Source organism: Hyperoodon ampullatus, assembly GCF_949752795.1.
Source record: "Hyperoodon ampullatus genome assembly, chromosome: 11".
NCBI lineage: Eukaryota > Metazoa > Chordata > Mammalia > Artiodactyla > Ziphiidae > Hyperoodon > Hyperoodon ampullatus.
Window position 1 is genome coordinate 82217877 of NC_136924.1, and position 576716 is coordinate 82794592.

The 576716-nt window shown below is 39.1% G+C and overlaps 9 protein-coding genes and 1 pseudogene across 21 annotated transcripts; 3 read left to right on the forward strand and 7 right to left on the reverse strand.

The window, feature by feature from the left end:
* Nucleotides 1-111122: 111122 nt before the first annotated feature.
* On the forward strand, nt 111123-143171 carry KRAS (KRAS proto-oncogene, GTPase; the record flags this gene model as incomplete). Its single annotated transcript, XM_079715107.1, has 4 exons — nt 111123-111233; nt 128866-129044; nt 130014-130173; nt 143000-143171. 4 exons carry the CDS (start codon nt 111123-111125, stop codon nt 143114-143116), a joined length of 567 nt encoding a protein of 188 aa, XP_079571233.1. The 3' UTR covers nt 143117-143171.
* A 5429-nt stretch (nt 143172-148600) lies between these two features.
* Nucleotides 148601-148945, reverse strand: ETFRF1 (electron transfer flavoprotein regulatory factor 1; the record flags this gene model as incomplete). The annotated part of the gene is made up of 2 exons (XM_079715116.1): nt 148601-148822; nt 148901-148945. The coding sequence occupies 2 exons, from the start codon at nt 148943-148945 to the stop codon at nt 148601-148603; spliced, it is 267 nt and encodes an 88-aa protein (XP_079571242.1).
* A 6006-nt stretch (nt 148946-154951) lies between these two features.
* Nucleotides 154952-231904, forward strand: DNAI7 (dynein axonemal intermediate chain 7; the record flags this gene model as incomplete). The annotated part of the gene is made up of 16 exons (XM_079715555.1): nt 154952-154983; nt 157918-157935; nt 171210-171294; nt 173628-173719; nt 175728-175829; nt 176901-177038; nt 182077-182223; nt 185390-185493; nt 187165-187474; nt 218373-218448; nt 221249-221409; nt 224186-224342; nt 226946-227160; nt 228574-228741; nt 230687-230800; nt 231626-231904. Exons 1-16 carry the CDS (start codon nt 154981-154983, stop codon nt 231902-231904), a joined length of 2169 nt encoding a protein of 722 aa, XP_079571681.1. The 5' UTR covers nt 154952-154980.
* On the reverse strand, nt 201532-202950 carry LOC307059961 (WASH complex subunit 5-like; the record flags this gene model as incomplete). The annotated part of the gene is made up of 1 exon (XM_079714233.1): nt 201532-202950. The coding sequence occupies one exon, from the start codon at nt 202948-202950 to the stop codon at nt 201532-201534; it is 1419 nt and encodes a 472-aa protein (XP_079570359.1).
* Nucleotides 231905-232393: 489 nt separating the features above from the next.
* IRAG2 (inositol 1,4,5-triphosphate receptor associated 2) lies at nt 232394-271687 on the reverse strand (the record flags this gene model as incomplete). Of its 2 annotated transcripts, XM_079715859.1 has the most annotated exons (17): nt 271613-271687; nt 259398-259444; nt 259229-259293; nt 258965-259072; nt 256715-256785; nt 253261-253318; nt 250855-250909; nt 250742-250769; nt 250335-250475; nt 245600-245734; nt 239444-239591; nt 238490-238533; nt 236515-236577; nt 236350-236399; nt 235952-236053; nt 233729-233836; nt 232394-232637 (listed from the first exon to the last, which is right to left on the reverse strand). In XM_079715859.1, the coding sequence occupies exons 1-17, from the start codon at nt 271634-271636 to the stop codon at nt 232394-232396; spliced, it is 1491 nt and encodes a 496-aa protein (XP_079571985.1). In that variant the 5' UTR covers nt 271637-271687. The 2 variants fall into 2 exon arrangements, with proteins under 2 accessions (XP_079571985.1, XP_079571986.1); XM_079715860.1 differs by lacking the exon at nt 271613-271687 and having other exon boundaries at nt 259247-259293; nt 259398-259438.
* A 769-nt stretch (nt 271688-272456) lies between these two features.
* Nucleotides 272457-284783, reverse strand: LOC307060468 (uncharacterized protein; the record flags this gene model as incomplete). Its single annotated transcript, XM_079714969.1, has 6 exons — nt 272457-272608; nt 275134-275230; nt 275797-275877; nt 276969-277030; nt 284266-284428; nt 284697-284783. 6 exons carry the CDS (start codon nt 284781-284783, stop codon nt 272457-272459), a joined length of 642 nt encoding a protein of 213 aa, XP_079571095.1.
* Nucleotides 284784-284785: 2 nt separating this feature from the next.
* On the reverse strand, nt 284786-319984 carry LOC307060469 (inositol 1,4,5-triphosphate receptor associated 2-like; the record flags this gene model as incomplete). Its single annotated transcript, XM_079714970.1, has 15 exons — nt 284786-284969; nt 297014-297177; nt 298221-298322; nt 299080-299214; nt 301156-301255; nt 302703-302767; nt 302872-302931; nt 304445-304501; nt 306714-306791; nt 308919-308969; nt 310968-311085; nt 314481-314639; nt 315899-315977; nt 316068-316147; nt 319977-319984. 15 exons carry the CDS (start codon nt 319982-319984, stop codon nt 284786-284788), a joined length of 1440 nt encoding a protein of 479 aa, XP_079571096.1.
* Nucleotides 319985-320157: 173 nt separating this feature from the next.
* On the reverse strand, nt 320158-328727 carry LOC307060470 (inositol 1,4,5-triphosphate receptor associated 2-like; the record flags this gene model as incomplete). The annotated part of the gene is made up of 3 exons (XM_079714971.1): nt 320158-320342; nt 327124-327237; nt 328154-328727. 3 exons carry the CDS (start codon nt 328725-328727, stop codon nt 320158-320160), a joined length of 873 nt encoding a protein of 290 aa, XP_079571097.1.
* Nucleotides 328728-403763: 75036 nt separating this feature from the next.
* On the forward strand, nt 403764-467601 carry BCAT1 (branched chain amino acid transaminase 1; the record flags this gene model as incomplete). 11 transcript variants are annotated; one of them, XM_079714622.1, is made up of 11 exons in its annotated part: nt 403764-404006; nt 405094-405165; nt 416385-416585; nt 425263-425373; nt 428305-428424; nt 435136-435299; nt 442735-442877; nt 448881-448966; nt 451848-451988; nt 455853-455927; nt 465175-465216. In XM_079714622.1, 11 exons carry the CDS (start codon nt 403764-403766, stop codon nt 465214-465216), a joined length of 1398 nt encoding a protein of 465 aa, XP_079570748.1. The 11 variants fall into 11 exon arrangements, with proteins under 11 accessions (XP_079570748.1, XP_079570751.1, XP_079570754.1 ...); XM_079714625.1 differs by lacking the exon at nt 465175-465216 and adding an exon at nt 467551-467601 and having other exon boundaries at nt 403941-404006; XM_079714628.1 differs by lacking the exon at nt 403764-404006 and adding an exon at nt 404259-404294.
* On the reverse strand, nt 460818-461409 carry LOC307059962 (MARCKS-related protein-like; annotated as a pseudogene). Its single transcript has one exon. The product of its transcript is annotated as an MARCKS-related protein-like (transcript).
* Nucleotides 467602-576716: the final 109115 nt, after the last annotated feature.

Sequence of the window (576716 nt, forward strand, 5' to 3'; positions counted from 1 at the left end):
GGATCTTGCTGTGATTTATGTCATAGAATGTTCTGCCTATGCTTTCCTCTAAGAGTTTGATAGTTTCTGGCCTTACGTTTAGGTCTTTAATCCATTTTGAGCCTATTTTTGTGTATGGTGTTAGGGAGTGATCTAATCTCATACTTTTACATGTCCCTATCCAGTTTTCCCAGCACCACTTATTGAAGAGACTGTCCTTTCTCCACTGTACATTCCTGCCTCCTTTATCAAAGATAAGGTGACCATATGTCCATGGGTTTATCTCTGGGCTTTCTATCCTGTTCCATTGATCTATCTTTCTGTTTTTGTGCCAGTACCATACTGCCTTGATTACTGTAGCTTTGTAGTATAGTCTTAAGTCAGGGAGCCTGCTTCCTCCAGCTCCATTTTTTGTTCTCAAGATTGCTTTGGCTATTCAGGGTCTTTTGTGTTTCCATACAAATTTTGAAATTTTTTGTTCTAGTTCTGTGAAAAATGCCAGTGGTAGTTTGATAGGGATTGCATTGAATCTGTAGATTGCTTTGGGTAGTAGAGTCATTTTCACAATGTTGATTCTTCCAATCCAAGAACATGGTACATCTCTCCATCTATTTGTATCATCTTTAATTTCTTTCATCAGTGTCTTATAATTTTCTGCATACAGGTCTTTTGTCTCCTTAGGTAGGTTTATTCCTAGATATTTTATTCTTTTTGTTGCAATGGTAAATGGGAGTGTTTCCTTGATTTCACTTTCAGATTTTTCATCATTAGTATATAGGAGTGCCAGAGATTTCTGTGCATTAATTTTGTATCCTGCTACTTTACCAAATTCATTGATTAGCTCTAGTAGTTTTCTGGTAGCATCTTTAGGATTCTCTATGTATAGTTTCATGTCATCTGCAAACAGTGACAGCTTTACTTCTTCTTTTCTGATTTGGATTCCCTTTATTTCCTTTTCTTCTCTGATTGCTGTGGCTAAAACTTCAAAAACTATGTTGAATAAAAGTGGTGAGAGTGGGCAACCTTGTCTTGTTCCTGATCTTAGTGGAAATGGTTTCAGTATTTCACCATTGAGGACGATGCTGGCTGTGGGTTTGTCATATATGGCCTTTATTATGTTGAGGAAAGTTCCCTCTATGCCTACTTTCTGCAGGGTTTTTATCATAAATGGGTGTTGAATTTTGTCAAAAGCTTTCTCTGCATCTATTGAGATGATCATGTGGTTTTTCTCCTTCAATTTGTTAATATGGTGTATCACGTTGATTGATTTGCGTATATTGAAGAATCCTTCCATTCCTGGAATAAACCCCACTTGATCATGGTGTATGATCCTTTTAATGTGCTGTTGGATTCTGTTTGCTAGTATTTTGTTGAGGATTTTTGCATCTATGTTCATCAGTGATATTGGCCTGTAGTTTTCTTTCTTTGTGACATCCTCGTCTGGTTTTGGTATCAAGGTGATGGTGCCCTCGTAGAATGAGTTTGGGAGTGCTCCTCCCTCTGCTATATTTTGGAAGAGTTTGAGAAGGATAGGTGTTAGCTCTTCTCTAAATGCTTGATAGAATTCGCCTGTGAAGCCATCTGGTCCTGGGCTTTTGTTTGTTGGAAGATTTTTTATCACAGTTTCAATTTCAGTGCTTGTGATTGGTCTGTTCATATGTTCTATTTCTTCCTGATTCAGTCTTGGCAGGTTGTGCATTTCTAAGAATTTGTCCATTTCTTCCAGGTTGTCCATTTTATTTGCATAGAGTTGCTTATAGTAATCTCTCATGATCTTTTGTATTTCTGCAGTGTCAGTTGTTACTTCTCCTTTTTCATTTCTAATTCTATTGATTTGAGTCTTCTCCCTTTTTTTCTTGATGAGTCTGGCTAATGGTTTATCAATTTTGTTTATCTTCTCAAAGAACCAGCTTTTAGTTTTATTGATCTTTGCTATCGTTTCCTTCATTTCTTTTTCATGTATTTCTGATCTGATTTTTATGATTTCTTTCCTTCTGCTTACTTTGCGATGTTTTTGTTCTTCTTTCTCTAATTGCTTTAGGTGCAAGGTTAGGTTGTTTATTCGAGATGTTTCCTGTTTCTTAAGGTGGGATTGTATTGCTATAAACTTCCCTCTTAGAACTGCTTTTGTTGCATCCCATAGGTTTTGGGTCGTCGTGTCTCCATTGTCATTTGTTTCTAGGTATTTCTTAATTTCCTCTTTGATTTCTTCAGTGATCACTTCGTTACTAAGTAGTGTATTGTTTAGCCTCCATGTGTTTGTATTTTTTACAGATCTTTTCCTGTAATTGATATCTAGTCTCATAGCATTGTGGTCAGAAAAGATACTTGATACAATTTCAATTTTCTTAAATTTACCAAGGCTTGATTTGTGACCCAAGATATGATCTATCCCGGAGAATGTTCCATGAGCACTTGAGAAAAATGTGTATTCTGTTGTTTTTGGATGGAATGTCCTATAAATATCAATTAAGTCCATCTTGTTTAATGTATCATTTAAAGCTTGTGTTTCCTTATTTATTTTCATTTTGGATGATCTGTCCATTGGTGAAAGTGGGGTGTTAAAGTCCCCTACTATGATTGTGTTACTGTCGATGTCCCCTTTTATGGCTGTTAGTATTTCCCTTATGTATTGAGGTGCTCCTATGTTTGGTGCATAAATATTTACAATTGTTATATCTTCTTATTGGATCGATCCCTTGATCATTATGTAGTGTCCTTCTTTGTCTCTTCTAGTAGTCTTTATTTTAAAGTCTATTTTGTCTGATATGAGAATTGCTACTCCAGCTTTCTTTTGGTTTCCATTTGCATGGAATATCTTTTTCCATCCCCTTACTTTCAGTCTGTATGTGTCTCTAGGTCTGAAGTGGGTCTCTTGTAGAAAGCATATACATGGGTCTTGTTTTTGTATCCATTCAGCCAATCTGTGTCTTTTGGTGGGAGCATTTAGTCCATTTACATTTAAGGTAATTATCGATATGTATGTTCCTATTCCCATTTTCTTAATTGTTTTGGGTTCGTTATTGTAGGTCTTTTCCTTCTGTTGTGTTTCTTGCCTAGAGAAGTTCCTTTAGCATTTGTTGTAAAGCTGGTTTGGTGGTGCTGAACTCTCTCAGCTTTTGCTTCTCTGTAAACGTTTTAATTTCTCCATCAAATCTGAATGAGATCCTTGCTGGGTAGAGTAATCTTGGTTGCAGGTTTCTCTCCTTCATCACTTTAATTATGTCCTGTCACTCCCTTCTGGCTTGTAGAGTTTCTGCTGAGAGATCAGCTGTTAACCTGATGGGGATTCCCTTGTGTGTTATTTGTTGTTTTTCCCTTGATGCTTTTAATATGATTTCTTTGTGTTTAATTTTTGACAGTTTGATTAATATGTGTCTTGGCGTATTTCTCCTTGGATTTATTCTGTATGGGACTCTCTGTGCCTCCTGGACTTGATTAACTATTTCCTTTCCAACATTAGGGAAGTTTTCAACTATAATCTCTTCAAATATTTTCTCAGTCCCTCTCTTTTTCTCTTCTTCTTCTGGAACCCCTATAATTCGAATGTTGGTGTGTTTAATGTTGTCCCAGAGGTCTCTGAGACTGTCCTCTGTTCTTTTCATTCTTTTTTCTTTATTTTGCTCTGCAGCAGTTATTTCCACTATTTTATCTTCCACCTCACTTATCCGTTCTTCTGCCTCAGTTACTCTGCTATTGATCCCATCTAGAGTATTTTTCATTTCATTTATTGTGTTTTTAATCGATGCTTGATTCATCTTTAGTTCTTCTAGGTCCTTGTTAACTGTTTCTTGCATTTTGTCTATTCTATTTCCAAGATTTTGGATCTTGGAAATAGAATCTTGGATCATCTTTACCATCATTATTCTGAATTCTTTTTCAGGTAGACTGCCTATTACCTCTTCATTTGTTAGGTCTGGTGGGTTTTTATCTTGCTCCTTCTCCTGCTGTGTGTTTTTCTGTCTTCTCATTTTGCTTATGTTACTGTGTTTGGGGTCTCCTTTTTGCAGGCTGCAGGTTCGTAGTTCCCATTGTTTTTGGTGTCTGTCCCCAGTGGCTAAGGTTGGTTTAGTGGGTTGTGTAGGCTTCCTGGTGGGGGGGACTAGTGCCTGTGTTCTGGTGGATGAGGCTGGATCTTGTCTTTCTGGTGGGCAGGTCCACGTCTGGTGGTGTGTTTTGGGGTTTCTGCGGACTTTTTATGATTTTAGACCACCTGTCTGCTAATGGATGGCGTTGTGTTCCTGTCTTGGTAGTTGTTTGGCATAGGGTGTCCAGCACTGTAGCTTGCTGGTCGTTGAGTGAAGCTGGGTGCTGGTGTTGAGATGGAGATCTCTGGAAGATTTTCGCCGTTTGATATTATGTGGAGCTGGGAGGTCTCTTGTGGACCAGTGTCCTGAAGTTGGCTCTCCCACCTCAGAGGCACAGCACTGACTCCTGGCTCCTCAATTTGGGATGATTTGTTGTCTATTCATGTATTCCACAGATGCAGGGTACATCAAGTTGATTGTGGAGCTTTAATCTGCTGCTTCTGAGGCTGCTGGGAGAGGTTTCCCTTTCTCTTCTTTGTTCTCACAGCTCCCGGGTCTCAGCTTTGGATTTGGCCCCGCCTCTGCGTGTAGGTCGCCGGAGGGCGTCTGTTCTTCGCTCAGACAGGACAGGGTTAAAGGAGCAGCCTCTTCGGGGACTCTGGCTTACTCAGGCCGGGCGGGAGGGAGGGGCACGGAGTGCGGGGCGAGTCTGCAGCGGCAGAGGCCGGCGTGACGTTGCACCAGCCCGAGGCGCGCCGTGCGTTCTCCCAGGGAAGCCGCCCCTGGATCCCGGGACCCCGGCAGTGGCGGGCTGCACAGGCTCCCGGAAGGGCGGTGTGGACAGTGACCTGCGCTCGCACACAGGCTTCTTGGCGGCGGCAGCAGCAGCCCCAGCGTCCCACGCCCGTCACTGGGCTCCGCGCTTTCAGTCGCGACTCGCGCCCGTCTGTGGAGCCCCTTTAAGCAGCGCTCTTAATCCCCTCTCCTCGCGCACCAGGAAACCAAGAGGGAAGAAAAAGTCTCTTGCCTCTTAGGCAGCTCCAGAGTTTTCCCGGACTCCCTCCCGGCTAGCTGTGGCACATTAGCCCCCTTCAGGCTGAGTTCTCGCCGCCAGCCCCAGTCCTCTCCCTGCGCTCTGACCGAAGCCCGAGCCTCAGCTTCCAGCGCCGCCCGTTCCGGCGGGCGAGCAGACAAGCCTCTCGGGCTGGTGAGTGCCGCTCGGCACCGATCCTCTGCGGGAATCTCTCCGCTTTGCCCTACCCAGGTATGTGGGGAGTTTCTTGCCTTTTGGGAGGTCTGGGGTCTTCTGCTAGCGTTCAGTAGGTGTTCTGTAGGAGTTGTTCCACGTGTAGCTGTATTTCTGGTGTATCCGTGGGGAGGAAGGTGATCTCCGCGTCTTACTCTTCCGCCATCTTACCCGGAAGTCTCTCTGTAACTCTTAAATATACCTCCAAAAAGATTTTGATATAAGATTAATATTACATTAGCCTACATTAGTCTCTGTGATGACTGTTAATGGTCAGTCCTGTCCTTGTGCAACAGTATGTACACATCTGCTCTTTGCATTACGCTGAGGTAGGTATAGTAGAGATGGAAAATGAGTAAACCCACATTGCCCCTTCCTACAACTCACATTATAGTGGGAAGTAGAAATAAACATGAAAAGATAGGTTTTTCCAATTGAAAAATCTAGGTTCATCTCTCCTATTTTACTTAACAGATGTGTAACATTGCCATAGATATGTACACATACCAAGAATAATTATAATGTACGTAGTCTACTACCCCAATAAACAGTAAGAAAGTGTTTGCATCAAGGGAACTAAGTCAAGTGAACTCTTGTTAAAAATTGCCATATGTATATATATGTATACACACAGAGAGAGAGAGAGAGAGGGAGAGAATGAAAAGGAAAATAGAGAATGGCTTAGTAGGACTTCAATAAACTATAGCTATTAAGTAGTTGTAATAATAAAAGCAAAGATAAATAATAAGAGGATGCAGTAAATGATAAATATTCAAGTGAGTGATGAAGGTTAATTACCCTGTAAAACATTTGATCATCTGCATTGTAGGAGCTAATTTTAGCCTGTAGAGTTAAACCATCCAGGCTGGCGTTTTTTTGGTTTGTTTGTTTGTTTTTTTAATTTGCGGTACACGGGCCTCTCACTGTTGTGGCCTCTCCCGTTGCGGAGCACAGGCTCCGGAAGCGCAGGCTCAGCGGCCATGGCTCACGGGCCCAGCCGCTCCGCGGCATGTGGGATCTTCCCGGACCAGGGCACGAACCCGTGTCCCCTGCATCGGCAGGCAGACTCTCAACCACTGCGCCACCAGGGAAGCCCCAGCCTGGTTTTTAAAAACTTTTTCTCATCAAGTTTTCTACAATGAAGATAAAAAGTTTTTGGACATCATAAAACCTCCATTACCTGTAGACTCAATTTTTTTTCATGTCGTAATGTATTTTCAGCATCATTCAGTTAACTCTAACAGCATACTCCTTGTTCAAAATAGCTTAATATTTATAATATATTTACTTATATTAGAGTTCAAGCTATAATTTACTTACATTAAAATTTAGCTCTTTTAATGTACAGTTCCACTTTGTGAGTTTTGACAATGCACAAAGTCAAGGAATGACAACCACAATCAAGATACAGAACATTTTCTTCAGCCCAGAAGGTTCCTAATGTGCCTCTGTAGTCAGTGCCGTTCTCCCACAGCTCCTGGGAAGCACTGATCTATTTTCTGTTCCTGTACTTTTGCTTTTCCAGAACCTGATATCAATGGAATCAACAAGTAGCAGTCTTTTGTCTCTGGCTTCTTTCATTATACATATTATATTTTATTTTAAATATTATATTTTCATGATAAATTTTATATTTTTAAATGAAATATACAGTTGGGCCTTGGATATTTAAGAAGCTTTTAACTAACTTGTAAATGTATACATGGGGTTATAGTTAGGGTGCCTTTAGTTAGCTTTGGCCTTTTATTTAAGAACTAACCCTCAAAAACTTTTACATGACAGGCAATCAACAAAGTCTAATTAACAGGATTTTTTGTTGTTGCTGTTGTTCCAGAAGTAAAAAACTGAACTAAACAAAAACTGGGCTTTTGCATAGTTTGGAGCCACTGTTACATATATAAGGTAACCTACAGAAAAACAATTTCCTCATAATCCTTTGAAAGAATTGAAATGCAAAATATCTGGTACACTTTGCTGTGGTGACAGTAATGTCTACGAAAAGCATGCCTTTTTCCCTTGTAAGAGTTTCAGTTTTGCACTGTAGATTTGCCTTGATAGTAACTGCAAACAACTGTAGCTATTCTCTCTTCAGTTTTGAAGGCAAGTTCAAAGTCTGTCAGATTTATTGTCTGAGCACAGGGTGAAGCATAACTTTCAGCTTAAAAGATCTTCCTAGTTGTATTTCTTGTTAGAGAATTTCTTAAATGTACCACTGGGGCATCTTAAAATTTGATTTCAGCTTTGGTTGTGAACGTGCAACTGCTTAGAAGCAGGAGGAAAACAACATTTGAACTAGAATCATTCTTTTGGTGACTTTTTGCACGCAACTAATCCTTTAACTGAATGTTTTCAGGGTCATCCATGACAATTTTTAAAAACAGCTTCATTGAGATGTGTTTATATTTCACAAAATTCACCCATTTCTAGTATGCAATTCAATGTTTTTTAGTATATTTACATAGCTGTGCAACCATCACCATAATCTAATTTTAGCACATTTTCATCACCCCCAAATAGAAACCTTGAATCCATTAGAATTCATTCCCCATTCCTCACACCCCCAGCCCTAGGCTAATCTACTTTCTGAATAACAATGATTTTTAACATAAGACTTTTTTTTTTTTAACCCTGTAGCTAAAAAGAGGCCACATTTTAATATTTACTCATGTTAAATTCTGTAATTTTAAATATTAACTTGGCATAATTTGTTACCTTTCTTAGAATGCCTAGATCAATTTGAATTTTTCTGAAACTAGTTCTTTTTTTAAAAAAATAGATCTTTCCCTTTCTTCCTTCTTTGCAATTTTTAACGCTCTTTCTTTGAATCCTTTGGACATGTAGCTAAGGGACGGTTTGGTGCTCAGGAAAGCAAATATTAGCATGAATATTTCCAAAAACCCCTTCCTTTACCAATTAACAAGAAGTTTACATAACTAAAAATATTTCAGTAACACACATTTGCTCAACAAGTTACTTAGTGAAAGTAAACAACAAAAATTTTAAAATATATGAACAGCAGCATTTTTGTTATATGCGCTTTTAAAGGTTTATTTCTGTTTAGCGTTTAAAGGAAAACCTGTTGGGTGGGGTGGAGAGATGTTGCCTAACTGCTACTTTGTATTCTTTCACTAGTGACCTCAGCTGGCGCCTGAATTTTTACTACTGGCAAAGAAAACAGTGTTTGTAGTTCTCTCTGTAACAGAGATCTCATTGGCTGAAGACAAATGCTTAATTATTAGAAATAGCATGCCTTAGGGATATGCCTTGCTCAGAATAGTAGACTCAGCAGGAGGAAGGAATCAGAAAACATATTCCTTTTGTGGTAACGTGGTCCAATCTGACGTCTTAAAGGGGACTTCAGAGGAAAAGTGGATTTCAGAAAAAAAGGTTGCTATTAAACTTAATTGAGATACATTTGTGAAATTTATTTTGGTTAGTTTGTATATTAGTTATTATTGTTGTGTAACAAATAACCCCCCCCCCCCAATTTAGAGGCTTAAAACAACAATAAACATGCATTTTTTCTCACAGTAGCTATCCATAGACCAGGAATTAGGGAAAGGCCTCTCCTGGCAGTTCGGGCTCAGTCTTCTCAAGAGATTCTCTCAGCTGTCCCGTGAGGTTGACCTCATGTAAAGGCCTGACTGGGGCTGATGGTGACCCAGTCCCGTGGTTGTCAAGTTGGTGGCAGCCGTTGGCAGGAGACCTTAGTTTTTCCCCCACGTAGGGCTCTCTGTAGAGCTATTGAGCACCCGTGATGTGGCATCTGACTTCTCCCAGAGTGAATAATAAGAGGACAAGGCACAGCTTCAGAGTTTCCTAGTCTCAGAAACCATTACCTTTGTCTTACTTTATTGGTCACACAGAGCAGCCTTGGTTCATTGTCAGAAAAGGCTATACAGGGGCATGAACACCAAGGAGGTGAGAATCCCGGGGCCCTCTTGGAGCCTGGCTACAGAGCTTATACTATAAAGCCTTGCAGATAACTTTTGAATGTTACCAGAATGCAAAGACATTATTTTCTTTTCATATATAAAAAATATGTATTTGGGCTTCCCTGGTGGCGCAGTGGTTGAGAGTCTGCCTGCCAATGCAGGGGACACGGGTTCGTGCCCCGGTCCGGGAAGATCCCACATGCCGCGGAGCGGCTGGGCCCGTGAGCCATGGCTGCTGAGCCTACGCGTCCGGAGCCTGTGCTCCACAACAGGAGAGGCCACAACAGTGAGAGGCCCGCATACCACACACACACACACAAAAAGTATTTATATTATACATTAACTATATTTATATATTACATATTAAATATATGTAGTCATTATATATTTCATATATGTAATATAATGTGTATTATAGTACACATATGTAAAATATATATGTAATATTTTATATATATAATGTGATCTCCCCAGTGCACAACAATGGCCTGGTGAAAATACATACCTATTTTAGATTCCAAGGCAGTTATCATCTACTCATTGAAAATATGCTATTAGCCTAGAACTAGGCTAGAAACATATGTTAAGGGATGTGGCAGAAGTGACAGAATCATCTTAGAATTTTATCTGAAGGATATCTTTGTAACATCTTTTAAGAATGATGTCCTCTGCCAAAAGTTAGACAGGGAATTCAACCCCAATCCTCAGGTTTATGCCTGTAGCTCCAAATTCTTTGGGGAAAATTCTGTTTTTCTCCTGGTCCTGAAAGAAAGCAGGACCTATTAGAAACGAGGACATTTTGTCCCTACCTATTAACACCAGATATAGTATGACATGTCCCCTTTTCACAGAGAAACGTCGATTCTAGACACGCTTTGTTTTGAACATCGGGATGCATCCATCATGAGTAGATACATTGGAATTTTCCTATTTTTCTACATTTGTTCACAAGAGAAAAGGAAGGCATGCATCAAACTGCTAACAGAGGGCATGTGAACAGTAGTTATCTGCTTCCCACCTTTCTTTTCTTCTAGAAACAGCAACCCACTCTATCTAATAAACCGCGCCTCTTCTTGCTCTTGTCAGTTGTTCCAAATGGAAGCTGCCATTTTCCTCTCAATTCTGTCTCTCTGGCTGCAGGAATTGCTCAATTGTACTACCCCAGGGCCCCTGGCCACAGTGATTAGTTCAGAGATTAGACTGTGACTCAAGTCAAACTAATCAGAGTCCTTGCTGAGGATTTTTGTAACTGGCTTCTTTTAATAGGAGAAAGACCTCTTCTCTCCCCAGTCACAAAATGATTCTTGGGCTTCCAGTAGCCAGTTTCATTCCTGGTGGAAAAGAATCAGTCTGAGAGAATGGAGTTAACAAGCAGAGAAAAGTGAAGATGGCGCAGAGCTAGTCATGAGTCCTGGCTTCCAGACTCCTCAAGGCCAGCTCACACCCTTGCCCCTCCGAAAGCTTGGTTATAGGAGCAAGTAAATCTCCCTATTTGTTTAAGATGGACCAGATTGGGTTTCTGTCACTTATGTCCATAAGCCTTGACGAATACCTCTTGAGAAGGGGTTTAGGAGGATTCCATTTTCAATTTTATGTACTAATTGTACTACTCAGAATTTTTTTGGCTGTAGATGATGGAAACCCTATTTGAGCTGGCATAAACAAAGAGACAGTTTACTGGATCACGTTTCCAAATGTATCAAGGACATGGGTGAAGCAGGCCTGAGGAATATCTGGAATCAAGTATCTAATTGCCATCAAAACTCTCTGCTATTTTTCTTTCTGGATCTCAGCTGTATTCCTCCTGAACTATGGGCTTGCTTCTTTCACCCAGTGGGAACCTGGTCATTGCTGACAGATTCTAGACACACATGTTCACGGTATCAGAGAAGAAAGTTCTTCCTGTCCCATCTTAGGTCAGCAAAAATCTCAGGAAAGGATTCTGATTGGCCTGGTTTGGGTCACATGCCCATTCCTGCACCATTCCTGTGGCCAAGAATGTAGGTACTATTATTACCCAAATTGGTTCGCATGCCCTCTCCTTGAGCCTGTGGCCAGGGGTATGGGATCACTCAAGAACTTGGCAGTTACTGTTTAGAAGCAATGTCTAGGGTGAGGGAGAAGGAATTGCCTTTTAAATAGAAAGAGAAATAGGGAGAAAAACTGGCTCTGACATAGTCACTGGGGAAATCATTAAAAGTATGGCAACAGATGCCCAACTTTTGTGTTAACCACAACACTATATTGTTCATATACTTTATAACAGATAGGTAACACTTTGAAAAGACATTAATCTATATTATATGCTTGTTTGGTTTCAGTATTAAATGCTTTTCTCCTGAAGTAATATCAAATTTGTAAGAAACCTCAGAAATCATCTGGTTTGACTACTACTAATACAAAGTACTTTCTTATGTTGTCCTGGACCAGGGGCTTGAATATCTTCATATCTTCAGTGATGATGTGAAGAATGAGTGAATATACATTTCTCTGTGAAACAAAAAAATTAGGACATAAGACCTAAAGCATAAGTTGACAAAACCAGGAGCTATTAATTGACCTGAAATCTTTGTATTACCTTGGGAAAATCACAATTTATCTGACTTCCTTTTCTTATTCAAAAATGAGCATAACAATACCAATACTACTGAAGGTTTAATATACCAGTGCAGGGCGGGGAGCGAGGGCTCCAATATCAAATAAACGCAAAATACAAGGAGCAGTTTCAAGCATTTCTTTCTACTGTTATGAAAATGATATCATTCCATTTAGGTATAAAATTAGCCTGAAATGTTTAATGGTAATTTAAGTTCAATTGGTGTATTCTTTAGTATTTATTGAACACTAACTTGTTCCAGATCCCTTATAGGGTACAAAATGTAGTCTGTATTCTCCTGCACAATTCTTCAGCAAGAGTTGTGTTTGCTGTTCAGGGACACTGTCTTTTGTCAGTGAAGTGCTTTCCCATGAAGTAAACTGAAATCTTAAAGGTGTATGTGGCATTCACAATTGTGAACATTTGAAAGAATGCAGATCAACTATAGCTGTCATAAGTGTTGAGAAGAATATGTCATTAAGTATCAAAGCACTAAGAAGGTAAAAGTCAATATGAAAGTAAAAATGAAAGAGAGCAATTTTTGCAACGTTATGTTTGTCCTACTCCAGTATTCAGGCAAAATAATAATAATAATGAGAATAGTAACAACAACAAGAGTCAGTCTCTATAAGTAGGTAAGAAAAGCTGTTTCTTCCCTGAAATTCCAGAGGGACTTTTGTACACCTAAGACAAGCTTTTTAGAAAATGGCCTGGGTCCAAGGTAAGGTGGGCACTAGTTGGCTAGGGATTTGCCAAGCGTGCACTTCAAGTATGGGACAGTGGGGACAAACATGAATAAATGTTCATTTCAATCCTGGTCTACCTCCTGGCAGTGTGAATTTTGACCTATGTGACTTAACCTTCATAGACCTCAGTTCCCACATCTAAATTTAAATATACGCACACATATATATTTAGGTATATAAAAATGAATTTAAATATATATACAACAGGGCTTCCCTGGTGGCGCAGTGGTTGAGAGTCCGCCTGCCGACGCAGGGGACACGGGTTCATGCCCCGGTCCGGGAAGCTCCCACATGCCGCAGAGCGGCTGGGCCCGTGAGCCATGGCTGCTGAGCCTGCGTGTCCGGAGCCTGTGCTCCGCAATGGGAGAGGCCACAACAGTAAGAGTCCCGCGTACCACAAAAAAAAATAAGATAAAATAAAATAAATAAATAAATATATATATATATATATATATATATATATATATATATATATATATATATATAACATAGATATACATATTTTATAGCAACAACAACTAATTTGCAGACTTTTGTGGACTACATGAGATGATTATGTGAACTATGGTGCCTGGAATGTAGTAGGCATTCAATAGATATTAGCTGGATTGTATTTATATTATTCTGTCTTGAGATAGTCTCACCTGTCTGAAGGATAATATGATGAAATCAAGTTGAATTGCACAGCACTTGGATAGATTCGCCATTCAACAGCTAAATTTAGGTGGCTAGAATCATTGTTATAAGCAGATTTGCAGACAATTTTAAACATGTATCTTAATGACTTGGTACTAGATTTTTTCCCCATTTCTTACTGCGTATGGGGGAAAATTTTTACATTCTATTATCCCTAATGATTACCATCACACAAAATTAAGTGGCTGTCTCAAACTATAAGGAATCTATGTGACCTCAGGATAAAAAGGATTCCAGGGAAGCTCCTGGGTACTCTGTTTAAATTACCCCATGATTGAAATAGCTTTTTTTTTTTTTTTTTTTGCGTTACGCGGGCCTCTCACTGTTGTGGCCTCTCCCGTTGTGGAGCACAGGCTCCGGACGCGCAGGCTCAGCGGCCATGGCTCACGGGCCCAGCCGCTCCGCGGCATGTGGGATCTTCCCAGACCGGGGCATGAACCCGTGTCCCCTGCATCGGCAGGAGGACTCTCAACCACTGCGCCACCAGGGAAGCCCTGAAATAGCTATTTTTTTTTTAAAGAACTCGATCAAAATGGGGAATTTTTGAACATTAGAGTAACAAGTGAAACCGGAGCAAACTCTTGCTTCCACAAACTGTGATAAAGTTTAGGAATCAATGTGTGCCATATAGGAGTTAGCCAAAGTCTAGACATAACAGTTATTACATAACAGTGCAAAAAATACGCGTTCTACTACTTCTTGTTTATTTTTGCCCACCTCCCAAATCCACTTTTTCTTTATTTCATACTAATACATAATTCTGGCCAATTATTACATTCTTTCATCCACAGCTTGATTTGTAAATTCGAGAGCTAGTAACATCCTAGGTCTAACACGCTGTAGTTTGTTAGTCTTTTCCCCAGATCACTCAGTAACTCTCTCTACTTCATAGCAGGATACCCAGTTGTTTGAGCTGATTCTGAGCACTTTTAGTATCAGAGAATCTTTAAAGTATACAGGTATAAACATCTCACTGTATAACAAATGAGAAACAATGCTAATAACCAGTGATCACAATTAATGACAACATTGTGTTTCCTGTGACTGAATCACGATGACAATCCAACAGCTCAAACCTGTAAAGTAACTATATCTGTGCCCTAGTTTGCATAAGATATTGAACAAATCCTCTTTCTTGAAATACTGTCTGTGTAAATCAGTTACAGTATATCAAGTAATAAACTCAATGCCTCTTTGAAGCATTTTTTTCTCTTTTTCAATTTAAACTTTCAGTTGAAATAATTTCAAATTTACCAAAATGTTTCAAGAATAATACAGAGAACTTTAAAATACACTTTATACAGATTCACCAAATTTTTTAAATTTGCTACATATTTTATCACTCTATTACTTTTTGGACCATTTGAATGTAGGTGGCATACATCATGCCCCTTTATTCCTTTACACTTCAGTATGTATTTCCTAAGAACAAGGACATTCTTTGTGTTTAGAATCACAGTATAGTTATCAAATGGAGGAAATTCAGTATTGCTAGAATATTTTAATCTACAGTCGGTGTTGGAACTTTGTCAGTGTGTTTAATAATGAACCTTGTAGCATTTTCTCTCTTCAATACAGGACTCAGTGTAGGGCCATGCATTGCCTTTGATTGTTATTTCTCTTCATTCTCCTTTAACCTGAAATAGTTCCTCAGCTTTCTTTTGTCTTTCATGACGTTGACATCTTTGCTTAACGGATGTTTGTTTTATGGAATATTCCTCTACTTGGGCTTGTTTGATGTTTCCTTATGATTAGTTTCAGGTTATGCATCCTTACATAAGAGATGTTATGTTCTTCTCAAGGTATTCCATCCATGATGAACACGTGATATCCGTCTTTCTTCACTGGCAATTTAACTTTGGTAAATTAGTCAAGGTGTAGTCTTATTTCTCCCTGTGTAGTCACTGGTTTTCCCCCATGTGACTAGTACACAACCTATGGGGCCACATCTATCTTTTAGACCAGGGTTTGCACCATATGTCAGGACCATTATAGAATGTTCAAAGTTTCTTTTCTCTAAATATGTAATGATTCCTTCTATGTTTGTGTAAAAAAAGGTTAACATATCCATGTATAGCATTCATATCTAATAGAAATCCAGCAGAATATCTAATAGAACATATCCATATATAACATTCATATCTAGTAGAAATCCAGTAGAATATAGAATATAGTCCTGAGACTATAGCCTCTGGACTTGGATGGCTTGGGTTTGAATCCCTATTCCACCACTTTTCTGCTGGAAAGCTTTGGTAAGTTATCTTACCACACTGTGCTTCAATTTTATCATCTATAAAATTTAGAAGGTAAGAATAGTGCCCTACTTCATGGTGTTGTAGTGGAATTAACTGAGGTGATAACATATGCCTAGAACATAGTAAGCACACAGTAAATATTGGCCTTTATATGTAATATATATCTATATTTTACCCATAATACATATTTTAGGGTATTCTTTTAAAAAATACAAAATAGTAACTAAAAATCCAAATAATGAGGCAACATTTTTAGATGTAGCCATCATTCTTCCACTACCAGATCCAAAACAAAACTTAGCCAGGTATATGTATTTTTAAATCTCTAAAGCAAGTGTTTTGACTTGCTTATTTATTCATTTCTTGAATAAAATTTACAACAAGCTCCTACAAGGTGCCAGGCACAGATGTAGGCACCGGTATACAGTGATGAACCAGACATCTCCTGTGGAGATTATATTCTAGTAGAGAATATAGATAAAACACAGCAATGTATAAATTAAGATAATTTCAGGTAGTTCAAAGTGCTCTGAAGAAAACAAAACAGGGCAATGCAATAGAGAAAATCTGGGGTGACAATAATAGATGACTTGGTCAGGGGAAGCCTTTTTATGACCCACATTTAATGTCTTTTCACTGCTTATCTGACAAAAAATGTTATAGACTTTTGATTTGAACTGAAACAAGATCGAACAAATCTTTCCTAGTACATTAAGCTCTCTATGAATAAGATAGTATTCTTATATGGCTATATAATGGCTATATAATGTATGGCTATGTAATGTTTTTCAGTATTGAGGAACAGGTATCAGTTAAGTTGGTCTTGAATATGCTGCTCTTAATTGAAAACGTGCCCCTTTAATATCATCTCTTCTTTTTTTTTTTTTTTTTTTTTTCCGGTACGCGGGCCTCTCACTGTTGCAGCCTCTCCCGTTGCGGAGAGCAGGCTCCGGACGCGCGGGCTCAGCGGTCATGGCTCACGGGCTCAGCCGCTCCACAGCATATAGGATCTTCCCGGACCGGGGCACGAACCCGTGTCCCCTGCATTGGCAGGCGGACTCTCAACCACTGCGCCACCAGGGAAGCCCTATCATCTCTTTTTAATTAAGCTACTGATGTTGTTGATTACATAGTTCTATTTAGAAACTAGTTGCAGAAACACCTCTTCCTTCCCTCGGTCTATTTTCTGTCTTAGCTGTTATGGATGCAAGTCTTCCTTTAAAATATGCTTCATAGTGTCCAAAAGCAAACCAAAAGCTGAAACTGACCTCATAGCACACATCATCATTCCTTAATTTCTGCAGTCTCCCATTTGCCACCTCCAGTGCTACACTGGCCTTAGGCATTAGAACATCCCCAGATTATTTTTTATGCCTTTTGAGATCTTATTCAGGGTTTCTCATGGGACACTCTTGGATGTAAGGTATTCTGGGCTTGAAAGTCAGACAGACTTTCATTCGATACTGGGATTTACCACTTACCAGGTGAGTGAACTTGAGAGAATTGCTTAACCTCTCTGAGCCTTATCTACAATGTACGGTAATTGCAAGGCTTGGATGAAATTAAATGGTTCTATATATGTGAAAGCCTAATAGAGTATCTTGTCTGGAGTTCAAGGTACTCGTCAAATATGACGTCCTCTTGCTCAGCTCATACCTCTGGGAACCTGTGTAGAGCTGATGAGTCTCTCTCCAAGGAGTCCTTGAAACTGGTCCAACTCCCTTCAGGATAGACTTTCTTATCCTGGGAAGAGAGCAAATGTCTGGATGATGGGGTATTTTCCAAAACTACCTCAACAGGCTAGTCCAGGTTTTCTTAACCTGAGAAGCATAGACCCTAAAGCCCAGGAGCCCTGAAGACTGCCTGGAGAAAGCTGGGGTTTCTCCATGAAGGGAAAGCCATGAAGAGAAAGCCATGAAGAGCAAACTTTGCCCATTCTGATTGGTATATTGCTGCACGGGCTGACTTTCTAGTTCTGCTCCACAGGAGCTCTGCTCCTAGTTCTTTTTTTTTTTCCGGGTACGCAGGCCTCTCACTGCTGTGGCCTCTCCCGTTGCGGAGCACAGGCTCTGGACGCGCAGGCTCAGTGGCCATGGCTCACGGGCCCAGCCGCTCCGCGGCACGTGGGATCTTCCCGGACCGGGGCACGAACCCGTGTCCCCTGCATCGGCAGGCGGACTCTCAACCACTGCGCCACCAGGGAAGCCCTGCTCCTAGTTCTTGACAAAGTATTTATACAGCAGTGCCTTTTAAATCCTAATAAATTAGAATCTAATGGTTTCATCACAATCCCTAGTTCACAGTACCGATGCACCTACCACTTGCATATCTTTTAGTGACTAAAATTCAGTAAGAAATCATAGGATACGTTGGGAATCTTGGAAAGTATTTATGGTAGCCTAAGGCAGCAGCTGGATAATTTTCTTTTTGTTAAAACTAGATATTTGGTTCTGATTACAAAATAACACATTCTCAAAACTAGAAAAATTAGAAAGCAAGAAAAGCGATCATGTACATAGCATTCCAGAACAGTAGTCCAGAACAATATTGCTCAAAAATGTGATCTGCTTCAGAATCTCCTGTTTGCTTGTTAATGGTGCCACTTCATGGGCCCTCCAGTAGTACTAAATCAGAGGTGACATTTAATGAACTTCACATGTGACTCTTCAGGCAGACTGAAGTCCCATAACTAGGCTCTTACCAGATATTTAATATGTTTCTTGCCCTTCAACTGCTCATTTTCTTTCACACAAATATATGAAAGCAGGTAAAGATTCTGAAAACGTCTTTTGTAAAATGATTTGCAAGTTTCTGTAAAATAATATACAAGTTTCTAGTGAACTAATGCTTTACCAGATAAAGTAGGGTTTTCTACAATAAGGGTGTAAGAAAAACATTGATTGACTAGGAAATTAGGTGTCAATTTACATACATTTGCAAACAAATCCCACCCGCCACTTATATGGAGAGGCAGTGGTCTCAAAAGCCTAGAGGGGCACTCACTGAGGCTGCTTGTGTTAGCTCTTTTATTTTGGTTTTAATTCTCATATAACAGGTGTAAGGCTAATAATACACAAAACGCACTCCTTATGTGGGAAGCTGGGCCCAAGTCGGGCTCCACCCCAGCTTAAGGCATCTATATTTCACCACCCCTGTCCAGTGTTTGTTTTGAGTCCTGTGGCTTTGAAAAAGGTGTGGCAACCAGGGTGGAGATTCCACGAGTGCACAGTGGACAGGCTTATACCTGTAGGCATGGCTTTGTCTCTGTGGGTTTAGGACACCGTGTACAAGTATGATGTTTTGAGCATCAGGACTCATTGACCACAGAAATGGTTGACTAAGTCTGATTTTTTTTTTTTTTCCAAGCCAAGTTGCATAAAGGGAAAGACTTAGAAAATGGGCTGCGGAGTCAGATAGCCCTGACCTCAAATTCTGACACCGCCAGTCCAAATTATGTGACCTTAGGTCTCAGTTTTTCTCATATGCAAAACAAACACAATTCCTAGCAGGAGGGTAAGGATTAAATGTCATCATGTATATAAAGTGCAAGGCACATAGTAGTCTTGGTAAGTGGTGCTATAATTACTATCCTTTCACTTAAACTTTTTTTTTTTTTAAGATGTTGGGGGTAGGAGTTTATTAATTAATTTATTTTTGCTGTGTTGCGTCTTCGTTTCTGTGCGAGGGCTTTCTCTAGTTGTGGTAAGCAGGAGCCACTCACTCTTCATCGCGGTGCACGCGCCTCTCACTATGGTGGCTTCTCTTGTTGCGGAGCACAGGCTCCAGACGCGCAGGCTCAGTAGTTGTGGCTCACGGGCCTAGTTGCTCCGCGGCATGTGGGATCCTCCCAGACTGGGGCTCGAAGCCGTGTCCCCTACGTTAGCAGGCAGATTCTCAACCACTGCGCCCCCAGGGAAGCCCCCTTCACTTAAACTTTGAGCACCTACTCAAATACAAACCTGAGAAGGGAGGAAGATGAAATGGACCTAGCACTGACAGGTGGTTTTTCTTTTGGAGGGGGAGGGCAGCCAGTCTGAAGGTACTACTAGCCTCTTGATGAGGATTGTGTGACCATACCCAGGGCCAGGCTGTATGCCAGCTCATCAATGACTGCCCAGTACTTCCCAGATATCACAAAGGACACGTAATGGCTGCAGAGATAGAGGGAGAGGAAATCTGAGAATCTGGGCAAAGCCCTAAGCAATTGTGCCAAACAGAAAATTTTGCTTTCTACTTTACAATATATACAGGTTTATTTTTGTATAAAAATGGTGGTTTTTCTCTCCCCAAATCTTCATGGTAAATTGCTACTCTAGGGAGCTGCACTATGTTTATCCTAAAGCCTCAGATGCCCCTGGGTGAGTACATACACAGCAGTTTGAGAAGCAGCCATCTGAAATCTGAAAGAACAAGCCCACATTCCTTCTTACGGAATTTAAGTGCTATTTACTCTCCTCTTCCCAGCTTTCCCCACACACCAACTGTACCTCCACCTCCCAAATGCAGCTGAAAGGACACTCTGGATACATCTCAGGGTAACTCTTCCATTGCTCCAAGGAGAAGGACCTAGCTTTTTTCATCTTTGTGTCCTTGTAGTGGAGGGGATACTTAGTAAGCACTCAACAAATAGTTATGGACTTTTAATCAATTAATGAAAGGAAAACAACTGGCAAGGAGCTGTTTTAAAAAGACCTCTTCCTCACACCCAGGATTGTCCTCTGGGCAAAGAGGAGAGAATGAGCCCGTTTTAGAGGGAGACATTCTGAATGATGTTAGCTCATATGCATTAATGTGGAATCTGGAAACCTGTCACAAACAAAAGCCTTTGCATTCATCGTATGGCCTTATTATACTTTCTTCTCATATTATATATTTTTAGGGAAAGATAACTTTTAAGTTAAAACTTTTAAATTTTGCAGATAGATCCAGTGTTGGAAAGTGAAGCAAGAGATGAGTTGCTGAAATGGATTTATTTTTGTTTTCAGATTTTTTAGTTTGTCACAGCAGGCAAAATTCAGTCTTACAGTGATTTTTCTCAGAAGTTTTCCCCATTAAATAGATAAGTAATGATGTGAAAAAGCAGACACGCACACGCACACACACACACACACACGGACACACAGCTGTTGAGAGAGGAAAGAAGTGAAAGCATTATAAGACTCCACTTCTCTGGGAATCTTGCTATATATGGTTTTAAATAGAGAATAAGCACCGAAAATTGTTGGATGCAGCAGTTCGGTTCATTTAATTGCAGATACTAGAAATAACAACAACCAAGAAAACAACAACAACAACACAAATCTACTTTCAGATTGGTTTGCTCATAAAATACATTACTGCCCTGGAGGTCTGCATTACCTCCTACCTATAGTACTTTAGTCATCCTATATATAGTGCTGGGGCATATCAATATCTTAAAGAAATATATGACCAGAGTTATAAGTTTATTTTTAATTTTCACTTCTATTCTTACTTATCCATAGTCTAATTCTTTAGGGCCTGTTTGAGAGTCCAGTTCAAGAATTATTTATTGAGCTTCCATTATGTGCCAGGTCTGTGCATACTTAATGATTTCAGTCCCTGATCTCTAGTAAGTGACAATCTAATAGAGAGAGATGTAAATAAACACAGACAATATAGCTCATTTATTAAGTCCAGGTTTCTAAGGCCTTCACTAATTGACCTCATTAGTGTGTGCTTTATCTTTATTAACAAAATTAGAAGCATGATTAAAAATCTCAAATCCACTTCAAAATGCAAATCTATATATATACTCACTGACGTCTAGGAGGAAGCAAGAAGGATAGGAATTTGAGCGTTAGAGTAGTATTTTTCATTGGAAAATATGCAAGATAAATTATTACAGTACAAGCCTAGCTTTAAAGGAGACGTTTTTTATTTTAGGCAAATACTGTAATAATTCTTTCCCACTGAAATGGAAAGTGTACTCCTAAATTAAAAAAACAAAAAACAGGAACTAATTTAAAACCATGACTATTTTCCTCAGAATTTTGCCCCTAATTCAACCTTATTGAATTACTTAATGTTTTCAAAAGTAGGAAATGTCAGCCTTTTCAGGGATGTTTTCTGAAGTTACTTGTCAGTGAATATGCAAGGAATTTTGAATACGGTTGCTCCCCACTAAGTATGGATTATTTCTAGGTGCTTCAGAGTATTGCTGAATTTTAATTATTGCCTTTCTCTTGCCTTAGTGAGTGTCACATGGTAAACCTCCATGAGCAAAGATCACAAAGACCTCTGTGGTTGAAAATGATCAAAGAGAATTCACAAAGTCCAGAAAGAAAGGTGTGAGGCTATGAGGTGAATATTATCAGGTTCCTCATCCCAGAGAACTCAGACCTGTAAATGCTCAGTAAGTGTTGAGAGAGGCTAGCAATCTACCTTGAAATTCAGGTGAACAATAGTAACCGTGAAATGGCTTAAGAGCTTATCACACACAGGAACTATGTCCAGTTAGAGATTTTGCTTCCAGGAACCACTGAATGTAAATACTCCAGGGAGAAAATCAAAATACTTTTAAGAGATCTGATTTTCCTGGAGGAAAGTAAGGCTGGTTTTCTTTAGCCAAGACATTTATACTCTTGCACCTTTACAAAAAGATCTGCAGAAAGATTTACTCATTAAAACAGTGATTTTTAATTTACTCATTAAAAGAGTGATTCAGGCTTGACTTACAAAATGACTGTAATACCTATCCTTTTTGTTGCTGGCCAAGCTTGGGTTAGAATCAGGCATTCATATTCATACTTCTGGTTGTAAAAAGGAAAAAGGAATCTTTAAGGATACTAATGAGCTATTCCATTTCAAAGCTGTATTTGAAATTATCTTCTACTCATAGAGTTGTGACATCAGAAGCTAGGCCTCCAATAAATTAAATCTTCAATGAGTTATGGCAGATTTGGGGGAAAATCATGGTGTTCTTGTCCTCTGTAGTGCATTGAACTTATTCCTACTGTAAAATTTGCCATACTCTATTTTATTCTTCACTCTCACCATACATTAATCTTTTTCAGGATTCACTTTGCTGTACAGCAGAAACCAACACAACATTGTAAAGCAACAATACTCCAATAAAAAAAAATCTTTCCCAGGGCACAGATGGTGTTTTATTCACCAACGAATTTCCAGTGGCTAGTACACTGCCCAGTACATGTTAAATCCTTCAAATAATAGTTGTTGAAGGAACACATGGACATCCATTAATATATAATCTAATGACCACTAGGTAAGCAGTGCTATGTTACAAGTATGATGGAGCACCACATTAGGAAAGTTCTCTTTCTTCTAAAAGCCTAGATTTTTATTACCAGTCTGTAATATTAACACAAATATTATTGCTAACAGGATTGTTGACACAATTTGAGCAGTATAAAGAACTGTTTCAGTGATACAAAGCATTAAAGCATTACAATACAAAGGGAGAGAAGATTATGCATTTAATATTTTTGTACAATTCCAAGATAATCTTGGAAGTTCCTTGCACATTCTTCTTCCTTTTTTTTTTTAATAATTGCAGGTACCATTAGGCGATCTTCTGAAGCATATCTTTACACTCTGATCCAATGGATTTTTTTTAAATGTCTTCAAGGGAAAGGGGGAGGGGAATAAATTAGGAGTATGAGATTAACAGATACACACCACTATATATAAAATAGATAAACAACAAGGATTTGCCATATAGCATAGGGAACTATATTCAATGTCTTAAAATAACCTATAGTAGAAAAGAATCTGGAAAAGAATATATATATGTTTAAGAGAATCACTTTGCTGTATACCTGAAACTAACACAATATTGTAAATCAACTATAGTTTAGTTTTAAAAAACCAAAAACAAAACCCAAATGTCTTCCATACTGTATCTGGGAAAAGAAATAATAAACATTTGTGGATTTTACACTATGCCCCCAGATGCTGTACTAGATGCATTCCTTATTTTATCAAGATGATCTTGTGAAGTAGCTGTTAAATTCTTATTTCATGGTAAGGAAATTGATATCATTATTTGTAACCTTTCAAGGAATGGAAAATATCTGGACTGGAAGATGTCTAGAGCATGACTGTGCTCAGTCTTGAAATATATCAGTACTGGAAGGTGTCTGGAGCAAATGAAATGGATCAAAACACTGCTCCTCAAGGAATAACCACATGTCACAGCAGCTACTGTAATAAACTCATACAGTATTGTTGAGTGTATTCCCACAGGGTCTTTTAAATTAATTGAGATGGAACTAGGACAGTTTAAGCCTTGTGGATGAGATTGCTAGTGGAGAATAGATAAGGCCAAGCTGCCCTGTTTGGGTCACAGAGAAATGCTGGTGTATTCCCCAGGGCTCAATCCTCACAGTTCTTTATGTCTACAGATATAGATATATCTTTATATCTATAGATAGATATAGATATATGGATATAAATCCAAAATTTATAAATAATTCAGCTAAATATATATCCCAAAATTATAGCCCCAACTGGACCTCTCTTGAGTTCTAGACTCATAGGTAAAATAATTCCTTGACGTTTCCACAACATGTTGCATGTTGGGTTCTTGATATTTCCTCCTCAGATCAGCTCCTCCCACAGTCTCCTTCTCCATCAATGGCAAGTCAGCTTATAAGGTCATTCATAACTGGCACTCTGTTACGTCTCTGAACTCATCTCCTACTGCTCTCACCTTTGCTCACTCTGTTCCAGTCACATGTCCTTCCTTGCTGTTCTTTAAGCACACCTGGCTAGCTCCTGTCTCAAGACCTTTGTACTTGCTGTTCTCTTTTGGGGATACTTTTTCCCTAGGTATCCACATGGCTTTTGCTCCCTTACCACCCTCGAGTCTGTATGTGAATGTCCTCTCAATAAGACCTTCCCATTTAAAATTGAAATTAAAAAATAAAATAAAATAAAATAAAATTGAAAATTTTCCCCAACGTTACCAACACTTCCTACCCCACCTTCTTGTTTTACTTGTCTATTTTGCACTTATCACTATCTAACCTCTATAGAATAAAGGAAGCGCTTAATAATTATTTGTATACATGGAGTATTTAATCTCCCCAAGTCTGCTTTACCCACCCAGATCTAATAAAGTTCCAGAGAATTCTATTGTTAAAGTCATTGTTTTGAGTGAAATTATAAATACTCAGGAGAATCTGATTATAAAGTAAATGTGCTATTTGAGCAAAGGTAACATTAGCCAAGGGGTACCCATTAACACCTTAATAAGCACTGTTTGTCAGATGAGCAGGTTTTTGTTTTGTTTGGGTTTGTTTTTTTTTTAACATTTATTTATATGGCTGCACCGGGTCTTAGCTGCGGCATGTGGGATCTTCACTGCGGCATGCAGGATCCTTTTTTTTTTTTTTTTTTAGTTGCAGCATGTGGGCTCTTAGTTACGGCACGCGGGATCTAGTTCTCTGACCAGGGATCGAACCCCAGCCCCCTGCATTGGAGCGTGGAGTCTTAACCACTGGACCACCAGGGAGGTCCTGGGCAGGTTTTTATCTAATCAAAAACAAAGCCCTGAGGGATGAGGACAAGTTGGTTAGAGTAAGACCATGTGGTTCAGAACAGGGACTATGAACGTGAGGGTCCTGAGGAGCTAGTTTCCTGGGACCTGAATGGGAGGTGGGGAAGTAGGAAGAACTAAATGGCCGAATTTGCCCTCTAAAATTTTGCCTAGGACTTGACTATGTCCAAGGGCTACGAATCCTCCCTTCCTTCCCTTTCACCTTTACCCTGTGAGTTTTCTCAGCATCTTTTTATGGTTGTCTCTACTAATCAAGAAAGACTAGTCTCTATGTATTTTAGTTCCTTTTCCCAGCAAAAAGAAATAATACATTATTTGTATAATGCCATCTGAGATCTGAAACTTTTTTCAATGTCCACCTATAATCTTCTTGCTGTAGTTTAAGCTTATTCTTTCTTTGTACTCTCTCTAATGGAAAGAAAATATCTGTTTAACAAATAATTCATAGAATATCTCTTCCTATATCCAGAGATCCTCAAATTCTGTACTTAATAGGCCAGCTGAAGAATAAAAAATTAGCTTTATTTGCTTTAATGTGGGGCAGAGAGAGGGGAGAATTTGCTGTAGGTACTTCAACCAGTATTTATAAGCCAAATTTAGTCAACCCACTTTGTTGAGACACTTCACCTTGGTTTTCTCTAGTTTAAATATTCCAGACCTTTAAACCTTTTCCTATGGGGCCTATTTCACAACTCTTTAATTAGTTTTTTCATAAAGTCATCTCAATTCTTTCTTTTCTCCCGAATAACATGAAAACTTTTCAATCAGTAAGTTTCTTTTGAATCTCTGAATTCAAAACATGTATTTATATCCTCACTGAAGAAAATTATGTATCTTTAAATAATTTATCTTTACTTAAAACTCTATTATGCCGATGAGCTTATACGTGTATCATAGGAATAACTCAATCAGGAATAAAGAGTTTGAAACTTCAGACATAGACAACCCAGTAGTTATAAAAGGCCTAGACTTGTTCATTTGTATTAATCCTGTGTTAAAAATCACATTAAAAAAAAAAAAATCTGTGCTTCCCTGGTGGCGCAGTGGTTGAGAGTCCGCCTGCCGATGCAGGGGACACGGGTTCGTGCCCCGGTCTGGGAAGATCCCACATGCCACGGAGCGGCTGGGCCTGTGAGCCATGGCCGCTGAGCCTGCGCGTCCGGAGCCTGTGCTCCGCAACGGGAGAGGCCACAACAGTGAGAGGCCCGCGTACCGCAAAAAAAAGAAAAAAAAAAAAAAATCTTACAGGGAGGATTTTTTTGTGTAGAAAGAATTATTCAGAATTTCTAACCTAAAGTTACAAATTTCTAAACAGTAGTTTTTTAAATTAAGGTGTTAAATTCAGTTTACAAATAATATTCTAAGTTCAGTAAATATTTTCAGTCACATTTGAGGGCCATCACTTAATGTTTGATCTCACAGTTAAAGGAACTCCTTTGAACATCTTAAATTCTATTTACAAATTTAAAATATAGGGTTTTTTTTGACACTATAATTTTCTGATTTAACAAAAAAATCTTCCTAGTACCAAATAAACCATAAATAAAATAAAATAAACTTGTAAGTACAATGAACTTTAAGATCTCTTAGCTACTCTAATATGTATTATATATCACCTCAATAAGATTTCAACTCAAATCACAAGTCTAAATCCGTTGTGTATTAGGGGTTTGAAAGTGGTAACTAAAAAAACTGATCTGTTAACAAATTCCAAACATCTCAAAAATACTAAGTATACACAGATTTCCTAACACAAAATATGTTAATACCATGAAAAACTTTCTAAATCTTCTTGGAATTGAAAGATGCTTAGCCACCAAGGAAGTAATTATGTCATCCTTCACAGTTTGGATGGTTACCTCCCCATGAAATTTTTACATTGTCTTTTCAGCTTGCCAAAGCTTCATAAGGACCAGATGGTCCAGGCTGAGACAACATTGGATCCTTGTTTGTAACACTGGAGGAGCACCTGGCATACTGAGCCCTATTTATAGCATCTAACAGAGAGTTCATCGTTTAAAACAAAAGGCGGTCACTTAGCCAAAGACCTTAGATTTGAATCATTTTATCCCCTAATTTTCAAGCCATATTAGGTTTGTGACACCCACTCTTGAAACTGCTTCATTTGATTTTGTATTTCTTTGGCTTTCAAGATATGTAAAGTTCTTTTGAGTCAAATGCTTGTATTCTTTTTATATATTTTTAAAGTTTTGGAGCCACCCAACTCTTGTAGGTATTAAAATAACAATCCATTAAATTCTATCTATGTCTCATGGATTTGTCTGGTTGTTTTACCATAAGTTCTAAAATCATCAAAATGACACCTTACAAATCCCTTTCTAAAAATGTATTCCAAGGAAGTATTTATATATGTGCAAAAGAATTTAACCACAGGGATTTCATCACAGTATTATTTTTAGTAGAAAATGACCTAAATGTCAAACAAATCTTTTTTGTTATTTAAAAATCCTATAAAGGCTGGGACCAAAGTTTGTTCATTTTTTTGTCTCCCTTTTCATTTAGAATCTACCTAATGGCATTGCACATAGAAGATGTTCAATAAATGCTTGTTAACTGAATAGATAACTGAATACTCTCACAAATATTCCTCTGCAACAATTTTGACACTAGGAATATGGCTTAGGAGGACGTTATATTCCAAAACATCTCCGTGAGCCATTCTTTAAAATGAATAATATATGTTCTACGTCTCATGTCAAGTGCTATGCAAACTCACAGCTTTAATCCTCTCCTTATAATAATAGGACATGGCCCTTAGGCCCCTCTATGTAAAATTCTAGATCTGCCACTCCCTGTAAGATGAGGTTTTGAAAAAAGAAAGAGGAAAAAGAACTTCCTCTTATCACATCTGTCCTTTAATGGGAGCAGAGAAAGTGGAGAGTGTCCCCAAACCAGCTAAGAGATGCCTCTGCCTTGTTATCAATTAATCATATCAAAATGTTTCCATTTTCCAACGTTTGTTCAATAAACATAGGTTCCTTTTGTAATAAAGTAAAATAGGCTTTAAAATTATGCTTAATTCTATAATCTGCTTTCAAATTTTTTCACTGGTCGTCTAGATGCTCTTGTTTGTCAGTGGCAGGGGCTTAGACTGCAGTGTCACACCACAGGCTTTCGAGGCCGGGGCTCTACTTGGCTGAAATTCATTGTCTTTGAAAACTTCGCCTATATCATACAAGAGTGAACCTGGAAACTCAGAGAGAGAAAGGAGTCCAGAAAATATCCCAAAGCTTCAGTGACAGGCCAGTTTGGCTCCTGGGAGCTCTGCCTCCGTCCTTGAAATGGAAACGCTCACAGGTTTGCAAATTCAAGATCTTTCCCAAGCCTTTCAGTAGATAGGAATTTCTGTTTCCCAAGATGAGGCAGACAGATAACCAGATAACACTATGTGGACAATAAAAGAGATGTTATTGTCAATGTTGAATAAAGGGGTAAGATTTACTGTGAATAAACAGAAAGGTCAGCTGGCCTGAAGAGGAAGAGTGACAAGTGTGAAGGAGTCAAAGGGGTTCACCGCTGTCTGCACTGGGTGGAGTTGCTGGGAGTCCTTGCTCCTTGGCGGCCATCCTGGAAATCTTACTGGAGGAGTTGGAGTTTCAGCAGCTGCTTATCTCACAAACAGGTACCAAAGATTATCATAGAAGTCAGCACAATATCAAATTATGCATCCTTCCCCCCAGTTGTGAGATGTTGTAGTAAATGAGAAAATAGGAAATATGTTTCTGGGGTCTCAATGAGAACCTCAGGATTGGTGAATTAATAGCACCTTGGACCATGATCTTAGAATATGTCTGATGGTCTCCCCCCTACCCATCCCCATTTCAGTCCCTCTGTCTACCTACTCTACTCCCATCTCCACCCCAATAGCTCCTGATCTCCCTCCACTCTTTGACTCCCCCACCCTCTGTGCCCTTCCCCGAGTTATCCATTGGATATTTAAGAACGGAGTATAAATTCATTGTGATATGTGATATGAATATGGACATGTATGTGATGTGCAAGATCGTGGTTAAAGGCAAACACCTATGTTCTAATCCTGGCTCTGCTAGTCTCTCTGAGCCTATTTTATCACAGTTGAAATGAGGATAATCATGCACACTTCCCAACACTGTTGTCAGGATGAAATGAGATCATATCTTCGAAAGCACTAAGCCTAGTGCTCAACTTCACGTGTGATTGGATGATAAACCAGTATATTTTTCAAAACATGAAAATATGGCCAATAACAGATGAGTTTTTCCATAGTCTGATTATTTTCCTTCATTGGTTTTGCAACAGGTCTCCTGTCAGCTCTTTCTCAGTTGTGGAGAAAAGAAATTTTAGTCTTAATAACCACATCCAACTGAAACATGGTGTTAAAAACAATGTACTATACTACTGACTGTGAAAATGCAGAGATTTTGGATTTACGATCCTCCCGTTGAAACTAAGTCCCCCTAAAATGGAGTTCCCTTGCCAAGTTTATGATTAACCTCTCTATCCAAAACTTTATTCCCTTTCTTGTCATACCCCAGTTCCCCTCAAGTTTGAGGAGTATCAAAGAAAAGGGGGGATTGAAACCAAGCAGGAGCCTATGGGGCCTTCCTGAGTACAAAAGCACCTCTGGGTCTCCCGTTTCTTGTTTGCAGAAAAAGGCTTTAATTTTTTAGGCCTTCCCTGAGTCCCAAAGAGTAGACTCAAGCAGTTACTAATTAGAGAAGTGAGGGAATGCAGAAACAAAGGAAAAGCAGTCAAGCAAGATAGCTTGAACAATAGTTCAGTATTAAAACAGGGTCCTGGGCCTCCCTGGTGGCGCAGTGGTTGAGAGTCCGCCTGCCGATGCAGGGGATATGGGTTCGTGCCCCGGTCTGGGAGGATCCCATATGCCGCGGAGCGGCTGGGCCCGTGAGCCATGGCTGCTGAGCCTGCGCATCCGGAGCCTGTGCTCCGCAACGGGAGAGGCCACAACAGTGAGAGGCCCGCGTACCACAAAAAAAAAAAAAAAAAAAAAAAAAAAACAGGGTCCTACTTCCTCCCCAAGGGATGTGCATACGAATCTGATGTATATCTTTGAGTTGTTCTGCAGAAACTAAGATTCTCACCCAGGTAGAGGATGGTGACTACATGCTGACTACAAGCACATAGACCCCAGATTGGTTGGAACCAGAAGGTTAATGATTAAGATTCCAGAAACATCACCCTGTTACCTCACCACCAACCAATCTGAAGAAAGTCCATGAGCTGCAGTCCTCACCCCAAATGTTGCCTTTAAAAACCCTTCCTTGAAAGGCATCAGGAAGTTCAGGTCTTTTGAGCACAAGCTGCCCATTCTCCTTGCTTGGTGCCCTGCAAATAAATGCTGTACTTTCCTTTACCACAGCCCAGTGTCAGAAGATTGGCTTTGCTGTGCAGCAGGCAAGGGGACCCAAGTTTTGTTCAGTAACACCATGTGACTTTAGCACATAGGTCTTGAGATCAAAGAAAGGCTTCTTCCTAAAGCCAAGCTTCTTCCCTTGCCTTTTCTACTGTCCATTGCTCATGCAGCTCTTACCTTTGCAAAGATAAGGCATTTCTTGGCTGCTGTGCACTACACAAACCTTCCCTTACTGAGTACTACCCATAGTACTTGCTGTGAAACTCCAACAGAGACTTGGCCATGAAAATAATATTCATCATATAGTCCCTATGTATTGAGCATTTGTATTTGTCTAATCCTTACAACAACCCTGCAAAGTAGCTATAATTACCCCAATTTTACAAAAGAAGGCATTAAGGCTAAAAGAGATTAGGTAGCAGTGGTACAGTCTGGATTCAAAGCATGAAGCTTTCACCACACTAACCTATCTTCCAAATATGCTTATTATTTATTCATTTGTTTTTTTCAATTTGTGGGTTAATTAGTTCATTTGTCTCTCTTTCCATAAACTATTAATGACAATACTTCTGAACAATGGACTTACATTACAATGTGGTTTACTTGTATTTGTTTCATCTTCACTTCAAGTTACAGTCACCTGTTAAACAAAGCTAATGCACTCCGGTTCTTAGGTGCTGCCATTGTAGACTTTCAAGACAAAGCTAGGGATGTTAAATACTCTCTATACATACTTATTAAACTAACTAAATTAATGAAGAAAAAAGGAAGTCATAATGAGAGCCCCAAATCACTGCTATCCTTCAAAGTTTAAACCCGAGAACCTAAGTCAACAGGTATTAACATTGACTCAGAGTCTAGCTCAGTGTCACCAATTTTCCAAATGAAGGACTTGAGTTATTTGTTTTTCATGATGAGGTGAGCCAATGCAGGGCTAACTCAAATCCTTGCTTCTCAAATGTTTTTTAAAAAATAAATTTAAAGTTGATATTTAGTTATAGCCAAACACATTCAAAAGGTAGAAATGACAACCAATTTTTTTGTCACTCAATTTTTTAAAATAGCTTACCTATGTGTTACATGTTTAGACATTCAGATATTACTAATATATTCTCTTACTAAAATGCTAACTGCCAAGATTCAGCCCACAGGCATATTTTTACAGGCAAGTTAATATCCCTGAAAATTTATCGTAGAAATACACAATAACGCCTACATCCCCAGAGTCAAAATCCACAGCAGCTTCTACAGCCCTATGCGCCACAGGAGGTAGCAGTTTTTCCCAAATGAAAAGAACTCATAAAAATCTCAAAGGAAATGAAAACATCTTTTTAAAACATGAAGCATCAAACCATCCAGTCTCATAAGAAGGGAAAACACAGGCTAAAAATACATCCCGTGTTCTTTCCAACCCTGTTTATTGTATTCATAAATAAAAATGTCCTGTATATTTTATTCATGCATATACCATAAATTTTATTCATATTTATTCAATAGGAACAGGGCTAGAGGTTCCTGCCAGTACCATGGCTTTGTCACTTATAATCATGTGCTTCAGTCCCTATGGTCTTGGTTATTATCAAAGAAATCACGCCTGTGAATTACAATTGGGGCATAGAGAAATTGCATCAACAGTCAAATATCAAACATTTACTGCATGTTTACCACAGGCGAGACACTGTACTAGGCACTGTGGCCATATTCACAATGAAAGATACAATTTTTCTCTCTAAAATAAGAGTGAAACCCAGATATTATTACTAGGTGCTTAATATGGTATAAACAGATAACTGATTTCTATAAACCTTTGAAGACTGAGCCATGAAAAAAAATTTTTTAAGTCTGAGTTAAAAACAATTCATCAGTCAATATTTCAAGATGATCAGTCCTTGAAATTATGAGATTCTCTCTAGCAGTATTGATTCTAGTACCCTGTATATTGTTGTTTAGAGTGGCATTCGCCAAAATGCATTCCAGTTTGAACTGAGTGAAACAAAATTAACAAGAGTTTCTCAGAGCCTTTAACGTGGTAATGAGTTCCCCAAACATATTCAACGATAGACGTTTTGTTTTGTTTTGTTTTACAGCACACTTACTAACATCTAATGGTACCTATGTTTATGTCCATGTTTGTCTTCTCAGGAGTCTGGAAGTTCAAAGAAAATTTTTGTGTGTGTGTGCTTCTTTTTGTTACCTAAAACAATTAAAACAAGTATCTTTTGAAAAATCAGAATGACTGGGCTTCCCTGGTGGCTCAGTGGTTGGGAGTCCGCCTGCCGATGAGGGCGACGCGGGTTCGTGCCCCGGTCCAGGAGGATCCCACATGCCACAGAGTGGCTGGGCCCGTGAGCCATGGCCGCTGGGCCTGCGCGTCCGGAGCCTGTGCTCCGCAGCGGGAGAGGCCACAGCAGTGAGAGGCCCGCGTACCTCAAAAAAAAAAAAAAAAAAAAAAAAATCAGAATGACTACGTTACACCTGAGTAGCATCATATGATTTCAGTGTCCTCACTTGCATTTCTGTTTATGATGGGGTTAATAGCAAGCCAAGTAAAATCATGATATGTTGCACACGTAAAGATTTTCCAGTAGTTTGAATAGAGGAAAGTGGTAGGAAAATTGAATCATTACATTGAGCATGGTGTATAGACTTGTTGAACTCAAGAGAAACTGCTCTGGTTGATAACTTATTATCTTAGAGCAGGATTCTAGTGTATATATTGTGTCTCTGTAGGTACATTCCAACTTATGACAGTTTATTAACATTAGCATATTTAAAATTGTAAAACTTTACAAAATTGTTCTAATTATTGTATTTTGCAGGATATTATTAAAATTACTAGTAAAACAAAATAGTAGTGATAGTCAAATATCAAAAAGAAAAAATAACTGCAGTGCCAATGGCAGTGCATCAAAGGATTCATCATGTGGGAAAGCAAAGGAATCATGTAGATAGTAAAATAAAACCCACAAAATCCATCTTTCCACTATTTAATGCAAAAGTGACAATTTAGTTTCAGTAAAACAACATCAACCATTATGTTAATGTTGTGGATTTATATTGTGTTGGTTTTATTTGACTTTGATTTATAAATTTGGTTTGGTTTATTGTCATATGAGAGCCACAATAATTAGGAGTTTTACCTAGTCTTATATATATATATTTAAATCGTATTATAATAAAGATAATTTGTCAACACCTGGGGTCTTCAAGATTCTTCCTTCCTCTTTACTCAGTTTTGAAAAACAACATTGATATGGTGAAAAGAACAGTAAAATTGAAGTAAAAAAGAATCGGGTTCAAACTCAACATTTAAATCTCTCTGAGCCTCAATTTTCTCATCTGTGAAACTGGAATAATACTAAAACCGCCTCTCTCACAGAGTTATTGGTTGAAGGTACCTAGTTCAGTATGTGACACATAATAGGATTTTGATAAACAGTAGTTGATTTTTCATCAGTAACAATCTGTCAAAATTTGTCACTATACAGTTGTTTATAGTCCAAATTTGAAAATTACATTTGACACTTCAATTGGGCAGCAAAGGTAATCTATCCAATAATAAAAGAATGATTTAGTCAGAATGCACATTACAATTCTGTTTATAAAATAATAATTATATATATATATACACACCAAATATTTGGTGATATGTATATATATATTTCAAATATATATGTGGCCAAATATATACAAGTGGCTATGTATTAAAATCTATTTTTGGTGGGGCTGAAGCTTAATATCACCATTATAGAGTCACCTTCTGGGATACAAAAATAAATCTGAAGTGTTATTTCTTAAAACTTTTTATGATTATAATTTTATTATTAAAAATTAGACAAATTTTATGAGTTTGATGTTACAGTTCAGGAGCAATAATTTCTTAGCACAGTCAGCTGTTAGATTGTTCTAGAGCCTACATTTGTGTTATTGGAGAGATGCCCCCTTTCAAGCAACATCACTCACTTTTCTTGTGCAAAGCAGAAAATGTTTTTCAGTGACATTTTCTGGAAGAAAATTTGTACCTAGGATTCATGGTGTGGTTAAGTCTGAAAAATCCTTCATATTTTCATAGTTGGCAAGTTATACCAATCATTTTAGCTAGTCTTTTGCATACATTTTTTGAGTCCATGGACTCAAAACCATAAGAAAGTATCTTATAAAGCAGGGGTCCCCAACCCCTGGGCCACGGACAGCTACTGGTCCTCGGCCTGTTAGGAACCGGGCCACACAGCAGAAGGTGAGAAGCAAGTAAGAGAAGCTTCATCTGCCGCTCCCCATCACTCTCATTACCGCCTAAACCTTCCCCCCCACCCCCCACCCCACCGCCTGCCACCCACAAAACCTGCCCCTGATGCCACAAAGGTTGGGGACCACTGTTATAAAGCATTCTTACAAAGTCTATTGTTTTGAAGTTTGAGTAGTGAGTACAAGGTATCTTTTGAGTATCTCATCTTTCTCTAAGGTTATCTTCTTTCCTTCATGCATGTTATCTTCATCATGAATGTTATTGTACATACTTATAGAGCTTTTTATCCTTGCAGAATTTATATATGGTAACATTGAATTATTTTAATTCATCCTCACAAGGTACAAAGAAATCACAAATAGAGGCTTCTTTTTGAAAAAAATAGCCTAAAATGGAATTAAATACTAACAAAGACTTAAATACTATTTTAAAAGATGGTTTTTGTTTAATGTTATGAATCCCCATTCACAAAATGACTTTATTAGATTAGCATTATGGTATGATGTTAACAATATCTATCTCTCTTTTTCTGTCTTAAGTTACTACTTTTATGTGTCTGAACATTTGTTTGTAAAACATTTGTTATTTTTCCTAAAGCTATCTTGCTAATGTCTCCTTTTAAAAAGTCCACAATCCTTTATCTGGAATTTAAATATCCAAAAGCTCTGAGAAATGGAAATATTTTCATAACTCATTTGGCTGCAAAATTTGTCTGATCTGATGTGAAGCTTTGTAGAAGCATTCATACATTTTACTAGGCAGTAATGTGTTTAATTATTTTGTTTCCCAGTCCCCCATTTTTACCCTCTGGAAGAATTGTTAGATACAGTATATGTAATGTACAGTATTACCTTCCTAAAATCTGAATATTTCTGCATTCCATGAGAAATTTGGGACAAGGAATTATGGATCTATATTCATAATAACTGTCAATCTTTAAATATTTGAAGTTTCTTAACAATTAAAGGACATTTTTGGTACATAAAATTCATAAGCTTACAAACATTATTAATTATTGCAGTGTTTTATTCTCAGAAGTCAGAATGCATTTATGCTTCAGCTGACAAAATCTGAAAAACGCACACAAGTGAACTTTTACTCTAAGTACTTTCTAGAATGTTCATATTAAAAGCATTATAATATTTCTATAGATACATATATTATAAATTTCATTATAATATATTATTTCTAGACTGCTTATATTATAGATATATAATGCATAAATATTATAATCACTTATATTTGAAACTGAATATTCAGATACTAATATTAATCTGAATAACATACCTTGTTTATGTTACTGATGCCACGTTATAGAATCAGCTATTCTGACTTTCAGAAACGAAAGTTAAGTCTGAAACTGAAGCCACAGTAAATTTTGACTGAATACTGAGTTTGAAACCAGACTTCAGTGGATCCTAAATTATAAATGTTTGTGTATTTTCCAATTTTTCTCAAAGTACATTATTACATATATATCTTGAAGTAGTTTGGACCCATAAAATTTAATACAGAAAGAGCATTTGTAACACTGGTGATTACTTTTCAGAAATCAAATTATGGAGCTCTCTTCTTCAATACTTTTCTTTTATTTATTTATTTATTTATTTTTGGCTGCGTTGGGTCTTTGTGGCTGCACGTGGGCTTTCTCTAGTTGCAACAAGCGGGGACTACTCTTCATTGCGGTGCGTGGGTTTCTCATTGCGGTGGCTTATCTTGTTGCGGAGCACGGGCTCTAGGCATGCAGACTTCAGTAGTTGTGGTTCGTGGGCTCTAGAGTGCAGGCTCAGTAGTTGTGGCGCACAGGCTTAGTTGCTCCACGACATGTGGGATCTTCCTGGGCCAGGGCTCGAACCCATGTCCCCTGCATTGGCAGGTGGATTCTTAATCACTGAGCCACCAGGGAAGTCCCCTTCAGTTCTTAAGCATAAATTTACTGAAAAGCAAGATTTTTAAAAACCAAGGCAAAGAATAAGAATATGCCTGAGGGGGAAGGTGATTGTATATGTGTGGGTGGGAGTAGGGGGTCCATGGATAAGTAGCTTCCTATAGTGTAAAGACCATGGGCTTTGCATCCATACAGTCTATATTCAAAATTCACTTCCACATTTTTCTAGCTGAATGATCTTGGGGAAGTTACTTATTTTCAGACAGCTGGTGTCTTCATTTATAAAACTGAGACAATAAAAGCTACCTTTCAGGGTTGTTGATAATATTAAACAAGTTAACTTATGGAAATATGAAACATAGAGCCTATCACTTAGTAAACAGTCCATAATGCATGGGGAAATAATTTCTTAGGGGAAAACATTTTGAAGAAGCCAAACGTAAGATGTGATCCAACCTCTGCCTTTACTAAGCAAACTAAATGAATACCTGGGTGATTTTTCTGCTCTGTGTTTGTTATTGTATCCATCCACGTAGTGGGAATTTCTGGAGGCCAAAGATGTCTGAGCTCCTTAAATGAAAAGTGTTGTAACAAAGAAAAGTGATGTTCTGACCAATTCTTTCAACCACGTTGCAACTGCACCATACAGGAAGGCTTTAATTTCACCACTCCCCTCTCACGTTTTCTCCTGAGCTTTTGACTGAGACGGCTGCTGGATCCAGCTCTTGGCTGCTGGATCCAGCTCTTTTCTGTGTTCCTCGGAGAGCTGTGAGAACTGAACCAGAGCTGCCACATACGAACTCTTTCTCTACAACCGGGAAAATCCTGAGACCACTTGTTGCACCAGTCGTATTGCTAGAAAAATGAAGTGGGGAACACTTCGCAGGAGGTTGGCTGACCTACAGTTTGGGAGAACAGGAAATATTTCTATTATTGTTATCATCAACAGCCATGTTGTTACTTACACTGTGCAAAGATGTTTCTTATTGTCTTGAAATAGGGCAAATGCAGTGTGAGGAACAATCATTAAAAGTAAAAACATGCCTCTCATTTTTCTAGCATGAGGCTTTAGAAAATGTAGCTGGTCATCTAAGACAAAGTTTAGTTAAGTGGTTTAACTATCACTTTTAGGAATTCACCAAAAACTCTCTTTGGGGTTATTTCAGTATTTTTATAGCAACAGTTGCCATTATATCTTATTTTGTTTCTTTATTTACTGTTTTGCTACAATTGTATCCTCTTTTGGAATTTTCACTTTTTTCATAGAATGTTAAATACATTTCATAAGTTCCAGGAGAAAATGACAACACTTTCAAGAGCTGGAAACCTGCTATATTTCATGCATGATGCCAACAAAAACAACTAACAAGCCAATAAAGGGAAGACAAGGGAAATACAATGTCTATGATGGGACGTTCAACAAAACTATGGCAGGAGGGCTTCCCTGGTGGCGCAGTGGTTGAGAGTCCGCCTGCCGATGCCGGGGACACGGGTTCGTGCCCTGGTCCGGGAGGATGCCACATGCGGCGGAGTGGCTGGGCCCGTGAGCCATGGCCGCTGAGCCTGCGCGTGCAGAGCCTGTGCCCCACAACGGGCGAGGCCACAGCAGTGAGAAGCCCGCGTACCGCAAAAAAAAAAAAAAAAAAAAAAAAAAAAACTATGGCAGGAAATGGTGAAAGAGGAGGGCTTGGATTACTCTCTCTTCTCATGCCCTTTAGGTGCCCCTCAAGCCATTCAACTTCAGCAGATCATTATTTGCATCTACTTTTTTGAAGAAGCAGAGATCAGGTAACACGGGCTTCCTTCCCATGCTGCCTTCACCATGAATTTCTTTGGATCTCTGAAGAAAAAGGGCCTTACTTCCTGTCCAGGGAAGACTCCCCATCTACACGTGATCTCATCCTCTCCATTCTCCTCTAGAGCCTTGTTCTCCATCGGTGAAGTTCCAATCACCCTTGCTGACTTAATTCTCCTCAACCTATAAACATGTTCTATTTTCCCCACCCCGTCCTAATGTCCCATCTGCTTTTCTTCATTACCAACCCTTTGCTTGAAAATCTAGGTCTACTCCTTCCACTCTCCTAAAATGGTTCTCCCAAAGGTCCCAGTGGCTTCCAAATCCACTGGCCTTTATCTGTGTTCTTACCCTCTCTGATCTCAGCAGCATCTGACACTTGACTATCTACTTCCTGCTGAAATTCTCTTCCTTGAAGTCTTGGACTCCCCCTCTGGCCTTTGACCTCGCTATGATTCACAAACTTTTCTTTCTCTTCTACCCATTAAATGAAGTGCTACTGAGGGCCTTTCTTGACCCTCTTTTATCTTACTCTTTTTGTGCTCTCTTTTGCAGAGCTTATCTCAACTCTTTTTCCTTTTTGCAAATGATTTCTAAAGTTATGTTTCCAATCCTGACTTCTCTCGTCTTTCAACGTCTGAACTTCCAATTGCCTACCACATGCCTCCAGACTCGAAAACAATTTAAAATTTAAAATCAAAGCAAAAGGAGTCGGGGCTTCCCTGGTGGCGCAGTGGTTGAGAGTCCACCTGCCAATGCAGGGGACATGGGTTCGTGCCCCGGTCCGGGAAGATCCCACGTGCCACGGAGCGGCTAGGCCTGTGAGCCATGGCCGCTGAGCCTGCACGTCCGGAGCCTGTGCTCCGCAGTGGGAGAGGCCACAGTGGTGAGAGGCCCGCGTACCGCAAAAAAAAAAAAAAAAAAAGAGCAAAAGGAGTCATAACATCTCTGAAACGTGCTCACCTAGATTAATGCATTTCTAGCCTCCAAGAGCATTTAGGAGCACATTCAGCTACTTCCTTTCTCTTGTTTCCTCCATGAACATAGTCAGTGGGAAAAACAAAACAAAACAGACCTTGGAACCAGATTGACTCGGGTTGAATCCATCTTCTGCTGCTTTGAACTGTGACCTCAGACTAATTGCTTAATCCATATTTACCAAACCTACATGTTGCACCAGTTAAATGAGATTTTTTTTTTACAAACCGCATGGTACATGCCTGACCTATAAAAATACGCAAATAATTTTTCTTTTTTAGTTTTGCTTCCAAATATTCTTTCCTGTCTTAGCATTTTCTTTCTCGATGTCACTGACATTGTCACCACCTTAGTTTCGTGTCTCATTATCACTTGCCTAGATCAGTGCAACTTTTTGAAAAATATTTTCTTGCCTGCACAATCTCCCAGCCTCCTGTCCAGCCTCCTTACTACTACTAGGGTTCTTTCTAGAGCACTGACATAATCTTGTGATGCCACATGGCTTACAGAATAGATCACAAACTCCCCATGTTGGTATTTGAGTTACTCCAAAACCTGGTCTTTTTCAACCTTCTAACATCAATACTACATGCACAGCCCCCTGAGCCCACTGCCTTAGCCATACTGGACTCTTAATTAGACATCCTTCACTTTCCCACCTCCTTACCTTTGCTCGCTCAATGCTCTTTGTCAGCTAGGGTGTCCTAGGACCCAGTTAGGCCATAGAGCCATGAGACCTATTGTCTGCAGTTTAGTGAAGCGGTCCTGAGAGGAAACCATAGGAGGTAAACTTTATTTAACACAGATATTATGTGCCAGGAACATTTCTAAGTGCTTTGGAAATATTAACTCATTTTGTTCTTATAAGGGCCATGTGAGTTAGGTACTATTATACTCCTAATTCAAAAGATTAAGAAACCAAGGCATCAAAAAAAAAAAAAAAAAAAGGTTATGTCATGTGCCCAAGTTCATAGTGGAGAACTAATAAATAGCAGAGCCAAACTTCCAATACAGAGGGTCCAGATAGGTAAGAGTCTGTGCTCTTCACTAATCGCCATGCTGTCTCTCCTAAACGTTTGCTGGGGCAGTGCCAAGGTCAGCAATTCCAGCTAAGTTTTCCAGTCCAAGTGAAGCTATACACCAACAGGCAGGACCAAGATGGAATGCCAGACAGGTCAGGAATGAGATGCATTGATGTAGGAAGGGGTTCAAGGCTGACAACTGCAAGATGAGCAGACAGGAATGATGTTGAGCAAAGTTCAGGGGCTCATGACTGCTTTTAATTCAGTGTCCGCCATGACCTCGGTTGTGGTCAAGTGGAGATCGGTTCAGGGATCGAAAACAGGCAAGTCTATCTTGTTAACAGTCATTTATGTGTCCCTGTCCCCCATGAGAGATGAGCCTCCAGAGAGGAGGAATCATGTGTTTCCTCACCTTTGTAGCCTCCACAGTATCTGATATAGCACATTTATTTAATCAACAAATATTTATCAAGTGCCTATATGTGTTATGAACACTGTAGAGTTTAGGACCATTCCATGGTTCCTTCCCTTGGAGTTGCTTTGGTGTTTTTCTCTAATTTGATCTCTAAATTGTACAAGACATCTGATTGCTACGAGCTTTCTCCACAGTCTTAGCAGAAGCTGTACAAATCACCTCAAAACTGCAAGGTTGTCTGGAAATGAATTAGAGCTGAGACTTAAAGAAATGACTCTGGGGACTTTTAATTAGAAGTGCAAATGCATCACACAGATTCCTTGCCATTTGGCGAATCAAACCTGATCCCAATAAAATTGTTACACTTGGCTCAATTACAAGTGTTGTGCCTTATCCTTCTCTGTATTCCCCCTGGTGTCTTGCACAGATTCTAAATATAGTAGGTTTGCTATATATTCCAGTTGGTAAAAAAAATGTAAGTGAAAATTTCATACCTGAGCACTTTCTCTTTTTTTTTTTTTTTGATTTTTTTTTTTTTTTTTTTTTTTTTTTTTGCAGTATGCGGGCGTCTCACTGTTGTGGCCTCTCCCCTTGCAGACCACAGGCTCCGGACATGCAGGCTCAGCGGCCATGGCTCACGGGCCCAGCCGCTCCGCGGCATGCGGGATCTTCCCGGACCGGGGCATGAACCTGTGTCCCCTGCATCGGCAGGCGGACTCTCAACAACTACGCCACCAGGGAAGCCCTGAATTTTATTTAATTTTTTATATAGCAGGTTCTTATTAGTTACCCATTTTATACATATTAGTGTATACATGTCAATCCCGATCTCCCAATTCACCACCCCCAGCCACTTTCCCCCCTTGTGCCCATACGTTTGGAACACTTTCTCTTTTTGTCTTTGAAGTTTAAACTTGTTTTCCTCAGGGAAAGTTGGCTGTTACAACATAGAAAAGGCTGGGTTATTTGTTACAAGTCTCCAGCTCTAGAATTTAATAATGGCAGAAAAAAAGTTTGAGATTATTGCCTCCGTTTTACAAGGTTACATAAAGTAAAGTTCATTCTATTCATTATTGACCAGCAACCTAGACGCTCAATGTTTTGCTTCTACTTGGGACAAAAAAGAAGTTTTTATTGCCCTTTCCCCGAAATCATGTAATTATAGGGATTTTGAAGTTACTGGCTTCAGGCAGAACTATGTTTAAAAACCTCCCTGAGCAGCTGAGAATTGTTCCTGTTCTGAGATACCTTTAGAGCAGATTATACAACTACCACCAGTAACCTCCTGTAGTATTTAAAAGCTGGAGTCATGCTGCTAATCTAATCTTCTCTCTGACATTTCTTTCTCTTCCTCTCTTCAGTGAAGCTTGACAACCACTAGGTAAGTTTGTGTAATTACTTTAGAGTCATTTCTCTTTCTTAAGAAGAAACATGAAAAAACTTAGGAAATAGAGTTACTGAATTGTATACTCCTGCATGTGGAGTTGTCCTGGACATCAAAGATGCTTACATAGAGAAAAATTACTTGCATATACTGCATATTTGAACTTGGAGTACAAATATTTGAGGTTGAGTCCTGGTTCTAACTCTTACTAGCTATGTGGCTTTCAAGGAATATAATAATCTTTATGAGATTCAGTTTCTTTATGTGGGATCATTATATCCCACCAGAGTGATGTTTCATACACTGTGAACTATGTAAAACATGACTGTTGGTGTCCCAAGTATAAACACCCCAATCCTTTCCATTTCTACTTTAGCTTTATAGAAGAGATTATTCTTTACCTTATTTTTTTATTTTTTATTTTTTTGCGGTACGCAGGCCTCTCACTGCCGTGGCCTCTCCCATTGCGGAGCACAGGCTCCGGACGCGCAGGCTTAGCGGCCATGGCTCACGGGCCCAGCCGCTCCACGGCATGCGGGATCCTCCCAGACCGGGGCACGAACCCACGTCCCCGCATCGGCAGGCGGACTCCCAACCACTGCACCACCAGGGAAGCCCTATCTTATTTTTTAAAAAGATCTGAAACCATATTTCTTTTGGAATGGGAGCATGTCCATTTACCCGTAATCCAATATTACTCAATTATCACAGAAAAATTGGAAATTATTCTTGTGTACCTACCTTCTTCATAAGATTGTATGTTTTTCAGGGCAAGGATTCTGCCTTATTAATCTTTATAGCCACCACTGTTGACACAATGTGCAGAGTAAGTATTTAGAAAATACTTATGGGGTTCAAAAATTGCTTGACTGAATTATTTATACTACTTTAAATGTTAGCTAGTAACCTAAAGGGAGATTTGATGAACCATTAATTACTAGTAACTCCTTAACTCCTCATCTTCAAGTGTATAGAAAAATGTTTTTCTTCCTCTCCCCTCCATATACCATCATAAAGATACATAATGTTGAGTAATACAGCATATCCTAAATCACAGAAACTCTTCTTTGTCCTAAAACTGTATGTTCATCCTAAAAGAGAAAAGAAAAAATTCGTGGTTACACAGATCCGTAAGATTAATTATTAGACAAAGAAGCAAGTAAGATATTAAAAAAGAGAAATGACTGAAAGAAGGAAAAGACATTTAAATGGCAAATATTTTACCCCAGGGATCTGGCTAAAACATTTGAAAATCTTGGGGCCAATTATCTGAAGTCTGGAGACTGTTGACAGGGTAGTCACAGCTATGTGGGTGCTGGAAAAGAATATGTCTTTTCTTTATACAAGCTTCCAGAACTAGTTCTCATGAATGCCTAAAATATTTGTTTTATAAAATCGTGTCAGGAGGTTTCTCCCCCCTTCTCTTTAAGAGAAACTATTGTCCTCTTGAGCTTCTTTTCAAATACAATTTGCTTCATACTAGTGTGTGTTATTGGATATTTGTAGCAATTTCATAAATTCTTTCAAATTCTTCAGTTTAACTATGTGATTTAAACCTTTTCCATTTAAAATGCAATTTTTTACAAAAAGGGTGTACAAGAGAAATTTTATTTTATGTGTTCCTTTTGGTTGACCTTGTCAGCCAAAAAGAGCTATTTGAGTTCACCTTCCAAGGTCTGGGGGAGAGAATGCATGGAGACATTTTTTTCCTAAAGATCCTTGGGACTGAGAAGCAGCGGATTAAAGCTCCACAATCAACTTGATGTACCCTGCATCTGTGGAATACATGAATAGACAACAAATCATCCCAAATTGAGGAGCCAGGAGTCAGTACTGTGCCTCTGAGGTGGGAGAGCCAACTTCAGGACACTGGTCCACAAGAGACCTCCCAGCTCCACATAATATCAAACGGCGAAAATCTTCCAGAGATCTCCATCTCAACACCAGCACCCAGCTTCACTCAACGACCAGCAAGCTACAGTGCTGGACACCCTATGCCAAACAACTAGCAAGACAGGAACACAACGCCACCCATTAGCAGAGAGGTGGCCTAAAATCATAAAAAGTCTGCAGACACCCCAAAACACACCACCAGACGTGGACCTGCCCACCAGAAAGACAAGATCCAGCCTCATCCACCAGAACACAGGCACTAGTCCCCTCGACCAGGAAACCTACACAACCCACTAAACCAACCTTAGCCACTGGGGACAGACACCAAAAACAACAGGAACTACGAACCTGCAGCCGGCAAAAAGGAGACCCCAAACACAGTAACATAAGCAAAATGAGAAGACAGAAAAACACACAGCAGGAGAAGGAGCAAGATAAAAACCCACCAGACCTAACAAATGAAGAGGTAATAGGCAGTCTATCTGAAAAAGAATTCAGAATAATGATAGTAAAGATGATCCAAAATCTTGGAAATAGAATAGACAAAATGCAAGAAACAGTTAACAAGGACCTAGTAGAACTAAAGATGAATCAAGCATCGATTAAAAACACAATAAATGAAATGAAAAATACTCTAGATGGGATCAATAGCAGAATAACTGAGGCAGAAGAACGGATAAGTGAGGTGGAAGATAAAATAGTGGAAATAACTAATGCAGAGCAAAATAAAGAGAAAAGAATGAAAAGAACAGAGGACAATATCAGAGACCTCTGGGACAACATTAAACGCACCAACATTCGAATTATAGGGGTTCCAGAAGAAAAAGAGAAAAAGAAAGGGACTGAGAAAATATTTGAAGAGATTATAGTTGAAAACTTCCCTAATATGGGAAAGGAAATAGTTAATCAAGTCCAAGAAGCACAGAGAGTCCCATACAGAATAAATCCAAGGAGAAATACGCCAAGACACATATTAATCAAACTGTCAAAAATTAAACACAAAGAAATCATATTAAAAGCAGCAAGGCAAAAACAACAAATAACACACAAGGGAATCCCCATCAGGATAACAGCTGATCTCTCAGCAGAAACTCTACAAGCCAGAAGGGAGTGGCAGGACATAATTAAAGTGATGAAGGAGAGAAACCTGCAACCAAGATTACTCTACCCAGCAAGGATCTCATTCAGATTTGATGGAGAAATTAAAACGTTTACAGACAAGCAAAAGCTGAGAGAGTTCAGCACCACCAAACCAGCTTTACAACAAATGCTAAAGGAACTTCTCTAGGCAAGAAACACAACAGAAGGAAAAGACCTACAATAACGAACCCAAAACAATTAAGAAAATGGGAATAGGAACATACATATCGATCATTACCTTAAATGTAAATGGACTAAACGCTCCCACCAAAAGACACAGATTGGCTGAATGGATACAAAAACAAGACCCATATATATGCTGTCTACAAGAGACCCACTTCAGACCTAGAGACACATACAGACTGAAAGTAAGGGGATGGAAAAAGATATTCCATGCAAATGGAAACCAAAAGAAAGCTGGAGTAGCAATTCTCATATCAGACAAAATAGACTTTAAAATAAAGACTACTAGAAGAGACAAAGAAGGACACTACATAATGATCAAGGGATCGATCCAAGAAGAAGATATAACAATTGTAAATATTTATGCACCCAACATAGGAGCACCTCAATACATAAGGCAAACACTAACAGCCATAAAAGGAGAAATCGACAGTAACACAATCATAGTAGGGGACTTTAACACCCCACTTTCACCAATGGACAGATCATCCAAAATGAAAATAAATAAGGAAACACAAGCTTTAAATGATACATTAAACAAGATGGACTTAATTGATATTTATAGGACATTCCATCCAAAAACAACAGAATACACATTTTTCTCAAGTGCTCATGGAACATTCTCCAGGATAGATCATATCTTGGGTCACAAATCAAGCCTTGGTAAATTTAAGAAAATTGAAATTGTATCAAGTATCTTTTCCGACCACAATGCTATGAGACTAGATATCAATTACAGGAAAAGAGCTATAAAAAATACAAACACATGGAGGCTAAACAATACATTACTTAATAACGAAGTGATCACTGAAGAAATCAAAGAGGAAATAAAAAAATACCTAGAAACAAATGACAATGGAGACACGACAACCCAAAACCTATGGGATGCAGCAAAAGCAGTTCTAAGAGGGAAGTTTATAGCAATACAATCCCACCTTAAGAAACAGGAAATATCTCGACTAAACAACCTAACCTTGCACCTAAAGCAATTAGAGAAAGAAGAACAAAAACATCCCAAAGTTAGCAGAAGGAAAGAAATCATAAAAATCAGATCAGAAATAAATGAAAAAGAAATGAAGGAAACAATAGCAAAGATCAATAAAACTAAAAGCTGGTTCTTTGAGAAGATAAACAAAATTGATAAACCATTAGCCAGACTCATCAAGAAAAAAAGGGAGAAGACTCAAATCAATAGAATTAGAAATGAAAAAGGAGAAGTAACAACTGACACTGCAGAAATACAAAAGATCGTGAGAGATTACTATAAGCAACTCTATGCCAATAAAATGGACAACCTGGAAGAAATGGACAAATTCTTAGAAATGCACAACCTGCCAAGACTGAATCAGGAAGAAATAGAACATATGAACAGACCAATCACAAGCACTGAAATTGAAACTGTGATAAAAAATCTTCCAACAAACAAAAGCCCAGGACCAGATGGCTTCACAGGCGAATTCTATCAAGCATTTAGAGAAGAGCTAACGCCTATCCTTCTCAAACTCTTCCAAAATATAGCAGAGGGAGGAACACTCCCAAACTCATTCTACGAGGCCACCATCACCTTGATACCAAAACCAGACAAGGATGTCACAAAGAAAGAAAACTACAGGCCAATATCACTGATGAACATAGATGCAAAAATCCTCAACAAAATACTAGCAAACAGAATCCAACAGCACATTAAAAGGATCATACACCATGATCAAGTGGGGTTTATCCCAGGAATGCAAGGATTCTTCAATATACGCAAATCAATCAACGTGATACACCATATTAACAAATTGAAGGAGAAAAACCATATGATCATCTCAATAGATGCAGAGAAAGCTTTCGACAAAATTCAACACCCATTCATGATAAAAACCCTGCAGAAAGTAGGCATAGAGGGAACTTTCCTCAACATAATAAAGGCCATATATGACAAACCCACAGCCAGCATCGTCCTCAATGGTGAAAAACTGAAACCATTTCCACTAAGATCAGGAACAAGACAAGGTTGCCCACTCTCACCACTCTTATTCAACATAGTTTTGGAAGTTTTAGCCACAGCAATCAGAGAAGAAAAGCAAATAAAAGGAATCCAAATTGGAAAAGAAGAAGTAAAGCTGTCACTGTTTGCAGATGACATGATACTATACATAGAGAATCCTAAAGATGCTACCAGAAAACTACTAGAGCTAATCAATGAATTTGGTAAAGTTGCAGGATACAAAATTAATGCACAGAAATCTCTGGCATTCCTATATACTAATGATGAAAAATCTGAAAGTGAAATCAAGGAAACACTCCCATTTACCATTGCAACAAAAAGAATAAAATATCTAGGAATAAACCTACCTAAGGAGACAAAAGACCTGTATGCAGAAAATTATAAGACACTGATGAAAGAAATTAAAGATGATACAAATAGATGGAGAGATGTACCATGTTCTTGGATTGGAAGAATCAACATTGTGAAAATGACTCTACTACCCAAAGCAATCTACAGATTCAATGCAATCCCTATCAAAATACCACTGGCATTTTTCACAGAACTAGAACAAAAAATTTCACAATTTGTATGGAAACACAAAAGACCCCGAATAGCCAAAGCAATCTTGAGAACGAAAAATGGAGCTGGAGGAATCAGGCTCCCTGACTTCAGACTATACTACAAAGCTGCAGTAATCAAGACAGTATGGTACTGGCACAGAAACAGAAAGATAGATCAATGGAACAGGATAGAAAGCCCAGAGATAAACCCACGGACATATGGTCACCTTATCTTTGATAAAGGAGGCAGGAATGTACAGTGGAGAAAGGACAGTCTCTTCAATAAGTGGTGTTGGGAAAACTGGAGAGGGACATGTAAAAGTATGAGATTCGATCACTCCCTAACACCATACACAAAAATAAGCTCAAAATGGATTAAAGACCTAAATGTAAGGCCAGACACTATCAAACTCTTAGAGGACAACATAGGCAGAACACTCTATGACATAAATCACAGCAAGATCCTTTTTGACCCACCTCCTAGAGAAATGGAAATAAAGACAAAAATAAACACATGGGACCTAATGAAACTTCAAAGCTTTTGCACAGCAAAGGAAACCATAAACAAGACCAAAAGACAACCCTCAGAATGGGAGAAAATATTTGCAAATGAAGCAACTGACAAAGGATTAATCTCCAAAATTTATAAGCAGCTCATGCAGCTCAATAACAAAAAAACAAACAACCCAATCCAAAAATGGGCAGAAGACCTAAATAGACATTTCTCCACAGAAGATATACAGACTGCCAACAAACACATGAAAGGATGCTCAACATCTTTACTAATTAGAGAAATGCAAATCAAAACTACAATGAGATATCATCTCACACCAGTCAGAATGGCCATCATCAAAAAATCTAGAAACAATAAATGCTGGAGAGGGTGTGGAAAAAAGGGAACACTCTTGCACTGCTGGTGGGAATGTGAATTGGTACAGCCACTATGGAGAACGGTATGGAGGTTCCTTAAAAAACTACAAATAGAACTACCATATGACCCTGCAATCCCACTACTGGGCATATACCCTGAGAAAACCATAATTCAAAAAGAGACATGTACCAAAATGTTCATAGCAGCCCTATTTACAATAGCCCGGAGATGGAAACAACCTAAGTGTCCATCATCGGATGAATGGGTAAAGAAGATGTGGCACATACATACAATGGAATATTACTCAGCCATAAAAAGAAATGAAATTGAACTATTTGTAATGAGGTGGATGGACCTAGAGTCTGTCATACAGAGTGAAGTAAGTCAGAAAGAGAAAGACAAATACTGTATGCTGACACATATATATGGAATTTAAGAAAAAAAAAGGTCATGAAGAACATAGGGGTAAGACAGGAATAAAGACACAGACCTACTAGAGAATGGACTTGAGGATATGGGGAGGGGGAAGGGTAAGCTGTGACAAAGTGAAAGAGCGGCATGGACATATATACACTACCAAACGTAAGGTAGATAGCTAGTGGGAAGAAGCCGCATAGCACAGGGAGATCAGCTCGGTGCTTTGTGACCGCCTGGAGGGGTGGGATAGGGAGGGTGGGAGGGAGACGCAAAAGGGAGGGGATATGGGAACATATGTATACATATAACTGATTAAATTTGTGATAAAGCAAAAAATAAAAAAAAAAAAAAAAATAAAAAATAAAAAAAAAAAAAAAAAAAAAAAAAAAAAAAAAAAGATCCTTGGGACTGGGCATCTTACACATTTTTCCAAATGGGCCGATGGTCAAAGAACCTAGGGGGATCCCAGAACCACTAAACAGACAGAGTTTTTAGGATGGGCACAGCCTATTCACGGCAGATGGGCTACAATAAGACCATTCATACCCAAATGCAGAAATCTGTGATCAGTCAGAGACTTTCTTTTTTTTTTTTTTTTTTTTTTTTGCGGTACACGGGCTTCTCACTGTTGTGGCCTCTCCCGTTGCGGAGCACTGGCTCTGGACGCGCGGGCTCAGCGGCCATGGCTCACGGGCCCAGCCGCTCCGCAGCATGTGGGATCTTCCTGGACCGGGGCACAAACCCGCATCCCCTGCATCGGCAGGTGGACTCTCAACCACTGCGCCACCATGGAAGCCCAGTCATAGACTCTTTGCTACTCACCATGAATGTAACTTTATCATTCCTCCAGGCACCTGATAGGAAATCCTTTTACCATCCCAGGTACAGAGAATTTTCACACAGTTAAAATATGTGCTTTGAATGACAGGTATTGTGCAGAGGAATGTTACATTGTGAGGATTACTCTTCACAGCAAGGGGGACTCTGTGATTAGAACCTGTTTAAAAAAAAATTTCAGCTCCATCCTCCATCTTGGGAGATTATCTCTCTATCTATTCATATATCTACCTTTCTATCTATCTTTATTCATGGATCACTTTCTCTGGGAGAAGTCATATCATAAGCAACCCAACGGAAAGGACAATGTGGTAAGGAACTAAAGCTACTTGCCAATAGTCATCTGGATGAGCTTGAAAGCAAATCCTTTAGCCCCAGTCAAGACCTCAGAGACTGCAGCCCTGACTGTTATCTAACTGCAACCTCATACAAAACCTTGAGCCAGAACTGCCCAACTAAGTCAATCCAGATTCCTGACCCTCAGAGATAATGCTGTTTGCTGTTTTAAGCTGCTAGATTTAGGGATGAATTGTTACACAGTGATAGATTATGAAGGCACAGTGGTATGGCTCTAAGAAATCTAAGAGGGGACTTCCCTGGTGGCGCAGTGGTTAAGAATCTGCCTGCCGGGGCTTCCCTGGTGGCGCAGTGGTTGAGAGTCCGCCTGCCAATGCAGGGGACGCGGGTTCGTGCCCCGGTCTGGGAAGATCCCACATGCCGCGGAGCAGCTGGGCCCGTGAGCCATGGCCGCTGAGCCTGCGCGTCCGGAGCCTGTGCTCTGCAATGGGAGAGGCCACAACAGTGAGAGGCCTGCGTACCGCAAAAAAAAAAAAAAAAAAAAAAAAAAAAAAAAAGTAGGCTACAAACAGTACATGCAATATAATTCTAATTTTGTTTTTTAAAAGCATGTATGTTAGACACAGGGCCAAGATGGCAGAGTAGGAAGACCCTTAGCTCACCTCCTCCCATGGGCACACCAAAATTGCGACTATTTACAGAGTAACTATCCATGAAAGCAACCTGGACACTAGCAAAAAAGATCCTCTACAGCTAAAGATATAAAGAAGGAACCACAACAAGATGGGTAGAGGGGCGGAGATGCAGTGTATGTAGGACCCCTACCTCTGGGTATGCAACCCACAAATAGGAGGATAATTACAATTACAGAAGTTCTCCCCAAGAAGCATGAGGTCCTCATCGGGCTCCCCTGCCTGGGGGCACTGCTCATCGAAAAGATGAGCCCCAAGAATGTTTGGCTCTGAAGGCCAAAAGAGCTTGCTTTTGGGAGACCCACAGGGCTGTGGGAAACAGAGATTCCACTCTTAAAGGGCACACACAAAAGAGATGCTTGAAAACTCAGGGCAGAAGCAGTAATTTGAAAGGAGTCTGGGTCAAACACACTTGCTGATCTTGGAGAAACTCCTGCAGAGCCAGAATGAAATTGAAACTTACCCTGGAGACACAGACACTGGCAGCAGCCATTTTGGGGAGTACATCCCACAACAAGGACACTTGTGCTCATAAATGCCATTTGGAAATCATCCCTCTAGGTTATTAGTCCCGGGACCTGGCTTTGCCTACAACCCATCGGCACCAGTCCTGGGATGTCCCAGGCCAGGCAGCTAGCTGGAACACAGCCCAACCCACTAGCAGTCTGGCTGCCCTAGGACCCCCTGGTCCCTCAGCCAGTCCAGGACCTGGTGCCACCCACCAGGGGTGGGCACCAGCCCCAGGATCCCCTGGGCCCTAGCCCCACCCATTAACATGGTGACACCAGCTCCAGAACCTACAGGCCCTGCAGCCAAAGACCCCAGGACATGACTCCACCCACCAGCAAGCAGACACCAACATTGGGACCACTGAGGCTTTGCATCCAGCTGGGTCAGGACATGGTACACTCACCAGCAGGCCAACACAAGCTCCAGGACCACATGGGTCCTGACCCTGCCCACCTGCAGGCCAACGCCAACTGCTGAACCCTTAGGGCCCTGCAATCAGAAACACTGGGACCTGGATCTACCCATCAGTGGGCCAATACTAGCTTCAGGATCTAGCCTCACCCAGTAGTGTGTGGGCACAAGCACAGGGACACCCTGTGCCCTGACAGGCTTACACTAGCTCCAAGACACCTTGGGCACCTCAGCCAGCCTTGTCAGGATCCAGCTCTATCCACCAAGGGGCAATCACCAGTTCCAAGTCACCCCAGATCCTCTAACCAGTCATGTCAGGAACTGACCCTGCCAACCAGCAGGCAAACACCAGCCCCATGTTCTCCCTGGGTCATGGACCTGCCCATCATCAGGCTAACACTACCTCCAGGACCCCTAGTCCCATAGCCAGCTACTGTGGGATCCGACTCAGGCTACCACTAGGCTAGCACTAGCCCTGGAACCTCCTGGGACTCTGTAGCCAGTCACCTCATGCCCAGCTGTGAACCAGAACTAGAGCCAGGACTCCTCTGGCTGTGCAGCCAGCAGAGCCAGAATCTGACCCCAGCCACCAGTAGCTGGCAGCCTATGTACAAAGCAGGGCCTGGAAACCAACTACACTGGGGGTCAGCCACGGCTACCAGCACACCGACTGTAGTCAGCCCACACAGAAGGGTACCCTTAAATGATATAGTCCAAGAGTAGATTAGATAATACAGAAGAATATATCAGCAAACTAGAAGACACAGTGGTTGAAATCACTCAAGCTCACAGAAAAATAATTTTAAAAAATGGAGAGTTTGAGAGATCTCTGAGACAACATCAAATGTACTAACATTCATATTATAGGAGCCCCAGAAGGAGGAGAGAGAGAGAGAGAGAGAGAGAGAGAGAGAGAAAAGGGCAGAGGACATATTAGAAGGCATAATAGCTGAAAACTTCCTTAACCTGGGAAAGGAAACAAACATCCAGGTCTAGGAAGCACAGAGTCCCAAAAAGAAACAACTCAAAGAGGACCAGGGCAGGACACATGGTAATTAAAATGGCAAAAATTAAAGATAAACAAAGAATATTAAAAGCAGCAAGGGAAAAACAAAAAGTTACATACAAAAGAACTCTCATAAGGCTGTTAGTGGACTTTTCAGCAGAAACTTTGCAGGCCAGATGGAAGCAGATGATATATTTAAAGCAATAAAAGGGAAAAGCCTCAAATCAATAATATTCTACCTGGCAAGGCTATCATTCAGATATGATGGAGATATCAAAAATTTTACAGACAAGCAAAAGCTAAAACAGTTCAGCACCACCAAACCAGCTCTACAAGAAATATTAAAGGGACTTCTCTAAACAGAAAAGAAAAGGCCACAACTAGAAGTATGAAAGGAAGAAGCTCATTGGTAAAGTCAAATGTACAGTAATGGTCAAGTAGGAAATTTAAAAGATAAAAGAAGTAAAATCATCTATATCCACAATAAATAGTTAAGGGATACACAAAACAAAGGGGTGTAAAATATAATGTCAAAAACAGTAAAGGTGGAGAGAGGAGTGAAAATGCAGGGTTGTTAAAATGCATTTGAACTTAAGAGATTAGAAAATTAAAATATATATATTATATATGTAACTCATGGTAACCACAAAGCAAAAATTTATAATAGACACATCCAAAAAAGAGAAAGAAATCAAACATAACACTAAAGATAGACATCAAATCACAAGAGAAGAGAGTAAAAGAAGAAACAAGAAAAAGAACCACAAAAACAACCCCAAAACAATTAACAAAATAGAAACAAGTACATACTTCTCAATAATTACTTTAAATATAAATGAACTAAATTCTCCAATTGAAATATGTAAAGGGCTGAATGGATACAAAAACAGAACCCATATATATGCTACCCACAAGAAGCTCTTTTCAGATCTAAAGACATACACACACAAAGTGAGGGGATAGAAAAAGGTATTCCATGCAAATAAAACTGAAAAGAAAGCCAGGAAAGAAATACTTACATCAGACAAGATAGACTTTAAAACAAGGACTGTAAAGAGACAAAGAAGGACATTACATAATGATAAAGGGATCAACCCAAGAAGATATAACAATTGTAAATATATATGCATGCAACATAGGAGCACCTAAGTACATAAAGCAAATATTAAGAGACATAATGGAAGAAATTGACAGTTACACAATAATAGTGGGGAACTTTAACACTCCACATACATCAGTGGACAGATCATCCAGACATAAAATCAATAGGGAAACACTGGCCTTAAATGACACATAAAACCAAATGAACTTAATAGATATATAAATAATATTGCATACAAACCTGCAGAATGCACATTCTTTTCAAGTGCACATGGAGCATTCTCCAGTATAGATCACATTCTAGGCCACACACAAAAGTCCCAGTAAATTAAAGAAGATTGAAATTACATCAAGCATATTTGCAAATACAATGTTATGAGACTAGAAATCAAATACAAGAAAAAGAAACTGTAAAAACACACAGACATGGAGGCTCAGCAATATTCTACTAAACAACCAATGGGTCACTGAAGAAATCAAAGAAGAAATAAAAAAAATACCTGGAGACAAGCACATGTATTTTTTGTTTTGAAAACAAAAATGCAATGACCAAAAATCTATGGGATGCAGCAAGAGCAATTCTAAGAGGGAAGTTTATAGTGAGGCAAGCCTACCTCAGGAAACAAGTAAAGTCTCAAGTAAACAACCTAACCTTACACCTAAAGGGACTATAAGAAAGAAGACAAAACAAAACGCAAAGCTAGTAGAAGGAAAGAAATCATAAAGATCAGAGCAGAAATAAATGAAATAGAGACAAAAAAATAGAAAAGATCAATGAAACTAAGAGCAGGTTCTTTTAAAAATAGACAAAATTGTAAACCTTTAGCCAGAGTCATCAAGAAAAAAAGAGAGAAGGTCCAAATCAATAAAATTGGAAATAAAAAAAGAGAAGTTACAACCGACACTACAGAAATAACAAGGAACAGAAGAGATTACTATGAACAATTATATACCAATAAAATGGACAACTTAGAAGAAATGGAAAATTTCCTAGAAATGTATAATCTCCCAAGACTGATTCAGGAAGAAATAGAAAATATGAACAGCCCAAATACAGTAATGAATTTGAATCAGTAATTTTAAAAACCTCCCAACCAACAAAAGTCCAGGACTAGAAGTTTTCACAGGTGAATTGTACCAAACATTTAGAGAAGAGTTAACACCTATCCTTCTCAAACTATTCCAAAAAATTGCACAGGAAGGAATGCTTCCAAACTCATTCTACAAGGCCAGTAATCACTCTCGTATCAAAACTAGTAAAAGATATCACAAAAAAAGAAAATTATAGACCTTCCTCCCCACAGATACACCAGAAATACAGCTACACGTGGAACAACTCCTACAGAACACCTACTGAACTCTGGCAGAAGACCTCAGACCTCCCAAAAGGCAAGAAACTCCCCACGTACCTGGGTAGGGCAAAGCGGAGAGATTCCCGCAGAGAGGATCGGTGCCGACTGGCATTCACCAGCCCAAGAGGCTTGTCTGCTCGCCCGCCGGGGCGGGTGGCACTGGAAGCTGAGGCTCGGGCTTCGGACAGAGTGCAGGGAAAGGACTGGGGCTGGCGGTGAGAACTCAGCCTGAAGGGGGCTAATGTGCCACAGCTAGCCGGGAGGGAGTCCGGGAAAACTCTGGAGCTGCCGAAGAGGCAAGAGACTTTTTCTTCCCTCTTGGTTTCCTGGTGCACGAGGAGAGGGGATTAAGAGCGCTGCTTAAAGGAGCTCCACAGACGGGCGCGAGCCGCGGCTGAAAGCGCGGAGCCCAGAGACGGGCGTGGGATGCTGGGGCTGCTTATGTCACCGCCAAGAGGCCTGTGTGCGAGCGCAGGTCACTGTCCACGCCACCCTTCCAGGAGCCTGTGCAGCCCGTCACTGCCGGGGTCCCGGGATCTAGGGACGGCTTCCCTGGGAGAACGCACGGCGCGCCTCGGGCTGGTGCAACGTCACGCCGGCCTCTGCCGCTGCAGACTCGCCCCGCACTCCGTGTCCCTCCCTCCCCCCCGGCCTGAGTGAGTCAGAGTCCCCGAAGTGGCTGCTCCTTTAACCCTGTCCTGTCTGAGCGAAGAACAGATGCCCTCCGGCGACCTACACGCAGAGGCGGGGCCAAATCCAAAGCTGAGACCCAGGATCTGTGAGAACAAAGAAGAGAAAGGGAAATCTCTCCCAGCAGCCTCAGAAGCAGCGGATTAAAGCTCCACAATCAACTTGATGTACCCTGCATCTGTGGAATACATGAATAGACAACAAATCATCCCAAATTGAGGAGCCAGGAGTCAGTGCTGTGCCTCTGAGGTGGGAGAGCCAACTTCAGGACACTGGTCCACAAGAGACCTCCCAGCTCCACATAATATCAAACGGCGAAAATCTTCCAGAGATCTCCATCTCAACACCAGTACCCAGCTTCACTCAACGACCAGCAAGCTACAGTGTTGGACACCCTATGCCAAACAACTAGCAAGACAGGAGCACAACCCCACCCATTAGCAGAGAGGCTGCCTAAAATCATAAAAAGTCCGCAGACACCCCAAAACACACCACCAGACGTGGACCTGCCCACCAGAAAGACAAGATCCAGACTCATCCACTAGAACACAGGCACTAGTTCCCCCCACCAGGAAGCCTACACAACCCACTAAACCAACCTTAGCCACTGGGGACAGACACCAAAAACAATGGGAACTACGAACCTGCAGCCTGCAAAAAGGAGACGCCAAACACAGTAACATAAGCAAAATGAGAAGATAGAAAAACACACAGCAGGAGAAGGAGCAAGATAAAAACCCACCAGACTTAACAAATGAAGAAGTAATAGGCAGTCTACCTGAAAAAGAATTCAGAATAATGATGGTAAAGATGATCCAAGATTCTATTTCCAAGATCCAAAATCTTGGAAATAGAATAGACAAAATGCAAGAAACAGTTAACAAGGACCTAGAAGAACTAAAGATGAATCAAGCATCGATTAAAAACACAACAAATGAAATGAAAAATACTCTAGATGGGATCAATAGCAGAATAACTGAGGCGGAAGAACGGATAAGTGAGGTGGAAGATAAAATAGTGGAAATAACTGCTGCAGAGCAAAATAAAGAAAAAAGAATGAAAAGAACAGAGGACAGTCTCAGAGACCTCTGGGACAACATTAAACACACCAACATTCAAATTTTAGGGGTTCCAGAAGAAGAAGAGAAAAAGAAAGGGACTGAGAAAATATTTGAAGAGATTATAGTTGAAAACTTCCCTAATGTTGGAAAGGAAATAGTTAATCAAGTCCAGGAGGCACAGAGAGTCCCATACAGAATAAATCCAAGGAGAAATACGCCAAGACACATATTAATCAAACTGTCAAAAATTAAACACAAAGAAATCATATTAAAAGCAGCAAGGGAAAAACAAGAAATAACACACAAGGGAATCCCCATCAGGATAACAGCTGATCTCTCAGCAGAACCTCTACAAGCCAGAAGGGAGTGGCAGGACATAATTAAAGTGATGAAGGAGAAAAACCTGCAACCAAGATTACTCTACCCAGCAAGGATCTCATTCAGATTTGATGGAGAAATTAAAACATTTACAGAGAAGCAAAAGCTGAGAGAGTTCAGCACCACCAAACCAGCTTTACAACAAATGCTAAAGGAACTTCTCTAGGCAAGAAACACATCAGAAGAAAAAGACCTACAATACCGAACCCAAAACAATTAAGAAAATGGGAATAGGAACATACATATCGATAATTACCTTAAATGTAAATGGACTAAATGCTCCCACCAAAAGACACAGATTGGCTGAATGGATACAAAAACAAGACCCATATATATGCTTTCTACAAGAGACCCACTTCAGACCTAGAGACACATACAGACTGAAAGTAAGGGGATGGAAAGAGATATTCGATGCAAATGGAAACCAAAAGAAAACTGGAGTAGCAATTCTCATATCGGACAAAATAGACTTTAAAATAAAGACTACTAGAAGAGACAAAGAAGGACACTACATAATGATCAAGGGATCGATCCAAGAAGAAGATATAACAATTGTAAATATTTATGCACCCAACATAGGAGCACCTCAATACATAAGGCAAATACTAACAGCCATAAAAGGAGAAATCGACAGTAACACAATCATAGTAGGGGACTTTAACACCCCACTTTCACCAATGGACAGATCATCCAAAATGAAAATAAATAAGGAAACACAAGCTTTAAATGATACATTAAACAAGATGGACTTAATTGATATTTATAGGACATTCCATCCAAAAACAACAGAATACACATTTTTCTCAAGTGCTCATGGAACATTGTCCAGGATAGGTCATATCTTGGGTCACAAATCAAGCCTTGGTAAATTTAAGAAAATTGAAATTGTATCAAGTATCTTTTCTGACCACAATGCTATGAGACTAGATATCAATTACAGGAAAAGAGCTGTAAAAAATACAAACACATGGAGGCTAAACAATACACTACTTAATAACGAAGTGATCACTGAAGAAATCAAAAAGGAAATTAAAAAATACCTAGAAACAAATGACAATGGAGACACAACGACCCAAAACCTATGGGATGCAGCAAAAGCAGTTCTAAGAGGGAAGTTTATAACAATACAATCCTACCTTAAGAAACAGGAAACATCTCGAATAAACAACCTAACCTTGCACCTAAAGCAATTAGAGAAAGAAGAACAAAAACATCCCAAAGTTAGCAGAAGGAAAGAAATCATAAAAATCAGATCAGAAATAAATGAAAAAGAAATGAAGGAAATGATAGCAAAGATCAATGAAACTAAAAGCTGGTTCTTTGAGAAGATAAACAAAATTGATAAACCATTGGCCAGACTCATCAAGAAAAAAAGGGAGAAGACTCAAATCAATAGAATTAGAAATGAAAAAGGAGAAGTAACAACTGACACTGCAGAAATACAAAAGATCATGAGAGATTACTATAAGCAACTCTATGCCAGTAAAATGGACAACCTGGAAGAAATGGACAAATTCTTAGAAATGCACAACCTGCCAAGACTGAATCAGGAAGAAATAGAAAATATGAACAGAGCAATCACAAGCACTGAAATTGAAACTGTGATAAAAAAATCTTCCAACAAACAAAAGCCCAGGATCAGATGGCTTCACAGGCGAATTCTATCAAGCATTTAGAGAAGAGCTAACACCTATCCTTCTCAAACTCTTCCAAAATATAGCAGAGGGAGGAGCACTCCCAAACTCATTCTACGAGGCCACCATCACCTTGATACCAAAACCAGACGAGGATGTCACAAAGAAAGAAAACTACAGGCCAATATCACTGATGAACATAGATGCAAAAATCCTCAACAAAATACTAGCAAACAGAATCCAACAGCACATTAAAAGGATCATACACCATGATCAAGTGGGGTTTTTTCCCGGAATGCAAGGATTCTTCAATATATGCAAATCAATCAACGTGATACACCATATTAACAAATTGAAGGAGAAAAACCATATGATCATCTCAATAGATGCAGAGAAAGCTTTTGACAAAATTCAACACCCATTTATGATAAAAACCCTGCAGAAAGTAGGCATAGAGGGAACTTTCCTCAACATAATAAAGGCCATATATGACAAACCCACAGCCAGCATCGTCCTCAATGGTGAAAAACTGAAACCATTTCCACTAAGATCAGGAACAAGACAAGGTTGTCCACTCTCACCACTATTATTCAACATAGTTTTTGAAGTTTTAGCCACAGCAATCAGAGAAGAAAAGGAAATAAAAGGAATCCAAATCGGAAAAGAAGAAGTAAAGCTGTCACTGTTTGCAGATGACATGAAACTATACATAGAGAATCCTAAAGATGCTACCAGAAAACTACTAGAGCTAATCAATGAATTTGGTAAAGTAGCAGGATACAAAATTAATGCACAGAAATCTCTGGCATTCCTATATACTAATGATGAAAAATCTGAAAGTGAAATCAAGGAAACACTCCCATTTACCATTGCAACAAAAAGAATAAAGTATCTAGGAATAAACCTACCTAAGGAGACAAAAGACCTATATGTAGAAAATTATAAGACACTGATGAAAGATATTAAAGATGATACAAATAGATGGAGAGATATACCATGTTCTTGGATTGGAAGAATCAACATTGTGAAAATGACTCTACTACCCAAAGCAATCTACAGATTCAATGCAATCCCTTTGAAACTACCATTGGCATTTTTCAGAGATCTAGAACAAAAAATTTCACAATTTGTTTGGAAAAACAAAAGACCCCGAATAGCCAAAGCAATGTTGAGAACAAAAAACGGAGCTGGAGGAATCAGGTTCCCTCACTTCAGACTATACTACAAAGCTACAGTAATCAAGACAGTGTGGTACTGGCACAAAAACAGAAAGATAGATCAATGGAACAGGATAGAAAGCCCAGAGGTAAACCCACGGACATATGGTCACCTTATCTTTGATAAAGGAGGCAGGAATGTACAGTGGAGAAAGGACAGTCTCTTCAATAAGTGTTGTTGGGAAAACTGGACAGCTACATGTAAAAGAATGAGATTAGATCACTCCCTAACACCATACACAAAAATAAGCTCAAAATGGATTAAAGACCTAAATGTAAGGCCAGACACTATCATAGGCAGAACACTCTATGACATAAATCACAGCAAGATCCTTTTTGACCCACCTCCTAGAGAAATGGAAATAAAGACAAAAATAAACACATGGGACCTAATGAAACTTCAAAGCTTTTGCACAGCAAAGGAAACCATAAACAAGACCAAAAGACAACCCTCAGAATGGGAGAAAATATTTGCAAATGAAGCAACTGACACAGGATTAATCTCCAAAATTTATAAGCAGCTCATGCAGCTCAATAGCAAAAAAACAAACAACCCAATCCAAAAATGGGCAGAAGACTAAATAGACATTTCTCCACAGAAGATATACAGACTGCCAACAAACACATGAAAGGATGCTCAACATCTTTACTCATTAGAGAAATGCAAATCAAAACTACAATGAGATATCATCTCTCACCAGTCAGAATGGCCATCATCAAAAAATCTAGAAACAATAAATGCTGGAGAGGGTGTGGAAAAAAGGGAACACTCTTGCACTGCTGGTGGGAATGTGAATTGGTACAGCCACTATGGAGAACGGTATGGAGGTTCCTTAAAAAGCTACAAATAGGACTACCATGTGACCCAGCAATCCCACTACTGGGCATATACCCTGAGAAAACCATAATTCAAAAAGAGTCATGTACCAAAATGTTCATAGCAGCCCTATTTACAATAGCCTGGAGATGGAAACAACCTAAATGTCCATCGTCGGATGAATGGATAAAGAAGATGTGGCACATATATACAATGGAATATTACTCAGCCATGAAAAGAAATGAAATTGAGCTATTTGTAATGAGGTGGATGGACCTAGAGTCTGTCATACAGAGTGAAGTAAGTCAGAAAGAGAAAGACAAATACTGTATGCTGACACATATATATGGAATTTAAGAAAAAAAATGTCATGAAGAACATAGGGGTAAGACAGGAATAAAGACACCGACCTACTAGAGAATGGACTTGAGGATATGGGGAGGGGGAAGGGTAAGCTGTGACAAAGCGAAAGAGCGGCATGGACATATATACACTATCAAACGTAAGGTAGATAGTTAGTGGGAAGCAGCAGCATAGCACAGGGAGATCAGCTCGGTGCTTTGTGACCACCTGGAGGGGTGGGATAGGGAGGGTGGGAGGGAGACGCAAAAGGGAGGGTATATGGGAACATATGTATATGTATAACTGATTAAATTTGTTATAAAGCAGAAAAAAAAAAAAGGTGAGGTGGGGTCTTTGGGAGATGATTAGGCCATGAGGGTGGAGCCCTCAGGGATTACTGCCTTTATAAAAGCAGCCTGAAAAAGCTCCCTTTATCCCTTCTGCCATGTGAGGACATGGAGAGAAAGTGGCTATCTGGGAAGTGAGTCCTCTTTAGTTACCTCATCATGTATAAACTGGTGCTTGATCTCAGGCTCCAGAACAGTGAGAAATAAATGTTTGTTCATAAGCCGGTCAAAAAAAAAAAAAAAAAAGAAAATTGTAGGCCAATATCACTCATGAACATAGATGCAAAAATCCTCAAGAAAATATTAGCAAACTGAATTTGAGAACACATTAAAAGAATCATACACCATGATCAAGTGGGATTTATCCCATGAGTGCACGGATAGTTCAATATACACAAATCAATAAATGTGATATACCACATTAATAAATTGAAAAATAAAAATTATATGATCATCTCAATAGATGCAGAAAAAGTTTGAGAAAATTCAACTTCTTTTTATGATAAACACTCTCCACAAACTGGGTATGGAGGGAACATACCTCAACATAATAAAGGCTACATTTGATGTAGTGATGCTACACTGCTAACCTCATACTCATTGGTGAAAACCTGAGAGCATTTCCTCTAAGATCAGGAACAAGACAAGGATGCCCACTTTCATGATTAATTCAACATAGTACTCGAAGCCCTGGCCACAGCAATCAGATGAGAAAATGAAATAAAAGTAAATCAAATTGGAAAGGAAGAAGTAAAATTTTCGCTGTTTGCAGATGACACAGTAGAAAATCCTACATAGAAAAATCCTAAAGACACCACCAAAAAATTTCTAGAACTCATCAATGAATTTGCTCATAGGTAAAGTTGCAGGGTACAAAATTAATATAAAGAAATCCAGGGCCTCCCTGGTGGCGCAGTGGTTGAGAGTCCGCCTGCCGATGCAGGGGATACGGGTTCGTGCCCCGGTCTGGGAGGATCCCATATCCCGCGGAGCGGCTGGGCCCGTGAGCCATGGCTGCTGAGCCTGCGCGTCCAGAGCCTGTGCTCCGCAATGGGAGAGGCCACAACAGTGAGAGGCCCGCGTACCACAAAAAAAAAAAAAAAAAAAGAAATCCATTGTGTTTCTATACACTAAGAATGAACTATCAGAAGGAGAAATTAAGAAAAACAATCCCATTTACAATTGCATCAAAAAGAATAAAATACCCAGGAATAAATCTAACTAAGAGGTAAAAGCTATACTCTGATAAGACACTGGTAAAAGAAACTGAAGATGACACAAACAGATGGACAGATATACTGTGATCATGGATTGGAAGAATTAATACTGTTAAAATAGCTACACTAACCAAGGCAATCTACAGTTTCAATGCAATCCATATCAAAATACCAATGGCATTATTCACAGAACTAGAACAAGTAATTCTAAAATTTGTATGGAAACACAAAAGACCCTGAATAGCCAAAATAATCTTAAGAAAGAGGAACAAAATAGGAGATACCACACTCTCTGATTTCAAACTATGTTACAAAACCACAGTAATAAAAACAGTATAGTACTGGCACAAACAGACACATAGATCAATGGAACAGAATAGAGAGGCCAGAAATAAATCTACACTTTATGGGCAATTAATCCGCAACAAAAGAGACAAAAGTATACAATGCAGAAAAGACAGCCTCTTCAAGAGATGTTATTGGGCAAACTGGACAACTACATGCAAAAGAATCAAACTGGACTACTTTCTCACATAATATACAAAAATAAATTCAAAATGGATTAAGACTTAAATGTAAGACCTGAAACCATAAAACTTCTAGAAGAAAACATAGGTAGTATGTTCTTTGGCAGCAGTCTTAACAATGTTTTTTTGAATACGTCTCGTTAGGCAAGGGAAACAAAGCAAAAATGAACAAATGGGACTAGATCAAACTAAAAAGCTTTTGTACAGTGAGGACAACTATCAACAAAAAGGAAAGGCTGCCTATCAAATGAGAGAAGATATTTTCAAATGCTATATGCAACAAGGGGTTGATATCTAAAATATATAAAGAACTCAAACAACTTAATCAAAAAAAATTTTTTAATGGGTAGAGGACCTGAATAGACAGTTTTCCAAAGAAGGCATAAAGATGGCCAACAGGTACATGAAAAGATGCTCAACATCACTACTTATCAGGGAAATTCAAGTCAAAATCACAATGAGATATTACCTCATGCTTATCAGAATGGCTATTATCGAAAAGACAACAAATAACAAGTATTGGTGAGGATGTGGAGAAAAGGGAACACTGTGCACTGTTGGTGGACATGTGAATTTGTGCAAACAGTATGGAAAATAGTACGGAGATTCCTCAAAAAAATTAAGATGGAACTACCCAACAATTCCACTTCTTGGTGGAAAACAAAAACACTAATTCGAAAAGATACATGCACCCCTATGTTCATTGCAGCATTATTTACAAGAGCCAAGATATGAAAGCAACATAAGCACCCATCAATAGATAAATGCATGATGAAGATATGATATATATATATCATGAAATATTACTCAGCCATAAAAAAGAATGAAATCTTGCCATTTGCGACAATATAGATGGACCTAGAAGGTATTATGCTAAGTGAAATAAGTCAGACAGAGAAAGATAAATACTGTATGATTTCACTTATGTGTGAAATCTAAAAAACAAAACAATTGCACAAACATAACTATACAGAAACAAAGTCATAGATACAGAGAACAAATAGGTTGTTGCCAGAGGGGAAGATGGTGAAGGGAGGAGAGAAATAGGTGAGGGAAGTTAAGAGGTACAAACTTTCAGTTACAAAATACATGGGTCACAGGTATAAAATGTATAGTGTGGGAATATAGTCAATAATTATGTAATATCTTTGTATGGTAGCAGATGACAATTAAACTTATGGTGATCATTTTGAAATGTATAGAAATATTGAATCACTGTGTGTGTACCAGGAACTAACAGTGTTATAGGTCAATTATAATTCAAAAACAAACAAGTAAACAAAGTCACAGAAAAAGAGATCAAATTTGTAGCTACCAAAAGTGAGGGGTGAGGGAAGGAGGAATTAGATGAAGGCAATCAGAAGGTACCAACTTCCAATTAAGATAAATAAGTACTTGACATGTACAACATGACTAATATAATTAACACTGCTATATGTTAGGGATGTGCTAGAGTTGATTTGTAACAGTCATTTGCTCCTAGTGAGCAAGCAAGAATGCAGCTAGAGTTTTTAGAAGTTTAGGGGAAGTCGCCAAGAGTGTTTACAAGGAACTCTGGATGCTTCTCAAATCTGGTGGAATCTTTATTCAGCACAGGTGGTAGCATATGTAGCTGTACATGCCTATGGAAACTTAGTGAGGCCCATGTTCAACAGGGAACATGCTGGGTTATTGATTTATTTACATATCCTTCTCTATAACTTTCCATATCCTTTGCTATTCCAAAAAAATTTTGAGGTGATTTATTGGCTTAGTATATATACTCTACAAACTTAAATCCCCTGTTGCACTGTATTTTGCCTGGTCTTGTGTGTGCAGAACAGAAATGAGGCCAGAGGAGGTATGGGAATATTAGTCAGCTGAGGAAATACTATACAAGCATCAAAGTTGGAAATACTTACAAAATATCCTTCCACTCCTGGCTGAGGGCATAAAGGGACAAGTGGGAGCTTTATGGATTTTTATCCCTAAGTACCATCACCTGCTCCTCCATAATTGTAAAACTCTGTACTACTTCAAGCAATGAGGAAAGATTTGTGACTAAAATAAATACAAATAATTTTGCATTAAAAATTGATATTAGCATGCTGTAATGGAAATTAAGCAGAATTTGGTTTCAAAATACCTGAATTCAAGTTTGCCAAACCACCCCATATTTCTGTTGATACATCTCCATTTCTTAATCTACAAAGCTTCAAGTTTTTGGAGGTAGGGAAAGAGTTCTTATAAACAAACAAAACAAACAAAATCAATAACCATAAAGGGAAAGACTGATAAATTGGACTACATTAAAATTAAGAACTTTTTATCAGAGCACATCAAGAAGAAAGTGAAAAAACAAGCCGTAAACCAGAAAAAAACAAGCTGTAATATAAATAAATGACACAAAGAACTCATATCCAAAATACATGAACACCTACCAGTCAATAAGAAAGACACATAATCCAACAGAAAAAAATGGACAAAGGATTTCAACAGATACTTCACAAGAAAAGATATCCAAATAGCAAGAAACACATGAAAAAGTGCTCAATCCCATTGCTAGTAATCAAAAAAATGCAAATTAAAGTGAGATAGTCCTACACACCCACCAGAAAGGATAAAATTAAAGACCAGCAATCGCAATATGATAGTGAATAGCAAGAAAAACAAGAACATTTGTATGCCGTTGACAAGGGTATAAGTTGGTATAACCAAATGAAAACAATTTGGCTTTATCTAGTAAGCACATATTTTGTGACTAAACAATTTCAGTACCATGTATATTTACCCTAACTTATGCACATGTGCACTCCAGGACACATGTACAAGAAAGTTCATAAAAACATTATTTGCATTAGCTAACCTGAAAACAATCCAAATTTCCATCAACAGTAAATAGATAAATAAGTTGTGGGGTACACATTCAATGAAAATACTTCATTGCAATGAAAATGAATGAGCTACAGCTGGAAACAACATTGGTAAAACTCAAAAACATCTTGAGTGAAAGAAGCCATGCACAAATGAAAACAGAGTTTTCTTTACTGTTATTTATATGTTCTATATAAATCAAGTTAAACGAACAAACAAAAATCATAGTATTTAGGGATGCATAGATGGGTAGTAAAACTATAAAGAGAAGAAAGAAAATGATGGCCATAAAGTCAGGCCATAAGAGTGGTCACATAGGCAGTAGAGGTTAGGGTGAGAGTTGAGGAAGGCATGAGGGGATTTGGGGATCTGACAATGGTTCTTGATCTGGAGATGGTTACACACGTGATTATGTTCATTCCTTGAGCTACATGGTTTGCATGCTTTATTGTATGTGTGTCATATTTCATAATAAAGGAGTTAAATTTTATTTTAAAGGACCTAATTCTATCAGCCCTATCTATATCAAATGTCTAAGTTAAATATGAAATTAAAGGCATTTTAAAACTATAATCTACCATATATTTATACTATTGTTGTTTCTATCAATAACAATAGGCGAATACCTATAAAGAACCAAAGAGCCATTCTTAACAATGCCAGTACCAGAATAACATCTCCTCAATTGAAAAATCACATTTCTAAGGGCAGAATGGCTACCAGCTGAAAACTCTGTTAAAATAAATTCATCCTGTCTAGACCAACTCAGCATCAAAACTGAAAACAGATGATTTAGCTATTTCCTTTTCTTTTTAAGTATGACTAGTAATGCTCATTGATATGACTTTGGGGCTAAATATGTGAAAATTAAGTTAGAAAACTCAAGGTAAGACTTGAAAATCAAGGAGAAAAATTCTAATTGAAGATCTAGAAGCATAATTTAAATTATGTTTCTTCCAATATCTTGTGTATAGTTGAGGTTTATTTTAAACAATTACAATTTATTACTATTGATAACATCTATGATAAGATTAATAATAATAAATAGTGCTGAATTTCAGGGAATGGTTTATTTAATATCATTGTCTTTGTGAATTTAATGAGGATCTTTTCTTCAATTATCAGTACCCTTCCATGTCTGCAATCTGTTACCTATTATTATTAATAAATTATTAATAAATTATTACTTTCATTATACTATTCTCTTCAGTGATTTAGTGTCATCCATAAAGACAGGAGTTTTTATGGGAGAAATCATTTATATATCTCCTTGGGATTTTGTATATCTCCTAGGAATAATCCTCAACTTCCCCCTTTCTCACTCCACAAATAATCAGTCACCTAGGGTGTTAAGAATCCGCCTGCCAGTGCAGGGGACACAGGTTCGATCCCTGGTCCTGGAAGATCCCACATGCTGCTGAGCAACTAAGCCTGGCCACAACTCCTGAAGCCCACACGCCTAGAGCCTGTGCTCTGCAACAAGAGAAGCCACCGCAATGAGAAGCCCATGCACTGCAACGAAGAGTAGCCCCTGCTCACCACAAATAGAGAAAACCTGCACGCAGCAACGAAGATCCAGCGCAGCCAAAAATCAATCAATCAATCAATCAATAAATAAATAAATAATATAATATAATATAATCAGTCACCTGGTCCTCCTGATTGTCTTTTTATTTAAAACTCTGGATTCTGTATTTTCTTCCTTCTCACTGGCAATGATTTTATTTCCCTCCTAGGAGTTATTAAAAAGACATCCTAACTGGCTCTTCTGCTTTTAATCTCTCTCTCCTCTAATCCATTCTTCATGTGAAACACTTTCCAAAACAAGGTTCGATTGTGTCAGTCCCTCTCCCTGAAATCCTGATGGTTCATTTCAGCTTCTAGTTTTATCGCCTGCCGCCAATCCCTCCCTCCATGTCCCCTGGACTCCAGAGATAACTTATGCTACAATTACACTGAACCTTTGGGCATTGTCCAACCCAGCCTTCCTGTGCCTGTGTAAGCTTCCCATTTCTTTCCACTGGCACACAGTAGGCATTCAATAAATGCACATTGGCTGTAAGGCTGTTAGACCCTTAGGGAGAGGCTTCTGGCTCCCCCAGGAGTTTAATTGTTTTCTGCTTTGGGCTCCCAAAGTGACTTGGTTCCTGTCCTGATTATTGTTTTGTAAGTCTGCAGTCTTTCTTCAAGAATAGCAGCCCCATTTTATTGATCTTTGTATCTGAATAATACCTAGTACCTGAATAGTACTATATATATTTACTTATCAGTGCCCAGTAAAATGTAACTCTTCTTATTTTTCTAATTTTTATGAAAGATAAAAACAATGGTAGCAAATGAATAAGGAAACTCCTTTGAGGGACCTGGCAATGGCCACTGCTAGAGAATTGACACTTTCATTTAAGACTTTCAACTCCATGGACATTCAGTAAATGACAATTAGACATTTCCTCTGTACCAGTTACTGTGCCAGGTGCTGGGACACAATGAATCATAATCCCATTGTTATAGCTCTTTATACCTGGTGGAATAATGGACCTACCATGATTGGGTCTGAGAAAAATATTTCCTATTTGCCTTCACTCATAGGAGATGCCTGGAATATCCTATGCCAAAAGGATCGGCTTTTCTTTTTCTATCTTAGCCTTTAAAATAGTTCCTTTCATCATAAAGGCTCATACAAGCATGTCTCAGCTTCTCTGTCTCTTGACCTGGGGTTTTCAAAGTATCCCCAGAAGAATCTGATTTGGAAAAAGAATCTTCAGTTGTGATGATGTGAAATTGATCCTCAGTCACATGCTCTCCTTTCTCAGACAGCAATACTAACCACGATCCTATTAAGTGGCGCCAATTATGTTTGAGTCCATCATGTGACCATGGGGCTATCTAACCCCATTTGAATGAAATCCTTTAGATTTACAGGGCATCTAGAAAGTAAAAAATCACAGACCATCAAGTAAGCTTTACTCTTCGCAATCAGCTCTTACGGTGAACTATTCAAGACACGATACTAAGGCATTCCTTCTGTTTAAGAAAATAATTTTCTTCCCTTCTAATGTAATTGATTTCACATATTTTTTTTTTTTGCCCAAACGAAAAGACTTTAAGGAAAGGCTTTATGTTAATTATTAAACACACACATATTAAATTCTCATCTTCCAGACCAGGTTGAGAATGAAAGGCAAACATTCGGGTTAATTATCTTCCTACGTATGTCATTCATAGATGGTCAGGGTTCCAAGATTCAGTTGATAAAATCTACATAACATTATAAATACATTGATATAGTTTAGCCTAGCCTCAGGAAGAATGAGTTAATAGCTAACTTTAGATATCACCCCACATTGCCTGAAATTCTCTTCATTTTGTCACATTTCTAAACTTGAACAAATTCAAGTTTTATTTCAATTAACAAGTTCTACATTGAGAATATGGACACTTCAAGGGGCCCAGTCATTCTCAGCTTAGTACCATTCAGTATCCGATTGGTTGTCTCCTGGAAACATTCTAGTGAAAATTAGCATCAGATGGATTTTCTCCTAGAATCCAGTTGAAAATAGAGGCAGTCAGATAATGAAAGTTTTAATGAATAATGAGCTAGAAGTAGTGGCGAAGTAGAGGGAGGAACACTGTAGAGGGTAGACTGGATCGTTTCTGGTTAAGGGCTTTGTGATACCAAAGGAAAATATGAGAATATCCAGTACTCAGAGGAAAGGTTATTAGTTAGGCTACTTTTAGCAGCAAAATTGGCTTTGAATTCCAGTAGACTACAAACACAGAGTTCAGCTCTACTTCTCTGTAATCTCTTGCTTTTGCCTTTCTCGGCGTGTTGGCTTCACCTGCAGCCTAGTAAAGAAGGCTGTAACAACTCCAGATGCCAATTCCAGATACAACACAACAATATCCAAAGGAAGATGACACGGTCTCTTCCTGTGTCACTGCAGGAGGGCCAACCCTTCTCCCGAAGCCCCCAAACTTCCCCATTATGCCGTTTTGGTTGGAATTATGTCACAAATGGGTGCCTAAATCAATCTCTGGCCAGGGAAGTGAGAACGTCATGAATGCCTTAGATCAATCAGAATTTAGCCCCTGAAGCTGGAAGTAGAGCCAATATCCCTTGAAGCACCTAGCCCCATGGAGGAGGATGGATACCTAAGAAAGTGGGGGTCTGTTAGGCAGAAAAGTCAAGGAAATTGGTTATTGATTATGCAACTTGTGTCTGTTTGGTAAAGGATACACAATTCTATGAAGTGAAAGAGAGGGGAAGACACAAGAGGGAGAGGGCTCCAAATACAAAATTCATAAGCTTCAAACTTTTGCCTAGAGTTCAACTCTGGTTTTAAATTTATTTTTAATTAATATCCATTATAATTGTACACCAGTCACAGAAACACTTGTCAACAGAGATTTTCTATTTGCCAAGTACCTGTTAATAGAAACAGTCTATTAATAGAATTATTGAATATACTAACTAGGACATGATGCTTCCTTTTCCCAACCGAAGCTAGTATAAAACAACTAATTTTTGCGATAATGGTTTCACAGACAAAATACTACATGTGCCCTGTAATTTAATGAAAAGGTAACTTGATACATGCATGGGTACCTAATATTTTGTGATTTAGTGCTAAGAGGAGATTAGATGTTGTTTAATTTAATATTTAGATGCATAGTCATTAGTTGCGTTTTCTAGCATTCTGGTATCATGGCTGTTATTTATTCATTCATTTATTTATTCAAATAGTATTTATTATCTATATATTTTATACCAGGCACTAAGCAACACTCTAAGAATACAAAGTCTGGCAAAAACTGAAAGAATTCTCTTGAACAAATAGATGTTTTACATAATAGGTTTAGAAGGTGTTTTTTTTTACTTTTTATTTTATATTGGAGTATAGTTGATTAACAATGTTGTGTTAATTTCAGGTGTACAGCAAAGTGATTCAGTTATACATATATGCGTATCTATTCTTTTTCAAATTCTTTCCCCATTTATGTTGTTATATAATATTGAGCAGAGTTCCCTGTGCTATACGGTAGGTCCTTGTTGTACACACTACTATATTTAAAATGGATAACCAACAAGGATGTAGCTTTAGAAGATTTAATCTCTTGAAGGATACCCATATTTTTAAAATTATCCAAATGTAAACAGACTGCAAGAAGTAAGAAAGAAAGAAAAAAAATTTTAAATAGCCAAATTTTATTCAAAGGGAGAAATGGTCTGGTACACAAATAATGTGTTTTAAGAATTATTTTTGGGACTTTCCTGGCAGTCCAATTGTTAGGACTCGGCACTTTCACTGCTATGGTCCTGGGTTCAATCCCTGGTCGGGGAGTTAGGATTCCGAGAAACAGCCAAAAAAAAAAGTATTATTTTCTTAAAAGCTTCTTGTGGAGGTGAATTTGTATTTTGGAAGAAGCTATTGGGAAATATAAGGCTCTCAGTCCCTGTTGCCTTATCTCCATAGATGGTAAACACTTAATGTGTTCAAACTGATGATATCATTGACCATTACACCTTTGCAAATAGTTATCTCATTATCAAATGTGAATAGAATAATGAAAGGGGGAAGACTCACAGAATCTGACAAATATGTGCCTGTCCAGCTAAAGAAGCATACATTTTAAAGAATTATATTCGTGTTTCATAAAATGTAGGAATTTTGACTGTCAGCACCTTGGAGGCAGAGGCTATTTTTTATAATTACATAATTTATGCAACCCCCTAGTGTTGACTATGATATTTTATATTCAACATTTGCTTGAGTATTTTATACTGAGAAAAAGAGAATTCATTTCTCATTGTCCATTTGTAAAACTTGCTCATTTGGGGAAAAATTCAAAGTACAGTGCTAAGGGTTAGAAACACAAATACAGTTTTGAAACTACTGTCAACTGGCAATGCATTCAAACAGCAATGTCTGTTTATACACAAAAATCTCAAGTTGACTGACATTAAAGCAGGAAAAGTTATGTAAACTCACAGGGAATATAAGTGCATCCTTCATATCTAATTCAATTATATCCAATTCGACTAAATAAATACACTGCAAAATCCTAGATGAAGCTTAATGAGGGCATAACTAAAAACACTAGCAGTTAGAATACAAAGACAATTGAACAATATTGCTACACAGGATAAAATACAAACTCCTTAGCGTGGCAAGAAGGGGCATCACAATCATGATTCTGATTGCCTTTCCTGCTTCATCTTTTGCCAAACTACCCCAAGTTCCAGCCATTGAACACTATCTAGGATTCCCCACATCCTTCACATCTCCCTGCCTTTCCCCCAACATTTCATTTTTAATATCTACAAGCTTAAAATTTTAAAGAATTTTACAGTGAGCACCCATATGTTCACTACTTATATTTTGTTATTAATGTTTTATTGTACTTATCATATATCTACCCATCTCTCCATCCCTCTATCCATCAAAGTAAATTGCAGTCATCTGTAGCCTTCACCCTAAACACTTCATGCATATTCATTAACCAAAGATTATACTTGTTTATGGCCTTTTATTTTCCTGCTCAGGTAAAATTTACATGTAGTAAAATATGCAAATCATAAATGTACCATTCACTGAATTTTGACTAATGCTGTGTAATATAAATCCCTATTGAGATATAGCACTTTACAATCATTCCAGGAATTTCCTTCATGCCCAGTTGATTCCAGCCCCAGGCTTCCACTGCTCAAATTTTTTCCACCAGAAATGAGATTAGTTCTTCCTGTCAGAGAATTTCATGTAAATGGAATTATGCAGTATACCCCCTTCTCTTACCCAGCATACTGTTTTTGAGTATATCAGCAGTTCATTCCTTTTTTATTGCTGAGTAGTTTTCCTTAGTATGGGTATATCATAGTTTGATTATCCATTCTCCTGTTGCCAGACATTGGGCTGTTTCTGGTTTTGTCTCTTACAAATAAAGCTACTATGAACGTTCTCATACAAGTCTTTCTTTGAACATATGTTTCCATTTCTCTTGGATAAAAATTAGTGGAATAGCTGGGTCATAGGGTAGCTATATATTTAACTTTATAATTAATAGTCAAATATCTTTCCAAAGTAGTTGTAATAGGTTACACTTCTCTGCCAATGTATGAGAGTTCTGGCTGTTCCACACACACACCCATCAACATTTGGTACTGAGCACAGACTTTCTCTAGTTGTGGCGAGCTCTTCGCTTCTCTTTTTGGGAGCACGGGCTCTAGGTGTGGACTTCAGTAGTTGTGGCACACAGGCTTAGTTGTTCTGTAGCATGTGGGATCTTCCCGGACCAGGGATCGAACCCGTGTCCCTTGCATTGGCAGGCAGGTTCTTAACCACTGCGCCACCAGGGAAGCCTCAGATGTAAGTTTTCTAAATGTTTCTCTAGTCTGTGGCTTACCTATTTATTTCCTTAATGGTATCTTTTAATAATCAGAAGTTTTTAATTTCATGAAGTCTAGTTTATCAAATTTTTACTTGGCTATTTTTTCCATGGCTATTGTTTTCTATATTTTGTCTAAGAAACATTTGCCTATTCCCTATGTTTTTTTTTCCTTGAAAACTTTTATGGTTTTAGCTTTCATGTTTAGATCCCTAATCTAACCTGATTTATTTTTTGTATTCAGTGTGAAGTAAAGGTTGAGAGTCATTTTTTTTCCATATTGATATATAGTTATTTAAGAACCATTTGTCAAAAAAAATTTCTTTTTCCCATAGGATTGCTTTGGTATTTTGTCAAAAATCAAATGGTTAGATAAGTGTGCATTTATTTGGGAGCTCTCAATTCTGTTCTATTGATCTTTGTTGATACTTACACCAGTTACCATAATTTATTTATTATTGTAACTTTGTAGTAAGTCTTGAAATCATATAGTATAAATGTTTCAAATTTTGTTGCTGTTGTTTGTCTTGCATTCCATGTCCTTTGTGTTTCCATATAAGTTTTGGAATCAGCTTGTTGAGTTCTACAAAATATCCTTCTGGGATTATAATTTGGATGGCATTGAGCTACAGACAATTTTGGGTCTTGTCCTTTTAAATTTTTCTTTTTCTCCATGCTTTTTTATATGCTAGTCCCCCTCCCTGAAACATACTTTTTCTGTCTTCACTAAAAGGCAACTCCTATCATTTTTTAGGATTCAGTTCAAATTGCACTTCTGTTAAATCTTCCCATCCAGCCCTCTGTGCGATAGAATGAATTGCTTATTCCTTCTTTGGTGCTCCGCAACCAGTTATGCATACTTCAATATAAGTTATTATATAGTCTTAGGATTGCTTTTGGTTACCTATCTTTTTTTCCTAGCCTGAAAAGTCATGAGCAGGGACCAGTATTTTACTCAATGTTATTCCCCATCACTTCATATACTAACTGGCACATAGTAAACTATCCTTAAATTTTTATCCATTAAACTCTTTATTGTGTGTCAACTATATACCAGAGGCTACATCTTGGCTGAGGAATACAGAAAAGAAAGGTTTACACAGATAAATGAATAAAATAATTACAGATAATGTTAAATGATATAAAAACAATAAAACCAAGGGAAGGGATAGAAGGGACTGGAGAATGCGATGCAACCACTTTTCATCAGGTGGTCAGAGAAGGACTCCAAGGAAGTGATATTTGAGCTGAGAAATAATTGATAAAAATGGAACACCCATAAGAACTTCTGGGGGGAAGAGCCTTTCAGGCAAAAGGAACAGGAAATGCAAAAGTCCTGAGGTGAAATCAAGCTTAGACCAAGGAAGGGACAATTATTGGGCAATTAAGTGCGTCTAGCAGAGAAGGGTGTCTGGGAAAGCTTCACAGAGCTGAGGCTTGAGAAAATGAGTGTTACCCTGTCAGAGAAGTCACAGAGAAAATATTCTAGACAAAGGGAACTCTATAAGGCAGGGAGAAACACATAGTCAAAAGGGAGAGTTGTAGGAGATGAGGTTATAGATGTTGGCAGAAGCCAAGCGATGCAGGTCTGTGGACCTTAGGAAGGAACTTGATTTTATTCCGTTTGCAAAAGAAAGTTATTAAGGTCAGAGGTCTATAGCGCATACACTTCATGAAGACCACTGTGGGTCCTAAGTAGCAGATAGACATGGGTGGGTGATGGGAAGAGTGAAGCCCTGAGACAGCTGGGAGACTGTTGCAGGGACTGGGTGGGAGATAAGGGAGATTTGTACTGGAGTTCCTCAGTGGAATGAATGGAAAATGGTCATCTTCAGGTTATATTGGAGATGTCACAAACAGTTCTTATCTATGATTGACTATGAGACATGAGGAGGACAGGATTGCGAATGGGTGCCACTTGTTCTGGCCTGGATGTGTCATGGGCCCACTTACTGAGATGAGGAGAAGGTGCACATTTGAACAGAGAGAGTAGAAAGAGGGAGAGGCCAGGAATCAGGAGTTCCGTTGGGGAAATGGTAAGTTTGAGATGCCCATTAGATATCCAGGAAGAGATGTCGGTAAATGATTGGATGTATGAGTCTGGAATTCAGAGGAAAGGTCAGAACTGGATGTACTTGGGAGACATAAGCATATGGCAGCTATCCAAAGCCATGTGCCTGGAGGAGATCACTAGAGAGAAAAAAAAGAGGACTGAGGAACAATGGAGATTGGGAATGAGGAACTACTGTGATAGGATAAAAATCAGAAGCCTGTGATGTCAACAAAGCCCAGAGAAGTAAATGTTCTAACAATGGATATAAGTAAGAGGTCAAGTCAAATGATGGGTTGAAAGCTGGCATGTAGGAACTTTGCAAAATGAAATTATTTGGTCACCTTAGTAAAATCCATGTCAGTCAAGTGGTATTCACAAAGCCTGGTCATAGTGGATTGAAGAGTGATTTCAAGGGAAGAAAGAAGGAGACAAGTAACATGGACAACTTCAAAATTCTGTCCTGGGACTTCCCTGGTGGCGCAGTGGTTGAGAGTCCATCTGCCGATGCAGGGGACACGGGTTCGTGCTCCGGTCCGGGAAGATCCCACATGCCGCGGAGTGGCTGGGCCCGTGAGCCATGGCCACTGAGCCTGCGCATCCGGAGCCTGTGCTCCGCAACGGGAGAGGCCACAACAGTGAGAGGCCCGCGTACCGCAAAAAAAAAAGAGTATGGATTCTGCAGCCAAATAACCCAGATTTGAAGAACAGCTTCATCACATACAAATTGAGTGACCTTGGGAACATTACTTAGTTTTTCTAGGCCTCAGTTTCCTCATCTGTAGAATGGGAATAATAGAGCGAGATACACACAAACAGGTGCACATATATGTAGTGGAATCTGGATAAGCTCTGTGGATTATATCAATTTCTTGGGTTTGATAGTGTACTATATAGTTGTGTAGGATGTTAATATTGGGGGAAGCTGGGGGAAGTGTGCATGGGACTTCTCTATACATTTCTTCAAAATTTTCCATGAATTTATAATTATTTCAAAATAAAAAAAGTTAGAAACAATGTGAATAGTAATAGTACCTACTTCATGGAGTTTCATAAAGATTAAATAATTTGATGTGTATATGCAGAGTCCTTAGAATAGTGCCTGGTATATATTAAGCATTATTTAAATGTTAGCCATCGTTTAAAGGTGATTTTCATTATTTTTTCTCTGATTCATTTTTATAGCTTAACTCCCTGAGGGCAACCATATTTCTTTTATTTAATAACTCTTGAGGGAACTATGCATAATATGAATATTATATATAATATATCCATTATTTTATATTTATAATTTTGTACAGTGTTGGGCACCCAATAAACTTTCTACAAATGCTCATTTAACATTCTCCTAGTGATAACATCTTATGTAACTATGGTACATTCATCAAAACTATTAACTAAACTACAGACTTTATCTGATCTTGCCAGTTTTTTCCCACTAATGTCCTTTCCCCATTCCACCATCTAGTCCAGGATACACATGACATTTAGGTGTCATGTCTTCTTAGGCTCCTCCTATCTCAACAGTGTCCTGGTCTTTCCTCATTTTTCATGATCTTGAAAATCTTGAAGAGCTCTGGTTGGGCATTTTGTAGGTTTGCCTGACTTTTTTTCATGATTAGACTAGGACTATGGATTTGGGGAAGAATTCTACAGAGGTGAATTGTCATTGTCCTTGCATCACGACACCCATATGACTTATCACAGATGATATTAACCTTAATTTCTTTGTTAAGGTACTGTGTGCCAGGTTTCTGTGCTGGAAAGTTACTGGCTTTTTTTTTTTCCTTTCCACACTTTGAAAGCAAGTCACTATGTCCAGCCCATACCTAAGGGGCAGGGAATTAAGCTCCACCTCCTGGAGCAAGAGTGTCTAAATATATTATTTGCAATTTCTTATAAGAAAGATTTGTCCCTTATCCCCAATTTCTTTATTTATTCAATCATTTATTTAAAGCAGTGTGGACTTATGGATATTTATTTTATTTCTTGAATTATAAACCAATACTCTATTTTGTTGCTCAAATTTTCCAGCTTTGGTCCTTGGGAGTTCTTTGGGGTTAACTCCTGTGTCTTTTTGACATACTCCCATCCTTTTTGGGTTTTAACCATTCTTTGAAAGCATAATAAATGACAACGCACACAAAAGTGTGTCATGTACAATTTAAACACATTGGCATCCTCTGGAAACTTAATCTATGTTGGCAGGTACCTTTAATTATGGCATTCTCAGTACATACTTCTTGATATCACTGTTTTTGTTTGAAGTTTTGTTTTAAAAAAGTGGAGTTCCTTGAAATTTTTCACATGTTTTTCCACTATCAAAAAAGGAACTTGAAAAACAACTGATAGAACATTGAGTATTCCCTATGCTTCTCACTCTCCTGGAAATTGAGCAATCTGTTAAAAGAATGCTTTAATGATTTTGTTTTCTATTAAAAATAATAGCACAGTAAATAGATCTGCTTGGTTGAGAGATGTGACTTAAAGTAAGAAAGGACCTCATGATCTTGGTATCTTGTTGCTTTAGAAATTCTAGAATAGCACTCCTAAGTGCTCTCATAATGCCTTTCTAAATATTTATTTGAGAGGTTCTTGCAGAGGCTTTTCTGAGCCATCCGGTATTCATGAACATGAGTAAACTGGCAGTCAGGCAATTTTCTGGAGAGAAATGCAAATGCGATGAAGATCTTTGCATCATCTGCAAATTCAGAAAGAAGCCAGGAAACTGAGCTGGAAGAGGAACAAATGAGTTTATTTAGAAACCTATAGAGTTTAGTAGATTTGTAATTTTAATATACTTAAGAAAAATCTAACAGTGTAAAGTAACTACTTTGTACTAGGCATTAGAACAGACATGTTCGTCACCTTTCTTATAACTTTAGAGGTTAAATCTTTACCCGAGATCATTGTATTAGGAGTTTTGTTGCAAGTGACAGAAAACCCAAAACTGCAGTGGCAGGTATAGAAGTTTATTTCTCTCTTGTATAAAAGACCGTGAGCTGATGTGATGTTTCAAGCTATGCATGGTCTTGATCTTATGGTCCAAGATGGCTGCATATGTACTCTAAGCAAGAGGAAGGAAGAAGAGGTCAAAAAGGGCACCATGCTGCCTTTTAGGAAGATTCCCAGAAGCTTCCCTGTGACCCTTCCATTTAAACCCTGTTGGTCAGAACTTAGGCAGGTAGCCATATCTTGCTGCAAATTATGCTGGAATTGTAGATGTTCCTTTTCCAAGTGTCTCTGTACCCAGCCAAGTTTTCTCCATCTACAGAGGGGAAGACAGATATTAGGGACAACCAGAAGCCTCTGCGGTAGTCATAAGGGCACAGACGGGATTTGAACTCACATATGTCCTGCCCTCATAGTCTTTCTAACACAGCTTGGTCCATGGAGAAAAGCATAAGGAATATGTTGAATTGGCCCCATTTTTAGCATTATCAAGTTAACTGAAAAAAGGAGCACGTATGTGACAGGGGATGCCAAGAAGATGAAGAAGTGTTAAATGGGTTTTGAAGCTCCCTTTACATTGGCAAAGAGTAATCTTGGTAAGTCTTCAGGTCCTCCTGGAAAGGAAGAACAATACTTTGAGGACCACTGTCCATAATCCTGAACTAGACCTGTGCTGTCAGGTAATACAGCAGCCACCTGCGATATGGATATGTGGCTATTGAGCATCTGGTGACTGGTTCAGATTGAGATGAACCGTAAGTTTAAAACATACATTGTATTTCAGACTTAGTACCAAAAAAATGAAATGCATCACAGTAATTTTTTGTATTGATTACATGTTGAGAGTATAACATATTTTATATACTGGGTTAAATAAAATACATTGTTAAATTAATTTCACATGTTTCTTTTTACTTTTATTTTTTACATCTTTATTGGAGTATAATTGCTTTACAATGGTGTGTTATTTTCTGCTTTATAACAAAGTGAATCAACTATACATATACATATGTTTTATCTCTTCCTTCTTGCGTCTCCCTCCCTCCCACCCTCCCTATCCCACCCCTCTAGGTGGTCACAAAGCACCGATCTGATCTCCCTGTGCTATGCAGCTGCTTCCCACTAGCTATCTATTTTACGTTTGGTAGTGTATATATGTCCATGTCACTCTCTCACTTTGTCCCAGCTTACCCTTCCCCCTCCCCATATCCTCAAGTCCATTCTCTAGTAGGTCTGTGTCCTTATTCCTGTCTTACCCCTAGGTTCTTCATGACATTTTTTTTCTTAAATTCCATATATATGTGTTAGCATACAGTATTTGTCTTTTTACTGTTTTAATGTATCTACTGTATTTAAAATTACATACGGGACTCACATTTGTTGATGTTATATTTCTATTTCAGTTTGTCCTACAGCTGTCCTATCATTGAAACAGTTTTTTTAAATGCTCGTAGGATCTGTGAGAAAGTCATCTCTGAGGGTTCCGAAAGGAAGGATGTGGCAAACTGGCTCAAATAAATGACCTCAGGTTCTTTCTGGGATCTCTTGCTCAGCTTCTATGAAATATCAATGACACTGGCTGATATCCGGGTAACTTGTGTGGATTGACTCTAACACTGGGATTGAACTGAGCCTCTCCAAATGACACTTCTGAAGCATATGGCCCTTGTTATTACTAGACAGATAAGGTGATTTGTGGAGGTTACTTTTTGAAAGTACCTCTATTTTGTTTATTCACATCCACAAGGGGAAATACTTCTGGGTTCAATTCAGTAATAACAGCTGGTCAGCACAGTCTGCTTGAAGAACCTCATGATTTCTCGAAGATGACTGAAATCAAGTCCTCAAGCACATTTACAAGCTGTGTAGTAACTTAATAAGTCTTTGGCTGGCTCAGAAGTATTAAATTCATTAAAGCAATTAGGTGCTCTCTTGTCATCCTCTTATCTATCTCTAGCTTCCGGTGCCCTTTAGAGGTGGTTGATCTACACTTTCCAGCTGAAAGTTCAGTGTTCTCTACATAGAAAAAGGAAGGAGGATTTGAGGAATTCTGCATTTTTTGGTCCATTAGTATTTTATCATATATTGTCAGCAGTGAGTATATCTCTTCCTTATTCTTCTATTCTGAATATGCTTATATATATGTACATGCATTTATGTAAATATACATATACATATGTATATAAATGTAGTATCTTCTTTTTCTGAATATTACATACATGTAGGTAGACAAATAGAGAATCAATTTTTATGTCCTTAACATTTTCATCAAATTTCGTCTCATTCCAGATTTCAAATATTCTATTTGTCCATTCTACCACTGCAACTCTACATATATATATATATATATATATATATATATATATATATTTTTTTTTTTTTTTTTTTTTTTTTTTGCAGTACGCTGGCCTCTCACTGTCGTGGCCTCTCCCGTTGCGGAGCACAGGCTCCAGACACGTAGGCTCAGCGGCCATGGCTCATGGGCCCAGCTGCTCCGCGGCATGTGGGATCTTCCCGGACTGGGGCACGAACCCGTGTCCCCTGCATCGGCAGGCGGACTCTCAACCACTGCGCCACCAGGGAAGCCCTGTAACTATCTTTTATTAGCTTCACATTATTCAGCACCTGCATTGTTCATTTGAACTATTTGCAAATGACATTTATACCAAAGTAAAATAATGCACTTATAGGTTTCAAAATAAACCTTTGATAAAGGACTTAAAAGGCTTTCTTGTGTAACAAATACTGCCTTTGATGGCAAAAAATTTTTAAGTGTATTAATGATGAAAAGTGAGTGAAAGGAAATGGTGACAGTGGGGAGAGGCAGTTGTTGCCTATTCAAGGTGGATTAATTTTTTTTTTTAAACTGCAAACGTGGCTGTTTTTTAGGTAACTTAAGATATTTAATTCTTGTAGACCACTATTATTTGGTTCTTCTCTTCTTCTAGGACCAGCACCACTTATTTTGGGAAGTTTGTCTGCCTTGAACTCCAACATGGTGGTTCTGGTGGTAATGGCCGACTGTAGTACCCAAACCAATGGCCATAAAAAATGATATGATGCAAGTTGGACCAATGAGAGTTTTTCCCCCAGAATTTAGGGAAGAGAGTTGTTCTTCGCCAAAGAAAGCAAAGGAGCAGGGGTATGCCTGACCATGTGATAAGTTTGAGAGCATATCACTGACATGCAAAGAGAAACAGATTCATGGGAAAGACAGAGAGTTCTCAGGGTGTTTGTGTATCCTAGGGTTTTATTAATGTTTCAGGCACAGATACAGCTTACACTTAACGATAATTCAGTTATGTGAGCCAATAAATTTCCTTTTGCCTAAGTGAATTTGAGTTGTGCTTCTGTCACTTGAGAACAAAAAGTGTCCTGACTAATACATTATCCTTTTTGTAGTCAGCCTACAGATGGCTGCCAAAGATCCTCAACTCTGGTAGTCACACCCTTGTGTAATATCCTCATAGACTGAATAGGAATGTGATCTATAAAGTACAATAGATGTGATGGTCCATGACTCTGTAGCTAGATCATTGAAAGTATTAAGGCTTCTATCTTGGTCTCTCCCATTGATTGCAGAGAAGGGAGCCAGCTGCCATGTTGTAAGGATGCTCAACTAGTCTCAAGAAGAGACCCACATTGAGAATAAGTAAGGCCACTTGCCAGCAGCCAACACCAACTTGTTACCATGTGTGTGAGCCACTTTGGAAGCAGATCCTCTAGCCCCAGAAAAGCCTTCGGATGACTGCAACTTCATGAGACACCTGATTTAAAACCCCCTGCCAAGCCACACCCAAATCCTAAACCCATAGAAACTGTAAGAGATAATGAATGTTTACTGTTATTTTAAGTCACTGGTTTGGGGATAATTTGTTAGCCCAAACAAATGTGTCATCTATATCACAACAGATGACTCATACAACTTTGAAGGAATACTGGAAAGAAAAGTGAGAAGCTTACTACAATAATATAGTTCTTTCCCAGAGAGATGGTCAGAGACTAAGTTGGCAGCTGCTGATACCCAGTATTCCTATCCTATCTGCTTTGCACACTTAACTTGGTATACACATTAGCACCAACCCTCACAGAAACTATTATCTCAATATAGAAGAAAAATAGCAAATCAACTCATTTGAATTCCATTTCATGACAAAGAATAATCTGTTGGTTTAAATAAGATTCTATATTGACTCAAACATATTAAATCTCAGTTGCTGTTGCTCATAGAAAAATAAATATTAACTTCTTGTAGACGTTTAAACACATTTTTCCCACTGGTCAATATAATAAAGGTAAGACTTTCTGTCAGACAAATGAATAATTGAGGACTTCTCTTATTATCATCTAAGGAGGACTCTAATCACTGGATTTTCTAATTGGCTTCTCTATTAGAATATTGGATTTTAACTTGATGTATTACAGTATAATACACAAATACAACACAAAGTTTTATTTTTTCATGTGGTGTTTGTAAGCTTGTTAAATAACATTAAATATTTACTCTTGGGCTTCCCTGGTGGCGCAGTGGTTGAGAGTCTGCCTGCCGATGCAGGGGACACGGGTTCGTGCCCCGGTCTGGGAAGATCCCACATGCCGTGGAGCGGCTGGGCCCATGAGCCATGGCCACTGAGCCTACGCGTCTGGAGCCTGTGCTCCGCAACGGGAGAGACCACAACAGTGAGAGGCCCGCTTACCTAAAAAAAAAAAAAATTTACTCTTTTTCCCCCTGCTTTTATTTTCCATGTTTTCTAGTTTTGAGAATTATTACATGTGTTTTTTTTTTCATGGAATTCAGTTCAGCTTCAGCCTCAAATGATAACTCAGCAAATGGTTGTAGGTGGTTGTTCTATTGATCTTGATGTGAGGCAGAGACTTAAAAGCCAAAAGACCCATGTTTGTTTGTGGTCCCAGCATTAACTATGGTGTGACTTCACATACCTTCTCTGTACTTATTTCTCTCATTTATCAAATAAGTGCCCTGAACATGTAAAATCCTAAAATTCTATAAAATTGGGAAAGTCACTGCATATTGAATCTTTATTTATCCACCTTGTAAACTGGCACTTCAGAAAAATCATCATTTTTATGCATAAGGCAATAGATTGTAGTCACACTCGTGTTCTTGATACCTGGAACTGCATTTTGTACGATGATCTCACTGTTGGAAAGATTTTTGAAAAAGAAACATTATCAACAAGGTAAAATGAATGTTTTAAAATGTTGTTAAGAAAAAGTACCTAGAAGCCAGGAATGAGTCATAATTATAAAAATGATAATACCTTATATTTGAAAAACACTTAATATTTTCAAGAAATTATGATTTAAATGACAACTGAATTGCATATTAAATAATCTGTGTGAATAACTCAATGGGGTAATGCCCCTTCCTTATGTTCTTCCTAATTCCTTGATTGTACAATGAAAAGTTTCTGGAAGGCTGAATTTTCACAATAATTGTGTGGTTCAATATCTATTATACAATATAAACGTTTCTACAGCAAAACTGAATGTAACTCAGTTAGTCAGCATTTTATTTATGACACTCCTGAAAAATCCTTCTCTAAACCGGTAATGGAAGATTGTCATGACTAGTAGAATTATACTGTTCAGTATTTGATGTGGACAGGAACTAACATTCATTTAGTTACAATGACCCTTGTGCATTGTATGCTGTATCTTATTAGATCCACATATCAAACCTGTGAAAGAGGTACCATTCTTCCTGTTTTCAAAACGAAGAAAGAAAGGCAAAAGAAAGTAATTAATTTACGCATTTTGATATAACAAAAAAGAGGAGGAACTGGGATTTGACATACATCTCTTAGGATAGCTTTCAAACTTTGTGTTAAGCTATGGAATCTTTTCTTAAGTCAAAAGCTTCTGTGCATGTGAAAAATAGAAAACAGGTAAATTCCTGGATGCTTTGGTTGAACAGCTGGTTTTGCTGCTTTACTTCTCTTCCTGCCTTGTCCCTCCACGGCCCTGGAACATCCCCAGTTTGAAAACTACTGGGTTATGCCATTATGCCTTCTCACTCTAGTTTTTCTAAAGTCAACAATCCTCATTCAGAGTACCAAACGGTCTTCTACTAGCAAGATTATTTGACAAACCAGAGCAACACACTAATTCAAGGTAATATTTGTCAAGCTTTAGATATTATTATACAAGGTAGATATGATGATAATGATGATGATGATAGAATTTCCTCTTTATATAAATGGCATTTGTTTAGTTTCAAACTGAAATAATAACACATGTGCAGGCACCCAGCCAGTTTCACTCATCTCTCCTGAAAAGCGTCAGAGTAGCTCTGTGTGAGAGGTTCCGTATAGGCATATTAACCTTGTGTTTTTGCCATGTAACCCTGCCAATTCGACAGGGATTGACAAGGCCTGGAGTCTGGTGGCCTGTGATGAAGCCTGGCACGAGAGGCGTGCACTTTCTTCTCTCTTGCAGAGTTTGAGTATGAAACATCCAGGGAGGGTCAGCATTGGGTAAATGCAGAAGTGAGGAGAAGGATGACAGGAAACAGAAGCCATGAGTAAGCAAAACCATGAGGCAGAGAGAAAGTGAGTGGCGTGGAGTCAGTAGCAATAGTTAGAAAAATAAGCAGGTAGAGAGAAACAGACAGAGGAGCTGAGTCATGTGCGTGGCAACAAGCCAAGAGTTCCTGTGAGGTCACCAGAGGGTAGCTTATACGACTAGACCAGAGCTTTTACTCAGTTGTTGCTGAGTGGCTAGAACAAAAATCTAGTTTTCCATGAGGCTTCCATGGGACTTTTATCTATCTCTTCTACTTCCCCATATCGTATCCTTTTAAAGAAACCGATAGTAATTGAGCCAAGTGACCATTTCTCTGTTTTTGCACCCCAGAAGAATCTAATTAACACAATACTGAAAGCTTGCACAGTGCCTGGAATATAAGGGGAGCTCCATGTATCGTGGCTATTTTTTTTTTTTTCGGTACACGGGCCTCTCACTGCTGTGGCCTCTCCCGTTGCGGAGCACAGGCTCCGGACGCGCAGGCTCAGCGGCCACAGCCCACAGGCCCAGCCGCCCCACGGCATATGGGATCCTCCTGGACCGAGGCACGAACCCGTGTCCCCTGCATCGGCAGGCGGACCCCCAGCACTGCGCCACCAGGGAAGTCCAAGTGGCTATTATTATTTGCAAAGAGATTCTTCAAGCAAAAGCAAAAACTGCAGACTAATCATCAAATCTGAGTCACAGTTCGTTTGGATTTGTAGCTTGGTAGCTTTTATTTCCCCTACTCCTTTAAAGGTTTTTTTAATTCGAGGAGAGTGACTAAATTGGATAAGTTTAGGTGTGGAAATAAAACACATGTTCGAACAATTTGGGAGAGATGGATGAATCTCTTGGGATATGAGGTTTCACAAAATATTTCAAATTATTTTTCAAATATTATTGGCTTGGCAAAAACAAAATGATTCTTTAAAGGAATTTCTCTTTTTAGCATTCAAATGTCCTCAAGGGAAATGTAATGTACATATTTCTAACTCATTTTACATAACTCAGTATTGTTTAATAGGAATTGATTCATGTTTAAAAATTCAATGAGTTTTTTAACTAAGAGATGTTTCTGGACAGTTGATAGTGCCTTTTCAGAAAAGAGTTGAATTAGATGTTTTTTCAAAAGGGTCTTAGAGCTTGGCCTTCAAACCTTACCAAATATTTTTCCTTCCTTTGTATAATAGAAAAAAGTAATCTCTGAAAAATCTCCCTTCTTCCAGTTATGAACAAAAATACAGTAATTTGAATTCCCGAAAATTAATGGCAACAGGAAAGAAACCAAATATATTCTTAATCTGGGTGTTAAAAAAAAAAGGAAAGAAAGAAAAGAAAGGATAAAAGGGAAGAAGAACGGGCTTCCCTGGTGGCGCAGTGGTTGAGAGTCTGCCTGCTGATGCAGGGGACACGGGTTCGTGCCCCGGTCCGGGAAGATCCCACATGCCACGGAGTGGCTGGGCCCGTGAGCCATGGCCGCTGAGCCTGCGCGTCCGGAGCCTGTGCTCCGCAATGGGAGAGGCCACAACAGTGAGAGGCCCGCGTACCGCAAAAAAAATTAAAAAAAAAAAGGGAAGAAGAACAAAGAGAGAGAAAGAAAAAAAAAGAACTAGTGAGATGATAAAGGATTATAGGTGTGTGAACTAAATGACATGTAATCAACAATCCAAATTTCGCTGTGGAATGCATGCAGTCTCAGAACTAACTGGAGAGCTCAGCCAGTGTGAAATTATATTTTGACTCTACTCTCTTGATACCCTACTTTGCTCCCATTATAATAATCATCAAACTTTATTGAAATCCCTTCATAATGGACCATATTTCCTCTGCACTGTGAACTGTGTGAGGGTAGGGTGCATGTCTGCTTTGTTCTCCATTATCCCTAGAACCAGCATAATACCTAGCAGAGTAGGTGTTCAAATTATTTGTTCAGTAAAACCTTATAACACAGTACTGTCTAGGGGTTAAAAGCACTGGAATCAAATTCAGTGTCATTTTCCACCTCTGCAGAGTGGATAGAGCAATGGTGCCTGCCTCACTGAGTTGTAGGGAGGATTAGATGAAAAAATACACATACAGTCCTGAGCAAGGTGCTTGGCCTATTGGTAGTGTTCAAAAAAATATTCTCTGTAAAAGTAATCATTAGTATTTCCCCATAGCAATGAATCTCAGCATTTTTCTTTAATAAAAAGAAAAGACAGTTTTTACAAAGGCCAAATGAAGATAGATTTTTTTTTTTAAACACGCATTGTGATGTAGTCGTGCACATTTTATCAGCACAGCCTGAAGCATCACTGGTGATGCTCTCTTGTAAATCTCTTTTTTTTCTTCCAATTGGCTGGTTGGCCATTCTCACCATTAATGAGTCATTCAGTCTTACTCATTTCTGGATGAATTCAGTTGGCAGTGGAGCAGGCATGTCGAAAAGTATGAAGGGTTGTAACTCTAGATTCTTCCAGCCTAATAAGTATGTCAGTTGTCTAAAAGAGTGGCCATGATTTAATGGTTACATAGTCAAGAATTCCTAGAGTAAGATTTTTCTTTTTCCAACACTGGCACAACTGTGACCTTGAACAGAATGTATTCAGGTCACCCTGGAGATGTGGCCACTGCCCAAGTGTCCCTTGGACAGATGACACAGAAATTGAAAGGCCATAAATGACTTGCCTGTAAGTCCAAGAATGACATTAGCCTTTAACTGAACCCAGTCACAAGGCTGGAGGGCCATAATAAGAGCTAGAATTTATCGAACACCTACTAACTGTGAGATATTTTATAAATATTATTTCTAATTTTTACAACAACCTATGAAAACCACCCTATATTTCCCACTTTACAGATAAGGAAAACGAAACTCAAATAGACTGTCACTTGCTCAAAGGCTAATAGATTTAAAATCACTGTACTAGGCCATCTTTGCAATTTTTATATAAATCTAAAACTGTTCTGAAATATAAAGTTTATTTTTAAAATAAAATTAAAACATTTCCTTTATAAATAGAAAACCTCAGGAAAAAAAGGTGAATAAAAAAATAAGTTTCTAAAACAAAGAATCTGAAAAAAAAATCACTAGACCTGAGAATAAACCGAGATCTGTCTTGATTTCAGTGCAAAGAGCCTATGGTTTGCTGCCTTCCTAGTGCTTGCATATGGGATTTATAATAAGATGAAACCATTATGTGGGTGGGGTCTTTGTTTTGCTGCTGGGTTGTACTTTTCTTTTTTTAAATAAATTTATTTATTTATTTGTTTTTGGCTGCGTTGGGTCTTCGTTGCTGCACGGGGGCTTTCTCTAGTTGCGGCGAGCGGGGGCTACTCTTCCTTACGGTGCGTGGGCTTCTCATTGCAGTGGCTTCTCTTGTGGTAGAGCATGGGCTCTAGGCACTCAGGCTTCAGTAGTTGTGGCTTGCGGGCCCGAGAGCACAGGCTCAGTAGTTGTGGCTCACGGGCTTAGTTGCTCCGTGGGATGTGGGATCTTCTCGGACATGTGGGATCTTCTCGGACCAGGGCCTGAACCCGTGTCCCCTGCATTCTGAGGCAGATTATTAACCACTGCGCCACCAGGGAAGTCCCTGTATTCTTCTTGAGAACAGGAGTGTTGTCTGTCTTATTCGCTGTTCTATCTTTGCCTTTCAAAATAATACACATTAAATATGTATTGAATGAATACATGTCCCCTTCTCCTTGGTGGCCTGTAAGAAATGCAATGAGTAGATACCACTAATTTATCAAACTTATTGTCAGGCATTGTTTTCATTAAGGTCTTCAACTAACAAACAGTGCAGGGACTTACTGCTTTATTAAGTCCCTTAGGATGGGAGAGACTCTAAGGGGCTCTGAGGATGCACTCCCAGTCTCTCTTACACACACACACTCACATGCTTTAACATTCTCTCCATTCACTAGCCATACTGTCCAACTTGCACCACTTAAAAAATTGCTCCTTAAGTCAACAAATGCTCATTTAAAGAAAGTAATAAAGGGAAAGTCTTACTGCATAGTCAGCCTTAGGATGGGAAGAAGAACTCTATTAAAGGGCATGTGACAGCTCAAAAGAGCCTTCTGGACTCCAGGCAAGGAAAACTAAGGAGTATGATTCTAGACAGTAAGGTGAAGATTGTGTACCGTGGATGCCCTGAGACCTGGGCAACAGTAACTGAGTTCTTCACTCAGGGACTTCACAGCTAAAATGGTGGAACCCACTTCTGCCTGATGGCAAAGCCAGGCCTCGTTCTACTCCATTGTGATTGGACAGTGGCAAACTGTTAGCATGGCTCTGCTCTTAGGTTCTCCACTCTGAGAGATGGGAGTCCCGTCTGACCTGCTCAATGGAGTGCCCTGAGCAATGATACAGTGCCTGTGGATACAAATTGGCAGCTGTAATGATTGTACAGCTTTTACAAGAGTGATTCTTATTCTTGATTCCCTTTACTTCTTTATTTCTATTTTTAAAAGTTACGTATTGTTCTATTTTACAAGTAGCAAACTTATTGCTAAAATTGTTAAATAATTAAAAACTTTAAATTTCATCACCCACTATTTTTCACCGTGAATAATTTAATGGATAGCCTTCTGAACACATATGTAAATATTTATTTCTTATTACAGAAACAGGATGATACAATTTTATAATCTATTATTTTCATTTAGCAATATATTGGTAATAAATTATAATAAATATACTTCTGGGACTTCCCTGGTGGCACAGCAGTTAAGAATGTGCCTGCCAATATAGGGGCATGGGTTCAATCACTGGTTAGGGAAGATCCCACATGCCATGGAGCAACTAAGCCCCTGTGCCACAACTACTGAGCCTGTGCTCTAGAGCCCGTGAGCCACAACTACTGAGCCTGTGCACCACAACTACTGAAGCCCACATGCCCTAGAACACACGCACCACAACTGCAAAGCCCACGCTCTGCAACTACTGAAGTCTGTGCACCTAGAGCCCATGCTCCGCAACAAAGAGAAGCCACTGCAATGAGAAGCCCGCGCACCACAACAGAGTAGCCCCCGCTCGCCGCAGCTAGAGAAAGCCCGTGCACAGCAACGAAGACCCAACGCAGCCAAAAATTAAATAAACAAACAAACAAACAAATAAATAAATAAATAAATGTAGTGGTAATATGACATTCTTAAGTGACTATACTATATTCCATATTAACAATCTCTTAGTCCATTTTTTGCTACTACAACTATGCTAAATATGTATCTTATTTCTTTTCAAACATTGAACAAGTTTTTACTGAAGGCTGAGGTTAACTGGAGAGAAAAGTACTGAAGGCCTAAACCTGGATAGTAGAGTTGGTAACTCTCAGAGTCCACAGGGCCCCCCAAGGGCCTATAGGCCATCTTTAACCTTAATCATAGTCAGCTGCCCCACTGTAGTTTCCTCATCCCCATCCATCTTTTGATTTATCTTTAGAATAGGCTCTGCCCCTTATTTTTTAGGAAAGCTTCATTACCCATGGTCCATCTTCACGTCCATTCTCCCTTTACCTCCATTCCCAGCCAGAAAATGTAATCCTAGCAGGGTAAGATTCAAGAAGAAAATCTGTATCTCTTAGGGTGACCTCCCTATTTCAATCAGCTCTTTGGCTTCTGCCCAGCTCTTTAAGGCTTACGCTCTTAGGTGGTGAAAGGGAGTTTCCTGGTACCTCTCAAATTACTTTTTTATGTTTTTAGCCACTTTCATCTCTGCTCAGCCAAGATCCTGAGCCAATCTTGGACTGGCACAGGCCCTGCCACAGTGACCCTGGACCACTTCTTCCGTTCTGCAAACCCAAGTCATCTCCACAAATCTTTCTTTCTTTTCAGGTCCTACATTACCTTTGGGTGGGCCCCACAGCAAGGTATTCATGTTTTTTCTAACTTTAGAAATGCCACAGGCCATGTCTCCATTGAACACAGAGAAACAATTATTCAATTCAACACATATTTATTGAATACCAGACACTGAGCAAGACTAAGTTGGAACAGAGGCACTGAATGAAGACATTGAGGGGATAAGAGACATCAAAGCATGGAAAACACATAGGCAAGCAGGTCTGAGAAAGGCAATACAACACACCACTGAACCTCTTAAGACTCCAAGCTACACCAGGGCAGGGAGTTTTTTTGTTCTGTTTTGTTTTGTTTTTATACTGCTGTTTCTCCAGTGCCCGAAATAGTGACTGGTACATAGTAGACATTTGGTGAATATTTGTTGGATGTATGAATGAACAAGACATGACTCTTGACCTCAAGAAGCTTACATTCTAGTGAACAAGAAACAAAGACCATAGCTCCTATAGGGATGAACACAGTGGGAGCAAAGTTACCAAACCCAGTCTGGAGGTGGTTTAAGAAGGCTGGGGACTAAAGAATTTGGTCTTCCCAGTTTGCCACAGGCTGTAGTAAGGCTGGGATGGTGTGAAAACAAATATTTCTATCTCCTAGCCAAACGGTTCTGCTCAAGAGACAAAATGTGTTGAACTGAAGCAAAGTTTTTATTCTCAGTCAGTTTCCTACTAGGTGTAGCTATAACTTTAGTTTTTCTTCATGGTTGGGTATACCTTGAACATACCTATTTCCGTTTTATTGTCTATCATTAGAGTCCAAACATAAATTTCTGTAAATAATTTTAATATAAAATTAAAAAATTTTTTATCACTGCTATAAGCATTATAGTTTCTGATCAAGTATTAAAGTGAAGCAGAGAAGGAGAAGGGGAAAAATAGCAGTATAGGCCCTTAGAACAATAAAACCGGATGGGGGCAGGGGGTCCTGTGGGTTACTGAGTTACTAGGGGGCCCTAACTTCTAAAAAGTGCTCTAAATACTTAAAGGGAACTTTTCTCATCAGAGAACAAACTAGAAGTTTAAAGTAAAGCTGTCAAAGCTTTTCACCATATCATTCTACTCTAAATAAGTGAGGGAGAAAGTTGACGTTCAAGCCCAGTTGCTAGCTGTGCTTCTACTTTATTCTGTTATGAAATAATTTGTATTCTATCTTGAAAATCCCTTGGCTTAGGCCTAAAAAAGAAAAAAATATATATATTCTTTTAGGAAAGGAAATTATCTCCTAAAGGAAAGCAAATTATGCTGTTGAACAGTACCTTACGGCTCCTTGTTCCCAAGTAAACACAGAAAGGATTCTCTAGCAGGAATTTTCAACTACGAGAGTACCTCTGACTCTGAACATATTGTTAGTGCTCACAGATTCCTGCAGAAGCAATGCACAGATGGCGTATTATATTGAGATTCTTGAAGGGCACTCGGTGTGTTGATGATAGCAGTTTATGTACGTGAGTGACATAGCTTAATTTGCAAATAATAGAATGTCATTTGGGCTATTAAAGTTTTCATTATGGCAAATGCAGAGTGGTTTGTAAAGTTTTGGGTAAATATGTTTATCTCTGTTAATGGTATGGATGCTTTGCAACAAAGACTTGCCGAATGTAAATTGAGGCTGATGGTGGTCATACATTATGTATAATATTGAAGAGCTGTGCCACAAAAGCCTGCATTTCCTGGGTAACAAAACATTTAATATGGAAACTACATATATAATTTCCCAAGGCAACACAAGAGGTTAAAACTGATGGGTCATATACTGAAATAGAACTGTCTAAAGAATTCATCCTGTTCTTTTTTTTTTTCCAGTGGAAAGGCGAAATATTCATTTGTTTAATTCATTAATGCTTTAAACTAGAATTATTCTCTAAACAGGGGTGGTGCTGTTTCATAAATTCATAAAATTTTTCTTACTATGCATGTAACATTCATTCCTCTCATTCTTTCAGTTCAAGTAGCAACATTTCTAATGAAAAAATTTCCAACTAAATGTCTAACAAAATGATTTTGTGTTTCTCTTTTCACAAACTAAGTGAATCACACAGGAAGAGCAAATAAATCATTCTCTTTTGGGGTGAAAGCATTCATATTTGATAAGTGATTTGAAAGTCAAATGAGATTTTACATAAACATCTTACATTTTTTATGGACTTATTTTTATTGGTATTCTTTCTAGGAAAGATCATTACTAAAAGAAATATGCACTTAACAGAAATATGTATGACAAAGTACAGTTATAGATAATTTGTGTTAGAGAAACAAAAAAATCTTGCAAAGTGAACGTGAGACAGAACCTAGTGATAAAATTTCTAGGAGAGTAGTGTTAAAGACAAAAGAATAAAAATGTTTTGTTTTACGTGAGCATTGGACCACTACCTAGAAATACAATCCAGAAGATATAAGGAAGAAGGGAAACAACAAATTACTCAGAGAGAAAAATATATATAACAGAAAATGCACTAGTAAGTCTCTGTTTTCAGGATGTCACCTATATCTTAATGTGGTCCCTCTGGAGGGCTGCCAAACCAGAGCTGGACTAGAAATGTGGTTATGGGATCTAAACTTTGTTTCATATTCTTGCTCCACCATTGAAGTTCTTTTCTACTACATTTAAATAATCAACTGGTAATTAGTTCAGCATTTCATATGTATGTAGAGGCCCTAGGCTCTAGTGAAATCTTATAAAACTGTTTATAACATATCACAGTAGAGAAAAAAGCAAACTGACAAACAACCTGCACCTCCCCCCGCCACCTTTGGCTTTGCACCCTTCTGGCTAGAACCATATATAAAAGCAGTGAAACTCTATTTTAGTGTGACGGCTGCTGAGAACAGGGGTGATGCACAACCACCTTAGAGAATAACCAATGCCAGATTGGACTTTACAGCATTTTGTTGGGAGGTGTAGGATTTATATTCGGGGTATAATCTTGGCACATAGCAACGTATATTTATTGCGTGTCTACACTGTGCCAGGTACTAAAAGTAGTCTCTATGGAGGATGCACAAATGAATGGAACACAATTATGTCTTCAAGAGGGTTGCAATCCAACTAGGAGATATGAAACATTACAACCAGCTATAATAAAGGTATGTCTGGTGTGAAGCTTCTGTTGTCTGATATATTCATAGCCAACCTCAAAGGAAAACAGCTGAAAATTGTTATTTTAGATATACATGATGCATCCCAATGTTTTGAAGATTGGATTTGAGACCAACACCAAAATCCAGAAGCGGTCTGGGGCACAAGCTCTGCCCAAGACAGGAGTCCAAAATTGGTGAGTCCCTCACCAGCCAGCTTGATTACGTTCACCTTCCAGAAGTTAATGTGGCTGAAGTTGAAGAAGTAGAGATAAATGGTCACTGTCATTGTGACAGCAGAAAGCTAGAATAAGGAGCAAGCAATGATGTGCTACTTGAGTTTGAATGGGGACAGCTAGCTGAGCCGATCGCTAGAGCTTCTTCTGAGCCTGGAGGGTCCAGAGCATTGCTATGCCCTGGGTTCAGGCTCTCCATTGATTTGAGTGTAGAGACTGTGGTTCTTTTTCTTACTTCCCTACAGAGTTTTACAATGTATTCTTTTTCTAAAAAAAATTAATTAATTTAATTAATTTATTTATTTTTGGCTGCCTTGGGTCTTCGTTGCTGTGTGCGGGCTTTCTCTAGTTGCGGTGAGCAGGGCCTACTCTTCGTTGCAGTGCGCAGGCTTCTCATTGAAGTGGCTTCTCTTGTTGCAGAGCACGGGCTTAGTAGTTGTGGCTTGCGGGCTCAGTAATTGTGGCTCACGAGCTCTAGAATGCAGTCTCAGTAGTTGTGGCTCATGGGCTTAGTTGCTCCGCGGCTTGTGGGATCTTCCCTGACCAGGGATCGGACCCGTGTCCCCTGCATCGGCAGGCAGATTCTTAACCACTGCGCCACCAGGGAAGTCCCTCGCAATGTATTTCTACCAATTAGGGGATAACCTGGGTGTGGCTATTCCTCACACACTGAAAAGACCCTCCTAACACCACAAAAACACGGGAGGGTCAAAGGGTTACATGAAATACTTAGCAGCAGGATCATTCTTACCTTGTAGTTTGGGCACCAGCCACCTAGAAGTCCCCACAGATATCGAATAAAAGAAGTGGATACAATATAATGAGAGTTGAGAAGAGTGGAAATTACTCCTTGCTAAGAGAATCAGAGACAAGCTTTTATGGAGACAGTGTCATCTGAACAGAGCTTTGAAGTCAGAGGGTGCCTCATTGGGAATGAGGGAGGGACGGCTGCTCCAAACATATTCTCTAAAAATGGGACTTTTACATGGTTTTAAACTTATTATGTTGTCATGAAAGTTTTTAAGGGCAAGATGAAAATACATTGGAGAGGACATTAGGAAAATAGCAGTTAAAGGGTTGCACCATTTGAAGGTACAGTGGTCCCTCAGCATCTATGGGGATTGGTTCCAGGACCCCTGCAGATACCAAAATGCGAGGATGCTCAAGTCCCTTGTGTAAAAGGGCATAGGATTTGCGTATAACCTACACATATCCTCCCATATACTTTAAATCACCCCTCGATTACTTATAATACCTAATACAATGTAAATGCTGTGCAAATACTTGCTGTATATGCGGCAAATTCAAGTTTTGCTTCTGAGAACTTTCCAAAAATTTTTTCTCAGATATTTTCAATCCGAGCTTAGTTGAATCTGCAGATGCGGAACCCATGGATCTGGAGGGCCTACTTTATTCACTGCCCCATAAACCCAAGGAATAGTTCTCACACCTGGGTCTCCACTCTTCCCCCATTAGACCCGGTTTTCGCTAATGTTTGAGGATTAGAGACAATTCAGACATGAAAATAAGAATTCCAGCCAGCAGACAAATTCTTAGTGGCAGGAAAAGTAGGGAAGTAAGGAAGTTTAGCTTCTAATAAAGCACCTGAAGGAGGATAGGATACTAGTGGGAAATGAGGTTGGACAAGTAGATTCAGATTTGAACTTTATTCTGTAGGTATTTGTGCTGTAGGCAATTATGATTTCTAAACGAGGGAGGGATATCAGCATCGTGCTTCAAGTGGATTAATCTGAAAATAGCATAGGAAGTGGATTTAAAGAGGGAAAAACATCATAGTGTACGGGGGCAGGGGTGGGGCAAGTTAAGAACCCAGCACAAAAGCCCTGGTGAAAGGTAATGTGGATTATCATCAATGTAAAACTATATACTTTCCAGCGTTATTATTTACTATTTGTGTAAGTGTCTTGCATTTATAGGCATCCTCATTATTTATTTATTACAGCTCGTTATGGCAAGTCAGTACCACAGCAATACTACACATCTTTCTTTAATTTATAGAAATAAGATTGCATGCAAGATGCAAAATTCCATAACTGCTTGTTTCTTCCACAGCACATAAGGAAAAATAAAAACCACTCCACACACTGTTTACTATTTCGGGTAGAGATGTTCCTGAAACCTAACCAGTCTCAAATTCTTTTATGAAGTAATGCTTTTTTCTCAGATGCTCTGAGAATTCTTAGATTTGAAAGAAAACCAAAAGCAATCTCAACCTTTGGACGTTGAGCTTCATATGTTAATGTCTCAGTGTATAACATTACACCGTTTAGGATTTTACAGACTCACATTTCACCCTGTGAACTTACATGAATCACAGCAGCCTGCCTCTAACCATCTGAAAGCAAGCTCATGATGAATGATTTTCAAGTGTTCTATTCAAGAAATATTTGAAAAAGACGGCCCAACAGTATATTGATAATGGCATCAAAGCTTTCCTTTTCTTTCTCCTTTCTCTTTATTTTGCAGGATTTCTTCTTTTCCTTAGAAAAAGAACCAGACCGTTGATTCTCTATATTTTCTCTCTGAGACAGAAACGATTGAAGATCATCACATTCATCATATACTCCCATGGGAACTAGCTGCAACTCCTACGCAAGAAAGCATATGAGAATTCAAGTCAGCTTGAGAAGCATGTGCTAGGGATAACTCTGAACATGAATTAAATTTTTTAAAGCCAACTCAAGAATGAAATATCTTAATATTAGTTACAAATGACTTGTGATATTCTCACAACTAAATCATCTCAACACCTTGCTTAGTTGACAGCTGCAGGCCTTGATGACGCCCTCACCAGTAAGCATTACTCAGTGTGATTAAAGCACACACAAAGCATACTCCCACACCATCCGGACGTGTGCACCTTCTCAGTCTTAACTAGACATAGACTCTATATTTTTTTCATTTTTACCTCTGTTTTCTGAACTTCAATTTTTTCAAACTCTATCAACAATTACATACACTTGTATGGAATTTGCTCTTTGATTATATATATATATAAGTATATTTAATCACAACGAATTTTCACTTAGAAAATTAGATTCGTTATTAGTTCATTTTGATTTGTTTTCATGAAACTGATATCAGGCTAATAAGTATTCTAAACCATAAAGAGAAAACAAGAAATATTCAACATATGTTCAAAGGTAGAGTACCTTCTCTCATCTAAAATCATGAGGAGAATTTGCACACCACTTACAATTTTATCTATTAAAGAACTCATTTGGGTAGTCCTACCATTAACTTTTAAAAAATGATACAAGCTGTACAACATTCTGAAGCCAGGAGAAACAATTGAGTGGAGTGTCCATTAGTCCTCGTTTGTTGATGTAATAGCTTGTTTCAGGATGGTTTTCTGGAAATACATATTTATTATATTTTCGTGTATTTTTGTGGTTGGTCCCATTCTTACCATTCTGACACACGTCAAAGTTCATTTGTTTTTTTACTCAACAGATATTTTTGGAGTGTCTACTCTGTGTTCTAGCGGTGGGAATTCAACAGTGAATAGAACAGACACAAATCCTAGCTCATGTATAGCTTAGTCTCTAGTTGGGGGAAGACAGATCATGACCAAATACGTAAGTGAAACATACTGTATGACAGATGGTGATAAGTTCTATGGAGAAAAGAAATGCAAATAAAGAAAAGAGACAGTTCTGAAGTGGAAGCTGCATTTTTAAATTGGGTGGTCAGGGACCTCACTGAGAAAGTGGTATTTCAGCAAAGACCTGAAGGAAATGAGGGAGGGAATCATGGGGTGGTCTGAGGGAAGGAGCCTCCCAGGTAGCAGGAACAGCAAGTGCAAAAGCTCTGAGGTGAGCATCTGCTGATCTGTCCAGGGAAAAAGAGGAGGCCAGTGTAGCAACAAAAGAGGAGGAGGACACACCATTAGGAAGGTAAGGGGGTCTCTCATGGGTCATTTTGAGGGTTCTGCTTTTGAATGAGATGGTAAGCTATTGGAGGTGTTAAACAGAGCAGTGACAAGATTTTGTTGGGACTGACAAACATCAGTGGATGGGATACAGTAAGAGTCTGAAGTCACTTAATTGATGACTTCTAGAAGGCCAAGGTACTTTATGGAGCTGGGCTAAGATTTAGTGTCTGAGAAGTTTCATAGTTTTGGTATTTTTTCAAAAAATAAGAAAGGAAGGAAAGAAGGAAGTAAAAAAAGTCAAGTATTGTTGAGACATAGAGTAGACACTTTCATTATAACAACATTATCCATACTCCTGACAAACCTGGTAAATTAACACAACCTGGGGAACATATAGTGCATTTATAGTCACAATAAGTAGATGGTAAATTCTTTGTTTTTGTTTACAGCTTTCCTTCAAGCCAGGCCAAGCCCTGCTACCTTGTTTGGCAGTTAAACTGTCTGCCCAATGCACAAAAATTATATTTGGAAACATTTCCTTGGTGACCTGGGAAGTTCAATTAATTAATGTCTGTAAAGGGCTTCAAGATCCTCAAGAACACAAAATGGGCCTAAAAACAAGTTTTCAGTCATTGCAAGAAGTACATTATTTGAGGTCTCTGTTTTACCTTTGTATATTATCTTAGCGATAATTTCTCCCACATACCATTATCAGTAGATGCCGTCTAATATGGACTGTATTAGAGAGCCTGTTCTGAGAAGTAAAACAATAACTTTATAAAAGCTCACCATTGCATTGGTCTTTATTAAATTTGACCCTGTTTTACTAGCAAAAATGTAAGAAAGAGTTCTTTTGAACAGTAGTTCTCAAAGTGTGGCCCAGGTACCCCTGGAGGTTCCAGGACCTTTTTAGGTGTTCTGCAAGATCAAACCTATATTTGTAACAATACCTAGATGTTGTTTTCTTTTCTCACTTTCATTTCTCTTATGAGTGTATAGTGGAGTTTGCTAGATGCTACCTGTGATGTCTAAACAGAGAATGCACGAGCCGATATGAGAATCTAGCTTCTTCTGTTAAGCCAGACATTTAAGAGATTTGCAAACACATTAAAACAATGCTACTCTTTTCACTACTTTTAGAAACATAGTTATTTTCACTGGATATTTGACAAGGCAAATAATCTTCCACAGAGACTAGAAGAATTTAGCAAAAAAAAAAAAAAAAAAGTGACTTGCTTCTTTCAACTGAGGACATATGGATACTGAATTAAACACCTGGTCCCAAAGGGTTAATACCCCTAGACTCCAGAATGTTAAATTGATATGCACAAGTAAAGCTCTGTTGAATGCACATTACCACAAATGGAATACAAGAAACTTACAACTTATCTAATAATTGATTAAGGAGGAGAGACAGGAAGTAGGAAAATCAAGCTTATAATCAATAGGTCATCCAATGAGCACCTCCTTGGGGAATTGAAAGGAAGCAATCTTAAAATATACCTCTGATTTCTAATTTTCTTAAAGACAAAACAAGCATTCAATAAAGTCTTAGTGCATTAGGTAGACAGAAATAAAAGCAAGAGACTTTAACTTGCAAAGACCTCTCTTAGAGTGGATTATTCGTTCTTATAGTTTCTTTAGAGCAACTTATCAGCAAATCTTTATTAAGTGCCAACTAGGCGCTAAGCTCTCTCTGGGCGTTGAGGATTCAGTGGTCTCTGGCTCATGAAATTTATACTTCAGGGGAGGAACAGACAAGCAAACAAATGACCAAGATAATTTCAGATGTAAGTGCTAAGTAAAGGAATACAACAGGCCACTGTGCTAAAGAGGGATTAGTTGGAGGACAGACGTAAGGGAACAGGGTGGGGAGTGCTGATTTGGACCGGGGGTGGGGGAATCTCTCGCTAAAGTGGTGGTGTTAAGCTGACACCTGAAAGACAGGCCAAGGCTCTCTGGCAGGAGAAGGCAGGAGCCAGGCCCTGGGGAGGAAATGAGCTTGATACCTGTGGGGAAGGAAGAGATGGCTAGTGTAGTTGGAACCTAGTGAGGAGAAGGGTCGTGCGTGGTGTGACCCAAAATAGGTAGAAACTACCTCGTGAAACATTTGAAGGATTTTGAATTTTATTCTGAGTACAGTGAAAAATCTTTGGAGAACTTGAGCTGGTCACGTGATTCAATTTGCATTTTGAAAAGAATCAGTCTGGCTGCTCAACTATGGGACATGATTCCAGAGCAGCAAGAGTAGCAGCCAGGAGACCTGTTAGCAGATGACTTGTCCCCCTGGATGGGGGACTTGGACTACAGGGGTCGCAGTGAGGAACAGGAGAAGTGCACAGATATGGGACAGATGTGCTCTTTGTTTTAAAGAGTATATAAAACTTGTCTGGCTTGTAGGAGGAGTTTAACAAATGGTAGCTCTTATGTCACCGCCCCATTCTTTTTTTTTTTTTTTTTTTTTTTGCGGTACGCGGGCCTCTCACTGTTGTGGCCTCTCCCGTTGCGGAGCACAGGCTCCGGACGCGCAGGCTCAGCGTCCATGGCTCACGGGCCCGGCCGCTCCGCGGCATGTGGGATCTTCCCAGACCGGGGCACGAACCTGCGTCCCCTGCATCGGCAGGTGGACTCTCAACAACTGCGCCACCATGGAAGCCCCACCGCCCCATTCTTAAACACAAAGCTTGAAGAGATTCACCAATTTGTTTTAGTTCACAGGACTAGTAAATTCAGCCAGTGCCCCATTCCCACTCTCACTGGGTACTGTTATACCATCCACAAAACACTTTACCTGAGGTCTTTTTTCCTTCTAATCTTTTCTGTCTTTAGCTGCCATTGTAATCTTCCTCAAACATTGCTTTCATCATGTTTACCTTGCTGATAACAGCGTTGTATGTATTCATGTAGTTATTGAGTAATTGCAGCAAACTAGGCTTGTATGAGTGGGTGAGGTCACACACCTAAGTTATGGTTCTTGCCTCTGGGATTTAATTTTATTTATTTATTTTTTAATAGATTTTTATTGGAGTATAATTGCTTCACAATACTGTGTTAGTTTCTGTTGTACACCAAAGTGAATCAGCCATATGCATACACACGTCCCCAGCCTCTGGGATTTTAGAATTTACTTGGGGAGACGATTAACCCATATGAAATAACAGAGACAGAGAGAGAGATGAAAAAGAGATGGCATAATTAAGAAAGCTTTCAAAAAGGAGGAAGGACTTGTTCTAGATCTTGAAAGAGAGAGAATTTTAGCAAAGAGAAGGGCAAAAAGGTACCTGGTGAAAAAAAGGAGCAAAGACATAATATCCCAGCTTTGTGGCACAGAATGGAGATTTGCCTGAGAACTGGAAGGCATCTGCTTTGGGAAAAGGTGGGGGACGAAATCGCAGGACAGGATGGTGCTGGACCACGTGTGCTATATTAGGCTGGGAGCCAAAGATTTGGACTTGATGCAGTTATTAAAGAAGTATCAGCAGGATTCAGTCTTAGTGAAGGCTTAGCTGGGGCCAGTGATCATTTCCCTCTCTAATTTTCTAAGGTAATTATCAGTCTTCAGGTATTCATTAGGAACTTAGCTTGTAACTCTTTGCACTTCTAAAATATGTAATCTGTATGAGTGCAGCCTCTATGCAGTAGGTGCAGAGTAAATGTTTGGTGATGATGAAAGACATGTGTAAGGAAGATTCATTTGGCAACAGCACCTGAACTGAAAAGAAGAAAGACAGGAGGTAGGGGAGTCCTAAGGAAGCCGTTCTAGAAACACAGGTGTGAAGGAAGGAATGTAGAAGAGGCAGATATGAGAAAACACTAGGAAGTATCACTACAAGGAACTGGCATGCAGAATGGGTTAAACATTAAGTTTTCAAATCTAAATGTTCTGAAGGATCATGAGAGTGATAAGTGAGATGGAAAAAATTGAGAGAGGGAATTCATTTGGGGAATAAGATGGGGAATTTGGGTTTGGACAGGCGTTTGAGATGATGACTGGACATTCACTTAGAAATGATATGGGAAATTAACTAGAGAAGATGAAGTAACTGTGTAGAGACAAGGCTGAAGTTTTGTTATAATTTCATTCACTACAAGAAATAGAGGCCCTACTATGTGCTAGAGGATGTAGAGTTAAATGGGGCAGGGACTTTGAGAAATTAACAACCTAGTGGAGAAAACAGATATGTCAAAGAGGAACGCAAAAGTCTAATGAAATAAGTGTCCAGAGGAGACTATGTGCTGGATAAGTGAATTCAATAGCACCTCTTCAACGGTACAAATTTCCCACCTGAGAAAACTGATGGAGGGTCCATGAGAGCATCCATAGGTGGTTCCTCCTGTTTAACTTTCCCTGCTCTGTGTCCTGCTGCTTGGCCACCATTGTCTGGCTCTAGGATTGGCACCCAAACAAAGGCAATAGTCTCTAAGCAGACATAAAGAAGGCCAGCCACCAATCAGGTGGCCCCATCAGGAAAATTGTGTCCCATAAAGGCCCTCCCTATTGAATAATGAATGACATGCATTCAGATCCTCTCTCTTGGGATGTTTTAAACGCAACTCACAGGGAGTGGTCACTAGAAGCAGAGATAGCAGTAGAAGCGGAGACTGTACGAGAAAGAAGCAGGGGGGTGCTGATTCTCGGGAGAATGGCAAAATTACTAGAGTATGGGCAATGGATGCTTGTTAATGAGGGGCTGACCAAGGCACCAGAGCCTGTTGTTGGATCACAGGAACTGCAGTTGATTCCTGGAATGGATAGGAGTTCTGGCTGATGTTAGGATACGGTTTTCTAAAGTTTCCTAATTTCTTTTAAATAAACCCTCAGCATTTGCAGTGTTCTGAACATGTCCTGGCATTTTATATCTCATAAGAGCCCAATTAACACAAGGGTATTCCTGTTGTTTTGGCTTTGATTATATCACAGGGTATCCCGTGAAGAAAAGGGTAGTATGATCTTCATTAAGCAAGATCAAAAGGATGTGTGTGTGTGCATGTGCATACATGGCTGCCTTCCCAGAAGAGTATAACAGTAGAGGGTAGAAACTTCAGTTACATCTTAGAGCAAGTCTGGAAGCCCCAAGTTTGTATTTTTTGTTATTCCCTCTCTCTTTTCCCATTGTGATCACCGTGTGGGCCTGTGCACTTGTCCTTGAGGAGGGCAAAGAAAGGGAGAGCCAGAGAGGCTATTCAATGCAGCCACTGGGCTTGAGGAATAGAAATCCCCAAAGCTAGCAGAAAGTGCAGCTGCCAAGGACAGAGGAATTTGAGTAACTAGATCAAAGTTTCTCAATGTCCAGACTGCCAACCACCAGCTTAGGATCACCTGATTGGTTAAAAATGAAGATTTCCGGTTCACCTTAGACCAACTGAATGGAATATCTGGATCAGGGGCCTAGGAACTTGCATTTCTGTAAGTATGCCTGGTGATTCGTGAAGTGCTTTCCCTTGAGACCCACTGCTCTAAGCCCTGGGTCAAGGAAAGAGTGTGGGGGAGGAGGATGCTTGCTCTGAGACAGCACTCAGGACCAAATGGTGGAAAGGCTTGTCATGCATGTGTATCCATTACTGGAGGTGAGAAAAGGAAGAGAGAAAGTGTGTGAGGTGAGGCAGGGGTGTAGAGTGCACAGAACAGAGAGTGGGATACAGGTCTGTTTTGGCAGTCCTGAGCCCAGATGATAACTGAGACACGTGGATGGATTAGGTTTCTGCTAATGCCAGAATTTTCATACTCAGCATAAAAGTGCTATATAAAGCTTTTTCCTCTTCTATATTACAGTCTTTTTAAGATTTATGGAACACCAACGACAGGGAGAACATTGTATTAGCAGCAGTCAGAGAAAACAAGAGCTTATCATGTACTTGAAGTTGGACAAAATAAATCTGTGATTTACATTGAAGAGTGACTACAAAGCAACGTACAAATAAGTGCAAATTCATTCACTTAACAAAAACTGTGTCCATTATGTGCAGACTTTTCTAGACTCCCTAGGGTGTGGTTTATCAGAAAGTGACGTGGGTGAGTTTAAAGGCAGATTTTGTAAGAAGGTGAACAGAGAGATTACAGAGACTTTAAGGCGTTGTGTCTAAGGAAGGATTTAGATTTACACAGTTCCAAAGCAGGGTACGTAACTTCACTCATTCGACATTCCATACATCTACTGAGTGCCTATTGTGTTTGTAGCAGTAAGTAAAACAGACAAAAATCCCTGCCCTCATGGAGCTTATATTCTGACGGGAGAGAGACAAGAAAACAAAATATGTAAGTTATATGGTATATTAGAAGGTGATAAGTGCTCTGGAGAAAAATAAAACAGGAAGAGAGGGGGCTTCCCTGGTGGCGCAGTGGTTGGGAGTCCACCTGCCGATTTAGGGGACATGGGTTTGTGCCCCGGTCCGGAAAGATCCCACATGCCGCGGAGCGGCTGGGCCCGTGAGCCATGGCTGCTGAGCCTGCGCGTCCGGAGGCTGTGCTCTGCAACGGGAGAGGCCACAACAATGAGAGGCCCGCGTACCGCAAAAAAAAAAAAAAAAAAAAGGAAGAGAGAGAGGATTTCAGATGATCTTTTGGGAAACTCACTAGAAGAAGACATTTGAACAAAGATTTATAAGTAAGTGTCAAAGGAAGCTTTGTGGATATACAGTGTGTTCCAGATACAGAAGCAGCACGTGCAAATTCCCTGCAGAAGCCTGCCTGCATTTTCAAGGAACAGCCAGGAACCAGCATGTAACTCTGGCAGTGAGGAAGGTGGACTCTTGGGTAAGAGCTCAGAGAGGAAAGGAGGCAGGGGTGTCCAATAACTTAAGCCCACGGAGAACCTGGAGAAGATGCATGCTTTTATATTCAGCAGGATGGGAGCCCCTCTGAGTGGGAAGCAGAGAGGCGAACGCGATCTGTCATGAAGGAGACTTCCTTTCAGCTGTGTGAACTTGGGCCCCATTTCTAACCTCTCTAAATTTGTTTCCTCCTGTGTAAACTAGAGAAAAGCATCGGACTTCATGAGGTTGTTGTGATGATTAAATAAGATGCTATGTGCAAAACGTTTAGCATCTACCTGAACTAGAGCAGGTATATTCTGTTCCCTTCCCTGTTTTCCACCTCCTCTCTCTGCCTCTTCCACCTGGTACCAAGGGCCGGGAGGGGGAGGCAGGACCCAGCCTTGCAGAGTACAGCCCACATAAGGGGTAGGAAGAAAAGGGGGCAGTTGGTGTCAGGCCTAGGTTAACGGACTTACTAGTTGGTATTTAACATAACTGTGTTATCCTTCCTGTTCTATGAGGCTGAGTAGAGGCACAGAACTGCAAGGAGAGACGCAGATGGGTGGTCCTATTAGGTATAGGCGCTGGGCTGCCAGGCCTCACTCTTTAGAAGAAAACTCCCCCAAATCTTTCTAGGTAGTTTATCAACGCAGGCTCTGGGCATGCTAGCAGTTTTAATGGTTCCATTGTTTAATGTGTTAACTCCCTGAACGTTAAGTGATTAATCTGTCTTCTAATTAATGTTTGAATGATTCTCCTCAGGTCTAGACTATTAAGGGCACTTCTATTTAAAAATAGTCTGTCGCCTGCTTGTGCTGTCAGGGGCAATAGGTACATTTGAGGTCGCCGTTCTGAGTGACCCTTGATGGCTTCGAAATATCCATAAAAACAACAACGAAAAACAACAGACCCCCCTCCCCCTTAATTAGTGATGAAAGGCTTTGTCGCGTTTGTTTGGGCCTGGGGCTAGGTTCCCAGCCCCAGAGAGTGGAGAATGGTATTCACCAAGGCGTGCTCAGAAAGCCCCGGACCGGGGAACTGGCGGTCAGGTCTCTCCGTAAATCACCCAAGTCGCCTCCCACTTCGGGTGACTGCATGTTTATTTACTTGCAGTAAATGATAGTAAATGAATGTGCCCAAGTGTAGGCCGACCCCAGGGGTGGCGGGATCTTCGCAGCTCCACCGTGTGGACCCGAGAGGGGCGCGGTGGGGTGCCTGTGACGTCTCCTGGGTGCGCGGAGCGTAGCGCGCGGCGGCCCGGGTCCGAGCCTGCGACTGCGAGCTGGGGGATGCAGCTGAAAACTGGGGGCGGGTCCCGCGTGGGTCCGCCGGTGCCCCTCCCGCCCACCCGCGCGCGCCGAGGCACCGCCCAGAACCGCCCCGCCTTCGCCGGCCGCGCGCCCCCAACCCTCCACCGCCCCGGCCGCCTGCTTCCTCCGCCGGCCCGGCCCCCGCCCCTCCTCCGCCGGCCCGGTCCGCCCCCTCCACGGCCGGGCCCGGCCCCCTCCCTCTCCCCGGCAGCGCTCGCAGGCTCGCTCTTCCCTCTTCCCACACCGCCCTCAGCAGCTCCCTCCCCGCACTCTCGTCTGGAGAGGAATCGAGCGCCGAGCGCATCGATAGCACTGCCCTCTGCGGCCGCCCGGCCCCGAACTCATCGGTGCTCTCGGAGCTCGATTTCCCTAGGCGGCGGCCGCGGCAGCGGAGGCACAGCGGCGGCGGTGGCGGCGGCGGCGGCGGCGGCGGTGGCGGCGGCGGCTCGGCCAGTACTCCCGGCCCCCGCCATTTCGGACGGGGAGAGAGCGCGGCGCAGGCACTGAAGGCGGCGGCGGGGGCCAGAGGCTCGGCGGCTCCCAGGTGCGGGAGAGAGGTACGGAGCGGACCACCCCTCCTGGCCCCTACCGGGGTCCCGACCCTCCTCTCCGGCGCCGGGCGGGGCCGGCGGCGAGTGAATGAATTGGGGGTCCCCGGAGGGGCGGGGAGGGGGCGCGGGCGCGGGGCCCGGGCGGACGGACGGGGTGGGGGGGGGTCTGCCGGGGTAGACGCGGGGACGCGGCGACGCGGGGAATGAGGAATGGGCGGTGCGGGGCTGAGGAGGGTGAGGCTGGAGGCGGCCGCCGCTGGTGCTGCTTCCTGGACGGGGAACCCCTTCCTTCCTCCTCCCCGAGAGCCGCGGCTGGAGGCGGCCGGGGTGAAACTCGCGGGCCGGGCGGGCCGCCCCTCGGGGCGTTCGGGTGCGGTGGAGGTTACTCCCGCTGCGCTCCAGCCTCCCCTCCCCCTCGCCGTCCTTCCCTCTCCCTCTCTCTCCCTTCGCTCCCGCACCTCTTCCTCCCTTCCCAGCACTCGGCTGCCTCGGTTACTGCCTTCTCTGCTGCATCTCGCATCGCTAGGACGGGGGTATAAACTTCTCCCTCGAGCGCAGACTGGACGGCTTGTGGTCCCTTTTTCAGTGTGTAGGGGGATACATGAGCAAGAGGGGAGGTCGCGTTTTGGAAGCGCAGTGGAAAGTGCTTAGAGACCACTGTTTGAGGTTATTGTGTTTGGGAAAAAATGCATCTGCAGCCGAGTTCCTGACTGCTCCCCTCCCCCATGTATGGGCTGTGACATTGCTGTGGCCACAAAGGAGGAGGTGGAGGTAGAGATGGTGGTGGAAGAACAGGTGGCCAACACCCTACAACATAAAGCCTGTACTTAGTGAAAAAGAAAAAGTTAATCCCAGAAGGTCTGTTTTGCTTTGTCAAGTTAAAACACACGCAGCAAGCCCGCAGAGCAGAAGCAGGGCTTTTTCCTTGCTAGTTGAGTGTACACAGCAATAGCTAGAATTGTATTTGAAGTTTAATTTGCCTGTTGTTGTCCTTTCCACGATCTCTTCTGTATTACCCTTATGCGTACAAATTTGACCCCCATCCCAGGAGTTATTACCGTACTCCTAAACCGCTGTCACACAATTTTTTTTTTTTTAACTGACCTACCAGAGGAGTTGATTGTAGCAATCTGCCAGCCGACTGCCTGAAATACTCTTAGGCATGTGCATGCTGTAGTTGAAGTCCTCAAGTAGCCTTCTTAAATCTTGATATCCACCAAAATAAGGGGTTAAGAACAGAAAGGTATTTTCTAATTTTTTTACACAATATACATGTTCCGTTTGTAATTGAAAAAAATCATTCAAAAAGAAATCACAAAGGGAAAAAAGTCTGTTCATAATCATCTCAGAATCAACCTTATGAGTGATGTCATTCTTAGGTGACTAAGGTCCAAAATGCTGACTCGGGCGTGTAATAGACTAGAGATGACAAATATGGTTGATAACAATACTGTTTACTTTAGACTGTATCCATCCACAGGCGTTCTTGGTTTTAAGAGATAGTAGACGAAATGATAATTCATTTTGTTTTATGGCAAAGTGAAAATTCTTTTCCTGAACAGACTGTTCAGTTCTGTTCCCAGTTCCACTGCTTGCTAGCTTTTGTAGCTTTGGGTGAGGGGCTCCGTCTGGCCTATTGATCTTCTTTGGGAACCCAGTTCTCTCTAGTGGGTTTAAATATTACTTGATTTTTGAAATCCAAGTCAAAGATTTTTTTCAGAAATAACCACTGCGTAAAGAAGTAGACCAGAAGGTGTGTGTCTTTCAGAATTCACACATGTATGTACAACTAAGCCCTAATCCAGTATTTGTCCACAATCTCTCTTAGGCTAGCAGACTTATTGGTCATAAGGACCTGGACCCCTTTACACTCTTAAAAATTATTGAAGATCCCAGTTTGGAGTGTGTCAATATTTAGCACAGTAGAAATTAAAATTGAGAATTAAAAATTAATTCATTAAAAAAAGAAATAATAAGCCCATTACTTGGTAACAGAAGTAGAATTTTTAATGAAAAGTAACTTTTCCAAAACAAACACAACAATTGTGAGAAGAGTGGCATTGTTTTGCACTTTTGCAAATCTCTAATTATATGGTTTAGTAGACAGCTGGATCCTCACATCTGCTTCTGTATTCAGTCTATTATCACACATCTGGAAAATTCTACTGTACACTTGTGAGCGAATAAGAGTGGAAAGGGTAAATCACATCATAGCATTATCGTGAAACCAGTTTTTGACCTCTTGGGCCCTCTCCAAAACCCCATTAGGGTTCCTGGAACACATTTTGAGAGCTACTGTTCTAGGCTATCCAGATTTTATTGCAGGGGTGGGCTGGGCAGGGAACTAGAGGATACATTTTGGTGAGATTATCCTCACCTATCCCATTTGCGGTGGTCAATATTAGGAGTGAAAAGGGGGAGCAAACAGGATGTGATACATGTTTGTGGTGGCCCTAGACAAGGCTAGGTGGCACAGAGCAGGCCAAGGAGGAACTGTGATACAACAGTTGTCTGGCCTGTCTGCTCTCTGTGAGTAGGTTCAGGAATAGCGTGAAGAGGTGGTTAGTATGTTATCACTTGGAAAAACGTATTACTTTTTGGGGGGTAGGGTGGTGGGGTGCCTATTGGGATAATTCTTGGTCTTCGGTAAATAGGATGCTGCGTGTATATAGTGTTTATATACAGTATCTGTACATTCATTAATTCTGAGCTATTTACCCTGTAATAAATTATCGTTCATTGACTGCCATTCTTTCTGCAGTTCACTACTTATTTGTAGTAATATCATGTAGTTATTGAGGGAAAGGAGATTAAAGTAAATAAATTCATTTTCATTTCAAAAAGTTTGAAACAGCTGACTGAAAACATATTTTCTCTCTTGGCGCCGTTAACCTTACAAGTTGTCGATATTTATTGCTACTGTTGGGAGATAATGTATGAGAAGCAGACAATAAAAGTCAAGTGGATTACTGAGAAATACACCTTTTTATTTTTTTATTTTTTATTTTTTATTTTTTTTTTTTTTGTGGTACGCGGGCCTCTCACTGTTGTGGCCTCTCCCGTTGCGGAGCACAGGCTCCGGATGCACAGGCCCAGCAGCCACGGCTCACGGGCCCAGCCGCTCCGCGGCATATGGGATCCTCCCAGACCGGGGCACGAACCCGCATCCCCTGCATCGGCAGGCGGACTCTCAACCACTGCGCCACCAGGGAGGCCCCCAAAATACACCTTTTTAAAAATTCTCATTAAAAGTGTGCTTGTCTTTAAATATTATATAATTATATTTTTCTTGTGCAAAGTGCTATTTTTCAGCACTGATATAGCATTATAGATTGTGATTGATGCTCAGATCATCTGTACTGAATAGTTAGTTTAAAATTCTCGAAGTTCTCTTAGTTTTTACACCGTTATTTTCCCCAGCAGATAATGTACAGATTAAAGTGTCACCAGGTATCGTCCTTATCTGCTTTGGCATCTCAGTTTTTATTTTCCCAGTGTACTGTCCAGCTTTATTTGACGGTCCTCCCCCCACCCCCATCTGATTCTTGCTAACCGTCCAGGAGAACTACTATGATGATGCTTTTAAAAAGTTTTCTGTAGCTGTTGGCCCCAACAGAGGCACTCAGCATATCCACTGTAACTCTTAGGGGCCCGAGTCGATGAGGAATACTGTGGCGATAGCTGTCAGCAAGTTTTGTGTGGGTGTGTCCTCAGGGTATAGAGCAGTGTGCCTGACACTTGTACTGAGTGAAGTCATGGCCTGCTCCTTCGAGAGCCATTACCTGCTGCCGAAGAGCAGACGGGCTCTTGGGATAGAGCAACCTGAATCCAAGGTAAAAGAACTATGTACTCCGAATGAGTTTTTCTCAAATGCTGATGGAGGAGTTGGTCAACGAAGTACAATTCATTACAATACACATCTGTAGTCATCTGGAGTTTTGTCATTGAATTTTGTGAGGTATTTTGAAATAATGTTCCATATAAAGGTGAACTTGTGTTAAGAGGTATTGATAGAGTGTTTGGGTTATATTAACCTCACGTGTGGCACATGTTCTAATTGAGTCACATTTCCATTTTTGTCATAAGGCCTGCTGAAAATGACTGAATATAAACTTGTGGTAGTTGGAGCTGGTGGCGTAGGCAAGAGTGCCTTGACGATACAGCTAATTCAGAATCACTTTGTGGATGAATATGACCCTACGATAGAGGTAAATCTTGTTTTCATATGCATATTGATGTGTGCAGGCCCATCCTTTGGGTACAAAAAAAGGTTTCTCTCATCATTTTCTGTGACTACTCATTACAAGGTAGTTATACTGATCATACTTTTCTTAAGTTATCTAAAATGTACTAGGATTTCAAGGCATGACTCTGATGTTATAAGTAACCATAGATATGAGACCCCAGCCTGTTTTCTCTCAGGACAATAATACTAGCTGTGGCGTTCACTCTGTGTTAGTGTATGTGCATTTTGATTGGAAGTGTATTTCAGTTTTCTCACAGGGTGAAAATGTGAATTTACATCTTATCTGTAAGATGAGACATATCTAACAGTCTTTTTCTTTTTTAATGTGCCTATTAATTTTTATGGGGTTTTGGTATTTTTTTTGGTATTTTGATGTCACATATAGAGTTGATTTATACTGGTGAAGTGTATTCATTTGATGATTGAATTAAAAACACTGAATTAGTAGTATTTTCGTATTTTCTCTTCACATTGAAGTAGTGGAGAACCTACAGCTACCTGATGCATTTTAGAAAGCTCATTCTTTGCGTTTATGTATATGTATATCAGGTGATATGTAAGAATACCATCACCAATCCTTACCTTTGCTTTACAGTCCTTTTTCAATTTATTCAAGGCAATGTTAGAATTGTTTTTTTATTACAAATTGATTAATGAATAATTTTCAGACTTTTTCAGTTTCATAAAAATGTACCAAAGGAATGGCCAGCAGCAAAATGATAGACTAAAGGCCTAGCAGAGACCTTGAGAGGTCACGTAGTATGTTTCCCACTGCCTTCTGGCAGCACTATACTCAGATGATCTCAAGCAGATAAGGATTTATTTAATCCCAAAGACCTGCAAGAGGGAGTGGCACACAACTGTCCTTGTTAACTAATTTCCAGAATGTAATTATTAGCGTATTTCCTGCATAATCTGAATCTTCCTGTGAAGTTTAACATAATATCAGCTCATCTTTGAAATAGATTTATGTTATTAGATTATTTCTTAGACTTCTTTACCCCAGGGTAAGCAATCCTAATCCCTTAGCTTTTATTCTAGACCTGATACACCAGTTTTTTTAATCAGCTCTGAAAAATTTCCCATAATTTTCTCTGAGTCCCAAGCTGTAGGGTCTAGAATAGGTCAAAAATGCCCTGTTAAGATACTGTGCCGTGTAATGTCTTAAAAAAAACAACACCTTGACTGCACTTAGGTAGGTTCTGAGGGCATTGTTGGCCTTGGGAAGATGTTTATGCGGTGTAGAACTTTGAGGATTGACACGGAAATGTTCATAAGGAAATGTCAAATATTTCTGGTACTGGAGGGAAAAAAATGAAGAAATAACCCTTATTTATAAAGATCTGATTTAAACATAGAAGCAGCTTTCATTTGGCTTCCAAGTTTAATAATTTGCATTAGTAAAAGGGAAGAATCTAACTGAAGTGGACCACCTATGTAATAGTCTCTCTGTATTTCCTCTTGGCAAGTCAATTCAATGCTAATGGTTTTGTTTATTTTTTACTTTGAGGAGGATTAAATAGTTCACCTATTTCTGAAGCCAAGGTTACTCGTCATACTCCACCATTTAAATTGGAAGTAAAAGAACATTTTAACAGAATTTAAGTTAAGCATGGCAGTTTTCCTGGGATTCTGGAATATGATTTTAGCAGAAGTGCCCTCCATCTTTTCTGAAAATCTAAAGAATTCTATTACACTCTGTTTCCTATCAGAGGTCAAGAATAATGTATAAGAATGTGATTAAAAAAAAAGGTTAGGAAACCTTTTGGTCAAAATTGTTAAAGCGCAATATAAATCTTAAAGAAATAAAGCTGAAAGTCAATCCTTTATTTTGGGGGAAGGTAAAAAAAAGTTTATAAACTCAGACCCATTAACTCTGATTATGATTTCTGCCAAACCAGAAGACTTGACCCAGGGAAGCATTGATTACCTGTGAACTTTGAAACTGACATTCCGTCACTAGTGTAGCCACCTGGAAAATGGTTATCAGAGATTGTCCCTTATCTCCCAAGTTACAGTGAGTCTCTGAGGGAACTGACACATTGAATTCTTGGTGTAGTTCAACTAGAAGAAAAGCAAGAGAATTTAGTAGTTTGTTTTTATAAGTGGTTAAACAAAAATACTGACATGGCGTTTTTGTAAAAAGTTGAAGGGTAGTGGGTATCACTACTGCTGTTAAGTTTCTGGTAGGTGAACAGTGTAGGTCAGAGAAAATAAGAGAGGTCATAGACTTTGCACATTTGGAGTTCTCATCAGTTTTTCTGCATTAAACAAATGGAGAGAAGTTTAGGAAAAAATTTTAATTAACTAATACCATATTTTCTAGTGGTTTAGAATTTTCAGAGATTTATATTGGGTCGGCCAAAAAGTTCGTTCGAGTTTTTCATAAGATGTTATGGAAAAACCCGAATGAACTTTTTTGCCAATCCAAAACTATGAGCTGGGTAAGGAAGGTGGTCATTGTTTCTTTCATTTTATCAATAAAATGGTGTCTGAGAGGTTGTAACTTGCATAAGGATACTTAAGCTAGCAAGTGGTGGAATTTTAAGTTTTCTGAGACCAGGTTAAGTGGAATTTCCACTGCACCCTTGTATAGCTTTTTAAAAATGAAAAATTAGCCTTCAAGCTAAAAATATTTAGTGTTGGAGGCTGATTCAGATTATTAATATATCAAAATTTGAACTTAGCGTACTATCTAATGGCATCTTAATAGCAGAGATATGATATAGAGTTAGGTATGACACATAGATGGAGCATGTTTATATTTGCACATGATGATCACCTTTACTTCTGTTCTGAAAAGATTTTACCTTTATCTTTTATGAAGCCCACTGAAGAGCTCCAAGAGATAACGAAATACCTTGTTAGTGGTGCAGGATTATTAAAAACTCAGTCCCCAAACACAATACCAGTCTAGAAATAGTATATGTTTTTACAGTTTGGAGATCATGTTATTATAAAAACATGTTCTCTGAAATGTGTTTTCTAAGGTAAAATTTGGTGGAAGCAGAAAAATGGAAGTAGAGATCAGAACTGTCATTTGGTCATTTACCAAATATATAACAAGTATCTACTGGCTACAATATAAAAATAGACATAGAAAGAAGTATTTTTTCCCAGTCTCCAATTCATTGACATCTGTATGCTTCTGTTAATGTGACATTTCTAATTCAGTCCATTATGCCCTTCTTTGATGAGACAGTTTTCTAGTCAGTAAGAAAGAATGGAGTCATAATTGGATTGATTTGTTCCATCTTTAGTGCTCTGAGCCGTGGAGTGTTTATTCACCAAGATATATCAGTTTCTCTTTTAAAAAATTTTTCCGTGTTAATTATGGAATTGCTGATTAAGGTATTTAAATTATAGAGAGAAAATTTGTAATACTAAACCAGTATTAAAGAGTGGTGTAAGAAAAGCACTGTTTAATATTGTAAGCTGTTATTTTTCTGTTTTTTTGGTTTTGTTTTTTAACATATGTATCAGTAGTTACTAACAAGGAATAGGTGGTGACTTTGCCCCTCGGGACATTTGGCTAAATCTGGAGATGTTTTTGGCTATCACAGCTTGAGGAGGGGGCTGCTACTGGCCTCTGTAGTGGGCAGAGGCCGGGGTTCTGTTATTCCTCCTGCAGTGCACAGGAGGGCCCCCCAGCAAATAATGACGGGGTCCAGAATGTCAGCAGTGCTGAGGTTGAGACCCCAATCCTGTACGTTACATATAGCTTTAAACGTCCTGTAAATTGTGAGGCTCAAGTCCCTGAATATGGTTTATGTTAGATTTTTTTAACATAATACAGATTTAAACCTTACATTTTCTAAACTAACAATATGTTATATTAGCATACACCAGCGTTCTGTTAAAACATTCTGTTTTTAAAACAAGGTACAACACAGCAGTTTTGTAAATCCATTTCTCTTCAAGACTGTGGCCACTCTCCCCCCCGCTTTCAAGTGAGTGCCCTCTACTGGTCAACTTATTTGCTTTTATAATAAAAAATGAAATCCTAAGTTTGGATATCTTTTCTTTTTAAACTGTGGGTATAATCAATTTATAACTATATAAATTTTATTTAAAAGACTTATTTTGTATAAGTAATGTTTTAACAACCTAAAGTGTCAAAAAAAATCTGAAGTATCAGTTTTACTTTGCTAATGTTATTAAGATTACTGTGCGGACCAGTTAGGCCTAACTAATTAAATATGTGGGTGAATATTTTTGACTAAGAAAGGAAATGTGGCAGTGTAGGAGAAAATCGGGTGGTGCCCTTGTTAGCACTGCTTGAGGTCGCTTTGTCTGAGGGAATGAGAAGGGGCACTGTGGCTCTGTGAATTTCTTTTCATGCACACAGGAGGTACCTTACAGAGTTCAGAGCTTAGTGATGTGTTACATGGGGTGTGAGGAAGGGCCTATTCGAAAGTGGCAAATTGTGAAAGTTCACATTTTGTAAATTTTTATAGGACTGTAGAATAGTTGAGAACGCCTGATTTTTAGAATAAACTAACACAAAATTCAGGCACTGTATTTAGGTCAATTTAAGAATAAGTATTTACTTAATAATAACTGTTGAGCCCTGAATGTTGAAAATTATTGGACACGTTTTGTTCTAACTTGGGTTTTTATAAATACAAAGCTTTAAAAACATGCAAATGAAAGTTGGCAATGGAAATAAATGAAAGGAAAAGAAAACTTTATCCTTTATCGTTTGGCGTCTCTTAAGAGTCTGGTTTAAGCAATGCAACTAATTTCTTAATTCCATAAATGTTATTAGTGCCTACAATGTACCATGCAGCCTTCCTATGGTCTAGAGATACACTGAGGAGCAAAAGGAACCGCATCAGTGCCTTCATGGAGGTTATTAGTCTTAGATGTATTTGGAGAGCAGTGTTTCTAGACAGTGATCCTAATTATATATAACTTAATTTAGAGGCTTTATGCTTTAGGAGGGCGATAGATTTCTTATATCTCTTAATTATATTGTCTCATAGTGCCTAGGTTTATGGAACAGTTATATTATTGTGATCTTAATGTAATAAAATTAGAAATGGGTAGTAAAACCAAAATATTTGAGAGGATTAAGTAGGGCTATATTGCTTACCTTAGGTAATTTTTGAACTTTCTATTTTGAAAATTTCAAACCTATGGAAAAGTAGTGAAAAATAGTACAGTGAATACCTCTTAACCTTTAAACTAGACATAGTTACTTTATGTGTGTGTGCCTGTGTATGTACACACACATACTTGAATACATATTATTTATTTTTGCTGCACTTTTTGAGAATAAGTTGCGTATGTTAGGACACTTTACCTCTAAACACAGGGGTCTGTGAACTATGGCCTGCCTGCTGGCCAAATACAGCCTGTGTCTGTTTCTGTAAAGTTTTATTGGGGCACAGCTGTGCTTGAGTGTTTACATGTTGTCTGTGGCTGCTTTTGCACTACAGTGGCAGAGCTGAGTGGCTGCAGCAGAGACCAAGTACTGTCTGGTCCTTTACGGAACAAGTTTGCTGACCCTCTTCTAACAATAAGAATAATTCATTGTATAACTACAACGCAGTGACAAAATTTAGGAAATTCAACATTGATACAATGTTTTATCTAACGTATAGTCCATATTCAAATTTTACCAGTTCCCAGAATGTGCTCTCAGCAATTCGTTGGTTTTTTTTTTTTCCTGATCCCAGGATCAAAAATCGTGTGTCATGTCTCACAATCTAGAAGAGTTTCTCAGCTTTTCTTAGTCATTCGTGACAGTGGCACTTTTTGAAGAATTCAGGCCAGTTGTTTTGTAGAATGTCCTCTCCTTTAGTTTTGTCTCATTGTTTCCTCTTGGTCAGATTTGGATTAAACATTTTTGGTAGAAATACTGTGTAAGTGATGTTATACCCTCCTTGGTGTATTACATCAGGAGGCACAAGATGCTGGCTTGTGCCATTATTGATGATGTTATGTTAACATTGGTTATTTGGTTAAGGTCATATCTATCAGTTGTCTCTCTGTAAAGGTATCTTTAGTTCTTTTATAATTAATATGTACTCTGTGGGGAGATACTTTGAGACTATAAATATCCTGTTCTCCAACATATTTGCACCCAGTGGGATGTAGTAGCCACTGCTAATTCTAACCAGAACAAACTACCACCATAGTGACTGCAAAGTGGTAGGTAATCTAACTCTGTCATTATTTCTACATTTATTTTTTGACATCTACCATAAGTAAGGTTTCTCTCTTTTCTCTTCCCTCTCCTTATTTATTTGGTTTGTCTTATTTGTATCCGTACAGACTCATGGATTCTTTGTGTGTGTGTGTGTGTGTGTGTGTGTGTGTGTGTGTTACACGGGCCTCTCACTGTTGTGGCCTCTCCCGTTGCGGAGCACAGGCTCCGGACGTGCAGGCTCAGCGACCATGGCTCACGGGTCCAGCCGCTCCGCGGCATGTGGGATCTTCCCGGACCAGGGCACGAACCCGTGTCCCTTGCATCGGCAGGCGGACTCTCAACCACTGCGCCACCAGGGAGCCCTGGATTCTTTTTTCATTTGATGTGTTAAAGTCTATTCTTGTCATTATTGATTTTGGTGCTCATATATATTTTTGATTTGGCCAGTGGAATCCCTTTCAAGCTGGCCTCTGACACATCCCCATCAGTTTTGACACATCCCCATCAGTTTTTGAGCTCTTTCTTACTTTCTGGCACAGTGTATTCCAGGTTCCCTTTGTTCTTTCCCTGTCCCTACCCTGGATTCAGCCATTTGTCCAGAGAGCCCTAATTCCTTTTACTAGGGAATGATATTTAGAAATTAAGTCCTGGATGTTAGGTGGTGTTGCTACTGAGTGTCACTGCTTCTAGACCCTTTCAACAGACAGAGCTAAGCAGTAGATTTTATTTAAAAATCATGAGTTCATTCTTCCTCCATGTCTTCTTTCTCCCATGATGAGAACACTGGTTCTACCTTGTATAAGTTTTAAAGTTAAATATTAGACAGCTATTGAAATAAAAATGATAATGTCAGTCAGCACAGATTGAATAATTTAACATTAGGTTAGCTTTTTTATTTGTGGAATTGGGATTAAATATTTTTCTCCACTGAGAGAAAAGTAGGGATCCTTTTCATTTTCAAAGTATTCTTAAACCATTTGGGAAAAGATTGAGCTATTTGGCTACATAAAGACGAAAACACCTTTAACAAAAATCCAAGACAGATGGAAACCTGGGAAAACTACTTGCATCATCTGTCAATCAGGAAGCGCTCCTGTATTTGAATTAGAAAAAAGCAAACATCCAAATAGGAAAAAAAAGGCATATAAATAGCCAACCTATTCACACTCACACAAAAAGTGCTGTTGAAACATATTAAAAGATACTTCATTAATGTAGAAATGCAAGTTCAAACAATAAATAACATCTTTTATTTTCATGTTGGCTAAGATTAAAATGATAACAGGCCTGGAAGGTATGGAAAATGTGTACTCTTTATGCTGTAGTGAGAGTATACCTTCTTATAAACTTTCTGGAGGTCATCAGTTTGGCAGTATGTATCAAAATGGAAACTACATGTCCTTTGACCAATTGATTCCACTTACAGAAATTTATCTGAAAGATTCAGTTGGATAAGTGTTTAAGATGTATACCCAGGAGTGTTATTGCAGTGTTGTTTATAATTTTTAAAAGTGGAAATAATCTACACATCTACCAGTAGAGAATAGGTGAGGTAAGTTATGGTATCTTTGTACAAATTATATTACACAGTTTTCAAAAAGGATTAGGTAGATCTATATGTACTGACATTCAAAAACTGTCCATTACGTAAGAGAAGCTGTTATCGTAGCACTTTGTGTAGAGTATGAGTCTGTTTATTTAAAAACGATGTGAATAGGTACTAAAATATGGTAGGACATATGCCAAACTCTGTAGTGTTTTGTTTTTTTGTTTTTTTTTTGCGGTACGCGGGCCTCTCACTGCTGTGGCCTCTCCCGCTGCGGAGCACAGGCTCCGGACGCGCAGGCTCAGCGGCCATGGCTCACGGGCCCAGCCGCTCCACGGCATGTGGGACCTCCCAAACCTGGGCACGAACCCGCGTCCCCTGCATCGGCAGGCGGACTCTCAACGACTGCACCACCAGGGAAGCCCTGTAGTGTTTTTTTTTTTTTAAATGAGCATATACTGTTTGAGAGGGAAAAATAAATCCTAATTTTTGAGGGAGAGGAGTCACTAGAGTATTAGATACCATCAGATTACTTCATATTTACTTTCTTCCCCCCTTTTTAAAACCTCAACAAATTGGATAATACAGATGTATTACAAATAAAGAGGTACAGTTAAAGGAATTGGTATTAGACCAATTGAAGAACAGCTGAGAGATATAATAATTCAAAATATGAAAATTATATTGACATCTGTAATTATTAAGATTGGATCCATGATTGATCCAGCCTTACATTCTGACCTTGGCATCAAGTGATAATTTATGGGAGAATGCCACATGACTTCAACAGGTTACAGATGTAGGCTTATAATATCCTTATTTTCAAAATGTGTTATGCAAATTTTCCTTGAGTTTATTCAGATTTTATCTCTTGGACATAGTACACATTTTATTCTCTCTAGTCCTAAGCTAAGATTCAACATTCTTATAATTTCAAATGTCCATTATTTAGTAAAGAAGTCTTTGTTTTCTTTATCCTTACTTCTAATGAATGTCTTAACCAAAAATTCTGTCATGAGACAGAAGGTGTTAAGCTCTTTTAACACCCTTGCTCCCTAATCAGTACAGAAATCCTTCATACACCTCAGAGTTTTACTCTTTTTCCCTGGAGCTTGTCCAGCTCCATTATATTTATTTTGAAATACAGTGAGTGGTTTTGGAAAAAGTAGTCCAAATGTAGATGTCCAGTGATTCTTATAAGGGCAAGATACTGCTGTTGCTGTACAGTTCCTAGTAGCCAGTGGCCTGCCCCCTACCCTTTGGGCCTGTAATAGCATGTACAATGTAAAATATGAAATAATACAGTTAACTTTTTAGAGCACTTTTTCATGGTCTTTAATCCCAACCTGTATACAAAGTCCTCTGCATTATTATTTACCCACTTTTACAGCAAAAGAAACAATAGCTTAGAGTAGACTAGAGATTAAGTAGTTTGCCCATACTCACACCGCAAGTAAGTGGAGTTCTGCAGGTGACACAGATTGAAGATTCAGGAGTGTATCTTTAGCCTACACTTCGGCCCTGAGCATCAGCCCTATATATCAAAGCTGCCTACAGGTCATAGCACCAGAGCAACCCACGAACATACGGAACTCACCATGCCCCAAACTGAACTCATCTTCCCCTGTCCCCTTCCCATTATGTTCCCATCTCTAAACAATAAGCTCTGCCATTAAAAAAGAATGGAGATGTAATTCACATAACATAAAATTCATCCTCTAAAGTATAGTTAGGTGGTTTTTAGTATATTCACAAAGTTATGCAACCATCACCCCATCTAATTCTGTCACATTTTTATCACCCCATACCAATTAGCAGTCACTCCCCAATCCCTTCTCCTGCCAGCCCCTGGCAACCATTAATCTACACTTTCTGTCTCTGTGGATTTGCCTGTTCTGAATAGTTCATGTAATTGAAATCATACAATATGTGGCCTTTTGTGTCTGGCTTCTTTCATGTAGGATAATATTTTCAAGGTTCATCTATGTTGTCACATGTTTCAATACTTCATTCCTTTTTATGACTGAATAATATTCTCTTGTATGGATATTTGTTTATGTATTCATCAGTTGATGGGCTTTGGATTGTTTCCTCTTTTTGGCCATCTTGAATGATGCTGCTGTAAACATTGCTGTAAGTGATGTATGAGGGTTGTTCTGTCAATTTTACCCGTTAAGTATTTCTCAAAACTGTTTAATCTTCTCCATCTTACTGCTTTTGCTGCCTTAGTTCAGGTTCTGTCATTTCTTTTATTTATTTTATTTTTGGCTGCGTGGGATCTTCCTTGCTGCACGTGGGCTTTCTCTAGTTGCGGCGAACGGGGGCTGCTCTTCGTTGCAGTGTGCGGGCTTCTCATTGTGGTGGCTTCTCTTGTCGCGGAGCATGGGCTCTAGGTGCGCGGGCTTCAGTAGTTGTGGCTCGTGGGCTCTAGAGCGCAGGCTCAGTAGTTGTGGCGCACGGGCTCAGTGGCTCCGAGGCACGTGGGATCTTCCCGGACCAAGGCTCGAACCCATGTCCCCTGCATTGGCAGGCAGGTTCTTAACCACTGTGCCACCAGGGCCAGGTTCTGTAATTTCTTGTAAAAGTTTCCTAAACTCATCTCCCAGCCTCCAGACTGGTCTCATTTGTCATAATAATGCTAACAGTGGACATTGTTGATCTGATCCTCCCTCCTACTTAAAAATCTTTTCGTGATTTAGTATAAGATGAAGTTCAGAACTTAAGATGGCATATTAGACCCTCCATAAGCTGGCCTCTGCTTGATGGTGCAGTTTCAGTTCTACTTACCTATAATCCCTCTAAGCTAAAATTGTGTTGAACTTCTTGGTTCCATGTATTCAACATGCTGTTTCCTGGTTTTGTGCATTCTCTTTGCTCCTTCCTGCCTGGAGTGGCCCTCCTGTCTTTCTTAATTCATACAAGCAAAGTTGATGTCTTCTCCTGTTTGTCACCATTGTACTTTGTTCTCCATAAGGTGTTGCATTTATTTCATTGTGTTTAAATTACTTGTTTACATTCATATCTCTTCCACCAGACCTAGCTCTTTGAGGTTAGAAACTATAATGCCTGGCACAGTATATGACATCCAGAAGATTTTTACTAAGTGTTCCTGTGATGTAAGGGAGAATAGAGTAGGTAGGTGGGAATGAACTAACAAATAAGCCTGTGCTTATATATCCCCAATTCCTTGTTTCTTTCCTGTTATAATTCTAACATACCGGGCTATTGTACATGTTTTTAGCTGTCTTTGAGAACTAGCTGTGTACAACAACTTTTGATGGTTTATAACCAATAGTGTAACACATTATTCTGTGATAGATTCAAATAATCTTTTAGAAGAGTAACAAAATATCTGAGCATTAAGAGGGTAAAAGTAAGTTCACGTTTTTTCCTATAGGTGTTATTTAGCAGTACATGAAAAATACTTATAATAACACATTAAGAAAATCTTGGGGGCTTCCCTGGTGGTGCAGTGGTTGAAAGTCCACCTGCCGATACAGGGGACGCGGGTTCATGCCCCGGTCCGGGAGGATCCCACATGCCGCGGAGCGGCTGGGCCCATGAGCCATGGCCGCTGAGCTTGCGCGTCCCGAGCCTGTGCTCCACACCGGGAGAGGCCACAGCAGTGAGAGGCCCGCGTACCGCAAAACAAAAAACAAAAAACAAAACAAAAAAAAGAAAATCTTATAAACATTTCAAAAGTAAATCCTCAAATAATACTTCAGCTGACATTTCCAGCAGTCCTGTCCATATTTACAAGAGCATCTGATGGAATCAGCAGCATGAAGATGGAAATTAAACGGGATAAGGCTTGTAATATGCTTATCATAATATCCAACATATAAATAAGGGCTCAGTAAATGTTGGCTGTCATAATTACTATTAATAGTAATATGGTTACTTTTAGTAAAAGGTACTAATTTTTTTTTTTTTTTTTTTTTTTACTATACTATGTCTTCCCATGACAGGGTTAACTTTAACTGCCTCAGTTGGAAAACTAAATTGAATATGTTGACATATGAACATACTGAGTAACTTGGTTACTGTTAATTATAATAGAAAAATGACAAAATGATGTCCTGGTCAGTGAGTGTATCTCATTCTCAAAAGATATAGTCTTAACTTTCGAAGTCCTCCATTGGGTCTGCAGATGAGTTTCTGTACATAAAACAACACTTGAAGGCATGTTAATAAATTGGAAAACACTTTAAAAAAATTAAGCCAGTACAAAAAAGACAAAAATTCCAAATGGGCAAAGGACACAGGTAATAGGAATAAATATGAAAAAGAAAAACTATGTAACATTACAAGTCCTCAAAGAAATAGATATTAAAACAATAGGATTTTTGGTCTAACAAGCTGACAAAAATAAAAATATGAAACCTGTTGTTGAGTGAGTGGTGATGGAATGGGTACACCCTTAATGCCATATGGAAAAGTAATACCATGAGTGTCATGTGCACCCCAAACCAGGTTTTCCCTATCTTAACATTCTGCCACATTTGCTTTAGATCCTCTTTTCTTTTTCAAGATATAAAACTTAATACAGTTAAAGGCCTCCGTGTTCTCTGTAATCTTATTCTCTTCCCTCCCCAAAATGTTTAAAAACCTCTATATATTTTGTTTATATTTTGACATTAATAGTAATTAAAATTTTTAATATTATATAAAACTTGCTTGGATACATTTATTAAAATACTCTTAATGTATAATTTTAAAATTTACAGCTTCATTGTTTTAATATAATTTATAATATCTTAAACTTGTGTTTATTTTTACAGTGTCTGCATATATTTACATTGAATGGGTTTATTCATTTCTTCAACAGACAGTACTGATTACCTGCTGTGTTTAAGACTGACACTCAGGGTGCATAGTGGTGAGCAAAACAGATGTGAGCCCTACCATCAGGGAGTTTAAAGCCAAGTAGGGGGTATAGACTTGAACAATTACACATAAATACATAGTTACAAATTATAATAGGATCACCAGCTGCTATGTGGAGAATAGACTGTAGGAGTAACAACAACTGCTAGGAAGCAGTTGCAGGAGATTGCATGAGACAGTCACACTGGACTAGGGTGATGGTGGTGAGTGCTTGGATTTGGAGTATGTTTTGAAAATAGATAAACGGCATAAGATTGTGGGTATTAAGCGCCTATGTAATTTTTTTTTATGGTATGATGATTTAGGATGCCATGTTAAGTATATCTCCATTTTAGCTATCATTTTAAAAAAATAAACCATATTTTCTTAGCATCTCTTACCAGAAGTGGCATTACTGTGTCAAAGGCTATGAACATTGGTATGGCTCTTGATAAGTACTGTACTTGCTTTCCAAAAGGATTGTACCTGTTACTGTATCACCAGAAATGCTTGACTTCTATGTTTAACTTTTGCCAGCATAGTGTATTTCATTTAGAAAAGTTTTTTTTTTCTTTCTCTCTTTTTTTTATTTCCTACTACTTCAGTAAATTAAAAAAATAGTACTTTAGTTGGGAGTAAGGGGAAATCTATGGAATAACTTTCCTTCATTTAATATTTTATTATGTTGAGTTAGTTTTTAAGTGGCTTTCTTTTATCCTAGTTTCCAAAGGATGTTAGTAACCTATGTATCTGATCTAAAAGTTTATTCTGTTTGAAAGGCTGGAAATAATACTAATTAAAAATGTAAAGTCTTGATTCTTTTCTTGCTCTGTCTTTAACTAGTTTCATTGTGGAATTTATGTGGTTTTAAACTGGTTAGGCTTTGATAACCTGTACTTTATCAGTGATTTTTTTTAATATAAAAGGAATAATATGTGTTGAGAGTACTTTAGATTTGTGGTAAGGTATTTTATTAGCTTAGAGCAGGGGTTGGCAAAATGTAAAGGGTCAGTTGGGTCTTTGTCACATAATCTTTGTTGTTGTTGGTTTTTTTTTTTTTTTTTTTTAAGCCGTTTAAAAACTGTTCTTGGCTCATAGACCATACAAAAACAGGTGGGCAGGATTTGGCCTGTGGGCCACAGTTTGCTGTACCCTTATTTAGGCTCTCATGTTGGGAAAGATTCTACATTGATGCATACATTTTTTTCTACTTCCATATACTTTTTTTCTTCTGGCTAAACAAAATCTTTAGTATTTACATATCATTTTTGTTGTGCTTGCTGTCTGCTTTGTCTTAAAACCTGTCATTTCTTTTCAGATCAGATTTCGCCATTTAACACTTTTGTTCTTAAGTTTTTACCAAGTTGCACTGCCTTTTTATATAGCTCAGTGACTAATTATGCTTCTAAGGATGACTGTAGTTAAAGTTAACTTGGGGGCTTCCCTGGTTGCGCAGTGATTAAGAATCTGCCTGCCAATGTGGGGGACATGGGTTCGAGCCCTGGTCCGGGAAGATCCCACATGCCATGGAGCAACTAAGCCCGTGCACCACAACTACTGAGCCTGTGCTCTAGAGCCCGCGAGCCACAACTACTGAAGCCCGTGCTCCTAGAGCCCGTGCTCCACAACAAGAGAAGCCACCGCAATGAGAAGCGCGTGCACCTCAACGAAGAGCGGCCCCTGCTCACCGTAACTAGAGAAAGCCTGTACACAGCAACAGAGACCCAGTACAGCTAAAAATAAATAAATAAAATATGTAAATTTATTTTTTTAAAAAAGAAATGCAAATAAATAAATAAATAAATAAAATTAACTTGGGAAATACTGAATTTTTAACCTAAACCTGTTATTTGTAATCAGCAGATTCTTCCTCATTGTTTATAGGCAGGTTGTAGATTACTTTTTTTCAATAACAGAATGTGACTCAGAATTTTGCTTTCAATATCTTTGGGGTTTAGAAGGGAAAAGTTAATAGGAATGAATAGGGACTGCTTTCCCAGTTTCTCAGTCCCTTTGATGGAGTGTTCATCATGGGAATATGCTATGAAATGCATGCAGAAACTACTAATATTTCACAGTGTATACTTTTGAAACACAAAGTGTTTGAAAATTTTGTAAATGGGAGTTCACTGAGGTATACATCTTAGAGGCGATACCTGTGGGCACATGTGCGTAATCCTCCAGCCACACCTTAGGTATAGATTTGTGTGGCTCCAGAAGCTATAGTCTTTAATTTCATTGTTGATAGAAAATTTTAAAGATTAAAGAAACCATTAACCATAAGGTTAACTTCAGCTAGTACTGGTAAGTGAAGAACGCAAGGTGACAGCAGTAGGTGAGGAAAAGTCTTTCGTCTGTTTCACATGTGCTGTCGCCACACCGGGGTAATGAATGGATTGACTCCAAGAAACTGTACTTTGCTCTCAATTCCTGCTCTTTCATTCTCCAAAAACAGTGGTTTTCAGTTTATAATATACAGGAGTTCTTTCAAGGATCAATAGTTAATTAAAGGAATAGGCTAAAATAAAATGTCAACCAAATGTTCAAACCTTTAGTCAAGAGCTTCTTGTTTAGAAAATTAAATATCCATCCTTTTTTTTCTGACTGTTGAGATATTTGGTTTTTATTTTAGAAAATTTGGAAAATACAGTTTACTTTAAACGATAAGCGCGAGATCATTCTAATATGGTAATCTTTCACACTTTTTAAAATTAAAAGGCAAAGAAAGAATACATTTAAAATAATATCTATTACCACAAAAAAAGGTAAGCAAGAGATCAATTATTTCTTAGATTAATTACCTCCATCAGAGACATACCCTTTGTTAACATTTTGATGTACATACCACCACGAGTTTTTTAATATATGTACAGATACATTTATACATATGTGTAGAGATATTTTATTGGGATCATGCTACATGTGTATCTTTGTATTCTCCTTATGCTGTGAACAGTTTTCAAACACTTTACCAAAAACATGATTTTTAATGACCATTTTCTTAATGATAGATTGGTCTGCGAAGTAATTCATGAACTAAGGGTGGAACAATAAGAAACAGTGTCCTTGGGCTTTTACTTTATACCCATTATTAGCCCTGCCTCTGACTCTATGACTTCACCTTGCACCAGCCCTTTTCCTTATTTTTTGAAGCCTATTTTGGCAGGCAGTATGTGAAATCTTTTAGGCGTATTAATCAAAAGTCAGAGGAAAATCAGATTTTCATTTCAAGATTCAGTTATGTCACCTACCTTCTTTCCTTTACACCGTCTTAGAGTTGCATGGTCTCTAAGACATCCATCTCTTTCTCTCTCCTTCAACCACTCCCTCTCTTTTTTTTTTTTTTTTTTTTTTTTTTTTTTTTTTTTTTGCGGTATGTGGGCCTCTCACTGTTGTGGCCTCTCCCGTTGCGGAGCACAGGCTCCGGACATGCAGGCTCAATGGCCATGGCTCACGGGCCAAGCCGCTCCGCGGCATGTGGGATCCTCCCAGACCGGGGCACGAACCCGTGTCCCCTGCATCGGCAGGCGGACTCTCAACCACTGCGCCACCAGGGAAGCCCTACTCCCTCTCTTTTTACTAGAGGTCTCACAGAATTTGCAGACAGAACAATCATTCTCTTTAGCATTATCATAGTATCTATCTGGCTGTTAAATATTGTTCCCAGGACTGCAGAAATGGATTTAATAAGGGCATTAAAATTCTCAGTATTGACCATTCTCTTATGTATTCCTTTGACTATAAATAAAATAGATGCATGACACTTTTGTAAGTTGCTTGATTTTTCTTGCCACCTAAATCATCCAGAATAACAGTAGTTGGTAGAGCTATCCCATTTTGTAAAAATTATTTTCCTTTACAGAGAATTTGCGTCTTTTTGTTATTAATCTATGCACTTGCATTGTTGAATCTCTGTGTAATACCTTTTTTTAAAAAAAAAAAAACTTTTTTTAAACTGTGGTAAGATACACGTAAAATTTATCATTGCCTTTTTTTTTTTTTTTTTTTTTTGTGGTACGCGGGCTTCTCACTGTTGTGGCCTCTCCCATTGCGGAGCACAGGCTCCAGACGCGCAGGCTCAGCGGCCATGGCTCACGGGCCCAGCCGCTCTGCGGCATGTGGGATCTTCCCGGACCAGGGCTCGAACCCATGTCCCCTGCATTGGCAGGCGGACTCTCAACCACTGCGCCACCAGGGAAGCCCTATCATTGCCATTTTTAAGTGTACGGTTTAGTGGCATTAAGTAAGTTCACAGTATTGGACAACCATTAGCTCTATCTGTTTCCAGAACTTTTTCATCATCCCAAACTGAAACTCTGTGTCCATTAAACAACAATTCTCCAACTCCCCTCTCCTCAGCCCCAGGTAACCGCTATTTTATTTTTTGTCTCGGTGACTTTACCTATTCTAGGTATCTCAGTATAAGTGGAATCACAGAATGTTTGTCTTGCTGTGTCAGACTTATTTCACTTAGCATCATGTTTTCAGTGTCCATCCACGTTGTGGACTGTATCATAATTTCATTCCTTTTTATGGCTGAACAATATTCTACTGCGTGTGTGCGTGCTCCCCCCCCCCATTTTGTTTATCCATTCATCTGTTCAGTGAACACTTGGGTTGCTTCTACATTTTAGTTATTATACATAATGCTTCTCTGACCATCGGCATACACGTGTCTGAGCTTCTGCTCTCGGTTCCTTTGTTTCTATACCTGGAATGGAATCGCTGGATCCAGTTTCCCCTGCACCCTCACTGGCACTTGTTATTTTCCTTTGTTTAAAAAAATAGTCAACCTAATGGGTGTGAAGTGGTAGCTCATTGTGGTTTTGATTTGCAATTCCTGAATGATGTTGAGCATCTTTTCATGTGCTTATTAGCCATTTGTGTATTTTCTTTGGAGACCTGTCTATTCACGTACTTTGCCCAAATTTGAATTGGGTTGTTTTTTTGTTCTTAAGTTGTGTCTAACACCTTTTTAGAAGTAAAAGGTGCACCATAATAACCCAGACTGTGTTTCTCCCTTCTCAGGATTCCTACAGAAAACAAGTAGTAATTGATGGAGAAACCTGTCTCTTGGATATTCTCGACACAGCAGGTCAAGAGGAGTACAGTGCAATGAGGGACCAGTACATGAGGACTGGGGAGGGCTTTCTTTGTGTATTTGCCATAAATAATACTAAATCATTTGAAGATATTCACCATTATAGGTGGGTTTAAGTTGAATAAAATAAGTTGACATTGAGGAGTAATTGTATCTTCCATTTATTGAGTCTTTGCTAACTGCCATGCACAAATTTGCACAAATTAATTTAAATTTTAAAATAATTTTTGTTAGATAGGTAATATCCCTGATTTACAAGTGAAATTCTTAAGGATTAGAGCAGTTGAACAACTTGTTCCAGATCACCTAGTAGTAGTGTTAGAATTGAAAGGTAGGCCTGTTTGAGAAACAAGGCTTTAAGCTAGATCCATCATAAAAATGAAAACCATGAACAAAAATGTGAAAAGATAGTTGAGATGGCACCACTCAAATAGCCTTAAAAATCTGTATAGTGTAGAATTTCTTGGAATCAGATAAATGTTGGCCTTAGATAATTAAGGAAAAAAACACAACTCTGAAGTTATAAGATTGAAGTATTAGAGCAATACAGTTTTTAAAGAATCTCAACAAATTTGCATAAAAGCGACTACTTTTATTAAAATGTTCATATAGAAATCAGAATCTTTCCACTTGGTGCTCTCTTTTTTAAGAACGAAGGTAAAGCATTATGTTAATGTTGTAATTCATATTTTTATAAAAACATTCTATATGTGTACATTTAACAACATATATAGTATATGTTTCTAAGATTATAATTTTAAAAATTAGGCATAGCACTTTTTTGGCCTAGAATTTTCCAATATTTCTGTTTTATTGTAACCTACCTGCATATGAACCTACTAGATTGTAGTTTTACTATATTTCTAGGTATCTGATCTTTTAAGAGACATAGAAGTTCTCTGTTTAGGATAGAGAAAAATAACTAGAAGGAGGAGAAAGGAAAATTTGGTGTGATGGGAACTAGGAATTACATTAAAAGTCTTTTAACCACATTTTATGAGACAAAGTTATGAATAGTTTTTGAAAGATTTTTGTTACTAATTCCTCTGATGTAACTTTTTTTTTTCCTCCCCAGAGAACAAATAAAAAGAGTTAAAGACTCTGAAGATGTACCTATGGTTCTAGTAGGAAATAAATGTGATTTGCCTTCTAGAACAGTAGACACAAAACAGGCTCAGGACTTAGCAAGAAGTTATGGAATTCCTTTTATTGAAACATCTGCAAAGACAAGACAGGTAAGTAAATTTGTAATAAATACAAATCTGTTCTCTCAAACTATATCAAGTGATTTTAATCATTAATCACTATTTACTAATATATATTCTAATAATGTCATTTTGGGAGCAGGGGGCATGAATATTAATAAATGTACATACTGATAGCATAACTTTTATATGAGTTGATGTAATTTATCAATTTTCTTCCATTATAGTAAAATAGGAAATATAACAATATTTACTTGGTAAATGTTCTCTTAAGGATATGAGAGGGCAGCACTTCTTATTCCAGTGTCCATGGTATTATCTTTGGCTTTGGCTTTTTTCTACGTTGAACAGTTCAGCACATGTTATAGTCAGGATTCGAGAAACGTGGGAATTTTTTTTTTTACCGTTTTATTTATAAAGTCAAAGAACAGGGAAACAAATTTTGAGTTTCCTATTTTCGAAGTGCTTTTAAGAGTATTATGTCATATGTTTCTAGATTAAATTTTGTTGTATTTGAAGAATTTTACTTAGGTAGAATTTTTTTTTAAAGGATATATTTTTCAGGAAAGCTTTTATTAATGCAAGAGAATATTTAGAAAGTAAATAGAAATTCTCAGTTATTCATTTACTGTGTTCTGAGAAAGAAAGAACACCAGATTGATCCTGAATCTTGTTTCAGAAACTATCTTTATTTTAAAAGTAACTTTTTCTCTAGGTAAAATAAAATAATTGATATTATTTAGCCTTATTTGTATGAAATAAGAGTTTAACATACAGAAAAAATGAATTCCTAGAAAGGAAAATATAAGGTTATGATGGAATATTAATATGTTCCATACAAGATGAACATTTGTTTGGGGCCTTGTCTGGTTATTTGAACCTATGAGCCCAGAAAACCAATTTCATGGAATTTAACTTTATAATGCTAGAAGTTAAGAAGAGTGATGAACAACTTATTACATGGTTAAACTTATAAAAACACCTTCTAGACCTTTCACTGAATTTTGTAAAGGGGTAAAAATTTTAAAGTAAACCATCATTCAGCTAGTATATATGTCTGTTTCCCTAGTGGAAGATCATACATACCACTTTCTAGTTGTACAAATTTGGTACACAGTGAAAAAAAACAATGAATTCTGTTTTAAGTCTTCATTTTGGGATTAAAAGCTGAATTAGAATAGTTTTTGACCATAATACAGATTATCTCATTCTAAAACCTGATTTATAAGTTAGAGAAATACTTGGTGTATACATTCCTTCACTTTACTTTGGAGGAATTAAGATTTCATTCATATCATTCCCAGGTCCCAAAGACTGGGAAGAGGTTTGGGTTTTGTCTTCTTTGTGTTGGTCTTCTCTGACCGTACTCCGTGATTTCCCTTGGGAGGTACTCAGAAAACATGATTATAATATTATAACTTTTTTTCCCATTTTTGTATGAAACATTTTCAGATATAAAATTGAAGGAATTTTATTGAAAACATTTGCAAACCTACTACCTAGATTATACTATTAACAGTTTATTAACTGGTATTAGTTGTAACTTTTAAAGTATACATTTTAGACTAGTGGACACATTAGTTTACACTGTACAAAGAAAAGAAAAACTCTAAGACTTTGCCTGATGTTGTAAAGGGTTGCAAATAAAGCAGTGCTTCTCATACTTTAATATGCACAAGAATCAACTGGGCTTCTTACTCAAATCCAGATTCTAATTCTGAATTAGAATTAGGGTCTAGGTTGGAACCTGTGATTCTGCATTTTTAGGAAGCTCTCGGGTGGTGCTGACTTTGGTACATGGACCACATTTGGAGTAGAAAGGTAATAAAGGACAGTAAGAGGAAGTCTTGTTATTCCTGCAGTGTTGCCCTCCACTCTCATTTGATAAAATAATAGCTCTGTCTTCTTTCCTTGTTGTATGGTTACTATCTCAGAAGTACTGTTGATTCTTAAGTGTTTGACATTAATGCTTTAATATACCACAGCATTCATAACTAATCTAGAAAACTACCTAGTTTCCTTTTAAAATAGATTTTTAGGTTTTATACTGGTTTTGGGGGGGGCGGTTGGGGGGTTTTGGGTAGGGAAGGGGATGTAGTGTGTGTGATACCAAGTGGATTAACCTAAATTTGCTTTGTAGACATTTTTATGGATCATCCAGAAAAAATATACAGTGATACAATACAAAGGAATACTTGTACTTTATTTCTTAACCTTCTAGCACTCAGCTTTTCTTATATTTATGTCCTGTTTTATTGATATCGTTATGTAATTTATGTTGCTAAACTATAACAGATATTTAGTTTCCTAGATACTTGATTTCTCTTTATTACATGGACTTGTTGATTTGCCTTTCATCTTTCTCTGTTGAAATTAATTTGATATTTGCATGCTTTTAGAAGACTTTAAAGAATTATTCCAAGTAACTGAGAAAATGAAATATGTAAATTTTTATAAATTTTAATTTACCTCCAGTTTTTGTGAAAATTTGAAGCCCTATTTTCTGCAGAGTGTTTTGTTACTCATCTGCTATTACTTATTTATTATTTGAACAAAATGAATATGCATATCCTTGTTGTATTTTATCAGCAGCTACTCGCTTCATGCCCTAAGCTTTGGTCTTGAGCACGAACCTAAAACACAAACAACAAAAATTATTTTCAAGTTAGCAGGAACAGGACATTCATTTAGAACTTTCATAGATATAAGTCAGGGGCTGGCAAACTTTTTCTGCAAAGGGCCAGATGATAAATATTTTAGGCTTTGTGGGCCACAGGTGGTATCAGTTGCATTTTTTTTTCTTACAATCCTTTAAAAATGCAAAAATCACTCAGCTTGTGGGCAGTACAAAAATATAGGCTGTGGCTGCATTGGGTTTGTGGGTTGTAGTGTGCTGACCAAGTTGTAGTGTGCTGACCGTTGATTCTCTGGGGAACTGTATTCTTTGGCTAGACATAAGAAGTTAGGTCAGACTTTCAACTTAAATTTTACAAGCTAACATTAGGAATTTTAAAATTTATGTATTCTGTGAAAGAGAAAGAGGAGTTTTACTCTAGTCTTTTTACAGGTAAGGGTTGTAGACTATATATTTTACCAACTTAATTACTTTCTTATTTTTAAAAAGCCCATTTTATGGCTAGAATACAGTGAATTATATTTTTAACTATCATTTTAGTCCACATCTGAAAGGTCAAAGTAGTTTTTATTTTCTGCAAGTATGCTGTATGTGGTCCCTGTGTTCCTAGTGTATAAAGGCTGCTACCTAGGTCACATCTATCTGGGCAGTTAGTAATTGACATATTTTTCTGGCCTCTTTGGGCAGTGTATGGCAGTGTTTGCAAAGGCTGTTGAAACCAAAACGTTGACACCGTGGTAATCAGCTGTGTGTTTTCCAGTCTGCTAAAATCAAAAGTGGGGATCATTCAGTAAAGCAGATGACAAAAGCAGAATTCTCTGAGTATCTGCTACTCCTGATTCAGCTTTTTTGCTTTCTGGAGGTCTCAATTTGAGCATTATGTGAAAATTTGTTTTACGAACTTAAAAATGTTGAGTAATTAATTTTCCGGGTTTTGTTGTTAATTTCTAGATGCTTAAATTTAGTTGTTAGAAGACCTCCATTAAAGAAAGCTTATCATCAAATTATGTTAACAAAGCAAACCAAACAAAAAAACTTTGTGCCATATTTCTCTGTTTAATAATAGTTGGGTTTCTGTACATAAGATCAATAATTTGAACTTTGCTGTTTATGAGTTAAAACTAGACAAAACAAGTACTGAGCACCTGCTGTGCACCAGTGCATAGTATAGCCTCCCAAGTAGTAGTATTGCTGCATTTCAGTAGTTCCTGAGGTGAGCTGTTGTTTGGCAAGGTTTCTTTCCAATTCAGTGATGCAAAGTTGCTTTTTAGAATACATCTTGTTCCTCCCATTCCTCTCCCCCAAGAAGGGTTAGTATTTAATATTCTTGCATCTGCCTATAGTTAGGGTATTTGAGGTGTTATTTATTTCCTTGAAAGGGCTTTTGCACATAATAAACTATTCAACTAGAACAAGTGCTTGTTTAAAATTAACTCGCTTAGTGAAAGCATTATAGGCACCGGGATACAGAATGACGCTGTTAACAGTTCTTTCTCCTGTATTGAAGTGCTCTGTTTCCATAGTCTCACAGTACATTTTCAGATAATGGCTGAGCTCCTGATTTAAAAAAATTTACAAATGTATCTTTAAAAACTTACTTTAAATTTTACATATATAAACACATGCACTGTTGTTCTTACATGCACTCTTGTTTCAGTTGTTCTTAAAGTTTAATAAGTGACATCTGAAAATGAGTATATGTGGCAACAAGCTGTATGCCCAAGAATAAACCATTGCGTGCCAGTTAAGACCTTAGCAGCTAGCCACAATAGATATTAAACATCTGTTTCGGCTGTACTTAATCTTTTAAAATTACCTACAAATTTTGGAATATGAAGCCAGTGTTCTGTGCCAGTGGTTTAAGGTATATACAAGGATCAATAATGTTCTGTTCATGTCCGTATGACTTTAAAGCATATTATCAAGAAATAAGTAATTAAGTCTGAGAAAATATGGTAAATAACTGATTCTTTAAAATCTAATTTAAATTTCCTATTAGTAAAAATGAGAAATGAAAAAAGTCACTCTGGAATAACTGTCTTTCAGTGTTGTTAATTATCTTAGCCTCCGAGGTCCTGATACTGAATTCTTGGTGGTGGGTAGTAATCTCTTCTTTTTAATTACTGGCTTCCAATTCTCTCTCTGCATTGCTGGAAACAAAAATCATATATTCTGATATTGGTGATGGGGATGAGCACACTTAAAAAGTAGACACGTTCAAACTAATTTTAGAAATAAGTTACAATCAAAATTTGCTTCTGCTAAATTAGTAGAGGACAAACCCTGTTTCTTCCTCCATCATAGTAGATTTCAGTACTTCTACATCGACCTTATAACTTTTTTTTAAACAGGAATAAAAGTTTTTATTCTTAAAAAATATGAGCTTTACCTGGTTTGTTTTATTTATATATACATATGTTTTAAATTTCTTGCATTGATTTTCAAATTGAAAGAGAATCATTTGTGAAAATATCTGAAATGCCAGCTTATGCTTTATATTTTACATGCTTTACTAGAGTTATTTTAGTGCCTTAAATTATTTCTCTAATTTAATAATGAGAATTTCTAATCTGTAATTTTTAAGGACTTATGAGTAAAAACAAACCATCTCCTCTTAAGAATTACTGATAAATATAAAATATTAAAAATTTTATATATGGGTACAAAGTGGCTATCTCATTTAAAGTACCAACATATTTAATGATTTTTAAAAATAGTTGGAATTTTTATTTTGTAGTTGGTTTAGCTAGCTAGTTGATTAAATTGATTTCATTAAAAATATAAGATATTCAGGGCTTCCCTGGTGGTGCAGTGGTTGAGAGTCCACCTGCCGATGCAGGGGACACGGGTTCGTGCCCCGATCCAGGAAGATCCCACATGCCTCGGAGCGGCTAGGCCCGTGAGCCATGGCCGCTGAGCCTGCGCGTCCGGAGCCTGTGCTCCGCAACGGGAGAGGCCACAACAGTGAGAGGCCCGCGTACCGCAAAAACAAAACAAAACAAAAAATATATAAGATATTCAGATTTTCTTGGGCTATAATGACTTTTGTATTAGTTGAGTAGAAATACATCACAAGTTGGTATAAGTAACTTGAGATGTACATTTTAATATATAATCAACATATTATTTAAATCCCTACTGCTTAACTGAAACCTAATTTTTTATGAATTTTAAAGTTTTACTTTAAAGGTAAGTTACTAAGTTCGACTGAAGCAGTTCTTAACATATTCTTGAGATTTATAAAAATTAATATACCCTCAAGAATTGACGTGCCCTTTTTTTTTTCTTAACTATTATAAGCAGTGGATGTGTACATGCTAAAATTAAGCCTTAGCTGTTGGTTTACTTAATACTTAAATGGCTGATTCTCTGTGCCTGATTGAATTCAAAACTACGTATCATACTTTTGATACCCATTAACTTTGTAGGAACTGAGTCCATTTTGTCACATTTCGTTCGTAGAAAGACTGATGTTAACAATCTCCGAGAGTTAAAATAAGCCAATTCCCATAGTGACTAATTCATTCTTAAGATTGAAAGAACAGAATAAGCTTAAAATTAAAGGTGCGGTAAAATACACTACTAACATATTTTTTAAACACATCTTCCTTTTAGAAGAATGGAACACACATACCATATCTTTTAAGTTAATTTGTACCACATACAGATTAATGTTTATGTGATTTCTCTTTTAGATGTAAGTTCCTACTTTGATGGTTATGTTTTTCTGGACAAACTAACAGTACAGTTATCTAAACTTTTTTTGTCCTCTTGGCTACTGCCTAATTTCCTAGACTGGAAAAGACATTAAAAACTTTATTGGGGCTTCCCTGGTGGCGCAGTGGTTGAGAGTCCACCTGCCGATGCAGGGGACATGGGTTCGTGCCCCGGTCCAGGAGGATCCCACATTCCACGGAGCGGCTGGGCCCGTGGGCCGTGGCCGCTGGGCCTGCGTGTCCGGAGCTTGTGCTCCGCAACGGGAGAGGCCACAACAGTGAGAGGCCCGCATACTGCAAAAAAAAAAAAAAAAAAAACTACATTGATCTCTATATGGCCATATGATTGTGTTTGTTGTCACAGCTTTCTTACCATAGCCTTAAGCAGGAGAAGCCCCCTTTGCCCCTTTAGAGTATGTAAACTAGAGTAGAAGATATGAAGCCAGTATAGTTGGATATTGTTCTAAAAATTATTTTTAAGACGTGTAATAAGGATACAAAACGCATTGCTACTATTTTGTGTTTTTTAAACAATTAAAAATATTTTCATTTTATGGTAAACAGCCCTCATTTAGCATTTTTATTTAAATAGTATAGTTCTCCATTCACAAAAGTCCCAGTCTCAGTTCCAGTTTGGGTCCTAGAAATTGACTGGACAGTTGTAATTGAAGATAGAACCCAAGATTCCGGTCACTTGATGCAACTATATTTTGAGGTGTTTTTTGTGTGTGTTTAAACAAAGTTTAAATGTCCCTTTTGTACCATTTTTCTCCTCACTCTCCACTCAGAGCTGGGTACAGAAATCACTTGTTTTCCCTAAGTCAAAGAAATAATTTAAATCTAACTTCAGTTTAGGCTTTGGTTAATTCCATGACTAGCAAACTAAAATGACTGCATTATTAATACACAGGTATTAATAATACATGTACTTAGGTTTTTCATAATCTCTCCTAACTCCTAATTTAAATTAAAAAAAAATTCTAGTCCCATTACAAAACAAAACTGACTTCAAAGAACAAACCAGGATTTAAGCCCATATTTTAAAATTGAATCCCCCATTTTATTCAAACAATCTGATGTCTGTTTAAAAAAAAACATTCTCAAGTAAAGCTCATAATTCCAAATTTCTTGCACATGGCTGTCCCAATAAATTACTATTACCAATGAAACAGACTTTAAAGAAGTTGTGTTTTACAATGCAGAGAGTGGAGGATGCTTTTTATACATTGGTGAGAGAGATCCGACAATACAGATTGAAAAAAATCAGCAAAGAAGAAAAGACTCCTGGCTGTGTGAAAATTAAAAAATGCATTGTAATGTAATCTGGTAAGTTCAGCATATTAATTTTGGCAGAAAGCAGATGTCTTTCACAGGTAACAAAGTAGCAACCGCTTTAGAACTACCTAGGTGTGGGATTCTAATTTGAAGTATTAAAAATTAAAAAACTTGTAGTTTGTTTCCACAGTTAATACATTTATTTATTTATATTTCTCATTTTATTTTTTTAATTACATTTATTTTTCATCTAATGGGTCTTATAATTGAGATGGTTTTGATGCCTATAGACTACTCTGCATTTGTCATAGAGTCTAGAGAGAAAAAATACGAGGAACTATATAAAGGAGTAAGTCGAATGGCCCAGAAGGTGGGAAAGGGTCACTCTTACAGTGCGTGTCTTCTCTTGGACATTCCACAAGCAAATACTTGTTCTGTCTGTGCTCTCTTAACTTAGTGGCATCAACATCACTTTTTTACCCAGATGAGAAACCTAGAGTGTTGGGGTGACTCCTAAATCCCTCTTTTTCACACCCATTTGGAGGCAACCACAGATTCCTATTATGGTACATTCTAACTTTTATCACACCATTAGTTCAGGCCCCTATCATTTCTTGCTGAGACTATTGTAAACCCCTTACTAGGTTTACCTGTTGGTGCCTTCATTCACAGCGCAAAGAGAGAGAGATTTAAGAGAAATGTCATTTTCTTATCTTTAAATCTAGTTACTGACTTCCTGTTACCTACAGAATAAAATCTCAAGTTTCGTAGCATATATATGGCTCTTAACACCTTCCTTCCCCTCTAGCCTTTGGCTTTATCTCTTAAACACTCCTTGTCTGAAATTTTTTTGTCCGTATGTAAATCAACACCATGTTATTTCTTACCTTCCCTTGTGTCTTGGCTGTTGCTCTTGTTTGGAATGCCAGTGTTCTTATCCCCTAGTCTTACTAGTTAACACACTTTCATGACTGTCTCATCTCTTGTTCTCTAAGAATCTTTCTTTAAAAACCATTAGACTGGGCATAATGCACTTCTTGTGTATTCCCAGTTTACTGCTCTTAACTGTTACACACTTAACCATGTTAAATTGAAATAACCGCTTCTGTGTTTGTCCTGTATTGTGAGAATCTTAAGAGAGCCAGAATCATATATTTTTGTTTTGTTTTGTTTTGGTTTGGTTTGGTTTTTGCGGTACGCGGGCCTCTCACTGTTGTGGCCTCTCCCGTTGCGGAGCACAGGCTCCGGACGCGCAGGCCCAGTGGCCATGACCCACGGGCCCAGCTGCTCCGCGGCATGTGGAATCTTCCCGGACCGGGGCACGAACCCGTGTCCCCTGCATCAGCAGGCGGACTCTCAACCACTGTGCCACCAGGGAAGCCCCCAGAATCACATATTTTTAATCTTTGCATGTCCATGACCTAACGAGGTTCCTGGCACACAGCAGCTGCCCAGTTGGATTTACTGAGTGGAATTTCTCAGCTTCCTTTCTAAACCAACCAATATTAAATTTAGTTTTGTTTAGAAAATATTTCACTCAATAGGTGCCAGAAAGTTCATGCCAGAGCTTAAGATTTTGATGCATATTATTTGTAACATATAATGTTCTGTGAGAACATGAAATAAAATTGTAGGATATCATTTTTTGTGCTGATTAAACTAAAGGGTTGGTATTCTTTACTATATGAGTTGAAGGTATGAAATAATGTATCTCCCCAAAATATAAAATATACTTCTGAATGGTAGACTAAGTTCCAAAAGATATTATGTGGTATACTAATGAACTAAACTCAGAAGAAGAAACAAAGCAAAATTAATGATTGGCATTAATTTTTATTGAGATTTATAAACTCCTTTTTTTGTTTTGTTTTGTTTTTGCGGTACGCGGGCCTCTCACTGTTGTGGCCGCTCCCGTTGCAGAGCACAGGCTCCGGACGCGCAGGCTCAGCGGCCATGGCTCACGGGCCAGCCGCTCCGCGGCATGTGGGATCTTCCCGGACCAGGGCACGAACCCGCGTCCCCTGCATCGGCAGGCGGACTCTCAACCACTGCGCCACCAGGGAAGCCCGAGATTTATAAACTCTTAATATTTTTTGAGTATCATTGTATAAAGCAGTATTTAATTTAGAAGTTCTGATAAAACTTAACATTGCAATGCAATTTGAAAAGTAAAACTTCTAGGGCTTCCCTGGTGGCGCAGTGGTTGAGAGTGCGCCTGCCGATGCAGGGGACACGGGTTCATGCCCCGGTCCGAGAAGATCCCACATGCCGCGGAGCGGCTGGCCCGTGAGCCATGGCCGCTGAGCCTGCGCGTCCGGAGCCTGTGCTCCGCAACGGGAGAGGCCACAGCAGTGAGAGGCCCACGTACCACAAAAAAAAAAAAAAATGTAAAACTTCTAAAATAACGGTAGCCATGACCAGAGTTAAGTGATAGTTTTCTTTTCTTTTCTCCCACTGTCTTACTATCAGATGATTTTTACAGTATAATTATTTAGAATAAAATAAGTTTTATGCTTTTTTAATTTAAAACAAACGTGAAAGCATATACTTTTTAAAATTTCATATAGTGCAAACTATATTTCAGTGGCTGTGTAGTCTGAATGTGAAATTGTTGGGCATGATGAATTAAATCCTTATTTTTTCAGTGATCATGAATAGCATTTATATAAGAAAAAAGTGTACTTGGTAATATTTAAAATTTTAAATATTTTTACAAAATTAATTTGACAATGATAAATATATGTAAATTAGTTTTTCTTAGTCCTAAAATGATGGGTTTAAACAAAATAATTACTGGTACCCTATTTTGTCTTTTAAATGTGTATATAAGAATGTAAAAGGGGTATTCACTGCCGTTTTGATCAGTTTTAACATTTTACTAATCATTGAAATTATTAATAAGACTATATAGAAAGGAGAGTTCAGTGCAGTATGAACTAAAAGTATCTGTCAGAATCTCAGAAGAAGGTAATGTTATCAAATTCTGCCTTCATTGTCTCCTAGATACTTATATATTGTTTTCACCTTAGGATGTGTCTTCTCTATATCCATCTCATGGTTTTTCATTTTATCTGCTTCAGCATTTTTGTATCATTGATGCTTTTCTTCATTATAAATACAGTGGAAATGGAGTAGACTCCATAAGGATGTGTGATCAAAGGGAATTTGTAAAGGGTAGGGGAGTTGGAGTCGATCCTCCGTTAAGATTCCATCCCATTCTAAGAGTTTATGGTTAGAAATTAGGCAAGGTTGGTATTATTTATAATAATAAAAGAATTATTCTTTATTATATCATTGGAAGTTTTTTGCTCTTTATGTGTTTAGAAGGTTGGCATGAAGGCTTATATATATTAAGCCTTGATTGTATTGCTGATAAACTGTCATCACTTTTTCTCTCTCCTTTGGGTGAAACAGAAGTGTATGTTACATCAGTAATGATATCAGAAAGTGGGGAACATCAGTGAGTGCAGTTTGGGGGCTTTACTGGGGACTTTTATTCACTAGTATTCAAATCAATAATGCTGGTTTTTATCCCACTACTGTTGTTTAAATGTGGGCAAGCCTCTCATTCCCACTCTGTGTTTAATTCTTTAAAAATATTGGTAATACTTTTCTAAACTTTAGATCTGTTGTGAAAATTAGTTAAATGTAACTAGAATGAAAATGCCCGAATTAATTTAGTTATTATTTTGAAATAGTAATTGTAGAAGATCTTAGTAATACATAAAGGAGAAATCATATCGCTGTTAAATTTTCAGTTATTTTCAAGATAATATAACTTAATGAATGTGTTTATATTAATATTCAGCAGAGGTGGTTAAAATGAGTAAAACCAGTTTTCATTGTTCTTAAAGTGGCTTGATTTACACTTTATTTGTTGTGTATTTGTTCCTAAGACTCCCTCTAGTGTCTAGGTTTGAAAACATCATTAGGTTAACAGGCTTCTGTTGACAGTTACTAATCAGTTAAACAGATATTAAAATACATAGAGGATCATATTTTTTCTTTAATTCTTTATTTTGCTTTTATATTTAATTTGCTTTTTAATAGGGGTAGGACAAGAATTGACTTATGTATAGATCTTGTATAATTCAGGATTGCAGGGTTAAAATCTGTCCTGCTACCAGTTTCAAAGTGCCATTTTTCATGTTCTGTATGAATGATTAGGTTAAAAATTATTCTGACTTGAAATCACTTTAAACCATTACTGATTTGGATACCTCCTTGCTTTTGATCACAGCTAGATGTAGGCCAAAATGAACAAGTGGAAATTTCTCTGAAGATACAGAGCATTTGACTTTATATGTCAAATATTCATATGACTTTATATTAAGTATTTTGAATGCTTAATATACTAAACAGAAACTAAAAAAATAATGAATTAAAAAAAATCTCCAAATCAGCAGACTCTACCACCATTTAAATGATTTAGCTCATTTCTCCACAAATAGAAGCATTACATTTTTCAAAGTATTGTGTCTTGTGTTGTGGCCACTTTCTTTACTTGTTTTTAAATTTTTTTTTTTGGCCGCGCCGCGCGGCATGTGGGATCTTAGTTCCCCTACCAGGGATTGAACCCGCGTCCCCTGCAGTGGAAGCGCAGTCTTAACCACTGGACCGCCAGGGAAGTCCCCTGTTGTGGTCACTTTAAATTTCCTTCTCATATCATAAGTATATGAACTGAAACTAATGCCTTTAGAAAACTGAAAGTATAATCTAATACTGTATACTTCATGGTAGTTCTTTAAATCTAATGGATTTAAATAAGTATTGAACCAGAGGTGAAATGCAGTGAATATTTATGAAATTAGTATATACTTGCCTGGCTTATATCAAATATCTAGAAACTCAGGGATAATTAAGTATAAATACTTATTCACACATATACACAAATACATTTGGATTTCAGTGACCTGAGGTGTGCCAGTATGGAAAAATTAGTAGCAAATTAAGTTCTGGGGGAAAGTCATGTGTTAACTAAGCATATGTAAGATTCTGTGCCGTTGATTTTCATTGCCTTTTGTGAAAATCAATGTTCCTATAATGTTAACAAAATATCCTTGAAGACAAATCCTAAAAGTCTGATATATATTCAGTTGTCTAAAGAGAAATGTTACGTATCCTTATTCCTTCTCAATATTAATGTTACCGTCAGTAATAATATCTTTTCTGTTATCTGTATACCTCAAACCATCATATATATTCACGTTTTAATACTTATGTGTTTCAGGGTGTTGACGATGCCTTCTATACATTAGTTCGAGAAATTCGAAAACATAAAGAAAAGATGAGCAAAGAAGGTAAAAAGAAGAAAAAGAAGTCAAAGACAAAGTGTATAATTATGTAAATACAATTTGTACTTTTTTCTTAAGGCGTACTTAAGTAAAAGTGGTAATTTTTGTACATTACACTAAATTATTAGCATTTGTTTTAGCATTACCTAATTGTCTTTCTGCTCCATCCATACTGTTAGCTTTTATCTTGAATGCTTATTTTAAAATGACAGTGGAAACTTTTTTCCTCTAAGTGCCAGTATTCCCTGAGTTTTGGTTTTTGAACTAGCAATGCCTGTGAAAAAGAAACTGAACACCTGAGATTTCTGTCCTGGGGTTTTTGGTGCATGCAGTTGATTACTTCCTATTTTTCTTACCAATTGTGAACTTTAGTGTGAAACAAATTAATGAGCCTTTCAAATCATCCCTATTCTGTGTTTTATCAATCACATACATGGATTAATTACTAATTATAACTTCAGTTGAGATTTCATGATTGGTTTTACTGAAGCATTGAGGGAACACAAATTTATGAGCTTCCTGTAGATTCATCTTGTAGGTTTCATGTCCTGTAGTTTCAGTTACCCTTAATGAATGTAAAGTTACACTGTTCACAAAGGTTTTCTCCTTCTTTCCACTGCTATTTGTCAATGGTCACATTCCCCCAAATACTATATTTTTTCTATAAAAAGGGAAAAAATGGAAAAAAATACAAGGCAATGGAAAATATTAAAAGGCCATTTACTTTCCACATTAGGTGAATTCCTATAATACTCTGAATAGCTTTTCCTGTTAAGGCAAACCCAGAAGGTAATGAGGATTATAGCAACCATTTTGGGACTATATTTACATGCTACTAAATTTTTGTAATAATTGAAAAAAATTTAACATGTATTGAATATATAAAAATTCTCATAGGAATTAAATATAGTCTCCCCGTGTCAGATTGCTCTTTCTTAGCATAAATCTTTTCTTGAACTTCAGTCTTTGAAAGTAGTTTTAATTCTACTGGTAATGATGTTAAAAATTATTTGGTCCAGTTAGCTTAGTAGGTGTTACAGAGACCAAGGTGGCAAGGCCAGGCCTTGTGGGAGCTTTGAGCTTCACTGAGAGTTTCACAGTATGGACTGCATCCCTATGGTCTTCCAATGTTGTCATGCCTTGGTTGGTCAAAAATGGGGACTAGGAGAGAGTTTGGATAGCTCAGCAGGGTACATTCTCACTATGTGGTAGTCCTACTCAGGAATGTCACTTTTGTTAAAACGAAACAAAATGAGACTTAAAAAAAACATTATTTTTAAATGAGGTTTTAGGGTGGGGTGGCAAGATTTTAATTTTTTTTAAACAAAATGAAAAAGTTTCAAAATCTTGAGTATTGATTAGTTCTCTTAACACTGGCTAAAGTAACACTTTACAAGTCTGGTCCATAATTAAGAATATCTAATGCTTATAAAATAGATAAATTAATGTTAACAAAATGATTCTTTCAGTGCATTTAAAATGTTAACTTATTTTAAAATATTTGAACTGAGATGGTGTGTTGAGGTGAAAATATCACTGGAATAGGAGGAAGGTGACTTAGATTCTAGTTACGTGTCTTTCATAACTCCAATTTTAGGCAAATCACTTACTATCCATTTCTTCATGTTAAAAGAAGTCATCTCAAAGGCTGTATCTAGCATTATAACTATGTGATTTACATTCAGTTTACAGAAGGATATACCTATTTGTCAGTCTCAGCAGAGTCTGTAACTTTTTACCTGTGTTATCATCTTCAGTGCCAGTCTTAGGCAAAATTGTGCAAGAGGTGAAGTTTATTTCTGAATATCCATTCTCCGCTTTCAGGACTTCTCCCATATTAGTGTCATCTTGCCTGCCTACTCTTTTACATGCCCCATGACTTGATGTTTTTTCTTTTAATACTTCTAATTCCCCTAACCTCAAGATTTATTGCTGCTTTGGATATCTCCATGAAGGCTTCCCATCAAGTCACATCAAAATGCCCTACATCTTACTTCCTCAGGCTCAACATAATCCGACAGACGCTATAATGGGATTTGACCTAAGAGTTAATTTTCAGGTGGTGGCTGTAGCAATTTAATCTTGATCCTTTGAACCTCATCTCTTTGCTGCCTGGTCCATCAGGGACAAAGTAGGAATTTTCATACCTGCTCTGAGGAGTCAGAACCCTATCCAGTGGAATGAGAATTTAACAAAGGTAGTGCTGAAAGAATTCCTTATGTAATCTACAACGAGGACTAGCCCTGCTAATGATACATTCCACTGTTTTAAAAATGAAAATTTTGCAATGAAAGATACTTTAAAATTTATTCATAAATCTTACTCTTTAGCAGAATTCATTTATTCAACAAATATTTGAGTGCCTTCTAGATGCCAGGCACTACACAAGGCACTGGGGATATTAGAGTATCCTCAAACAAGGGACATAATCCCTGTCCTTAGGTAGTGCTTATATTCTAGAGCAGTCTATATTTTAGTGAGGCATCTGGCACATGATCCAGATATAATGCATATTGTAGTTTTGCAAAGAAGTGATTTGGTCTCTAAGCTTAGTTTCTTCCAGTTCTGAAATAATTGTTTTGCTCTGATTCCAATGTAACTGTTTAATCAAGCTACGTGTTAAAATTAAATCAGTTTAATTCATTGTTTCAAAGGAATAAAATTTGAATATTGTTTTTTATTTGGCATAATGATGTGATTCTGTTGGGACAATTATAGTACCAATTAAGTTGTATGTCAGATAATGTTAAAATCCCCTTGTGTGTAGTATGGTCTCTTTGTATAAGTAATTAAAATAGACTTTAAAAATTAAACATTGAATTCTAAAATAGTCGTTTATCTGGGTAAAAATAAACAGATGCCGGATCTAATTCACAGAAAAGGAAACTTCTATGTAAAAATCAATATGATTTCTGAGATGCTATACTAAACTACAGGTTTATGGAACATTATCTAGGTAGGGTGTTTACACTTATATAGTACCTCCTCTTGTTTCCACACACGAGAAAGAAATGGCCATACTTCAGAAATTGCAGTGTATAACTGAGGGGATTTTTAGGACTCTTGAATTTTTGATGTAGCTGGGCAATTTTTTTATGGCAGTGGTAATTATCCTTTATTATGTGAATTTTGAATGGTTTAATAAAATGTTTGTTTTTGTAGAGATTTTAAAAGGGGAGAGATAATCCTAGAAATAACAAATGTTATCTAATTATTATAGCCTTAAAGATAAAAATCCTTGTTGAAGTTGAAAAAAATTGCTAAATTACATAGTTTTAGAAATTAACATGTTTATGGAAGAATGTAGCAGAAGTATGTAATAAAATTTGAGTGAATATCTCCAATTAGGAATTCTAGGCTCTATTTTAACTGAGTCACACTGCATAGGAATTAGAACCTAACTTTTATAGGTTATCAAAATCTTAGCCACCATTGCACAATTTTGTCCTAAAATATGTAGAAACTAAACTTTGTGAGGCATGTTAAGTTGCAGTTTGCACAAGTTCATCTCATTTGTATTCGTGATTTTTTTTTCTTCTATCCATTTTTTCTAAACAATATATACACATTTAGGGTTTTTTTGTAGGCAGTAAGAACTATCTGCCATTTCCATTTGCCAAAAAGTAATAATTTCTTGATGATTATGTATTAATGATTTTTAACAACCCATTAGTTATTTTAAAGCTGAACTTATATTTAATAACTTCGGTGTTGATATTGGGTAGCATGAAATCTGCATTGAGAAATTGAACAGCATAAATTGAACAGCTGTAAATTCCTTCAGAAAATGAAATTTCTTTCTTTCTAAAGATATATTCACGTCAGTTCTTTAAAAAGAGTTGTAACTAGTAATACTTGTTTTAGTTTAATAGTTTTAAGTGCCTGTTTGGGATGATAATAGGCAATTTTTAGATGAATTTAGGAAAAACAAAGTTATTACCTACAGAAGTGTCAATTACAGACGGTCCCCTTCCCTATAGAGCTAAATGGGTTATGTAATGTTTTATCCAAAAATTTCCAATTCCACTGTCTTGTGTTTTCATGTTGAAAATACTTTTGCATTTTTCCTTTGAGTGCCAATTTCTTACTAGTACTATTTCTTAATGTAACATGTTTACCTGGAATGTATTTTAACTATTTTTGTATAGTGTAAACTGAAACATGCACATTTTGTACATTGTGCTTTTTTTTTTTTGTGGGACATATGCAGTGTGATCCAGTTGTTTTCCATCGTTTGGTTGCGCTGACCTAGGAATGTTGGTCATATCAAACATTAAATTTAAAAATGACCACTCTTTTAATTAAAATTAACTTTTAAATGTTTATAGGAGTATGTGCTGTGAAGTGATCTGAAATTTGTAATATTTTTGTCATGAACTGTACTGCTCCTAATTATTGTAATGTAATAAAAATAGTTACGGTGACTATCATAGTATGTACTCTTTTTTTTTTTAATTTTTAATTATTTAATTATTTATTTATTTTTTGGCCGTGCCGTACAGCTTGTGGATCTTAGTTCCCCAACCAGGGATCAAACCTGGGCCCACAGCAGTGAAAGTGCCAAGTCCTAACCACTGGACCGCCAGGGGATTCCCAGTAGTGTGTACTTCTTGATGGAAATTTGAAACATTAGCCCCATAATTGACATGGGGTAGTGTATAAGCCACAGACGCTATAGTATATTAGTACATCTTTTTTTGCAGCGTGTAAGTTGGATATATTCTTTACTTATGAAAGGTGCTGTGAACATTATGTAAAGGTTTAAGTGTTTACTTGAAACCACGTTAGGTTTAGGTCCTGTGCCATGTTAACTCGTTTAGAAGTGGATGCAAAACAAATCTGCCTTTATGACAAAAGAATAGAATAACATTATTTATTACTTTTTATTGAAGAAGGTAATTGATACACAACGGGTGATTTGTTTTAAGGCCCAAAGGCAGCCAGTGGCAAAAATTAATAGTGGAAATAATTAGATAGGTATATATATGTGATGCCAGTTGCTGGCAGGCTGTTTCGAGTTCAGAAGTAATCTTACTCTATACTTATTATTTCTACTAACTGCACTTAAGTCATTCTTTCTTTTGCAGTGAACCTTGACTCTGTGCTGTTAATGTACCAAATGGGGTCAAAAATAAGGAACTCCTTCAAAAGTTAAGGCCAATAAACTTGCAAGAAATTATTTTGCTTACTTAAATGTGCATTAAACGGCATTCTCTTTTCAGTAAAATGCAGAGATGGGCTAAGAATCCGCAAAAATTTATTAAAAATTAAGTACATTATATTTTCATTCAAAATTGGGTGCTCATCAATTTTTCATTGGTAGTTGGCAGCATCGTATAGTTAAATTGCTATTTTAGTATAAAAATTGAGCATAAAGGTTGCTGATAAAGCTCTCAGTTTGAACAGAAGTGGAAACCTATTTTAGTTCAGTAAGGTATTTTTAACAAAATGTATTATCTTGACATTTTAGAATTATTTTTGAAGTAGCTGGTATACATAAACAGCTGGCACTGATTTTCAAATTATAGTAATAGTGATCAGTTAGTTTTGTTGGTATCTGAGTAATAGCGTTGTTTCATAGCTCTATATTTCCTAAGGAAGTATAATGCTTCTAGTTCTTTCATTACAAATTGGCCCTGTTCAATAAGTTCTTTGATCTTCTCTGGGTCCTTCACATCTTTGTTTTTAAGGAAAACACTCTTCAGACGCCTTTTAAAATAGTCTGCTCCTTTTGGATAGTCTCGTCCAAGATACAGCAGCTTAAAAAAGAAAGATTATATATTTCTAAACAATCTATGTCATATAACATTTATAAAATTGGCAACATAATTACTTACATTTTTATAAAGATTCAGTACTTCTCCTCTTAAAGAACTGGCCATTTGCACGTATCATGGGAAGTATTCACTTTTATATTTAATGTACCTAAAGAAAAAGAAAAATTTTTACAAATAACTGCATTGTAGTCTTAAAAAAGAATCAAAGAAAAAGGATTTTACACATTGGTAAAATGGTACCCTTTTTTTTCATTCAATAAATATTTATTAAGCACTTTTATGTTCCAGGCACTGAGATGTAGCTATGAATGCATCAGGTAAGATACCTGCTCTCACAGAACTAACATCTCCAGAGGGGTATACTACAAACAATATCATGAATTGTGATAAGTTCTATGAAGGATACAGGACAACTAGAGAAAATGGATTGTCAAAGCTGGATATGTAGGTGTACCTCCTTGTATACCAGAGTGGAATGAATTAGAACTAGATTTGAATCCCAGCTGCATAGTGTACAGGTTACTTAACCTTTCTGAGCCTCAGTTTTCTTGTCAGAAGGAGAATTGCCTTTACCCTGCTTTCAAGGCAAGGCTAAAACTGGACACTGGGAAGAGGCCTGATCAAATCAAGAGTGCCCTCCTAAGAAAGGCTAAAGAGGCAAAACTGGGTGTGAGGGTCAAGCAGGTTCACAACTAACAGGAGATGGGCAGTAAGATCGGTGGTGAAGAGGCCAAGTGAACAACCCGTAAGGGGCTACACGAGGAGCCGGCGACATCCAGTGGGACAGATAAGCTTCTTTATGTGTACTTGGTTCGTGCTGCTAGGGAGAGGCAGCTCTGTAAAGGCACCACGATAGCCTCACCAGAAAATAATTCCCAATACTTGTGACGGCTGTGGTGGCTCAATCTTAAAATCCTAACGTCATAAGCGTTCAGCTCATGACAGGCCCCAAATAAATGTTAACGTCATTTAAAGCCGCCTTTAAAGTTCTGTGATGCCCATTTTCCTATTGACCTAAAAAGACTTTTATACCTTTTTATGTCCCTCATTAACGTAATTTTTATTTTGAAATAATTTCATTCCATCTTGGAGAAAAGTTGCAGCTTAGTACTACTAAGAACATTTTTTTTCCTGAACTATTTGAGAATAAGTTGCTTACCCGGTATCAAATCAGCCTGAACACTTTGCAGTGCCATCCGACAGAAACACAGTGCAGCCCACCCATGTAATTTTATGTTTTTTGGTAGCCCATATTAAAAAATAAAGCCGGTGAAATTACTCTTATATTGTTTATATCCAAAATATTATTTCAGTGTATCATGCCAGAAGCGCTTATAGGTACCAATGGCTTCGTTGCTACCATACTGGACAGCACAGCTTTAGAATGTATTTCCTACGAACAAGGATGTTTTCCTGCAGCACAATACAACCATCAGAATCAGGAAATTAACAAACACTGTTACATTACTACCATCGAATCCACAACCCCAAGTTTTGGCAGTTGTCCCAAAGATGCCCTTTATAGCAAAAGTATCCAGTCCATGATTACACACTGCATTTAATTTTCAAGTCTCTAGCCTTCTTCAATCTGAAAAAATTCCTTTGAATTTCCTTGACTTTCATGAACCTGACATTTGTGAAGAACACAGGCCATTTATTTTGTAGAAATATGTCTCATTTTGATGTTAAGTCATGGCTAGATTCAGCTTATGTAGTTTGGGCAAAAATATTAGACATGGTGCTTTGTTCATTTCACTGCGTCCTATTAGGTGGACACAATTCCCATTTGTTCCATTATGGTTGATGTTAATTTTGATCACTTGATAAAGGTGTTTGTCAGGACTCTCCTCAGTTAAGTTACTTTTTTCCCTTTGAAATTAGTATTTTGTGGGAGGTACTTTGAGACATAAGTATATGTAGTTCAGAAAAAATTTCCTCTTACAAAAACATTAAAAATAACTGTTTATTGGGAGGGGGGATAGGCTTGGGGCATACCACTCAAATCGTATACAACTGTAAATGGAGCACTATTAATAAAACAACAGAAATTGGTGCCTGGAGAGCTAATTTGGGACAGATTGCTCTCAGCATAGCTGGAGGATACCACAGAGATGTTTAAAATGCTCGAAAATAATCGTCTGTGAATGGGAGTGGGAGGCCGGAGAGCAGGAAGGTATCAAAAGAGGCAGGAGGAAATCCTTGGGGATAATGGATATGTTTGTCCTGCTTGGGGTGAGGTGTAGGCATGTGTCAAATTTATCAAATTGTATTTATGCTTAATAATTGTAGCTTAGTGGATGTCAATTATACCTTAGTAAAACTGTTTAAAAAATAGTGTAGATATATATGCTAGCAAAATGCTAAGAGTAGGGCTGGGAGATATTCAGGTACATGTGGAAGGAGAGAGTTACCTAAACCACAAGGCTGCTAATCAGTGGTCAGGATAGGTGATTCAACTGTAACCAGGTCAACAGTTGCAAAAAACAGGGTATACCTCTCTGAGGAGGGAGCCCTGGGGGTGAGCACTTTTTAAATTTTTTTACAAACATACTTGAAAGGCTCCTGCTGCCAGTACAGCAACTAAGTGAAGACCTTTTCTTGCTGAAGTTTATAAATCTGCTTCTCTGGCTCCTCTTTCTTAGGGAAAAAAAATCACATAGGAGCCAACATTATTTCCATGTTAATACTTGTATACTTCTCCTGTTTACTAATAATTTATGAGTTAGCTCACGTTACAAGCATACAATGTAGCAGAGCAGTTTTTTTCTGAGTTCATTAATATTAGCTTTCTTGTCTTCCTCCAAATTGCTATTTTTCTGCTTTTGTCTGTTATCACTTCAGAGCTTTCCTCCAGAAAAGGTAGTCCTTTTCAATCTGCTCCTACAGATGAAAGGACAAAAAAAACTTTTTAGAAGATCTGCACACATGGTTGCAGCTTAGGGACTTTGGGCTTTACTTAGGGTGATCTGAGTGGGCCCTTTATCGGGGAACCTCTGATGGTAGTATCTTAGACGGTTCTCCTCGGCTGGTTAGATTCCCCAGAGAAAAGTCTTCGAATCTTCTGAGCATTTGCTAATGTAACATTAAGAAGCAGAAGAGGAACCAGGGCCTTGCATTCAGCATTATGTATACCCAAACTCACCTCATCTGCTTCCAGTGTGGTTTTGGTGTACTTAGTATGCCTGAGGACACCCCACTCCAGAGACTAGTATTATTTTGTCCAGAAATAAACCTCCTGTCTTCTGTGGGAGTGACGGGTACAGACACTTAGGGGTGGTTTTCAAATAACTTTCACTTAATCCTCTCTGATTTACTTCATTCTTCATTTCCAATTACAGTGGCCCTGTTCCAGTGCCTTTTGAGCATTATGCAGTATAAACTGGGATTTCTAGTGTGCTAGGTCACATTCATCTGTTTTGCAGCTTCTGAAGTTTTACGGTTGTCATCTCCTCTTCTATTCTTCTTTTATTTTTAAATTGGTTTACTGAAGATTTAGTGGGTTTGGAAGGGAGTGAAATTAGATGAGTGTATTTAACCGGGAACATCAACACCGAATTTCATTTTTAAAACTTTTTTTGCTGACAGCCATTTTTCATGTGTTTTAATCTTACTGAAGAATGATGACTCTTAAGAACCTTGTGCTTTTAAAATAATTGTAAATTAAATCTACATTAGATGTAATTTAAAATTGCAAATTATAAGCTGTTTAATTCCTGGCAAAGAGCATAGCTCTATTTAATTCACAATTTGTAATTTGTAAAACTTTTTAGAAATGTGGCTTAAATCATCCTCTTTAGCTGTTGCCCTTTTTACAAATTATACATAATAAAGGATCTGCCCAGCAAAAAAGTAGCTGCTGTGACTAAGGTAAGCTTGTCCCATTCTTTGATATGTTACTTTATGAGTTAAGGAAATCTGTTTTTATTGCATGCTGACCTTCAGGCATTTCAGTTTATTTTAGCCTTTGGGAGAAACAGGTTTCCTTGGGTTCAGAATTGGTGAACAATTTAAATACAGCAGGGACCTGGAGCTGTTCCTTAACCCTGCATGAAGTCATGGAGGTTACTGTTCTTTGTAGAGAGCCAAACGAGTTAGGGACTGAGAGAAGTCCCCCATCATCCTGAGAATCTGGATGGGGATGGGCATACAATCCACACTGATGGCTCTTTCCCAATGACTTGTGGGCCAAGGAGGTAAGACATGACTAACTCCAGTTCTGGGTTAAGTGAGAACTGTCATTTAACTAGGGGTTATGGTGTCTAGAGCTGTTATTAGTCACTGTTCTCCATGAAGTTCTGACTTGACTCAAACAGATGAAGCACATTTCCCCAAAGTAGTTAAGCCTAAAAAGCTTCACACAAAAATTTATCCCAATACACTTGCAGCACCAAAGGATACATAATCCACGAGGTAGGTGGCAAGAGAGCTTGCCCCCCAAAAGCTGGTATACTGCTTGGTCTAGGCCTACCTAGAAGCCAGATTATAAAAGTGAGTTGAAAGGAGATGGCTGTGTATGTTCATACGGGGGAGGTACTACACCTGTCTGAAGGTAACAAAGAGAACAGGAAATGGGCCTTCTTACACAGCTTGTAAGAGAAGTAGTAGAGAAGAACTTAACAAGCTCACTGGTATAATCTCACAGCACAGTGGCCCCCTAGAACACAGTCCAGCCTGTTTTAACACATCCATAGCAAATCCTTCTCCCTAGGAGGGAAGCTGGTGGAATGAGAACTTGAGCAAGTCTCTCCTCTAGAAGCCCACCATTTTAAAGTTGTGATTACCATCACACCTCCTTACCCGCATCAGAGTTGACTGAGCTTTTGTATCATAAATATTAGTAGCTTGGTTGAAAAACTAAAACAAAAGCTTAGTTCCACACCACACAGCTTCAGAACTCTATATGAAGTCGACGTTAAGACTTTTTAATCTTGCTACCAGGGATGTGGAGGTGAGATGTCATAGCTATGACACAGTCTGGATTTCTGTGGGGAGAATAACACTTTAACCCACAAAGACCAGCTCAGTCAGTAATACTTATTTACTAATAATACCTTTAGTCAATGAAAGTGCAAGGGACAGCGCATTATAAAATGAGAATTCAGAGATGAGAAATGGTGGCAATAATCTAAAAGCATTTCATGTCTTGTCAGGCTAAAACAGGGTTTAGATGGAAAATCAGAGAAGTCAGACAGGCTTTGGAAGGACCTTAATTTCTCAATCTCTTAATTTCTTCTAGTTTTCCTGTTGGTCTAAATTGCCAGAGTTTCATGCGGGGAGACTGACATTCGAATGACCTTGACCCTGGGCACATAATTTAGCGAGTCTTGCTGGGTCTCAGAGACCGCCACCTGTAAGGAATACTTTACCCGGGAACTGCTTCAAATCATTTCCAGTTCTTGGTTAGACCGCCTCTAAGCAAAAACGGCATATACCTTGCGTGCCCAGGAAGTAAACAGAACCAGGTGCAGGGAGAAGAATCCGAAGGTTATTAATTTCGAAATAAACAACCCTCTGGGAGCCAATTTATTTACCTCTTTTTCTAAACTGCCAATCGAGACCCGCCCCACGCTGGTCTAAGCGGTGGCGGCCCAGGCAGCCGAGCCGGTGTCAGTCACTAGACCCAGTCGCGTAGCCGGCGGCGCCCTTCCTTCTCGAAACCGCACAGAAAGATTCATCCCAGCTACTCTAGGGAAATAGGGAGAGGGACTGTCAACGTCGGAAGACGCTTAGAAACCCTTTCCCACACCCGCTGGTCCTCGCCGAGGGCATACTTCACCGCCTCCAGACCTCAGGATTCGGAAAACAGAATAAAACCCTCGGGCCCGGCACTCACGCACTTTCCGGCACGCGGCAGCCGTAACAGCCTCCTCACGCTCCGACTCCTGCGGCAGTCGACCGAGGCGGGGCGGCGGAGGTGGGTGGGGCAACCTGTCAGGGAAGGGGGCGGGGCGCCGTCCGGAAGAACCCCAGCACGACTGCGCGGACCGAGACGCGCGGATCTCCGCTCCCGCCTTGGCGCCAGTGGGCGGGGCTTGTCGTCCTGACAACCCAGGAGCGTTTCTCCTCACAACTCGGGAGCGTTTGTCCTCACAGTCCTGAGCTCCGACTTGGCCGACTACGGAGGTAGTGTCTGCCTCAGCATGGTGAGCAGGGAAAGTGGGGGAGCCGGGTGAAGGGGCGAGCATTGATTCTCCTGCACCGTGTTAAATTATGTAACAAGAGCCTGTCATATTTTATCAGAGGGGAGCGAGTCGGTTTAGGAAAGAGCCCATACCCTTGGGGTGGGGGCGGGGGAAGGACCTTCCCCAGATCTGTGGCCTTCTGGCCAGGCTCCGGCGGACAGGTGGGAGTAATAACCAGTTTCTGCAAGCGGGGATGATCAGTGCGGTCAGATGATGTCTTAAAATCTCGACCTCTTGCTAAATTTAAATATCGGTCTCAATTTAGTAACTTCCAATAGTGATAGACATTCCCATGAAATTGCTTTTTTATTGCAGCTTGGGGGAAATGTGTTTTTTTGCCTCCTCATCAATTAATTTAAACCTTTTTCAATTTACTCTGCTTTGACAAGTTATTTTATGTGGTTTTTTGTGGAAATTTGAATTGTTTCATAATTCAGGGTATGCAACCTGCCCTGTGTTTATTAAGTATGATAAAGCTTCTTGTTGTGTTCTTCTGCACTCCTCAGCGTCATGTCTTCTCCAAGAACACAGGCCAACATGTAGCTATAAGATGTTCTCACTTCCCATTTTCTTAAACATGATTTCCATCTTCTTCTATGATTAAAACCAGAGGAAGTGGAAAATGTAATTAGTTAATTATTTAATTAGTTGATTAAGAGAAAATATGGAGCATGTTCTTTGTGCTTGGCACTAGGCTGAAGCCAAGGACACAAAGGTGAAAATTACCATCTCTCCTTGGTATGGAAGATAGACTTAGCAAATTAATTACAATACAGTTTTATAACTGTAATAATTGAAGCGACTACAATGGAGTAACGCAAAGTTGGAAATGTTGAAATTGGGGCAGGAGAGGGGACGGGAACAGGAAGGGAAGAGCAGTGCTTTTCAAGCTGTGGTTTAAAGTATGATTATGAATTTGCCAGAAGTGATGAGAAGAAATAGGGCCTGGAGAGCATTCATGTCAGGGAGAATAGAAAGTAAATGGATTTTAAGGGGACTGAAAACTGCTGATAACTTAAGGGAACAATAAGCACCTATTTATTATCTTCCAATCGGTCCATAAGTTTCTCGTTCTTAGATCCCTCTAGGAATCTTTCTCAAAATGTGGTTTCTGGAAAATTTGCCTCTAATAAACCTGGAATACCAGTTAAAATGCAAATTCCAGGAACAGACTGGACTCCAGATCTACATTATTAGTTTCCTAAGGCTGCCAAGTAACGACATACCACAAGCTAACTGGCTTAAACAATAGAGACTTACCGTTTCACAGTTCTAGAGGCTGGAAGTCCAAGTTCAAGGTGTTGTCAGGGTTATGCGCCCCCTGCAGGTGCCAGCTTCTGGTACTTCTTGGCTTGTGGCAGCATTACCTCATTCTTCACTGGCGTTCTCCCTGTGTGCGTGTCTGTGTCCAAATTTCCCCTTTTTTTTAACAAGGACGCCAGTCATGTTGGATCAGAGATCCACCCTATTCCAGTATGACCTCATCTTAATTTAACTACATCAGCTAGGACCCTCTTTCCAAATAAAGTAAAATTCAGAGATACTGGGAGATAAGACTTTAATGGATGAATTTTGAGAGGCCACAATTCAACCAATAATATGAACTGAATTACAATGGGGAGAGAGAAGTGAGTGTGTACACTTTTAGCCCAGGAATATGCATTTTAACAAGCATCCTAGGTGATTCTTATGCCCTCGTAACTTTGAGAACTTCTCTACTACATTATGCTCCTATGATTTGCAGGATGGGTGAGGATATGTACGTAAACTCAACCTGCATCACATTAAAAGCACTGGTGAGAGATGACAATTCCCCCACCTTTAAAATGTGGCTACTTGGGAACAGGGCCAATGCTGTTTACCTATTCTGCTGTATAGTAGTTATTTCAAGATGGAAGCACGTTAACTATTAATTGATAGCAAGTATGATAAAAATAAAACACATTTGTAAAAGTTATGAGAGCCAGTCTCCATTATAATTCATATCATCTCCAGCATCTCAGAGTGCTTTGTGTGTAAATCATTAATAAATACCTGCTGAACAGATTAGTGAAATATATGCACTTTTCAAGAAGATATAAGCTACTGCTTTGTGTCAGTTTTAACATTTATATTTTATACAGTGATAACCTTATGGCTTGAACCACTAACTTCTCCTGTACAAGTCGTCAAATGTGGAAAGTGTATGATCTTAAAGTCACATGGTCCCCTACAAATTCCTTACCAGAAATCTAATGAACACATGGGCCAAATCAGGAGATTACAAGTACTGTTACTAAAAACTACTTGTAAATATTGATTGAAATACTGTACTTTCCAAAATCCAAAAAAGCATAGATCTGCTTTAGGACACATTGCTGAATAGAATCATTTTGTCATAGTTTTGCCTGTTTTAAATTACTGGTTCTCTTTCTATAAAATCAGCAATCTAACTTTACAGAAAGATGGTTTCTTTATAAAATGAAATCATTCCCACACTTTCAAGCTTGACATTAGTACCAATACTAATGTCAGTGATTTCTTCTTTAGAACCCTTTAAACTAGTGCCTTCTTGACTGGCGCTGTTTCGTGATCGGGCATTTCGTTAAACATGGATCATTGATCGTCGTAAGAAAGAGTGTAAACTCTACTTACAAAAGATGCTTCAGTGGGTGAACTATCTTAGTCTTTCCTAGACTTGCTTGTAGTTTTGTCTGAATTCTTTTCTAAAAAAACTTTTTAATTTTGAGATGATTTTAGATTTCCAGAAAAGTTGCATAGAGGGTACAGAGAGTTCCCTTATACTCTTTACCCAGCTTCTCCTAATTTTAATATGCTAGGTAATCAGGATAGTTTTGTTTAAACGTCTGAATTATTTTTTAAATTTATCAATTCTTTTGTTTTTCCAACTTTTAGGGTCCCAAAGCAAAAAAGGTAGGTGGAAATTATTTCTCAAAATAGTTTTAAAGCACTGACATTGTACAAACAATTTTTAAACGTTTGCCAGTAGTTTTATTATAGTTTATAGAGTTTACTAAGCTTAGTTTTTAGACATTAATGCTATTTAAATTATGGAATAATCCCTTACAATAACAGGACGTATTTCAAATTTGACATAAAAAGATAGTTCTAATTTCACAAAGAGTTTGAAAAATACCTTTTAATTTTTACTTGTGTCTAGATTTGAGGTTTTTTTATTACTTGCGCTCTAGAAAATTTTGGATTAGGAACACTTTTCTTCATTTCAGATAAACACATAAAAATTTAGTTCTAAAACCTTCTGTGACTTAAAAGCGAACCCTAGGATAATGTCTTTAAATGGGTTTCATGGTAACACGTACTGAATTTTTCTGTGCTTTGTAAAAATTTGAGTTCATTAAGGGGTGTCTCAAATAACTTTTTCTCTCTTCTTAGTAGATTTATACCTGAAAGCAGAGATTATTATCTCTTGACTGGCAAACATAGACATAGTTCATTTGATCTAAAAGGTTTTTTTTAATCAGTTGCCAAAGTAGTTTCATGCAAAAATGTGATTTCCACCTATTCTTGAAAAATTGGAAACCTGATAACATTGGACCTACAGTCCTATACGGGAACAGTTGGCTAGACTAAGTAGCAGCTACCCCTTTGAGAAATGCATAAATTCTTCAGTTTGCTGTCGTCCAGACTATGACCAAATCCCTTACATTATTTACCTACCTGGTCCCAATAGGGATTTAGGTTTGGAATGCCAGCATTAAGGCATATCTGAAAAGTCACTACTCTGTTAATTTCCCCACCATTTTCTCTTATGGAATCAATTATACTCTCTGTGTTCTCATAGCACATGAATTTGTCCATACCTCAATTATAATGCCTATCATTTATTGTAATAATTTATCATTATGTGCTGTTCAAGGTCAAGAGCATGTCGCATTAATTTTTGTGTCCATAGCATTTAGTCTGGCACATAGTAGAAATTCAATATTTGTTGGATGAATATGTGAAACCCCATTTACCCTACCACTACTTTAAAACACTTGGGCCCTTGATTATTTAAGAAGAAATGCTTATATAAATGTGCATTCAATATTTATACGATTCAACATTTCTTCAAAAATGCTATTGAGTGCCATCTATGTTTGCTTTTCTCAGTCACTTGAACCCACTACCAACCTGATACTGTTTTAGGGACTGTGGATATAAATAACTGAACAAAATTTATGAAGGCTCTGGGCACATTCTTATGGGGGAAGTATTCTGGAGGACTACAATCATATATATGTTTGTCTACAATAGTTTATTAGTTTGTGTGGGCATTCATTTTCAGCTTTAGATTGTGAAATCTTAGGGGCATTGTTTTAAATCTGAAAACTCATTGTTCTAATGACTTTGGTACTTAACCATGGATGTATGGGTGCTAAATAAATACATTTGGATTATTTTCTTCATATTGTTGTTTCCCTTAAAGAATGGTGAGATTCATCCTGTGAAATTTGAAACCAAACATAAGGAAAAAATTACTCACTTTTTAATTATTTCCATTCTTAAAGATTATGGTTTGGGGATGAGGTGAGCCTGTAAAGGGAATTACAGTATGGTTAAAAAAGCATGGAAAGATATATTTTATTTCTGATTTCTTAAAGTTTTATTTTAAGGGAAAAAAGTAATAAACACACATATGGTACAAAATTAAAGTAGCATAAAAATGTAAAAGTTCCTCCTAGCCAAGACTAAAAGAACCACTGCAAATCTTTTCATTCATTTTCTAATCATTAAAAAGTGCGCGTGGGCTTCCCTGGTGGCGCAGTGGTTGAGAGTCCGCCTGCCGATGCAGGGGACACGGGTTCGTGCCCCGGTCCGGGAAGATCCCATATGCCACGGAGCGGCTGGGCCCGTGAGCCATGGCCGCTGAGCCTGCGCGTCCGGAGCCTGTGCTCCGCAATGGGAGAGACCACAACAGTGAGAGGCCCGCGTACCGCAAAAAAAAAAAAAAAAAAAAAAAAAAAAGTGCGCGTGCGCACACACACACACACACACACACACACGTTTTCTCCCCACATAATGGGAGCATTCTGCACCTTCTAGTTTTCACTTGATGATGATGCATTTTATTAATTCTAGTATACTCACCTTTTCACATTTTAACATGACTGAAATTGAGATATGTTTTATGGTTGATAACAACTTACAATCATTGTAGTCCTGAATTGACATCTATTTCCTCCAGAGATGTTTGCTTCTGTCGGTCACTTGGGCTTACTACCAACCTAATACTACTTTAAATTCTCTTCCTGAGAGTTTTTGGATCACACTAATAGTATGAGTCAGACTGCAAATCCACATTAACTGACTTGTGGTTTAAATTTTCAGGGATTTTTTTTTTCTTCGTTCTATTCATTTTTCAGGATTGAGCTATGCAAGTTTCCTTGTTGTATCTTTCTGTATTGTAGGTTCATTTGTGTTTACCTATTATTCAGCTATATACAGGCATTTCCTTTTACATTCACATCTTGGGCAGTTCCCTTTTTGGTATAATATCAATAATTTAAATGTGCATCTTACATCTGATGGCATCATAGATTCTATGGAGTAAATATGTCTTGGGGACCTTTTTTTGTTTCAGCACATTGAGATTATATCACTTCTTTTCACAGCTGTATCACATTTCATTGAAAGTATATCTATGATTTTTATATTGTCCCTATTTTTCACTACTACAAACAAGGTAGAAATGAAGATTCTTGTATATAAGGCCTTACAAACATATGGAAAAAGAGTTGTTTCATTGATGTGGCAGTATTCTAGACAATAAGAGTACAGCAGCAAGACAGAGTCCCTGTCCTCATGAAACTTACATTCTTTTTTTCCCAGCTTTATTAAGATATAATTGACGTATAACATTGTATTATAAGTTTCAAAGTATACAATGTGATGATTTGCCGTATGTATGTTTTATGAAATGATTACCAAAATAAGGTTGGTCACCTCACATAATTACCATTTTGTGTGTGTACCCGTGTGTGTTGAGGACATTTAAGATCAACTGTCTTAGCCACTTTCAAGTATACAATACAGTATTGTTAACTGTAGTCACCATACTGTACATTAGATCCTCAGAACTTATTTATTTTAATAACTGGAAGTTTGTACCCTTTGACCAACACCTCTCCATTTCCCCCATTCCCAGCCCCTGGCAATTACCAATTTACTCTCTGTTTCTATGAGTTTGGCTTTTTTAGACTCCACGTATAAGTGAGATCATGCAGTATTTGTCGTTCTCTGACTTATTTAACTTAGCATAATGCCCTCCAGGTTCATCTGTGTTGTTGCAAATAAGATCTTCTTCTTTTTTTGTGACTAAATAATATTCCATTATATATATACAATATAATATTTATAATATATATTATAATATATAATATTGTATAAATATGTAATATATTCAATATATAATATTATATTATAATATAATATAATATAATAATATATATTATTCCAATTTGTCCAATAATATTATATATTATATATATATCACATTTTCTTTATTCATTCTTTATTCATTCATCTGTGGATAGACACCACTTAGGTTGTTTTCATGTCTTGGCTATTGTGAATAATGTTGCAATGCACATGAGGGTGCAGATATCTCTTCAAAAGAGTGATTTCATTTCATGGAGCTTACATTCTTTCTGGGGAGGGGAGGGGAGGTGAATAAAAAATATAATTTCAGATTGTTTTGAATGTGCAGAAAACCAAGAAAGGGGTCAGTGGGAAATGTGGGGTAGGTATAATGTTATAATGGTGATTAAAGAGCTAAAGTTTGAGAAGAGACCTGGATGAAATGAGCATTCTATGCGGAAGAAAGAGTTCTTGCAAAGACCCATAGTTGGGAATGACCTTGGTGGTTAGAATAGAGTGAGCAAAGTTGAAGTGAAAGATAAAATGTGAGGTGGAGGGATGGTGAGGGTTGAGGGGTGGGCAGAAGGGTTGGGGGAGATAAGTAGGAGCCAGTTCTTAGCCAACTGGGCCCCGGTGAAACGTCTGGGTTTTATTCTGAGTGTGGGAGAGTTGTAAGCAGAGGAGTGACAGGATCTGATTTATATCTTTAAATGGTCAGTGGAGAATTCGCTGCAGGGAAGCAAGAGCAGAAGTAGGAGGACCAGTTAGGAAACTGTTGCATTAGTGTAGGTCAGAAGTCTTTACACCAAGGTGAACCTACTTCTAAAAGTAAAACATACTCTTTCCTGGAAAAAATCTACTGTCTTGAAGCCCCGCACTTTTGCTATTGCATCTTCCCCTTTTGCAAGTACGCTTCTGCTTTACAAAACAAAGGTCTATCCCTCATCCATTCTAAAGCTTACTGTACTTCATTGCCCTAGAACCTGGGCTATGAAACTAAAGGACCTTTCAAAACACTCATGTTGGCAAGGCTTTCTTTAATCAAGGCACTAATGACTTCTTGTTTTTGTCTGTCTTACAAGTAAGTGGTGAAATGTGGCATTTGAAATATTGAGATATTCTGAATGTCCTATATTTTGTAGTGTGGAGTGGTGGGACTGGTAATAATCTTTATTTAGTGACATTGCTTGTAAGATTATTGTCAAATGATGATGCAAAAAAAATGCTCTCACAGTGTAATTTATTGATAAAACATTCAGACTCCAAAAATAATAACATTAATTTTTTTAATGAAGAAAGATTAAGGGTATCAGTGAAAATGTAAATGAGCTTAATATTTTTACATAGACCTTAAAGTTGCCTTTGAAACTTCATATAATTTAAATTAGTATTATTCATTGCAAAAACTAGGAAATTGTACAAGACTATAGAAAAGGTTATAACACCTGGTACCCTGTTAAAACACCCATCGCTGCATTTACATCAGTATGTTTTCTTCAGAAACCACTGTACTTCGTAGAATGCATGAAATAGCAGAAGACATTGATTAGATTGTAGGGAAAAATGCCTTACACACTGATTAATGCATAGATGAACTTGGAATACTTTGAATTGATTTTATTTTAATAGATTGAGACTGGTGCCCAAGTACCTCCAGGCATGGAACTGTAAAGAATGGGCAAAAAGGGGGCCCTATAGCTCATATCTATACTTATATCCTATTTTAATTTAGGAATACCATATTCACAAAGAAGCTTTGGTTGCCTAAAATTTGAGTCCTGGTTTCCATGGAACATTCAGTGTTTACCCTAAAATATAAATGGTGTTAAGTTCAGGACATTAAATAATTGCATCTTTTAAAACAATGTGTGAGGAAATGGAATCAGCTTATACCTGGCTTATAATAAAAAAAGAGATAGCTTATCATGAGGATGCATATTAACACATTTATTTGTAGAGAAACATGAAGTCAAACTGTCTGTGATAGAAAGCAAGTATGATATGGCCAGTTAGTTTAACTTTGAAGGCTGGGCTTTGCTAATTAGGTAAATTGACTTTTTTTTTAATACTTCGAATGAGCAAAATCTGTAGCTTGAAAATTTTGATCAGTTTAAAATCAAAGCAAGTGGTAAAATAAAATAATTTTTTCAAAATATTATTTTGATTTTCCCATTTCTAGTAATATTGGGTTTAAGATTTTTTGGATCAAACTTTCTGCTGAAAACAATAAATAATGCTGACTAAAATATATATGTATAGATCAAAACTTCCATCTTAAAGGCACTTAACAGCTGATAAGATAGTAAGAAATTATCAGGAGAAAACCTAAATTAAGGAAGGAACCAAAGAAGTAATGGACGCACTAAAACTCTTTTTCATGAGGGCATTTGCAGTACAGGGCAAAACTTGAACTTGTGGTTTTAACAGCAATAATGGGAGCCAAAAACAGTGGAGTAATGTCTTCAATGTGCTGAGAGTAAATAACTGCCAACTTAGAATTCTGTATCAGCTCAAATAGTTTTCAAAAATAAAGGTGAAAGAAAAATATTTTCCCAGGTTAAAACTGTGTTTTTTACCTGCTGCAAAACAGATTATATGCATAAGGTATAAAACAGTAACCCAAATAATAACATGTGGGTTTAAAAAATAGATACATGACAACAACACATAATATTCATCATTTGATAAGTAGATAAACAAGATGTGGTATATCCATACAATGAAATATTTTTCAGCCATAAAATGGAAGTATTGATACATGCTATAGCATGGAAGAACCTTGAAAACATTGTTCTGAATGAATAAAGCAAATCACAAAAGATCACACATTGTATGATTCCAGTTATATGAAATGTCCAGAATAGGCAAATCTGTAGATAAAGTAGATTAGTGGTTTCACAGAGCTGGGGGGTTGTGAGGAAATGGAAGGGGGTGCTGCTAATGGGTATGGGATTTCTTTTGCGGGGTGATGGAAATGTTCTGAAATTATGGTGGTGGTTGCACAACTCTGAATACACTAAAAGCCATTGAATTCTACACTGTAAATGGGTGAACTATATGGTATGTAAGTTTTATCTCAGTAAAACTGTTTATAAAAGATATATGACAGCAATAATGTATAATTTAGGTAGGGCAAGGATTAATTGAGTTAAGATGTTCTAAAGTCCCTGTACTGTTTGGTAGTATGATAAATGTATTTATATATTAGGTATATAGGTTGACTTTCTAGGATAGCCACTAAAATGATATATATAGAGTATATAACTTCCAAACCAGTAGAGGGAAAATAGTGCACTAACAAAAAAAATAATCAATTGAAGATACTAAGAAATATGAAAAGAAGGCAAGACAAATGCAAAATCAAAAGAGAAAGATTGTCAGATTGGATAAAAAATAAAATCTAACAATAATCTTTTTACAAACACCATGTAAAGAATAAAAATACAGAAGAGTTAAAGTAAGATGATGGAAAAAGGCATGCTATGCAAATAATAGAAAGATGAAAGTTGGTATAACTATATTAATATTAGACATGGTAGACTTTAAGACAAAAAACACTTCTAGAAATAAAGAGGGTCATTTTGTAATGATAAAATTTTGATTAACCAAGAAAATATAATTTTAAATTTGTATATACCTAATTATAATGCCTTGAAATATACATTGCACAGATTCAGAGAACTGTCAGGAGAAACAGACAAGTTCACAATCATAGTGGAAGATTTCTTCTTTCAGTAACTGATAGAACAAGCATTAAAAAAAATAAAACAGTAAGGACGTAAAGATTGGAACAACATGAACAAATCATTAGATTTGTTAGAATAAGAATTAGACATATTTAGAACATTGCACTCAACAACTAGAGAATTTTAAGCATATATATATATTTTTCCAAAACTGACAATGTACTGTGACATAAAACTATTCTCAAAGTTCAAAGAATTGAAACAATTCAGAGCATGTATTATAACCTCAATGAAATTAAGCTTAAAAATCAAAGAAATAAATTATAAACAGGAAGATACAATATGCTGGGAATTTTAAAAAAATTCTCAAGTGGGTCAAGAAGTAATATAATGGAAGTAAAAGATAATTTTAACTCAGTAATAAGAAAAATACTTCAAAATTCGTGAATGTGTCTAAAGAAGTACTTAGAGGGAAATATGTAGCCCTAAATACTTTAGAAGATGAAAAATTAATGAAACTAAGCATCATTTTCAAGAAGTAAGAAAAAGAAACTCAAAGTAAGGAGGAGGAAGGAAATAATAAAGACAAATATAAAAATTAATAAAATAGAAAACATACAATAGAGAGGATTTATAACCTCATATCTTTCAAGTCTTCACTCAAATGTTACCTTCTCCATGAGGCCCACCCTAAACACTGTATTTAAAATTGTAATTCATCCCTTCCCCAATGACCCCTGCAGTCTGGAGTCCCTTTGATTTCTCCCATAGCACTTCTCATCTTCTAAAATATTTTATAAATTACTTTACAATTTTGTTTATTGTACCACAGAGATATATTGTACAGCACAGGGAATATAACCAATATTTTATAATAACTAAATGGAGTATAATCATTAAAAATTGTGAATCACTATGTTGTATACCTGAAGCTTAATACTGTAAGTCAACTAGTCCTCAATTTTAAACATTATTTTTAAATTTTTTGTTTATTGTTTTTGTCTTTCTCTTCCCATTTGAATATAAGTTCATTAAGACAAGGATTTCTGTTTACTGATATATCTCAAATACCTATCATATATTAGACTCTCAGTATTTCTTAAAATAGTTGAATGAACAAATAGGCCACAATTTATTTCTCTGAAAATACTGATAAAATTGACAATTTTCTGGTAAATTTTATCAAAAAGAAGAAATGGCATAAATAATCAATACAGGCATTCCTTATTTTATTGTGCTTTGCTTTATTGCACTTCACAGATATGGCATTGTTTACAAATTGAAGGTTTGTGTTGAGCAAGTCTATCTGTGCCATTTTTCCAACATCATTTGCTCACTTCATGTCTCTGTGTCACATTTTGGTAATTCTTGCAATATTTCAAACCCTATGACTTGCTAAAGGCTCAGATGATATTTAGCATTTTTTAGCAATAAAGTATTTTTAAATTAAGGTGTGTATATTTTTTTAGACAGTGCTATTGCACACCTAATAGACTACAGTATAGTGTAAACATAACTTTTATATGCACTGGGAAACCAAAAAATTTATGACTTGCAATATTCCACCACTTTACTGTGGTGGTCTGGAATCAAACCCACAGTATCTCCAAGGTATGCCTGTATTAGGAATGAAAAGAGAGACATGACTTTAACAATACATGACATAATTTGAACAGCTTTATATGCCAATAAATTAGAAAATTTAGATGAATTAGACAAATAGAAAAAAAAAAACCTTTCTCACACTGTTTCATGAAGAAGTAGAAAATCTCAATAGTCCTATAATCATTTAAGAAATGATAACAGTGGTTAAAATTTTTCCCAGAAAGAAAATTCTAGGTCTGTAAGTCTTTGTTAGCTAGTTCTTCATTCAAAGATAAATTATTTCACTTTTATACAAATCCTTCTAGAGCATGAAAAAAGAGGAAACATTCCTAATTAATTTTGAGTTACCTGGGTAGCCTGAGAATAGCATGAAAAAGGAAAATTGAAGCCCATTCATGAACGTAAATACAAAATGTCTAAACAAAATGTTAGCAAGCTCACTTGGAAGTATATAGAATAATAATAAATCATGACCCAATTCAGCTTATTCCAGGGAGGCAGAATTGGTTTAATGTAAGAAATTAAACAAATACAATTAGATGGAGTTAAAAATTCAGTTACTATGCCCTACCATTTAATAGCTAAAGGGCACCTCTTTAGCCTGATAGAAGTATCTATATTTTAAATAAACAAAAAACTGCCAGAGAAGGAAAATACTGAAATTAACAAATATTGACTAGGATAATGATTATGAGAGTGTAAATGGAATAATTACTTTAGAAATAATAATTACTTTAGAAAACTCAGCTTCAACAACATTGAAAATGCACATACCCACCAGTTTTACTTCTAGGTATACATTGTAGAGAAATTCTTGTATGGACACCAGGATACATACACTCAAAGGTTTATAGCAGCATTATTCATGATAGTAAACTAGAAACCATCCAATGTCAATCAGTAGAAGAATGGATAAATAAATTAATGAGTTACCATTCAGTAGTGAAAATATACAGCTACTGCTATATCCTCCCTTGGGTGAATCTTACAAACCATAATTTGTATCTAAAGAAGTAAATCACACAAAAGGACAAATATTGTATTATCCTACATATAGGAAATATCTAGAGTAGACAAACTCATAAAGACAAAAAGTAGGATGGTGATTGATAGGGGCTGGGTTGAGGGCAGAAGTGGAGTTAATGTGTAATGGATACAGAGTTTTGGTTTGGGATGATGAAAAAGTTCTGGAGATGGGTGGAGGTTATGGTTGTACAACAATGTGAATGTACTTAATGCCACTGACCTGCACACTAAGAAACGGTTAAAATGGTAAATTTTATGTTATGTATATTTTATGACAGTAAGTAAATAAGTAAATTACAATTGTATACATAAAGTATAATTGGATTTATGAAAAAATTCAAAGGTAAGAAAACTATTGTTTAGGAATATATACATATGTAATAAAACTTTAAAGAAAAACAAGAAGGACATTACAAATATCAGTGATTATCTCTAGAGGTAATTTTTTTGGTAAGTCAACATAATTTTTGGCATATGTTGTGGAAAGAATTCAAAGAACTGCACGATACAGCTGTAACAAACCTATTCCCATCGGCTTTGTAATATAAACCAAATTTCTCATTTCTTATAGCTATAAAAATTAAAATAGAATCTGTCTGAATCCTTGTTTCATTCAGCAATAGCTAACGTTTATCCTTGGATCGTGAACTGACCAGGAAAACGAAAAAACCCAACAATCTCATCAAAAGGCGCATATCTAGTAAAGTTTTACTTTTTATGTTTTAATATTTACCTATCAAAATTTGTAATATAAAATGTTGCTTTGTTCAATTGTGTACCGAAAATAATTATAAAATTAACTCAATCCAGAGCAAAATTTGTACTGCTTAGAAACTTAGAGTCAAGGAAATTAAAAATTTCATACATATTTTTATAACATAAATATGATAGGAAGATCAACAAAAATTGTTCAAGTGTATTACACTAGGATAAGATTCTGTGGGGGAAGTGGAATGGAAATATGAATTCAAAGAGAAAAGGATTAAAATTGTTATTAAAGAAAAGCTTGTTCATATTTTTTTATTTAATATTGGCCGTCAAATCACTATAGTATGTATCAATAGATCCACTGGATATATTTTAAATAGTGATGGATATATTTAAAGGAGTGATGTAGAAGTTTTCTTTTATATATGATATACTACAACATTTGAAGTTATTTAAACTTGTGGTAAAAAAGTTTTCAATGTCAACTTAAAAATGTGTGAAGGGGGTACATAGCTTTTCAAAATCCTTTTAGGGACTATACGAACAAATAATTTTTAAAGTTACTAATCAACTACATCTGAGGAGGAGAAACCAGAAAAGAAGTCTAAGAAGGAGGGAAGAAGCAAAATCAGACAGTACCAACCTGAAGGCCTAATGAAGAAAATATTTCAAGATGGAAGAAGAAGAAAATTTCGTCAAATGATGATAATAGATGAGTAAAATGAGGGCTGAAAATTGGCCATTGTCATTGGAAACATGGCCATCTTAAGGTTCCATGACAAGAGAGGTTTCAATGGAACAATAAAGATGAAAGCCTGATTAGAATGGGGCATGCAGAAAATGGGGACGTGAAAGCAGTGGGCAACTCCTTTTAGGCAGTCTAATATAAAGGGTAACAGCATTGGAGCAAAAGAGCAAGAGGGATGTGAAATCCAGGGAGGGAGAGATCTATGAATAACAAGAGGTGTTAATTACAGGACCCAAGTCTTATATAGGCAATAAGGGATAGGATCTAGTGTAAAAGTGGTGGATTCAGACTTAAATAGCAGAAGGTACATCCAGTTCATCCAGTGTAACAGGAAGGGAGACAAAGAGGTAGATTAAAAGATCTGGTGTGTAAAGGAGCTTATTCTTAAAAGTTTCTAGTGATGTAAGAGGTAAAGTCAACAGCTGAGAGTAGGAAAGAGGAGAGGATTTTGAGAGAGTGAAGAGAATGAAATAGCAATAGGAATGCTGTATGGTGCTTAGAGCCTGTTTAAAATGTGCGCTCACAAATTTGAGCTCATGTATTTTTCTCTGGCAAGGTCCAGCTGCTCCTATTGCTAGCTCAGAATAAGTGGAGAGTTGGGTTTAACTAGAACTAGGAATTTGCCAGCTGAGCATCTCAGAGGGAGAGGAAAATAGGGGAGGCAGAGATATATAAGTTAGTGATTATGTGATGAACTGTGAAATCTAACCAGGGTAAGGAAGAAGTGACAGTATGCGGGGGTTGATGAATGGTGAAAAGGTGATAGGGCTAATGGATTGGAGACTCCAATGGAGCATCCTGCAGTAGGTGAGCCAAAAAGAGCAGGTGGTCATCCAAGAGTCTGTGTATCCCTAGGATTAACCACTCAGTTGATTCCTAAATTTAGATGGTGCACTTCTCTTTCCATACCCTCCCTTAGGGAAAATGGAAGGGAGACGGTCGTCACCAAGATAGTTCTCAAATCTGTATTCTGTAGCCCTGATCTCTTTACTACATCTCAGTTCTTCAGTTTCAAAGCCTGCAAGCATTGCCTGGATGCTCCACCAGCACTTCATACTAATTAAATTTCTCTAAACAGTTTCTCTTTCAAGTTTGCATCTTCTGGACTACTATTCTTCTTTTCTGGTTCTTCTCTGACTCCTTCCTCTCCATGATTCCAGTTTTAATCATTATCAAATAAGTTAGCTTATAAAATATTTATTGGATCCATCCCCCATCTGCATTTCCACTGTCATGACTTTATTAATTATTGTTAATAGTAGCCAAAATGTATCATCTTTACAATCATTTTTTCCCCTAACACCAGGTTTGTCTTCCAGATAATAGCCACAGACCTGGAAAACTTATAGGGGGTTTCCAATTCTTTTAGCATAATGTCCAATCTCTACGGCATAGGCTCCAACCTTCTTTTCCATTCTCATGTCCATCATTACCACTTCTTGGGGTTTTCCTAGGGCCTATCCAGTGCTCTCCCAACTCAGTATCTTATGCCTGCCTTTCCCCCTTCTTGGAGTATCTTCCTCTCATATCTGAATGTTAAAATCTTTTGGGCACAAACTTAAATACTAGATACTCCATAAAAATTTTACTTGATCCCAGCTGTTGAAAACAATTTGGCCTTACTCCAGACTTGCAAAATAACTCTATATCTGTTAGTCATAAAAATATCTTTAATTTTTATAGACATGTAGCAGTGTTAAAGATATTTTTACATATGTTTTATTTTAATCCTTACAAAAATGAAATGAGGTTTTATTTAGCACCACTTTAAAGATGTGAAAACTGAAAATGAGAGAATTAAATTGTATATACTTGTCACTGTCACTCTTGCCTTTGAATAATTTGTATGTTAATTTTCCTACTTGTTTCCATACTCTGTCCTCAAGGCACTGAGTCAAGGCTTTGCACTTAATAGGCAGCCTTATTTGAATGAGTAGAAGACTGGATTCATGAAAGTAAAAGTGTTTTTCATAATTGCTAGTTGAGGGATATGTGTTTTTAAGTAATTTGAGTACATGTGAATAACCTTTTTAAAAATTGTGGCCTTTATTAAGTCTGGCAGAAAGAAAAAGAGAATCACCAAAGCCGACCGGTTGAAGCAGCTACAAGAGGAGGAGGAGAAACGACAAAAGGAGGAAGGTATAAAACACACAGTGATAACTATTGTCATATTCAGGTAATACTAACAATAGGTTTGTATTTCTGTCATCCAGTCAATACTTTTTAAAAACAGTTTTCAAAATTTTTAATTTTTTGAACTTAATCTGTTTTATAATAGCTATTTACTATTTAAAGGGTACCCAGAAATTTCTGTTAGTACACGCCAATCGTTTTCAGATATATCCTGAAGGAGAGTTGCCAGTTAAAATACAGGATGCCCAGTTAAATTTGAATTTCAGATAAACAGTGGATAATTTGGGATAATTTGCCTCATGCAGTGTTTAGGATATACTTGAACCAAAAAAGAGAGTCCATTGTTTATCTGAAATTCAGATTCATCTGCGCATCCTATATTTTTATTTGCTAAATATGGCAACCCTATCTTAATTAAATTAAGTATAAGATGTTTATACTTATTGATTAAATTAAAGGCATTGGTACTGATTGTGCAGTAAGAATTCTGAAACTCAAATTAAATATGGGGAATATACACTAGCAAGAAATACACAGAGCAGCCTAAGTTCTTATAGTTTAATAATATTTATTTGTCAAGTTTAAAGAGAACTTTCATTTGTTAAAGAATGTCAAGTAAAAATTAATGAAAATTTGGTCATTTAAAATAATAAAAAGTGACTTTAAAAATCTGAATAGTTTATAAAAATAGAACTACCATATGACCCAGCAATACCACTACTGGGCATATACCCTGAGAAAACCATAATTCAAAAAGAGTCATGTACCAAAATGTTCATTGCAGCAGTATTTACAGTAGCCAGGACATGGAAACAACCTAAGTGTTCATCGACAGATGAATGGACAAAGATGTGGCACATATATACAATGGAATATTACTCAGCCATAAAAAGAAACGAAATTGAGCTATTTGTAGTGAGGTGGATGGACCTAGAGTCTGTCATACAGAGTGAAGTAAGTCAGAAAGAGAAAAACAAATACCATATGCTAACACATATGTATGGAATCTAAAAAAAAAAAAAAAAAAAAGGTTCTGATGAACCAAGGGACAGGACAGGAATAAAGACGCAGACGTAGATAATGGACTTGAGGACACAGGGAAGGGGAAGGGGAAGCTGGGAAGAAGTGAGAGAGTAATATTGACATATATACACTACCAATGTAAAATAGATAGCTAGTGGGAAGCAGCTGCATAGCAGAGCGATCAGTTCAGTGCTTTGTCATGACCTAGAGGCGTGGGATAGGGAGGGTGGGAGGGAGACACAAGAGGGAGGGGATATGGGGATCTACATATGTATATAGCTGATTCACTTTGTTATACAGCAGAAACTAACACTGTGAAGCAATTATACTCCAATAAGGATGTTAAAAAAAAATCTGAATATTTCAGATGGTTGTAGCTTTTAGCATGAAGAACATCTGTTGATTCACATTCAGGTTTTAAATGTCTGTTCTTAGTTTCCATGTTGATTTTTTAATGTATAATAATATAAATCTTTTTTAGGTGACTCATGATAATAATACAGTATCAGAATCTACATCTTGGGGAATGTTTTATTATATTGGGTTAAACTCATATTCTTCAACATATATTTCATATTTTGTTTTTTAATAGTGAAAGCAAGGGAAGATTAAGATAGTTAATTCTGACAATGTAGATGTCACAAGATTATGGAAATCTTCTGAAGATTTTACCTCTTAACTACCCATGATAGATTTGTCATTTTTCATTGATTAAAATCATTATTGGATTGCTATAAACTTTTTGGAGAAGAGAAATATCATTGTGGGCCAGAAATTTTGAGTCACATTACTTTTTTTTTTTTTTTTTTTGCTGAGTTAGGTCTTTGTTGCTGTGCGCAGGCTTTCTCTAGTTGCAGAGAGCAGGGGCTACTCTTCGTGGCAGTGCACAGGCTTTTCATTGCAGTGGCTTCTCTTGTTGCGGAGCACAGGCTCTAGGCACACAGGCTTCAGTAGTTGTGGCACGCGGGCTCAGTAGTTGTGGCATGCAGTCTCAGTAGTTGTGCTTTGCAGGCTCTAGAGCACAGGCTCAGTAGTTGTGGCGCATGGGCTTAGTTGCTCCGGGGCATGTGGAATCTTCCTGGACCAGGGCTTGAACCTGTGTCCCCTGTATTGGCAGGTGGATTCTTAACCACTGCGCCACTAGGGAAGTCAGAGAGTCATGTTACTTTTTTGAAAGAAATCTAGCAGTTTTATTTCTACCACAGTAAAAGTTGTGACTTCTATCAAATATTCCACCATTACTACATCTTAAATATTTGAAATAATTTTAAGTGCTTAAAAACAGACTAAAAATTTCTTTTGTTGTTGTTCTTTAGAGGAAGCCCGTGTGAAATATGAAAAAGAAGAAATGGAAAGACTTGAAATACAACGAACTGAGAAAGAAAAATTGCGAAAACTTGAAGCAAAAGTAAATAAACATTAATGCTATTATTACTGAAGACAAACTATGTGGCCATCAGATCTGTTTGGCCATTTAACGTCATTCTCCCCCATAGCTACCAGTAATATTTAGGCCTATATGAACTGGTTTAATTCATTTTATCCTACCATAAAGTTATGGTAGGTAAATTATTAACCACATTTCACAGGTCAGGAAATTGGTGAATAGAGAGATTAAGCAGCTAATAAATTTCAGAGCCAGGACTTAGACAGAAGTAGTCTTGCTTCAGAGCCCATGCTTGTAACCATTAAGTTATTATTCTCAATCTGTCGTATAGATAATTAAATAGGGACCAAGCAATGTTCAAATTCTACCTCTGCTTTTAAAATTTCACTTCTCTTTTTCACCAGAATTTTTCATTATTAGATCAGTAGTTCTGTGATATTTTAACCTCAGGACAAAACCTCATTACTATTAACAAGTGAAGATCCCCAAGGAGTTTTTGTTTATGTTTATCAATATTTACTATATTAGAAATTAAAATAGAAACTTAAAAATATCTATTATATTAATAGAGATTAAACACTGTTAAACATAAACATGAATAAAAAGTAAATATATTAACATATTTCAAAAACAATTACAGTATATATATATTTATTGAAGTATAATTGACATTTAAAATTATATTGGTTTTAGGTGTACAAAATAATGATTCGATAGTTGTATATGTTGTGAAATGATCCCACAATAAGTCTAGTTAACATCCATCACCACACTTATATATATATTTTTTAAATTAGGGAAATAAGTGGCATTGTTTATATTTTTTAAATCTCTTTAATCTCTGACTTAACAGAAGACAACTGGATCTCATACCTACTTCATCATTCCATCTGTTACAATGTGTTGTTTTGACTGAAGTATGTGAAGAAAATCTGGCCTCACACAGATAGGTAGTTGCAAAAAGGAGGAATGTTTTCACAGCCTTTCAGATAATTGTGGATATTCTTCTTTGATACTATACTGAAACTAGATAGGTGGTAGCACCCTAATGTGGAATCTGAAACCAAATCAACGAACTTTACATACTCTATTATACTAAAACCTTGATCTGTTCTTACACTTTGAGTAGATCTTATATCCACGCATGATTTTGCAACATCATGCATTGATTGCTTGGAAAAAATTGGTTCACTGAATTATTTGCTTCCAAATGTTGACACATTTTTATCATTCATTATCCAAAAAAAAAAAAAAAATCACACACATTAGTATCATCTCCAGTCAAATCAGAAAAGTTTTTAAAGATTGGGAAACTGTCAGGCTCCCTAGTGGTGGATATAGGTTTTCTAAAATTCAAATTTTTATTTGAAAGCTTGAATTTTATCACTGGCAACAAATACTTTGAGTTGTTTCCTGAAAGTGACATGCTCAATTCATTCATTTTTGACCGAATGTCTGCCAGAATACCCAAATAGTTGCATAAATGTTTATTTCTGAAGATAGCATTGTCCTTTGTTATGTAGCAGAAGTGCTCTATGCATACTTACCATTTTATCACATGGAATATTAAAAAGACATATAGTTAAGGTTTGACATCTAATGAAATTAATAAATTTCACTTCTTCATCAGGTCATTCTTATGTGAAACTGACTGCTATCACCCCTCTCCCCGGAAGAATATGACCACTAGTATAGCTTATGCCTTGATTTGCGCTAAGGCGCCAGCAGTTTTACACCATCTTGCAAATGTGTACACTGCAAAAAAAGCAAATAAAGTCTTAGTATTATTATTAAAATAGATTTGACCTCACAGATCCTGAAAAAGTTTGGGGGGCCCACCAGGAGTCTGCAGATCACACTTCGCACACCACTGTTTCAGATGAAAACTTCTGGAAATATCAGTTACATTTAAACTGATTGTAGTATTCATCTTGAAATTAAATACTTGTCAAGTAAATTTTAGGTTCCACTTATGAAACACAAAGCTGAAATTAAAGAAGATATCAATGTATCTATCCCCATGAAACAGTATCTAGAAAGAAGAAATGAAGAGCTTGAAGAACTTTATTTATTGGAGGCATGTTTTCCTGAAGCAGAGAAATTGAAACGAGACAGTAGATTGCTTTCTCAGGTAAGACCGATTTTATTTATTAAGCTAATACTTTTGTACCACAAGAGGGAGTTATAATCCAATATCTGTTTAAATAACAAGAAACTTTAAATTTGTCTATAAAAAAATCTCGAATCTGACAAATCTCTCTTACATTGCTTGTAGCAAAGTTAATTCATATAGCTCTGTAGAAATCTATTTGTCAGTAATAAGATCCTTGAAATTTTTATATCCTTTTACTCTGATTTAATTTGGGGGAATCTATACTGAGGAAATTATCCTAAATTAAATTATAAAAAGTTTGAGCCTAAGGCAATCTAGTGTTGCTCAAAACAGCGTAACTTTGGAAACAATGTAGATGATTATCGGGATAAAAAGGAAAAACTGTAATAATATGGCAAAAGATTATAGTATAATTTAAAGCAAAAAAAATTGTAAGTACAATATGATTACAAATGTAGAATTTGCATAGACTACAAAATGAATGGAAGGACTAATACTAAAATGACAGTGGCGGGGGCTTCCCTGGTGGCGCAGTGGTTAAGAGTCCGCCTGCCAATGCAGGGGACACGGGTTCGTGCCCTGGTCCGGGAGGATCCCACGTGCCGCGGAGCGACTGGGCCCGTGAGCCATGGCCGCTGAGCCTGCACGTCCGGAGCCTGTGCTCCGCAATGGGAGAGGCCACAACAGTGAGAGACCCGTGTACCGCAAAGGGGAAAAAAAAAATAAAATGACAGTGGCAGTTAACAATTAGTAGTCATTTGAGAAGTAGAAATTAGCTCGAGTGTTGGCTTTTGTACATACAGGAGCTGTATGATTAGAGAGGAAAGCAAAACAAAATCAACTCATAAATACTTTTTAAAAATAAAAATATGACAATAAATAGAATTTCTATTTATTTGAAATATTGAGGCTTTTAAATTATTTTGATGAAGAGGAATTTGGTTATTTTAGAGATATCTCAAGTAACTACAGTCATAATATGTTTTTTGCCTAATATGGAAAACAAGGTTATAAGCTTCAAAAAAGAAGTAATTTAATCTTTGGTTGACTTTTCATCAGTGTGAACCTTCAAACATTTTTATTCCACAGTGGAAACACTACATTCAATGTGATGGGAGTCCTGATCCTTCAGTATCCCAAGAAATTAATACTTTTATTAGCTTGTGGAAAGAGGAAACCAATGAGACTTTTGAGGCAGTGACTGCGAAGAGTAAACTAGTGCTAAATGTAAGTATTTAAGTATTATTCTGTAATTTTAAATTATGTAAATTACAATTGTCTGATATGGACTCTAAAAATAGAAATAAAGTATTTTTCAGTTAATAACACTACTACTTCCTTGGCTGTGGAGAAACATATTTGCTCATCCTTTTGTTTTCTTTTTTATTTTTGCCACTCCTAAAAACCTTTTGCCACCTTAGGTAAGATCAGCCTAACATAAATTTGAAATAGTAAATGTATGTATATCTAATTCAAGAAAATATCAGGTTGCATCCATTTATGTAGATAACTCGAGTGCAAAAATGTATGATTTTATCCTCAGCCAGAATTGTGCACTATTCAGTGATTCACTACACGTTTTTTTTTAATGTTAACTATGAGCCAGGCACCTCTGTTAAGCACTGGAAGTATAAAGATGAATAAGAACATCCTACCTTCTGTTTCTGCAAATAGAATGGATAAGGCTAACCTGAGGAGCTACCACATTACAAATGCACTTAAAAATGCTAGGAAAAAAAATTTAACGACATTTAAATCCATTGCCTAGCTCAAAAGAAGGCAGAGGAGAATCTTGGAGGTCATAAAACAATTCAGAAAAGCGGGCAAGTCTCAAAGTCAGTGGCCTCCCAGAGAGTGTCTATTTGTTAACCCTTGGTGGCTTAGCACTGGTTTAAAGGGAAATCAGGAGGCAAAGCCTAGGGTACAAGGAAGGTAGCAAGTTGGATCAGAGATGCTTTTATGGCTGGGAACCTCAAAAAGGGAATGTGGATAAATAGGGGAAAACCTGCTTTGCAAAGGGAGATGGTAAGAGCTTGATTGGCTCACGTTTAGCTTAATGAAGGGAAAACAAAAATGTCTGTACTGAGAATTCTTAATAGTGAGTGAGTCAGGAGTTAGATTGAAGAATTTATTAGAATACAGCACAGAGAGATAAAGAGATGAAAAATACCAAAGAGTAGTTAACAGACATGTATGATGGAGCAAAAAGGACTAAATGTATATTGACAAGGAGTACCAGAAGGAGACAGAGAGACATAGAAGAACGAGGGAGAGGGTTTCCCTGGTGGCGCAGTGGTTGAGAGTCCACCTGCCAATGCAGGGGACGTGGGTTCGTACCCCGGTCCGGGAAGATCCCACATGCCGCGGAGCGGCTGGGCCTGTGAGCCGTGGCCGCTGAGCCTGCGCGTCTGGAGCCTGTGCTCCGCAACGGGAGAGGCCACAGCAGTGAGAGGCCCGCGTACTGAAAAAAAAAAAAAAAAGAATGAGCGAGAGACAATATTCAAAGAGATAGTGGCTGACGATTTTCCAGAATCCTCAGAAACCCAACAAATCCCAAGTTAGGATACAAAGAAAGGAATCCACACTTAGACACACCTACATAATATTAGAAACTAGAAGGAATTCACTCCTCTTGGTCCTTTTATCCTCTATTGCTTTTTGTTTCCATTTCTGCCATGTTGTGTTTCTTGTCACTGTGGTTTACTTCTTCTCCATGTTGCTATAAAATGGAATAACTCCAGACTGTTAAGGTCATAACATGCTCGCCTAATTTAATCTGGAAAACAAGCATATGAGATTCATTTTACATATGAAGAAACGGGTTGTGACTTGCTTACGGTCCCCTATGAGACCTTAGATGGGCATTACTCTGACTTTCCAAAGACTCCAGAGAGCCTCCCATGAAGTGTTTGGAGGCTAATGGATTCATCATACAGTATTCTTGCCATTGCATATTCCCTCTCCCAGGGAGGCTGCCATAGCGTGATGCTGGTCCAGGAATCTGCTACTCTTTGATTAGCAGGAAGGCAGCAGGAAGTAGTACTAAAGTTCACCAGTGATGAGCTGGATGTGACACCTTCCTGTTATGAATGTGGGATACAGAAGCAGAAGTAATGAATAGTAGGGAAGATGAGAAAAGGATAAGTGAAACAAAACAGGAGATAGATGAGTAGAGTAATCAATAATAATAGGAAACTAAAACAGGAAGCCACAAGACGAACAGAAATAATTGGATAGCAGTGATCGCATGGTAAACACCAAGTTCCAAATTATCAAATTTATTTATTTGACAAACTGTTATATAATATTTACTATGCCAGGCTTTCTCAGCCTGGTTCACTTTATTCATGTTGTTGCTGAATTCCCCCAATAACCCTGTGAGGTATGCACCGTTATCCCCATTTTACAAACAAAGAAGGCGAGGCACAGAGATGTTAAATAACTTGCCCCAAATCACACCACTGGTAAGAGGTGGCAAGGATGGAAGCCCAGCTTTCTGGCTTGAGCCCATACTACCCAGCTATCTCTCTTAATTTAGAAATTTTCTGTATGTTATCTATGTCACTGTTCAAAATTAAATGTTGCTATTTATTAGTTGTTCCTTGATCATGCTGTACCTTAACTTCTCCCAACACTCTAAATATCTCTCCACTTTCTTCCTGCTTGTGTGATTTCTGAGAAGTTGGATATAATTCTTAACTTTGTTCTTCTAAAGGTAAGGTGTTTTTTTCCCTTTGGCTGCTGTCAGGAGTTTTTCTTTATCTTTGATTTTCTGTATTTGGAAAATGGTATGCTTAAATAGGTTTTTTTTTTTTGGCATTTATCTTGCTTGGTGTTCTCTGAGCTTCCTGGATCTGTGGTTTGGTGTCTGACATTAGTTTGGGGGAAATTCTCAGTCATTATTATTTCAAATATTTCTTCTGTTCCTTTCTCTTTCTTTTCCTTCTGGTATTTCCATTATGTGTGTGCTTCCTTTTTTTTGTAGTTGTCCCAAGGTCCTTGGATATTCTGTTCTGTTTTTTTAAGTCCTTGTTCTCTTTGCTTTTTGGTCTTTTGAGGATTCTATTGATAAATCCTCTTGCTCAGAGATTCCTTCCTCAGTTGTGTCCAGTTAAGGAGTAAGTCTTTCAAAGGCATTCTTCATTTCTGTTGCAGTGTTTATGATCTCTAGCATTTCTTTTTGGTTCTTTCTTAGGATTTCCATCTCTCTGCTTTACATCGCCCATCTATTCTTGCGTGCTGAATACTTTATCCATTAGAGCCCTTAGCATATTAAAAACAGGTGTTTTAAATTCCTGGTTTGATCATTGTAATATCCTGACATGTCTGGTTCTGGTGTTTGCTCTGTCTCTTCAAATTGTGTTTTGTTTTTTTTTTCTTTTTTTTTCTTTTTTTGCGGTACGTGGGCCTCTCACTGTTGTGGCCTCTCCCGTTGCGGAGCACAGGCTCCGGACGTGCAGGCTCAGCGGCCATGGCTCATGGGCCCAGCCGCTCCACGGCATGTGGGATCTTCCCAGACCGGGTCACGAACCCACGTCTCCTGCATCGGCAGGCGGACTCTTAACCACTGCGCCACCAGGGAAGCCCCCAAATTGTGATTTTTACCTTTTGGTATGCCTTGTCATTTTTTTCTTGATAGCCAGACATGATGTACTGGGTGAAAAGAACTGCTGTAAATAAGCCTTTAGTAATGTGGTGGTGAGGTAGGTTGGGGGAGGGGAAGAGTTCTGTAGTCTTGTCATTAGGTCTCAGTCTTTAAGTAAGCCTATGCCTCTGGATGGTGAACTTCACAAGCGTTTTTAATTTTTCGTATCCCCTCTTAGGTGAGAGGAAATGGCTAGAGCCAGCTGGAGTTGGGTATTTCCTTTCCCCCAGGTGAGTTAGGCTCTGATAAAATTCCAGCAGGTTAGGCTCTAGTTAATTAATTTCCCCTGAGATCAAGCCTTGTTAAGAACAGGGTGCTCTGTCGTATTTCAAAATGCTTCCTTTCCCCCTCCTCCTGCCAGAAGTGGGAGGGAATTTCTTCCCCCATATTTACTGGGGGGACCTGGTTGAGCTCCTGCAGGTAAGTCTCACAGTACTATGGGCTCTCACCCTCCCATGACTTCATCCTCCGGGAGGTTTTTTTTTTTTTTAATTTATTTTTATTTTTATTTATTTTTGGCTGCGTTGGGTCTTTGTTGCTGTGCATGGGCTCTCTCTAGTTGCACTGAGCGGGGGCTACTCTTCGTTGTGGTGCGCGGGCTTCTCATTGCGGTGGCTTCTCTTGTTGCAGAGCTCTAGGCACACGGCCTTCAGCAGTTGTGGCATGCGGGCTTCAGTAGTTGTGGCACGTGGACTCAGTAGTTGTGGCGCACGGGCTTAGTTGCTCTGTGGTATGTGGGATCTTCCCGGACCAGGGCTCGAACCCGTGTCCTGTGCATTGGCAGGCGGATTCTTAACCACTGCACCACCAGTGAAGCCCCCCACCCCGGGAGTTTTTAACTCTCAGAGTTGTCCACCCTGAGTTCCCAGCAATTCATTGTTTACAGTTCGGGTTTACAGACCTGGCACTGGTTCCTGCAGTGGTTTCTGCTCCTGACACTCTGCTCTGATAAACCGACTCCCTGTACTCACCTGTAGGTCTCTCCAATCTTGGGAACAGGGATTTGCTCTGTGTCCTCCCCTCTTTTATGGATCAAAGAATAGTGGTTGGTTTTTCAGTCTGTTCAGCTTTTCACTTGTTAGGATTGAGTGGCGTCTTCCAAGCTCCTTACTGGTGGAACCAGTTTGCCTCAGTTTTCTCATCTATAATATAGGCACAATAAACAGTAATTACCTTATAGAATTATGATGAGGATGAAATGGATTAAAACATATAAAGCATTTAGAACAGTTCCTGGCAAATAGTAAGCATTCAGTAAATGTTAGTAATTCTCCTCCTCCTCCTCTTCCTCTTTCTCCTCACTCTCCTCCTCCTCATCATATTGTTATTGTTTCTATCCTTCCACAGTCTTAAGTAGTGACAAGCTGTGCCTCCTCTATCAGCTCGCTAATGACAGCTCTGTTACACATAGTATAGAATTCTTATAGTGGAGTTTTGGGAGGAAATATTTTATTTTTACAGGATCTTAAATAATAGAATAAATACAGGAAAGTATTTTTATATGTTTTACTGGTGATATGTTCCTCAATTCAAAAGTGATAAAACGTCCCCCATTTCACTTTTTCTTTGTGTGTCAGATTACTTTCATTGTAAATTTTTACTTTATATTTTTACTTATAGTTAATTGAGAAATTGAAGTTAATTTTATTGGAAACTCCATCATATGATTTGCAAGAGAAAAATATAATACAGTACCAAGAATCAATTCTAGAACTGCAAAAGCTCCTTCATCTTAAGTTTAACATAGCCACAGAAATACTTCTCAGAGTAAGTGTGATATTTTGCTTTATATGTTATTATTGACTTTTGTAAGAGTTAAGATTTTATATTGTATAATTTTTAAAGTCCAGTGTCCTTTATTTTTTTGAAGATGTAAAAGGTTATGGAAAAGTCAGTAGAACAGTTTTAGGCACATGCATTTATCCAGATTTAACAACTGTGAATATTTTATTTTTAAAGAAATGAAACACTATCAGTGTAGCTAAAGTCTAGATTTTTTTTTCTTATACTTGCTAAAGTTTACCAGGACCATTATGAAAATAAATTCACAAAACCTTGTATGTTAGCTCTACACTCTAGATAAATCAGTTGACACAAGATTACAATTACTGGTAGTCACTCTATTTTTCCCAAATAGCTTAGCACTAGTAATAATATTCAAGTAATCATAGAGCCATTGTTATACCTAAGAAAATTAATAATAATTCCATAATGTATTCCAATATCCAGTCCATATTTAAATTTTCCCTAATATTCCATGAATATCTTCTATAGCTGTTTTTGTTTTGTTTTGTTTTTTAAATCAGAAAACAATGTAAGGTCACGCCTTGCTTTTGGCTATTTTCTCTCTTGGTTTCTTTTGGTCTAGAACACAATCACCTTTATAGGCTTGGTAGAATATATTCTAATTATAAAAAGAACTGTAAAGAAGGCTTATTGTTAAGTTTATTCTTGACAGTAATAGTCATATTATAATTTTGCAGCTATTTTATCTATATTGTAAGAAAAAGCCAGTAAGGAAATGTATTATAATTATTAGTAATCAAGATTTTTATTCTAAGAGAAAAAAAGATATATAGAAGAAAAGAAGATTAGAAAAAAATACCGTAATGTTAAATTTGTAATGGAAGTATCAGTATGAAACGATTTCTTTTTATTCCATAAAAAGGAACCAGGTCTAATTGTTGTAAATGACTGATTCGAGTTTGGGGCAGGGAAAGTGAAAGATAAGGTTGTTATTGAAAGACGAGTTTGAGTTATCTTTTGCTAGAAAACAAGTAAATACTCAAAGACTAATGGAGTCGTAGCCAAAGAGACAGGACTAGCTTAAAGAAGCTCCCACTGATCAAGTTGGGGATAATTTGAATATCAGAAAGAATAATGACTATAATTGATTATAGCAGGCGTCCCCAACCCCCGGGTCGAGGACTGGTACTGGTCCGTGGCCTGTTAGGAACGGGGCCACACAGCAGGGGGTAAGTGGTGCATGAGCAAGTGAAACTTCATCTGCCGCTCCCCATTGCTTCCCATTGCTCACATTACCGCCTGAGCCATTCCCCACCACCACCCCAGTCCGTGGAGAAATCGTCTTCCATGAAACCGGTCCCTGGTGCCAACAAGGTTGGGGACCTCTGGATTATAGAACCTTGAATAAAATAAAAATTCATGAGTCTATAGTGATATTCCAAAATGGAAAGGGGAAAGTGGAGTGGCGGGTAGAGAGAACAGTTCTTTACAGAAGAATACCACCTGACGAATGTGGAAGGAATGATCAGTAAGATAATAACCATTTTTCAATCCCCAATGTAATAATTGATAAGGATCATCAATGGCTACCTCAATAAGTAGGCGAAAAGTTTAGGAACACATTATTCTCATAGTGCCAAAGTATTAGACCACAGATTACTTACTGCCTAGGATAAATGTACTTTGCAAGGGGAGATAGGGGTAGTCACCACGTTAACTAAGTGATCAAGTCCACACTGTTAAGAGTAGGACATCATATGCCTCCTGATAGTATGCAATGTGAGGAACACAACATTACCTATTGTGCCTTCTTGCCGAAAATTGTTCATCTAATCTGATTAAACCTACCTAGACCTAACTTCCGGTGTACAAAAAATAAAGGGAATAGAGGAGCAAGTTAAACCATGAGGAAACAGCTAGATAAATTCTCAATGTGGAACAGTTCTTCAAGGCAATTTTCCTGGGCACTTCAAAAAGTTAATGTCACAGAAAAAAAAAAGTGTGGGAGAACAATCATTTTTATTTCTTTTCTTTTTTCTTTTCTTTTTTTTCTTTTTTGGCCACACTGGCATAGCTTGCAGGATCTTAGTTCCCCCACCAGGGATCGAACCTGTGCCTAGTGAAATGGAAGTATAGAGTCCTAACCACTGGACCACCAGGGAATTCCCAGAACAATCACTTAAAAAAAAAAAAGTAATAAATTCAACTCCCAGTACATTTAAATTTTTACATTATAGGAACCAAATACATATTGACTTATTTAAGCCCTTTGAAAGAGCTAATATCTTAAGCAATAGGCATCAAGCTATGTAAGTCTTTATAAAAGAATTCTTAAGAACATCCTTACATTGTGCGTTTAATGTTGATTATCAAGTATTGGACTAGTAAAACACATGACTCATCTGGATATTTTGTTTTCTAAACTTGGTATGTTCAGAAATAGGCTAACTTTTGCAGTAGCATAATCTACATTTTAATAAGGTAAGGATAAAGAAGCATGTATATAGTTAAAATGAAAAGTCACAATAATGTTAAAATTGAAAAGGGTAACCTAAGAGTAATCCACAAGTGCTACCTGGGAATACAGGAGCAACTTCAATCCTTAGACACCGTAAGAGAAACTGAGTAGAAAATGGGGAGCACATTTAATTGAGTAAATATGTTTTTATTGTCTAGAGAATTTTTAAAAACAATTCTTTGTTATTTTGATTGAACCTTATTTTTACCCAAATTACTCTTTTATTTTTATTTTTTTCAAGGTTTCTTTTTAAATTATTATTTACTTTTTGGCTGCGTGGGTCTTCGTTGCTGTGCGTGGACTTTCTCTAGTTGCGGCGAGCGGGGGCTACTCTTTGTTGCAGTGTGCGGGCTTCTCATTGCGGTGGCTTCTCTTGTTGAGGAGCACCAGCTCTAGGCACATGGGCTTCAGTAGTTGTGGCTTGCGAGCTGTAGAATGCAGGCTCAGTAGTTGTGGCACACAGGCATGTGGGATCTTCCCAGAACAGGGATCGAACCCATGTCCCCTGCATTGGCAGGCAGATTCTTAGCCACTACGCCACCAGGGAAGTCCCCAAATTACTCTTTTAATATTGAAGGGAATCCAACACCTAAGTGATGAAGTAACTTATCTAAATTGCATAATTTATGAGGCCTCTAATCTTAATAATGTTTTCTTTTTCTCTTACAGCAAGCTAGTACTTTAGCAGATCTGGAGAGTGGAAACATGGAAAAAGTCATTCGAGATGAAAATGTGACTCTATATGTATGGGCAAACCTCAAGAAGAATCCAAGGTATTCCCATGGGTGATACTATAGGTCTGAAGACATTATAGTCACATGACCAGGCAGATGCCTGTTGCATTACAGCATGGCATAGTTATAAAAACCCATGTTAGAAAGTCAGCCACCTGGGGTTTGACTCAGAGACCTGCCATTTATCTTAGGCAAGTTATTTAGCCTTGTTATGCCTCAGTATATCAACAGTAAAATGATGATTATATCACTTAATAGGATTGGGCTGAGGATTAATTGTTAACACATGTAAAGGTCATACATAGCGTGGTGTCTAGCACAAATATACACTGACTAAATATCAGGGTCTTCCTCTTCTTTTCACCCACTTAACCTCCCTCCCCACCAAAAAGTAGAAGTGGTAGGTGCTTTCTACATGGCAGTCTGAAACTTTTAAAAAATTTATCTTTTGTGAAATGTTAATACTTTCAAAAAAGAATACTTTTCATATTTATTATTTTTTAGATAATTTAAGTGATGTTTCCCTGATTATTTTCAACAAAGTAATATCATTCTGAGGAATGATAGAGATAATGATAAATTCACGATCACTTTGTTGCTGCTTTATCTCAAACATTTCAAAATAATTGAGTTAGTATGGCAGCAAGTTTTAGGAAAAAATGATCTGAATAAAAGTTAGGAGGCCTAGGTTCTGGTCCCAACTCTGAAAACACTAGTCCTATGACAGTGGGAAGTATTGGACTTTATTTCTGATATTTAGTAAAAGTAAGGAACAAAGTTATTTTCCAAGTTACATTTGCTACAAAATACTCTGTGATTTAAATCGGAGTCAATATATTAATATAACCTTTTTCATTGTAAAATATGTTATATCCAGAAGGATGAAGGAAATTAATCTGTATAATTTTAAAAGAAGACCAGTAAAATGAATATCCCTGTATTAACTATCCAGGCTTAAGAAGAGAATTAGATGGTATCTTTTACTAAGATAAGGAATAGTGAAAGCAGAACAAATTTTGTTTTACTTTGATGGTGATGGTGAGAGAGCAGGGGGTGGTCAGTATGATGAGCTCAGTGTCGGACTTGTTGAGTTTGAAGTACCTATGACACATCAAAGTGCAACTGTCTGAAAGCATTGAGAGAAATCTGAGTTGGAGACATATTTTGCAGAGTCATACAGATTGATAGTTCTTAACTTTTGGGGAGTCATAGACTCTTAATGAACTTTATTACATATGCTCACACATATGTAAGGGCATTTTCAGACCTTTTAAAGTTCATTCAGGGATGCTTCTTCCCCTAGGAAACATAGAACTCATGTTAAACACTCCTGATAATATAAATAATAATTGAAGTCATAGAAATAATAATATCCAGAGACAGTATGTAGAGGGAGAAGAAAGAAGGGCTCGGGATGGAGAGTCAAGTAACATCAACGTTTAAGGGATGCTTAGGAAGGAGACCATACAAAGGAAACAGAGAAGGAGCTTCCAGAGATGGAGGAGAAGAGTATGGAGTCATGGATCCCAAGAGAGAGTTTTGAGAAGGTAACATCAGCAACTGGATCCAAATGCTGCAAAGAAAGCAAGTATGGGTCAGGACTCAAAACTGTGGCGAAATTACAGTGGAGAGAAATACTGCTTAGGTATAAGTTTACAACAGACATAGAATTTTCTAGAGCCTCATCCTTTTTTTTAAATTAATTAACAGGTACAGAAGTATCAGATTCTCTGAGACACAAATTGGATTTGAAATTCCAAGGATATTAGCAACATCTGACATTGCTCTACGACTCCTACATACTCACTATGATCATGTCACGCCATTAGGCCCTGTTCCAACAGCATCACAAGAACACACTTCCACGGTAACTTACTTTGGCAAAGACGAAGTTAAGAGTGTAGAAGCAGCAGTCAGCAAAGATCTCCAAGAAGAGTATAAAGAACAAGAAAATGAGTCTAACTCAGTTCATGAGGAAGAAACAAAAGTTGACGAACAAGGTGGTATTGAAGGACAAACGGTAGGACAATTATTTTTTTTTAAATAACAATTTAATTGCATTTTTTTTATTTTAATTTTTTTGGCTGTGCCGTGCAGCATGTGGGATCTTAGTTCCCCAACCAGAGATCGAACCTGTGCCCCCTGCAGTGGAAGAGTGGAGTCCTAACCACTGGACCACCAGGGAATTCCCTAAGACACTTTAAATGTACATTTTTTCTTCACGTAACAGGTGTTATAGATTCCATTGATACATTCTCAAGATTTTTTCCTAAACAACTAGAAACTGAAAGCTACTTTCTTGCCAATGGCTCAGTTTTCTGTGTGTGTGTGTTTTTCTTGCCTTCTATTCGTACTCACTATTCATAGTTGAGCCTGTTGCTTCCACATCCTAAAGTTGAGGACAGGAATTGCTAATTTTTATTTTAGGTTCACTCCCAAAAAGCTTTGAAGCAATTTAATTTGTGCATATTTATTATATTTCAAACTCGCTTAAGGGAACTTGTGATAAATACTTTCACAAACTTAAGGATTATCTTACATTACTCTTACTTCCTCAGCTTTTGGTTTTGTAAGAAAGAATTATATGAAGTAAAAACTGATATTTTTTAAACTGTTGTACTCTCTTAAAATTTGACATCTTTAGATATAATAATATGTTAGTTGAGCAATTTAATAATCATATCCTGTTAGTTGGTTTCTGTTCTTTTTTTCTTTCTATTTCAAGGATTTTCAAGCTACTTATTAAGGTAGAATAAATTGTCCCTTTAGAATTTAGTAATACTTTCTCAGAACTGAGCAGCTTTTTGTTTGGCCATGGACAATTTGCGTTTTAGGAAGGACCAGGTTTTCCTACAAGTACTTAAGATATGAAGTGTACTGGTTTATTGGTTTGTTTTCTTTAAACAGAGGTGAGGGTTAAGAATTAAGTTGAATACAAATTTGAAATCAGAATAAGGATTATTAGATATTCTAAGAACATATTTAATTGAAAAATTCCATTTGATTCCACCAGAATCAAAACTTATAATGATTCTACAGCAATATAAAAAATGGATAAGACATGATGATCAGTACAAAGAACAGTATTTAGAGTATGATTACAATGATGAAAAAATTAAAAAGGCATAAGGGGAGGAGAATCCAGAAACCTGTATATAGCTGATATTTCACAGAGGTGGGAAATAAGTGATTGGTTCTTCTTTAAAAATGTGTCACTTTTAAAGGAATGTTTTTTGAGCAATCTGGTAGCTTTTATAATGAAAAAGTTCATTTTCCCTCTCAGGTAGTGTGGTAACATTACTAGAGTTCAACAATATTTCCAGTTTTCTTCCCTTTCCTGGACAGGAAGGGAAGAATTACACTGCTCGCCCCCTTGAAATAGGGGTGACCATGTGACTTGCTTTAGCTAGTAAGATGTGAGTGGAAGTGACACACTGATTTCTAAGGGAGGGAAAATAAAGAATGAGTAAATGGGTGCTGGATGTTACATTATCTAAATGTGCAGTAAAAAATAAAATGAAGACCCATAAACTTACAATAAAATTTGGTAGGATTTGTGACTGAAAATTCATGAAAACAAAGAACAAATTAAAAACTATCAAAATTGTTGGATGAAAAGAGTATCTAAAATGTTTGGTCTTGATCTGATAAAAATATTGAATAACTTCTGCTCCTCAAGTTCCTTGATCATATTTTATGAAAAACCCATCAAGAGTTTACCTAAGAATTTGACATTACTAATTTAAAAGTTATGAAACAATAATTAGAAAACATATAATTTGAAATATTACTTGAATATAGATGGCTAAAGCAATTCTTCCTTATGCATGTATGTCTCAGTTAAAGCAGCCTTATGCAGTAATGACTCATTATAGTTCTGTGTATAAAACTACCAAAAACAGTTTTATATTAAATATATCATCATATGAATTCACTATAATACCAAACAGTGCAGTTATATATTTTTCTCCAGGTCCATCATCTATTAGAGTAAGAAGTCATTTCCTTTACTCTCAGCTGGTGAGCTCAAAGTTACCAAGCTAAGCTTTCCTCTGTTAAATGACCCTTTCCAACATGTTTAACTATATCTGTTTTTTTTTCTATTATTCTTTAATGTTTTATTGAACCATTTCAATTTATAATGATGACTACAGGTATACCAATGCTAATGTTGATAATGCCACAAAAGTACGTCAAGGAAAAGCATTCTACTGGATGGTAATTCATATTTTATGGAATACTGAAGCTTTTCTCAAATAAGTAGCCTAGGAAACCCAGAGTAAAGATCAGACGATTAGTAATATAGCAGAAATAGTTTTGCCCTATGAAACTTCACCACAGCCTGGGAAGCTTGACTGAGAATTGTGTGAATGGTATATGGAGGAACCTGCCTGGCAGAACTTTGTTATCAGGGGATTGAAAAAGAGAAAATTGCCTAGCAGATGAGCCTAAACTTAATTTAGTTAGCACCCCTATTTCCAGGCACCAGTCCTCTCATCACACCGAACAGGCATGTGTGTAGATGCTTATGCTTATGGATGTGTGCTCTCCCATCCTTCCAAAACCCCCACGGCATTCTGAAAAGTTAACATGAGTAATGCTGAAGTAGGGATGATTTCCACAGAAGCAGAAGAATCCCATAGTAGTGCCTAAGTGTACTGAGGCAGGTGGGAAAAGCCATCTCCTGTGCTGAAAGAGGATTGTTGGGGCAGGGGGGAGACAGTGGCAGTAAACTGCAGAGAGTGAAGAATCAATCTCCCACCTCAGAACCACTTGCCCTGCTAAGCTGGGGAGGAAAGGAAAGAGAGCTGATAGAAACAGTTGTTAGCTGGGCCTCCACTTGTCACTAATTTTGAACAGAGCACATTTGTAGAGCACATTTTGTAAATGTGAGTAGGCTTCAGGGAGCAAAAATCAGTGGAGGGACTTTCCCTGGCATCCCAGTGGTTAGGACTCTGCACTCCCACGGCAGGGGCCACGGGTTCCATCCCTGGTCAGGGAACTAAGATCCCACAAGTGGAGTGGCAAAAACCCACAAGTGGATTTATAAAGAGAGTCAGCAGTTCAAAAGAAGGGGATAAAGATAATTTGGTGTAATTTATGGGAGGAAAAAGTAAAATAAATGGGGAAAGAAGTAGGAGATCCAATATCTATGTAAAAGAAGTTCCAGAACACAAAGGAAAGGATGAGTTTAATATAATGATTGGTACTGCGACCGCTAGCTAAGCTATGAAATAAATTTCCATTCATACTTCCCTCTACAGACTAAAAAAAAGTAACAGATTTTATTTTTTGTAATATAAAAAAACTAATCAAAAACTCATAAAATAATAAAAGTATTTGAAGAGAATGTAAGGAAGTTATTTTATCATATTTACTAAGAAGTTCCTTCTTACTTATTAGTGCATCAAAACCAAAACCATACAAGAAAAGGAGGTTATGAATTCAAACATTTGTATAGCCAAATAAACCTCATTGTAAACTAACTTGAAAGACAATGGACTGGGAAAAATATTTAAACATATAAAACAAATGGTTAGTATCCTAATATAAAGAACTCATAGCTGTGGAATTGGCTCCGGGCGCAGCTGATGGGAGCCCCGTCTCCTCAGGACCTGCTGGGGCTTTGGCTTCTGGAACATGTGGGACTGAGTCCATGCTGACGGCTGGGCTTCGGGACAAGCTGGGGTCGAGTCCACACTAACAGAAGCCAGGTCTCCTCAGGACCTGCTGGGTCGTGATGCCACTGAGGGAAAAGGCCGCACCGCACAGCATGGGGGACCCTAGTTCCCTGACCAGGGATTGAACCCACATCCCCTGCAGTGGAAGCGTGAATTCTCAACCACTGGACTGCCAGGGAAGTCCCTGTCCTTTATTATAAAAAGGTTTCCCTCGAAGAGCAAGAAGAACTACAGTCCTGCAGCCTGTGGAACAAAAACCACATTCACAGAAAGACAGACAAGATGAAAAGGCAGAGGGCTATGTACCAGATGAAGGAACAAGATAAAACCCCAGATAAACAACTAAATGAAATGGAGATAAACAACCTTCCAGAAAAAGAATTCAGAATAATGATAGTGAAGATGATCCAGGACCTCGGAAAAAGCATGGAGGCAAAGATTGAGAAGATGCAAGAAATGTTTAACAAAGACCTAGAAGAATTAAAGAACAAACAAACAGATGAATAATACAATAACTGAAATGAAAACTACACTAGAAGGAATCAATAGCAGAATAACTGAGGCAGAAGAACGGATAAGTAACCTGGAAGACAGAATGGTGGAATTCACTGCTGTGGAACAGAATAAAGAAAAAAGAATGAAAAGAAATGAAGACAGCCTAAGAGACCTCTGGGACAACATTCAACGCAACAACATTCACATTATAGGGGTCACAGAAGGAGAAGAGAGAGAGAAAGGACCTGAGAAAATATTTAAAGAGATTATAGTCGAAAACTTCCCTAACACGGGAAAGGAAATAGCCACCCAAGTCCAGGAAGCGCAGAGAGTCCCATACAGGATAAACCCAAGGAGAAACACACCGAGACACATAGTAATCAAATTGGCAAAAATTAAAGACAAAGAAAAATTATTGAAAGCAGCAAGGGAAAAACGACAAATAACATACAATGCAACTCACATAAGGTTAACAGCTGATTTCTCAGCAGAGACTCTAGAAGCCAGAAGGGAGTGGCATGATATACTTAAAGTGAGGAAAGGGAAGAACTTACAACCAAGATTACTCTAGCAGGCAAGGATCTCATTCAGATTCGATGGAGAAATCAAAAGCTTTACAGACAAGTAAAAGCTAAGAGAATTCAGCACCACCAAACCAGCTCTACAACAAATGCTAAAGGAACTTCTCTAAGTGGGAAACACAAGAGAAGAAAAGGACCTACAAAAACAAACCCAAAACAATTAAGAAACTGGTCATAGGAACATACATATTGATAATTACCTTAAACGTGAACGGATTAAATGCTCCAACCAAAAGACACATGCTTGCTGAATGGATACAAAAACAAGACCCATATATATGCTGTCTACAAGAGACCCACCTCAGACCTAGGGACACATACAGACTGAAAGTGAGGGGATGGAAAAAGATATTCCATACAAATGGATATCAAAAGAAAGCTGGAGTAGCAATACTCGTATCAGACAAAATAGACTTTAAAATAAAGAGTGCTACAAGAGACAAGGAAGGACACTACATAATGATCAAGGGATCAATCCAAGAAGAAGATATAACAATTATAAGTATATATGCACCCAACATAGGAGCACCCCAATACATAAGGCAACTGCTAACAGCTATAAAAGGGGAAATCAACAGTAACACAATAATAGTGGGGGACTTTAACACCTCACTTACACCAATGGAAAGATCATCCAAAATGAAAATAAATAAGGAAACAGAGGCTTTAAACGACACAATAGACGAGATAGATTTAATTGATATTTATAGGACATTCCATCCAAAAACAGCAGATTACACTTTCTTCTCAAGTGCGCATGGAACGTTCTCCCGGATAGATCACATCTTGGGTCACAAATCAAGCCTCAGTAAATTTAAGAAAATTGAAATCATATAAGCATCTTTTCTGACCACAATGCTATGAGATTAGAAATCAATTACAGGGGGGGCTTCCCTGGTGGCGCAGTGGTTCAGAGTCCGCCTGCCGATGCAGGGGACACGGGTTCGTGCCCCGGTCCGGTAGGATCCCACATGCCGCGGAGCAGCTGGGCCCGTGAGCCATGGCCGCTGAGCCTGCGCGTCCGGAGCCTGTGCTCCACAACGGGAGAGGCCACAATGGTGAGAGGCCCGCGTACCACAAAAAAAAAAAAAAAAAAGAAATCAATTACAGGGAAAAAAACATAAAAATACAAACACATGGAGGCTAAACAATACGTTACTAAATAAGCAAGAGATCACTGAAGAAATCAAAGCGGAAATCAGGAAATACGTAGAGATCAATGACAATGAAAACACGACAATCCAAAACCTATGGGATGCAGCAAAAGCAGTTCTAAGAGGGAAGTTTATAGCTATACAAGCCTACCTCAAGAAACAAAAAAATCTCAAATAAACAATCTAACTTTACACCTAAAGGAACTAGAGAAAGAAGAACAAACAAAACCCAAAGTTAGCAGAAGGAAAGAAATCATAAAGATCAGAGCAGCAATAAATGAAATAGAAACAAAGAAAACAATAGCAAAGATCAATAAAACTAAAAGCTGGTTCTTTGAGAAGATAAACAAAATTGATAAACCATTAGCCAGACTCATAAAGAAAAAGAGAGAGAGGACTCAAATCAATAAAATTAGAAATGAAAAAGGAGAAGTTACAACAGACACCACAGAAATACAAAGCATCCTAAGACATGACTACAAGCAGCTCAATGCCAATAAAATGGACAACCTGGAAGAAACAGACAAATTCTTAGAAAGGTATAACCTTCCAAGACAGAACCAGGAAGAAATAGAAAATATGAACAGATCAATCACAAGTAATGAAATTGAAACTGTGATTAAAAATCTTCCAACAAACAAAAGTCCAGGACCAGATGGCTTCACAGGTGAATTCTATCAAACATTTAGAGAAGAGCTAACACCCATCCTTCTCAAACTCTTCCAAAAAATTGCAGAGGAAGGAACACTCCCAACTCATTCTATGAGGCCACCATCACCCTGATACCAAATCCAGACAAAGATACTACAAAAAGAGAAAATTAGAGACCAATATCACTGATGAATATAGATGCAAAAATCCTCAACAAAATACTAGCAAACAGAATCCAACAACACATTAAAAGGATCATACACCATGATCAAGTGGGATTTATCCCAGGGATGCAAGGATTCTTCAATATATGCAAATCAATCAATATGACACACCATATTAACAAATTGAAGAAGAAAAACCATATGATCATCTCAATAGATGCAGAAAAAGCTTTTGACAAAGTTCAACACCCATTTATGATGAAAACTCTCCAGAAAGTGGTCATAGAGGGAAGCTACCTCAACATAATAAAGGCCATATACGACAAACCCACAGCAAACATCATTCTCAATGGTGAAAAACTGAAAGCATTTCCTCTAAGATCAGGAACAAGACAAGGATGTCCACTCTCACCACTATTATTCAACATAGTTTTGGAAGTCCTAGCCATGACAGTCAGAGAAGAAGAAGAAGAAAGAAAAGGAATACAAATTGGAAAAGAAGAAGTAAAAGGAATACAAATTGGAAAAGAAGAAGTAAAACATGTCATCATGGCAGATGACTTGATACTATACATAGAGAATCCTAAAGATGCCACCAGAAAACTACGAGAGCTAATCAATGAATTTGGTGAATTTGCAGGATACAAAATTAATGCACAGAAATCTCTTGTATTCCTATACACTAATGATGAAAAATCTGAAAGAGAAATTAAGGAAACACTCCCATTTACCATTGCAACAAAAAGAATAAAATACCTAGGGATCAACCTACCTAGAGAGACAAAAGACCTGTATGCAGAAAACTATAAGATACTGATGAAAAAAATTAAAGATGATACCAACAGATGGAGAGATAGACCATATTCTTGGATTGGAAGAATCAATATTGTGAAAATGACTACCCACAGCAATCTACAGATTCAGTGCAATCCTTATCAAATTACCCATGGCATTTTTTACAGAACTAATACAAAAAATCTTAAAATTTGTATGGAGATACAAAAGACCCCAAATAGCCAAAGCAGTCTTGAGGGGAAAAAACGGAGCTGGAGGAATCAGGCTCCCTGACTTCAGACTATACTACAAAGCTACAGTAATCAAGACAATATGGTACTGGCACAAAAACAGAAACATAGATCAATGGAACAATATAGAAAGCCCAGAGATAAACCCACACACCTATGGTCAAGTAATCTATGACAAAGGAGGCAAGGATAGACAATGGAGAAAAGACAGTCTCTTCAATAAGTGGTGCTGGGAAAATGGGACAGCTACATGTAAAAGAATGAAATTAGAACACTCCCTAACACCATACACAAATATAAACTCAAAATGGATTTGAGACCTAAATGTAGGGCCAGACACTATTAAACTCTTAGAGGAAAACCTAGGAAGAACACTCTTTGCCATAAATCACAGCAAGATCTTTTTTGATCCACCCCTAGAGTAATGGAAATAAAACAAAACTAAACAAATGGGAGCTAATGAAACGTCAGAGCTTTTGTACAGCAAAGGAAACCATAAACAAGACAAAAAGACAACCCTCAGAATGGGAGAAAATATTTGCAAGCGAATCAACAGACAAAGGATTAATATCCAAAATATATAAACAGCTCATGCAACTCAATATTAAAAAAACAAACAACCCAATCCAAAAATGGGTAGGAGATCTAAATAGACATTTCTCCAAAGAAGACATACAGATGGCCAAGAAGCACATGAAAAGCTGCTCAACATCACTAATTATTAGAGAAATGCAAATCACAACTACAATGAGGTATCACCTCACACCAGTTAGAATGGGCATCATCAGAAAATCTACAAACAACAAATGATGGAGAGGGTGTGGAGAAAAGGGAACCCTCTTGCACTGTTGGTGGGAATATAAATTGATACAGTCACTATGGAGAACAGTATGGAGGTTCCTTAAAAAACTAAAAATAGAATTACCGTATCATCCAGCAATCCCACTACTGGGCATATACCCAGAGGACACAGTAATTCAAAAAGACACATGCACCCCAATGTTCATTGCATCACTATTTACAATAGCCAGGTCATGGAAGCAACCTAAATGCCCATCAACCGATGAATGGATAAAGAAGATGTGGTACATGTATACAATGGAATATTACTCGGCTATAAAAAGGAACGAAATTGGGTCATTTGTTGAGACATGGATGGATCTAGAGACTGTCATACAGAGTGAAGTCAGAAAGAGAAAAACAAATATTGTATATTAACACATATATGTGGAACCTAGAAAAATGGTACAGATGAACTGGTTTGCAGGGCAGAAATTGAGACACCGATGTAGAGAACAAATGTGTAGAGAAGAAATGTATGGACACCAAGGGGGAAAAGCGGGTGGGGTGTGGTGGTGGTGGTGTGATGAATTGGGCGATTGAGATTGACATGTATACACTGATGTGTATAAAATTGATGACTAATAAGAACCTGCTGTATACATAAAAAAAAGAACTCATACAAATTGGTAAGACAATTTCCTAATATAAAATTAGGCAAAGGACTTGAGTAGACAGATGAGAAGAGAAATGCAACTAGTTAATAAAAATATGAAAAAATAACCAAATAATCAAATTCGAACTGACATTATATCACTTCTTATCAGATTGAGCATGAGATGTTGCAGGCATTTTCACATACTGTTGTTAAAAAATTTGTACAATCCTAAGGGAAATTTGGCACTATGTAAATGTACCTTTTAGTGATTTTAATTTTAGTGATTTATTATTATGAAATAATAGGACAAGGAAATAAAAATGAATGCTACAATGTTCATTGAAGTTTTTTTGTATTAGCAAATATAGTCCACAGATTAATTATAAAATATTCAGTCAAGTAGTAGCCTTTCAAAATGATGATATAGACTTTATATCCTTTTTTTATTTAAAAAAACTTTTATTGAGATACACTTGACATACGGCATTATATTAGTTTCCGGTGTACAACACAATGATTTGATATTTCTATATACTGTGAAATAATCTCCATAATAAGTTGAGTTAACATTCATCATCACATATAGCTGCAATTCTTTTCTTGTGATGAGAACTTTTAAGATCTCTCTTACCAACTTTCAAATATAAAATACAGTATTATTGACTATAGTCACCATGTTGTACATTTCAACCCAAGAATTTATTTATTTATAACTGGAGGTTTGTACCTTTTGGCCACCTTCACCCATTTTGTCCACCTCCACCCCTGAGGCTGGCAACCACCAATCTGTTCTCTGTATCTGAGTTCACTTTTTTTTTTTTTAGATTCCACCTAAAAGTGAGATCATATGGTATTTGTCTTTCTCTGTCTGACATTTCACGTAGCATAATGCCCTCAGGGTCCACCATGATGTCTCAAATGGCAAGATTTCCTTATTTTATTTTATTTTATTTTTTATTATTATTATTTTTTTTGCGGTACACGGGCCTCTCACTGTTGTGGCCTATCCCGCTGCGGAGCACAGGCTCCGGACGCGCAGGCTCAGCGGCCATGGCTCACGGGCCCAGCCACTTCGCGGCATGTGGGATCTTCCCGGACCGGGGCACGAACCCGTGTCCCCTGCATCGGCAGGCAGACTCTCAACCACTGCACCACCAGGGAAGCCCCCAAGATTTCCTTATTTTTTATGGCTGAATATTATTCTATTATCTCTCTATATATCATGTTTTCTTTATCCATTCATCCATTGATGAACTCTTACATTGCTTCCATGTCTTGGCTATTGTGAATAGTGCTGCAATGAACATGGAGGTACATACATCTTTTCAAGTTAGTATTTTTGTTTCCTTCAGATAAATACCCAGAAGTGGAATTGCTGGATCATATGGTAGTTTTATTTTTAATTTTTTTGAAGAAACTCCATAATGTTTTCCATAGTGGCTGCACCATTTTACATTCCCACCAACAGTGCACAGGGATTCCCTTTTCTCCACATTCTCACCAGCACTTATTTCTTGTCTTTTTGATAATAGCTATTCTAACAGATGATATTTCATTGTGGTTTTGATTTGCATTTCCCTGATGACTAGTGATGTTGAGCACATTTTCATGTGCCTTTTGGCCATCTGTATGTCTTCTTTTGAAAAATATCTATTCATATCCTATGACCATTTTTTATTGGAATGTTGGGCGTTTTGCTTTTTGTTTGTTTGTTTGGCTGCATTGGGTCTTCATTGCTGTGCGCGGGTTTTCTCTAGTTGCAAGTGGGGGCCACTCCTCATTGTGGTGCACGGGATTCTCAGTGTGGTGGCTTCTCTTGTTGCAGAGCACAGGCTCCAGGCATACGGGCTGAGTAGTTGTGGCTTGCAGGCTTCAGAGCTCAGGCTCAGTAGTTGTGGAGCACGGGCTTATTTGCTCCATGGCATGTGGGACCCTCCCGGACCAGAGATCAAACCTGTGTCCCCTGCGTTGGCAGGCGGATTCTTAACCACTGCACCACCAGGGAAGCCCCGTTTTTGCTATTGAGTTGCATGAGTTCTTTATGCATTTTGAATATTAACTTCTTACCAGATATTTGATTTGCAAATATTTTCTCACATTTGGTAGGTTGCCTTTTCATTTTGTCAGTCGTTTCTTCTGCCGTGTAGAAGCTTTCTAGTTTGATGTTGTCCCATTTGTTTATTTTTGCTTTTGCTATATTTGCTTTTGGTATCAAATCCAAAAAATCATCACCAAGACTGACGTCAAGGATTTTACCCCACCTATGTTTTCTTTTAGGAGTTTTGTGGTTTCAGATCTATGTTCAAATGTTTAATCCATTTTGAGGTAATTTTTGTTTATAGTATAAATAGTGGTCTCTTAACCACATTCATTACACCCACCACACAACTTGCAATAGATTTGGCAATAGCAATCCCTTTATGAGCAGGAACTGTAATTATGCTTCCACCATAAAACAAAAGCATCTCTAGCCCACTTTCTACCACAAGGAACACCAATTTCTCTTATCCCTGTGCTAGTAATTATTGAAACTGTTGGCTTATTTGTCCAACCAATGGCCCTAGCTGTATGACTAATGACTAATATCACAGCTGGCCATCTATTAATTTATTTAATTGAAGGGGCAACCCTGGCCCTAATAAGCATTATCGCTACCACAGCCTTCATTACCTTTGTTATTCTCATTCTACTCACGATCCTTGAATTTGCAGCAGCCCTTATTCCAGCGTACGTATGCACCCGGCTAGTAAGCCTCTACTTACACAATGACACATAATGACCCACGAAACCCATGCATTCCATATAGTAAATCCCAGCCCCTGACCTCTTACAGGAGCCCTCTCAGCCCCTCACAGAGCATCTGGTCTAGTCATATGATTCCATTTAAACTCAACATTTTTATTATCCTTGGGCTTATTAACCAACATCCTAACAATGTATCAGTGATGACAAGACATCATCCAAAAAAGCTTCGTTACTTGTATTTATCACATTCTAACTTCCCCAACTAAACACACAGAAAAATCAAGTCCTTACAAATGTGGATTTGACACTATAGGATCAGCATGCCTACTCTTTTTCATAAAATTTTTCACAGTGTCCATTATGGTTCTCCACTTTGACCTAGAAATGACCCTTCTGCCCTTACCCTCAGCGTCCCAAACAAACAATCTAATAACAATACTCATTATAGCGCTACTCCTAATTTCACTGCTAGCAATACGTTTAGCCTACAAGCGGACTCAAAAGGGGTTAGAGGGGACCAAATATGGTAGTTTAAATTAAAGCAAATTATTTTGGCTCATTAAATTATGATTAAATTCATAATTATCAAGTTCCTTTAGTCTACGTAAATATTATTCTAGCATTTACAGTTTCCCTTAGGGAGTATTAATATACCAATTCCACTTAATATCCTCCCTACTATTTCTGGAAGGAATAATATCATTATTCATTATGGCAACCCTAATAATCCTAAACATCCATTTCCCTCTAGCTAGCATAATACCCATCATCTTACCAGTTTTCACAGCCTGCAAAGCCACACTAGGATTACCCCTGCTAGTAATAGTATCAAACAGCTATGATATTGATTATGTACAATATCTCAACCTTCTCCAGTTTTAAAAATTATTATGCCACCTATTATATTAATACCACTAAAATTATTAAAAATATATAATTTGAATTAATACCACCACTTTCAGTTTACTAGTTTTATTAGCTTATTCCTTCTTAACCAATTTAATGACAACAGCTGTAACTTTTCATTAATCTTCTCTGATTCTCTATCAGCACTTTTACTTTGACATGACTCATCACTAATACTCATAGCCAGCCAATTCCTCCTATCTAAAGAATCACTAGCTCAAATCACTGCCCCTATATATCACTATACTATTTATGCTACAGATATTCCTAATTATAACTTTCACTGCCACAGGATTGATTTGATTCTATTCTTATTCGAAAAAACACTAGTCCCAGCATTAACTACTATCTCTCACTGAGGAAACCAAACAGAACTACTCACTGCAGGAATTTACTTTTTATTTTACGCACTAGTATGATCTCTTCCACTTCTAGTTGCTGTAGTATATATCCAAAATATTATAGGTTCATTAAACTTTTTTTTTTTTTTTTACTGTATAGTTAACTTTATTGGAAACAAATTTGACAGTTAAAACAAATATTAAGCATCAAAAAAAATAGTTTAATTTGTCACCTTAAAATTCAGAATGGTCTTTCAGGGGCAATTTGAAAGGATCCTATCTATAGGACAGGATCCTTCAAAAATTTGAAGTGATACCACAATTTTCCTATAGATAAAATTTCCTAAAATAAGCAAGATTAAAATTGTTAAAGTAAAACTTGAGCTATGTTGTTTCAAAACAGTCTGCAGGTCCCCTCTTGTGCCACTAGATGGCAGATGCGTCGGTGAAGAAGAACCAAATAGGACTGAACACAAGATTCTTAGATATCATTTATGTTAGCAGTCATTAATATTCTTGGGTGAAGTATCCTTCTAAGAAGATCATGAAAGTTATGCCCCCCATCCCCACGCACATAAAATTACACACTAATGACACACCAGTTTTGCATACTATGGTGGTGGGGGGAGGATATGACTCCATAAAATACTATTGTATTTATGAACCGGAGTACAAGAACCCATGATTTAGCCCAACCTCTTACTTCAAAGATAAGAAACCTGAAGTCCAGAGAGAATATGAGATTGCCCAAGGGAGCACAAGGGTGGAGCAGCCAAAACTAAACTTCTGATCTTCATTAGCAACATCCCAGCATACAATGAGGACACGGTAATGACTTTTTACTCTGCTGGTTTCTAATAATGTGTATACTTTTCAAACACACCAATAATTCCTCTTCAGCAATTACCATTTTTCTCCACTCTGGTTAGGGGTTTCACTCCTGAAAAGACATCAGCAAGCTCCGTCATCCGCTCTGAGCCCTCCTTCTTGTAATGTTCCCATTTGGCCTGCTTTTCTGAAAGCATTTGCTTGAACATCTCTTTGAGTATAAACTCAAATTGTGCAGTATCCAACAGCAATTGAAAGAGGATCTTGGGATTGTACCTAGAGTCTGTTAGAATCTGGTCCTTGATCTGACGAAGGCGTTTGTTGTTTGGGTCACAGGCTGAGTCTGCGGTATGAAGCATCAGCCATCGAATGGTGACATTGCAGTCTCTCAGGCAGTTCAGAAGCCTCGGGATGTTATCCAGAACCAGATCCTCCCTCAAACAACCTTCTTTCAGGAACTGCTGCGCTTGTGCGTGCGCCCTTTCGCTGACAGTAGCGTATCTGCTTGCCTGCTCTCTGACGTTTGAAAGGTCCAGGGTATTGTTTAAAGCAGTTTTTGCAGCTTTGTAGGGTTCCCAAGCATCTGCTAGATTAACTGTGATCCCCATGTAAATACTAATTACCCAATTATCTGGAAAGTATTTATCCACTATCTCTCTCATTTTTGCTTGATGGGTATGAAGAATGGAAGGCTCAAAGTAGAGAATTACATACAACATGGCGGCCTGATTTGCCAGAGCTGTGCTCCGATGTTCTGGCAATGGATACGCTGAGACCTGGTTGTAAATATCATCAGATCTTAGCCGACCGATGACCATGCTGATGAAGGTCTCGTTGATAGGCACCCTCTGGAAGTAACTCTCAGGATAGTTGGGTGGTCTTTTGGCTCCTGGTTGGCTGGAATAACCTGTACTTCGAAGCAGCTTACAAATATCATCCATATTCGAATCAGCAGAAGATCGAGCAGCACTGTATCGATAGTAAGAAACGAGCATTCTCTCTCTGATTTCTCCTTCAATCTTTTGGTCGATGACCAGGAGCATAACTCCATATAAGTACAGTGCTTCACATAGAAGTTGTTTTCCATCTTCATTGAGAAGCACCGTTTCTAAGGTTTGCTGAATATAAACACCTTCATTGAGTTCATCTAGATATCTGTTTAAGTCTACAATATATTTATGCACACTTTGAAATGCTAAATAAAATCTGGTCACAATTTCTGTGTTGTTTTCCCGAAACTCTTCATCTAAATCCTGTAGCTCTGGCTTAGCTTCCAGTTTGCTTTCCCATAATTCTGGACCCTTAAAATAGCTGAAATCAAAGATGATATCTCCATATTTCTGTTGATCAGCTCGGTCTTTTAACCTGAATACAGCAGGAATAAACTCAGAGAGCCTCAGAAGTTCAGCAATGATGGCGTTGCCACAGGAAACAATTCTTAGGATTGCTTGGCCACAGAGGTTATTCTCAGCCAAAAAGTCCAACATCGTGAGGATAATCAACTACTCTGTGCCCGGCCACAGGGAAATGTGTAACTGGCTTCAGAGCTGGGGTCTGTAAATCATCAGATGAAACCAGGTCTGCAGATACACTGGCCGCTCCATTAAAGGACCTGTCACGCGGGCCGCGCCAGGGCGCAAGCGCAGGGCCGGCGGTCGCGCGCGGAGTTAGCTTTCCGGCCCCCACCCCCCCGTTTCCGCAGGGGTCCCCCTCCACCCACAGCCCTTACCCAGAGACGGCCGGACCCCGGCTTCCGCCCGGGGCTCCCTCCCATTAAACTTTTTAATAATCCAGTACTGAGCCCAAACAATATCTAACTCTTGATTCAATATTTTCATCTGATTAGCATGCATGATAGCTTTTATAGTAAAAAATGCCCCTCTACAGACTACACCTCTGACGGCCAAAGGGGCATGTAGAATTCCCACTGCCAGATCTGTAGTTCTTGCAGCTGTACTACTCAAACTTGGTGCCTGTGGTATACTACAAATCACAATAATCCTAAACCCCTTAAACTACATAGTGGATCCATCCCTTATATTATCCTTATGAGGAATAATTATAACCAGCTTAATCTGTTTGCACCAAACAGACTTAAAATCACTCATCACATACTCCTCTGTTAACCACGTGGCACTTGTCATTGTAGCTATCCTCATCCAAACACCTTGAAGTTTTGTAGAGGCTACCACCCTAATAATTGCCCATGGCCTCACACCATTTTTACTATTTTGATATTTGACATCTTTTCATGTGCTTGTGGACCATGTGTATGTCTCATCTGGAGAAGGATCTATTCAAGTCCTTTGTCCATTTAAAAAATTGACTTCTTTGTCTTTTTGTTGATGAGTTGTAAAAGTTCTTGATATATTCTGGATAACAGACTTTTACCAGATCTATTAAAATGTGCAAATATTTTCTTCCATTCTGTGGGCTGTCTTTCTTCCACTTTCTGGATAGTGTTTTTGATGCACAAAAGTTTTTAATTTTGAGGAAATCCAATTTTTTTCTTTCATTGCCTGTGCCTTGGTGTCAGATCTAAGAAACCATTGCTAAATCCAAGGTCATGAAGATTTATCCCCATGTTTTCTTCTAGAGTTTATACGGTCATTCCTCAGTATCCATGAAGGAATGGTTCCAGGACTGCCCTGTGGATACCAAAATTCACAGATGGTCAAGTCCCTTATATAAAATAGCATAATATTTGCATATATCCTACACACATATTCCCATATACTTTAAATCATCTCAAGATTACTTATAATACCTAATACAATGTAAATGTTATATAAATAGTTGTAAATATGATGTAAATGCTATGTAAATAGTTACCAGCAAGGCAAATTCAAGTTTTTCACTTTGTAACCTAGAATTATTTTTTGGATTATTTTTGATCCACAATTGATTGAATTTGTGGATGCAGAACCCACATATATGGAGGGCTGACTAAGCCTTTTGTCTATTTTGAGTTAATTTTTGTATGTGGTATGAGGTAAGAGTCCAATTTCATCCCTCTGTACATAGATAGCCAGTTGCCTAGCACCATCTGTTGACAAGATCATTCTTTCCCCAATTTAATATTTTCCGCCCTTGTCAAAAATCAATTGACTATAGATGGATGTGTTTATTTCTCAGTTTTCCATTCAATCCCACTGATCTATATGTATATCTCAATGCCAGTATCACAATGTTTTATTTACTGTTGCTGTGTATTAACATGTGAAATTGGGAAGAGTAAGCCTCCAACTTTGATTTTTGAGATTGTTTTGGCTCTTTGGGGTCCCTTGAAATTTCATATGAATGTTAGGATAAGCTTGTGTATTTCTTCCCAAAAGCCTTCAAGAATTTTCATAGGAATCACATTGAATCTGTAGATCGCATTATGTACTATTGCCATCTTAACAATATTAAGTCTTTCTATCACCATGGGATGTCTTCTCATTATTTAGGTTTTCTTCATTTCTTTCAGCTATGTTTTATGATTTTCAGTGTACAGTCTTGCACCTTGATTAAATCTATTCCTAAATATTTTATTGGTGTTGACATTATTTAAAATGTGACTGTCTTCTTAAATTCCTTTTGAGAATATTTATTGCTAGTACATACAAATAAACAGATTTTTGTGTATTGATATTTTGTCCTCTAACTTTGCTGATATTAGTTGACTAGCTCAAATGATTTTTCTGTTGATCCTTTGGAAACATATGTAAGATGCTGTCATCTGTGTCTGTGAATAGCCATGGTTTTACTTTCTCCTTTCATATGTGGATGCCTTTTATGTTTTTCCTCATTGCTCTGGGTAGAATTTCCAGTACCATATTGTAACAATGGTGAAAGCCAGCAGGGATAAACCTTTCAGTCCTCAACATTGAGCATGATACTTCCTGTGTGTTTTGTCTAATGCTTTGTATCATATCGAATGAATGTCCCTTTCCTCCTACTTTTGTGTTTATATGATGAAATTGCACTGGCATTTGTTTAAAGCTTTTTCTGCATCAAGTTACATGAACATGCAATAATTGTCATGTATTACATTACATGGTTTTAATTTAATAATCTATTACATTGCTTGGTTCAGTATATTAACAACCTGGAATTTCTGGTGTAGAGACACTTGCTTTTGGTGCATAATCTTTTCAATATGCTGTTGGTTTCATATTTCTATTATTTTGTGAAGGATTCTTACATCTATATTTAGAAGGAATGTTGATCTGTAGTTTTCTTTTTATAATGTCTTTGTATGATTTGATTAGATTGGGGTTGGTGTTAGTTGTTCAGAGCAGGGGTCCCCAACCCGCGGGCCACGGACTGCTACTGGTCTGCTGCCTGTTAGGAACTGGCTGCACAGCAAGAGGTGAGCGGCAGGTAAGCAAGCCAGGCTTCATCTGCCTCTTGCCATTGCTCCCCAGTGCTTGCATTACCGCCTGAACCATCACCCCCGCCTCCCTCCCCTTCCCATCCGTGGAAAAATTGTCTTCCACGAAACCGGTCCCTGGTGCCAGAAAGGTTGGGGACAGCTGATTTAGCGGACTAAGCCTAGGGCTGGGGCTAGTATGGGAGCTGACCTGGGGCTGGGTTAAGGTTAGAGTTTATGGTTATAGTATATGGTTTATAATTTATGGTTTATATTTTAGTTATGGTTATAGTTAATGGTTATGGTTGATGGCTTATGGATGTGGTTTCTGGTTATGTATATTGTTTCTGGTTATAAATTATGGTTTGTGGTTCTGATTTCAGTTTCTGGTTATAATTTATGGATTATGGTTCTGGTTTCAATTTCTGGTTATGGTTAGGTTTATGGTTTATGGTTATGGTTTATGACTATAGCTATATGGTTATATGATACATGATTTTATGGCTTTTTGGTTAAGTTAGGGTTTATAGTACAGGTAAGGTTACAGGTATGAACCAGGGGTTAGGTTTAGGGTTTGGGTTTGGGTGGAGGGCCTGGGTTAGGAGTTAGGGTTAAGGTTTTTCTTTGTAAATCTACCTAAAGCTTTGTCAATTTTGTTTACCTTTGCAAAAAAAAGCTCTTAGTTTTATTGATCTTTTTATTGTCTTTTTAGTCTCTATTTCATTTATTTCTGCTCTGATCTTTGTTATTTCCTTCCTTCTACTAATTTTGGGCTTCATTTGTTCTTTTTTCCAGTTTCTTGAGATGTAAAGTTAGGTAGTTTATAGATCTTTTTTGTTTCTTGATGTAGGCATTTATCGCTGTGAAATTCTGTCTTACAACCTTTTTTGCCTTATCCCATAAGTTTTGGTATATTTTATTTCCATTTTCATTTGTCTTGAGATATTTTTTTGATTTCTTCTTTGACCTATTGGTTGTCCAGTAGTATGTTGTTTAAGCCCCACATGTTTGTGAATTTTCTAGTTTTTTTTCTTGTAATTGTTTTCTAGTTTCATACCATTGTTGTCTGAAAAGATGCTTGATATGATTCTAGTTTTCTTAAATTTATTAAGATTTGTTCTGTGGCCTAACATATGATCTACCCTGGAGAATGTTCCATGTGCACTTGAGAAGGAAGGGTATTCTGTTGCTTTTGGATGAAATATTCTGTATATGTCTGTTAAGTCTATCTTGTCTAATGTGTTGTTTAAGGCCAATGTTTTCTTATTGGTTTCTGTCTGGATGATCTATCCATTGATGAAAGTAGGGTGTTAAAGTCTCCTACTATTATTGTATTGCTTTCTGTTTCTCCCTTTATGTCTGTTTGCTATATATATTAGGTGCTCCTATGTTGGGTGTGTGAATATTTACAAATGTTATATTCTTTTATTAGATTAACTCTTTTATCATTATGTAATGACCTTCTTTGTCTTTTATTACACTCTTTTTCTTAAAGTCTATTTTTGCTGATAAAAGTATAGCTGCCCCAGCTTTCTTTTGGTTTCTATTTGCATAAAATATCCCTTTTTATGCTTTCACTTTCAGTCTGTGTGTGTATTTATATTTAAAGTGAGTCTCTTACAGGCAGCACATTGCTGGGTCTTGTGTTTTTATCCATTCAGCCAGTCTATGTCTTTTGATTGGAAAATTTACCCCATGTACATTTAAGGTATTTATTGATAGGTATATACTTACTGCCATTGTGGTCATTGTTTTCTGGATGTTTTGTAATTCCTCTGTTCCTTTCTTCTTTTCTTGTTCTCTTTCTTTGTGATTTGATGATTTTCTGTACTGGTATGCTTAGATTCTTTTATCTTTGTCTTTTGTGTATTTACAATAGGTTTTTGCTTTGTGGTTACCACAAGACTTACATAAAACAACTTATATTTATAACAATCTATTTTAAATTGATAACAACTTAAGTTTGAATGTATTCTAAAGCTCTACACTTTTACCCCTCACCACATTTTATGTTTTTGATGTCATAATTTACATATTTTTATCTTGTGTTATTCTCAACAAAATATTGTAGTTATATTTATTTTTACTACTTTGTCTTTTAACATTCATACTAGCTTTATAAGTGATTAACCCACCATTTTTACAACATTATTCTGAATTATACATATATTTTTCTTTATACTTTCATATGTTTTCCTGTTACTAATTAGCACCCTTTCATTTCAGTTTAAAGAAGTCCCTTTAACATTCCTTGTAAGGCTGGTCTAGTGATGATGAACTCCTTTAGCTTTTGCTTGTCTGGAAAACTCTTTCTCTGTTCTTCAATTCTGTATGAAAACACTGACGGGTAAAGTATTCTTGCTTCGGTTTTTGTGTGTGTCTCTTTTTTTTTTTTTCTTTTAGCTCATTGAATACATTATGCCACTCCCTTCTGGCCTGCAAATTTTCTGCTGAAAAATATACTGGTAATCTTATGGGGGTTCCCTTGTATGTAACAAGTTGCTTTTCTCCTGCTGTTTTTAAGATTCTTCCTTGTCTTTAACTTTTGACACTTTAATTATAAAATGTCTTGGTGTGGGCTTCTTTGAATTTATCTTTTTTGGTACTCTCTAGGCTTCCTGGATCTGAATGTCTGTTTCCTTCCCTAGGTTGGGAAGTTTTCATCCATTATTTCTTCAAATAAGTTTTCTGCCCCCTTGTCTCTCTCATCTCCTTCTGGGACCCCCATAATGCAAATGTTGGTCTGCTTGATGTTGTTCCATAAGTCTCTTAAGCTATCTTTCATTTTTCTTTTTGTTTGGGTGAGTTCTACTGCCTTGTCTGTGAGTTCTCAGATCGTTTTTTCCAGCTTTATCTAATCTGCTATTGAATTTCTCTGTTGTACTTTTCAGTTCAGTTATTGTATTCTTTGGCTCTGTGACTTCTATTTGGTACTTTCTTATATTTTATCTTTGTTGAGATTCTCAGTATGTTCCTTTATTCTTCTCCTAGGCTCAGTTAGCATCTCTACAACCATTGTTCTGAGCTCTTTATCAGGTAAGTCACTCATCTGTTTCATTAAGGTCTTTTTCTGAGGTTTTATCTTGTTCTTTTGTTTGGAATATATTCATCTGTTTCTTCACTTTTCTTGACTCTCTGTATTGGTTAGATAAAACAGCCACCTCTCCCAGTATTGAAGGAGTAGTCTAGTGTAGGAGATGAAATATATCCTCCAACACTACCTTGGTTGTCTCTCAATTCTTTGTGATTGTCCAAGCACCTACTTTATTTTTAGTGGCTCCCAATAGTTGAGGGTGTACCAAGACCTGTCAGTGTCCCGAAAGGAAGGAGCTCAGTCAGCACCTAGGTCCAGGCTGATTGGAAGCCAGACCTTCAAGCAACAAAGTTTAAAGTATACAAGTATGCATCTTTCAGGGGAGGACTGGGAGATAGTCTTCTGGGATTTTCTGCTCCCTCTGAGCTGAGCCTTGAGGTGATAGCCAGTTAAGAACTGTTTCTTTCTTTTCTACCATCCTGTTGAACTCATGAATACAAGCTCTGCTGGCCACCAGAACCAGGCAATCAAGGGCCAGGCCCTGGGCAGCAGCCAGAAAAACCAGGGCACCAAATGTAAAAACCAGGGCACCAGACACATGTACAAGCTTCCCCTGGGAAACACTGGTGCTCAAGAGAGATAGTGCCTTCCTTCTGAGGTCTCTAGGGAGGATTACAGTGGGCCCTTAGATGTGTGTTCAGTTAGAAGCCTACTCCTCAAGCCACAGCTATGAAGATAAACTAATAAGCCTCTTTCACAGAAAGACTGAGCTCCTGGGTGTGTCGCCTCTCTGCTGTGCCCTGGGGGTGGTAGCCAGTTAAGAACTCTTTCTTCATTTGTTCCAGTCCCTGGGACCTGTAAATGTGAGCCCCACCAGCCACCAGAGACAGGTGAGCAAGAGGTGTCCGCTGGGTGATACAAGCTCCTTTTTGGGAGATCCTGGTGATCTGGATCAAAATAGAAGGAGAGCACAAAGATATGGCACCTGCTGGCCTCTTGTTTTTGAAGAGTAATTCAGTAGGCCCCCTAGCTGTGTGTTAAATAGTAGATGCCTGCCCCTCAGGCCTACGCTTTAAGATAATCAAATAAGCCTCTTTCACAGAAAGTCAGGTTGCTTTCCAGTTGGCCACCTCTGCCCTGGGCCCTGGGGCAGGTGAGTCTGCACACAGGGGCCCTTTAAAAACTGCTTCTCAGTTTGCATAGCCTTCTGGGTCTGGTGGAAGCAAGCCCTCTTGACTTTCAAAGCTAGATGTTTTGGGGGCTAGTTTCTCAGGTGCAAGTTTTAAAAGTTGAGGCCTGGTGTGCAGTTCAATCTCTTTGTTCGGGGAGAAGCTCATGTTTGTAAGTTCCCTCCTGATTGTGATTTGCTGTACAGGGGTGGGTTTATGGCGAGATTGTGTCTCAGCCTCTCCTACCTGCTTCAGTGTGGGCTTTTTCCCATTCACTCGATGTGTAGGAGTCACTCAGCTAGTTTTCGGGGTTTTTTTCAGAGAAAATTGTTCCATATGCAGCTGTAGATTTAGTGTGTTTGTGGGAGGAGGTGGCTTCGGGATACTCCTACATTGCCATCTTGGACTAGAACATGTATACTTTTATATGGAAAAATACCTAAGATGCATTTTTAAGATATTTTTTTCAAGATGCAAGACTATATTTGCAATAGGGTTCTGTTTTTATAAGGGAAAAAAATACTTATTTGTGAAATCGTAGGAAAAAATCTGGCAGCCTGCTTATCCAAACAGTGGCTATCTTGGAGTAGAGAGGAGGGAGTGTGAGAAGGATGGGATGATGATATACTATCAGTGATTTTTTATTCTCTTTACACTTCTATATTGTTTGAATTTTCAATAAATAAGTACTGAACACACATTCCTTTCCTGATTGAAAATGAAACAATATATTTCCTTTTATTTTTTCTTTTTAAAAAGGGACAATTCATGATAAGCCTTTATGACACTCCACTTGCTATTCTGTCCTTGTGAAATTCCCTTCCTCCCATCATCCTCATCCACTTTACCTAACATCTACTTGTCTTTTTAAGACTTACCTTTGTTGACAAAAATTCAATTAACAATCAAGTTAAGAAGAAAAAATAGAATTTTATTTGAGCCAAACTGAGAATTATAACCTGGGAGACAGATTCTCAGAAGGTCTGAGAACTGTTCCACTTGTTAGAAGTTGAAGGCACAGTCATATACATTTTCAAGACAAAGGATTGTACATCAAAATCACACACTGACATTTTACATAAAGTTCACCAAAGATGCATAATCCAGGTAAGCATGTACAAAGTGAGCAGTAAATCACCATGACCCCTTACAGAATTGTGAAAGAATGCTAATCTAAGAAGTTACTTTGCCGACATCAGAAAAAAGGATAAAAACATTGATCTTTGTGGCAGGCATTCCCACCTTTGAGGATGTCTGGCTAATGTATAATGCAGATGCACATTGTACATTAGGGAGGGCCCAATTCAGGCAGGGAATATGTTATGCTTACATTTTCTAGTCCTGCTTTAAAATATAAATTTTATTTTATCACTTTCAATTTTACCTCCACAAAGTTCTCCCCTTATTTTCAGACTAAATTAGATGTATCTTTACCATGCTCTTATCATTCTGTTTAATTATTAAAATTCTTAACTTAAACACTAAATTATGATCTCGAGGACGAGGATATCCTGATGGATTGAATATTTACAGTAAGCACAGGGCCTGGTACGTGATAGAGTTTCGATAAATGTTTATTGAATGAATGAAGGAATAAGCGAATGAATGGATGGTTAAGTGATTAAAAGTAGGCCCTAACTTGAGTCTGATTTGTTGTGAACAACCTGTGTAAGAACAATCACTCGTATCAAAGAATTCAACCAGTCCCCACATTAAAATTATCCTGTGTTTTTGAGACACTTAAGACTCTCAGTTACAGTTGGGTGTGCTGGGAACCATTTCTGCCACTTTAGGGAATCTATAAGCTTGTCACTAGGGATTCTTGGGACCCTCTCCTCAGCAGTTGTGACCCCTGGAGTGATCTGGCGTAGTACAGGTGATGATAGGGAGGCTTCACTTCCAACCCCACAGCGGCCTCAGGAGAAGTGTGCTTCTTGCAGTCCAGTTGGAACTCAGAATGTGAAACAATATTTATGGGCAGTGGTGAGGTTTGTATTCCTTTATAATCATGGCAATATAGAAGCTATCATAACCCTAAATGTCACTCATAACACTGTTTTCTTGGTATGGTAAAATACGGTATACATTTTTTAAACTGGCATATAAATTGATGAAATTTAACTTGTATGTGTATGTGTACATGTGTTTGTGTGAGTGTATGTAAATTAGGGACTACCTGTAGGATCAGTAGGCAAATTTACTGTGTTTTGGCTTTAGAGGAAGAGATTTCTCTATTTTTAAAACTTTTTCTTTAGGATAAGCTGCTTATTTTTATAATTTTAGGTTGGCATATTGTAATATAATATTACATTTCTTGTATCTTTTTAATAAATTTGGAGGCTGATTGCAAGGCAAATATTAGTATAATAATGCAGGAATCTATGGCCCAAAATACTTTAATTATGCTTGATATGTGATGTGATTACAAATACCAAGTATTTAGTACTTGGTTTAGTTTAAAAATTAAATCTCTTAGGTTTAGAGGATGGTCCAAATTGTCTTCCTTTTTCATGGGTCTATTAAGAATTTTGCCACTAGAGGGCTCTTAATACCATATTTTAGTTCATTTAAATGTGTAATAATAATAATATTTACAATAATGTCAGTATTGGCTAATACTGTCTTTCCAATTAATATATCTTAGAAAAATTTTTGAAAAGTCTAATTTAAGTGTAGCAAAATATGAGAAATGTTGCTTTTTAAAAATAATAATTATCTTCAGAAATAGTTTGGTGATCTAAGGGGCATGCATGATATAATGGGCCTTTGAACTTTTTAAAGTTCAAGTTAAAAATTGTTTTTTTCGGGCTTCCCTGGTGGCACAGTGGTTAAGAATCCACCTGCCAATGCAGGGCACATGGGTTCAAGGCCTGGTCCGGGAAGATTCTACATGCTGCGGAGTAACTAAGCCCGTGCGCCACAACTACTGAGCCTGCACTCTAGAGCCCATGAGCCACAACTACTGAGCCCGCATGCCTAGTGCCTGTGCTCCGCAACAAGAGAAGCCACTGCAACGAGGAGCCTGCGCACCACAAGGAAAGTAGCCCCAACTCACTGCAACTAGAGAAAGCCCCACACAGCAACACAGACCCAATGCAGCCAAAAATAAATAAACAGATACCAGATTTAACATAAATATGAGTATATATGTATTATATATTTAATATAAATATGAGTATATATAATATATAAAACATATATATGAAATATAAAATTTACTAAGTGCCTTTTATGAGGAATTTGACATGATTGTGGATAAGTGTAACAGTTACCGTACGCTCTAATATGTGCAATAAGAGATATTAGGCATGGGAGTTAAGAGATCAAAATGAATTAAAAAAAAAAAAAAAAAACCCAGAATGAACAGACCGGAGGTCTTCTCTGATGAGGTAACCTTTGAGCTAAATCTTTTGATAGGCATGGAGGAGTTTAGATGGGAAGGAAAGGAAATTGTTCTGCTCAGAGGGAAAAGTGTGGAGGCATGAAATAAATAGCCTTAGAGATTCATGGACTTCTTGGCATCATCATGGATAAATTAAAAATCTATGAGGATAACCCACGTGAAAAACCTAGCTTTAGCACTCATCAACCTTTAACTTCCTACAGACTTACTTCAGCCTGTTTCCCCTGTCATACCCTGGACCTTGTTCTTATTTCTTTACTCATTCAGCAAATATTTATTGAATGCCTACCTCTATATGCCAGGCACTATTCTGGCCCTCAGAGGGCAGTGGTAAAGGACAAATGAGATTCCTTCTCTCGCAATTTACTTGCAAGTCAGGAGAAACCAACAATAAATAAGAAAAAACTGGAAAATAGCAGATACTAATAAATGGCATGCACAGAATTAATCAGGGTGGTAACTAGATTGGGTGTTTAGGGAGGGCTTGTATGATGAGTTATTATTTAAGCTGAAACCCAAATGACCAGAAGAATCAGCTATGTAATTATTAGGGTAGAAATATTCTGATCTCAGGGTAAAATTACTGCAAAGGTCATAAGACAGAAGTGAAGACCAGGAAGAAGGCCAGTGGACTGATGTACATTGGGCAAAGAGGAGAGTGATATGTGATGATGTCAGAGAGAAAAGCAGAAGCGAGGTGAAGCAGGGCTTTGTAGGCCAGAAGAAGAAGTTAAGATTTTATTGTAAATGCAGTAGGAAGGCATTAGAGGGCTCTAAGTATGAGAATGGCATGATTTATCACCTTGAAAGGTTATTCTGGCCATTATGTAGATAAAAAATTATGAGGGGCCAGAGTAGAAGCATGGTATTGAGTTCAGTAGTACTAGAAAGGCATGAGAAGTCATGGTGGCTTGGACAAAGGTGGTAGTAAGAGACATGGAAAGCTGGATATGTTTGGGAGGTAAAATAAACAAATCCTGCTGAGTTTTGATTTGGGGAACTAAGAAGGTGGTAGCACAATTTACTGAGATGGACAGGTATGGGCTGAATTGGTTGAGAGTGACAGAAACCAGAGGATTTTGGTGGCGACATGGTAAGTTTGGAACACACAAATGGAAATGTCAAGTAGGCAAACGTGAACCTGGAGTTCTGAGGAAAGTCAGATCCAGCCACCGTGTGTGTGTAGACTGTCTTTCCAGGGCTGAGCAGCACAGTGTATGTGGCCTGAAGAGCATCACTAGCATGGATTTGGGAACCACCGGCCTATAGAAGGTATTAAAGCCACAGGAATGAATGAGACTTCGGCCCACTCAGGGTAATCATTCTTATCTTTTATACAAATGAAGCATATGATGCTGAATTTTCAAAATTCATCTTCAATTCCTTATCAAGAACCAATTCTAACACTTTATTCTGAAGCTGTAGTTAAATTATCTTTTGATGATGAAAAAATTGGATTTCAGGTCAATGAACTTCCTTTGTGTAGATATTCTCTTGACGGACAGTAAAATTCAAGACATTCTATCAAATGTGTACAGTATTCAGTACTGACATTTTGCAGATGTCCAATATCAAGATCACCTATTTCATTGATAATTATTGATATCAAGTCTCCCATGTTCTCTTCTAATATTTTCATGATTTTTGTGGCTTTTGATTGGTTTCGTTATGTTTTCACATTTAAATCTTTTATCCATCTGGAATTTATTTTAGTGTAAAATGGGGAGAATCTAAATTTATTTTATTTCAAATCTTAGCCAGCTGTCTCAAAACACTTACCATATAAACCTAGGCTTTTTCTATTGATCTGAAATGCCATATGCTAAATTCCCAAGTGGATCCTGAGATCTATTTCTGGAATTTCTAATCTGTTTCCATGATCTATTCATGACCCAGCATATGTTTTTATATCAAATTCAAATTACACATATATTAAAATAATTTCCACACTACAATAACTGCACATTAATCAAGTTACAATGAAAAATTGCTTGTGTTCTGTGAAGTTCTTCCCTGTTATAAGCCAATTCCTATACCTGTTGAACCAAGGTGTCATTGAAAAGTTATACTTTAACTACCTTCCCTGCTTCATATTCTGTCAACATTTCCAGGCAAACAGTTTTAAGGAATGTTATTTTTTAGATAGATTTATTATATAATCTATAAATTTAGTGCAATTCAAATAAAAATTTCAGTTGGTAACTGTTGAGACTTGACAAAACACTATTAAAGTTTAGCTAGAAGAAAAATAATACATGGAAAATTTTCTAAAACAATTATGATGAAAGAAGACTTTTCATTAGCAGATATAAACATGATATTAATATGAAGAAAGAAGTTTTTTTTTCAGTTTCATTGCCAACAAACACAAGGAGTTTTAGAATGTATAAAACTATGAAGGCTTATAGTATCAATAAATGTGGTTTGCAGTTTAATTATTGTGCAGGAGTATGTTCTAGCTGCAATGACAGGAAAACATTCTAGGATAGTTATTAAGAGTAAGGAACTTGCATCAGAATGTAAACTGACCCATTGCTTCCTTCCTCCAGAAGTCTAACTTCAAAAAGAGTCAATTGAACTAAAGAGTAACATAGAATTATAAAAATTATGAATTAGATAAAGGCAATGTGTTGACTTAAATACAAGATTATTCTCTTATGTGATAATACGGACACTGATAAATTCCTGTTGTTGCATACTGAAGTACTGTGGTTATTAAGGAGAACGTTCTGTTGAGAAAGTCTAAATTCTTGGACTCCCTGCAAGGTAGAAAACCAGTTTGATCTACATGCTGAAGAATTCTCAACTTTTTGAAGATGTGAATTGGAAAGGCTGACTCACTTGTTGGTTTGATATCTTTGATATTATTGTTGGAGAAAATCCTTCCTGTAAGAAAGAAATGCAACTGGCTTTTTAATGGTAGATAATATCAAAGGCTACCTAGATGTTCCATGGGCACCTCAAATCCAACATATCCACAATCAAATTCACTACTTTTTTCCCCCAAACCTATTCTTCCTTTTCTTTTCTTGGTAATTGTTACCACCATCCATCTTATTACCTAAGCCAAGCATCTGTAAATCAGTCTTTGCCTGTCCCTTGCCTTACTTCTATATCCAGTTGCCATCCAAGTTATGTTGATTTACTTCCTTATCATCTCTCACATATGCTCCTTCTAATGGTCCTGATTGCTTCTATCTTGAGTTAGGCCCTGATCCTCTTACCTTGGACTTCTTACTCGTTACAAAGCAATACATTCATCAGGTGGGCACCAGAATTCTCTTTCCAAATGCAAATTTCTTCATGTTACTTTCCTAGTAAAAATCTTTTTGGGGCTCTCTCTTACCCACAGAGGAAATTCTAGTCTTTAGAGTGGCATCCAAAGCTCTCCACAAGCTGGCCTGCCTCTCTCCAGCTTCAAATCTTTACACCCTCCTAGCCTGTCTCATTCCAACCATGCCTGACTACTCAGGGGTGCCTGTAACCCTCTGTTTTGCTTCATACCTTTCTGCCTTCACTCATACTTAAAATTCCCTCCCACCATTTTGGGGAAAACCTAATTATCTTTCAAGATTTAGTTCAAACTTTACCACCTTTGGGTAGCGTTTCCTTTTTTCACCACCCACAGACTATTTCTCCCACAGAATTAACTGTTCTTCCTTACTATTCTATTGTGGACCCCTTACTACACTACAGCACCCACAAATGGTATTATGCCTGTTTGTTTACCTGCTTTCCTAATAGACTGGCAGCTCCTTAAGTCAGGGACCTTGTCTTTTCCTTCCTTTTACTTCTAGCATCTATGGATGCCTGTACAAGTTAGGCACTCAATAAAAATTCTTTGAATGAATGAGTTAATAAGTGAGAAGTGTCAGAGGCCTGATGGAGAGAGTTGGCAGAGAATGCATAGTGTTAAAACTGGTCAAGAGGAAGATACAGGGCAATATCGTGATGAGAGTAGGGAAAAGATAATTTACTAAGGGGGACTTGGCTTTGTATGGTGGATGAGGGTGAGAGGCATGGTGGGATGAACTGGCATTAAGCTTCTGACTAGAATTCGGGTATAAGATTCTTTTATTGCTGTAGAAAAGTACAGGTGGTATTTGAGATCAAATGAAGTTTGCTGGATGTGATCCAGTTTGCAAATATTAGCACACACGTACCAAATTTTCATAATCCCGCATTTATCTAGTACTTTACAGCGTACAAAATTCTTTACTTTTATTATTTTATTTGACCCTTAGACCAGTCATCTCCCTAAGCTTCAGTTCCCTTTTCTGTAAAATGAAAATAATAGCTATCTTTTAGGATTGTTTACAAGAGGTATCATATGTCTGGCACACAGTTACATACCAAATGGGTTGTTAGATCAGGCATTTGAGGCCCATAATGGTTAAATGACTTGCTCAAGGTCACAAAGGTAAGTTAGTGGCAGATTTAAATATAAATTCCTATGTCCTCTTTTTGTAGTATTCTTTTTACTACACCAGGATGTAATGATGTCTTCTACATTACTTGGTACATAGCATCTTTAATTCCCCTCAGAGGCTTACCCAAAAGCAGGCTTTGGAATTAGTCTATCAGAGAGTTTATTGCCAAAATCAAGCAAAATCTAAAACTTGGCTAAAACCAAAATGCAAATACAAATATTTTTATAGCTTGCATTGCTTCCTAGTCTCTCTGTTTTACACTTTTCAGCAAAGGGTTTTCAGCAAAGAATCTGAGCAGGCTAGCTGCTGCCCTTGTGAGGTTCTGTGGAGATGTGCTCTCATTTAAATTAATTTTTTAAATATTGTTTTTGAATCCAGTTTTAGGCCAGAGCAAGTGTCCATCTGAGGCCCTGGAATTAAGGTAGCAGAAATCTAGTGGGAACTGGAACAGGAAGAGAGTGAATCTGGGCTGCAGCAGACACTGACAATCACACCCATCTGTCCTTGTGTTCTCTGTAGAGTTCTGTCCAGGAAGAACCTGAAGCCACAAAATATGAACTGGAAATGAAATTATTAAGTGAAACAGTTTTAGCAGGTATTCCTCTAAATTACATTTTTAGAATTTAATTTTATTGGGATTTTTCTGCTTATAAAAGAAATGCAGGGACATTGTAAAAAAAAAAAAACTCAGATGTTGCAGAAGTATAAAGGGAAAATTCTTCCTCATCTGTCTTCTGCTATAACCAATGTTAACAACTTTTCAAAATTTGTGCAATCTCTCTCTGTCTGTCTCTGTTTCTCTCTCTTTTGGTTTTAAATAAAACCATGGGATCATATCATACAGATGTTTTTGTTGAAAATTACTTTTTTTCACCTAATAATATTTGTCATTGTACATACATACATAGAACACAATATATATTCTGCTTAAATGAATAATATTCAACAAGATTCTAAGTCAGAGCACATTGGTAACCTTACTTTTTTTTTTTTTTTTTTTTTTTTGCGGTACGCGGGCCTCTCACTGTTGTGGCCTCTCCCGTTGCGGAGCACAGGCTCCGGACACGCAGACTCAGCAGCCATGGCTCATGGGCCCAGCCGCTCCGCGGCATGTGGGATCCTCCCGCACCGGGGCACGAACCCGCGTCCCCTGCATCGGCAGGCGGACTCTCAACCACTGCGCCACCAGGGAAGCCCAGTAACCTTACTTTTTAAAGTATCTGTATAATGTCATCCAATAATGGGACATTATTTAAATCCTTATTAGTAGACAATAAGATTATTTCTAATTTTTTTATTATTATAAGCAGTGTTGCACTGAACATTCTCAAGCACATGTACATGATCAGAAATTTTTCAACACTTCTGTATTCAGTCTTATCCTGGCAAATAGAAACTGGATATAGTTTTAATATGTCAAAATGATAGTGATGTCTAATTTGAAAATCTTTTAGTTTGAGATTTATATACATGTTTTCCACTAACTTTATCATTATGCTTCTTTCCCAGTAACTTCTAAGGAATATACTTTTTATATATTTCTTAGCATACTTTTTTATAACAGGCTTCTTGTCTACTTCACTTTTTCCAATACACTTTTGTGTCAGCAGTCAACTAGGTTTATATCTTTATAATTTTTCTATAATCCTTATGAGATAATTTTCCTGTTAGAAATATGATAATATATTCAATTCATGAAACTCTGTCAATAATACCAAGGTTTCTACATGGTGATCCCCAAATAATATGTATCATAAATAGTCTAAATTGGGACACAGTATTCTTTCTGACTTTCTTTTCAGGTAAATGGACTATTAATTAGATACATTTGAAAGTTACTTAAGGTATACATTTTATTGAATGTATACAAGGAAAAGAGGGCAATTGCTTAACTGGAATTTTCTCTGGATATTTCCATTTATTTTCAGTGCCTAATCTCTGTGGGTTAAATTCAGTGCCATCTCGGTGTGCTTCCTTTAATGGGAGAGGAAAATTGTAATGATAAGTAATAAGACTAGCAGTTCCTGAATTTTTACTATGGGTCTGGCACCAGTTCTAAACTCCTTTCTTGTATTAAATCACAGCTCCCCCAAATTGTAGAAGATAGATACTACTATTATATGCATTTGTTGAGGAAATGTTGTTAATTAGCATATCTTGTATAAGGTCACACAGCTAGTCAAGGGTGGAACCTGTAAGGGTCTGATTTCCTCTTTTTATCTATTACACTCTATTGAAAGAATTTTAGTGAAAGGTGGGAATGATGGTATGTGACATCAGATATCCCCTGATTGTGCACTGAGATTTATGGGATCATAGAATTTCCCTGTAAAATGTCTGAACACAAAGATTATCCAGTCCAGTTTCTTCACTTTCAAACCTCCATCCCTGTTTTTCTATAAGCTGGGCCTATTTTTGTTGAAAAAAAAAAAAATTAGCTTTCATTTCATATATGGGCCAAAAATTTTTTTTAACATTTTACTTCTTTCAGATTTTTAGCTCCATAATGTCCAATTTAAAAAAATTAATTTGTCAGTTATTAAATTTTGTGTTAAACCACATTTGATCTTTTATAATGAAGGTTAGCAGGGTATGCCACCCCAAAATCTGCCACTTTGGCATAAGAATTATTTTGAGCTGAAAACAGTTAAAAAGATGCAAGAAAAGGTCCTTACCCTCCTCCTCTTTGCCTAAAAGCAGGGCATAAACTTTCAAAAGTGTTTTTCCTCCCCTCTCTACCAGGAGGGACAAAGGTTAATTCCCAGAGACAAGTTTAGACCCCATCAGCCTGGAGAGGATGCCAGAGGAATTTACATAACAGGCTTTATCTCTGCCCTTGGAAGCCTAAAACTCCTTTCCTTTGTCCTGTTATCTCTCCACAAATTTATTATTCTTTGTAGAAGATGCTATATAAGCCAGAGTTCTAAACCACCTCTTTGAGTTACCAATTTTTCTCAGGGTATCTCCCATGTATACATGAGGTGTACATGTTAATAATTCTGTTCATTTTTCTCTTGTTAATCTGTCTTTTATTACAGGAGTCTTGGCCAAAAACTCAGAAGGGTAGTGGGAAAATTATTTTTCCTCCCATACAGAAAACCATATTTTTAAAGTTTTTATGTTAATAGTAACACTTCCTTATTGTATACAAATTCCTATAATGTTAGTATATAAAATATAAATGGGGCCCTCTCCTGCACCCTAATATTATGCATGCCTATTCCCACTTTCAAGCTTAGCTTTGTGAATAGTTTTGAATCAACCACATTTTGAAAATATTTAGCAGCTAAATAAAAACTTCATTTACCTGTATTAGAACATTTTCATTTTCCCACTAAGAAAATACAGAAATGTTATGATCTATTTAGAAACTGAACTAATCTGATGAATTTCAGCGCAGTTGTTGCTGTTAGAGAATGCCCCTGAAAAGCCGTATTTCTCTGAAGAAAATGAGGTTGATTTATGCCAATTCACAGCTCTGGGTGGAGTGCACCACTTGGATATTTTGGAGCTTCCTCCACAGTGTAAACCGAGGAAGGGCTGGATGATTGTGGAAGTAGGTTAATTCTTGAATCAAAATTTATGAATAAAATAATTTCTCATGCTTTCACTTCATCTCAAACGATCTAAACATCTAATGAATTTAACCCTATTAAGCAAGCACAAAGGAAACAATGTAATTTTAAACTGTCTTGAATGTATAAATTTGAATCAGATACTAAAGGAAAGGAATCTGAAATAATATGGATTTTAAAACTAGAATTCATACATGTTAACTTAATTGTAAACCTATAGCACTATGATTATATTGTGCCAATTTGGCCTTAATAATGACAGTCTATTTCAGAGGCTGGCAAGCTTTTTCTGTAAAGGACCAGATGGTAAATATTTTCAGCTTTGTGGGCCATACCAGCTCTGTCGCAACTCCTCAACTCTGCCACTGTAACATTAAAACAGTCATATGTAAATGAACGGGCATCGCTGTGTTCCAGTTAAACTTTATTTACAAAAACTGGTGGTGGGCTGGATCTCTCGGGGACCACAGTTAGTGGACTCTGGTCTAAATCAGTGGTTCCCAGCATGTGGTCCCTTGACAAGAAGCATCAGCATCATTTGGCATCATCTGGGAATTTGCTAGAAATGCAAATTCATGGGCCCCACCTCAGTCCTACTGAATCAAAAACTCTGGAGGTGAGACTCAGCAGTCTGTGTTTTAGCAAAACACATTCCAAACTTTGAGAACCACTGGTCTGGATCTTTGATATACAAAGTGTGGTCTATGAACCTGAAGCATCAGCATCACCTGGGAACTTGTTAGAAATGCATAATTTGGTGTTTCACCTCAGATCTACTTCATCTGCATTTTAACAGGACCCTAAGGTGATTCATATGCACATTAAAGTTTGAGAAGCACTGATCCAGGCAATGCCAATGCTGCTGATGTACAGATAGCCCACATGAGTAGTAAGGATACTGATGGTAGCAGTTGTTCATCATTTTTCAAGGAGTTTCTCACTTCTGTTTCAATAAGCAGTAACACTTGCGCTAGCATTGGCTTGGTTTAACTTTTGGTGGCCTACGTCCCAGATACACCCACTTATGTTGTCATGGCCCCTTCCTCCTTCCTTTCTTTCTCTCCTGCCCTTCTTTTCTTTCTCCCTGCTCCCTCCCGACCCCCTCCCATCCCCATCTCTCTGCTCTAACACATCATGTACATAGATTGTCAGGCACTTCTCACCCACAATCCTATCCATTAAGGATCTTCATGCATTCTTGAATTACAGAGGTATTTCTCAATTTTTATTTTTTTTCCATTATCACCCCTCTAAGAAGTCTTTGTAGACATTTTTTTCCCAACTGCCCCCCTGCCAAAATATTAATACCACAGATATACTGTGTATCTGCTTATGTGCTATATGTGTATCTGTATTTTCTACCTAAAAGAGTACAATTGTTTCATGATCCCCCTAAGCTAATTTTTACCCTCTTAGGGATGATATTGCTGTTCCTCTCCCCTTCTCCCCACAAACAAGAATGCAGTTATTAGGGTGAACGTGGGGAGATAATCTGGTCTGTAGCCACTTTGAAGAATCTACTTGAATCAACCTTCCCTACCTCAGGGATAATTGAAGGACAGGGAGGAGTCCAAGAAAGACACCCTTTGGTGGAGGTAGGCCTTCAAAACTCTTTATCCATAGGAAGGTCCTACCCTGAACTGGGAATTTCAAGGATTCATCCAAAGAGTTGTTGTTCTTGAATTTTAGCAAGATATCCTGATACCACCACTCCAGGCTCCCAGTTTGAGCCCAGAATATCCTCCTTCACACCTGTTTTTCTCTGCTGCAACAAAGAGGCCTTCCTCCTTTTTTCCAAGTCCCCTAGAAATTTTCCCCATCCAATTTTTTCCTCTATTTTGTAACTTGTTTGTTTGTTTGTTTTTGTGGTATGTGGGCCTCTCTCTGTTGTGGCCTCTCCCACTGCGGAGCACAGGCTCCGGACGCACAGGCTCAGCGGCCATGGCTCATGGGCCCAGCCGCTCTGCGGCATGTGGGATCTTCCCGGACCAGGTCACGAACCCGTGTCTGCTGCATCAGCAGGCGGACTCCCAACCACTGTGCCACCAGGGAAGCCCTATTTTGTAACATTTTTAATCTTCCCCCCTTTCCTAGATCCTTCTCTGCTAAATTCTGATAATGGACGAATCCCCTTTATCCCACAGACATCTGCCCTTGGCTTAATTTACTTTTTCCCCACCCTTCCCCCAGAGCTTTTTTGAGAAATAATTGAAATATAACATTGTGTAAGTTTAAGGTATGCAATATGATGATTTTTAATTAATTTCATTCATTTGTTTCTACACTTCTCAAAAGGTTGCTTATACTTCTTTCTGTCTTTCCACACACACCCTAACCAAGGTATTGGAACATGGGATTTGGAATCCTGTAGATCTATTTTTGACTTCTGGCACCTTCTTGAAGTCATTTTGTAATCTTTGGCACATTAATTGATTTCTGTAAGTCCCAGTTATCTTCTCTGTTAAATATATGCCTTGTAGAGTTACTTGGAGGGATAAAATGAATAGTTAAGTCCCAGCCAGCATAGAACCTGGCCCATAGGAGGGTTCTGAATTACATTCAAATGTCGTGGGTTTTTTTTTCCTCAAATCATTATCTTTAATTTTATTGTGACATTTTGTTAGTCAATCTATAGTTAAATGTGACCAAACTGCAGTGCTTATTTAAAATAACTGTATAGCTTATTCAGCAGTATTTACATCTTTAACTGTTACCAGTCAGCTTCTAACTTGGTATTATTTTGGTCATTTTTAAAAGATACTCAAAGAAGGATTACAGAAATATACATATCCTCCAGAAACTGCAGAAGACTTTGAAACAGAAAACGCTTTCCCACCCATAGAGGTCATGCTTGAAGTTCATGAGAACGTAATCTTTTTTGAGAATCCTATGGTTGCAAGGTGGGATGCTGAAGGTACAGCAATGCCTTAACCAGCTTTGATAATTATGTAATAAAAAGAGATACAATAATATAAATTCTTAAATCAAATTAGGAAATGCAGCGTGTAAACTGAGTTTCTAATCTTATGTATTTCTCTGCCAATTCTAGGGTCTTTGTTTTTTTGCTCTTGATGGAAAAGAATAGGGATTGGAGTTTTTTATAACTATTAGTTGCTGAAGTGTTTATATCTGCCATATTCTCTGAGAAATTTCTTTATGTTTATACAATTAAGTTTTTTAAAAAAAGGAAATGAACAAAAATATCAAGATAGTATAGCAAATCAAAAACAAACATATGAAAAGCCTACTCTCTCTTGAAATGGCCAAATAATTCACACTGGGGTGATTAAAATTTGATTATTTTAATGCTAATGATTTATAAGTTGCAAAGCTTATTACAGCCAGGTACTGAGGATGTGGAGTGGGCAAATGGGAAACCTGAGAAAGAGGAAAACTAGCCACTGTATGCCTGTTTATAACTTTTGACTGTTGAATCATGGGAAATTATTGCTTATTCAAAATGTTAAATAAATATCAATAAAATCAGAAGTACTAACAGAAATATGAGCTAATAATTCACCAGTCATTAACAGATACCTTATTTGGGGTTGGCTGGCTAAACTTTGAAAGGTCTCGGTCTTGTGAATTAATATATGCACATTTTGGGGCTCTTAGATGAAAGCCAAATAGCTTTGTTTTTAGTGTAGGTGAATTATTCTACATCCATCTATTTATTTGTGAAAGGGTTTACATACTAGATGATAGGTTTAGAACAGATAAGATCACTAAAGCACAGAGCTATTACTTTAGTTAATGGGAGCAGAGAATTTAGAGAATATTTTATACTTTAAACTTTTTCATGGTTGCTACAATACTCCATATTTTTGCTTGTATAGACATAGCCACAAGACATTATTTATTCTAGAAATAATTTATATATTAAAAACAGTATTTTTATCAATACATTAAACCATAAAGTATATCAAAATGAACATTAGATAATTTTTTCCTTTCATGTTGCTTTTAGAGGTTTCACTTTTCCTTTCCTTTAATGGTAATGTTCCTAAATATTTATCACATTAAAATTTATTCATACTCAATTAGTATTAGACAAGGTAAATTATCCCACATGATTCAGGGAAATACAATATGTAAAAATTGACTCTAACTACAGTAATTATACGACAATAATCTACAACTCCAGTAATTTTTAAACCATGGGGAAACATTTTTGCCAGGAAATACTAGAAAGTTGAAGAATTTATTTATAGGCAATACTTAATTTCTATGTTTACAAATTAAAATAATTTTGTTAATGTAAAAACAAAAAGAGGAATTATAAAGAACTTAGTTTTCCAATATAATTGTATTTATTATATTGAATTTAAGACTCAAAAATAGTTAGTGAAACCCTCCATGTGAGAAGAGGAGAAAGCCAAGTGGGAATGAAGAGGGTGTTCTAGAAAGATAATGATTCATTTGTTCCATAAATATGCTAATCAATAAGAAAGACAGAGATAAATGAGACATAGTTCCTTCTTCCAGGAGTTTTCAAAGTTGTAGGAGAGGCAGAGAGGGAAAAAAATCAGAAGTGCTAAGGAGCAGAACAGTGGCTGGGTCCCATCTGGAGAGTTATGGAAGGCTTCTCCTAGGGTGGAATATTGAACAGGTCCTTAAGAGACTAAGAGAACATTCACATGTAAGTCTTACGTCTTCATTCCTCTTGGGTATATCCCTAGGAGTGGAATTGCTGGGTTGAATGGTAAATTGATGCTTAACTATTTAAGAAACTTGCCAAATTGTTTTTTCAAAGAAGCTGTACCAGCAAGATATGAGGTTTCCCATTTCTCCACATCCTTGCCAACATTTGTTATTATCTGTTTTTTTGATTATAGCCACTCTGGTGCGTGTGAAATGGTAGTTTGTGGTTTTAATTTGTATTTCCCTAATGACTGGTAATGTTGAGCATCTTTTTTAATGTATTTACTATACTTTTGTGTACCTTCTTTGATGAAATGTTTATTCAAATCTTTTGCCCATTTTTAAGTTGGGTTGTGTTTTATTATTGAGTTGTAAGAGACAGAGAATACTACCTATTATATGATTGTATTTAATGAAAAGTCCAGAAAAGGCAAATCTTTAGAGACAGGAAGTATATTAATAGTTGCTTGGGGCTGGTGATGGGAATGGGAATTAACTATAAACGGACATAAGAGATCTTATTTGGAGGATAATAATGTTCTAAAACTAAATAAAACTGGATGGTGATGATGGTCGCACAGCTCGATAAATTTACTAAAAATAATCGTATACTCAAGACAGGTGAATTTTAAAGTTGTTTAAAAAGAAAGATGAAGAGAGTTTCTCTAAGAGATAAAGGAAGAGTCCTCTAGGAAGAAAGAATGGCATGTGCAGAGGCTCAGAGGTATATGATGTTGTTGCAGCTGGCTTTTTGTGGAGATTCTATTCTAAATGTGAAAAATCAATTTATACATATTGCAGTTATGGGAGTGGTTTCATTCTTATTTTTGCAGAGGAAAAAATGGAACTAATGTCACATTCTTCCTAATTATAAAGGTAAACACTGGAAAACTGATGGCATCAGCAATGTATCTTACAAATCGGAAGACAGACTTATAACATTCAGCCTGGAAACTTTTGGCCCTGTTACCTTGATTCAAGATGCTCATGTTAATATGCCATACCAGTCATGGGAGCTAAGACCACTGGATGTGAATAAAGTACTTCTGACTGTGACTACAGTATTTACTGAGATTCAAATACAAATTAAGGTAAACTGCTGTTATAGCAAGTCATGTCAAAGAGCTAAATCTCTTTGATGACTGTGTGTCAAAGCAATCAATCACTGCTGATTTACATATTGAAATGTGTCTTTTATAAATCTATTTACAGTATACCTTGAACTATAATTTCTAAATGAAATATAAATTAAATAGATAGGAAATAGCATGTAATAAGTAAAGTACAAATTTGCACCCTAAAGTTACTAGGAATAGAACAATTGGTGAAGCTATAAGCCTGGTTGCAGTATGACTTTCAGAGTTTTTGATCCACTCCAAAGAGGCTTCCTGATCTTATCACCTAGCCATTTGAAATCCCTTTTCAGTGCCTCCATTGCTCATCACTCAGAAATTACAGTCTGAAATTTAGAGACACAAAAAGTAGATTTAGTGGTTGCCTGAGGCTGAGGGTGGGAATGAGGATTAACTGTAAATGGACATAAGGGATTTTATCGGAGGGATGAAAATGCTGTAAAACTGATTTATGGTGATAGTTGCACCACTCAGTAAAGTTACCCAAAAAATCACTGGACTGTGCACTTGGGTGAATTTTATGATATGTAAGATATACCTCATGAAAGTTGTTTTAAAAAAGAGAGAGAGAAAAAAAAGAGAGATAACCTGAAATTCCTTGTGACTGTGGCAGGAAGGCTAGAATATCATCAAATTTGGCTTTTAAAGTCAGATGAGAGATGTGAACTCTGTACACCTTCAAATTGCCACTTTGCAGACATTTTTTTTATTATTAAAAAAAATTATTTATTTATTTACTGTGGCCGTGCTGGGTCTTCATTGAGGCAAACAGTCTCAGTAGTTGTGGCGCACAGGCTCTCTAGTTGCAGCACGTGGGCTCTAGAGCATGAGGGCTCAGTAGTTGCAGCATGTGGGATCTTAGTTCCCTGACCAGGGATTGAACCCGGGACCCCTGCATTGGGAGCATGAAGTCTTAACCACTGGACCACCAGGGAAGTCCCACCACTTTGCAAACTTTAAAACTGGATAATAATTTTGCATTATTATGTTAAAATTTTATTATATATGTATAAAAAATTATGATCCTTAAAAGTTGCAACATGATTGCTGTCAAATAGCTATTATATATCAATATGAACACATGCAGTATTCTTAGATCATAATTTATAAAGTAGGAGACCTGAGAGATCCTTCAGTTTAGTCCCTGGATTGCTCAGATGAGCCCAAGAAGAGTTAATAAACTGCTTAAGGTAATGTGGAGACTTTGCGGTGGAGCTTTTGGATCAGGCCTAAAACATATCTGTCCTGCATTCTTTTTAATATAGGATTTTGTTTTCATAGTGTAAAGAACCTAACAGCTGGACCTAGAATGATAATGAGGTAATAGTTTTTTAACTTGTATAAACATTTCTTTTGTCTTATTGAAACTAGGAAAACCTCTGCATGTTAGCGTCAATCAAACTAAATAACAAAAAGCATTCCTCTATTTTGGAAGAAAAGTGGATGACTCCTGTTTCTTTCATTATTGCTTTGAAAGAAGCTGGACTGAATATCTTCCCTACTGGACACTCTCACTTTTATGTTGTTATAAACTATAAGGTAAGAATGAATCTTTCCAAATTTAATGTGCTGGACATTTAGAATGTTAGCAAGTATTAAATTTTATATAAATCTTAAGGTACACCAATGGTTTTCTATATTCACTTATATAAGATTATAGTTAGGAAGGAATAAATAGCATGACCAAAAATCCAGGGTTCTCTCAAATTTAATAATCTGTTGTATGATCTTCATAATGACACATGGAGCATAACCACAGCTGGTCAGTTTAGTGCAAAGGTAGTCTGAGCAACTTCCCATTTCGTATGCTTTCTTTCTCCTTCCAGACTGGATACATGTAAGATTTCTTAAAAGAGTAAATGATGCAGCAGTTTCCCAAATATGATAAGTCAGGCAAAATTAGACATACAAGGACCACAAAACCCACTTCCTTCTATTTCTCGACAGAGCCTCCCTGTCTACGTACAGCTTCATATGACGCATAAGTTTAGTTAAATGAGATCCTTCCATGTTAAACTGCGAGCTCCTTGAGGGGGGTGGCCGTTTCTTAATCAACTTTGATTCTTCTAGTACCAAGCCTATTCCTAGAATACAGTAGATGTTTAGCAAATATTTATGATGCATGAATGAAGACAGAGTGGCTTCTAATCATGAAAGGTGTTTTGGGCAGTTCTATACTCAAGAACAAGTTTATAATATACCAGAAAATGGCAATATAGGTAGACACAACATTTGAAAATAATCCTGTCAATAAGAGTGTATACATATATGCGTAGGGAAAAAAAACCAACCTTAGTTTTAGTAACTCAAATTGCCATTTACTCTACAAATGCTGAATGTCATATACTAGTCATCTTTTCAGAATATTATACTCAAGACTTTTTTTTTTCTGAACACCTATATTCTAGACATTGTTTTAGATGCTTAGGAAACAGTGAATAAAACACAGGTCCCTGCCCTTGTGGAGCTTACATTCTAGTTGAGGGAGGCAAAAATAAACAAGAAACATAATAAACAAAATTATCTTATATGTCAAAAGGTGCTAAGTGGTATAGAAAAAGGAAAGTTACAATACCAAACAGGGTGTAGGGGGAGAGGGGTTCAATAAGGAGACAAGATTTGAGCAATGCTTCAAGGTGGGGAATTTAGCCAAGTTGATATCTCTGGAAGGATATCAGCTTCCAGGTGGAGAGAAGACCTGGGGAAAGAGCCCAGAGGGCGTGTCCTGATGTGTTTGAGGATGGGAGGAACAGCAAGGAGGCCGGGGTGCCGAGAGAGCAAAGGGAGAAGAACAGGGGATAAGGTCAGAGAGATAATGGGGTGTACAGGGGATGTCAGGCCACAGAGGCCCTTGTGGAGCATAGTTAGGACTTTGGATTCTACTCTGAAAAGGGAAGCCATTGCCCCGTTTTGAGAAAGAAGTCATGTAATCTTACATTTTATTTTATCTTTTAATATTTGAATTTTATTTTTTAATAGTTTTTTAAAAATTTTATTGGATTATAGTTGATTTACAATGTTGTGTTAATTTCTGCTCTACAGCAAAGTGAGTCAGTTATACATATATACATATATTCACTCTTTTTTAGATTCTTTTTCCATATAGGCCATAACAGAGTATTGAGTAGAGTTCCCTGTGCTGTACAGTAGGTCCTTATTAGTTATCTATTTTATATATAGTAGTATGTATATGTCAATCCCAATCTCCCAATTTATCCCTCCCCAACTTTTCCTCCCTTGTTAACCATAATTTTGTTTTCTACATCTGTGACTCTATTTCTGTTTTGTAAGTAAGTTCATTCGTACCATTTTTTTAGATTCCACTTATAAGTGATATCATATGATATTTGTCTTCTCTGTCTGATTAACTTCACCCGACTTACATTTAAATGGATCTGTGTTGAGACCAGACCAGACTGGAGGCCAAGTAGGAGGGAGACTAGAGAGGCTCTACGATCAACTCTATTTCTTTGTATATTGACAGCTTCCTTTGGTAGAAGTGAAAGCTTATCGACAAATGGCCCTGTTAAGTTCTGCTTTTGCGTTTGGTTGGAGCAAGTGGAATACAGTATGTGATTCTAAAAAAGTTGTATTTCAGGTATAGTATGCAAAAACCCCATTAAACTATTTTGTGCTCCAAAAGAAGATACTCAAAAGCTAAATGAATGTAGACCATGGCTTCTCCTTTTAAAAAGGTGAAAAAGATTAACATTCAAAATGGAGTTTTACGACTTCATTTTCTTTAATTTTTTCAAAAATATAAAACCAAACCATGTAAAGGTTTTACTTTCATTGTCCATTATGGTATCAAATGCTCTTGATTTCAGGCTTAGAGACCTTATCTCTCTTTACATCAGCTGAAGAACAAATGTCAGCCTTTCACGTGAATATATCTATGATTCACAGACTTTCTCCTCTGAGAGGGTTAGGCCTCCAGTTTAACTTTCTGGCACATTTCCTACTGCCTGATAAAGAATTTATCTTATCAAATTCTACAAGATGACTGATGAATATTTTAGCATAAATGAGCCACCATATTTATTTATCTTGTTTATTGTGTGTTTCTCCTATTACAATATAAGCTCCTTGAAGACAAGGTTTTTATTGTTGCGGTTGTTAGTTACTCATTAATACGTTTAGTTATTTTTTCTTTGTTGTTGTTTTATCCCCAGCACCTAGAACAGTACCTGACACTTGAAGCCACTCAATAAATATTTTTTAAGGAATTAATACATTTTGATAAGTTCCATAAACACCAAGATATAAACAGTTTCATGCTTTAAAAAAAATGGGACATTAAGACTGTTTCTTTTTATCTTAGCAATTCAGGGAACTCAACTGAGCCCTTCAAATAAAATACACTACTGTCAAAATACCTAATAAAAGAGGAACTATTAACATATTTTTCTTTCTTTTTCTTTAGGTGAGGGAACACCTTCCTAAAGAAGAACCCATTCAAAATCCTAATTGGACCCTTTTAATGTTTAGTGGTGATAGGGCACAAAGTCTCAAAATCAATGAATCCAGTGATGCATTCTCTGAAGCCCTTAAAGAAGAAACTGAGTTTCATTCTACTTTATATCACATGGTTAAGGATTTTGCTTCTAAAGAAGCAATGAAGAAAGTTAGGTGTTCCAACTGCCAGTTCGTTGACTCTGTATGCCACATGCTACTCTCAACTAGATTACTCAGCTATTCTTAATCCCCACTGATCAATTTTATGCAGTATGAAGAATGAAGCAACTTGGAGAAAAATCCAGTATTCCTACAGTAAAGTGTAATGAGTGAATATATGCCAAATAGGCTGTTAAAATGATCTAATCAGCATTTTATACTCAAATTTTATTTTCTAAGAATTAAGGGTTTTTTCCTTATGCATGTGACCTACTGAGACTTCCAACATTCACCGTATGAAAATTTGAATGGTTCTTTATTTCAATAAATTTTAACAAACAATAATATCTCCTCCTCAAAAAGCTCATTAAAAAATCATATAGGTGAGCTTCCTCCCCATTGTATTTTAGTTAGGAAGGTAATCACAAAAAGAGGGAATATAAAATATCTTACAGTCATTCTGAGAACCTCTGGTTCCATGCTATAATTTCCCAGCTAAAAGTTACTAATTTACAAAGTTCAGATACTGAAACTTTAAAAATCAAGATTAGCATTAGCACATTAGGATGTGCTGCACTCACACTGGCGGTGGCCCATTGTGTTGGAGTCTGGTAAATGGCCACAAGATATGTTCTAGAGACATCCAGGAGTCCCCATCCTGTGTGGGAGCAGCATCCACAGACTTCTGGAAAAATCGGCCTGTGAAGAAGCTCATCAATGCCGCAAATAGTACAACGAACGCGACAGAAAGCCAGAGTGCCTTATTGGCCTCTCTGATGGAAGTCTTGAGGTTTGTTGCCCAGGAAGCTATTGTGTTATAACTACAAGGAAAACACAAAATCAGCATGTGGTAATCACAATAATCTGTTATTAGAAACACTCCTAATCAAGTCATGCATCTGCCCTGCATAATTCCACCAACACTTCCTCATAATAAGCTACATAGTATGATCTAGCCTCTTGGCTTTGGCCACAATCTGCTCCCCACACCCCTTATAATTTTTAGAATTAAAGAAATGATGTGCTAAGGTAAGAATCTGAAAATTATGTGATTTAGGCATTATTTAACTCCTAACAAGTACATTTGAGTATTAAGTTCATTTTTTCAATCAGGTAAGGCGATTTATATTCCTGGGGTAGAAGAAATAATGTTATTCATTGGGTAGAGCAAGATATATGTACTTATAAACATGTCACTTATTTCTCACCATACCCTGGACTTTTGCTGTACTGAAATGCTAAAATTCCTTTTAGAAACACCCACCAAAAAAGCTAATTACAGCATCATATAAGTCTTTGAAAATAGTTAACTATGTGTTTTACATGTGCTAATTCATTTACTCATGACAGCAAAGCAATGACATAGGTACTATTATCATCTCTATTTTATAGATGAAGAAATCAGTGCTCAAAAATGGATGAACTTGCCTGGGTCACACACAGTCAGAGAGCTAATTCAAGCCTGGGCCATCTGGTTCCAAGGCCAAGTTCTTAACACTGTGAACTCACCTGCCTCTTGTAGTTCATAGGTTCAGGGCTAATTGTTAAACACCATATGGAGTTTGTTATTCATCTTAAATTTAACTTTTTTTTTTTTTTTGTGGTACGTGGGCCTCTCACTGTTGTGGCCTCTCCCATTGCGGAGCACAGGCTCCGGACGCGCAGGCCCAGCGGCCATGGCTCACGGGCCCAGCCGCTCCGAGGCATGTGGGATCCTCCCGGACCGGGGCATGAACCAGCGTCCCCTGCATCGGCAGGCAGACTCTCAACCACTGCACCACCAGGGAAGCCCAAATTTAACATTTTGAAAGGTGTTTTAGTAAAGTAATTTGATTAAGATTAATTCTGCTAACCCTGCCTCACCCTTCCCCATTCCACCAAAATGGTATCATTTAGCAAGTAGACAACTTACATTGAAAAGACATCCCATTTTGATGGATTATTTTTCTTTTCAGAAAGACTTAGCTTTCTTGTTCTTTCTACTGTTTCTTCTTCAGGTGGTTCTGAGTCATCTTTAGTTCTGTAAATAAATGTTTTTAAATATTAAACTATGGATAATGTGCTATTATTATTTATAAGATACTGCTACATTTTTCTGTATACTAAGGAAGCTCACAGATACTCGTTTTGCTTTAGAAAGATTTGATAAATAGCTAATTCTAAAAGTCAAATCACCAACTTTATATTTTTAACCATTTATAGGAATTTAATTTTGTGTGTGTGTGTGTGTGTGTGTGTGTGTGTTACGCGGGCCTCTCACTGTTGTGGCCTCTCCCGTTGCGGAGCACAGGCTCCGGACGCGCAGGCTCAGCAGCTATGGCTCATGGGCCCAGCCACTCTGTGGCATGTGGGATCTTCCCGGACCGGGGCACGAACCCGTGTCCCCTGCATCGGCAGGTGGACTCTCAACCACTGTGCCACCAGGGGAGCCCAGGAATTTAATTTTTTAAAGTAACTTTCTGTATTTAGAAAAATAGCAAATGTTTGTTGTAGAAAGTTGGGATGCTAGTCAAAGAACAAATAAAAAGGGGAGATTTACAAAGAACATGTGTAAGTTAGTTAATTCTCACCACTCATAATTAACCAGTGTTGTTACTGTGATTTTCCTTCTCAGCATGTGCGTGTGTGTGTGTGTGTGTGTGTGTGTATTAGTAACTACACTTTAAAAAGCAAATGTGGATGCTATATTTCTCCCTCTGTATTCTTCATTCAACGTATCATAAAATTTTTCTCATTAACAATTGATTTTACTCTTTTTTCTGTATGTTTTTTGAGCAGTGCTAAAGTGGAATAACGTCAAAGTGTCATTTCTTCTCTCTCTAAAAAATCTTAATACTTTTAAACATGTTTATGAAGATATGTTTGGTATAAAACTACCTAAAATAAACTATTAGTGGTCAGTGAGCTGGGAAGTAGCAAATGGGTTGACTGTATTTAAATAAAATCATATTATCTAAAGAGGGGTCCTTTACCTGAACAAAACTTGTTTCATTGTTCATGTTCCATGTTTCATGTTCACTGATGAGTCCCTAGTTGGATTTGAATTTTGAAATCCCAAACTTACAATCCCCTCACAATTGCCAAAGGGAATTGTGTGTCAAAGTTTTTGTTTTTGTTTTTTAGTCAAACACCTATAGGGAATGCATGTGATAGATTTTAGTTTGGTTTTTAAAGGCAACAAAGCCCAAAAGCTAGAATTCTTGTAGGATTCTCAAGGTTTCGTTTGCAAAAACTTCTCAGTAGAAATCATACCATACTGACAAAAATTTAAAAATAGATTATAATCTTTTCAAGGAAACTCTTAATTTTCTTTTAACCCAAATGAGAAAATATCCATTATGTTAACTCTAAATCTAAAAAGAGTTCAATACATGCAATTAGACTCCCAGGATTATTTAAGGAAAAAATAAAGGCTTTGAGGGTAGGAACTATGTCTTTTTCATCTTTATATCTCTTAAGCTTGAGCGTAGTGTGTCTCACATAACAGGCACGCAATGAACATGTTATAAAATCAACGTAAAATCATTTCATTAAGATCTCTACAGACGAGGAAACTGAGACCAAATAAGGTTAAGCAATTTGTCCAATGTCACCCAAGGATTTAGAGGCAGCATTTCTTCTTGTCCCTCCCTCTTGCCCTCTACCTTTCATTATAGAAGTATATTATATTTGTTTAACTTGCTAGATATAGAGATAGCAATGTAGAGTTTTATGTTTCCCCTCGTCTTCATTTACTTAAAGGGAAGACATGTATATATAATGTGCATATATTACATATTACATTATATGTTGTAAATAATTCATCTAAGTAGATGAAAATTTTATTTCTGGGGCTCTTTATTGACCTTTCCCCCTGATGACAAGAAACCTATACAGGAAAAAAATTCTCTTCACATATCTGGCAAATTCCAGGTTCTTTTCTAACTTAAGAGCTCAAACCTTGAAGTACTGAGTGCTATGAGAGTGAATGTATTAGCAAGTAACATTTATATAGTACTTTATAGTTCACAAAAGTCTTAAACAATGAAGGATCTTTTTGATGATGCAGCATTGACCTCATCTCCACAGAATAAAAGTGATCCCCACTATTTATGCCCGGCACATCAGGTTAATAAACACATCAAGCTTCACCTACTTTAGTTCACATTTTTCTTCTTCAGCATCTGCCCAGGAATAGGTGCTAATAAATCGATGTAATGAGGGACGATGTTCACTCTGCTTTGACCCCAAAATACGCCTAAATAAAGATGATTATAGCCATTTGTCAAATCAAATACTTCTGTAGCCATTACCAATTTATTTCCCACTACCTAAATCAATACAAAAATGATACATTCTTATTTTTTCCTTGGCATATTCATGTAATACTTATTTCATAAGAAATAATTTCATGAACATATGCCAATTTTTATAATTATTCTGCATATACTCCATACAAATCAAATGTTACTATATCACTTATTTCAAACATTTACTTTAGCCCAATTATAAAACAGTAAGGTTCCCAAAGAACCACCATAAAGTTACACTTACCAACTGCTTGACCTCCTACTGAATCGGTCATTATTTTCCATCCCAGCCACCTTTAAAGTTCAGATGTTAAGGAAATAATAAAATATGAATTTAGTGAAGTAAATTTATATTTCTGTCATATGAAAATAAATTTGCTTTTGACTAAACACTTAGGGATTTGCTTACCATTCCTGCATTTCCAATATTTCTGGGCAAAGAGGCAATGGTCACTCTTCGAAGAGAAGATGGCTACCCAAAGGGGGAAAATGTACACTTAGAAAATTCTCAATGTTTTATCCTTGTATGAAACACTGATGGGTATTCTTGAATGTACACATCCATGTACTTGACCACTGATGAGTTAAACAGGAGACATATTTTCAAGGATTTTGTTATGGCCAAATTGCCTTCCAGAAATATGCTGCCAATTTATATTCTACCTTCTCCAACAATGGACAATTTTTGCCAATCAAGTAAGGAATATAAAGCTTTCTGTTTAGGTTTCCAGTAACACTGAACACTGTTTTTCTATGCCAAATAACCCTGTATGTATCTGCTCTTAGAACCACCTGTTTATGATTTTTGCCTATATTAATTTTGTTAATGATATTTCTTGGCAGAATTTTTTTTTTTTTCGGTACACGGGCCTCTCACTGCTGTGGCCTCTCCTGCTGAGGAGCACAGGCTCTGGACGCGCAGGCTCAGCGGCCATGACTCACGGGCCCAGCCGCTCCGTGGCATGTGGGATCTTCCCAGACCGGGGCACAAACCCGTGTCCCCTGCATCGGCAGGTGGACTCTCAACCACTGTGCCACCAGGGAAGCCCTTGGCAGAACTTATTTATTGTTAATGTAGCCAAATCTTTTCATCTCTTCCTCTCTTTTTTTTTTTTTTAATCTTTGGCTTTGTTTTGTTTTGTTTTTGGCCACATCATGTGGCATGCAGGATCTTAGTTCTCTGACCAGGGATTGAACCCATGCCGCCTGCAATGGAAGTGTGGAATCTTAAATACTGGACTGCCAGGGAAGTCCCTCATCTCTTCCCCTCTTTGCTACCATTTCTTTTATGCTTGGAAAGGTTTTCCCCAACTCAAGAGGAGATAAATATGCACCTATTTAGGGATTTTTTTTTCATGGTTTCATTTTTTCCATTTAATACATTTAAGGATGAGTATGACATTATAATGAACGAATGTGTTTATACCTCAGCCTTGAGATTTGTAGAGGAGAATGTTATATTTTGTGGCTCTTCACATTTAAATAAGTAGAACTTCAGGAAATAAACTGAAGAAGTTTTATGTGAATTATTTTCTTAAACCACCATTCCTAATTTAATTTTATAGGTTAGTTGAACATCAAAAATATCAAATTGTGGTCCAAAAACCTGGGTTCTAATCATGATTCTATCACTACAGGGTCATAACTAATCACTTAATTTCTGTGAAAGTTAATTTCCTCATCTGTGAAAAAGATTTGGATGGAGTGATTTTAAAGTCCTTTGCTCAAAAATTCAGTGAAATCTTGATTTTCAAACTGACAAAAACTGCTGGTTGACTTTCAATATCCCGTTTTCCACTTCTACTTAGTAACAAACCCCACTAATTTTTAGTTAGGCATACAGCCTCCAGAATAAAAGCTGTTTTCATCTTATTTCCAGCAAAGAATGAAAAGGGACATGTTATCTGGGACTTCTAGGAAGTGTCTTCAGAGGTAGAGGAACACCTGTTCTCGCTTCTTCCTTTTTCTTGGAGCATGACTCAACATAATGCCCAGGACTTGGTACCCAGAAATGACAAAGCTATCTTAGACTATGAGATGGAAGCAAAGCGCTGAGGTTGATGACTCGGCAAGAGAGACGGGGACTGGGATTTTGTGAAGCTGCTCTGCCATTGTTGGACTGCTTATTCCCAACTTTGGTTTCACATGAGAGAGAAACTATCGTTATACTGGATTTCCTCTCGCTGCCAGGCAAACTTAATTGATATACAAATATTGCAAGAAGTACAAAAGTGTACATATATAAACATAAACACACATGTATATATACATAACATATATATGAATTAAAATCACTGTTGTTTTATGATTTACATTTAAAGCCATGTTGCTTCAAGTAATATTTTAAAACCATCTCAGCTATAACATTTGATAGACTTTGTTACCTTAGAGTTTAGAGAAGCTGAACGTTTTTTAATTTGGCAGTCACCTGAAAGGGAAAACACATTTGTGGATTTTTGGAATTACATGTGCAATTTAACGCAATGGTCTTAATTCTTTACAAAGAAAAGCAATGGTTAGAAAGTATTTATTTAAGACCCTAGAGACTACTGAGCAATATAAATATCTGATTATCATTTATTTGGTGATTCATAACATTAGTAATCTGAACCAATGGAATACAGTCCTCTATGTCACTGCCAATGTCCACAATGCCTGCCTAGCACAGAGGGGGCACTAAATGAATGTCTGCTGAATCAATGAGTCCAAAATTACAGATCAGAAGATCATCAAATGTTATTACTTTTCAAGAAGAGGAAACAGATCATTAAAATGAAAATTCTGCCTATAAACATTCATACTGTCTATTTAAAATAAAACTATAAGATTTATATAAGCCTTCTGTTAAGATATTCTCCATCGTCTCAGATGTCTCCCTATTTTCCAATCTATTGATCAGCTTACGCTGTCACAGTCCTTCCTTGTTCGAGGGATACAAAACCATTGTTGATAAGAGTGGTTCATTTATGCTATTGTGCCTTGCTTTATGTGTGGAGAAAGCCAATTCTAACATATCCTAAGTAAGACAACACTGGGGTCAACTCAATGAGTTGGATTAGTTATATTCTCTCATGTCATCATTTTAATGAAATCTTGGTGTCTACCATAAAATCCATCTTGTCTCCTAATTTGTTTTCTAACAGACATCTTACTCTGGGCTATATAAATAACAGGAATGAGTTATTTCTTATATTCTATATATCATATCCTTCTAATATAATCTTAACATAAGGGTCTTATACTAAAGACATTAAATAATAAGAATTAGTAAGAGAGAGAATGAAAAAGAAGAAAGTTAGAAAAACATAACTGATACAATTATCTTAAACTTTTATTACCTTCATCTTCAAGAGGGTTAAAAGTCCTTTCATTTTGCAAAAGAACCTGTTTTAGTTCTTCTAATTCAGCGTGTTCTTTGGCATACATTCTCTTCAGATTTTCTACATGCTGAATCATCACTTCGACGGCTTTACTAACCCGGCTTTCCTAGCAGGAAAAAAAAAAAAGAACAAATTTACATTGAAAACACTATTCTTGATACCCAGTTAAAAGACAGTGAATTAGACACGTGCACTTATCTTTACTCCATCCTTAAATCCTACAAAAATGACAAGGGATTTTTCTAAGGCATGAGTAGACAAGGGTAAATAGAATGGAAGAGGATATAACACATTTTTGAACACCTGCCAAGTAGAAGGATCAGTGGTAAATGACTAAGATCTGAAAAGCTGAACCCTAAAAAAATCAGTAAGAAAAGCCTAGAAGCCACCTGGGTTATACCACAGAAAGCTACAAATGCTCAGGAATTAGTGGTGCCTTTCGAATTAAGCTTGAAGATAGAACAGAAGAAATGGTTGAAAATCTGTGTAAAAAGTGATTAGATCCACAGATCCCCTCCCTTACTCAGGTCAGCTGAACCCCTCTACCACTTTGGTGAAAGACTACAAAAGCTGGCTATCTAGAGAGAGTTAACCAAAGTGTCTGTGGATTGAGCAGTAACAAATAGTTGATGGTGAGTGGATCATACAGAAAAGAATAGATTTAAGCAAAAGACTATATATATATATATATTGAATCTAGAGATATGGAGCCTTATTCTTCCAACTATCAAGCACTTGTAGCCAAGCTTATACTCTCAAGACTGGCAGTTGGAAGACTTTTCTCTGAGGAATCTAACATTGCAAGATGACAGTCTTAAAACTACCAATGTTAAAAAAAAAAAAAAAAAAAAACTACCAACGTTAAGAGAATCCCAGTGACACAACCTAGCTTGTGTGAAGCTCAGAACCAACAAGAAACTTCCCCACCCAACATATACAGAGCTCCCGGTCAGCTGTATAGTGGATCATCACTAGTCAGAGGAAAGCCTCTAGCCTGAGAAAAGAAAATCAAAACAAAAGAAAAAAACTAAAATTTCAATGAAACTATCAATATCTTCAGAAAAGTGATAATAAGTATTGTATCTATGAAATAAGAACAAGATATTAAAAAGCAACATTCTGAGAATTTTTAAAGTCTGGAAATTAAAAATATGATAAAAAATACATAACTTAAGAGAAGAGTTTCAAGATAAGGTTAAGGAAATTTCTCTGAAACTAGAGCAAAAAGACAAAAATCTAGAAAACAGACAAGAAAGGACCAGTTCAGGAGAAAGGAATTCAAGAAGTATAGAAAATGTAGAAAAATTCCATCAAATGTAGAAAAGGAAACAGTTCAAGAAAATCTCTGAACTCAAGAAATAACTTTCCAGCTTAGGACCTAAAACAGTGGTTGAAAATAAACCCATGCCAAGGAAGGACACTAGGGGTAAGAGGATATCCTAAAAGCTTCTGGAAAGTAAAAAGGAGTTATAAACAAAAGTTCAAGGGTCAGAATGGCATCAAAGTTTGATAGCAACTCCAGAAGCTAAGAAGAAGATGAAAAATTATGAAGGAAATGATTTCTAACCTAGAATCCTTCACCCAGCTACCATAAAGACATAAAGAATAAAGCCATTTTCAGTTATATAACATTTTTAAAAGTTTACCTCCCAGGCATTCTTTCCCTCAGAAAAACACATGAGATGTTCCACCAAAATAAAAAAGTAAACCAGCAAAGAAGGAGGTATGGGATTCAGGAAATGGGATTCAACTCAAGAAAGAAGTGAAAGAAATCTTTATTTAAGAATTCCTAAGACTTTTGTGCTGAGCCTGAAGAACAGTCAGTTGAGACTGACAGGTCAAAAATCTCTGGAAGCAACATCTCAATGAAGAAATTGACAGAATACCTGATGAGTTTGAATGTATTGTGAGATCTAGACTCCCTGGGAGAAGCTGAGAATAAATTAGAGATAAGTAAATAGAAAATTAAGCATAACAATCATGGCAAAGGAAAATGATTAACTCCATGAAGAACATGAACATTATGCAAAGAAGGAAAAGACATCATAACAGACTACTGTCTCTGCTATGAATAGAATTTACACGGGCATAATAATGTTTACAGATAATATAGATCTAATATTATTCATCCACTTTTTTAATTAAAAATATTTTTATTACAATTTCAACAGACACAAAAAGTAGACAATAAGCCCACACATATCTATTAACCAGTTTCAAGAACCACCAACATTTTGCTATATGAGTTTCATCTCAAGTTTTGAATGCTATTTCTTTTTAAGTACAGGTGATGGACATCATGTTGTTTTACTCATAAACATTTCAGTAACTATCTAAAAAAAAAAACAAAATAGGAGCGTATTGTCTTAAATAACCACAATGCCATGATCACGTCTAACGACATTAACAGAAACATCTTATCATCTAATCCATATTCAAATTTCCCCAATTGTCTCAAAAACATCTATTTACAGTTTTGTTCGAATTGGAACCTGACAAAATACATTCATTGTATTTTTTCTTTTTTTTATATTGATGTGTAATTCACAATATAAAATTTACTATTTTAAAGTGAACAATTCAGTGACATTAAGTACATTCACAATGTTGTGCAACCACCACTTCTATCTAGTTCCAAAACATTTTTATCACCCCAAAGTAAAACCCCATACCCACTAAGCAATTACTCCCCACTCACCCTCCCCACCAAAACCTAGCAAACACCAATCTTCTACCTTTCTCTAAAGATTTACCCATTCTAGATACTATATATAAATAGAATTATACAATATGTGACCTTTGTGTCTAGCACCTATAGTTTGCATAAATTTTTCCAGATTCATCTACATTGTAGCATGTATAAACACTTCATTCTTTTTCATGGCTAAATAATATATTAATAATACAATAATAATATTGCAATTTCCCCACACCCTTGTCAACACTAGTTATTTTCTTTCTTCCTTCTTTTCTTTTTCTATTATTATAGCTATCCTAGTGGGTGTGAAGAGGTATATCATTATGGTTTTGATTTTCATTTCCCTAATAATTAAGCATCTTTTCACGTGCTTATTGGCCATTTGTATATCTTCTTTAGGGAAATGCCTATTCAAGTCTTATTTGCATTTTTTTAATTGGGTTGTTTCTCTTTCTGTCAAGCTGCAAGCATTCTTTATATATTCTGGATACTAGACCCTTATCAGATATATGATCTTCAAATATTTTCTTCCATTCTGTAGGTTATCTTTTCACTTTCTTGATAATGTCCTTTGATACACAAAAGTTTTTAATTTTCAGGAAGTCCAATTTATCTATTCTTTTGCCATTGCTTTTGCTTTTGGTGTCATATACTCCCGCATTTAATAAAAACTTTTTGAGTACCTGCTAAGCACATTTTAGGCATTGAGGAGACAAGCAGTGAGCCATACAGACACATATTCCTGCCTTCATGGAGCTTATATTCTAGTGGGAGGAGACAGACAACAAATAAGACATCAGTAAAACATAATAGTATGCTAAAATGTGATCAGCATTATGAAAAAAGACAGGGAAAGGGAGGATGAGAAGCTCTGCGGTGGAAGGCATTGAAATTTTACAAGGGAGCTCAGGTGGTCAGCTGCGCTATTCTATGAAGGTGACATTTGGACAAGACTTGGAAAAGGTGAGGGCTAAGTCGTGTGGACACCTGGAGGAAAAATATTCTAGGCATAAGGAACAGCTTGGACTGGGGGCCTGAGTTGGCAGCATGATGAACAGAAACGAGTCCCATGTGGCTGGAGTGCAATAACCCAGGAAGACAGTCACAGAAAATAAAGTCCAAGGAGTAAGAAGGCAGGGGAATCATGTAGATCTTTCTAAGCCATCATAAGGACTTTGGCTTTTATTCTGAAAAAAATGAAGAGCCACTGGAGGGCTTTGAACCAATAAGTAACATGAAAAAAAAAAAAAACCTAACATGATCTGGCTTAAGTTTTAAAAGGATTATTCTGGCTGTTTTATTGAGAAGCAACTATGGGGGTGGGGTGGGGATTGGATTTAGATGGAGACAAGAAGACCATGTAGGAAGATATTGTAGTAATCTGGGAAAAAAATAGAATGGTGGCTTAGATTAAGGTGGTAGCTGTGGAGAGGGGAATGAGCGGTTAAATTCCAGACATGTTCTGATGGTAAAGTAAATGGGATTGTCCATAGGATTAGATGTGGAGTGTGAGAGAAACGTGTTGAGAATTACCTCCAAGGTTTTCCATCCCCAGCAACTGGAAGGACAGAGTTGTCCTTTACTGAGGTAAGGAGACTATGTGTGGAACAGTTTTTGGAGGGACTGTCAGAAGTTTATTTTGGGATGTGTTAAGCTTCAATTGTTTATCAAACTTCCAAGCTACATCAACAGTAGTAGATTCATGGCAGAGGTTTGGGATAAGTGTGTGAATTGGGGAGTCATCAGTTGACTACATGAGATAGTATGGGGATTGAGTGACGATGGAAATCAGCTGTGCATAGGTGAAGCCCTGGGGCCCATCGAGATTAAGAGGGCTGGGAGAAAGGGTGGGACCCATAAAGGAGTCTGGAAGGGATTGCCCCATGATGTAGAGAGAAGGACCAGGGGACTGTGGTACCTGGAAACCAAGTGAGGAGAGTGTTTCCAGAAAGAGGAAGAGCTCAGCCATGTTGAATGTAGCAGACAGGTTAAGGAAAATGAGTAGGTTAAGGTTGACTAGAATATGTTTCAGAGAGACTGGGAGGAGAGAAATTGGAAACAGCACAATTCTGTTCAGGAGATTTGCTAAAAATGGGAACAGAGAAACAGGGTGGTAGCCAAAGGAGAAAGAGTGAAAGATTTTTTTGTTTGTGTTTGTTTTGTGTTATTTTTCCTGTCTTAAAAACAACATATTTGTGTGTTGATGGGAATGATTCAGTAGCATGGGGAAAAACTGGAGATGGAAGAACGCAAGGGGAATTGGGGCCCAAAATTCTGAGTAATTTAGAAGGGATGAGATCTTATCAGGTGGGACGGTTAGCCATGGATAGGATGAGAGACAACTCATCTTTCGTACCAGGAAGGAAGGCAATGTCAAGGGTTTAGGTGCTTGTAGGTTCAGAGCTTTTGGCAGGTCTCTTCTGATTGCCTCAACTTTCTTACTGAGTTAAGAAGCAAAGTCATTATTTGACAGAGAGAGAGGGGAGGACATGATGGTGATTTGAGGAGAAAGTGTGAAAGACGGGAAGCCCCAAGGACCACTTGAGGTTTGTGATGAATTTCAAAAGAACTCAGTCAGCATAGAGGTGTGAGGTTTTCCAGCTATGCAGGTATAATCAGGTGGAGAAATGGATTTAAAACAAGGTTGTAGATTTTCCTGATGATTACAAGAAAACAAGAGAAGGAAAAGTGTTGAGGTTTCATGCAAGAGAGCTAATGTTGTGTTTGACCATGGAATTTAAGATTGGTTAGGAAAGAAGAGAGATCAACAATAAGGTGAAAGACAGTGAAAAGGTGTGAGGGGGAAAGATTGATAAATAAATATTCATCTTTGTTGTAGGAAACCAATAAATATCTAAAACTGAAAATAAATCACTTAGTGACAGTATAAGCATATTATTTGGAGATATGAATATTAATAAAAAACAAACCAAAAGAGTTGAAAATTGTTGCTCTGGAACATGGGAAATGGGATAAGAAGGCTTTGAGAACTACTTGACTTTTTTTAAAAAAGCTATGCACATACGTAACTTTAATAAAAATAAAACAAGGAATATTACTACCTGGCGAGGGGTTAAAAAGAAACTAGAATATTAGAAGTGTATAACAAATGTTCAGACTAAAACTATCATCACAGTGAAATGTCTCCTTCTTAGGAAAATATATTTTAACAAGTTTGTTTAGGTAGAGATTCAAAAATTTAAAGTCTCCCCAGATTTTCCCACAAAGAAAATTTTGAAAATCTACTTCTGTATGAATAAGTGTGCAAAGATGCATAAACAAGGATATTTATTGTAGCGTTGTTTAAAGCAGGAAAATATCAAGAACATTCTGAAATGATCAAATATAGTTTTTTCCTAGAAATGTAATCCACTTTTAGTAATTTCATTGTAACTGGAGAAAGGGAAACAAATTACCTGATTAATGGCTCCCAACATCTCAGCCCTACTGGCCACTCGTGCTGTGCACTGACTGAGGAATGTTATACTCTTCTCCAGCTTCTTAATGATTTCCTGGGCTTGGCTGTCATCTTCACAAAGAGGTGTTAAAGACTGCACAGAAAGTAAAGTATTAAAAAGTATCCAACCCAAGTATTCAGCAAGTGATTCTAACACTGACTATATTGTAAATGCAGATGAATCTATTATCTTTGTGGAAGGTGAAAAGCAGCAGCAAAGACCAATAATGAATGATACTGAAATATTAATACCTTTTTTGGTTATGAGGTAGACCTATGCAGGTATTCACAAAGCCTTTTATACTATTTTTGATCCCTTCCTTCTTTACTTCCCAAATTTGCTACTCCTTCATGTGTGTTTATATCTTTCTTCTACAATTAATAGGATGGGATGAATTAATTGGCAATGGTAAAGAAATTATGCCTATAAATGAATTGAATGCACTATATGAAGAGCATAGTTTGAACTTTTAAGAAAAGTAATAAAAATATACTCAAATTAGATATGACTCTGATTACTATATTTGCTCTTCCATTGATGACAAGGTGAGATTGGGCTGGTTAGGCCGTTATGCCTTCATTGCCTTATGAATATTTATCTCAAACCTGTGCCCTTGAACCAAGATGATGGCTTTCCTGATGGAAGCCCATCTGTTTCACTGGGGTGGAGAAAGAATTAAGAGAACAGCATATTTGGAAACCAACAAGCCATTGCTCATTAGCTGTGTGATCATGAGCAAACTTCTAATACTTGCCCATGTCTAAAATACCATAAATTTTGTATAGCATCAGAAAGGAAAAGTGCTGCCAATAAAACCATAAGGCATCATTGACTGTAAATTGCATCTTAATTCTACAAATGTTATAATATCAAGCTTTCTGATTTGCTTTTTTCTCATCTGTCAGATGGAGACAACTGCATCATCTTTCCAGGAATATTGTGACATGAGAGGTAATAGATACCAATTGCTTGTCACACAGTAGATGCTCAATGAATAGCAGCCACTTTTGAAACAGGCAGATATGTATGAGTTGCAACTGGAAAGTTGCTAACCAACTGGAATGACAATTGTCAGACATACAGTTTCTTACTGCAGTTTAAATAACCACCATTAGTTAGAAAGAGAAGAGCATATATTAGTTGTTAGTCAAACAGAATATGGCTTACCAAAACTTAATCATGAAGAAATAGAAAATTTGAGTAGACCAATAATTAGTAAGGAGATTGAAGCAATTATATAAAAAAAATCTCCCAAAGAGGAAAAGCCCAGTTCCAGATGGCTTCACTGGAGAATTCTATCAAACAGCTAAAGAAGAGAATACCAATCCTCCTGAAATTCTTGCAAAAAATTGAAGAGGAGGGAACACTTCCAAGTTCATTCTCTGAGGCCAGAATTACCCTGATACCAAAGCCAGACAACAACATTACAGGAAAACTACAGACCAATATCCATTATGAATAGTGATGTAAAAATCCTCAACAAAATACTAGCAAATTGAATTCAATAGCACATTAAAAGGATTATACACCATGACCAAGTGAGATTTATTCCTGGAATGCAAGGATGGTTCAACATATGAAAATCAATCAGTGCAATACATCACATTAACAGAATGAAGGATAAATATCCCATGATCATCTAAATTGATAAGAAAAGTATTTGACAAGATTCAACACCTTTCATGATAAAAATATTCAAAAAAACAGAAGTACAAGGAAACTACCTCAACATAATAAAGGCCATATATGAACACCCACAGCTAAAATCATACTCAATGGTGAAAGACTGAAAGCTTTTCCTCTAAGATCAGAAACAAGGCAAGGATGCCTACTCTCACCACTTCTGTGCAACTTAGTACTGGAAGTCCTATCCAGAGCAGTTAGGCAAGTAAAAAAATATATTCAAAAAATCCATATTGGAAAGAATGAAGTAAAATTATCTTTGTTCACAGATGACATGATCTTACATAAAGAGACCCCTAAAGATTCCACAAAAAGACTGTTAGAACTAATAAACTAATTCAGCAAAGTTGTAGGATACAAAATCAACACACAAAAATAAATTGCATTTCTATGCACTACCAATGAACCATCTAAGAAGGAAATTAAGAAAATAATTCCACTTACAATAGCATCCAAAAAAATAAAATAGTTGAGAATAAACCTAACCAAGGAGATGAAAGACTTGTACACTGAAAACTACAAAACATTGCTGAAAAAATGAAAGAAGACACAAAGGGGAAGGCATCCTGTGTTCATGGACTGGAAGATTTAATTTTGTTAAGATGTCCATACTATTCAAATCAATCTACAGATTCAATGTAATCTCTATCAAAATCCCAAAGGCACTTTTTGCAGAAATGGAATTTATGGAATCTCAAAGGACTCCGAAGAGCCAAACAATTTTGAAAAAGAAGTACAAAGCTAAAGGCATCCCATGTCTTGGCTTCAAAACACATTACAAAGATACAGTAACCAAAACAGTATGGTTCTGGCATAAAGACAGACCAGTAGAACAGAATAGCATGCCCAGAAATAAACCTATACATATATGGTCAAATGATCTTTGACAAGGGTGCCAAGACTACAAAATGGGGAAAGGATAGTCTCTTTAACAAATGATGTTGGAAATCTGCAAAAGAGTAAAGTTGGGCTCTTATTTTACACCATATACAAAAATCAACTCAAAATGGATTAAAGACCTAAATGTAGGACCTCTAGAAGAAAACATAGGGGGAAATCTTCATGACATTGTATTTGGCAATGCTTTCTTGAATATGGCACCAAAAGCATAGGTTACAAAAACAAAAATAGACAAATAGCACTACATTAAACTTACAGACTTGTGCATCAAAGGACATAATAAACAGAATGAAAAGGCAACCTATGGAATGGGAGAAAATATTTGCAAATCATATATCCTATTTTAAAATTGTCAAAGGACTTAGACATTTTCCAAAGATGATATACAAATGGCCAATAAGCATATGAAAAGATGCTCAACAATACTAATCATCAGAGAAATGCAAATCAAAACCACAGTGAGATACCACATTGCACCTATTAAATGGCTACTATCAGAAAACAGAAAATAGGGACTTCCCTGGTGGCACAGTGGTTAAGAATCCGCCTGCCAATGCAGGGGACACAGGTTCGAGCCCTGGTCCGGGAAGATCCCACATGCCGCAGAGCAACTAAGCCCGTGTGCCACAACGACTGAGCCTGTGCTCTAGAGCCCACGAGCCACAACTACTGAGCCCACATGCTGCAACTACTGAAGCCCGCGTGCCTAGAGCCCATGCTCCGCAACAAAGAAAAGCCACCACAATGAGAAGCTGGTGCACCGCAACAAAGAGTAGCCCCCGCTCACTGCAACTAGAGAAAGCCCGCACGCAGCAACGAATACCCAATGCAGCCAAAAATAAATAAATTAATTTAAAAAAAAAAGAAAACAGAAAATAACATGTTGGCCAGGATGTAGAGAAATTGGAACCTTGGTGCACTGTTAGTAGGATTGTAAAATGGTAACACCACTGTGCGAAACAATACAGTGGTTCCTCAGAAACTTAAAATAGAACTCCATATGATCTGGAAATCCAACATCTGGGCATATTTCTAAAAGAATTGAAAGCAGGGTCTTGAAGAGATATTTTTGCACACCCATGTTCATAGCAACAATGTTCAATGTACACAATAGCCAAGAGGTGGAAGTAACTCAAATGTCCATCAATAAGTGAATGGATAAACAAAATGTGGTATATACATACAATGGAATATTTCATTCAGCCTTAAAGGAAGGAAAGCCTGCCACATGCTACAACATGGATGAATTTGAAGACATTATGCTAAGTGAAATAAGCCAGTTACAAAAAGACAAATACTATATGATTCCATTTACATGAGCTATCTAAAGTAGTCAAATTCATAGAAACAGAAAGTAGAATGGTGATTACCAGGGGCTGAGAGAGGGCAAAAGGGGAATAGTTTAATGGCTATAGAGTTTCAGTAAGCAAGATGAAAAAGTTCTGAAGATCTATCTCACAACAACGTGAATATACTCAACACTACTGATGTACACTTAAAATGGTTAATATGGTAAATTTTACATTATGTGCTTTTTTAACCACAGTAAAAAACAGAATATGGTTTCTACATTTTTATTTTCTTTTTCCAAAATTAGCCCCCTTAATTTTCCAACCCATCCGTATATTTATGGTGACTTCACAAAATAGAAGAATAATAGTATTGTTACACTTCTGTGTACCTTCCAGAAGGTTTGCCCATTATCTGACAAGACTGAAATGTCACCATTCTCTTTTTTCAGTTAATTAAATGGAAATAGTCTTTTGATTCTCTTCCTTGAAGCTTAACATTGATATTATCTCCTGTTGCTCAGTTTTCTGCATAATTACTCTTCTGCCTGAAATCTATTTGAAGATACAGAGAGATGGCAGAAGATTCACATAACTACATTAAATGACATTTATTTGTTTTATTGCTTATACCCTTCTATTGGTGAACCTTTTATCTTAGCCTGATCCTGAATTCTTACCTTCTATTAATTCACATTTGAGTCAGGCTGGGCTTGGTACCTAGTGTTGGTTTTAGTCATACAAGTAAACTCTTATGTAATTTTGAAAACTGTATTAATCATACAATCGAACGTGTAGTCCCCACATGTTAGGAGTCTCACCTCTAACAGTTTTAAACAGTTAGTAATTTCTTTCTTCAAATTTTCTTCTGCCAAGTCACGGGATCTTTCTTCAAGCTTCACTCTTTTCTCCAAGGTGAACCAGTCACATTTAAATCCCAAAGATAACCTGAGAAATTCGGCCTGTTGTCAAAATAAGGTGAGGGTGAGGATGGAACATTGGATGTAGTCACATTTCCAGTTTAATACCAAATCACACTGAGGCATTTCTTTCTCCTCCCAGTGACGTAATGCTGGCACGCATAGGCTTTCCCTGCACTCTGTCATGGCCAAGCCAGACAGACACCAAACGTACGATAGCTTGTGCAAAAGCTCGCAGGGACTGCAGGCGAGTGAGTCTGAAACACGTATTTTTTTACTAAAAGGAAAAACATTTGCTTGAAACTTACCTCCACCTCCTTCTCATTAGCAGAAGTGCTGTAAGATAAGAGAAAGAACTTACTCAAACATAGTTCAACAGAAAAGCAAAACATGTGAGCATGCTATATGAGGAGGAGCTTACTTGTCACTTTGTCTAAAGTTAACTGACTTCACAGGAAGAGAGGAAACAGCAGCGCCTATTAAAAGACAATAAAAAAACGACAATAAGATAGTATTTGGTTAAACAGGCTTAACAGCTACAGGCACATTCAATCCAATGTTGTTAGGGCCTCCCTCCACTAAACAAAGGCGTTCACTGAAATATGTCTGAGAAGACTGCCAGCTAATAATGCATTTGCTTAAATATAAGATAATGTCATGCTACGCTTTGGGGATCACGATCATGTTGAAATTATTGGCTCACACTTCAGCACGTGAATAGTCTTTGAAAACCTGAACATGTCTCAGAGTCAAGGAACAGCCCAATTTGGTCTTTCTGCATTTGAATGTTTATTTGATTTGATTCCATGGTTAAATGCATAGCTTCATCTGGTACCCTGGTTTTCCTGCGGACCAAGGATTTAAAACCAGAAACTTTTTTTTTTTTTTTTTTTTGCGGTACGTGGGCCTCTCACTGTTGTGGCCTCTCCCGTTGCGGAGCACAGGCTCCAGACGCGCAGGCTCAGCGGCCATGGCTCACGGGCCCAGCCGCTCCGCGGCATGTGGGATCTTCCTGGACTGGGGCACGAACCCGCGTCCCCTGCATCGGCAGGCGGACTCTCAACCACTGCGCCACCAGAGAAGCCCAAAACCTGCAACTTTTATGAGATCTTTTATCAGGCACTTTTCTAAGTGCTTTATACATAATTTCTTCAATCCTCAACAGCCAGCCTAATCCTCAACAGCCAGCCTTCTCTGGTGGGTACCGCTCTTATCTACAGTTTATAGGCTAGGAAACTGAATCGCAGCTTACCTAGCTCACAAAGGTATTGGGGTAGTAGTAGTAGTAGTAGGAGGAGGAGTACTAGGAGTACTAGGAGTGGTAGCAATAGTATAATAATAATAATACTGCTAATAATAACAGCAACAATAAACATGATATCAATCGTTTACCACGGGTTTACTACATGCCAGTCCCAGAACAAAGCTCTTTATACATATTAATGATACTCTTCATGACTACTTCACAAAGAAGACAATAATAGTTATTAAGAGCATTAAGTATAGAGTTGAAAAGATCTGGTTTAAATCCTAGCTTTTGTGGACAAAGAATGTGGCCTGCCATTCAGTAAACAAATGATGTTGTGGTCATCAAGCCATCAGCCACCCGTAGCTATGTAGCTGCGGTGCACCCTGAGGGGATTTAAGATGGAGAAAAGCAGGATACTGTCCCTATATATCAAAGGAATGATTTCAATAAGCCCAGACTCTTGCATCTTCCCATCCATAGAAAAGGGCTAAATTCATTAACTTGAGATGTCTGGGTTTTTTTATAATTAGCAGTTATCTTTTGATGTTGGACTACCTGGTGGTTTTTTGTTTTGTTTTGTTTTGCAAAATCTCCTGTATGTCCTGTCTCTTCCCTTACCTCTTTGGAACAGTCCCTCAGAGCTATCTGAGAGGCTATATCCCAGGCTTAAGTCCTCAGTAAATCTGCGGATAAAACATAATTCTCAACTTTTAGGTTGTGCATTTTTTTTCAGTCGACACTTTGATCCTTAAAACTAAGTGACCTGGAACAAGTCACAACTTCATCAAACCATCTACAAAATAAGGATGATTTTTCTATAGTAGCTAACTTTTTTGAGAACTTTTATCGGGCACTTTTCTAAATACTTTTTACATAATTTCTTCAATCCTCACAGCCAACCTTCTGTAGTGGGTACCGTTCTTATCTACAGTTTATAGGCTAGGAAACTGAATTGCAGCTTACCTACCTCACACAGGTATTGGGAAGAAGTAAATAAAACTATGCATATAGAGAATTTAGCCTAGTACTTAGTACAGTCTATATTTCATAAAGGGTACTTTCTTTTTTTTTTTACTCATCATTTCCACTTTGCAGATGAAGAAATTAAGACTCAAGGTTAAATAGCTTGCCAAAGTCACAGCAAGTAAGAGAGTGACCGAGCATACAGTGAGTGGCTCCAAAGCCAGAACTCTATTCACTATTCCATCCTAACAGAAGGGAGATGGGGAGAGAAGCATAGCAGCACTCGTTCTTCAAATACTGGCTTATTTGCTTTTAGACGGAACAATAAAAAAAATCTCAGAGTAGAGCTTAGAATTTGCTACCAACATTGGCATGGTTCTTAGTTCACAATAGGGCACTAGTTATTACAAGACCTCTGGGCTTAACAGGCAATGCAACATAAATATGGCCTTCTGAAAACGCTACAAATTGAATCAAAATCAGTTCTATTTGGCTGATTTTATCTAGAGATGCAGAGTTGTCGATGCCATATCTTCACTCAGAAAGATTTCATCCATAAAACATACCAGCAGTGAAGAAAAGTTCACATGGGGGTTGGAAGAGAACATTCCTTACCTCCTGCCACACATTCTTTTCTGTGCTCATTTATTGTTTCTGGTTCCCCTTTGGCTTCCTAAAATCATAAAGAGATTTTATTGCTGAACACAGAGTGGAAATCATTCATAACCAATCATTTCTCGACTTCCTGTCCTCTCCTGCCTACCCTGTTCAAAAAACACTCTATAGTATGCAAAGAACTGTGCTAGGCATTCAGAAGAAAAGAGGACTGACTCCAAGGGGGTTTCTAATCTAGCCGAGGCATAAAGAACTGAAGTACATGAAAAGCTGCAATCGTGATACAAGTTACTTCAAAGCAAACTAGGATTACTTGCCAAGTAAATGAGAGATAGATAAATATGTGCTTTGCAAAAGGAAAAGAGCAACACCATGGGTTAAGAAGCATGGAAAGTCTCTGCAGACAAGGACAAGCTGGAGCTTGAGGGAGAGATAGGACTGAATGGATGAAGAGGGGGCGCGGTGATCTAGGACTATCACACGCAGCTTTCCAGATGGATCGTTGGGGAAATTATGGCAAAATAGCTGTTAAGATTGTGCTATGTTTGCCTTTTACTCTACCTGAATATATATATATATATATATATATACATATATATATATATATATACACACACACACACATACATATATATATATATATATATATATATATTTTTTTTTTTTTTTTGTGGTACGCGGGCCTCTCACTGTTGTGGCCTCTCCCATTGTGGGGCACAGGCTCCGGACGCGCAGGCTCAGTGGCCATGGCTCACGGGCCTAGCACTCCACGGCATGTGGGATCTTCCCGGACCGGGGCACAAACCCGCGTCCCCTGCATCGGCAGGTGGACTCTCAACCACTGCACCACCAGGGAAGCCTATATCTGAATATATTTTAAGGTCACTGACCAACTGTCCTACAAATGTATCCATACAGGAATCACCATAATAGGAGAGTTGCACTCTACTGCCTGGGGAAATCTAAAGGAGAAGCTATAGGTATACTATTATTATAGGATAATTATGATTCAACCTTCTCAGAAATTTTCCATAAAAAATAAGGCCAAGACAAATTTCCTTGGTAGGGCCCTTGATACCATGTCATGTAATTTTTGGACAACCGTAACAAATGAAAGAATACAGGTAAAACACTGGATCATCCTTATCAATATTTACATACTCAAGTTTTTTTAATCCCCCCTCAACCCTGTGACATCTTCCGGCTATGACATTTTCTTCCTGTCCTGCGCTTCGTGGTTACACTTCTTCTGGGAAGGGTTGTCCACAGTTGCTGTTTCTAGCTCCTCATCTCCCATTTGTGATCACTGAACTACTCTGCCCCTGCACCTAACTCTCCAAGGAAACTGCCCTCCCCAGTTATCAGTGAACTCCCTACTGCCAAATCCAATGGATAATTTTCAGCCTTTATCTTTTTTTTTTTTTTTTTTTTTTTTTGCAGTACACGGGCCTCTCACTGTTGTAGCCTCTCCCATTGCAGAGCACAGGCTCTGGACACGCAGGCTCAGCGGCCATGGCTCACGGGCCCAGCCGCTCCGCGGCATGTGGGATCTTCCCGGACTGGGGCACGAACCCGTGTCCTCTGCATAGGCAGGCAGACTCTTAACCACTGCACCACCAGGGAAGCTCCAGCCTTTATCTTATGTGACCTCACTGTAGCATCCAAATCGATCTATAATCCCCTCCTTCTTGAAGTTTTTTCATCCCTTGGTTCCCCTCTCCTGATGTCTCCCCATCACTACAAAGCTCCTTCTTGGTCTCCTCCACCACTGCCTTCTCTAATTAGGCAATGGAATCATCAAGAATCCATTACCCTCTGTGCTCTCTCTCTGCCTGCCCTCCTTCCTTGGGGAATCTCATCCACCTGCTTGGTTCTTTGCTGATAATTCACAAATATGTGTCTGCTTCTGAAAGTCCCACGGGTGAGCTTATGAATATGGGTATATAGTTATCTATAAAATCTCCTTACAGGGAATTAATGATGTCTCATATCAACCTGAAACTTGATTTATCTCAAATTAAATTAAATTTACCCCACAAATTCTTCTAACTCCCTCCTACTCTCATGTCATTCTATTCATTCTGTAGGTTAGGCCATAAACCTGGGTATTGACCTTTTCCCAGACTCCTGATTATCAGTTATCATGTACTGTGAATGCTATACCTCAAGTATCTCTCAAATTAGTCTCAGTTTTTCCATCATCACTAAATTCATACTATCTTCACTTCTTGCCTGAATTACTATTATAGCATTCTAACCAATTTTCCACCTCCGTTATTACATTTTCTAATCCATTATTTTTAAAAGTTTTTTTATTTCTTTTTTTTTTTTTTTTTTGAGATGAGCTAGGAAAGACTAGAGGACTTGAATTTTCCTCTGTCCATTTTTTATAAGGGGCAACCACTTTTGGCATGTGGGTTAGCCAACACTACACTTTATATATACTTTACACCACAAAGAATTATCCCAAATCACATATCCAATTACTCCACTCCCTTCAGACAAGAATAGTATAAAATTTTTATCTATCTTATTACCTCCAATGTATACATGCCACAACCTTCTCTTAACCTGAGTTAGTTGCATGAGTCTCTGTTTCTTGTAATCAAATAGGCCTAACTAAAAGAATGTTTATACACTGAGGGGAAAACAATAATAATACACACACAGAGACACACAGACACACACCTCCGCACATAGAATACAGAGAGGGACTGATGTATAAATAAGACCCTTGAAGGAACGTAGAATTGCCCATAGTCTGTAAGTTACCCTTCAAATAATTGTTAATTCATACCAGTGGCGATATGCCTTCCCTTTAAGGAATTTAATTCTTTTTCTATAAACATTTAAATATTCATCCTTATAATGTTTTATAGCAGTTTGCCATGTACCTGTATAACATTCGATACCACTCACTCGAATGATCACATTCTATACCTCCTCATGGAGGAGGTACCTCCTCCATGACACCTCTTCTGTCCTCTCACCCCAACCATTTCTCTTTCATATCGCTGACCAGTCTAATTACTGAGTAATTGTATGTTTCTTCCATTAATTAGAACACATCTTTAAGATAGATATCACTGTTTTGTTTAGCCTTATTTATTAATGCCTTCATTTATTTAAGAGTAGTCTACAGATGGATATTTAGCTTGTTTCCAGCAGACCTTTGATGAATAAATGAGTGAATGAATGCATGAATGAATGAAAGAAAAATCAGTGTGGAGTCAGGAGGTCCTACATGAGTCTACTGAGTGACCCTGGATGGTTTGGACTCAACTTCTTCATCTATACAATATTAGTATAACTAAATTCTATTAACCTCATAATATTTTGAAAAGATAAAATGCAATAGTGCTTTTAAGAGTACTTTGCAAACTTAAAGGGACAGTTCTAAATATCATTGTGACATATCATTACTTTTACTGTTAACATGCATATATTTCCTTACCTGATTTGACATGATTTTTTCTTCACTCACAGAGCCTTGGAGTGCAATATTTTCAGGAGCTGGACTTCCACCTATAAGAAGGAGGAAACACATCAACAGTGTTGGGGGGCAGGAGGAGCAGTAACAAGTAAAAGAGGAAGGAATGGTGAGGGTGGCAATACGGGCAGACTAGTAAGTGGCAAAGTGCTTAACATGTGAGACAAATTTTGTACTAAAAAACTTTAAATGTGTCCATTCATTCAGAATCAGGACTAGGTCAGCTAAAGTTCCCAAGGAAGCTAACCATATAAGATTTCTTAACAGAAATGAATATCTGTATAAATGGCCTTCAAGCAGTAGGGTTTTTAAAATAAAAAGCAGCTACTGCTGCTTTTTTAAATCAAACACATTACTAGTATAATTACAGAAACTGAATGAAAGAAGGATGAACAATTAGTAACTTAGTAGCTTTTTTCTTTATAGATTGACAAACAGGTTTTTAACAATTATATATGCAAGGCTGATAACAAAGTATATCCTTCCAAAACACAGTATCTTTCTAAATAAAATGTAATCAAACTAAGAAGAAAAGATGCACTTTTAATTTATGCCATTCTTTTTTGTAATTTCCCTTTGTTTATTTGTATTGTAATGTACTTGATGATGATTTTCCTCTTCACATGATCCATTGTCCTGACTTTAGTTCAGTGCAGGGACAAAGGTCAGCGGCTATAGTCAGATTTTGTTTCTTTCTTTTTAAGAAAACAGAAACAGAATAGTTAAAGGATGTATTAGATATTTTTAATTTACATGGAAATAAGAGCAAAATGGTAACCCCTTTCTTCAGGGATATAAAATTTTTTCCCTATGGAAATTTTATTTTAGTTCTTTAAAAAAAAATTAAAACAGGTAGTAGATTCATATGGCCCATAAATGAAAAAGTGTAAAATTGTTTTCCAGTGAAAGTTTTCCCTCCCATCACGCCTGCCAGAACCTACTTTACCTCCTCATAGACAATGTTACAAATTTTTGTCTAGCCTTGCAGAGGTATTTTATATATACACAAAAACTTTTTTCTATTTTTTTTCCACAAATTTTTACATGCAATACATAATGTTTTGTACTTTGGCGTCCCCTCCCCCAAAATAGTTCTTTGATATCCTTCCAAGAAAAAAGTTTCCTTATATATGTTTTACAGATGTATACTAGTACTCCATTACATGGATATGCCAAAATATGTTAATTAGTCTTCTACTGATAGTTAACTTGTTTCCAATATTTTGTTGTTACAAACAATGCTGCAGTAAATAAACTTCCATATATGTCATATAGTATGTATGTACTTAGATCTACAGGATAAAGTCCCAGAAACCAAATTGTTTTATCATGGAATATGTACATTTAAATTTTGGGTAGATATTGTCAAATTCCTCTCCATACTAATTACAGTAATTTACATTCCCTGCAGCAGTGTATGAGAATTCTTTTTCCCCCAACAACCTTACCAACAGTGTGCAATCAAATTTTTTATCTTTGTCTACATGACAGGTAAAAAATAGTATCCTGGTGCAGTTTTAATTAAAATTTTTCTTATTTGGTGTGAGGTAGAATATAAAGATATTCTTCAGTCAACTGAAGGAATGGATTCCATTTCTACAATTTTACAGTTCCTTTAACTTAGCACCTGTATCTCAAATTTAATTGTCCAATTTAAACATTAGATGAATTTTCCTTGATCGGTGTTCTTGGTTGGAATGGGAGCCTATGTTTCCCATGAGTGTCAACTGTAGTGATGTCTCACTGGGAACGGTTCAGAATAAGCACTTTATTTTCAGACTCAAATGGCAGAAAAGGATCTAACATGTTATCTAGTTAATATCTGCCTCCTGAGTGGACCATCACTAATCGATCCATCCTTTTAACCCAATAGATTCTAATTAGGATTCTGAGAATTTCCTAAGTAGGTGATTCCACATCTGCGGCACAGTTGAGACTCAGGTGTGTCCAATCAATTTTGGCCATAAGGAAATATTTAAATCCCATTAAAATATACTGTAATTTTTATTTTAAATACAGAATTGGAAAAAAGGTGGTAACATTGTCATATATGAAGGCCATGGTCACCTCCGGACTTCTTTTCTCCAGACTATGTCTTCAAAATTCTTTTATAAAATAGTATTACTGAGCCACTGAGGATAGTTACTCCACTAGCTTCCAAGTTGGCTTAGTGTTTTAGAATGGAAACTCTTCTTGAACCCTTCAACAGCTTACCTTTGATCTTCTTCACAGCAGAAGCTGACCTTTTATCCTCCTCTTTCTCACAGAGTGGTTTACAATCAATGACACCAGAAGCCATATGCAAAATTTCTGATCCAGAATCTATCAACAGGAAGAAACTAACAGCATGAATACTATGCAAAAGAATTGTTTGCTTATGTCCTTTTCATTTGCACACACCTTAGCAGGTCACAGAACATCCAAGCTTATAGTTATAATACTAACACTCTATTTTTATATCTTTTCTAATCTACTCACCACTTGAAGTTACAGTACTCTCTGTGGATGAAGTGTGTCCAGGAGATGGTAGGGTGGAATATTCCCTGTCAAAAAAGTAGAAGTATTTTACAGTGTCTGGTCCAAAGAATTCTCTTAGAAATTAACTGAATATGCATCAAAAGTCATACACAGAAACAAACAAGCAAACCTGGACTGTGGCAGGCTCTCAGAATATAAGCGTTCAACACCATTCTCCTTAAGATAAAAAAAAAGAGAGACAGAAACAAGTTTAACAATTTGACATTTTCCATTCCAGAGAAGTTGTGTTAAGCAAACATTTTCATAGAGTTTTAAATGAACCCATATTTGCTTTGCTCTTTTGGAGAGGATATGGGAATGGGATGGCACAGGGCAGACTGATATACATACTTCCTCAAAGCTGTACTTGCCAAAAAAAATCCAATTTTAAGTATACTTACAAGTCCAATATTTAAAGGAAATTTAAATTCTTGGGCAAAACAAATTCTAAACTTAAAGGGCAGATAGAGTTTATATCATTAACTTAAGTTTTCTTTAAACAGAACATTCTAGGTGGGCATAAAACATTTCTATTTATGGAAATATTACTCAACTTAAAACTTTTGGCCTGTTGATTTTAAAATGGTTCTCAATTTTCTAGCTAGACACATAATACATTTTAAAGTTAATCCAATTCTCAAAGATCTGAGGGATTCCATCTACGTCAGCACCTCTTACTTGGGGCTCAAAAAGAACTTAACAAAACTGTGGTCCCAGCCTTCCAGGGCAAGCATTTGAAAGTCTCATTTGAGCTTCTTAACCTTTATCAAGAGTTCCTAATTTGGGGGGAATTTCAGGAGATTAGGTTCACTTACTCTCTTTCAAAAAATACAGTGGGAATACAGGTTCCTCTTTAATAAAAAGTTTTTCTATTCAATAATAAGTATATTTTCATTATCATTCGGTTTATTTAGGAAAAGAAATCAAAATTTAATAAATTAAAACTGAAATCACTTCGACATATCCAAAATATGCACAGACAATGCAAAACTGAAGACATTTAAATATTCCATAATCAAACACACAGCTTCTTGTTAACTGGCACAACCAACAACAGGTTTCAATGGAGGGATGCCGTATATCATACACTGTATTTAGAATCTCTCCAAGATAATACTGACTATAGTCACAGAAAGATAAAGGTTTAGCAAGAGTTTGCTGAATGTATAGTTATCCAATACAAAAAACAATAGCTTACATCTGTTCAGCACATTAAAATTTACAAAAGCCCTTTTACATATCATCTCATTTAATTCTCCCAACAACCTTATGCAGTGGGTTTTATGAAAAAAAAAAAAGATTTACTTATTTCAGGTAAGGAAATAAAACCAATGAATAAAGTAATTTCTCAGGAGTATTCAGAATGGTGGTGTCAGCCTCTAAACAGTCTAAACAATCAGACTAAATACAGCGTCCTCTTCATTGTAAACAGAACTGTCTCTGAAATACCCTAAGGCTATTGGAGAGGCAAAGACTTCACAATGATTGTCTTAGACTGGTAGATGATTTGAATAAAAACTTTTAAAATGTTCCCCTCAAATGTTTAAAAACTCCACAAACTTGCACAGCAAGAATTTACACCTAATCCTCCTACATATAAATGTTGCACAATCTTCTCTTTTATTTCATTTTTGTCCCTGCTTTAAATGTCTTTGTGTCAGATTATATGTAACTGAAGCCTCTTGTGACATCAGTTTAATTTAAGTCAACAACTTTCATCAAAGGCCCAGTTTGTGCCAGAAACAGTGAAACGCTGTTTCTGGCACAAAGCAGAAAGGTTGGAGAGACCAAAAACACATTCCTTGTCCCAGAGGAGCTCATAGGCCAGTCAGAAAGACAAATATGTAAAACAAATACTTCATAAATTATAAGCAGCATTCCACAGAGGAAAGTAACATGCACAGAACAGAGTAGGGTAATATTTTCATTAAATTTTGAAGAGAAATTATACCTTATACTTCACAGGTAGTTAAATGATATTGGCTCTATCCTTAAGATATTTAAATAGATTGCACTAGTAATTAGTATATGCTTATTTAACTGTCTGCCAATATATATGTAAGAAATGAAGCTATAAAAATAGGAAAAAATTAAACATTCTTCAGTCTCATTAAGTATCCTCCATAAAAGTCAACAAGGATTGATTCCTTAAGAATAAAAAATTCAGGCCCCTTTAACCCTCCATAACATACAAATCAGTTATTATGTGTGGCTTGAAAAAACACTTATTACTGTGCTATAATTAATAATATATATATTATATATAATAATTATATTGCACTAACTAAAAAGTTAATTTTGTCAGAAAAATATTTCTTCTTACCAATCAGAGTCATAAATACCTGTATTTGAATTTAAGAGGTATGAAAGAGAATGCAGTTATTTTCTATTCAATTAAACTGATTTCCAGTATTAGGGGAAAGGGAACACATTATTTCTGTAAACTTTGTTTTTTAAAAAAAGTTTATTTTTTAAAGACAAAATAATAAATATAGCAAAAATACAGTTTGCTTTCATTATACTAGAAATAAATCTCATTTGCCATAATGGTCTGTGTAAAGCCCTTCTTTTGTCCTATTTTTTATATGTGAAACCTTTTGGTAAACATAAAATATTTATTGATTAAATAAGTAACAATTGTGATTTTCGAGAAATGGCATATATTTTGTAGCTGTACATTACTACATTGTTCTGTTGCAAGGATATTGGATATTATTGGATATTATTCCCAATTCATTAATCTTTATAAATCTCACTAATCAGAAAACAACATAATATACAACATATCTCAATCCTAGATTTTCATACATTTGGTCTAACATGTTTTTCCTCCTTACAAGAAGAAGCAGATAAAAGAAGGAGATTTTATTTCTTCCAAATTTAGGGTTATAGTTAATGAAAGTTGGAGATATAGCCCCTCAGGGTGTCTGTACCTGTGAAGGGGGGGTGAACAATATCTCAGCAAAAACTTTCTACAATTGTGCTCTTTTCTTCCAGTTTCAAAAGGCACCCCTATTTAAACCCACAGGAGAACCTAACACACACAACAACTGTAGGATCTGGGCAGATGATAAAAAGATAATTTACTGGATATATTTTAAAACCAAGGAAAATCAAGAAACTGACTAAAAGCAAGAAAAAGAAATTTCAGAAGAGAGACTTACCTACATGTAGAAGATTGGCTCAAGTCAATGAGTCTAACACATGCCGACAGCATAGAGCAGGAAGCATGTTCTTCCTGTTTGAGCCATTTAAACATCAACCTGCATAACATTTACATGAAAATCCGTGGTCCAGCCCATTTGCTTTTGAGAGTAAAAGTCTAACGTAGTGTGGGGTAGCTAAGGTACTCATGGAGCAAAGCGAGACATTCTCCCACAGGCTAAATCAGCAAATGCAGGATGCACACACACATATTCTCTATCTCTCCCTCTCTCTCTCTCTCTCTCTCACACACACACACACACACACACACACACAGCAGTATTATTTTAATATTTAGATAGAAAATATGAAGAACAATAAGAAATAACTTCTAAGATATTAGTAAGGGCAATTAACAGGCCTAGATAATCTCCCAGGGTTACTATTCTAGATGAAGTGCTATTTAATCCATAGATTTTTATGATCAGAAACCCTTCCACTAATAAACATTCATTTTACTGATGTAATTTTTACTTTTAGATCCATTTTAGACAATTGACGTTACTCAAATAAACTAATATGATTTTCTGAGAAAAGAAGAAAAACCGAACAAAAGGAGTCTATATAGACTTATTTTATTCTAACTTTTAAAAAAATTGCCCTTGACTTGAAGTTGGTTTCAATATTCTAAAAAGAAAAGAATGTAAAATTAAACATCAAAAGATTATAACTGTTATAAGCTAAATAAAATGAAATTCCTTCACAAGTTTTTTTTTTTTTTTTTTTGCAATTTCTAACTAAAACTGGACAGCTACATGTAAAAGTATGAGACTAGATCACTCCCTAACACCATACACAAAAATAAGCTCAAAATGGATTAAAGACCTAAATGTAAGGCCAGACACTATCAAACTCTTAGAGGAAAACATAGGCAGAACACTCTATGACATAAATCACAGCAAGATCCTTTTTGACCCACCTCCTAGAGAAATGGAAATAAAGACAAAAATAAACACATGGGACCTAATGAAACTTCAAAGCTTTTGCACAGCAAAGGAAACCATAAAGAAGACCAAAAGACAACCCTCAGAATGGGAGAAAATATTTGCAAATGAAGCAACTGACAAAGGACTAATCTCCAAAATTTATAAGCAGCTCATGCAGCTCAATAACAAAAAAACAAACAACCCAATCCAAAAATGGGCAGAAGACCTAAATAGACATTTCTCCACAGAAGATATACAGACTGCCAACAAACACATGAAAGGATGCTCAACATCTTTACTCATTAGAGAAATGCAAATCAAAACTACAATGAGATATCATCTCACACCAGTCAGAATGGCCATCATCAAAAAATCTAGAAACAATAAATGCTGGAGAGGGTGTGGAAAAAAGGGAACCCTCTTGCACTGTTGGTGGGAACGTGAATTGGTACAGCCACTATGGAGAACGGTATGGAGGTTCCTTAAAAAACTACAAATAGAACTACCATATGACCCAGCAATCCCACTACTAGGCATATACCCTGAGAAAACCATAATTCAAAAAGAGACATGTACCAAAATGTTCATAGCAGCCCTATTTACAATAGCCCAGAGATGGAAACAACCTAAGTGTCCATCATCGGATGAATGGGTAAAGAAGACGTGGCACATATATACAATGGAATATTACTCAGCCATAAAAAGAAATGAAATTGAGCTATTTGTAATGAGGTGGATGGACCTAGAGTCTGTCATACAGAGTGAAGTAAGTCAGAAAGAGAAAGACAAATACTGTATGCTGACACATATATATGGAATTTAAGAAAAAAAAATGTCATGAAGAACATAGGGGTAAGACAGAAATGAAGACACAGACCTACTTGAGAATGGACTTGAGGATATGGGGAGGGGGAAGGGTAAGCTGTGACAAAGCGAAAGAGAGGCATGGACATATATACACTACCAAACGTAAGGTAGATAGCTAGTGGGAAGCAGCCGCGTAGCACAGGGAGATCAGCTGGGTGCTTTGTGACTGCCTGGAGGGGTGGGATGGGGAGGGTGGGAGGGAGGGAGATGCATGAGGGAAGGGATGTGGGAACAGATGTATATGTATGACTGATTCACTTTGTTATAAAGCAGAAACTAATAAAAAAAAAAAAAGAAAAAAGAAAAGGACACCACACCTTCAGATCCACAGGACACACCCACCACTTTGAGGTTCATTTGTAATACAGTTATCAGCCAACTTCTCTACATGTCCCAGTTTTGCAACTGGCAATGTTATTTATTCTCCAAGTTTATTAAAGCTGCACCCACGCACAGCTTGAGAGAACAGGACAGACAATGGCCAGAAAATCTGAGATACTTTAAAACTGATTCTGTCCTTTGCCTCATAAATCACCTTTTCCTAGTGATAGCATATCTTAAGCAAAAACATGTAATGACATGAAGGAGACCTCAAAAGGATGGCAAAGCACTTAATATTTAGTGTATGTGATTTTTTTAAACAGCCAAAGAGAAAACAGAAATTCATCTTCCTATCCTCTGACCTGTATCCTCTGAGCTTCACACTGCTGATAATTCTGATTCTGGGTGATAGTTACAGTTGCTATTTTCTGAGTGTTTACTACGAACCAGGTACTTTATGTTATAAAGTGTCTTGTTGGGGTCAAATCTGAGGTTGGAGTAGGTAGAGGGGAGAATCAGTTTCATTGTCATGTAATTTTCATGAAGCTTCTTAATTCTTGGAGTGTTTGGGGACAAATACAGGTACCTAATCACAAGTCCAGTTTTGCAAAGTCCCAGAAATCCTTTGGTTGCTCTTCAGGGTGGGAGCAGTGAATAAGGAAAGAAAGATTATAAGGAGAGACAACTGAGCCCCAGAGAGAAATTGCCAAGAGTGAGGAAGAACTGAGAAAGTTGGGCCAAATGAACAGCTGGGTCTGGCTATTGAAGGGAGCAGCAATCCCTGATTCAGTGGGAGACTGTGCTACTAGCCAGCCCTGCTAGATTATCTATTTGCCTTGAAAAGTAGAGGATAATTTTAACTGCATCACAAGGAGTCCACCCAACACCACAGTAGTACCCAGCTCTGAAGGTGCTGAAAAAAGAAGTGAGAGTCATCTCCCTACCGACCAGGAAGAGGAGATCACCAAAGATCCAGACACAGCGTTCCAAGGAGGTCGACCGTGGAGCAGGCAGGGACTGTGGGCAGTGTGGACAACAACCAGAAAGGACTGCAGAGATGTGAGTGGTGAAACCAACTACCTTCTCCAACGATCTCTCAGGAGGTTAAGTGTCCTTCCCTGGGACCCACAAGTTGGTGAGATCAGAAGGACATTAGGATATACAGGTAGGCACCAGTATAGAGATTCTTGGAAATGCTGAGAAGGGACCCCATGAATCAAAAAGGCCGTCCTATTCATCAGCAAGAGGGGAAACAGAGCATTGAGATTTGTCTCTCCTCTAAATATGACCTACTTGGTTTGTTTCCATGGACTGGTTAGGCCAGAATTTAGCTGTTGCAGATATATATAGGTGTATATATATATGCATAATATATGTATATGTGTATGTGTGTATTTGAATCCTGAAAAGAACTCTGCAAAGTAATATCTCTGTTTCACAAGGAAACACACACAAACTGAAAGAGGTTAGGCCACTTGTCTGAGTTCACACAGCTAATAAGTAACAGAGTCAGCTTAAACCCACAACTGCTTAATTCCAAAACCTATGCTATGTGGCTAAAAATTCTAGGTCATTACTGGGAAATATTTCAAATAAATACAAAAGTAGACAGGATAGAATAATTACCTTTTGTGTACCCATTCTGCAGATTCAACAATTATCAACCTGTGGCCCATCTCCTTTCATTATACCGTCACCCACTAAACCTACCTTAGCATTGTTTTGAAGCATATCCTAGATACCATAGACATTTCTTTCATAAATATTTTAGTCTGAGTCTCTAAAAGATGAGGACTAGAAATAATTTATTTCCTTTTTTCCTCTTTACACTAAAATATCCCAAATAAATAGATTTCACTGGGTCAGTAAAGTAGCTCTGTTCTCCCCAGGAATGTCCCAAACTGGACCCCAAATTATTTTACTAAGACACATTCTTTTTGAGGTATTAGTCTTGCTAGAGTCCTTTGGTCACCCAAAGATCCCCTTATGAATACTGATGTTCACTCTTATCTCCTATTGTGCTTTCTGAAAAAGATGCTAGAATATAGCTTCCTCTGTGAATATGGGAGAGGAATAAAAATAAATAAATCTAAGGTTCTCAGGAACACCAGTCAGAAAGCAATAGGGCAAGACTGTCAATTCAACAAGTTCACCGGGTGCTCACTCTCAATGTTTTAAATAGACCCTGTAGGGAGTACAAAAATAAATAAGTAAATAGGCATTCAACAAATATTAATAGAGCAGCTACTGTATACCAAATCTATTCAGGTTGCTAGATGCACACCGGTTAATGGCCAAAGGCACTCTACACCAAGTTTATAATCTGATACAGGAACATGTTAAGAAAACAAAGAACTACAATGTAACCAAAATATAGACGAGAGGAGCACAGAGTTACTGGGGTCTAAAAGAAAAGAGTGAACTTATGTTTTCCTGAGTGCTACAGTTGAGAAATGAGGAAAATGAGGCCTGAATGACAAGACTTTTCCATAGTAGCAGAGAGGTCGAACCAGGGAAAACCCTCACCTCTCGACTTCTAACCCATTATGATTTCCATCTCAGGAAGGACTACAGGTGCTTGACGGTAAACATTTCTCGCTACCACAAAAGGTTTTATGGAACGCTTGGTTTTTGGCATGGGCCTTGATAGTCAAATAGAATTTGACAAGTGGAGAAGTGGAAGTGTTCTGGGCAGAGAAAACAGCATAAACAGCTTTGTGTCACATATTCCAACAATACAGACCACCTGGTTTGGCTGACATTTAGGGGCAACTATAAGGCATGGATGGGGAAAGGATGGAAAGTTAGGTTACAACCAGATTAGAGAAGAGCTTGAATACCAGGGCAAGTTGTTTGTTTTGAAGGCCCTCAAGAGTGATGAGGGCCTTAACCAAATTCCACTTAACCAAACACTTAACCAAATTCCAAGAGTTTGAAGCCAAAGAGTTAGGAAAACACAACGATTTATGGGTCACTGGGACAAACACGGATTATATGTTTTGTAATTTTAATTTCATGTTTCATCCTAATTCTTATGAATGAGAATGCATAGATAAGCATTATCAAAGGAGAGAGTTCTATTTGTTTAAGAGATGGGTGGGGGGCATGAAGGGGTAGCCAAAAAACTTTCTTAGCCAAAAAACTACTTTCAAGGTAACTAGGAGTAGTTATTATGATGGAAATGTCTAAATTCAGTGTTCTCAGAGGAGCTGTACGAAGGGATTAATCTTTGAAGCTATACAAACTTGAATTTGATCCCAGGTTTGCTACTTACTAGTTGAGTGATCCTGGTTAAGTTATTTAACCTCTCTGAACTTCAGTTGCCTCATCTGTAGAAACAGAGAATACTTAGCATCCAAAGTTGTAGAGAGAATTAATAACATGGCATGTGGAAAGGTTTTCCTACAAAGTACCTGGTACACAACTGATGTTGGTTCCTTTCCCTTTCTTGGTGAAGTCAGTACCAGATAAAAGGGAAATTACTAACAACCAAACATCCTGTAAGCTTCTAAGTTCAACTTCCTTTATTAAAACTTTACAAGAACTGCTAAGGAGTAGCAAAATTGATTCATTTCCTTTTTCTTTCCTTTTCTTAGCTATTCAATAGGATGGGGTACTAAGGAATGGGAAAATGTGAGATACATACACTTAAAAGAATAAGAACATTTGCACATGTTCTCGACACCCATGAAGAACATTTGCACAGCAAAGGAAACCATAAACAAGACCAAAAGACAACCCTCAAAATGGGAGAAAATATTTGCAAATGAAGCAACTGACAAAGGATTAATCTCCAAAATTTATAAGCAGCTCATGCAGCTCAATAACAAAAAAACAAACAACCCAATCCAAAAATGGGCAGAAGACTTAAATAGGCATTTCTCCAAAGAAGATATACAGACTGCCAACAAACACATGAAAGAATGCTCAACATCATTAATCATTAGAGAAATGCAAATCAAAACTACAATGAGATATCATCTCACACCAGTCAGAATGGCCATCATCAAGAAATCTAGAAACAATAAATGCTGGAGAGGGTGTGGAGAAAAGGGAACCCTCTTGCACTGCTGGTGGGAATGTGAATTGGTACAGCCACTATGGAGAACAGTATGGAGGTTCCTTAAAAAACTACAAATAGAACTACCATATGACCCAGCAATCCCACTACTAGGCATATACCCTGGGAAAACCATAATTCAAAAAGAGACATGTATCGGGCTTCCCTGGTGGCGCAGTGGTTGAGGGTCCGCCTGCCGATGCAGGGGACGCGGGTTCGTGCCCCGGTCTGGGAGGATCCCACATGCCGCGGAGTGGCTGGGCCTGTGGGCCATGGCCGCTGGGCCTGCGCGTCCGGAGCCTGTGCTCCGCAACGGGAGAGACCACAACAGTGAGAGGCCCGCGTATCGGAAAAAAAAAAAAAAAAAAAAAAAAAAAGAGACATGTACCAAAATGTTCATTGCAGCTCTATTCACAATAGCCCGGAGATGGAAACAACCTAAGTGTCCATCATCGGATGAATGGATAAAGAAGATGTGGCACATATATACAATGCAATATTACTCAGCCATAAAAAGAAACGAAACTGAACTATTTGTAATGAGGTGGATAGACTTAGAGTCTGTCATACAGAGTGAAGTAAGTCAGAAAGAGAAAGACAAATACCGTATGCTAACACATATATATGGAATTTAAGAAAAAAAAAATGTCATGAAGAACCTAGGGGTAAAACAGGAATAAAGACACAGACCTACTTGAGAATGGACTTGAGGATATGGGGAGGGGGAAGGGTAAGCTGTGACAAAGCGAAAGAGAGGCATGGACATATATACAGTACCAAATGTAAGGTAGATAGATAGTGCGAAGCAGCCGCATAGCACAGGGAGATCAGCTCGGTGCTTTGTGACCACCTGGAGGGGTGGGATAGGGAGGGTGGGAGGGAGAGAGACACAAGAGGGAAGGGATGTGGGAACAGATGTATATGTATGACTGATTCACTTTGTTATAAAGCAGAAACTAATAATAAAAAAAAAAGAATAAGAACAACTCATATAAATCAATTTTTTAAAGAAACTCATTTTTAAAAATGGACAAAAGATCTGGGTAGACATATCTCTAAAGATATACATATGGCCAACGAGTACGTGAAAAATGCTCAACATCATTTGTCATTAAGGAAATGCATATCAAAACCACAAGATACCACTTTACATCCACTAAGATGCCTATAATCAAAAAGATAGATAAAAAATAATAGATACATGTATATATATAACTGAATCACTTTGCTGTACACCTGAAACTAACACAACATTGCTCATCAACTATGCTCCAGTATAAAATAGAAATTAAAAAATCAAATTTAATTTAATTAAGAAAAAGATAGACAAGTGTTGACAAGGATGTAGAGAAAATGAAATCCTTATACATTACTGGTGGGAATGTAAAATGGTGTAGCTGCTTTGAAAATCTGTTTTGCAGTTCCTCAAAGTGTTAAACATAGAGTGACCATACGATGCAATAATTCTACTCCTAAATATATACCGCAAAGAACTGAAAACATATGTTTACACAAAATGTTTTACACTAATGCTCTTAGTGGCATTATTCATGGTAGCCAAAAAGTAGAAACAACCCAAGTGCTTATCTGTGGTGAATGGATAAATAAAAGGTGGTATATTCATACATTGGAATATTATCCAGTCATAAAGAGGAATGAAGCACTGATAACATGCTACAACACAGATGAACTTTGAAAACATTATATTAAGAAAAGAAGCCAGTCACAAGAGGTCCGTATTGTATTATTCCATTTATATGAGATATCCAGAATAGGCCAGTCTATAAAGGCAGAAAGCAGATTAGTGGCTGCCTAGGGTGGAGTGTGGTGGCGGATAGGGATAGACTGCTAATAGGTATGAGGTTTCTTTCTAAGGGGATCAAAATGTCCTAAAGTTGATTGTGGTGATGGCTGCACAACTCTGAATATTTTTTTAAATATTTAATTGAACAGTTTAAATTGATGAATTGTTTGGTAGGAGAATTATATCACAATAAACCTTTTTTTTAAAAAAAGAAGAGTGGGCTTCCCTGGTGGCGCAGTGGTTGAGAATCTGCCTGCTAATGCAGGGGACACGGGTTCGAGCCCTGCTCTGGGAGGATCCCACATGCCGCGGAGCATCTAGGCCCGTGAGCCACAACTACTGAGTCTGTGCATCTGGAGCCCGTGCTCCGCAACGAGAGAGGCCGCGATAGTGAGAGGCCCACGCACTGCTATGAAGAGTGGCGCCCACTTGCCACAACTAGAGAAAGCCCTTACACAGAAACGAAGACCCAACACAGCAAAAATTAATTAATTAATTAATTAATTATCTCCTACCCCTAACATCTTAAAAAAAAAAAAAAAAGGAAGAGTGATGGATTTCCAGATTCTGGAACAGAATGGTCTGCTCCATTTGACTGAGAAGATGTTCCCTCAGGCTCAGACTGCTGACCAAGGAAAGTGCTCCAGGCACATCTCCACGACCTGGGGTGTTTGCCTAAGTGCCCTCAGCTACTTAGTATTCTCTTCTTGGGTAGAGAAGTACTATTAGCACCTAACTGCAGCAATGGGTACTCCTTGGGCATTGCCCTACTTTGTACAGCAAAGTACCAGCACCTCAAAGATTATCTAGCCTTGACCTTGATTCTTAGAGAGTCAATGAGACCTGAGACTCCTGATAGCCAATAGTGAATTTAAGTCCCAAACCAGCCTGCCTTTCAAATAAAAAGTTCAGCACACTTCATCAAAATCTCCATTTTGATATCATATCCTTGAGTTTATACTATAGAAGGGGTAGAAATCCCCCCAGATGCCATCAAAGGTTGACATTTCTCATGCATCTGAATTCTGTGGTATAAGACTTGTACTTGCCATAAGAGTCTATAATACTTCAAAACAAAACAAAACAAAACAAACAAACACCATAGAAGAGGGTCAGGATACGGTAGAGCTAAAAATGAAGTTGAAATATAGTCCAATACTCACTTCCATACTTAGGTCATTATTCATCCTGATGCAACCTGAAAGATCTGTTCCTGGGTGGGGACCACCTGTAGCACCCGGACACCTAATAATAGACAGTAAAGTTCCTTAATACAGGTGGAAAAACTGCAAATTTCAGCAGATACCAATCTATCACATAGTTCCCCTTCCCTGCCCCAATTTTACCAAATTTCTAATTAAGTTCATGTCTTAACTGAGACACGATGAAAGAGAGCTCCAAGCTCCATCAGAGAGAGAGGTTATAACCACAGAGAATCTAGTCCCAAATGAAAATGAAGTATTTGCAATTCAGAGTCTTGCTTCCTGACCCTCGATACAGAAAGGAAATTTCATCGGGGTGAACAGTGCTCACAAACTCCACTGACATTTCTGAACTTTTCCTAAAGAAGAAATGTCTGTGTACTTAGAAAGGTGAGTGAGCTCAGGTGAGCTTTGGGAGAGGGTATGTGCAAGCACAGGGATAGAGTCCCAAAGACTTGTTCACCTGGAGTGTGAAGGAATAGAAAGATGATCAAAACCTAGCTGAATGAGTTAACTTAGCAGTACATAGTATATTCCTAAAAACTGGGAAACATTTTAAGTAGCCTAATTTGTCTTTTACACTTTAGAATGGACATCATGAAATTCAAAAGAGCTATAGAGAAAACTATAAAGGTATCTTTGTTTTAAAATTATCAATTTTCAGAAAGTTAGAGAAGTTACACAATAAAAATTCCACAATAAAGATGTCATGATGTCAAGATATGAAACTTTTACTGATTAAAATTTAGGCAATAGGAATAGGCCACCCACGAAAAGTAGGCCAAGTGTACTTTGCCCTTTTAACTTACTTGTGCCTTCCAGTCACATCCAAAGCACCATCCTCTACTTCTCCATATTTGGGCTTTTCACATGAAGCATGGATTCGGTTGGTTACACATGAGAAAGGTGTCAATTCTAGTCTTGGAATTGCTGTAAGACTATCCAGATACAAGGCATCTGCAGTAGAACAGAAAAGAATAAATATAGAAATTAATGGTTCAAATTATATATATATACTATTTCTTTTCCTCTTGGGAGATTAGACCACTTCTGAAAAAACAAAAGTCAGTTCAATTCAATTAACATTTTTAAAAAATTTTTATTTTATTTATTTTTTTATACAGCAGGTTCTTATTAGTCATCCATTTTATACACATTAGTGTATACATGTCAATCCCAATCGTCCAATTCATCACACCACCACCACCCCCCGCCGCTTTTCCCCCTTGCTGTCCATACGTTTGTTCTCTACATCTGTGTCTCAATTTCTGCCCTGCAAACTGGTTCATCTGTACAATTTTTCTAGGTTCCACATATACGCGTTAACATACGATATTTGTTTTTCTCTTTCTGACTTACTTCACTCTGTATGACAGTCTCTAGATCCATCCACGTCTCAACAAATGACCCAATTTCGTTCCTTTTTATGGCTGAGTAATATTCCATTGTATACATGTACCACTTCTTCTTTATCTATTCAATTAACATTTTAATATTACACCCCCCCACCCCCTAAATTTTGATGCCTAGTTATGAGGGGTAGAAATGTCATTTCTTTTTTTAAGCAGGGGGTAGGGGTGAAGGAGAGGAAAGAGAAACCCTTACCTAGTAAGCAACTAGAGGGGTCAATAACAATCTGCTGCCAGGGGACAAAATCCAGCCAGCCTCCTGTTTTTGTAAATAAAGTTTTATTGGAACACAGACACACCCATTCATTCAGTATCATCCAAGGTTGCTTGTGGGCTACAACAGCAAAGCTGAGTAGTTGCTGCAGAAACCGTACAGCCTGCAAAACCTCAAATATTTACTATCCAGCCCTTTACAGAAACAGTTTATCAACTCCTAAAGAGAAAAACAGTTCGACATTGTAATTGTAAACCACTGAAGAGTGCAGGAAATAGGGTGACAATTTTTTTTTTTTGAGGAAACTGTCTTGTTATGTTTTTCTGAGTATAGGAAGCAGCAGAATTTAATAGAAAAAACATAGGCTTTGGAATTAATCACAATTTTTAGTTCAAATCCTGACCCTGACACATACCAGGTGTGTGATCTCGATAAATAACTAAACCAACTCTGAGCCGCAGTTTACTTACATATAAAGTGCCACATGGGGACTTCCCTGGTGGTCCAGTGGTTAAGAATCCACCTTCCAATTCAGGAGACTGGGGTTTGATCCCTACTTGGGGAACTAAGATCCCACATGCCTCGGGGCAACTAAGTCCGTGTACTGCAACTACTGAGCCCACGTGCCACAACTAAAGGGAAGCCCACATGCCAAAATGAAGTGCCCGCACGCTGCAACAAAGGATCCTGCGTGCCACAACTAAGACCCAATGCAGCCAAAAATAAATAAATAAATAATGTTTTTTAAAAGTGCCACATGACCTTAGGCAAATTACTCAGTGTTCCTGCTTCCTTATTTTTAAAATGTGAATTGCATTAGCATCTACCTCACAGGGATACGGTGAGGATTAAATGAATTAACAGGTACATGAACATACAGTTCTGCAAATTACTCAGTGTTCCTGATTCCTTATCTTTAAAATGTGAATTACATTGGCATCTACCTCACAGGGATATGGTGAGGATTAAATGAATTAACAGGTACGTGAACATACAGTTCTGAGAGCAGAGAACTGTGCCTGGCACATAGCGGGCACTCTTTCAGTGCTGCCATAGTATTGGTACCATCACTGAGTTAGTGTGGGTAAAATCGTCTCTATAAAGCACTCATCTACTGTCTGACACAAACTGGCCACTTGTTAGTAGTGGTAGCAGTTTTCTCTCTTCTAGTTGAAATGATCCACAAGTCACTCTACTTGCTTTTTATTCCTTCTTAAATTTATTTTGATAATCATCCCATTTCTTTTGTCATTTCGGAACCAACCATTAACTTTTGCTTTCAAGCACATCCAGGTTGTGATGAGAGATGCCACCACTTTCAGCATTTCCTAAGATAAAGTTCATTCTCCTTAGACTGGCATTAAGTAATAGTCCCTGATGTGACCTACAACATGCTCCAAACTTAAATTCTACTCCATCCTGACCCAAGCCCTCTTATATCCACAGTGACTTATCCAGCATGGACTCTTCTCCAAACACTTAAAACTTTTGCATTTTTTTCCCCCTCATGTCATTCTCCCCAGTTGGAATACTTTTTCCATGCTTTTTGCTTTTCCAGATGCAGCCCGTCTTTCCATGCCTGGTTCAACACTCATTTCTTCTACAGAGCCTTCTCTGAACCCAGGTCTCACTTCCTTAATAATCTGTGAGCTACTTTAGGACTTACTCTCTAGTATACATAAAATAGTGCCTTGTACAGAGTAGGTGGTCAAATATAAGCTGGCTGACTGAATTCAGGGATAAACATCTAAGTTTTCAACATTTGCTATATAATTTTGATTAACTGTTTTCCCTCTCAAGAAGAACCCCACCCCCAGCTGTGTCTGACAGGGTATAGGAAAGGGTCTATCCATGCTTACCCAGCAGAGGTGTGTACCAGCATGTATGTTTGAAGGTCAGGGGTAGCTGATGTATTCTTGCTTCTTGACCACTATATCGTTTATGGCAACACTGCTTCTGAACAGAAAATCAAGTACTATTAGCTTCCCAAAGGGCTGTAATATATTTCATAATCTCTCTTCATCTCTAAAACTAGAAAGAATATCACTGTTCTCCCGCAAGAGAGTTTGAGAAGAAAGTAAATGACATCAAGTAGCAAAGTTTCCATGCTTTGGATCAAAAGGTACATACCTTATAAGTAAAAATGTAATTCTTATTAAAAATCACTCTTCAATAATTTAACAGAAAGATAACATCAATTCCCAATAATCAACACTTTCATATAAACAAAGCCTTTGAGGAAAGAAATATGAATGAGGGGCAAGTTTAGTTATATAATTCTTCTTCATGATACCATAATCAAAAAGTTTTAAATAGTACCATTTCCTAGGGCCTATCAAAATTGTGTGTGTGCACATGATAAAGAAAAAAATAGGTATCTTGCTTTGTCTGATACCCTCTCAAGAAAATCAGTATAGTTTAGAATTCTAACTTACTAATACACATTGGACTTAACTTTCTATTTTGGCACAGTAGTAGATTCACAATTGGCACTTAAATAGTTTCAAAAAGCTTCAACTCACCAACTGTTCCTGGAGAGGTTGATGGATTCTATCTCTGCAGGACAAGGGATCGTAGTGAGGAAATTCCTCATCTAAACCGCTCTGTCATGAGAAAAATGGTGGAGTGCATTCAAAAACAGAATGATGGGAGAGTGACAGATACAAAATACATTAGATTTAAGATGGGATGCTACCTGAGAAGGAGAAAGTTGACTAGTTCTTTATCTTGTATTTTACATTAAGGGAACAAGTTTGTAATGGTAAACCTCTCACTGCATCTTTCCCATTACTTGTTCTAGGAATGAAATCCAAAGATCAGGAACAGGAAACTGAATGGCTTTGTCATGGAAATCTTCAAGCAGAGACCAAAGAAGCTTGCTGGAGACATAACTCAGAGAGTGAAAATGCTGTCTGTGAAATGTTACAGCAATAAAATTGTGACTTTAGTCCAAGAGGTAGATACATGTCTATCAGGTACAGTATAATAGAAAATTGGTGTTCTTGAGATGATTATGGAGATTTTTCCAGTTCAACTTATTGTAAGGGGTTTTTCAGGCACTCCGCCTAGCTTAATCTCCTACATGAATATATATATTTTTTCTGCTTAAACAGATGTGCCTGCATTATGCCCTAGAAACAGATACATGCAAATATCACCCTTCTCTCTTTCCTCCTCCAGCCCCTTCCCTCTGGTGCCAACCTTGCTGTTCCTTATGTTCTTCATTTATGAACAGAAAGGAGAAACTCACCAAGTGTCAAAAGGGAAAGAAATACATTTAACTGTACCATGGATATCTTGAGATATCCAGACAGAAAGGAGTTGAAAGTTTAATTCAAATAGGAGAGAAAAGAGACAGCAACCATCAAAGCCCACTCAAGAGGCTCAGAAAGGAGGTGCCTAAGACTAGCAAACTGGCCCTTTGCTAATAGATACGGTTCTGAAATGCTTCCTCTCTGAAAAATGTTATTAGGAGCCACTCACTCATGTGCATTCTCCCCTCCTGTTTCGCTAAACGCTTTCAGTGCATAAGGAAACAAAGTCTACCAGAGCATCTTTTCTAACTTGATTATTTAATTTTATGACTAAAATTATTATATATTATAACTTAGCTTCAAAATCTTACACCAGCTGGACAACTTCCCCACAGTAAACACATATCACAGAGGTTTGGGTCTTTTTGTTTGCTTTTTACCTGAAACAGCAAGCCATGGAGTTGTCCTTTAATTAACTTCTTTCTTAGTGGCTCAATTGTTGCTATAAAGAGAATTTATAACCAGCTTAATATGACAATTCGTAACCCCTTTTTCCCTTAGTTCATTTTATAAACTTTTTTTTAAAGATTTTTTGATGTGGACCATTTTTAAAGTCTTTATTGAATTTGTTACAATATTGCTTCTGTTTTATGTTTTGGTTTTGTGGCCCGGAGGCATGTGGGATCTTAGCTCCCTGACCAGGGATCGAACCGGAAACCCCTGCACTGGAAGGTGAAGTCTTAACACCACTGGACCGCCAGGGAAGTCCCATTTCATAAACTTTTAACAGCTTTCAATTTGAGGCCTGAGGAAAGGAAAGAGAAAACAATGGCTTCTGAGAATGATGTTCTCAACTCATGACTCGTGAAACTGGGAAAGCAGAAACAAAACAGGTAGGAGCAACTAAACCATTATTGCCCTTGAGTATTTAAAATTAACCTTGATAGATGCAAGTGAATTATCTTCTAGAAGTGAGTCACAGAATTATTCATGCTAAAAAGGGAATACACCTCAGAGGTCACTCGGTCCAACCTCCTACCCATGGGGAAATCGTCTCTTCAATAAGCCTCTGCTTGAGCTACAAGCAATGGAAGCCCTGGAAATGGAGCCATAGAATCCTAGATTCCTACAAGTAGGTCTGGGGTCATGAAGACACTGATGTCGAGAAGATTTAAGTGGATAAATGGTTATTTGTGGAGCTGAGATCAGACTCACAGGACAGTGCTCCATTCACTATACTCTTTTGTGAAATTAAAAATATTTGTCTCTCTACTTAACTGAAATCTGCTTCCCAGTAACTTCCAAATTGTCCTCTCTGGAATAAGGAAAGTGATAAAAATACCTATTTAACTTCTTAAGTTAAATAGCAACATATTACTTATTTGACAATCTATACCCTTTGAAAGATAGCCAAGAACCAGAAAATAGGCTGAAATCTTTGGAACAACCAAAATAGATGTTGATATCCATGCCCTTTATTCATGTGGCAGATCCTCACACTTCACTCAGACAGTGGGCTCTGAATTTATACATAATTCTCACAAGCTTGACTGTTTTCTCAGCCCACAGATGATTAAAAACAAAAATTAAATGAGGGTACGAAGCTCTGTTAGATGGAGGTGTATTAATAGCTGCCACTTAAAAAAAAAGAAAAAACCGCTAACAGCCAGGAAAATTAACAGCAGATACTCTGGTGTCCAAAACACATAGAAATCTGGTGCTTCTTATTTTAAAGACCAACAGTTTTATATCTCAGTATCCTGAAGAAATTCTGAGCCATGAAAATAATGGTAATACATGTGGAAATTACAGAATCTAATTATAAATATTTTTCAGCGAAAAAAGCTTGAAAATCTTCAATTATGTGGAAAATTACCCATGTAAAATTTATTTTGTAAGAATATTTTTTTGTAAAAATAACATTTCCCAACTAAGCTTGACAGTGTTTATGAGGCCCACAAGGAGGAAAATATATTTTTAAACTATTTCTAACATATGTAAGTAATTTAAGAAAAATTAAACTCTTAATGCTTAGAACTCTAGTAAAGATTCAGTTTTTAAAAATTCTCTGTGTGAACTGTATTAAGAAATAAGGCTCTGTCTTCCTCCTGACCTATATCTGAGCAACAGTAATCAAAGTTTTCAGAAGTGGCCAACATTATGCTTCTGAAGTTGTGTATCTCAAAACACTGTCTTTGAATTTCCAAATTAAGCTTGTGTTCAGCAGAAATAATGAGTTAGTATAAGACTGTCTAAATTGCCCATCTGCTTTCCCACCAGGCAATCTTGATTTTTAGAAACAGTCCATCTCAAAACAAGTTCCAAGTTGTAAACCTCATTTCAACAGATGTTTTGTGCAATGGGTAGCAACTATTTTCATATGTTTCATAAGGCGAAACAAGCTGGCTTATGACATTAATTTGCATGTACCTTTGCATTCTTCTTTATGTGTTTGGAGTTGGACCTGCCATGTCTCTAGGGCATTTAGGTTTCACATGGAAGCAAGTAAAACAATGGCCACTGTTTCCCCTGCTGTTGCCATCTGTGATGTAGGATGAGACCAGTTGTCTTGGATACATTTTCTTTGAAGGAAGCTGAGATAAAACAACTTTCTAAATGACTATGCACTAAAGCTTTCAGGCAAAGGCCCTGCGATTAATTGGCTGCTGAAAATCAAAACCATGATATTGAGCTGTAATAATGTTAGGTATCAATATGTGTTGACATTTATAGATTATGGACTTCATAACACTGTCATATAATGTGTTACTCAATGTTCTATAGAATTGTGCATTACAAATATTAAAGTTCATTGAAATCCACAGACTAGAAGAAAATAATTCACAACACACATATCTGTCAAAGTTCTTGTATCCAAAATATATAAACAACCACAACTCAGTAACAAAAGGACAAGTGACCTAATTTGAAAAAGGGCAAAAGACTTAGATACTTCACAAAGAAGACATACAATGGCTAATCAGCCCAACAAATTAAAATCACAGTGAGATACTCAGTCATGCAGAGAAAATGAAAAAGACTGAATCACCAAATGCTGGAGTTGTGGATACCTGAAACTCCCACTCATTGCTGCTAGGAGTGTGAAATGCTACAAACTCTATGGAAAACTGCTTGCAGTTTCTTAAAAAGTTAGAATTACAGCTCTACTATGATCTAATATCTCTGCTCCTAGATATTTATCCTAGGTTAAACAAAAACACAGGTCCACACACAGACCTATACACAGATGTTCATAGCAGCTTTCTCCGTAACAACCTAAAACTGTAAATATTAGGTTGGCCAAAGGGTTCGTTCGGGTTTTTCCATAAGATTATGGAAAATTATCTTGGCCAACCCAATAATTTAGATGTCCGATAATAGGAGAAAAGATAATCAAATTGTGGAATGTTCTTACAAAGAAATGTGACTCAACCATGAAAAGGGCATCCCATTGATAAACACAACATAGATAAATACTACGCTGAAGGAAACACACACAGACACACACAAAAGTATATACTGTATAACTCAATTCTAGAACAGCCTAAACTAACCCACCAGTGATAGAAATCAGACCAATGGTTGCTCCTGTGGTGGTGAAGGTAGAAGTGGGGAGTAACTGGGAAGTAGCACAAGGGAACTTTCTGGGGTCATAGAAGTTCTGTGTTTTGATGTGCATTTGTCAAACTGGTTCGACAGTACACTTAAGATCTGAACGTTTCATGATATGTTAATTACTCATCAATAACAAAGAATTAAAAAACTACAACAAGAACGAAAATAATGGGGCTTATAAAATAAATAGGGTTAGGAAGAGACCACTAAAAATGTATATGCAACATCGTAACCAGAGCACTAACAAGCACAATTAGTAGTAGTACTTAGGAAGATAACATGGATCGCTGAGACATGCAACTTAAAATGGCTAAAGGCTGACTCCCAGGATCCTAGAAATGCACAAAAACAATGGAGTGGAAATGCTGGTGACACTTTAAATGGCACAGTGCTGGTGGGGTGCTGAGAAAATGCAGATGGAAGTGGAACTCTGAGGCAGTGGGGCTGTTACAGCAACGCAGGCAGGAACACAACCTGCCACAAAACGGAGCTTTGCGGGGCTGGGATGGCACGTCTCTGGGAGGGAGGCCCGGGTGCAGACCCTTGTTTTTAACTTTCTTAAAATAAAGCTGAAAGCCTCCTGCTGCCTATCAGCAGCCAAGCTGAGGGCTTTTTCCTCTCCTGCTGAAGGTTATAGTTCTATTCCTACCAATCTAGGTCCTATTCCCACGAAAATTGTGAATGAAATGCCCATATTATCCTTACACGTCTTCACCCTTTTGTCAATCGTGAAAGAAAGTTTACGTGATAGAAACATACTCTAGCAGAATAGACTGTACCCAGTATGGTCAAGCATTAGCTACTGTTTGCATTTGTTACGTTATTTGTAAATCAACAATTCTGGCATTTTCTGGAAGAAGATACTGAGGCTCAGAGAGGGAAAGAGATTTGCCCAACTTTATCAAAGCCTTTTGTAGACTTAGAATCTAGGTTTGTTTAACCTCAAATCCCATGCTCTTTACCTTTGTGCAATACTTTCTCCTAGATTATTTCATCCATACCTGCATCTTTCATTTGGGAAAATGTAGACTCCCATCCCATCAGAGCTGTCCAGCAAGCTGTATTTGACTTTGGTTCTCTCCTTGGTGCTCACCCCAACACCTATGTTTAAGTGTCTCCATAACCTGGATCCCCCTTCCTGTCTCATTTCCCTCTTGTGTACTGACTGCTCAGGACATGTGGCTCTCATCTTGCATTCAGCCTCAAAGCCGTAGGCTGTTATCTGCCCCGTACATCATGCCCTCCACGCTAAGAATAGCAAGCTAGAAGAGAGTTTCCAGTGAGTTCATCTAGGTGAAAGTCTTCTCTAAACTATGAAGTTCATATCAGATACTATGTTCAAATAAGGAATTATAATATACAGGAGCTTCTCAGGCTCTCTCCCCAAAGAAATATTTATGGTTTCTAAAGGAAATACTTACGGTTTCACTCACTGTCTGTTGAATGAGCAAGTCAATGAAGATTTTACATAGATAAGGGCAAAAAAGGATGAATACTAAAGGGGTGATAGCTTGGATTAGATCATTTAGTCTATGTTTCCTGCACATTGGATCCACCCTAATATGTTGCATGCATACCCTAGATCTAAGAAGCTTCATTCCTTTTTAAAGCAAACATTCATTTACATATGCACTGTTGCCTTTGTTAAGATACTTAGATACATAAGAAGAAGCAGAAGAAAGAAAATATATGTTACCATTCAAGAAATTTAGTAGTTCTAATGGTGCATTTCAGGGGGGCAAGCATGCACACTAATTACCTCATAAATCAGTCCAGTCCTGATGGCAATTGAAAACTTGAACAATATTATTTATTCAACATTAAATTCAGGTATCTCATCAAATGTCATAAGCAACTTCCTACTTCCAGTTTGTGAACATTGTCATTGACCTAAACATTTGGACACAACAACTGCATCCTCACACAATTTGCTAATGAACCTGTCTTAGATGCAGGAGAAAGTAATTGCAATAACACTTAATGAATTTATGAAGCTAACCAGAAAGTTTCACAAGAACTAAATGGATTTAAACAGTTTTGTTGTCTGACTCAGAATTCAAATGTCTGACTCAGAATTCAAACAGTATGTGATGGCAGTGGTCATGGTGGAATGTGTGAGGATGTGTTTGTGTTGTAACTATCCTACCTTGTTGACGTTTGTTGACAGTCTATCTGGAAAATCTGCTCTATAGACTTTTTGAAAATATGTGCTACCCAAATTTCCCCTCTTCTTATAAAGGTTGATTTTTGTTTTGGGGTTTTCTTTTTTTTGCGGTACGCAGGCCTCTCACTGCTGTGGCCTCTCCCGTTGCGGAGCACAGGCTCCGGATGCGCAGGCTCAGCGGCCATGGCTCACGGGCCTAGCCGCTCCACGGCACATGGGATCTTCCTGGACCGGGGCACGAACCCATGTCCCCTGCATCGGCAGGCGGACTCTCAACCACTGCGCCACCAGGGAAGCCCTAAAGGTTGATTTTTAAGGGCATTATTAGAAAGATCTTCGTAAGCAAAGGGTCTTAAGAGCAAAATTTTGGTAGGTATGCCTTCTTTGGGCAGCAAAAGGTACTAACAAGTAAAGGAGCTAATAAAGCCTGGCAGATTGTGAGCAATTCAAGACAGAAAGGAAGCATCCACCCTACTTTATCCAGCCAGAAATAAAAATACATGTATTCAACATAGGGCAGCTTTCATATTCTATTTTAAATGGTACTTGGACCAATTATCCCCTGAGGATAGACTGGGAAGGCATTAGCAAGTTCATAATATTGAGAATGTATATTTTGGAATAAGTTACAAAAGCTGACTTTTCCAAGAAGGTACTACAAGCCATAGTAGGTTGGAGGAGGGGATAAATTCTTTGTTTTATAAAACTATGGGGTATAATATTGATTTAAGCAAAGGATAAAAATAACTGGATCAAAAGATTAGACCTCTAAGCACAGTGCCTAAAGCAAACACACCACAAACCAAATTTGGAATGCCTTAATGAAGGCATGTTCATGGCTCAAAATTAACAACTCTAATCACAAGGGGACATTCTCCAATGCCCTCTGAGCAATACAAAAAAATAACATAAAGATTATGTAATTTAAAGCATGCTTTACATTGTCTGACAAAGTTAAGCAGAGTAAAATGACACTTACTGTTATTGAAAATGATCAAGTTCTACAAGGCTTAGAAATAATAATAATAATAAAGTGTTGAATAACCACTGCTATTTTAGAACTAGCCAATTCCTTTAAACTCGTAAACAGCTTTCTCAGATAACAGTAGAAAGGGTACAATAAATCCAAAACAAACACAAGTCTGAAAATTTCCATCACTAGCTTACCTTAAGCTTATATTTAGTTATTACCCAAACCAATAACTTTCTATAAAAAGAACCTTTATACTGCTAGAACGAGAAGCTGGCTGAACAAAAGCAGTTGTCTGATAAATGGTCATATACATAAGCTTCATTTTTACTGAACCATGTTTCTAGAATAAAATAAGCTTAAAAATAATCTGACATCTGTGATTTGACAATTGTCTTCTCACCTCAGTCCTCAGTAAATGCTTATCTACTTTTAGGTAAAATGGCAAATGTTCTAGTTTTTAAAGTAAAATATATAGGTGAAGATCACAAAATTTTAAAAGAATTTTCACACATATATAATATTTTGATGCACATTGCATTCATAAGTATTTTGCTCAACTCTAAAATTACTGCTTAAAAGAAAATAGAGAGACAGGGCCTCTTCTACCATATGATGGGTACAAACCAGCTCATAAAGTCAGAGTAGAATATGTAAACAATTTGCAAGTTCAACTATCTCATGCATACAAGATTTTTTCCCATGTTTACTTTTATAGATCTTGAGAGGTTTTGTTTAATTTTTAAAGAAATAACAGTCATGGAAAAATCCAGCTTGTAATAGACAACCAAAAGGGAAAGTTAATGGTTAAATCCATCCACCTAGCCACTAGACAGATCTCTCTGGAAGCCCAGAACACTGCTTCTGGAGCCATTTCATCACCATGAATTCAGTAATAAGATAGCAGCTGGAATCTAGAACAATGGCTGTAGTCCTTCCCCACCTCAGAGTGGACTGAATTCAGACATAACGAACACTTGCTACTCACTTTTCGGTTTTCTTGTCTTCTGCTCAAGTGTCTGGCAAGTGTTCACTAACTCAGTATTTATAGTCTGGAGATTTTGTTGATCCGAAATTGCTTCCTCTAATTTACGCAGCAAAGGCTTAGCTTTTTCCCTGGCAGAGTGGGCTGCCTGATCTCCTTCCTCCACCTGGATACCGACAGTTAATGCTGGATGTTAGCAGGGTGGCCAGGAAAGAAAGCAATTGAGCACTCACTCTTATTATGCACACGAAACTGAAAATGTGCTTTTCTTCTCAGGGAAGTGATAAGCCTCCACTGAACTTCTGCAATTCTGTGTTTGCATGGGCTTCGTATGCCTGAGCTATTTCTACAGCGGCAAAAGTCTTGGTATGTCAGGTCGCCTCTTTCTGCAAAGTTGCCTCTTTCATCAGCAGGCTGTTGTCACCGCCTCTTACAACTCCCCCTTTACTTCCTCCACTCACTGCTAATCGAGAGGGACTGAACTTCGCAGTTCCTCTTTGTTTTTTTGGTTCCTCCTCCATTTTTACTTCAGGGTTTTTAGGACATCTGAGGAGACTTCCTGTGCATATAATGTAGTCAAAGGCCACCCTACCTGCTCCGCTGCCCCCTCCAACCATTGGCTGGCTTCTTGGACCTTCTTCCTGAGGATGGCTTCCTGGTTGACAGCACCCTCTTGCAGTTGTGTGATGGCTTCTAGTTGTTTCTGCCTAGTTAAAAAAAAGTCCAAACCACAAGCTGTCAGTGACATTTCAACTAAGAGTCACCCCCTGGGAAGTTATGACAAATTCAAACTTAATATACTTCCTCAGAGATGAGAGGAAAAAGTGAAAGTATTTACATATAGATAAATGCTTCACAAATATAGAATTTTAATTAAAGCAATCGTATTGATCACTTAGTCTGATAACCTCAATTTACAGATAAGAATATTTAGTTTCCTATTCTACACTGGAATATTCAGTTCCCCACAAGCTACATTCATAGTACTTAGCTACATTGGTACTACAATAAGGCCACAGGTGCCATATTTACATATCACAGCTAGCTTTTTCAAAAAAAAAAAAAAAAAAAAGGAAAGGAAAAGGGAAAAAGGGAAAAGAAAAAAGAGAGAAAAAAAGAAATAAGTGTTTTGTTTCATGACCTTAGCCTTTCTCCTTAAGAATTGTCAGTCATGGTATAACAATGTGCCATGAGCACAGGAAGGGCTGCTCCCAAGAACAGACAAAAGTTAGCTATTAGTATTTCCACTGCAGTCCTCTCTTTTCTAAAGCCTTTCCCCTCCCTTTCTTCCTCACCCCAAATCTCTTAGTGTTGTTATGTTACTTCTCTTTTGGATCCAACCCTAATCCCCCAAATATATAAAAATGCATCTGTTAGCTGATGAGATTATTTAAACCATGCTATGTATCAATATATCAATGGCTATCTGGAAACAACTTGACCTGAATAAGGACCTTAGCTCAAATGAATGAGAACCTTTGGGAGTTCCAAAGCAGTGAGGAAGACATTGTCAGGTTTAGGTCTTGTGCATACCTCTCAAATGTTAATACATAGTCAGAATCCCACTGTACATTGACGCAAATCCAGCCCTGATTACAAGAAGGACCATATGAGAGACAAGGATGGTTTCAGAGAATGCTTTACCACTATGGTAAGCCAACAAACAAAACCCTAACCAAAAATAAAAACAACGTAACAACCTAAACACACATTCTCCTGAGCATTGTTCAACAGCATGTAGTCAGTTTTTTCTTTTTTTTTTTTAATTGTGGTTAAGAACATTTAACATGAGATCTACCCTCTTAACACTTTAAAGTGCACAATACAGTACTGTTAACCATAGGCGCAATGTTGTATAGCAGATCTCTAGAACTTATTCATCTTGTGTAACTGAAACTTTATACCTGTTGAATTACAATCATCCATTTCCCCTTCCCAAGCCCCTGGAAACCACCATTCTACTCCCTGCTTCTGTAAGTTTGACTATTTTAAATACCTCATGTAATCGGAATCATGTAGTATTTGTCCTTCTCTGACTGGTTTATTTCACTTATCATAATATCCTCAAGATTCATCCACGTTATCACATGTGGCAAAATTTCCTTCTTTTTCGAAAAGCTTTCAAAAAAAAATTTTTTTAAAGCTGAATAATATTTCATTGTACGTATATACCATATTTTCTTTATTTATTCATCCTTTTAATGAACGTTTAGATTGTTTCCACATCTCAGCTATTATGACTAATGCTGCAATGAACAGGAGTGTGCAAATATCTTTTCGAGATTTTACTTTGAATTCTTTTGGATATATACCCAGAAGTGGGATTGTTGGATCATATGGTAGCTCTATTTTTAATTTTTTGAGAACCTCCAAACTGTTTTCCATAGCAGTTGCACCATTTTACATTCCTACCAACAGTATACAAGGGTTTCAATTTTTCTACACCCTTGCCAACACTTGGTATCTTTTGGGTCTTTTTTTTTTTTATAATAGCCTTCCTAACAGGTGTGATTCATTCATCATTGTGAATGACTCATTGTGGTTTTTATTTGCATTTCCCTGATGACTAGTGATGTGGAACATCTTTTCACGTACTTGTTGGCCAATTTTATATCTTCTTTGGAAAAATGTCTATTAAATTCTTTTGCCCATTTTTAAATTGGGTTTTTTTATTGAGTTGTAGAAGTTCCTTCTATATTTTGAATATTAACCTCTTTTCAGATATATGGTTTGCAAGTATTTTCCCCCATTCAATAGGTTACCTTTTCACTCTGTTAAATCTTTTGCTGTGTGCTTTTTAGTCTGATGTAGACCTACGTGCATATTTTTTCTTCTGTTGCTTGTGCCTTTGGTTTCATATCCAAGAAAGTATTGCCAAGACCAATGTCATGAAGATTTTCCCCTAAGTTTTCTTCTAGGAGTTTTACAGTTTTAAGCCTTATGTTTTAGTCTTCAATCAATTTTGAGTTGATTTTTGTATATGGTGTATGATAGGGTTCATCTTTATTCTTTTGCATGTGGATATCCAGTTTTCCCAGTATCATTTGTTGAAAAGACTATCCACTCTCCATTGTGTATTCTTGGCACCCTACTTGAAGATCAGTTGACCATACATGTGAAGGTTTATTTCTGGACACTCTATTCTATTCCATTGGTCTGTAGCTTTGTAATATATTTTGAAATCAAAACGTGTGATACCTCCAGCTTTGTTCTTCTTTCTCAAGATTCTTTTGGTCCTTTGTAGTTCCATATGAATATTAGGATTGTTCTTTTCTATTACTGTAAAAAAAAGTCATCTGAATTTTGGTAGAGATTGCATTGAATCTGTAGATTGTTTCGGGTAGTACAGACATCTTAACAACATTAAGTCTTCCAATCCATAAACACAAGATGTCTTTCCATTAATTTGCATCTTCTTTAATTTATTTCAGTGTTGTTTTATAGTTTTAAGTATGCAAGTTTTTATCTCCTTAAAGTTTATTCTTATTTTATTCTTTGGATACTATTTTAAATAGGATTGTTTTCTCAGTTTTCTTTTCAGAAAGTTTATTATTAGTGCATAGAAATGCAACTGATTTTTGTATGTTGATTTTGTATGTTGCCACTTTGCTGAATTTGTTTATTAGTTCTAACTGCTTTTTGTGGAGTCTTTCTATATGCGGATCATGTCATCTCCAGAGATGATTTAACTACTTCCTTTCCAATGTGGATGCCTTTTATTTCTTTTTCTTGCTTAATTGCTCAGGCTAGTATTTTCAGTACTATGTTGCACAGAAGTGGTGAGAACGAACATGCTTGAGCTGTTTCTGATCTTAGAGCAAAAGCTTTCAGTCTTTCACCATTGAGTATGATGTTAGCTGTGGGCTTTTCACATACAACCTTTATTATGTTGAGGTAGTTTCCTTCTATTTCTAGTTTTTTGAATATTTTTATCATGAAAGGTGTTGAATGTTATCAAAAGCTTTTCTGCATCAATTTAGATGATAATGTGCTATTTATCCATCATTTTGTTAATGTGGTGTATCATATTAATTGATTTTCATATGTTGAACCATCTTGCATCCCAGGGATAAATCTCACTTGGTCATGCAGTATCAACTTTTTAATGGGATGTTTAAAATGGTTTACTAGTATTTTGCTGAAGATTTTGTATCTATATTCATCAAGGATGAATAGTTTTCTTGTAATATCTTTGGTTTTGGTGTCAGAATAATGCTGCCCTCATAAAATGAACCAGGAAGTGATCCCTCATCTTCAATTTTTTGAAACTGTTTCAGAAGCACTGACATTAATTTTCTTTTAATGTTTGGTGATTCACCAGTAAAATCATCTGGTCCTGGGTTTTTAATGGTTGGGAGTTTTTTGAATACTGCTTCAACTTCTTTACTAGTTATTAGTCTGTTCGGATTTTATGTTTCTTCCTGGTTCAGTCTTGATAGGTTGTACGTTTCTAGGAATTTATCCATTTCTTCAAGGTTTTCCAATTTATTGCTGTATAATTGTTCACAGCAGTCTCTTATGTCCCATTTTCCCCCTGGTGGCATCAATTTTAACGTCTCTTCTTTCATTTCTCATTTGAGTTTTCCTTAGCCTAGCAAAAGATTTTCAATTATGTTTATCTTTTCAAAAACAAACAAATCAAGTTTCATTGATTTTTAAAAAATGTTTTTATATTATCTATTTTGTTTATTTCTGCTCTAATCTTTATTATTTCCTTCCTTGTGCTTACTTTGGACTTAGTTTTTTCTTTTTTCTTTTATAGTTACTTGAGGTGTAAAGTTAGGTTGTTTGAGATCTTTCTTCTTCTTCTTCTTTTTTTTTTTTTTTTGGCTGTGTTGTGCAGCTTTCAAGATCTCAGTTCCCCAACCAGGGATTGAACCTGGGCCATGGCAGTGAAAGCCCAGTGTCCTAGCCACTAGGTCACCAGGGAACTCCCAAGATCTTTCTTCTTTTTTTTTTTTTTTTTTTTTTTTTTTTTTTTTTTTTTTTTTTTGCGGTATGTGGGCCTCTCACTGTTGTGGCCTCTCCCGTTGCGGAGCACAGGCTCCGGACGCGCAGGCCCAACGGCCATGGCTCACGGGCCCAGCCGCTCCGCGGCACGCGGGACCCTCCCAGACCGGGGCACGAACCCGCGTCCCCTGCATCGGCAGGCGGACCCTCAACCACTGCGCCACCAGGGAAGCCCTCTTCTTTTTAATGTAGGTATTTATCACTACTAACATCCCTCTTAGTACTGCTTTTGCTGCATGCCTTAAGTTTCGATATGTTGTCCCCATTTTTGTCTCAAGATAGTCTCTGGTCTCCCTTTTAATACTTTTGTGGTTGTTCAGCAGTATGTTGTTTAATTTCTACATATATTTGTGAATTTTCCACTTTTCCTTCTGCTACTGATTTCTAGTTCTATTCTATTGTGGTTGAAAAAAAATACTGAGTATGATTTTAATCTTCTTAAATTTGTTAAGACTTGTTTTGTGACCCAATATGTGATCTATCCTGGAGAATGTTCCAGGTGCACCTGATAATGTATCAATATATTCTTTTTTTTTCTTTTTTTTTTTTTTTGCGGTACGCGGGCCTCTCACTGTTGTGGCCTCTCCCGTTGCGGAGCACAGGCTCTGGATGCGCAGGCTCAGCGGCCATGGCTCACGGGCCCAGCCACTCCACAGCATGTGGGATCTTCCTGGACCGGGGCATGAACCTGTGTCCCCTGCATTGGCAGGCGGACTCTCAACCACTGTGCCACCAGGGAAGCCCCAAAATATTCTGTAGCTATTTGGTGGAATGCTTTATATATGTCTGTTAGGTCCACTGTATCAATAGTATTGTTCAAGTGTGCTGTTTCCTTATTGATCTTCTGTCTCAATGTTCTTTCCATTATTGAAAGTGGGGTATTGAAGTCTCCTACAATGCCATTATATTGCTATCTATTTCTCCCTTTAATTATGCCAATATTTGCTTTATATAGTTAGGTGCTCTGATATTGGGTGCAATTATATTTATAATTGTATCTTCCTGGTGAATTGACTCATCGTTTTATAATATTCTTTGTCTCTTGTGACAGATTTTGACTTACAGTCTATTGTTTTGTGACAGATTTTGACTTACAGTCTATTGTTTTGGACATAAGTATAGTCATCCCTGTTCTCTTTTGATTAGCATTTGCACATAATACCTTTTACCATGCCTTCACTTTCAGGCAATATGTGTTCTTAAATCTAAACTGAGTCTCTTAGAACAGTAGGGAGATGCCTTAAAAAACTAAAATAGAGCTACCATTTCAACCAACAATCCCACTCCTGGGCATATATCTGGAGATAACCCTAATTCGAAAAGATACAGGCCCCCCAGTGTTCATTGCAACACTATTTACAATAGCCAAGACATGGAAGCAACCTAAATGTCCATCAATGGATGAATGGATAAAGAAGATGTGGTATACATATACAATGGAATATTACTCAGCCATTAAAATGAATGAAATAATGCCATTTGCAGCAACATGGATGGACCTAGAGATTATCATACTAAGTGAAGTAAGTCAGATAGAGAAAGACAAATATCATATGATATCACTTATATGTGGAATCTAAAAAAATGTCACAAATGAACTTATTTACAAAACAGCAACAGACCCACAGACTTCGAAAACAAACTTATGGTTACCAAAGGGGAAAGGTGGGGGGAAGGCATAAATTAGGAGTTTGGAATTAACATATATACACTACTATATATAAAATAGATAATCAACAAAGACCTACTGTATAGCGCAGGGAACTCTACTCAATATTCTGTAATAACCTAAATGGGAAAAGAATCTGAAAAAGAATGGATATGTGTATATGTTTAACTGAATCACTTTGCTGTACACATGAAACTAACACAACATTTTAAATCAACCATACTCCAATATAAAATAAAAATTTTTTCAAAAAATGAGTCTCATAGAATATAGTTGGGTCTTTTTTTTTTAATCCATTCAATCTGCTCTATGTCTTTTGATTTGGGAGTTTGATCTATCTACATTTAACGTAATTATTGATAGGGAGGGACTTACCATTGCCATTTGGTTAATTGTTTTCTGTCTTGTAGTTCTTTTGTTCCTCTTTTCCTGTCTTCCTTTGTGTTTCATTGATTTTTTTAATATTGATATGTTTTGATTCCTTTCTTTTTCTTTTGTGTATCTTTTATATGTATTTTCTTTATGGTTACCATGGGGCATACATAAAACATCTTACAGTTATAGTAACCTATTTTAAGCTGATAACAACTTAACTTCAATCACATACAAAAAAACCTACACTTTTACCTCTCTGTCCCCCATTTTATGTTTGATGTCACAATTTATATCTTTTTATATAGTATACCATTAACAAAATTTTATACTTTTGTTTATAATACTTTTTTTTAACTTTTATCCAAGAATTAAAAGTGATTTACTGTGTTTATCTATATATCTACCTTTACCAGTGAATCTTATACCTTAATATGCTCTCATATTGCTGTTTAAGGTCCTTTTGTTTCAACTTGAAGAACTCCTTTTAGCATTTCTTGTAAGGCAGGCCTAGTGGTAATGAACTCCCTCAGCTTTTGTTTGTATGGCAAAGTCTTTATATCACCTTCATTTTTGAGGGACAGTTAGTTTTTCTGGGTATGGTGCTCTTGGTTGGTAGTTCTTTACTTTCAGTACTTCAAATATATCATCCCATTTCCTTCTGGCCTGCAAGGTTTCCACTGAGAAATCCACTGATAGTCATGAGATCTCCCCTGTACCTGACAAAACCCCTCACTTGCTGCTTTCAAAATTCTCTCTTTGACTTTTGACAATTTGATTATAATGTGTCTCAGTGTGGATTTCTTTGGGTTCATCTTATTTGAGATCTGCTAGGCCTCCTGGGTCTGGGTGTCCTTCCCCAGATTTTGGAAGTTTTCAGCCATTATTTCTTTGAATAACCTTTCTGTCCCTTTCTTTCTCTCTTCTCCTTCTGGGACTCCCATAATACATATATTGGTCTACTTGATAATATCCCTTAAGTCCCTTAAGTTTTCTTCACTCTTTTTCATTCTCTCTCTCAATCTCTCTTTTTTTTTTTCTTTTTTTTTTTACTCCTCTGACTGGATAATTTTCAATGACCTCTGTTCAAGTTCACTGATCTTTTCTTCTGCATCTGCTATTGAACTCTTCTGGTAAAATTTTCAGGATTCTTCTGCTCTAAGATTTCTGTTTGGTACTTTTTGTCTCTTTGTTGACAGTCTCACTTTGTTCACGCATTGTTCTCCCAATCTCATTGAACAACTTTATGACAGCTATTTTGAATTCTCTGTGGGGTAAATAATTTATCTCTGTCTTATTAGGTACAGTTTTTGGAGATTTATTTTGTTCCTTTGTTTGAGAGATACTTTCCTGTGTCTTCATTTTTCTTGACTCTTTGTATTGGTATCTTCACATCAGAAAAAAGATCCACCTCTCCCAGTATTAGCAGACTGGACCTACACAGGAAAAATTTCTTACCAGTCACTTTGAGCAGAGATTCTAGGAGCCTCTCAAATCTTTATGTTGGTTCAACCCACCATTTTTGTTCTTAGTGGAACCTAGGCATCCAGGGTATAAGGGTCCCATCATTGCTCTAAGATGGGTGTGACAGAAGCCAGTCTCTTAGGAACCCCCCAGAATAGCTGGAATATTGGATGTGTGATCCAACTCTTTCCTTCCCTAGGGAGAAGCTGTGATCTGGAATTTTTCATCCGCTTACTCTGTGCTGAGCTAGGGGGAGGAACTATGATGAGTGCTTGTGTGCCAATTCAAACCACTGTCTTCGTTCTCAGTGTCCCTCAGATGTCTATAGTACACCCAGTTCTGTCTTCATTCTGAGACAGGTGAGACAGAAGCTGGTATTTTGGGCAGTCCTCAGCAAAGTTGGAATGTTGGGCACAATAGTCCAACTCTTTCCCTATTCAGGAAAAAGCTAGGAGCTGGGGGGTTCCTTCTGATCATATAATACTGTGCCAGGAGCAGGAATTATGGTGCAAGGGTATCTAGAATTTTCCTACCATCATTGATGTGGCTGGTTACCCATCATGGTTACCCAAAGTGAAGGAGCCTCTTAAATATTAGTTTCTGGGTTTCTCACAAAAGGAATTTGTTCATGTATTACTGTTGAGTCAGTGTACCCAATAGGAGAAGGAGGGTCCAATGCCTCCTATTCCACCTTCTTGCTGACATCACCTCCTCTGTTTTTTAAAACATCAATTTTATCTACTTTTATCTTTTCCGGGAATAGTCTAAGCTATCAGGAGTGTCCGTTATCTTTCAATGGAAAGCAAAAGGACTGTAAGGCCCAACAGAAACCCGTATTTAATAATACTAAAGCTTTCAATCACTTATATGTATTTGTACCTATAAGACAATAACATTTATTTACTTTATGAAGCACAGCAGCCTTAGAAAAAGCTTTAAAAAATTAGATAGTACCATTTATTAAAGATATTCAACAAATGTTGAAACTTCAAAGATTTTTCTTCTATAGAGATTTTCATTATCATGTTGAGAGGCATAGTAGCTTTAGCTTTGGGTGTGCATGTGTGTTTAAATTCAACAACTCTCCTTGCTAACATGTCCTAATGCTAAATCTTGATTTTTTTACTCCTGCCACGTCTGAGTCTCCCCCAGACTTTGCCATCTAGCACCCCATTTACCTAGTTTTCAGATCAAAACCACCTAAGTCAAGGATGATTCTCTTTCTTGCATTCCCACATCTAATTCACTAGTAAGTCAGATCTGATCTATCCTCAAAATATAGTTTGAATCCAACCATTTCATATCACCTTCATAACTATCACCCTGGCTCACATTATACTCCTCACCTGGACTATTACAATAACACTTATCTCAGGGGCTTTCTTGACCATGACTCAGTAAATATTTTATATTTTAACTAAGCACACACACACACACACACACACACCTAGCTGAAACAAAAATTTTATGATATATTACTTACACTTACTATATACAATGTATTCTGATATTTTTGTATTTATTTTTTTAAGTGGGTCATAATCCAGTAAATTGATTTCAGGATCTCTAATTGGTGATCTGTTATTGAAAAATACCTCTTCTCACTGGTCTCACTGCTTTCACTTTTGCCCTCTATAGACAATTCTCTACATGGCAGCCAGAATGATTTTTCAAAACACAAGTTATGTTACTTCCCTGCTTGTAATCCTCCAATTGCTTCCCATCTACTCAGAATAAAACCTCAATTCCTGAACATGAACTGCAAGGCTGTGGACCTGACCCCTGCCTATCTTTCTGACCTCATCTCCTACCACTGCCCAGCACTCATTCCACCCCTGTCATGCCGGCCTCCTGATGCTCCTCAAACATACCAAGCTCATTACAACCCCAGGGCCTGTGCACTAGCTATTTCCCCTGCCCAGAACACTCCCCAGATCATCACATAGCTCACTCTCTCACTTCATTTATCTACTGAAGTTATCATCCCTCAGACAGGCCCTTCCTGACCATTCTTTCTAAAATTAGGTTCTGGTCATTCTTGGTCTTCTTATCCTGCTTTAATTTTCTTCATATCACTTACTACTCCCTGGGATTATATTATATAATTATATGTTCATTCATTATCTGTGTCCCTTAATAGATGTTAATTTCATGGAGGTAGAGATTTCTGTCCTATTTTCTATAATTCCCTAGCATTTAGGGGGGAAAAAAGTCTGGCAAAGAGGTGGCACTTGGATGTACAAAAGCATGTACAAATGATGACATGTTTTTCTCACCAAGCCCTCCAAAAGCCTTTTTTTTTTTTCTTTCTTTCACCGCCTCTCGTTGCCTCACTCAATTCTTTCCATTCCTCAGCACTGGATTCTGTTTCTCTTGCACCAAAATGGAAGCTTTCTCCTCAGCAAACAGCTAACTCCTGAAAGTTTACTTTTAATAAATATTTCCTACTTCATCTAAATATAGAATTCCCTCTCACTGCCAAAAAATACTTCACTCATGTGCTTATTCATAGTTAATACCTATAGCCAGATCATTTTGTGTGTAGCCTCTATATGGCTTTGTGTCTTTTAAATTATGTTTAGAAGGCAGGGGCTAAGCCATCCTTCCATTGATGAGTATTATTTTGCCCAATGCTAAGTTCCTAGAATATTATTAATAAATATTACATTAGATTTTAACAAGTATAAGGTGGGGGATTAATAGTTGAAAGAATATAGGTTTTGAAGTAGACCATATCTGGGCCTGATCCCAGCTGTCACTTAACCCCACTAGGGTGACCTCTCTGGAGACAAATGTGTGTCAAATTCTTAGCACTATATGCAACACAATGAGCTCTCAACAAATCATACCTACTATTATTTAACTGGGCCGTTCGTGTGTCTAATAGGATAATACAGAAGATTCACTTACTCCTAGATGACTCTAGTGCAGGCCTCTCTCCAAATAGTTCTTTGTTGCTAAACAGAAAAATTTCAATGCTCCCTTTTGTGGAGATGGTATCTGTGTAAGGAAGCTGCATATCTACTTAACCCATGCCTTTACCACTATGGGGAAGTCTGGGCTCCTGGTTTCTTAGGGAAAGCAGAAGATCATCTTCTTGAGAGTTCCTTCTGGTATTAAACTCTCTCTGATACCTAGTTTCCTTATTTGGGGGGAATAAAATAGTTTCTTCTTGCTATTTTCTTTCAGCAATCTTGGTCTCTAAGTACATTTTTTTCTTTTACTTTATTCAAATTCAAAATACACCCATATTCATTCATTCATTCACTCAAAAAGCATTTCTTAAGGGAATGCTAAGTGAGGCATTAGCAGCTATATAAATAGTGGTTAACGAAAGATCTAACCCCTGTCCTTGTTTAGTATGTGGTTTACATAGTGTACAAATTTCGAGAGTTTTCCCCAGAAAACATAATAATTAAGGGGAATTCCCTGGCAGTCCAGTGGTTAGGACTCCGTGCTTTCACTGAGGTCGAGGGTTCAATCCCTGGTCGGGGAACTAAGATCCCAAGGAACTAAGATCCCACAAGCTGGGCAGTGCAGCCATACATACATACATACATACATACATACATACATACACACATACACACATACACACATACACACATACACACATACATAAAACACAGGTACTTAAAAAAAAGAATTAAGGTGAGAGGAAGGATAAGATTTTAAGTCACTTTACATATAGAGTCTTCTATTCCCTATGACTTCCTTTACTTGAAATTTAATTGACTAGGGCCCAATGTAATGCATTGTACCCTGAGATGGAACATAAAGCCCAATGGGATAGGAGTCAACAGTCCCAACATCAAGTCCTTCCATTAACAGAGCTATTCATAGATTTTCCATTAATAACTCTCAGGTCTTGATCAATTCACTTCACATCCTTTTGCCCCAGTCCTCTGTAAAATTATGAGGTTTTACTAAAAAATCTCTAAGGCCCCTTCTGGTTAAAAGAATTTTATAGTCTGATTCCAAACTCCTTCTCTTGGGAAAAATAACTCAATATATGGATTTCCATATATTTCAAGTTTATTACTTGCAACTTTGAATATATAAGTCAATTTCATACCCTTTCACAATCCAAAATTGTCAGACAAAATGTCTTCCCTGAAAAAGTGTCATCTGAAATCAAGGTATACAACTTGAAAAAGGTAAACTGAATGCCATGGCACAATTACAAACATGTTATGTATATAAAGCATGGGTTTCTTATATATAAGGGATCATCACCTGGGAAGAAATTCTTTTCTGAAATAAAAATATTCCAGCCTGAATCTCTTCAAAATCTCTATCAATTTGGCAAACTCTTTATCAAGGGATTCTTTGTGGTTTCTCAAGCTGTTCAGCATTAATATACAAAGATTTAGCTTCTCTTCCTTGATATATTTGAATTCCTATAAGAAGAGTCACAAAACAAACTCCACTGTTCCAATGTTAAATATAAAGAAATAACAGGCAATATAACATGCTGTGGCCATTCCCACCTCAATAGCATTCACTGTTACTGGACTCTAAAATTCTAATTGAACAGATACCAATTCGCAGTTGCCTACAGATTGATTATCCTGTGGGTTATCTCAATTTAACAAGTACATATTAGGTACCATAGTGTGCCTAAAATTGAGCTTTGCTTTCTTTTTCTTAAGATACATGACCATTTCATCAATAATCACAATTGCTTTATAATATAATGGGACTAGGAAATGCAATAAAATCAGTATTTGTTGATTACCATATTCAAACACATATTAAAAACCTTTTTAAAAAGGTAAGTTTGGCAAGGACTGAAATTAATATTCCAGAGTTTTCAGAGTTTACTTCATGCTTTAGCTTAACTCAGGGGGCTGAGAGATGTTAGGAAGTTGTCTGGCAGTCAAGAAGCAGAGATAATAAGTGATGGATAAATTAAAGAGATTTCTTTTTATATGCTTCCTTTCTAACAAAACTGGGACCAGCTACCTAAGAAGTTTCCATTTTTGATATTCTGCTAAGTTCTGGTATAATAAAACTGTCAGAGTCTCAGGAATAAGATTCTTTTTTTTGCACAGTAATCATTCTATCAAAGTTAGAGAATTTTGATAGGAAAAATTCAAGCTTAGACCAGCCAGTCCTCACAAGGATTCAAATAAAATACACTTTTAATTAAATCAGCTTATTTACTTTTTGTCTCTCCAAGGCATATCACATATCCTCACACTCACTGTCTCTTTCGTTGGTCACCCTCACACTCACACACACTTATCGTAACCATCACACTCTTACTGTCACCCATATATGCACACTCATGCACATCCCCACACACTCCACACACATCGCCAGAATGAGATAGCAGAACACTACGATAAAGTCTTAGAAATGATACTGTGGATAATAAGCATTACCTGGGTTAAGAAAGTAGAAGAAAAACCAGGAAAATCACAAAATATAGAACACTTACAGTAAGCTTGTTCTCCCACTTTTCTTTCACAGTAATTTCTGGATTAGTTACCCACTGTAGAGAACTATCAATGAGTGTTTCAACTTCAGAAACATCTTCATGCTGAAAAAGAGTTCCACATCTTCAACTAGGAATTCAGTGAAAGCCATATGCAATTATATAAGAAAAAGTCATTTAGACAAGGTTTTATACAGGTAATTTCAGAAGCCACCAGAGAGAGTTTCTTGTCATCTAAGGCCACCCAGTGACTTTCCTTTACCCCAGGATGTTGCCATGTGTAGATGCTAACTCTCGTCAGGTGCCCTATACATGCTGAATATATTGGATAGAACTGTTTTCCAGAATAAAACCTACCCATTTTCATTCCCCTCTCAAATAGAAGGAAACAAGCATTTTCATGGATTTTTTTCATTCATCAAATGAAATACTACCTACAATATGCTAGGTACTGTGAAAGGGACTGGAAATACCAACATGAAAATGTTGTTCTCTGTTTTTTCTGACCATCTAGAGTTTCCAGTCAAAAATCAAAATGGAGAAAGAGGTACTACTAGCCATTAGGTAGAAGGAAACTGTTCAACAGATACTGCATCTTCAGCCCTTTGATACTAAAGATTAACCTGTAGGAAAAATAAGCTTAAGCAATCCATATCTAATGGTCAACTTGTTAGTCTGGATTGACCGAGAACTAGAAGATCCATATCAGGAAGGTTTGAGAAAAATCTTCTCATTTCGTAGTAGGATACATTTGGGTCCCAACACACAGATATGCTTGTGCTCAGCAAACAGACTGTAGGTCAATTATCTACAGACGTTCCTGGCCAGTGAAACAGCACAATATGCAGATGTTATACAATACCAGCTTCTGAAGCATAGCTGTGAACTCCACTCCCTTTTGTTCAAGTTCTCTCAGTAACAGTAGCATTTCTTGGCCCATCATTGTGTCCAGAGATGACAAGCTGACTAAATTGCACTGCCACTTGGTTTCATTGTTCTGAAATAATTACCAAAATGTCCACAACTCTGTCATCTTAATAAAGAACATTATTTTTACTTTATGAAAATGATGCCCATGGGTCAATATAATTATCCCCATCAAATTGCTCTAAATAGTCTTATGAAATCCTCCTAATATCCCCCCAAAATTGTTTTCATTTTCTCTCTTAGGCAGCTTTAACTTAACATTTACTCATTCTTAAGGAAAATTCATGTATCCAATAGATAACATTTACATGTAGGTGATATTTTATGGCTCTAATTTTTTTTTTTTTTTTTTTTGCTGTACACGGGCCTCTCACTGTTGTGGCCTCTCCCGTTGCAGAGCACACGCTCTGGACGCACAGGCTCAACGGCCATGGCTCACGGGCACAGCCGCTCTGCGGCACTTGGGATTTTCCCGGACTGGGGCACGAACCCGTGTCCCCTGCATCGGCAGGCCGACTCTCAACCACTGCGCCACGAGGGAAGCCCTATGGCTCTAATTTTATGAAAAGAGGGGAAGGAAAGAAATTCACAGGAAAAAAAAAAAAAACTGCTGGGGGGCATTCAATAAATCCCATTGAAAACAGACTGGTTTCTTTTGCCTGTCCTCCGTTCATGGAAGATACTCTCAGATGATAATTCACAAAGCAAATTTCTTATACGTCTCTCAAAGCCTCTATGTCCTGTCATATTTTAGATATATGACAACAAATTTAACTTCTTCTTGCTATCTGTTGGAGGAAGGTCATAGGGCTCTTATTCCAGATTCTAATTAGAAGGCAAAGACTTCCTAATCCATTAGTGGGATAAACTTCAGAGCCAAACATTGCCAGCTGTTTAACCCCTGTTCAGAACTATAAAGCTTTATAAGCTGGCATCTTGGCATCATTATTATCTCGGAGGACCAAGGATAAAAACACCTTGCCGTGGCAGATTTGCCACCACTTCATTCAGTCTGGCAGTTTGGCTTGGTATCAAAAACACAGCAAAAATGATGAGTATTTGAAACAGAATGTCAGGAAAGCACAGCCCTCAGCAGAATGTTCAAGCCTGCCTGAGACAGCCTTAGGTGAAGGCAGCATATGTTGCCCTGCATCCTTGGCAGGAGAAATTCAAACAGCATTTGCCCCAAGGACATTCTCTCCTTTCAAGGTCATATCACAGCTGTCAACAGGAGGACATTCTGGGCATATCCATCATCTACCCAACATGGAAAGACCATCAAAGTAGCGAAAAAAAGCAATTTGCTAATAAAACATTTCCTAACATAACAAGCACAAAACTAGAAAGTACAAAGGAGTAAAAATATAGTAAGGAGGTGGGTCCCAACATTTCATCCACAAGAAAGCTTTCGACTGTTTCCTCCCCTATTGTAAAGAAATGGGTCTACGAACAAACTGGAGATTTTAAAGCAACAATTCATTTTGCCATTTTAAAATTAACCCAAAACATATAAAAATGCTAATTTATGTTCAGAACATAATAATCAGTGTCATTAATTTGGGTTGGTACAATTACATCTTAAAGCAAAGAAATTTCATCTTGTTTCTGAGCATCTTTATTTTTGGTAGATACATTTACTTTGGGGGTTTGGAGAAATACTAAAAATAGTTCATGGATCTCTACCGCTATCTTTCAGACCCCAGGCTGGGGATCACTGCAGGTAGTTTGTCCTGAAAAATATAAAGAATATAAAGATTTCTAAAGTCCAGATTCACTGAACACACATTTCTACAACCCCATGCTGGAGTCTCACTATAGTATTCAGCCATAACTTGAAAAAGATCTGTTCTTCCAGGCTAAGAGACTTTAGACTTAGGTTCTATAAACTATCAACAGATTCCCTCAAAATGTCATGAGTGCTTTTCAGCAAGCTACAGAACTTCACTTAATAGCAAGCTATCCCACGTGGTGATTATTTTTTAAAGCCTTCCATTTGATGATAATTACATACCTCTGCAGACTGAGCAAGAATGAGTTCACAATGTAGAGACTTTTCTCCTTCAGAGTTGACACTCTTATGCTCTCCACTGACACTGAACTGGATTCCATTCCTTGGGGGAAAAAAACCAAACAAACCAGTAGTCGTCTGGTTAGGTATGCCTCCAATATTATGTTTTAAGTCACCAGAATAAGGTTTCTTTATCGCCAAACAATCAGTAAGCACCCATGTGTGCCAAGGATTGTATAAGGTACCTAAGAATACAGAGGGGAATAAGAGGTAGTCCCTGGGACTTCCCAGGTGGCACAGTGGTTAAGAATCCGCCTGCCGATGCAGGGGACACAGGTTCGAGCCCTGGTCCGGGAAGATCCCACATGTGAAGAGCAATTAAGTCCGTGTACCACAACTACTGAGCCCACGTGTCACAACTACTGAAGCCTGCACACTTAGAGCCCGTGTTCCACAACAAGAGAAGCCACCGCAGTGAGAAGCCCACGCACGGCAACAAAGAGTAGACCCCGCTTGCTGCAGCTAGAGAAAGCCTGCGTGCAGCAACGAAGACCCAACACAGCCATAAATAAATAAATAAATAAATAAATAAATAAATAAGTAGGTAGGTACGTAGGTAGGTAGGTAGTCCCTGCCCTCCAGGAGCTGCACACACTAGTGACTCCAGGTGGTTGCAAACAGGTAAGCTATATTTTCTTTTTTTAAGAATTGGAGCCAATAGTTTAAATTGTTAAAATTTTCACTAAAAATCTAGATTTCTGGCTTTTCTTTAAAAAATGGGAACATGTGGCCACACTGGGTCCATATATATATATATATATATATATATATATATATATATATATTTTTTTTTTTTTTTTTTTTTTTTTTTTTTTTTTTGCGGTACGCAGGCCTCTCACTGCTGTGGCTTCTCCCGTTGTGGAGCACAGGCTCCGGATGCGCAGGCTCAGCGGCCATGGCTCACGGGCCCAGCCGCTCCGCGGCATGTGGGATCTTCCCAGACCGGGGCACGAACCCGCGTCCCCTGCATCAGCAGGCGGACTCTCAACCACTGCGCCACCAGGGAAGCCCCATATATTCTTGATGTAACAATTATCTGGAGCTAAGCAGAGTAACCCCCATCTTTACCTGGATAATGCACTTTCCTCATCGTCACTTCCCTAATGTAAGTATGTGCACTTACCCCACTGACTGTACTCATTTTTGTTACCTATGGACTCCTGGACTAGCATGTGACACATAATCAGAAACAAACAATTATAATATAAGGTAGTGGATGCTAGGAAAGAGGTAAGAACAACGTGCCTGCACGAACTCAGAAGGATTACTTAATCTCAAGGTATCAGAAAAGCAAGGAAGGATAAGGCAAGGTGATGGAAAACTTGTGAAGGAATTCATCCTCTTAGGAGAAAAGCAGAGAAAATATCACTTACAAAGGTACAGAAGAAAAGAACGTGGCACATTCAAAGAACTGCACATAGCTCGGTAGGTGAAGAATGTAGGGCGGGGGCACATGACAGAAGGCTGGTGAAGGGTTGCTCTGAACTTACACGATGAGTTCCTGTTGCAAGTGCTGTAACTCATGAGCCAGTTTGTTTTTCTCCCCTCGTAAGTTCTGGAATCACATACAACATTAGGCTGCACACGTTACTCTAGTGGGACATTCACATTTACGTTTAATAACCCCACCTTGCAAGCTGTGAGATCATTATGGTATACCTCTATAATGCTTTCACATTCTATGATGGTTGACTTAAGTTCTTCTATACTTAAATCCTTCTGAAAAGTAGGAGAGAGAATTAATAGCAAATAAATGTATGAGTCCACTAAATTGCATTTACTAGACTATCAATCTGAGCCATGGAAGAATTGTAAATGCCCAATGATGATGAAACCTTCTACTAATCTCATTATTGGAAAACTGAACTAGTCTGTGTTTGTGATTAAAACTAAGCAGAGGGCTTCCCTGGTGGCGCAGTGGTTGAGAGTCCACCGGCCGATGCAGGGGACACGGGTTCGTGCCCTGGTCTGGGAAGATCCCACATGCCGCGGAGCGGCTGGGCCCTTGAGCCATGGCCACTGAGCCTGCGCGTCCGGAGCCTGTGCTCCGCAATGGGAGAGGCACAGCAATGAAAGGCCCACGTACCGCAAAAAAAAAAAAAAAAAAAAAAAAAACTAAGCAGAAAAGAATGGGACAGCAAGGCAACTGTATGTGACTGGTGTTATTTATATTCTGTCTTTGCCTGTCCAGTGGAATCATACCCTGCAAGGTAATTCTTAAGTCCAAGTCAGAATTATATTACTATGGTACATTTAAGAAAAAAAGCAGTTTTTTACCTGCAGAATGACTAATGAATTATTAAGGCATCCAATTTTATCCAGTTCAAACCATATCTCTGTTAAAACCATAGTTTTGTACTACAAGACCAGAGGGTACAGTCAGTGTCTGACCTATAGTTCTATCCCATGACTAGCATGGTGCCTGGAGCATGAGAAGTGCATTATGAGTGCTGGGCAAGAGTGCAAAATGGTGGAAAGACCAGAGTTACAGAGGAAGTGAGCAACCACCATTACCCCATGGCACTACATGGGGAGCGAGAACACCCACGATGAGGAGATACCGTTGGTACAATATTCAGTGTCCTGATCAATGTCCACAAGCCGTGAATGACTCCTTTGACACCTCATAAATTGCAGGGGAAGGAAAAGAAGTGAAATACTGCTCTTTCTTCACTCTCCTGTCTTGGAATGTGGAAGTTTATTAACTTAGTGTGTATCCTTCCTGGGTCTGTTAAAGCCACGATAACCAGCATCTTGGTAGCCGGCAAACTTTGTTACCAGATAGGCTATAATCACAGGACACAAAGATAAATAGAATAATATCTATCTATCAAATCAATCGATCAAACTAGGTAGAAAATAACTGAGGATATATTCTTCTTTTTCCCTAAAATGACTGACTGCACACTCATTTGTGTTGTTATGAATTAAAATTGCATCACCACTATCTAGCCAGTGACTGGCAAATTGGCACACTAGTATTTGTTGAATAAAGGGATGAACCTCACCAGAATTTACAGAGGATATGTTAAAACATCCCAGATGGAGAAGTCAGTATTCTTCACTCAGAAGAACATTTCTGTTCTTACAAATAAAGAAATGTCTTGTGATAGAATATTAGAATCAGATATTTTAACAGGGGTGAAGTTACACAAATGACCATCTCCTTCCTTTATGACTTGGAGAGAGCTAGTGAATCCCACAGGCCCTCATGTGAAGAGACAGGACCAACCTTCTGCAAACTTGCATCTTTATTAAGCAAAGTGTTCTCATATGTGTGTAACAGCATCTGAAAAGAAACACATTTAGGAAAGGCCATTGGGACATTGCTTTGGTAAAGGACAGTGCCACAAAATCATCCAATAGGGAGACATGTTTCTTTGGCACCTTAAATGTGCATGTGTTTTTCACTTTATAAAGAACATTCACATTGGCCTCACAACGACCCTTGAGGTCAAGGTCATTGCCCTTGCTCTACCAGGAAGGAAATCGAAGCTCAGCGCATCCAGAGACTTGCCCAGAGTCACACCCAGTAAGTGACAGAATGGGGACTAGAATCTGAGTCACCAACTCCAGCCAAGGGCTCTTCCCACTATTTCACACTTCATATAATAAGAGGACATAGAGAGTCTTCATTTTTTTGATGAAATTAAAAATCTAGATAGGACACGAACAGAGTCCATATGGACATATAGAAAGCTCTTCCTCTTTTAAAAACATAGTTTAAAAATGTTCAAGATTTCCTTTAGCAAAGTGAATATTAAAGATATATCAGTTTATTCAAACCAAAAGCAGGCTTGTTGGCATAGGCTTCTAAATAGGATGTAATTGATAAAAATGTATATTGATTGAATGGAAAACCTGGAAAAATAATCAGCATAGTCAGAAGTAGAATCATCATCATCATAATCATATATATTTGATATCCCTTTATAGTTCTAAAGGTATCTTCACATAATCATCTCATTTGAGTTTCCAACAAGCTTGTGGATGAGGTAGAAACTATCGTATCCATTTAATAGATGAGAAAATTGAGATTTAGAGAAGTTAACTACTTGCTTGTGGTTACAAAGCTTTTAAGTCGAGAAGACAGGATTTGAAACCATGTCTTCTGGTTCTTTTCACTAGTTTATGACAGTTGTGTTTTCCAAAACAGTCATTCCTAGAATAAAATCAATTTTAATCTCTAAATTATAACTGCTATAATATATGTATATGTACATACCCACATGGAATTGGGGTGTCTGCTAAGAAAATTGAGAATTCCACATATAGATATGAAATTTAAGTACATCATCATTTCAAACACATACAACAAAAAATATTGTTCAAATAAACCATTAGAGATGAGAATAAGCGTGACACAAATTCTTGAATTTAATAACAGTTGTCTTCTGTTTCCTGATAATAATGTATTGCAGATAAAACAAAAATATACAAAATATAGACTTTCTAGATGTAATATAGATAAAAATCATTTTTGTAAGATATCATTCCTTAAGGCAATAGAATTGAATTAAAAAATCAAGATAGATTTTTCCCCCATCTCTCCTCATTTTCTGCATTAAGAAGGTACAATAGCTAAAATCTTCCCTAACTTAGGGATTTGCAAAATCAGATACTGTTAAATTAGAAATTGTCACTATAATAAAAAATATAAATAATAACAAGGGGTGGCAAGGATGTGGAGAAATGTGAACCCTCATACACAGCTGGTGGAAATGTAAAACAGCGCAGTCATTTTGGGAAAAGTCCGGCAGTTCCTCAAAATGTTAAACACAGAGTTATCATATGATACAGTAATTCCACTCCTAGGTATATACTCAAGAGAAATTAAAATATATGTCCACACAAAAACTTGTACATAAATATTCATAGCAGCATTACTCATAACAGTAAAAAAGTAGGAACAGCCCGAATGTCCAGCAACTGATGAGTGTATAAACAAAATGTGCTATATCCATACAGTGGAATATTATTCAGCCTTAAAAGGAAATAAAGTAATGATATATGCTCCTACATGAATGAACTTTGAAAACATTATGTTCAGTGAAAGAAGCCAATCACAAAAGACCATATAATGTATACGATTCCATTTATATGAAATGTCCAGAATCAGTAAATCCATGGAGATAGAAAGCAGATTAGTGGTTGTCTGGGGTTGGGGAGGAATGGGGAGTGACTGCTAAAGGGATTTCTTTTTGGGTGATAAAAGTATTTTAAAATTGGTTTTGGTGATGGTTGCATAATTCTGAATATACTAAAAACCACTGACTCATATGCTTTAAGTGGGTGAATTTAATGGCATGTGTATTATATATCAGTAAAGCTGCTACATTGGAAAACAGAAACTGCCTTTTATATAACTCAGACAGCTAGAGCAGTACAAATTTCAAAATTTATAACAAAAGGTTATTGGGTCAATGAGTCACATACAACTTCAAAAAGTAATATTAGTTTGATGAAAGAAAATATTTTACCAGTATTTGAGAAGTGCTTACTTGATGCTGTTTCTCAGTTTTAGACAATTCCTCAATCTTCTTTTCCAATTTATACATATCCATAATGTTCTTAGCATTCTAATGTAAAATAAGATAGTATTCTTAGATTCAGACCAAAAAAATAAAAGGAAATCACTAAGTGTTTTTTAGGAAGTAGTATTTTCATCATTGACATTGTAATCCATTTTAAACTAAAGGACAAAACTTTAGACTTTGTCCAAAAATAACACAATCTTTTTAACGTGATCTGCCAGGAATACTCCCAGCAATCCCTTCTTATTTTCCATCTCATGTCGAGCACTCACTCCCTAGTCACACCTTCAAACTTGTCATTACCAGCAACTGGGATCCCTCCATTACCTTAACTGCAAGCATCTCACTCTTCAACCACCATTTCTTGTCTTTCCAGGTTACTTCTTTGTGCATCAACAAACCTTCAGTCCCCACTGGAGCCTACAATCCATTGATCCTACTACGTTCTCATTATCCTTCCACCTTCCCATGAGCTCCGTTCCCTCTTGACTCAGCTGAAATTCTTCCATGGTCAATCGTTACAATCTCTCTCTTCCACACCCCTCCAATTCCCTTGGCTCTCCCTTACTTCTTACTATTTTCTTTTTTTTTTTTTTCTGCGGTACGCGGGCCTCTCACTACTGTGGCCTCTCCCGTTGCGGAGCACAGGCTCCGGACGCACACGCTCAGCGGCCATGGCTCACGGGCCCAGCCGCTCCGTGGTATGTGGGATCTTCCCGGACCGGGGCACGAACCCGTGTCCCCTGCATCGGCAGGCGGACTCTCAACCACTGCGCCACCGGGGAAGCCCGAACCTCCGGGGTTTTAACCTCTAGTTTTTAACCGCATGATTCACTTCACAGTTCTACTTTTCCTAACCACCCTAGTTTAAATTGCACTCCCCACAACTCTGTTTTCTGCTCTTCTTTTCTCTATGGCACTAATCACCATCTAACATGCTAGTTTCACATGGGCTATTTTGTTTAAGTCTGTATCCTTAACACCTAGAATAGAGTCTATCTCCCAATGAATGTGTGTATAATAAACAAACGAATAAATGTAAGGGAATAATTACCCGAACCATTGTGCCATTACTCTTCACATTGCATCAGATTTTTACTTCCTAAAGGAATCTTAGTGACACCTATAAGCCTTTTCAAATATAAATCAATAATTGTAATGCTATCTCATGATGAAGGGTTCTAAGTCTCCTTCCTTCTATCTCAATTCTAAATTGGTATAGTACAGTTCTTTGATGCTAGTCGATCATCTTAAATATGAGGACAAAAATATCTTACATTGGGAGCTTAACTGTAAAGCATTAGTTTCATGGAAACCTGGCCTTGTAGCTGTAACATGTCTGAATCTAACATAGGGTTTCTTTCCAATCTTTAGTTGTTCCTTTCCTTTCTACTATGAATTTTTTTAATGTCCACTTGGGCCATAAATTTGATAACTCATCAGACTGTTCACCACAGCTTAATAAATACATCTAATAAACTTATATAAAACCCAAACAAAAAAACGTACATAATGATTAACTTTCAAAAGGTACCTATAGAGAATTTTCCTCCAAAATAGTAACTTTCTGGTAGCTTTGCTACCTGTTCTTTCAATGTTTTAATTCTGTTGCTTAAAAATATATATTGCATAGAATTTTTTTTAGCAATTTTACTAGTATTTCCTAATATATATGAGGTATTTATGGTTAACCAAATGGCTTCACATGCATTATCTTAATCTTTAAAATAGCTGTAGGGAATGGGTATTATTAATCCCTCAAAAGATAAATGGCTTTTCCAAGGTTAGACTGTCAGTGAATTTAAGATCTGGGTCTTAGACTCAAAGACCTTTTCCATCTAGTTTCGTGGAATAATAATAGAAAATTATTAGATAATGTCTATACTTTCCTTCTTGATTTGTATATTTTTTAGATGGGTTAATTTCAGTTCATCTTAAGTCTGAATTTCTTAAATCCCATTTCTTCCATGGATGATTACAAAGGTATAACATACTTCTCTCCAGATAGGAAAACCCTGTCTACTCTTCCTCACTTCTCATTTGACAAAGCTACCTGGTATTTGGTCCACAGGAGCCTGAAATTCACATGATTTATATTTAACCCAGAGTCAGGACCCATGATTGTATGATTTCCGTATGCTTATCTGTGCCCTTTTAACAATTTCAACATACCTCTTCTTGGAGAATCCGAATCTTAAGAATCAGAGCCCGGTTTTCTGCCTCCTGATTTATTAAGAGAAAAATAATTTTAAAGTATTTGAGAAGTTTATGAAAATACCAAATATTTACTTCCAGGGCTATCAACATTGTTTCTTTTTATCAACCTTAAATATGGCATTGACATATCACAAATAATCCTAGTCTAAAATATTCTCAATATGGGGTTAAGCCTTTGGCTTCGGTTTCTTGGGATCAGTGAGAAGTCACTCTTCTTGACTCAATCTAACTATGACAGGAAAGGAAAGACAAAAAAACAAAAGAAAACAGTATGGTTTTTTTCCCTGCTACTTTACTGCCATCTGCTTATGACAGATAGTGTGAACTCATCTATTTAAACAGCACCTTGAAATCAAAGAGTACTAGCTTTCTATTTGAAGCTGCGGATATTCTTAGATTCAACATTACCAGAACATAGGAACATCAAAAATCATTTTATAATTAGGAGCCCTAAATTCAGAACCATCAGAAGAAAACATATTCTAGGACAGGATATACACCAAAATGTTAACAGTAAATCTTGTGGATAGGGTAGGGTAAAGATTTTGTGGGATTTTATTTTTTCTTTGCTAATATATATTTTCATATTTTTACAGAGTGAACAGGTACTACCTTTATAACATAAAAATAAAAGGGAGGCCATCTCAGGCTAGGATGTCATTGGTACAAGAAGGAAGGAACATACACACCACATAGTTGGAATCAGAAGACCTGAGTTCAGTTATCACTCTACCATTTATTAGACAATGGACTTTGAATAATCAAAACATTTCTAAACTTTAGCTATAACTCTATTAATTTTTTAAAATGAAGAATAGCAGCTTCTGTTTCTACCTCACAGAATCTCCGTGAGGACCCATGAGAGGAAACATTAAAAATTCTTTTGAAATTGTAAAACATTGAATTGTAAAAGTGCAAAGGATTTGGACTGTATATCTAGGACTCTGCACTTTAGTAGCAGCTAACATCTAGCCCCAGGAGGAAAGAGGACATTGACTGCTTTACATGTATTAACTCATTTAATCCTCTCAGCCTTAAAGTAGGCAGTATTGCCATGTCCACTTTGCACAGGGGGACACTGAGGCTTAAAGACGTTACGTGGTTTGCCTAAAGTTAGATAGCCCTCAGAGTCGGGACTTGGATGCTCACTGCCTGACACCCAAGGGTGGGCTCTTGATCATTGCTCTACATGGCTTCCACATAGAAGCTCCTCAGTGGTCCCAGAATGAGTCTGCTGTAATGCATTCACAGAGACTTGCTGGACTCAATGAGTCCAGTCCCCAAATTTTACTGTTGAGGCAAAAGCTAAGCTAAGTTGTGTTGGTTGTAGGAAGTCACTAGTGAAAGACACAGGCCTGGAATCCAAGTCTTCTGATGACTTAGACCTAAAAATAAATTAGTCTGAATGACTTTCAGCTGACCCCCCACCATGGTTAGCAATGTGCAAATACTGCTGGAAGGATTTTGAAGATTATTACTAAAGCTCTAGATAATAGTTTAACATTCCCAATAAAAATAATTACTTCTCTGGTAGTTGAATTAAAGCTTAGTCTAAATAATGTTTTGCTCTAAAAATTACAAGCCTGTGCTTCTTTAGCATAAGGACTGATTAATGGAACTAATTACTAATCTGTACGTGTTAAGAAAATGGATTAAAAAAAAAAAAAAAAACCTGAGAAAAAGGTGAAAGTTTGACAGAGAAAATTTTTTTGGAAAATGTAAGTGGTTTTTAGTGTCAGATATTTATGAATTCACCTGTTAACTTCAGAAGGCATTCTAGATCTTCACAAGTCATTGCAAATATGACTAATTTGTAAAGAATTTTAATCCTGGTTGAAAAGGAAAACACAGTTTTTTATCCTACCTGCCTTTACTTTTCTAAGGTGTTACCAATTCATTCATCAGTCTACTGATTTCTGATTTTTGTTTCCAAATAAACCCTCTTGGATTTTAGTTATATAAACTATTAATATAGGTCCATTTCAAAGTACTTGGATGACTTACTAATTGTTTGTTCTGGGCTACAATCATGGTCCTCTGCTCTTCTGAAGCGTTCATATTAATTTTCAGTTCCTCCAGTTCTTCTTTTAACAGATTTGTTCTCATAATAGCATGGTGGGCACTGTGGGGTGGGGAGAGAAGGCAATGAGCAAAACCTCAAATATAACCGTCAAAGATACTAAGTAAAGCCACGGACTATTTTTAAACCCAAGTTGAAAACCACTGAAAACTCAAACCAGATGCCAACAACAGTAAAAAAAAAAAAAAAAAAAAAAAAAAAAACCATAATCAAGATCTTCCACAGTCCTTGGAAAAGGAAGGGATTTGGGTGGAGCATGGTGGGGGGAAAAGGCTAGAAGGAAACAAACATATTCCTGAAGATAGAGATTTGGAGGCTCCCTTTGAAATCCATCACTGGCTGAATCACACAGTTCTTTCCTGCTACTAATAACATGTAATATTAGTTAATGCAATCCCACAGTTATTGAATAATATCATGATCAGGTGCTGTACCTTGCAAGAGGACCCATGATGTTGGACAAAAGAGACATGGTATAACCTTAGAGAGGTTACATACTAGTGAAGGAGATGACAACTAAACAAACAAGTAGTTACAGATAGTCTCTATATGATATAGTTTATTTAAAAGGTTTACTGCAACATCGTTTACAATAACAAAGCATTGGAAAGAAACTAAATGTCCAACAAAGGAAAACCTATTAAATGTATTATGGTAATCTATATCATGGAATTACCTATTTGTACTCCCAAAAGATTATAAACTGTTTTCTGAGCAGGGTCTTGAAGAAGGTATAATTTTTTCCTTACTAAGAAATTACATTGATCATTCAACCAATATTTATTGAGCTCCGACTCCATGCCATTCATTCTAATAGGCATTGAATAAGATAAAGATGAACCCAATCATAAGAGCTCTGCCCTCCTGGAATTTATAGTCTAGTAAGGTAGACAGACAATCATAATGGCTATTACAGTATAATAAGAACCAAGGCTGGAGTGAACCCAAGTTCTGTAGACACTATAAAAGGAAGATGGCTCAGATAATGAGAAGGAGGAAGGGAAGGGGGACAGAGGGGGAGAGAACAGAAGCTCACTGAGGGACTGCAAGCAGTCGGACATTGCTGAGCATAGAGGGGAAAATGGGAGGTAAAGACGAGGCATCAGAGGCCCCATCATGAAGGGGTTTGCAAACCAGATGAAGGACTTTGGATTTTACCCTGAGTGTGAAAGGAATGCACTGAAGTGGTTAAAGCAGGGGTATGATGTGGTCAGACTGGCAGTTAGGGGGAACCTGCCTGCTGGGGTGGCACAAACTTTGGAAAAGGCGGGAAACCTAACCAGGAGGCTGCTGCAGTGACCCAGGTGAAAGGTGATGCTGACCTGAACTAAGTGGCAGCTATGGGAACGGAAGGAAGTAAATCTATCTGCGAGACATGAAGTGGGTAAAGTAACAGGACTTGCAATTTGATGTAGAAGTGAAGTCTGAGGAAGTAAAAGGAGACAGAGATTTCTGGTTTGTAGGCAACTGGAAGGAAGGGACTGCTCTTCTATGGCAGACATTCTACTAAGCACTGGGGCAACCAGGATAAATAAGACACGGTTCCTCCCATTAACGAGGACACATTAACACAGAAGGCAAATTATACCATGATGGGACAACAGCATGATATCAAAAATAGGCTGGGAGTGCCGACAGGAAACAGGCTCTTCCTGAAGGACTGTGGGGTGGGGGGAGAATTGGGGTGGGTAGAAAAGAGGAGCCTTAATTCTGTAGACACTGGCATTCCCGCTGTCCATCCAGATTCTCTAGCCTTTCTGTCCATCCTGCAAGTTACCCAATTCCCTTCAAGACGTGTCTTCACTGCTTAAGTTAACCAGAGTCAGCTTCTAGTGCTTGCAACCAAAAGCCCTGTCTGGCACATTCACCCAAAGCATACTTTGTTTGCTTTTTTAAAGAAACTTTGAATTATTATATTTCAAATAAATAATAAATAAGCCAATTATGGAATGGAGGGAGAGAGCTTGAGGTTAGCGCATATGTATGTGTATGTGTGTGTGTGTGTGTGTGTGTGTGTGTGTGTGTGTGTGGTATGCAGGTCTCTCACTGTTGTGGCCTCTCCCGTTGCGGAGTACAGGCTCTGGATGCGCAGGCTCCGGACGCACAGGCTCAGCGGCCACGGCCCACGGGCCCAGCCGCCCCGCGGCATGTGGGATCCTCCCGGACCGGGGCACGAACCCGTGTCCCCTGCATTGGCAGGCGGACTCTCAACCACTGCACCATCAGGGAAGCCCAAGGTTAGCATATTTTTTTTTTAATTTTATAGATTGGTTTGGAGGCTGGTCAAAAATTATGAGGGTAAGGGTTCATGGTCAGAATGCTTTACTGTCTTTTCAAGTTAACTTAGAACTTTTCTGTTCAGAATTTTAGACCTACAACATCTGTACACACATACTTTGTGAGAACCATGTTGCTTGTTTCCTGATGCTCAAGCATCTCCCAGCAACCTATTTTACCAGTGTCTGACACTTTATCTGGTATGTCTCCAAGGTCCATTATCCCCTTCTATCTTAAGCTAAGATCATGAAATTCTTATCATCCTTCTAGGCTACAGGTACCCTGAGGGTACATTTTAAACATGACTCATCAATATATCTCTCATAATACTTAGCATGGGACTTTGCATAGAGTAAGAGTTCTACCGAACCACAGGCTGTTGGGATGGATTCACGCTTGATCCTTAGGCATACTGGTCTTACACAGAGATTGAATGACATAGAGAACATCATTGCTAGGAAAGAATTAACAAACCTTACTGGTGGGAAAGTAAAATAGTGCAGCTGCTTTGGAAAACAGTTTGGCAGTTCCTCACAATGCTAAGTATAGGTTACTACCCAGCAATTCCACTCCTAGGTATATGCCCAAGAGAACTGAAAACGTATGTCCACATAAAAACTTGTACCCAAATGTTCATAGCAGTACTATTTATAAGAGTCAAAAAGTGGAAATAAACCAAGTGTCCAAACAGAGGTATATCCATACAATGGAATATTATTCAGCCATAAAAAGGAGTGAAGCAGTGACATATGCTACAACATGGATGAGCTTTGGAAATATGATGCTAAGTGAAAGAAGCGAGACACAAAGGTCACATACTGTATGATTCCATTTTTATGAAAATGCCCAGAACAGGCAAATCCAGAGAGATAGAAAGTAGATTAGTGGTTGCCAGACACTGAGGGGAGGGGGAAATGGAGGGTGACAGCTAATCAGCATGGGATTTCTTTTTGGTGTGATGAAAATATTCTGGAATTAAATCATGGTGATGGCTGTACAACCTTGTGAATATACTAAAAACCACTGAATTAACTGCATACCTTTAAAGGGTGAATTTTCTGCTATGTGAATTATATCTCAATAAGAAACAGATTTATTTTTTTTAAAAAAGGAAAAAGAACTGAAAGCCCCCAGCACACAGTAACCCCATCACGGCTCACCTTTTTAACTGAAGGCGCAATTCAGTACAGTCCTCTGATAACTGGCTGTTAGCGTCTTCCAAGCTTTCTAATGCCAATTTAAGCTTATTATTTTCCTCCTCCAATTTCTGCTTGTTGAAATGCAGGTCTGCTACACAGGTAATCAAATCAGGCACCTCTCTGCAGGTGAAAGAATGAATGAGAATAATCTTCAACATCTCTAATCCCTTCCTATCAAAGGAAGGCGAATGGTTAAGCCCAAACAGGCTTAAATATTCCTATGAGATTTTCTACTTTATCTTCATTCATCCTCATACGTGTAGTTTATTTACACAGTATTTATTCAAGTACTTATTACAAGAGCATCAAAGATTTTTCCAAAATTCCCAGATACTTAGCATCTGCCACTTGTGAAGTCGACTTCTACAGCTTTTATTTCTTCCTTTTCCACTTTGCTCCCAACACCTGCCTCTGTCTACACTGAAGAGTTCCTATTTCTGCCCGGGTCATGGAAAGTCCTGAAATAAACTGACACTGTACTCTTTCAGTCAGGAATCTTGGCAGGCTTGAATAGGCCTTTACCTAGGAAACAATTCCTAGAGTCTTAGAATTGTAGCCTGAAGCTCACAATTTAGTACTCATCTTTCCTATAATTTTCTACAGCTTGTTAATGTTTGTGGATGTCTCTCTTGCCCCTGACATTTGATCATCAACCCTGTGAGAGTCAGGACTGTGTGTTTCATGGAGTCCCAGGCCTTCTCTTCCTCTTTGCCATATTTTCTTAGAGTTTAGCACAGATTGGCTACATGGGTCCTACTCCACCATTCTTGCATGGATAAACCTGAAGTGGCAAAGATAAAATAAGCAAGGACAGGTCCAATGGTTAAGACTCCGTGCATCCAATGCAGCGGGCATGGGTTCAATCCCTGGTCTGGGAACTAAGATCCCACATGCCACATGCCGTGTGGTGTGTGGCAAAATAATAATAATAATAATAATAAGGAAGGACAGAGTCACCTCCCCTTAATATCTAAAACTCACATTTAGCAGAAAACAGCTTTTCACATTCACATCTACAAGTATCTATTAAAGAAGTGCTTTAAAAGTAATCCCCCAAAGAGCTTAAGGTCAATGTCATAATTCTACTTCAAATGGAATTTGTTTTCCATGGAAAACACAAGAAGTCAAAGAAGGAGAAGCATTTCATGAGTGAGAAAATGTTAATTTATGTCATACTAATCTTCCATAATTTGTGTTCCTAGTGAAACTACTTCTAATGCAACTGGGATAGAATAGGTAAAAGTTAAAAGTAAATTATGTTAGCCCTACCACACACAAGAAGAGTTAAGTGACTTTACTGTAAATAAAATACATAAATCTATGAAATAAATAAGAAAACTTGAGGCACTTAAGAAAGCACTGTAAGTAAGAATGCTTACAAGACTCCTTTAAACATGTCTCCACCCAAAGCCTCAAAGCTCCGTGATACAGAATCTGTTATATCTGTGGTCATCTTAACTGAAACACATATAAGGGAGGTTTATGAAAAATCCATTTCTCCAAACCACAAGAAAGTGGCAGAACAATCCCAAAGAGACCCATTCATACTTGCTCCACCTGACTTTATGTCGTCCTGTTCCAAAGCAGAATTACCCGTTCTGCTGCTTGATCCACTATTCACTCCTTCCCTGTAACCAAAACACAAAACCAATGAGCTAGGATGCTTTGCCAAACCAAAGCTTAGCTAATTTTTCAGATGTGTTCTGTACTTTCTTATTCAGGTCTTTCTTTCTGAATTTTAAAACCATCTATTCATTCAGCAACTACTTGGAACCCAACACTGTGCTTAAATACGGTCATAGAAAAGAAACATAAGGCATACCTCCACCTTCCATAAACTTTTAATCTAACGTGAAAAGAAAATGTGCGCACAGAAGTAGGTAGGTGTCGACGTACAGCAGCTGTGCTTAGGGGATGGGAGGTCTCAGTGGGTCAGGAAGTTGATGTAGTTTAAAGGGATAAGTGGACACTTGTAGAGGTAGCAAGACCTTGGGCCTTAAAGAATTGGGAAGGAAAAGACACGAACAACTAATACTTTGGGATACACTGATGGTGTTCTTTCTCATGAAAAACCAAGTTGAACCTAGACTAACCGTACTTCGGAATATTTCACACCTGAAATTTGGGGAACCCTCTTCACAAGCCTCTATCCAGGACACCAATGCTAGCTCTAACCCCCAAAATAAACATATTAAAATTTCAACCATTTCTTTTCCAAGAGTCTTTATACTATGATTTTAGTTTTGTCACTTAATCTTTCTTTTTATTTTTTTTTAATTTTTTTTATTTTTATTTTTTTATTAGTTTCTGCTTTATAACAAAGTGAATCAGTCATACATATACATCTGTTCCCACATCCCTTCCCTCATGCATCTCTCTCCCTCCCACCCTCCACATCCCACCCCTCCAGGCGGTCACAAAGCACCGAGCTGATCTCCCTGTGCTCTGCGGCTGCTTCCCACTATCTATCTACCTTACGTTTGGTAGTGTATATATGTCCATGCCTCTCTTTCCCTTTGTCACAGCTTACCCTTCCCCCTCCCCATATCCTCAAGTCCATTCTCAAGTAGGTCTGTGTCTTTATTCCCGTTTTACCCCTAGGTTTTTCATGACATTTTTTTTTTTTAATTCCATATATATGTGTTAGCATACGGTATTTGTCTTTCTCTTTCTGACTTACTTCACTCTGTATGACAGACTCTAGGTCTATCCACCTCATTACAAATAGCTCAGTTTCGTTTCTTTTTATGGCTGAGTAATATTCCATTGTATATATGTGCCACATCTTCTTTATCCATTCATCCGATGATGGACACTTAGGTTGTTTCCAGCTCCGGGCTATTGTCACTTAATCTTTCTAAATGCCAAACCCTTAGATTACCTCTCTGGAGCAGCTACAAAAGCCACTAAATTTGTACTTACATCCTGTTGCATTTCAGTGTGAGATGTCTGTCAGAAGATGACTGAGAGAATAACTCAGATATCACTCTTACTATTCCTAGATCTACATCCATCACCATTTCTGAGTTTCTGTTCTTATATTTTGTATTTATATCTCCCATGTTTTTTCTTTTCCTTTATATTTGTTATAAAAATAAGTTTTCTCTTTAGCCCTCACTCCACTTTATAAATGAATTATTGATATTTTTATTACACAATCAAACCTAAATATTTTAGTAAGAATAGAAAATTCATAAGAAAAGAGGACACAAACTTAAGGTCATCATGCAGAGATAATCATTTTGGAGTATATTCCTCCCAACTTTTCTGTGCATATTTTTATTTCTTGACAAATTAGGGATCGTACTACATATACAGATCTATAGCCGATTGTTTGAAATAAATACATATGAATATTTCTCTTGTCAAATATTTATCTAATTATAATTTTGAGTGACTAATTAGGATTCTAGTGTGTGGAAGTACTGTAAGTCATTTGTCCAAATATCTGCTTTTAAATATTTACATTGCTTATATTTATCACTATGATAAACAACATTCTGCATATATAGAGCATATGATTGGTTGTTTTTCCTGAAGTTACATTATTTGACCACATTACATATTTTTAAGGGTTTGATACACATTCCTAAATTGCCCGTGAAAAACTGTGCCAACTTACACTATTACCAACAAAGTATGAGAGGTCCTATTTCTCCACCTGCCCTGATAACATGGGATAGAGTCATTCTTCTAAATCTTTGTTAACCTGATGGGCAAAAATGATATGTTCTCTTTATTTGCATTTCTTTGATTACTAGTAAGATTAGATATTTTTATATATATTTATCTTGTCTTCACAATTAACTCGTGTATAGCAAACAACATCTCAGTCACATTTTTTAAGTCATTATATATTAGGAAACCATTGACCAAAACCACCTGACTTGGCCAGGCATGATGATAACCACTTGCATGAATTGTCTCACAACAGGAGGTACCGATAAAGAACACAGTACTGGCGGCTTCCCTGGTGGCGCAGTGGCTGAGAGTCCACCTGCCGATGCAGGGGACACGGGTTCGTGCCCCGGTCCGGGAAGATCCCACATGCCGCAGAGCGGCTAGGCCCGTGAGCCATGGCCGCTGAGCCTGCGCGTCCGGAGCCTGTGCTCCGCAACGGGAGAGGCCACAACAGTGAGAGGCACGCGTACCGCAAAAAAAAAAAAAAAAAAAGAACACAGTACTGGGCTTCCCTGGGGGCGCAGCGGTTAAGAATCCCCCTGCCAATGCAGGGGACGCGGGTTCGAGCCCTGATCTGGGAAGATCCCACGTGCCGCGGAGCAACTAAGCCCGTGCACCACAGCTACTGAGCCTGCGCTCTAGAGCCCATGAGCCACAACTACTGAAGCCCGCGCGCCTAGAGCCCGTGCTCCGCAACAAGAGAAGCCACCTCAACGAGAAGCCCACGCACCGCAACGAAGAGTAGCCCCTGCTCGCCGCAACTACAGAAAGCCCGTGTGCAGCAACGAAAAACCCAACACAGCCAAAAAAAAAAACCACAGTGCTACCGCAGAAAACTAACCGGGAGAATGTGGGAGGCGCCAAAAAGAGGAAGGAAGAGACTCTATGTCCTGCCAACCTCCCAGAAACCCGCACGCTGGAATCCATCTTGGCAGAGGGATGCGCACGCCACCAGGGAGGACCCTGAGTCAGAATGATGGGTCAGAGACAACCCGGAAACTAACCCCATTACCGCAAAACCCGAGACTGCGAGCCACGTGGCAGAGCAGTCCTCCTGGGTTCCCTTACCCTGCTGCTCTCCACCTGGGCACCGCTTCCCAATTAAGTCTCTTGCTTTGTCAGCACTTGTGTCTCCTTGGACAAGTCATTTCTGAGTGTTAGACAAGAGTCCACTCTCAGGCCCCGGAACGGGTCCCCCTTCCTGCAACATACACATCCTAACCCCGCATCTAACCCCGAAATCTAGCAAGCTTTGCCACCGTTTGGGCTTAAAGCATTCTTTAAGAAAACCCCTAGTACGTATCAGCTGGTAGCTGGAGATTGGTGGCTGAGTAAAAGCCAAAGGATTAGGCTTCCTGTGAAAGAAGATGATGCTTCCCCAGTATCCACCCAGGGCACCTGATCTCATGGGTACCATTCTCCTTCTCCTTTTTTCAGCTTCACCATCCTTTCCTTTTCCTTTCAGCCTCCCTACATTCTAGGCTTCTAAATTACACTCACTGACTACAACTCCCCACTGACCTTAAAAGGGAGGTCATGCTGAATTTAAATGCATTTGGTGACTTGGTGGTCAGTACCAATAACTTGCTTGACTCCTATGCCAGAAGAACGTAATAATATGTGCTGCCCCTAATCACAATAAATGAATGTTATCATAATTAACATAATAGGTTCTCAAAGTGTGCCCATCACCCCCCACCAACTCCCCCCATCAGTATCAGTGTCACCTGGAAACATGCTAGAAATGCAAATTATCAGGCTTAACCCCAGACCTACTTGATCATGGCGGAGATACCCAACAATCAGGTACAATATCATTTAGGTGATTCCAGTGCATGCTCAAATGTGAGAAGCACCAGATTACAGTATTTCCATCAGTGCAGAAAACAGTGATTAGCATTCATTGTAAGCAATTGTTAAAACAGAACCCGAAAACACCATCCTGCTGGGACGATGATTACCATTTGTTTCTGCAGTGAGCTATCCATTCTCTCATGATGGCCTGGAAGGTTTCCAGATTCACATGCATGTCTCTCTTTTCAGGATCGAGCATGTTCCACAGCTCCTCAAGGCTACCATCTTCAGAACCTTGTCTAGTTGTTTGTCTCAAGTAATCTATTACTTTGGTAACTCTGACTGAGCCTTAGGAAGAAGAAAGCCAAGTTAGTTATAAAAGGTGGAGAAAGATTATTTTTTTAAAATGAGGCACTTAATTCTTTTAGGTCTCTTGGGAACCTAAACGTGCCTTATAACCCTCGCAGTACTGCTGAGTTGGTATCACAGAGTAAAAAGAGCACTGGCCTTGGGTTGGAGTCTAACAGACTAGGGTCAGATCTTGGCTCTGGACTGTGTCAGCTGTGTGGCTCTGGGAAAATCACTCAATCTCTTTGAGCCTCAGTGTCCTTGTCTGTGAGATGATGCCTACTACACAGAGTTGTTGTGAGATCTAAATAAGAACAATCTATGTATTCAATAATCACTTGTGGGAAGTGATCAAAATGCCACTATTTTTGTCTCCCATTCTTTTTTTTTTTTTTTTTTTCCCCCGGTACGCGGGCCTCTCACTGCTGTGGCCTCTCCCGTTGCGGAGCACAGGCTCCGGACGCGCAGGCCCAGCGGCCATGGCCCACGGGCCCAGCCGCTCCGCGGCATGTGGGATCCTCCCAGACCGGGGCATGAACCCGTGTCCCCTGCATCGGCAGGCGGACTCCCAACCACTGCGCCACCAGGGAAGCCCCTCCCATTCTTTTCTTAAAAAACATTCAGTGAAGGAAGGGTTTCCTCTGCCCTAGATGAAATTTCAGCCTCCAGTAAGTGGTCTGACTTTTATTTGGGGGGAGGGGTAGAAAAGTCATTCTTAGACACAGTCCTACTATCACATTCAGAAATTAAAGTCAAACAGACTCTGTTAGTTATTAACACACCAATCTTCCTTAAGCATAAGACACATCTTTGAACTAAGTCCTGACTTAGGCTAGCTGCTTGAAGGGGACAAGGAAAAGGAAGTAGAAGGTTGATAGGGTAGATGCAGAAGTGAAGATTCTTCCCCCAGGAGGTAAGCAGAGACACTGATATATATATAGAATAAGTCCAGTACATAATTAGAAGGAGGGGAGAGTTGTAAAGGAGACTGAACAACTTTAAAGAGAGTATTACTTTAATGGAAAATGTCATTTGGCTGTGACAGGAAGAAATGGAAATAAAATTATTAATAATTATTTAGAGAGATGATTTTTATTCCTGTTTGCAGTAGAGTTGGAGAGTCAAAAAGAATACCTATATCTCATTTTCCTCCACTAAAACTCTGGAACCTGTATCATATACCTCAAAACTCGAAAGGTCTTCTGTGATGGTTTTGCAATGCGTCAACTTAACGGGGCCACGGAGTGCCCAGATATTTGATCCAACATTATTCTGGTTGCTTCTGTCAGGGTGTTTTTGAATGCAGTTAACATTTAAACTGGTAGACTTAGTAACACAGACTGCCCTCCCTAACGTGTGTGGGCCTGCATAGAACAAAATGGCAGACCCTTCCCCAAGTGAGAGAGCGTTCTTCCTGCATGACTGCCTTGGAACCGGGACTTGTCTTTTTTCCTGACTTTGGACTCAAACAAAAACATCAGCTCCTCCTCAGTTTTCAGCCTGTCGACCTTTGGACAGGTTCTCTCCTGGTTCTCAGGTCTTTGGACGCTGACTGGGACTAAACCATCATCAGCTCTCCAGGTCTCCAGCTTGTTCACTCACCCTGCAGATCTTCGAACGTGTCTGCTTCCATAATCCTGTGAGTCAGTTCTTTACAATAAATCTCTTTATGTACATTACACACATGCGCGCATGCACGCGCGCGCGCACACACACACATTGGCTCTGTTTCTAACACACCTCCCATCTCCCTTCGGTGGAGTTTCCTTATTTTCTTCAGGGAAATAGTTCCTTAAATTCTGTCCAAACAGAGAGGCTTTTGGGGAATAAATAAGTCCCATTCATCCTACCAATATAATTAAGAGTATAGGCAAATGTTTTGCTATGAGAATGTTCATTATGGATCATTATGGTGCTGTTCATAATAGAGAAAAAAATATCCAATTGAAACATATTGTTTAAATATATTATGTTACATCCCCCAAAAGTACAGTATATAAAGCAAATTTGTTGACCCAGACAAGTACTCAAAATTATTAAGTGAGCAAAAGCAGATTATAAAGCAAGTCTGGGAACGTTCCCATACATACTTAGGGAACTTGTTGTATATAGCTTAAGGAGAAAGAATGACCAAAAACAAGCCTTAAACCACTGTGGTGGTGAGGTAGACAGACTCCAGGGTGCCCCTTTATAATCCCTGCCTCCTAATGTTTACACCCCTGTGTAGTCTCCTCCCTTGAGTGTGGGCATGACCTGGGACTTGCTTCTAACCAGTAGAATATGGCAAAGGAGACAGGATTACATGTATATAATTGCATGATTAAGTTACATAAGATCACAGTGCCTATCTTGCTGGAGTCATTCCCTTGCTGGCTTTGAAGAGGCAAACTGCCATATTATGGACTACTTATGTTTAGAGGTCCAACTAGTAAGAAACTGTCCAGCTGACAGCAGCAAGACTCTGAAGCCCTCAGTACTACAACTGCAAGAAACTAAATTCTGCCACCTAAAGCAGGTCATTCCCCTGTCGAGCCACAGATGAGACACCTGCCCTGGCCAACATCTTGATTGCAGCCTTGTGAGTGAGTTCCTTAACAGAGGACCCATGTCAACCATGTGTGAATTCCTGATTCACAGAAATTGTGAGGTAGTAAATGTGTGTTGTTTCAAGCCACCAAGTTTGCCATAATTCAGCAACAGGAAACAACATAAGTAGTTTGGGTACTGCTCATCTGAAACCATTGTGTATGTATTGTAGAAGAAAGCAAAGGAACATTTATACTGGTGTCATTGAGAACCAAGATTTTCTGTGGTTGAAAAAGGGCATACAGAATATGAGATGAGTAAAAACGTTATAGTCCTGAATTTGCTTTAGAAGGAAGACTATGAACTCATAATGCAATATATCTTCAAAATTTTTAAGTACTTCTTAGGTCTGCCCACTGAAAATGCCTAGAAACAACCACCATCCCCTGCCTCCAGATTGTGGTCTCTATATATTATTTCCCATTAAAAGGAACCATGGATCCTTGAAGAAATAACTGATTCCAAGTTTGGGGCAGGAAATGTATGAGATAAGCCTAAAGACTTTTATAATATTAGGGAAAACAAGGAAGCTACTAAAAAGGATGGGGATGTCTCAAAAGTATTAGTACCTGGGACACCTGGTTGCTCAGGAAGTAATGAGATGCTCAAAGAAAGATGGGGACAATGCAAACAGACATAGGAACCAGCTTAAAGAATATCTTGCCGGCCAAATCTGGGACAATTTGAGCATCAAAATACATAATGAGAGTAACAGATCATATATATTGAATTAAGAAGAATCCCGAAATTCATAGTGATATTAATTCACTTAATTAGAGAAATGGTAAAACACTGATGATAGATTGACAAGTAAAAAATATAGAAAGAATATCGTAAATTGAAAATTTTCTATTTGGCAACCACCATGGTAAGAATTGATTTAGGCAAGAAATATCAATAGATGCTATGTTTCTGATCACCAATTCCAATGTGTAGGGTTCTTCCGCCTCCCCACTACCCCACCCCACAACATACACACATCCAAGCAATTCTCAAGACACTGGGTGTTCTACAACTCAACCCAATTCTGACACTACCTATGTGGTGATAGTGTCAGAGCCACAGGTTAATGGCTCAGTCTTACAAAACTGCCCCCACTCCCTGTAGACACCAATTCAAGGCCGGGTTGTCACCTGTGCTTCTGATGGACCAGCTATAGATTGGAGGTTCCCATGACTCCTCTTTGTGTTCCATTAATTTGCTAGAGCAACTCAAAGAACTCAAAGAATTTTTTACTTACTATATCACCAGTTTATTATACAAGGATATAACTCAGGAACAGCCGGATGGAAGAGATGTACAGGGCAAGGTATGGGGAAAGGGCATGGAACTTCCGTGCTCTGCCCAGCATGCCACACTTTCCAAATCTCCACGTGGAAGCTTTCCAGACCTCTCCTTTTGGGTTTTAATGGTGGCTTCGTTACATAGGCATGATTGATTAGATCATTGGCCATTGGTGATGAAACTCAATCTCCATCCCCTCTCCCCTCCCTGGAGGTCTGGGGAGTGGGACTGAAAGTTCCAACCACCTAATCACATGATTTGCTCCACTGGCAACTAGCCCTCATCCTAAGGTGGGGTCCAAAAGTCATTTCATTAACATAAAAAAGGCACCTTTATTGCTCTCATCACTTAGGAAATTCTAGTGGTTTTAGGAGCTCTGTGCCAAAAATGGGACAAAGACCAAATATATACTACTTACAATAAGTCATAATATCACAGATGCTAAAACTAGTGAGTGAAAGTTTGATGAGGAACAGGATGTTTACATAGATTCAAAGTGTCTTCCCATAAATTATTTATTAATTACTGATGAAATAAAAATTCATATTCTAAGGCAAGTCAAGGAAAATTTAAACATAAAATATTTTCTCTGCTCTTTGGCCTCCTCTCTCCCCTCTACTGTGCATTGTGTATCTACATTATGCATCCCAAACATCCCCATCAGCAGAAATACCTGCTCAACCATAAAGAGCAACATCCTCTGAGCATCAGCAAGACAAATCCTTAGGACATAACCTTCCTTCTTAATCTTGTAAGGAGCCACGATGACCCATGAACCACTACTCACTTTGTATGCTTAGATCTGGATTGTGTAGACTGTCAATAATATGTCGTTTAACATACAGCCCTCTGTCTCAAAATGTGCTTTGACCTTTAACAGGCAGAACAGTTCTCAGAGCTTTCTGAAAGGCTGTTCCTGAGTTATAATCCTCAATCTGCCTCGAATAAAATTTTCCATTTCTTTCTTAGATCGACTGATTGATTTTTTTATAGACATTATAAAGGAAAAATAGTAACTTTACAATAGGGATATTTGGCAGACACCACACTAATCAAGTGATCAAAGTTAAAAATCCTGATATATTGTATGGAGAAGAACATAACATCACTTCCATAGTGTGCCTGCAAAAATGTATAACCTGAATAATCAAGAGGAAATATCAGATGTTCTACAAAGTAACTGGCATATACTATTCAAAAATTTCAAGGTCATAAAAGACAAGGAATGGAGGAACTCCTCCAGATTTAAGGAGACTAAAGAGATGTGACAATTGAATTCGATCCTGGACATGGAAACAAAAAATCTATAAAGAATATTATTGGGAAAATTGACAAAATTTGAATATAGACTTTTAAATTAGATAATAATATTGTATCAAGGTTAAATATCTTAATTTTGACAATCATTCTGTGGTCATGCAAGCAAATGTCCTTCTTTGTAGGAAATACACACTGATGTACTTAGGGGTAAAAAGGCACAATATCTGCAATTTACTCTCAATCAGAAGCACAATCAAGCTTTTATCCTGCCTTTCCTTTGGGAAACAAGACTCAGCTACAGCCAAATAGTTGCTAGGCAGGGTAGAGTTTCTTTTTATAGATATTCCAGCTGATAAAATAGGAAGGAGTAATAGACTATCACCTTTCACAACACCTAATGAAAGAATAAGTCTAGGCCTTAATCCTCAAATAGTTTTGTCTTCTGATAAAAATATATACACCGTTTATGCGGAATCTTGCCAAAAAAAGATACAAAACTTTTATCTGATCAAACCTCTAAATGTAGGGGACAAAGAAACAGGTTGTGTTTCTAAGACCACACAATCACCAAAATTCAGACTGGGGGAAACTATGAGATAAAAGAACCAGTTTCATTAACAAATAACTTAAAATACAAAAAAGAGAGAATAGGAAGGGAACATAGAGATAAGCTAGATGACCAATAACAATGAACAAACTTTTCTTGGATATTGATTTGAACAATTAAACTGTTTAAGAAAAAATAAATTTCTCACACAAATGAGAAAACAAATGCTGATAAGATATTTGATATTAAGAAAGTATGTCACCTTTTTAGTCATAAAAATGACATTGTATAGTTGTGTCTGAAATCAGTCTTTATCTTTTGAACGTACTGAAATATTTACAGGTGAAATAATATGATGTCTTGGATTTGTCTCAAACTAATCCAGAGTGGAGGAGAGGAAAGTGGCTGGGGCTAGAAATGAGACATCATTACTTACGACACTATTTACAACATTCTAAGGGTTATACCTCTTTACTCCTGTATATGTTTGTAATGTTCTATAATAAAAAGGTTTTAATCCAAATAAAACAAAACCATATTGACCAAGGAATTTGTGGAAGGTTATACAACAAATCATTAACAATGCTTACTCAGGGAAACAGGATTACTGATGAGTTTTTTTCCCTTCTTTTCTATATATTATTAATTTTATTACAGTGATCATGAGCCATTTACATGCTAAAAATTACTTGCAGAAATTTTTAAAAGAACACATCTCTAAGAAAAACAGAACTGAGAATCTAAAATTAACTCAAAAATTTGAGCTAAATTTGTGTAGCGGTTTCATACATATGAAGTATATATTTCTTGTGAGGCAACAACTATGAGAGGCAAGTAGTTCCAGTCAATGATTGCAGCTGGTAAATCAGTTGATAAGCTCAATAAAATCATTCAAGACACTGGTAAAATATGCAAAACAGGTACACAGAAATTAACCAACATCTAGACAGCCACCCTTCCTCCCAAATTAGGTTGTACCCACTACGTGTGTAGACACAGATACACAGAGCACCACACATAAGCCATTTCCCTTTCTCTCACAAGAGAAAGTACAATGACTTGATGAGTACCACCGAACATTTGAGCAGATAATTTTCGACTGACCTCTGCATTTGGTGTCACATGCATTAAAAATACTTGTAAGCAACTCCTCTTCACAGGTCCTGTTATTGCTATAGGTTACTTCTTCCTTGCCATCATCAGCTCCTTGTTTCCACCCTAGTAGAAGAAAAAGTTTGCATATCCAGATGCTTTTCTGTGCTAATATGCTTAATTGCTAATTTTTTTTGTTTTAATTTTAACAAAGAAAACATATTTAAATAAAGAGCAATCCACAATACTGGTTACTTAACTTGAGTAGATCAAGCAGAAAAAGTGGTCTTGAAGAGTCTCTGATTATTCATTTTCCTTTCCTTATAAGTTTTATAAAGGTAGAATAAAAGGAGAGATGAAGAAGAGGGAAATGAGCTTTACTGCCCTGTAATGTTAGAAGCACTCTATGAAAAAGCAAATAGTGTAGCACAAATAGAAATATTTTAAGGAAAAATAGAGGGAACGTAAAGACTAGCTCTACAGAAAATGTGCCATTTTACATTGTTTTGTTTTTCAGGGCCTATCATATATGGGACTCTGTAAGCAATCCCCTAAATAAAATTCCAAAATTTCATTGAAATTGGCCTCCAAAATTTACATTCTCCCCTGGTCTCCTTTATTGGCTCTACATTTTCTTACATATTTTACTCTCACACACACACGAAATGCTAAAATGGTAGTTTTCAGCAAGGCATGTTGGAACTATATGAATTTTAGCTCCCCTGTATCTATGTATTCCCATGATGACATTCTAATTTTCCCAGGAGAAAGTTTGTTTTCAGGTCAGCAGAGAAATGCCAATGATTATGATTGTAAATACAATCTAGAATTTCTATCAGGTTTATAATTGAAAGCATAGAAAATACTTATATTTCACATATAAGAGTTTTTTAAGAGAGGAAAAAACAATTTTAAGGGAAAGATGGATGCTTCCCTCCAAGTTTCGATAATGTACACTGGTATTTCATTTTAGTTCACGTATTCTCATGTGATATGCTCAAGGCTTTATCAGAAGAACAAATATTAAAAGATGAATATTTACCCTCTTCATCCAGAGATAATTTTTTCACCACTGAATCCTGAGGAGTAAAAAGTTCAGAGCTCTGATTAGAGGTGGAATCAAAGTCAAGTGTTAAGGCACTAAAATCATTTTCACTACAACAGTTTTTCAAGTCCTTGTTAGAGAAGAGTTCCCTTTTTCTGATCTGCGGTATCAAAGATGTGTAATTCTGGGAGCTCTGTGATCTAGGCCTTGAGATGTTTTCCGAACTTGTGAGGATAAGAGAATATGTTGCGTTCTCAGGAGAGCTGAGATGAGAGATGGATGGGGTTCTTGGAGACACTCGTTGAGGATGCGAAGTAAAGGCACCAACTTCCTCAGAACTTGAGGAGCGAGGGTCGGGCAGAGGAATGGGAGCAGTCGTCATTTTCTTCAGTACCTCTTCAAAGTCTTTCTTGGGGTTAGTCTGTGGACTGTCAAACCTGCTAGATTGGTATTTGATAATCTGTTGGATGAAACTTGTACTCTCTTCTCTCTTTTGGATGGCTTGGATTTTTCTATAGATGCTTTGCACTGGGTTATGCCGCTTCTCAGTTGCTTTCTTGACAGAGGCCATTGTTGTCTTTCCTCCAATGAGACAGAGGAAGTGGCTAAAGTACCGGCAAAAGTAGACATGTTTTTCAAAGTTAGCATTGTCCTAACAATAATGTAGCAATAGCTATTTATTCCCAAACCGACTTTGAAGGGATCAAGATGTCTTTAAACAACTATCTTTAAACAATTGCTTTTTTATATTTAAGTATAGTTGATTTGCAATGGTGTGTTAGTTTCAGGTGTACAGCAGAGTGATTCAGTTATACATATATATTCTCTTTCATATTCTCTTCCATTATTGGTTATTACAAGATACTGAATATAGTTCCCTGTGGTATACAGTAAGTCATTGTTTAAATAAATGCATTAAACAAATTTCCGCATGTCTAACTTTGGCCCTTAAATTTCTAGAAAATAATAACAGCTAACAATATAAAGTATTTCCCATGAGCCAGGCGTGGTACTAAGTTCTTTATATGTATCAACTCATTCATCCTCAGAACAACTCTATGAGGCAAGCATTACTATTAGCTCCATTTTCAGGCACAGAGAGAATAGGGACATACCCAAAGTCACCTTAGATAAGTGCCAGAGTCCAGATTTGAACCCAGTCAGTCTTGCTCCAGAGGACTCCTAACCACATTGCTTTTCATGTATATGTCAAATATGATGATGGTGACGATATGAAAGCCCCCATTTGAGTACCTATTCTGATTCTCATCTATTGAGAACTTAATAAATATCCACTTTATTGAGCATTTTACATGTATTATGTCTAAACTTCACACAAACCCCGTCAGATATGTAGAAATATCCCCTTTTCACAGATAATAAAACTAAGTCTCAAAAAGGTCAAGTAATTTTCTATTGGTCACATCTCTAAGATTTGTGCCAGATTGTCTGACTGCAGCATCATTTTATTTAATGGCAGCATATATGACCTTTAAAAAAAAAAAAAAGCATGATCTCACTTCTTATAAGATAGTAATTAAAGAACTTGGAAACAAATCCAAAATTTTGCCTAAACTGGTAAAATTTAAATTAATCTATGCAAAGAGTTACAATAACTTGAATAGTTATAAACAAATAGTTGAATAATTACAAAGAGTTTGAAAGTTATGATTTTTAGAACCTTAACAAAAATTTCCGTTCAGGGCTCTTTTTAAAAAGTCCCCTAAAAGAAAATAAACAAAGGGGCATTTAGTAAGACTGGGAAGAAGAAGATACTCAAAATCTTCTCAGTCTGGCTCATTTTACCTCAAGATGTTGGCCACCAGCTACAGCTAATGAAGTTTCCATCAACAGAATCCTTCGCTATTTAAGGTAATGATCATCTTTGAACCTTTATGTTGTCACTTGACAATACCCTCCTCTCTGTCTATTCAAGGCTTATCTTACAATGCCAAGCCTGAAACACATTGCCCTATTAAAATTCTGGAATCAGTGTATACTCACTGAACTCAAGCTTTCTGTTCTCTCCTAGGATGTATAACTGTACTGTATATTCTGTCATTTAATTAGATTTTGTCTTCTATTCTTGGACTGTTTCAAATGTGTATGCACATTGTCTCCTCAAAAACACTTTTAATTTCTTGTATTCAAAAGCCATGATGTGATTCTCTTTTAGATACTCAATACATTATTGTTGGCATCACTGATAATCCACAGTTGTATATAATACAAATAATTACAAGGCTTGTGGACTTCTCCCCCAGCTGCAGTGAGTGTTGGCTCTCAACGACTTGTAGCTACTACTCTTTCTGGAGAATTTCCCCTATCCAAATGGGAGCTTCTCATTGCTCAGGTGGGAGGTTGGCAGTGAAGTAGTGGTAATGACAGAAGAGAATTCACCTGAGAATACAATGCATTCCAAATCTACGGCTGGCTGGGGTGGGGACACGGCAGGAGCCATCTGACTTCCCCGTATCAAGTAAAGACCCTCTTAAAAACTGGGTAAGTATCTGTCAGTGTTCTCAATGTGATGTGACTGTTTTTCCCTTCTAGAGCCAGTGAATTGAGGGACAGGTTGAGCTTGGGTCTAATAGAAGCCCTAGAACTTGAACCTCAGGCTCCTAGATCTGTCTGCCTAAGAACATCTGTGAACCTCCACGTGGGATGCTATTTGAGCCCCATTGAAAAGCCTCGCTCTGTGGGCATTTGTGACTGATTCAGATGAATGTTCCGAGTATATAAGACACTACATTTCTATCTGCTTTTCCGAGGCATTTTTCTCCCCCTACCATCTGTTTTCTAAATGTCCATGACTCACCTAAGTGAGCCCTGCTCCACAGTTTATAAACTAAACCTTACAAAGAGCACACTTAAGACACTGGCTCTTCATGAGCTAACAAAGCTTCGCAAGACTAACTTGTTTTGCTTTTTCTAATATAGAGCAGAACATTTGTGGGAGTTCAATAAGTAAGATGTGATGATAAAGATTTCAAAATTTGTGCTACCTTCTCCATATATGGCCTGGAAACATCTCCTGTCCGTCCTGTCCAAACACTTTTTTTTAGTTTTACATCCTGGTAGAAAAGATTTACTGCAATCTGCCAAAACACTTAAAAATACAAGCTTAACTTGCTTTGCGCAATAGCTGTCATTTAAAGAGTACTAACTGAAAATTAAAAACTGAAGGTTAATTGTACTAGTAGAATCGATTGCTTGGAGTCTCTCTTTTACAAGGAATTTCCTCCTTATTTATGTTTTAGGTGATTGAATATTTACTATGTAAAGATGGTACACTTGTAGAAGTCCCAATGGCTTCTATTGTTTTTAAATTCTCTGAACCTCAGTTGTACTCCATACCATTCATCCCTTTAGACATTCTATCATTATCTACTAAGTACCTAAGATGTGCTAAACCCAGTGCAGATATGGGTGGCACAATGACAATCAGAACAGAATATCTGCTCTCCTAAAATGTTTGGTCTGTGAGAGATACAGAGAAAAACAAGTAAGGTACCAAAATTGCCAGATTAAATCTGGGATGCTGAATAAAGTTTGAATTTCAGATAAACAATGGCTAATTTTTTTAGTATAAGTATGTCACAGGCATCAAAAAGTTGCACAGGAAAAATCTGTACTGAAAAATTATTTGTTGTTTATCTACAACTCAAATTTCTCTGGGCATCTTGCATTTCTAACTAGCTAAATCTAGCAACCCTAAAGCCTAGAGATAATAAATAATTACATACTAGGAAAGAAAAGTGCTAGGGGCTATGAGAGCATATAATAAGGGTTATCCTAGTTTGGGAGCAAGGACAGGGAAAAATTGGGGGCATCTATTATGTGTCATGCACTGTGCATAATGTTATACAGATTGTTTGCTAAATCCAAGGTTATAAACAGAAAATTAAGAAGTGGAATCATAAATCTGCTGTAGGAATGTCTATTTGGATTCACATTAGATAAATGTAATATAAAATAATATTAGAGATTCTCCAAACAAGTTATTTCACTAATTTTATTTCTTTATTTCTCCTCTTGTTTTACCTGTATCCCATTGTTCTCATTTCTAGAATGAGTCCTGTTATTATTATTGCCTGAATTGCCTTGTTGTATGTAGTAAAAGCTCTTGAATCAACACGTTTCAACCATCTCCTTGATCCAGAACTATAAAGCAGTAATTAAAAACCTCTGATGCATGGCAACATCTATAAAACAAGTGTGATTTATTTCTTATCTGAAGTAAGGTTATTTTCACCAGTGATGTAACTACAGAGTTCAACATTAATCTCTAAGACATTTGCACTCTTTGAGACTTACAGAAATTTTTCTACATTTGTTCTGAATTCCTAAAGAAGTCTTCAATAGATTAGAATAAATTCACCATGTATGTATAACATAGACACTATCTCATATGCCTTAGGAATTTACAAAAAATATTAGAGCATAATTTGTGTTTTCAATATCCATATTCTTCAGTCACTAAGAAAACAGTTGGATTTCTTTGTAAAGAAAGACATAAGATTTATACAGAGATACAAAAATAACATCCTTGAAGAAGATTTTTAGAAAGATTTCTGAATCAAACTCTGACTCAAAAAAGATTATGTTAACAATGTAATTATCTTTTCTTTAACAACCATTTAAAGTTCTTCTCCCTTTACTAATAGTTATTGCTTGAATGTTGAACTTCCAAAGTTAAGATCAAGTAGGCTTATTTTAACAATCATTTGTTAATTAATTATGAAATCCAGGCAAATCTTTCATGACTCATCTAAGTGAATTCCACTTGGTGGTTTAATTAAGGCAAAGCCCTTAATTAATATATGTAAAAAAATGTAAATACATATGTATATGTAGATAGATAAACAAGGAGTTCCTTTTGCCAAAAGAGTCCTTCACTAACAATTAGATGCCGGTAAACTTTTTTTTTTTTTTAACATCTTTACTGGAATATAATTGCTTTACAATGGTGTGTTAGTTTCTGCTTTATAACAAAGTGAATCAGCTATATGTATACACATATCCCCATATCTCCTCCCTCTTGTGTCTCCCTCCCACCCTCCCTATCCCACCCCTGTAGGTGGCACAAAGCACTGAGCTGATCTCCCTGTGCTATGCAGCTACTTCCCACTAGTTATCTGTTTTACATTTGGTAGTGTATATATGTCCATGCCACTCTCACTTCATCCCGGCTTACCCTTCTCCCTCCCCGTGTCAAGTCCATTCTCTATGTCTGCGTCTTTATTCCTATCCTGCCCCTAGGTTCTTCATAACCTTTTTTTTTTTTAGATTCCATATATATGTGTTAGCATATGGTATTTGTTTTTCTCTGACTTACTTCACTCTGTATGACAGACTCTAGGTCCATCCACCTCACTACAAATAACTCAATTTCATTTATTTTTATGGCTGAGTAATATTCCATTGTATATATGTGCCACATCTTCTTTATCCATTCATCTGTTGATGGACACTTAGGTTGCTTCCATGTCCTGGCTATTGTAAATAGAGCTACAATGAACACTGTGGTACATGACTCTTTTTGAATTATGGTTTTCTCAGGGTATATGCCCAGTAGTGGGATTGCTGGGTCATATGGTAGTTCTATTTTAATTTTTTAAGGAACCTCCATACTGTTCTCCATAGTTAGATGCCGGTAAACTCTTTATTGACACATAAGAAGAAACATCTGTTCACTGAGATGTTCCCAGGAAACTCATCTTTAGGGAGCCCGGTGGGAGAGCAGAGCATGGATTTCTACTTAACCAGTAAACTTTATATTTGCCAAATCACACTGTTTTTAGTCTCTTTGTGACTAGTATATAATGTGATAAAATAATAACACTTTTTCCCACCCTCTCTAGATAGATGGTAGCAGCTGTTAATCAAAATGATTTGCAAACCACAAGTCCCAGATTTAGTAAATGCTCAGTGAGTCTGCCATCTACAAACCTTTTTCACTTCTAATAATTGCAAGCTGGTGAGACTGGAAGCATCTCCTCCCACCACTCACTTAACCTTGTTATATTAAGCTCCTTGGCTGGGTCATACCAAGCTTATAAACATCTCATATTGGAACCATTCCTGAAATAGCACAGTCACAGATTATGCTTCTGAAAACTGTGTTCTTCTGTTTCAGTCCTTATTATAAGAAGTCTGGTTTTCTTCTCAGAGACCAGGAAAAAAACCTATGATATATCTCTAACTCCAAGAACTCGGGTGTTCCCACATTCTGACAGTCTACAAAACCACATGACCACTTTCTACTAACACACATTCCAAATGACCAAGGCTGGAGACAACAACTCAGTGCTTTACCCTCTGAAAACAATTCTGGGATTTGTTTCCAAAAAAAACGCTTTGGGGGAAACTAGCTTTATCGCTTTCAGCTACTCATCTTTTCTCCCAATGTTTTCAGTGTTTTGGGTTTGTTTTTCCTACAGTTGTTTCAAATTTTCAGTGAGCTCTGTTGAACCTCCGTGTATCAATTTTGGAGGTTTGTCTCATTCACAACAAACACATTGAACTGGAGACAACAAAGCAGCTACATCTGGGGTTGCTTTTCCCTGTTTAGGGGAGGATTTTCTTGACTTTCGATAACTAAGAGCCACCATCAGCCAAAGTTTCATTATTTGCTCCGGGAAAACTCACCACCTTATTTTCGCTTCCCTTCACCCGCATCCAAGAACCGTCTTCTGAGAACTGGAAATGGAGAGAGAGGCCCGCGGCATCAGATGATGTGGGTGGAGCTAAAGTCTGCCGGGCGGTATGGAGCGAGGTGAGGCACAAAGGCTGGAGAAGAGGGAAGCCACTCACCAGCTACACCTGTGTCTCGGGTTCGGCGAGGCTCACGGGAGTAGGGGCGTGAGGAAAGGCACGGGGAGGATGGGGACCACCGCTTGCAGAGGATCGGCGCCATATTGGTGTGCTCGCCACCCCGTAATCACAGCGTTATCACAAAGTGAAGATCATCTAGAATATACTCTCTAATCGGGGTGAAAAGTCTTTTTTTTTAAGCGGGCCTCTCACTGTTGTGGCCTCTCCCGTTGCGGAGCACAGGTTCCAGACGCGCAGGCTCAGCAGCCAAGGCTCACGGGCCCAGCCGCTCCGCGGCACGTGGGATCTTCCCGGACCAGGGCACGAACCCATGTCCCCTGCATCGGCAGGCGGACTCTCAACCACTGCGCCACCAGGGAAGCCCGAAAAGTCACTTTTTAAGTTAAATTTCATATGTTTCTACTGGGCCAACTGCCGTATGGTTTCTCAAAGATTAATGCTATTCATCATTGCGTCTTTTATGGGACCCTACCTGGTTTGGGAGACACAGCATATAAATTATGCAAAGTGCAGTGAATGAGCAAAGAAGTAGATGAGTGGTACATTAAGCCCCAGGGGACGTCAGGATAGGGTGAGTTCAATGCGGGTTGAGAAGCCATTATAAAGTATTGTAGGTGGGACATAAGCTGGGCTTTAAATAATACAGTATTTTGCATAACAGGGGCTTGGACACACCTGGGAGGTGGGGCGAGCCTGAGTAAAGCCTAGGGGTGAGATTAAGCTTGTTGTTTTGGCGGCACTGGGTAAACAGCCTGATGGAACCGTGAAATAGGTGGGAGGGGGTGGAGTAGTGGAAAAAAATGTAAGTTTAAGTAGGGAAGACACAGGCGGATTCAGAAATAAATGAAACCTCATAAAACGCCATTTCCCATCCAAGGAAGTGATATTCAGCTGTGACAAGCATCTTAAAAACAGAACAAAACAAACCCACCACAACACAAACAAACAGAAAAGCAAACCAGAATCAGGGTTCCACATGTACAACCCGAAGCATCATAACTGGAACATTTTGTTCTCAAACTGGTAGCTTTACTTACTACCTGTGGTGCTTCCCCAGCCCGACCTCTGCAGTCCCTAATCACATGCTTCACAGACCTTAGCATCGGTGATTTCCTACTTCTCCCCTCTTTTCTCTCTTCCCCCACTCTGCATAGGGTGCTCTGAAAATCTATTTTCAGAATATCAAGATTTTTATATATGCTCCTACGCCAGTGGGTCATCATCATTTCTGTCACCAGGCAAGAGGGAGAGGAAGTGTAGTACTTAAGAACTGGGGCTCTGGATTCAAATAACCTCAGCCAAATCCTAGCCCATCTGCCCACTAGTTTTGTGACAAAGTAATTTTTTTTTCTCCTAGGGAAAACATTTAATACCCAAAGTGGTCTCTGATAGTACATTATAAAGAAAAATTCTATATTTTTTTGAATTTTATTTTATTTATTTTTTATACAGCAGGTTCTTATTAGTTATCTGTTTTACACATATCAGTGTATATATGTCAGTCCCAATCTCCCAATTCATCCCACCACGCCCCCTCCACTGTCCCCCCTTGGTGTCCATACACTGTGACAAAGTATTGATATTTAATTCTCTGTGCCTCAGTCTCTTCATCTGCAAAATTGCATCAATATTATGAATGACCTCCTGAGTTTACTGCAAGGATTAAATGAGATAACATGTGTATGATACACTTTCTGAAACTCAGTGTATTTATTCGGATATTAAATGTCCTCTTAAAGCACAAAATAGTGCCAGAAATAACTAATTAACCCATTCCTCTCATTAGACCTGCCCTGTTTAATTTCCCATGAAATGAACTCTCTTATAACATCCATGCTTGTGATCTTCTTATCAATCCACAGATACCGAAACTAGCGACACCCAGAGAGATTTTCCTCCTAGTCATAAAGGAAGCCAGTGGCAGAGCCAGAAATAATATTCAAATTCTGAATCCACTAGACTGTATCACCTGTCTGGCAAACTCTACTCTTTCTTCCTGCTCCAAATGAGTGTTTCATACCTGATGTTTCTCAGAGCAGTGAAACGAGTAACCTGAATTTATTCAGGAATAATCTGAATAAATTCCAGTGGCTCTGCAATGAATTGAATAAACATGTTATTTCATCACTTATTATTTATCATTTATTTATGTCAGCACTTTTTATTGTTTGCCTTGGGCTGATTCTAACAGAATACAGTCGCCTATGGGTATCCATGGGGGATTGGTTCCAGGACCTGCTTGGATACCCAAATCTGTGGATGCTCAAGTCCCTTATGTAAAGTGACATAGTATTTGCATATAACCAAACAGCTTCTCCAGCCCCGAAAACATGCTTTGTTAACAGGGGAGGGAGTACAAAGGGATAAAATGCAGACTTTACCCAAAAAGAGCCAAGATGGGGCTTTGACTTTTGGATACACTGCACGTAGGATTGATAACATGTTTCCTTGCCAAGTCATTTCCCTTTAAGATAGGTTGACCAGACAAGGCCCCTGATATTGCCAGACCTGAAAACAACTCTTTGTCTTTCTATAATTAGAGAACCTTTAAGAAATGCCATCCCCAACTCTTCAAAATTACATTTCAAGGAAATTAAATCTTGTTGTGTAAATAGGTAAAAAAAAAAAAAATCTATTTAAACAACATATATCCCCTTCTCTCTAATGCAGTCTTTTAAAATTTTTTTTAACGATTTTTTTTTTTTTTTTTTTTTTGGCCATGCTGCTCAGCATATGGGATCTTAGTTCCCTGACCAGGGATTAAACCCATGCCCCCTGCAGTGAAAGCATGGAGTCTTAATCACTGGACCTCCAGGGAAGTCCCTCTAATGCAATCTTTAATGTTATTAGACATTAGCCAGTAGCGGGATCTCTGGAATTAATCTCTGGTTGATCTAAGGGACTCATTTTATCCAACCAAAAGTGGATTGGAGGGGAAGAGGAGCACTACTGGAAGAAGAGAAGGAAGGAAAGAAAGAAAACCAGATAGCGGAATCCTCCTTCATGAGCGGCATGGCCAAACATAACATACATTTTATTTTTCAAAAGCTGCTCTATAAGGCTTCCCTGGTGGCGCAGTGGTTGAGAGTCCGCCTGCCGATGCAGGGGACACGGGTTCGTGCCCCAGTCCGGGAAGATCCCACATGCCACGGTGCGGCTGGGCCCGTGAGCCATGGCCACTGAGCCTGTGCGTCTGGAGCCTGTGCTCCGCAACGGGAGAGGCCACAACAGTGAGAGGCCCGCGTACCGCAAAAAAATCCCACAAAAAACCTGCTCTATGTAAAATGCACTATTTCTTTTTTTTCTAATGACTATTTCTTATAGTAGCTCCCTTAGATTCTAGGTATCATTGTCTTTAAATTGCTTTCTGTTAATTAAACTTTAATAAGCAAAGGCAGGGTCTTCAGGAAGCCAATTTTCATAAAGATACTATCCCAGAAAGAAAGGGACTGGGAATTTTAGGGATTTTGGGGTTCCATTCCAAAAAGGAGGAACCCAGAAGAGAATACTTTGGAAGAAAATCGGCAATATATTTTTGGAGGGAGGTTAAAATAGAGTGAGCCTCTGAAGATATTACAAGGTGTGTATTAGCTAAATGACAATCATCTGTTGCCCTCCCAGATTTACGCTCCTGAAATAAAGCAAGACCTACTCATCCTCATTCAGTTTCCCAGCAGACTGACCTCTATGGACAGCATCAGTCTGGCTCCCCTGCCCTCTGATTTCCAGTTGAACTTGGCCAGTACAAGGCACCAGCAGAAAATAGAAGGGCATGAGCAGAAAGAGCCTAGGACATTTTTCTCCTGGATCCCACCCTGCCAGGTCTGTCTGACAGTGGTCCATGCTTTTTCACGGCTCCTGTCAGGCAGCCCTCTCCTAAAGTGACAACCCTCACTTGGTTCTGAACATCTTCCCTCCCTTGGCCCTTGCTGGAATGCTGATGGCTCCCTAGAGCCACGACCCAGCACCACGCGGTGCTCCCCACTCCTTATTATTTCCCTTAACCTTGCCCACACCATCGTGATCAAAATTCTTTTCAGCCTCCCCTTTAAAAAACTGTGCCATCTGTTTCCTAAGGGACCCTGACTGATATACACTCAGAGATTCTTTTTATTGTCATGTTGATTTCCATAGCCCAATATGGCTGTCATCCACATTACACAAAGGGCATAATACGTCCCTTAAAATATTTTGTTTTTATTTTTAAACTCTAGTAGCCTTTCCTTCTTGTTAAGTACATGCAGCTAATTCAAAGAAAGAGGTTTGACTTAAAAAACAAAACAAAAAAGCAAAAACAAAACACTCCATAAACTTCCTTTTGAAAATTTGGATAGCTGTTGCTACACTGGTTTCCATAGCAATTGTATCAGTTTATCATCTCACCAACAATCTGTGAGCCTGCTTGGTTCCCCACACCCTCATCAAAACAATGTGTTGATCTTTGCCAACCTGATAAGTGAAACATGGTATCTCCTCATTTCAATTTGCATTTCTCTCCTTATGAATATGGTTTCATGTGTTTAAAGCTATTTGTGTTTCCATTTCTAGGTTCTATTTGTTTGTATTCTTTTGATTTTATCAATTTACAAAAGCTCTTTACGTATGAAGAAATTTAGTTCTTTGTATTTTATGTGTTAGAAATGCATTTGTACAATTTGTCATTTCTACTTTTATGGTATTTTTGCCACGCATATTTTAAAAAAATGAACTCAGATTTCAATCTTTTCTGTGTGGCTTCTGAGTTTTTGTTAGACTTAGAAAGTCCTTCCTGACTCCAAAATCATAAATCATTCTCCCATGTTCTTTTCTAGTACTTTCATGAGTCAATACATTTAGACTTTATTTTAGTGTTTAGGGAGATAGGACTCCACCTTCATTATTTTTCAGATGACTACCAGGTTTTTCTAGGAGGTTATACTAGAGATATACTTTCACATATTTACAAAGATAAATGTTAAAATATATTTATTATAGTTTTGTTTGGAATGACAACATATTGAAAACAACCTTTGCATCCTTCAATAAGGACTGGTTATATAAATTAGAGTTTATTCACACCTTACAATAAAATGCAACTGTTTAAAAGAAAGAGGTTCTCCAAGGACTGATATGGAATCCCAAAATTATGTGGTCAAGTTATAAATCAACCCTAATGTGAAGAACAGTGTTTATTCAATTTCTGATTTTAAAATATACATACAGTACAAACCAAAGCAAAACATAGGTACACATAGTTACAGAAAAAACTAGAGACACTGATAACCTGGGGGGCTAAGAAACGGGTAGAGAAGAGATTTAATTATTTCTTTATATTTTTTGTACTGTATTCATGTACGAGAACATCAGTTTAAATAAATGAATAAAAAAGAGAAAAAATAATAGATTTTGAACTCAAGTCATTCTATTTTGGTGGCTGATTCATTACCATGTTATGTAGACTTGTAAGATAATATCATTTACATCATTGAAACCTGCCCCTTAGTTTAGCACTTTTTAATACATAGGTGTAAAAAATGTGGATCAGCAGTTCCCTCTGCTGGTGATCAGTTGAAATTCAATGACCTAGAAATCATTAATAAACCTATCTTATGCTTTATTTTGTGATAATTATCATGTACTCAGTATATCATGAGTGATAATACTTTATATCATAATTTTAAAAAATCACAGTGGAAGTTTCCTAAAGTTAAAAAAAATCACACATTTTTTAGCAGTTCACAATTCTGGAGTTTTTACTGTTGTCTGAGTACAGAACGCTACCCTTGATGATGTGGGAATATTGAGAATAAAATAACTATTTTTAACAATAGTTTCAACAATTTGTATAAAAGTAAGCAACATTGTGTATGTCTTGTCAGGCTGTATATTTTCATCATGTTCATCACTGTTATAATTCATTCATTCTACAGATATCAAGTACTTGGTATGTGTCAGGCACATCTTAATGCTGGGATACACTGTGAATAGGCAAACTTCCTGCTCTCATAGAGCTTACTTCCTACCAAAGGAGACAAAATAACATAACTGACAAAAAATACATAGTATGCTAGTCTGATAAATGCTGAAGAAAGACAAAGATAATGTGAAGAATGAGTTTGGAGGGAAGGCTGCAATTGTAGATAGGGTAGCCAAAGGAGGGCTTACCTAGGGGTGAATTTGAATAAAGACCTGGAGCAAGTGAAGAGGCTAGCCAGGAGATACCCGAGAAAATGCATCCAGGCAGAAAAGCAAGTGCAAAGGTCCTGAGGTGCAAGTTTGCCCGGCATGTTTGAGAAACAGCAAGGAGGCCTGTGTGGCTGGAGTGAAAAGGATAGAGGAGAGTAATAGGAAATGAAGTCAGAGCATTAATGAGGAAAACTAATTATGTAAGATCTTTGGATTACAGAAGAACATTGGCTTTTACTCTAAGCAAGATTGGAAGCCACTGAAGGATTTTAAGGAGAGCAGATATGTGCTCTGAATAAATGAATAAACTGAAAGGAGTCAAGGGTAGAAACAGTGAGGTTAGTTAGATGTCTATAACAAAAATCCAGGAGGACAAATAATGACAAGAATTCATAGAGAGATGGACAGATCATGAGGATAGATAGATGAATAGATAGACAGATAGGTAGATAGATAGATAGATGGATAGATAGATAGATAGATGCTATTAGATGAGACAGGATATGCTGGCATGAGACTAATAGAAGACTCAAGAATGACTTCAAGATTTTGACCTGAGCAACTGGAGGAATGTAGCTGCGATTAATTGAGATGACTTAGAGGGAGGGATGAGTATCAGGAGCTCAGTTTCAGAAAGTTGAGTCTAAGATCCTATTAAATATTAGATATTTGGGGCTTCCCTGGTGGCGCAGTGGTTGAGCGTCTGCTTGCCAATGCAGGGGACACGGGTTCGAGCCCTGGTCTGGGAAGATCCCACATGCCGTGGAGCAACTAGGCCCGTGAGCCACAACTACTGAGCCTGCGCATCTGGAGCCTGTGCTCCGCAACAAGAGAGGCCGCGATAGTGAGAGGCCCGCGCACCGCGATGAAGAGTGGCCCCCGCTTGCCACAACTAGAGAAAGTCCTCGCACAGAAACGAAGACCCAACACAGCCAAAAATTAATTAATTAATTAATTAATTAAATTTAAAAAAACAAAACAAAACAGGGAGTCCTCAGCATAAAGGTGGCATATAAGTCTGTGGGACCTATTGAGCTCACCCAGGAAGTGTCAACATTTATCAGGATGGGTAATGAGATGAGGAGGAACCAGCAAAAGAGACTGAAAAGGAGCAGCAGAAAGGTAGAAGGGGGACTTCCCTGGTGGTCCAGTGGTTAAGAATCTGCCTTCCAATTCAGGGGACGCAGGTTCGATCCCTGGTCAGGGAACTAAGATCCCACATACTGTGGGGGAGCTGAGCTCGTGCGCCACAACTACTGAGCCCAAGCACTCTAGAGCCCATGCACCACAACTAGAGAGAGGCCCGCACGCCGTGAGGAGCCCACATGCCGCAACTAAGACCCGATGCAGCCAAATAAATAAATAAACAAATATTTTAAAAAAAAGAAAGGTAGAAGGAGGAAAATCCAGTAAATGCGATGTCCTCAAAGCCAGGTGGGGAAAGTTTCTAGGAAGACAAAGTGATCAACCGCTGATCAGTCAAGTAAAATGAGGACCAGGACATGATTTTGGATTAGCAATAAAGGAGCAGGTAGGTGGTAATCTTGAAAAGAGCAATTTCATTTTGCAAACAAAAGAATGTTGCTCACCATCAGGTTCTAGAAGAATGAAGTCACTAGCCACGGCAGTCACTGACCTTTAACACACCCTGAAAGGAGTTCAGGGCAGAGATCAGGAATGAGGCACTCTGTGCTCTGGGAAAAACCGGCAGAACAGGCCTTCAGATATTTTCAGGAGAAAATTTTATGAACCCAATGTCTTGCATCTTCTCATACCTAGAAAAGCACTAAAATCATTAACGGAGACACCTGCTTCTCGTGACCCAGCAGCAACCTTCTACCCAGATATGTGCTTGGTTGCACGTAACCCCTTCACCAAAATCACATACATGCTGATCTCCCCCTGCACCCCTTTGGAGCAGTTCCTCAGAGCTACCTGAGAGGCTCCCGGGCTATAGACCTCAGTAAGCCCCAAATAAAACTTAACAGGTCTCACGTTGTGCTGTTTTTTTTTTCAGTTGACAATTACAATGTGTTTAAAAGTGAACAGGAGGGGGCTTCCCTGGTGGCACAGTGGTTGAGAGTCCACCTGCCGATGCAGGGGACACGGGTTCGTGCCCCGGTCCGGGAAGATCCCACATGCCACGGAGCGGCTGGGCCCGTGAGCCATGGCCGCTGAGCCTGCGCGTCCAGAGCCTGTGCTCTGCAACGGGAGAGGCCACAACAGTGAGAGGCCCGCGTACCACAAAAAACAAACAAACAAACAAAAAAGTGAACAGGAGGAGAGAAATTAGAGACTGAGTATGGATCCTGCTTCTTAAGAGTTCACTGTGATTGGGGACCTCCCTGGTGGTGCAGTGGTTAAGAATCCACCTGCCACTTCAGGGGACATGGGTTCAATCCCTGGCTCAGGAAGATTCCACATGTTGTGGAGCAACTAAGCCCCCTGCGCCACAGCTACTGAGCCTGCGCTGTAGAGCACGGGAGCCACAACTACTGAAGCCTGAGCACCTAGGGTCCGTGCTCCGTAATAAGAGAAGCCGCCGCAAGGAGAAGCCCGCGCACCGCAATGGAGAGTAGCCCCCACTCACTGCAACTAGAGAAAGCCCGCGCGTGGCAACGAAGACCCAATGCAGCCATAAATTAATTAATTAATTAATTAATTTTTAAGAAAAAGAGTTCACTGTGATTGCTGTACAATATTGTGCTTATAGTTAACAAAATTATATTGTGCACTTAAAAGTTTGTTAAGAGGTAGATCTTGTGTTAAGTATTCTGACAATTAAAAAAAAAGAGCCGGGCTTCCCTGGTGGCGCAGTGGTTGAGAGTCCGCCTGCCTATGCAGGGGACGCGGGTTCGTGCCCCGGTCCGGGAAGATCCCACATGCCGCGGAGCGGCTGGGCCCGTGAGCCATGGCCGCTGAGCCTGCGTGTCCGGAGCTTGTGCTCCGCAGCGGGAGAGGCCACAACAGTGAGAGGCCCACGTACTGCAAAAAAAAAAAAAAAAAAAGAGCCAAGAGACATAAGGAAACTTGTGGCGGTAATGGATATAATTATTGCCTTGTTAATGGTGATGGTGTCACACATGTCCAAACTCATCAAACTGTATGCATTAGGTATGTGCTGGGGTTTTGTATGTTAATTCTACCTCAGTGAAGCTGTTTAAAAAGAAAAAGAGTTTGCTATGAAAGGAAGGAAAGAAATAGACAATAGCAGAGAAGGAAATGGAGTCAAGGGAGTTTAGTGCTTTGGGTTTCTTTTAGTTGGAAGAAATAAGAGTATGCTTGCATGTTTATGGGAATAATCTGATGCAGAGGGAAAAATTGAGATTGTAGGAGAGAGAGTTGGGAATGGTGGAAATTGTGGGTGACCATGTATCAGAGGAGGAGGCCTAGTAGCCGGTAAGGGCTAGCCACAGAGACAGCCTATCCCCAGGACTGGGAAGGTACTGAGTTTGGGCACAGATGCAGGTAGGTGGGTACAGGGGAGGGGTGGTGAATGTTTTCTTCTGATTGCTTCGATTATCTCAGCAAAGGGAAATAGTGTTGGAAGTTTGAGGAGAGAGGGAAACGTATAACAGAACCTAGGAGAAAGCATGAGAGAGACTGGATTAGGGAAGCACAGTATGATTGCTGGACAGTATGAGAGTCAGCACGAAGGTTCATTGTCCCAAATCTCACGTGAGACCAGCTAGCACAGTTGCATGATTTTTAGCTGCGTGGGTATATATAGGCACAGAGTCAATGGAAAATTGGAGTTAACTAGGGTTGTGATTTATCCAAGCAAGTTTGATATGAGACATGAGGAGTCTGGATCTGAGAGTGTGTGCAAAGCAGTGACTCTGCTGATGGACACAGGATTTAGCCTGGGCAGAGAGGAAACATAGGACGTCAGTGAGGGGATACAGGACGATGCAACAGTAACAGAATCAGTGGAGGGGAGATCCTGGTGGAGTGGAAGAACGGTGAAGATGCGGTAGAAGATGGCAGTCAGAGTGGAATCCAGAATTTGGGATTCGACAGGGTTCTGGCTATTGTTAAAAACAAGGTCCAGGGTATGACTGTGGCAATGAGTGGCAGTGGTAGGGTGTTCCAATAACTCTGTAAGCCCAAAGTTTAGGTTCTTTCTCCAAGAGGAGGCTGTGTATGGCTCTAGTGACTGAGCCATTTATATTTTATTTATCAGCCTGGGGTATACTTTCAAAAACAAGCCCTCAAGTGGTTCATGTGTCCATATTATATACTAGAACACCAAATAGAACACATACCCATAGTTTTTAAATGGAAGAGGAATTTCATTCCTCCCAAATGTGCAATCATAAATACTTGAACCAGAGCTCTGTTTAGTTTGCAAGACAAGCGTGTTTTTACTTTTCCTGCCTGGCAGGTAAGAATTAGTGTTAGTGTTGTGTTCCGTAAATATTCCACCCACTTTCTTGTTTTTTATGATATGCAAAATGCAATCACTTATTCGCCATGACTTTCCCCCCATAAAACTACTCACGAAGTAACTAGCACCCGGAGTTGAATAATAAATCACTTTCTGTAAAACCTGCGCATGCTCCACATACCCAGATCAACAGACTCAGCTTTGTTGTGTTATGGGAGAGAGGAAGTTTCTCAGACAAGAACTTCTAGTCCTGCAAATCAGCAGCCAGCTGTGAAACTGTGACAAGGATAGAATGATCCTGACTCCTGTGATATAAGTCAGCGCTGTGTAGGTCATAAGAGAGAGTCATCAATACTTATACCTTCTTTAAAATTCTTTCCAATAATTTGCTTTGTCTACCATTATCTTTCTGGGACAATTCCATTGGGCTTCATTTCCTGACCCTCAATATAACATTTTTGTCAACCACAACCAAAGTGTGCTGGGGATTTATTTATTTGTTTGTTTGTTTATTTTAAGTACACAAATCAATTTATTTATTTATTTTTTACCTTAAAGACAAGTTCATGTAGGAATTTTTTTTTCCCACAACTTTATTGGGATTTATTTTTTTCGCCAATCACGTGGCAGTGCTCATAGCACAGATGCTGGGGGTTTCTTGGTGGCCTCTGCATGGACAGGACCGGCGTGAATGAATCTGAGGCTCTGCTGAGACCCCAGAGTGCCTGCTCCCTTCACGCTATTTTAAGTGCCAGATATGGTTGCACGGAGGTCACTGTGACAAGGAAGAGAAAGAAAGCAAAATAGCCTATGACTTCCATTATTTGTGAAAAATCACCATAATATATTTTGTTTTATCCTGGAGGAAGGCTGCATGGGTCAATCTGTTGATGAGTTTATTTCTTCTGAGTGAGTCAGTTGGGATGGGAATGTTAACTTATTTGAGCAAACAGACATTATCGCAAGGAATTCCCTGGCAGTCCAGTGGTTAGGACTCGGCGCTTTTACTGCCGGGGGCCTGGTTCGATAACTGATCAGGGAACTAAGATCCCACAAGCAGTCAAAAAAGATATTATCACAAAACGGCACTGATGGCCATATCTGCCTTATCTACTACTTAGGCTTTCTGCACCTCTTGAAAAATGCTCCTCCTCCCAAAACAGGCAGATTTCCTCCTAGTCTGCTAGTTGCTCTTCGTAGGAGAAAGGTGGGGTGATTTTATTCATGTGGAGTAAGATTAGTAAAGTCAAAGTTAGCCTTTAGGGAGCCGTTCCAACTTCTCCTTTCTGCTCATGCCCCCTCCGCCCCTGCCTATAATGGCAATGGCCCCTGCCTATTCTGACCAAACTTGCTTCACTCACCCCACTAGAAGTAACCATAAGAGGAACAGGACAACAGAGCAGTGAAGAGCATGGACTCAAGATCTAGACTGCCGAGGTTTCCTCTAAACTCTGCCTCTTGGACTTAACCTCTCTGTGGCAGTGTCTTTGTCTGTAAAATGGTGATCAAAGTGAGGATTAAATGAACTGCTATATGTAAAGTACACAGAACGCTGCCTAGCACAATGCAGGCGCTCCGAGTGTTAGCTATATAATTGCCAAAATTATATCGGACACCCCAAGTAGTTTCTTTCAGCTTCTCTAGGTCTTACGCATCTGTCTTTATCAATTATGTATTGCTGGGAAGCAAATCACCCCGAGATTTAGAGGCCCAGATCAATAAACATGTATTACCTCACAGTTTCTGTGGGTGAGGAATCTGGGACTGTGTAGCTTGGTGGTTCTACTTCCAAGATCACTCCCGTGATTATTGGCAGGCCTCCATCCCTCACCACATGGGTCTCTCAGCACGGCTGCCTCACAACTTGGCGGTTGGCTTCCCCCAGGGTGAGCAATCCAAGAGAAAGTGGGAGAGAAAATGAAGAATTTACACAAACACACACACAGACCAAGAATAGCAAAGTCTTTTTAAACCTAATTTTGGAAGTCATATCCCGTCATTTCTGCCATATTCTATTCATTATAATCAAGTCAGTAAATCCAGCCCACACTTGGATTCAGGGATAACACAAAGGCAGGGCTCACTGGGGAGAGCCTATCATACCTTTGATTGTGAGTTGAGTTAGAGGGGGTCCCTAAATTATTTTGCCTATACATAGATCGAGAGAGAGTATTCTTTTCCCCAGTGAGAACCAGCTTCTAACATCTACACTCTTACTAAACAGACACAAATTTTGGCAATTAAAACCCATAGTTAACATCCAATATACTAATTTGCCAAGGTTGATGGTGGAGCTCGGATAGCAGAGAGCTGGCTTTTTCTGTGCTGAGCTAGATAACGACCCTGGAACACATGCTGCAGAGCAGGGCAGCTGGTCACCCCTGGAAATGCAGCTTCAACTAATTGGCACATACGTAATATTATGCCAACTACACTGAAGTTTTTAAAAGTAAATTACACACTTTATAACACCTTCCTCGAAGATATTCTGTATGTCCAACCAAAGTCCTATGTCTATGAATACCTCTTATTTTAGAAAATATGGCTATCAATAAAAGCATAAATAAAGGAAGTAAGAACAAGAAAATGGTAGAACTTACATATTTTTCTAACGTACATGAGTCTCAAAATGGAAAATCCAGACAAGTGGAATGTCTGTGTTGAATCCCACTGCACAGCAGCTCAAAGCTGAGAAAGTGTTTTGTTGACTTAATAAAGCTCTTTGGCAGCTCAAAAAGCTGTGGTGGCATTTCTGCAGCACACAGTTTTGAGGAGTCGATCTTCTGTTAACTCTCAAATACAACTAAAAAGGCAGGGGGACACCCAAAGCTGATAAAACGAGAATAGTACAAAAATAATCTTTAAATTTTTAAAGCAAATAAAAGCAAATTATATATACTATGATCTCAAATATATAAAGAGAAAAGGAAAAAGCCTGAAACGTAAACCCAAATTATTAACATGGAAGTTCTGAGTAGTCAAATTTTACTTTTCTTTAAACTTCCAATATTTCCAAAATAAAGCCATGTGCTTGTGTGTGTATGTGTGTGCGCACACGCACATACACACACACAAGCATGCGTGTTTTAAATAGAGCTTTTCCATATTGGATTTGCAGTGTCAATGGGCGGTCAAAATCCATTATAGAAAACTAAGAAATTGAAATTCAGCTATCCTTCAATAATCTATTACATCCAAGCCTAGAAACTTCCTTCACAGCATTTTATATGCAGCCTGTTCTGTTCCAGAACAGACACTCTAGCAGTTTAATCTCTCTCAGAATCCACAGTGCTGGGTTTCCCTGGTGGCAGTGGTTAAGAGTCCACCGGCCAATGCAGGGCACACGGGTTTGAGCCCTGGTCTGAGAAGATACCACATGCCGCAGATCGACGAGGCCCGTGCACCACAACTACTGAGCCTGTGCTCTAGAGCCCGCGAGCCACAACTACTGAGCCTGCATGCCACAACTACTGAAGCCCACGTGCCTAGAGCCTGTTCTCTGCAACAAGAGAAGCCACCACAATGAGAAGCTGGCACACCGCAATGGAGAGTAGCCCCCGCTTACTGCAACTAGAGAAAGCCCCTGCGCAGCAACGAAGACCCAACACAGCCAAAAATAAATAAATAAATAAATTAATTAAAAAAAAAAAAAAAGAATCCACAGTGCGACTGAGATCCCTGAGAATCTACATCTCTTCCAGATTTGGGAGTGATTTCTAAGTCTCCTGTGGACCCATAATACCTGAAATGCTGTCTATTTTTAAGAATATTTTCCAAAGTGGTAAAAATTAATCAAATATGACCACAAGTATATCATTCCAGCTTTATATATCCTAAACTTGAGGAAACTGCTATAGCAAGCCACTTCCAGCTTGAAAGCAGATCCTGCCTGTTATACATTAGCCCACAAAGCTGTGAATATTAAGACACCAACTGACCAATCTACATACCACCTATTATCTGGAACCACACCAGAGGTTTTGGAAAAAATTGAACTCCTATGATTATCTATGCTGCCCATATGTGGTTACTTAAATTTAAATTAATTAAAATAAGACTTTTTAAAATTCCATTCCTCAGTCACATGAGCCACATTTCAAGTGCTCCATAACCACACATGTCTGGTGGCGACTGTATTGAACAGAGCAGAATATAGAACATTTTCACCATTACAGTAAGTTCCATCTGACAGAGCTGCATTTGATTATTGAAAAGTTACCTGTGGATGGACCTAGAGATGAACATAGTAAGTGAAGTAAGCCAAATAGAGAAAGGCAAATATCATATGATAACTTATATGTGGAATCTAAAAAAAAAAAGATACGAATGAATTTATACACAAAACAGAAATAGATCCACAGACATAAGAAACAAACTTATGGTTACCAAAGGAAAAGTGGGGGGAGGGATAAATTAGGAGTTTGGGATTAACATATTCACACTATTATATATAAAATAGATAACCAAAAAGGACCTACTGTATAGCACAGGGAATTATACTCAATACTCTGTAATAACCTTTAAGGGAAAAGAAGCTGAAAAAAATGGAGATATATATATATATATATATATATATATATATATATATATACATAACTGAATCACTTTGTTGTACACCTGAAACTAACACAACGTTGTAAATCAACTATACTTCAATAAAAAAAAATTAGACAGGAAAAAAAAAGAAAGAAAAGTTACCTGGTATCAGAAAATTCTGATTACTTACTTTGTGACACAGATGTGTACATAATACAAAATTTTTTCTTATCTCCTGGAACTGAGAGTACAAAAATGAATAGAACCTAAGTAAAATCAAGATATTAGAGAAAAAAATGAACAGAACCTTAGGACTGCCTTCCAGGAGATTACCATCTAGACCTGTGATGGTGAATTTCTGTAATCTGTTTCTTTGCTCTTCACTGACTTTCCAAATTTCCCATAAAGCCTCTCAGTGGGAGTTGTGACACTAGTGAAAAACACTAATGATATGGGACATCGGATGTTGCAGACATATTCCTGCCATTTTTGAAAAAAAATATTACTCTCTTACACAGGATTTTGTTCTTACAGAAAGACTTAGTTTAAAGGCCACCTCTTTCATGCGGAGTTCCCTGATTCCACTTCCTTCTGTAACTCCCTTCCTTCCTTGGCAGCAGAGCATGGTGGTTAAAAGTTCTGATTGGAGGAGATTGCCCGGTTTCAAATCCCAGCTATGCTACTTACTAGCTGTGTGACCTTGGGCAAGTTGCTTAACCTCTCTGTGCTTCAGCAGCACCATCAGGAAAACAGCAATGATAATACTACCAACATGAAGAGGTTTTGTAAACATTCCACAACTTCAAACATATAAAGTGCTTAAAGTGGTACCTGCCACAGAGACAATACTCAGTGAATGTCAGCCAGAATTAAGTTATTCAAATATTTTTTCAACAAGTTAAATATTGTCTGTCTACTGTGAACTGTCCTATACTAAAAGAACTACTAGCTCCATTTTCTAACCTTCCAGAACACTTTGTTTCTTTATTAGGCAGGTTATAAAATCTATCATCTATTAGAGAGGTCTCTGCAGTACCTGTCTCCACTACCTGATAAACTCTTGGTTTATCTTCCATCCTCATGGTCCTAGTCTCTTCCATCCTCGTGGTCCTAGTGCAGTACATTCATTAGCCATTAAATCAAGTGTCACACAATCTCTATCACACTCCTTCTTGAATAATAACAAGGATCTGCAAAGGCCCCAAGTCAAAATGGTCTTTCTATTTGAGAAATACGCCAATTTAAACTTTAGTTTAAATAATTATGCAAAATAACTTTGCCATCTTGTTTCTGCATTCCCTCTTTCGCTGACTACAAATACTTCTGTCTCTCCTATAATTTCTGGAATCAGCTTTATTCTCATATTGACTCCCTCATTAATGAATGAAATAAATTTTTGACACATGTTCATTCTATATTTGTACGGAGTCATGTTACTAGCTTTTGCAATTTATTCTTTGGAAGTTTGGGAAGTCTTACTGAGATGTCCAAGTGGACTCATCTGTCAGGATCAATTAACCTGCCTTAGAGGTACACCTCATGGGCTGCTTAAGCCCAGTCATGGGCCAATAGAATTTTCCCTCTCAGTTTTCTTTTTTTTTTTTTTTTTTGGCTCTGGACACGCAGGCTCAGCAGCCATGGCTCACGGGCCCAGCCGCTCCACAGCATGTGGGATCTTCGTGGACCAGGGCACAAACTCGTGTCCCCTGCATCAGCAGGCGGACTCTCAACCACTGCGCCACCAGGGAAGCCCTCCTTTTCTTTCAATTCTGTGTATTTGTTTTTATTTCTTTTCTTGGCCAAATCTATTAATCTGTCCACATTCTGTTTAACTTGTGATTTGGGCCATTTGTCTTTTCATTACTAGGTCCAGAAACTAGTGGATAAAAAAGAGTGGTATGCTGGTAAATGTTTAACAACTGGCTCTTTGAAGTGGCACAGGGGCTGATTTTCAGCATCTACTGACTCCTGTGGTATAAATACTTCCAATATAGCCAATGATGAGCTACCAATATGGAGTCCCTGGCTGCAAAGCTAGGAAGGGCTCTTGTGAGCCAGTGGAGCTACGGCAACACACAGCTAGTCCTGGACCACTAGGCGGGTCTTTGTTTTATAATTGAGAGAGCACCCTGTATATTCCTGAGTCCTTAGGAAATAGTGGTTGGACCACATTTTTTCTACAGTATGGTCCAGGAAGTCATGGGTAATGGATTTCCAGGCATCACTTCCATGTGACGCACATGGTGGAAATCTCCTCATTGGTGGCAGCAATAATTGCAAAAACTGAGGATCTGATTCCATCATCTGCCCCCTTGGTGATCTCTCTGAGAATGATGAGGATCAATCTTGTACTGGGTGAAACGTGACAGACAAAGAATATGGTCTATTAGTCATTTTTTGTTTCTGTATTTGTCTATTCGTGAGCACAAGTCAATTCAGAAAATATTTTGTGCCCACTGGGAAGGAGAATAGCTCTTTGAGATATGACCAGAGAGTTTTTGTGTTTCTGTATTGACTTTTGACCTGTGATTGAGAACAGAGTGTATAAATTCTCTGAGGCCTGTGTGTCTATCACTGAGAACAGAAGGTGAAATATTAATAAATTAGATTGTAAATCATTAATACATTAAATTATAATGTCTCTAAAAAGGAGTATAGACCAATTCCTTGAAAGATTCAATCTGCCAAAACTCACACTAGAAAAAATAACAATATGAACAGGCCTATATCTATTAAAGAAACAGAATAAATAATAAATAACCTTCCAAAATAGAAAGCAACATGCCCAGATGGATTCCTTGGTTAATTCTATCAAACATTTAAGGAAAAAATTTATTCCAACTCTCTACAAGCTCTTTCAGAGGATACAAACAGAGAGAATACTTCTTAACTCATTCTATGAGGCCAGTATTACCCTAATACCAAAACCAGACAAAGACGTTACAAGAAAAGAAATTTTCAGTCCAATATCTCTCATGAAATAGATGCAAAAACCCTCAACAAAATGTTAACAAATGGGGCTTCCCTGGTGGTGCAGTGGTTGGGAGTCCGCCTGCCGATGTGGGGGACAGGGGCTCGTGCCCTGGTCCGGGAGGATCCCACGTGCTGCGGAGCGACTGGGCCCGTGAGTCGTGGCCCCTGGGCCCGCATGTCCAGAGCCTGTGCTCCGCGGCGGGAGAGGCCGCGGAGGTGGGAGGCCCGCGTACCGCAAAAAAACCCAAAAAACAAACAAACAAAAATGTTAACAAATCACATCCAAGAAAGTATAAAAAGAATTATATACCACAGCCAAGTGGTATTTGTTCCAGATATGCCAGACTGGTGCAACATTTGAAAATCAATTAATGTGATCCATTACATCAACAAACTAAAAAAGAAAAACCACATGATCATATCAATAGATGCAGAAAACGTATTTGACAAAATTCAATACCCGTTCATGATAAAAACTCTCAGTAAACTAGGAAGAGAGGTGAACTTTCTCAACTTGATAAAGACTATCCACAAAATATCTCAAGATAACATTGTACTTAATGGTGAGAAACGTGAAGCTGATGAAATAAAATTTGTGTTTTAGGCAGAACAAGAAAAAAATTAAACATAAAATTCTCTCTGTGTGTTTGTTTGGGCCTCTTCCCTCCCTAATGTGCAGCTTGCAAATGCATTACACATTAACCAGAGCTCCTCAAAGTTGGGAGGGACCGCTCAACCATAAAGATCAATTTTTTTTTTCTTTCTTCTTACCCTAGCTAAGTAACTTCTTAAAAGAATAGTGTTCTTTCCCAGCTCTGTAGGAGGTCATGGTGACTTGCTGCTTGCTTTGTACGTGCTTATCTGGACTATGTATCCTTGGTAAACTATCAGTATGTCATTTTGATGTATGATCCTTTGTCTCAAAAATGTATATGATTAATGCCTGCGACTTCTAACAGGCAGAACAGTTCTCAGAGCTTTGAGAATCTGCTTCCTGGGTTATAATCCTCAGTTTGGCTCGAATAAAAATCCCTTTTTTTCTTCTTAACTTTATGGCTAATTTAATTTTCGTTGACAAAGATTTCCCACCAAGATCAGATACAAAGCAAGGATCCCCTCTCACCACTCCTTTTCAACATTTTATTGGAAGCCCTTGGTAATGCAATGAGTCAAGAAAAGGAAATAGAAGACATACAGATAGGGAAGCAAGACATGAAACTGTCTTCATTTGCAGATGACATGATCATCTATGTACAAAATCAGAAAGAATCTACCAAAAAAAAAAAAAAATTCCTGGAACTAATAAGTGATTCTAGCAAGGTTTCAGGACATAAGGTTAACATAAAAAAGTCAATTGCATTCTTATATACAAACAATAAACTAATGGAATTTGAAATTTAAAATAAAATACTATTTATATTAGCACGCCCCAAAATGAAGTACTTAGGTATAAATCTAACAAGATATATACAAAATCTATATAAGAAAGACATAAAACTCTGATGAATAAAATCAAACTAAATAAATGGGGAGGACTTCCCTGGTGATGCAGTGGTTAAGAATCCGCCTGCCAATACAGAGGACACGGGTTTGAGCCCTGGTCCGGGAAGATCCCACATGCCACGGAGCAACTAAGCCCGTGCGCCACAACTACTGAGCTTGCGCTCTAGAGCCCATGAGCCACAACTACTGAGCCCATGTGCCGCAGCTACTGAAGCCCACCTGGTTAGATCCCGTGGTCTGCAACAAGAGAAACCACCACAGTGAGAAGCCCGCGCACCGCAACAAAGAGTAGCCCCCGCTCGATGCAACTGGAGAAAGCCCGCATGCAGCAACGGAGACCCAACACTGCCAAAATAAATAAATAAATTTAATGAAAAAAAATAATAAAACAAATAAATGGGGAGATATTCTATGTTCGTGGATCAAAAGATTCAACATTGTCAAGATATCGGTACTTCCCAACCTGATCTATAGATTCAATGCAATCCTAATCAAAATTGCAGCAAGTTATTTTATGGGTATTGACAATCTGATTATAAAGATTATATGGAGGGCTTCCCTGGTGGCGCAGTGGTTGAGAGTCCGCCTGCCGATGCAGGGGATGCGGGTTCGTGCCCCGGTCTGGGAAGATCCCACATGCCGCGGAGCGGCTGGGTCCGTGCGCCATGGCCGCTGAGCCTGCGCATCCAGGAGCCTGTGCTCCGCAATGGGAGAGGCCACAGCAGTGAGAAGCCCGCGTAACGCAAAAAAAAAAAAAAAAAAAAAGATTATATGGAGAGGCAAAAGACCCAGAATAGCCAACTCAATACTGAAGAAGAATAAAGTTGGAGGACTAACACTACCAGGCTTGAAGACTTAGTGTAAAGCTACAAGAGTCTAGAGAGTATGATATTTGTAAAAGAATAGACCAGTGGAGCAGAATAGAGAACCCAGAAATAGACCCCCATAAATATAGTCAGCTGATCTTTGATAAAGGAGCAAAGGCAATACAATGGAGCATAGATAGTCTCTTCAACAAATGATGCTGGAACAACTGGACATACACATGCAAAAAAGAATGAATCTAGACACAGATCTTATGCCTCTCACAAACATTAACTCAAAATGGATCATAGACTTGAATGTAAAACACAAAACTACAAAAGCTCCTAGAAGATAATGTAGGAGAAAACTTGGACGATCGTTTTTTTTGTTTTGTTTTGTTTTGTTTTTCGGTACGTGGGCCTCTCACTGTTGTGGCCTCTCCCATTGTGGAGCACAGGCTCCGGACGCGGAGGCTCAGCGGCCATGGCTTATGGGCCCAGTCTCTCTGCAGCATGTGGGATCTTCCCAGACCGGGGTACGAACCCATGTTCCCTGCATCGGCAGGCGGACTCTCAACCACTGCGCCACCAGGGAAGCCCTTAGACAATCATTTTTATTTGGGAATGGGGATGACTTTTTCAATACAATACCAAAGGCACAATCCATGAGAGAAATAATTGATAAGCTGGACTTCATTAAAATTAGAAACTTGTGCTCTGTGAAAGACACTGTCAAGAAAATGAGAAGACAAATGACAGACTGGGAGAAAATACTTGCAAAAGACATAATTTGATAAAGGACTTATCCAAAATATACAAAGAACACTTAAAATTCAACAATAAGAAAATCAACAACCTAATTAAAAAGTGGTCAAAGACCTTAACAGGCACTTCATCTAAAAAGATGCTCCACATTATATGCCATCAGGGAAATGTGAATTAAAATAACAATGAGATATAACTACACACCTATTAGGATGGCCAAAACCCAGAACACTGACAACACCAAACACTGGTGAGAATGTGGAGGAAGAGGAACTTTCATTCATTGCTGATGGGAAAGCAAAATGGTACAGCCACTTTGGAAGACAGTTTGGGGGTTTCTTAGAAAATGAAATATAACTCTAACCACGCAATCCAGCAATTGCTCTCCTTGGTATTTATCCAAAGGAGTTGAAAACTTATGTCTACACAGAAACGTGCACATGGATATTTATTAGCCTCTTTATTCATAATTGCCAAAACTTGGAAGAAACCAAGATGTCCTTCAGTAGGTGAATGGATAAATAAACCATGGTACATCCAGAAGATGGAATATTATTCAGTGCAAAAACAAATGAGCTATCAAATCATGAAAAGAGATCCTAATTCTAAACACATATTACTAAGTGAAAGAAGTCAACCTGAAAAGGCTACACATCTATGACATTTGGGAAAAGGCAAGATGATGGAGACAATAAGAAGATCAGAGGTTTGGTGAGGGGAATGGGGAAGGAGGGTGGAGGTGTCAGGGAGAGATGAATAAGCAGAGCACAGATGATTTCTAGGGCAGTGAAAATATTCTCTATGATATGATAATGATGGATATATGTCATTACTCACTCGTCCAAACCAATAGAATGAACAACACCAAGAGTGAACCCTTAGTAAACTACAGACTTATGGACGTTGGGTGATTATTACATGTCAGTGTAGGCTTATCATTTGTTAAAAAAAAAAAAGCACCTTTCCAATGAGTGATGTCCATAATGGTGGGGGGTAAGTATATGTAGGGGAAGAGGATATATGGGAAATCTCTGTACTTTCTTAGTTTTATTGTAAACCAAAAACTTCTCTGAAGGAATAAAGTCTTTCAAAAATCTGAGACCTGTTTTTGTTGGTTTATGGAGAATAGCAAGTGCTTGTATATATTTAATATACCCAAACTTCCTTGAAATTAAAGAAAGGGAACTTGTAATGCAGTGCTCTGTGAGTGCCAATGTTTTAGGAAAAAAAAAAACCCTCACAAAAAGTTCTGCTCAGAAGCATTTTGATATAAGAAGCCAAATTCAAAACATCATGTGTATCCTTGGACAAACCTAATTTTATAATTTTGATTTAAAAATTATAGAGATTGTGACCAAAATAGCAGAATAGGAAGACCCTAAGCTCACCTCCTCCCACAGGTAAACCAGAATTACAACTATTTACAGAGCAACTATTGACAAGAAAGACTGGAAGACTAGCAGAAAAGATCTACAACTAAAGATATAAAGAAGGAGGGACTTCCCTGGTGGTCCAGTGGTTAAGCCTCTGCCTTCCAATGCAGGAGGCACAGGTTTGATCTCTGGTCGGGGAACTAAGATCCCACATGCCATGAGGTAACTAAGCCTGTGCACTGCAACTACTGAGCATGTGCACCTCAGCTAGAGAGCCCGCATGCCACAACTACAGAGCCACTGTACCACAATGAAGGGCCCATGTGCTGCAACTAAAGATCCCTCATGCCACAACGAAGATCTCACATGCAACAACAAAGACCCGACACAGCCAAAAATAAAAATAAATAAGTAATATGGGGAGGGGGAAGGGTAAGCTGTGACAAAGTGAAAGAGCGGCATGGACATATATACACTACCAAACGTAAGGTAGATAGCTAGTGGGAAGCAGCCGCATAGCACAGGGAGATCAGCTCGGTGCTTTGTGACCGCCTGGAGGGGTGGGAGGGAGACGCAAAAGGGAGGGGATATGGGAACATATGTATATGTATAACTGATTAAATTTGTTATAAAGCAAAAAATATTAAAAAAAATAAAATAAAATAAAATAAAATGAACAAAAAGACAACTTCTTATGATAGACTGGCTTACCCCTTGATAAGCTATAACATTCTATATTAAAAATGATTAAAAGTCATGATACTAAATCAGAAATAAATAAATAAATAAATAAATAAATAAGTAAATAAAATAAATATAAAATAAAATACTTATTTGTGACAAGCAATTCTAAATTACTTACCTTTTCCCCTCTACCAGTTCTTTCTATAAAGGAAGAAGATGGAGAAGTAAGACCAGATTAACTCTCCTGCCTTAAATAACTAAAACACTGGGAAAATATGTATGGAATCATGGTTTTCAGACGTTTAATGATAGAGGGTGCTCTGTGGATCTGCAATGGGTCCCTCCCCTCTTTGAGTTCTGCTCAGCAGAACTCAAGTGTGTAATGAGACTACCCAAGGCTGGGGAATAATCATCTGAAAGAGTAGGCAGGACAAACAGGGAACCTCACACAGAGCCTAGAATTGTCATTCCCACCAGCCAGAGTGGAAAACCTTGTAATACATGGGACATTGGGTATAGTACTCTGAAGAGTATTACCTCAGTAGTGGGACAAAATCACCCTTCACTAAAGACTTCTCCGGTGCCATCTAACAAAATTTAAAAGCAAGATCTAGAAATAAAAAACTGGTTCCAGTGGACTTAACTGTGTCCCAGAACAAAGCATAAGAATATTGAAAAATAAAAATGAAAGACTATTTGTCATTCAACAAGATAAAACTCACAATGTCTGGCATCCAAAAAATAGCATGCAAATAAGCAAGAAAAGATAACGCATAATGAGGAGAATATCAATTAACTGAAATGCACTCAGAAATGACACATTGGGAATTGCCTGGCAGTCCAGTGGTTAGGATTCCATGCTTTCACTCATGGGGCCCTGGGTTAGATCCCTGCTCAGGGAAATAAGGTCTTGCAAGCCACATGGCATGGCCAAAAAAACAAAAAAAGACAGAAATGACACAGAGGATAGAATTCATAAGTAAGTATATTTTAAAAGTTATTATAAAATACAGTTATATTTTATTATTATTTTTTGGGGGGGGATACGCAGGCCTCTCACTGCTGTGGCCTCTCCCATTGTGGAGCACAGGTTCCGGATGCGCAGGCTCAGCGGCCATGTCTCATGGGCTCAGCCGCTCCGTGGCATGCCCGGACCGGGGCACAAACCCTTGTCCCCTGCATCAGCAGGCAGACTCTCAACCACTGCACCACCAGGGAAGCCTCATATTATACTTTAAATTGTATTTCATATGTTCATAAAAGTAGGGGAAAACATAACCATGTTAAAATATGGAAGATGTAAAAAAGACCCAAATGAAACCATAAGAAATACAAAATATAATATCTGGGAAGAAATATAGACTAGATTAACAGCAGAGAGACACTATGAAAAAATAAAGATTAGTAAACTTAAAATATAGAAGTTATTGAAAATAAGACAAAGAGAGGAAAAGATTAGAAAACAAATGAACTATCAATCAGCTGATCAGTGGGACACTTGATCTAATAGAGACCTAATATATATAAACTTAGAGTCTCTGAAGGATTCAAGAGAGAAGGATCAGGGGAAAAAATGAAGAAAAAATTGCTGAAAATGTTCCAAATTTGATGAAAACTACAAACCAATGGATCCAAGCTCAACAAATCCAAGCAAAAGAAACAGGAAGAAAACTACACCAAGGCACATCATAATCAAATTGCTTAAAATTAGTGATAAAGAGAAAAATGTTAAAGGCAGCAAGAGAAAAAAATACACCACAAACAGAGGGCCCAAAATAAGAATGACAGCAGATTCTCAACGGAAGTAATGCAAGCCAGAAAACAGTAGGGTAATGTTTGTAAAGTACTAAAACAAAAAAACAAAAAACCTGTCAACCAGAATTCTATACCCAGTGACAATATCTTTCAAAAGCAAAGACAAAATAAAGACTTTTTCAAACGTGCAGAACCTAAAATAATTCATCATCAGCAGACCTGCCTTATAAGAAATGTTAAAAGAAATTCTTCAGGCAGAAGGAAGGGGATACTTGATGGAAAGTTGGATTTATACAGGCACGAATGCCACCAGAAATAGATTAGTTAATACATTTTTTCTTACTTTTGAAATTACATTAAAAGCTAATGGGGGGGTGCTTCCCTGGTGGCGCAGTTGTTGAGAGTCCGCCTGCCAATGCAGGGGACACGGGTTCATGCCCCGGTCTGGGAAGATCCCACATGCCGCAAAGAGGCTGGGCCCGTGAGCCATGGCCGCTGAGCCTCCGCGGCCAGAGCTTGTGCTCTGCAACGGGAGAGGCCACAACAGTGAGAGGCCCGCGTAGCCCACCCCCCCAAAAAAAGTACAAAGGAGTTGTAAAACTCTTTTTTTTTTTTCCTTGTCCTGAGATAGTTGACCCAAAGAGTACTGATTTATTTAGGAACAGCTGAATGTGGGAGTTACAACATCCTCCATGTTTAATAAGAAACCTATGTTGAGCCCTTTGTGTCTTTGGATATCAATACCCCTGAGCAGACAAGATCATCCAACTTGGTACGCACCCCCACTTTTGATGGGGGTGGCCAACCCTCTCTGATACAGTGAGTCTAATTTTGCATGGGAATTAGATTCTACTATGTACAGAATCTAATTGTTATTCTATACTTGTTATTCTTCTAATATAACAAGGCTAAAAGTAAATCCATTGAGTTCAATTTTTCCTGGAAAATTTCTTAAACTTCCCATAAAGTATAGTATAAATGAATTTTGAGTATTGAACTTGGTGTGTGTGTGTGTGTGTGTGTGTGTGTGTGTGTGTATAATGGCTGCAAGTATTATAGGAAATATAAAAAAGATAAAACCTTGCAGTAACTTTCATTCTGGGAAATAGAGAAAGAAGAATGGAATTTTTTTCTGAGTTTGTAGAGTAGAATTTTAGAGTAGATGTCCCTCTACTCTTTATGACAGAAAGGATCATTGCCTTCTGCTAATTCTCTTAAACCACATCCCAGGAATTGAGAAAATGTGACTTTCCCTTCCTCTAGAGAAGAATTAGTAAGATACAGGAGAGAAATTCTGCAGGTACATAGTTGGCATATAATTTTCATAATGAATACAATAACAGATAACAGACTTTTGTTTGTTTGTTTGTTTGGCCACGAGGCACGTGGGGTCTTAGTTCCCTGACCAGGAATTGAACCTGCAACCCCTGCAGTGGAAACATGAAGCCTTAATCACTGGACCACCAGGGAAGTCCCAATAAGAGACTTTAAAAAAAAATTAATTTATTAATTTATTTATTCCTTTGGGCTGCGTTGGGTCTTCGTTGCTGCACGCGGGCTTTCTCTAGTTGCGGCAAGCGGGCTTCTCACTGCGGTGGCTTCTCTTGTTTCGGAGCACGGGCTCTAGGCGCACGGGCTTCAGTAGTTGTGACCCACGGGCTCAGTAGTTGTGGTGCGCGGGCTCTAGAGCGCAGGCTCAGTAGTTGTGGTGCACAGGCTTAATTGCTCTGAGGCATGTGGGATCTTCCGGACCAGGGATCGAGCCCGTGTCCCCTGCATTGGCAGGCGGGTTCTTAATCACTGTGCCACCAGGGAAGTCCCCCAATAACAGCCTTTTTCATGACAGTGATGACAAAATGGAGCTGGGCTGTCTGGGGCTTTGAAATCAATCTCAAAGTTAGTGTCTCTGGGAACTGTTAGAAATTCTGTCTCTTCTTCGAGTTCAGAAAAACACACACACACATACACACACAAAAACAAAACAAACAAAAAGCCCACTGCCCATGGATAAAGATATAGAATACATCAAGTTTGAAGAGTGCAACTTCCTTTAATATCTTTTAACTGTGACTTTCTTGAAGTGTAGCGCCACTGACAGCGTAACAATCTTGGCTGATGATGACCCTCTTCATTTGGGAAACAGCATTTTTGGTGTCCAGGAGGGAAGTTTGGGGAATGTTTGCATGTTGCAATGAGGGACCCCTGTGGGACACTCCTCTCAACAGACAGAGCCATAGAGAGATTGTTCTCATATTCTTCTGTAGATGTGAATTCCCACAATTCCTCTTTCACGTTACTTCTGGCTTCCCTTCAAGCTCTATGCCTTTATACCACCTTCTCTCTTCCTTTGTTGCTTACATAGGAAAGTCATTGGATCTAGAAGTCATTGCCAGTCATGGTTCAGAATTTACTCATTAATTCATTCAGGTCTATCACCCCATCAGTCTCTATCCCTTTACCATGGTTTATTTATCCCCATAAAATTTTCTACTTGCCACCTGATTTTTAAAAAATAACACCTTTATTGAGATGTAATTCACTTCATACAGTTGACCTATTTAAAGAGTATAATTCTATTTTATTGTATTCACAGAGTTGTGCAACCATCACCACAGTTGAATTTTAGAACATTTTAATCATCCCCCCAAAAAACCCTGTACACATTAGCAGCGACTCTCTACTCCCCCCGCTCCCTAGATTGGCAACCACCATCTATTTTCTGTCCCTATGGATCTTCCTATTCTGGGTATTTCAGATAAATGGAATTATGATTTGTGATCATTTGTGACTGGCTTTGTTCACTTTGTGTAATGTTTGCAAGGTTAATTCATTTTATAGCATGTATCAGTAGTTCATTTCTTTTTATTACCAAATTATATTCTTTTGTGTGAATATACCACATTGTATTTAACCATTCATCAGTTGATGGACATTTTGCTACCTGATTCATGTTCATTTTCTGTTTCCCACTCTAAAATATAAGCTCCATGTGTGTCACTTTTTTTTTTTTTTTTTTTTTTTACCACTCTACCCCTAAAATCTTGCCCAGTGCCTGGCACTTTATGAGTTCAGGGAATTCCCTGGTGTCCAGTGGTTAAGGCTCTGCCCTTTCATCACCCAGGGTTCAGGTTCAATCCCTGGTCCGGGAATTAAGATCCCACAAACCCCGCAGAGCCACCAAAAAAAAAAAAAAAGAAAAGCTCAATAAATTTATCAAATGAAAGACTCTATCATTCATTCACCTAACCAAACTTAGTTAAGTATCCACACACACATTTGTGTTGAACACTCCCTCTCCAAGTCAGTCCACCGGCTGTAGGAGATGAATACCACAAAGGATCTACCCTCAAGAATCTCGTAATCTAATGATGTGACATCCGTGCAGATAATTAAAATAAAGGATACGGACAAAGTGCAGTGCATAGACAAGAGCTCAGTTCTGCTTGAGGGACTCAGCTATGACTTCATAGCAAAGACTCTAGTTGAGGTTTACAAAAACCGGAAGTTGCCAGATTGACAGAGAGTGAGTCAGAGAGTGGTCAACCAGAAGAGCATTTAAGCAAACTCGTGGAGCCTGACCAGACAGCTGGAACAGTAGAAATGCTGGAGCTTTTGTGTAGAAGTGGGGAGAGGAACTGGCCTAGCAGGAAATATTCAAATGAGAAAAAATTGTACATGCTCAGTCAAAGGATTAGAATAATTCCCCCAAGTGTATGAGAAATTGACAAAAAATGTTGACTGAGCAGGGGACTGAGGGACTAGAGGAAGGGGTGTGAGAAACAGAGATTGGCAAACTCTTTAAAAACAGGCACGTGTTCTTTACTATTCAAAATATACATTTAAAATTTTTCTGTTTTAGATGACCGGGATCCACTGTATAATCTTGAGCAGGGGCATGCAGGAAGTTACTTTGGGGAGTGTGGAAAGTGAGGTGGGCAGGCAGCCAGCTAAGGAGGGAATGGCGATCATGATCTGTGATCTGCTTTTCTTCTTTTCTTTGACATCCCCACATCAGTGATATACGCACACCCAGGCACTAACTCAGGGGTTAAGCGTTTGAAAAGCTGGCATCCTCCACCCCCAGGAGTGAGCGGTGGCTAAGGGTCTGGACTGGGCGCCGGGTCGGAATATTCGTGCGGAAGAGGCTCTACCGTCTGGGGCCCGTCTGGGGGAAACACATCCTCAAGACTCTTCCTGCTGATGCAATCTGCAGGAGAGCCAGCGATCGCCGCTGCCCGGGCCAGTCTGCGAGGCGCTCGCCACGTGTGCCCGCCGCCACTCCAGCCACTTCCCCAGACTCGCGCCGCCCGGAACGCCCGGGACGCAGCGCCTTTGCCTCCGCTCACCTCGAGCTGCTCTCACGGCCGAGAGAACAATGAAGGTAACTGCTTATGATTCTGACTGTATTTTTACAAAAATGTGTGTGTGGATTGAGCCTGCGATTCCTCCAACGCACAGTTGGCAGAAAGGGGACGGAGGAAGGACCACACGGTTTCTTGCCACGCAAACGTTTGCAATTTTTCCCTTATCAGTCATCGTCGGACAGGACCTTACATTCTTCTTCTCTTCAGACTTCTGCTTAACCCCCGCTCACAGGATGTACCGCCCGCCTCACGCTCTTTCACAACTGCATTCGTGAAGCGAGATAAAAGGCTGCTCGCAGCTCCTTCCCCTGCCTGTTTTGAAGCGCGGAAAGGAAGAGGAAGCTCTTCTCAGTTTTCTAAGATGCACAGGAGGTGGGGAATTTCGGAGGAGAGGTCTGGGGGATGTCACTGGCTGTAAACGGGTTTTCTGCTCGGCGTTAAGTTATAAAGGAGGGAGGTGCAGAACTAGGTAAGGGGGGCTGTCTCACCGCTCTTAAAACAGAAGGCTTGGGCTTCCCTGGTGGCGCAGTGGTTGAGAGCCCGCCTGCCGATGCAGGGGACACGGGTTCGTGCCCCGCTCCGGGAAGATCCCACATGCCGCGGAGCGGCTGGGCCCGTGAGCCATGGCCGCTGAGCCTGCACGTCCGGAGCCTGTGCTCGGCAACGGGAGAGGCCACAACAGTGAGAGGCCCGCGTACCGCAAAAAAACAAAAACAAAAAACAGAAGGCTTGTCTTACTTTGTTTCTTGTGAATAGTCAAGCTTCTAAGAGTTACAAATCAGAGAAGCCTAAGGGCATTCTTTTATTCAAGAACACCCTGGGGTCTTTTATTCTTATGCTAATCAAGGATAATTAGCCCAGCTGCCTATTCCTTGGGAAGGTTTAGGTGTAGAAATGAACAGATATAAGGGTTCTGTTTTCCTGGTCCTACACGATGGAAAACTGCAATGATATGAAAAACTGCAGTGCAGCTTTTTTAAAGGAAAGTGAAGGATGGACAAGTGGTCCTGCCTTCTAACATCTTGGAAGTAGGAGATTCCTCTATGCAGTCTGAACTTTGAGGAGAAAAAAAGCTGAGTTTCAGAGTTTCCAAGGAGGGAGATAAGTACGGTTTTCAACTGGGCTTATCCACAACCCATTCCAGCCTACAATTTCACTTACGAGAAATAATATGTCAATGGTGCCTTTTCACCAAACAAAAATTTCCACTATGATTAAGCAGGAAATGAGTGGAAACGTAGTTCTGTATTAAGAAGAGATATGCAAATGCGCCGCGGTGAAAAAGTCAGCAGCCTTCCTCTTCTAGAGTTAAGAGATTCCATTTCTGGCTTGCTCATGCCTGTCTACTTTCAGCTGAAAAATACACTTTGATTGAGTATTGAATTAGTGAGTAAAAGGAGAAAATTATGAGAATAAACGGTCTTGCTTTTCCAACTTTCCCCTGTACCATGTGTAACTGTGGTTGATTATCTGTATGTAGTTGATTATCTGTAAGTTCATGGGTGCTTTAACATGAGTCCAAAACCCCCTTCCCTTTTACGAGGTACTTTTTATAACACAGGAACTGAAGATATCTTCAAGTAGTCTCATTTCTGTTTTCTGATATTTTTCTAAGATTAAGAAAGAAATGCTTATGTATTTTAGGCGTGATCTAAGGAGTATTTAAGGTTCCTTTAAGTGCGTTTTTATTATTTCAAAAAACCTTCTACTAATCTTTTACCTAAATATTGCTCATACTTAGGTCATCCTTTAAAAAAAAAAAGTTATTTGCACAAGACACCATGATAGGCTCTGTCCTCAGCAAATTTTCCAGACATGGTCTTGCCTGGGAGCTATTATGTTAAGATGGACACATACAGAGTGAGCAACCGAGTGAGAAAAATAGCATATACATTGAATAGGATGTGTATAAAAATGGTAATTACATACTATAACTTACTGAATTAAGGTGGAGATTTACAAGAGACACATATCTGAAAGGACAGAGATAAGAAGTCATTGGCAGGGATGCATGGTTAAATGAAGGGAGGACTGTTTGTGTGTGCACGCAGGGGGCCCAACAGGACGCCTGGCAGGCAGAGGGGATTCACATTCCAGACACAGGATGTGGCCCCTCAGGCCAGGCTCAGAGATGCATAGCTAGTTAAGCAGGCCTAACAAAAGGGCAGTGGTAGAACCTGCAATGGTGAGAAAGAAAAAAAAGAAAAAGGGAAAACAAAAAATGAGAGTTTAATTTTGGCCAATATTTCATTTAGTGAGTTTCCATAATAAACAACTCCATTTGATTTTAGAACTACAGAGAGAAAGGAAGATGAGTTAAGAAAATTTTCCATTTGTATGCAAGAATTTCTCTTGCCTGTCAGATCATTGGACCTGAGAAGGTCTAATCATTTGAAATGGGCTTAAAACCTTGTGAAAGACAGTCGAGAACAGTCCTCTGATTATTACAGAGGTTTATGCTAAGAATTAAAATCAAGTTATGGTTTCCTTCAGTAGTTGTGTATCTCCCAATTATTTTCATAATTTTAGATGTTATCCCTTACATCAGGTCAGGACTTTTAGTTCTGTAGGAGAGGAAAAATAATTTTCCCTCTACCCTTCTAGATTCTTGGCTAAGATATCCCTGTAATAAAACACAGATTAACAGGAAAAAAAACCCAAAAGTTTAATAACATGTATACCTCCTGTGTACATGGAAGATACCCAGGAAAACTGAGTCACTCCCTGCAATGGCCCAAGCTATCGCCTTAAATATCATCTTCAGCTAAAGACAAAAGAAAGATGCTGGAGCAGCAGTGGAGCAAACCAGTTATGGGAGGTTATCAGACAATGCACAGAAAATTGCAGATTTAAGTCGGTACCTTCTCGGTACAGAGAGGGAGACACCCTTACAAATGGGGATTTCCATTGTAAATGCAACTTCCACTCTGTTTTCAAATATTCTTTTGTGTCTGCAGCCTTTCAGAGATAATCAGTTCAGAATAATCCTTCTGCCAAAGAGGCATATTTTAGGGGTGATCTATTCTGCTCCCCTTCAGTTCATTATTTCTAATATTAGGAGATAGACCAAGGGGCTTCCCTGGTGGCGCAGTGGTTGAGAGTCCGCCTGCCGATGCAGGGGACACGGGTTCGTGCCCCGGTCCGGGAAGATCCCACATGCCGCGGAGCGGCTGGGCCCCGTGAGCCATGGCCGCTGAGCCCGTGCGTCCGGAGCCTGTGCTCCGCAACGGGAGAGGCCACAACAGTGAGAGGCCCGCGTACTGCAAAAAAAAAAAAAAAAAAAAGAGAGAGAGAGATAGACCAGGGAAGGGTTGACCTAAAACAAATAGACTGCGGCAAATATTTCTCCAGCAAAGATGGTTTTGTTTGGGATCAGCAGAGAATTGCAATTCGGGGTCCGCGACCAAGGCCAGCCACAAGGAAGTCTCTGCGCAGCAAGGAAAGAAGTCTTTATAGAGGGGAGAAGGACATTGGAACGGCTCTAGTAAACAGAGTCCATAGCTTTTCACTGACCGAGTTGCTGCTGGAGTCTTTCTTCTTCTTGTTGGGCTCTGCTATCATTGCAGGCCCGGAGAATTCCCTCTTCTGGGCTCCTGACTCTATTAAATTGAAGTTTCTGTAATTTTTTAAAGAAGTGCACAGCTGGATAGTATAACCTGAGAGGTCTAGGCTTATGAGTAAACTTTTTCTGTGCATAAATGAAGAGTTGTTTCTAAACTGTGGGCACTGTGAGTGTTTGGGTTAGTTATATCTTTGGGGGTTTCAGGTTGTTTGGTTCTCTGAGTGGCCTCTCCTCAATGGGTGTAGAAAGATGAAAATGAGGAGTTTTCTCTGTCTTATTTTAGGCTTGGCAACTGTAATTCCTCTAACTAACAGATGCCACTCTACGGAAACCCAGTGGAATGTTCAGCCTTATTATGCCCGAGGGGATTTAGTTACCATATTAGAGTGAGAATCTGGTACCTCCCATGATAGACATCATTATCCCAGGCATCCTCCACTTCCTATATGGTACATCATTCTTTCTGAGCACAAGAGGAGACCGTGGCTGGTCTGCTCACTTTACAGTTGTAAATGTGGGCAGCCTTTGTGTTGTAACTTTATCCCCTTAACAGCTGTCCAAATGCTCTAAACATTTAAAGTGACATATGGTAACATTCCTACTGATGGGCTTTACTGAGTCTCTGTAGCCCATTTGGTAATACATGTCAGTGGCCATTCAACTAAGGCTACTGAAATTGGAATCCATGTACATCAAACTTGGGTGCAACTCAAATGTTTAAAATGTTTCAAAATGAAGCATTTGGGATGCTCTGATTCCTAAACATAACTTTGTAAATATTTGCATACATTTTTATCATAAGATCTAGTCTATGATTCACAATGTCAGTTGTAAATATGAAGCCACAGCAGAATCAGTCTTTTCTATCACACAAGGGTTCATGATGTGCCAGTTGCACCTGTGCTTCTAATTAGTCTTCTCAAATCTACAAGATGAATAATATCACCCTAGAAATTGAGTCTTACATCCTTAAAATAACTTAGAAATGAGATCACCTTATTAATACAGTATAGCATATAAATATTTTCCTATTGTCATATAGGCCATGCCCCTTTTGTGGGAAAAGCCATTTTGCAAAATATTTCTTTCATGTTCAGTGATTAATGGGAGAAAGAAAATCTTAAAAAAAGAGATAATCATGCTCCAGAAATTTAGGGAAAGGGTCAAGAAGAGAAGAAAAAGGAAGACAAGTGAAAAAAAAAAAAAAAAAACAGAGGAAATTACATTACAACAAGCAATAATCAGGAAAAGTCATACTGAAAAACGTGATTCTTTGTGATTGAAAAATTTGTAAAATTCAGCTAATTCCATTAATAGTCTTATATTTCATCTAAAAAGAACCAATTCATTAGTTTTTAAAAATTTTGTTATGTAGATCTGAATATTTCATCAATTGCATGTACAGTCTATCCCCTAGTCTGAGAAATGTTTTTGCTATTTTGACTGGAGATGGTTAAGAATCCTAGGACATAATTAGAGTTCAAATTCTACCTGACTCCTTATACATCTAGACAGAAGGGGCACCTGTTGGGATGTTCTAAGCCAAACAAGCTACAAATGTCTCTTACGTGACCAACAAAGACCTCAATGGATTTCCGGCATAAGGCCGGAAAAGGGTGGATGTGCACACGATGATCACTCAGCAGTTGTTAACATTCCATCACTATGAAAGGGCAATTTTGCCTAGTACATTTCATTTCATTTTAGCTGATTCAGATTCAAAGTTATATTGTTTTGATTTTAGTACTAGATATTAGGGCAGGAATCTGAAATCACAGTAAATGTTTCTTTGAACTTTGACGATAAGAGGTAGAGTTAAAATGGAGCTGTAAGGTCACTTGGGGAAGCATAATAATGCATTGCTCAGGGATTCCATGTTTTTCAAGGTTAGTGAATGGTTTGTACTTGCAAGGTTAATGTTGGTGTTCATAGTAGAAACACATCCAGGTTTTGGGAAGGACTTCTTTGCTTAACAAAAGTGAGATGCTTTATATTTTTAAATGCTATATAAGTTACATAACATTGAATTGTAACCTCAAAACAGTCATATGAGGAAAGCATGGCGACTATTATTAACTCCCATTTTACAGGCAAGGAAAATGAAGATCAGAAAACTCACTTAAATTGTTTAAAATCACAAACTGCCCAACATTATGAGAAACTAGATATATTTGATTCCTAGTCCAGTGTGCTGTCTCCCTCACCAGTGCTTCTAGCTCTTTTTCGGTCTGATGTCACTTTGCAACTCTTAGAAGAATGAATAATCACCTCAGCAAAATGCACAAATACACATAGGCACAAAAATTTATATCTAAATTATTTATTGTTAAAACCAAGGCAATGCAGTCCATACAGCGTGAAAGCCTGGTGGAAAATACTGAAATGATCTAGTTATTTAGAACAGTGGAGTGCTATTGGCTCTTGCACCTGAAATCAGCTGAGATATGTAAATGTATAAGCAAGAGAGCCACACTGCCCTTTGAATATTGAAAATACCTGCCTTTAGTCCAAAAGGCAAGCAATTATTTTCTTTGCCTTTTAGCAACACATGAGTTATCAGTTTCTTCTTTTTATCTCATCAAGTGCATAGTGTAGAGGAGGGAGAAAAAATTTTCTGCTTTCCTTTTAGGTTCATTTCCTGGCATCATGCAAATTAGGCTGACAAAAGACAGATTAACAAGAGAAAACCAGAGTTTATTAGCTCTTGCAGCTTGCATACATACAGGAGAAACTCAGTGATGAGTAACTCAAGGGGTGGTTAGAACTTGGGTTTATATGGCATCTTAACAAAGAGAAACAAATTTGTAAAGGCAAACGTTTTAAGTTTCCAAGGGCAGCAAACTGTGGGAAGGTAAATATATGGAGGATACTAGAGGGGGAATATTTGTGCAGGTCCATCTCAGTACTGACTTTCTGTCTTCTTCATGGCTGTAAAACTTCTTCAGGAGAGGAGATTTTTGGCAGTCCTCTTTTCTCAGAAGTTTCTGCTTTTAGTCAGAGAAGGGAGGTTCCAGGAAGCCTTCCTGTTGCATCTGTTGGGTCTCTCGTGCTTTCAGTTTAAAATAATCCTTATCCCAAAATGGCATATTTTAGGATGTCATATTCTGATCCTCTACAATATAGTCACAGAATAGAACTTGATGCCACAGAAGCTGCACCCTAATTTCTTTGATCTTCATCTCATTTTGAAGTGTATGCATGGCTGTTTTTATTAAACAGGGTTAGTACACAATTTCTTAGCAGAGTTTAGTAGTTTGGGGTACCTACCCTTCCCATTTCATTGGTAACTTCCCTACCCAAATAGGTCTACATGGTTATGTTGCTACCAGATGACCACTGCCTCAGCCACAGCTAATTAGAGTAAGGGTGGATATTTGGCCCAAGTCCAACCATCTTTCACTTCTTTCTTACTCTCTTATCCCCTACATTCAATCAGATACCATATGCTGCGGATTCTGTTTTATCTGTTTCTATATGTTCTCTCTTTCCCATTGCTGGTGTACCTGCATTATTTCAAAAGTCTCTCAACTGGTCTCAAGATTATTTTTTCTTAATTTTCCTAAAACATTATTTTGATTACATCATTCACCCACCCAAAATACCTCTATGACTTCACCATTGTCTACTGAACTGAACTTAGTGCATGAGGTCTTTTCCTAATCCATCCTCTCTTCTATGTGGATGTGCTCCTCCAATCATTATGGAGGATTTGCTATTCCTCAACATGAGCTTTTGCATTTCCATATATTCATTTCTAACTCCTTCTTCCTCATACGTCCTCCCCATTTTTGCCCTCCATCATGCCACTCACCATGTGGCTCAGCCCCCAGGCACTTCTTGAGAAAGTGACTTGTTTTATAGTAGAATGAATATGGGTGAAAGATGGTAAGGTAAGAGTAGGGTTACCTTTTGAAGTCAGGAAATAAGATATTGGTCATATCCTGCAATTTCTGCACTCACATTTCCTCTCTTCCGTGAACCTTGTACCATCATTGGGGCTCTTAAAGGTATTGGTTGAGGCAAATCAATGACCCCTTTCTAGACTTCCTAGATCCAGATTAATTGATTCTGTTTTATACTTCTTTGTTTTCAAACAGCAGATACACTTTTTTCCACATCTGGATTTATTTGGAGTCAAAGTTTTAATTGACTTCCAAAAGACAGAGGGTTATAAAACCAGGCAACAGTTAGTACTTACATGTTTTAATGCTTATTGCCAAATTCATTTTATGCAGCTAGTTTTTCCTGATTGATTTTTTAGTGGTGAAACTGTACATAGATTGTAAGCATTCATTGCACACATTTCTGGGAAAGTTCATTCAAAAAGATGCTACATAACAAAATGAACTGGAACCATGAAAATCATAAGGATCAAACTCAACAATGCCAGTCCACTAAATCGCTACCGTCTTTAGATTTAGGCACTATGTAAAGAGAAAGCGTCCCTGCCACATCCCAAGGAACTGACTTAGAATATAGAACAAAGTCACGTGTCTAGGAATGTTAACAAATTCCAATACTGTTTAACATGGGGATTTTGTTGTTGTTGTTTGCAAACAAAGCAGTTCTTAAGCAAAATAATTAATGCATACACAGACAAACAAATCCAACAAAAGAGGCACTGAGAAGCAGTGTTCATTGAATATTGGAATTTTGAAAGAAAAAATCTATTAGGTCATTTTAGGCATTTACTTCTGCTAAAGAAGGATTGTTCTTTTGAGTTTATTTTTCTAGCTTTCAATTCTATTCCACTTAAAAACCTAAAGAACCAAGACTTCTCAAATCTTCTGTGGACAATTTTGCCACTTACTATATTCACTATTTAAAAGTTTCCTGATAATTATTTTCCTTTCCTTTTAGTTCTGTGTTCTATTTGCTCTAATTAGTAATGTCAGTAATTCAGTGAATATGTAGATAGAGAATGTCAATAAGTTTTGTGCTCCTTTAATTATTTCATGCATGCCTCTTACATTAACATTGTGTCTGCTGGTCTACTGGCACCTTTCCTCCTCTTGACCAATGTTCTTAGAACATTTATTCACAGTAGTCCATCAGTCTACCATCTGATGTTAAAAGACAACTTTTTTTTTTTTTTTTTGGCTGCGTTGGGTCTTTGTTGCTGTACGCAGACTTTCTCTAGCTGTGGTGAGCAGGGGCTACTCTTTGTTGCGGTGCGCGGGCTTCTTATTGCGGTGGCTTGTCTTGTTGCGGAGCATGGGCTCCAGGCATGTGGGCTCAGTAGTTGTGGCTCGAGGGCTCTAGAGCGCAGGCTCAGTAGTTGTGGCCACAGGGTTAGTTGCTCTGCGGCATGTGGCATCTTCCCAAACCAAGGCTTGAACCCGTGTCCCCTGTATCGGCAGGCGGATTCTTAATCACTGTGCCAGGGAAGCCCGGACCTCATTCTTTTTTACACCTGATGAATATGTGGATGACTTCCAATCTTTTGTTATTACAAACAATGCTGCAGTCAATACTCTCACTCGTATGCCATTTCACACATGTACACGTAAATACAAGACACTTTTAATTAAACTAAGTATTAACAATGATGTTGAACTATTAAATCTATCTCAGACTATGTAGTTAAGATAATGTGGTTGCAAATGACCCCTCATTCCCAGCATCATAATGTTGTCTTTTGGGGCTTCCCTGGTGGCGCAGTGGTTAAGAATCTGCCTGCCAATGTAGGGGACACAGGTTCAAGCCCTGGTCTGGGAAGATCCCACATGTCGCAGAGCAACTAAGCCCGTGCGCCACAACTACTGAGCCCGTGCTCTAGAGCCCGTGAGCCATAACTGCTGAGCCCACGTGCCGCAACGACTGAAGCCCACGCACCTGGAACCCGTGCTCGGCAACAAGAGAAGCCACCACAATGAGAAGCCCGTGCACTGCAATGAAGACCCAATGCAGCCAAAAAAAAAAGAATGAAGTTAAAAAAAAAAAACAGCTAGTCGAGGAAAGAATGAGTAAGCTCTCTAGACACAGATTAAAGGAAAATCTCCACAAGCCTCTTCACTGTATACGTTTGTGCATTTGCTTTTTGACCATGTGAGTTTATTACATTCAAAATTGAAATTAAAACAAAAAAATGGAAATCCCTTGTAGTAGAATTAATTTGACTCTAGAGCCATTATCAAGGAAATCTGAAATTCTGGGTAATTCAGCACAATCAGTTAAGACCAAGGATATATTTCTTGACAAAATCTCCAAACTATTATATTTAATGATAACTAACTAAAAATTATCCTTTGCTGTACACCTGAAACTAACAACATTGTAAATCAACTATATTCCAATGTAAAATTAAAAATTTTTTAAATTATCTATTGAGAAAGCAGTTAAACATAATATGTACAACAAACTTTACAGTAACTATTATATTAAGAATATACAGAAGAGAAGATGGCCTTCTATGAGCCATGAAGTGGGCCCTCACCATACACCAAATCTGCCTTGGTCTTGAACTTCCCAGCCTCCAGGTCGATAAGAAATAAATTTCTGTTGTTTACAAGCCAAAAAAAAAAGTATACAAACTCTTCTTGAAACCTAACATTTATAATAATGACTAGCAAACAATGATTGACTTGAGTTTCATTTAATTAAACACGTAGCTCTTACTAAGACTACCAGGCTTTATACCGGGTAATAGGTGAATGGAAATAATTCAAGCATTATTCATACTCTTGAGAAATTGCTCTATTCAGAAAGAGATATATAAAAAGTAACGCAATAAAGTATAATGCGGGTTACAGTAGCAGTCTGCACAAAGTACAGTGGTACATGAAAAAGATTAGTCAGAGAAATCAGGGAAGGCTTGAAATCAGTGGAGGTGATGTTTGAGCAGAAGCATGAGAGAAGGTCAGGTGAACAAGGAAGTAAGAGTGTTTTAGGCACATACGTGGTCCACTTTCACCCAACCCCAGACTTCTGGACCTAGATTCAATCACTCATTCCTTTACCGTAAAAGACCATGAGGAAAAGCGTGCCTGGCTCCCTTCTAGACCACTGGTAAATACAGAGGCCTGAGTACCCGACATCCTTGAGGAATGAACTATTAGAACTCACACCACTGGCAAGCTTGCAGTCAGTTAAATTCAGCAAATCACATTTTGCTCACAATGTCTCCATCCTTCACTGTCTCTTGATGCTCTGGGTTTTCTCTCTTGACTCAACCCTCACTAGAACCTCCCACCCAAATTCGTCCACAGTATCCTTTGCAACTCAGTATTAGCACACACCCCTCTCCTCTCCTAGATGTTTCCCCCTCCTCCTGCCCTCAGGTGAGGTCACTTCCCTCTACAGGGGAGGTGACTCACTTTCTCTACTCTCTCCCCTCTCCGAATTAGAGGGGGCTGGTCTCCTTCACCCTGCCCATGCTGTCTCCACATCAGACAGCCCCTATAGAACCCCTTGCCACTGCTCATACTAGTAGTCTGTGCCCACTCTCTGCCTCATAGCTGTCATGGAGAGACACGCTGTCACTCTGCCTCATTCCACTGAAGATTTTTAGCACTTGTCTCCTGATTCTCTCTTCCATCTCAAGTCCTCTCTTCTCGTATTATTACAAGGTGCATGGCTGGCCCATTCCCCTTTCTTGCATCTCAGTCATTTTAATTTCTCATCTCCATTGTTGCACTACATTCCTCATAATCCACCCACACCTATGGTCATACCCAGACTTTTTTTTTTTTTTTTTTTTTTGCGGTACGCAGACCTCTCACTGTTGTGGCCTCTCCCGTTGCGGAGCACAGGCTCCGGACGCGCAGGCTCAGCGGCCATGGCTCACTGGCCCAGCCGCTCCACAGCACGTGGGATCTTCCCAGACGGGGGCACGAACCTGTGTCCCCTGCATCGGCAGGTGGACTCTCAACCACTGCGCCACCAGGGAAGCCCATACCCAGACTTTTGAATGACACTAAATTATATCAAGTCCCATCAGTTATTTTTGGTCCAAGATATAACTTACATGAGTTTGGTTCTCTCCACTTTATCTACCATGTGCCTAGTTCAAGCTACTGTCTTCTCTTCAGGTGGTATATATGTTTCTATTTTTGCTCACCTCTTGGTTATACCCACCTCCCACCCCTAATCTATTCTTCACAAAGCAGAGTGATCACATCTGTCATCTGCTTCAAAAATTCCTCCAGGGCTTCCCTGGTGGCGCAGTGGTTGAGAGTCCGCCTGCCGATGCAGGGGACACGGGTTCGTGCCCCGGTCCGGGAAGATCCCACATGCCGCGGAGCGGCTGGGCCCCGTGAGCCATGGCCGCTGAGCCCGTGCGTCCGGAGCCTGTGCTCCGCAACGGGAGAGGCCACAACAGTGAGAGGCCCGCGTACCGCAAAAAAAAAAAAAAAAAAAATTCCTCCACCCCTTCCTCTTATGCTTTGAATAAAGCCCAAAGTCCCTCCCATGCTCTAGAAGCCCCCCAAATCTGGTCCTTCTTACCTTTGCAGCCTCACCTTGTTACCACTGTTTCCATCTCCCTTCATCCCCCAAACTTTTCCTTCTGGGCCTTTGCACCTGCTGATCCCTCTGCCTTAAAGGCCTTCTTCCTACTCCCCATCAAGCTGGCTCCTTTTTTTTTTAAAAAAATATTTATTTATTTACTTAGGCTGTGCCAGGTCTTAGTTGCGGCACGTGGGATCTTCGTTGTGGCATGAGAACTCTTAGTTGCGGCATGCATGCACAATGTAATTCCCTGACCAGGGATCAAAGCCGGGCACCCTGCCCTGGGAGTATGGAGTCTCACCCACTGGGCCACCAGGGAAGTCTAGAGCTGGCTCCTTATCACCCTGCCAGCCTCAGACTGAATGTTGCTACCTCAGAGATAACCTCACAACACCCCAGTGATTCCCAGTCCTTTAGAGCACTAATTGCAATTTACTGGTGTGATTATCTGTACGGTTTGGGGATTGATATCTGACTCCCACGAGATCATAAGTTTCTTGAGGGCAAGGAGCATATCCAGTTTTTTGCCACTGTGCAAACACATGTAATCCAATACCTGGCCCAGCATAAGGGGTTTGTGAGTGTGGTAAGCTGAGTAATGAACTCCCAGTTATGTCCATGGCTCAATCCTCTGAAGCTTTTATGGTAAAGGAGATTTTGCACATATGACTAAGTTATAGCTCGTGAGATGGGGAGATTATCCCTGATATTCTGGTTGGGGCCAGTGTAATCACAGGGGTCTACAAGAGGAAGGCAGGAGGGTCACAGGAAGAGAAGGAGATGTGACAGTGGAAGAAGAGGTTGGGGGGAAAGAGAGAGGGAGTAAGATGTGAAGATGCTACGCTGCTTGCTTTGAAGATGGAGAAGGAACCATGAGTCAAGGAATGCAGGTGGCTTCTACAAGCTGGAAAAGGCAAGGAAACAGATTCTCACCCTACAGCCTCCAGAAGGAATGTAGCTCTGCTGATACCTTGACTTGGGACTTCTGACCTCCAAAACTGTAAGATAATGCCACAAAATGTATGGTAATTGGTTACAGCAGCAATAGAAAATGAATATAGCTTTTGACACCCAGAAATGGGGTGCTACTGTAACAAATACTTGAAAATGTGGAAGTGGCTTTGAATTGGGCATTGGGCAGAGGATGGAAGAAATTTGAGGAGTGCAAAAGGAAAAGCCTACATTGTCTTGAACCAATTGTTAGAAATATGGATGTTAAAAGCACCACTGATGAGGGCTCTGAAAGTACTGGAGAATATACTTATGGAAACCAGAGGAAAGGGGATCCTTATTATATAGTAGAAGAAAGCTTAGTGGGTTTGTGTATTACAGTTATGTGAAAAGCAGAATTTGTAAGTGATGAACTGAGATATTTAGCTGAGATTTCCAAGCAAAGAATTGAAGTTGCAGCCTGGTTTCTTCTTTCTGATTATAGTAAAATGCAAAAGGAAAGAGATAAGTTGAGGCGAGAACGGTTAAGCCCGAAGGAACCAGGTCTTGAAGGGCTGGGAAGTTCTCAGACTCTTCAGATTATGAAAGACCCTCACATGAGGAGATTCACCATCAGGAAAGCACGCTCTGGCTGAGGCTGAGTTAGGAGACTGTGGTGACATGCAAGGAAGAGGTGATGGTGCTTGGACTAGTGGGGTGGTGGTGGTGTGGAAAAGATAGAGGAATGAGTTGGTTTTATTGGGACTTTGTTTAGGGTCTTTTGGGCCTATAAATGGAAACACATGTTACACTCTTATAGAGCTCCCTTTCCTGGCCACCTGAGCTCTCTGGCTGTCTAAACTCTCACTGGAATGTTTTGTCTTAGTGTCCCTTGGGACCAGATCATCTTTTTCTGCTTGTATGCACTCTGGATTTCTCCCTGGACTAAAGGTCCAGTGAGGAGTGGTCTCTAGCTTCCTGCTCTTCCTCCGTCACTCCATCAAGGGGTCTCCCAGATGCCCTTTAGGCAACTCACTGGATCCCCTTGGTGCAAGAAACAATCACCATCACATCCATTTCACCCTGGGCACAGACCAGAGGGCGGGGCCATCTTGTCCTTCAGTCCTTGGGTAGCAGACAAGTTAATACAGTGTTAACAGGATTAGAGAGAAAAGGAGAGATAATAGTAATGTGAGGGCTTCCCTGGTGGCGCAGTGGGTGAGAGTCCACCTGCCGATGCAGGGGACGCGGGTTCGTGCCCCTGTCCGGGAGGATCCCACATGCCGCAGAGCGGCTGGGCCCGTGAGCCATGGCCCCTGAGCCTGCGTGTCCAGAGCCTGTGCTCTGCAACGGGAGAGGCCACAACAGTGAGAGGCCCGCGTACCACAAAAAAAAAAAAAAAAGAAAAAAGAAAAAATAGTAATGTGATGGAGCCACCAAAGGACCCAAAGCCTGTAAGGAAGATAGAAATCTCTTGATTAAGAGATCCAAAAACCAGAAGAACCAGAGCAAGTGGTGCCAAAAGGTAAACAAAACTGAGATGTGGTGATATAACTAATAGCGAAGAAGGAAGAATATCCACCCTCTTCTTATCATTTCCCTCAGGATGATGACTTCAGATTACTATAGTGCACTTATTGAACAAACATTTGAAGAGTACTTACTGTGTAAGCAGCCGGCACTGCTCAAGGTCTTGAGGCTATGAGAATGAAGACTCGGCAGAGTCAACACTCTCATGGCACTCATAGGGAAAGGCCACGTAACATGATGGTTATGGGCAAAACCTGGGGCCAGACTGCTGGTGTGTTTTCTTATCTATAAAATGGTGGTAATAATAGTACCTACCCCACAGGATGCTGTGAGGATTGAATAAAAAAACAAATGTAGAGCCCTTCTATCAGTGGTTTGAAATAAGTACTACATAAATGTTAACCAAAGTTATTCTAATTTACTCTCTTGTGCTAACAAATAAAATATTCCAATTAGTGATGCAGTAGAAAGAAAATAAAATGAAGTGATGTTATAGTGATAGAGCTGAGGGGAAGCCAATACTAATTTACACTGGCTGGTCAGGGAAAGCCTCACAGAGAAGGTGAATTTTGTGCTAAGACCTGAGTACCATGAAAAACCATGGGGTGATCTGGAGGTAGCGTCGCATGCATAGTGAGCAGCAGAGTTAGCTTACTAAACTTCCTGGAGTTTAGTTAGAGAGGAGAAAAGTTTCATGATAGGGCCACATCATGAATACTCCTTTAAGCCATGGTAAGGAGTGTGGATTTTATTCAAAGTGCAGTGGATTATTTGAGCAACAGATGGAATTACATTTTAAAAAGTCACTGGTGAGTCAAATAGTATATTATGGTTACATTTTTTTCTTACACAACCTTTTGTTTTTCCTGTAGTTAATTATTGCATTCTTTTCTTCCATTTGCTCACTTTACGATGTATTTATTATGAATTATTCCCAACTCTCAAATAGCCTCTATAATTTTGCATAGATCAAGTGTATCCATTTATCTGTGGGTCCTTTTTTATTTTTTCTGCCACCCTTCTTGTTCTTGTTCCAATCTGTCCTGGTTTCTCTCCAGGACAGCTGCACAGCTGTCTTTCTAAGACTTCTCCTTGGCATCCTGTATCCTCTGTGTTAGGCTCCCAGATTTCTGAATCATGGCTTCCTCTTTCTTAGTTTACTTCCTCATTTGTGTGGAGCATATCCTTCAGTAGTTTCCAATTAAAGGGTATATAAGAGGTAAATGTTTTGATTCCTTTCATGCCTGAAAATGCTTTTGTTTTATCACACTAGGTTGATATTTGATTATGAACAGCTTTCTGAGTTAGAAATGATTTTGCATCCAAGTTTTAAAGGAATTACTATATTATTTTCTAGTTTCCTGTGTCATTAATGAGAAGTCAAAGGGCACTCTTATTTCAGATCCTTTTTACATGCTACCTATTTTTGTTCTTTCCAGAAACATTCAGGATCTCTTTTTATTGCTTGTGTTTGGAAACTTTACCATGACATGAGTCCTTTCATCCTAGGAAATTTTCTGGTCATATATCTTTTGATAATTTCTTCCTCTCCTCTTTCTTCTTTTCTTTTTCTTAATCTCCTATTTGTTTATTGTTAGACTGCCTTGACTGATCCTCTAATTAAAAAAATTTCTCCCCAAATGTCCAATTTGGGAAGGGGGGAGATTTCATCAATGTTATCTTCCAACCTTTTCCTTGAATTTAAAAACTTTAGTCTTCATATTTCTAAGACCATTAAAAATTCTCTAGGGCTTCCCTGGTGGCGCAGTGGTTGGGAGTCTGCCTGCTGATGCAGCGGACACGGGTTCATGCCCCGGTCCGGGAGGATCCTACGTAGCTGCCGAGCAGCTGGGCCTGTGAGCCAAGGCTGCTGGGCCTGCGCGTCCGGAGCCTGTGTTCTGCGACGGGAGAGGTCACAACGGTGAGAGGTCCACGTACCGCAAAAAGAAAAAAAAAATTCTCTAATTATTTAAATAATAACATCATGTTCTTGTTTCATGGATGAAATATCTTTTCTATATTTCTGAGGAAATTAATTATAATTAAAACATTTTCTTCCTACTCTCTGTATTGCTCCTCCCCTATACCTCTTATTTGTTTCTGTTTTTTTGGAAGGAGGGGGTTACCTTTCACGTAGGAGGCTTCAAATATCTGGTGACCTGTGGCAACCCGTTTGTATTTAAGAATGAGGCAGCAAGAAGCCTCTGGGAAGCTCTGTACACATGTTTGGTGCCTTCTCTGGTCCATTTCATAGATTTATGACCACAGGGAAGTGACTAGGCCATTTCATTGGAGGATTCCCAACTATCCTTAATTCTAGGTCTTTTCTTAGGGCATTATATAGTTTTTTCAGGAAGAATCATCCAATCTGCATAGGACTTTCTGCCTATGTTTTGTGGACCACTGTAGGGAACTAGTGGTTTCATCATTTAGTGTGTGGATTTTCATTATTTTCCCTGGAAAGTGTTTAGATTCCCTTAAGCTTGGATCTCTTGTGGCTCATTTCTCCAGTGAATAAATCTCTCATTTCCTGCTGGAATTAGGAAGAAGTAGTTACCTGGCTGGGCTAGGTGGGTGTGGAGCCCCAGAGGTAGGTGTATATGAACCTTATATGGGTAAGACAGGATGTTAAATGGGGCCATGGTCTCCACTGAGGCTCTAGTAGAGTCGACCCTCCATATTCACGACTGTACTACGTGGTTTTATATAAGGGACTTGGGCATCCTCAGATTTGGTATCTGAGGGGGCGTCCTGGAACCAATCCCCAGCAGATACTGTAGGGAACACAGAGAGACAAGTACCTATACATTCCAAGCAGATACATGTTGATGTATCCAAAGAACTTCCTAAAGGACAGCAAAATTAGTTCTATAAACTTTTAACTCATTACTTATCTCCAATTTATATTTAACAGAAGGCTGGAGATTGAGCAGGCAGGGAAGAAAAGCATTATTTGGAAAAAAAAATTGTTGGCCAAGCAAGGTGTGCTTGGCATTTCCCCTCCTTTACCCTGGAGGAGGGAAGGAGGGATACTCCCATCTCTCCTACAGGATGCTCACCCAAAACTATGTGAGGAGATCAGTGGGTCCCTTTGCTGAAAGGGTCTGGAGTGGAGCCTGGAGATTTCTTGAGCGCACTTTGTGTTCCCTGGCATTTGGGGGGCGGGGTATATACCAGTGTCTGACTCTCCCCTGGGTCAGTCAAGGCTGGCTGGCGCTGCCTGTGATGGAAGAGTCAAGAGAGAGGTCTTCAGAGGATGCAGTTTACAATTCCAGAGTTTTGGGGGGCAAAGATGCCATGAGCTATGAGGACTCTTAGGAAAGGAGCCATATCAGAATCAGCCAGAAAGGATCCTGTCCAAGAAGGCTGCTTTCTGGGGCAAGGAGAGGCCAGCTGTCAGAGGCTGTTTAGAGGGTGTAATGCCAGCGCCAGAGCTGAAGGGGCCCAATCGGAGGTGAGGCAGGGTGTGCACTACTGCAGTGGGGAACTGCAGGGCAGAGGTCTCCTTTGGTGGGGCGGTAAGAGAAGACGGGTGTGTGAAGCATCCATAGATGCCCTATGATGCTATAAAAAGCCAGCATTTGACCATTTGCCATGGGACGGGGTGGGAGGGCAATGCCAGAATATAATGGTCCTAGACAAGTCTGTTCCCGTTTCCTCTTGTTGCTGGTGCACATGACCCTGGGGAACCCAAAAATTGCAGCTGGGGAGTGGAGAGAAGATGGAACAAGGAGAGTGGTGAAAAAATAGGAGGGCACGTTCCAGCTGCTGGGTTTGGGGTGAGGGTTGATCAGGGAGAAACAGCTGTCAGTGTGACGTGAAAATTTCATTTCAGTTCATACTGGGTCTTTTAAATACTTGAAAATGAGATGGGACTCATACTTAAAAGTGACTGGGAACACAACAGGATCAGCCTGATCATCTCCACATGGGGAGCTAGGTTTTAAAAAGTGGGGTTGAGGGTGGTGGTGAGAGAAAAATAAAATTCTTACTGATTGTACTCATCCCAAGTTAATGCCATTCAGTAATGGTTATGCAGATTTTTATCAAAACTCCCTACTTCAGCTTTACCTTTTAAAATCCCTGGTGCCTCTCTTCTGAGTCTTTGTGAGCTTCTGTGAAGGAAATCAGATTTTCTTCAGTGTCTCCTTTGCAATGTGGTTTCAGTTCCTTCTAGGCTACAGAGTTGGTGATATCTCACTTTCCGCTTTCTGCCTTCCAAAATGGTTGACGTCACTCGGTAGTGTTGTCTCCTATTCTCTTTCTCCTACGGATTACACTTTAAAAAATACTTGTTTCAGTGAGTTTCTGGAAGGATTGTGGAGAAATGATCTTGTATTACACCACGTTTAACTGGAATCTCAGACAAATATTTTAAGGATAAATAATAATATTCTCAGTTTTCCCAGTACTGTTATGTAGAGCTTGTCTATATAAATCACCTTGAGTTCTTTTTTTCCCCCATAATTGGATTTTTGCTCATTTCATCATCACCAAAGAGCTGAAATTTTTTCTTTTCTTTCTCTCTCTTTTTTTTTTTTTGGGCCACACCACGCAACTTGTAGGATCTCAGTTCCCCGACCAGGGATTGAACCCAGGCCCTTGTAAGTGAGAGCACAGATTCCTCACCACTGGACAACCAGGGAATTTGTGAAATTTTTTTCAATTTAATTTTTTATTTTTACACAATCTTTAAAGGTACTTTCCATTTACTGTTATTACAAAATACTGGTTCTATTCCCCGTGTTGCACAACACATCCTTGAGCCTATCTTACACCTAATAGTTTGTACCTCCCCCTCTCCACCCCTGTATTGCCCGCCCACCCACTGGTAACCATTAGTTTGTTCTCTTATCTGTGAGTCTGCTTTTTAAATTTTATATTCACTAGTTTGTTATATTTTTTAGATTCCACATATAAGTGATATCATATAGTATTTCTCTTTCTTGAAGAGATGAAATTTAACTCAAAACAAATAACTATTGTTTTATGCAAAATTTTTAATAAGGGGATGAAGATTGTAACTCAAGAGTTGAAATGTGGTTTAAAGGTTGTATGCATGTTGGTTTTTTTTTTTGGTGGTACACGGGCCTCTCACTGTTGCTGCCTCTCCCATTGCGGAGCACAGGCTCCGGACGCGCAGGCTCAGTGGCCATGGCTCACGGGCCCAGCCGCTCCGCGGCATGTGGGATCTTCCTGGACCGGGGCACGAACCCGTGTCCCCTGCATCGGCAGGCGGACTCTCAACCACTGCGCCACCAGGGAAGCCCTGTATGCATTTTTAAATTATTCTGTCCCACATTTTACAGACAAGTGAAACATTTATATATATGTATGAATTTTTCTAATTTCTCCACAATTTTTTTTAGAGGACCTCCAAACCTACTGTATTAGGCAGGACTCTCCAGAGAAATAGAACCAATAGGACATATATGGAGAGAGAGATTTAGGCTAAGGAACTGGCTCATGCGATTGTGCGAGCTTGCAAGTTCAAAATCTATAGGGCAAGTTGACAGGTTGGAAATTCTGGTAAGAGCTGATGCTGTAGTCCCAAGTCAGAAATTTGCCGGACAGACCAGGTAGGCTACAAACTCAAGGAGGGTTTCTGTGTTGCAGTCTTGAGGCCAAATTCCTTCTTCTGGAAAACATAGTCTTTTTTTTTTTTTTTTCCTCTTAAGGCCTTCAACTGATTTGTTGTGGCTCACCCACACTACAGAGGGTGATCTGCTTTACTCAAAGTCTGCTGATTTAAATGTTAATCACATCTAAAGACTACCTCCACAGTAACATCTAGACTTATATTGGACCAAACAAATGGACACATAAAATTAGCCAACATCACACTTAACATAGAGATGAAAGAATATGCAAAAAACAACCTGTATGTCCTTTATCTAGATTCATCAGTGGTTAAGCTTTTCATGTGTTTTATCTTTCTCTCAAGTGATGAATCATATGAAAATAAATTCCAGCTGTGATGATATTTCTCACCCAAAATACTTCATGTCCCAGGAATAGGGACATTCTCCAAATAGCACACTTAAGAAAATTAAAATTACTGCAGTGAGATCATTTCCAATCCATATGCTGTTTGTTCCAGGTGGCCTCAGAATATTTTTCATAGCTGTGTGCTTATTGGTTTTGTTGTTTACACATTGCATTTGTCTCTTTCCAGCCTAGAACTATCCCTTTTTTGCTGCCGTTCTTTTTCATGACACTGTCTGTTTTGAAGATTTCAGCCAGTTGTGTTGTAGGATGTCCCCACATTCTGGATTGGTCTAGTTTTTTCTTTTGGGTCCAGGTTAAACCTCTTGGTAAGAATACCACTGAGGTGAGATTTTGTCTTCATTGCCTCCCATCAGGAGACACATAATGTTTGCTGGTACCTCTATGAACATGTTAAGTTTGATCACTTGGTGAAGGTGATGGCCAGGACTTCTCTCCTTGTAAAGGGATATTTCCCCCTTTTTATTTTTTAAAACTTTTTAATTTTTAAAACTATTATTATTTTTGGCTGCATCACGTGGCTTGCAGGATCTTAGTTCCCCAAGCAGGGACTGAACTGAGGCCATGGCAGTGAAAGCACCAAGTCCTAACCACTGGACCACCAGGGAATTCCCTCCCCCTTTTTAATTAGTATGTAATCTGTTGCATGATACTTTGAGTCTGTGACTATCTCATTCTCCAACCACCTTTCATCTGATGATTTTAGCATCCCTTGACTGATCTAATTATATTATTCTCAGCATTGGTCCATTGGCATTCTCATGTAAAGAAGAGGTTTCCCTTTCTCTCTCTCCTCTCTTGTAATTTTAAGTTATTAAAAATTATAATATTTTTCAATAAATTCTCAGTCTAGAAAAGGGAGGAAATGAGAGAGTAAGTTACAAACATACCTGACTGAAAATACCTAGTGCTCTAACCATGCCATCATTTAGACCAAAAAGCTACCTGTGCAAAATCAACTTGTATTTTTTTGTTCATTTTGTAATAAAATCTAACAGCGAATTAGTAAAAATTAAACAAATTGATCAAGATCCCCAGTAATTGCAGAGATGGACATAGACTACACAGACTGCTTTCTACTTTCACATCTGTTAAGTGCTCTGTGTGGTCTGAAGACTTGGCTTCTAGTACCAGCACTGCCTCATTTTATTTTATTATTTATTTATTTTTTTCTTTTGGCCGTGCCACGCGGCATGTGGGATCTTAGTTCCAACCCGTGTCCCCTGCATTGGAAGCGCAGAGTCTTAACCATGGACGGCCAGCCAAAAAGCTGCCTCTTTTTATTTTTTTAATTAATTAATTAATTTTTTTTTTTGCGGTATGCGGACCTCTCACTGTTGTGGCCTCTCCCGTTGTGGAGCACAGGCTCCAGATGCTCAGGCTGAGCGGCCATGGCTCATGGGCCCAGCCACTCCACAGTATGTGGGATCTTCCCGGACCGGGGCACGAACCCGTGTCCCCTGCATCGGCAGGCAGACTCTCAACCACCGCGCCACCAGGGAAGCCCAAAGCTGCCTCTTTTTAGATGTGACTTTGGTCAAGGCAATCTACCTTTCTGATATGCAGTTTGGTTATCTCCAAAGTGAACATGAGAACTTCACCTGGATACTTCATGACCTTTGCCCTCAATGACAACCTCTCCACAGTTGATCAGGTCTACTCCTGTGCATAAAAGCATTAATGAAATTGATCTGAGATTGCTAGCCTTGGAAACGTCTACTGGCAAGGCTGGCCCCTGGTGTCTGGGAACTTGAATTTCCAGAGAGTTCCCACAGTTCCCTGATTAGAGTGGCTTACTGTACCTAAACTATTTGTACAATGTGCATTCTGCCATACATCTATTTCCTTCCGGGAGTCTGAAATTTGTTATGTGCTGGTAGAGGGTACCTACATGGCCAGCCCCTGATAAAAGCCTCGGGCACTGAGTCTCTACTGCGCTTCCCTGGTAGATGACATTTCACATGTGTTGTTGCAACATGTTGCTGAAGGAACGAAGCGCATCCTGTGTGACTCTGCTGGGAGAGGACCCTTGGAAGCTTGCACCTGGTTTCCTCTGGGCTTTGTCCCACGTGCCTTTTCCCTTTGCTCATCTGCCTTTGGTCCTTTTTCATCCTGTAATAAATCACAGCTGTGAGCACCGAGTCCTGCACATCATCCTAGCAAATCATCACACTTTTTCCAATTTTCTCATCTGCAAAAGGGAATTTATAATGATAATAATACCTACCTTATAGTGTTGTTGTAATGTGTGTGGGATTAAGGGCCTGATAGAAATGTGTCTGATGGAGGGTGGTTATGATGATGCAGTATGTTCATTGTTTATATGAGGAACACCTTGTGTTTTGTGTGCATGCTCATGTCTTTTTGTCAAAGTAACACTGACACATCCGCTCACGTAAATTAACTCTCAAATCTTTGATGACTCATTTGGTGAGAACAGCACGTTCACACACCAGCTTATAAGGACACCTGCATCTTTCACTAAAATGTGTGTGGGGGTGTGTGTATGGGTGTGTGTTTCATCACTTCACAAATATGAAATAACTTGGGAGTTTTCTTATGGTCTGAATGTGTCCCCCCAGCATTCACATGTTGAATCCTAACCCCCAAAGGTGATAATAGTAGTAGGTGGGTCCCTTGGAAGGGGACTAAGCTCTCACGACTGGGATTAGTACTTTATAAAAGAAGCTCAAGAGAGATCCCTTGCTCCTCTACCACCCGGGACACAACAAAAAGTCTGCACCCCCAAAGAAGACCCTCACCGGTCATGTTGGTACCATGATCCTGGGCTTCCTGCCTCAAGAACTGTGAGAAATAAATGTTTGTTGTTTATTAGCTGCCCACTATTTATGCACCCCTATGTTCACTGGAGCACTATTTATAATACCAAGAAATGGAAGCAACCCAAGTGTCCATCAACAGATGAATGGATAAAGAAATTGTAATACACACACACACACACACACACACACACACACACACACAGGAATATTATTCAGCCACAAGAAAGAAAGAAATCTTTCCATTTGCAACAACATGGATGGAACTTGAGGGCATTACTCTATCTGAAAGTAAGTCAGACAGAGAAAGAAAAATACTGTATAATCTCACTCATATGTGGAATCTAAAAACAAACAAATAAACAAACAAGCAAAACCAAGCTCATAGATACAGAAACAGATTGGTGGTTGCCAGAGGTGGGGTTGGGGGCTGGGCAAAATGGGTGAAGTGGGTCAAAAGGTACAAAGCTCCAGTTATAAAATAAATAAGTAAGTCCTGGGGATGTAATGTGCAGCATGATAACTATAGTTAACAATGCTGTATTGCCTATTTGCAAGCTACTAAGAGAGCAGATCTTAAAAATTCTCATCACAAGAAAAAAAATTTCTGTTAACTATGTATGGTGACAGATGTTAACTAGGCTTACTGTGGTGACCATTTCACAATACACACAAATATAGAATTATGTTGTACACTTGAAACTAATATAATGTTATATGTCGACTATACCTCAATATTAAAAAAATGTAAGTTTTTTTACATGCTCACACTTTTAAAAACATCTTTTTCTATGGCAGAAGGTAGAGTGTATGAGAAATGCAATTCTTTACTGCTGAGCCTATTTTTACACAGTAGATGGCTGCATTATTGTAGTCATAATATCTACTTATATTTTGTAAACTAGTCATACTCAAATGCACAGAGTAAATTGCTTTTTAAAATCTGTACTCAGCCATAAAAAAGAATGAAACAATGCCATTTGCAGCAACATGGATGCAACTACAGTTTATCATACTAAGTGAAGTAAGTCAGAAAGAGAAAGACAAATATCATATATTATAACTTATATGTGGAATCTAAAATATGGCACAAATGAACCTATCTACAGAAACAGACTCACAGACATAGAGAATAGACTTGTGGTTGCCAAGGGAGAGGAAGGAGGGAGAGGGATGGACTGGGAGTCTGGGGTTGGTAGATGCAAACTACTACATTTAGAATGGATAAACAATAAGGTCCTACCGTATAGCACAGGGAACTATATTCAATATCCTGTGATAAACCATAAAGATATAAAAAAAGAATGTCTATATGTGTATAACTGAGTCACTTTGCTGTACAGCAGTAATTAACACAGCATTGTAAATCAACTCTACTTCAATAAAAAATTTTTTTTAATAAATAAAAGCCATCTGTGGCAAAACTTTTGCACTGTAGAAATTCTATGACAGCAGTCCCCAACCTTTTTGGCACCAGGGACCAGTTTCATGGAAGACAATTTTTCCACAGACTCTGGGGTGGGGGGAGGCGGATGGTTTTGGGATGATTCAAGTGCATTACATTTATTGTGCACTTTATTTCTACTATTATTACACTGTAATATATAATGAATAATTATGCAACTCACCATAATGCAAAATCAGTGGGAGCCCTGAGCTTGCTTTTGCTTGCCACTCACTGATAGGGTTTTGATACGAGTCTGCAAGCAGTTGATTTATTGTGGTCTCTGTGCAGGCAAACCTCTCTGCTAATGATAATTTGTATTTGCAGCCGCTCCCCAGCGCTAGCATCACCACCTCAGCTCCACCTCAGATCATCAGGCTTTAGATTCTCATAAGGAGCATGCAACCTAGATCCCTCGCATGCGCAGTTCACAGTAGGGTTCGTGCTCCTGTGAGAATCTAATGCCGCAGCTGATCTGACAGGAGACAGAGCTCAGGTGGTAATGCGAGCGATGGGGAGCGGCTGTGAATACAGATGAAGCTTTGCTCGCTCACCCACCACTCACCTCCTGCTGGGCAGCCCGGTTTCTAACAGGCCATGGACTGGTACCGGTCCTATGATATATCTGTCCTATGATATATCTGTTTGGTAAATTGAGACTGCCATATATTGGGCTTACTTTAGTGGGGAAAATGTATGCTGTCATCATTAGTGAGAAAAAGCTTCCATACCAATTTTTAAAAGCAGAAATAAATTAAACATGCTTTTTGAGGAAGTGAGTTTTAATTCACTTGAGGACTGCACCATATCCAAACATTGAAGGAACCCTAATGGAAAACTGGTTTTTCTGTATGTTGCTCCAGTAATCTGAGGAAAGGCTAAGAAGCCAGTGGACCTCTTAGTACAACAGTAGAAGTGCTAGCCACGTGGGAGTGGTCTATTTGCCAGGAGGATTTATGGGCATCTAAGGTCAAACCACCCCTTCTCAGCCGGGCGGCAGGGTTGCAAGGAAGCCATGCCACAAAGTCTGTGTGCAGCGATGTGAAAGTCCTGTGGATCCTTTCATCTCTATAAAATTAGAAATAATTCCAGTTTCACAGATGCCAAATTTTCTCAAATATTTCTCAGATATGAAGATTCAATATGAATCTTCACTGCAATCATTATAACTAAGGGAGTGAGAGCTTACTACGTGCCAGCACAGGCTTTATGTGAATTACCTCACTTAGTCCTCATGAATACTCTATTATTAGCATTTCACAAGTGGAAAAATTGAGACACAGAAAGGTTAAGTAACTAGACCAAGCTTGCGGAGCCACTGAATCCAGTAGCGTCACTCCAGAGTCTGTGTGCTTTACCGCTGTGTTACAGGGTCTCCCTACAAACTTGATTAACCTGATATTAGAAAAAAGAAACAACTATAACATATTCTGTTCATGTTTGCAAAATGTTCTAACTTACATATTTCCTTTTTACCTCTGTAGGGAGGGTAGCTGAGGTTCAGAGACACAAGGCGATTTGCCCAAGGTTATAGATCTCCTAGATAACAGAGCTAGAGCTTGAAACAAAATCTTGCAATGAACTCGGAACGCATGACTTAGTGAGAATCAGAAAAAGTTCTGAGGGGCATTTCTATTCAGAAATGTGTGGAAGTTAGGGGAGGTAGGCAAAATATCTTGTAAATAGGTAAAGGCAGTTTTAGTAAGTCAGGTTCAATAGATCTATGACACGGGGCCTGAACAAATGGTCACTTTAAAATCTATCTTTGATTCTTTTATGGCCAACACAATTGAGTTTACTTAGGTATCTGTTTTCTACTCTTTCTCCTTCTCTCCCTATATGTATGTGTGTGTAAAACAAATCAGCTTATCTGTCCATTTTTTTTATTGTCAAAATAAGTTTAGTTAACATCCATTATATCTTTTTTTTTTTTTTTGCGGTACGTGGGCCTCTCACTGTTGTGGCCTCTCCTGTTGCGGAGCACAGGCTCCGGACGCGCAGGCTCAGCGGCCATGGCTCATGGGCCCAGCCGCTCCGCAGCATGTGGGATCTTCCCGGACCGGGGCATGAACCCACACAGGCGGACTCTCAACCACTGCGCCACCAGGGAAGCCCTCTTTTTTTTAATTTAAACAAAAACATGGTGGATTTATACATTCAATCAATTTATTCAGAAAATATTTTTTGAGGTTCACACAGTTGCCTGGCTGTGTACTAAGCCCTGGAATTCCAAAAGAGGATGAAGTCACTATCCAGACAGTTAAAGACCATAAAGAAGTGACATAACTGCTCTAGTAAATGTAAGGTTAAACTAGCATCTCCAACCTGCAGAATTCACACCCCTGGGGATACAGGAAGACTTTCCAAAACAGTACACAGGACAGACAAGTGTTAGAAGCCCATCATCTCCCAGGTTCTTAACCTTTATTTAACTCTTTCCCGAGCTCTGCCCGCAGGAAAACATCCGTGAAGCAAGCATCTTGCCAGTTCTCTTTTCCCATCTCCCTTTTCTCAACAGCCTTCTCCCATGCTACAGGAGAAAAGCTTTTCTTTCATTCACTCCAAATTGCCCAGCAAACCACCAGAGCACAAAGAAATGGACAGTTCAGATGATGTGTCAATAAAACCTTTTAAAATTAAGTCCTCATAAACCCATTGTTGGGCTTCACTTCTTGGTCTTATTGCTGTTTCTCATCTGGGGTGGAGAATGGCATTAGAAACGGGAAGTTTTGCCGTGGGTTGTGATCGTCTGAATTTGGACTATGTTTAAGATCGAGGCAGCAGGAGCAACGACAACTTTTGTTGAAAAGCCTCGCCTCTTCCATCCCCTGACTCTGATTGATGAATCGTCCCGCCTGGCGAGGAACATTGAAGAAGGCAGCGGTTATTCATCCAGGTGGCAGACACACGGCACTGTTCCTTCTGTGCCTTATCTTTCCACATTAAAGTGAGAGTATTTCAGGGCTTCCCTGGTGGCGCAGTGGTTGAGAATCCGCCTGCCGATGCAGGGGACACGGGTTCGTGCCCCGGTCCGGGAGGATCCCACATGCTGCGGAGCGGTTGGGCCCGTGAGCCATGGCCGCTGAGCCTGCGCGTCCGGAGCCTGAGCTCTGCAATGGGAGAGGCCACAACAGTGAGAGTCCCGCGAACCACAAAGAAAAACAAAACAAAACAAACAAAAAAAAAAAACGAGAGTATTTGAAGTTTATAGAAAGCATGCTGGAAATGACAGATATACAAGGCGTGCCCTTGGCCTTTTCGAGAAAGCTTGACGGTCTTTCATCCCATTTGTTTGCATTTCTCTTGCATACTTGGAATGATCTCAAAGAGCAGGTGGTGATAAGTGCCCTGTTTACAGTTCTGATATAGGGAATGGCACATCTTACAGCCAGAGGGACATATCTGAGAGAAGTTAGTTAGTATTTTATATTTTCTTGAACATATATTACACTCACAGGAAAGGCATTTTCATTAACTTTTTTCAGAAGTTCACTGTATTCCAAAATACCTGACTTTCCTTTGCTGTATATCTTTTGCTCGTGTCAATCAACCACTCCTCATTTTTCCTACTTATCATGTACTTATTAAAATTAGTTTATCTTAATGCGAGTATGTTGTGGATTCTACTGTAAATAGTATACTTAACAAACATGAGTAAAATTTAATACATCTACCTTGGTCGTGGCCCAAGGCTTTTTCTTTCTGCTGTTAATTTCCTCAAAGTAGATTAACTTGTACTCTTAAAAGCGGAGCAGCTGCTTTCAGTGGAAAACAAAATGTTCTCTAAAGCAGTCCAGGATCTAATACTCTGGATTTTAAAAAACAAGCCTCATTTAGTTAGGATTAATTTCTCCCTCTCAGAAGTTGATATGTGGTTCTATTTCTATAAAATGCACTATTATAAGCATAATTGTTTCCAAACATGAAATGAAATTTCTTATCTTTCTACCTAGAATCTTCAGGTGTCTGTTTCTCTGTCCTCTGTCACTCCTTTTTAGGGTACGTCAAGATGACCCTAGTGTAGACACTTGCCATGCTAAGGATTTCCTCTGTGTATGAAGGAAAATGAGAAGTGCCAATGAGGGCGAGAGGAAGGACAGGAAGTGAGAGAAAGCAAGAGCTTCAGAATTTGCAGAATCCACCGAGCTCAGGAGTCTGTACTTTGTCTGCGACCCCGGTGGTTTCAAGGTGGTTGTGTACCCCCAGGATGTGCAACAGAGACCACTGGGGTGTCAGAAGCATTGATTATATTTATGTTTTTTCTAACATGTAGGAAAAAATGAAATTGTACATATATTTAACTCACATGGGTTGACATGGACACCGTCTACTCAGTCCATCAGAGGGTCACACTGTCACTGACTTTGAGCACTGAGTGTCGCGAGGCAGTGCAGGGGAAGGGTCTCCTGTGCAGCCTTGAGCATTCGTCCTCTTTCAGCAGAGGGGGTTGTGACTGTGACAATTTATATGAGCCTGGTTAAGGGGCTTTGTAGATTACGTCAGCCAGTGTTAATTGATAATCCTTGAAAAAGGGACAACTAGCTTTAACAGATTTCTGCAAACAGAATAAAACAAACACAAACAAACAAAGCATATATCATCAAAGAGTCTACAAATAATAAATTCTGGAGAGAGGGTGGAGAAAAGGGAACCCTCCAACACTATTGGTGGGAATGTAAATTGGTACAGCCACTATGGAGAATAGTATGGAGCTTCCTTAAAAAACTGAGAATACAGTTATCATGTGATCCAGCAATCTCACTCCTGGGCATATATCCAGAAGAGATGAAAAATCTAATTTGAAAAGATACATGCACCCCAACGTTCATAGCAGCACTATTTACAATAGCTAGGACACAGAAACAAACCAAGTGCCCATCAACAGAAGATGTAGAGATACACACACACACACACACACACAATGGAATATTACTCAGCCATAAAAAAGAATGAAATATTTCCATTTGCATCAACACAGATGGACCTAGAGATTAGTAACTCAGACAAAGACAAATATTATATTATATCTCTTGTATATGGAATCTAAAAAATAACACAAATCAACTTATTTACAAAACAGAAAAAGACTCAGACATAGAAATCAAACTTACGGTTACCAAAGGGGAAAGAGAAGGGGAGGGATAAATTAGGAGTATGGGGTTAACAGATACACACCACTACATATAAAACAGATAAACAATAAGGATTTACTGTATAGAACAGGAACTATATTCAATATCTTGTAATAACCTATAATGGAAAAGAATCTGAAGCTGTATACCTGAAACTAAACAATATTTTAAATCAACTATAGTTAAATTAAAAAAATAAAGCATTAGTGATATAAAAATAAGGAAATAACAAAAACAAAACACCTAATATTTTTCTAATTCTATTTATTTGTTTATTTATTTATTTATGGCTGCATTGGGTCTTCGTTGCTGCATGCAGGCTTTCTCTAGATGCTGAGAGTGGAGGCTACTCTTCCTTGTGGTGCGCAGGCTTCTCTTTGTTGCAGAGGATGGGCTCTAGGTGCATGGGCTTCAGTAGTTGTGGCTCGTGGGTGCTAGAGCGCAGGCTCAGTAGTTGTGGCTCGTGGGCTCTAGAGAGCCGACTCAGTAGTTGCAGCGCATGGGCTTAGTTGCTCCGCGGCATGTGGGATCTTCCCAGACCAGGGCTTGAACCTGTGTCTGCTGCATTGGCAGGCGGATTCTTAACCAGTGCACCACCAAAGAAGTCCCTATTTTTCCAGTTCTTATTACAGCTTTTCCATTATCCATATCCCGAGATAGAAATACCAATGATTTAATCAGAACTGACAAGCAGTGGGGCACAAAATTGTGGTATCATCAAGAAGACTATTTAAAAGGGAATTCTATCTACTGTCATTAATGATTACTTAGCCCTTCTGTATATTTGGCCTGTAGCCAAGGATGGTAGACGAAAACCACCATAATTAGGAAGATATTTTAAAATGCTATTTCATATTTATCTCATGTTTATCTCATCTTTTTTTATTCTTATTTTTGTGTATGACTTATGTATTAGGTTATTTTCATAAACGACTATATATGTTAGGCTTGAATGCTGTTTTGGTTAACATTGTTATATAATCAACTAACCCAAAACTCTGTGGCTTAAAACAATGTTTTACTGTCTCTCATGGTCTATAGATTATCTGCGTTCAGCAGAGTAGGTTTTTTCTTTTTTTTTAACTTTTTATTTTATATTGGAGTATAGTTGATTAACAATGTTGTGGGGGACCACCCTGGTGGTCCAGTGGTTAAGATTCCATGCTTCCAATGCAGGGGGCATGGGTTAGATCCCTGGTCAGGGAACTAAGATCCCACATTCCGCATGGCGTGGCCAAAAACCAAACAAACAAGAAAACAATGTTGTGATGGTTTCAGGTGTACAACAAAGTGATTCAGTTATACATCTACATGTATCTATTCTTTTTCAAATTCTTTTCCCATTTTGGTTGCTACATAATAGTGAGCAGAGTTCCCTGTGCTCTACAGTAGGTCCTTGTTGGTTAGCCATCTTAAATATGTACATGTCAATCCCAAACTCCCTAACTATCCCTCCCCCCAACCCTTCCCCTCTAGTAACTATAAGTTCATTCTCTTAGTATGTGAGTCTTAGCAGAGTGCTTTTAACTTAGGGTTTCTCATGTGATTTCAATCAGTCATCTGAACGCTCAACAGGGCTGGATGCTCGAGATGACAACTCACAAGGCTGGCAGCTGATGCTGAATGTTGGCTGGGAGCTCATCTGGGACTGCTGACTAGTGAGCCTGTACATGGCCTCTCCCTCATTTGCACTTCTTACAGCATGGTGGCTGGGTTCCAAGTGAGGGGGTCCCAAGCACCTTCCAAGAGGAAGGATGCAGAAGCTGTCAGGCCATTTAAAGTGTATGCCTAGAATTGGAGCAACATTGCTTTTACATTTCTGCTCTATTCTATTGGTCAGAACAGTCACAGGGCCCACCCAGATTCAAAAGGGTAGGGGAAAACTCCACCTCATGATGGAGTTGCATAGAAGAGCAGATGCAATGGGAGAAAATGTTGTGGCCGATCTTTGGAAAATACAAACTGCCACTCATGCTATAATTTTTTTTTTTTTTTGCTGTACGCGGGCCTCTCACTGCTGTGGGCTCTCCCGTTGCGGAGCACAGGCTCCGGACGCGCAGGCCCAGCTGCCATGGCTCACGGGCCCAGCCGCTCCGTGGCACGTGGGATCCTCCCGGACCGGGGCACGAACCCGTGTCCCCTGCATCGGCAGGCGGACTCTCAACCACTGCGCCACCAGGGAAGCCCTGCATGCTATAATTTTTAGTGATGGGTTTACAGTTGTAAAATTTGGAGCCACTGAAACAAGTCAGAATTGTAGGTAAGATCACAATCTTGAGGGCACACTGATTTAATGAACAGCTGTTTGATCTCGGGGCAATTTAAGTAATGTCTCTGAGTCTCTGAAAATCAAGAAAGTAGAAGTTATGGTGTGTGTGTCGGGGAGGGGCTCTTTTGAGTATTAGGTGAGAAAATGTGTACCCAAAGTGTTACGGAACCAAACCTGGGTCCACTGGCCCGTGCGTTGTAAAGCCAATCTACTGACACCAGGTTGTGGTGAGGGAAAGTGCAGCGTTTATGACAGAGCACCAGGCAAGGAGTCCAGGGCAGCTAGTGCTCAGAACCCCTGAACTCCCCGATGGGTATTTCAGCAAAGCATTTTTAAAGGCCACGTGAGGGAGGGGCATCGTAGGGTGCACAATTCTCTAACTGGTTGATGGTGAGGTAACAGGGCAGTGTCACAGGGGTTCACATTATCAACCCTTAGGCACCAATAGGTCTGGGGGCTACGTACTCATGATCTTCAAGTAGTTTTCTTCCATGTGGTCATGGTTTTTAGCATCTGTAAAACAACTCAGGAAAAGTGCATCAGATACTGTTATCTACGTACTTCGGATAGGAGCTAAAGCAGAAGATATGGGGGAGGGGTCTCTCCTGGGAAGGCCCCATAGGGTCCTGCTTGGTTACAAAAGTGCCCAGGACATCATAACTGGCTGGACCAGTAGCAGATATCATTATGGTTTTGAACTGGGGAGTGACTAGTTTAGAAAAAGCTTTTCAGAGCAAGCACTCTGGGGACAGCATGGAGGATGTAGGAGGGAGGGGAGGAGATGGGAGATCAAGAATAGAGTGGGTGGGCTTCCCTGGTGGCGCAGTGGTTGAGAGTCCGCCTGCCGATGCAGGGGACACGGGTTCGTGCCCCGGTCCGGGAAGATCCCACATGCCGCGGAGCGGCTGGGCCCGTGAGCCATGGCCGCTGAGCCTGCGCGTCTGGAGCCTGTGCTCCGCAACGGGAGAGGCCACAACAGTGAGAGGCCCTCGTACCGCAAAAAAAAAAAAGAATGGAGTTGGTGGAGGGACCACCTGGGAGACTGTGGCCAAAAGAGGAGCAGCGATGAAGGAGAGAAGCAGGTGGAGAAGAGAAATGTGCAGGCAGAGTCTCAGTGTGACTTGGGGACTTACTGAATGGGCTAAGAGAGGGAAGGGAAAAATCTAGAGCCACACTTTTGTGATTGATCTTTTGTAGACTATAAGTAAAATTTTTTTTGCCCGCCCCCTGCCCCCGCCCTATAAGTAAATTTTATTAAAGATCTGTTCCCATGAACAGATGTGCCGTTTGCTTTATGAGCCAAACTAAGCCTCTCTCTTTTTTTTTTTTTAACAAACTTTACATTAAAAACAAGAAACACTTGAAGTGCTAGATGTAGATTTTTAAGATTTCTCCTCATATGATATAGTTCCGATTATTAATATACCTAATCTAAGGGCTACACATAAGTGAAAGGCAATCATGATTTTTAATTAAAAAAAAAAAAAAAAAAAAAAAAAAAAAAAAAAACAGAAAAATAATAACAGCTGACATTTATTGAGCAATTATGAGATGCTAACTAAGACCGCTGAGTCCCTTATACAATATCTTCATGTTGAATCTCATCATTGCCTTGTCACTTACTCTAATTTAAAATGTGAGACTCAAAAGAGGTTAGTCATTTGCCAAAGATCATAGAGCTGATAAGTGACAGAGCCAGGACACCAACCCTCAGCTATGGCCAAACTTATAACAATGCCCCCAAACTGCACTAAGACCAGAGCCACATATGGCTATTTAAATGTAAATGCAAATGAATGAAAATTAAGCAAAATTAAAAATTTAGTCCCTTAAGCACACTAACCACATTTCAACCGCTCAATAGCCACTTGGCTTGGTGCAGAGACAGAACATTCTCATCATTGCAGGAAGTTCTGCTGGAAAGCATTGATCGAATCCCTTAACAGTCATAATACGCTGAAAGCCCATATGATGGGTGGTTAAGGGAAGAGATGGAATAGTGGAAGGATGAGAACAGAGGAAAAGGAAGGAGAAAGATTTAGAGAGAAGAGTTCATGGAGAAAGGAGCCTAGATCTACCAGTAGAGTGGCCCCTGAGGACATTTTTAGTCTGTTATATTTGTAAACTTTGGCAGTTAAAATTCCAAAATATGTTAAATACATACTTTAAAAAAATCGGAGATGCAATTCAACAGATAGTTAAGTCTCAGTTGTGTGCCTGGCATTGAGTGAGGGGGGATTCCTAGGTGAACAAAGTGGACACAATTTCCCATCATAAAAATTAGAGTGGGCTTCCCTGGTGGCGCAGTGGTTGAGAGTCCGCCTGCCGATGCAGGGGACACGGGTTCGTGCCCCGGTCCAGGAGGATCCCACATGTTGTGGAGTGGCTAGGCCCGTGAGCCATGGCCGCTGGGCCTGCGCGTCCGGAGCCTGTGCTCCGCAACGGGAGAGGCCACAACAGTGAGAGGCCCACGTACCGCAGAAGAAAAAAAAATTAGAGCAATATTAATCCAATAATTAGAATAAAGTATGACAGTTATTTTGTAGTGGAAAGAATTCTATAGAAATAAGTAGCACAGGGACCCATGTAGCCTAGACAGGGCTTACAAATGTCTCCCCAAGGAAGTGCTGTTAAATAATCTGAGAGAGGAAGGATGAGAGAGGCAGTGGGCAGTAGCAGGGGGTGTTGCAGGCAGACGGCCAGCTGTGAGAAGGGCTGATGTCAAAAAGAAGGACTGAACTAAGTTACACGGGTGGCTGGAGAGAGGAAGAATAGCAAAAGGTGAGCCAGAGAGCCAGGGACAGGTGGGGGAGCTTGCTAAAATATTCTGTCATAAGGATGATGTAAAGCCTGAAGATTTTTCAACCAACAAGAGATATGTTCAGATTTGCATTTTGAGACAATTTCTCTAGTTGACACACTAAGAATGGCTTAATGGGAAGCAAGCCTGTAGGCAGAGGTTACTTGGAAGCTATTTTGTACTAGGATGGCCGTAATATGGCTGGAGAAATGGTGATTGTCATGATATTTGGAGCTAGAATGTAGACGGTGGTGATCACTTGGTTGTGTCTGAAGGATGACACTTATATTTCTAGGGAATTCTAGGGGAAATTCTAGGGATTTCTAGGGGAAACTTCATAGAGTAGGGGTCAGTAACCTACAAGCCAAATCCACTCTGTACTATTTTTGTAAATACAATTTTATGGGAACACAGACATGCCTGCTCTTTTATGTATTGTCTATGGCTGCTTTTGTGATACAGTGACAGATTTGAGTAGTTGCAGCAGAGACCACATGACCCTTGAAGCCTGGAATATTTACTATCTGGCCCTTTAAGAAAATGTTTGCCAACTGGGATAAATGATCATTATCTATAAGGGATTAAGATTTACCAGGGAAGGCTTTAAGTAATTTACATCTGTTACATGTTATGATAATCTATCTCAATCGGCAAACATGAAGTGTTTGCTATTGTCCCATTTTACAGATGAGAAAACCAAGGCAGAGATATGACATTCTCATTCACACCCATAGCTTCAGTGATCACCGCCAGTGACTTATCAAATGTTTACTTCTAATCCAGACTTCTCATTTAAGCTTCAGACAGGCTCAATATCTCTAGCAGGCTTGTATCTCTAACAGCCAGTCTCAGAGGCACCTCAAAACTCAATAGGCCCCAAACCAGACTCCTGCTCACCCCCTCAAACCACATCATCGGGGCTTCCCTGGTGGCGCAGTGGTTAAGAATCGGCCTGCCAATGTAGGAGACATGAGTTCGAGCCCTGGTCCAGGAAGATCCCACATGCCGCGGAGCAACTAAGCCCGTGTACCACAACTACTGAGTCTGCTCTCTAGAGCCCGCGAGCCACAACTACTGAAGCCCATGCACCTAGAGCCCATCCTCTGCAACAAAGAGAAGCCACCACAATGAGAAGCCTACGCACCACAACGAACAGTAGCCCCCACTCACCACAACCAGAGAAAAGCCCACATCGCAGCAACAAAGGCCCAATGCAGCCAAAAAAAAACCCACCTCATCTTTCAGTGTTCCATTTTTCTTGGTGAATATCGCAACCAGAGAAGCAAGCCAGAATCCAGGGAGCCCTCCTAGACCCCTCGCCCGCCCTTGTTTCTTCTCATATCCAATCTGTCTAAAGATTGCTGAAATCTGACTGCTTCTCTCCATCTGCATCACCTACCACCTGCCAAGTCCAGCTTTTTAATAGGATCATCTCACAGGTGGGTTCTGTTAATAGCTTCCTTATAACCCACTCCACCCAGGCCCTCCTCTAATCTCCAAACTGCAGCCAGAGGGCACTTCAAGCCTGTCAACTCCCACCCCCATTCCCTACCAGATCCTAATCTTTTGAACGTTTTTTCTCCTTCTGAGGATTCCTTGGGCCCTTTCATTGAGGTTTTACATTGTTTTATTGTTTTTTGAGTTATTGTTCAGCTAACTGATAGAAATGCAAAATAATTCTTGTCAGTAGACATGCTAATCAATTCTGAAGGTCAGGGTTCAACTAACATCTCTCCTCACTAGGAAGAAGCCAGTTTCATGTCCATTAGCAACTTCCTTTAACAATTCACTAACCCAGTAATGTGTCTGTTCTTTGAACCAGTTTTAACCTGCCTGGTAACTTCATTAAATGAGTTAGATAAACTCTACAAGTTCAGTTTATATCTATATGACAGTCATACTTTTACCTTTTGGGGAAACTTAACCTTTAACTCTCTCTCTAAGGCACTAGATGGTTGGCTCACCTTTGATGGAGCTCCCTCCACATGTCTCTCCTCCAGCCCTGGCTCTCTCTCTTTTATAAGTACCATGTTCCTTTCCTTCTCAAAGATGTCCTTTCTACCTGGAACTCACTTTCATCCCAGACATTCTTCATCCTTTCTTCCTATAGTAAATTTGTTTATCCTCCAGATCTTTGCTCAAGGATTTCTTGCTGGAAAGCCTTTCCAGACCTTTCTGAGTCAGTTACATTCCATCATTCCATCATTAGAGGCTCTTAAAGCACAAGTAGCACTGGCTACATTTGCAATTTCACATTTGTGGGATTAGTTAACACTTTTTTAACACGAATAACATTTTTCTATTTGGCTGGAGGCAATGCATGCTAATAGGATGGAGGTGTGCTCACATTGCATCTCCAGCACTTATTAGCCCACTGCCTGCACAAATGTTACATACTTAATGAATATTTTAGACAGATTTTTGACTGTAAGCACATTACTGCTCAGGAGAGAGGTGGGCTGAAAAAATATGTATTAAGAAGTCATCAGGGCCTCCCTGGTGGCGCAGTGGTTGAGAGTCCGCCTGCCGATGCAGGGGATACGGGTTCGTGCCCCGGTCCGGGAGGATCCCATGTGCCGCGGAGCGGCTGGGCCCGTGAGCCATGGCCGCTGGGCCTGCGGGTCCGGAGCCTGTGCTCCGCAATGGGAGAGGCCACAACAGTGAGAGGCCCGCGTACCGCAAAAAAAAAAAAAAAAAAAAAAAAAAAGAAGTAATCAGCATCTAGATGCAGCCATGAAAATGCACATGAAGGAAATCCATTGGGTTGAGCAAAATGAAGGCTACTAGGAACCTTGTGTAGGTGGAATAATTGGACAAACTCAAATTACAGTCACTCGAAAGGGAAGGAAATTGAAGCAGTTAATACAGATGGCACTTTCTCAGAGTTTGGCTCTGGAGGGGAGGAAGGGTCAGGGTGGCCCTGTAGTAAATCTTTAATAACACCATTCTTGTATTACACATGCTTTCTTGGCTGAAAAGGGAGGATTTACAGGTCACATTTAAAATGGCAAGAAAATTAGAGTTGTATAGGATCTACCTTTAAAACAATAATAGGCCTTCAATGAATAGTACAGTGTAGACATTTATTTTTTTAATTTTTATTTATTTATTCATTTATTATTATTTATTTATTTTTGGCTGCGTTGGGTTTTCGTTGCTGCGTGCGGGCTTTCTCTAGTTGCGGCAAACAGGGGCTACTCTTCGTTGCGTTGCACGGGCTTCTCACTGCGGTGGCTTCTCTTGTTGCGAAGCACGGGCTCTAGGCGCTCGGGCTTCAGTAGTTGCGGCTCGCGGGCTCTAGAGCGCAGGCTCAGTAGTTGTGGTGCACGGGCTTAGTTGCTCTGTGGCATGTGGGATCTTCCCGGACCAGGGATGAAACCCATGTTCGATTCTTAACTACTGCACCACCAGGGATGTCTCAGTGTAGACATTTAAACCAACATTTTGAACGCAAATAAGTTGTCTGTAGCTCTTCAACTAAGGGTTTCTTATTTTTAGGCTTGGGGCAGGAGTCAAAAACTGGCAGCCCTAGAGTATACTTAAACTGTATATCTTCTTTACTTGTTCAATTCAATTTTACATTTCTTTAAAAAGGACTCTGGTTTTCAGTGACATGTGACCTGTCAGGGCTCCACCCCAGCATAAGAGGCTTTTCTATGCCTAGTATGAAAGAGAGAGAGGAAGGGAGAAGTGAATGCAGTTTTCTGAGCAATAAGATTAGAGCTGTATTGTCTTTAGGGCTGTATGAAATCAATTCTAAAAGCAGACTGGATTTAACCGCTTTTACCCAAAATAAACTGCTCTCTCCCCTTCCTAAGATCAAATCAGCACAAGTCACCACTTCCTATTAATTTAAAAGCCCAGAAAGGCTCATAATTTCGGTTGACCTGGCTTCAGGAGCACACAGCAGACAACAGCCATTACAGTCTTCCTTTTCCCTCTTTCTAAATGTTGCCATCACAGGCCTACCTCAAAAAATTGTCAAAGCTGCTTGGTTGGGAACTCGTGGTCTACTTTGCCTGAAAGCGATGAATGGGTTGGGTGGGTAGGTGGGTCTAAGTGGCATCAAGGTCTTTGGGCAGAAACATCTCTTAGGGGATGTGAACCTAGTAGCCCCGTAACACCCCAAGTTACAAATCCGACTTGGGTAGGTGGCGGAAAGAAATCTAAAACCCGGATTCACGTTCTTCTCCTTCAGTTTGCGCGTGGAGGTTGGTGGCAGACAAGAAGCCAGGCACCACTGCCATTCCCGGCTGCAAACTCTCGGGGCAGGAAGCGGGAGGGAAGCAGAAACTGCCTCTTGTGGCAGTTTATTATTGTGGGCTGGTCGAAGGAAAATCTGCCCTAATGTAAATTGATTTCCCCGAGGTTGCCTTCCCTTGGGCGGAGAGGCGTTTCCAGGCCCACCCAGGCGTTGTTTGGTAAATAGGGATGCTTGCTGAGTGCCCGCAGCCAGAAAGGCGCTCCTGCACTCTCGTGCCCTGGAGGCTGGGACTACGGCTTGGGGTTTCCCGACCGAAGGACCACAGTGACCACACAGTTGAAGGTTTCTCCCCCAGGGATGCTGGAGGCGCTGCGCTGTTCCCTGCGCCTGGCCCTGGCCTGGGGCTCCGGGTGTTGGCGGCCGGCTCCGCGCGGTCCTTGCGCTGGAGCTTGGCCGCGCCGCCCGCTTTCGCGTCCAGCCGGGCGCTGCGTGCCGCCGCAGTTCTCCGCAGCCGCGCGCTCCCGGAGCCGCCCCATGGCCAGCCCGCCCCCCGCCGCCGCCGCCGCCGCCGCCGCCGCCGCCCTCGCCCTCGCCCGCCAGGTACCCCGACCCCGGGCGTTCGCGGGCGTAGGGGTGGGGCGGATTGGACCCCGGGTCCCGGAAGCCCACGGGCCCGGCCGGGCGCGCTGCTGCTGTTTCCCGCACCGTCCTGCTTCGCCTTGCACCACCATGCTGTCTCCATCCGGGCGTCTCCTCTTTCCCCAGCCCTGCCCGAAATCTCGAGTCCCAGCCTGGGAATTCCTCGGAGAAGCCCCCGCCAGACAGGTCTAAAGTCCCGCCGCGGACCCGCTCCGGTGCGCGGCGCGGACAGCCACGGGGAGCGTGAGGGTCGCCATGGAAGCCGCTTTGGTGGAGGAGGGGTTGGTGGGGGGAAGCGGAATTTCTGGGCTGCCAGAACTGACAGCCTCATCCTGCGTGCCTTCGCCACCCCAAAATATTTTGACCGCAGCCTTCTGCCTCTTTGGATTCCCTTTCTTCCTCTTTCCCCTAGTGATGTACCAGATTAGGCTTTTTTTTTTTTTAAGGTCTTCACCGTTTCCAGTTCGACCTGTTTCCATTGTGTCCTTAAGTACGTTTAAAATGTACCCCCTAATTCCATGCGGTTTTGTCTTTCACGTGTGGGGTTTAGTGTCCTTGAGCCTGCATCGGAGGACCCTGCCCGTAGAGAAAATGGTTCATGCTGGTTCCCATCCTTTTTCTAGGCTTGCTATTGTGCGCCCGTGATCGACAAGACCACGAGGCTGAGCGCGCCCAGGAGGTTTTTCTATAAATGGCTTAAAGCCCTAGTCTAGACTATTTTCTCGGATAAAAGGGGGAGACAATTACCTTCTTGTTCTTTGCTGGTGAACCCTGGCTCTGTAGGGCGAACCTGGAATTTAACCAGTCTGCCCGAAGCCGGCGGTGGAGGACAAAAACAGCCGCGACCTCCGGCAGGGCAGAAAGAGAAGGGCACCCCCGCAGGACGCTCTCCTTTGGGGCTCGTGCCTGGGTGTTTGATCCTCCTTTTCCTGTTTGCTTGGGGACCGGACCGGAGCGGAGCAAAGGGTGTGATGGTGAGTGATATTGATTACCCCAGACCCCAGGTACCCACCTAGTTTGACTTAATGGATTTAATTCTTCTTTTAAGGACTGCAATAATGGATGCTCCGCGGAATGTACCGGAGAAGGAGGATCAAAAGAGGTGGTGGAGACTTTTAAGGTAAGTTATTTGCCAGAGGCTAAGAGAAACAGCAGTTCAATTGAATACAGCCATTTCTTGTTGAGATTGGGGCAGTTTTCACTGTACGGGTTTATACAGTAATTTAGATAAGCTGCCATGCATTTTAAATTCCACTCTTCCGGGGGAAAAGTGGAGAGCAGTGCAGTACAGATGTGTCTAAAATTACCTGGCAGTTAATTGTTTATTTCATTTCATGAATCATAAAAGGTTTCTTGGAAAGTAACCAGTTCATGAATTTCACCTAGAGGTTTATATGATTATATAATACTTTTAACCCTTCACCCTCTTTGTGGGAAAAGTTAAACTCATGTATTTTGTGTTTAAGCAGCAGCTAACATTTTACACTAAAAGGGGAAAAATGGCTGTATTTCCTTCTTTTCTCTCTGAATTATGGAATTTATATATTAAATAATCTCATACATCACAGAGGAATAGTGAGGAGCAAAAGAGAAAGAATCTTGTAAAGTACTTTAAAAATCATAAATGTAAGGTGTATTATCATTTTCTCTATAATTCATTATCTCCACCTACTCCCGACCCCCCAGACCACGGAGATTTTTGCTTTTTTTTTTTTTTTTGCCTCCCTTCTGCTCTTCTGCTGCCTGTTTCAGTCACTGTCAATTGTCATCCATAGCACAGAGTGTCCTAATGATCTCACATCCTGGCAGGGTTCAGAGAGGGAGTGAAACTTGACTCATCCATTTCACACATACCCTGCTCTTACTATGTGCCAGGGACTGTGCTAGGCATTGGAAATCCAAAGATAAATTTAATAGAAGATCTCTGCTCTCAGGACTTTTTAAAAACCAAAATATAATAGGATATAGTCATAAGTTTGTGAATTTGTTCCTTGTCCTTTAATGTCCTCTATAACCCAACAGTCAGTCTACTCTGCTAGTCTATGAAGACTAAGCTCCTAATATATTTGAGGGACTTAGATGTTGAGATGTGGGTCTTTGAAAGAATGAATGAGTCAAAAAGGGAATTCTACTTCATAATCTCTGAGGGTCATCTTATATAGTAAATTCCTCAAAGGTTATAGATAAATTAAAAATTTCCCCAAAGGCCTTTATACTTTTATACATAGAAGAATTGTTTGCAAAGTGAAGAGTTAATTCATCATGTAAGTAATCTTCTCTTTGTTAATTTAGATTTCAGTTAAGGAGGGGTGTATTGATAGTCTATACTCAGGTATTTGCATATCAAAACGTGAATGGTAATGGTGGTTGTATTCACAGTGCAAATGTGATGAGGTAAACGAAAAATGAAATTGATAATTTGGGGGAGAAAAATGGCGGGTTTTACAGGATCGTGTTGGCTTTGGACATATTCTATCTCCCTTTTGATCAACTCCATTTATAACTTTTAAATTGCCTTTTGGGTCTCTCATGGGTAGTTTTCACATTGCATCTCTTCCCCCATTTTGATACAGTCATTTTAACGTGAGGAAACCGTTTTCCAAGAGTCCAGTAATGAGATGCCTTATTACTGGGAAATCCTTCAGAATCTTTCTGTGGACTCCAGGGTTGTCTTTGTTTCAAGGTCAGCTGTCTGTTTCTTCCCAGACCCCCTGTTTCCACAGAATGTGCCGCTCCAAAAGCCCTAATTTACTCCTATTCGTACCTCCTTAGATTTTTAGAAAGTGTCTGTAAATGATAATGTAGCACCCATGGCTTTCCAAATAGAGCAAGACAAACGCACTTGTTTTAGAACAAAGTTATGCAACATCTGATACAGTTGTAATGCAGAGATAGCCTTTGAATGTTTAAGTGCCAGTTCAGAGAAGTACTGATGCCATGTTGGATGTTGCCTGAATGCCGGCTAATACAGCCCTCAGGTGCTCTCAATCCAGTTGCAATAGCCTGCTGTGGCTTCCCCATCTCAGACCAAATGGTTCCCCAACCACACATTTTGAGTCAAGAAGTTGTTGTTTTTAGTATGCCCTGTTTTTGTCAATATTTCTTGCCATTTCACAATCCAGTCTTTGTGGCCTTCCAAATTCTTCCACAAGTATATGGTATCCTGACTTTGAAGTCATCAGAGACCATTGGAGCATCAGAAAGAGACAGATTAATGATGCAGGATAAAGTATCATTTTACAAGTACTGTTATTTTTATCCATCTTTAGAAAGGAAATATAGAAAAAGAAAATGGTTTTTAAAGAACACTGATGAAAATTTTTTATGAAATTTGTTTCTTTTACACCAGTACTCTTTCCCCTTGGAACTGCACTTCATATCTACTAAAAACAGTCACGCACCTTCAATGCATATTTGTTTACTTTTGAATTTCATTCAACTGTATCACCTAATTGTTCAGATTTAGTATTCTTAGGTCATTTCTTTATGCACTCAGGTTAAAAGCTGTTATTTTTAGTTTCCAGAATTGCAGGAATTTTTGTCAAATGAAGGAAAATTGAAGTTGTTTTTTTTTCATTTTTTTAATACTTAAAAAATATATATTTATTTATTTATTTAGGCTGCGGTGGGTCTTCATTGCTGCACACGGGCTTTCTCTAGTTGCGGCGAGCGGGAGCTACTCTTCGTTGCAGTGTGCGGGCTTCTCGTTGCGGTGGCTTCTCTTTTTGTGGAACATGGGCTCTAGGCACGTGGGCTTCAGTAGTTGAGTTTATCAGTCTGCTCTCATATCTAGAGCGCAGACTCAGTAATTGTGGCTCACGGGCTTAGTTGCTCCGTGGCATGTGGGATCTTCCCGGACCAGGGCCGAACCCATGTACCCTGCATTGACAGGCAGATTCTTAACCACTGCGCCTCCAGGGAAGTCCCAAAAATTGGAGTTCTTAATGAAATTCTGAAGCCACCTAATAGTGCGTTACTTTGAAAAGCTGCATGTAGGGGCAATCCTCATGAACAAATCAGAAAATTAGAGGGTCGCAATTCACATCATTAAGAAATTACATGTCTTACAAGAGGATGTCGTAGTTTACTGAAATGGAACTAATACCTAGTAATATAATCACTTATATTCGATTTCTAGAAACTTAACTAGTATTAACAAGTTACTATTACAATAGCACTAAGTTGAGCATAAAAACTAAGTTGAGCAAAAAAAATAAAAAAGGCTTTGCCATTAACTAACCTGATCTCAGGGCAAGAGGGTCCTACCCACTATGGGTGGTCTTAGAGGTATTTTAAAGAGAGGATTCAGAAAAGTAAAAAAATATATACTAGGCCTTGATCATTTTTCAAGTTGGCTGTCTAAGGGTTTGGAATAACAACAACAACAAAAAGGTGTTTTATGAATTATAGTAGTACAAGTTTTTGTTTTCAGTTTTGTTTTTACACAGTCTGTTATGTTGAGATATCCAAAACCCTGAAGATAAATCCAGGTTTAGTGAAGTTTAGAACAGAATTAATCGGACATATTTGCTATGATACTGTGCTAAATGAGAGTTAGGCCAAAATGATAAAGAGAAATGACTCCCATTCCCAATTGTTTAAATCAATCTAAAGGATTTTATAGAGGAAATCAAGCATTTTGGAGAGTGAGCTGTCTATCTGGAGGGGTTGCATGAGCAATAGGTAAGGCAAGTGTTAGGCAGTTGGAAAGCTGAGGATACCCCAGACTGCTGGGCTGGGTGAGGGTACTAGTTTCAACATTTACTGCTGGAGGAAGAAAGGAGGGAGTTGGGATAAACTGGAGGCACCTCATGTTCTGCTTTACAAGTGGAAGAAATAATGGAGAAAAAGAGGTGAGGGTGGGAAAACATCTGTAGCCAAGTTTTAGTCTTTCTGTCTCTTCCCATGTTAGACAAGAATATGTAAGTGTTCAGGCACTAGGCTAATGTGTACCGCAAATACAGCCCCAGACACGTTCCTTGTTTACAGAACTCTGATTTTGTTTGCAGTTCTCCAACCGGCCCTGGATGACAAACCTGCCTTCCCAGCCTCCCTTCTAGCTAGAGAGATCACTATGACACATTTCTAACCAATAAGGCATAGGGAATTTCTGGGAAATTTTTGCTTTTGCCATCAAAGGGAACAGATTTGTCTGGTATTGTCCTTTTCCTCCCCTTTCTTTGGACTTTGATTAGATCATTAACACTGAAGCTACAGCTAGAGCTGTAGCAGCCTTCTTTTGACCCAGAGGAGACGGCCAAGAAAATCACAGAACCTTGACATTAAGGGGTACTGGCAGTCCTGGCTCCTCCAGACTTGTTATGAGAAAACCAGCTCCTGTTTGGTTTTTATTTACTTGCAGCTGAATGCATTGATTGGTAAATGATAAAAGGTTTATGCATAACATTAGTGAGAGGTAGAATTGTAAAAGGAAGTTAGTGCCTTGCTTGGGATCCTTGATTTTGGGGTTAAAATATTTGGACTTGAGTCTGTAGCCATTTAGCTGTTCATGGACTTTTTTTTTTTTTTTTTTTTTTTTTTTTTGCGGTACGCGGGCCTCTCACTGTTGTGGCCTCTCCCATTGCGGAGCACAGGCTCCGGACGCGCAGGCTCAATGGCCATGGCTCACGGGCCCAGCCGCTCCGCGGCATGTGGGAACTTCCCAGACCGGGGCACGAACCCGTGTCCCCTGCATCGGCAGGCAGACTCCCAACCACTGCGCCACCAGGGAAGCCCTGTTCATGGACTTTTGAAGGTAATGATTAAACATGTGATACTTGAAAGTAAAAGTGTCTTAATTCAGTGATCGATATGGGAAGCAGGGTTGGAAGAATGTTGTGAGAATGATAAGCTCAAAAGTAATGAACATGCAAAGAAAATAGAGGAAAAATACACAATGAATATGCTAGCAGAGGTCATCTCTGGGAAGTGGATATGTAGTTGCCAGGTAAAAGATGGAGATTTTTACTTTTCATTTTTCTTTACTTCTTACAGTAGAATTTTTTGAATAAATTAAGGATTCCTTATTAAGTCTGGGCTTATTAAGTCTGGGCTTCCCTGGTGGCGCAGTGGTTGAGAGTCTGCCTGCCGATGCAGGGGACATGGGTTCGTGCCCTGGTCCAGGAAGATCACACATGCCGCGGAGCAGCTAGGCCCGTGAGCCGTGGCCGCTGAGCCTGCACGTCCGGAGCCTGTGCTCCACAACGGGAGAGGCCACAACAATGAGAGGCCTGCATACCGCAAAAAAAAAAAAAAAAAAGAAGAAGTCAAAAGTAGAAAGTAATATGAATATCAGAAATAGGGACCCAGTTTTGAAGGAAATATTATGTGTTCCATTTTAGACATGTTCAGTTTGAGATTACCAAGTTCATATGATTGCAAGAGAGTAAGTGGCTTTTGGTAAGCATTCACAAATCTGTGAGATTTGAACCTCTGTCACTGGTTCTCAGCCTTTCTTGTGCGTTGGCATCTCTTGGAGAGCTTGAAACCAAAACTGATGTGGAGCCCCACTCCTGAGTTTCTTTTGCGCTGATCTTAGGTAGGGCATGGGCATTGATATTTTTATTTTAAAAAAAAAATCCTCCCAGCTAAATCAACTCAGCAGCCAATGTTGGGAACCATTGCTGTTCAAGTTGATGAAATCTTCAGGGGAGATGGTGTGGTGTGGTTCTCAGCCCTGACTGCACAGTTGGAATCCACTTGGGTAAACTTAAACAAACAAGCACCCCCCTGCTCCATCCTTCTGGGATTCTGGAATGGGGTCCAGTTTAATGTTTTTTAAAAACCTCCATGGTTGAATCCAATGTTTGGCCAGGGTCGAGAACAAAGATGCCAAGGGGGGAAGTGTAGAGGCTCAAGGAAAAAGCTCAACATTACCCAGATTCTCTTATTTTTCCACCATTTAAACTCTCCTCCTTCCTCCAACTTTGCTCTTCCATACTTAATAAAAACAGCAAGAAATTAAAGCATGGTAGCCTGGCTGTAGTATTATCCTTCAAATTACCTGGAATGGAGAGAGAAACTGGGTTTACCTTAACTGCCAGCAGTGTCTGTGGTACAGGTCCCAGGGGAAGAAAGAAGATGACGTACAATCTTGGTTACACAGAGCCAGAGCTCATGGAGAATTGGAATGTCGGTCAGTATACAATGGAGTAAGTGGTTCTCTCAGCCCCTCCCTTTCCTGCATCCCCACCATACTGGCTCTTTGCTGTTTCCTGTACATGCCAAGTGTGTTCCCACCTCAGGGCCTTTGCACTTGCTCCCTCTGCCTGAAAGACTGCCCCTAGGTATCTAAATGACCTACCCTCTTCATTCAAGTTTCTGCTCAAATGTCACCTCATCAGGGAGGCCTTCCCTAACGCTTCTATCTAAAATAATCCTTCTCTTTCCCACTCTATCCTTTCAAGCTGCTTTCATTTTCTTCATAGCACTAATCACCTCCTGACATCTATTTATCCATTTATTTCTTTATACTGTTTTTACCCCTCGCTAAGAGAAGAGGACTCCCCTGAGTTTCTTTGTGCCTATAGCAATACAGGTACATAGTAGCTCAAAAACTGTTAGGTTAAAAAAAATTGTTAATATGTTGCTGAATTGATCAACCAGACCTGTGCCAGGGTCCTAGCCTGGGCCAAGACCCCAGTTTCCCCCAGGGAGGTTCTTTTTCCAATCAGATTGTGCAGCCAATAACAAAACCAATGGTGAGACTGGAGCAGCAGAAGCTTTATTCAGTGGTTAAAGAATGGAGAAGTGGGAACCTAGTTCATTAATCAACTTCTCAACCCAAGTTGGGCTGGTTGTATAGGAGGGTCAAGGTAAAAGGGAGGGAATTGGAAAGAGTGGGAGGAATATTCATGAGTTATATGAGAACAGGGGTGTGATTTGAACCCAGAACTGATGCAGCTCTCCTTTTCAGTCCTTGTACGTGCTTTTCCGGTTGTTGTCATGGCAATCGTCAGCTGTCATGGTGCTTGTGAGGGTGGCATTTAGCTAACGTATTACAGCGTATAATGAGGCCCAAGGTCTAGTGGAAGTCTCATCTTCCTCCATCTTGGGCCTACTTGGTTCTAATCAGTTTTTGTTTTTTTCTTTCAGCTTCGTCCTGAAACTTAGATGAGTTTCTATTGGTTTCTATTCAAGGGAGGGGAAGGGGTATGATTCTGGGGCAACAACCTTGGTAACAGAATGAATGAATAACACTTGTTCACAGAGGCTACCACCTGTCTTTGGCTGGCGGCAAGTGTGCCTGAGAAGGAAGGCTGAGCCCTTGCATCTTGGTATCTGCTGTGCTTGTTTAGTGCAGTGCCTGAGCCACTGTGCTGGTGCAGTGTTCACTGAGTGAATAAAAAGGCAAAATACTAAGGATAATAAAGCAAGTGAGGAAGGAAGAAGGGTGAGGGAAGGAAAAAATGAAAAGAATCACCCTACAGTTTGATATGAGGCAAATGCATAGTCTTGTTTTTAAAATATTCTATGCAGATTGTTGTTGGAATAAAGTTGTATATATTCCATTGCCTATTGGTTTCATGGCAGGTAGGGTTACTGGAAAGCCTAGAAATCCTGAAAGGTAGATGGACCCTGTGTGGTTTGCTTCTTGTTGATTAGCTAATGATAGAATTGTTTGTTTTTTCCACATCTTTATTGGAGTATAAATGCTTTACAATCTTGTGTTAGTTTCTGCTGTACAACAAAGTGAATCAGCTATGTGTATACATATATCCCCATATCCCCTCCCTTTTTCGTCTCCCTTCCACCCTCCCTATCCCACCCCCCTAGGTGGTCACAAAGCACCAAGATGATCTCCTTGTGCTGTGCAGCTACTTCCCACTAGCCATCCATTTTACGTTCGGTAGTGTATATATGTCAACGCGACTCTTCCACTTCATCCCAACTTCCCCTTCCCCACTCCCTGTGCCCTCAAGTCCGTTCTCTATGTCTGCGTCTTTATTCCTGCCCTGTCACTAGGTTCATCAGTACTGCTTTTTTAAATTCCATATATATGCATTAGCATACGGTATTTGTTTTTCTCTTTCTGACTTACTTCACTCTGACAGATTCTAGGTCCATCCACCTCACTACAAATAACTCAATTTTGTTTCTTTTTATGGCTGAGTAATATTCCATTGTATATATGTGCCACATCCTCTTTATCCATTCATCTGTTGATGGACACTTAGGTTGCTTCCATGTCCTGGCTATTGTAAATAGAGCTGCAATGAACATTGTGGTACATGACTTTTTTTGAATTATGGTTTTCTCAGGGTATATGCCCAATAGTGGGATTGCTGGGTCATATGGTAGTTCTATTTTTAGTTTTTGAAGGAACCTCCATACTGTTCTCCATAGTGGCGGTATCAATTTACATTCCCACTAACAGTGCAAGACGGTTCCCTTTTCTCCACACCCTCTCCAGCATTTATTGTTTATAGATTTTTTGATGATGGCCATTCTGACTGGTGTGAGGTGATAACCCATTGTAGTTTTGACTTGCATTTTTGTGGTTTTGATTTGCGTCATTGTGGTTTTGATTTGCATTTCTCTAATGATTAGTGATGTTGAGCATCATTTCATGTATTTGTTGGCCATCTGTATGTCTTCTTTGGTAATGATAGAATTGTTTAGCTAATATTAGAAATAGCAGGTGGAGGAATTCCCTGGTGGTCCAGTTAGGACTCCACACTTTTATTCCCGGGGCCTGGGTTTGAACCCTGGTTGGGGAACCAAGATCCCGCAAGCTGTGGGGTATGGCCACAAAAAAAAAAAAAGAGAAAGAAATAGCAGATGGGAGGTTGAACTTTATCTTACTTTTGAAGAACCATGCAAATTATTGGTTTTGTCATTGGGAAAAAAAAAAAAGGTAAGGTCTGTTGCCTTTGCAATATTTCAGATGTATCCAGAATTCAGGGATAAAAAACTCACCCCTTCTACTCTCTCTGCTACCTTTTCACCTACTTTCATCTTTCTGCTTTTGTTTTGTATCTTACTACTCTCCCGTTATTAAGAAACTTTTATTAATAGTGTTAATAGGTAAAATTTTGCATTAAGTTTGTCTTGCTATATTGATATAGTTCCAGATTTTTCTTAGCCCAGGATCCCCCCAGCCACTTTTTCAAAAAAGCTAACTAAAGCAAAAGCACAAGTACTTCCTTGTGGAAGAATACTGTGAAACCATTCATGTAATAAAAAGTTTATGTTAGAATTTCACTCACTTTAAATCCTGGCCATCTTCTGTGAATGAGTCTGTCATTCATTACGGAGTGCATCTGCAATCAACCAAAGTTATTTTCAGCATTTAAGAAAACTTTACTGCTGTGTGTGCCGGGCACTGTGCTAGGGCTGGAGATTTAACTGCAAATAAGCCAGAGTTCTTATCTAAACAGTCTAGAAAGATTGGCAAGCTTTTTTTTTTTTTTTTTTTTTTTTTTTGTACGCGGGCCTCTCACTGTTGTGGCCTCTCCCGTTGTGGAGCACAGGCTCCGGACGCGCAAGCTCAGCAGCACGTGGGATCTCCCTGGACCGGGGCACGAACCCGTGTCCCTTGCATTGGCAGGCGGACTCGCAACCACTGCGCCACCAGGAAAGCCCTTGGCAAGCTTTTTGAATGGGCCAGATAAATATTTTTGGCTTGAGGGTCATCAGGTTTCTGTCACAGCTAATGGACCATTAGGTGAAATCAGGTGAAATTTGCCCAACATCCTACCTAGTCTAGAGGATAAGGGGAGAGAAATGGAATTCAAAGATCAAAACAATTTAGCTGGAATAAATTTATTTTCTTGCACTTAGTAAAGAGTTGTAGGTTAACTTACTTGGATTAAATACCGATAGAAGAAATTTTTCCCCCAAATTTTGCATTTTACTGGCATATTCCAAAGTAGCGTTACTAGACTGGCCTGAAAATTACAGTAATATGTGGTCCTTAATGCCTTATACTTCATTGTAATGTGACCTTTCTGGTTGTTTTGAAATAAATAACATTTTAATGTTATTTGGCAGCCTGAATGGGAGGGGAGTTTGGGGGAGAACGGATACATGCATATGTATGGCTGAGTTCCTCTACTGTGCACCTGAAACTACCACAACATTGTTAATCGGCTATACTCCAAGATAAAATAAAAAGTTAAACAAAAAATAAATAAATAACATTTTTAGCCTAAATGTTTTTCTAAAAATAACTGAGTATCATTCATAATATATCAAATGACTAAAGCAGCTATAAAGCAGTGAATTAATCAGAAGTAATTAGATTATTTGAAAAAATAATGATCAGAGCTGGTGATACGAAGTGAAATTCTGTATTTGATTTTGGGGGGAAATGACTACTTTTGTGTATAGAAAGAAGTGGAGTCTGATCTTCCTTAGAACCTATTAACAGCTTGAACTTGTCCTTGGTTAATTTTGTTTTTAAGTGGTCTAAAAGCTCCTTCCCCTGTGGTTTTTGTCAGCCTTCTACCGCTATTGTAAAGTTAGTGATGCTATTGTCTATGATCCGGATGCTTACGTGTTGGCCATTTGTAATAGGCAGACCGGCTGTGGAGAGCTGGTGAAATGGGGCTGTGTGAAGTTGTTTCCTATTACTCTTATTTATCTTTCTTTGAATAAGGGGTCCTTTGTTCACTGTTTCCTCAATACAGAATAGAGGATTTATATCTTAGTGTTCAATCTCTACTTCTGTTTTCAACGAGGAAAACATTTGCTTCACTCTGCTTGCTGCCTGTCCCCTACGATGCACCCGGAGGGTTTTGGAAGGCTTCTGCCAAGAATTCTTTGGGGGAGCTGGAGTATAACCATCCCAAGAGCTTCAGTTCTTAATGACATTCTTTTTAGTTTAACAAGTCATTGTGAGTGTTGCTGTTTTCATTCTAAGACCCCTCTTCTTTCTCGAATGATCCACATGGGTTCTATGGTGGGAGTGAAGAAGAGATATGTTCTTTTAGCGACATTTAACTCCATCTACTCTTTTGTCCCTGTTTCTAAATGCCACTGAATTTTGGTTCTGATATTTGTTTGGCAGTATACATTGCAGAGATTTTTTTTTTTTTTTTTTTTTTGCTGTGCCCTGTGGCTTCTGGATCTTAGCTCCCTGACCTAACCACTGGACCGCCAGGGAATTCCCTACATTGCAGAGATTTTAAACAACAGTCCAAATTCTGGATGCAGGCATGATCTGCTTCTCTCACACAGTGTTGTTAAGTTTCTGCGTTAGTTGCCAACATTTAAAAGTCAAATGATTTCACTTTCTAACAGCCAGTGACTTAAATTGTATCTGTCTTTTTACCTCCTGTCTCATCTAGCGGGTGGATGTTGTTACTTTTCTTTAATGGTGCTGATTTTCTTCCCCAGGCTAAAGATCTAATAATCACACCAGCCACCGTTTTAAAGGAAAAACCAGACCCCAATACTCTGGTTTTTGGAACGGTTTTTACGGATCACATGTTAACAGTGGAGTGGTCCTTGGAGTTTGGATGGGAGAAACCACACATCAAGCCTCTTCAAAACCTGTCATTGCATCCAGGTTCGTCGGCTTTCCACTATGCAGTGGAAGTAAGTACTTGGGAATTAATGATGGCGACATACTTGGTCTTCACTGGGGTTACTAATAGCTCCCCCGCTCAAATAGCTTTAGGGCAGCAGGGCTTTACCATATTAACTAGAGGCAATCATAAATGGCCTGTAAACAGTTGTATCGAGGGTAAGTCTTAAGAACTAAATTTTCAGTTAATCTTGAATTTTTAAAAATCTCAATTAAAAAATCATGTAGGTGGTAAGCATGCTGTAGGGTATACAGAAATGAAAATATAATGTGCATATAATGTGCACATGAACTTGTAACATTGGCTTATAATATTATTTAAAAACTTACTTAGAGCAAATGGGAATGACAGTTGACAAGAAAATTAGCAACCAAAAAGCCTGTACTGTTAATATTTCACTAAATCACCTCTCTTAGATCTTCTAATGATTGAGAAAGGGTCATTGAGTACAATATTATATTTAGATTTTAATGCTAACTGCATGGTTTTCTGACAGCAATAACTTGTAGTTAGGCATGTTAAGGGACATATAATTAAATGTCATTCTTCAGGCACGAGTGGGATAATTATAAGTATAAAATATTAAATAGTTAGAGGGTGCTTTTCTGGTCCTTCTCAGGATACACACTTAGCCAAATACACAATACACTCCCCATTCCCTTGACCCCAGTATATTCTACTCTTTTTTAATGTGTTGAATGTCTTTCCTAGAATATTGGGGTATAGAAATGAAGCAGTGGCCTACTTACTAGGAGACTAAAAGGTGGTGATAGTAAATATTCAGAATGATAATGATAAAATAACTACATTTGTTTATTGAGATCCTGCAATATGCCCTGTACCTAGGTATCTTATACGGGTCATTTCATTTAATTGTTTTAAGTGAAAAAGCGTATGGTTAATTATTCAGGTTCCGGAGTCAAACTTCCTGGGCTCAAAGCCTGACTGTGGTCATATTATTTTAATCCAAAAGTGAACGTACAAATAATCTCCTTGGACATCTTTCTCCTCCACTCATCAGCCCTATTGATTTTAGAATCCTACTGATTTTATTTTTAGAGCTACAATTACATGTGGTTTCGTTGATTTCAAAAGTATTTTTTGATAAATATGTGAAGATTTCAAAGAGTGAAGGAGAGACATGTGAAGTGTGAGTAGGGAACCTGGATGAAAGAAAATGCAATTTTATAACAGTTACTTCATTTTTCAGGTTGAGATAAATATTTAGTGAGCTAAAACGTAATTTGAAAAAATGGACAACATGTACTATTTAATGAATACTTATAAATGAGTGCCCACGTAGCTACCCCACCCGAGTAAGGAAATAAACCTAGACCCTTTGAGCATCCCAGAAGCCTTCTCGTGTCCCTTCCACATCATAAACCCTGTATCTTCTGGCACTCGTTATTCTTACTTTTGTGGTAACTTTTCTTTGCTTTTCTTTTTGGATTGTATGTATCTCTAACACTACGGTTTTGCTTCTTTCTGAACTTTGCATAAGTGGAATTATAGTGTGCGTGTGTGTGCGCGCGCGCCCGTGAGCCTATTGGAGCTCAGTGTTATGTGAGCTCTAAGCATCCAGGACCAACCCTAATATCTGTGGTTCCTGGGACAAATCTACAAGCAGAGGCACCCCGAAGTCCACCCTCTATCTCTTTCTATCCTGGCTCCATCCTGTACCACAGGGGGTGTCGCACACACACGTAGATGCCCACACCACCTGCAAACAGATGACCCTTGGCCATCCCTTGGACTTAGATGTGGACCTCCTAGTAGTCCTGTCTGTTCTTAAGAGGATGAAACCAAGGAGGCCCACTGAGGCCCTGAAAATAGGATCAGGGCCATTTGGGTAGGGAATTCTAGGGAACTGAGTACTTGGAGTCTGTCTAGAAAAAGGATTCAGCCAACTACTTGCTCCAAGGGGGTCACAGCTGGAGAAAGACAGGGGTGAGAGGCCCTCTAAAGTGTGAGGCTCAGGGCAGAGGCCCAGGTTATCTGGGTCAAAGAGTGATAGGTACCACATCATATGCTCCTTGTAGCAATAGTATTCCGTTATGTGAATATATTCAGTCTATTGTTGACATGCACTTGTGTGGTTTCCTTTTCTGTGAACATTCTTGTACATAGTATGCTGGTGTGCTTGTATACGTGTTTCTTTAAGTCAGCAGTTCTCAAAGTGTGGTCCACAGACCCCTGGGCTCCCCATGTTTCTTTAAGTCAGCAGTTCTCAGAGTGTGGTCCACAGACCCCTGGGCTCCCCTTTCAAGAGATCGCCAAGGTTAAAACTCTTCACAATAATACCAAGGTATTATTTTTCTTGTGTTGACATTTGTACTAGGTAACACTCTGCCACCCAACCTCTGTTAGTCATTATATTGTTTACTGGCATGCATTACAGTATAAAAAGAACGTCAGTTTTACCTAGGAATGTTCTTGATGAAGCATAATAACAATTAATTTTATTAAATCTTGACTCGAGTCAACATTTTAATATTCTGTGTGAGAAAACCGCAATTTCACATAAACCTCTAATGTCATACTGAAGTGCTAAAGTTGTCTCAAGGGAAAGGAATTGTATGATTGTTTTTGCATAGTGAGCTGAACTGGTTGGTTTTTCCATCTTCTACCACTTTTATTTGAAAGAACAAAGAAAAGTTACTCAAACTCAGGTGCGTGGCAGATTTTTTTTTCTTTTTTTTTTTTAAATAGAGCTTTTTTTCCTCTTTATTTATTTATTTATTTATTGGCTGTGTTGGGTCTTCGCTGCTGCACTTGGGCTTTTTTGTCTATTTTGCCGTGAGCGGGGGCTACCCTTCGTGCGGTGCCCGGCCTTCTCATTGCGGTGGCTTCTCTCGTTGCAGAGTACTGGCTCTAGGCGTGCGGGCTTCAGTAGTTGTGGCACGTGGGCTTCAGTAGTTATGGCTCGCGGGCTCTAGAGTGCAGGCTCAGTAGTTGTGGTGCACAGGCTTAGTTGCTCCGTGGCATGCGGGATCTTCCCGGAGCAGATATCAAACCCGTGTACGCTGCATTGGCAGGCGGATTCTTAACCACTGCACCACCAGGGAAGCTGGCAGATGTTTTTTTGAAAATGAACGAAATGAGTCTGTCACTTCAAACAAAACAGTGGACTCTGTTGCCTGTGACAAAATTCTAGCTCTCAAGTGAAAAATCGGAATTTTGGAAAACTTGTTTCCACCACTGTGAGCTTGACCCTTTCTGCTATAAAAGAGGTTTTATTTTCTGTGATATTGGTGGTGATATTAAAAGGAGTTACCCTTTGGAAGATCTGTGTAACTCAGGGAACCCAACGTTTTTCCAAATGAGTGTTACATGATATTTCAAATTTATGTATGAGTAAAGATTTATTCAAAATGCGGGGCTTCCCTGGCGGTCCAGTGGTTAAGACTCCGTGCTTCCACTGCAGGGTGTGTGGGTTCGATTCGATCCCTGGTCGGAGAACTGAGATCCGCATGCCTCACAGCACGGCCAAAAAATTAAAAGATTCAAAAAACAAAAACAAAACTGAAGCACATTTTAAAATGAAAAGAAAAGTAAAGATTTATTGAAAGTGCAAGATAGATTATGATGACTTTTTGATGTGTTAATTTGCTTATTCTGAACCACAGTCCCCGGAATAACATTTTTCATCTGCTGGGGATGGACTACAAGGACATTCTCTGTGAACACTGAAGGACATAGGAAGGCAGTGGCGGTTTTGTTGCGTACACACGCCTTCTTCTAGTTATTCAGTCACACACTAATTTAGGTGCTGTTTGAAGGAATTTTGCAGATGGGGTTAAAGTCCCTAATTAGTTGATTTGAAGTGGATCACAAGGGAGATTATTCTGGGTGAGCCTGACCTCAGGACTTCCATGCAGCAGCTAGGCCTACACATGCACTCAGTCTCTTCCGCTGTCCCTCCTTCCTGACTCACTTGCAGATGGGCTGCAGCCCACACACTTCCTGGGTCCAGCCTGCTTGTGATCTTCTCCTTCTCACAGCCTGTCCTACAGATTTTGGACTTTACTTAGCCAGCCTCCACAAATGCGTTGGGCAGTTCCTTCTAATATTTCTGGAAGTGTTATGCATATTTCTTTTTTCATTTTTTAAAAATAAATGTATGTATTTATTTTTGGCTGCGTTGGGTCTTGGCGTTGCTGCGCGTGGGCTTTCTCTAATGGCTTCTTGTTGCGGAGCATGGGCTCTGGGAGCGCAGGCTTCAGTAGTTGTTACACACGGACTTAGTAGTTGTGGCTCACGGGCTCTAGAGCGCAGGCTCAGTAGTTGTGGTGCACGGGCTTAGTTGCTCCGCGGCACGTGGGATCTTCCCAGACCAGGGATCGAACCTGTGTCCCCTGCGTTGGCAGGTGGATTCTTAACCACTGTGCCACCAGGGAAGTCCCTGTTGTATGTATTTCTACTGGTTCTCTTTCTTCTCAGTTGAACTCTGACTGACAGACCATTGAATTTTAAGAAATTAACAGTATGAAAACCTCATTGATGGGGTTTGATTCCACAGTGTAACTAACCTTTAAGGGACTGCCACTTGTCAAGTTTTGGAGGAGTATCAGAGAAGAATATCCATAATTATCTGAAAAGGTTATCAAAAATACTTCTTTTCTCAACCACATATCTATATGAGACTGGGTTTTCTTTGTGTACTTCAACCAAAACAACATTGCAAGAGATTGAATGCAAAAGCAGATATGAGAATCCAGTTGTCTTTCGTTAAGCCAAATATTAAAGATTTGCAATAATTTAAAACAATGCCATACTTAACATTAATTCTCTTGGAAAATATAGATAATTTTAATGAAAATATTTTAACATGTCATAGTTTATTGTTAATAAATAAATAAATTTAAAATTTCTCACTACTGATAATGGTAAATATTGATAGAATTACCTTATAAATAAAAGCTCTTTGGGACCTTTATAATTTTTAAGAGTGTAAAGACATCCTGATACCAAAAAATTTGAGAAATGCTCCTTAAGGGTCTAGGAATATGCTGCTGGTATTGGATGTTAACTTCATTTTTACACAAAAAGGGTAACTATTTTCCATAGTGATTTTACCAGTTTTTATACCCACCAGCCATGAATTAGCAACCACATTCAACCATGACTCATCAACCTTGCCAACTCTTAGTATAACCTGATTTTAAATTTTTAGCCAGTTTAATGCAATGGCATATTATTGTGATGTTTATTTCAATGGATATCTCTTTATTTGAAGTCCCTGCTTGTTTCCATCTTTTGCTCACTATTGTGTTCCCTTTCTTTTTGATCTGTAGAAGTACTTTATATATTTTAGATATGGGTCCTTTATCAGTTATATGTGTTTTAAGTATCTTTTTCAACACGCTTTTTATTCTCTCCAGAGTTGTTTTTTTTTTTTTTTTTTTTGCGGTACGCGGGCCTCTCACTGTTGTGGCCTCTCCCGTTGCGGAGCACAGGCTCCGGATGCGCAGGCTCAGCGGCCATGGCCCATGGACCCAGCTGCTCCGTGGCATGCGGGATCCTCCCAGACCTGGGCACAAACCCGTGTCCCCCGCATTGGCAGGCGGACTCCCAACCACCGCGCCAACAGGGAAGTCCCCAGAATTTTTTGATGACAAGAAATACATTTAAATTTTAAAAAGTTGAATTTATCAATCTTTGCTTTATGTTTGGTCCTTTTGTGTCTTGCTTAAAGACTCTTTTTCTATTCCTAGATTATGAAGACATCTACCTATATTATTGATTTTGTCTTTCACAGTTAGGGCTTTAGTTTCAGAAGTTGATTTTTGTATGAAGTAGGAGTCCAATTTTTTTTTTCCCCTGCAGATACCCAATTGTCCCAGCACCATTAAAAAGACTGTTCTTTTCCTCCTGATACATTATGTCACATCTTAACATATATGCATGGGTCTGCTTCTTGATCTCCACTTGCATTCCATTGTCTTGTCTATCTGGATCTCTATTCTGTTTCAGCATTTTGCTTGTCTATCTGGACAAATGCCACACTGTCTTTATCTCCAAATCATTATAATGAGTCTGGATGTCTGCTAGGACAAATCCTTCTATTTCTTCAAGAGTGCCTTGGATATTTCTTGGTCATTTGCCTTTCCATATTACTTTTAGATTCAGTTTATCATGTCAGTCAACTTTTGTCATTCAGTTTGTTACAAGAAAAATAAATGCTCTGACATGATTTTCATTTGGATTGCATTAAATATATAAATCAATTTGGAGAGAGTCTTTATAATATTGAATCTTTCAATCTATGAGTGGCGGATTGCTTTCTATATTTAGTTATGTCTTTAATGACTTGGTAAAGTTTTATAGTTTCCTTATGGGTCTTTCACTTATGTTAGATTTTCCACACTTAAGTATTCCTTTTAATTCTACCGTAAATAGTGTTTTTATTTTCTAATTGCTGCTGTTACATGGGAATATAATTTTGTATCTGATTACCTTGCCTAAACAGATAATTTCAAAAGATTATATCAGTTTTTGTGTATTTTCTATGTTTAATCTTATCTGTGTTGCATGATCTATGACAGTTTTATTTTTTTCTTCTCCTAACTTTATGCTTTTTATTTTATTATTATTATATTGGTAGTACAATATTGAATTAAAGTAGTCACAGCAGGCAATGTGTAATGTTCTCAATCTGAATGTAAGCTTTAAATTTTACCATTTTAATAGATAAACAACAAGGACCTACTATATAGCACAGGGAACTCTATTCAATATCTTGTAATAATCTATAATGGAAAAGAATCTGAGAAAATATATAATGTGTGTGTGTGTGTATATATATATATATATATATATATATAAAAATAACTGAATCACTTTGTTGTACACCTGAAACTAACACAACATTGTAAATCAACTATAGTTCAATTAAAATAAATTTTACCATTTTAAGTATAACGTTTGCTACAAGTTTATTTCTCACATAAGGAAGATTCCTTTTTTTCTTAGTTATCCAGGAAACTTTTTTAAAAATCATCAACGAATGCTCAATTTTATCAGATGCATTTATTACAATGAGATGATCATATAGTTTTTTCCACATGAACTCTTAATATAATGAATCTCCTTACTGTATTTTCTAATGTTAAACCCAACTTCTATTACTGGGATAAATCCAGCTTAGTTAGGCTGTGTTATCCTTTGTGTATTTTGCATCTGTATTTTTCTATTGAGATTATCATACAATCTTTGCATAAATTTGAGCCTATATCAAATGTGTATAATTTTTAAACAGGGAAGTAAATTGAACTCTACGAAGTTACCTTCTTTATCTCCAGTAAAGCTGCTTGCCTGAAAGTCTATTTTGTTTTATATTTAGCAATATAGCCTCACCAGCTTTATTTTTTAAAGTATTTGTATGATATATTGCTCTCTGTGCTTTTTTGGGTTTCAGATGTTATCAGCTGAGTTAATCTGACAACCATATCTTTTAACTAAAGCTTTAGTCCTACTACATTTAAAAAATTACCCATATATTTGCACTTCAACAAAACATCTCATTTTTTGCTTTTTAATTGTGCTCCAGGATTTATATTTCTTTTCTCATGTAAGCTTTAAGGCTGTAAGCATGTAAAGGCCCTCCTTTTCATTCTCATTCAGTTCAACATATTTTCTAATTTCCATCATTTTTCTTCTTTGACTCACACTTAATATTAAGTAATGGGTTTCTTCTTCTCCAAAATGTGGATATCTTGGGGTTATATTTTTGGTTTTGATACCTAGCTTATCTTAAGGTCAGAAAACATGTGAAAAGAACATGCCTTCTACAGGTGGTGTGCGCAGGGCTCTGTGTGTCCATTAGGTTAGTTTGTTGTTCTTGTTCAAATTGTCCATATCTTTACCATGTTTTAGCCTATTTGCTCTATCAATTACTTAGAGAACCTGTGGTAAAAATTTCCCTTTTTTTAAAAAAAAATTTAATTTTATTGCAGTGTAGTTGATTTACAGTGTTATGTTAGTTTCAGATGTACAACAAAGTGATTCAGTTACACATATACATACATTCATCCTGTTTTAGATTCTTTTCTTATATAGGTATTCACAGAAAAAAAATTCCCTTTAAAATGATTGATTTTCCTCTTTTCTCTGTATTTGTCAATATGCACTAAATTCAAAGTCTTTTCATGTCCCTGCCCATGTTTGTCTGCAGCGGCTCCCTGAGAAGGTGGCATGGCCCTAACATAGTATAGTCTTGAGCTGCTTGGTTTCTGAGATTTGGGAGACTGAACCAGCTCTGGTCACATCTAGATTATCCACTCTCCAGAGTTCATACGAGCCAGATAAAATGAAAAGATACATGGGTGTTTGGGGGTGGATTGGGGGCTGGGTACTGCGAGGCCTTTGATTCCAGTTCTATTTTCTAGGCAGTCAGTCAGTCCATGTTGTGTGGAGATGTTTTCTTCCAACCTCCACTGATGTGTGTTAACATCTGGCTCCTGTTAAGCAAAGGATAGCTCTGAATTCCCACCAGATCTTGGTAATAAATGGACTTCTTATTATCCCAGTGACTGTAACCAGTCTGTCTGGCTTTTCTAGATTTAGGGTCTGTGTCAGTAGCTTTACATGGTAAAGGAGATGAGGGCAGTCAGAAAAGTCAGTCTTTTGAACACAGGGCTTGTTTTCATTTAGTTACCTTGTAACATTTATTTCTCTTTTATCTTCAGTTATTTGAAGGATTGAAGGCATTTCGGGGAGTAGATAATAAAATTCGTCTGTTTCGGCCAAACCTCAACATGGATAGAATGTACCGGTCTGCTATGAGGGCGACTCTGCCGGTATGTATATTTAGGAGTTTCTCTTGTGTTTCTCTTGTTGTAACGGGTCACTGAATTCCACCAGACAAACCATTTCTGAATACTTAGATCAGTATTTGGTATAAACCATATGAGCACTGAATTTCTTTCTGATCTGTTTTTTAATCAGTGAGTTAAAAATACAAGGAAATAACCATTTGGCAACTCCACAATCTGTTTCTTTATGAGTGTCTGTGGGAGATAATGGGATAAGGAAGAAAAATATGCCTCAAACTGAAATAATAAAATTTAAAGACCATACGAAATTATGATATGAAAATATGGTGTACTGCACAGGTATATGTGGGATGTTTTGCCTAACTGCTTAAGACGCTAGCAAGTATGCAGTGATTTAAGTAGTTGTTTTGATATTTTAGCCCAAGTTTTATTTAAAGAAAAAAAAAACAAAAAGGATATATAAAACGGTTTCTCATGGCCACTTTGTCCTGGCTATAACATTGTTTTTTATGGAGCAGAATTCATTCTAAGGTGGATTGGATTTAGACCCTAAGGTTCATGTCTAGGTAGGAGGTGACTTAGATTACTTTCATTCCCTGAGACTTGACCAGGATGTCTTTCTGAACTGAAAGAAGTCTTTTCCCCCTTTGACATATTTTGTTTGTCCCTAACCTTCAGCTGTGCGTTGAAGAAGCCCAAGTGATGACTCCTTTTTTTTTCTTTTTTCTTTTTTTTTTGTGGTACGCGGGCCTTTCACTGTTGTGGCCTCTCCTGTTGCGGAGCACAGGCTCCGGACGCGCAGGCTCAGCGGCCATAGCTCACGGGCCCAGCCGCCCCACGGCATGTGGGATCTTCCCGGACCGGGGCACGAACCCCTGTCCCCTGCATCGGCAGGCGGACTCTCAACCACTGCGCCACCAGGGAAGCCCGATGACTCCTTTTTAGCCAGGTTCTTCCTTCTTCCTTTTATAACACATGCTTCACCGACCTTCTTCAGAGGCCATAATATAGCAGCAGAAGGGAAATTCAGGAAATTTCTTTGGACTCCGTCCTAGTTCCACTCTTCACCCATTACAGACAAATCATTGGGAAATCCTTTAAAATGAGGACAGAAGGAAAGGGAAGTAACATTTATTGGACATCAGCTGCCACAAACTGTGTTATGTGGTTTTACATTCCTTGCCATTTTAATCATAACAGTAAGCTATCGTCAAGAAGGTACGTATTGTAAATTTTAACAGCACCTTTGTACAGAGAAGAAAACTCAAGCCCACAGAGGTTCAATGACTTGCCTAAGATGACACAGACTAATGGGACAGGGCATAGAGCTTCACTAGGGATGTAAGTTTTTAAATCCCTAGTGGAGTTCTTTCCACTAAATCTTATATCTAGACAGCAGTATCAGGGACCCCGTGCTTGATACAGGGAGATGGTATGTCCTATATGATTGGCAATCCCAATTTCTGTAACATGACCACACTGTGATTGCTGTTGTTAGTATTTAAATAGCCAAATCCTGATATCATGAGCTCTATTCATGTGCTTCTGACTCATTTCTACCTTGGATAACCCATAGCATCTCTGAAAGTATGTTTTTTGCCCTGCCAAGTGAATAGAAACTACTTATGTTACAAACTGTCACCCATCTAGAATATAAAAACCTTTTTCGGGCTTCCCTGGTGGCGCAGTGGTTGAGAGTCTGCCTGCCGATGCAGGGGACACGGGTTCGTGCCCCGGTCTGGGAAGATCCCACATGCCACGGAGCGTCTGGGCCCGTGAGCCATGGCCGCTGAGCCTGCGCGTCCGGAGCCTGTGCTCCGCAACGGGAGAGGCCACAACAGTGAGAGGCCCGCGTACCACAAAAAAACAAACAAAAAAAAACTTTTTCACCTTAGAAGTAAACTACTCTTTGATTTTGCCCATTTTCCTGTTGGATCATCTGTCTCTTTCTTACTGATTTTCAGGTTATCTTAACATTTTCCTCTTACAATCCTTTGTTGGTTATGTTACAAATAACTTCACCCAGTGTGTCACTTACGTCGTTTGAAGAACAGAAGTTCTTAAGTTTTAAATAGTCAAATTTTGTCCATTTTTTTTTCCTTTATGTCTTTTATTTAAGAATTCTACTTCAAGGTGACAGAGATATTTTGTATGTTTTTTTACAAAAGTCTTAATGTTTTCCCACATTTAAGTGTATAATCCTACTATAGTTGGTATTTGTGTATGGTAAGAGGTAGGGAACCACTTTTTTATCTTCCTCATGTGGATAATCTCTCATTCCATCACAATTTGGGGGGAAAAAGTCGCAGAAAAAAGAATTCTTGTTTGGGTTTATTATTATTACTTTAAAATATTTATTTACTTATTATTATTATTGTTTAATAAATTTATTTATTATTTATTTTTATTTTTGGCTGCGTTGGCTCTTCCTTGCTGCGCGCGGGCTTTCTCTAGTTGCGGCGAGCGGGGGCTGCTCTTTGTTGCGGTGCTCAGGCTTCTCATCGCGGTGGCTTCTCTTGTTGCGGAGCACGGGCTCTAGGCACGCGGGCTCAGTAGTTGTGGCTTGCGGGCTCTAGAGCACAGGCTCAGTCATTGTGGCGCATGGGCTTAATTGCTCCGCAGCATGTGGGATCTTCCCGGACCAGGGCTCGAACCCGTGTCCCCTGCATTGGCAGGGGGATTCTTAACCACTGCGCCAGCAGGGAAGCCCCTTATTATTTTTTTTTAATTAAAAAAAATTTTTTTTGGCCACACTGCGTGGCCTTGTGGGATCTCAGCTCCTCGAACTGCATTGAAAAAGGGCCACTGCAGTGAAAACACCGAGTCCTAACCACTGGACCACCAGGGAATTCCCTATTATTACTTTTTTAATAGTCAAAGCTTTCATGAGGATCATTTCTTACTGCTACAATGGAAGAACATTGCATTATTCATTATGTTTTTTCATTCCTTCAGGCATTTGACAAGGAAGAGCTTTTAGAGTGTATTCAGCAGCTTGTGAAATTGGATCAAGAATGGGTCCCCTACTCAACCTCTGCAAGTCTGTATATTCGGCCCACATTCATTGGAACTGAGGTGCAGACTGACTTCCTGTTTTGGGGTACTTTGGTGGGGGAGTTATCATTGTTTATGCTTGAAGCTTCTAGTATGTAGTTTGAAAGAGCCACCCGCGCCCCCCCGGTAGCATCATTAATGCTCCTTTCCCTTGATTATTAAGACTGTAAACATTTTCTTTAAAGGGCCAGATAGTCAGTATTTTAAGCTTTGTGAGCCATATGGTTTCTGTCACTAATCAACTCTGCCACTGTGGTACAAACACAGCCACAGACACCAACATAAATAAGTAAAGAAGGGCTTCCCTGGTGGTGCAGTGATTGAGAGTCTGCCTGCCGATGCAGGGGACACGGGTTCGTGCCCCGGTCCGGGAAGATCCCACATGTTGCGGAGCGTCTGGGCCCGTGAGCCATGGCCGCTGAGCCTGCGCGTCCGGAGCCTGTGCTCTGCAACGGGAGAGGCCACAACAGTGAGAGGCCCGCGTAACGCAAAAAAAAAAAAAAAAAAAAATAAGTGAAGAAATGAGCGAGGCTGTTTGCCTTCTCCTAATCAAGACTAACTGTGATCTCCTCAGCTTAGCGGTGTAATGCCAGGTAAGTGCTCCTCCAAGGTAAGAGTGGTAATGGTTTTGAAATTTGGAGGAGAGAGAGCTGCTACTTTTTTATCTTCATTTTCCTCATGTCTTGGGATTACTTGGTAAGGAGAGGGAGTGGAGGGCCCTCTTCCCCCACAGAAAATGTTGGAAATAAAGTTCACAGTGGATATTAGGGGAGGCACTCGGGAGCTAGGGGAACAGGTTTAAACAACATGGCTGTGAGATCTCCCAGTAGGTTACAGTCTATTGGTTGGTGCCCTTGCAAAGGAAGGACATGCCTGGAGTGGCCAAGGCCATCTGTGTGGGTGAATATGTGATATAAAATATAAAGACCCTGTCTCTATCTCCTTCCTCTACTGGGAAGGGGTGGCCTTATGGAGAATGGGTGATATGAGAGATAATTGATGGGGGGCATTGAATGTGGGTGGGGGGGGTGGGGGGGTGTGTGGCATATGGAGATCTTCAAGGATAGGGGCAACGAGACAGAGCTTTTGCTATAGTCTAACCATTCTGCTCTCTATGAGGTAATTGTATGGTTACCAGATTTTCCACTAGGTCGTATGAATGCAAGCAGTAAGGCCAGAGGATAAGTACCTAAGTGGTCCTTTGGTATCCTTTTCGATGCCTTTTGAAATACTATTAAGAGCCTACATAGTGAATTTCATGAATTGCAGTCTCCCTGATAAGCTTTAAAGAATTGGGACAATTTAAAAAGTCATCTTCTCCTTAAGTTTCTGACATTTTAATATTACTGAGTTTTTTTAATATTATTATTTAACTTTAGACTAAGAAGAAGTAATTTTTTAATTTTGTTGAAACGTTTCTAATCTCAAAGCACTACCTTCTAGGTATCCTGAGGTGCTTTCCCACTCTGAGATCTGATTCTTCTATTCCTGGTTTGTTGAGAGTTTTTATCATGCATGGAGGTTGGATTTTGTTGAATGCTTTTTCTAAATGTCTTGACATGATTATGTGGTTTTGTCCTTTATTCTATTATAATGTATTATATTAACTCATTTTATTTATTTATTAATTTATTTATTATTATTATTATTATTTTTTTTTTGCGGTATGCGGGCCTCTCACTGTTGTGGCCTCTCCTGTCGCGGAGCGCAGGCTCAGCGGCCATGGCCCACGGGCCCAGCCACTCCGCGGCATGTGGGATCTTTCCAGACCGGGGCACGAACCCGTGTCCCCTGCATCGGCAGGCGGACTCTCAACCACTGCGCCACCAGAGAAGTCCTAAGTATTATCCTTCTTTTTACAAAAATGGCAGTAACTCTTTGCCCAGTTTTTGCCAATACTCAAGACTGTTTTCAAATGATTTTTCTTATTGGCTGTGTTGGTTCTTCATTGCTGCACGTGGGCTTTCTCTAGTTGCAGCAAGCAGGGGCTACTCTTCATTGCGATGCGCGGGCTTCTCACTGCAGTGGCTTCTTTTGTTGCGGAGCACAGGCTCTAGGCACGCAGGCTTCCGTAGTTGTGGCGGACAGGCTCAGTAGTTGTGGCGCACGGGCTCAGTAGTTGTGGTGCGCGGACTGTAGAGTGCAGACTCAGTAGTTGTGGCACACAGGCTTAGCTGCTGCACGGCATGTGGCATCTTCCCGGACCAGGGCTGGAACCCGTGTCCCCTGCATTGGCAGGCGGATTCTTAACCACTGCGCCACCAGGGAAGTCCAGAGAGGGGATGTCTTATTCAGTTTGGGCTGCCATGACAGAATACAAAGATTAGGTGTCTTAAACACCAGAATTTATTTCCTCACAGTTCTGGAGGCTGGACGTCCAATATCAAAGTGCCGACAGGGTGGGTTTCTGGTGAAGCCTCACTTCGTGGCTTGTATTTGTCCACTTTGTCACTGTGCCTCTCAGGGCCTTTCCTCTGTGTTGGGGGAGGAAGGGGGGGTGCGGGAGGGAGCAGGGTGCACTTGCTCTGGGGTCTCCAGGCTGACAGGATTAGGGCCCCATCCTTCTGACCTCATTTAACCTCAGGTACCTCCTTAAATGCCTTGTCTCCAAATGCATTCATATTGGGGGGTCAGGGCTTCAATGTATACATTTTGAGTCGAAACTTGAGGAGGAATCTGAAGGGTTCTGTATGGTTTGAGCATGGGTTGCCTAGAGTATGAGGGCTGTGGTGAAGGCTGAGGGTAGAAGGAAGGTCTGGTTTGAACTCTCTTCACATTAGGAAATCCTGGGAATTTCACTGTTTTTTTTTTTTTTTTAAATCAAACTCACATCGAAAAAGAGCTCGGGACTAAGAGAAGAAGATGTAGAGCTTGATAACTGCAACTTTGGGTGAATCATTTGAGCCTCAGTTTCTTCAACTTAAAAATAGGAATTATAACCCTTAACTTCCTGGATTGTTGGATTTTCTGAGATAATGGCTATGGAATGTCTTGGAAACCAAAAAGTACTGTGTAATTATTGAGGATCGTTGATTATTTTTTTAATATTAAACCAAGCCAACTAGTTTTTCCTACAAACACATTCACACTCAAGGACCCACACGGACCACTGGTCAATCCCATATCTCTTACAGTGCCCTGTTAGTCTGATGTTCTTTATCATTTTCCCCTCTAACTAATCTTCTTTCTTAAGAACTGGTAGGGTTTTTTTTTTTTAATTAGGCTATTCTTTGGATCAAAAAAAAAAGTGATTTGGATCCCCCCAAAAGTTCTGTTCTCTTTGAAAAATGTTCCCCTGTTATTTCTAATTATCTTTTTTCTTTTGTCTCTTACTTGCCTTGCCTGTCAGAATTGTTCTCAAGCCTCCACATGGCTGCTGTGCTTCTCTGCCTTCCAGGCCAAAACACAAACTAGTAAATAGTACCTCTCTCAGCTTGCTGAGTGCCCACTGCTGTCAGACTACCTCTGAAATCCTGCCTTTCTATAAAGTAATTTTCTGACTGACACAGACAGAAATGGTAATTTCCACTATGAAATGTATCTTTATTTTCCATCACACCCAATTGTCCTGTTATTCTGTGAAAAATATACACATATTTAATACCCTTATATATACATATATATATTTATTTGTTGTTTGTGAAGTATAACCTATAAAGTAAAAAGAGTACTTTTTGAACACATCAGAATTTCAACTTCACGTGGTCCCTTGAGACATTATAAACTTTGCATCTGAGATTTTATATACCTCATTTTCCCTGGGGTTTCTTTTTGTTTGTTTGTTTTTAAATAAATATCTTTTTTTTTTTTTTGGCTGTGTTGGGTCTTCGTTGCTGTGCACGGGCTTTCTCTAGTTGTGGCAAGCAGGGGCTACTCTTGCAGTGCGCGGGCTTCTCATTGTGGTGGCTTCTCTTGTTGTGGAGCATGGGCCCTAGTTGCACGGGCTTCAGTAGTTACAACACACATGCTCAGTAGTTGTGGCTTGCAGGCTTAGTTGCTCCACGGCATGTGGGATCTTCCTGGACCAGGGCTTGAACCCGTGTCCCGTGTATTGGCAGGCGGATTCTTAACCACTGCGCCACCAGGGAAGTCCCATTTGATTAATATTATACTATCATAAACTACTCTTAATCGTAGGAGTAGTGCAGAATTTAAATTGCTTTCCATGAGAGAAAGGAGAATTAAGAAAAAGGAACAAATAATGGTTCCTTGAGGGTAGAAACAGACCTAATCACCAAGTTCCCTTCCTGATCCATAAAGTTACATTTTACTTATTCTCACTCATGAAGCAGTGTGACCATTTTCAGTAAAGTCACAGTTCTTTTCATGAAAAGACATTTGACATAAATAATCATTTAAGGATGAAGGTGACTGAGCTGTGATCAACACCAGTACTTGAAGTGCTTGTAAAACATGAGTTGACCTTGCTTAAATTTAAAATAAAATGTTAGTACACATAAACACATTTTTTTCTCAGCATTGAAAAACTCTAGTCTATTATTTACCTGCTTGCTAAGAGTAAAAGTGTTGCTTAAAGGTTTATCAAGATACTCTTTTCTAGAAATAGATTTAATGCATGTTATTCTCTTTTCCATCTGTGCTCTCTCTACTACCACCTAGTGGAATAAATGCAAGTTTACCTGTCAATTAAATCACGGGAAGGAAATGAATAAGATGAAATTTATCTCTGAAAAATATTTCCATGATGATGAGTTATTGTTACTTTTTACAAAATATTTGTTTATTTGGCTGTGCTGGGTCTTAGTTGTGGTGTATGGGATCTTTGTTGCGGCATGCGGGATCTTTTAGTTGAGGTACGCGGGCTCTTAGTTGCGGCATGTGGGATCTAGTTCCCTGACCAGGGATCGAACCCGGGACCCCTGCATTGGGAGCATGAGTCTTAACCACTGGACCACCAGGGAAGTCCCTGTTACTTTTTTTAATAGTGTGTAGGTTGCAAAAAATATGTGAGTGAGAAAAGTCCAGGCATTCATGTGGTATCTAATAAAATGCTTATCAGCTTGTCCATAAATAAGCTATTTTATTTAGAACATTAGAAGCTAGGTAAATTACTGAGATGTGTCCTGCATATTGTATTTCTAAATTATGTTGAGAAGCTTAATTCCTCATTATAATGGTCAATAAAAAAATTTTTTTAAATATTAAGCTTCAAAGCATCCCTGATATGAAGTATACTTACTTAACTGATAGGTAAATAAAAGTGCAGAGATAAGATAGTCAATTTTTATCAAAGTTGGGAAGAAAGGCAGATGTGTGTGTTATTCTGAGGATTTCTTTTCCAAATAACGAAACCAAAAAAAGCAAATGGAGTTTAAGTCTCTTCATTCTTCCCTTGTAGGGGTGTCCTCTTTAGCCCTCATTAAAGAACAGACACAAATGAGCAAAAAACCAAAACCTGTGGCCGCCTGCTGACTCATTTCTTTAACTCAGTTATCCGTCACCTATAATCCATTTGCTCTGGGGCCAGCCAAGCCCTGCGTGGTCCTCACATTGACATGGAGTGTGGATGGACTCAGCTTCCCATTTCCTACGCCTTTCCGTTGGCATCAGTGTGCACATATACAATCACATTTTATTCTGCTCACGGATATTTTCCCTACCTGATTCTTGATGATCTGGGCACAAGTAGTGGGTGAGGGGCCTTGAACTAATAGGTAGTGGAGGAGGAGATTTAATTGAAATTCAGAAAAAAAAATATCCCTAGGTCCACTTTCAGTCAGTTTCATCGAATGTTACAAAACCCACAAAATCAGGGGAACTGAGTCTCCTCTCATTATTTCCATGCCAGACTACTACCCCATCCAGGCAGACCAGGTTCCTTTTGAAGACTAGACACAAGTATTTTATATCCAATACTTAATGTAAGAGTCCTGACTTGTTTTCTTACTCGTGTGGTCTTGAATGGCACAGGATAGCCCAGTGGCCTTTTTTGCCTTTATAATACGTAGCCCTCAAAACTTATCAGTCTCTCAGTTTTCCTCCTTAAAAAACAACTGGTAGTCATTAGTTACAACTGCTTCTGTGCTGGAGGAGTTTGTATGATTTCGCATCGTTGGCTTGTGATTTTCCAGTATTGGTGGGAAAGGCCATTTTCTATCTTTGTCATTCCTGACACGAATTCCTGAGTCCTTCATCCTCTTGTCTTTTTTGGGGGGATTTATCTTGTCTGGTGTCTTTGCTTCTAGTGCAGCTACCCTCTTGCTGTCTGCTGTCTCTCACAGTCAGGTGTGCTAATGGCACACTCCCCCAAGCCCACTGCCTGCTGGAGGCACTGGCGTATCCTGAAGCAGTCAGCAGTCAGAAGCAGAAGAACAAGTTAGAGAAGCAAATATTAGGTTTCACCCCCAAAGGCTGAAATCAGGTCTAGGTTCTTCCCTTTTTCAGTTCCCAATCAATGCAACACTGAAAGGTGTTATACGGCTGGTTGTTAAAAATGTACTCCTCTGAAAAAGCCTACTATGAAAAAAGTTGACAAACTTGCTTTTCCTTTAAAATCTTAACTCAGAAAGCAAAGTAAAATGGAACCAAAGTACCCCCATTCTCGGTGTTTTCTTCTTGAAAGAGAAGACCATCAGGCTTTGTGTAACTCAACTTTAGAAGTAACAGCTGTCCGCAGTCCCTTCTGGTAGATTGTTACAGATCTGTTCTAGACTTTGAGACTGGTGTCTGCATTTTCAATGAACAGTTGTGCGTACTTTTGCTTTATTACAGCCTTCTCTGGGAGTCAAGAAGCCTACTAAAGCCCTGCTCTTTGTAATCTTGAGCCCAGTGGGACCTTATTTTTCAAGTGGAAGCTTTAATCCAGTGTCCCTGTGGGCCAATCCGAAGTATGTAAGAGCCTGGAAAGGTGGGACCGGGGACTGCAAGATGGGAGGGTAAGTCAGTCTGTGTTTCTGTCTAAAGGAAAGAGTCCCTCATGACCATTTAATTATTGCCATTTCACTTCAATACAAGTACATATATTAGTATTGACACTGTAATGCTCATTTTTATTCTGTGTTTAGTTTTCAGTGTTTTGAATGTGCTAGTTGTTTAAAGGATAACCTCGGTGGCCCCCTCGTAAGGGAGAAACATTGACTGTTTTATATAGGCAAGAGCTAAAGTCACTAAACCAGGAATAAACGCAGTGCTTTGAATGAACTACCCCTGGATGCTGGTCCCTGGCCGCAGGCTGAAAGTTGGCATTCAAAAGCATCTGGTGCTGGGGCCCAAGCTCCCAGTTGGCTCCAAGGAGTCCTGTCTGGGGAAGATGCCTGCTTCACTGAAGTGCTGTCTTCATTGCCACAGATTGTAGACATACCTGCTGCCAGCTGGCTGAGGGATAGCCCTGCTTTGGCTTGGTCAGGCCAGTCGCATAGGCCATATGTAGCTGGCTGGAAATAAAAGAGCATTTGCAAGTGTTAGACAGTTTCAGGAGCAGACTTGGCCGTGAATCGGGAATGCCCTGATGGGTGAACAAGAATTGATGGATTAACCAGCATGGCTCTTCCTTTGTGTGTATCACACACCCAGGGCAGCAGCAGGCCCGCAAGGTGACTCAGTGACCGTCTTCTGGGCCCTATTACAAAATGTAGATTCATGGAGCCCTGGCAGAATTGAAGGATGTGCTGCTGGGATGCCAGAGAGACATTGACAGCTGCCTTTGACCCCTCCATAGACTTTATTTCCTTCTTTTCTACCAAGAAAGTAAGCATGTTGACAAAATCCTATGTCCTGTCATCCCTGTTGGTATTCCCTCATAACTGCATTCCCTCAAGGGGTTAGAGAAACCCTGTCGGAGTCCATTAAACTAAAGAAGTCACTTTTTTCCTTCTGCACTAGAGCACTCCTTCCTATGTCCTAGGCTAGCCAGGTCCAAAACTACTGTTGTTTGCTCTCTTGATGTCTTTTTAACTTGTTCAGACTTCTTCACAGAGCATATGCATATGCACCACTGCATACCATCTGTATTACTCTATTAAAACTTCTCTTAGAGTGCAGTAAAGCAACCATCTTGATGAAGAGATAATAACTTTAAAAGTTTTTCTTCTTTAAACTTTGCTCTCTAGCTCCCCCTACCTGCTTAGGGAAAAGTTAACATGGGAACACTGAGAAATTGGAGGGAAATCTTTAGTTTGGTGTCTAGGCAGATTGTTATTTGTTATAAAGAAGATATAATGCAGTCTCACAGAATATATGATCACTATAGGGCAATTAAAAATGAATACTTTCTGGGACTTCCCTGGTAGTCCAGTGGTTGAGACTCCACGCTTCCAGTGCTGGGGGCGCGGGTTCGATCCTTGGTCAGGGAACTGGGATCCCACATAACACGAAGCTCAGCCAGAAAAACAAATAAACAAACAACTTTCTGTACAACACAAGGAGTGAGCCCCAGTGTTACTATGTACACCTAGTGTATCGATATTGGCGGGGAAACTGAAGTTGGGGAGTAAAGGTATATAGGAGCTCTATTTTTTGCTCAGTTTTTCTGTAAACCTGAAACTGCTCTAAAAAATAAAGTCAATTATAAAATAAATTAATAGTTAAGCTCAGTTGGACCAGGATCAGTGGAAGTTGACTTGAAATCTCTTAGAGGAGAGAGTACTAGATCTCATAAGTAAAAGGAAAAATGGCAAGAGGGCAGGCAGGAACCAAAGAATGGACTTGTCCCACACATGCCTGTGGTTTCCAAGAAGTTCCAAAGCTCTCAACTCCTGTCCTTCCCACCTGGAGGAGTCCAGGGGAAACAAAGGATTTTGCATTTACAACCATCCAGTTTAGTTGACAAAGACTTTTGTCAGGAACCTTAGATGTGTGTATTATTGCTCTTTTCTAAACATAATTAATTTAATAGTTACTTTCTAAGCTTTTTTAAAAAAATCAATTAGTATTTATTAAATAGCTATTGATTTTCATAAGCTCAAGAACTTTCTGCTTTCTATCTCAGTGAATCGGAGGAAGGGAGAGGAGAATATATATATATATCTAATTCTAAGATTATTTCACTGTTTTGAAGCCATCAGAGATAATATTATCCTTTTATTTCTAAGTGTATTTTAGTAAGAAAAGTAACAGTGGCACACGGTTGAAGGACAGTTCTAGCACAGTGGTTCTCACCTCTGGGTGCAAATTGAAGTCACCTGGAGGAGCTTTTGCCACTGAGTGATGTTTGGGTCCCTCTGTTAGAGATTCTGGTTTAGTTGGTCTGGCAGATAGCCTGAGCATCAGGATTATTATTATTATTATTATTATTTTGCGGTACGCGGGCCTCTCACTGTTGTGGCCTCTCCCGTTGCGGAGCACAGGCTCCGGATGCGCAGGCTCAGCGGCCATGGCTCATGGGCCCAGCCGCTCCGCGGCATGTGGGATCTTCCTGGACCGGGGCACGAGCCCGTGTCCCCTGCATCGGCAGGCGGACTCTCAACCACTGCGCCACCAGGGAAGCCCAGGATTATTTTTATTGTGCAGTTAATCTTGAGAAGCACTGAGCTAGAAGTCAGCCTTTCATCAGAGGAACATCTTAATTCCCAGGCAATTTCTTAGTTAATTTGGACTCATTCAGGCCTCTCCCTCTCTCCATCTTAATTTTCCTCCTTTTTTCCTTATATTCTCATTCTGCATTTGAGTGCAAGCTTTGAAGTCAGAAGGACCTGGCTCAAAAGCCTAACTCCTTGGGCATGTTACTTGTCTAAGCCTCAGTTTCCTCATTTATAAAGTCAGGGTAATAATGCCCACTTTACCTGTGAGGATGAAGCGAGATGATATAAAGTGCATAGGACCCTGGCTGGCATATAGGGAGCTCTCAGCAAGTGTGGTGTTAGAACCAAGCAGTTACCAGTGGACTTGGGAATCAGATATCTGAGAGTCATACACATACATAGTCATACACATCACACATCTGCGTAATCTTGTACAGTTAAGTCCTCTCTTCCTTCAGGTCCTCAAAAGTATAATAAGGTCTAGGGTTGTGTTGAGACAATTCATTGAAATAATGGGGTTAAGTACTTAGTTCCCTGCCTGGTAGGTGGTACCCTCTCAACAGACAATAGTTTCTATTGTAAGGCTCTCCTTCTTGTTTCATCTCCAGGACTCTCTTTATCTTAAGAGCAATCAGTTGGATTTCACACAATAGAATTTACTCTTTGGGAAGGATGTATTTAATATTTCCATCTCCCAGATTCTATTTAAAGTTATATTAAAATTTTTTCCATGTAAACAGTTTTCCCACTTTTTCATTTTTCTCTTTCCTCCAAGAACATGTGCTTCTCTTCTGACTATTGGCAGCACATCGGAGGAAACCCAAATATATTACCAAGGTATCAATTACCCTGTGGCCATTAATAATACAGTTTACACCTGAGAGAATTTTTTTTTGGTTGCCTGGTTCTTCATTGCTGTGCGCGGGCTTTCTCTAGTTGCGGTGAGCGGGGGCTACTCCTCATTGCGGTGCGGTGGCTTCTCTTATTGCAGAGCACGGGCTCTAGGTGCACGGGCTTCAGTAGTTGCAGCACGCGGGCCCCAGAGCGCGCGGGCTTCAGTAGTTGTGGCTCAGGCTCAGTAGTTGTGGTGCACGGGCTTAGTTGCCCCATAGCATGTGGGATCTTCCCAGACCAGGGATCAAATCCGTGTCCCCTGCATTGGCAGGCGGATTCTTTTTTTTTTTTTTTAAACCATGCCCCCTGTATTGGCAGGCGGATTCTTTTCTTTTTTAATAAACTTATTTATTTATTTTAGGCTGTGTTGGGTCTTTGTTGCTGCACGCAGGCCTTTTTCTCCAGTTGCGGCAAGCGGGGCCTACTCTTCGTTGCGGTGCACAGGCCTCTCATTGCGTGGCTTCTCCCATTGCGGAGCACGGGCTCTAGAGTGCAGGCTCAGCAGCTGCGGCACACGGGCTTAGTTGCTCCACGGCACGTGGGATCTTCCCAGACCAGGGCTCGAACCCGCGTCCCCTGCATTGGCAGGCAGACTCTCAACCACTACGCCACCAGGGAAGCCCGCAGGCGGATTCTTAACCACTGTGCCACCAGCGAAGTCCTGAGAGAGAATTTTGATACACACTTGTGTTTGGGGAAAAACACCACCTATACATAAATACTCCGTTTCCTTTCAATGCACTGAAGCAGTCGGGGTCTTTAATTCTTTTTCCTGCCCAAGTAGCTTTATGATGCTGGGGAGCCATGGTTTTGATCCAGCCGTACTCTCAAAAGTGTACGTTTGTTTTTAGAAGTTTCTTTGAAAGGCTAGATATTCACACTGAAAATTCTCTATGTGCTTTTGAACAGACCAAAGGGCATTATACTTAGGAGAGAAATTGTTTCTTTATTTTCAGATGTTTTCTTTATTTTCAAGTTTATCTTATGAACTAGAGAAAAGTCAATTAAAATAGTCATTAAAAAATAACCTTAATTTCATTAGGATATAACAGGCTTATATAGCCTGTTTCTTAACTTTTATTATTTTATTTTTGCCAAACAATCTATGCAGTATATCAAACAAGTATCTTTACTTGCCAAATGAATTCAGTGATGCAAAATATGAACTGACTTGCTTTAGTTCATTTATAACCCAATAGTAGAAGTAAAAGAGCTGCATCTGGGCCTGCTGGCTCCAAACCCATGCTCTTTCTACCAGACTCCCCCTGCAGCCTGGTTTATACTCATTAAAAAGTACTCATGATTTAACTCAGTTATTGCCTATTTTCCATTAAAGACAAAACCCTCCTGCATATCAGAATTGTGTCATCTCCAGATTGACCGATTATTTATTTATTTATTTATTTATTTTTCTGGTACACGGGCCTGTCACTGTTGTGGCCTCTCCTGTTGCGGAGCACAGGCTCCAGATGCACAGGCTCAGCGGCCATGGCTCACGGGCCCAGCCGCTCCGCGGCATGTGGGATCTTCCCGGACCGGGGCACGAACCCGTGTCCTCTGCATTGGCAGGCGGACTCTCAACCACTACGCCACCAGGGAAGCCCAACTTACATTTTATTCCCTGTGTTTTGAAGTATACATATTGAGGGTCTTTTAAAGGAATCTTAACACCTTGGATTGAGTAAACCCCTTCATGCCCCAGATTGCAATAGCCCTATAGTATGATGCCTGTTTCCCATAGCTTTCTAGAATAGTTTAGTTATTAGTCAATAGTGTTTGAGTTACAAGTCAGAAAACCAGCTCAAACCATCTTAAGCAGAGAAGGGATTGATTGGCTCATGTAAGTGGGATGGTAGCTGTGTTCTAATAGGAGCTCAAATCATTGTTGCCAGGTTTCTTCTGCCCTTGCCTGTGTCCTGCCCATGCTGCTTCCTCCTAAATCCCTCTTCCCTCTCTTTCCCTCTGCTTCCATCCTACCTCCGTCTCGTGTCATAGCTTCTGGCTATGTGTTAGCTTAGGGCTCTCCTACTTCAGATGCCTTCTCCTTTGAAGGCTGGTGATTATGGACACAGTAAACCCAGGCTTACGTCATAGCACACAAGCTGCCACTACTCTCAAAGGGAGAAAATACATCTTTCAGGTTTCATACATTAAAATGAATGAGTGAATGAACTCAAAGAAGAACTTACGAGCAGCTTAGTTACTTGCCCACCCTTTTGTTCAGTTGTGGCAGAACAAGATGCTATGATTGTCAACCCAAGCAGAATGACTGGGCTCCGTGGGAAGAGCCAAAGAGAATATAGTGGGAAGAGTACGTGTGCAGATGAGAATGGCACGTAGCCACTATGATATATGGCTTTTGTGCTTACCTTACACTTTGACTCAGACAATACTATAGTTTTTAATCTTGCCCAGGTGTAAAAGAGATCATTAAAAGGCCTAGGTGGGTATTTTGTAGAAGGTACCATTAATGCTTTGTAGCAGTTATTGTTATATGTTTGATTATTTCTGTGTACTTCTGGGGGTTCATAGTCCGAGGTGGGCCTAGGGTTTATTTCCTAGGCCTGATTGTCATATGGCAATGCTTCTCAAACTTGTTTCCTAATATCCTCTGAAAGCCAAGGAAAGTGAATTATATAACCAGGGGCATAGAAAGGCAAGCAAGCATCACATTTATTTGAGGACTCTCATGTTTTATCTAAAACATTGATTCATATTTTGTATTATACTCCATAATTTTCCCATTTAAGTTTAATAAAAGATAAATTTAAAATATTACTTCCTTTTCTCCTAAAGCAGCATAAAATTGGAGAACTCATTAATGAGGACAGTAGAGCTAGGCATCGTTATGAATGAATCTACCCTTGCCAAATGAAATTTTTTTTTAACATCTTTATTGGAGTATAATTGCTTTACAATGGTGTGTTAGTTTCTGCTTTATAACAAAGTGAATCAGTTATACATATACATATGTCCCCATATCTCTTCCCTCTTGGGTCTCCCTCCCTTCCACCCTCCAAATGAATTTTAAGGTATAAAGAACATTAATATTTCTGTTTAGTTTAGAATTCACTTCTCCTTCCAAATGATAGACCATTTGTGAAAACATATCTTCTTTAAAAAAGTCAATTCCAAGATATTTAAATTTCTTATCTCTGTAGTTTGAGTTTATTCTCCACGGGCTGTGTGTGTGTGTGTTAAATGTCAATTGTATCTTACACTCTGATTCACAGAGGAAAGTGTTCCCCTAACAAGTTTACTTAAACTTCTCCTAGGAGTCAGGTAACAAATGAATGAATGAATGAATAAGCTACTAAGCTACATTGTCATTCCAGGAAGATATGCCATGTTCCTTTGATTTTGAGTAATCCAAGGTGAATAGTGCTGGTTGAGAAAAATAGGCTTTTGGAATACTTTTGGTTAAAATCAGGATTTTTAACATCTTGTCTCACCTTTTAGGGAATTTAGGCATTGGACATTAGGTGTTTCTTGGTTATACTGAAAGGTCTCAGAGCACAGGGTTAGTGTTCTACTAATTAATAGCTGTAACTTGATCGTAGTTACTTCTCTAAGCCTCAGTTTCTCAACTGAACCATGGAAATAATGATCATGGCCAACTCACAGTGTTGGTGTGGGGTTTAAATGAAATGTAAAATTGATTGGTATGTGAAAAAAATACTCAGTAAGTTTTTAACTGTTGTTAACTTGTCTATTTACCTGTGTTCTAACTTTTCAAGTTAGAATTCCATGATTTTTCTTTGCTGTCTCTTTCTCAAATGAGTGCAATTAGACCATTTAGGTTCTCTAATGGGTTTCCTTTAATATTATGCAGTTAACTAGAGAGTATATATTATTAAAAACATAGTACATTGACTACATCCACACGTGAATTAAAGACTTACTGGGAGGTAGGGGCTGAAGTATAGTCATAATCAGTATGTTTCCTCTTTCTTAAAAGGAATTATGGCTCATCTCTCTTTGCCCAATGTGAAGCAATGGATAACGCGTGTCAGCAGGTTCTGTGGCTCTATGGAGAGGATAATCAGATAACTGAAGTTGGAACAATGAATCTTTTTCTTTACTGGATAAATGAAGATGGAGGTAATCCACTCAGATTTCAGCTCTTGGCTCTTTTGTAGTCATTTTCAGTGGGACTGGAAAGAAAAGAACTAGAACCTTAGAACAAGAGAATAAGTAGCATGCTTGCAAAATCTAAGAAAGTCTGTGCTTTTGCTGTCCAAGTAAACATGAGTTTAAGTTTACAGCATTTATAAAGATTTTGAGTTTTGTTTTTGTTTTTTGGCTTTAGATGTACTTACTACTGAGATGTCAACTGAAGGAATTTATTTATTTATTTATTTATTTATTTATTTATTTATTTGTGGCTGCATTGGGTCTTCGTTGCTGCGTGTGGGCTTTCTGTAGTTGCGGTGTGTGGGCCTCTCATTGTGGTGGCTTATCCTGCTGCAGAGCACAGGCTCTAGGCGTGCGGGCCTCAGCAGTTGTGGCACGTGGGCTCAGTAGCTGTGGCTCGCGGACTCTAGAGGACAGGCTCAGTAGTTGTGGCACACGGGCTTAGTTGCTCCGCGGCATGTGGGATCTTCCTGGGCCAGGGCTCAAACCCGTGTCCCCCGCATTGGCAGGCAGATTCTTAAACACTGTGCCACCAGGGAAGTCCCAACTGAAGGAATTTAAATCTCCACAATTTGAAGATATGTTGCCTTATCCCCTTTACCGTCTTATCATTTTTCCTATCTGAAATCCCTTGCATTTGGAGATGGGTCTCAGATCAATTCAGTGGTTATTTACCATATATTATGTATAAAATGCTGTAGTAATAAACACAGTCTACTGTTTCTACTGATAGGAAATTGAGTGTACTCTCTTGTTGTAATTCATTTAACAGTCATTGCCCTTTCTGCATATTTTGACAATACATTAGAAGCCTTCCAGATTTACTCTGGAGCTCAATTTGAATGAAGAACACTGTTTTTAAGGACAGATCAATCTATTTGGGTATTGTTTTTAGATTCTGGTTCATTTGAGACTATTAATATATGTCTGCTATAAAAATCAGTACTTCTTTGTTACCTTTAATATCCTGAATGCTCACTTTATCCCTCTTTGCAATTATTTTTTTTAATTAGTTGGCAGAGATCACCGCAGTTCGGTGATGTTTTGGCAAAGTCTATGGTATTAGATTAAATGGTATTTTTCCTAATAATGGAGGGAAAAATACATATATATGCATTTATTTTCATTAGAATTTTAATAGTCAAAAAATTTAAAAACATTTTTAGGCCTGTTTACATTCTTAGGCTGTTCATTTCACCGTACTGAGTGCTGAGACTAGAAATGTAAAATGATAAGTTTCTAAATACTTGTGAAGTCTCGGGATTGGTTTTAATTAAAATTGTAAATGAAATTTTAATTTTAACGCAGTTATAGTAGCCTCTATTGCTCTTTTGTTATTTGGCTACAAATAGAGGAAAATGGTCATTCACATGTGGCTGACTTCAGAGCTAATTTGAGCATTACTTGCAGAGAGTTATAAGATGAGCCTTATATTTCAGTCAGAGTTAGAATAAACAGAAGGTGCAGTGAGTATACCGTGTCCTGGGGTTGACCATTGGTAATCCTTAGCATATGAAAAGCCAGGTATAGATCATGCTCGTTCTTCCATACCTGTTGTTTGTACCTGACACTCCCGAAAAACAAAATTTGTACTGGAATATTTGTGATTTCTAAATTTGAGTTATTTCATATGACCTGTATCAAAAGCCATGCTTGGGGGCTTCCCTGGTGGCGCAGTGGTTGAGAGTCCGCCTGCCGATGCAGGGGACGCGGGTTCGTGCCCCGGTCCGGGAAGACCCCACATGCTGCGGAGCGGCTGGGCCCGTGAGCCATGGCCGCTGAGCCTGCGCGTCCGGAGCCTGTGCTCTGCAACGCGAGAGGCCGCAACAGCGAGAGGCCCGCGTACCGCAAAAAAAAAAAAAAAAAAAAAAAAACAGCCGTGCTTGAAAGTTGACAGCCAGTGTTGGACAGGCAGTATTACTTAGGAGATAATAAATTGATTCAACTCATTCTTTCCACTTGCCTGCTGCCATCCCCACCCCCCAGAAAACCCACACAACCCCAAACAAAGCCAGTTACATCATAAAGAAGTAGCACCATCCTTATTTATGGATGGGAGATGTCAGGATTTAAGCACAGTCTGAATCAGAGCTACATGATTTAACCAGAAACACCAGAAACTGTCCTGGTGAAAAATGACCCCTTATGCAAACAGTAATCATGAACCACTTCCACCATGGCTTTTAAAAGCCAGAAGAGAAATGAATGAATTTCTCTCTGGCTCTGATAAAATATACAAGACCTTAAGAGTTACTCTTCAGGTTATGGTTGCCTGAGATAAAGTTAGTTTTAATGTGAAGATCCTCCTTCAGTTTGAGGCTGTTCACCTGCCAGATCAGATAAAATTTGAAGGAAGGAGAAAGGAAATGGAATCAATGTTTGAACAGTACTCTGAGAGAAGTAAGTAGAATGTCAGGAATAACCTTTGGGCTTAAAAAAAAAAAAAAAAAGACATTGAAGCAACTCCCGTAACTTTGATTTATACCACGTGGCTTTAGGAAAATACAAAGAATAATGTGTTGAAAATCAGAAAAATATTGATTTTCCTCCCCCCTCCCCAACTTTACCAAAAGCAGAGTTCTTCTCATGAGCACCCAGTCTCACTGCTCCTTTGGGACAAGGTGGCTGCCACAGGGCTGTGCACTATTTTGTGGCACTTGGCCTGAAACTCATGTGGTTTTTTGTTTTGTTTGTCTTTGTTCTTGTTTTTGGAGCAGAGAAAGGTTTATTGCAGGGCCATGCAAGGAGATGAGGTGGCTCATGCCCTGAAAAGCCTCGAGCTCTTATTTTTGTTTTTAAATTGAAGTATAGCCGACTTACAATGTTGTGTTAGTTTCAGGTGTACAACAAAGTGATTCAGTTATATATACATATATGTGTGTGTGTGTGTGTGTGTGTGTATATATATATATATATATATTCTTTTTCAGATTCTTTCCCCTTATAGGTTATTACAGAATACTGAGTATAGTTCCTTGTGTTATACAGTAGTAGGTCCTTGTTGGTTATCTATTCATGTGGGTTTTGATTCCAGTAACAGCAGCCCTGGTTGTAAGATCGCACGGCCCCGTATTCTCCTTTTTTATTCCGTTGATGAGTAATTTAACACACACACTTGCTATTCACTGTTGAGAAAACAGTTCTATCTTGTACCAGACACTGGAGCTACCTTGAGAGTAAGACTCAGTTGTTGTGGTTGAGTTCACAGTTGGTCTGGGAGGCATTTACGCCGCCTCTGCTTGGAGTACTCTTCCTGCATGCCTGCTCGCCCCCCTCCTTCAGGTCTTTGCCGTATACCCCATATTCTCAGTAAGGCTTTCCCTGGATACCTTAATACAAATCTTAAACTCTCTCCCCCCAGCACTCCCCATCGCCTTCCCCCTTTTTCTGCCTCCATCATCTGACATACCATTTAATATAATTGTTTGCCTCTGCTTGTTAGAAAGTAAGCAAGGAGTTACATCGGTTTGGTTCACTGCTGTATCCCTAGTGCTTAGAACAGCCAACGGCACTGATCCTGATAGACACTCAGTACATATTGTTGAACGAATGAAGAATTGTGCTGATGGTGTTTGGGGTATTCCTGGTTCCCATTAGTGCTTGAATTTGGGAAGTCACAGATGAATCCCGCTGTTATTGCTTCTAAATCCTTCATCTCCCCAAAATGATTTGTCTGTCAAGAACAAGCTTCATTTGTAGGCTCTCTTTTCCTCCTGTTGAGCAATCTGGAGCCCGTTTTGGCTCTTGTAAGCATGTTTGTGGTTGCAGAGGAAAATGAATATTTCTCACCCAAATGTTGTCATGTCATCATCTCTGTCTGGCAACCAGAGAAGCAGATGTTCTGTTCCTTGACCTCAGGCTAGTGGTTACAGTTTTGGGTGTTAAATATATTTCACAAAACTGCATTTGCACATGAGGGGCTGCTGTTTTCGTTTAACTTTATGCCGTCTTAGATCTCAGCAAGTAATAGGAAAGGTCCCGTTTGGGAACACTAGAAGTGTTTGTCTATATGTGTGCCGTGTGTATGTATACGTGTACACACATATAGATCTATACATTTATATATCCAGCTAGCTTGCTATTGCAAAACACATGTTTATTTTGAGACAAACACTTCTAAACAAGACAAAAAGTAGCCCTAAGAACATTGCCAAGAACAAATCTTCTTCTCTTGAGAAGTGATTTTCAGCAGATAATTTTTAGAAATAAAATTCAAAGAAATCATACTGCTGTATCCCAGCAAAAAAGGATTATTCATTTATTTTCTTATTCAAAAACATTTATTACATACCACTCAGGGCCAGGCACATTGCTGAGGGGACACAGGAATGAACATAAGAGTTCTGGTCTTCCAGAGAGCTGGGTCGTTGAGGATGTCTGATGTGGCCACAGTGGAGTGGGTGAGCCCAGACCACAGCTTATGAAAGAAAGGGCGGTGGCCACAGTGTTGGGAGACTTAGGCTCTGGTCCTGACTGTCCCCCAGTGTCACCAACCTTGGCAAGTCACTTATGTTTTTAGGGCCTCAGTTTATCCTTTTATAAAATAAGGATTGCACTAGGTGATTTCTAAAGTCTTTTTTACCTGCATCAAATGGCTTTGGAGCTCAAAGACTGGTTTCTACACTGCTTTAACTACCCAGTGATCCTTTCCAGCATCCCTTGTGAATTCCTCTGCAGACACATGATGGGCAGCCCATCAGCTGTTACAAGGCTCAACATGTATATAAAGTGATGTTGAAGGTTTGAATTTCTCACTAGATTCAGCTTCCTGGGTGCCAGAGGTGAGGAGGAGGGCGGATGTTGAGTACCGGAGGCATCTTTCTGTAAGGAGGCTTTGTGGCTGGCGGACCACACTGACTCCTGCAGACAGGTCATAATGCCAGCCCTCGCCACGGTTGGGAGTGTCTGCGGTCATTCTAGAGTAGACCAGTGTCTGGGCCTTGGGTCTGTGAGTCACCCGTGGAGTGTTATTTTGGTTTTTTTGGATTTCTTTTTTCCCTTCTTTTTTTAAATTTATTTATTTAATTTATTTATTTTTGACTGCATTGGGTCTTCGTTGCTGCGTGCAGGCTTTCTCTAGTTGCGGCAAGCGGGGGCTACTCTTTGTTGCGGTGCACAGGTCTCTCATTGCCGTGGCTTCTCTTGTTGTGGAGCATGGGCTCTAGGCTTGCAGGCTCAGTAGTTGTGACTTGCAGGCTCTAGAACGCAGGCTCAGTAGTTGTGGCTCACAGGCTTAGTTTTTCTGCGGCATGTGGGATCTTCCCGGACCAGGGCTCGAACCCCTGTCCCCTCCATTGGCAGGCGGATTCTTAACCACTGTACCACCAGGGAAGCCCCTTCTTTTCTTTATTATTTCTTTGTTAGCCATATACATGCCTGAGCCCACTCTGAGCCCATTACATCTGAATCTCAGAGGGTGGAGTCAACATCTCCATATTTGATGTGGGTACTTCACCAGGCTTGAAAATCACTCTGGATAGACTTGTCAAAGGCCAGTGTGGGAGCAGTGATGGCCTGAGTGGGCACGCACACCTCTTAGGGCTGGGTTTCTCCACAGTATTCATAGAAGGTTTGGTAATGCCCAGTGTTTCTGAGTAAGAGTCTATCTACATTATCCTAATTACTAACCAGCTTTAATCCACTGAGGTAAATTTTGACTTTGGAATGTTCCTCTGAAGACTATTTTATAACTCTAACTGTTTGTTAGTGGGAAGCCATCTCATTTTTCACAGGTTAAGGATAAATTGAAGATGGTAGGATGACTGATTTCCTTTCTTATTCCTTTTTTTTTTAAAACATAAGGATCTACCTGAAGTATGAGTTGATTTGGAAAATTTGACAATGCAGAACAGTGACCTCCTTTTCATGTTTATTACCAGCAAAATCGCAAGAAACTTTTTTTTTTTTAATGGCTGTTGATAAAAGGCATGGCTAATAAAGTTTGAAACTATTCCAATTTCTAATTGACAGAGGAAGAACTGGCAACTCCTCCGCTAGATGGCATCATTCTTCCAGGAGTGACAAGGCAGAGCATCCTGGACCTGGCACACGAGTGGGTGGGTGCCTTTCACATGAACCACGTTTATAAGCATGGAACAAAAAGTAATCAAAATAAGTCCAGCTTAGTGTTGAAATAATATCCTGTAGTTCCAACCAATGCTGTCTAATCTTTAAGTCTTAACTTGAGTGAAAAGAACTCTTCTAGAAGGACTATCTTGGTGAGACTATCAAGTAAGTATTGTTTGTAGAGAGGGCAGGCAGAAACTAGTTTAGCAGGTCGTCCTGGTGAAGAAGTATTCTAGTACTAATCTCAAGCTTTGTACCAGGTGTCTCCTACCGACTCATCTGGTTTATCCTCCGAGGGCTTCCTTTTTGCCAGCCTTTAACTTTTCAAGTCTGAGTGTGTTGTTTCCAAATGGCAGTGGTACGTAGTCCTTCCCTTCCTCTGTTTATTCCAGTGTAACCGTGCTAGAAGTTAAAGAATTTTACTGACATATAAATGCTTCCTAACATGACAGTATTAGTTTTGCTGCCTTCTTTCTCCCTCCTTCCTGCCCCCTGTCCTCCCAAATTCACATACATGCTTATTTTATTTATTTACTTATTTTTTAATTTTTGTGCGGTATGTGGGCCTCTCACTGTTGTGGCCTCTCCCGTTGCGGAGCACAGGCTCCAGACGTGCAGGCTCAGCGGCCACGGCTCACGGGCCCAGCCGCTCTGTGGCATGTGGGATCCTCCCGGACCGGGGCACGAACCCGCGTCCCCTGCATTGGCAGGCAGACTCTCAACCACTGCGCCACCAGGGAAGCCCACATGCTTATTTTAAAATCTAAGCATTCAAGCCAATGTAAAGTTGTTTTCAGTAGCCTTTCTGATTCAAGTGACACAGGCACGTGTGTTAAACCATTCGGTATTGGAAATGACTTAGCATATTCAAGATGAATACTGAATGAGTTGATTAATCTGGCAAAGGTTCCTGGATGGGACTTTTGACCCATGTATTGAAATGGTCTCCAAGGGACAAGAAAAGGCTTTGAGCAGACTGTGGTGAAACAGTGCTAATAGGACAAATGTTTAGAAACACACACATCTACGAGAGTACAGTTTCTCTGGAAAAGGCTTTGGAAATGGAGAAAATGTGCTATAAATAATTCTACAAAACCCTGAAGTAAGTAGACAAGACCCAACTGCCACATGCTGGCTGGCGCATTGGGCATGACATTTACAAACTGTTGGTATAATTTCAAACAGCTTGCCCTGTCCTAATTGTGTTTTCAGTTGGAAAGATGTCTTTTCCAAGCTCAGTAATTTTTGTTTTATTAAAGAGAAAAATCAACCAAGTACAGAAGGTTTGATGAGAAGTTCCAGGTGGAAATTCCCCCACGCTAATGATTTGCTAGCATGAAAAATAGGTTATTATGGAGGAAGTTTCTTCCTGACTCCTTAGCTCTAATTTATTTTTAAAACTGTGAGACACAAATGCCAAGAGGCATGCGGGGGGTTACCACTATTTGCCAGGTAGGGGAAATTGTCCAAAAATAAGTGAGGGTGAGCAGAGTAAAAAGAATTCTGTTTATGTACAAGAGATTTTTTTTCTTTTCTTTTCTTTTCTTTTCCACAACGCAGAAATCAGCTTGCTCTCACTTGGCTGATTTTCTGGAATTTATTTATTTATTTATTTACCTTTGTACAACTTAATTGCAATTGCCGACTGAGATAGGTTGAAACTTATAAAAAGCCATATTTCTGTAGCAGGCATATTTCCCTACCCTTCCAAATATACTTACAGCATGATGCATTCTTCTTCTAATGTTTTGAATCTTGCCAAGGGCTGTGATTTCCATTTTTATCTATTGTGGATTTGTAGATTTTAAAAAATACTCTCATCTTATTTTTAAAAAATGTATTCGTTCTTTGTTGCCCTTAATTCAAATAGCCTCCTGACAAGCTTTGAACTTTAATCACTAACATAGGAGAATGAGAGTTAAACAGATTAAAGAATGAGTATTAAACAGATAGTTTAAACATAGCTTAAAAGCATCAGATTTTTTTTTCCACTTCCTATCCTTGAGCAAATAAATAGTTCAGCTGAAGTCGATGAGTGGGTGTACCAGTAATTCTATGATTAAACTCAACCTAATACAGCATCAGAGAGAAGGAAGAGGATTGCTGCTGTGAAGTCGACTGAATCAGTGAATTTAGAAAGAAAAAATATACAGTGTAATTTCTCAAATAAAGTCCAAATACACTATGTTTTAAAGTAATGAAATGTTTCAGATATTTAAATTCAGTCTCTGTTTCTAGTCCATAAAAGAAACAGTAGAAAGAGGACCAAATTTGGAGCCAGTCATTATCAGACCTGAGTTCAAATCCAGTTTCTGCCATTTACTAGCTGCGTGGCCTTCAGGGTGTCACTCAGCCTCCTTGAACTTTAATTTCCTCATCTGTAAAATGGGGATGATAATACCCACCTTAAAAATTAGAGAATGTGGCATGTGGTGGATGCTCGATAAATGGTGGCTATAATTATTAATATTAGATAATAATATATTTTCTCTTATGATAAATAGGGTTTAGAATACACATTAAGTAGCACTTGGAGTGCATCAACTTGTGAGACTTTGGCCATGATAACAAATAAAAGGCAGAAAAGCAGGCATGTATTAAAATATACCATGTACTGTATCATGCTGATCTTATATTTTATATTCTGATCATCTCATTTAAAGATGCTGTGACCTTGGAGTAGGTTGCTTAGCATCTCAGTGTGTTTCTCAATAAGATGGTGTCGATCTCTCCAGCTTTGCCTCTAAGGACAATTATCTGACATTATCCGAGTTCAGTCAGAATGTAAAGTAGAATGGTCCATACCACCGGGCATTTTTTTGTATGCCTTTTCCTTAAAAATATATTTATTTTTATTTCTATTCCAAACAGGGAGAATTTAAGGTGTCAGAGAGGTACCTCACCATGGACGACCTGAACACAGCCGTGGAGGAGAACCGCGTGAGGGAGATGTTTGGTTCTGGTACCGCTTGTGTTGTTTGCCCAGTTTCGAATATACTCTACAAGGGTGAGGTAAGACACTGTTTCTTCACTTCCTATCATTTTCAAACATTTGCCTGTAATTTAATTCTTTATATATGTGGACAAAGTGCTAGTTGGACCCAGGATGCAAAGGATTTTTTAAATAACTTAGCGTTCTGTTAACTGTGGCAGTTTGTCCCGATGAACTTGTGTTAGCCAATGACTTACTCATCTTTCCAGTGGTTTCCCGTAAGCTCCAACAGTTTTGTCCTTCATTATCATACCTGCCTTACATCAGTGTAGGGATTGGAGATGTACCAATAGACTTGCACTCATTTCTTTCTATCATCTCACTAAGGAAGGTTTTACAAGTAAGTGAAATTTCAGTCTCTGGTTTCCAAAAGTACTTCTAAACTACTGGAGTAGGAATAGCAAATTATTAAAGAAAACTCATTTGAATGATCAACTCCTACATTTTTCATCATCGTCATCATCATTATTAATTAGACCACTTCATAAAAAATTTTCATTTGGCAAACCTGATGCATTTACTAAAATCTTTCAGAAGGAATTCAAGCATTTAGTTAGAAGAAATTTCCTCCTAGTAAATTAATCTTGTTTATATGTGCTGTACATCCATTTTCTTGTTAGTTTTTTTACTTTCCTCTTTACAGCACAGCTCCAATACTTATGATTAACATCGTCATCGAACTTCATAATTCAGAGGCATGTGGGCATTACTTTTATAATGTGAATTGGCTTAAATTACTCATAATAAATACAAATTCTATTGGTTTTTTGGGGTTTTGTTTGTTTTGTTTTTGGCTGGATTGGGTCTTCACTGCTGCGCGTGTGCTTTCTCTTGTTGTGGTGAGCGGGTTCTCATTGCAGTGGCTTCTCTTGTTACAGAGCTCAGGCTCTAGGCCCATGGGCTTCAGTAGTTGTGGCACACGGGCTCAGTAGCTGTGGCTCATGGGCTATAGAGCACAGGCTCAGTAGTTGTGGTGCACGGGCTTAGCTGCTCCGTGGCATGGGATCTTCCCAGACCAGGGCTCGAACCTGTGTCCCCTGCATTGGCAGGTGGAATCTTAACCAGTGCGCCACCAGGGAAGTCCCTTCTATTGGCCTTTTTTTTTTTTTTTTTTTGACATTTTTATTGGCGTATAATTGCTTTACAATGGTGTGTTAGTTCCTGCTTTATAACAAAGTGAATCAATTATACATATACATATATCCCCATATCTCTTCCCTCTTGTGACTCCCTCCCACCCTCCCTATCCCACCCTTCTAGCTGGTCACAAAGCACCGAGCTGATCTCCCTGTGCTATGCGAGTGCTTCCCACTAGCTATCTATTTTACATGCCACTCTCTCACTTTGTCCCAGCTTACCCTTCCCCCTCCCCGTGTCCTCAAGTCCATTCTCTAGTAGGTCTGCGTCTTTATTCCCATCTTGCCTGTAGGTTCTTCATGACCTTTTTTTTTTTTTTAAAGGTTCCATATATATGTGTTAGCATATGGTATTTGTTTTTCTCTTTCTGACTTACTTCACTCTGTAGGACAGACTCTAGGTCCATGCACCTAACTACAAATAACTCAATTTCGGGTTTTTTTATGGCTGAGTAATGTTCCATTGTATATATGTGCCACATCTTCTTTATCCATTCATCTGTCAATGGACACTTAGGTTGCACCCATGTCCTGGCTATTGTAAATAGTGTCTCAGTGAATATTGGGGTGCATGTGTCTTTTTGAATTATGGTTTTCTCTGGGTATATGCCCCGTAGTGGGATTGCTGTAACATAACATAGCTCTACTCTTAGTTTTTTAAGGAACCTCCATACTGTTCTCCATAGTGGCGGTATCAATTTACATTCCCACCAACAGTGCAAGAGGGTTCCCTTTTCTCCACACCCTCTCCAGCATTTATTGTTTCTAGATTTTTTGATGATGGCCATTCTGACTGGTGTGAGGTGATACCTCACTGTGGTTTTGATTTGCATTTCTCTAGTGATTAGTGATGTTGAGGATCCTTTCATGTGTTTGTTGGCCATCTGTATATCTTCTTTGGAGAAATGTCTATTTAGGTCTTCTGCCCATTTTTGGATTGGGTTCTTTGTCTTTTTGATGTTGAGCTGCATGGGCTGCTTGTATATTTTGGAGATTAATCCTTTGTCAATTGTTTCGTTTGCAAACATTTTCTCCCATTCTGAGGTTGCCTTTTCATCTTCTTTATGGTTTCCTTTGCTGTGCAAAAGCTTTGAAGTTTCATTAGGTCCCATTTGTTTATTTTTGTTTTTATTTCCATTTCTCTAGGAGCTGGGTCACAAAGGATCTTGCTGTGATTTATCTCATAGAGTGTTCTGCCTATGTTTTCCTCTAAGAGTTTTATAGTGTCTGGCCTTACATTTAGGTCTTTAATCCATTTTGAGTTTGATTTTGTGTATGGTGTTAGGGAGTGTTCTAATTTCATTATTTTACATGTAGCTGTCCAGTTTTCCCAGCACCACTTGTTGAAGAGGCTGTCTTTTCTCCATTGTATATTCTTGCCTCCTTTATCAAAGATAAGGTGACCATATGTGCATGGGTTTATCTCTATTCTATTGGTTTTTAAATTCAACATTATAATTATTTTTTCCTCAGCTGGGTGGATTGATTTTTTTTTTCCTGCTAATTTTAATGGTGGTTGCTTCATTGCTTGAGATTTTCAAACTTGGCTCCTGACATAATTCCATCTACAGATTGATTTTTCAAGGGAGATGAACTATTCTATTATATATGAATGCTTACACTGATTATAAAGCTACTGTTTCACATTTTACTATGGTAGTATCTAGGTAATATATTATCAGTCCACTTTTTAAATGAATTGAAGATGTCATTAGGTCAGATTTTTAAAGTCCTATTATTACTTCTCCTCTAGAAGTAAGTTAATAAAGTTTAACACATTTTTATGGTTTTGTTTTAGGGAGCCATTCAGAGCCAAAAGGTACATCGAATTATCCTATTATCCTAAAGGGCATAGTAAGAAAAGTAAGAGTACAGATCTCTACTAAAATCAAACTATCAAAAGCCTGCAAGCCAGCAAGGCATGAATGGGCATGACTCAGAGTATAAATTAGGGCACATAAAATCTCTGTGCCCTGAATTTAACCATGCTGTCCAACTTCGTGGAATTTGTGGCCCCTGGAAGTTTGGCTTAGAACAGACAGATTTGGCAGCCCGTTTTGTGAAGACATGGACTTGCTTCAATTTATGTCCCTGAAATGACTTGCTTTAATTTGCATTTGTCTTTTTTTTTTTTTTTTTTTTTTTTGCGGTACACGGGCCTCTCACTGTTGTGGCCTCTCCTGTTGCGGAGCACAGGCTCTGGACGCGCAGGCCCAGTGGCCATGGCTCACGGGCCCAGCCACTCCGCGGCATGTGGGGTCCTCCCGGACCGGGGCACGAACCCGTGTCCCCTGCATCGGCAGGCGGACTCTCAACCACTGCGCCACCAGGGAAGCCTGCGACACACTGTCTTTTGAGGTCTCATTCCCTGCCAAGAGGGTTAGATGTGGAGGCTAATCATTCATCCTCATAGATTCTCAGGATTCTGGAAGAGGTAGGGTTCTTTAAGTTTAGCCCCTATTCTAGGTACCCCTGCTTCTCATTGGTGCCTCAAATCAGCCTGAAGACTGGCATATAAACCAGTTATGCCCTGAAATCAGTTGGTAGGAAACGAACAACCTATCACTGGCTAGTTCTTTTTTATTCAAATTCAGAAGAGAAAAGAGTCTTTGGCGTAAGGAGCTCGCATCCATAATGAGGTTACCATAGTGCCATTCCTTATTTCAGTAAAATTGCTGAGTTTCTTACTTGTTGTTACTGTGTACATGAATACCCTCAAATGACTTCGTGTCTGGTTTTCTTTCATAGACTATACACATCCCAACTATGGAGAATGGGCCTAAGCTTGCAAGCCGCATCTTGGACAAGTTGACTGATATTCAGGTAAGGGCTTCTATTTTTAAAATGCTGTCTTTTTTTCATTCAAAGCCTAGAACCAAATCATACTTCAGTGGAGAGAAGAGAGTAAGTGCTACCATCTGAGGTCAATAAATTAAATTTAAGAAAGATGTTCCCAGTAGTATGTGTGGGCATGAGCAAAGCAGAAATGAGAAAAAAGATACACAGTTTAAAAAAAAAAAAAAAAGGGGAAGGAAAGGGGGGGGAATATATATATATAGATATATAGATAGATAGATAGATAGTCAGGGACTCAATTACTTAACATTTTTAAAAAGTATATAAATTTTGATAACACTTAAAAATCTCTTGAAAAGTATAACAGACTTCTTATAAAAGAAAAGACTTTAAAGTAGAAGAAAGCACAGAAAAAAACTAATATTACCTGTGATTACATCACAGATAAAATCACTGTTAACTTTTGATATCTCAACTTTCAGTATTTTGTAAGCACTCATGTATTTTTAGATAGATTTTTTCTAACAGTGGGATGGTACGTAATTTTGTTAACCTGCTTTTTTTCAATTAATAAATCATTTGCTTTTTTGTATCAATAAATTTTAAAATTCCACATATAAAGTTTAATTAAATTCCACTATGTTGATATACCATAATTTTTAAAGAAATCTTATTATTGAACATTTAAGTTGTTGGAAATTCTTTCACTATTATAAACAGTGCATCCTTGATTTTTTCCTTAGGATAAATTCCTGGGATTGTAATTATCAGGTCAAAGAGTGTGCACACCTATTTTTTAATACTGCTAACTTTGTTTTGCCTATTTTTTGTGAGCAACAATCTACGGTAATGTCATCAGGCAGTTAAGCGTCTTTCTAGGTAGACATATCATATACCAGGTAAACCTGGGTCACCTATAAAAGATATTGTTCTACAGTTTGCTGAGCCCGGATGCCATCGTTGCCAGTCAGTGAAAATACCCGAGGGAGCTGAGATTCATATTGAAATGTGAAATAAAGTTAGATAGATTGGGTGACATCAAATGGTGTGGGGTCTTAAAAAGTAAGCAAAAATGTAAAGTTGGTTGGGAAAGCAGCAGGTCCCTACAGAGGACTTTGGATGAAAATGCTATTTTTTGAAGACTTATCAACTTTTATGCAAAATTTATAGCCTTAAAAGAATTATTGTGCTTTTAGAACCAATGAGCTGTCTTACACTCTTCAATAGAAGTGTTCTATAGGAATTTTCTGTAAGCTAAATAAAGGAATATCTTAACATTGAAGACTTAAAATTTATTCAGAGTTGGTTTCTACATAGAAACAATCCAAAGTAGTTCAAAGATTTTTTTTTTTTTTTTTGCTGTACGCGGGCCTCTCACTGTTGTGGCCTCTCCCGTTGCGGAGCACAGGCTCCGGACGTGCAGGCTCAGTGGCCATGGCTTATGGGCCAGCCGCTCTGTGGCATGTGGGATCTTCCCGGACCGGGGCACGAACCCATGTCCCCTGCATCGGCAGGCGGATTCTCAACCACGGCGCCACCAGGGAAGCCCAGTTCGAAGAAATTTAATAAAAATTTCTGCATGGATGGTTCATGTATTTTTATTTTTAGAGTTGTCTGGGTAAATCTGATGAAAGTAGATAAGTTATTAGTGTTTTGCTCAAATAAAAAACATAAACATAACAAAAAATTATATAATTGGCTAGATTGTGAAAGCCTTTATCCAAAACGGAAGTTGAAAGATTTTTTAAGAGGGGAAGAAGTGTGGCTATAGTAATAAGGAAAGATTACTTTGGAGAATTTTCTTGAACATATTGTACAGAAAAGCATGTTTCAGTCAATAGTCTATAGTTTTTGTTAATACACAAAACAGATTTCAAGATTACTTCTTAGAAATTATGAAATAAGGAAATTTAAACTTACTGGATTTGGTTGTAACATATTAAAAGAAAAGGAAAAGTAGTCAAAGAAGCTGAGAGAAAAATTAAACTCTATTAAATAGGAAGTAGAAGAAACAGCTAAGTAGAGGTGTTGAGCTGATGTAATCATGAAGCTTTGGAAGGCAAAAGCAGACATGTGTGTCATCCCCGTTGAGATGGTGACAAAATATATGCCCCAGAACCCTGAAGTATGAGTAAAGGAAGCCCAAAGACAATTTTGTGGCGAGATGCAAAGTCATTATAAGAGGTCTCAGAAAGAGCATTCTTAAAAGTAAGATTACATGGGCTTCCCTGGTGGCGCAGTGGTTGCAAGTCCGCCTGCCGATGCAGGGGACACGAGTTCGTGCCCCGGTCCGGGAAGATCCCACATGCCGCGGAGCGGCTGGGCCCGTGAGCCATGGCCGCTGAGCCTGCGCATCCGGAGCCTGTGCTCCGCAACGGGAGAGGCCACAACAGTGAGAGGCCTGCGTACCGCGAAAAAAAAAATGACAGAAGCCAGGAATGTAGATGAGGGAAGTGAATGTTTTTGATTCATTCATTCAACAGATACATAGTATTGAGCACAAACTGTGTACCAGAGGCAGTTCCAGGTGCTGGTGATAGAGTAGTGGAAAAAGTGACTGAAAAACGAGAGGTCAAAGCACACTGATACAGACGAAAGACAAATTTATTCAATTTAAATGTGAGACCATATCAAAGGTTTAAAAATAAAAGTTATATATGAAGCAGGAAATGAGAAGAAATAGACCATTTTCCTCTTACCTGTGTTTATGCTCTATATAACTTGGTGCTTGTGGCCAAGAAGTTAATACTCTAGGTAGTAAAGTATAAATGGTAGTAACACTAAAAACTAATGATACGTTCAGAGCTCCATACTGAACAAAGAAACAAGGGGATACATGAGATAATACAAGGATTCTGAATTAAACTACAAACCAGAAGCACCAAATCTGCTCCAAATTGTTAAGTAACAAAGGACCATCCATTTGGAATCTAAGACCACCTCTTTCTTCTTCTTCAATTATTTTGTGCCTATGGGCATGGAACCTACAGTTTTGAAATTATTCTCTTACAAGCTGGCAAATTGGTGCTGTCAGCCAAGCTACTAAATTGTTTGTTTCTCTCCAAGAAAAATAATTGAAGTATAATTATTGAGGAAAAAGCGTAGAATTGCATCGTGTTTTACATTTGATCTCTTTGACATTGCATGGAAACGTGATGTTTCCTCCAAAGTGCTCTGGTGAATTGAAGAAGAGAGCAACAACAACCAAGAAACCTCAAGGTTCCTACAGTGTGACCTAGGGGGAAAATACCTTCTTAACCACAGATCTGATTTTTATTTGACTTGTGTACTTCTGTATACAAGCTAAGAATCTCTGAGGTTGAGTGTTCATCCCATTTGGCTAATTATCCACATAGTTCCCTGGGTCTTAGATTGCCCTACAAATACCTCTTAGGAGGGGGATATTTCACATGACAGGATTGTTTTGTTTTTGGTTTTGTTTTAAATAAGTTTGTTTGTTTATTTTTGGTTGTTTTGGGTCTTCGTTGCTGCGCGTGGGCTTTCCCTAGTTGCTGCGAGAGGGGGCTACTCTTCGTTGTGGTGTACAGGCTTCTCATTGCGGTGGCTTCTCTTCTTGTGGAGCACAGGCTCGAGGCGCGGGGGTTTCAGTAGTTGTGGCTCGCGGGCTTTAGAGCGCAGGCTCAGTAGTTGTGGTGGACAGGCTTAGTTGCTCCGCGGCATGTGGGATCTTCCCGGACCAGGGCTCGAAACTGTGTCCCCTGCATTGGCAGGCAGATTCTTAACCACTGCGCCACCGGGGAAGTCCTGTTTTTATTTCTTCTTTTCTTTTTAATGCAACAAAGAAAAACACTTCTGTGTTCATACTTAACCAAACTTGAACTTGGAGAACATCGCCACATTGCCCACATTTCCGCTCTCTCCCATGGCTCTTTGCTATTCCAGTTACCATCATATTCACCTTTGCTGCTGCCATTTGGGGTCTTCTCTGTCGTCCAATATGCTCTGCTCTCTGCTGCTTCCTTTCTGCCTTTCTGTATCTTCTACAGTTTTTCCACTTGATAAGGTGATGGTTATCCTTCGAGACACATCCTTTAGGAATCTTTTCAGTCTCTTGAACAGCGTCCCTTTCCCCCAGTACAAACACATATTCACCCACTTAAGTGCTACTTCATCCTCCAGCTTCCATGGCCCCTGGGATGATCGCATATGACCTTTTTTTTTTTTTTAATGGGATGACATTTATTCCTTTTCCAAATGTTACGTTAAAACCAGGTGGAAGAGAATGGTTTTAGCAGTTAGGAAAAAAAAAAATTACAGATCTGGGGTTTGGCCATTAAGTTATTTACAACAATGGGAGGGGGAAAAAAAAGACAACAAGAAGTTGTTTCACATCACATATCTCCCCTCGACCCCCAAGCTTAATACTTGCTTACCAAGTCAAAAAAGAAACACAGTTGATTCACAAGCTGGAGGTTTGAACTTGAGTAAGACATTTATAAAAACCTAGACAAGGGGCAGTGTCCTCCCCAGCCCAGGGGCCACTAGGCACACAACACGAGACCAAAAACTCAACAGGGGAAGGCTGGCCACTCAGGGTTTGGGAGTATAGCCACCCCTACATCGGGCTCAGGGATTTGGGGAATAAACAGCACCTACTTGGAAAAGAATTGGGGAAGAAAACCAGCAACTGCCTTCTGCACGGGTGGGGACAGGGAAGGAGGCAGGGACAGCGGCAGGAGCATTTCACATCACTAACCCAGCTTGGGAAACTGCAAGGGACCATCTTCAACTGGCCTTAAGGGGAAGACCAGATGGATGATGGGAGAATCCACAGGAGGGAGAAGAGGAGAGGGAACGTGGCGAGGGGGCAACAGCCCCTTCCTTTCTGGCCACAGGAAGGCAGCCAGGGCACCAGGTCCAGGCAGTGACCACAAGGACAGCGCAGTTTTCTGCAGCTTAGCGATTCACCCACTCATTTTGCCCGCCCGCTGGTGTAGGGCCCCCAGCGGTGGATGGCTGTGCGCCCGGGCCCTGCACCAGCCTCTCCCCTGTGGCCTGGGGCTCCTGGCTCTCGGGTGGCGGCAGCCTTCCCTCCCTGGGCAGTGCCTTCCTCGCCGCAGGCACCGACCCCCCTGCTCCTGCCTTTCCTCTGTGGGTGACGAGGCAGACGGATGCTCCCTGCCCCCTCCCTCCGATTTCTCTTGAAGGCCAGGCCGCTCAGTTTGAAAGGTTCCTTGAAAGAGAATTTCTTCTTCTTGGGGGTCTCCTTGGGCGGGACCTCCCCCTTGGCCTCAGCGCCCTGGCTAGGGGGTGCCAGCTCGATGGCATCGCCAGTGGCCCCGGCTGCCTCCTCTGTTCTGTTCACGGAGGGGCGGCTCCCTTCACCTTTGGGGGATGAGTCTGCATGGCTTTTCGCGTGGCCGTCCTCCTGTCCGCTGACCTGAGCGGGGGAAGCGCCGGCTGCCTCCTCGGTGGTCACGTCGCCGCGGGGAGCCTTGGAGCTCTGGCTGCCTGTGAGCTGCCCTGGGCTCACGCCGCAGTGGATCATATCGATCGGGTCGGGTGGGCCTGGCCGGTGGAGGGTTGGCGCCTGAGGGGGAGGGTTGGCGGAGGAGACCGAGCTGCAGCCCCGCTCCGCGCCGGGATGCCCCACATATGACCTTTAAATTATGTTCTAATTAGTCACACACTTATCTTTGTTCTGTGGTTGTCTGAGGGTGGGCATTGTTTTATTCTCTTTTGGTAAACCTAGTATTAGGTACAGGGCCTGGGCCATAGTACATACTCAATAATGTTTCTTAAATAAAGGAATGAATGGGTGATTGACACACCAACCAAGTACTAAAGAGTAAAAATGTGTTGCCTTTTGCATATTAACACATTCTGAGAAGAGATGGGAGGAAGGTCTTGAATAATGTCAAATTATTTTTCAAAACAACCTTCAGAGAATCTGATTTAGGTCTTTTCAAAGTGAGATACACATCCAGACTGCTGTCAAGATCAGATAAAAGCTGGAACCCGGGTCTTAAATATCAGGGTAGCATGTTTGACTAACTAGCAGTGCTGCTATTACCATTCCAGAAAGTGGGAGGAGTGATTGCCAAGACCCAGAGGTGGACATCTTCAACAGTTTAAAATAAGGGAAGCCGAATGGGATAGAAGCAGAGTCTGTGCTGATTGCACGTCACCAGATAGAATTTCAAAAATCTGTTTTCCCACCAGTGGCTACGACTTTGTAAGAATAAATAACCATTAGTTGTTACTGTATTTTTCTTGTTTTCAGTGGAACAGCTTGATGACTTTAGTTCTGGAAGTTAAAGAGCCCCACCCCTTTTGTGTGCAGACTTGGTAAACATTCCAGATTGCCTTGATGGCTCAGTCCCTTGACCAGCTTCCCAGCCCCTCCCTGTCCCCTAATCCACACTTCTCCTCTTATTATGGGATCACAGAGCTTTGCATGGCCATCGAATGTGATTTAGAACCAAGATGGCAAAATGCTACCTGGTGAGCAGTGCTGGTTATATATTTTTTGGCCTTGTGGAGAGTAAGTACCTGATGTGAAGATTCACCTTTTACGTTGATAAGAATTTTCTGCTGAATGTAGAAAGTATTTTAGCAAAGGCCTTGTAAAATTTGCCATACATGCATTGAATGCAAGTAATAAGCTTGTCGTTAGTCATGTTTTAGTTCAGTGTTCTAATTGGAATTGATGAAAAGATAAAAATTCTGCGCATCACACTGAGCCTTCCACGTGGACTCAAAGTACCATCCTACAGGCTCGATTTGATTGATTTGCAAACATTAAAGGTGTGGGACTGCCACTATGGTTGTGTTAACGACACTGCCAGTGGTATAAGGACAGCCTGGCTCATGCAGATGAGTGTTTTCTTGCCCCTGCTTCTCTGGACACCTCTTGAGGAAAAATTTCTATCCCTGCTAAAATCTGTCATCTCTACTCTGAATTATTTTACCTTGGAAAATTAAATGACATTATCCATCATTGAAATGAAAGGTGATTGTTAACCACCTAGGTCTAGATATTATGAATTACCTGTATTATCACATCTCTTGGATACATCTCAGAATGCTACGATTTTACATAAAAGCATAAATTATAGGATGAGAGAGATAAACCTTAACACATATTCTGCAGGTTCACAGAATTACACAGCCTATGACTGTCATTGTATTGAAAACTGATCTTGACTGTTTTTAAAACTAAAACAACAAATTGAAAGCAAATTCACTTTAACTGGTGAGGTTCAAGATGAAATTATGGTGGTCATGAATCATAAGTTTTGTAACAAGATCTGCTAAAATGTCAATATGCTGACGCCTAATTATTATTAATGACTAAAGTGTCTGATGTATTAATGGGAATCCACATAAGAAAAATAAAACATATATTGCTCTTACCCCTAAGTTGTGTTGCCACCATCTATAAATCAGGCAGAATTTGGGAAAGTTTTATCCAGCGTTCATCATTAATCAACAGAGTCAACAGTGGGGGGCCACCGTCTTTAGGCAACCCTTTCTGATGTGGATTAAGCAAGTCACTTATAGTCATTGGGCTCCCTTCATTCTCCTTTTCATGTAAACCAGAAGGTTGTAGGCGGACCCATTCCTGGCTTCCAGTTTTTTTTTTACCAATTTGATAGATTCTGTTCTCCGAGGTCTTTTTTTATTATTATTAATTAATTAATTAATTTGGTTGTGCCGGATCTTTAGTTGCGGCAGGCAGGCTCCTTAGTTGCAGCTCTTGGGCTCCTTAGCTGTGGCATACGAAATGTTAGTCACGGCATGCACGTGGGATCTAGTTCCCTGACCAGGGCTCGAACCCAGGCCCCCTGCATTGGTTGCACGGAGTCTTAACCACTGCACCACCCGGGAAGTCCTCTCTGAGGTCTTCAAAGTTCTTTAAGAGGCACCCAGCACATGGACATTGTGATGTAGAAGGAATAGCATTGCACAGAGGCAGAACTGGGCTGTGATTAAGAGCTTCCTAGAAGAGAACAGACTTGGGGTTGCCAAGGGGGGCAGTGGGGTGGGGGAGGGCTGGATTGGGAGTTTGGGGTTAGCAAATGCAAACTATTATATATAGAATGGATAAACAACAAGGTCCTACTGTATAGCACAGGGAACTATATTCAATATCCTGTGATGTACTGCTACATTTAAAATGGGTAATCAACAAGGACCTACTGTATAGCACAGGGAACTCTGCTCAATGTTATGGGGCAGCCTGGATGGGAGGAGAGTTTGGGGGAGAACGGATACATGGATATGTGGCCGAGTCCCTTTGCTGTGCACCTGGAACTATCACAACATTGTTAATCGGCTATACTCCAATATAAAATAAAAAGTTAAGGGCTTCCCTGGTGGTGCAGTGGTTGAGAGTCCGCCTGCCGACGCAGGAGACACGGGTTCGTGTCCCAGTCCGGAAGGATCCCACATGCCATGGAGCGGCTGGGCCCGTGAGCCATGGCTGCTGAGTGGGCGCGTCCGGAGCCTGTGCTCCGCAACGGGAGAGGCCACAACAGTGAGAGGCCCGCGTACCGCCAAAAAAAATAAAAATAAAAAAATAGAAAGTTTAAAAACCTGTGATAAACCGTAATGGAAAAGAATATGAAAAAGAATATATATATGTATAATTGAATCATTTTGCTGTACCGCAGAAATTAACACAATATTGTAAATCAACTATACTTCAATAAAAAAAAAATTTTTTTTTAAAGAGTTTCCTTGAGGCTCAGTGTCCTTAAATGAGAAGCTGGGCTTAAAAGTTCATTGCTCTTCACACTTGATTTTTAAGCCATTGAAATTTTCTACAAATGAAACCTTCCCTGGAATCCCACTATATAAAACCAGTAGAAGTGGAATTGCTCTGAAGTGACATCCAGAGTCCCACTTATGTGGCTCATCCCCTGCATACTAGATGGTCATTAATGTTCTTTCCAGTTCAGGAATTCTGTTGTTTGTGTTCATTTCAACTCAAGTTATATTAGTACTAAAGAGGCAATTCATGTGGAAAGGGGACATGATCTGAGAAGCTAAATACAGAATGGCAATGAAAAGGCATATGTAAGGGACCTATACCAGCTATAAATCTGAGCTCCACAATAATTATAAAATTTGTGATCCTTTCCAGGTATTTGTTTGCACATAGTCTTATTTTCAATGTGAATATGCTTTTAATGTTCGAAACAGAAGGGAACCTTTTGTACAACGTTGGTTATATCATGAAGTTTATTTATAAGCTGTTCCTGCGCTATGAGCTTTTACACTGAAACATGTTTTCTTGCTTTTGTTGTAGTACGGAAGAGAAGAGAGTGACTGGACAATCACAGTATCCTGAATGGAAAAGAACAGGCTATCAGTTGTGTGCTCTGGGGACAGACCGTTGCATTTGAATTATGAGAAATTTCTTTGGCTACCTGTTTTTAGTTGTGCATAATGTAGTTTGTATTATCAGTGTTACCAGGGCAATTGTTTCCTCATTCCAGAGAAGATGAATTGCAGTCATCCAGTGGTAGTTTATAAACTTGCTCCTAGAAGCTTACCTTACCTTCTTTCTAGATGAGAATGGAAGCCATCTAAGCGTAGACTTTTCCTCCATAACCCGAGTGCTTCCCTTGGTACTTCAATCAGATAAAAAAGTGTTTATTCTTTAGCATAAGTTACGTTCTGCTCCTCAACCAAGTGAGTGTTTTTGTGTTTGAAAGCTGATCTGAGTAAATTTCATAGGTACCATTTCCTGCGACACATCTGCATCCTCAGAAAATGTTTGTTTGTTTGTTTTTTTAAATCAAGACTTGGAGAAACTGGATTTCCTCCCCTCATATTTCTTTCCAGGTCCCCTAAGTCCGTCTTAGGGAAAATCGCTCCCTCCTTCCTGATGTCCTGGTCTGCGCCAGGCTCTCCTGGTGCATTAGCAAGGCCCACCCCTGCCCTTTCCACATTGTGTTGTAATCAGCAGTCAGGCTTCACTACAAGACTGAGGGTCTTGTGCCTTATAGATCTTTTATTCCCCTGCCTGGCACATAACAAGGAATGAATGAACATGTACCTTCTATAGAAGTGTACCTTCTTTGTTTCTGTATTGTGAAACCTCTTTATTAGAATTTGTGATTGATTCTGACTTTGTATTTACCTCATATTGTCTTTATTTGAAGACTGTCTTGGAATTAAAGTAATAGCTCTAGAGAGATCGTGATACCATACCAACCAAATGGAAATGATATATGTTTCGTGTTAAACACATAAATGTTGTGTTAAATACAAAATAAATCATATTTAGTTTTTTGATAGAAAGCAAAGAGGTATATACTCTGGATTTTATATTCTGGTTTTATAGATGCTCATTTCTGTTGAATGGGGATTGGATAAGCACATGGTTAGGGTACAGGGAGAATGATTATGGATGATATTTTCCTTGTTTAGGAGCCATGAGTTAAAATTGTATCCTGGTTTATCTAGGGGAAAGTCAAATCTTGATAGAAAACATTTACCCTTGGAAGGTCAACTCTCAGATATTATATGTTGGTTTCCTTTAGTCCTAATAACTTTCATCTTGATGATCATATTTCATCCTCTTTTCAGAGCAAGGAAAAAAAATTCTAAAAGTTTTGCTGTGCTGGAAAATTTTCCTTAAGGCATTTAGCAACACATAGCAAATGGGGCTTTGATTCTTTTCCAAGACTTTTGGCCATAGAGTCTTTTTAGATAGGAATGGTAAAATGAAAATGAGGGAAGTATAAGAGGAAAAGGAATGGTAAAAATGTCTTTTAGGGGGCTTTTAATTGGCGATCTGAAGTCTTGGGAGAGTCTGTTCTTTTTAGGTAGGGCTGAAGTGCTTTAACTATCCTCTGCACAAATTTGTTCACCAAGTAGCATTCTGAGAGTATGCATTTGCCTTGGCTAAATCCTGAGACGTCATTTTCAATATTGTAGGCTAGAAGTGACTTAAGGTAATTCTAACCTGTCAAGTAGCCCATAATAACCAGACTCAACATTCCTATGAGAAATGGCAATCATCTGTTTGCCACAAATGCATTTTATACTTTGCATCTCTGAATTTAGTATGGCGAGACATTCGTTGTAAGAGTTGGAGAACAATATCTCTTGACCTTATGTCTGTGTGATTTATTTCATCAAACCTTAAGAGCATTTTAAGCCCTTTCTACCAGACTCTGAAGATGAAGGATATACATTTAAAGAAACAAGGTCTCCTAAAACAGAGAACACAATCTGCCATTCTCCTTTAAGTAATAAGACAGGAAATTGACCTTGACACTAACTTGTTAAATAGATTTAAAGGGAACATCTGCACATCTTTTTTCCTTGTGCACTATTTGTTTAATTGCAGTGGATTAATACAGTAAGAGTGGCACATTGTAACTAGGCAATTATCCATTCTTCAAGACTTAGTTATCGTAACACTAATTGATCATTTAAGGCGTAAGATAGGCTAGCATTAGGAACATGTGAGGCTAATCTGCTCAAAAAGATCAACAAATTAATATTGTTGCTGATATTTGCATAATTGGCTGCAATTAGTTAATGTTTAATTGGGTTGATCAAATGGGATTCAGCAGTTCACATGTGCATGAATATAAACAGAACTAGTGGCACTTAAAATGATAATGATTAACTTATTTTGCGTGTTCTCTTCCTTCCACTTTTTTTTCAGTTTTTACATTTCAGACCAAGTTCATCAGCCTTTTTCAAAACACATCAGTAGAAACCAAGATTTTAAAATGAAGCTTTCAGGCATTAGACAAAACCTGAGCATTTCCTAAAGCTATTCGCTATTAGGAATTTTCTTTGTTACAATCATTTATCAAGGATTCAACTCATGATACACCAAGAGAAGAGTCCATTTCAGGGATGTGTATCATGCTCCCCAGAACCTGCAGGACTGAATAAACTAGTAATACCTAATAAAACCTTTACTTTCAAAAGTACAGAGGAAAAGTAAAAGGGAAAGAGGAATAAATGACTGAGAAAACTTGTTAGGGAATCACTTTTTTTTTCTACCTGGTAAACACCACTTATTCTTTTCTCAAAAGATTGTCACGAGAAAAAAAAAAAGATCAGAGGTAGCAAGAAAGCGCAATGTCACATTGATTATATAACTTGAAAATGTCAGCCCTTCTGAAGATCTGGGAAGCCTACATTATATACATCCTGGGTGAAAACTCTTCATCATATCTAGTTTCCTGAAATCAGAGTACTCTGGGGCACTTAAAGGCAATTAATGAGTATACCTTGGTCAAAAGAATTGTAGGAACTTTTTATTAAAGCTTCGGTTTCAGCTCTGCTTTAGGGAGTTTGTGCTATAAAATTAGCTGCCAACATAAGCTTATTTATTTTCCCCATTCCCACTTTGTGCTCAATCACTGTATTCTTTTTCCTTTAAAAGTTCCTTTTTAAAATTATATGTTCACTTTACCCTTATGATTGGGAAAAATCTATTTTAAGCAGGAAACGACAACATTCATTCCCTTTCAATGAGTGATATTTTCTAAAATATTTAGAGCAATAAACATTCATGAGATGCACTAAAGCTTAGACAGGGGTTAGAGAAACATTGTAAGAGGGCTCTTTGATTTCATGTCCTGATTCTAAATAGGATCAAAGAATTATTCCTTTAATGTGGATTTAGGATATGCAAAAACTTAAGTTATAAATAGTAATCCTGGCCCATAATTTTAGTAGATGTTTATAACACCTATCACTTTGTTTTGCCACAAGTAGAATTTGTTCAGCTGTCTGTTTTCCAGATATCTCCTCACAAGAGGAGGCAGAGTGCCACTCTCTCAATAAGCATTACTTATTAATTGACAAAGATCACAGAGATTATAATTAACTGGATCAGTTCACTTGATAAATGTTGATCGAGTACCCACAAATATGTGTCTAACACAACTCACAGTAGGGATAGAAAGTTAGTTTTAGAATATAAGTAGGATAAAGACATTACCCTCATGGAGTTTATACTCTCCTACTTGAAGTTTTAGGTATAAAAGTAATATTTAATACAGTTAGATGATAAGGAGACAAAGGCCAGAGCACACCTCTGTTATCGGTGTGCTATCAAGAAATCACAATAAACATTTTCATCTCATTTTTAAAAGAAAGAATGTCCTTTTTCCATTCCTTTCTTTCCTCTCATGGGAAACTACTCAGTAGATTAGTATTTAGGGGTTCTTGGTGTGAATTACCTCCAGGTTTACTGTTTACTGCCAACCTGATACATTTGTTAACTGCATTCCTTTGGAGTGATGTTAAGTTGTCATGGTACATCTAACAAAAGAACACCTCAAATTACAGCATCCTTGCTGATCTTAAACTCAAAGTCAGGTATTATTGAAATAAACAAAATGTTCCTAGAGTGTCTTTTTCTGGAAAATGTCAATTATGAATCAAACTGTTGAGACTGTTGGCTTGAAAAGGATGGCTTACAGCTACTCAGAAAATAGCAGGTGGAAGACAACTTTAATACAACAGTTTTTCACAGTTTGAGGTTTTGAAAGAAAGGCCATTTAAAGTATTGCAAAGAGATTCTTTTTTAGCATTGCCAGAAAGTTCTTTTAAAAATACAAAGGTAGAAGAAAGTGATTTATTTTCCATCTTCAGTATACATACCATAGTAAAAAACTTCTCGGATATTAATTTGAGGAAGTGATAAACATATCAATAGAATAGAAATATATCAAGTGTTTGGAGGTAAATAATTCCCTGGGATCAGATATATGTAAACATATTTGCTTTAGTGAATGATAAAGGCATGAAATTCAGTCTTAGTAAATGAGGTGGTCTTTAAAATCTGATGGATACAAGTATTGAAGTTTTAAGTAATCTTTGTATACTTTCTGTCTGAAAGTATGTTTTGCATACCACATACCGATTAATAAGGTCTAAAACATGAGTTACATAATGTTCTACCTATGGAACCCACTGTTGGGATGGTAAAAATTGTGAGCTGTGATACGGGAATGAATTAAAATGTATTATCATTGACATGTATTTTCTCTACATGTCCACTGTCACAATGGCTAGGTTCCTTGTTACCCGTCATTGAATGGAGACAATTTTAACTACAGAAGATGTCAGAGGAAGAACAAATGGTAGTAGAGAAAGAAAGGCAAAAAGTTGAACTTGCTTCTGTGCTGTCCAAGAGAGCTCTTTTTCTTTATTCTGCCAGCCATTGGGATCTTCGGCTTTCAACACAGGTGCCAAGTACAAATAGTGCCAATTAGAAAGTGACTAAATATAGTGGCCAACTTATCAGATAATCTTGAGATAATGATCTAACGGTCATGTTACATGGGAACTACTTTAGATTACTACCAATATGGTTAAGACTTTATAATTGCATAGTCTATAAGATCTATTATGTCATTTCTTCAACCATTTTAAGATCTGTGAAGCTTCTTGAGACTGAATAAAAGAAAAAGTGGCAAGGAGTCGATTGTAACTTCTTTTTCCCCTTGGGAATACTATTTGCCACCATCCCCCTCTCCTTGGTGAAGGTTAACTGATTTGGAAATTAGTTGAATATTATCATTTTGTTTTTAACTAAAATGTACAACACGCTGCGATTTCCTCAAGCTAATTTCACAATGGTCATTACAGTCATTCTCAGGATCGAGAAAGGAAACAAATAACCTGCCTCAATCTCTGCTTCATTGATAAGTGTTTGAAGAGTGATGGTATTCAAGAATATGGCAGTAAGTAGATTGTGAATGAAATTTTAAAGATAAGCTGGCTAATCTGTATGCACCTATAAATTCTGCAGATGGTCCCCTGTTGACGTAAAAGAATGCATGATCCCATAGTTAGCCAATAGCCTAACCCCCTAGGCTGAAGAATCTATGCTTACTTGATATGGTGGCTGAGAGAAAAGTAGTGTGAGGAAGTAGTTTTTAAATCAGTTTATAGTTAGAAATGGGAGAATACTAGCTTAACTATGGAGTTTTTAGAATGTGTTCTCTTGCATCTAAGTCTGATTGTAATGAAAAAGCCCCAGCCATTGCTTGTCTCAAATTTCTCTGGTTGTGTAGTGATTCTTGAGATTATCTTTAAGAATAATCAAGTAGAAAGAAATAAACATAAATAAGCCTTGGCTCTCATGAGCAGTTGTTTAAAGATTATGTTAAAAGGATTTAAGCTCACTGAAAGCATAATAATGGAAATGTGGAAAATATGGTGGGTAAATGAAACTACCTCATTCTTCGAAGGTTTTGTAGAAGCACAATTAAGCATTCTAAAATGGCTTTGTTACATATGAACCATCTGGTGTGAAAGAACTGTATTTGTAATGTCTAAAGGACCTGGAATAATTGTATTTTGCTGGCAATGGACATATTCTTTATTGTTCACAGGTTCCTCATCAAATCCTCATCAAATTATACACTGATTCTGTCATCAATAAAACAATTTCAAGAATTTCTGTTTGTGTGTAGTCTCTTGAAATCAGCATTGTTGAATGCATAAAATAATAATGCTCCATTACCGTTTTTTTGATGTTCCAAGGTTTTTGGTCATGGGATGTAAATGTGGGTGTGGTGTTTTTAAACCAAAATGACTTTGAGAGAGAGAAGGAATTAAGCACACCAGAAAGACCTGAAACCATACCCCTGGCTAGAGTCTAAATATGTCTCATATTTTCAAACATGTGGATAAGAAATTCAATGGGCATTTAAGAGTTGTCCTTTCCCCTGGTATGGATCCGTCTTTAGCAAAATTTAGCTTTGTCTTTTGCATTTTGAGCAGAATAAGGGGAATGGATGACTTCTTCCCATTCACTGTCATGAATCTCACTGATGAAACAACACACACCCATATGTGGCTTTAGAATAAAACACACAATATAAAGTGAAAGGCATTCGATTTAAACTCAGAGAACATCAATGATGTGCCCTTTTCGTCAAACAGTGATGTGTATAAATTGCTCTCATAAGCACATATCTTTGAGAGAATAAAGCCAGATGCAATATCTCTGAGGGTCACATATTTCATTCATTTTCTTGTGATTTGTCCCAACAATTGCAAGTGCAGCAAAACCTAAGGCTTCTCAAGGAGTTACTGTAAACTGAACTTAAAAGTGTCAAAGTGCTCAGTGACGCTCTTCTCCCGACCCTGTCAACCTGTGAAAATATTGGCCTTTATCAAGATCTTTATCAAGAAATTACCTGCAGAGTTTGGAAGGTCCAGGTGAAGGTTATTAGTCAAGTTCTCTGCCAGTGTCAATGCTCAAATCCCACAAGAGCGACAAAGATAGACCTGTCATTCCTGCGGGTGATGACATACATTCACTGGAGCTTATATGATTTATCAGATGAGACAGCAGTCTCCTTCAGGGTAGAAAGTGTCTCTTCTATATGGGTTTACTAACAGAAGCCAAAAAAAAAATAAAAAATAAAAACCGGGAGTGGGGCAATTTTCAGCCTTTGTAATTATTTTTCTGTTACATTGATTTGGTTTGATCTTAAGCATATTTTTTGAATCAAGAATTGATTCCACATACATGGCCTTTCATAGGTGCTTGACACCATCATATCTTTAGATGAAATGTTCTATGATAGCCTGACACTATTTAAAATTGTGACGACTTGTAGAGTCACACTCCTGTAACCAACAAACCCACAGCCAACATGTAGACTCTTCTTCTGTGTGTGAAGAATCATCACTGGGCTTGTTCTCTAGCTATGTCTTTGGGCAGCAAGGATAGTTTTGATGGAAACCCATGGTTCATTCTCTCCAAAGGTCGTCATCAGGAAGTCAATAGGATTTTTGAAAAATTACAACCCTAAAGAGGTGGGTAGAGTGTAACACAAGAGCTTCACTTATGAAAACATTTTAGAGTTGCAAGATCCAGGCTGATTGTATCCTAAATGCAATATACCTATTTTTAAACTGAACTGATTGAATTAAAAGAGATTAAATTTGCATTTGTTTTCAAGATAGTTATGATAATCTAGTAAACATTTCTCATTGATATCCGTGATAATGATATGCAGAGGTAGTGCATGCTTTAATCTCTGGCATCCTCCAAGCCACAGCTGGATGTAACAAAACCTCTTGCTGTGCAGGTTGCCTAACAAGTAATGGTTAAGAGCCACCAACTGATCCTTTGATCTTCAACTAGCTACTTAAATGGGTGAAAAAATGGATATCCTTGTAGTACCAACCTCATGCATTACAAAGATTAATGAGTTAATATTGTAAGGCGCTTGCAACAGTTCATGTGTAAAGCTGATGAGATTTGATTAAAAATAAGAGAGTGAGGGCTTCCCTGGTGGTGCAGTGGTTGAGAGTCCACCTGCCAATTCAGGGGACACGGGTTCATGCCCCAATCCAGGAGGATCCCACATGCTGCAGGGCGGCTGGGCCCGTGAGCCATGGCCGCTGAGCCTGCGCGTCCGGAGCCTGTGCTCTGCAACGGGAGAGGCCACAACAGTGAGAGGCCCGCGTACCGCAAAAAATAATAATAATAATAAGAGAGTGAACACAAAGACAGAGGGGCTAATAGATACTTCACCATATACTGGTGAAGAAGCTGGGATCAGCCCCTCCCTCTAGGCCTGGTGGGGGTGGTGAAACGTCCTAGGTCCAGGGTGCAAATACCTGCCACAGGACAAGTGGCATCATCTAGCTCCCCTTACTGCATAAGGTGAGTTAGAAACGTGTAATCTGCTCGAGCCTGGAGATAAAGGCCATTAAGCAGTGGCTGGTAAAATTATTGAGAAGTAATCAGGTGTTTTCAGTTTTTAGAAATACAAGTTGTTTCATGTTCCACATGAATATAACCATGATGGTTAATTTCATGTGCCCATTTGACTAGGCTACGGTATCCAGTTGTTTGGTGAAACACTAGCCTAGATGTTGCTGTGCAAACGGTATTTTTTTAATGCGATTAACATTTTTTTTTTTTTTGGCTGTGTCCTGTGGCATGTGGGATCTTAGTTCCCCTACCAGGGATTGAACCCACACCCCCTGCATTGGAAGTGCCAGGTCTTAACCACTGGACCGCCAGGGAAGTCCGTGATTAACATTTAAATCAGTAGAATTTGGATAAAACAGATTATTCTCCCTAATGTGGGTGGGCCACATCCAATTATTTGAAGGCCTTAAGTCATGTTATATATTATAATGTTATATATTATACATAAATATTATATAGGTTCTATATACATTGGTTCTGTTTCTCTATAGAACCCTGACTAGTACAACAATGAAAAACATTTTTTTTTTTTTTTTTTTTTGTGGTACACGGGCCTCTCACTGCTGTGGCCTCTCCCGTTGCGGAGCACAGGCTCTGGACGCGCAGGCTCAGCGGCCATGGCTCACGGGCCCAGCCCCTCCGCGGCACGTGGGATCTTACCGGACCGGGGCACGAACCCGTGTCCCCTGCATCGGCAGGCGGACTCTCAACCACTGCGCCACCAGGGAAGCCCCGTGAACAACATTCTTAACACTCTTACTTATGGTTCCCTCTTCTAAGGAAGGAAATCATGTGCTATATTATTTCCTTTTGACTCTGGTGTCTTACCTAAGCCATGCCTAGCTTTCAGAAAATTGTTCATTGCATAAGGCACCGGTGATAGTTTGTTCAGAATTCCAGGACTAGCTACATTATACAACCCAAACTGACTAAATGAAGGCAGACCTCACCAGTGAAATTTCAGGCATCAGTGAGGAAAATATTTTTTAGTGTTGGGTCATGAAACACCCCATAAAATACTGTTAGCTTAGTGTTTCTTGCCCGAATCAATGTCCTTAGAATGCAGTGTGGCCGGAAGTAGATGGTAAGAACTCCCTTTTTGGTGTAATTAAGGGATGGAGTTATTTTGTCAGGTGAGAGTCATCTTGGTGGCAGAATCAGTTTCACAGACCCACTAGGCTACAAGGGTCATCATGGAGTCATCTGGACCCTGCTGACCTCACACAGCACGGCCACCAGGTCCAACCCCATACTTACTGATGCTCTCACTACCACACTCAATTTAGGAATCATCTTTGTAGTTGTCTGGACTTTTATTTACCTACCTTCCCCATATATTAAAGTTGTATTTGGCAAGACAGTCTTTGTAAACTCCTGAGTGAAGAGAACCAATCGGTCTGCTTCTCCAGTGATATTTGACAAGGCAATTTAAAGGCAATAAGAAGCCAAATGAGGTTAAGTGATGGGGACAGAGAACATCCAAAATAGCTCCTCATCAGTTTGGTTTTTGTCACATGAGAAGGTGAGTTCATATTTCCTATGAGAAGAAATGGTATTTTTCTTGGGCTGGCTTTTGCCATAAGCACGAGGTTAATGTTTGCATTTTCTGCAGGAGTAGTCCTCCATCCCAGTTTAATGCACTCTCTCTCTCTCTTTTTTTTTTTGGCTGTGCTGAGCAGCATGCAGGATCTTAGTTCCCCAACCAGTGATTCAACCTGTGCTTCCAACGGTGGAAGCATGGAGTCTTAACCACTGGACTTCCAGGGAAGTCCCTGCAAACTCTCTTTAATGTCAATAATTCCAACCCACTTCAACAGTTATTCTCATGACTATTCACTGATTTGAATGGCTAGTATTCAGCTGAGCATATGAAGGCCACAGATGGTTCTGCTCTCATCCTTCCCCTCTCATCTAGGTGACTATGAGAACTTATCATTTTTTATGTCAACGGTTGCCTCTCCGACTTGACCAATAACTCTTCAAAGGATTACATCTTCCTCATTCTCCTATCTTCTCAGAGCAAAATTCTTTAATTCTATTATATAATCAATCATATTATATAATTGTAAACAGTGGCAAATAACAATGACGATCATATAAGCAGAAACAAAACCTCACATGAAAAAGAAAACTTGGCACCAAAACTCAAGATGTAAAATAAGAGAAGAAAAAGAAACTCCCATCAACATACTCAAGTGTGGTGCTAGAAAATGTGCTACGGTGCACAGCAGCTGACATGTGTTATCTTACAGATGCAGCCTACATTGACAAGTATGTATTAAATATGTTTATGTAGTATGTATTAAACACCTCGTGTAGTGCTCAGCGTCTAGGAGGTACACAATATTTGTCAGCTCCACACTTTTTCTTGAAGCACCACTTAGCTCCATGTATTGAAGACATCTCATCTGCAGACTTAATCTCACCTCATTCATGAGTTAATTGGAAACAGGTCTGCTAGTACATTAACAGCAGAAATTCAGAAGCATGAAATTAGCTTTGCTGTCCTAATCCCAGCATCTGGTGTCTCTTGGATGAGCCCCTGGATCCCACTGAGCTTTCTCCCTAGCCCTCATCCTGCATGTCCATCCATCCTGATTGACCGGATTTCTGCACTGATACAGTTCTTTGTAGGAATCACCCTGCTCACAGCCTCAGCCCATCTGACCGGGGCCCAGCCACTGCCTCAAGAGCCTGGACATCGTCTCTTCCTACCTAGACATAGACTAATCCTGTTTCCATCCAGATTGACTCCTTTGGAACAAAATCACTGCCTATTGCTCGATTATGATTATTGCGGGACCCCATCAACCAGACTGTAATCATTCATTATTGAAAATGACCTTGATTAGACCTGAGTCTGCCAAAACCCATGGACAAGGTAATTCAGGCTGAGCCCTATCTCCCCCATCAGGTGGCATCTTGCCTGGCACTGTTTTTGTCTGCCAGCTTGCTCTTGATCTCAACTCGTAAGAGCTCCTTCTTGGCCCAAAGAGACATAAGCATTTAGCTTTGAAAATCATCTTAGCTTCCTGTTGCTTGGGCTTAATTTAATTTATTGTTTTTAGAGAGTGACTTTTAAAATCTAAAACAACTACTGGATGAGTTTCGAAGTTATCTAAAACCTCACTACCCAAAGCATTACTAGATGAACAACATGGGCCTCTCCTAGGCACTTGTTAGAAGTGCAGAATCTCAGGCCTCTCCCCAGATCTACTGAATCAGAATCTGCACAAGGTAATTCATTTGCACATTCACCTTTGAAAACGCTGATCTAAATACTTCTCAGCAAACATCAAATGGAGGTACTACTGAGAAACTATTGCAAGGTTAGAAAAAGATTTATTTGTTTATTTTTTAAATATTTTCTGTTGGTTTTATATAGATATTCTTTATTTTGTTTAGGTTATATCTCTTTCTTCCCTCTATTATTATTATTATTATTATTGCTTTATTTTTTGGTCACACCTCGAGGCTTGTGGTATCTTAGTTCTCCGACCAGGGATTGAACCCGGGCCTTCAGCAGTAAAAGTGCAGAGTCCTAACCACTGGACAACCAGGGAGTTCCCAGAAAAACATACATCTGAAAGACAGAATCAGTTTTATCAACAAAGGCATTTGTTCTGAAGTCGAAGTGATTTTACGTCACTGTACTCAAGGTAGTCTTGAGTTTGCTCAAAACCCAACATGTGCAGGTTTGATTATGAAATGCACTTCCTGAATTGCTAATTACCTCTGAGTTTTCTCCTGGCACTTCCTTTCAGTCTCAGCCTCATGTGAATAAATTATCATAGTGGTCTCCGTGAAAATTACCACCCAGGAAACAACAGGAGACTCTTAATTACTGAATTCCCACACAGCATTTATTCTTTATATTAGAACCATTGGAGAGCCTCTGGGCATATATACACAATTAAAAAGATAAACAAGATTCCCAGCCAAGTTGCAGCTGTTCTTAACTTTCTTGGAACACTAACCTGGATAACTGCTTCCTTTTATATCAAAGTAAGTTCCCTGCCAGTGACAGTTCGTTGTCTAATAACCTGAGGGACTGGAGTATGCTTGTGAAGCAGTGCAGGTGCAGTGCTGGGCCCAAGGGACCCCAGTGGCTTTTCCTTCCCCAGCTCTGAGTGTACTAGGTTTCTTAGAACCTGAAATTAGGGTGCTGAGAGGCAAGTCAGTTAGGTTTAGCTCCTACCAGAAGAATGTTTCTTGCTCTACTGTGGACCAGAAGTGACTCTTACATTGGCTGCACTACACCTAAACCAGTACAGACAGAAGAAACAGCTGGCCCTTTTAGAAGATCATTCTTATGTTTAACGTGTTAGGAATTTTTTTTCTCTAAAGTCTAAAATCCTTTTTGCTGTCAAATGAAGACATTTTCATACATATTCTATGTACAGACAGACATCTACACCCTGGAGAAAATGAGAGAATATTAGTGTTCAGTGTCCAATAATTCTTCTCTAGGTGAAACTCCAATTCTCCTCTCTGTGTCTCATTTTTTCTCTTTAACTTTTGTGTCTTTTTAAAAACCCTCTCAAAGCTCTCTTCTTCTCTCAGCCTTCAGACTCTGCTCCTGGACAATGAGCTTTAGTAACCTTCTGGGCAATGGAGAGGACACAGTCCTTACAGGCAGCATTCCTTTTATACTTCCTGATACGATGCTCTTTTTCCTACATTGCTTTACTCCCCCCTGGAGAATCACCTGTAGTTATTTCTTCAGTGGCTTTTTCTTTTCAGCCATGGTGGTTGTCCCTTTTACCCCTCTTCATCCTCATTTAAGATACTTTCTCCAGTTTGCCGGTAAATAACAGGTCTACTTCTAACTTCCAGATAGTCCTTGTGTTGCTAAAATGAAATTTGGTGTCACCAGTGATTAAACCAAGAGGAAACTCCAAGCAGTTGTAGTGTAATGCTGAGCAACAGACTGAAGTCAGGAGTTCTGGACGTGAGGCTCTGACTCCCTATCTCCTCCACCAGCTCCGCAAACTGGCCCCGTGACCCTGAACAGATTTACTGCTCTAAAAAGGACTTCCATTAGTTGACTCGTTAAGTCTCTTCTTGCTCTAAGCTTCCTCAAGTCTGAGAAATCTGTCATTAGTGGACTCAGTCTTTTTCATGATCCTTTCCATCCCTTCACTCTCCTTTAATTTTTCTAAGAGCTCATTTGCTTGAAAATTACTCTTAGGAGAGAATCTGAAGGTAATCATCTACTTTTAATAAAGGAAGTATTAAGGAATATATACAAAAATCCAAAACATTATAAAGATTAATACTTTTATCATTAGGCACCCACCTCACAAATTTAATAAATAAAATATCACCATTAAAATTTAATCCACTCAATATTTTAATTTAATCCTCTCATCTATTGCCATTCCTTCTCTATACCTAGGAAGTAACCTCTCTCCAAGATAGTCTTTAGTCTTTAATGTAAATTCAAGTCATAGTGTTATCTCTGCAAGGGCTATTGTATTTTAGCCTAAGCTCTAATAATAAAATAAATAAGTTATAAATACATTTATCAGAATTTTTGGCAGATGGAAAAGACGTGAGGAGTAGAATGTCCATCCCAGTGGAAAGAGCTGACGCTGAGAATCATAATATACCTATATTTTGTCTTACGTGTGTCAACAAGTGGACTTTTCCTGTTGCCGGTGTTTTATTTACATATGGAGGGCTCTTGCAACAGTACTAATTCTAACTTTTCTTTCCCATTTTGTAATTGCTTAACGTCCTTGTTCATTAGCTTTCTCTTTGGAAACTGAGTATGGAAGAATATGGGAACAGTAGTGGTATCTACAGGAGAGAGACAAAGAAGGACTACTTTAAGATTTATTAGTTCAACGCAAACTTGTTTAATTTAGAACACATATCAGTAATTGTCAGTCCTAGCTGACAATCACCTATAACAACACTTGGAGTTACTAGGCTTTTGCTCTGCCCACAATGTTGCCAACATCATCTTTGCTTCCTTACCAACCATCTTCCAGCCATACTGACCACCTTCCGGGTTCTCAAAAACATGCAGATCCATCTCTCTCCCAGGCCTTTCACACATGCTCTTCTTCTGCTTTTTGCAGTGCTAGTTATTTCTCCTCCTCCATCTCCTCAGATGGCCACCTCGTCTACAGTGGATCCGCACTCCCCTTATCTCATCTCAGCCCTCTCTTAGTTCTCCTCTAAGCATGTATCACAACTGCAATTTTACTGTCTCCTCCTTTAAAACATAAGCACTGTGTGGGCAGACACCATTCTGTCTTCCTTACCAATTGCTTACCATAGTCTTTAGCAATAGGAGGGATTTAATTGTATCTTTTAAAAGAAAAAAAGTAAGAGAGAGAGAAAGAAAGAAAGAAAGAAAGAAAGAGAAAGAAAGAAAGCAAGAAAGAAAGAAAGAAAAGAAAAAGAAAGAAAGAAAAAGAAAGAAAGAAAGAAAGAAAGAAAGAAAGAAAGAAAGAAAGATAGGAGGGAGGGAAGGAAGGAGGGAAGGAAGAAGGAAGGAAAAGAAAGAGACAAAGTGAGTACTCACTTTCTTTATGTATAAATCTTGTGTCTTTTTTTTTTAGTAGTAATTCATGGAAATATCCCTTGACTGTGGTCCAAGTCTTTGCCACAATGAATTTTATTGTATGGTAAATTGGGCATTTCTTCATTAAATTATTGGTTTGAAAGAGAATCTTGACATTTTCAAGTCCTTTAAATAGACTTAAAGCACCAGCATTAGCAGTCAACCATCTTTGGGAGGCTATTGTAGATTTTTATTTTTTATTTTTTTTTTGCGGTATTCGGGCCTCTTACCGCTGTGGCCTCCCCCACCGTGGAGCACGGGCTCCGGATGCTCAGGCTCAGCGTCCATGGCTCACGGGCCCAGCCGCTCCGCGGCATGTGGGATCCTCCCGGACTGGGGCATGAACCCGCGTCCCCCGCATCGGCAGGCGGACCCTCAACCACTGCGCCACCAGGGAAGCCCCTATTGTACATTTTTTTTTTTAACTTTTAACTTTGAGGTAATTACAGATTCACATGCAGTTGTAAGAAATAATTCACAGGAACCCTGTGTATATCCTTCACTCAGTTGCCCCCAGTGGTAACAGCTTGCATTACTATAGTACAACATCACAAGCAGGAAAATGATTGTTTTTAACAAAGTGACAGGTTTGTTTGTTTCAATTCCAATTCTTTATTCATTCTCCGTCTGTTTCACAAAAGAGCTTGAGGTGGTTAATAAAAAGGACAAATATAATACCATTGTTTTACAATTAATTACAAAGGAGGAAAACAAGGTTAAAAGCAGATAAGAAAATAAGGTTAACTCTTGGGGCTAATTCAAAGTTTATAACCTAGTTCTCTGCAGGGTCAACAGATTCTAATTCATTCCCAACTGGAAACATGCCACCTCTTCAATGGAAGACAAAGCCTTTCTTAGTTCCTAAAACAATAAAAAGTTCTCATAAGGGACAACTAAGTATGCTTATAAGAGACACAGTTTTTAATCACTTTCTTTGAATTACAGTGAATGTGACAAGTGGGGAACCACAGAGCTAACTTTTTAGCTAAATATCTGCCTCCTGCAAGACAATAGATCTTATCATAGACCTTCAGGGTCACTCACATAGCATCAAAACACTAGATGCTAAATTATCAAACTGCATGGTATTATTAAACTCCTGTGAGTCAGTCCCAGGGAACAGGCAGTTATGCTCACAAATATTCTGGTTTTCCTCCTTCTGGGTCCCTGTTAAGACTGCAATTTCCAGCTCCCTTGAAATTAAGCTTAGCCAGTGACTTGCTTCAGTCAATGAAATATGAGTGGCATTGACATGTGTCACTTCCAAGTGGAAGCATTTAATTGGTGGTGTCAACCGCACATCTCTTTTCCCTACTTCAGTGATAGTGGGATCATGAGTTAGCAAGAAGCCTCCGTTATCCTGGGCCCCAAGAGACTAAATGAAGCAGAGACCTCTGCTGATCCATGTTGGACTCATGGCATGAATGAGAAGTAAACCTGGATGGAGGTTGAGATTTGATAGTTGTTCATTATCATAGGTTAACTTGATAGCCCATCTTGGTTGTTATAGGAAAAAAATCCCTTAAAATATAGTTACTTGAATATTCTGTCTAGTCAGGTTCCTTTTCTTGAGGCTATCTATGACCATTTCCTCCCATTGATGAGTGTGGAAAAGACTGGTTGCACCATTAAATGGATCTTGCTGCCAATTTAGCAGTAAGTATGATTTGGTCCTCGTTTGCTCTGAAAATAATCTGTCCCTGACACTCTACATGAGGATGACTCTAGCAACATACTGAAACTTTGGGAACATCTCACGACTAGTCCCATAAGAACTAGTTGACTCGTTAAAGGAGAATAGCTCATCATTAAAACCCAAACCTAGAGGGTCAAGTGACAAAGTGAGATGGGAAGAAGTTGGCTGTTTGCTTTTGATACATCTGACGTCTCCCACTGCTGTGATTGCTTCTTGCACTTCATCCTTACGGGCACTGCTCACTCTTTGGTGATAAAAGGAAAGGGGAAAAGCTACTCACACAAAGCATTTTTAATTATCTGTTAATTGGATGAAATGGCAATGAAAGTGCCTAAGGGCTATATGCATATTCACAGATTGTCTTCAAAGGGTACAATTACCAAAGCCAATGAAAAAGATTATGAGTTAATATTGGATTGTGATTTGGGGCGAAGGAGGGTGAGGTATGGTCAGATATCTTCCTCCATATAGCTCCTAAGATTAATTTGTCTCTCTGGTTTTATATGATAATGTGTAGAGGTACAGTTTGCCTGGGAGCATAGCATATTTGTCAAAGGAACAATTTCCACAGTGGGTAGTCATTGGCCATTTTCCTGATTGCTCTAGGTGTACAATACTCTAGAGGTACAGGATGGATTTCTTACTCAATATAAAAGTTTAGACAATATTTTCCATGATTTCCATGTCTAATATTATTTCCATCAGAAATAAGTATTTCTGCTTGTGGTAAAGATTAAATATAATATTCCCTTTGTGAATTTCCATGGGAACATAAAAACAATATTTTTGAGAGTAGTAGCAACATTTTCTTTCAGAGCTGCCAAAAAGAATATGGAAAAGACATTTTGGGATACCATGCTGAACTCCTCTCTCTGCCTTGAAGAATATTTTGACAGTTAAGATTTAATGTCCAAGTGACAGTGCAGTAAACATAAGTTCAAATTCCACAGGGCCCAGGAATGGATGGGAATTACAGGCACTTTACTCTGTGTGCCCGTGTTCTGCTCAGCCTCTGAGGTCCGTGCAGGGGAAGATGTGGAAGGGGAAAAAAGCCATACACATCCCCAGGGCACCCTCTAAGTGCCTGAGTTTTTGTCACTATATTCCTGCCACTTCAGATAATGTAAGGCAGCTGGCGAAATATAAATGCTCAGTGACCACAGTTTGGAGATTTCCAAAGATAAAAGTTTTTTCAGTTACTTTGTGGTCAGGTCCATCTGAAAGAACCATTGACTTTTTAAAAAAATTTTTTTAAATTAATAGATTATTATTTTTAAAATGTTAATTGAAATATAGTTGATTTACAATGTTGTGTTAGTTTCAGGTGTACTGAAAAGTGATTCAGTTTGTGTGTGTGTGTGTGTGTGTATGTGTATATATATATATACATATATACACACATATATATATTCTTTTTTAGATTCTTTTCCATCATAGCTTATTACAAGATATTGAGTATAGCTCCCTGTGCTATACAGTAGGTCTTTGTTGGCTATGTATTTTATGTATAGTAGTGTATACATCTTCATCCCAAACTCCTAATTTATCCCCCCCTCCCTTTTCCCCCTGGTAACCATAAGTTTGTTTTCTATGTCTGTGGGTCTATTTCTGTTTTGTAAATTAATAGTTTATTTTTTAGAGCTAGTTTAGGTTTACAGAAAAATTGAGCACAGGTACAGAGTTCCCATTCTCTTCCTTCCCCCATTCCCTTATTATTAACATATTGCAATAGTGTGGTACATTTGTTACAATTGATGAACCAATATTGATACGTTATTATTTTTTTTAATTTATTTATTTTATTTATACTTATTTTTGGCAGTGTTGGGTCTTCGTTGCTGCGCGCGGGCTTCTCATCGTGGTGTCTTCTTTTGCTGTGGAGCATGGGCTCTAGGCACATGGGTTTCAGTAGTTGTGGCACGTGGGCTCAGTAGTTGTGGCTTGTGGGCTCTAGAGCGCAGACTCAGTAGTTGTGGCGTACGGACTTAGCTGCTCCGCGGCGTGTGGGATCTTCCCGGACCAGGGCTTGAACCCGTGTCCCCTGTATTGGTAGTCAGATTCTTAACCACTGTGCCACCAGGGAAGCCCCGATATGTTATTATTTATTAAAACCCATACTTCACTTAGGGTTCACTTTTGTGTTATACAGTTTTATGGGTTTTGACAAATGTGTAATGCCTTATATCTACCATTATAGTATCAGATAGAATAATTTCACCTAAAAATCCCCTGTAAGAGACATCGACTTTTATAGCTATTTAAGAAGTGTGTTCCCAGCCTCCTGGCCCTCTGGACACAATCTAGCTCCACAGGGCTGAATACTGTAACCGAGAGGTGCTCTGTAGTAATGAGAGATGTGTGGCCTGGTGGTAAAGTGAATTGGCCCTGCTCTGCCACTGCCACGTCATTTAGCCTCTCTCATCTGTAAAATGGGATTAAATATATAGTACTTGGTACATGAGTATTAGATGAGATTATACATGTAAAGAACTTAGAACAGTGCCAGGTAGATAGCAGGTACTCCATACATTTTAGCTGAAATGATTATTCAAAAATGAATGTAGGTGTAGAACTAAACACATACACACATATACACACACAAGAGTACAAGTTAAATTAGGAAAATCCAAATAAGTTCAGTGGGTTTTATCAGTGTCAACATCCTGGTTGGGATAGAATCCTACAGTATTGTAAAATATTACTTATCACTGGGGAGATTGGGCAAAGTGCAGCTCTATTATTTCTTACATGTAGCATGTGAATCTACAATGGTCTCAATAACAATTTCAATTTAAAGTAATTCAGGTGGCGGGGGGGGCAGTGCTATAGGGGTTACCAGTTAGAGATGGAGAGATGGCAATGGGGAATCATTGATCACACCCCACCTGGGAACCAAAATTGGCTGTCAGGGCCTTTGGGAAAAGTTGGGGAAATTTGGATACGGAATGAGAATTGTGTTCTTATTTTTGTTAGAATTGACCTGGGTATTGTGGTTATAGAAGAAAAAAAAATGAATTTAGTGTCTCAACTCTTCATGGCCTGAGCCTGCAAGGCTGTGACAAGCTGATTATTAGAAAGCCTCCTTACATAACTCTTTTTTTTTTAATATATTTATTTATTTATTTATTTGGCTGCACTGGGTCTTAGTTGCAGCACAGAGGATCTTCAATTGCAGCATGTGGGATCTAGATCCCTGACCAGGAATCGAACCCGGGCTCCCTGTATTGGGAATGCAGAGTCTTAGCCACTGGATCCACCAGGGAAGTCCCCCAACATAACTCTTTACTTTAGAGTTATAATCACCACCACGCTCTCAATGTCTGCTCAAAATTTCTAGAAGAGAAACTCAATAAGCCACAGCAGGCCATTATTTTGCCCAAGACCTAAGCCTTTAGATACTGCAAGCAAAAAGTCTTTCTATAAGAGGGTCACCAGCTCTACGGGACATATTCTCAATAAGGGATTATTAAGCATACATTATGTGCAAGCTTCCCCCCAAAATGAACTACCCAGATATAAAACGGAACAACAAGCTCTACTGAGGATTCAGCCTCCTTGAATTTGAATGCCACAGATGTATTCCCAGCAAGACAAATGAATGAGTAATTATTACTCAGCACAGTGATAGATTGTATGCTTTAGACAGTGTCATTTCGACTTTAGCCAAGGCGTTTAATGTCCCTGTTTGTAAAACACTTTGTTCCCATAAACAGCTAGATCTTGGGAATTTCCTTATTATCTAACTTTCAAGTTCTTGCAACTGAGGAGTGCATTTCCAGGCATGAAAGTTTAGGGAATGCCTTTTCACCTACTGAAGATATTCACATTGCTTAGAAGTTTTAGATTAAGAACTGCTCTATCTCAGCTTCAAAGAATTGTAACAACATATGCATTTTTTTTCCTGTCTAAAGATCTTTTGTCGACCAGGTTCCTCTCTTTCTGATCTTTTCTGATAGAAAGTTACCAGTATGAACATGCTTGTGGTATTCCTGGAACTGTTATGTTAAACTAAACTTTTAAAGGTAATTTGAATTCAAATATGAAAATAAGCTCCCGTGGGTTATTCTTCCTGAGTGTAGATATATATATTTCTTTTTTTTTTAACATCTTCATTGGAGTATAATTGCTTTACAACGTTGTGTTACTTTCTGCTGTATAACAAAGTGAATCAGCTATATGCATACATATATCCCCATATCCCCCTCCTGCTTGCGTCTCCCTCCCACCCTCCCTATCCCACCCCTCTAGGGGGACACAAAGCACCAGGCTGATCTCCCTGTGCTATGCAGCTGCTTCCCACTAGCTATCTATTTTATATTTGGTAGTGTATATACGTCCATGTCACTCTCTAAAAAAATATGGAACGCTTCATGAATTTGCGTGTCATCCTTGCACAGGGGGCCATGCTAATCTTCTTTGTATCATTCCAATTTTAGTAAATGTGCTGCCGAAGTGAGCACTAAATATATATTTCCATTCCTATTTTTTAATTATAAAAATGTGGGGTTTTAAATTTATTTATTTATTTATTTGGCTGTGTCGTGTCTTAGTTGCAGTACATGGGATCTTCGTTGCGGCATGCAGGGGCTTTTAGTTGCTGCATGTGGGATCTAGTTCTCTGACCAGGGGTCGAACCCGGGTCCCCTGCATTGGGAGTGCAGAGTCTTAGCCACTGGACCACCAGGGAAGTCCCTATAAAGTGTGTTTTTAAATGTATGCTTCACGGATCAGATATTTAGGACAGGTACCATCCACATTCCACCCACAGTAGTAGCTCGTCAACACTCAGGAAGTTATTTTTTATAGATTAAATAGAACAGTTAAATCACATACGAGTAACCTGGGCTACCAAATTTAGTTTCTCTCTTGGTTAGTATTGTTTTTTTCAGCAGCTTTACCCATATATTACAGGTTACTTCTCATTTGTTTGCAATGAAAATATTGTCTCATGCATTAAAGTTTTTTGCTTTTTTGTTTTTTTTAAATTCTGAAAATGGTGAAGTGTTTGTTCAGGTGATGGTTTAGACATCACAATTTCCCCTTTTGCAAAAAAAGAGGGTGGTGGGAGTTGTTAACAATTAACAAGTAATCTCTAGTTCCCCTTCAGATTCCATATCCTTTGAGTCAACTCATGAGTAGCTCAGAAGAATACCCAGAAAGCTATGGCATCTAATATCTGTTTTAAAAAGATAATTTTCTATCTTCCCAACTACTCTTCTCAACTTGAAATGTCCCAGCTGGTTTAGCTTTCCCCAGATTTAAATTTTTCCTGGCGCAAAGTTAAAGCTATTTTGGTAAATTTTAGCTTACTTTGCCTTGAAACCCATTGAAGTTTAAGTGATAAATAAAATGATCATTTTTCCTCTGAGTCAACAAACATGAGACATTATTCTGAGAGATGGAAAGGTGAAGTTTACAACTATACTAAGTCAAAGTTTTTGATAAACTGTCTAAACGTGGTACCAGCATTAGGTATACAAAGAACAATATGGCTCTTTAAGGTAAATCTATCTTTGGAATAAGTAGAATAAAAGTAGTTTTCTCTGAGATCCTCTCATTTAGGGCATTAATTTGAGTGTCTTACACACACAAACACACACACACACACCCCTGCTGTACTTAGAAACTAAGTACCTGGATTAAATTGTATCTCTAGATAGATATTGATAGATAGGAAGATAGATATAACATAGCCGAATGTCATTTAGAGTTATAAAAATATAGACCATGCTAACTATACTTTATATAAATAAATAAATGGACCAGTTTGTCTCTCTAAAGCCTTTTATGGCTTTAATTGGACTGCTTGTTTCCTTTAGCCTTTAGTTGTTAGAGCTATATGGCAGTTAGCCGTACTTGAGTACATATTATCAGGTAGGTGTTTTTTTCCCATTAAGTGTCATTTTTACTAGATTCATTTATTTATGTATTTATTTCTTTTTGGCTGAGTTGGGTCTTTGTTGCGGTGCGTGGGCTTCTCATTGTGGTGGCTTCTCTTGTTGCCGAGCACGGCCTCTAGGTGTGCGGGCTTCAGTACTTGTGGCGCAGGGGCTTAGCTACTCTGCAGCATGTGGGATCTTCCCGGACCAGGGCTCGAACCCGTGTCCTCTGCGTTGGCAGGCGGATACTAGATTCATTTAGTTTGGTTTTGAAGGTAAGCTCCTAAAAGCTTGCACTTGAAGCAGCGTACTAAGCCATGCTTAGTACAACTGGAATTTGTTTCACAGCTCAATATTTTGGGCTTTTTAAAGGTAAAGGAGTAATATTTTTCTCTTCAAAGAGCAAAATCTGTCCTCATACAAAATCTGTCCTTTGGTGGAGAAAGATCCATTCTTTAATGTGGGGAAGATGAATACTTTTATGGAGTACAGTTTCTGTATCTTCCTCCGTAAGAGTTTAAACTAATGTTTTATTCTGCAGCCTTTCCAGGCAACCCCTGTTCTTTTCACTTCTATCTTGTCCTTATTTTGGCTGTCCTAAAATAATCTCGTTTTCATGGCTTGCATAACTTTAGCATACATTTCCTGATAAAATTCACTTTCCAACCCTTCCTCCTTTCACTTAACACTTAAAACTTGTCCTGTCTCCAGTGATTGGAGGTCCTCATTGATTTAAGCTACCAGGATCACCCACAGATTATTCTTCATATCAGACTTTGCATAGGCTTGGTTTTGTTGACGTGGACACAATTACTTTTTTATTTTCCAAAAGACATGCAGACCTCTTCTTCCTGTCTTAAATTAGCTTTGAGGTCTGATTTCTTTCTACCCAATACAAAGGAATATTGTTCATGCTTAGATCTTCACACCTCGCAATCAGTGACTTTCCTGAAAGTTCTTTTTCTTTTTAATAATAATTTTAGGGCTTCCCTGGTGGCGCAGTGGTTGAGAGTCTGCCTGCCGATGCCAGGGACACGGGTTCGTGCCCCAGTCCAGGAAAATCCCACATGCCGTGGAGCGGCTGGGCCCGTGAGCCATGGCCGCTGAGCCTGCGCGTCTGGAGCCTGTGCTCCGCAACAGGAGAGGCCACAACAGTGAGAGGCCTGCGTACCACAAAAAAAAAATAATAATAATAAATAATAATAATAATAATTTTAATGACTTTATTTTAATAGTGATTTGTGGTTGTGAGGATTCTATGAGTTCATTTATGTAAAGCGTTTGCTCAATAACTGTTAGTTGTTCTGGATATTCCTACTGGCTTTGTTACTACTGGACATTGGTCTTTCTTCCAGGACTGCGTTTTGGATACTGATTGCTCTCTACTTTGGCAGATGTCCATTGTTAGCTCTCTCTTGTTGGTTGATATTGTGGGTTCTCTGCCCTCTTCTCCCTCCACAAGGAACTCTGCACTGTAGTTTCTTTTTATTTATTTATTTATTTAGGCTGCACCAGGTCTTAGTTGCAGCACGCGGGATCTTAGTTACGGCATGCAGACTTCTTGGTTATGGCATGCCTGCAGGATCTAGTTCCCCTGCCAGGAATCTAACCCAGGCCCACTGCATTGGGAGTGTGGAGTCTTAGCCACTGGACCACCAGGGAAGTCTCTGAAAGTTCTTTTTCTGTCTTTAAAGTCTAGTCCTTGACTGCAAATCCCTCAGAATTCTTACAGTCTATTCACAGAAAATGATGTCCTTCCCTCAAGAAATTTATGACTTAATATGGGGAAGATGGAAGAGAGGATCAAATATTACCTTAGCTTGTTAGGAATGGGTAGGATTAATTTGGAAATGCTTCTTAGATTACATAGATTTACAGCTGTAGTCTAGTAGTATATAGCTGGATGGATAACTTCCCTGAGATTTCTGACTTCCTCAGAATATTGGAACACTTGTTGAGATTATTTCTTTTTCTTTTGGCTGCACTGGGTCTTCATTGTGGCACACGGGTTCTTCTTCGTTGCAGCACTAGGACTTCTCTAGTCGTGGCACGTGGGCTTCACAGCATGTGAGCTCCTGAGCACACAGTCTCAGTAGTTATGACATGCAGGTTTAGTTGTCCCACAGCATGTGGGATCTTAGTTCCCCAACCAGGGATTGAACCCGTGTCCCCTGCATTGGAAGGTGGGTTCTTAACCACTGGACCACCAGGAAAGTCCCCGAGCTTATTTCTTATATTTATTAATATTGACTTGGCAACCTTAATATGTCATGGGAGATAACTGATATGATTATAGTTAGAGGATTGGATATGGGGACCTTCTAATTTAAGGTATATGCATATTTTTTCCTCCTTCAAGAAATGCAGAGAAGTTCAGAAGATCTGGTTTTATCAATGTGATTTTGTAATTTCATGTTAGTTGAAGTGAATTCCCTTGATTCCAAGGTTTGAATGAGATGTGATTAAGACAGAAAGGAACTGGACATCTGAGCAACAGGTGTTTCACATGAAATTCTCAGCAATAAACCAGGGAACACAGGAAGGTGTCATATGCAACACACATAGACGGTGTGAAAGATCAAGAGGATGCCAGAGTGGGCAGAGGAGAAATGAAACAAGAGAAGAAGGAGGTAGGGCCAAGCGTGTGAAAAGGATGTTTCAAAAAGGTGGTTGATGGATTTCGAAGAGAGGTACTTTTATTTTTCCTTAGTTTAGGTTATGTTTAGGTGTTCATCTAATTATTCTTTACTTCCATACAAAATGAGAGAGTGAGTTCTCATACAGAATGCTTGGCTAATGCCCATAAATCACAAGTTTTGTTGATAAATACTTCAAAACAGAAGTATTATTTCTAATGGGTTTTCACTAAGAGAGTGTTTGAGATATATAGGGGTTCACTTATGGAAATTAAGAATATTCTCTCCTTAGTGTTTTTCTCTCCCTGCATCTTCCCTGCCCATACTATTTTCTTCACTTGCTTTTTTGACTCGAATACCAGGTGTTAAACAAGCCCAAAGATTATAAATTTATAAATCTCTGTCATCAAATGACCTTAATTTTGCCTTCATTTTTTTAATGAGTAATTGGATCATGAGTGAGTTTTAGAAATATTCAACTAAAAACCAGGAACATTGATTAATTTCTGGAGGCCGATAAATAGGACCCATTTGATTATTTTTATTAAGAAAAGATTAGAGATTCCTCTTTGGTTATGAAGAAGTATACATTTTGTTCACTGCTATGGAATAGCCATTGCCCCAGTTGATGGAGAAATAAATGGGAATTCATTCAAAATTGAAATACCATATTATAGAAATGATTTTACTTACAAGATTCAATATTTGATTATTTTTGAACTAATTTTTTTCTTTTTCTTTTTTTTTTTGGTGGGGGGGAAGTATGTGGGCCTCTCACTGTTGTGGCCTCTCCCGTTGCGGAGCACAGGCTCCAGACGCGCAGGCTCAGAGGCCATGGCTCACGGGCCCAGCCGCTCCACGACATGTGGGATCCTCCCGGACCGGGGCACGAACCTGTGTCCCCTGCATCGGCAGGCGAACTCTCAACCACTGCGCCACCAGGGAAGCCCTTGAACTAAATTTTGATGACATTACATGTACCAAATTGCATAAGCTTACTATGCCTGTAACAAAATAAGGAAAAAAAGCGAATTCGAAAAGAATATAATTATACCTCTAAAGTGATCTGTTAATGCTTAACCTTTGGGATGGAAAAAAGGACAGCTTGACCAAAGAAAATGTCATTACCAATCTCCTTGAAGCAAGCAGTGATTAAATGCAAAGGAGCAGTATTTATTTTCTTTTTTATTTATTTAATTTGTTTATTTTTGGCTGCATTGGGTCTTTGTTGCTGCACGCGGGCTTTCTCTAGTTGCGGCGAGAGGGGGCTACTCTTCATCGTGGTGCACGGGCTTCTCATTGTGGTGGCTTCTCTTGTTTCGGAGCACGGGCTCTAGGTGTGCGGGCTTCAGTAGTTGCGGCTCTCGGGCTTAGTTGCTCCATGGCATGTGAGATCTTCCCGGACCAGGGCTTGAACCCATGTCCCCTGCATTGGCAGGCAGATTCTTAACCACTGCGTCACCATGGAAGCCCAAGGAGCAGTATTTCTTTCTTTTTTTTTTTCTTTTCTAAGATGAAAGTTTTTTATTTCAGATATGGTAGCATTAAGACCATGGAAAGGTATCAAAATAAGTAGTGCTACACCTTTGGAAGGCATTAAAACAAATGTATTAATAATGAAGAAATAAATATGATATTTCATATTTTAAAATAGGTTTACATAGAAATATGGTAGAATATTTTACAATTACTGAATTTTTATGCTTTTCTGCTTCTCAAGAAATTTTCCATAATCCAAAGAATTAATTATGTTCACTTTGTAACTGTAGTTTAAATTATTGGAGGGAATTTCATAAATTAAATTATAATCAATACTTAGGAAAAATTGGCTTACCAAATCATATTTATTTCATGTAATATATATGTGTGTATATAATATATATATATAAAACAAAGCACAAAGGGTTATAAATATTCTTCTCCATGCTCAAAAGACCTTCAGATAGTGAAGAATCATATTAACAACAACCAATTTATTTATTGCATTGTCTTTAATGGTTATTAAAAGATGTTAGAAAAAGAGAATGCTCAGATATAGATGCACTTTATTTTAAGAAAATCTTAAGTATCCAAACTGTGGATTCTTAATCCACATAAATAAATGACTGTTCTTTTCATAAAACATAACCATAGTTTTCTCCAAAAGAGCTAGTTTTCCCCCTTATTCATTTAAAGCAGTATTTGTTTCATAAAAACTAAACTCAGAGCTTTTAAGAACTCTTCTGTTTATATTTGTATGACACACCCATTACTGTATTATACTAGAAGATAACTTCTCATTTTCCTTACATTTTTATTTTTATTTAAATTTTATTTATTTTTTTATTTGGTTGCGCCGGGTCTTAGCTGCGGCAGGCAATCTCCTTACTTGCAGCTTATGGACTCCCTAATTGCAGCAGGAGGGCTCCTCAGCTGCAGCTCGTGGGCTCCTTAGTTGCGGCATGTGAACTCTTAGTTGCAGCATGCATGTGGGATCTAGTTCACTGACCATGGATCAAACCCGGGCCCCCCACATTCAAAAGATAATTTTTTTTTTTTTTACAAATTTCATGTAATGTCTGAAACATTTATATTAACATATTTCCATACAAAAGTATTTCTTGAGTTGATTGAAGAGTGCTGTAATTTTCCTTGTTCTGAGAAGTTAAACATTTAAAAATTAACATATACTCTCTGTTGCTCACAAGTAAGAATTTTATCTTCTGAATCCTCCTCTCACTAGCTGATTTTTCTATAGGTGTGTTCTCTTGTATTGTTTCATTATGCAGCCTTTGAGTCATTTTAAAGTTATTAAATATTTTAAATTAGATGCAGCAATTTGAAACATCTCATATGACATTATAATTTTTTTGAGCAGTTTTTGTGTCTAGGCTCCATGTGCACGTCTCTAGAAGTGCCTTCTATTTTTCAAATATTTAGCGTAAAAGTTTAGGAAGAAACATATCTTGGAAGTTTTTCACATGGGCACTGTGTACATTCAGGTTCATAAGTACAGTGGGCCCTCTGTATCCACAGGTTCTGCATCCCCTCAAATGGAAGATCGACTACTAGCCATTTTATACAGGGGACTTGAGTATCCGCAGATTCTGGTATCCAGGGAGGTTCTGGAACCAATCCCCCATGGATACCACAGGATGACTGTGCATTTGAAGCTATTTTTTAATACTGCTATGTTTTGTTTTATCTGTTTGTTGTGTCTATACTCTAAAATATCTATAGGGAATTTATTTCTCATGAGGATTTAATTGCCAACTAACTACCTGTGTAGAAATTTAACGCAGCTTTGTGAGTTCCTGGGTGTATTTCTAAAGTGGGCATAGTACTATGTATCAGCAAGCACAGCGATCCTCTCCCAAAAGGAATGGGATGTCAGTGTAATTACACTGGTATCCACTGCTTTTCAAAAGTTTGCTTTAAGCCATGCTGCTTTTAAGGAAGACCCTCATTAGTCCCTGTATTTGCTAATGAACAGAAATCCAAAGAGATTTCCACTTTCAGAAAAAAAGTGAAAAGAGCAATCAGCATTTGTTTTGCAGGAAGTTGTTATAGAGGCATCACAGGTCTAGTAGCTTGAGTGGCCCCACCAAGCTCCTTCCCAGGGAAATACATGCAGCATCTCAGGATCAAGCCACCATAGCTTTGAACTGTGTCTGTGAGCATCTGTGCTTTATCTCAATATATTTTGTTCATCCATGAGCAAGATGTGTTCTACAGTAATTGCTTCTTCACTTTACACCATTTCAACTTAGGAAAGTTTTCATAGGAAGGATCTACTTTCGGAAAGCGGGTAAACCTATATCTCCATTTTATTTTAGGATATGGATAATGCTACACACACACACACACACACACACACACACACAAACACACAAATCAGGATCTGGACTTTAATAAACCTTATGGAATAATAATGTCTGTTTCATTGCCAAACATGACTGCTTTGGTGTGTATTTGTGTAATGATGGGGCAGGATGGGTAGGGCGTACAGGAATGAGTTAAGTTAGTACCAATTATACATGGTCAAGGAACCATGGACTCACATATCTCAAGTGACCCAAGACACTGTTGCTATAACATTTTCTCAGAATGGTCTTCCCTTTGCCTGAGAAGAGTAAAATAATACAGTGTAAGTTAGCTGAGGAAATTACCATGTGCCCACGAGCCCTGAGAGAAATCAGGTCACCTTCATAGAAATCAGGTAGTAAGCCCTTGCGAAACTTAATATGCATGGTATTTCTTGCTTTACGTTGTATTCTTGCCAGACTTTTGTGGCATTCATATTTATGGTAGGCAATGTGCAAACATTTGGCTGTGGCAAATTCTGGACTCTTCATAGGCTGGGGAGAACCAGCAGGAAGGAACAGTGAGGGTGAGTGAGCAGAGTCAGAAGACATTGAAACATGGGCAACAGGTATGGATACACTGGATTGTCTGTCAGCAACTCAGCTTCACTCATGTCCCCTTAAACATTCCCCTCCTGCAGGGACGAACTCCAGAAATACTGTTCTCAGAATCCCTCTCCAATATGTTTCTGGATTAGATTCTGCTAAGTGGTAGACATTCCCATGAGGTTTGGAGGGTGCACAGAGGGAGAGCCGTTATTCTCCAGTGGCAGCTGGGATCATCCATGGTGGCTTCCTCTGTCTTCTGGGGTCCTCCTGGGAGTTACCCACTGTGGTGCCACAGGTGGCTGAAGATCTCCAGTGGAAGGATTCCTGTGATCCCTGTACTTCCTGAGTAAATAATTTGGCCAAGGTCAAACAGCTAAGCAAAAAAAGCATGAATTCAAGCTCAAGAACTGAACTCCAGAGCCTATGCTTTTAGCCACTCTCTGTAGTGACTGCTACAGAGTGGAGATTGGATGCTATTTCCCTGTCTTCGAGTGCTCTTGTATTTTCTTTTCATCTTTGACAAATCCTCAGGCCAACCTTGGACCATCCCTTAACTGTAAAACTTTAACCTTTTCCATTGCTTCCATTATTCTGTTAAGGCAAAATAGAGCAACAGCCTGTCCTTTTTACCAGCCACATGAACCTAAAGCAAGGCTCTGTTTTGTTAAAAGCCTGGAGAAGTACCCTATTTGTAGAATTTATTTAACAGCCTTAGCTTAGAGAGACTGTACTGGGGTAGCTTTATTAGCACTTCCCAGACCTCACTGTACACTCCAGTCTCTAGGAGGACATTTCAGTAATCAGCATCCCCACGTCCCACATCACACCTACTGAATCAGAATCTGAGGATGGGACCCAGACATCTGCATCTTTAACAAGCATCCTCAGGTGATTATCATGCATTCCAGTAGATACTGATCCCCATCCTGTGGTCTGAAGATACTAACATTTCAACAGAGAAGAGGGTTATTGGAGGAAGTTCTACAGACCCTGCTTCAAACAAAGCAATTCCATTTTTAGCTTGTTTATACATTGGAGTGCCACTGGATTTTATTTGCTAAAAGAGTTCCACTACTTTTTTTTTTAAACAATTACCATTCTCTCAGTTGAATAGCTCTCCTCAACTCTACATATTTTCCTGTTTAATTCCTCAGCAGCAGCACAGAGCTCCAAATGCCTTTCTTTCCCAGCTCACCAGGACATTTCTTTCCATTTTGCATTCCATCTCTTCCTGATTCTCATAGGTAACTGGAATTGAGCTGAAAATATTCCCAATTAGAAACACAGTCCTTTACTTTTCTCTCAGCAATGAAATCATTGCATGCCTATAATTACACAATGGAAACACTGAAGAAAGCTCCTTGGTTTTTCTTTGAACAGATTTCCATATATCTATGTGACCTTGTTTATGTTTGTCATTTATACTAACATGTTCTGAAAGCAAAAGGAATATTTAATTTGCTTGACATAATATTCAAAATCTGAGTCAGGTGTACTTTTTAAAAAAAATTAATTATCAATTTTTGGCTGCATTGGGTCTTTGTTACTGCACACGGGCTTTCTCTAGTTGTGATGAGAAGGGGCGGCGAGCAGGGGCTACACTTCGTTGCGGTGTGCGGGCTTCTCATTGTGGTGGCTTCTCTTGCTGCAGAGCACGGGCTCTAGGCGTGCAGGCTTCAGTAGTTGTGGCACGTGGGCTCAGTAGTTGTGACTTGTAGGCTCTAGAGCGCAGGCTCAGTAGTTGTGGCATATTGGCTTAGCTGCTCCGAGGCATGTGGGATCTTCCCAGACCGGGGCTTGAACCCGTGTCCCCTGCATTGGCAGGCAGATTCTTAACCACTGCGCCACCAGGGAAGTCGTGAATCAAGTGTACTTAAAAACTAAGATCACTATGCTAAAGTAATGGTTTCTGTCATTTAATGAAACTATTAGGTTTTTCCCCTGTGTTTAATGACTAGAGACCATAGATTCTATGTTGTGAGTCGAAGGAATTAGGGAAGGAGAGTGAACAGTACCAAGTAAAATTCCTGATGATGGCTAGAGATGGATTTCAAAGCACACACCAATCACATCACACTCACATACAAAGCACAGAATATTTCAGAATTTTTGCCTGATGAGAATTATATGAACTTGAAAAAATATATACTATTTTAAAACTTTAATATGTATTTACACCACTTTCATATATAGTTATGAAATATGTCTCTGAGAAAACTGCAGACACCCTGAAGTGTTTTAATTTCTCAACTGATGCAACTATTGCCACCCCTCCCTTGTCTGAGCACCAAACCCTGTACCTTTTACCCATTATCTGTGAAACATCATGCAAAGCACTTTATGTGCATCATCTCAAACCATCCTCAATATAATGACAGGATGTAGCTATCATATATTATTCCATTGTACAGATAGGAAAGCTAAGGCCTAGAGATGTTAGGAAACTTTCCCAAGGTGATACTGCTAGGGAACAGAGGAAGCTGGATATACATCCTAGGGTTTTAATTCTAGCAACCAAGTGCCTATCATGATGCTATTTTGCCCAGTTTCTCCAGTGAAACAAATGTTAAATGTCAGCTCGCCAACCACTAGCCAAATCTCTTTTCTCCTCTGCCTTTTCCTACTTCCTCCTTTTAAGGTTCAGGAGGTAGCATGCTTTGGTGGGATAAGCACTGTCTCTGTCGCTTTGGCAGATACATGAACTTGGCAGATGTATCAATTATTTCAACCCTATGAGCTTCAATTCTTCTGAAAAATGGGCACATCAACCCTACAGGGTTGCTGTGAAGATGAAACAAAATAATACGTATGGATGTGCTCTACCCAGGGCCCAGTCAATGGTCGTTCAATAAATGCTAGCTTTTCTTCTTGCCTACTTTTCTCTTTTTTTCTTTGTTATTAGCTCTACAAAAACAAACAAATGGGCACAAAAACCCTAAGCTGCTTTTTATTCTATGTTCTTTGAGTCCCCATAATTGGAGGTGTTCAAAGAAAAAAATGAATGACTCCTTGATGGAATGTTGTGGCTGGAATTGAGGCCATCTGGGTTACTGGCTTCACCAACACTTAATTCACCTTAACTCTCCATTTCTATGATTCCATGACAAATTACTGATCAGAATGTGTCATTTTATTTTTAAAGGATTTAGTTACAGGTAACTTTACCCTCTGCACCTCTTTTTTTTGGTTACCTCTTATTGTGTCAAAAATAGATGTGAAGCAGAATGACCTCAGCTCAGCCACACAAAGGGTGCAGTCAAGTGAATGGTAGTGCATTCATTTAATAGCCTGGTATACAAATTGATGATAATAAAGTAGAACAGAAATACATGCTTTTATATCTATTCCGGTTTGGCGACTGCCCAAATTGTGATCAATAAGTCATTCAAAGGAAGTCTGTGTTGCCAGAAAGTCACTTCAGATTCTTTAACAAATATCTCTATTATTGGACATCTAAATTTTGTATTAGGGTCAACTCTGGCTTCTGTATCCTAAAATTTTGGTAAAAGTTTATTCTTGCTCACATGAAGCATAATGTTCCTAGTCAGGATAGTCTTCCACATGGTTGTTCCAGGGAAGGACCCAGGCTTCTTCCTCTAGTAGCTTTATCATCATCTAGGGCTTTGGGTTTCTTCACTGGGTTCTTTGTATCTCACCAACATTAGGACAAGAGAGCATGAAGGATCACTCAGGAGGTAGTTAGGGACAAGAACTTGAGGCTGTTTGTATCACTTCTTTTTTTTAATTTAATTTTTATTTTATATTGGAGTATAGTTGATTTACAATGTTGTGTTAGTTTCAGGTGTGCAGCAAAGTGATTCAGTTATACATATACATGTATCCAGCCTTTTTCAGAGTCCTTCCCCATATAGGTCATTACAGAATATTGAGTCGTATTGCTTCTGCTCACATTCCATCACCCAGAAACGCAGTCCTATAATCATCTCTACCAGCAGAAGAGGCTGGGAAATGTAATCCAGCTGTGTGTCCAGGAAACAGATTTTGCTGAATATCCAGCAGCTTCTACCATAGGTTATTTCCAATTTATGGCTATCATAAACAACTCTGAGATGAACACCACTTTATTTCAATCTTTGGTCACATTCTTAAACTTTTCCTTAGGATGCATTATGTACAGTGGAAATTTAGCCAAAGACTAACTTTAAAACACATTTTCGTATTTTGATATAGTCAACTGGCCTTCTGAAAAGTTGGATTAGTTTGCTGCCCATTAGGATTACCCAGGGAGCTTTTAAAAAATCGTAATGCCCAGATTACACCATGGACCAGTCAAATCAGAATGTCTGGGGGTGAAACCAGACATCAGTGTTTTTAAAAATTTCCAAGTGACCCAATGTGCAACAGAATTTTGGAACTACTGCCTTAGGGTTTCCAGACCAGAACATTGAAGGACAATGTTAGTGTCTGTTAGTGACAGCACAGTGGTCCAGAACTACCTATAACAGGGCTATCACATGTCAGAGAAATAGACTTCTAGCCTGTGTAAGTCTGTTATTTGCAATCTCAGTTACAGCTGCTGAATCTATATACTAATAAAGGCGGGTTACTGTCATTAAAACTGACTGACTTTATTTCACAGAGAAAAAATGTCTTCTCCACCCGCATTATATAATGGTAATCATTTTCCCATACTTTTGTTAACAAGTATGCTCTTCCAGAATCCTAGTCAATTAGAAATGAGCATTAGTTTCTTCAGCTGTAAAATGATATCTATCCCTTAGGGTTGGTGTCGTTATCAAGTTAGATGGTTGGGAACGTGATTTATAAATTTTAATCTCTGTATACATTCTAGTTATTTTGAGAATGATGTTCCGGTAGGCCTTGAATGGCTACCCTCATTTTCAAGTCCTTTCAAAAATGCAGTGCCTTTCTTTTATTACCAAATTTGAGGAATTACTTTAAAAGACTATTCTTTTCCAAAATGTCCATTCTCCCCATCCTGAAGTGAGAAACATCAAACACATCCCGGAGCGAATGAGGCCAGAGTAAAGTATTTTCTAGATACTTCCTCTCCCCCAGAGATCTTAAAGTGGTGGGCACAGGTTATAAGTCAACAAGAACTTAAACAAAGTTGTCACCCAAAAGATGCCTTCTTGGGACTTCCCTGGCAGTCCAGTGGTTAAGACTTCACCTTCCAGTGCAGGGGGCACGGGTTTGATCCCTGGTCAGGGAGCTAAGAACCCACATGCCTTGCAGCCAAAAAACTAAACCAAAACAAAAGCAATATATTGTGACAAATTCAATAAAGACTTTAAAAATGGTCCACATCAAAAAAACAGAAATCTTAAAAAAATAGGAATAAAAAAAAAAGATGCTTTCTTTTTTCAACTGCCACCAGTGTCTCTGGTCACATAGGGAATGGGTATGGATGGAGTGAGTCTGTGGAATATTACTCTAGCTCCCACCCTTTGCCTCCTCTTCTAGATTAGTAATGAAATGCCAGCAGCATGCTGAGCCTCCGGCAGCTCATGATCTGTATTGCTGTTATAAATACAATAAAACTGGGCGTTGAGCACTGTCAAAGGTGTCCATCACTAACCTATCAATGGCATTACTATAGAAAAGAAAGTAACTAATCGTAAATGGCATTTCGGTGTTGTAAGGTTGGTGGGAAAGTTATCTGTATGTTCTAAAAGAGGCCTTCAAAGCAGAGTCTCTCCACAGAACAGAAATTAACATTAGAAAATAATGACATTTATTGAATGTGTCAATAACTGTAGATGTTTTTATGCCTCTGTGTGCACACACATGCGTTGGTGACAAGGCTGAACGGTAGGATGAGGTGAGGGACAAAGGTTGGGTGTTGGAAGGTAAGAAGAAATAAGGACTGACCCTTCCCACAAGGAATTTTAAACTTAGTTGGACATTTTCATAAGAGATGGCCATTTTAAGAATACTTTGCCTGGGCTTCCCTGGTGGCGCAGTGGTTGAGAGTCTGCCTGCCGATGCAGGGGACACGGGTTCGTGCCCTGGTCTGGGAAGATCCCACATGCCGCGGAGCAACTGGGCCCGTGAGCCAAAATTACTGAGCCTGCGCGTCTGGAGCCTGTGCTCCGCAACAAGAGAGGCCGCGATAGTGAGAGGCCCGCGCACCGCGATGAAGAGTGGCCCCCGCTCTCCACAACTAGAGAAAGCCCTCGCACAGAAACGAAGACCCAACACAGCCAAAAATAAATAAATAGATAAAGCAAACTGTCAACAAGTAAAAATAAACACTATATAAAAAAAAAAAAGAAGATGTATCTTAAAAAAAAAAAAAAAAAAGAATACTTTGCCTAATATGCATTAGTGAGAGAAAATTAACCAATTGTACCCTGAGTCCACAAGAACTAAAATGATAAAAATAAAAAATGTTGCAAACACTAGAATGCAGCTTTCCTCTACCCTGCCTCCAATATAAATGATAATAAACCACTGCCAACAGGTTGATGTCACCAGAAGTCAAGGACTTGAATTTTGGATATTTGCTCAAGGTTTTTATTTAATGCTCTAACTCACAGACCCTGCACAATAATGGCTGCCCAAGGATGTCTGGGTCTTAATCCGTGGAATCTGTGAATATGTTACTTTGCATGGAAAAAGAGAATTTTCAGATCTCATTAATGAACTTGAGATGGGGAGACTATTCTGGATAGATTGGGGGTTTGGGGGGGAGAACCCAACCTAACCACATGAGTCCTTAAAAGCAGAGAACCTTTCCCAGCTGAGGTCATAATCAAAGGGAGATGTGACCATGTAAGATTAGTTGGAGAGATGCAGTATGGCTGGTTTTGAAGATGAAGCAAGGGAACCATGAGTGAATGTGAGTAGCTGCTAAAAGCTGTGTCCACTACAAGCTAGAAGATGCAAGGATTCTCCCCTAGGAAAGAACGCTGTCCTGCTGACACCTTGATTTTAGCCCCGTGAGACCTGTTGCCGCCTTCTAACCTCCAGAACTCAAAGATAATAAATTTGGGTTGTTTTGAGTCAATGAGTTTGTGATAATTTGGTACAGCAGTAATAGAAAAAAAAATCCTGTCTTTAAAAGTCCTCCCCATAGGAAAGTGGCGGGTTGGTGGTGGTGGGATGAACTGGGAGATTGGGATTGACATATATACACTAATATGTGTAAAATAGATAACTAATAAGAACCTGCTGTATAAAAATTTTACAAAAAAGTCCTCCCCCTGGAATGATTTCCCCCTTTATTTATCCTACAGTTGTTTTGTTCTTGAACAATAGATGGTGCTAAGCATCCATGTTTCTAGTGTTGTCAGCCAGATCCTCCAGTTTGAAATAATTAGGACCATATGACAACAGTTGAAACACTTACTCATGAAAATCTACAAATCACATAGTTGGGGATTCAGAAAACCTTCCTCAGAGTAGTGATGAACGCCAGGATGTTGGAGATTGGGTTGCTATAATTCAAAAGTAACTACTTATTAAAAACTCAAAGAACAATAAAACATATTTTCTGTTTGCTATATCGAATTGCTTACATCCCTTAAAAATATTAAAACTTGAACTTCAATCCCCCTTCAAAAACACTGAACACCCTGAGGCCACACAGTATATGAAAGTGAATTGGAGATGAGAAACTACAGGGAAAAGATGTCTGCCAAAGGAGCTATGCTGCTGTTGTTGGCTTTTTCACATGTGGTGTGATACAACACTTAAGAAAAGCAGTGGAAGATAGCATTCATGTTTTTCTTGCAAACTATCCACTGTATGTTTTCTTATTAGTGCTGACTTTGAACAAATGCAACGTTATTTATATTTAGTCCCTAATGGGCAAGATTATATCAGTTTGACTATCTTTTAATAGTCTAAAGTATCTGTATTTGTAGATTTTTGATATTATTACAATTTGTAAAAGCATGATCTGTGCTATGATAATATTTTCGACCACAGCTCTGTATTCAATTCTCTTCAGTCTAATATAATAAGATGGGTGGTTGGCATCTTGGATTTGATGACTAGCGTTGTATAATGTATCATTTCGAGACTCAAGTAAACCCTCTTATAATAAGAGGGGAAGAGGGTGCATTCTGAGGTCTTTGGGGAGCCGGTGTATGGAAAGATTTAGGAGCACTCAATGATCTCAGTATCAGTACGATCAAAAGCTTCCATCCTTTTCCTTTTCTAAACGATAAATTAAAGATACTCATTTTCTGAATAAAAGCAAACACAACCCTGAAGGATGAATATTTTTCAACTGAGAGTGCAGGCAGGCAATCCATATCCACTTAGAAAAACCACAAACTCTTGGGAACTGAACAATGAATCCTCTGAAATTCTGAGACCATCGACTAGAAACATAGATAATGACAGAAGTGTCAAGGGGACAGCATATAATGTCAAGGAGACATCTCATTTCTCTTTAGGTAAATAACTTCTTAATCTCCTCTAAGCACAATTCACGATTTTATCTATTTGAAAGCCTCCTCCATCACTCAAGGGCCAATCCCTGGAAGACTCTGCTCCTACATAGGTAAGAATCAGGAGGCGAGAGGCAGTACTTATGCACACTGACTACCCCACACCACGGTGTATTCTGAGTACAGTTATATTCAGCTTGCACTCTTGAATTAGTAAAATTAAAGAAATGTTTAAAGGGACTGAATCAGGAGAAATACAAGTCATCAAGGGCCACACAAATGAAGAAAGATATTCTTTAAAAATTAAAATCAGGACTTCCCTGGTGGCGCAGTGGTTAAGAATCCGCCTGCCAATGCAGGGGACATGGGTTCAATCCCTGGTCTGAAAAGATCCCACATGCTGTGGAGCAACTAAGCCCGTGTGCCACAACTACTGAGCCCATGCACCGCAACTACTGAAACCCACGCGCCTAGAGCCTGTGCTCTGCAACAAGAGAAGCCACCGCAATGAGAAGCCCGTGCACCGCAACCGAGAGTAGCCCCCGCTCGCCGCAACTAGAGAAAGCCCACACGCAGCAATGAAGACCCAACACAGCCCCCCCAAAAATTAAAATCAGTTTCTAAAATCTGTTTAAGTAAGGAAGAAGCCAGAGCTATGATTTTCAATTGAGGAACCAGGGAACTGGCAAAAGTTTTAACTTTTAGCGGTGTCACAAAACGTCAGAGCATTTTCTTTCTTTCTTTTTTTAATCACATGGTTTTTATTCTTCAATTTGTTAATATGGTGTATCACATTGATTGATTTGTGTATATTGAAGAATCCTTGCGTCCCTGGGTTAAATCCCACTTGATCGTGGTGTATGATCCTTTTAATGTGCTGTTGGATTCTGTTTGCTAGTATTTTGTTGAGGATTTTTCCATCTCTATTCATCAGAGATATTGGTCTCTAGTTTTCTTTTTTTGGAGTATCTTTGTCTGGTTTTGGTATCAGGGTGATGGTGGCCTCATAGAATGAGTTTGGGAGTTTTCCTTCTTCTGCAATTTTTTGGAAGAGTTTGAGAAGGATGGGTGTTAGCTCTTCTCTAAATGTTTGATAGAATTCACCTGTGAAGCCATCTGGTCCTGGACTTTTGTTTGTTGGAAGATTTATAATCACAGTTTCAATTTCATTACTTGTGATCGATCTGTTCATATTTTCTATTTCTTCCTGGTTCAGTCTTGGAAGGTTATACCTTTCTAAGAATTTGTCTATCTCTTCCAGGTTGTCCATTTTATGGGCATAGAGTTGCTTGTAGTAGTCTCTTAGGATGCTTTGTATTTCTGCCGTGTCTGTTGTAACTTCTCGTTTTTCATTTCTAATTTTATTGGTTTGAGTCCTGAGAGCATTTTCTTATAAATCTAATGTCATGGTCAAAATGCTCTCACAACCTAATTGTTAGGAATTTATAAAATTATTTGCAGTGTATTTATATACTTTATAGGAATGGGGTGAGAAATTGTGTATGGCAAGTGGGAGGGGTGGTGGACGGTGGGTGGGAGTAGAGGCAACAGAGGGCTGGTGGCAGAGAGAGGTGACAAAAAATCAGTCTTATTTAAAACTGACTTAAATGACCACCAGAGGGACTCCAAAGTTCACTCATTGATATTGTACTCCAAGCAAGAAACATTTTAGGAGATTTAGATTTAGGAATATGCTAAATAGTTAAACTATGGATAAAATACAGCAATAGGTGTTAGTCATTAATTCAGAGGAAGAAACTCAGATGCTTAAAATTGAGAGTTTTCAAAGACCACCAGTGGGGATAGAAAAGACTGTAATAATTGACATGAGAGATTTGTTAAATAGTTAAATTTAGTCTGGATTTAAAATGCTGTTTTATTTCCCCAAATTTCCAGTCTCTGTTCTGCCAAAAGGTGTTGCTGTAATATAGCTGGGCTTGGAGGACAAAGTAATGTGGAATGAAATGTGGTCAGACTGAATAAAAGTGTAAACCATATAAGTATATAGAATTCAGGCACAAAGCTATCCATTATATGAGGAAAAGAGGGCTTTACTGTAGTATGTGTCCTGCTATAAATAGTTCAGCAAAATGTAAACATGAAATATTTCTCCAGTGATATTTGCAGCCATATAAACAGTAACCCTACTTTTCTTTTCATTAACTCTCATTTCTTAATAAAGGGACTACTGTAGGGTGAAATTTGGGAAAAAATAGAAAGAATCTGTAACTTTTTTTTATAACAGGCTATATAGCATACATGGAATAAAAACTGGAATTTAAAACCAGCAGATTTTTTTTTTTTTACAAACCAAAGCTTTGCTTTAATGTATGAAGTCCCATATGTTATAGAAACAAGCACAGTGGTGCACAAAGGAGGAAAAACTAACAAAGGATTGAAGAAACTGGAACACAATCTTCTTTTTTTTTTTTAAAGTTAGGATTTCTTCCAACATTGGTAAGCAAAACTCAAACTGAATACTTCTTTTTAAAATCTCACATGATCAGTCAAAATTTTAAAACTGATTGTTAAAATGAATGTCTTTTTTTTTTTTTTTTTTTTTTTTGCGGTACGCGGGCCTCCCACTGTTGTGGCCTCTCCCGTTGCGGAGCACAGGCTCCGGACGCGCAGGCTCAGCGGCCATGGCTCACGGGCCCAGCCGCTCCGCGGTATGTGAGATCTTCCCGGACCGGGGCACGAACCCGCGTCCCCCGCATCGGCAGGCGGACTCTCAACGACTGCGCCACCAGGGAAGCCCAGCACTGTTGTTTTTATCATCATCTCTGATGTGTATGGAAAGGTTCCTGATTAATCCAGAGAAAGTTCTAGTCCAATTACTAAGTCATGAAGCATTTTGAAAGGAAATATTTTTGTTTCTATTTTGTAAGTAACCCTTTTCTATTTTATATGAACACGTTAAAAACTACTATATATGCGCATGGCAGCTTTCATTGATCCAAACAGAAACTCAACAGTAGATTTGATTCTGTTTGGGAAGGAATAAATTGCCTATTTTAAGGTTATTTCCTAACTATTTCTAGGCCCCCAAGTAGTGGAGAACCAATAACCTGAACAATAAGCAAGCAGTATTTCCCTCAATGTGGAGATTGGATCCTTAAACCAAGGTAGCAGCCAATGGAGCAGTTTTTCCATGAAAAGAGATATTAATAAATGACTAAGTCTATGTGATAGAAAGTGAGATGGAGCTTTACACCTTATATCCTTATAGTCAAGAGAGAACTATATTCAGTAATTAAGGTTGTGATGTTATCTTGTGCAATTCTGTACACTAATAAGATTAAGTGAAAACCAGGCAAATCTACAGATAACTTTATGTCAAGAAGGCATGGACTTCCGGGTAAGATGGCGGAAGAGTAAGACGCGGAGATCACCTTCCTCCTCACGGATACACCAGAAATACAGCTACACGTGGAACAACTCCTACAGAACACATACTGAACGCTGGCAGAAGACCCCAGACCTCCCAAAAGGCAAGAAACTCCCCACATACCTGGGTAGGGCAAAGCGGAGAGATTCCCGCACAGAGGATCGGTGCCGAGCGGCACTCACCAGCCCGAGAGGCTTGTCTGCTCGCCCGCCGGGGCGGGCGGCGCTGGAAGCTGAGGCTCGGGCTTCGGTCAGAGCGCAGGGAGAGGACTGGGGCTGGCGGCGAGAACTCAGCCTGAAGGGGGCTAATGTGCCACAGCTAGCCGGGAGGGAGTCCGGGAAAACTCTGGAGCTGCCGAAGAGGCAAGAGACTTGTTCTTCCCTCTTGGTTTCCTGCTGCGCGAGGAGAGGGGATTAAGAGCGCTGCTTAAAGGGGCTCCACAGACGGGCGCGAGTCGCGACTGAAAGCGCGGAGCCCAGTGACGGGCGTGGGACGCTGGGGCTGCTGCTGCCGCCGCCAAGAAGCCCGTGTGCGAGCGCAGGTCACTGTCCACACCGCCCTTCCGGGAGCCTGAGCAGCCCGCCACTGCCGGGGTCCCGGGATCCAGGGGCGGCTTCCCTGGGAGAACGCACGGCGCGCCTCGGGCTGGTGCAACGTCACGCCGACCTCTGCCGCTGCAGGCTCGCCCCGCACTCCGTGCCCCTCCCTCCCGCCCGGCCTGAGTGAGCCAGAGTTCCCGAAGAGGCTGCTCCTTTAACCCTTTCCTGTCTGAGCGAAGAACAGACGCCCTCCGGCGACCTACACGCAGAGGCGGGGCCAAATCCAAAGCTGAGACCCGGGAGCTGTGAGAACAAAGAAGAGAAAGGGAAACCTCTCCCAGCAGCCTCAGAAGCAGCGGATTAAAGCTCCACAATCAACTTGATGTACCCTGCATCTGTGGAATACATGAATAGACAACAAATCATCCCAAATTGAGGAGCCAGGAGTCAGTACTGTGCCTCTGAGGTGGGAGAGCCAACTTCAGGACACTGGTCCACAAGAGACCTCCCAGCTCCACATAATATCAAACGGCGAAAATCTTCCAGAGATCTCCATCTCAACACCAGCACCCAGCTTCACTCAACGACCAGCAAGCTACAGTGCTGGACACCCTATGCCAAACAACTAGCAAGACAGGAACACAACGCCACCCATTAGCAGAGAGGTGGCCTAAAATCATAAAAAGTCTGCAGACACCCCAAAACACACCACCAGACGTGGACCTGCCCACCAGAAAGACAAGATCCAGCCTCATCCACCAGAACACAGGCACTAGTCCCCTCAACCAGGAAACCTACACAACCCACTAAACCAACCTTAGCCACTGGGGACAGACACCAAAAACAACAGGAACTACGAACCTGCAGCCGGCAAAAAGGAGACCCCAAACACAGTAACATAAGCAAAATGAGAAGACAGAAAAACACACAGCAGGAGAAGGAGCAACATAAAAACCCACCAGACCTAACAAATGAAGAGGTAATAGGCAGTCTATCTGAAAAAGAATTCAGAATAATGATAGTAAAGATGATCCAAAATCTTGGAAATAGAATAGACAAAATGCAAGAAACAGTTAACAAGGACCTAGTAGAACTAAAGATGAATCAAGCATCGATTAAAAACACAATAAATGAAATGAAAAATACTCTAGATGGGATCAATAGCAGAATAACTGAGGCAGAAGAACGGATAAGTGAGGTGGAAGATAAAATAGTGGAAATAACTAATGCAGAGCAAAATAAAGAGAAAAGAATGAAAAGAACAGAGGACAATATCAGAGACCTCTGGGACAACATTAAACGCACCAACATTCGAATTATAGGGGTTCCAGAAGAAGAAGAGAAAAAGAAAGGGACTGAGAAAATATTTGAAGAGATTATAGTTGAAAACTTCCCTAATATGGGAAAGGAAATAGTTAATCAAGTCCAAGAAGCACAGAGAGTCCCATACAGAATAAATCCAAGGAGAAATACGCCAAGACACATATTAATCAAACTGTCAAAAATTAAACACAAAGAAATCATATTAAAAGCAGCAAGGCAAAAACAACAAATAACACACAAGGGAATCCCCATCAGGATAACAGCTGATCTCTCAGCAGAAACTCTACAAGCCAGAAGGGAGTGGCAGGACATAATTAAAGTGATGAAGGAGAGAAACCTGCAACCAAGATTACTCTACCCAGCAAGGATCTCATTCAGATTTGATGGAGAAATTAAAACGTTTACAGACAAGCAAAAGCTGAGAGAGTTCAGCACCACCAAACCAGCTTTACAACAAATGCTAAAGGAACTTCTCTAGGCAAGAAACACAACAGAAGGAAAAGACCTACAATAACGAACCCAAAACAATTAAGAAAATGGGAATAGGAACATACATATCGATAATTACCTTAAATGTAAATGGACTAAACGCTCCCACCAAAAGACACAGATTGGCTGAATGGATACAAAAACAAGACCCATATATATGCTGTCTACAAGAGACCCACTTCAGACCTAGAGACACATACAGACTGAAAGTAAGGGGATGGAAAAAGATATTCCATGCAAATGGAAACCAAAAGAAAGCTGGAGTAGCAATTCTCATATCAGACAAAATAGACTTTAAAATAAAGACTACTAGAAGAGACAAAGAAGGACACTACATAATGATCAAGGGATCGATCCAAGAAGAAGATATAACAATTGTAAATATTTATGCACCCAACATAGGAGCACCTCAATACATAAGGCAAACACTAACAGCCATAAAAGGAGAAATCGACAGTAACACAATCATAGTAGGGGACTTTAACACCCCACTTTCACCAATGGACAGATCATCCAAAATGAAAATAAATAAGGAAACACAAGCTTTAAATGATACATTAAACAAGATGGACTTAATTGATATTTATAGGACATTCCATCCAAAAACAACAGAATACACATTTTTCTCAAGTGCTCATGGAACATTCTCCAGGATAGATCATATCTTGGGTCACAAATCAAGCCTTGGTAAATTTAAGAAAATTGAAATTGTATCAAGTATCTTTTCCGACCACAATGCTATGAGACTAGATATCAATTACAGGAAAAGAGCTATAAAAAATACAAACACATGGAGGCTAAACAATACATTACTTAATAACGAAGTGATCACTGAAGAAATCAAAGAGGAAATAAAAAAATACCTAGAAACAAATGACAATGGAGACACGACGACCCAAAACCTATGGGATGCAGCAAAAGCAGTTCTAAGAGGGAAGTTTATAGCAATACAATCCCACCTTAAGAAACAGGAAATATCTCGACTAAACAACCTAACCTTGCACCTAAAGCAATTAGAGAAAGAAGAACAAAAACATCCCAAAGTTAGCAGAAGGAAAGAAATCATAAAAATCAGATCAGAAATAAATGAAAAAGAAATGAAGGAAACAATAGCAAAGATCAATAAAACTAAAAGCTGGTTCTTTGAGAAGATAAACAAAATTGATAAACCATTAGCCAGACTCATCAAGAAAAAAAGGGAGAAGACTCAAATCAATAGAATTAGAAATGAAAAAGGAGAAGTAACAACTGACACTGCAGAAATACAAAAGATCGTGAGGGATTACTATAAGCAACTCTATGCCAATAAAATGGACAACCTGGAAGAAATGGACAAATTCTTAGAAATGCACAACCTGCCAAGACTGAATCAGGAAGAAATAGAACATATGAACAGACCAATCACAAGCACTGAAATTGAAACTGTGATAAAAAATCTTCCAACAAACAAAAGCCCAGGACCAGATGGCTTCACAGGCGAATTCTATCAAGCATTTAGAGAAGAGCTAACGCCTATCCTTCTCAAACTCTTCCAAAATATAGCAGAGGGAGGAACACTCCCAAACTCATTCTACGAGGCCACCATCACCTTGATACCAAAACCAGACAAGGATGTCACAAAGAAAGAAAACTACAGGCCAATATCACTGATGAACATAGATGCAAAAATCCTCAACAAAATACTAGCAAACAGAATCCAACAGCACATTAAAAGGATCATACACCATGATCAAGTGGGGTTTATCCCAGGAATGCAAGGATTCTTCAATATACGCAAATCAATCAACGTGATACACCATATTAACAAATTGAAGGAGAAAAACCATATGATCATCTCAATAGATGCAGAGAAAGCTTTCGACAAAATTCAACACCCATTCATGATAAAAACCCTGCAGAAAGTAGGCATAGAGGGAACTTTCCTCAACATAATAAAGGCCATATATGACAAACCCACAGCCAGCATCGTCCTCAATGGTGAAAAACTGAAACCATTTCCACTAAGATCAGGAACAAGACAAGGTTGCCCACTCTCACCACTCTTATTCAACATAGTTTTGGAAGTTTTAGCCACAGCAATCAGAGAAGAAAAGCAAATAAAAGGAATCCAAATTGGAAAAGAAGAAGTAAAGCTGTCACTGTTTGCAGATGACATGATACTATACATAGAGAATCCTAAAGATGCTACCAGAAAACTACTAGAGCTAATCAATGAATTTGGTAAAGTTGCAGGATACAAAATTAATGCACAGAAATCTCTGGCATTCCTATATACTAATGATGAAAAATCTGAAAGTGAAATCAAGGAAACACTCCCATTTACCATTGCAACAAAAAGAATAAAATATCTAGGAATAAACCTACCTAAGGAGACAAAAGACCTGTATGCAGAAAATTATAAGACACTGATGAAAGAAATTAAAGATGATACAAATAGATGGAGAGATGTACCATGTTCTTGGATTGGAAGAATCAACATTGTGAAAATGACTCTACTACCCAAAGCAATCTACAGATTCAATGCAATCCCTATCAAAATACCACTGGCATTTTTCACAGAACTAGAACAAAAAATTTCACAATTTGTATGGAAACACAAAAGACCCCGAATAGCCAAAGCAATCTTGAGAACGAAAAATGGAGCTGGAGGAATCAGGCTCCCTGACTTCAGACTATACTACAAAGCTGCAGTAATCAAGACAGTATGGTACTGGCACAGAAACAGAAAGATAGATCAATGGAACAGGATAGAAAGCCCAGAGATAAACCCACGGACATATGGTCACCTTATCTTTGATAAAGGAGGCAGGAATGTACAGTGGAGAAAGGACAGTCTCTTCAATAAGTGGTGTTGGGAAAACTGGAGAGGGACATGTAAAAGTATGAGATTCGATCACTCCCTAACACCATACACAAAAATAAGCTCAAAATGGATTAAAGACCTAAATGTAAGGCCAGACACTATCAAACTCTTAGAGGACAACATAGGCAGAACACTCTATGACATAAATCACAGCAAGATCCTTTTTGACCCACCTCCTAGAGAAATGGAAATAAAGACAAAAATAAACACATGGGACCTAATGAAACTTAAAAGCTTTTGCACAGCAAAGGAAACCATAAACAAGACCAAAAGACAACCCTCAGAATGGGAGAAAATATTTGCAAATGAAGCAACTGACAAAGGATTAATCTCCAAAATTTATAAGCAGCTCATGCAGCTCAATAACAAAAAAACAAACAACCCAATCCAAAAATGGGCAGAAGACCTAAATAGACATTTCTCCACAGAAGATATACAGACTGCCAACAAACACATGAAAGGATGCTCAACATCTTTACTAATTAGAGAAATGCAAATCAAAACTACAATGAGATATCATCTCACACCAGTCAGAATGGCCATCATCAAAAAATCTAGAAACAATAAATGCTGGAGAGGGTGTGGAAAAAAGGGAACACTCTTGCACTGCTGGTGGGAATGTGAATTGGTACAGCCACTATGGAGAACGGTATGGAGGTTCCTTAAAAAACTACAAATAGAACTACCATATGACCCTGCAATCCCACTACTGGGCATATACCCTGAGAAAACCATAATTCAAAAAGAGACATGTACCAAAATGTTCATAGCAGCCCTATTTACAATAGCCCGGAGATGGAAACAACCTAAGTGTCCATCATCGGATGAATGGGTAAAGAAGATGTGGCACATACATACAATGGAATATTACTCAGCCATAAAAAGAAATGAAATTGAACTATTTGTAATGAGGTGGATGGACCTAGAGTCTGTCATACAGAGTGAAGTAAGTCAGAAAGAGAAAGACAAATACTGTATGCTGACACATATATATGGAATTTAAGAAAAAAAAAGGTCATGAAGAACATAGGGGTAAGACAGGAATAAAGACACAGACCTACTAGAGAATGGACTTGAGGATATGGGGAGGGGGAAGGGTAAGCTGTGACAAAGTGAAAGAGCGGCATGGACATATATACACTACCAAATGTAAGGTAGATAGCTAGTGGGAAGCAGCCGCATAGCACAGGGAGATCAGCTCGGTGCTTTGTGACCGCCTGGAGGGGTGGGATAGGGAGGGTGGGAGGGAGACGCAAAAGGGAGGGGATATGGGAACATATGTATACATATAACTGATTAAATTTGTGATAAAGCAAAAAATAAAAAAAAAAAAAAAAAAAAAAAAAAAAGACACATGCAAAAAAAAAAAAAAAAAAAAAAAAAAGAAGGCATGGACTATTCATTTAAAAAAAAATCTGTTGAATGCTTACTATATGCCAGGCACTGTTCCAGGCTCTCGGGATTCATGAGTAAACCAAACAGACAAAGATACCTGCTTCTGTGGGGCTCACATTCTAGCAGTGGAGTCAGGGGATAGAAGCCATGTGGTAAGAGCTGGAGAGCAGGAGGGAGGGAAGGAGGAAATAAGGTCAAAGGGGCTTGGTGGGAGCAGGTCATGTGGGCCTCACAGGCCATCCTGAGGACTTTGATTTAACTCTGAGCAAGATGAGAGCCCCTGGAGGGCTTTGAGCAGAGGAGTGATACAATCTGGGTTACTTTTGAAAGTGATCCTTCTGGCTGCTGCCCTGGGCATAGCCTGTAGCAGCAGGCAGGGCTGTTAAGATGCTATTAGTAATCCAGGTAAGAGAGGATGATGGCTTGGACCAGGGCGGTAGTTGTGGAGACAGTAAGAAGGGTTTGGAATCTGGATATATGTTGAAGGTAGAGCTAATAGGATTTCCGGCTAAATTAGATAAGGGGGTGTGTGTGTGTGTGAGAGAGAGAGAGAGAGAGACAGAGACAGAGACAGAGACAGAGAGAGGGCAGGAGGGAGGGAGGGAGGGGGAGAAGAATACTCATAAGGTTTTCATCCTGATCATCTGGAATATGGGGAATATGGAAAATAGGAAGGAAGAAGTTGGCAACAAGTATAAACAACTCTTCCAAGCAGTATTCATAAAGAGAGAAGGAAAGAAATGGCACACCAATCACAGGAGGCTTGGAGTCAGGAGAACTATTTTCGGTGGGAGAAATAGCATGTTAATAGGCTGATGGGGATGATGCACTAGAGATGGAAAATTTAATGATGCAGGAGGGAGGGGCAGGTTTCTGCAGTGATGTCTTTAGTAGGTTAGAGGGACTGGGATCCAGGGTCTAAGTGGAAGGTCAGGCTTGAACAGGAGGGCAGACCATTCACCTATGGTAATCAGCAGGAAGGTAGCATACGTAACTGAGGCAGGACCGGAACTCAAATGAAGGTCTGTTGGACTCAAGAGTTCAAGCTCTGTCCACTATGCTCCACGAAGGGAAGAAAAAATGAAGCTAATCATGGCGTTAAACCACCCACTCAGATGATCTATGTACCCGTCATAATCAGAGAAACCCAGAGATGCATCACGATGTGATGGAAAGCATGGGCGTCTTAAGGCCTCACTGGATCCTCCACTGGGTGTGTGACTCATCATCTGTAAGGTGAGAATAACATTACCTGCAGTGCCCTTTTCCCAGGGGTGTTGTGAAGATCAAATGGAACCATACATATGGAAGTGCTCCAAGCTATAAAGAACTATACAGAACACGGTCTAATAATCAAGAGTATTAACCACCTCAGGGCCTTTGTACTTCTTGTTCCCTCTGCCTGGAATAATTTTACACTTGTTCTTTGCACATCTCTCTTCATTTTATCATTCTTCTCTCAGCTCAGAGAGGTCCTCTTTGACCACACAAAAGTGGCCCCCATGCCCCATACTGACTCGGTCATTCTCTATCCCCTTGCTATATTTTAATATCTTCTTAGCACTTACACATATTCAAAATCATCTTACATAATTATTTGTTAGTTTACACATTGATTGTCTTCCGTACTGAAATAGACTCCATAAGAAGGGCAATCTTTTTCACTAGTTTTCCCCAGAACCTAGAACAGTGCCTTGCACATAGTAAGTCCTCAATAAATATCTATTGAATATTATTATTATCTTAATTATCCTAGAGATAATTTGCCAAAATAAAATACCAATTTAAAGGAAATACTGAAAAGCTGTTACCTTTTTAAGTTTCATTATTTAACGGCACAGCAACAATAAACGACTCCGGTTTAGTGGAAGCTTCCAAAATAGTTTCCTAACAATTCTCCTCTTCTGTGATTTCCCTCCAGGAGAAAAATCTTATTTGATGTGCTTAACAACTGTATTAATTCATCACCGTGACAAACATCAGAGAATTGTAACAAATTGCAGGTCTTAGGAAACATTCAATCAGTATTAAGCCAAGAAAGGAGACCTGTCTCTAGCTTTAATGGAGTTAGAATCTCCCTTCTTAGAGCATGTTAATGCCCTTTTATTGTTTTGCTTGACTATAGTAAAGAAAATTTATGGTGCAAAAGAATGTCGATGAAGGGAGGTGTACTCAGAGTCTGGGCCCAAGACACAGTGGACTGTTCTCCCTTCTGAAAGGGCTTGCATTGCAGAGAGAGCCTTTGGACCTCCTTGATACTTACCAGGAGTTTCTGTGATTGTGCATGACCTCCACCATTCATGTGAACTGTGCTCTCCAGAATGGGAGAATTTTATGCTGTGGTCATTTGGCTTTTGCTTCCAAAGACCTGGTTATTTTCCAATTGGGTTAGTATGCTCCACACACCAGCATTGGTCACAGAAAAATTAACAGGCAGCATTTGCTAACAGGATACACAAGTGTGAATTGACCCAGTATATTGAATAATAGATGACTGTCCAGTGATAAAGTCAATTTACAGAAGGACTGTGGGCTAGATTTTATTCCACAATATTTCTTTACTTCCTGTGTTAATTGATGTTGTGTGACTTGTGTTATTTTTTGTAGCAGAAAAAAAATCTCTTACTCCAAATACTATCGCTATCTTGCATGGCTTTATTTCTTCTTCTCTCCTTCCTGCCATCCCTCCCTCCCTCTCTCTTTCTCTCCCTTTTTTCCTTCCTTTTTCCCTACTTCCCCCCTTCTAGTCTTTTTCAAATGCTCTCTGTAAAATGAGGGTCTTTCAAGGAGCCTATAATCCATCCTTCTAAGAATTTGCCTCCTTTAAAAAGGAGAATAAATCTAAAGTAACAGAAAGTTCATCTAGCCTACATTTCTGTTAGAAAGAGATTTCCATCATCGGTTTGCTTCCCTGTGTGAACATTCAGAGCCCTGTGTGCAGCTGCAGAGATAAGAACTGTGAGTTATGCTGCAGAGTTGACTCTGACCAAGATGATGGCCCATCAAGCAGCCATGTGAGCAAAAATAGATCATTTTCTTTTTCTTCCCTGCACTGGGACATCAGAGTCTAAAAGGTAGAACTTTTTATTAAATTCTCTTAATTTACCGAGAAGATATTTCCAAGGAAGGCCATGTGGATTTGAAGCAATGAAAATCAGGTTCATTTTCTCCTGGAACTATAAAATACAACTGCCTCATCATCCATCCTCCATATTTCTAGCCCTTTGTGCATCTTATATGAGCCTTATCTGTCTGATTGTAACTGTTGACCTTCCCCCCTCACTAGACCATGAGTTCTTTTTTTTTTTTTTGCGGTACGCAGTCCTCTCACTGTGGTGGCCTCTCCCGTTGCGGAGCACAGGCTCCGGATGTGCAGGCTCAGTGGCCATGGCTCACGGGCCCAGCCGCTCCGCGGCATGTGGGATACTCCCGGACCGGGGCACGAACCCGTGTCTCCTGCATCGGCAGGCGGACTCTCAACCACTTCGCCACCAGGGAAGCCCTAGACCATGAGTTCTTAACGAGTAATGTGTCTTGGTTACTTTGAAACTCCCCAGGCATACATAGGTGGATCACACGATAGGTGGTAAGTGTTTGAGCAATGAATGAATCAATGAATGAGTTACATTAGAATATACTTCTTATTGAAGTCTGTGTCAAATCCTATACTTTTTAAATTAATTAATTCATTCATTCATTAACTTCAGCTGTGTTGGGTCTTCGTTGCTGCACGTGGGCTTTCTCTAATTGCAGTGAGCAGGGGCTACTCTTCATTGCAGTGCACAGGCTTCTCATTGCAGCGGCTTCTCTTGTTGCAGAGCACGGGCTCTAGGCATGTGGGCTTCAGTAGTGGTGGCTTGCGAGCTCTAGAGGGCAGGCTCAGTAGTTGTGGCGCACGGGCTTAGTTGCTCTGGGGCATGTGGGATTTTCCCAGACCAGGGCTTGAACCCATGTCTCCTGCATTGGCAGGCTGATTCTTAACCACTGCACCACCAGTGAAGTCTCCTATACTTTTTAAAAGATCACATAATCTGTCACTACACCCCAGAACTATGTACCCTTACTGTTCCCTCAGTGGCTTGAGCTGGAAAACTCTGTACTGCCTTTTAGCAGAGGGTGGTACGTGAACTGTACAAGCTATAGATCAATTCACATCAAGTAGACTTGCAAGAAATGTTAACACATAACTACCAACAAGGCAGTGAAACATTCCAGAAACAAAATTATAAGTACATTTACATGGAACATTACCATTTTCAAACTGCTCTCAGTGAAAAAAAAAGTGTTTATGTTCAGGTGTATGTCAATATGAATGACATATTCTTGCATAAACACCAAGATTCTAATGAATTCTCCTTCATTTCAAAGAAGGAAAAGTAAAGTCAGAGTAATTTGTATAATTCTTCCTGAACCAGTTGATGCCAAGGACACATGGTTTCTGGCGATGGAGTCAAACTACTAGAACACAGGAGAAGTGTGATTCAGTAGAGTTTATCATGTCACCAATTTTATTCCATTCCCCCAGGTTTGAGAAGGGTCATTATTTGGACACTGCATGAAATCAGCACATGCTGGAAGCAACTGCTGGATGAATGACAGTAGTGTGGCTGTGTGTTTTTTTTTTTTTTTTTTGGTCATCAAATAGCAGTGTTTAGGTCCAGTTTCTGTATTTTAAAGAGGATAAGGCAAAAGCAATCTATCCCTAATTTACAAGTTCACAGAACACACACAATATGTTCATAACCAGATCATTAATTTGTTACCTGATCTGGACAACAGGGCCTCAATTTGATTTCACCACTAAGTCTTCCACATTCAGAGGATGCAGGGGTGCATGCATCCCTGGCCATAAAAGGAATTAAAGTAACAATGTTAAATTTTTAAAAGAGAAGCTATTGTAAACTGTGACTTCCTCATTGCTTTTGATAGAGGGTTTTGTTTGTCACTTCTCTCCAAACAAAACAAAATTCAAGCCAGTGAGGATGAGGATGGAAGTCTTGTACAAACAGTACAGTTTTTCTTGAACTTCAGTAGAGCAAAAGCAACCTACATGCCTTGCCAAAGTCAGTACTTAAATCTCTCTCATAAAACTTAAAGAAGACCCTAATTTATACAATGCAGATTACAAGATTAAGTGAAGGATGATGAATCAGATGATTCCTCAGGCACAGGGCATCCTGAGGAATAGTTTAATGGATATAAATTGAAATTCTATCACACAACGAAGAGTTGAAAACCAGCCACTAATTTCCTTTCATTCACCTCCTTTCTTCAGTTTCACCTTGAAATACCATCAACAATGTTTCACCCATCTTTCCCCTAGACAAATGATCAATAAGGGACAAGAGTATCCAAGTACATATATATGTAATTGGGATGCAATGAGTATTTTTTATGTTTAGGAAGAGCCTTAATTGTGATGGTAGTTTTTAAATTAAGCAATGGTTCCTGAAATCCTCTAGGGACGAGCAGCAATATGCCCTGTGTATGTAGCTTTTTGGTCAGATTTTCAGGGAAGTTAATTTTATGATAATGTGGCTCATATAGCCACGGTTGCCCACGTTACTGAATCAGCCTTGCATTTTCTTTTGCCTGAGAAGTAGGGCAGAGTCTCCTTGTAACATGGTCCTCCTTCAGCCATATAGTGAGTAAAGTAACGAAGTGAACCAAACACTTAAACATCCCTAAGCCCCACCTGCTGAAATGCAGTTTGGTAGACTTGGCCATGACAATTCGGTTATGATTGACTCCTGATAGGTTATATGAGTGGTGAATATTGATAATTGAGATTAGAATTATTCTGTTTTTTCCACTCTAGATCCTTAATCAGAGAGGAGAATAGATTGCAGTTTAGAGCATGGTCCAAAGTAGCTACCAGAAGACAGAAACTTTTTTTTTTTTTTTTGGCGGTATGCGGGCCTCTCACCGTTGTGGCCTCTCCCGTTGCGGACCACAGGCTCTGGACGCGCAGGCTCAGCGGCCATGGCTCATGGGCCCAGCCGCTCCGTGGCATGTGGGATCTTTCCGGACTGGGGCACGAACCCGTGTCCCCTGCATCGGCAGGCGGACTCTCAACCACTGCACCACCAGGGAAACCTGAGAGAAACTTTTTGACATCTTTTAAAATTTAGTAGATGAGAATGCTGCTTTCCAGTCTATCATATATCTGTTGGCAGTTCAATGTCCTTAACACACAATTGCATCTCTTCATTTTATTGTAAAGTGCTGGGCAAATGTAGCTCAAGTCCATTCTTCCAACCAGCTGGCTGCCCTTAAGCCCAAAAGCAGAGCCTATGGGTAAAAGAGAAAATTCTAACAAAGTTACCTGGTCCCTGAAGATACACAGACTGAAGTGACAAAATAATTTTAGGAGACATCTGTCTGCATGGCCTGGTGACATAAGGATGGACTTTGAATCAAAGAAGGCCCAGATGTGACTTCTGGCTCTGTCACTGTGTTACCTTGGGCAAGTCCCTCAACCCCTCTGAATATCCATTCTTTGTTTCTAAAATCGAGACTGCGACACATTAGTTAAAGAGTTGTTGTGAGAACTAATGAAATCATACACACACAGACGCACGTCACCAGTGGTAGTGCTTGCCACGTAGTAGCAAGTACATACTATCCATCCCTTTATGTTTATTATAGCCAGTCCTTACTGACTGAGTAGTCTTGTTAGCAGTTGAATGTAATTAATACTCATGGAGTCGATTCTCCCTTATTCTGCAGCCAGATTCCAGGGGCCCTTGATCTGCTTTGGGAATATATATTTAGGACTGGACTAGAATCCTTCCTTTAACCATAGCCTTCCTGTAAAGCACACCTGGTCCAGGAATTTCCTTGCCTGGAGCATCTCTTCCAAGTGGATCAGACTGAGGGCCTCTGCCAATGTTGAGCTCTAGAAGGATGTGGTTAGATTAGCATCGCTTCTGGCTTTTTTTTTTTTCTTCTTGGCTGCGTTGGGTCTTCGTTGCTGCACGCGGGCTTTTTCTCTGGTTGTGGCTAGCAGGGGCCACTCCTCTTTGCAGTGCTCAGGATTCTCACTGCGGTGGCTTCTCCTGTTGGGAGCACAGGCTCTAGGCACGCAGGCTTCAGTAGTTGTGGCACACGGGCTCAGTAGTTGTGGCTTGCAGGCTCTAGAGCGCAGGCTCAACAGTTGTGGCGCACGGGCTTAGTTGCTCCGCAGCATGTGGGATCCTCCCAGGCCAGGGCTCGAACCCGTGTCTCCTGCAAGGGCAGGCAGATTCTTAACCGCTGTGCCACCCGGGAAGTCCCCACTTCTGGCTTATTGCAGGTATTCAACACGTATTGGGTTTCCTTTCCCACCTTTGGTCCAGGTACATCTCTTGAACTCTTCAGAATCCCAGGAAGATTCCTTGAGATTTTACTGAACTCACAGGATATTCCTCAAAGCAGTATACCAATGACAAATGGAACACATGGTCAGTTTCTAGTTTCCCTGTTGGGCCCTTCAGGTGCTAAATTATTACAGTCCCATTGTCAGAGTTGGATCTCAAGGAGTGGGAACTTCTGTCACAGGTTCAGCTCCAGGGAATAATATTTCTGGTTTTAGGTCAGCCCTGTAACAAAAACTGTAAAAAACCCCTGTAGAATGTGGAGGTAAATGCCGGCACCCTGGGGGGCCATGCCTACTGCCTACATTCAAGTCTGTAGTCTCCAAGCACAAAGAAATAATCCTGAATTCGATGTGTTCTTATAATCTAGGGAAGGCCTTTACAAAATGTTGGAACAAATAGTGTCCCAAATTGGTTCCATAATTAAGGTATGCAGAGCTCGGCTTCAAAGATCCCTGACGTCTGTTTTAAGGGATGCTGTTAGCGAGCAGATAATTGTACATAGTAGCTATAGAGCCATTAGAGGAGCTTAATCTATACAGAAAGCTTTGGATATTAGGAGCTTCTGGGACATCGCTTCTACAGTAATGCCTCATCTGCAGATATTACCCCAAATGTGCACTTTTCTCCATTATAGTTTATTTTTTAAAGCCAGAGACTTTGCATTTGGGTACAGTTTTGTAACAGGATGAATAGGTACCCCAAAGATACTTGGATTGCTATGAAAGGTAAAAACATAATGAGAAAACTAAGAAAGATTTCAAGGATACAGTTCTTATGACCTGTTCAACATGTGTGGGGTGGAGAAGCAGCCCCAGGATGGCCCCAGAGAGGAAACCTATTTGCGTTAGAGTCAGCCGTGCGCCAGGCACCGTTTGAGGCACTCTATCTTATCCTTAAGAAGTCAGGCGAGCAGGAGATGTGAAATTCAAAATGAATCCAGGAGTTTTTTGTTTCATTTTGTTTTGTTTTACTAAAAACCTCTGAATTGTACATTTTATTTACCTATTTTCTTTTTTATCATTTTTGCTGTAGTATAGTTGACTTACAATGTTGTGTTAGTTTCTGCTGTACAGCAGTGTGACTCAGTTATACATATACATATGTCCACTCTTTTTTAGAGTCTTTTCCCATATAGGCCATTACAGAGCTTTGAGTAGAGTTCCCTGTGCTCTACAGTAGGTCTTTATTAGTTATCTATTTTATATAAAGTAGTGTGTATATGTCAGTCCCAATCTCTCAATTTATCCCTCCCCCTCTTAGCCCCTGGTAAATCCAGGAGTTTTGTTTTTCCTAAGGGTTTTAGTGGAGAACAGATGAAAACCTGGGAATGTGGCTAAGAGAAAAATACTGAGGACAAGTACTCCTTCTGGACAGGCAACTTCCAGCCTGTACCAACCCCAAATCTTTCTCCTTGATTTGCAATAAATATGCTTTTATAAGTAATAATTATTGAACAGCTGAAGGGTGAAACCAAATCCTCTCAAACAGTGACAGAGTTAATGAGAAGAAGAATCCAAAATCCTTGCTCAGTCACTTTAAATAGTATAGGGATTATTATTGTTGTTGTTATGATTACTATTTTTAGTGTCTACTCATGTTCAATTCATCCCACCTACCTCCACCACACACATACACTTTTAACTTTTATAGTGAATCTCTTGCATAACCGGCCACATACAAAGGCTTGGTTAAAAAACCTCCTCCCAGCCTGTTGCAATATTTATAAAGCCCTGGCTTTTAACACACTGCAAGAAGGGCTTAGTAAAACAAAGGGCATCATAATTTATTGTTTTAAGATTATTGATTCAATAAATTAACAATAATTTCCATGAAGGGTAGGAAACCTGGTGCCATAAAAGTTTATTTGTTCCTACTTTAACTAGCATTGATTAGAGTATTCAAATTGCCCCAGTGCCTATAATCACTCTTTATAGGTGAAATGCCCTCCGCTGTGCAGGAGACAGTAAAATAAACATTCTACCAGAAGCGACAATGGCTCCTTTAAAAACCAGAAACGCTAGAGTTTTTTTTTTCAAGAGGGAAGAAATAGTTCAGATAGAGCTTTTAATACATGCTGTGTGCACGTTGGGTTCTGCTCCCTGATATACTGCAAGGACATAGTTTTAAGAGGCTATTGCCATGGTTAGCAAACAGGTAGGATCTAAATGGTGATATTTATATCCCATACCTCAAACAAAGAGATCTTTTTGTTGTTGTTGCTTGGGTTTAAACTATCATTGTATGTGGCCTTTAAGAACAAGGTGGATTTTTTTTTCATGCGAGTATTGTTTCAGTGCTTTTGTTCCTCAAGTGGTGACTAAACCTTCAAGGTGACTTTGTAAAATGGTAAATAACTTGAGCAAACAGGTACTGCTTTTTCTTTTGTAACCACAGGGCAGATTAATTTGAAGTAACTATCTGAAAAGACAGAACAATGGGCAAGCCAGCTCATGAGGCATCCCAGACCTGCACTTGGGTTTCTCCTGTCCTCAGGATCAATTCTCCTTTCTAGAGCACCAATAGGATAGTGTCATGCTTCCCTTTTATATCTTCACCCGTCCCATTTCCCTTCTCTCTTGACATCTGGATAACGGATTGTATTTGTCAGCTTTCGCGCTGTATTTTCCAATGTGATTTCTTATCTTTTCCACCAGCAAGGAATCTCCAAGCTGAAGTATGATTTAGAAACAGGCGTTTGCAGTAATTAATAAAGTGAAATGAAATAAAATACAATAAACCTCTTAGTCACCAAAAGGCTTATGATTTACATAGGCTTTAAATGATCGTTGGTGTTAGATTGTTTCTCAGAATGCAACTCAGGAATTTTAAGTTGTCAGATTAACTGCTGCATTTACTGGTCTGTTTGATTAGGTGAGCATAGTTTATATTCCCTCTTGGAGACCTAAATAGCAACCATTTCCTACCAAAACAGCACGGAGAACAAAGACCTCATTCACAGCGCAGTGGGCATTTGCTCTATAGGCCTTTGTATGTGAAACAACATGGTTTCTAAGCACCTCGAAAGGAAAAGGTGCAACTAATTTTTTCAATGTACACGTAATAGGCAGAAAAAGAATCACGTTGCATACCAAAGAATATATTCTATCAGAAGGGCACGGAGTGTTTGTTTGCACTGCTGGCCTTTCCAAGCCTGGAAGAAAAAATTACTGTGGTCATTTCTGAAGGACAGCAGACAACAGAAAACACTACTGGGTCTCATCATTTCAACTACTCACAAACACTCTAGAAATTGATTAAGATTCTTTTAGTCCAGAGCCGTCTTTTTAAGAACCTTCCGTGGCCTAGGCTCTGTACTGGGCGTTGCGGGCATAAAAGCCAAGAAGGGGGGGCTTCCCTGGCGGCGCAGTGGTTGAGAGTCCGCCTGCTGATGCAGGGGACACGGGTTCGTGCCCCGGTCCGGGAGGATCCCACATGCCGCGGAGCGGCTGGGCCCGTGAGCCATGGCCACTGAGCTTGCGCGTCCGGAGCCTGTGCTCCGCAACGGGAGAGGCCGCAACGGTGAGAGGCCCGCGTACCGCAAAGAAAAAGAAAAAAAAAAAAAAGCGAATCAGCTTCCTCTCTCCGCTGCTCCTTAGTCGTACGACTCACATTCCAGAGGTTGGAGAGTATCGTGACACCAATTATTTCAATGACAGAGACGGAGTACAAAGGAGTGATGTTTTCTTCAAGAAGATGACCCCTAAGCTAGATCCTAAAAGACAGGGGCTTAGGCAGCAACTCCAGATAGAGGTGATTGCACCAGCAAAGCGTGGGAAATATCCATACAGGAATCTACAGGAGGTTACTGATGCTGAATTATAAGTGGAGGTTAGGACTGAAAGAAGATGAAGAGGAAAGAGAAAGCCGGATCCACAGAGCACTTCCTGTGTCAGGCTAAGTAGTTTGAACTTGATCCTGTAGGAGCCTCTGAGCCTCTGAAGGGTTTTGAAGGGTAAGGAGGCAGATAAATCTGGCCAGTCTGCACGATTCCAACTCCAAAGTGATTAATTGGTTCGTTGTTCATTTGGGGTCCCAAAGTGAATCTCGTTACACTGGTAATATCCATTTTCTTGACCTGCCTTTCCTCGCTTCATTGTCTACACTGTTTGAATTCACAGATAGCCACTCAACATTTCCCTTTTCTTGCAAAGTTAATGTATCATTAGTTGAGGGATGTTATTTGTCACCCATGAAGACACACACCAATCATTTTATTAAGGACTTTCAAAAGGATAAACATGCGATACCACCAGTTCCTTAGTGTCTGAGGAATGGTAGTCGTGAGGAGTTTGAAGGAAAGTCAGAAGCGTACCCCAGGGCTGTGGGGGTAATGCAAAATTGCACAATAAAAGTTTTCAAAAGCAAGATAAACACAGTCGGGCTTCCCTGGTGGGGCTGTGGTTGAGAGTCCGCCTGCTGATGCAGGAGATGCTGCCTAAGCCCCTGTCTTTAGGACCGGGTTCGTGCCCCGGTCCGGGAAGATCCCACATGCCACGGAGCGGCTGGGCCCGTGAGCCATGGCCTCTGAGCCTGCGCATCCGGAGCCTGTGCTCTGCAACGGGAGAGGCCACAACAGTGAGAGGCCTGCATACCGCAAAAAAAAAAAAAAAAAAAAAAAAAAAAGATAAACACAGACTGGCTATCCCCATCTCTGCTGCCATATCCTGGTAGTTATTTTCTCTTTACAATGCATTAAGATGAAGGGGAGATTTGGGTGAAGCAAATGCTCTTACAGTTACATACACTGTAAAAACACATGTTCTGTACATATCTGTTATGTCATTCAGATGTAAAGTATTTAACTTTTCATCCCAACCTGATCACTTCAGCTAGGCTAGTGTCTCGGCAAGACAGCTGTGTGCACTTGCCAACACAGCCAGGTTTCAACCTCTCGAGCTGAATGACCACTCTGCAATGGGAGAGCTACACTCAGGGTGAAATGGGCAATCACCCATTTTAATTGAGGCTGGACTTGAGTTACTTCTACCCGTAGTTTTCCCCACTTCTATGAGGATAATCATCCTGGGTGCCTGTGAGGTGTTCAGGTTACTAGACACGCCCTCTGTGAACTTTGCTTCAGTAGGTCTGGTTTGGGGTCCAAGGATCTGTTTTTGTCAAGCTCACCAGGTGTTCCTGCTCTTCAGGGAACTTTGGGAAACATTGCACAAATGATCGAGTACATTGAGTAAGGCAGCATTCTTCAACTCACCATATATGTAGCATTAAGCTTTAAGAGAAGCCATAATGTAGCATCAGAATAATGAGGAAAGAGTTGGGGTTACACTTTCTATAATTTTGTAGGTTATTTTAGTAGAAGGAATGAAAGCAATATAAAAAGCCACTGTGCCAAATTGTTTATTGGGTCTCCAGATTCCTAAAGTACTGCCAATTAGTTTGCAGTAAAAAAAAAAAAATTGTGGGTCAGGCGATGTTTTCTTTTCATCACTAAGTGAAATAAATTTGTTATTGGTGCTTCAGTTAAGAAAAATCAGTCATTTGTTTCTTCCAAATACAATGTATTACATGCTTATGTGACAATGACGGTGATCTTTTTTTTCTTTTTTTGCGTCACGCGGGCCTCTCACTGTTGTGGCCTCTCCCGTTGTGGAGCACAGGCTCCGGACGCGCAGGCTCAGCGGCCATGGCTCACGGGCCCAGCCGCTTCGCGGCATGTGGGATCTTCCCGGACCGGGGCATGAACCCGTGTCCCCTGCATCGGCAGGCGAACTCTCAACCACTGCACCACCAGGGAAGGGAAGCCCTGAAGGTGATCTGTTGGGTCTGTGGTACCTGCTCTGTCATCATCCTCATCTATGCCATCCCTCCATAGAAACCATTACAAATAAAACTTACCTAAGGCAAAAACCTGCTTGCCAGCAATCGTTTTTTTTAAACTAGTTTTAAAGCAGCTGGATACTTTTTCCAAAACCTCAGTATCTAGACAAGTAGGAACAGCTATATTTTCATCGGGCGCTAGAGGAGTGGGGTAGGAGAGCATGTCTGCAGGGTCTTCCCAGCTCTAAATCAGCACCTTCCTAATTCACCAGCCTCCCTGCGGTTGGAGAGGAGAGTTCAAGTCATGAGGATGACAAAGAGCTGATGTTAAATGGAAAATGGTGTTTGGGTAACTCCTGACACACCTCCACAGACAGGGCAGAGCAGAGTCTGAAAATCTCTGCTAGAGTTTTCCCTCAAGGGTGATAGACCCTGTTCACTCAATCCAAACAGCACCTACCACATGCCAGAGGCTAACGAAAGGTTTATCGTAGGGCATTTTCATCACAAGCTCTCAGAGAAATTTTCAGGGTTTACATCCTTTGACAAGGAACAATGACAATTTTAATAAAGCGCATAAGATCTGCAGCAGCAAAGAGAAGAGAGAGTGTTTCTACTCAATTGATAAAGCACGCATGCACTTTTAGAATAAGGTCCCACCGGTAACTGTGTGGGAAGCCTCTGGGGTGCAGGGAGATGGGCTGGAATTAGAAGGCATGGCTGTTTCTGTTTAACTTGCTTTGCACAGAGCTGTCTGCAGGTGGACACTCAACAAAAGCTGCCCGTCTTAGCATCCAGAGATGCGGTTGTGATCAGTCATATTATTAAATTATTCCTCTCGTATTAGTAACCACAATTTCAACACAGGCTTCTCTTGATAGATGTACAATTCCTAGAGACTATTGGAACTATATTTTGGGGGCGGGCTGTGATTTCGTTTGCTGTGCCTCTCACAGTGGAAAAAATATGCCACACTTTTTTAAGCAAACAGGCTTCTTTTCACAGTGGACAGAGAATACTGTTAAACAGAGGAAACACAGTATCCCTTTTCATAGCAAGAGATCAAATGTCTGCAGAAGAGTTTAATTTATACCTCGCCATGTGCCAGAGCCCAGTCTGAGACATAGCAAGACTTCAGTACTTTCAATCAGGTCATAGTTTCCACCCTGGATGACTTCATCCCTTTTAAAATAGAATAAATGGAATTCCACATTATACTATGGGAAGGGATTATAGGAAATTAAAAGACGTATAGTGCTCAGCACACTAAGTAATTGTGACGTTGAGCTGGGAAAATAACACTTAGGCAGCAAGTTCTTCTTGGGTGTTATGTGGGAAAGAGATTTTGCTCAGCTTTCCAGGAGAGTGGAAGAGAAGTGGTGCCATGTAGGCCAGAAAGTAAAATCTATGCCATGCTTGCTCGAAGTTTTCCCTTTTCAAAATATATGTAAGTATTAAGGTAGATCAGAAGTGTGACTTGATTTCATTGTCCACCAGCCCCGCTGTCTGATGCTTTCTGGATTTAGTTCTCTGGTTTTTGTGTGCTGGCGATGAGGATTTTACAGAATGAAGTTCAGCCGCCTGCAGCTTGGGATGGATGCAGTTAGAGAGATGGGGAGAAATCCTGTTCAGCCAAAAGAAGTTCTGAAGTTAAAATATGACAGCATACTCTGTGAATGCCCTCAAACACAATTATCCCACATGAGCTGAATTGTTATAAAAACCAGAGGTTTTGGGTTGGTCTGTAGAGAAATTGCCTAGAAGAGAAAGCTGTAATGGTCAAAAGTTAGAGGGAGGTCGATTCTTCTTTGGAGGACCTTTTCTTCACAATGTACTTTTGGGCTGACTTTTGACCTTATTTTGTACAGTTTTGTAAGTGAAGGAATGTGATGTGTTTCCTGAACAAATGAATATACACACTAGACCCGCCTGCAACGGGTGTATTACACATAAGCCTTCTTTCTGTTGATGGGTAATGAAAAGACAGTATTTTCATTCTGTTGTGCTCTCTTTACAATCACGTTTGTGGCGTTCAATGGTTGAGGTGTTGAGATTTGCACACCTTTTAAAAAGAGCCCAGTGAGCAAGGTCTTCCCTTTGGGAAGATTATGGCTGGAAAAATGGGGGCTCTGAGAGAGAGTGAGTACAAATCCACTGCAGATGAGCCAGCACACTTTAATCACATAATATATTTATAATACATCCCTAGGAATTCATGTTTGCTTTGAATCTGCCTACCAGATAGGCCACAAGGAGATAGAAATGACTTACCGTGGTTTCTAGTGCCCAGAGTTGAGTATACGCTCTGCTTCTGTTCACACATAATCAGCAAGCAAAGGAGGAGGTGGCAGCTGCTCAAAAGAGCTCTTGGGAGGGAGATGTACAGGTGGGAGTTTTTACATCTTGACACACTGATAAGATTTCAGCGTGGCTTCAAAGCTTATTCCAAAAAATGACCCAGGCCAGTATTTCTTTGAAAATTCTAATCTGTTGCTAAAACAGAGCAAACCAAGTTCTCCTTTGTGAATTTGAGTAAACACATTCCTCACCACCTTCAAAGACTGTGGCAAGGAGAGGGAAGGACCTGCCTTTGTGATTCAAGAGTCCTCCACAAGTATTCTATGCATATTTGTGGGAACAGTCATGTCTTTCAAAGAACAACCCAAACCAAATACTTCTGGTGATCTCCAGGCTTTTAATGTGTAACAAAGCAGGGTAATGGGTCCAAGCGTGTTCTTTGGAGCCTTTCTGTGACTATAGGACCAGATCAATAGCCACACTTGCTCTTCTGGGGCACCTGCTTATGGACAGAGCTCAGAATATTGGAGAAAGAAGCATTATACAAGGAGATGGGGAAACTGAAGCAGTGATTGATAAGTTCTTGACCTGGTCAAAGTCAATATGACTGGTCAATAGAGGGGCAGAAAGCAGAGAACTTGCATTGTCCAGCTCTAGCTCTCTGCTATGACATCATGTGCAGAATACGATGCCTTTGAGTTGGTGGAAAGGGTGATCAGGGTGAGTCTTGAGGCCACAGAGTCTAATGTGTTCCACAGCAGAGAACACTCTGTCCATTTAGCCAGATTACAGTAAGTCTTACTCTTTGTGAAAGTTTAAAACAGGAAAAATGAGCCCTAGTCTGGGCTCTATGTTAGCAGCTTCTATGGTACTCTTAAAAATGAGTAGCAGGGGCTTCCCTGGTGGCGCAGTGGTTGAGAGTCCGCCTGCCGATGCAGGGGACACGGGTTCGTGCCCCGGTTCGGGAAGGTGCCACATGCCTCGGAGCGGCTGGGCCCGTGAGCCATGGCCGCTGAGCCTGCGCGTCCGGAGCCTGTGCTCCGCAACGGGAGAGGCCACAGCAGTGAGAGGCCCGCGTACCACAAAACACACACACACACACACACACAATAAGTAGCAAATTGAAAACGGCTTGGTGATGGAAACAGTGTTAGGGTTCCCCAGAGGACCAGAAGCAATAGAAGTGTGTGTGTGTGTGTGTAGATAGATAGATAGATAGAGAGAGAGAGAGAGAGAGAGAGAGATTTATTTTAAGACACTGGTTCATGTGATTGTGAAGGCTGGCAAGTCCAAAATCTGCAGTGTGGGCCAGCTTACTGGAGACCCAGGGAAGAGGTGACGCTGTAGTATGAGTCCAGCAGCAGTCTGCTGTCGGAATTCCCCCTTCTTTGGGGGAGGTTGGTCTTTTTCTTTTAAGGCCTTTAACTTATTGGATGAGACCATCCCCAATATGGAGGGGAATCTGCTTTACTCAAAATCTATGGATTTAAATGTTACTCTCATCTTAAAAAAAACCTTCATAGAAACATCCAGACTAATGTTTGATCATGTATATGGGTACCATGGCCCAGCCAAGCTGACACATAAAATTAACCATTACAGACACAAGGCAGGGTAATTATTGAGATGGGAGATTCCCCAGGAGTCCCCAGGAATACTAGATGCTAGAGACCAGGCAGCAACTACAGCCCCGTACCTGATCACACAATACATGGGAAATATATTCTCCGATGGAAACAGGTACTTTTCCTTTTTATTGATTATGCTGGGACATCTTCTGAAAGTCATTTAGAGTAAATTTCATACCCAAAGGAAGTAGTATCATGGGAAGAAGGAATGTTGGATAGTTATCAGCAGAGAATGATTACACACTCCCATATAGCATGCAAACACGTGTATAAAGCGTTGGACCAAATTTGAAGTAAGTAAGCCATATCCAAATGAAAATAGGGAAGTGAGAAAATGAAATTCAAATAAGTATTCAAACATATAATCATCCATTAACAAATATATAACTGAGCTCCTACTGTAGTGTGACACATTATCAAGTCCTGGTTAATCACCCCTTTTGATAAGGTTGGTAAAGTTTTAAACACTTTTTTAATGGTATAGGTAGAAAGATGAACTTTGGAGATCATTATTTCAACAAACCCCACAAGTAGATAAGTGATAGTATTACTGAATATATGTTATCTCTATATCACGTTTAAATCAAACGGTGCATATGCCACAGCCACTGTCTTTTTGGGTGTGGGTATGTATGCTTACACAGATATGTACTTTTCTCTTTCTCTCTTACATGTGCACATCTATGTATGTATGTATGTATGTATCTATCTATCTACCTACTTACCTATCTATCTACCTCTCTATCTATCTACAAAGCATGAGGATATGAACTCGATTTCTATTGTGATAATACTAATCAATGTTTTTTGAGTACCTACTATGTGCCAGGCCCTGTGCTAATCTCTAGGAATATAATAAGGAACATAATGATCATGATTTACCTTCTCTACATATTGGAGCTTATATTTTGGTGAAGGAGAAAGATACAAAAAGTAGACAAGAATAAGTAAAATAGTTACAATTAGCATTTAAGTGTTATGAAATTAAGGGAAAGGGGCTTAAGATAGAAAATAAGGAGACCTACTTTGTTTTTTAATTAATTAATTAATTTTTAAAATGGAAGTATAGTTGATTTACAATGTTTCAGGTGTACAGCAAAGTGATTCAGTTATACATACATATATATTCTTTTTCAGATTATTTTCCATTATAGGTTATTACAAGATATTGAATATAGGTCCCTGTGCTATACAATAGGACCTCATTTATCTATTGCATATATAGTAGCATATCTCTGTTAATCCCAGATTCCCAATTTATCCCTCCCTGCCCGACCTTTCCCCTTTGGTAACCATAAGTTTGTTTTCTATGTCTGTGAGTCTATTTCTGTTTTGTAACTAAGTTCATCTGTATTATTTTCTATGATTCCACATATAAGTGATATCATAAAGAAGATGTGCAAACGTAAAATACATAGCTAGTGGGAAGCAGCCGCATAGCACAGGGAGATCAGCTTGGTACTTTGCGACCACCTAGAGGGGTGGGATAGGGAGGGTGGAAGGGAGGGAGATGCAAGAGGGAAGAGGTATGGGGACATATGTGTATGTATAACTGGTTCACTTTGTTATAAAGCAGAAACTAACCCACCATTGTAAAGCAATTATACTCCAATAAAGATGTTAAAAAAATGTGGTATATATGTGTATACACACACACACACACACACACACACACACAATGGAATATTACTTGGCCATAAAAAAGAACAGAATAATGTCATTTGCAGCAACATGGTTAGACATAGAGATTATCATACTAAGTGAAGTAAGTCAGACAGAGAGAGGCCTACTTTAAATAGCAAGTCAAGGGGAATTCCCTGGCGGTCCAGTAGTTAGGACACCAAGCTTCCACTGCGGGGGCACAGGTTCGATCCCTGGTTGGGGAAGTAAGGTCCTGCATGCCACAGGGCATGGCCAAAAAAAAAAAATTTTTTTTAGAAAAAGAACTCTCAGACATTAAAAAAAAATAGCGGGTCATGAAGGAAATCTCTGAGAAGGTGATATTTAGCTTGAAGCCTGGAGGATGAGAACATTCCAGGCAGAGAAAACAGTAATTTGAAGCATTTTCAGAAAGGAAGACTTGATACATTAAAAAAAAAAAAACCCAGAGATAGTAGAGTGGTGGACACATACTCTGAGGAAGAGCAGGGGCAGTGTGAGTTGAGACTGGGGAGGTGAGCAGGACCTCACAGGCCATGATAAGGGCTTTGGACTTCATTCTAAGAGCTATAGGAAGACACCAAAGCAGTGGAGTGACATCAGACAAAATTTATATTTTAATAAGCTGATTATTGCTGCTGTATTGAGCATGGCAGGATGAGGGGTAAGAATGGAAGAAATGAGATCAGTCAAGCCTAAAATAGCCCATGCAGTGAGATGACAGTGAACTAGTCTGTGCTGGGGGCAGAAGAGATGTAGAAAAACAAACTGATTAAGATGTACTTTGGAGATAGGTTTGGCAAGACTTACTGTTGTATGGACGTGGGGCGTGAGGAAAAGGAAAAATCAAGGATGACACCTGTGCTTCTCACTTGAGAAACTGAGTGGATGGTGGTGACATTTACTGAGAAGGGGAAGACTGGATCTTCTGATGGGGAAACAGTTTTGAGGAGGAAATCAAGAATTCCATTTTGGATATGCTGAGTTTGAAATGTTTGTAAGGTATCCTACTTAAATAAGCGATGTGGTGCGTGAGTATGCAGCTCAGAAGTGAGGTAAGTTCTGGAGTCATCAAAATTAAAATGGTATTTAAGCCCATGGGAATGATGAGATTTCCAAGTGGATTATTTAAAGAAGTTAAGAGGCTTCTTATTTGAGCCTTGAATTCTATTTAGAGATTAGTTATAGGAGAAGGATCCAGCAAAAGAGAATGCCAGAAAAGTAAAAGGAAAATCAAAACAGTGTGTTTTTTCAAAAGCCAAGAAAAGACATAATTTCAAGACAGAAGCATTATTTACCTGTAACAAATACTGCTGCAAAACTGCATGAATTGTGAATAGGAAGGTGTCTGTTGAATTGGGAATCACGGAGTTCACTGGTGATGTTGACAAGTGATTATGCCCTCCCTTTGAAAGTGCTTGGAGTTGGGAATTCCCTGGAGGTCCAGTGGTTAGGTCTCTGCTCTTCCACTGCAGGGGGCACAGGTTTGATCCCTGGTAGGAGAACTAAGATCTCACAAGTTGCACGGTGCAGCCCCCCAAAAAAGTGCTTGGAGTAGAAACTGGATTGTAGGGACTTCCCTGTTGGCGCAGTGGTTAAGAATCTGCCTGCCAATGCAGGGGACACAGGTTCGAGCCCTGGTCCAGGAAGATCCCACATGCCGAGGAGCAACTAAGCCCGTGTGCCACAACTACTGAGCCTGCGCTCTAGAGCCCACGTGCCACAACTACTGAGCCCGCGTGCTGCAACTACTGAAGCCCGCTCACCTAGAGCCCATGCTCTGCGACAAGAGAAGCCACCATAATGAGAAGCCCGTGCACCGCAACAAAGAGTATCCCCACTCGCTGCAACTAGAGAAAGCCCTGCACAGCACCGAAGACCCAATGCAGCCAAAAATAAATAAATTAATTTTTTTTAAAGAAATTAGATTGTAGATAATTGAAATATAAATGAGAGATGAGGAATTTATGTACATAGATCTTTCTTTTGAGAGATTCATATTCAGATATGCAGGAGAACAGAAAAATGGGGTAATTGCAGGAGAACGATGTGATTTTATTAATGGTAGATACCAAACATGTACATTTTCTGAGAGCACTGACTTCTGATTTGTAAGAAAGTACAGCTGAAGGAACCAAGAAGTAACACTTGAGATGGAAGAAGAGAAAGAGTCAAGAGCACACATGGATAAATCGAATGGCAGTTTGTAATATGACTCACATGGAAAAACCCTGTAATAAACATTCTAATATACTTTTTCCTTTCTAACTCAAAGCCATTCTAAACAGATTGTTCAAGGTTTAATAGAATAACTCAACCCATGAAATGACTTGATGTCATTGTAGTGTAATCTTTCAGGGAAAGAGACCTTTATTGAGAAAGTAATTCAACTATAGCATTTCTTAAAAAGAAAATGTAAATGTATCTTTAATTTCCTGATTCTTCCCTTCTGAGTCTGGAATGCCCAGTTGATCTACCTCAAGAGGAAGAGATGGCAGAAAAATCTCTCCCCACCCTCTGTAAAAACCAGCCCACTAGAGCTTGGAGCACTCAGGGCCACAGGCTCTCATGATTTCATATGCTGATTTTAAAATAACCCTATATTAGCCAAAATTTTCATCTCCAAACTCAGTGCTCAATCAATGGGACTTTCTTCATTTGTTTAAAACTGAAGGCAAAAGACTTAGTCAGTTCAGGGCTTCCTCCATTTGCCTAAGGATTGTTTTTTGTTTTTGTTTTGTTTTTGATTTTTTTATTGAAATATAGTTGATTTACAGTATTGTGTTAGTTTCTGGTGTACAGCAAAGTGATTCAGTTTGATATATATATTCTTTTTCAGATTCTTTTCCTCTTTGGTAACCATAGGTTTGTTCTCTATGTCTATGAGTCTTTCTGTTTTGTATATAAGTTCATTTGTGTCAATTTTTTAGATTCCACATATAAGTGATATCATATGATATTTGTCTTTGTCTGACTTACTTCACTTACTATGATAATCTCTAGGTCCATCCATGTTTCTACAAATGGCATTATTTCATTCTTTCTATGGCTGAGCAATATTCCATTGGGTATATATGTACCACATCTTTATCCATTCATCTGTCAATAGACACTTAGGTTGCTTCCATGTCTTGACTATTGTAAGTAGTGCTGCTATGAACATTGGGGTGCATGTATCTTTTCGAATTTAAGTTTTCTCCACATATATGCCCAGGGGTAGGATTGCTGGATCATATGGTAGCTTTATTTTTAGTTTTTTAAGGAACCTCCATACTGTTTTCCATAGTGGCTGCACCAATTTACATTCCCACCAACAGTGTAGGAGCATTCCCTTTTCTCCACACCCTGTCCTGCATTTATTATTTTTCTCTTTTTATTTTTAAGATTTGGGGGGATTATGTGGTGCCAGGATGTGGGGTTGGAAGTGGACCTGTGCCTCTCTCCTTTGCAATGTTCCCATGTTGTTGCCTGCTGGGATGCCCTCATTGTTATCTGGTCTTTGGTCATTAGTCCACACAGATTATTGCTATAAACTCCTTGTCCCTTCAAACCCTGGACTTTTTGTGCAATGTCTGAGTTCTCCTGGATATCGGGAAACATTCCTCTGGTATCACACAACTGTGGGTTGCAGCATACTCCGTGAGGCTGTCCCACTGCCAAGTGCCTGAACACATCTATAGGCCTTTCTGCTCTGGAGTTTTGGACTACAAGAAAAGAAAGCAGATTTCTCCCTGTTCTCACATTCCTCAAAACTATCTGGAAATTTCTACCCACTTCCTAAGAATTGGCATGTGGTTGGGGAAGTGGAGACCCCAGGAGGCCTGTTTCTCTAGCACGCTACACCATAAACCCTGTACTTTAGACGGCTCTCCTTCCTGAGTCAAAAAAATATTTATTTAGTTTGAATACAGGGTAGCTTGATTCTTTCCCTTCTTGCAAATCTGTGGTTTATGGCCTGATCTAAACTTGTACCTTTTTTAAAAACAAATTTATTGAGATATAACTCTGAGACCATGCAACTCATCCATTTTCAGTGTACAATTCAATATCTTTTAGTGTATTTGTAGAGTTATACAACCACCAGCACAACTTCTAACCTAAACTTTTGAAACTTTCCATAGCCAATGGTTTGATTCTTTTTTTTTTTTTTTTGACTTTTCTTGAGGCATTGGAAAATTTCCTGAATGAAGAAAATAAGCAGGAAAAGAAAATGCACATGGGGAAACCTTGATTAATATATTAAAATATGAATCTGCCACAATGTGTGGGTCTCTGTGGGCTATAGCCGGCCCTTCAATACAATGAACTTCCTGTGTAACATGGATGTAGAAAGCTGTATAAAGCACGGTTTGGCTTGTTTGCAAAAGATCTCCATCTTTCTCTACTTTTGCTCATCCCATCTTTAAGTTTACAGATGTTTCTTTTACATGAGTCATCAAAATTTGGAGAATGAAGCTGCACAGTGAATATACCATTAGGTAACTTATTCCATCTCCTACTTCTATAACGTTAGTCCCAGTTTCATCTCATATGGAATTTGCTCTGAATTCAATTTTTTTTTTTTTTTTTTTTTTTTGCGGTACGCGGGCCTCTCACTGTTGTGGCCTCTCCCGTTGCGGAGCACAGGCTCCGGACGCGCAGGCTCAGCGGTCATGGCTCACGGGCCCAGCCGCTCTGCGGCATGTGGGATCTTCCCGGACCGGGGCACGAACCCGTGTCCCCTGCATTGGCAGGCGGACTCTCAACCACTGCGCCACCAGGGAAGCCCTGAATTCAAATTTTAACTACATTTTCTTGTCCATCCAGGTGTTGCCACGCTATTAGAAGAGCAGCTGGACCTGAGGCAAGTTTCACTTCTGTGATAAGGATTTGTATGCGTACCTCTGGTTCAAAGCACGGTAAGATTTCAGGAGCCCACAAGCCATGAACGCACCACATGTGTTGAAAGATATGCCTGAAAATGCAACATAGTGTTTTCAGCTAAGCAATCTCATGCTATGGCTCAATCATGCAAATCCATAGCAGGAAATCATGACCCTACCTGTACAATTTGTTAAATTTGTAGATACAGGCAAATCTGAGTATGGATCTAAATTACCTAGATTTCTCGATGATATAAAACTGAAGAACCACAATTTTGTCACAAAACCTTGCTTACCTGCTCTCGCATCAATATGTGGCTAAAAAAAGGAAAGGAAAAAACTTTCTTTTTATGGAACTCTGGCATTTATATTTCTTATTTTCCTTGAGAAAGGGAAATGGAGAAAGAAGTGAAAAGAAATATTGGAAAACCTGCCAGACTAGCGATTAGCATTTTTTTGGATCCTAATGAAACAGTCAGTTTTTTGTTTTTGTTTGCTTTTGTTTGTTTGTTTGTTTTTGCGGTACGTGGGCCTCTCACCGTTGTGGCCTCTCCCGTTGCGAAGCACAGGCTCCGGACGCGCAGGCTCAGCGGCCATGGCTCACGAGCCCAGCCGCTCCGCGGCACGGGGGATTTTCCCGGACCGGGGCACGAACCCGTGTTCCCTGCATCGGCAGGCGGACTCTCAACCACTGCGCCACCAGGGAAGCCCTGCTTTTGTATTTGTTTTGCTTTTGTCAAATATGAAGGCCAGCACTGCAGGTAAAATATTTTATTCTTTGTTTCGCCAATATTTAGTTCTTAGGGCTGTTGTGCCTCTGTCATATCTCAGGATAGAAATTTCCTTATGGGCAACATGATTAGAAATGAAATGAGGTGATGGACTGACTTACACATATTGTGAAATGATTACCACAATAGGTTTATTTAGCATCCATCATTTCATACGGATACAATAAAAAAGAAAGAAGAAAAAAAGATATGCAATGAGGGCTATTAAATATATTTGAATACAGGCAGCAAAATTGCCATGCAATGCATCTCAAGAGACAGTCCAAAAGTATTATGTGTGCACACAAATGAATCCTGCCCACACACAGTCCCTTCATCTGGCCTCATTTTGTCCTTCCTTTCATGACTAATTCCTTCAGTGTCAGTTTAGCCTCCTGATGTTGGCATATATTTGACTCCTAAACATCCACCAACGTCAGGAAGCAAGTCCGGATGGGAAAGGTGAAGGGGTGAGAGCAGAGAATAGGAAAGACCAAAAGCAACGAAATGAGAAACAAAGGAAAAGCTGAGGTTTGAAAAACATCTTTTCTGTGGTCGTTTTGGAAACTGGCCTCCGACACACGTCATGACTCTTTCACTGTGGCTCTGAAACTGAGGGTTCAACTTTCACCCATGAAAAGAATTGCCAGTGTACCTGTGGTTATTTGAAGATTATACATGATATTTGGCAACCTTCTAATGTGGACAGCCACGATTCCATTTTTTTAATAAGCCCTATGCAGTGGAAAAATCCAGATTTTAAGTTGAAAAGTTCTCAAGGGTAATAATCTAATAGTAACAATAGCTAACAACTACTGAGTGCTCACTGTGCTTTGTGCCAGAACGTCATGACCTCCTGACTCTACTATGATCTCATTTAACCCTTACAGTGATCATTGGAGGAATGCTCTGTCCACAGCTAAGACACTAAGGCTCAGAGTCCAGAGTGCTAACCATTACACGAGAATAGATACATGTATATGTGTAACTGGATCACTTTGCTGTACACCTGAAACTAACACAACATTGTAAATCAACTATAGTCCAATATAAAATAAAAACTTTTTTTTTTTTTTTTGCGGTACGCGGGCCTCTCACTGTTGTGGCCTCTCCCGTTGCGAAGCACAGGCTCCGGACGCGCAGGCTCAGTGGCCATGGCTCACGGGCCCAGCCGCTCCGCGGCACGTGGAATCTTCCCGGACCGGGGCACGAACCCATGTCCCCTGCCTCGGCAGGCGGACTCCCAACCACTGCGCCACCAGTGAAGCCCTAAAATAAAAACTTTTTAAAAAAGGGAATTCCCTGGCAGTCCGGTGGTTAGGACTCCGTGCTCTCACTGCCAAGGACCCGGGTTCAGTCCCTGGTGGGGGAACTAAGATCCCACAGGGCAGCACGGCCAAAAAAAAAAAAAAAGCATACGAAGTATACATAAGTATATATGCTGTATCAGAGAAGATAGTTTAATATCTTTGCATTTTCCAACTAACTACATACACTAGATATAATGGACCTTTTTGATGCTAGTTAACATCAAAAGTAATCAATCATCTAATTAATAAGATTTTTAAAAAATTAAAACAAACAAACAGAAAGAAACTAAGGCTCCCAGAGGCAAAGTACTTTGCCTGCGGACACACAGTCACTTAGAGGCTCTAATGCCTATACTCCTTACCACTGCGCCCTCACCACTCCCTCTTCATAGCCCGCTGCTTCTGATTCTGAAGAATTTTTTTTTTTTGAAGAGTATTTGTCTCAGTTAAAAGCTTTGCAGAACAAGCAGTATAAAACCCTGGAATAAAATGTTTTTAAAAGTTCCCAATTAATTTTCCATTTATCAGACCCTTGAGTACCACACGGAAACTCAAGAAAACGACCAACTCGAGTCCCTGAAGGAAGAGCCAGTGGAAACATTGTCTCACCTCCACCCGCCAACCCCTCTGAGCACAGCATGCTCCCAGAAGAGCCTGTGGGCAGCCCCCACCGACAACGTCTTTGAAAAGGAAGCACTTTTCCCGCCCTATGCTTAACACTCCTGTGACCTTCTGTGTGTACTGCAACATAGCTTCATTCTTTATTTAAAAATTTCTCTTTTTTTCCCCCCAAAAAAGTCCCAGACTCTGGCGGCTTTTGCTTAGCTGAACAACTGAATATGTGTCTCCAAAGATATCGTTAAAAGGTGGGGAACTGGGGTTGGAATAAGCACACACACACGCATCCTTGGCCTTATGAAAGTAATTTCTTATGAGTGTCAAATGGTTAAATGGTTGCTGGCCGAGAGAAACAGAAGTGAGGAAGTATCCAGGACAGATAAAACTGAGCTGATTACAATGGAAGCACAGACACACACACACACATTCATTTATTGAAAAATGTTCAGGCCACCTCCATGCTGTATTTTTTCCTTTTTATTAAAGTACGATATACATGCAAAAAAGTGCATAAAGTTTGAATGTACAGCTTGACAAATTTTCACAAAGTGAACACACCAATATAACCAGTACTGAGTTTAAGAAAGAAAACACTATCAGGGCCCCAGCAATCTCCATTTTCCCCTCCCAGTCACTGCCTACCCTAAAGGTAATCACTCTCTTGACTTCTAACCCATAGGTTAGCTCAGTCCATTTCTTAACTCTACATTAATGGGATCATGCAATATGTACTTTTTGTGTGCCTGTCTTCTTTGTATGTAGCAATAATTTATTCATTCTCACTTTATGTTATTTTATTCTGTAAACACACCTCAACTTATCTCAGTTCTATTGTTGGAAGAGCCTTGGAGAGTTTCCAGTTTGAGGCTATTATGAATAGGGCTGCTATGAATGTTCTTGTACACGTCTCTTGGTAAACATATATTTCTACTTCTGCTGAGATAACCATAAATGTTAAAAACAGGTTCCTTGGGCTTCCCTGGTGGTGCAGTGGTTGGGGGTCCGCCTGCCGATGCAGGGGACACGGGTTCGTGCCCCAGTCTGGGAGGATCCCGCATGCCGCGGAGCGGCCGGGCCCGTGGGCCATGGCCACTGAGCCTGCATGTCCGGAGCCTGTGCTCCGCAACGGGAGAGGCCACAGCAGTGGGAGGCCCGCGTACCACAAAGAAAAAAAAAAAAAAAAAAAACTAAAACAGGTTCCTTACCTGTTTTATGCTCTTCTGAGTGATATTTATCCCATGCATTTCTGACTCTATTATTAAAGCAATTCAGTTGTCTTTTCTTTTTAATCTTGCCTCCTTCTTTGCTTTCCCTCTTCCTGAACTTTCTTTCTACCTAAAACAAAACTGACCTCAGACACTGGGAAAATCAAAAATACATAGCTCCAAGCTCATCATCTGAGGATGTAATAATGAGTGTGTTGTTTTAAATTACTTTCCATCATGGTCCGTGCTGCCTTCAAAGGTCAGGCCTTCATCCCTTGTGTGTTTCGTGGGAGTACATGACACATGTGACCAAAAGTGGAGGAGTTTCCAACAAAATTCAAAAAAACTTCTGGTCTTCTCACAGAAGTCCTTTTTTTTTTTTTTTTTTTTTTTTTTTTAAGGTAAAAGAATCTACATTTGATTCTCTGAATCTAGCTCATTTTAATATGAGCCATTTTTGTATGCAAAGGACTGCTGACACCAGCAAGTTTTATAGTACTGATTACTATGGAAACATTTATCTATAAATATAAAATCCTTTAAAGCTTAGCCTTTTATCTTTATAGAAAAAGGCCTGTTTATGTCACTTCTAAGATGCCAGCTTTAATGTAGACATGAGCTATTCTAATGCCAAACAAGATAACCTCACTGTTGGAGCCATGCATGCTTTGAAAAGTGAAATTTGTGCTAAAACTATCATTTTTTGATAAAATATTAATAATGAAATAAAAATATTTAAAGAAGCTCACTTAAGCCTATAGCCCTAGTTTGTTGGATTCTTTTTGTTGAATTTAATATTGTGAATGTCTCACTTTTTTTTCTCTTCTAATTCATGTTCTTTTCCATTCTTTGTGCAAGTGTATGTGTGTGTGTGTGTGTGTGTGTGTGTTAGTTGCAATGACTGCCAAAGTGGAAGTAATTCATTCATTAACCTTTTCCTTTGGCATATTTATGGATTTTTCTTTTTCAAAGTTCCTGTAAAACCAGATATGATGATGCAATGTCTTTGTATTACTATCACTTCCTTTCTTGTTTCTCTTTTACTAAAACATATCACTTTAAATAACTAGAGGTTTACAAGAGGAAATTATTGCAAAATGAGAGGGGAGAGATTGCCATATGGCCCAAGGGAGAGCACTTTATATTTTCCTGCTTCCTCATGGGATAGGTAAGTGAATTGAGATGGAAGTGGGAAAACTTGTGGCAGTAGGAAAGCACCTGAACAAGATAATTATTGTCCTTGCTTTTTTTTATATAAATTGGAAAATCCAGGAGTTATGGGTCTAGCCCTAAATGAGCAGCAACCATCTAAATTTAACATAATTATTTCTCAAATGTATTCATGCCTCAAATCTGTCTCTAATCCAACAATTTTGAGTTATGCCCAAATAATTACAGTCTGAGTAGTTAAAACCCTCTGAGACACTTCTACATTTCCGTTCACTAGCAGAAACCCCCCATTCTTAAAAAGTTATAATACAAAAATATATGTCAGTATAATTGTCAAGCTTTCAACCAGTGTTTTATCAGTGCAGTTTTACAGAACCCTAGAAGTAAAGAGAAGAGGAGGAGAGAGCTGCCGAGGTGCAGGAGAAAGGCACGCTCTGCAATTTCGTGGGTCTACCAGATGTCACTGAAGAGTTAAAGTGTTAAACGACGAAATCCAGAGGAGCTGCTTCTCATCATGGCTGTGAGGATGGGAATGAGATGCCAAAAAAGTGTGGCTGTCACAACTGACCTAATTAACTTTTTAATTACCAAATTCCTACTTATTTCTCTTGGTGGTACATAAATAGAGGTTCAAAAAATATCTTTGAGACACCACCCATTTTAGACGACGTTTTAGATGTTGTGAGGACCGACTTCGGTTGCTAGATAAATCTTCAGTCTGAGGGAAGTAAGTGTCCATTGACAGGATATATGGGAATTATTATGGCAACACAGAATTGTAAAATAACAGGGTTGGAAGAGGGCCAGAGACTTATCTATTCTGACCACCCAGGTCTTAGCCATAAGTTTTTAGAAGCAAAGAGAAAGAACATATTTCATAGATATTAAACAATAAGGGTCGCAGAGTCAAATCTCTTTTCAGTATTCTCCTTTGATCTGCTCTTTTCTCGTTCCTTTGAGCACCAGGAAAAAGGATTCAACTATGGAATATTTGTCCAACGCGGCAGATAGCAGACACACTTAAGGGCTATGCGTTGTTATTAAGTGGCATAGACAGGGCTGACTCTGAGAAGATTGTGATATAAGGAATGATCGCTGGCACATTCTTATCTTCACTATATCTCTCTGTCCTTTCTCTCCACACATCTCACCAACCCCCTTTTCCCTACTCCACACCAAGATGTGTCTTGCTCCCTGGCTTAATCCAGGCTTGAATTCTTCACTTATAGTAACAGAAATAATAATTTTATACACTTCACAGTGTTGAAATTACAAAATTAAATAATGTCTTTAGTTCCATATCCAGCACATATTAAGGCCTCAGTAAACAATGGCTTTTATTATTTCTGCCAACTGCTGAAGATATAACCCATCCAAGGGTATTGAGAATGTAAGATAGTACTTGAAGATGGGAAAAGCAATTAATGGATGGGATTGACATTTGCAAGCAGAGTGTTACCTGTTTGACACCTATTTATTGGGCATCTACTATGTATCAAACTCTCTGTTTCAGGGCTGGGAATAGAAGATTTAAAAACACTCATTGTTCTTAACTTGATGGAGCAAATGGTCTAACGAAGGAAACCAAAACCAACTATGAGCATTAGCCACACAAGTATTTGTATAACACCAGTTGTAATTAGAGCAATGAAGGAAAAATAAAGGAAGATATGAGCATGTATAACATGGGGATCAAATTTCAGAAGTGAATCGGGAAAGCTTGTCTGAAAAGTGCCACTTGAGTTGAGTTAGGCAAGTAAGAGTGGTGGGGTGGGAGATGACTCTTCCTGGCAGCAGAAGTGGGTGTGCCTCCTGGGACTGGCCTTGGGTAATGTGGAAGGAATTGTAAAGAGAAGAAATTGGCCTGTGACCATCTTCCTTCCTCCTCTACCCAGCCCCCAACCTCCCTTGGTTCAAATGCCACCATCTCAAGTTTCACAGTCCAGCTATTTCTCAGGTTGAATTGCAGAAGACTGGGGGCCCTCTTTTCCTCCTCGCAAAGTAGACCACTGCTCCCCTTTTCTTCCCTTGCTTACGAGGCACTGAATAAAACTCAGCTTGCTGTCTCTTAGTATGTGCCACCCTGGTGCATCGACTGGGCCTCCAAGGCCCAGATTTGACCTGAACACACCTTTCAATCCCAAACCATATGAAACTGCAAGGTTTGCTAAACCTGATATGAACCTGATCTTATTGTTATTTTTTTAACTGAACTGTCAACTGAATTTAAACCATTTCAAAGTAAGCCTAAAGAACTTGTTTGAGCCAGACCTAAGCTCACATGTTTTTTAAAAAACTAATAAACCAGAACTAAATCAGAATATTGAACCTAAACAATCATTTCATTTAGTTTGAGCACCCATCCTGAAGAAAGAATATTTATTATGGGGCAATTGAAAGATATTTATGTTTAGGTTAGTTGCAATCAGAATCATGCTTCGAGATGTTTGGGAAATTTCAGAATTAGTTTTCATTTTTCTGAAGAAATTTTTGACAAGAAGTATGTAACTTTTGTTGTCAATCTGGGAATTCTACATTTCCCCCTGCAATATTCAAGGAACTCTCATCACTATAGGAACCCCCAAATCGAGATTTATGTGAAACTTAAATAAAAATTAAAGGTTTGATTCCTTCTTGGTGCTCTTTCTGGCTTTCCATAATAACTGTGTTTTGTTTTAGAGCTGGTAAAGGAAAAAGGGATTTGGGAATGTTTTATTTCTAGTCAAAAGATTCTTTTATGGGAGGAGACATGGGAAAATCAGATGAGATATGACAGTGTAGTGATATGCAAAAAATTTTGATGGAAAATGTGAAGTCCATTGGAAAAAGCAGTGACTGACCTTGACAGCCATTCTGGGTCTAGATACTACAGTGAGTAGAATCTTCTCCCTTTGGTGCCAATAAGAGCTAGTTCTATGGGGTCAGCAATTTCCACTTAATGCTTCATCACTTTGTGAGGCGTTTCATAACTTGACTTTGGGTTTTAGACACTGAGCCCTTGGTAAAAGCACACAATTTCCCCTTCATTTAAGCTCCAGTTGAACTGAACCACTGGCTTAATGATAACCTCTCCATTAGTATTGCTAACAAAGAAAATTTCAAGTTGATTTACTTTGCATTTCTAATGATCTGAACTAGTTTTTGACTTTTGAACTAAGTGGAGTTCTGTGTAGGATCTTGCACAGATCAAAATGGATTCAACTGCAAGCAAAAACACCAGTTAGCAAACACAGCCCTTCCAACAACTCCCCCCTCCCACCCTGCCTCCCTGCCCCCGGAACATCTCTTATTTTGGAAGGAAAAATAACATTTCTTAGTCCCTTAAGTTCCAAAAATTTTTAATATTTTACCATTATCAATGGTATCATAATAATGCTCGGACATGAGTTTTTAGTATGCCAATTTTTCAAATCAGGGAATTGAATTTTCTTTGGGTGCAGTAACTCCATTTCATGTGGCCAGTAGGGGGCAGAGCCAAGATTTGGCTTCTTTTTCTGATTCTGCAGTTTATTTTTTATGGTGCCATGTGCACCAACAACACTAGTACAAAACAAATAGCACAGAAAGCCTTTCATCAAAAGCTTAATGCCCTCCCAGTTGGGTCCTCCATCTGTAGAATGGGGTGTCCCCACAGCACGTTGTGTCGCGTTCGTTGTGAGCGCGTGTAAGATGAGGCTTAGATTTCCTCTATTGTTATCTTCTGGGATATAAAGAACTACACTGGAAAGGACTTGTTCTGAAAAAGTGTCCCTCTTATATTCCTCACTCCAGTTTGAACTCTTGAACCTGCGACAATGACACAAGTGCCAGATACTTGGATGGGAATGTCAGTGTCCTGGCATAGGAAGCTCTGAGGCTTCTCCTCCTTTGTTCCCAAGCATCTCTGAAATATGCCATCTGCTTATTGTCAGACCTGATGAATCATCATGTTCTGGTTTGGTTCTCTTTGTCTTCATCTCTTAAATGAGGGCCATACTTCCTAGGTCTTCTTGTACCTAAGTGCCGTGGTAAGCTTTAATTAGCTAATATCTATGAAGTCTTTGAACATCTTAGGGGTAACAAAGTGCTAAATGAATCTAACATTTTATTAAAAAGTAGTATTTCTCGGGCTTCCCTGGTGGCGCAGTGGTTGAGAGTCTGCCTGCCGATGCAGGGGACGCGGGTTCGTGCCCCGGTCTGGGAAGATCCCACATGCCGTGGAGAGGCTGGGCCCGTGAGCCATGGCCACTGAGCCTGTGCATCCAGAGCCTGTGCTCTGCAATGGGAGAGGCCACAACAGTGAGAGGCCTGCGTACAGCAAAAAAAAAAAAAAAAAAAAGTAGTATTTCTCTAGGGAGTAGTTAAATGAAAAACTTTAATACAATAATCTCATGGCAATCTGTACTCACCTACATTAATGAATCAAACTTTTGTATAGATGATTAATATCAACTTTGAAAACACAGAACTAAAAGAAATTTAATATTTGCATTTCTGCTTTTGTTGTTTATGTTTGTAAACCCACAGTTATAGTGATGGGAATGTAAAGTTCCCAACCTTAGTAACGTTTGGGTTAAATCTTTCTTCAGAGACTGTAAAGTTACCACCTATTTGAGAGCAATAAATTGGGAAGACAGCTTGTGCTTCTGCTGGTTTACAAGCGGAGACATTGACATTAGACCGTCTAGAAGGATTGTTCTGCCTACATTAATATGAAGTGATGATCATTTCTCTAAGTAATTTAGATGTAGCTCTTGAACAATAATTCTGAGGCAACCAAGAGAAAGGGGCCACCCCCCCACCACTCACACATACACACATACACAGTAATTCAACTGGAATACTAAGGAGGCACGGGTTCGTTAACTCAGTAAAAGGTAAGTAATATAATGTAAGTAATAGCATTGCCTTTCATTTGGGGTTGCCAAATACTTTTCCAATATCACATCCCCACTAGGAACTAGCCAGTCAAGAAAGTACAAAGAATTTAGTTTTTAAGGGCCAAATATAATCCTGAATTCTAATTTACACACCCTGTCACCTCCCATTCAACTCATTTCTAAAGTGCAGAGATACAAGGTAATGAGATAGGAAAATTAAAAAGATAGTGCCTTACGTATATCACATACTCAATAAAAGTTTGTTGAGTTAAATTAAGTTGAATTAAACAATGACCTAACTAATCCAGATTAAGACATTCCATCCCTTAGCAGTTTCATTTTTGTTGTTGTTGATTTTGGACTCACTTCAGAGAAAAAGAACAAAGTATTCTTTTGGGAACTTATTTTTTAAAGTCCATTTTGGTTTATTTTAAATCAAATGTGAAGCCTTAGAAGAGTTTGAAATTATGCTTCTATTGCCTGCAGCTCAACAAATGACAAATCACCTGATGAGAAATTTATCTAAACCACCAAAAAAATCCCCTGTCTTTATCATACTTCCTCTTTCCACATCTTTCCCCTTCACTGCAACATGTCATTTCTAGTCTTTATGGAAAAGACTTCTTTCTTTTGAAATAGGTTTAGTAGTTTGGGTTCTTCTCTTCAGTAGGAGAAACATAAAGAATTGCATCATTTCTAAGGCAATTATCTTAAAGAGGTGAAAATGTAGTGGCCGACATCACCGAAATCAACACCGGTGTAGAGTAAGAAATGAAGACTTGGGCCTCAGTTTCCTGATTTGCAAAATGAAGGAGTGAGAATAAAATCTGTTCAAGCCTTAGCATTCAATGCGGTTAACTCAAGATTGTGAAACCCAAAAGGCTGAAGTTCAAAGGCCTTCCTGGGGAAAATTTTCCAGAGGAAATGCCACTTGGTATCCATGGTCACCACACTTCTAAGAGGGAATTTGTTGTGGATATTGTTTCTCATTGGAAAGAAGACTGTGGAACTTGAGAAATTTCAGAGATCTTTGGTCATATCTGCACCCATGTTTTTTTTTTTTTTTTTTGGTTTTTCTGTTTTGTTTTGTTTTAAGTGCAGAGTGGGGTTTTTTGTTAGTATGGTTTTTTGGTAGTGCCGTTGGTCCACTATGTAGTAGCTAACCTACGGTTTGGCTGAAATGTTCGCTTTTCAACTGATTAGATGACATTGTGTGGACATAACCTTAGACCTGGCTAATTAAGATCTGTTTTATACAAACAACTGAACTTTTTAGTTTATCCATCTCACTTTATTATGTAAGAATCTTAGACTGTAGGAGTTGGAGTATGCCTTAGAGATTTTTTCTGCTCCCATCATTTTCTAATTGAGGAAACTGTCAAGAAGGAGAAATAGAAGTTAGGTTTTCTTTCATCCAGTTTTATATTGATTTTGTAGGTGACTCTGGCAACATGTCTTAGGCTTATGTGACTATAATAGGGAATTCTTTCATATCCACAAAGCTGTCAGATTTTTTTTTAAGTCCATACTTTAGAAAAATTAAATTCTTCGTAGTGGGGTGTTTTAGTTGAAACCTCCTAATATTTAATTTTGATAATTAACTCTGTCTATCTATCTATCTGTAGCACTTTGAAGATGAAATGGGATCACATTTTTAAGATGTCTACTAGTAGGCACAGACACACGTAAATTCCCTCTTTCCTGTAGCCCACCAATGCCCTACCATGTGCAAATGAGTGTGTTCCTTCCCTACCTTCAGTTGAAACCACAAAAGAGATCTAGTTCCTAGCATCATCATAAAGACAGTAGCAAATGTTTAGAAAAACGCTTCAATGATAACAGAAAGAAATGCATTTGTGAATTGATCACACTTCTCAGATATCTTGGGGCTTCATTTTGCCCTTTTTGTATGTGCAGTGATTGTGAATTGCACAAAACTTAGCATATGTTTTTAATTTTTATTTATTTATTTTTTTGCGGTACGCGGGCCTCTCACTGTTGTGGCCTCTCCCGCTGCGGAGCACAGGCTCCGGACGCGCAGGCTCAGCGGCCATGGCTCACAGGCCCAGCCGCTCCACGGCATGTGGGATCTTCCCGGATCGGGGCACAAACCCGTGTCCCCTGCATCGGCAGGCGGACTCTCAACCACTGTGCCACTGGGGAAGCCCCAGCATATGTTTTTCTGATTCATTCAAAGTGTGAAATGATTAACTGAGGAATCTCATATTGTTGGGGATAGACGTGTAATACAATTTTATTTTGCCAAACCGTGACTTTCGCTGTACTATAGCAATTCCCCTTTTCTCATCCCTAATAGTATCTTGGGCATATGTATGACTTACCAATCAGTTACAATTGTTAAAAATTTGTCCAGGCCTATTTAAAATTTCAATCTCATATTCAATTCAGAGCTCTTTCCCTCTTCATTGCAGCCTAGATTTCTGTAGTAAGGAGTTTGGAGTAGAGAGGAAGGCATGGCGTGGCATGGGATAGCCTCTCCTTCTTCAAAGTTTAGCTTCTTTGATTTATCTACAGTAAAAAGGAAAACAGAAGGGGAAGAAGTGGCTTCAGCACAATGCTCTCTCCATGAGGTTGACTGTCCATACCCTCCTTTCATCTTCAGTCATTTTTTAATATTGACTGTGGGAGAAGAAGTTGTAGTGGTGATTGTCTGTAAGAGGGCCAGTTCTGTGCCTCCTAATACACCTGACCCCAATTGTCAGAACTTAATAACATCTATCTATGGGCTGAAGTGTAATTTTACAGTCTGAGCTTTGAACCTTAACTGCAGTTGTGGATAACAAAAAAGTCCTTCCCATACAACATCCTATTAGAGCAGCAAAGTAATTCTTGAGACAAATTTATATTTCTATATACACCCTGTGTGTGTCTATGTGTGTTTGCAGTGGATTATCTGTAGGGAAAAGGATATAACTGAAAATATTTGACGAGACTTTGTCATATTGCATAAGAAGGGAAGTATAAGAGCTGGGCATTCATTAGGTTTCTTGAGCAGAGTATTTCCTATAGTTCTTAACCTTTGATGTTCAATCTCTCTGTCTCTGTCTGTCTGTCTGTCTGTTGTTTGTCTGTCTCTCTCTCACATACACACCCCAAAAATTGTTCCTTCCCTAGTTTTTCCCTTCTCAGAAAATAATGCTACTATGCATTGTGAATGACCACAGCCACTGGTTTTCAAAGATGCAGCAGTAACATCAAGTTCATTGAACTTAAATAGAATTCTGGGACTGTATTTGATAACTGTCCATCTTCTCCCAATATTGGCTACTTAAACTAGGTTGTTTTACCATAATGGATAAGAGAGGCCTAATATACGGTAATATCTTCACCTCTTATCTTTGAATAGATATTCACATTTTATATTTTAAAAATAGGGTAGACAGATTCTGAAAATCAGAATAGCCACTTTTAGTTACTGATGTGGCTGGCATCAAACCCACAGCAATACTAAAGGATCTTGGGCAACAAAATATTACAGGTAGGGTCAAGGAAAACATTGATTTAAGAATATTTATGCTGTTTTATTTTGGTAGAGCAAAACATTCAGAGAGAGGTGTGTTTAAGAGATAATTTGAATCTAGAACTCAAACTAATGTATCCTCCTCTCTACCATACTGAATTCAATTCAAATCAGCAAATATTTACTAAAGTTCACTATGTGCACAGCTCTATTATTTTAATCTCTGAGAAAAAAATAAGTCACTAAGTTTTAAAGGTAATTTTACAAACTTTTTTTTTTGATTATCTGAAAGAAATATATTTTTGTTACCACTCAGCTACAGAAAAATGATGATTTGAATGACAAATCTGTAAACTTATCCCTCCTAGCAATATTTTCAAAGTCTCTAAGCAATACTGTATTTTATTTCTACCCAGCTGAGAAAAAGTTTAGTGACTCAATTAGCAACTGTACTAACAGACTTCATTTCATGAAGTTTCAGCTATCTTAACTTCATCAGAGTGTGGCTTCTTAAGATTGGTCTTTTGAGTGAAAGCAACAAATGTTTATTGAAACTTCTTAAAATTGGACTCCTAGATTATGTCAATACTTCAAAAGTAAAGTTGAAGGTAATAAAAAAATGTTTGGACTGTCCAAATTTACGAATAACTCATCTCCAAAACCTGGTCAAGAGTCTCTTAGGGACACAGAGGAAAATGAGCGGACCAGTCTCACTGAATCTTCCAGCCACTTTATATCTCTGATCTCTGCATAATCTCTAAGGATGTGGAAGCAATTTGTCTCTAGTGTCTATCAGCTATCATTTTTGTCATGTTTTTTCTGGGCATTTTCCTTTAAGTGTGTCTTACAATTGTGCTCCATTCTGGCTGCCAAAAGCAGGTGGGATAGTGCAGGCTCAATATTTAGTCCGGTGTTGACTTTCTTTTCCTTTTGTTCTGCCTCCCTTCCCATACCGCTCTATAAACACATCAAATTACCATTATTTCTGGGTGATGAGCCTAATTAGTTGAAGAGAGGGAATTGTTTTGATTACCCTGAAGTGTGAATGACCCACTAGTTGGCCTAGTGTCTTGCACTCCCAGGAGCACTTATATTTACAAGTCAAATTTTTTTTTTTTCTTTTTTTTGCGGTACGCAGGCCTCTCACTGTTGTGGCCTCTCCTGTTGTGGATCACAGGCTCCGGACACTCAGGCTCAGGAGCCATGGCTCACGGGCCCAGCCGCTCTGCGGCATGTGGGATCCTCCCGGACCAGGGCTCGAACCCGTGTCCCCTGCATCGGCAGGCGGACTCTCAACCACTGCACCACCAGGGAAGCTCCTACAAGTCAAATTTTTAAACCTAATATAGGGAGGCTCCATGGTGGGTTCTCAGGCAATAGAACAAGAAAAGCTTTAAATCAAACTCCAAGAGAAGAGCTGTATTTCATTGTCGTTTTCCCCCTTGCCATTTTTACCTTCATGAAATGTTTCTCCCTATCTTAAATGTTTTCCTAGACAACAGAAAACACACACATAAAACATGCATCGATTCAAATTCTTAAATCTTTACAGAAGGTCATAAATTTGTCTGGTGTCAAGAACTGTGAAGAATCTGAGAGTTTACTTTACTTGCACGCTAACAAATTGGCTTGTCATGGTTCCGTGGATGCTGGTAGAAGACACAAGACTCTTGGGTCAGAGACAAAAGACAGTTTAATACTCACGGCAACAAAAGAAGCCCAGATCATCAGCATTTTTTCATCAGTTCCCTGAGCCCCCATTCTCACAAATTGATGCAAAGAGGGTGAGGTCACACCTTCAGGTCAGTGGGTAGTGTTACAGGAGATGAGCCTGATGTGCACAGGGAACTTGGATCTTTCACAATGGGCAGTAGATATTTACGCTCTATGCTCTGGAGGGAGACATTGTCTTTATTATATTGAACTCATGGCTCCACCAAACACATTTCTCATGATGTTGCTATACCAAAAGCCCTATGTCAAGTGCCAAGTCCACCATTCCTGGTACCTTCTATTTAAACTTTGAGGACCCCTTGATTCTACAGCCAAAGACATGTTGCTTTCTAGCTGCGGCTGCAAGGTTTGCTATCTCTGGGTGATTCAGGCTTGACTGAATCCATTTCTTCGAAGATCCATCCTACTCTGGGGAAACTGCCGGCTGCTACTAAGAAAGCATCTTATCTTCTTGCCTAGGTTCATCCTAAGGGCTAGGGAAGTTTTCCAGGACAACAACACTGACCACAAGAAGTTATGTACATTTCTTAGGGTCCGTTTATCACTCTTTAGTGGGTCATCTTCAACAATTGTAAAGCCAATCAGGACAAAAAGAACCCAATTCTCCTGGGAGTCTTTCTTGGGGGAAATCTCCCTTCAAAAGGCCAAAGGTCACTTTTATCAACAAGGACTGATCACAAAAGAACTTTGAAACATTTACTGGCATCTCCAAGTAGATTGAAGGTTGGCGTGATGACAGAGTGTGAGCCATTTGATGGGCCAACTGTTGACAGTCTTCCTTAATAGGTATTACGCACCCTTCCTCCTTCTATCCTGAGCATACTAGGCCAAGTTCTACCTGTATGGTCAAAAGTTTCTCTCCTTTAATGTGCAGTGTAGGTGTTATGTCTCTGCAACTCTTGTCTGAAAGGGGGCATACCAGGATGAGTCTTGTTATTTGTTACAATATGGGGGACCTGAGGCTGCCCACCAGATGGGAAAGGAAGTCCTCCCCCCACTCCACCACTGCCATCCCCACCCCTGTCCTGAAGGAGAGTTAGCAACAACCAGAGCAGTGTTTGGGCAGCTGTCTTTGAGCTTTTTCCTGTGTTCAGTCTTCAACCACTTTCCAAATACCTCCTCCTTAACAGAGAGAAGGAATACTTACTGCCCGGTACGCCATACAATGTGGCCAGCATATTCACTACTGATTGTATGGACTCCATCAAGTCCCTTTAATTGGCCTATGAGACCACCACCCTTCCTTCTTCATGTTGCCATGACCAGTCGTCTTCCCATCCTCATGTCTAAAGCTGCCAAACACTGAGAAGGGTCTGGGATTTCATTCCACTTGCAAGCAAAAATGTTAACCTGCCACAGTATCATAGATGCAGGCAGAAGACACAAGACTCCTAGATCAGAGACTAAGAACAATTTGTTACTCAGAGCAATAGAAGCAGTCAGAGTATCAACATTTTTGTGCCAGTTCCTCTAGTGTCAGTCTGCCCAGATTGATGTAAAGAGGACTGGATGACACCTGCACACACAGTGGATTATGTTACAGGAGAGGAATTCTGAGCTTAGGGAACCAAAATCTTTTTTAATAGTCAGTAAGCATACCTGCTCTTTGTTCCAGAGGGAGACACTATTTCCATCTTCTTTTTTAAATAGATTTATTTATTTATTTATTTTTGGCTGCATTGGGTCTTCGTTGCTGCCCGCGGGCTTTCTCTAGTTGCAGCGAGCGGGGGCTGCTCTTCTTTGCGATGCACGGGCTTCTCATGCGGTGGCCTCTCTTGTTGCAGCGCACGGGCTCTAGGCGCGCGGGCTTCAGTAGCTGTGGTGCGTGGGCTCAGTAGTTGTGGCTTGCAGGCTCTAGAGCGCAGGCTCAGTAGTTGTGGCACACGGGCTTCGTTGCTCCGCAGCATGTGGGATCTTCCCGGACCAGGGCTCGAACCTGTGTCCCCTGCATTGGCAGGCGGATTCTTAACCACTGCGCCACCAGGGAAGCCCTATTTCCATCTTCTAAAGCTGTTAAGCAAATCTAATCTTTGCTCCGAAGTGAGAAACTGTCTCTGTATTCAAAGCCTGTCTGTGATACAAGCTTCCTTGAAAAGATAGTCTGGAACAAAGGTAAGTCAATGCTTCTCTTTCAAGATGTGCAGAAATACAATAGACCCATAGAGAATAGAGAATTGTTTCCCCACACTTGGAAGGAAGGGGAAATAGTGCAGCTACTAATAGCCTTTGTTTTATGATTATAAGGACCCAATTGAAAACCATAGCACAGGAAAACAAGTTTCGAAATATGAACGATTGAGTTTTTGTTTCTTTTTTGATAGTTGGAAAGTATATTTCAGTGAACAATATATTTAGCAGTTTATCCAATGTTATATTCAGCTTACAGGTTTATTAAAGATATGCACTGAGGTTTCTTCTGAAAGTTCTCACATGACATATTGTCATGAACTGTTACTCTCCTAATAGGAGAGACAAGGTCTTTTAGTGAATGGGCCTAGACTCATCCCATTCAGTGTATTCCTTAGGTTGCAAAGAGCCATGGAACTTCACAATGAAAGTGAAATTGGTAGATGTTTGGCGTTGGAAGCATTGAATTTGGTCTGTAGGGCAGTGGTGGCAATCTGGCTGCTTTATTTTCCTCTTAGGAAACATGATAGGTTACAGTTTTGTCAATTATACCTTAATAAAGCTGAAAAAGGTAAAAAAGAAAGAAACATGATGGGATTTTGACTTACTAATAAAACAGAAAACATCTTTTTCTCACCCTGAGAACTCAAACATATACATGTTTCCATTCAGAAGGGTCTTCCCAATAGCTGGAACAGTTGTTCAAGATTTGGATAATGACTAAGTGTAGAGCAATTGTTTGTTTGCTGTATAGGTAGATTTTGTGTCTACTCTAGTTACATAGATTATAAGGAATTTTCCATTGCCGGTGTACATTGAGTTAGTCTTATAGTTCTAACTGGCTCTGGGTCTTTCAAATTCAGACACTCCTAGTTACTGTGTAGACTTGGTCAAGTTATGCAAGCCCTGGGCCCTCTTCTTTTTTTCTCCGTTAAAAAAACAAAAAACAAAAAAACTATAGAAAACTCACTTATGAGGTTTCCTGGCATAAAATTAAATACCTTAAAAAAAACCTTGTACAGTTCATAGTGCATAATAAGTTCTCAATAAAAGTCTGCTCCCACCTTTCCCATGTGGTTTGACTCCACATGGAGAGAAGGTCATCATTCTTCATTTCCATGCTACTCATTGCTTCGTAGATTCCTCATTGATCCAGGAACAGAAATTAATCCTCCCTGAAGGACCTTACCTCCTTCTACCAGAGAACAAACTTCTCTGCTCACTGACTTCATATTCTGCTGTTTGTCACGGTCCCCAGATCACATCCATGTGGAATAATGAAGGCTCACTCCGCAGACAGCAGACAAGTCCTGGGATTGATTCCATGTGAGAGCTCATAACAGAGGGGAGTGTGTTAAAAAGCTAAAGAACAGATTTAAAAAAGCCTAAAATCCTTAGAATCTCAGCTTCAGATCCTGGCAGGATTGAATTAGCTTTTTTTCCTCTGGAGTAGTTAAACTTAGTTTCATGTGTTTTGTCTGAGTACTGCGTGTGGGAGTGGGAATCTATATCATTCAGATGGAAGCTTTCATCTGTTTCAAGCCTGTATGTATATTAAAACAGCCATGAAATTTTATATGTGCTCAAAGCCTAAAAATATCAGCACAGACCTTAAGAGAATCAGACAGAGGGCTGAAGAAAGATTTAATATTCAGTACTTCTCCTTTCTATTTCTTTTTGCATCATTTTAATAAAAATGTGGGTTGACAGGAGCTCTAAAAATGTACTTTGAAAACTGAGCAATTGTCCACTTTAATGCATATTTTAAGATTACAATTACAAACACATTAAAATTTAAAAAACCACAACCTTTTCCTCAATAGCAGGGAATTAAGACCCAATTTGTCCAAATGAGAGCCTTCAATCTCCTTTTTATTTATTTTCTTTTTTAGCTGCTCCAGTCATGCTGTCAACATAATCTTGAGTTCCTTTAAAAACCTTCAGGGAACAAGAGGAGGAAGTAAAGATGCCTCAGAGGGATAAATGGCATCTATGGATGGGAGCCTATCCTGAAAATAGGTGCTTTGGGGTCTTACATTGAGGTCACGTTCCTACTTTCCAGGGTTCTGTATCACTGGTATTTTAAGTGATTTATCAAATTCAAGGTGCCTTTTTTTTTTTTTTTTTTTTTTGCTTAAAAGCAATGTAAGTGGGGCTTCCCTGGTGGCGCAGTGGTTGAGAGTCCGCCTGCCGATGCAGGGGACACGGGTTCGTGCCCCGGTCCGGGAGGATCCCACATGCTGCGAAGCAGCTGGGCCCGTGAGCCATGTCTGCTGAGCCTGCGCGTCCAGAGCCTGTGCTCCGCAATGGGAGAGGCCACAACAGTGAGAGGCCCGCATACAGCAAAAAAAAAAAAAAAAAAAAAGCAATGTAAGTGTCTGTCAATCTTCTAAAGCAATAAATATTGCTTTATTAAATAGAGCTGAATGAATGATTTCACCAGAACAGGATTCCATTACAACAGAGAGCCACTTTTTTTTCCCATCCAAGACATCCTGAAGCCATCTGTAGATGAGTCTTCGGCTCCCAGGACAATGCCTCAATCACCAAGGACCTGTAGCTATGTCATTGAACTCATCCATCCCTTTGCTCCATGATCTTGAGAGAAACTTGCCTTTGCTGTACTCAACACCATGACCTTGACATCTTCCCCTTCTATCCACTCCTCCACATGAAAGTAAGAGCTAGAGCATATGAAGACCTATATTTGGTAAATGTCATGGTTTTTCACATCACTGAGTAAGCATGAACATTTCTCTCTAAATATTTGAATCACTTCATTTATAGTCAAGGACACTTTCTCAAAATGAACATTTTAAAGCCAACCAATTTGACTATACATCTGGGTTTGAACCCAAGAAAGGCAGAAACACTATAGTTGATCAATTTGTATTACTATTCTTATCTGGTGGTCTCACTTTGAGGAAACCACAAAGATGTAATTTTGGGAAGTCACAGCTTTAAGGGTGGGGCTGAGTTAGAGGTGTTGGATTTTCTGGTGGTCAATGATTGTATAACTCACAGCATAAAATTGTGAAAAAAGATTTTTAGTGAATTTTTCTTCTTAACACATTGGCTTTTTTCAGAGCAGTAATTTTGAATTATGACAATTTGGAAAGAATGAATGCAGTGTGACATCCAGCAAAGAACAAACTACTAAATTTAGGGATTAGAATAAACTCAGACCTAGGCCCATCTATGCCATTTTTTAGTTTTGTTGTGTTGGGCAAGTTGCATACCAATATGGTGTCAATTCCTTCTCCATCAAATAAAGAATTGGCTTAGATCAGAGCTCTCAAAATTTGTGGTTTAGACTTGTGAAATTGTCTGCAGAAGTAAAATTATAAAATAAATTAAAATAAATTGGGAAATGCTGCATACTATACTCTCCAAATTTACATTAGCATGGTAAAGGCTGTGGAAGGTTCTGCAGTTAAAGACCCCAGCTGTACTTTAGTACAGTATTTTCAAAAATTTTTTTCTAGTGACACATATTAATGTCTTTTGGGGGTAGAGTATAACAAATATCTTTAAGAAACTCTAGATTCAGTCATCTCTGACACCCTTTCCAGCTAGCACTCAATTATACCAGTTATTCTGCTTTTGTTATTTTTTTTAAACATCTTTATTGGAGTATAATTGCTTTACAATGGTGTGTTAGTTTCTGCTTTATAACAAAGTGAATCAGCTCTACGTATACATATAGCCCCATATCTCTTCCCTCTTGCATCTCCCTCTCACCCTTCCTATCCCACCCCTCCAGGTGGTCACAACTGCTTTTGTTATTTTTTATATTTTGACAAGAGGAGAGGTGGTTTTTTTGGTTCATTTTTTGGTAATTTCTCAGATAAAGAATAACAGGAGATGAAATAATTTAGTTGCCTAAGGATTCATTAGAATGAGTCCCTCTGTCGCATTTAAGGTACTTTCCAGTATTAAAGTTTATGCTTCTAAGATTCTAATTTGAGACCAGGGACAATTCTTCGTATAAGAAAAATTAATTGTAGTTTTTACCTTCTAGAAAGCCTTTTGTTACTTCATGCACCTATTAACGTACACAAGTGTTTATTTTTTCCCCCCAAATTATCATCTCAACATAAGAATAGATTTACCTACAAGCAACAGAGACAGTTGGTAGCCTCCTGGCTAGTGCTTTTAATGCTTCTGAAAAAGCACATTTTTCATTACATAGGATTTTTAATCTAATGAAATTTTAAGCTATATGTTGGTACAAATTTACACAGGCATTAAAATCTCTGGTTACTCTTCAAGACATTATATCGAAGTGTATGTGTTGTTGATTTTACTCATTTGAATACTTTTTTGTCTAAATAATCTACATCTTTTGTTCAGAGAAAAGAGCAGGGAAGAGTGCATGCCTGAATCTTTAAATAGACATTCAAGTTCATTTATAAAGAAGATAATCTTTGTTTTGAAAGATTGCATCCTCATGCCTCCAGTTTATCTCTTTCATCAAAGTGGTTCAAGATGTATTGATATTTTGGTAACAAAACAAAACAAAACACTTCCAACAGTTCCAGAATCAAAAAATAAGTACCATGTGTTTTATTTACCATAAAAAAATTGTTGAAATATTTTCTAATTACTCCCTCTCTCTAATTGGTCACCCTTCCTCTAGTTCTAAGTGGAGGATGGTAAAATACCCCCAGTACCCACAAGGTGGCATGGCCTTCTTGTGTAATTCAGTTTCATTTGGTTTATTTCTACTTTAGCGGCTCTCTAGTGTAGATTCTACTCTTTTATTAATGTTTTGAATTCCACTTTATGGTTTTATTTTTCCTCACTTGCAGCCTATGTACAGGGCTTGAATTTCTAGACTGAGACATATTTTTCACAAACAGAGGCATTCACGTAAAACTCTTCAGTCTTTTCTAATTGCTTCAGACCACTTTGGAGCCGAATTTAAATTCTTTGACTTTGTATAATGCTTAATGCCTATCATAATGACTAATAAATACCAGGTACTCAATAAATATTTGCTGTGGAATTTCATGTCTTGCCTTATGGGAAAAAGTATTCAAATACTCAATATCATCAGAATAATTTCTAGATACTTTTAAATATGTTTACTTGCTGGTGAAAAAGATCTGCCTCCATTGCCCAGGAAGCACTGTTATTTTATGATATTACAAAAATATGTTATGGATTAGGGTGAAATTTCCATCCTATCTCAATTGTAAGCAAGGCATGGTTAATTCAGTTTATCCATGTACTTTCTTCCTCGGTAAACATTTGTGGATGTTCTGTCTATACCTAGCACTGTGCTAATTGCTAAAGAACATGCAAGAATGGGTAGGAAATAGATAAGTGGGTAGATATGTAATCGCAATAGTATAACAGTCATACAGTCATTCATCCATTCATTCAACAAATATTTATTGAGCTTTTGCTGTGTGCCAGGTGTTGTGGATGGTGAATAGTGAATAAAATAGTCAGAAATTTTACATGAGAGTGAGGAAGACAAACAATGAACTACATAAATGAGATGAGTGAAATACCTAGTACAATTGAAAATAATAGGTGCTAAAGAGAAAAAATAAATCAGAGAAAAGGCCAGGATTGGGAGGAATGAGAGTAGTTAGGTTTTAATTTGAGTAGTCGGAGAAGGCCTCTCTAAGAAGGCAGACTTTGCAAAAGAGCTAAAGAAGGTACAGAAGTGAGCTGTGTATTTATCTCGGGGAAGACGGTCTCAGCAGCAGGGACGGGAAATACAAAGGCTCCAACTTGGGAGTGGGTCACTGCTGGAAGGTGTGCAACCTCAGAGTCTTGTGTGAAATGAGATGGGAGCAAAGGGGAGTGAGGGGCCCCTCCGGGGAAGCTAACGAGGACTTTGCAGAAGAAGGGAAATTTCCCCAGGACCAAAGGAAGAGAACAGCACTCCTGTTAGAAAAAAAAAGAAAGAACAGCAGGAGCAAAGCCATAGAGGCATAAAAGCTAATGAGGTGTTTGCCTGGGAAGCAAAAAAAATGAGACAGTAAATGGGACCAACATGCAATAATAGTCTTGTATGTACAACTCCATGTTATATCTACTTGGGAGAAAAAAACGATGATTTTACCAGACTCATTTTGAGAAAAAAAATAGCTCAGAATTTTAATTGAGGCAAAACATGAAAAAAAAATTAACCGACAGTATATGCGCAGGGACATCTTAACCGATAATTTGTATCTGTTTTCCATTACAGAGAAATCTATGTTCCTTGTCATTTTGATTAGGAAACTTTGAGTTCAAAATGCCTAAGAGGACAGACAAGAAAACTGAGTACCCTATATTTTCTAGATGCCAGTTCTGCTTTTGAGATAAGGCACCCAGTATGCAGTGTCTACCTTGGAATGCACTAAATTTTAGATGTCGGAGATCTGGACAGTGGATAAGGTAAGCCTCTTTTATGAGAGGTTGCACCAGAGGGAGAGCTCACTGGATTCTATCTGATGGCTTTTTCTAGGTTTTGAACCTTTAGTAGGGCTCAGATAAGGGGATGGAAAACTATCCCTTGATTGTTTTGGAGAAATAGAATCTGACACGTTCAACTATAACAACTGCAGTTCTAAATGAATATATACTTCTGCCACTGCCGTATGTTTTCTTTGCTTTTTTTCTTTTTTTTAAGGCAAAATGGTGGATTTAAATCTCAGTCTACAACTTCAGGTGTGCAAGCTACCATTTATTTTCCTAAAATTCAACTTAATTTCTCCTTTCAGACATCACTCCACTAGCATGGCAGAAAACTTAACTTTGGTACTTAAAAAAAAATTTTTAGCAAAGTTTAGTTGATTTACAATGTCGTGTTAATTTCTGCTGTACAGCAAAGTGACTCAGTTATACATATGTATATTCTTTTTCAGATTCTTTTCCATTATGGTTTATCACAGGATATTGAATAGAGTTCCCTGTGCTCTACAGTAGGACCTTGTTGTTCATCCAACTTTGGGGCTTTGATGGGTCCCTTCCCTCCTGAAGTTTTGGCAAGTGTTTGTGAAGCTTGTGATGAAGTCTAAGGCCCTACGTGGGGTGGAATCTGCTCCACACAGACAGCTACGGGGAAACTGTCAACCATCTGTCCATGTGGCACCTTCAGGCCTGTGGCTCCCCTGCTGATTCCATGACACCATTGGGGGCAGGAATTTGCTGCTGCTTTCTTGGCATGCTAGGGCCATGAGAATCCTTGCCGGGCCACCCTTTGTCCCACATGCCTGAATGCTAATTCCCTGCCCAGGTTCATGTTATCTCTCCCTGGCTCTGCCTTGCACATTCTCAGTCTCTATCCCCTCAGGGCTAACTTGTCCCTTCTGTCTCTCCTCCCCATAATCCCAAAGAAACTGTTTCAAAGTCTAGAAAGGAAATCTTTCTGCCCCTGTGTTTTCTTCACCAGGTGGCCTAATATCCTGAATCCTCCATATTCTCCCAAGAGTTGGGCTCTTGGAAACCAAGTATAGGAAGACCAGAGGATGTTTTGTGCCCCCTCCTGTAACCCTTCTAAGCCAGGGCCCTGAGACTGATTCTCTGCTCTAACCACTGGAGGAAAAGAGAGAAATACCAGAGGAGGAAAAAAGTTGCTATTTCACAAATATGCACATGATTTCATACACCTAAAGGCTGTGTTCAGACTCAAAGTATTTATTCATATGTGTCTGTGTTCTTTATGGGAAGACAAGGTTACAGATTTCCATCAGGCAATCTTAGGCAACGCCTTTAACCTTATAGCACTCGTTTCCTAATATGTAAACAGTGGACACTAAGCCTGCAATTCCTGACTGGATGACGGTTGTGAGGCTTAAATGAAGCAATTGTATGAATGTGGTTAATCATTATGCATGTATATATACATACATAAAATACCAATAGCACTCTTCTGTTTTTAGTTCAAATTTCTGTTTTGAATTTCAAGAGACCTACGTTTTCAAAAGTAGTAAAACTAGAGATGAAACAGAATTATTAGACTTACAAGAGAAAGTGTCAGTTTGTATTCTCTTTCCTAGGAAGAGTAGAAAAATCTCATGATTGTTATAGATCCTGCTCTTTGCCCAAACCTTTGTACAAATCTCTTCCGTTCTGCGCATTTCCTTCTTAACACCAGGGGCAGTGTCATGAGGGCATTATTTTGTCCACATCTCTGAGAATGTTGTAGCATCCTCAGGGCTGAAGGATGGGATGGTGTGTGGAGGTTTCTGAGCCAACTTTGGTTGAGTAGAGGAATAGGAGCCAGGGGCTTGCACCTGCCTTGGAACTCAGCACAGCACTGAGTACAAACCAGCTTCCACGTTCCTGTTCCTCACATGACAGGACCCTGGAAAGTGGGGTCCAGGATGTCTGAACAGATGTCCACACAGAGGGGCAGCAGGAGTCAGACAACAGTAGTGGGCCTGGATTCCCCGGCAGGCCAGCTGTTGCTCTCCTTACTGGTCCTTCCCTGTCTCTGCTTCATTTGCCTCTCAACAGGTACACACACACACACACACACACACACATGCAGACCGAGTCCTGTGACCTGCAACAACAGGGGAGCATTTTCACAGACTATTAACCCCCACGTGTATGAAATTATAGCACTTATGGTACATTTCAATCCTAGTCTTATTTCTTTTTCTTCTGATGCTATTTAATTATTTCTCCATTCCATCATTTCTCTGAGCAAGATATTCAGATATAGTTGTGGGGTTTTTTACATAGAAAAATAATAACCCTCACTTATTTATTTATTTATTTATTTATTTATTTATTTATTTTTTGTGGTACGTGGGCCTCTCACTGTTGTGGCCTCTCCCGTTGTGGAGCACAGGCTCCGGACGCTCAGGCTCAGCGGCCATGGCTCACGAGCCCAGCCGCTCCGTGGCATGTGGGATCCTTCCGGACCAGGGCACGAACCCGTGTCCCCTGCATCGGCAGGCGGACCCTCAACCACTGCTCCACCAGGGAAGCCCAATAACCCTCATTTATTGATTGAGTTCTTAGTGTTTGCCCAGCTTTGTGCCGAGCTCTTTACAGTCATTATGTCATTTGATCCTTACAAAAGCCTCTGAGGTAAGAATTATTATTTCCTTATTTTGCTTATGGATGAGGAAGCCAGAGCTTAGCAAAATGTGTCTTTCTCTGAGGTCACGCAGTCAGTGGCAAAATGACCACTCTGACCCCAAGTGCTCTGACTCTGGAGCTTATGCTCTTAAACACCACAGTATATGGAGAAGGAAACTGAGGCACAGAGAGATTCTGGGAACTCATTCACAGTTCTCAAATGAAGATCTGATCACACAAAGTAATGTCTCCTGACCTTTAATCCAGGACCCCACCCCATTGTCTTTGGTCAAGTCTAAACGCACACTGAACAGGGAAGAACCAGCTCCACTCGGGAACACACTTTGTACAATCTCACTCCAGCAGATCACACAGCCCTGCTTTCTCCGTGATGAATGGCGATGCGCTGCAAGCTTCCCCTGATCAAGTAAGTGCCGCTACTCCTTTTCTGCTTACTTTCCTGCAGGGTGTCTCCATGGAACCTAAAACTCAAACATTTTGGAGGGACCCCTTTTAAAAATACACAATTAGGGGGCTTCCCTGGTGGCGCAGTGGTTGAGAGTCAGCCTGCCAACGCAGGGGATACCGGCTCATGCCCCGGTCTGGGAAGATCCCACATGCCGCGGAGTGGCTGCGCCCGTGAGCCATGGCCGCTGAGCCTGCGCGTCCGGAGCCTGTGTTCCACAACGGGAGAGGCCACAATAGTGAGAGGCCCGCGTACCACAAAAAAACCACAAAAAACAAAAAACACAATTAGGGATTCAACATCAGAAATATTTATTTATTCCAAATGGGAAATGAAATCAAATCAAATAATGTGTCAGGAAACTAAGTACCACAGATATCCTAAAATTCATAGAAATCATACATTTGTCTCAGTGAACTGCCTGATAATCTCCATAATACTTTGTTTCTTTCCACTTTTCCCTACGTAATTCAGACTGCCTTTTCCTATAACAACCAATAAACAAGTCAGTCATTTCTTTAGGATGGTTGACTGATTTTTTTAAATTAATTGTTGAGATGTGCAAAACATCAGTGACTTGACAAACAGACATCCTCGCTTTCAGTAGTGTCACTACAGGTTTGGGCTGTACAAACACAGGAATTCTGACAAATTCTATTTCATGAAATTCATATCAAAAAAGACAAATTGTGCAGTGCATTTATAGCTGTATACACACCATTATCAAGTACAGTCTTGACTGGGAGAACTTCTATTATGACTAAGCAAAAAGGAGAACTCAATTTCCTACTTAGAAATTTACATGTTACAGAATTATTCACTTCAGATACCATACATTTTACTTCAGATACCACACATTTCGGATGCCATACATTTCAAACCTTGGCTGTTCTTTCCTTTCCACATACAGCTGGTGCTGAGTGCTGTGGGACACTTTCATACCGAATAGAACCTCTGACCCTGTATCTTTAGGGCACGACACCAGGAGAGTCAGCACAGTGGGAGAGGAAGCCTGGAACCCAACACTACACTGGGATGAATGGCAGGAACCCAACTACACACAAATGTGCCTGTGAACCATATAGATACATCCCACTGAACCAAAAAACGTGCATCCTCAGACTCACCTGAGCCAGATCCAGGAAATATCCATGACCCCATCAACACCATCTGAATGGAGGAAAGTAGGACCAAAAATTGGAGTGGGGCTTCCCTGGTGGCGCAGTGGTTGAGAGTCCGTCTGCCGATGCAGGAGACATGGGCTCGTGCCCCGGTCCGGGAAGATCCCACATTCTGCGGAGCGGCTAAGCCCGTGAGCCATGGTTGCTGAGCCTGCGCGTCTGGAGCCTGTGCTCCGCAACGGGAGAGGCCACAGCAGTGAGAGGCCCGCGTACCGCCAAAAAAAAAAAAAAAAAAAAAAAAAAAATTGGAGTGAAAGAGCTACCTTAACCAAAATATCTTTGGTTAATATCTTATTTTTTCAAACCTTGAAAAGACTTGTGGCCTTGGGAACACATTCCTAGAGCCTCTCCCAGAGCCTTGGATGTACGCTGTATAAATGAAGGGCCCTGAAACTTAGCAATTTATGAACCTGTTGGATAAAGGAATGCTTTCCATCCATTGTAATATACTTCCCTTTAATTGTCAATGTCTCAAACTCCTTTGTCACTAAGGCTTTGACAGCTCAAGATTTATTTGCACTTAGTCAACTATTAGCTAAGGTATCTGTTGCATACCTTGAGGTTATGAACATAGATTGCTTCATGAGAATTAAAGAATCACAAGGCCTTTAAGAGTCTTAATTTATTTCTCTGACACTAGGTTTTAAAGAAAGCAGAGGGTGAGTTAGAACCTGGCAAGCAGACAATCACACTTACAATTATAATGCAATTTAATTATGACATAAAAATGCAATGAGTCACAATGGGACACCAACCTAACTTATTAAAAAGTGGAAAAAATTGTTAACCAGTTGTTTTGTTTTCCCACACAAACAACTGGTTTAATGTTCACATTGGATAAATCTGTAAGTTTTCAATCTGTAAATGAACATAATCCTACCCACTACTAGACTGTAAGCTTAATGGAACAGAAATCATGTCTATTTAGCTTACTCTTATATCCTCAGTTCCCAGAGTATTAGCAAACTGTGGTAGCTAGCATAGAAATATTTGGCAAATGAATGAAATGAAAGGATATCAATTATTCAGCTTCTGCTATGGCACATCCTAATACAAATTTCCTATTACTGTTGTAATCAATTGCCACAAACTCAGTGGCTTAAAACAACACAAATTTATTATCTCACAAATCTGGGGGTCAGGTTTGAAAAGAATCTCATGGGGGCAAAATCAAGGTGTCAGCAAGGCTGCATTCCTTCTGGAGACCCCAGGGGAGAGTTGATTGCCTTTTCCAGCTTCTCAGGGCCTCTTGCTTTCCTTGGCTCACGGCCCCTTCCTCCACCTTCAAAGCACATCACTCCAACCTTTGATCCTCTTGTCCCATCTCCTTTTTCTGACTCTGATTCTATTGTATCCCTCTCATCAGCATCCTTGAGATTTCATTAGGCCCAGATAATCCAGGACAATCTCCCCATCTAAAGATCACCAACTTAATCCCATCTGCAAATTTTCTTTTGCCATGTAAGTTAAAATGTTCACAGGTTTGGGGGCTTAGGATGTAAATATCTCTGGGGGCCATTATTCTGTCTACCACATCAGTAAGAACATCACTCCCACAATATTTGTTTTTAGGAACAATTATTGGAACCAACAGAGTTTAGACCTTCTGACTTCTGAGCTAGTGTTTCTTCATGGAAACACTTCTTTTACTAAAGTAGAATTTTTTTTTAAAGTATTCTAGTGTCTAGTAAGATTTGCTGGACACAAGGACCACAAAAAGGTATATATTCATACCAAGAAGAAGTAGTACAGATGTTGGGAAAATTGGCTCTGTGGGTAGGCTCTCTTTATTTTAGCAATTTATAATCCAGATGAGTGGATGTATCATAGGTATGATTCTCGCCACCACTGCCCTATCAGTTCTTTCCTTATTGCTTATTCAACTCTGGGAGACACTCAAAATGCTCTGTTAGCAAGAACTTATTTCCTTTTCTCCATTGCCTCTCCTCTTCTCTATATGAGTTACACAGAAACTAACTTCACTCAAGTGTCAAGATTAAGATATTTGTTTAATCATGCTTCCGATAATTTAAAAGGGTATATGATAATCACTGAAAACATTTTCAGAAGAATATGGGTTGCAGACTGCCTCAATGTGAACTAATAAGCAGTAGAATTCCTGACACTTTCTAGGTGCTCAATAAATATTTTTAAACTAATTACACATTTATAGTTAATGAGGGTAGAATTAGCATCATTTCAGTTTCATAGAGCAGATAATTTCTTGTAGATACCCTGGCTGGGATGTAACAGTGAGTCTGAAGGCACAAATTCCACACTTAAATGATGAAAAGACAGAAACGAGAAGGGAGTGGTCCCAGGATCTTGTGACAATATATTGTGGACAATAGGCATTAAAAAAAACTCTTTTGAAACTTGGTGTCTTCCATTGCACATTAAAACATCACAGTATTATTTCTTCGGTCTGACTCAACAAAGTGCCCCCACTGAGTCATCTGGCCACTTCCTGGGCTTTCCCCCTCGAAGCCTTCACACCCAGGGTCTGCCTGTACTCCACCCTGCTGGGCAATGATCTCAACAGGGTTCATTAACTACAGCCTTGATAGACCCTACTTATGTCATGGTCCCTGTGGAGACCAGAATCCCATCCCTGGAGACTGACACAGAGGGGGGTTTAAACAACGGCTGTTAGTTGGGGAATTGTCTCCTACGTGTCATCTGTGAGAACCATCTGACCTCACAAGCCAGACTCTCTGTGGTGGAAAGGGTGGTATGTGCCTTACAGGAAATGCAAAAATGACTTCAGGGCATTACATACATGATTAGCCAGAGGGTAAAGTGTAGCACTGAAATCTTGCTTCAGATTTTTAGTGTAGAAAGACAATTAGGGGAAGGGAGAGAGGTCACTTGATGAAGGGTGGGATCGATGATACAGTCTAAGGCGAAAGAGCTCCTGTGGCTTCACTCACTCACTTCCTCACTCACTCAGCAGGTATTCATGAAACCCTTGTTATGGGGCAAAGCCACTGTTCTGGACCTTTCTCCTCCTTACCTCTATTTTCTCCTGCTGCCAGCTCTCTTTTTTGTTGTTCCGAATTTGAATGTTTTTCTTACTTGGAGCTGTATAAACTTCTCTTCATCACCAGATTCTTTGATCTAGGAAAAATAGCAGCCCTTTGAATAGCAGAATAGGAATCTTTGTTCCATAATTTTACTTTTTTCTAGAGAACTTTGAACATAACCATGTCAGGAAAATGTGAAGTTAAAGGGTTCCCATGGTTTGACCACACCCTGACCTCTTTGGGATCCTCTTAGCTCCTTTTCACAGGGTTTTTATTTTTTACACAATTTGGTCACACTCTTTTGAGGCTAATTATATACTGGCCTTGCAATCTTCACAAGATTTGCACATGACAAGTTCTGATTTGCTTGTTAGTCAGTGAAGGCAATCTTCAAAATGAAGCTTCATAAATAACCAAAAGGAAGATTTTATACTCAACAGTAAAGCTAATTTATACTTACAAGGATTTTTCCATGATGCATTATACAGTGTTAGGCATAATATTTTAATCTCCTACACTTTAACACACATTTCAGCCATCTTGACTTTGATTGACCTATGACATCTGGATGCTCCATAACGTTTTGTGAGACATACTGCACTACATCATATTATGGGCTGTAATGTATTATAATGCAATCTCTTAAGACTCTCACTCTCTGTCTTCCACACACTTGCACACACACACACACACACACACACACACGTGCACAGACAAACTTAGATGCTTATGTTCAACGGTCCCCAAACTTAAGCGATATTTCTCCCTCTTCTGTTATCCATTATTTATTCTGGTAGTGGAACAAAAGCAACTCTGTTTATTTCTGAGAAACTCTAAAGATGTGTTTGTATAGATAGCAACACATGCCAACAACCTAAATATAGACGAATCTTCCCAGGGTTCTCTCAGCATAAAGTACCATGAATGACCTTACCGATAAATAAGGTATCAGGAGAAAATGTGTTGTGATAAACAAGGTGCATACAGATCTAGGTCTTAGAAATAGTTTAACTACTAATTAGTATTGTGACCTTCTGGAGATCATTTAGCCCTTCCAAACCTCTTAAACAGACTATTACCTATCCTACCCACTTCCTGGGTTATGAGGACAAAATAGAGTAACGCACAGGAAAGCAGCTTGAACAACTTAATCCTCTACGCAGATGACATTTGAAGTCCATTTTATCTAAGTTTGTAGAGTTGCTTTCGAATGAAAACTGTTTCTTCTGTGCTTAAGTTTATCAGCTGGGAAACCATTTTAAAAATGGGGATTGATTAACTTTTAAGACAATCAATCACACTGCTTAAAAGAAGCTATATGAGCCACTATAAAATCCTTTTGTTTACATTCCAAGATTCAAATTGAGGCCCCTTGTGTAACGCTCAAAACTCTTCACCCCTACATCTAATCAGACTTGGACATTTTACAAAATACTGACAACTTGCCACGGCTGTAAGTATAACTATCCTTCAAAACTTCAGGTGGACAGAGACTTCGCTTTTAATCTGATTTCCTACTCACACAGCCAATTAAGAGATTAAAAGGACAGACCCGTTTTAAAATTTGTTATTTCCAGACCCTGGTGGTGTGTTGGCACTGTGTTTTGACTGCGCTGACAGGAGTACATTTATAGGGAAGAATTCTACCTCAATTCTTTTGTTCAGCTCATTACAATTGATTTGTTACTGGTATAAATTCAGTGTTATTACAAATAATTAGCGCAGATGTTAATGTAACAAAATAGTGTTTTCCAGCTAAAGTAATATCCAAACGCGAGCCTGGTTTTCCTGCACTGATAAGTGAAGTCCTTTCAATATCTTGATACTGAGAAGGTTCTTAGTGCTCCATCTTCGGCTGAACTTCCTTTACTTTTATTCTTTTTGGGGTTCCTGATGGAATCTTTCCAGGTCACAGTGATGCCTAGTTTGTATCATTCAATGCCAATGAGGTGACAAACACTCCTGCAGAAGTCAAATGCAGGATTTGAAGAGTGCAGGTGTTCGGAAGATTGTACACCATGCAATGTTTGACTGTGGATTCATTACGGCTTATGGGACAATAGCAGTGCCCGAAGGACTCAGATGACAGGAACACATTTGCAGCTTGCTGCCAAGCCATACAGATGCGGAAGGGATATTTACATTCACCTGAAAGAGACATGTTCAAGACCACCTGAGCCACCTCTGTGGCTCTTGTCCCCGGTTTGTTAGAGCCACAGGCTTACACACCTGCCAGGAAGCGTGAACACACCTTAGGTCTTTATAAAACGCATCTGTGTGCAACTTTTGATAGCTTTTACAAAACACACAATTACTGCTCCGAGTAAGTTCCCTTCCGCTGCTTTCTAGTCAAAGGAAGTAGGTGTAAACATTTCTCAGTGGACTGGAATTCCCAGTGCCACTTGTATTCTGGGCTTCAGGTCTTTTTCTATCATCTGTGCATGTATTCCAGGCATGTTCCAGCTGAGAAGGTTCAGGTTCAAAGGACACGTGGTCTAGAAAAATCACAGGTTCATGTTAAAAATTCACCTTGGTAATAATTTGGGGAGTGGTGATTTGAAGTAAGCAATGATAAATCGTTCAGTTCTGGTGAGCAAAATATGGCAATATGCTTTGCTATTCCTATTTAGCAATATCAATTGCCTTTTTATGTATAAAAGTCATGAATAAGGAGATTTATTTTTTGGCAATTCGAATGACATGTTAAATTGCAAATTCATTAACACTGGGCTTTTGAATTGGAAGAAAATTGTGCTGAAGTAGTTGCCACAGTCTTTAGGGTGAAGAGAAGGACAAGGCTTAACCCAAGCTCTTTCTCCCCTTCCTGAGGCCTAAGACCCTGTAACACCAGCATCATTGTCCTGGCAGTCTCCTGCCAGGCTGCCCAGCTGAGCTGGGGGCCGTTAAGGGCTTCATAGCTCAGAAGCTTTGGGGTTGCAAGTCAAATTCTTCACACGTAGCCATATCAGAAACATTCATCATCTTCAGAAAAGTTGAGCAAGAATGATAGTGACTATTTTTTAATAACTTATTTTGGTCTGTGGTTAATGAATTCTCTACCAGCTTCAGTTAGCAATGGAGTCTTCTGGAATCCTTCCTTCTGTTGCATGAGCCCTTTTTTCTCCTTCACCCTCCACGTCTGACTCTGCCTTTTCTCAGAAGTTCTCTTGTAGGTCCTCCCTGCTCCATGGTGGCACCAGAGATATTTGCACTCAGGCTGGAGGGTGTGAAGTTCTTTCTGAAGGTTATGACCTTCCCTTTTCTCCCCTTCTCCTCCTTCTAGGAAGTCAGAACTTGCAGCATCTTCTCAGGGCAGTTTTCACAAATCACACTGCTAAAAAAGAATAGTGGGCTTCCCTGGTGGCGCAGTGGATGAGAATCTGCCCGCTAATGCAGGGGACACGGGTTCGAGCCCTGGTCTGGGAAGATCCCACATGCCACAGAGCAACTAGGCCCGTGAGCCACAACTACTGAGCCTGCGCGTCTGGAGCCTGTGCTCCGCAGTAAGAGAGGCCGCGATAGTGAGAGGCCCGCGCACCGCGATGAAGAGTGACCCCCCGCTTGCCACAACTAGAGAAAGCCCTCGCACAGAAACGAAGACCCAACACAGCAAAAATAAATAAATAAATAAATAGCCAAGCATTTGAAGCCCTTAAGGAAAAAAAAAAAGAATAGTGATAAAGAATAGTGAAGAGATGATAAAGAATAGTGAAAGTATCAGCTAGACATAGTAAATGATCACAAATATAAAAACTGCATAGAGAGTCCAGCTCAGGAAATACCTCCCTTAGAGATGCTATTCTTTTCTCTTTCTCTTTCTTCTTCCTCCCCTCCTACATTCCCTCCTTTCTTCCTTCTTTCTTTTCTTCCTTCTAAAAGGTCTATTAAGTTACTTCTATGGGCTGGTGTGTCAGCACACAGTACATTTAAATGAGGTGATTTGCATAGAGTTTAATAAAAAGGACATAAACAAAAGTGTGGGCTGGGATAAGGACACTAACAAGATGTAGTGTACAATTCGGGGTCTTAGTCGCGAGGGGGAGCCATCACCACCCCTAGGCCTCAAGGGACGACGGTCAGAAAAGGTTACTAGAACCCAGGAGGGAGAGCCGAATGGAGAAGGCATCCTGAGATGCACCTTGGCCTTTAAGAGAGGGACACAGACAGTTCACAGCCGCCTGACTCATTTTTATTTTTTTAATTTTATTTATTTATTTTTGCGGTATGCGGGCCTCTCACTGTTGTGGCCTCTCCCGTTGCGGAGCACAGGCTCCGGACACATAGGCTCAGCGGCCATGGCTCACGGGCCCAGCCGCTCCGCGGCATGTGGGATCTTCCCAGACCGGGGCACGAACCTGTGTCCCCTGCATGAGCAGGCGGACTCTCAACCACTGCGCCACCAGGGAAGCCCTGGTTCATTTTTAGACCTTATTCTCTTCTTTTCTTCCAGTCTCCAGCAGGGACCTCCCATAGGCCCACACAGCTGGCAGCCAATACAAGTCTGGCTCCCAAGGCACAAAGCTGGGAGGGGGTGAAGAGTGGCATCGGGGGACAAACAAAGGACACACAGCCCAGCTGGAAGTGGAGTACACCTGGAGATATGAACGTGACAAAGGGGAAGCCCTGCTACTCAGTAAACTTGCATCCCTGGTGGGGGCAATATAAAACATGAGGGAGGACCACAATGTGGGCACAGAGAAGAGGGGAGATTTAAACCCGATGGAGAACTGCAGTGACAGGGGAAGTGGGGGCGAGGTTGGGGAGCACGGACATCAAAGGCTTCAGGGAGGAAGCGCGGCCTCAGCTGAGTCTTTAACAGGCTGTAGGTAGAGATGGGTGAGGGAGCGTTAGGGCAGATGGAGCAGCGCGTATGAGGCCAAGAAGTGAGAAAATGATTATACGAAGCAAACACTGGGCCATATAATGGAAAGGACAGGTGGCTGGAGATGAAGGTGGAAAAGAGGACCAGGGCCATGTTCTGGACAGATATGCTTGGAGCTTGAGCTTTATTTGAGACACAGTAGATACCTGCTGTGATATCTTCAGGAAGCAAGAGACACAGCTGAAGGTCACTTAGGAATTACACTGTGGGCAGTGAAGCAGTATATGTGCTGTCCGAAGTGAGGTAAGATTAGGGCCTGGTGATGACTTGGGCTTCTAACGGTAAAACAGGGCAATGGATGCAAAAAGGGGGACATACAGGACACTTCTGCCTGAAGGCCTAAGTCAAGCTCCTCCCATTCTGGCTTCTTTCTGAGTCCACAAAATGTATATATTCCCTCCCCAGTCTGAGCTGCTCCTCTTCCTGATTTGTTTGTTTGTTTGTTTGTTTTGTGGTACGCAGGCCTCTCACTGTTGTGGCCTCTCCCGTTGCGGAGCACAGGCTCCGGACGTGCAGGCTCAGCGGCCGTGGCTCACGGGCCCAGCCGCTCCGCGGCATGTGGAATTTTCCCGGAGCGGGGCACGAACCTGTGTCCCCTGCATCGGCAGGCGGACTCTCAACCACTGCGCCACCAGGGAAGCCCCTCTTCCTGATTTTTGCCAAGCAGGAGTGCGCCTTCCCATCAGCAGAACCTTCTGAACTATTTTCCTTCCTTCCATCGCACCTCTTTCTCCATGAAGAGGTCCAATGCCCTCCTCTTGGCTCCCAAGGACTCAGTCAACCCCCTATCAGTTAACATGTATTTTATTACAGTGAAATGACCCTTTCATGGCTCTATTTCCCCCACTGAAAAGTGAGGCTCTTGGAGACTGGGACCTCACCCTCCCCACTTTGGTATCTGCAGTCCCTGGCTCACAGTAGGTTTGAGTGTGTATTTACCAGATTAAGTTGAACTGAACTTCTGAGCTACCTCCTTCTTGTCTAAGTGCCCAGTGTTCGCAAGAAAGGGGCCGGGAGAGAGAAGGTGCAGCCTCTTGACTGGCCAGATTCACTGAATCTACACTGAGGCTCAAAAGCGTGACAGATGGTATAACCAGATCACCATCACATCTGAATTTCCACCCAGCTATCTGGATTCTCTAAAATTCCCTTTCCTCCAGAGTTCTTTTTGGTCCTTATAAAGACCCAAGAGCAGCATCAAGAGAAATGGTATTTTGGAGAAATTTGTAAATTATGAGGAGACATATAGTGATAATTTCCTGTATTTCTAGCTATCTGTAATTAATAGTTAATTTCTTACATCCTTAGCTATAGTTAGTTTACATATGAAAACAGGAAACACTTAAAAAATATACCTATGAGATCAGGCAAAGTCTCCAGTAAAGCCTGAAGGGTAGGGATAAATATCTGTCATATAAGCTCTTCTCTTCTATCCTACGAAATCCTTCAGAAGAGACAAAAGAACCCAAATAGCAGGGCCTGCCAATCCTAAGTGACAAAGTAGTAGAAGGATATATCACAAGGAGACAATTGCTAGGAGGGTAAAGGAAAATTATAACAGTTACAATGTACTGAGTATGTATTTTAGGAGCTGGACAGCTTATCCACACTACCTTTAATGTTCAGGATAATCCTGTAAGGTAGATTTTTTTATCCCCATTTTATAGATAGGTTCACTGAAGTTCAAAGCACTTCTTTCAATCAGCAGACATTTACAGCATCCCTACTAGGTACCAGGCACTGTGCTACTTCAGCACCTTTTCCAAAGCCACTCAGCAGAGCGGGATTCTGAACTCTCATATGTCTTGAGTCAAAAGATTAATCTTTTCTCTAGACTGTTCTCCTTTTCCAACCCACTTGGTTTAGCTTTGTAGCAACATTTCCTTGAATTTATAGTATTAGCATAAGGTAACTTTTTGGAACATTGTGTTGCTGCGATATTTTCAGACTTATAAGGTTCAGATAGCATCTCACCTGAACCTCCCAGCATTTTAACATAAAGCCAGTTGAAACTGCACACAATCGAATCCAGTCTTGAGTGCAGTTCTCTATGTGGGCAGAATGCATATGTGACAGATTTCAGTGGGAGAGATCTAATTCTCAACAGTTTTAGTTATATTGTTACTGGGACTTTAATACATCTTGAGTTTTCATAGATTGATTGCAGAATGCATGTTAATTATTTCTGTGACAAATATAGGCACAATGGATACCTGAATAAACTTTGCTTTCCTTCATACTGTACTAACCTCAACTCTCCCATTCATGACTCCCGGTGGCCTGATTCATGGCAATTAATAAGAAAAACATATCCCCGTCTCACACCTTCCACATGTTTCTGCTTGAATGGGACTCCCATGAGTGGTGGCCACCAGCTTGGACACTGCTCCATGCTATTTTCAAATATGGTCAGGAAAGTGTAGGGAAAGGTCACAGTGTCCACCACTGTATGCTTAGTCACATATGTGGCCAGGACGGGTGCAAGCCACACTAGAAAAAATATTTTAATTTTTTTTTATTGTTTTACTGAAGTATAGTTGATTTACAATGTTGTGTTAATTTCTGCTGTACAGTAAAGTGATTCAGTTATACATGTATAGATACCTTCTTTTTTTATATTCTTTTCCATTATGGTTTATCATAGGATATTGAATACAGATCCCTGTGCTATACAGTAGGACCTTGTTGTTTATCCATTCTGTATACAATAGCTTACATCTGCTAACCCCAAACTCCCACTCCTTCCCTCCCCCAACCCCCTCCCCCTGGGCAACCACAAGTCTGTAGAAAGAACATTTTAAAGCACACTCCGAGAGAGTGAAACATTGGGTTTGATGGCATCAAAGATAGATGTTCTCCTTTCTGTGGGTCTCCATCCTCCCCCATCCCTTTCTCTCCACCAAAGATAGCTCTCTGTGAGCTAAGCAATGTCTTTTCTGAAGCCATAGTTGGAGAACTGGGTTAAAATTATTTTGCGTTTGTTTAAAAAGTGATGGGAAATGAAGAACTGATTATTAGGAAAATTTAAAAGTTGGCAGATTTGTCTTCAGTAACTCAACTCCCTTAAGAGGTCCCTGTGTACCTTGCTTCCAATGTCTTTTTACCCTAGAATTAATCTCCTGGACCAGTGCCTTGGGAACTCCCTATCTTGTCTCACTGTTTTTCTTCTTTTTCCATCCCTTTTCAATGTGGTCTTTTACCTTACTCCAAAAGTTACTTACTTTCAAACTTATACCTTTAGGTTTCTTCATTCCCCCCCACCCCCCAAAAAAATCTAGTTATAAAAATAAAACTTAAAAAAATAAAAGCTAACTTCTTTGCTTTGTTATTGAGTATTTTTGAGTGCTTACAAGGTGGTAGACAGCCTGCTAAGCAATTTACATGTAACATCTCAGTCCTCATAACAACTCCTACACTGTAACAAAATTCAGCCATTCATTCATTCAATCAATTAGTTATCCAAACAATATGCCCTGAGTGTCTACTATATGTGAGGTAGTGTTCTAGTGTTTAACAAGACATGGGTCTGACTGAGATTAAAGTCTAGACAAGGACACAGATAACAAACAAGGAGCCAAATAAGATCATTTCAGATAGTAATAAGTGGCATAAGGGAAATAAAATAGGACTGTGCAATAAAGATGGACATTAAATAGATTGGTGAGAGAAGACTTCTTTGAGGTAATGATTTTTAAGTTCAGACTTAAATGATAGAAAAGTTAGACATATAAATATCTGGGAGCAGAACATTCTAGAAAAAGGAAACGGTGCTAATAAAGGCTTGGAAATATAAATAATTTAAGAGAAACAGGTAGAACACTAATGTGGCTGGACCACAGTGAACAAAGGCGAGAGTATTAGATTAGGGGTTGAGAGCATAGCTGGGTGCCAGCACCTATAAAGCCGTGTAGGCAATGGGAAGGGGTTTGGCTTATATTCTGAGAGTCAGAATAAAAGAGTGGCATGGTCTGATTTATCATTTTAAAAGATCACCATAGAGAATGGATCGCAGGGGTCCAAGATTGTTAATAGACATGTTGAATAGTCCCGAAGAAAGATGGTCAGTGGCTCAGATGCTAGTGGTAGAAGTGAAAGTGATTCAGTCTTCAGGACAGATAAAAGAGAAGTTTTTAG